The 543,122-nt window shown below is 42.3% G+C and overlaps 1 protein-coding gene and 1 pseudogene across 5 annotated transcripts; both read right to left on the bottom strand.

Moving 5' to 3' along the window:
- SASH1 (SAM and SH3 domain containing 1) lies at window positions 151,540–498,102 on the bottom strand. Of its 5 annotated transcripts, none has more exons than XM_018053320.1 (20): window positions 497,667–498,102; window positions 303,114–303,242; window positions 255,849–255,899; window positions 255,677–255,726; window positions 229,002–229,042; window positions 226,534–226,620; window positions 224,047–224,159; window positions 214,597–214,698; window positions 189,612–189,744; window positions 184,106–184,452; window positions 177,417–177,491; window positions 175,772–175,915; window positions 172,234–172,369; window positions 170,830–170,999; window positions 169,901–170,110; window positions 168,955–169,105; window positions 163,531–163,644; window positions 158,462–159,594; window positions 156,078–156,209; window positions 151,540–154,927 (listed from the first exon to the last, which is right to left on the bottom strand). In XM_018053320.1, exons 1-20 carry the CDS (start codon window positions 497,709–497,711, stop codon window positions 154,664–154,666), a joined length of 3,627 nt encoding a protein of 1,208 aa, XP_017908809.1. In that variant the 5' UTR covers window positions 497,712–498,102; the 3' UTR covers window positions 151,540–154,663. The 5 variants fall into 5 exon arrangements, with proteins under 5 accessions (XP_017908809.1, XP_017908810.1, XP_017908811.1 ...); XM_018053321.1 differs by lacking the exon at window positions 497,667–498,102 and adding an exon at window positions 347,913–347,970; XM_018053322.1 differs by lacking the exon at window positions 497,667–498,102 and adding an exon at window positions 344,946–345,435.
- Window positions 432,821–433,458, bottom strand: LOC102186870 (annotated as a pseudogene).

Here is a 543,122-nt window from a genome sequence, read left to right as displayed (position 1 = left end):
AAGAATACAGATGGATGATAAACAGGAGACAATGGTGGATGAGGGGAGTGGTTTCACACACATATTCTACTTCCCAGTTTCTCATGGATGGGAAGAAAAGGGAAGTCTCTGTGTTCTGTCACAGAAAATCAAAAAAGAGTGTTAATGGTTTGTTTCACATTTATTCCACGAATCAGAGATTTATTGGGATTAATATGCACATTCTAGAAATGTGAATGCCCCTGAGCCAATTAAGCCAATCAGTCATTGCCCATTAATGTGAGTTACTTTAGTCAGCACACTGAATAGCCCAGAATAGGTTCCCAGTTAATAATTCTTCAGTTAATGATGGGGCTTCCCTGGTGGCTCAGACGGTAAAGAATCTGCCTGCAGTGGGGAAGACCTGGGTTTGATCCTTGACCCACCAGCCTAAGTCCATACCCTACCCTCTGTTTTACTGTGCCCCTCTCTGCTTCTAGCAAGGCCAGCCTGCCACTGCCCTAGACTCTTGAATCCACCCAATCCCAACCCCACACCGAAACATGCTGTCTCCCCAGGCTTCTGCATCTCTGCAAATTATTTGTTGCTGTTCAGTCGCTCAGTTATATCCGACTCTTTACGACCCCTTGGAACTGCAGCACTCCAGGCTTCCCTGTCCTTCACTACTACCAGAGTTTGCTCAAACTCATATCCATTGAGTCTGTGATGCCATCCAACCATCTCATCCTCTGTCACCCTCTCCTCCTCTTGCCATCAATCCTTCCCAGAATCAGGATCTTTTCCAACGAGTTAGCTTTTCACATCAGGTGGCCAAAGTATTGGAGCTCCAGCTTCAACATCAGTCTTTCCAATGAATATTCAAGATTGATTTCTCTTAGGATTAACTGGTTTGATCCCCTTGCTGTCCAAAGGATTCTCAAGAGTCTTTCTAGCACACAGTTTGAAAGTATCAGTTCTTTGGTGCTCAGCCTTCCTTACCGTCCAATTCTCACATTCATACATGATTACTGGAAAAAACCATAGCTTTGATTATATGGACCTTCATCACCAAAGTGTTGTCTCTGCTTTTTAATCCACTGTCTAAGTTTGTCATAGCTATTCTTCCAGGGAGCAAGCATCTTTTAATTTTGTCTGTAAATGATGGCACTATCAAATCATTCAGGGGCAAAACTCAGAGGTCTTCCTTAGTCTTTCTCCTTCTCTCACCCCTGAATCTAACCTATCTGCAATTCCTATAAGCCCTATTTTCAAAAAAAAAAAAAATCCAGCATCCGACTTCCTTGCCACCACTCTGGTCCCAGTCATCATCTTCTCTCACCTGGTTTAATGCAGTCGCCTCCTGTATCAGTTATGTTTAAGTTTGTTGCTGTTGTTTAGTCACTAAGTCATGTCCAACTCTTTTGTGACCTACCAGGCTCCTCTGTCCATGGGATTTCTCAGGCAAGAATACTGGAGTGGGTTGCCATTTCCTTCCTTGGAGGATCTTCTTGACCCAGGGGTTGAACCCATGTCTCCTTCATTGGCAGGTGGGTTCTTTACCAATGAGCCACCTGGAAAGCCTTATATTTGAGTTTTATGTAACTAAAAACCCCAAATAGCAATGGCTTAATAGCAGAGACATTACTTTATCGACAAAGGTCCATATGGTCAAAGCTATGGTTTTTCCAGTAGTCATGTATGGATGTAAGAGTTGGACCATAAAGAAAGCTGAGCACCGAATAACTGATGGCTTTTGAACTATGGTGTTGGAGAAGACTCTTGAGAGTCCCTTGGACTGCAAGGAGATCAAAGCAGTCAATCCTCAAGGAAATCAGTCCTGAATATTCATTGGAAGGATTGATGCTGAAGCTGAAGCTCCAGTACTTTGGTCACTTGATTCAAAGAGCTGACTCATTGGAAAAGACCCTCATGCTGGGAAAGATTTAAGACAGGAGGAGAAGGAGACGACAGAGGATGAGACGGTAAGATGGTATCACTGACTCATTGAACATGAGTTTGAGCAAGCTTCAGGAGGTGGTGATGGACAAGGAAGCCTGACATGCTGCAGTCCATGGGGTTGCAAAGAGTCAGACATGGCTGAGCACCGGAACTGAACTGAATGGCTTACACAAAAAAAGAAGTGTATTTCCCTCTCATGTGAAACAAGTCCAGAAACAGGCAGTATAGAGTTGGTGAGGCATCTCCATGCACTCAGCAGGGACCCATCAGAACTTTCACCATCCTCAGCATGTGGTTTCATTTTAAAGATAAACTTATGATTCAAGATGGCCACTGGAGCCATCTTATGTTTATATTCCAGGCTGGCAACAAGAGGAAGCAAAAAAGAAAAAGAAAAAAACTCTTCCTCCAAAAGGAGTAGGTTCTTTTAAAGAAATGCTCAAAAATGCAATGAATCATCCTCTTAGTTTTTTGGCCAAAAACTCAGGACTATGTCCAGTTGTAAGGAGGGGCTAGAAAATACAGATTTCAGCTGAGCACACTGCTGCCCCCAAAATATCAGGTTCTATTACTAAAATATGAAAGGACAGGTGAATACTAAGTGGCAATCAGCAGTCCCTGACATTCTTCCTTCTTGATCCCAGCCTTTCACTCTATTTTAACCCCCTTCGCAGCAGCCAGAAGGTAACTCCACTGCACAAAACTTGCCAGTGGCTCTCAACACAGTTAAGACTCAAAGCCAAAGTTCTAGTGCGCTTCAAGGTCCTATTCACTTTGGTCCCATTGTCTCTCTGACCTCACTTCCTGTCACTTTTCCCTATTCGTTTTCCTCATTGTTGTTCATCAGACCAACAAAACTTGCTGTCCCATAGCATTTTTGGAACACTGCTTTAAAAGAACCTCTTACCTCTCAGGCAATTGTTCAGCAGAAATGTTTGATTCTATTTTAATTAAATGGATCCTGCAGAGAAACAGTATTAGTATATCGAGTACATAGATACAGACATAGGTTAGACGTTTGCAGAAAGAATCCACTTATCCAAAAATGTACTGTTGAGTGCAGATACTGTTTTCTAGTCCTAACATAGCACAGTGCAAGCCTAATTGTTGTAATTTGGTGATAGCTCCCAATCTGAGAAAAGGGTGGGCCCACAATTGCTATTTTCTTTCTATGGTGAATTTTCTTTGCATCTTTGTTTACTCTACATAAAAAGCTTAAAAATTAAATTTGTTTACAATTAATGGAAAAAGCAGAACCTTCTTAATAGGTCCAAGTATTGATTGTCTTACCTTACAGTAAGACTTCTATCACTGTATCAGTGCAGATTGCTATTTGGACCATAGTTTTAAATTTTGGCAGTACAAATTATTACACTAACTTTAGAGTGGATTGTCTGGCTGTTTATTTTTCACAGTGTTCAAAAGAGGTTCTAAACTACATTCATTGTTTTGCTTATTTTTTTAATAGAAGTTCTTGACCAGGTGTAATCTACATTAATATAGTATAAAATCAATATATTAGTTTCAATCATCCAATAAATATACATTTAGCACTATCTGGTGCCTACCACTCTTCTGATTGTCACACAGCAAAACAGAAAAGTATAAGACCAGTTTTTCAGCCTTGAAAGAATTTGCAATCTTTTCAGGAAGATAGGATTATGTTAAGTGAAGAAATTTGACAATAATGGAAGGCAGCATGTAATTAAGTGATAAATTGCTTGTTACACATTGTAAATAGCAAAGTCATTCAAATCTTTAGGGAAGCCCAATATTCATTTCCTAAAGGGATAATTTTTCTTTGATTTTTAAAATGGTCTTACAAACCTCGATCCTTTGAGCATAGCAGTGATTTTTAGGTTTGAGAGTTATTTATAAGCAAATAAGAAGTATGAAGTAGATGATCGAACTGGTGATATTTTTGGCCCAAGAGTGCTGTGACTCTGAACTCACGGTTTTTATTTCTTTGGGCAGCTTTTACATTGACTGTATCTGATGCACATTATCAGTGGGGAGGAAGTCAGATGTCAGGCCAGAAAGATCAAGGAGTCTGCAGGGGGCAAGAAAAGCCTGGGAAAGTGGGAAATTACATACGGCCTCTAAAGACATTCTTTCCAATAACTAGTTGAATGACTTTTTCAGATGAACTTTATGTAAAGTAAGGTTATTGGTTTATTATGAAATATGCCTGGTGCTTTCCATGCAGCTAGGTGAGTACCAATATGAATTCCAAAATATTCATTTATCACAAGGTATTTTTGCCTTTAATTGGTTAGATCAGTGATTTGATTGACTCATCTGTCTTGTTTAAAAGGCATGAAAATAAAGTAATGGGTTTTTAAAGTGTGGAAATGTGTTTAAGTCTCAATGCCATTGCTTAAATATAAAAATATGACACTTTAGAGTTGGACCATAAAGAAGACTGAGTGCTGAAGAATAGATGCGTTCGAATTGCAGTGCTGAAGAAAACTCTTTAGAGCCCCTTGGAATGCAAGATCAAACCAGTTAATCCCAAAGGAAATCAACCCTGAATATTCATTGGAAGGACTGATGCTGAAGCTGAAGCTCCAATACTTTGGCCACCTGATGTGAAGAGCTGACTCACTGGAAAATACCCTGATGCTGGGAAAGACTGAGGGCAGGAGGAGAAGGGGACGACAGAGGACGAGGGAGCTGGACGGCATCACCAATTCAATGAACATGGCTCTGAGCAAACTCTGGGAGATAGTGAAGGACAGGGAAGCCTGGTGTGCTGCAGTCCAAGCGATCGCAAAGAGTCGATCATGACTTGGTGACTAAACAGCAACAACAAATTTCCTGTAATTGACCACATCTTGTTGTTTAGTCTCTCAGTCGTGTCCGACTTTATTGCGACCTAAAATGGCCTGGGGTGCTGCGATTCATGGGGTCGCAAAGGGTCGGACACGACTGAGCGACTGAACTGACTGACTGACGGAATGGACTGTAGCCCACCAGACTCCTCGGTTCGTGGGATTCCCCAGACACAGAGTAGGTTGCCATTTCACATCTTACTCAGGTCCTGTTTCCTCAAGGGCTAGGGGATGGGGATGGCAGGAGCTGATCTAGCTCAGGCTTTTCTGGTTGGAAGCAACCTCTTTCAGGGTACACTCACTATACATGGTCATTTGGGGTTAATATTCAGTCAAACTCCAGGTGCAAACTCCCTCTCAGGCTCCCGCTCTTCCGGGCCAAGATGGCTTCCTTGCAGTAGTGCTTCCCAGACGGCAGCGCGGTGCTGGGCTCGGGGCCACAGCACTGCGCTGTCTACCCCTCTGCTCCTCCCTCCTGGCGCTCCTCGCTGGCGTGCCTCCTAGTTTAGGGTCATCTGCTCAACAGCCTGGGCCGCAGAGTCTCACCCCACATGAAGTGAGCACCAGCTTGACCCTTCTCCACCCTCTTCCCCACCTTGAGGCACTCCAGGAGCTTTTTGGATCCCAGGGCATCCTGCTTGCCCAAGGCAGACTGGAGGGGCCAGCAAGTCATCTCTGCTTAGAATCCTTCCTCAACTGCTTCTGGCCTCTGTTGGCACTGTGCTGTGCTGTGCTTAGTCACTCAGTCGTGTCTGACTCTTTGCGACCCCATGGACTGTAGCCTGCCAGGTTCCTCTGTCCATGGGGATTCTCCAGGCAAGGATACTGGAGTGAGTTGCCATGCCTTCCTCCAGGGGATCTTCCCAGCCCAGGGACCAGACCCAGGCAGATTCTGTACTGCCTGAGCCACGAGGGAAGCCCAAGAATACTGGAATGAGTGGCTTATCCCTTCTCCAGGGGATCTTCCCAACCCAGGGATCGAACTGGGGTCTCCTGCATTGTAGGTGGATTCTTTACCAGCTGAGCTACCAGGAAGGCCCCTAGTTGGCATTATGTTAACCTAGTGATCCTCCAAGAGGCTTTATATATCCCACAGCTGTTCCAAGGAAGTACAAAGAAACCCCACCCTTCTGCAAATGCACCTGTCTTAGTCGGTGCAGGTTGTTCTAACAAAATACCTTACACTTGATGACTTACACCACAAATATTTATTTCTCCATTCTGGAGGCTGGAAAGTCCAAAATCTAGGTGCCAACAGATTCTACATCCTGATTTGTGTCTTCACATGGCAGCTGGTGTGGGGTGCTTTAGTCTCCTTATAAGGGCACTGATCTCCTTCATGGGATTGCCCTAATGATCTTCCAAAGGCTCCACCACAAAATGCCATCAACTGAGGATTAGGGCTTCCAGAACACAAACATTCAGTGTGTAGCAACCCCAAACTATCTGCTTTTCCAACTTTCCTGAGCAAAATCTGGCCCTGGACTGGGACAGCTAGACTAAGGTTTCTCGTGACTTGCTTTTCTCTCTCTCTCTTTCTGTTCTCTATCCTCCTGCTCAGCCCCCACAAATCTGAAGTGCTTTCCTTGTCAATATTAATGAAACAGCTTCAGGGAAAGAAACTAGAAGACAAGAAAAATGATTCAGAGAGATAATTCAAACCATACCATCTTCATTATGCACCTTTGGGTCTTTTATTTTTAAATTTCCTTTGGTATCAGCAGTTCCTTGAAGGAAAGTTATTTTCATCCTTTGAAGACTTATTTGATTTTTAGAGATGGTCAAAATTATTCCAAGGCAAATCTGTTGATTAAAATGGGTGAACTATTTGGTAAATAGGCTAAGGCATTAATTTAAAAAAAAAAAAAGAGGAAAAGGAAGCAAAAGGAAAAAAACCATAGAGATGCCCAGGTATATAGAGCAGAAATGCACTTAAAACAGTCAGGGGCTCGTAGCTCCTGCCCTGTTCCTGAACATTCTCTAGGAAGTCTACTGGTTTAGAGGTACATTTGGATGAGAGGACAGTAAAAGCCAAACACTCAGTTACTAACAAACTGGTGCTTACATTTAAGCTCCTATACAATGACACAAACTTTTAAAGACTAAGCTTTTAACTTACAGTTTAGGGCAAATGTATTTAAGGCCAAACATCATATTGCACAGCTGTTTTTTGGGTTCTGTTGAACATTGTCTTAGTTTGTTCTCTACTTCTTACAAAGTGTCATTGACACTGGTATAGACAGTGTAAAAGGGGAAAAGTTTAGGTCAAAATTCATTAGTTGCTTTTGTGCTATTTGAAGCTGCCTCTTACCCAGTCATGTACCTGTAGAGTTGAATCTCTAGCCCACCTTAATGCCTCATTTCCAAGATCCTCGCAATGTTAAGCTGGTGCTTTCCTCATTTTAGAGGTCATTGTCTGATGTTAATGTGTAAGAGCTGAGATCGATATAGAAGTGATATTATTTTCTCTCCCTCCTTAACAATGTCATTAGTCCTTGTTCAGTGGGCACGTCACATACCTTTCTGTTCTCTTAGAGAAAAATATTGCTCAAGCTTTGCAAAGTACCTTCAAATAATTTTTTGAAGAACAGCCAAAAAAATGAACTATGAAGATGAGGAGTCAGCTCTCTAAGTCAAAAATATTAAATAAAGATACCCAAGGTCATCTTAATAGAAAATTTAAGAAAATATTAGAGATTGAAGTATATTCTCCCAACTTTGCAAATTACTAGTTTTCTGACCTGAGATCAATTACTTAAACTCTTTGTACCCCAGTTTTCACTTTTGTAAGGAAATGGATAATAAGGTCTGCACTCCTGAGCTCTTAGCTCTTGTCTAGTTCAGGATGAGACTTACCTGTAGAAGAAGCACGTCATTAGTGAGCTGTCTTCCTCGGGTACTTGCAGTGAAGTGTCTAAGAAATTATCCTACCCAGGAAAACTGGACAGCAGAACGTATGATAGTGCAAACTTTTTATTTATTCTTTTAAAACCATTTGCTTATTTTATTTATTTGGCTGTAATAAATTTGTCTTAGTTGCAGCATGTGAGATCTAGTGCCCCGAGCAGAAATCAAAGCCAGGGCCCCTACATCAGGAGTGTGGAGTCTTAGCCACTGTACCACCAGGGAAGTCCCACACATTCTTTCTAAAGAGTAGGCAATTCAGAGAGTGAACAAGCATGAGTCTTGGTCTAGACCCTCCCTGGGGATGAAAATGGTCTTGAGCAAGTAACCCAAGTGTGCTCTGAGCCTCAATGTCATTATCCACGAGCCGCAGTAAAACATCTAGCATTCAGTGATGCAATTAAATACATTTTTACAGTACCAGGTACATGTAGGTGAGAATACAAAAGGTTACTTTTAGAGATCGGGAAACTAGAATCCAAATAGATTTCATAATCTGCATAAAGTTACATTATTTGTAACTGCAGCACCAGAACATGAGTACAGATCTTGTGACTCCATCTCGAACACTTTTTCTACAATAAAGTGAACTTCATTTGGGCCACAAACCCCTCTGAGAATCTGCCAAATCTATTAAACCCACGTCTCAGAAAAAGGCATATAATTTTTGCATGTAATTTCAGATATCCATGGACCTCCCAGGGGGCCACAGACCCAGATTAAGAATCCCTGTACTCCAGACTGTGGGCTTCCCTAAATACTTCTGGGTGTATTTGCCAAATGAGAACATCATTTCTGTCCTTATGTCAGAAGGAAAGGATAGATTTTATGGTACTAAAGTGGTATAGAAAGTCTTTAACTGACGCAGGAAATAAAGCTTTCTTCAGGCTCTCATGATTTTAAAGCACTCCTTAGATGCTTAGGATTTTCCAAAATCTGAGCCATATTCAGACATTTATTCAGCAAATCCTTCCCAAGGACCTGAGTAACAATGGGGCCCAAGACAGAGCCTGCTCTCATGGAATTTATATTCCCCATTAGGGGAGATGGACAATAAATAAAATCATGTCACATTGGTTATAAGACAGGGTGACGTGACAAAGAATGATCGGTTGGGAAGGAGGGTCTACTGAACACTGCGTGGACAAGGAAGATTTCTCTGAGGAGGTGGTATTTATGATGTAACTGAGAGGATGAAAAGTAACTGGGGAAGATCTCAGAACCAAATATTTCATGCACAGGAAACACCTCATACAAAACCTCCAAATGGGAATGAACTTGGTATGTGCTGCTGTGGCAAGAGGGCAAGTGGCAGGAGATGAGCCTGGAGAGGTGGGTGGTGCCAGTCCCTGTAGGGCCTTGTAGACCAGCGTAAAGAGTGTGGCTTTTATTCTACAGGAGATGGAAAACACTGGAGAGGTGAGGTCAGTGACATCTGATTCATGTTATAAAAGATCACTCGGGCTGCTATGTGGGAATGAGTATTGAGGGGCAGGAGTTTAAAAAACAGAATATGAGAAGTCCAGGAAAGGGATGGTAATGATGAAGACAGATAAAAGGCAACACATTTGCAATGTTTTCTGGAGGTTGAGAGTATAGGCCTGGCCAATAGACTGAATGTGAGGAGGTGAAAAAAAGTAAACCTGAGGATCATACCTAGGGTTTGGCCAGAGCAACTGGATTCATGGTGACAGTATTTCTTGGGGGGCCGCAGACTGGAGCCGGAGAAGGAGCAGGCTTGAGGGGGCAGTGGAGGTGAGACAAGCGAACTGGAGTTAAGATCTGCTCTGTTAAGTCTGCAGTTGATATAGGATGTTAGAGCTCCAGTAAGAGGTCCAGGTTAAAGACATAAACTCAGAGTTAGTCCTGTCTCAATGGTATATAAAATCATACAGTTGCATAAGATTAACTAGTTGTTTAGTCGCTGAGTAATGACTCTTTGTGACTCCGTGGACCATAGTCTGCCAGGCTCCTCTGTCCATGGGATTCTCTAGGCAAGAATACTGAGAGTGAGTTGCCATTTCCTTCTCCAAAGATTAACTAGAGAAGCATACAAATATTGGGTTGGCCAAAAAGTCCTTTTGGGATTTTCTGTAATATCATACCCGAATGAACTTTTTGGCCAACAGGAAGACGAGAGGATGGCACGGGACATTGCTTTGGAGAACTCCAATACTTCATGGTCGACCAGAAGAACTAGAGCCAGCAAAAGAAACTGAGAAAGAGTTAACGGAGAGGTAGAAGGAAATGAAGAGTGCTGTGGCACCAAAGCCAAAACACAGAAGTATTTCCAGAAAAAGAATGAAGAGCTGTGGCAAATGCTCCTTAGAGGTTAGAGCAGAGACCCTCATTTCCTGGTTCCTATAAGCTGGAATGTAGACATGGAAGTGGCCCAGCTTCAATCATGCACATGAGAACAATACTCTGGACTATCAGGGAAACTGAGGAAGGGAACCTGGATTCCTGAATGCTCTTGTGGAGCAGAGCTGCCCATCTGCTGCTGATTGCCCACTCCCCTCTGGACTCCATTTAAAAGAAATTAACTTCTCTCTGCTGCTGCTGCTGCTGCTAAGTCGCTTCAGTCGTGTCCGACTCTGTGCGACCCCATAGACGGCAGCCCACCAGGCGACTTCTCTCTAGAACCACTCTACTTTGAGGTCTCTATTTTAGCAACTTAGCGTATACCATGTGGCTTCCCTAGTGGCTTGGTACAGAATCCACTTGTAATGCAGGAGACCCAGGTTTGATCCCTGGGTCAGGAAGATTCCCTGTAGAAGGGGATGGCTACCCACTCCAGTATTCTTGCCTGGAGAATTCCATGGACAGAGGAGCCTGGCAGGCTACAGTCCATGGGGTCACAAAGAGTGAGACACAACTAACCGACTAACATTTGCACTTACTTGTAGCCTGTACCATAACCTACCCACATGTCAAGAAAATGGCAGAGTGCAACGTGGAGCAACATGGTGACTTTGACAATTTCAGAGGCATCATTGGGACTAAAACCTGATAGGATAAATTAAAGAGCTAATCTATTCATTCACTCTTACATTCATTCAGAATATTTATTGAGGTTTTACTATCTGTGATGCACTGTCCTAGGCCCTGGGACACAGCAAGAGAACAAAAGATATAATGCTCTTGTCTTCATGGAATTTGTATTCTAGTGGAGGAGACAAACCATAAACATAAAAACGGATAACAAATAAACAGATATGAAGACGAGGTAGTGAGTATCACTGACTCAATGGACATGAGTTTGAGCAAATTCTGGGAGACAGTGAAGGACAGGGAAGCCTGGTGTGCTGCAGTCTATCATGGGGCTTCAAAGAGTCAGACACGACTTAGTGACTGAACAACAACAACAAACAAATGGGAATTAAGGGACAAGCTATATGAAAATCTTAAAGAATAGTACACCAAGCAGTGGGAACAGAAACTACCGAGTCCCCTAGTCAGGAATTCACTTGTTCCAGGAATAGCAAGCAATCTGATGTGCTGCAGAGCATAGTAAATGAGATAGAAAGTAGCAACAGATGAAATTAGAGAAAAAGAAAAGATGTCAGATTGTGGATGTGCTTGTAAACCAGGACAAAGGGTTTCCATTTTTTTAAACCTGTATTGGACTATAGTTGATTTACAGCGTTGTGTTAGTTTCAGGTATGTGTGCATGCTTAGTCACTCAGTCATGTCCAGCTCTTTGCAACCCCGTGGACCGTGGCCTGCCAGGCTCCTCTGTCCACAGGGATTCTCCAGGCAAGAACACTGGAATGGGTTGCCATGCCCTTCTCCAGGGCATCTTCCCAACCCAGTGATTGAACCCAGGTCTCCCACATTGCAAACAGATTCTTTACCAGCTGAACTACCAGGGAGGCAGTTTTCTATTTCATTGTAGATAGGATAGGAAGTTATTGGAGTAATCACAGAGGTTTTAACCAGATCTGGCATTTTAAAATATTGATCTTGCTGCTCTTTGAAGAACTGGATGTAGGAGTTGACTGAAGCAATCCAGGCTAGAGATGATGGTGTCTTGGACTTGGATAACCGTGGTGGAGGTAGTGAGACTTGGTTGGATTTGGAGCATGTGTGTGTGCTGGGACTGACTCTAAAGTGTGTATAGAAGCATCTTTGAGATGATCAGCTTGCTGTGAAGGTGAGTACGAAACTGGGACAACAGCTGATAAGTTTATGGGGGTTTAGAAATCCCTCTGTCTCTCCGGCGTCTCGTTCCATCTCTGACTTTCTGTCACTGTCTCTTTTCCCCTCTGTCTTTTTCAAAGGCAGGAAATATCAGAGTTAGTGTGGTGATAGGAATGATCTGGTAGAAAGGAGTGAACTGATAACCTAGAAAAGACAGGTGATATTTGCATGAGAAGGATGGATCCAGAATTAAGTGAAAGGTTTGGTCTTTAACAGGGGCAGACACTTTATCCATTGGGGAAAAAAAAGGGCGTGTGTTAGAAATTTACTGGTATGGGAATAGAGAAATTCTTGGGTGGTGGCATCTGTTTTATCAGTAGAATATGAGGTAACTGAGTGTGAAGACGTGGGCAAGAGAATGTGCTTGAGTAAGAGAATGTAGCAGGTTTGAGGAAAGAGAATGTGCTGAGGCATGACTGTTTCAGAGAGTGAGAAACACACATGAAGAAGTCCAGGAGAACTGATGAGTGGTACTGAGCACATCTTAAATGGGTGGTCCCGAGTTTAAAGTGAGCCTAGTCAGCACCAGTGCTGTGTTTTCCTGTTGCCCAGTTCAGTTACTTGTGTACAGGTGCTGAGTAGGTGTTCAGCTGTGCTTAACCTAGGCTGGAGTTTTACTAGGCAAATGGAGAGGAGGCAGTGGTTTTAAGTATTTGCAAGGAGAAGTAGGAGGCTGAAAGCTGGATCGAAACTGAGAACAAAAATAATCAAAGAGACCAATGATGTAGATTTGGGGGTGGTCCCAATTAATACAGCTTGGAAGCCCTGCTTGAAGACAAGAATACAAAATTATGAATACAGAATTAGGCATAGGAGTTATTTGTTTAGGATGACAAGAATAATTATAAGAAGTTATGAAGATATTATAAAGTTGATGGTGATGGTTAATTTTATTCGCCAACTTGACTGGCTAAGGGAATCTCAGATAGCTGGTAAAATATTATTTCTGGGTGTGACTTGGAGGTTATTTCCAGAAGAGATTAGCATTTGAATTGTTGAACTGTGTAAAGCAGACAGCCCTCCCGATGTGGGTGGGCATCATTCCACCCACAGAGCCTGGATAGAACAAAAGCATGGAGAAAGGGTGAATGCATGCTCTCTCTGCTTGAGCTGAGACATTGGTCTCCTGCCCTGGAGGCTGGCACTCCTGGTTCTCATGCTTCTGAATGCTGGTATGGACACATGCACCACTCCCTCCCAGTTCTTAGACTTTTGAACTCAGGCTGAATTATACCACCAGATTTCCTGGATCCATAGCCTGCCTTCACAGATCATGAGACTTAATTAGCTTCCATAACTGTAAAAGTCAATTTCCGTAATAAATCTCTTCTTATATACATATACCTACATACATTCCACCGGTGCTGTTTCTCTGGAGAATTTTGACTAATACCTTCATATATGTCATTAACATAACAAAATCCAGAGGATTTACAGGCCTGGTGGCTTAGACGGTAAAGCGTCTGTCTACAATGCGGGATACCTGGGCTCGATCCCTGGGTCAGGAAGATCCCCTGGAGAAGGAAATGGCAATCCACTCCAGTACTATTGCTTGGAAAATCCTATGGACAGAGGAGCCTGGTAGGCTACAGTCCATGGGGTCGCAAAGAGTTGGACACGACTGGACTGAGCGACTTCACTTTCACTTTATTTATTAACTGCATGAAAGTCATTATATAACTATTATATTATTTTCCTTACATATTTTAGTTATATAACCTTTGATCACCTCTTCATGTGAGAACCATTTTGCTATAATTTTTTAATACAGAAAACAGAAAGATAATTTAGCTCTGTCTCTAGCATGGTTGACTAAAAGCTATTTATTGATATCTAGGATATAAACATGTAACATCACACACAGATACACTTGCTCTATGTAGTATAACTACAGATTTCTGCCTTGCTGCTATAGGAATTTTGACAAATTCTATTTTACATAGTTCCTGTCATAAGAGAAAATGATTTGCAAAGGCATTTTTATATGTTGCATTATCAAAAATATTCATAACAAGAGAGCTTCTCTTTTCACTGGGCATTGGTGAGAACTAAAAGCATCACTTACACAGTTTTACAAGACTACACCTTTCATTTGCTTGTTTAATTTTTACTGGAGTACAGTTAATTTACAATGTCGTATCGGTTTCAAGTGTAGAGCAAAGTGAATCAAATATACACGACGTATGTGTGCTCAGTCAAGTCCAACTCTTTGCAACTCCATGGACTGTAGCCCTCCAGGCTCCTCTGTCCATGGGATTTCCCAGTTCCCAGGCAAGAATATTGGAGTGAGTTGCCATTTCCTCCTGCAGGGGATCTTCTTGACCCAGGGATCGCATCTCCGTCGTCTGCGTCTCCTGCATCGGCAGGCAGATTCTTTGCCACTGGAGCCACCTGGGAAGACTACATGCATGTATATCCACTGTCCTCTTAGATTCTTTCCCCATATATGTCATTACAGACCTTACAGACATTACCGTTCCCTGTGCTGTATGGTAGGTCCTTAAAGTAAGATAAATATCGTATGATAGCACTTATATGTGGAATTTGAAAAAATGATATGAATGAACTTTTTACAAAGCAGAAATCCAGTCACAGATACAGCAAATAAACTTAACGATTACCAGGGGGCTAAAGGGGGAAGGGATAAACTGGGAGACTGGGGTTGACAAATACCCCATACTTTCTTTTTTTTTTCTGCTGCGCTGGGTCTTAGTTGCAGCATGCAAGATCTTTAGTTGCAGCAGGCAAACTCTCAATTGCGGTCTGTTGGAGCTAGTTCTCTGACCAAGGTCGAACCCAGGCCCCCTGCATTAGGACTGTGGCGTCTTAGCCACTGGACCACCAGGGAAGTCCACATCCTACCATTTTTAACTCTTTTCCATTACCTACAGCAAAAGGTCACTTGGTAAAGAATCCGCCTGCAATGCAGGAGACCCCAGTTTGATTCCTGGCTCTGGAAAATCTGCTGGAGAAGGGATAAACTACCCACTCCAGTATTCTTGGGCTTCCCTTGTGGCTCAGCTGGTAAAGAATCTGCCCGCAATGAGGGAGACCTGGGTTCGATCCCTGGGTTGGGAAGATCCCCTGAGAAGGGAAAGGCTACCCACTCCAGCATTGTTGGCCTGGAGAATTTCCTACAGTCCGTGGAGCCGCAAAGAGTCGACACGACTGAGCGACTTTCACTTTCACAGCAAAAGGTCAGGTAGCAATCTGATCCCTTGTCCTACACTTTCATGTCTTGACACAAGGGGAGACAGTCTAGCAGGCAGTAGGGGGAATCTTGCAGCTGTTGCTACACTAACAGCATGTGGCTACAGGCTTATCCTCACAGGTGACTATGAATCTTCTATCCCAACTAAACCATTTAGATCATCCTAACAAAACTTTCCCTTAATTGTCCTAAAACTGCCCACCACCACTTTGACACTGTCTTACTTCAGGGAAGTGTGATAGAATGGAAGAAAGTGTGAAAGAAACAGCATTCTTAATCGGTTGTGCTAAATATCTAACAGCTTCTATCCAAGGGTCTCAGCTTCTGTCCTTTGCCTATTTTCCTCTTAAAGTGACTGTCATTTTCCCATTTGATTTTTAAGCATTATTAATATGAAAACTTTTGCTTTGCGTGGGAGGTGGGAGGCTCAAGAAGGAGGGGACATATGTCTACCTATGGCTGACTCATGTTGATGTATGGCAGAAACCAACAAATATGGTAAAGCAATTATCCTCTAATTAAAAATAAATGAATTTTTAAAAAAGAACTTTTGTTTGTTATAGTTTAAGACATGTAGAATGGTCCAAAAGTCACTCCAAGACTATATTCGCCACAAAAATAATCTGACCACGTGAAAACTCTGCCAGAGTCCCTTCTAGGCCTTGCAAGGCACAGTTCTAGGGAAAGCCTTAAAACAGTCTTTGTAAATCTGCCTCTGGCTTGGACTGAGAGCTCAGAGGTAATGATGACATTTTAAAAGACTAGTTTCCTTCCTGAGAAGTCCAGTCTCCCACAGCTTCTTCTGCTTTCTGAGTTGTCCCTTACCCTTCTGTTCCTTCTGCCCTGAAACTGCTCTGCGGTTGTGGTGAAGAGTGGAGGTGGGTGGGGTGGTCAGGACAGACTGGGAAAGCTTAAATCCGAATGTTTGGGGCTCACACTTGAGCCAAGAGTTCCTTTGAGGTGTGGCTTCTGCTTCACTGTGGGCTTCCACTTTCCTCTGCAGGGTCTGCGTGAGGACACAAATGAGAAGAGAAATGCCTGGGAAAAGAAAACCATACTAACACTCTGCAACCAATACATGGATGAATCAGATTTCTCAAAAGATGAACAGCCCCATATAGTGGTTCTTGCTGGTGATGTCAAAGCTATAACTCAATCCCTTTGCAGGGCCTGCCTTACTGGAAGGTCCCCAACATCCACTCCATCTTGCTTTCTGCCATTGAAAACCAGCCTCTTCAGAAATGTCTGCATCACAGATCTACTTGAAACTCTTCTCACTGGAATATTCCCTTAAGTTCTTCCAGGAGGCTATTTTGTTTTAGTGAAGTATAGTTGATTTACAATGTTGTGTAGATTCAGGTATATAGCAAAGCAATTCAGCTGTACAGACATGTATATAGACACATATGTGTGTGTGTATTTCTGTATATGTTTGTATGGGCTTCCCAAGCAGTGCTAATGTAAAGAATCTGCCTGCCAATGCAGGAGACGTAAGAGACATGGGTTCAGTCCCTGGGTTGGGAAGACCCCCTGGAGGAGGAAATGGCAACTCACTCCAGTATTCTTGCCTGGAGAATCCCATGGACAGAGGAGCCTGGGGGCTACAGTCCATGGGGTTGCAAAGAGTCAGACACGACTGAAGTGACTTGGCACCCATGTTTATGTATGTCTGTATATATATATACACACACATATATATTCCTTTTTGGATTCTTTTCCATTGTAAGTTATTAGAAGATACTGAATATAGTTCCATGTGCTACACGGTAGGTCCTTGCTGTTTATCTATTTTATACATAATAGCATTTATTTCTTGATCCCAAACTCCTAATTTATCCCTCCCCACCCCACCTTTCCCCTTCGGTAACCATAAATTTGTTTTCTAAGTCTATGAGTCTGTTTCTGTTTTGTAAATAAGTTCATTTGTATCATTTTTTAAGACTCCACATATAAATGATACTATATGATACTTGTCTTTGACTGACTTCACTTAATATGATAATCTCTAGGTCCACCCACATTGATGCAGATGGTACTATTTCATTCCTTTTTATGGCTGAGTAGTTTTCCATTGGGTATACATACCACATCCTCTTTATCATAGGTTGATGGACATTTAGGTTGCTTCCATGTCTTGGCTGTTGTAAATAGTGCTGCTATGAATGCTGAGATGCATTTAACTTTTCAAATTAAGAGTATTTATCTTTCCTGGAATCATTAAGAAGTCTACAAAAAAATAAATGCTGGAGAGGGTGTGGAGAAAAAGGAAACTTTGTACACTGTTGTTGGGAATACAAATTGGTACAGTCACTATGGAAAACAGGTTCCTTAAAAACACCAGCAATCCAACTCCTAGGCATATATCTGGAAAATATAGCTACTTTATCTGGGACAAGCACATTAGCCTGATTTAGTTTCTTGTCAGTTTATCACAGGCTACTTTGGGTGTGAACAAGATATGAGAGAGAGGAAGCACTCTGGTAGGACCTCATGCTGATGCACAGTCTGGAAAGACAAGAGCAATGAGGTAGAAAGAGGGCACCAAAGAAGGCAAAAAACAAGTCATGCTTCAATTTAAGCTAAGTCTAAAGGTAAACCTTTACCTTATAATATCCTCTGATTAGCTAACTGGGAAGTGAAATTACTTCTTCTATGGGGAATTTCAGGGAAATTTTTTCAGTCTGAAAATGTGAACCAATCTCATAAGATGAAGCATTATTTAAGTAATGTATTTATTCTATTATTTGGAATAAAAGACAAATTAGCACCTGTAGAAACACTAGATAGTAGAAACTGAAGCTTTTGCCCAAATACAAGAGAAAGCATTCTTGTAACTAGAAATTATCCATCAGAAAATGGATATATTCCATCCTTACAAAATTCCTCAAAACATGGGATCCTCTTGGAATGATGTTGCTTAGAATCAAAAACTATTTTGAGGAAGTCATAGAGTTTAAAAACTGACTTAATGCCTGTTTGCAATGCTAATAAAATAGGTGGGAAGCCGAGGAATTTTTCTGTGTAATTGAAGTATAATTCACACAGCATAAAATTCATTTATTTTAGTTAGATGCTTTGATCAGATTTAATAAACTTATACAATCCTGCAACCCATCATTACAATCATGTCTTAGACCAATTCCATCATCCCTCAGATGTGACTACGGCTGCTCCCACCCCAGCACCGCTGTGCTTTTGTAAACATAACAGAGTGCACCCTTTTCTCTTGTTCCTTTCAGTCAGAAGGTGTTTGAGATTCACCTATGTTGTTGCATGTAGTAGTATTTTGTTCATCTTGGTTTTGTATTTAATTTTTTTATTGTGGTAAATTACACATATAAAATTTGCCATTTTAACAGTTTTATTGTGGTTGTTATATTGCTATTTATATTAAGAAATACATATTTCATTCCTCCCAGTTTGAGCAGAGTTCTAAAGCCTTTGGAATTTCCTAAGTGAGGAAAACACGCGTCTTTTGTTATGTTAATGAGGTGACGAGGAGGGGAAAGCACCTAGGTCATTTAAAGCTGGGGGGCTGGCCGTCAGGTGACCCAATTCTGTGATTGGTAGGTTGGAACTTTCAGTCCCTCCTCTGCCCTTTCTCCTCCTCTGAGCGGAGAGGGGCTAGAGGATGTACAGATTGCCAATGGCCAATGACTCAGTCATGTGTAGTGAAACCTCTGTAAAAACCCCAAACAACAGGGTTCTAAGAGCTTCCAGGTTGCTGAACACTTGAGGATGCTACAGTGTGGTGCTCTCGGATCTGGTATAAACCAAATCAGAACAGGCTAGCGGATCTGATATCTTGTTCTTGTTCACTCACTATGTCGTGTCCGACTCTTTGCAACCCCATTGCCTGCAGCACGCCAGGCTTCCCTGTCCTTCACTATCTCCTGGAGTTTGCTCCAATTCATGTCCATTCCGTTGATGATGCCATCTAACCTCTGTCGCCCCCTCTCCTCCTACCTTCAATCTTTCCTGGCATCAGGGTCTTTTCCAAGGAGTTGGCTCTTTGCATCAGGTGGCCAAAGTATTGGAGCTTCAGCATCAGTCCTTACAGTGAATATTCAGGGTTGATTTCCTTTAGGATTGACTGGTTTGATCTCCTTGCTGTCCAAGGGACTCTCAAGAGTCTTCTCTAGATATGTTGTTGGGGATGGTCAACCAAAAGAGGGACAAAGGGGAAAGCACTGTAAGAGTTTGAGGATAAGGAAGGGCTATATTACTAGCCCTAGATATTGATATAAAAGTATACATTTAAATAATTGCTAATTTTGTGGGTAACAGCAAATTATAGAATGCATACTTTTGAATAATTATGGAACATTGTGGCATGATTGAGAAGGGCAGACCCTGAGAGCTGATGGGCCAGACATGAGCAAGGTGACCCCTCAATAAAGATTGGGAGGGAATAGCCAATAGAGCTGGCTGGCTGGAGACCCTGGCAAAGGCTTCGGGGTATGCAGTCAGCAGGAGCCAAGGTGAAGCTGAGTCAGCGTGGGTGATGCTGCTGGAGCAGAGACTGCGCCAAAAGGATGGATCCTGAGTTCAACAACTGCAGACCTCAGCCTTGCAGACCAGCAGGGTGCCCAGCAATCAAGGGGACAGGACACTGCTCAAGGGACCAGAGGACAGCTTACTCAAGGACCCGGAATCCCCTTTCTCTGCCTCTACACCGATGTTATCTTAGGGGAGGGAGGTCCATCCGAGAGACAGAACTATAAGATTTAATACGGCAAAATGTAAAATATTGGCTAGGAATAAGCTTCAAACTATTGGGCATTCTATTCATTTCTTACTGCTGGCCAGTGGTTGGGAGCTGTGGAAGATTATCAAATAGAGTTATCTTATTTCTTCACTACATGAGTTACTTCAGGGTTAAACTTTTTGACCTGCTTCCCTATATATTAATACATATAGGTACATATATATATGTATACATATATACATATCACATGTGTTCTGTAAGGAAAACGTAGTCTAGCTTTCCAGGAAAGTTGGAGCTGGAAAGGAAAAGCACTGGAGAAAGAGTGAAGTCAGAAGACTTCCTGGATTGCTCAGAATGAAGGTCTCTGAGGCCACAAATGTGGGAGCTGTGATCTCAGAAAATACTAGAGCAAACTTGAATCTGCTTTAATGATTCATCCGAGCTCTGTTGGTCTGTGTTGTTCAGCTTCCCTCTGGTCCTAAGCTCTTTTCTTTATTATTCTTTATCATGAAGAATTGGCTATGTGGGCATTTTCTTCTAGTGTGACAACCCATTGATTGGATGGGCAGTCAGTATTCATATAGTCAAGCTTCCCTCTCCACACCTGGCTTTCTCTTTGGGTCTCATTTCACTATTTGATAATAATGGTGTTTTCATCTCAAAAATGTTTAAGTGCAAACTTTTAAAAAAATCATCAGAATCTAGAGTAATGAATTTGTAAGATGACCGTTAACACGGTGTTTTTTTAAGTGTCTAATATATGTGAATATCCTGGGAAATGTATTTTTAAAATGCAGATTCCCTCATCAATTATGTCACTCCCCACTCAAGAGTGGTCCTAAGCAAATCCAGAGGCAGAAAGTAGATTAGAAGTTACCAGGGTGTGAGGGAAAAGGGATTGAGGAGGTGTTTAACGGGTATAGAATTTCACTTTGGGACGATGAGAAAGTTCTGGATTGAATAGGATGATGGTTTTACAACACTGTGACTGTACTTAATACCACTGAATTGAACATTTAAAAATGATTACAGTGATAACTTTTATGTGATATATCAGTTCAGTTCAGTTCAGTCCCTCAGTCATGTCTGACTCTTTGCAACCCGTGGACTGCAGCATGCCAGGCTTCCCTGTCCATCACCAACTCCCAGAGCTTGCTCAAACTCATGTCCACTGAGTAAGTGATGCCATCCAACCAATAAAATGTTATATATATTTTACCACAGTAAATGAGAAATTAAAAAAAAAAAGAGTAGAACTTGGGAATTTGCAACTTAAACAGATGTCCCTGGTTATTCTAACACAGATGGTCCAGAGGCCATGCTGAGAAACCTTATAGATTAGACATCAAGACAAGACCACTGAGCTATTTACAATAGCCAGGAAATGGAAGCAACCTACATGTCCCTCAACAGAGAAATGGATTTAAAAAATGGTGTATATGTATATATATATATATACATATATACATATATATACACACACACACACACACATACATACATATATATAGTGGAATATTACTCTGCCATAAAATGAACAAAATAATGCCATTTGAAGCAACATGGATGGACCTAGAGATTGTCATACTGAATGAAGTAAGTCAGATTCAGGAAGACAAATATCATATGATATTGTTTACATGTGGAATAAAAAAAAAAAGGGTAGCAATGAACTTATTTAGAAAACAGAATTAGAGTCATGGAAGCAGGGAGGGATAAATTGGGAAATTGTGATTGACATATACACACTACTATATATAAAATAGATAACTAATAAAGACCTACAGTATAGCATAGGAAAGTCTACTCAATACTCTGTAATGGCGTATATGGGAAAAGAATCTAAACAAAGAACAGATATGCATATATATATATATATATATATATATATATATATATATAACTCATTCACTTTGCTATACACCTGAAACTAACACAACATGACAAATCAACTACACTCCAATAAAAGTGTTTAAAAAATGACAAGATCAGTGGAGAACTGTTCATGATCAAGGAGTCTGACCTGTCTCCATTTTACTACATCTTTCCCAGAACATTGGTGGCCTTACTGGGACCCAGTTCTTTCAAATTCCTTCTCATCAGTATCTCATAAATTGCCATCTTTCACCAGATTCCCACCTGCCTTTGTGACTTCCCAAGGTGGCTCTGGCTGGCAGTGCCCAATGCTCCAAACGTGTCAGGAGCCTGCTTCTCCCTTTAATTGTTGTCTTCACCATAGCCATGAACAAACAGATGTTCCTGCTCCCTTTTTCCTTAGTGGTTGTATGGTTCTATTAAGCTGTAAGCACTTACGTCCCCTGTCCTTCTATTTCACTGAGAAACTGTGGTGCCTTTGTTAAGGTCACTGGACCACAGTCTATCTAGGACTCTGGCTTGGTCTGAGAAGGAATAGAACTGTCAGTGATATCACATCAAAACATACTCACCATGCCCTCCTCCTCGGCAACCCTGAACATTACCCCCATACTATTTCTTTCTTCTGGATAAGGCCTTTCCCGCCCCAGCCCCACCTCCCAGGATTTTACATACAAGATAAAAGGATGTCCTTGGCTTCCCAGGAGTCCCAGGAGTCTCAGAAGTCTTGGTCCACTGAGCATTGATCTCTTTTCCCTTCATACACTGTGTGCCTTGGTTCTCCATTCCAATTCCTTTCTAAAGCACTACTCCTCACAGCCCTTTACACATGCCTGGGAATTCGTGAAAACGTGTAAATCTACACGTTCCGGGCACATAGGTGCATATGTGTCCAAGACTCATGACTCTAAATAGTATTATGTGACTGGTTTGAATATATTGGGAAAGTCTGTTTTCAAATAAATATTTAGAATGCTATTAAAAGAAACAGAAGACATTTTCTGAAGTTTTTGACATAATTTAATTTTGTGATTTCAAACTTAAAACTTGACCCCAAAAATGTTTTCCAGGTTTAGGCTCCCCAAAATGCAGATTACACATCCAGCATTTAAAGCAAGTTGTTTATAAAATGAATTTCTCTTTGGGTATGAACTAAATCTTACAAATTGGCGTTCTGATGAAAGATGTTTCAATTATTTAAAAGCAGACTAATTTAATTCCCACTGAAATAAGCAGGGGGTTGAAAATTAAAAGCAATTGCTAGGGTGTTGAGTACTTTGGTTGGTACAAAATATTTTCAAGTTTCCCTGTGTCTTTTCTCATTTTTTCCTAGGCACAAACCTATTTAAAGGGCTTATAAGTTGTATTTTGATATGTGTGTGTGTGTGCTTAGTCTCTCAGTTGTGTTCAACTCTTTGTGACCCCATGGACTATAGCCCACCAAGGCTCCTCTGTCCATGGGATTTTCCCAGCAAGAATACTGAAGTGGGTTGCCATGCCCTCCTCCAGGGGATCTTCCTGACCCAGGGGTTGAACCTTGCCTCTGTGTCTCCTGCACTGGGAGGTAGATTCTTTACCACTGAGCCACCTGGGAAGCCTGGCTATATTTTGATGAATTATTACCAAATCTGATTTTCTCAATATTTCAATTTCTCTTCACAATTGTTTTCAAGAAATTAAAGAGTGAGACTCAGAGAGACACAGAGACAAAGACTGATATCCTAAGTAGCTGTCCTCATCATTCCCTTTAAGTTAACGTGACACCTGTTTGCAACATTTAAAAATAGAGTAAAATTAAACGATTTTGAAGAAATCTTATGTAGCACTTCTTTATGAAGGTACAGTCACATTATAATTTAACAATATTCTATTAATACAAAGTTATTTGAACCAGCTTGCCTCCATTTCCTATATTCTTAGGACAATTCATGTGTTAGCATCTTAACTCACATGAGGGGAATACTAAACCTACTGGTGAAGCTTGGGGTTACTGAGCAGTACTGAGTGCCTCTGGAGGTTTGTGGTTATGAATAAAGTGTTGATCATCAACCTAGTGGAAAGGATATTTTCAACCATATGCAGGTAAGTGGATTGACCCAGGTTGGGCCTTAGTCAGTGAAGTACTGTAAATAAGAGCAAGGAGAGAGAGGCAAGGCTGATGAGAGCTGACAATTTGATATGTAATGTTTTAGTATGTTAGAACTGAAAAAGGCAATGTAACATTTCAAAACAAATACAAGACATTGTAGAAGTACTGATGTCTTAGCCAAAATAATTTTGTTCCTTCCAATTTGTCACTATAAAACAAACTACTTCAATTTTGTATCAATTTTCAATGTGAATTAAAGAAACCATTTTGCAATTTATTATGTTTATTGGGCTTAATCATTCACTGTTTCATCCTTAATGAATGTGATTTATTCCTGGGGAAACATGTGATGAAAATGAACTTTCTTGCAAAGGGAAAATAAAATTTAAGAATAACTACAGAGTAGAGTATTGCAATGGATTGAATGTTTGTGTCCTCCCAAAATCAATAGGCTGAAGCCCTAGTCCCTGATGTAATGGTATTTGGAGACAGGGCCTTTGGGAGGTAATTAGGTTTGTTGTTGTTTAGTTGCTAGGTTGTGTCTGACTCTTTGCGACCCTATGGAATGTAGCCTGCCAGGCTCCTCTGTCCGTGGAATTCTCCAGCCAGGAATACTGGAGAGGGTTGCCATTTCCTTCTCCCAGGGATCTTCCTGATTCAGGGATTGAACCTGGGTCTCCTGCATTGCAGGCAGATTCTTTACCACTGAGTCACCAGGGAATTAGGGTTAGAAAAAGTCATGAGCAATTAAATCAAAGATGAGATTGATGCCTTTAAAAGGGGATGAAGAAGCCAGAGCTCACTCTCTCTGCCATGTGAGGATACAATTAAAAAGAGCCATCTCCAAGCCAGGAAGAGGGTCCTCACCAAGGAATAACAATGCTGATCACTCCTTGATCTCAAACTTTCAGCCTCTGGAACAAATGTGAGAAATATACATCTGTTGTTTAAGCCACTTGGTCTATGGTATTTGCCATAGCAACCCAAGTTGACTAAGACAAGTTTCTAAAGTATTTAAAAAATCAGGAGTCCAACTTGAGCCACAAATAGGGGCAAAATTCTCAGTTTGGGAAACTTCTATGTTTCCATCTTGCTTCTCAAAAGAAATCAAATGTTTACAGGACATTAAAAATTGTGATCATCTTTTTTAAAAGAAAAGATTCATAGAAGATATTTGTAGCATTATACAATTTAATTATATATCCTTATATGAGCATATTAACGAAAAACACAGTTCTTCACTAGACTAATTCTTATTTATTGTACCAGTCTCAGCTAAAACTCATTTCCTATGGGAAATGACCCCCTGAGTTTGGGCTGGGTAGCCCCTCTGTTGTGCTCCCATCGAACAATGAATTTACCTGTGGTGGAGAGGTGTTAGCCTTCCCTGGTGGCTCAGATGGTAAAGAATCTGCCTGTAGTGTCGGAAACCTGGATTCTATCCCCGAGTTGGGAAGATCATTAGAACTGCCAGTTTCACCGTCTCTCTCCCTAGTAAATTGTAAACTTTTGGGGGATGGGGTTATTTATGCCTTGTTCACCAGGACATCCCTGGCCTCTATCCCAGTCCTGCTCCAGATAGGAACTCTGTGTCTATTTGTTGAATGAATAAATGAATCATCTCTAGTAAAGCCGGGAGCCAACTTGATCATTGTAAAGTATACTTTGGAAAATGCAAGGGGTTCCCCTTCTTCCTATTTTTCTGAATCAAACAAGAAAAAAAAGTAAAAGGCCTGAGTTTTAAAAGGTGTCCATGTGTTACAAATATTGGATACATTTTTTTTTTTAATTAGAACACTAAAGCAAAACAATGAATTTTGCCAAGAAGGAAACAAGAATGTGACATTAAAATCTGCATAGCAATTCCAGAATTTGAAAAGGCAAGTATCAGAGGAATTTTTGAAGATAATAAAAGGCTTTGTTCATACGGAACTGAATAAGCACATACACAGTTCATACAGAGATTTTATTCAGATCATTTCATTTTATGCAAACCAGCTAGTAAGTCCATTTTGGCACTTTTGTTTGTTGTTGTCTTTGTCTAAACTCATGTGCTCTGAGGAAAACTATGAATTGCTTTAAACATTAACAGATGCTGGATTTAAAGAGTGATCAACTTCTAAACTGCTGATTTCCACGGAAAAACTAAATACATATTCTTTGTTCTGTATCAAGTTCGAAGCTATTATACTATGAAGCGGTTTTTTATGTTTGAGAAAATGTAAAGTATGTACCATAAAAAGCAATGGTTTAATGGCTGTTTGTTTCTCCTTTGTATTTGGAGTTGGTTGACGTCAACCAATTTTTGCTAAACTGTACTCAACATGATGATAATAACTAATACTTATTGAGGGCTTACAATGTGCCAGGCACTGCTGTAAGAGTTAACTTTATATGTATTAACTCATTTAAGCCTCACAATAACTGTAGAAGAAGTATTACCCCACTTGTACAGTTGAGGAACCTGAGTCATATAGAGAACTATGCTTAAGGACACAAGCTGGTAGGTCTGGCATCTGGGAGTTGACCCAAAGCTGTCTAGCTTCAGAGTGTAAACTCTTCTTAGTTGTAAGCAAAAGCCAACTTGGTTCAACTTAGCAGAAAAGCAGTTTATTCAAAGGATAGTGGGCAGCCCACAAAACTTTGGGGAATGCTGGAGAAGTAGGTTTGAGGCTGGAGAGCCAGGAATGATTCTTGAAACCACAAGACAGAGCTGCCCTGGTGAGTAAACCACTGTCCCTACCACCACCACTGACCACTGGATGTGCCGTAGGACAGGTGTAATAAACATTTTCGTTATTTTTGACGTGAGCAGATAACTAGAAGTCTCACTTGCTCTTGTTTTTATTTTGTATAAATCAAATTAACTATGTATCATGAGCTCACCAATGTCATTCCGATTTTCACTGAAGCAGAAAATTGTGTTTATCAATGCTTATTGAATAAACAGGATCATATAGACGTAGTGGGGGCTTCCCTGGCAGCTCAGCTAGCAAAGAATGTGCCCGCAATGCAGGAGACCCCGGTTTGATTTCTGAGTCAGGAAGATCCTCTGGAGAAGGGGTAGGCTATGCACTCCAGTATTCATGGACTTCCCTGGTGGCTCAGACAATAAAGAATCTGCCTGCACTGCAGGTTTAAGGTTTGATCCCTTGGTTGGGAAGATCCCCTGGAGGAAGGCATGGCAATCCACTCCAGTATTCTTGCCTGGAGAATCCCCACAGACAGAGGAGCCTGGTGGGATATAATCCATGGGATCACAAAGAGTCGGATGCGACTGAGCACAGCACGGCACATAGATGGAGTGGAAGTGGTTCTTTACGGTGAAATATTGCTTTTGAACTAGAGAGGTGAGGGATGTGGCCTTGGGGAGGAAGGGTACAGGAAGACGGTCAGATTCTGCTACATTTTTAAAGCCTTGTTATATTTTCTCCATCATGTTTGGGGAGCTAGTGCATGCAGTGGAGATGCAGAGTGAGGTGACAAAGTCTGGTTTCAAGGCACAAGGAACCTCAAAAAGCAGGGCTCTAATCAAAGAGCTGGTACAGAGGTTTAAATATCCCTTTCTATGACATAATTAGGCCTGCTACCCATACCAAGCAGGAGCCTGAAAGATTACTGCATGGATCTCTCCCGAATGCCACATTAGTGACACGATGGTGGCGGCCTGAATATGTGATGGGGAAGTGGTTTATACCCACGGGTATTCACAAAGACCTCCAGAGCACCAACGGTTAAACACTGACCCATTAGGTAGAGGTACCACCCATAGAACTGGTGGACGGGCTTCACACATAGTGTTTCCATCAAGCAGAACCTATCACTGCATTCCAAACCGGAATCTCTATTGTATTTATTCACTTAATGTTTGAAAAGTCATAGAGGAGGGGGAATCTACAGCTCCTCGGGAATTTATTTTAAAATGAGAAACTAGAAACAGTAGGAGTAATTAGATTTCAATGTGTGGTAGTTCATAAACAATAGCTAAGATATTAATCAATTCAGGGTCAAAGATTTCTTTGAGAATGTTCATTTGGAGGATAATAAAACAGGTAAGAGACAAAACTGGAAGAAAAGAATTCGCAGTGAGCAGTAATGATGACAATAAGAAGGAATCAACCAAGATGTCACTGATTACTGTAAGAAAAGGAACAAATCACGATCAGTTCCATGCACACACGCCTCTCTCCCCACATATAACCTGCATACACTCTCCCCCTGTGTTGTTCCTAGTGAGAAGGGGCCATTCAGTCACAACCGTAGCACAGGCTGCAAGTGAACAGATGAGGTGGCAAGGGGTGTCAGGGAGAAACAAAGACTTTGATGGGATAAAGATGTCAAAAATCAGTTCTCCACTGTGCTGCCAAGAGTGGTACCCAAGGATCAAGCAGAGAGGCTGAGTCCAATTTCCAGTCCCTTGTGGTTTCTTTCCTGATCACTCACAGGTTGCTCAGTCTTAGTGAAAGTTCTGGAACGTCTGTGTCCATCTGTAAGAAATTATGACAATGTGCAAAGTGTTCGACAGTTGTGTCGCGAGGTTTCAGCAGCCCCCACACCATAAACTAAGCAGACACCAGGGCAGTCATTACCTAGAAGTCACACTAAAAATGCTGTCTCGCCTTAAGATTGCCAGACACATTTGCATGTATGGGAGAAGAGGCCAAACGTGAAGGTCAGTGATGTGGCGTTTTTTATTGCAGGCTTCCAGGACTGCCAAGGCTGATACCATCTGCGTCTGGTGGACAGAATCTTAGGTAATGACTGTCTCCCTCTCTCAAGGAATATTAGTCTGCTGGGGCTGCCATAACAAAACCGCATAGACTGGGTGGCTTAAACCATAGAAATATATTTTTCTGACTGCTCTGGAAGTGAGAAGTTCAGTGTTCCAGTTGATTTGGTTTCTGGTGAGACAGCTTTCTTCCTGGCACTCAGACAACTGCCTTCTTGCTTTGTTCTCATGTGTGTAAAGAGATGGGGGTTGGGGAGGGTGAGAGGAAGAGAGAGAAAGAGTTTTCCTGTGTCTCTTCTTCTTCATTTGTTTGATGTGAACAGGTTTTAAAGTCTTTATTGTACTTGTTACAATATTGTTTCTGTCTTCTGTTTTGATTTTCTGGCCACGAGGCGCATGGGATCTTAGATATCTGCTGCTGCTGCTGCTGCTGCTGCTAAGTCACTTCAGTCATGTCCGACTCTGTGCGACCCCATAGACGGCAGCCCACCAGGCACCCCCGTCCCTGGGATTCTCCAGGCAAGAACACTGGAGTGGGTTGCCATCTCCTTCTCCAATGCATGAAAGTGAAGAGTGAAAGTGAAGTCGCTCTGTCCTGTCTGACTCTTAGCAACCCCATGGACTGCAGCCCACCAGACTCCTCCATCCATGGGATTTGACCAGGGATCAAATCCACACTCCTGCATTGGAAGGTGAAGTCCTAACCACTGGACCACCAGGAAAGTCCCTGTCTTCCCGTGTGTTCAGTCGCTCGGTCATGTCTGACTCTTTGTGACCCCATGGACTGTAGTCAGCCAGGCTCCTCTGTGCACGGGATTATCCCAGTAAGAATACTGGAGCAGATTGCCATTTCCTTCTCCCAGGGATCTTCCCTACCAAAGGATAGAACATGCCTCCTGTATTGCAAGTGGATTCTTTATTGCTGAGCCACAAAGCAAAGTAATCCTATCAAATCAGGGCCCCACCCCTACGAGCTCATTTGGTTGTGATTACTCCCTTAGAGACCTCATCTCCAAGAACAGACACATTGCAAATTAGGGCTTCAATACGTGAATTTTGAGGGCGATGCAAACATTCAGTCCCTAACAGCCATTGTCCGGACAAGCCCGAGACAGAGGGTCACTCACAGTCTGGAGTCAAGCATTTAACACAGCATCTCTCATGATTGAATAATATTGTACATTTTCAGCAGAGCTTTACCTTAGAAGAAAGAAATGAGAGACAGAGTTCCCTTTCATTTCCTGGGTAGTCAGGGCTGAGGAAAATAGGAGCAGAGAGTACAAAAGGAAGAGCCAGGGCAAGGCCTAAGTAATGATTTTTATCTCTTCCATCACTGCTAGGAGCATCCTTCCATCCAAAAGAGAATGTTCACTCAGGCCCAGAGTCCTTCTTAGGGCCTTGTGTCTGGTGATAGAAACTAAACCAGCCCTGCTGTAAAGTTAGGAAGCCTCTGGCCTGGTTTATCCTAAAAGGTCTGACTACAGAATACAAAGGGGAATTTGTCATGCCAGGCAATGGTACCCTAGGCAGTGGGGCTGACAAAGAACTCAAAGGCTTTAGAAATGATCTCCATTTTTAAAATTAGGAATATATTTTTTAAATTTTTAATGAAAATAATTTAAAATTTCCCTTTCAGAGAAATCTAACTCTGCACCCCCAGTGATAAGTCCTCAGCCAAGCCCTTGGAGTTGTTATGGAAACATGCCCAGCAACAGCCATCTGAGAGATGGGGGTGTTGCTCTGGGTGCTTTCCCTGGGGCTCTAAGCCTGAAGCCACCTCAGTTGTGTCTCAACAGCTCTTGCATTTTCTTTGTGCAGTCTGATTTTGTTGTTGTGTTGTTTGCTAATATGTGGGTTTTGCCCACTATCTAATTATTACATTCCATCATTACAGAGGATGAGTCTGTACTAGCTATCGGAATGAAAGGCTATGTTTTATACTGGCATTTTAATCAGTGGAACTTACTGTCATAAAATCTCTGTAAGACAGTAATGATTTGCAAAACCTAATATCACATCTTCTGTAGAGCCTAGCATCTGAGTATAATTGACCGATTTATTAGATGCTTGTGGTTCATTGATTTTCTAGACAGGAAAAAAAATTGGATTGCAGTTTCTGGCCACTATTTTCTTCAAATTGATCATGCTGGCTCTCATAAATGTTCCCTTTGTACTCATGTTCTTACTTTTGCACAAAAGAAACTGTATTATATACAGTGTGGTGTCATTGGCCTTGGAATTAGAGTCAGGGTTTGTTTTTTATTTTTCCTGCAGAAGCTCTTTTTTCATTGTTGCTGCAAAATATTTTGAAGGCAGTTTTATTCAGAGGAATTTTCCTTACAAAAGGCTGCTTATTTTCTGAGTATACATCTCTCAGTCTAGCATTGTCCCTATGGAGGGAAATTTTCTGAAAGCTATTCTGCTTAATTTACAATGATGCCAAACAAATAGACAGGCACTTATTGACAGTTAATCTTGGTACTATTGCCAGGGCAAGGATGACTTGCAGAAGAATTTTTTCTTTATGCTAATGTTGATAATAAGATATTTCTGGCTTGAATGGGAGTTTTACTAAATGTTGAAGCCTAAGGCCACGTGATGATTAACATCTAATAGCTGTCCCTGTTCTCTTACATATGATGCAACATATGAAATGAGACAGGCCTGTGTTGATCATGAGAGTTTAGAATTATTGACTCTTTTTGGGCTTATGAATAAGTCTAGAAGTAATCATGGATAAAGAGGAAACAGAAACAGGAGATACCTCCTAAGTAATTCTATGAGGTCAACATAATCCTAACACCAAAACCAGACCAAGACATAAGAAAGAAAACCAGACCAATATTTCTTATGAACACAGGTGCACAAATCCTGTACAAAATGTTAGCAAATTAAATCCAACAATGTATAAAAATCCCATGGACAGAGGAGCCAAGTGGTCTACAGTCCATGGGATCACAAAGAGTCGGACACGACTGAGAGACTGAACACATCCACACACATAAAATGACTTATAAACCATGACCAACTGGAATGTATTCCAGTATGGAAGGCTGGCTCAACATTTGAAAAATCAATTAATACAATCATAACAAGAAGAAAAATCATATGATCATATCAATACACATAGAACAAGCACTACTGACAAAATCCAATATCTGTTTATGATTTTAAAAACTCATCAAGTTAGGAACAGAGGGGGAATTTCCTCAAATTGATAAAGAACATGTACAAAAACCCTACAACTAACATCACTTAATGGTGAGAAAGATGCTTTCCTTCCAATAACAAAGCAAGCATAACCACCCTCACCACTTGTATTCAATGTCATACCAAAAGTCCTAAGTGAATGCAATAAGACAAGGAAAAGAAATAAAAGGTATCCAGATTGGGAAGGAAGAAATAAAACTGTCTTTGTTCACAAATAACATGGTTGTCTATGTAGAAAATCCCCCAAAATCAATAACAACAGCAAAAACCTCCTGGAACTAATAAGAAATTACAGCAAGATCTCAGGATACAAGGTTAATATACAAAAGTTAATTGCTTTCCATCTACCAGCAATGAACAATTTGAATATGAAATTAAAAACATAATGTCATTTAGAGTAGCACCCCAAAATGAAATCCTCAGGTATAAATCATGAAATAGGTACAAGATTTACAAGAGGCAACGAAAATCCTCTGATAAAAGAAATCAGAAAAGATAAATGGAGAGATATTCCATTTACTTGAATATACGAAGCTCAATACTGTCAAGATGTCAGTTCTTCCAACTTTATCTATATCAATGCACTCCCAGTTAAAATCTCAGCAAGTTATTATTAATTTTTCATATGGACAAACTGGTTCTAAACTTTGTATGGAAAGACAAAAGACCCAGAATAGCCAACACAATATTGAAGGAAAAGAACATAGTCACAGGACTTACACTACCCAAATTCAAGACTTATTCTAAAGCTATAGTAATCAAGACAGATGGTATTGGGAAAAGAATAAATGAAAAGAACAGTGAAACAGAACAGAGTGCCCAGAAATAGACCCACACAAGTAAGTAAACTGAACTTTAACAAAGGAGCAAAGGCATTACAACGGAAACAAAATAGCCTTTTCAACAATTGGTGTTGGAACAACTGGACATCCACATGCAAAAAATTAATCTAGACACAGACCTTACTCCTCTCACAAAAATAAACTCGAAACAGATCACAGAAATAAATGTGAAATGCGAAACTGTAAGACTTCTAGAAAGTAACATAGAAGAAAACGCATAGATGATCTCGCGCTTGACAAAGTCTTTTTAGATACAGTAACAAAAGCATGATCCATGAAAGAAAAAACTGATACGTTGGATTTCATTAAAGTTTAAAACTTCTACTCTGTGAAAAAGCATTGTTAAGAGAATGAAAAGACAAGCCACACACTGGGAGAAAACATTTATAAAACATGTATCTGAAAAGGCACTGGTATTCAAAACAAAGAACTCTTAAAATTTAACAGGAAAAAAAAAAAAACAAAAAAAATCAATTTAAAAAATGGGTAAAAGATCTGAGCAGACATCTTATCAAAAAGGACAGACAGATGGCAAATAAGTGTATGAAAAGATGCACAACATAATATGTCATTGCTGCTGCTGCTGCTGCTAAGTCTCTTCAGTCGTGTCCAACTCTGTGCGACCCCATAGACGGCAGCCCACCAGGCTCCCCCGTCCCTGGGATTCTCCAGGCAAGAACACTGGAGTGGGTTCATATGTCATTAGTGAAGTGAAGTCACTCAGTCGTGTCCAACTCTTTTCGACCCCATGGGCACCAGGTTCCTCCGTCCATGGGATTTTCTAGGCAAGAGTACTGGAGTGGGTTGCTGTTTCCTTCTCCAGGGAACTTCCCCACCCAGGGATCGAACCTAGGTCTCCCACATTGTAGACAGACGCCTTCCGTCTGAGAGAACTGCAAATGAAAACAACAGTGGGCTATTTCTACACACCTATTAGAACGGTGTGTAGAAATGGTATTAAAACCCACAAAATGGACACCACCAAATGCTGGTGAGAATGTGCAACAACAGGAAATGAACTCTCATTCATTGCTGGTACATCAATGTTGGTACACTACTGGTACGTGCAAACTGGTACATCCACTTTGGAAGACAGTTTATAGCTTCTTACAAGACTAAACATACTCTTACCATACGATCTCACAATTGTGCTCCTTGATATTCACCCAAATGAACTGAAAACTTATGTCCACACAAAAAATCAGTATGTGAATGTTTACAGCAGCTTTATTCTCAATAGCCAAACCTTTCAAGTAACCAAGATAGCCTTCAATAGGTGAATAAAATGTAGTGCATCCATACAATGCAAAATTACTTAGCAATAAGAAGAAATAAACTATCAAGCCACAAAAAGATACACACAAAAAGTTACTGGGAACATCTATATTTTGTGGTAAACTGGATCAAAAACAAAAAATGGTAGGAAAATAAGCAGCCATAAAGAACATAATGTATCTACTCAAAATAGAAAAAACAAAACCACAAGGCAATAAAAGCAGGGTTCTAAAGGGTGGTAATTGGAGAACGAAATGGCAACGCAATCCAGTATTCTTGCCTGGAGAATCCCATGGGCAAAGGAGCCTAGCAGGGGGGTTGTTAAGAGTCAGACACGACTTAACAACTAAACCAACCAACCAAAGGGTGGTAATAAAAGCAAAAGCACCAGTAATGCCCCCAAATCATCCTCACTGTTACGTGCACAAGTTGGGCCAACAAACCAGTCTGCAGATGTCCTATACAAGTTAACTGCAGCAGCTCCTTTCCAGGTCAGGGGATGTTCTCTGGGTCCCTGTCCTGATCATAGTAGAGTTATTCAAGGGCTCTGGAGTCAGCCAGAGAATGGGGCAAGTCTGGATTCCAAGTATCAGTGGTTGACATAGGGCAGGTGACCTCTCGAAGACTGGAAACCAGAGCAGGCAAGCATATGTCTGATACATGATGTGTGCAAGCTCTCTGGTCCACCACGTGGGTCAGATTCCAGCTCTGACCCTTCTGGCTCCGAGACTATGAGACTCAAATGAGAACATGAATTAATGTATTAGCTGTTAATGTTTTCTGTTTTTTACTCCAAAGCCGACCAAATCGATTCTCTGCTCAGCTCATTTGGATCGTTAACCCGACTGGACAAGATGGATGACTTTTGTTTCATTTTCCTCTATAGGATGCTGCCTCTTATCTCTCTGTTTTTCATGGACTGCTGTGTCTGTCCTCAGCCCAGGTTCTGGCTCTTCGAATTCTAGCCAAGTTTCGGCAAGCCAACACTGCTTATTTTCAAAGGGAGAGCACTTTCATGGACCTGAAATATCAATACCAATATCGCTTCACTGAACCTGTAGGGTTAGAATAATAATTATTTAAATACCCGTGGCAAAAGATAAATAATATTCTTTACGTGGAAGCTGAAGTAAAATGAAAGTGAAACTAACTTTATTTAAACTACTAAGAGATTCTAGGTGGTTATCAATACGCAGCTACTTGGCTGGTCCCGTTGATGACGCATATTGAACAGGCTCCTGATCCTAAGGGATAGTTAAGTGTTAGTTGTTCAGTCATGTCTGACTCTTTGCGACACCATGGACTGAAGCCCGCCAGGCTCCTCTGTCCATGGGATTCTCCAGACAAGAACACTGGAGTAGGTTGTCATTCCCTTCTCCATGGGATCTTTCCGACCCAGAGATTGAGCCCAGGTCTCCTGCATTGTAGGCAGATTCTTTACCATCTGAGCCACTAGGTAAGCCAGGACTCTAAAAGATACAGGGAGTAAAAGGATGTTTTCTTGGACTCTGGAGCCAGTACCACATAGCCAGGCATCAGGCAATAGGAGTGATTTTGCCTCCATTTTTTCACAGCCTGGTGACTGGGCAAAAGGTTATGGTCAATAGCAGTAAAAATGTAGCAATTATACAGCTGAAGCCCAGAAACTGAATCACCAAAACAATCCAGGGAAAATAGGCCAGAGAAAAATAGTAGAAATTTACTCAGTAACTGAAAAACAAGACAAAGATTTTTAAAAAATAGAGAAGTTTGGGAGAAGTGCAAGCTTTTGGTCAAAAAGAATTTTAAAATGAATAAAGCCTTGGGGAGGAGAACGTTATGCAGAAAGTTTCCAAGGCTTCAGGAAATGAATGGGACATATTTTAGAAGATCCAGAAGTTACACAACTGTTCTTTGGAATTGGTACAAGACTAAATTAGAGATGTAATGATAAAGGAACATCTCGGACAAAGTAATTTCTCTGTGTCTGAAAAAACTATTTGCTTTGTTAAGGGAAGAAAAGAAAAAGCCTCAATATTCAAAAAGATGTTTCATTTTTAAAAAATACTTGAAGCACTAAAAAAGATTCCAATATTTACTGGCATTCAGTTAATTAAAGTCCTAAGAGGGTCTTCTCTGATGGCTCAGATGGTAAAGAATCTGCCAGCAAATACAGGAGACCCAGGTTCAGTCCCTCAGTTGGGAAGATCCCCTGGAGAAGGAAATGGCTATCCACTCCAGTATTCTTGCCTGGAGAATTCCATAGACGGAGGAGCCTGGCGGGCTACAGTTCATGGGGTCACAGAGAGTCAGACATGACTAAGTGACTAACACAGACACATACAAGAGGAGACTTGCGAGATAGCACACCTAGTCCTGAAGAAATAACATTGATTTATGAAACGATCATATCTTTGGGCTTTATAAGTAGCAAAGCAATCAAGTTATTTTAATTATGAGTTCCAATGGTAGGAGATGCTGCTTTTTAACAAAGAGCTAAATTAATGGAGTAAAAGAGTTGACCTCCAAAATATTTCTCCAAAATATGGAGTCAGAGTACCTGTTCATGTCAGAAGAATTTTTAACACCTAAATAATTTATTTTGGAGAGGGGAATGGTGGCCCACTCCAGTACTCTTGCCTGGAGAATCCCATGGAGGGAGAAGCTTGGCTGGCTACAGTCCATGGGGTCGAAAAGAGTCAGACACAACTGAGCGACTAACACACACACACAACTAATTTATTTAGGGGAAACTTCTTGTTGAATAATCACATTTTATTACCCTAATCCCTAAACTCCCAGCATAGTGGTTCAGATTACAGATCCTGGTACCAGGCTGCCTAGATCCAAATCCTGGCTCTGTCCCTTATTTTCTGGGTGACCTCAGGCAAATTACTTATTCTCTGTTCCTGCTTCTTCATCTGTAACCCAAGGATATTAATGCTACCTACCCTAGATGTTTGCTGTGGAGATTAAAAGAGTTAAAAATAGGTAAATGGCTTAAAATAATGAACTAGGTAGTGTATCATGGATTTAACAACTGAAAAAGCAACTCCCCCTCTACCCACCCCCTTCTAGCCTGAGTCTATGGGTGGTGTCTCAGGGGTCCAGACACCATCCATGCCCTTGCAGAGTGCAGACTTAACTGGGGGGTAGATCTGCCTGGAAGTGCTCCAGAAGAAATCAAGAGACCCTGAAAGCAAGGTTGGGAGGTGAACCCACTCGAGCTGACCTGATTCTAAATAGAGGCGGAATTCAGAGGGACTGTAGCAGTGTGGGAGCCAGGATGATGGGGCCAAGATAGCAGGGAAGGTGACTCCAGGCCTTGAGAATGTTGCCAACAAACTGGGAGGCACTCCATGCAGCCATTTGGGTAGCAGACGCAATGAGGAGAGAGCCTCGCGCCTAACGACCTAGAAGGTTGAGCTGCTCATCAACCCAAAGCCCACCAGGACTGAAGGACTGCAGAACAGCCCCTCGCTTAAATGCACAGCCTTTAGGAAACTTCCCCAACACCCAGATGTTACCAGGAGAAGGAAAGGAGGAGAGATGGGCAAGTCCCTGAGAGGCTGAACACTTGCCTCTAGAGAGACTGGGTTAAGTTTTAAATTGGACTTAAGTTCTTCTTAAATGCCAAAGTCAAGTGTTTTCAACAGTTAGCAGAATTAGAGGCTTACGAGAAAATTGAAATCAATCATTAAGAAAAGGAAGAAAAAAGAAAAACTGGCACTGTGGCACATCTCAGAGTGCCCGCTGTTATTTAGATGATCAGTGTATGGTTGGACTGGACTCTGGTCCCAGAGTTATGATAGCATCCTTTTCCCTCTCAACAGGGTTCCAATTTGGATTTGCAAGGGTACCCTAGTCATAACCCACTCAAGAGTTGTTACACAGGTTTACACCATGAAATAACAAATAACCCTAAATATCAACGTGGAGCTGAGCCGTTGAGAAATGGGGGTACAGATTAGAGGTGAACTCTCAGGAGCAAGAGAAGTGTTGGAAATGAAGAGCTGTGGTATCTCCTGGTGAGGTGCTGGAGAAGAGGGTCACCTAGCACCAAGCCCAAGGTGAGTTCAAAAGCAAACAGGCAGTATACCACAGGGAGCTCACCTCATGCCCTGTGGTGACCAAGACGAGTAGGATGGGGAGGCTATCCAAGAGGGAGCAGATATGTGTATACATATAGCGGATCCACTTTGTTGTACAGGAGACACTAACACAAATTGTCAGACAACTGTACTCCAATTTTAAAAACAGACTATATATTTAAAGATAAGAAGTCTACAACTCTTCTGTTTTGACTGTGTTCCAGGATACAAAAGCTTACCCATGAGATGACTATGACAGAGTGATGCTTGTGGCAATAGCCAGAGCTGAGACAAGGCAACCCGCAGTGAACCAGGACTAACCAGGGAAGAGACTTGTATGGCCCTTGCCACTTCTGCCTAGGCATGGACCCAAGCAAGTGCTTTGAAATTAGGAGAGCCAGAAAGAGGGACATGTGATAGCCTTGAGTGGCAGATGAAAGTCCTGGGATGGAAATTTTCAACTGGCCAGCGCCTGAAAGAGTATTCATCTTTGACTAGTTCATGTGTTGCTCCAGAACATGAGGACCGCTCCAATTACGAAAAGTCATCAGTCGTTCAGGAGCCTGGCAGGCTGCAGTCCACGGGGTCACAAAGAGTTGGACACAACTTAGCATCTAAACAACAACAACAATTGCAGAAGCAGTGGTCTTGGAGAGGGTCCAAGAGTCCCACTTGGTGATTCTGACAAGATGTTTGCTCCACATGCCCACCCGTGGAGGAACACTGCATGTTGCTGGAATTGTGTTTTGAAGTCAGAAGTTAAATATCAAAGCTGGAGACTGTTCTTTGAATGGGGGGGATTCCAGGAGTCATGTTAACACAGGCAACCTTTGTTAGCAAGGTCAAGTTAAACCAAAACAATTTAGTTTTTAATGATTGCCCAACAACTCTTTTCCACATCTATTTTATACCCTTCATTCATCATCTTTCTGCATTTACTTTGCATTTTTATGTTTCTTATTTTTTATCTAATTATAAACCACATCATAAATGATAATTATTGAGATCTATTTGGCTCTTCCTGTTTATTATTTTTTTAAATCTTTTCCCAAGAAATGAGATGAACTTTGGGATTTTCCTTCCCAGAGAAGTTCATGTTTCAAAGTCAGGTGAAAGTCTCCTGAAGACAATCTTTCTTTCTGGCTTTTGTTTTTGAAAATTAAAAAATTAAGAGATTTTGACAGAGGAAAGAGAGACAGGTATCCACTTTGGGAGTGAGGGAGAAGATAAGGGACAAGAGAAAGATTAATACAAGAAGGGAACAGCAAATAGACTTTAACTGTTAGGATTGAGGGAGGGGAAAAGACCTCAGAGGATCATGAGTGAGGAATTACCTCTGGCAGCTGGTTCCTAGGCACCGAGTCCCATTTCCAAGGGTGGCACTAAAACTACAGTGATTTCCAAGGTCTATGAAGCCACAGACATCTGTAATATCAACTATTACAGGCCACAGAGCAGTGGAGTTTCCCAAATGTTCAGCTTTGCTGTAAGATCTCAGAAGACCTCCCAAAGTCCCGGCTGGCGATGGGGTACGGTGGGAAATTGAGAATCAAGCCTGAATAATGATTGCTATTAACTTTCCCCTCATGCTTAGATTTCATTTGGTTTTTGAAAAAATAAAATGAGTGATATATTTCAAGTCTTAACACTTGGTACAGGAAGGTAGACATCTGTCATGCAAGAAGAAAATTCATCAGGAATGGAACAAATAATTGAAGTGCATAATACACAGTCCCGAATCTATTAACTTTTTAAAATCAGCTCTTTGATTTAGGGTTCCAAACAACGCTTGAAATTAATGAATTCAAATTTTAGGTCTTATTCTATCCTCCTTCTAGAACTATGTTTAGAAAGGAGGGAAGTCAAGAGTGAAACAGACTAGCAACAGAACAAGACAATCGACTCATTAGCAAATCAACGTCTAAATTATTAACAGAAGGTTAACATTAAGATATTAATGCTAGACTTATTTGTATTCCAATAGGGACTAATGAGAATTTAGCCATAGGCCAATCTCCAAATAGTTTTTTTTTCCTTCTGAATTAAAGATCTGTTAAAATTGTTGTTATTTTAAGTTCTAGTGGCACAAATGGAGAAGGCAATGGCACCCCACTCCAGTACTCTTGCCTGGAAAATCCCATGGACGGAGGAGCCTGGAAGGCTGCAGTCCATGGGGTCGCTGAGGGTCAGACACAACTGAGAGACCCGACTTTCACTTTTGACTTTCATGCATTGGAGAAAGAAATGGCAACCTACTCCAGTGTTCTTGCCTGGAGAATCCCAGGGACGGGGGAGCCTGGTGGGCTGCCGTCTATGGGGTCACACAAAGTCGGACACGACTGAAGCAGTGGAACAAAGTCCTGTAATATAACTTTTCTTTAACATGGAATAAAGAAGAATGGCAATTTGGCTCTTTTGAATAGAGGTAAACATAGCATGGTTTGTCATCAATAAACTCAAACAGTTCATGTTTAACACAAACAAAGGCTATATTTTTGTTATAATCTTTTAGGAAAGGTGCTATGGATATACTAGTCACATTTCACTTTGGCAGCCAAGAGGGGAAACAAACTGACTAAGAAGCAAGCCGCAGGACTTCCCTGGTGGTCCAGTGGTAAAGAATCTGCCTGCAGTGCAAGGGACACGGGTTCAATCCCTGGTCCAGGAAGTGTCCACATGCCTGCAGGGCAACTAAACTCATGTGCCACAACTACTGAGCCTGGGTTCTAGAGTTGGTGCTCTGCAACAAGAGAAGCCACCATACTGAGAGGCCAGCATACTGCAACTAGACAGTAACCCTACTCACTGCAACTAGAGAAATCCCGGGCACAGCAAAGAAGACCCAGCACAGCCAAAATTAAATAAATAAATAAAAAATTTGAAAAAGAAGCAAGCTGCCATGCCTGCATGAAAGACTGCCACTTTCATATTAGTATGCTAAATATCTAAATATACTTTTTATTCTTTATTACAGAAATTTGCTCAGTTTCAATGGAATGTCCCCAAGTAAAACATTATCCTGTTGAAGATTAATCTTCAGCAATGGGGGCTTTCCTTATACTTAACTCATCATCTTAAGATTACTGTACAGGAGAAAAATGGTTACAGAATTCAGAAGAAGATTTAGTTTTTGAGAGAGAGACAGAGTTCTTAGTGGCTGAATGTGTTTGTAATCATTTCTGAGTGAGTTTTTAAAAATAATTGTTTGTTATTAAATTATTTGCAAAACTAACACCATGATGAATATGTAAGTGAATAAACTGACTCATGCCAAAAAATCATTTCATCTACCCTTTCAGCAATATCCACAATGTGTAAGAACTTAAAAGGTAAACTGCTGGGGCAAATAAAAAGAGGTTTTTCCAAGCACTAGCTTAATGAATACTTCTCTGTGCATGGCAAAGTGAACTCTTTAGTCAGCATTTTCTGAGGTAAAGGACTTTCTGACTGAGGACCCCTGACTTTGGGCAGCCAGGGTTACTCTGGACAGCTAGGTCTTCACTGAAGTGTTAGTCGCTCAGCCGTGTAACTCTTTGCTACTCCCATGGCCCGCCAGGCTCCTCTGTCCATGGAATTCTCCAGGCAAGGATACTGGAATGGGTGGCCATTCCCTTCTTCAGGGGATCTTCCTGACCCAGGAATCGAACCCAGGGATCGAACCCAGGTCTCCTGCATTGCAGGCAGATTCTTTACTGTCTGAGCTGCCAAGGAAAGCTGGGTCTTAACTGAGTCTCTGCTAAACCTGGGACTGTCAGCTTGGACCTGTTTCTACAGGGCTACAAAGACTTCATCCAACCTAGCGATGAGGAGATAAACCTTGTTTGTGAAGAAAGGTGAAAGGAAAAAAAAAAGTGATTCCATTCATTGCATTCCAGACACTGTGGGTCCTTAGAAGAATTTTTTTTGTTGAAGTGAAGTTGAAGATGAGCAGGCCATCTAGCCTCGCTAACCCCATTTAGCCTCTGCTCTGTCAGCATAAAGTACAGAAAGTCCTCATTATCTGAGAATAATTGGTACCAGAAAAGAGCCACTTAACAGTAAATCTGCACAAAACGGGAACCAACACTTAACAGTAAACAGAAAATAAAAGAAAGCTTAATTAGGCTCTTATCCTGAAAATGAAGCTAAAATTACTGAAATTAGTTTTACATTACCTTAAAAATTTTGTGCTTAGTTTCTCACTCGTATCCGACTCTTTGCGACCCCATGGACTGTAGTCCGCCAGGCTGCTCTGTTCATGGGGTTTCTCCAGGCAAGAATACTGGAGTGGGTTGCCATGCCTTCCTCCAGGGCATCTTCCAAACCCAGGTATTGAACTTGGGTTTCCTGCATTGCAGGCGGATTCTTTACCATCTGGGCCACTAGGGAAGCCCAAACATTAGGCTATCATTGCATGTATGTAATAATTATTAGGATAAAGGAAGAATTAAGTATGGCTTGTTTTGTTAGGGGGTATTTTTTTTTCCCTGAAAGGTTATCTGATAACACAGTTTGACATTCTTCACATTTGACTTTCACTGCAAACTAGAAAGGCAGTTATTATTTTTGAAGCAAATACATTCAAGAATTTCCTCGTATTTTACAAGATCTTTTCTTACTCCTTTGATAGGCAAGTCATTCCTTTTCAAAGAATCATCATCCCTTGTCAAATGTCTCCTCTTCAGTTGTCAAGTCTTCTAACTCTGCGGAAATTTCTTTGCCAGTGACTTTGTGAGCAAGAAGAGCCATTCTTTGGCATTCATTTTCAATGACCTTATGAAATTCTCTAAATGGCAAGAATCACCATTTTTCTTTTGGGTGAATTTGCCTTGTGGACTTCCCAGGTGACTCAGCAGTAAAGATTCTGCTGGCAATGCAGGAGGGCAGGAGACTCAGGTTCAATCCCTGGGTTGGGAAGATCCCCTGGAGGAGGAAATGGCAACCCACTCCTGTATTCTTGCTTGGAAAATTCCACGGACAGAAGAGCTTGGCGGGCTATAGTTCATGGGGTTGCAAAGAGTCGGATACGGCTGAAGCAACCGACCACAGCACATGCTCATAAAATCAAATCATTATCAATATTCAGAGTAACCAAAGGCTGTGAAACATGCTTTGAAACTGTTTGAGTAGGAATTCTCTTATAAATGTGGTCAATATTTTGTTAAAAATGTCCAGGTTGTGTCATTTTTTGAACCTCAAAACATTAGGGAGTCAGTAATGAATGTTTAGATACCCCTATACAACCAGAAGCTGAGAGAAGTGTGGCTGGCTGGGAAAGGACCAGAGCCAGTTGTTAACAGTTTCAAGAAAAAAAAAATCAACAAAACATAACGTTTAACCCCTCTCTTAAAAAGAAATGGAAAAACCTTGATCTTTTCTTTCTATTCTCACATTCTTATCAAAGGAGTTTATCAACAGGATGGAAAGGAACCTCTTTTCTGTGTTGCTATGGAAAGAGACCATCTGTGCAACGACAAAACCCATTTGAATATTCTTTGAATGACATTGCCAGTTTTATTTTGTTATAGTATACTCTACTGACATTCCCGGTTGCAGCTATTTTACTTGAAGTAGCATTACCTCATAAATTCTAAGAACACTGAAAGAAATAGTTAAAATACATAGTTATATATAATTAGTTATATATAATAATTAGTATACATAATAGTTATACATAATTTAAAATGTATAAATGTGAAACTGCAAAGGATTGTTGGAGATCAACTGTTCTCTTTAACATGTGGTTTGGTAACATCTTTGGGAGTTCATTTCGGAAGGACTCATTGTTTATATCTGTCGACACACTGAGTGCAGAGGTTAAGTGAGTGGATGCTAGAGTCACTGTCTGAGTCTGAGATCTGCCTTTTACCAGTTGTGTGATCTTGGACAAGTTACTAGACTTCGCTGTGCCCACTTCCGTTTCTTAAACAACAGAAATTTCTCATGGTGAGGCTGGAAGTCCTAGATCAAGGCTTCAGGTGAGTTGGTTTCCTTTAAGACCTCCCTCCTTGGCTGCAGATAGCCATCTTCTCTCTCCATCTTCACACTGTTTTCCATCTCTGAGCGTCTGTTTCCTAAGCTCCCATTCTTATAAAGATAACTCTTATAAAGGTAAGTCTTACAAAGACAAGTCATATTGGAATTGAGGGGGCACAATTCAGCTAATAACAACTGAGTGCAGAGGTCTAGTTCTGAAATTATCCATATTTTTTTTCTTCAGAATTTTGAAGGCACTGATCCACTATTTTCTAGTTTCCAGTGTTGCTGTTTTAAAGATTACAAAGTCATTCTGATTTCAGATGATTTATGTGTGACATGATCCATCTGGAAACTTTAAGATCTTCTCTTTGTCCTCAGTGTTTTGAAATTTCATGATGACGTAAACCCATTTCCAACCATGTGGGTAGGCTCTTGATGGGCCTTTTCAACTTAAAAACAAACAAACCTCCCTGCCTTAATGAGGTATAATTGACATATCCTTGAGAAGGAAATGGCAGCCCACGCCAGTATTCTTGTCTGGGAAATCCCATGGATAGAGGGGCCTAGTAGGCTACAGTCCATGGGGTCGCAAGAGTTGGACATGCCTTAGTGATTAAACAACAATAATCGACATACAACATTGTAAGAAAGTTTAAGGTATACACTGTGATGATTTGATACAGATATGCATTGCAAAGTGATTACCACAGATGGTCATTTAATGCCTCATATAATTACCATGTGTGTGTATAGAGGACATTTAAGATCTATTCTCTTGGCAACTTTCAAGTATATAATAAAGCATTTTTAGTCTAGTCACCACGCTGTACATGAGATCCCCAAAACGTATTCATCTTGCACCTGGGAGTTTGCACCCTTTCCTCAACATCTCCCTATTTCCCCCAATCCGCTAGGTCCTGGCAACCACAATCTCTCTGTTCTTCAGTTTCCTCCTGTGCAAAATAGAGATGAAATATCATGGGCTGTTGTAAAGAGTAAATGAATGAATGAATGAATACTAGTATTTTGATCATTTCTGATTATTTCCTTAAGGTAAATCTCTAGAGGCAGAACTGAAATTTCTGTTCAAAGACCGAGTTTTCATGAGGCTTTTCACAGTATTATGAAATAGCTTTCCTGAAAGTTTGGTCAGACCTTTTTTAAAGTTTGTGATTTCACTACATTTTAAACTGGCCTACTTAGATCAGCCAAAAATAAGGTGGAAGAATGGGAAAAGAAGTAAAGAAAAGAGAATAAGAGCCAAAGTTCAAAGGGAAAAAGGAAGATATAGGAGGAAGAGGGAGTTAAAAAAAAAAATGAAAATGAGAAATTATCCTCAGCATTTTGACTAGCCATCAACAACCGGATTCTACAATATCCACCTGGGATCTAGCTTTCTCTAATAATTAAGAAGGAAAAACATTTACTCTAAGTAATCCCAAGATAAAAACATTAGGCTGAGAGCATGAGGTTAAATTCTGCATCCTTAATCTCTAAGTAAAATTTCAGGAAAACATTAAGAAAATGTATTTTTCATAGTATATGCTAGTTATAGAATACATTTTTCATTTTTAAGACAATGAATTTATCCTTTTTAATCAAAAGATCTCCAGACTCCCTCTAATGCAAGCGCTACAGGAGGGGTCTTCACAATGGGCTTCCCAGGTGGCGCTAGTGGTAAAGAACCTGCCTGCTAATGGAGGAGAAGTTAAGAGATGCAGGTTCGATCTCTGAGTGGGCAAGATCCCCTGGAGAAGAAAATGGCAACTCACTCCAGTATTCTTGCCTGGATAATCCCATGGACAGAGGAGTCTGGCGGGCTACAGTCCATGGGGTCGGAAAGAGTCGGACACCACTGAGTGACTCAGCACACGAAGGGGTCTTCACTATAGCAAGAATCATAGGTAATGTGACCAAATCTGTTCCCAGTGGCTCAGCTGGTAAGAAATTCACCTGCCAATGCAGAAGACGCAGATTTGATTTCTGGGTCAGGAAGATCCCCTGGAGAACGAAATGGCAATTCACTCCAGCGTTCTTGCCTGGAAAATTCCATGGACAGAGGAGTCTGGCGGGCTATAGTCCATGGGGTCACAAAGAGTCAGACACGACTGAACACGCACGTATCATAATGATAGTTAAGGGCCTTAAATCACTTTCTGTAAAAGTAATGTGATTTATTTATACACAACTGAGTAATGCTTAAGATGAATGCAACTAGTGCTAAGGGTAACCGGAGTTTTTATATGTCACTTTATTTCTGGCAGAAAACCAAAGACCAAACAATTCCTTTTAATGCTGTAGCTGCCATTCTTAGTCTATTCCAAGCACATACACCTCAGTCTTATCTAAGATGCACCCCTGAGATGAACTGAGGGATCTTCTAAGAAAATAGGATCTCTTCAGAAGGGATGAACACAAATTAATTCCCACTATTTCAAAAGATCCCATGCAGCAATGAATATCAATGTCCTACCTTACCTCTGCCCAACCTAGAAAATCATAGTTGAACAGAACACTCTTAGCTAAATGAATAGGCAAATATCCCGCCAGGCTCTGCAATAAAATGTGTTTTGAGGTTGCAAGTATCAATTAACCCCTGATAATTTCTCACTCTCCCCACCCCTAACCCCCACCCCTTATCTCTCTCATCTCTACTTTTTCTACTAGGACTTTATGTTCCTGTTTTCAGGTTGCACAGCTTCTGGTATAATTTTGTTTTACAGAACAAATGTCTACCTGTTAATGTAGGTCCCCAGCTATGCAAAGCTTTACTTGGAGATTCCCCACATGAGTTTCACATGTGCTTAGGGTCATATTTGGTCAGCTTTCAGAGCATCTCCCATCTATACACAGTGACGCTTGGGTTATAGGAGAAGCCTGGTATCTCTATTTTGTTTCTTTAATTCTGAGTATTTCCCCCTTCTCTTCATATCCCTCTTTCCTGTCTGAATCTCTGGCAGTTTGGCCACAGCTCTGTCAGCCAGGCAGGAAGGGCCAAATTCCTCCTTCCTCCACCTCTTTGTTCTTCTCAGGCCCTCATGGATTGGGTGATACCCACCCACACAGGGGAAGGCAAATGCCTTACTTAGTCCATTGATATAAATGCCAATTTCATCTGGTGACATACAGTCATGCCCAGAAATAACGTGTAGCCATATATCTGCACATGCCACGATCCAGTCAAGATGACACATAAAATTACCATCACAAAATGCAATGACGTGCTTCTGGTCAGTTTCACACAGGAAGTACCTCATGGTGTTCAGAGACCCTGAGATGTGAGGAAGGGATGGAATAAAGGTACCTTGCTCATGCTGCTGCTGCTAAGTAGCCTCAGTCGTGTGCAACTCTGTGGGACCCCATAGACGGCGGCCCACCAGGCTCCCCCATCCCTGGGATTCTCCAGGCAAGAACACTGGAGTGGGTCGCCACTTCCTTCTCCAATGCAAGAAAGTGAAAAGTGAAAGTGAAGTCGCTCAGTCGTGTCCGATTCTCAGCGACCCCATGGACTGCAGCCTACCAGGCTCCTCCATCCATGGGATTTTCCAGGCAAGAGTACTGGAGTGGGTTGCCACTGCCTTCTCTGAAAGGTACCTTAGCCAGCCCCTAAGCTAAAACAACAACTCAATTATAAGTGTATTAAATTTGACTCAACTATAAGTGTATTAAATTTGCTCTGTGGTTCTCAACTAAGTGAGTGTGGGTTGGTGGTTTCAGAGTATATGCGAATGGCACTTTACTCAACTTATATTTTGCTTAATTTTATACTTAAGTTATAGGTTAGCTTTGACATAATTGCAAAATTGTTTTCTGAGCTATTCTAGGAAGTGTAATTATGGCGCCCTAAAGGAAATCAAAATGTCTCTCTGCAACTGACAAACATCTACTTACAATTCAAAATCTGAGAAATAACACATACTTACACATATACTTTACACATTGTAAACTATAGAGTGTATTCTACAGAGACCATTATTGGGACTGGGATGCTGACTGATCATGCTCCTTCTTCCTTCTGGGTTCTAACCAATTTGACACACACACACACACACACACACACACACACACACACACAGGCAATAGTTGAGAGGACCCACGGTGCAGCAGAGTCAAAAGGGTGAACTGAACCTGGCTTGCCCTGGCAGCCAGTAGGCAGTGCAGCTGGAGAACCTCAGACAGGAGGTGCCCTTCCTGTTGCGCTCACCACAAGGGAAGATGGAATGGGGAGGAGAGAGGCTCTGGCCTGTTTACTGATGCCAACTTCTATTTCTGCACTGGCTCAACTCACAGCCTGTTGGGCTCTTCCATCTCTCCAGGCAAGAAAATCACTGCTTCTTCCAAATTGGGGGGTAGGGGGAGTGGGGGGCTGGTGAACAGGTGGAATGAATTCTGAAGCTTCCTGTTCAGTTCATCCTGGAGATGGTGGGCATATCAGTGGAGAGGGAGGAGGCTCTTATTTTATACATGAAAGTGAGTTCAAGGGGAGAAAAGTGCCTTCCTGCTAGACAGATAATTAAAGCTAAGAGGCAAACTTAGTTTTGGGTATTTTATATAAACTACTGGAGAGCTGGCAAAAGCTATAGAGAGGTGTCTTTAAAGCAATCATGGCATAATAAAACAAAATCTTATTTTCATTTTACATCAAGACTGAATCATTCTATTTTAAATTGGGATTTTACACACACATGAATAGACGAAGGAATGAAGGAAATACACAAAAGCATCTCTGGGTAATTAAATTATATGTGGCTTTTTTTTTTCATTGTTTAGTTCACCTATTTTTTCCCAAAGGTTTCTAAAACATTACTTTTGTAACAAGAGAAAAAAATGTGAGTGTGTTTAAAGAAAGAGTGTACTCCGGAGCATCAGAGCATAATCTGATCTAATACTGGAAAGAGGAAAAAGCAAAGTGAATCCACCACTGTCCTGGGAAAACCTTGGAGGCTGATGAAGGGCTGGGCAGGGCAAGAAGATTAAAGCCAACAAGATTAAGCAAGAAGAGCCCTTGAAACCCAGAGAATGATGGCCGAGCATTGTCACATGTCCCCATAAGACACATGGAAGTACATCCAAAGACCGTGAGGGAAATTAAATCAAGTAAGTGATAACAGCTAAATTATTTCTGACATTTTGGTATGTTTACAAGTTGGGTTTTTATAGCCAGTGAACCTTCCACCCAAATTCAATAAATTATCTAATCTCCTGTTTTTCCCTGCTAAAGATATATTTTTAATTAAAAAAAATAGAAATATGCATTTTAAATTTTATTTTTAAAGTGTTATTTTTATTGTAAAACATAGAAATGTAGAAAAAGGAATAAATTTTTCCTAGTCCAAACAAATCAATTTGGGGTTAATTTCTTACATTGAGGTCACTGCCTTCCGGCAGCAGCATGAGCCCACAGTCACGTGCCTTATGTGGTGATGGGCTGGTAGAAGGAGAGAACATAGAAGTTTGAAGATGAAGACTGATCAGGCAAAGCAGATTTTCTTCTGGGTAGACACTGACAATATGTTTCTGCCGTCTATTAAATATCACATTCATGACAAAGAGGTAGTTGACTTGGTTGATTTTTCTGTGGCTGTTTCAAAGGATGGGAATATAGTGTAGAGATAATGAGCTTAATTTGGGGTCCCAGCCCTACCGTTCCTGACTCTGTGACTTTTAGAAGGTTCCTCAAACTCTCTGAGCCTTGCTTTTCTTATCTGTAAGAACGAATTCATACTGCCTATTTCATATGGCAATTGAGAGAGCTAAATATGAAAACACACTAAAATACTGGGCACATAGTGTTTCCACATATTTTTAAAATATTATAAAAGAAACCTAGTATTCATCTTTCCACTTTAACTTCCTATGCTTAATTATGGCATTTTAAAACACTATACTTGTATCTGATACCTAAAGAAAGAATTGCTGTTCTTAACATGGCTTAGCTGCCTTTCATTAAATACATATTTTTGGTCATGAAAAAAAACCCTCTCCAAAATTTTGATCTATGCAAATACAACTCCAAACATCTGGATTAGTAACTATAGGTGTCAGAAAATAGAGAATATTAAAGCCAAGTTTCAGCTGCTCCTTTATTTCAAGAGGAAAAAAAATCATTACTGAATTATAGTTTGAAGATGACTTTTTCCAACATATAAAAAAATGAAATTTCTCTTGGTAGTTGATGGTAAAAAAAGAATAATACTGGCATTTTAATTTATATTTATTTCACCCCTTTAAATGTGTTCTCAAAATTGAGTGATGAATAAAGAACATCAATCAGCCATTTAGAAAATAAAGTCAAGAAATAAAATTTTATCCTCATCTGGGAAAGTTCACTTTATAAACTCATTCCCAGGGAAAAACTCAAATATGATGAAATCAAGTATCAGTTGTGAAATCAATTATTTAGGTGGGGTGGGGCAATAAATGAGACTGAGACACTGAATACACACATACAAACAAAGTCCCAAAAGTGAGAATGTTAGTTGCTCAGCCTTGTCCAACTCTTTGCCATCGCATGGACTGCAGCCCACCAGGCTCTTCTGTCCTTGGAATTCTCCAGGCAAGAATACTGGAGTGGGTAACCATTCCCTTCTCCAGGGGATCTTCCCAACACAGGGATCTAACCCGGGTCTCTTGCATTGCAGGCAGATTCTTCAACATCTGAGCCACCGGGGAAGCCCAAGTAAAGTCCTGCTGCTGCTGCTGCTGCTGCTAAGTCACTTCAGTCCTAGGGGTCCTCAAAAACTAGCCAATAAGAATGTTCTTCTTAAGACCTGGGGGTAAGCAGCTGCAAGTGAACACAAATGCTTAGTACAGTCAAAGATTCTTTGGCCAAATTAAAACTGTGAAGAAACTTAGAGAAATGAACCATCATGACTTTATCATATACATCCCTTGACTGAAATCCAAACTTCTCACAAATCCCAAGAGTTACATTGCTAGTATTTATTCTAAGGAGAGAAATTTTTAAAGTTCTACTTTCCAGGAATCATTACAACCTCATGTTTGAGTTGATGGGAAAAGTCATCCAGCAGTCCTACCAAAAGAGACAGGAGCCCTGCAGATCTGGGTCACGAGCAGTGCAGTAGCCATGTTGGATGCTAGCACTTGGCCAGCCCTGATTACCTCTAGATCCAACCTCTGGCAGTGTCTCTACACTGATACCTGTTCTCAGTAACTAAAAAGTTTCTTCATGTCCACATTGTTTCTGTAACTCTGAGGATTTTTCAAATTGATAATTATAGTTTACTATTATCAGACTAGAAAAGAACTATCCAATATTATATGAAAATTATTCACCTTTAGATAATCCTTCCTACCATATTAGATCAAATCAAACATTTTTTTCAGCTTCACTGAGACAGTAGTGCCGTATATCACATGTAAGCTTAAGGTGTGTTATGCTTTGTCGCTCAGTGGTGTCCAATTCTTTGTGACTCCATGGACTGTAGCCCACCAGGCTCCTCTATCCATGGGATTCTCCAGGCAGGAATACTGAAGTGGGTTGCCACGCCCTCCTCCAAAGGATCTTCCCAACCCAGGGATCAGACCTAGGTCTCCCACATTACAGGTGGATTCTTTACTGACCGAGTCACCAGGGAAGCCCATGACTCCTGGAGGGGGCAGCCTACCCTTCTCTGGGGATCTTCCTGACTCAGGATTGAACTGGGATTTCCTGCATTGCAGGTGGACTTTCTACCCGCTGAGCTACCAAGGAATCCCCACATTTAAGGTGCATGGAACAACAGACTGGTTCCAAATAGGAAAAGGAGTCCGTCAAGGCTGTATATTGTCACCCTGCTTATTTAACTTCTATGCAGAGTACATCATGAAAATGCTGGACTGGAAGAAACATAAGCTGGAATCAAGATTGCCAGGAGAAATATCAATCACCTCAGATATGCAGCTGCCACCACCTTTATGGCAGAAAGTGAAGAGGAACTGAAAAGCCTCTTGATCAAAGTGAAAGAGGAGAGTGAAAAAGTTGGCTTAAAGCTCAACATTCAGAAAACAAAGATCATGGCATCTGGTCCCATCACTTCATGGGAAATAGATGGGGAAACAGTGGAAACAGTGTCAGACTTTATTTTGAGGGGCTCCAAAATCACTGCAGATGCTGACTGCAGCCATGAAATTAAAAGACGCTTACTCCTTGGAAGAAAAGTTATGACCAACTTAGATAGCATATTCAAAAGCAAATAGATTACTTTGCCAACAAAGTCCGTCTAGTTAAGGCTATGGTTTTTCCAGTGGTCATGTATGGATGTGAGAGTTGGACTGTGAAGAAGGCTGAGCACCGAAGAATTGATGCTTTTGAAGTGTGGTATTGGAGAAGATTCTTGAGAGTCCCTTGGACTGCAAGGAAATCCAACCAGTCCATTCTGAAGGCGATCAGCCCTGGGATTTCTTTGGAGGGAATGATGCTAAAGCTGAAACTCCAGTACTTTGGCCACCTCATGTGAAGAGTTGACTCATTGGAAAAGACTCTGATGCTGGGAAGGATTGGGGGCAGGAGGAGAAGGTGACGACAGAGGATGAGATGGCTGGATGGCATTACTGACTCAATGGACATGAGTCTGAGTGAACTCCGGGAGTTGGTGATGGACAGGGAGGCCTGGGGTGCTGGGACTCATGGGGTCGCAAAGAGTCGGACACGACTGAGCGACTGAACTGAACTGAACTGAAGGTGTATGAGGCGCTAATTTATACATGCATATTTTGCAAAGTGACTACCACAATAAGGTTAGTTAACATCTCTATATCTCATATAATTATCATTTTTTTACGTGTGATGATAACACTCAAAATCTACTCTCTTAACAACCTTCAAGAATAATACAGTATTGTTTATTATAGTTACCATGGTATAGATTAGATTCCCCGAACTTACTCATCTTATAGCAGGAGTTTGTACCCTTTGACCATCATCTCCCTAGCTTCCCCATCCCCCATCCCCTGGCAACCGCCATTCTACTCTGTTTCTAAGAGTTTAACTTTTTAGGTTCCACACATAAGTGAGAACATGCCATATTTGTCTTTCTCTGAATTATCTCTTAGCATAATGCCCTCAAAATCCATCTATGTGGTTGCAAATGGCAGAATTCCCTTCTTTTTTTTATAATATTCCAGTGTGTGTGTATGTGTGGCATTCTCTCTTTCCATCTGTGCACTGATGGACACACGCTATTTCTATGTCTTAACTATCAGGCACAATGCTGCACTGACATGGACGTGCAAATGTCTCTTTGACATGGTGGTTTCGTCTTCTGAGGGTTTCTCGTTTCTCTTCATCAGCCTCTATCACATCTAGACCTCTAGCACTGTTTGCATTCCTGAGAAAGATACCAACACTATCCTTCTCCAGAATTCTCTGAGAGCTGAGGGAGCAGAATCCACAAAAGGGTGCCCAGTGCATGCGTGCATGTTCAGTCGTGTCTGACTCTTTGCAAGCCCATGGACTGTAGCCGCCAGACTCTCTGTCCATGGAATTCTCCAGGCAAGAATACTGAAGTGGGTAGTCATTTCCTTCTCCAGGGGATCTTCCCAACCCAGGGATTGAACCTGTATCTCCTGCTCAGCAGGGGATTCTTTACCACTGCACCATCTGGAAGACCAGTTTCGAATCCCCAGAGTTGTAATGAATTTTATCTTCAGAGTTTAGAACATTATTGCTAAGCATCTCCCCAGGGCCATCCCTATGCCCCTGTGGAGTTGGCAAAAGCTTGCCTACATGGTCTGAGGGCACTGCCAAGTGTCCTAACCGTCCATAATCCTTAAGCCTTTCTGCAGAGACTCTCATGCGAGATACCTTCTCCTGGAGGGCTATATGAGGTACTGATCTGAATTCATTCATCCAGCTCCTTCTGACAAATAGTGCCCTGAGGTATGTGACACAGAACCAAGAAGGGAAGGTCTGGGAAGATGTGTAACACAGCCCATCCTACGAGAAGAAAATCCTATAATCATGAAAGGAAAGGGTGACCTCTCCAATTAAAAATCTCCTGTTTCTCAAAGACCCCCTGGAGGAGGAAATGGCATCCCACTCCAGTATTCTTGCCTGGAAAGTCCTGCAGACAGAGATCCTGGCAAGCTACAGTCCATGGGGTTGCAAAAGAGTCAGACACGACTTAGCAACTAAACAACAACATTTCTCAGAAGCGTCTCTTCCTCCCATATTATTGGTCTTGCTCACAGGCTCACTCAGCACAGCCTTTCTAGGATTGAAAGGTAGTGGTTGGCTGCCTCATATAATGTAATTCTTTCCAATGAAGATAGATTTGAGTTGAAATTTTATAACACTGCTATAATATTTCTTTTTCATTCTTCTTCTTTCCACTTGCAGTGACATTTGAGCCATTTTGTCTCAGCATAATGTATGGTCTTGCCATCCATAATGCCAAGGGCAGCTATGAATGAAACGAGCATTAAGCATATTCGTTTTCAAAGCTATTAAGGCCATTAAGCATATTAGCAGACCCATTACTTCATTTTCCTACAGATATTTTATTCATAGTGCCACTATGGTCTCCAGACATGAAGAAAATGCAAAGCCTTGCCAGGCAGAAGCCAATATAGATGTGGATAGGAGGTGAAGTTCACATGGGCCAAACTGAATCATTAATGGAAAATAAAATTGTGCAGGTCTCAGCTTGCTTGATGGCATGGGTAAGCATGAGGTACTGCACAGTGAAGGAAGACACTAACCTGGGCCCCCTTTGTCATTGTTCAGTCGCACAAGAGTGTCTGACTCTTTGCGATCCCATGAACTGCAGCACACCAGGCCTCCCTGTCCTGCACCATCTCCCAAAGTTTGCCCAAGATCATGTTCACTGCATCGGTGATTCCACCCAGCCATCTCATCCTCTGATGCCCTCTTCTCCTTCTGCCCTCAATCTTTCCCAGGATCAGGGACTTTTCCAATAAGTCAGCTTTTTGCATCAGGTGACCAAAATACTGGTCACTGGGCCCACTTTCCCACCCACATATTTGTATTTCTTATTGTTGTTGTTTAGTCTCTAAGTCGTGTCTGACTCTTGCAATCCCATGGACTGTAGCCCACCAGGCTCTTCTGTCCAGGGATTTTCCAGGCAAAAATATTGGAGTGGGTTACCATTTCCTGCCTCTTGAGAAACCTATATGCAGGTCAGGAAGCAACAGTTAGAACTGGACATGGAACAACAGACTGGTTCCAAATAGAAAAAGGAGTCCGTCAAGGTTGTATATTGTCACCCTCCTTATTTAACTTCTATGCAGAGTACATCATGAGAAACGCTGGGCTGGAAGAAGCATAAGCTGGAATCAAGATTGCCAGGAGAAATATCAATCACCTCAGATATGCAGATGACACCACCTTTATGGCAGAAAGTGAAGAGGAACTGAAAAGCCTCTTGATCAAAGTGAAAGAGGAGAGTGAAAAAGTTGGCTTAAAGCTCAACATTCAGAAAATGAAGATCATGGCATCTGGTCCCATCACTTCATGGCAAATAGATAGGGAAACAGTGGAAACAGTGTCAGACTTTATTTTTGGGGGCTCCAAAATCACTGCAGATGGTGATTGCTGCCATGAAATTAAAAGACACTTACTCCTTGGAAGGAAAGTTATGACCAACCTAGATGGCATATTCAAAAGCAGAGACATTACTTTGCCGACTAAGGTCCATCTAGTCAAGGCTATGGCTTTTCCAGTGATCATGTATGGATGTGAGAGTTGGACTGTGAAGAAAGCTGAGTGCCAAAGAATTGATGCCTTTGAACTGTGGTGTTGGAGAAGACTCTTGAGAGTCCCTTGGACTGCAAGGAGATCTAGCCAGTCCATTCTGAAGATCAGTCCTGGGTGTTCTTTGGAAGGAATGATGCTAAAGCTGAAACTCCAGTACTTTGGCCACCTCATGTGAAGAGTTGACTCATTGGAAAAGACCCTGATGCTGGGAGGGATTGGGGGCAGGAGGAGAAGGGGACAACAGAGGATGAGATGGCCAGATGGCATCACCAACACGATCTCAAAGAGTTGGACATGACTGAGCGACTGAACTGAACCATTTCCTACTCAAGAGGATCTTCCTGACCCAGGGATAAAACCTGCATCTCCTGCATTGCAGGCAGACTGCTTACCACTGAGCCACCTGGGAAACCTACATATTTGCTTCTGCTCATTAATTTGAAAACTAAAAAGAGAAAGAGAAATGAAAATTTTAAACCTTGATCTGTCTCCCTTCTGCCCTTCAAATGGCAGCTATAGAAGCAGAATAACCCGAAGGTCCAGAAAAAGGTAAAATCTCCTTGATTTAAGTGCAGGAAAAAAGATTTAAAGAAGCCAAAAGTAAAGAACCTCTAATTGAAGGAGTCATTTCAGAACAAGCCTTGGGAACATTTAGCATATTCAATTAATTAATTCTAAGGATAGTGCTGAAAATACATTTACCTACCTCGTGGCAGAAGGAAAAGTCTCCAACCTTGCCTTCTGCCTAGATTTGTTTTACCCTTAGTGAAATGTCTAATTTGCGCATGACAGGGAAAGCACCAGGCTCAGTAGCTTTATGGAAATAATGTGCCCAAATGAGAAAGAAACATTCTATAGCAAAAGTGGTGCCAATGGAGTTGGGCAGGAATGTTTTAAAACTTTGCAGGTTACCATTGGAAAAAGTTAGACCTAATGTAAAGTTTTATACTAAACTTCTTGTCCCCTGGTGTTTCATTTGTAAAAATAAGGAACACTTTCAGCTGTAGGTAACTGAAGATTTGTCCTTAACCGTGATGAAATTTGTTGTTTACTTAAGAGGACAGAGGTCTTGATGTTGGTACAGTAGCCCAGTACTGTCATTAGGGAGCCAGACTCTTTTCATTCCCATTCTGAGTATGTTAGCTCCTTGTCCTCATGACTCTGTTTCATTATCACAACATGGCTATTGAAGCACTGGGTATCACATCCATAGTCAAAGCCAAAAGATGGAGGAAAGAACAGCCCAACAGCTGAGGGCCCACCCAAAAGAACAGACCCTCTCCGCTAAATTGCAAAATGCTTAGAATAGACACTGTATCTATTTTATCTTTGCAACCCCACTTTCTCTGAACACATCTAATAAGGACAGACAATAAACTCTGAAAAATGGCAGAATTAAAGATAAAATCATATAGTATACTCTACCCACGCTTCTCACTATTTGTCAGTAGATTTTTCCCCCCTTGGGCATCTCCTTGAATGCTCCACCCAGTGAATCCACATTTTTAATCAGCCTAGAACAAATAACCACAAAACATGCCATTTACAAGGTGGCCAGTACAGCAACTATAGATCACATTGACTGACCTTGATGAACAGATCTACTAAAAGAAAAGTACCTGCTAGAGCAAATTCTGCTAAAAAATAAAAATCATGAATTAACACAGTGGGCTTATTATGACAACTCAGTGCTCAAGGTGATGTTCTTACTGTGAGGCATAACAAGAATATCTGGTCTTGACTTTAAAAAATTGTTTTATGCTCAAAATGCTAAAAATAATCATGGCCAACCCTAAGCCAAACTGAAATGTGTCATGATCAAGTGAGGTTTTCTCAGGAATGCAAGATCAGTTTTTAATATTTTAAAGTCAGTCAACGTTATTCACCATCAGTCAGTCAGTCAGTCATTCAGTTCAGTCGCTCAGTCATGTCTGACTCTTTGTGACCCCATGAATCACAGAACACCAAGCCACCCTATCCATCACCAACTCCCGGAGTTTACCCAAACTCATGTCCATCGAGTCGGTGATGCTGTCCAGCCATCTCATTGCTCTGTGGTCCCCTTCTCCTCCTGCCCCCAATCCCTCCCAGCATCAGGGTCTTTTCCAATGAGTCAACTCTTCGCATGAGGTGGCCAAAGTATTAGAGTTTCAGATTTAACATCAGTCCTTCCAATGAACATCCAGGACTGATCTCCTTTAGGATGGACTGGTTGGATCTCCTTGTAGTCCATGGGACTCTCAAGAGTCTTCTCCAACACCACACTTCAAAAGCATCAATTCTTTGGCACTCAGCTTTCTTCACAGTCCAACTCTCACATCCACACATGACCACTGGAAAAACCATAGCCTTGACTAGATGGACCTTTGTTGGCAAAGTAATGTCTCTGCTTTTCAATATGCTATCTAGGTTGGTCATAACTTTTCTTCCAAGGAATAAGCGTCTTTTAATTTCATGGCTGCAATCACCATGTGCAGTGATTTTGGAGCCCCCCAAAATAAAGACTGACACTGTTTCCACCGTTTCCCCATCTATTTCCCATGAAGTGATGGGATAAGATGCCATGATCTTAGTTTTCTGAATGCTGAGCTTTAAGCCAACTTCTTCACATATTACATACTAAAAAGGAAAAATTATATGATCATCTCAATAGATGCACAAAGTTCACTTAAGAGTGTTCAACATCTATTCATGATACAAACTCTCAGAAAAACTAGGAATTTCCTCACCCTGATAAAGAGCATCTGCAAAAAAAAAAACCTCAGGGTTAGTGGTGGTGAAAGACTCAATAGCTTTACCCTTAAGATCAGGAGCAAGGTGAGGATGTCTGTGCTGTTTCTGGAAAATGTCGTATTATAGGTCCTATATAGTGCAATAAGGTAAGAAAAAGAAAGGCACTCAGACTAGAAAAAGAAGTAAGCTGTCCTTATCCACAGATATGGTCACTTATATAGAAAATCCTATAAAAGCTACAAAAAACCTACTAGAATTTATGAGATTAACAAGTTTGCAGGAAACAAGTATGCTATACAAAAACCAATCATATATCCATATAGTAGCAATGAATAATTAGAAATCAAAAATTTTAAAATATCATTTATAAAATATTTAGGGATAAATCTGACAAAAGATGTGCAATAGTTGTACACGGAAAAACATCACTGAGTAAACATAGGTTTTATTTTCAAGTTGATTTATACTTGCTGCTGCTGCTGCTGCTAAGTTGCTTCAGTCGTGTCTGACTCTGTAAGACCCCATAGACGGCCTCCTACCAGGCTCCTCTGTCCCTGGGATTCTCCAGGCAAGAACAATGGAGTGGGCTGCCATTTCCTTCTCCAATGCATGAAACTGAAAAGTGAAAGTGAAGTTGCTCAGTCGTGTCTGACTCTTAGTGACCTCATGGACTGCAGCCTACCAGGCTCCTCCGTCCATGGGATTTTCCAGGTAAGAGTACTGGAGTGGGGTGCCATTGCCTTCTCTGGATTTATACCTAGGAATGGAATTGATAGAGCTTCCCATGTGGCTTGTGATAAAGAATCCCCCGCCACTGCAGGAGATGCAAGAGACCAGGTTCGATCCCTGGGACAGGAAGATCCCCTGGAGTTCGAGAGGACAACCCACTCCAGTATCCTTGCCTGGAAAGTTTCATGGACAGAGGAACCTGGAGGGCTACAGTCCATGGGGCCACAAAAAGTCAGACACAATGAGTGACTGTACATCATAAGTGTGGTATTAAGAAATGGTTAAGAATGAGATATCACGTCACACCAGTCAGAATGGCCATCATCAAAAAGTCTGCAAACAGTAAATGCTGGAGAGGGTATGAATCAAAGGGAACCCTCTTGCACTGTTGGTGGGAATGTAAATTGATACAGCCACTATAGAAGATGGTATGGCGATTCCTTAAGAAACAAGGAATAAAACCACCATATGATCCAGAAATCTCATTCCTAGGCATATACCCTGAGGAAAACAAAATCAAAAAAGATACATGAATACCCAATGTTCATTGTAGCACTATTTTACAATAGCTAGAACATGGAAGCAACCTAGATGTCCATTGACAGATGAATGGATAAAGAAGCTGTGGTACATATATACAAGGGAATACTACTCGGCCACAAAAAGAAACACATTTGAGTAAGTTCTAATGAGGTAGATGAACCTAGAGCCTATTATACAGAGTGAAATGTCAGAAAGAGAAAGATAAATATCATATACTAATGCATATATATGGAATGTAGAAAGATGGTACCAATGAATTTATTTGCAGGGAAGCAATGGAGAAACAGACATAGAGAAGAGAAACAGACTTATGAACATGGAGAGAGCAGGAGGAGAGGGTGAGATGTACGGAGAGAGTAACATGGAAACTTACATTACCATATGTAAAATGGATATCCAATGGGAATTTGTTGTATGACTCAGGGAACTCAAACAGGGGCTCTTTATCAACATAGTGCAAGACTTTATTTTGGGGGGCTCCAAAATCACTGCAGATGGTGACTGCGGCCATGAAATTAAAAAAACACTTGCTCTTTGTAAGAAAAGCTATGACCAACCTAGACAGAATATTCAAAAGCAGAGACATTACTTTGCCAACAAAGGTCCCTCTAGTCAAGGCTAAGGTTTTTTGAGCAATCATATATGGATGTGAGAGTTGGACCATAAAGAAAGTTGAGCACTGAAGAATTGATGCTTTTGAACTGTGGTGTTGGAGAAGACTCTTGAGAGTCCCTTGAATTGCAAGGAGATCCAACCAGTCCATCCTAAAGGAGATCAGTCCTGATATTCATTGGAAGGACTGATGCTGAAGCTGAAACCTCAGTACTTTGACCACCTGATGCGAAGAAGTGACTCATTTGAAAAGACCCTGATGCTGGGAAAGACTGAAGGTGGGAGGAAAGGGCACAACAGGATGAGATGGTTGGATGGCATCACTGACTTATTGGACATGAGTTTGAGTAAGCTCTGGGAGTTGGTGATGGACAGGGAAGCCTAGCATTCTGCAGTCCATGGGGTCCCAAAGAGTTGGACACCACTGAATGACTGAACTGAACTGAACTATCGACCTAGAGAGGAGGGATGGGGAAGGAGGTTCAAGAGGGAGGGGACATATGTATACCTATGGCTGGTTCATGTTGATGTTTGACAGAAAATAACAAAATTCTGTAAAGCAATTATCCTTCAATTAAAAAATAAATAAAAAAGAAAATTAAAAAAAGAAATGTTTAAGAAAATGGAATTGATACATTGTATGCTAACTCTATGCTAAAATTTCTGAGGAAGTTCCAAGTATTTTCCAAAGTTTGCTGCACAATTTTACACTCACAGTGACTGAGGGCCCCAATTTCTCCACACCTTCACCAACACATCTGAATGTATATTTTCTAATTATGGCCATCCTACCAGGTGCAAAGTAACATCTAATTATGTTTTTGATTTGCATTTCCTAACGGCATTGAGCATGTTTTTATTTGCTTATTGGCCATTTGAAAAATACCTATATTTCTGTGCCTATTGAAGTTTTTGCCTTTTATTGTAGGATTACAATATATTATATTTGATTTTCATATATTAGATCAATTTAATATTCCTGGAAGAAATCCCACTTGGTAACCTGCCTCCCTCCTTGGGCAGAAGCTCTGCACCACTGCACGGGGGCTGGGGTGCAGTTAATGGCCTTCTTATCCTGGAGTGACACCCTTGCCCTACAAATGGATGCTGGAAGGGGTAGGTGGTAACCTCTGGCCTTTTTGGCTGGCTTCTTTTTTTTTTTTTTTAATTTTTTATTTTTTTTTAATTTTAAAATCTTTAATTCTTACATGCGTTCCCAAACATGAACCCCCCTCCCACCTCCCTCCCCACAACATCTCTCTGGGTCATCCCCATGCACCTGCCCCAAGCAAGCTGCACCTTGCGTCAGACATGGACTGGCGATTCAATTCTTACATGACAGTATACATGTTAGAATTCCCATTCTCCCAAATCATCCCACCCTCTCCCTCTCCCTCTGAGTCCAAAAGTCCGTTATACACATCTGTGTCTTTTTTCCTGTCTTGCATACAGGGTCGTCATTGCCATCTTCCTAAATTCCATATATATGTGTTAGTATACTGTATTGGTGTTTTTCTTTCTGGCTTACTTCACTCTGTATAATTGGCTCCAGTTTCATCCATCTCATCAGAACTGATTCAAATGAATTCTTTTTAACGGCTGAGTAATACTCCATTGTGTATATGTACCACAGCTTTCTTATCCATTCATCTGCTGATGGACATCTAGGTTGTTTCCATGTCCTGGCTATTATAAACAGTGCTGCGATGAACATTGGGGTACATGTGTCTCTTTCAATTCTGGTTTCCTCGGTGTGTATGCCCAGAAGTGGGATTGCTGGGTCATAAGGTAGTTCTATTTGCAATTTTTTAAGGAATCTCCACACTGTTCTCCATAGTGGCTGTACTAGTTTGCATTCCCACCAACAGTGTAGGAGGGTTCCCTTTTCTCCACACCCTCTCCAGCATTTATTGCTTGCAGATTTTTGGATCGCAGCCATTCTGACTGGTGTGAAGTGGTACCTCATTGTGGTTTTGATTTGCATTTCTCTAATAATGAGTGATGTTGAGCATCTTTTCATGTGTTTGTTAGCCATCCGTATGTCTTCTTTGGAGAAATGTCTATTTAGTTCTTTGGCCCATTTTTTGATTGGGTCGTTTGTTTTTCTGGAATTGAGCTGCAGAAGTTGCTTGTATATTTTTGAGATTAGTTGTTTGTCAGTTGTTTCATTTGCTATTATTTTCTCCCATTCAGAAGGCTGTCTTTTCACCTTGCTTATATTTTCCTTTGTTGTACAGAAGCTTTTAATTTTAATTAGATCCCATTTGTTTATTTTTGCTTTTATTTCCAGAATTCTGGGAGGTGGATCATAGAGGATCCTGCTGTGATTTATGTCTGAGAGTGTTTTGCCTATGTTCTCCTCTAGGAGTTTTATAGTTTCTGATCTTACATTTAGATCTTTAATCCATTTTGAGTTTATTTTTGTGTACGGTGTTAGAAAGTGATCTAGTTTCATTCTTTTACAAGTGGTTGACCAGTTTTCCCAGCACCACTTGTTAAAGAGATTGTCTTTACTCCATTGTATATTCTTGCCTCCTTTGTCAAAGATAAGGTGTCCATATGTGTGTGGATTTATCTCTGGGCTTTCTATTTTGTTCCATTGATCTATATGTCTGTCTTTGTGCCAGTACCATACTGTCTTGATGACTGTGGCTTTGTAGTAGAGCCTGAAGTCAGGCAAGTTGATTCCTCCAGTTCCATTCTTCTTTCTCAAGATTGCATCTTTTCTGACCATAATGCATTAAGATTAGATTTCAATTACAGGAGAAAAACTATTAAAAATTCCAACATATGGAGGTTGAACAACACACTTCTGAATAACCAACAAATCACAGAAGAAATCAAAAAAGAAATCAAAATATGCATAGAAACTAATGAAAATGAAAACACAACAACCCAAAACCTGTGGGACACTATAAAAGCAGTGCTAAGAGGAAAGTTCATAGCAATACAGGCATACCTCAAGAAACAAGAAAAAAGTCAAATAAATAACCTAACTCTGCAACTAAAGCAACTAGAAAAGGAAGAGTTGGAGAACCCCAGAGTTAGTAGAAGGAAAGAAATCTTAAAAATTAGGGCAGAAATAAATGCAAAAGAAACAAAAGAGACCATAGCAAAAATCAACAAAGCCAAAAGCTGGTTCTTTGAAAGGATAAATAAAATTGACAAACCATTAGCCAGACTCATCAAGAAGCAAAGAGAGAAAAATCAAATCAATAAAATTAGAAATGAAAATGGAGAGATCACAACAGACAACACAGAAATACAAAGGATCATAAGAGACTACTATCAGCAGTTGTATGCCAATAAAATGGACAACGTGGAAGAAATGGACAAATTCTTAGAAAAGTACAATTTTCCAAAACTGAACCAGGAAGAAATAGAAAATCTTAACAGACCCATCACAAGCACGGAAATTGAAACGGTAATCAGAAATCTTCCAGCAAACAAAAGCCCAGGCCCAGACGGCTTCACAGCTGAATTCTACCAAAAATTTCAAGAAGAGCTAACACCTATCCTACTCAAACTCTTCCAGAAAATTGCAGAGGAAGGTAAACTTCCAAACTCATTCTATGAGGCCACCATCACCCTAATACCAAAACCTGACAAAGATGTCACAAAAAAGGAAAACTACAGGCCAATATCACTGATGAACATAGGTGCAAAAATCCTCAACAAAATTCTAGCAATCAGAATCCAACAACACATTAAAAAGATCATACACCATGACCAAGTGGGCTTTATCCCAGGGATGCAAGGATTCTTCAATATCCGCAAATCAATCAATGTAATTCACCACATTAACAAATTGAAAAATAAAAACCATATGATTATCTCAATAGATGCAGAGAAGGCCTTTGACAAAATTCAACATCCATTTATGATAAAAACTCTCCAGAAAGCAGGAATAGAAGGAACATACCTCAACATAATAAAAGCAATATATGACAAACCCACAGCAAACATTATCCTCAATGGTGAAAAATTGAAAGCATTTCCCCTAAAGTCAGGAACAAGACAAGGGTGTCCACTTTCACCGCTACTATTCAACATAGTTCTGGAAGTTTTGGCCACAGCAATCAGAGCAGAAAAAGAAATAAAAGGAATCCAAATTGGAAAAGAAGAAGTAAAACTCTCACTGTTTGCAGATGACATGATCCTCTACATGGAAAACCCTAAAGACTCCACCAGAAAATTACTAGAGCTAATCAATGAATATAGTAAAGTTGCAGGATATAAAATCAACACACAGAAATCCCTTGCATTCCTATACACGAATAATGAGAAAGTAGAAAAAGAAATTAAGGAAATAATTCCATTCACCATTGCAACGAAAAGAATAAAATACTTAGGAATATATCTACCTAAAGAAACTAAAGACCTATATATAGAAAACTATAAAACACTGATGAAAGAAATCAAAGAGGACACTAATAGATGGAGAAATATACCATATTCATGGATCGGAAGAATCAATATAGTGAAAATGAGTATACTACCCAAAGCAATTTACAAATTTAATGCAATCCCGGTCAAGCTACCAGCCACATTTTTCACAGAACTAGAACAAATAATTTCAAGATTTGTATGGAAATACAAAAAACCTCGAATGGCTGGCTTCTTCCTTGTGGAATCTCTAACTGATGAGTGAGCTGGAGAGGAAAGGAGGTGAAGGAGGCTCCAGGGTTCTCAGGCTGCTGGTCCTGAAATAAATGTTTCTACCCTATGAGGAGAGTCTCGGAAGGGAGCCTCAGTCTACGGGATTCTCTGGGCAAGAATACTGGAGTGGGTTGCTGTGCCCTTTCTCCACTCAGCCCTCTGGAGAAGAAATGATAGAAACTGTGCTTCTGTAGCAGAAGGCTGGGGGGAGATAAGAAATGCCAGCAGCCTGCCCCTCCCAGGATGAAGCTGTAGCCCTGTTCTGGGACACAGGAGGGAGAGTGGATCCCTGTGTGGTTCTCTGCCTCAGCTGCCTGAAGTAGCGGACCCAGAGCAGAGTTCCCATAAGATGAAGCTTGGAGGGGGTAGGGGGATGGGTGGGGGGGATTGGGGGGATGGGAGCAAGGTGGGGTGGTGGGTATGGTGGGGAGGGGAGTATAATGGGGGAGAGGAAGGGGTATGGCGGGGGGAGGGGAAGGGGGAGGAGTATGATGGGGGAGGGGAAGGGGGTATGGCAGGGGGAGGAGCAAGTCATGGCTCAGATGCTACAGACTCTTATCAAGATTCAGTAGAATTTCTTGAAAGAATGATTCTTCCGTTTGCAGCATACTCTTAGGACAATTCCCAGAAACCTTAAATGATTGTTTTTAAATATAGTTTTCTCCAGTAAAGTGATTGGTATACAGAGGAAAAGGACAACCCCACTTCCCACTTCTGCATTCTGAAAATGTTGACTCCCCACCCAGTCAACTGATCTGGTTTTTGGCAAAGGTATCAAGGAAATCTGATACAAGGGTGGGGAGGATAATCTTTTTAACAAATCATGCTGAAACAACTGGTTGTCCATATGCCAAAAAAATTACCCTTGTTACTCACCTCAAATCTTCTACAAAAATTAATTCAAAATGATTATAGATCTAAAAGAAAGAGCTACAACTATAAAGCTCTTAGAAGAAAACAGGGGAAAATCACAGTAACTTTGGCTTGGGAAATATTTTCTTAATTGGACACCAAAATCAATGATAAAAAAACAGATAAATTGGATTTCATAAGAGTTAAAAACTCTGTCTTCAAAAGATACTTAAGCAAGTTAAAAGACAAGCCACAGCCTGGGAAAAATTATTTTCAAATCAACAATTTGTATTCATGATGTGTAAAGAACTCACACAATACAATGATAAGACATAAAGCCCAAAAGAAAATGGGCAAAAGATTTGAACAGATATTTTACTAAATAAGATATACAGATGGCCAATAAGCACATGAAAAATTGCTCTCCTCATTAGTCATTAAGGAAATTCAAATCAAAACCACAATGCGATATCACTATACACCTATTAAAATGGCTCAGATTTAAAAGACTGATCATACCAAGTGTCAAAGAGGAGGTACGATCAGAATTATCATACACTGCATGTGGGAGTGTAAAATGCAACATCACCAGAAGACTGTCAGCTTCTTAAAAACATAAACCTACTCCACCATCCTGCCATTCCAGCTCTAGATATCCACCCAAGAGAAATGAAAGTCCAAGCCCATAGAAAGACAGGTACAGAGCACGCAGAGCAGCTTTACTTGTAATAGCCCATAACTGGACAGGACCCAGATGCCTATCAACAAGCAAATAAATGAATAAATTGTGAAGCAGCAATAGAAAGAAATAAAAAGAAATGGACTTGATAAACACAGATGGGTAAATATCGTAAGTATTATGCTGGGTGAAAGAAAGAAACAAGAAACAAAGCATATATACTGTATAATACTACAGAGATAAGATACTTTAAATTTTAAAGCTCAAGAGGCAAAACTGCAGTCATAGGAAGCATATCAGTGATAACAAGGGTCAGGGGACAAGCGGGAGAAGTGACTGTAAAGGAATTGCAAGGGGATCTCTATATCAAGACTGCTGTGGTGGTCACACAACTGCATACATTTATCAAAACGCATCAGAATTTACACCTAAAATGGACTGGTTTTACTTTGTATATAAATTATACCAAAATATAGTTGGTCAAAATGAATACATATGGTCATTTATATAAAACTGTAAAACAGCAAAATAATACTGTATATTGTTTATTTGCCTAAGTGTATATACGCTACAAATGTAAAATGAAGAATGCGAAAAGATACCAATTTTAGAACCATGGTTATCTCTTGGAAGGAGAGAAAGGAAGAATAGGTGGGTTTGGGGAACTCTGGTGGCTCAGACAGTAAAGAATCTGCCTGTAATGCAGGAGACCCAGGGTTCAATCTCTGAATTGGGAAGGTCACCTGTAGAAGGAAATAGGAACCCACTCCAGTATTCTTGCTTGGGAAATTCCACGGACAGAGGAGCCTGGCGGGGTACAGTCCACAGAGTCACAAAGGGTTAGACACGACCTAGCAACACACACACACACTCACACATGTATCTATGAAGCTTTCTTCCTCCCTCCCTCCCTTCTTTCCTTCCCTGTCTGTCCCTTCCTTCCTCTTTTCCTTCCTTTTTCCGAAGTAAAGATGGCAAAATGTAAATATCTGTTTAATCTCAGTGTCTCTAAATTCAGGTTAAAGGCCATGTAAGGAGATAATTATGCCCATTACAGTGAATTTACACTCCAACCTCACTTTGCAGTCATTAAAATAAAATGGGCTTCTGTTTCTATAAAAAGATCCACAGTCAAATCAGCAAGAAAGTGCCCAGCCCTCCAAAGCTCATTACTAGTCCTCTGGCACAATGAAAAGGCATTTAAAAGCATTTCAACAGCTACACTGAAGTGTGCTCTTGTTTTGAAAGCCGTTTCCTGTGCATCCTATTAACCTGCCTTCCCTATAGAAAGCAGTAAGGTTAATGAGAGTTTTCAATTAGATAGACCAAGAGGAAAAGACGACTACTCATGTTCACATGGGGTTAAAATTGAAGCACCTTAGTAAATCAACACACTAGGATTTTTAGGGTAATTAGGATTTCTATTATCGTTTTTAGCCGTCATTACAATAACGGCAACAGTGACAACAGTTGGTCCTTCAGCATCACTGGCTTGTGCTGCATGGTTCCCCTTATGTGTGGATTTCTTTTCAATGAATAAAGAACTTGTATTTTCATTTTGCAGATCTTTAACTAAGTGAGTGTGGGGGGAAGCTGTGTTGTGTTCTACTAGAAATTACAATACGTGTAATCAAAAGAACTAGGGTTGGAATCCTATTCTAGCCAAACTGTTTCAGTTTCACACGCTTGGACAAGTCATTTGTCAATTCCTTCGTTTCTGAGACAGAGATAGCAGTACATGATTTTCAACTGTACCCAAGGTTAGGGAGATAGGTGACCTTAACCCTCACATGAAATGTTCCCTTGGTATCTCTAATTTTCTTGAAGAGATCTCTAGTCTTTCCCATTCTGTTCTTTTCCTCTATTTCTTTGCATTGATCGCTAAGGAAGGCTTTCTTATCTCTTCTTGCTATTCTTTGGAACTCTGCATTCAGATGCTCATATCTTTCCTTTTCTCCTTTGTTTTTCACCTCTCTTCTTTTCACAGCTATTTGTAAGGCCTCCCCAGACAGCCATTTTGCTTTTTTGCATTTCTTTTCCATGGGGATGGTCTTGATCCCTGTCTCCTGTACAATGCCATGAACCTCCATCCATAGTTCATCAGGCACTCTATCTATCAGATCTAGGCCCTTAAATCTATTCCTCACTTTCACTGTATACTCATAAGGGATTTAATTTAGGTCATACCTGAATGGTCTAGCAGTTTTCCCTACTTTCTTCAATTTGAGTCTGAATTTGGTAATAAGGAATTCATGATCTGAGCCACAGTCAGCTCCTGGTCTTGTTTTTGTAGACTATATAGAGCTTCTCTATCTTTGGCTGCAAAGAATATAATCAATCTGATTTTGGTATTGACCATCTGGTGATGTCCATGTGTAGAGTCTTCTCTTGTGTTGTTGGAAGAGGGTGTTTGCTATGACCAGTGCATTTTCTTGGCAAAACTCTATTAGTCTTTGCCCTGCTTCATTCCGTATTCCAAGGCCAAATTTGCCTGTTACTCCAGGTGTTTCTTGACTTCCTACTTTTGCATTCCAGTCCCCTATAATGAAAAGGACATCTTTTTTGGGTGTTAGTTCTAAAAGGTCTTGTAGGTCTTCATAGAACCGTTCAACTTCAGCTTCTTCAGTGTTACTGGTTGGGGCATAGACTTGGATTACTGTGATACTCAATGGTTTGCCTTGGAAATAAACATAGATCATTCTCTCGTTTTTGAGATTGCACCCAAGTACTGCATTTCAGACTCTTTTGTTGACCATGATGGCTATTCCATTTCTTCTGAGGGATTCCTGCCCACAGTAGTAGATATAATGGTCATCTGAGTTAAATTCACCCATTCCAGTCCATTTTAGTTTGCTGATTCCTAGAATGTCAACATTCACTCTTGCCATCTCTTGTTTGACCACTTCCAATTTGCCTTGATTCACGGACCTGACATTCCAGGTTCCTATGCAACATTGCTTTTTACAGCATCGCATCTTGCTTCTATCACCAGTCACATCCACAGCTGGGTATTGTTTTTGCTTTGGCTCCATCCCTTCATTCTTTCTGGAGATATTTCTCCACTGATCTCCAGTAGTGTGCTGGGCACCTACTGACCTGGGGAGTTCCTCTTTCAGTATCCTATCATTTTGCCTTTTCATACTGTTCATGGGGTTCTCAAGGCAAGAATACTGAAGTGGTTTGCCATTCCCTTCTCCAGTGGACCACATTCTGTCAGACCTCTCCACTGTGACCCACCCATCTTGGGTTGCCCTGCAGGCATGGCTTAGTTTCATTGAGTTAGACAAGGCTGTGGTCCTAGTGTGATTGGATTGACTGGTTTTCTGTGAGTATGGTTTCAGTGTGTCTTGCCCTCTGACACCCTCTTGCAACACCTACCATCTTACTTGGGTTTCTCTTACCTTGGGCATGGGGTATCTCTTCACAGCTGCTCCAGCAAAGCATAGCCGCTGCTCCTTACCTTGGCCGAAGGGTATCTCTTCACTGCCGCCCTTCCTGACCTTCAACATGGGATAGCTCTCTTAGGCCCTCCTGCGCCTGCGCAGCCACTGCTCCTTGGATGTGGGGTTGCTCCTCCCGGCCGCGGCCCCTGGCCTCCGATGCAGGGTGGCTCCTCTTGGTCGTTCCTCTGCCGTGCAGCCTGGCACTCTCAGCCGCTGCCCCGACCTCAGACATGGGGTAACTCCTCTTTGCCGCTGCCCTTCGGGCATGGGGTCCTCCCAGCTTCTGCCCCTGACCTCGGACTTCGGGTAGCTCCTCGCGGCCATTCCTCTGCCATCACACCTTGGCACTCTCAGCCGCTGCCCCGACCTCGGACGTAGGGTAACTACTCTTTGCCGCTGCCCTTCGGGCATGGGGTCCTCCCAGCTTCTGCCCCTGACCTCGGACTTGGGGTAGCTCCTCTCGGCCGCGCTTAGTGCGCCGGTCGCAGGCGCCCGCGCTTAGTGCGCCGGTCGCAGCCTTCTCCAGCAACCAATGCAAAGAAACAGAGGAAAAGAATAGAATGGGAAAGACTAGAGAGCTCTTCAAGAAAATTAGAGATATCAGGGGACATTTCGTGCAAAGATTGGCTCGATAAAGGACAGAAATGGTTTGGACCTAACAGAAGCAGATGATATTAAGAAGAGATGGCAAGAATACACAGAATTGTACCAAAAAGATCTTCATGACCAAGATAATCACGATGGTGTGATCACTCACCTAGAGCCAGATATCCTGGAATGTGAAGTCAAGCGGGCCTTAGAAAGAATCACTATGAATAAAGCTAGTGGAGGTGATGGAATTCCAGTTGAGCTGTTTCAAATCCTGAAAGATGATGCTGTGAAAGTGCTGCACTCACTATGCCAGCAAATTTGGAAAACGCAGCAGTGGCCACAGAACTGGAAAAGGTCAGTTTTCATTCCAATCCCAAAGAAAGGCAATGCCAAAGAATGCTCAAACTACTGCACAATGGCACTCAACTCACACGCTAGTAAAGTAATGCTCAAAATTCTCCAAGCTAGGCTTCAGCAATACGTGAACCGTGAACTTCCTGATGCTCAAGCTGGTTTTAGAAAAGGCAGAGGAACCAGAGATCAAATTGCCAACATCCGCTGGATCATGGAAAAATCAAGAGAGTTCCAGAAGAACATCTATTTCTGCTTTATTGACAATGCCAAAGCCTTTGACTGTGTGGGTCACAATAAACTGTGGAAAATTCTGAAAGAGATGGTAATATCAGACCACCTGACCTGTCTCTTGAGAAATCTGTATGCAGGTCAGGAAGCAACAGTTCGAACTGGACATGGAACAACAGACTGGTTCCAAATAGGAAAAGGAGTCCATCAAGGCTGTATATTGTCACCCTGCTTATGTAACTTCTATGCAGAGTACATCATGAGAAACGCTGGGCTGGAAGAAACACAAGCTGGAATCAAGATTGCCAGGAGAAATATCAATCACCTCAGATATGCAGATGACACCACCCTTATGGCAGAAAGTGAAGAGGAACTAAAAAGCCTCTTGATGAAAGTGAAAGAGGAGAGTGAAAAAGTGGGCTTAAAGCTCAACATTCAGAAAACGAAGATCATGGCATCCAGTCCCATCACTTTATGGGAAATAGATGGCAAAACAGTGGAAACAGTGTGAGACTTTATTTTTGGGGGCTCCAAAATCACTGCAGATGATGATTGCAGCCAAGAAATTAAAAGACTCTTACTCCTTGGAAAAAAAGTTATGACCAACCTAGACAGCATATTCAAAAGCAGAGACATTACTTTGCCAACTAAAATCTGTCTAGTCTGCCGACTAAGGCTATGGTTTTTCCTGTGGTCATGTATGGATGTGAGAGCTGGACTGTGAAGAAGGCTGAGTGCCAAAGAATTGATGCTTTTGAACTGTGGTGTTGGAGAAGATTTTTGAGAGTCCCTTGGACTGCAAGGAGATCCAACCAGTCCATTCTGAAGGAGATCAGCCTTGGGATTTCTTTGGAAGGAATGATGCTAAAGCTGAAACTCCAGTACTTGGGCCACCTCATGCGAAGAGTTGACTCATTGGAAAAGACTCTGATGTTGGGAGAGATTGGGGGCAGGAGGAGAAGGGGACGACCGAGGATGAGATGGCTGGATGGCATCACTGACTCGATGGACGTGAGTCTGAGTGAATTCTGGGAGTTGGTGATGGACAGGGAGGCCTAGCGAGCTGCAATTCATGGGATCAGAAGGAGTTGGATACAACTGAGTAACTGAACTGAACTGAACCCTCACATTGTTCAAGGTCAGACCATATATTTTAGTCTCTTCAGCATATGATTCCAATAATGCCTGGTTTTATGTATAAATGGTTTAACACATCCATTGTTAAATTTTTATTTTCTCATACTCATAAGAATAAACTTTATGTTTTATCAGAGATTTACATCTTTCTAGGATTTTATTGACTTCTTTCACATTCGTGGTATTTGTTTTTCCTTCACAAGGTACACACCAGACGGTTTGGCATGAGTTTAGGTGTTCCGAGTGTACTACCTACCAGCTGCAGCTACTTCTGGATGTTAGATTTCACTCCACACAGTAGCCGTATTTTGCTATATGCCTCTCTGCTGGAGGTGGGGGTGGCGCTTATATTAATTTGCTAGGGCTAGGGCTACCATAACAAAATATCACAGACTGGGTTGCTTGAAGAACAGAATTTTATTTTTTTCAGAGTTCTGGAGGCTAGAAGTACAAGATCGAGGTGTCACTAGGATTGATTCTTAGATGGCCGTCTTCTTCCTGCATTTCCACATAGTCTTCCCACTGTTTGGTTTTTAGTCCTAATCTCTTCTTCTAAATTCACCAGTCATACTGGATTAGGACCCACTTTAATGACCTCATTTTAACCTGTCTTTGCAAAGACCCTATCTCCCGTGTGTGTATACACAGACACACACACACACAATAGAATACTACTCAGCTGTAAAAAAGAATGAAGTTTTGCCATTGGCAGTAACATGGATGGCCTTTCACTGAACACTATTAGGATAAGTGAAATTAGTCAAAGAAAGACAAACACTGTGTGGTATCACTTATATGTGGAACACAGGAGGTGCAGCAAACTAGTGAATATAACAAAAAAGATGCAGACTCACAGATACAGAAAACAAACTGGTAGCTACTAGTGGGGAGAGGGAGGGGGAGGGATGACGCTGGCACAGAGGGTGAGGAGGTACAAACTATTATGTATACAAAGAGCTGCAGGGGTGTATTATGCCGCACAGGGAGCGTAGCCTATGCTCCACAGTGGCTCTAGATAGAGCATAACTTTTGGAGACCAAGAATCATTATGTTATACACTGGGCTTCCCTGGTGGCTCAGTGGTTAAGACTCTGCCTGCCAATGCAGCGGATGTGGGTTTGATCCCTGGGTTAGGAAGATCTGCTGGAGAAGGAAATGGCAACTCACTCCAGTATTCTTGCCTGGAGAATCCCATGGACAGAGGAGCCTGGTGGGGTCCTCGCACAGTCCATGGGGTTGCAAAGAGTCAGACATGCTTAGTGGCTGAGCAAAGCACAACACATATTTCAATTAAAAAAAGGAAAAAAAAAAAAGACCCTCGCTCCAAATTCAGTCACATTCTGGGGTACCAGGGGTTAGGACTTCAACACACGAATTTGGAGGCGGGAAGAGAAAGGTCACTTTTTAAAATGCTCACTGTATTTGAGGCACTTTACACACAGGATGTCATGCTCAGAAGATCTTAGAGGCAGAGCCTATCTTCACTTATTTACAGATGAAGAGACTGAACCACGCACCAGGCAGTTAGGAAGTGGCAGAGCTGAGATGAACACTTGACTCTGTCTGGTGTCACAGTCCATGTTCTGCCCACCATATTACATTACGTATCTGGGCTTTAGTCTGACACTCTCTACTCCTCTAGGGTCTTGTCCCTTTTGGCCACTTTACTAAGTGATTTGTATTCTTGGTACCACTGCCCACTCCCTATCCCAAGTTATCAATCAGTGCACTTGGGGAAATAAACACAGCTTGTCATCAGAACCGGTAATGGGCTTTTGTCCTAGGGTAACCTGATGCCTCAACTCCTCTTAACCTCTAGGTCAGCACACACTCAACAACTTGAGCAGGGCATTCACTCAGGCGGCTTCCTTTGATGTTTTGTCCTGGCAAAGGCATCACTTACAGCAAACCAGTGCTGCAGTCTGGTACCATGCTCTGCGGCAGTTTTTGTAGGAATCCCTGTTATTCGCAGGCACTGTGTCCTAGAAACACCTCTTCTGAGTTTAGCACATTCCTTCCAATTAGGACTCATGGCAAAACAAGCCTTTAGTATAGGCCTATCACACACCAAGCACATTGATCGAACATTTGCATTGCTGCTTTGGAAACCTACAAATAGGACTGGCCTTGAACGTAGGCGGAGGAGACAGCTGCTTCTGAGATGATATCAGGACACCCAGGGAAATGGCCTTGGTGAAAGTACTTTGTTTCCCAATGGATACTGCTTTTGTGTTTTGTGGGGTTGTTTTTCTTGTTAATTGCCTAAATTTTCCACTCTATTATTGGGAGATAAAGTATTCTTGTAATAGAGCAATGAACTCATATTCTATTTACAGCTCTCAGACTAAGTGCTAAGCAATTGCTTCCTCAGAATTTCCCCATTCACAAATGAGTTAGGTTGATTTGCAAGAGGTTCAGAGCTAATTCAACCATTTGATTAGTACCGATGCTGACACAAAGCGGAAAAGAATTGTTGGACTTCAGCTCTGCCACACAAATACAGACATATTATTTCACATCTCTTTATATAGGGAGCCCTGATATGTTTCAATTCAAGGAGACGTTCTTAGTGTTTATACTAATGAGTAAATATAAATCTATAAAACTTGGCTATTTGCCTCTACACAGAATTAATTCTAAATGAAGACAAAATTGATCTGGAAAGGGATTTAGAGATCATTTACTTCAGTCCCTTGATTTTATGGTGGAGAAAACCTAAGGTTAGCAAAATTAAGAGATTCATCCAAGGCTTTACATTTAGTTAATGACAGAACTAGACATTAACTCAGTCCTGGCTTCTCCCTACAGCACCATTTTCTACTATACCCTAAACACGTGTGTAAGTTCATTCATATGGTTGGTATAAATTGTCTCTACCCACTTCCAAAACTGGATTAAAAAAAAAAAAACTGTTTCAAGACCAAAAAATGTCAGGAAAAAGCTATGTCTTAGTTTTTAAAGACATTCAAACATCCAAATAACTAAGTTCTTACTTCTGCCAGCTTTTTTTAAAAAAGAGGAAATGTGATATTTAAAATAGCATGCTAAAATATCATCTATTTCCTAAGTTTTATCCCAATTTACAGTAAATATTTTTAAACTATATGTAGTTCCTGTACTTCTATGATACAGCTCTGAGGTTAAACTGACAGCTGAAAAAGAAAATACTAGGCAATAAATGCAGCGCCAAAATCAGGGTCATTTACAGAAAACGCCCTAAAATGTTCTAAGGGGACCCTGTTAACTATTATGGCCCTGCAGAGAGATCCGTCTTGGACCATGGGCTCACACCGACACAAATTATGCTGGTGCTTTTCTGCCAAGTTAATCTAACCTTCAGATAGTCTGCATCATTCTTGGGAGCAGGTGCTTATTAGGATGCAAAGGAGTTTTCTCAAATGCTGCCATCTGTGGTCTTCCTCATCACATGTGGAAATGAGCACTCACTGCCTGTACTTTATGGGAGCTATTATCTGTGACTCCCCGACCCTATTGATAACACAGACTGATTGGTACCATACTTATTTCGGTTCCTGCCCTTGCTCCCTTATTCCGTCTTTTAGATGATCATTTTCAGATGTCTGTGCCCATTATGAGACCCAGGACAGAATCTGCCTGCAATATGTGGCTCAGAAATATTTTCTGAATAAATAAATGACTAAGTACACACTGCCTATGGTGAAAAATCACATATGTTACAGACCATTTGCAAAAGAAAATACAATATATTTCATGTGTTTAAGATTTAAAAGTTTAGTATGAAAGGAAATGTTATTTCTTATAAATGTGTATGAATGTCATTTTTCTTATTCATCACACTTTTCTGTCCAGTTGGTGGATTTATCTGTTGCTGTTGGATCTCTGTTTGTATAAGTGAATATAATTTGCACTGAAGATGTCCATGGGAATGGCTAAAATAGTCATGCTTATACTGTATTAATAGAAAGACAATCTGAGGATAGTCCAAGTTTCTGAATTTACAGGTAAGGCATCAAGGCCTGGAAAATTCTACTTGTTTAAGGCCAAAAAGCAAGGTAATGGCAGACATTGGTATTTGAGATAGGTGTCAAATAGGGATTTTGAAAACACATCTGTGAGCTGTATAATGGCATGCACCTGTGCACACCTCTGATTTTTTTTTTTTTTTTGGCCTCTCTGCTAAAATTAACTGTCAGAAAATAATTCAAATTACAACTGGAAGCATTAAGGATCCATACCACTAACCTAACTTTGTGAAGGCTATGGTTTTTCCTGTGGTCATGTATGGATGTGAGAGTTGGACTGCGAAGAAGGCTGAGTGCCGAAGAATTGATGCTTTTGAACTGTGGTGTTGGAGAGGACTCTTGAGAGTCCCTTGGACTGCAAGGAGATCCAACCAGTCCATTCTGAAGGAGATCAGCCTGGGATCTTTGGAAGGAATGATGCTAAGGCTGAAACTTCAGTACTTTGGCCACCTCATGCGAAGAGCTGACTCACTGGAAAAGACTCTGATGCTGGGAGGGATTGGGGGCAGGAGGAGAAGGGGACGACAGAGGATGAGATGGCTGGATGGCATCACTGACTTGATGGACGTGAGTCTGAGTGAATTCTGGGAGTTGGTGATGGACAGGGAGGCCTGGTGTGCTGCGATTCATGGGGTCGCAAGGAGTCAGACAAGACTGAGCGACTGAACTGAACTGTGAAGAATGTTCCAGTACTAATATGGGGTTTAAATATAGGCATGGATTATTAAGGTTGAGGAATAAGGACAACACAGAGGGGCAGGCCTGATATTCTAATTTCTCATGATGCTATAGATCTTTTCAAAGTAAAAATTAAAATGCTGTCGTTACAGCCAATGCCAATTTAAAAAGTTTATCACTTGGAAAAAAGTGAGTCTTGGACTTCCCTGGTGGTCAGTGGTTAAGAATTTACCTGCCAATGCAGGGGGCATGGGTTTGATCCCTGCTCCCAGAAGCTTCTACACGCCTCAGAGGAGCTAAGCCCACGCACCACAGCTACAGAGCCCGTGCCCTAGAACCCAAGCTCTGCAACAAGAGAAGCCACCGCAATGAGAAGACCTCATGCCGCAATGAAGAGTAGCCCGTGCCCACTGCAACTAGAGAAAGCCTGCGGGCAGCAGCAAAGACCCAGCACAGCCAAAAATAAATAAATAAAAAATGTAAAAGTGAGTCCTAAAGAATTAACAAAAGACAAATTTTTAATGACTGAATAGTGAATGGATAAAAGACTTCCCTACATGAATCTGTCTGCAATGCAGGAGACCCAGGTTCGATTCCTGGGTCAGGACAACCCACTTCAGTCCATGGGGTTGCAAAGAATCAAACAGGACTGAGCGACTGATGCTTCCACTTCCACATATATATATATATATACACTATATATATATATATATATATACATTAATTCATTTTAATCAAACTCTTAAATAGGAGATGATTGAAAAAACTAGGTTTTATTTAGTAAGGTGGTAAGACCAAGTAAGGTTTCGGTTTTAAGAACTTGGTTTTTTAAAACTTGGTTTCTTTACAACTTTGGTTTTAAAAGCTGGGTTGTAGAAACCCAACTTTCTACCTTGGTGGAATTTTCATCACATTTTTGTAATTTCTCTATGCTCTCTCACCTTGATGGGCCACTGGCTTTTTTCTTTCCAGTTGAGCTGTTCATTTTCAGACCTCTGCTCTTCCCTTGAGTAATGTGCTCCCTCCCTGAGGTGCCCAATAAAGCCTACTCATCCTTCAAGTCCATCTCAGGTGTTCTCTCCGAGTGGGAAGTGTAGTCCTCCTTGTTAGAACCGCATACTCCTCTCATTATACTTTCATCGATTTCTTCTGTTCATGATTGCCTTTTGTCTAGAGCCCAAATCCCCCAATATTATAGGACCCTCCCCAGCTCCTAGCACTCACTCTAAGCCTGGTCATCAGCCTAGGTGTGAGCCCTGACTCTGTACTTCCTCTCATGATCATTGGCCTCACTGCTTCCTACCTTTTCATTTTCCTCCTTCCCCAAATTTTGCACTGAACATTCTGGAAGCTGTACTGCAGTAGCTTTGAAGATATCTTGATCACAGACCAACAAAATACTAAGTCTTGTTCTTTTTTTTTACAACTGAGAAACCACATGAAATATACACACATTTTATTTTTAAATGTGCAATGTATTCTACTGTCTTTTTAAAATAAGTAACACTGTTGTGGGTCAATTACATATCCACACACCAAAAAAGATGAAGTTATATCCTTACCTCATGCCACATGCAACATTTAACTAAAAATGAATCAGAGACCTAAATATAATAGCTAAAAATAGAAAACTTCTTAAAGAGAATAGAAATCTTCATGACCTCAGGTTGGACAAAGAGTTCACAGATAAAAAACCAAAAGTAAAATCCACAAAAGAAATATTGAGAAACTGGATCTCATTAGAAGCTTCTGTGCTTCTTAATGTGACACTATTAAGAAAATGAAAAGACAAACTACAGGCTCGAAGAAAATATTTGCTAATCTTATATCTAGTAAAGAAATATTTCCAGGACCCTCATAATTCGACAATAAGAAGATAACCCAGTTGCAAAATGAACAAAAGACATGAAGATATACAAATGATTAATAAACATATTGTGTGCTCAACCACATTAGTCATTAGGGAAATTAGAACCACAATGAGATACCAATACACCCAGTAGAAGAGTTACAGTCAGAAAGATGAACACTACCAGTTGAAGAGTGCAGCCACTGAAACATTCATGCATTGCTGTTGGGGACATAAAATGGTACGGCCATTCTGAAAAATAATTTAGCTGTTCCTAAAAAATTAAACATAACCTCTTCAGATGACACAGCAATTCCACTCCTAGGGATATACCCAAGAGAAATGACGACAGGTCCACCCAAAAACTTATACACAAATGTTCACCGAACTATTACTCATATTAGCCCCAAACTGGAAACAATCCAAATGTCCATCAACTGGTGAATGGGTAACACAATGTGGTATATCCATACAATGGACTGTCCAGGATTAAAAAGGAACAAGCTATTGATACATGTTCAACATAGATGAGCCTGAAAGTTTCCTCCACTTCTTGCCTTAAGTGGAACTAGAATATCAGTTTTATTTCTCAGTGTTATATCCAGATCTCTCCCCCAAAATGGGCTCACACCCATCTTCTGCGGAGTCCCAGTCTGGGGTTTTCCCCTTCCCTACCCCTTTGTGACACCTCATCAAGGCCCAAGTTCTCCAATGGTACTTCCTCAGACCTTCTCACTTCCCTGTGTTTCTACCCCTCCAGCTTAGTTCAGGCCACTGCTGTCTCTGGTCTTGATCACTGAAACAACTGCCAATGGCTACTTTGACGCTAATGTTACCACTTTACGACAGACAGGCCCTTCTAAAGCACAATCTTGTCAAGTTAGTGCCTGTTTAAATATTATAATGGCTTCCAGTGCCACAGGAGGAAGTGTAAAGGTTCTAAGAAGGCAAGCAGAGTGTCTGGCTGACAATAGATGATCAGTAAAATCTGCTGAAAGATAGAATGAGTGCATCTTCTGGCACTAATGTTTTACTCAGTTTCATTATATCTATTTGTAGGAATGCTGTGTCTCCCCTACAAACCCAACACTTCCCTAGGACAGAGACATATGTTTATACTCCTTTGTCTTCCCTAGCCCTCAACACAATGCACTTTACATTGCAGGAGTCTGATTGCATTTGTTAGTGAAGGAGTGGAAGCTGCTGCTGCTAAGTCTCTTCAGTCGTGTCCGACTCTGTGCGACCCCATAGACAGCAGCCCACCTGGCTCCTCCGTCCATGGGATTTTCCAGGCAAGAGTACTGGAGTGGGGTGCCATTACCTTCTCTGCAGAGCTTTCCAAAGAATGGTATTAGGGACTTCCCCAGTGGTACAATGGATAAGAATCCGCCTGTCAAAGCAGGAGACACAGGTTCGACCCCTGGGCTGGGAAGATCCCACATGCTGCAGGGCAACTAGCATACACGTGCCACAGCTACTGAGCCTGTGCTCTACAGACCAGGAGCCACAACTACTGAGCCACAAGTACTGAAACCCCTGCACCCAGGGGCCTGTGCTCCGCAACCAAAAGAAGTCACCGCGATGAGAAGCCCATGCACCTCGACTAGAGAGTAGGCCCCGCTCTCCACAACTAGACACAGCCCAGCAATGAAGACCCAGTTCAACCAAAAATAAAATAAATTAATTAAGAAGAAGAATGGTATTAGAGCCCAAGAGTTTCTGGTTCCCCAGAAAGTTCTTGGTTTTGGTGTAACTTGCAGAGCAAACAACATGCTCCTAGTAGAATATGCAAACTCACCAAATGTTCTGCATTCCTGAAATCTGCCTGGGGACTCATCATTCAAACTCTCTGTTTTGACTTCAGAGAGTTGATTAGCTTGGTCTGGACTCCAGTCAGCAGCCTCTTCTTGCCCGGCTCTCCTACAGTCTTGCAAAGAGGAGGAAGAAAACAGTTAATGTTAATATTGAATATAGGAGACTTATTCACATGTGTGATAATAGTTTCTATCCAAAATGTCTCTAGAAAGGCTCAGTTCAGTTCAGTCGTTCACTCGTGTCTGACTCTTTGTGAACCCATGAATTGCAGCAGGCCAGGCCTCCCTGTCCATCACCAACTCCTGGAGTCCACCCAAACTCATGTCCATCGAGTCGGTGATTCAATCCAGCCATCTCATCCTCTGTCGTCCTCTTCTCCTCCTGCCCTCAATCCCTCCCAGCACCAGGCTCTTTTCCAATGAGTCGACTCTTCACATGAGGTGGCCAAAGTACTAGAGTTTCAGCTTTAGCATCATTCCTTCCAAAGAACACCCAGGACTGATCTCCTTTAGAATGGACTCGTTGGATCTCCTTGCAGTCCAAGGGACTCTCAAGAGTCTTCTCCAACACCATAGTTCAAAAGCATCAATTCTTCAGCATTCAGCTTTCTTCACAGTCCAGCTCTCACATCCATACATGACCACTGGAAAAACCATAGCCTTGACTAGACAGACCTTTGTTGGCAAAGTAATGTCTCCTTTTCAATATGCTGTCTAGGTTGGTCATAACTTCCTTCCAAGGAGTAAGAGTCTTTTAGTATTATGGCTGCAATCACCATCTGCAGTGATTTTGGAGCCCACACACAAAAATAAACTCTGACACTGTTTCCACTGTTTCCCCATCTATTTCCCATGAAGTGATGGGACCAGATGCCATGATCTTCATTTTCTGAATGTTGAGCTTTAAGCCCACTTTTTCACTCTCCTCTTTCACTTTCATCAAGAGGCTTTTCAGTTCCTCTTCACTTTCTGCCATAAGGGTGGTGGCAGCTGCATATCTGAGGTGACTGATATTTCTTCCGGCAATCTTGATTCCAGCTTGTGCTTCTTCCAGCCCAGCGTTTCTCATGATGTACTCTGCATATAAGTTAAATAAGCAGGGTGACAATATACAGCCTTGATGGACTCCTTTTTCTATTCGGAACCAGTCTGTTGTTCCATGTCCAGTTCTAACTGTTGCTTCCTGACCTGCATACAGATTTCTCAAGAGGCAGGTTAGGGGGTCTGGTATTCCCATCTCTTTCAGAATTTTCCACAGTTTATTGTGTTCCACACAGTCAAAGGCTTTGGCATAGTCAATAAAGCAGAAAGAGATGTTTTTCTGGAACTCTCTTGCTTTTTCCATGATCCAGCGGATGTTGGCAATTTGATCTCTGGTTCCTCTGCCTTTTCTAAAACCAGCTTGAACATCTGGAATTTCACAGTTCACATACTGTTGAAGCCTAGCTTGGAGAATTTTGAGCATTACTTTACTAATGTGTGAGATGAGTGCAATTGTGTGGTAGTTTGAGCATTCTTTGGCATTGCCTTTCTTTAGGATTGGTATGAAAACGGACTTTTCCAGTCCTGTGGCCACTGCTGAGTTTTCCCAATTTGCTGGCATATTGAGTGCAGCACTTTCACAGCATCAACTTTCAGGATTTGAAACAGCTCTACTGGCATTCCATCACCTCCACTAGCTTTGTTCGTAGTGATGCTTTCTAAGGCCCACTTGACTTCACATTCCAGGATGTCTGGCTCTAAGTGAGTGATCACACCAGCATGATTATCTTGGTCATGAAGATCTGTTTTGTACAGTTCTTCGGTGTATTCTTGCCACTTCTTCTTAATATCTTCTGCTTCTGTTAGGTCTGTACCATTTCTGTTATCAAGCCCATCTTTGCATGAAATGTTCCCTTGATATTTCTAATTTTCTTGAAGAGATCTCTAGTCCTTCCCATTCTGTTGTTTTCCTCTATTTCTTTGCATTCCCTGATGAGGAAGGCTTTCTTATCTCTCCTTGCTATTCTTTGGAACTCTGCATTCAGATACTTATATGTTTCCTTCTCTCCTTTGCTTTTCGCCTTCTTTTCACAGTTATTTGTAAGGCCTCCCCAGACAGCCATTTTGCTCTTTTGCATTTCTTTCCCATGGGGATAGTTTTGATCCCTGTCTCCTGTACAATGTTAGAAACCTCCGTCCATAGTTCATCAGGCACTCTTGTCTATCAGATCTAGTCCCTTAAATCTATTTCTCATTTCCACTGTATAATCATAAGGAATTTGATTTAGGTCATACCTGAATGGTCTAGTGGTTTTCCCTACTTTCTTCAATTTAAGTCTGAATTTGGTAATAAGTTCATGATCTGAGCCACAGTCAGCTCCCAGTCTTGTTTTGGCTGACTGTATAGAGCTTCTCCATCTTTGGCTTCAAAGAATATAATCAATCTGATTTCGGTGTTGACCATCTGGTGATGTCCATGTGTAGAGTCTTCTCTTGTGTTGTCGGAAGAGGGTGTTTGCTATGACCAGTGTGTTCTCTTGGCAAAGCTCTATTAGTCTTTGCCCTGCTTCATTCCGTATTCCAAGGCCATATTTGCCTGTTACTCCAGGTGTTTCTTGACTTCCTACTTTTGCATTCCAGTCCCCTATAATGAAAAGGACATCTTTTTTGGGTGTTAGTTCTAAAAGGTCTTGTAGGTCTTCATAGAACCGTTCAACTTCAGCTTCTTCAGTGTTACTGGTTGGGGCATAGACTTGGATTACTGTGATACTGAATGGTTTGCCTTGGAAACAAACAGAAATCATTCTGTTGTTTTTGAGATTGCATCCAAGTACTGCATTTTGGACTCTTTTGTGCCATCTCATATCAAGCCCGGCAAAGTGACAGATCTGCTGTAAGGGAAGTAGTACAGGAAAGCATCTCACTGTCCTTCCCTGTTTACCAACTTGAAAATAAACTCTGTCAACGTGGGTCTCCTTGGTTCACTGTTAATACAGAGCTGGGCATCTTCATGAATTACTTGGCTGCCTATGTCCAAAATGGTCATTTTCATTTGATTTCAAAAATTCTGCTGCTTTTTTCAGAAGAGTTGGCATTTTTCAAAAGAAGAGTTGGATAACATTTTTTCTACCCAAACTGTTATCACAAAGAAAAATTACTATTGCACTCAGCCAAATTAAGGCTGCCTTCTATAAAAGAATAGCATCCTTTTAAAAGACTTTACATGTGGCCATTTTGACACTTATCTTGGCCTTCAGAATAGTAGATCTAATTAGAACAAGCTCTTCAGAAAGATAAAGAATAATACAAAATAGCCAGGATTCATAGAACAAAAATCTTCATTGAAGTGACATCTCAGAAGGAATCATTTTTAAATATTCAATGAGTTTGGGGGTTATATTTTGGAGGGACTAATGTTGAAGCTGAAACTCCAACACTTTGGCCATCTGATGGGAAGAACTGACTCATTAGAAAAGACTCTGATGCTGGGAAAAATTGAGGGAAGGAGGAGAAGGGGACAACAGAGAATGAGATGGTTGGATGGCGTCACCAACTCAATGGACATGAGTTTGGGTAAACTCTGGGAGTTGGTGATGGACAGGGAAGACTGGCGTGCTGCAGTCCATGGGGTCACAATGAGTCAGACACGACTGAGTGACTGAACTGAACTACATTTTGGAATGCTTTAAGATGTTTCCATAGTTAAATTTCCCTGCACACTCTGTTTGGAGAAGGCAATGGCAACCCACTCCAGTACTCTTGCCTGGAAAATCCCATGGACGGAGGAGCCTGGTAGGCTGCCGTCCAAGGGGGTCACAAAGAGTTGGACACAACTGAGTGACTTCACTTTCACTTTTCAGTTTCATGCATTGGAGAAGGAAATGGCAACCCACTCCAGTGTTCTTGCCCGGAGAATCCCAGGGACTGGGGAGCCTGGTGGGCTGCCATCTATGGGGTTGCACAGAGTCGGACACGACTGAAGTGACTAGCAGCAGCAGCAGCACACTCTGTTCTTGCCATTCTTTGCTTTTGCTAGTGTTTTCGCTCTATTCTGGGGGACCATTCTCTCTCTGTCCTCTTCCTGGCCAAGCTTCTTCCTTCAGCGCCAATTTAAGTGCCACTGTCTCTAAGGAGGGGTGTCATTAAAACTTGAGGCATCATTATCACTTTTCTGAACAACTCTTTATTCCATTTTGAGCAAAGTTGGTCAACTGAGGGTAAGGGTGAGGGGAAAAGAAGCATGTTAGAATCTTAGGCATAATTCTGAAAGGATATCATAATACATTTTAAAATAAAAGATTTCACTGTTTGAATTGATTCACCTTCCCTGGTGGCTCAGATGGTAAAGAATCCACCTGCCAATGCAGGAGACACAGGAAACAAGAGTTCGATCCCTGAGTTGGGATGATCCCCCTGGAGAAGGAAATGGTGACCTGCTCCAGTATTCTTGCCTGGAGAATCCCATGGACAGAGGAGCCTGGCAGGTTACAGTCCATGGGGTTGCAAAGTCGGACACAACTGAAGCGACTAACACTTTCATTCTCACAGATGTGGAAAAGGAATAAATCTCTTGGGAGAGTAGACGGTAACCTCTCTTATACCAGCCCTCTTTATCTCAGAATCTCTAGGTGCATTTCAACTGGGAAAAACTAATGTGGAGTCACCCCACATTGTGCACTTAAGATGTAATACTCAACACGCATTAAGTTCTTCACAGTTTACAAAGGGCTCACACACAGTTCTCAGTTGGTCTTTATTCCAATCTTACAGGTGGGATCAATATTCTCATCCCTGTCTTAGGTGAGCTAGCTGAGTATCAGAGAAGTTAAACCACACCTGTAATGACACACGAGTAGGAAGAGAGAGACCCAGGTTGGAATGCATATGCGGTTTGCTTTCTTTTGCACTGTGCTATTTTTATCATTTTATTTACTTTTGGCTGTGCTGGGTATTTGTTGCTGCACACAGGCTTTCTCCAGTTGCAGTGGGTGGAGACTACTCCTCGTTACAGTGCTTGGCCTTCCCATTGCAGTGGCCTCTTGTTGTGAAGCAGGGGCTCTAGGGTACGCAGGCTTCAGTAGTTGCAACACATGGGCTCAGTAGTTGTGGCTCCCGGGCTCTAGAGCACAGGTTTGCTGGTTGTGGTGCATAGGTTTAACTGTTCTGCAGCATGTGGGATCCTCCCACATCAGGGATCGAACCCATGTCTCCTGTATTGGCAGGCAGAAACTTTACCGTCAGGGAAGTCTGTGCACCGTGCTATTGAAGGGTGTCAGAATATGCCACTGCAATAATATGCCACTTTGGCATAAAGATTACTTTGAGTTGAAAGCAATTGATTTAAAAAAAGAAAGAAGTTTACGCTTTTTTGGCTGCCCTGCATGCAGCATGTGGGATCTTAGTCCACTGCAGGGATGTGCCTGTGCAATAGAAGCTCAGAGTCTTAGTCACTGCACCGCCCGGGAAGGCACTAAGCAACGGTGCACAGGGAGAAGCTCTCTGTTCTCTCCCTTTCTACCTAAATGCAGGGCAAAACTTTCCCTTGTTGAAGGTGTCCTTACCTTCTTCCTTCCCCACAGGACCAGGAAGAGGAGATGAGTCTCATCACTGGACAAACACTGATCTGAGTCTGCATAACAAATCAGGGAGGCCTGGCGTGCTGTGATTCATGGGGTCGCAAAGAGTCAGACACGACTGAGCAACTGAACTGAACTGAACAAATCTTAGCAAATTACTCTTACCTTTCACTAGTTTCTCCAGTATATTTCCCACAATTTACTGCCCTAGAAGCTCGAAGCCCTTTTCCTTTGTCTTATCACTTCTCCACTCTTTATCATCCTTTGTTAAAATTGTATATAAGCTCCCAGACCTATCTTTTTGATTTTTTTCTTTAAACTTTTTTTCTATGAGGCTCTCCATGTAACTATGAAATAAATCTGTTCTCCTGTTACTCTTTTGTCAGTTTAATTCATAGCATCCAACCTAAGAGAGTAAAGTAAGAAGGTAAAGGAAAAGTCTTTCCTCCCTTACACTATGATCTCACATTTTTCATGTCTACTATCTCCAAATTTCTTGAAAGTTTTTTCTTAAGAAAAAACTGTGTCTAATACAATCATGGGAGAGTGGCTGTCTGGCTGGATTTCCTATAAGAAATATTTAAGTTTAACATACAGCTTATTCAGGATTAAAATTCAAAGGATAAGCATTTTGCCTTCCCCGGTTCAGTTCAGTCGCTTAGTCGTGTCCGACTCTTTGCGACCCCATGAATCACAGCACGCCAGGCCTCCCTGTCCATCACCAACTCCTGGAGTTCACTCAGACTCACGTCCATCGAGTCCATGATGCCATCCAGCCATCTCATCCTCGGTCGTCCCCTTCTCCTCCTGCCCCCAATCCCTCCCAGAATCAGAGTCTTTTCCAATGAGTCAACTCTTCGCATGAGGTGGACAAAGTACTGGAGTTTCAGCTTCAGCATCATTCCTTCCAAAGAACACCCAGGGCTGATCTCTTTTAGAATGGACTCGTTGGATCTCCTTGCAGTCCAAGGGACTCTCAAGAGTCTTCTCCAACATCACAGTTCAAAAGCATCAATTCTTCAGCGCTCAGCCTTCTTCACAGTCCAACTCTCACATCCATACATGAGCACAGGAAAAACCATAACCTTGACTAGATGGACCTTAGTCGGCAAAGTAATGTCTCTGCTTTTGAATATACTCTCTGGGTTGGTCATAACGTTTCTTCCAAGGAGTAAGCGTCTTTTAATTTCATGGCTGCAGTCACCATCTGCAGTGATTTTGGAGCCCCCTGGAATAAAGACTGACACTGTTTCTACTGTTTCCCCATCTATTTCTCATGAAGTGATGGGACCAGATGCCATGATCTTCGTTTTCTGAATGTTGAGCTTTAGGCCAATTTTCTCACTTTCCACTTTCACTTTCATCAAGAGGCTTTTTAGCTCCTCTTCACTTTCTGCCATAAGGGTGGTGTCACCTGCATATCTGAGGTGATTGATATTTCTCCCGGCAATCTTGATTCCAGCTTGTGCTTCTTCCAGCCCAGCATTTCTCATGATGTACTCTGCATAGAAATTAAATAAGCAGGGTGACAATATACAGCCTTGATGGACTCCTTTTCCTATTTGGAACCAGTCTGTTGTTCCATGTCCAGTTCTAACTGTTGCTTCCTGACCTGCATACAGATTTCTCAAGAGGCAGGTTAGGTGGCCTGGTATTCCCATCTCTTTTAGAATTTTCCACAGTTTATTGTGATCCACACAGTCAAAGGCTTTGGAATAGTCAATAAAGCAGAAATAGATGTTTTTCTGGAACTCTCTTGCTTTTTCCATGATCCAGCGGATGTTGGCAATTTGATCTCTGGTTCCTCTGCCTTTTCTAAAACCAGCTTGAACATCAGGGAGTTCACGGTTCACATATTGCTGAAGCCTAGCTTGGAGAATTTTGAGCATTACTTTACTAGCGTGTGAGATGAGTGCAATTGTGTGGTAGTTTGAGCATTCTTTGGCATTGCCTTTCTTTAGGATTGGAATGAAAACTGACCTTTTCCAGTCCTGTGGTCACTGCTGAGTTCACCAAATTTGCTGGCATATTGAGTTCTCCAAATTTGCTGGCAGCACTTTCACAGCGTCATCTTTCAGGATCTGAAACAGCTCAACTGGAATTCCATCACCTCCACTAGCTTTGTTCGTAGTGATGCTTTCTAAGGCCCACTTGACTTCACATTCCAAGATGTCTGGCTCTAGATTAGTGAACACATCATCATGATTATCTGGGTCGTGAAGATCTTTTTTGTACAGTTCTTCCATGTATTCTTGCCACCTCTTCTTAATATCTTCTGCTTCTGTTAGGTCTGTACCATTTCTGTCCTTTATCGAGCCCATCTTTGCATAAAATGTTCCCTTGGTATCTCTAATTTTCTTGAAGAGATCCCTAGTCTTTCCCATTCTGTTGTTTGCCTCTATTTCTTTGCATTGATCGCTGAGGAATTGCCTTCCCCAACACCTTGTTAATTTCTTCTTATTTTATTTTTCATTAATTTAGAGTATAATTGCTTTATAATGTTGAGTTAGTTTCTATTGTACAGCAAAGTGAATCAGCTGTCCCCTCTTTCATGGATTTCCTTCTCATTCAAGTCACCATTGGACACAGAGTTCCCTGTGCTATACAGTAGATTCTCATTGGTTATCTATTTTTTATACAGATTTCATAATTTAGAAAATATTGCCTTCCCCAACACCTTGTTAATATCTACTGTATAGCACAGGGAACTCTGTGTCCGATGGTGACTTGAATGAGAAGGTAATCCATGAAAGAGGGGACAGCTGATTCACTTTGCTGTACAATAGAAACTAACACAACATTATAAAGCATTTATACTCTAAATTAATGAAAAAATAAAATAAGAAATCTGTAGAAACCCTACAGATTAATACAATTTAAATTAATTTTTATAATTTTAAAAATTAATTTAAATAATAAAGTAAATAAGAAATCTGTAAAACCCTAAATATTTAGAGGTTATTCATGATCATTCATTTGATATGAAAGTTAAAGTGAAAGTTGCTCAGTCGTGTTGGACTCTTTTCGAACCCGTGGACTATATACAGTCCATGGAATTCTCCAGGCCAAAGTACTGGAGTGGGTAGCCTTTCCCTTCTCCAGGGGATCTTCCCAACCCAGGGATCGAATCCAGGTCTCCTGAATTGCAGGCAGATTTTTTACCAGCTGAGCCACAAGGGAAGCCCAAGAATACTAGAGTGAGTAGCCTATCCTTTCTCCAGCGGACCTTCCCGAAGCCAGGAATCGAACCAGGGTCTCCTGCATTGCAGGTGGATTCTTCACCAACTGAGCTATCAGGGAAACCCTCATTTGATATAGCTGGAAACATTCAGGAGCTGGAAATATTCATTGATCACGGTCAATGACTGGATATTATTATTCAATTGTTCAGTTAGTGTTATTAGATATTATTGTTCATTATTGTTCAATGAACATTTATTGTTATAAATTTCTTTCTCTTCTTAATACACATTTGAGTATGCTTACTTGCACTTTAAAAAGACTTACATGAAAACTAACGTGGTCTTTGATAAAGACATTAAAACAGTAAACTAGTTGTCAGTTATTATTTTTTCATTTACATATAAATGTCCTTTCTCTGTATGAAAGGGAGAAGATGAGACAAAGTAGCTGGCCTAAGAATCAATAGACTTATCTGACACTTTGCTGTGTGTCAGTGGAGTACCTGTGCAATCTGTGTTGTTTGCTGTTCAGTTGCTAAGTGCTGTCTGACTCTGTGACCCCCATGGACTGTAGCCCACCAGGCTCCTCTGTCCATGGGATTTCCCAGATAAGAATACTGGAGTGGGTTGCCACTTCCTTCTCCAGTGGATCTTCCTGACCCCAGGGATCAAACCCGAGCCTCCAGCATTGGCAGGCGGATTCTTTACCACTCAGCCAGTCTAGCTGTGACCTTCATACAATTTAATAAACAGTTGATTCATGTGGTAGTGGCTTTGCCTCCAGATGACTATTTCACTGAAACTGAAGTACTGCAAGTTAATCAAAGCTGACTCCTCCTTTCTTAGCTAGGGCTAAGAAAATTGGGTCTCTTGTCAGCTCCTGCTAATGAAGACAAAACAAACAAGCTTGCAGCTAGTCCTGGGCACACAAACTACACTACTGCAGGAAATCAGCAAGAGGCTCCAATGTCTCAAATGCATAAGGACACAATGTGTGTTTGCTGAACTTTTGGAGTCAAGCAAATTTTTAAGGTTTTTTGAAAAGATGCTCTTTCAATTCTGGTTTCCTCGGTGTGTATGCCCAGCAGTGGGATTGCTGGGTCATAAGGCAGTTCTATTTCCAGTTTCTTAAGGAATCTCCACACTGTTCTCCATAGTGGCTGTACTAGTTTGCATTCCCACCAACAGCGTAAGAGGGTTCCCTTTTCTCCACACCCTCTCCAGCATTTACTGCTTGTAGACTTTTGGATCACGGACATTCTGACTGGCGTGACATGGTACCTCATTGTGGTTTTGATTTGCATTTCTCTGATAATGAGTGATGTTGAGCATCTTTTCATGTGTTTGTTAGCCATCCGTATGTCTTCTTTGGAGAAATGTCTATTTAGTTCTTTGGCCCATTTTTTGATTGGGTCGTTTATTTTTCTGGAATTGAGCTGCAGGAGTTGCTTATATATTTTTGAGATTAGTTGTTTGTCAATTGCTTCATTTGCTATTATCTGAAGGCTGTCTTTTCACCTTGCTTAGAGTTTCCTTTGTTGTGCAGAAGCTTTTAAGTTTAGTTAGGTCCCATTTGTTTATTTTTGCTTTTATTTCCAATATTCTGGGAGGTGGGTCATGTATAATATCATATATGAAATGAATCGCCAGTCCAGGTTCGATGCATGATAGTGGATGCTTGGGGCTGGTGCACTGAGACGAGCCAGAGGGATGGCACAGGGAGGGAGGAGAGAGGGAGGTTCAGGATGGGGAACATGTGTATACCTGTGGCGTATTTATGTTGAGGTATGGCAAAACCAATACAATATTGTAAAGTAATTAACCTCCAATTAAAATAAATAAATTTAAAAAAATTAAATAAAGAGAGGGGATCAAATGCCCTGATTTCAAAATTCGAAAAGAAAAGAAAAGATGCTCAACATCACTCATTATCAAAGAAATGAAATCAAAACCACAATGAGGTACCACCTCACACCAGTCAGAATGACTGCTATCAAAAAGTCTACAAATAATAAATGCTGGAGAGGGTGCAGAGAAAATGGAACCCTCTTACACTGTCGGTGGGAATGCAAACTAGTACAGCCACTATGGAGAACAGTGTGGAGATTCCTTAGAAAACTAGAAACGGAACTGCCATACAACCCAGCAATCCCACTGCTGGGCATTCACACCAAGGAAACCAGAATCGAAAGAGAACACATGTATCTCAGTGTTCATCATAGCTGTTTACAATAGCCAGGACATGGAAGCAACCTAGATGTTCATCAGCAGACAAATGGATAAGAAAGCTGTGGTACATATACACAATGGAATATTAGCCATTAAAAAGAATGCATTTGAATCAGTTCTAATGAGGTGGTTGAAACTGGAACCTATTATACAGAATGAAGTAAGTCAGAAAGAAAAACACCGATACAGTATACTAATGCATATATATATATGGAATTTAGAAAGATGGTAACAATGACCCTATATACGAGACAGCAAAAGAGACACAGATGTAAAGAACAGTCTTTTGGACTCTGTGGGAGAAGGCGAGGGTGGGATGATTTGAGAGGGTAGTGGTGAAACGTGTATATTATCATATGTGAAGCAGATCACAGGTCCAGGTTTGATGCATGAGATAGGGTACTCAGGGCATGAGCACCTGGGGGATAGGATGAGCAGGGAAGTGGGAGGGGGGTTCTGGATGGGGAACACATGTACACCCATGGCTGATTCATGTCAATGTATGCCAAAAACCACTACAATATTATAAAGTAATTAGCCTCCGATTAAGATAAATAAATTAATTTAAAAATAAAATAAAAACACAAATGCCCCAAAAAAAGATTTCTGAAAATAAGATTCCAAACAAATTCCTTTTTTCCCATAAATTTCCAGCTCCATGAAGAATTTAATGCTTGATTATGGAGGGTCTACTATGTGCCAGGAGTTTTCAAGTGCATTATTATATTTTTGCTCAATTAATATTATGATAACCTCAGTCTCTTATATTTTAAGCCACCAAGGTTTGGCAGAAAAAAAATGCAGGCATATTTTCTAAATGCCTCTATTTAGACATGGGGTATGGGTGAGAGTGAGATGTATGAAGAATAACGTGAAAACTTACATTTAGTTCAGTTCAGTTCAGTCGCTCAGTCATGTCTGACTCTTTGTGACCCCATGAATCGCAGCACGCCCTGTCCATCACCAACTCAAGGAGTTCACTCAAACTCACGTCCATTGAGTTGGTGATGCCATCCAGCCATCTCATCCTCTTTGCCCCCTTTTTCTCCTGCCCCCAATCCTTCCCAGCTTCAGAGTCTTTTCCAATGAGTCAACTCTTCACATGAGGTGGCCAAAGTACTGGTGTTTCAGCTTTAGCATCATTCCTTCCAAAGAACACCCAGGACTGATCTCCTTTAGAATGGACTGGTTGGATCTCCATGCAGTCCAAGGGACTCTCAAGAGTCTTCTCCAACACCACAGTTCAAAAGCATCAATTCTGTGGCGCTCAGCCTTCTTCACAGTCAGATTCTTGCATCCATACATGACCACTGGAAAAACCACAGCATTGACTAGACAGACCTTTGTTGGCAAAGTAATGTCTCTTCTTTTCAATATGCTATCTAGGTTGGTCATAACTTTTCTTCCAAGGAGTAAGAGTCTTTTAATTTCACGGCAGCAATCACCATCTGCAGTGATTTTGGAGCCTCCCAAAATAGTCTGACACTGTTTCTACTGTTTCTCCATCTACTTCCCATGAAGTGATGGGACTGGATGCCATGATTTTCGTTTTCTGAATGTTGAATTTTTTCACTCTCCTCTTTCACTTCCATCAAGAGGCTTTTTAGCTCCTCTTCACTTTCTGCCATAAGGGTGGTGTCACCTGCATATCTGAGGTGATTGATATTTCTCCCGGCAATCTTGATTCCAGCTTGTGCTTCTTCCAGCCCAGCATTTCTCATGATGTACTCTGCGTAGAAGTTAAATAAGCAGGGTGACAATATACAACCTTGACGTACTCCTTTTCCTATTTGGAACCAGTCTGTTGTTCCATGTCCAGTTCTAACTGTTGCTTCCTGACCTGCATATAGGTTCCTAAAGAATACCAGGGGGTCTGGTATATCTCTTTCAGAATTTTCCACAGTTTATTTTGATCCACACAGTCAAAGGCTTTGGCATAGTCAATAAAGCAGAAATAGATGTTTTTCTGGAACTCTCTTGCTTTTTCCATGATCCAGCGGATGTTGGCAATTTGATCTCTGGTTCCTCTGCCTTTTCTAAAACCAGCTTGAACATCTGGAATTTCACAGTTCACATACTGTTGAAGCCTAGCTTGGAGAATTTTGAGCATTACTTTACTAGCGTGTGAGATGAGTGCAATTGTGTGGTAGTTTGAGCATTCTTTGGCATTGCCTCTCTTTGGGATTGGAATGAAAACTGACCTTTTCCAGTCCTGTGGCCACTACTGAGTTTTCCAAATTTGCTGGCATATTGAGTGCAGCACTTTCACAGCATCAACTTTCAGGATTTGAAACAGCTAAACTGGAATTCCAGCACTTCCACTAGCTTTGTTCGTAGTGATGCTTTCTAAGGCCCACTTGACTTCACATTCCAGGATGTCTGGCTCTAGGTGAATGATCACACCATCGTGATTATCTTGGTCATGAAGATCTTTTTTGTACAGTTCTTCTGTGTATTCTTGCCATCTCTTCTTAATATCTTCTGCTTCTGTTAGGTCTGTACCCTTTCTGTCCTTTATCGAGCCCATCTTTGCATGAAATGTTCCCTTGGTATCTCTAATTTTCTTGAAGAGATCTCTAGTCCTTCCCATTCTGTTGTTTTCCTCTATTTCTTTGCATTCCCTGCTGAGTAAGGCTTTCTTATCTCTCCTTGCTATTCTTTGGAACTCTGCATTCAGATACTTATATCTTCCCTTTTCTCTTATGTCTTTCCTTTTCTTTGCTTTTCGCTTCTCTTCTTTTCACAGCTATTTGTAAGTTCTCCCCAGACAGCCATTTTTCTTTTTTGCATTTCTTTTCCATGGAGATGGTCTTGATCCCTGTCTCCTGAACAACATCACGAACCTCATTCCATAGTTCATCAGGCACTCTGTCTATCTGATCTAGTCCCTTAAATCTATTTCTCACTTCCACTGTATAATCATAAGGGATTTGATTTAGGTCATACCTGAATGGTCTAGTGGTTTTCCCTACTTTCTTCAATTTCAGTCTGAATTTGGCAATAAGGAGTTCATGATCTGAGCCACAGTCAGCTCTCGGTCTTGTTTTTGCTGACTGTATAGACCTTCTCCATCTTTGGCTGCAAAGAATATAATGAATCTGATTTCAGTGTTGACCATCTGGTGATGTCCATGTGTAGAGTCTTCTCTTGTTTTGTTGGGTGTATGTAAAACTGATAGCCAATGGGAAATCGCTGTATATCTCAGGGAACCCAAGCAGGGGCTCTGTATCAACCTAGAGGGGTGGGATGGGGAGGGAGATGGAGGGACGTTCAGGAGGGAGGGGACATACGTATACCTATAGATGATTCATGCTGATATTTGACAGAACACAACAAAATTGTGTAAAGCAGTTATCCTTCAATTAAAAAATAAATAAAATTTTACAAAAAGCCTCCATTTAGGAGGGCTCTGTAAGGTTTTTTTAATTGTCTTATTCAACAGGTATGTTCCAAAAAGGAGAAAAATCAGAACCTCATAATTTTTAAATATGAATATTATGTTTATTAGAACAATTGATACAAATAAAAATGCTGTCAAATAAATCTTTTTGTCCCTAAAGGGGGGTCATAATTTATCAAACTCCCTGCCTTTATTTCACACTATTTATTTTATTTCAGAGCTGTATGATCTATAAGAATTACGTGATTGTTATTTCCCCAGTGTTAAAAATCTCTAGTTTTTCTCTCTAAATAGTTTAAAGGTTTAACACTGATGTTTAGAAAAGCTTTTCAAATGTCATATTTAAGTACTTTCCCCCTAAGGATTACATCATCCTTTTAGTAATTAACCAATCTGATTGCTTCTGGTTAAAATAAACTCTTTAGCAAAATTACACTCATGTGTTTACTATGGTGCAGTTATTTAAACAACTGGATTCCAGGAAATGAAGTTGCAAAACATGTTTAGGTAAATAATGTTTTAGGTAAAAACAGTATTCAAATGGTCCTGTTAACTAGATTTACAAAATTATTAGCAATCTCTATTGCAAAGTAAACCTTCATTTCAACAGAAGGTACAACCTTAAGAATAACTCAATATAGGTCATCATAGTGGAGAATAGAGGAGCTTGGCATGCTGCAGTCCACAGCGTCACAAAGAGTCCAACACAACTTAGCGACTGAAAAATAACAACAACAACAATAGCTCTTCCCAATTTTGTTCAGTTCTGGAGAAATTTAACACTGACCTAAACAATTAATATACAGCTATCTCCCAAGGGCCATAGCATAACTAAATTCCAGGCACTAAATTTAAAGTCAGGACACCTGAGTTTGAATGGAAACTTTTTGTTACGATTGATATTCCTTAACCTAACTGGGCAGAGAAGGAGATGGCACCCTACTCCAGTACTCTTGCCTGGAAAATCCCATGGGCAGAGGAGCCTGGTGGGCTGCAGTCCACGGGGTCGCAAAGAGTCTGACACGACTGAGCAACTTTACTTTCACTTTTCACTTTTATGCACTGGAGAAGGAAACGGCAACCCACTCCAGTGTTCTTGTCTGGGGAATCCCAGGGACGGGGAGCCTGGTGGGCTGCCATCTATGGGGTCGCACAGAGTCGGACATGACTGAAGCGACTTAGCAGCAGCAACCAAACTGGGAAATGATAACCATTTTACAAAACTCTTTGAGGCTTCAGTTTCATAATCTATGTGAAAACTCTTCATAAATAGACAAGCAAAAATTATTTCCTTTTTCTGGGGTGACAACACCCATAACTGTGACCAAGCCAACAGAAGTCAACTGTAGCAACAGGCTATTTTTTTCATCTTGAGTTGGGATTTCTGTTTTGCCTCAGAATAAATTAGAGTCTATTCATGCCTAAACAGACACTGAACCCCTGCCTGCATTTGCAGCCCCTGATACAGCCAGACGCTCAGTGAACTTGACTATTACTAACTATCCCCCATCCTGCCTCGTTCTGGCTTCTCCAAGATAACACAATCTTTCTCACCTGCATTTTCAAATTATTTATGTTCAAGTACTATTTTCTACAGGCTTCCCTGGTGGTTCAGTGGTAAAGAATCTGCCTGCAATTCAAGAGATGTGGGTTTGATCCCTGGGTCAGGAAGATCCCCTGGAGAAGGAAATGGCAACCCACTCCAATATTCTTGCCTAGGAAATCCCATGGACACAGGATCCCAGCAGGCTACAGTCCATGGGGTCACAAGGGTTGGATATGACATAACAACAAAACCACCACCACCTCCACTATTTCAATGGCTTTTACAACTGATTCCCCCTGTAATACCTTTTGTTATGATTAACAACAAAAAAAAAGATACTATTGGATAAAGTGAAAATGAAAACACTTAGTTGGGTCCGACAATTTGTGACCCCATGGAATTTTCCAGGCCAGAATACTGGAGTGGGTAGCCTTTCCCTTCTCCAGGGAATCTTCCCAATCCAGGGATCAAACCCAGGTCTCCCACATTGCAGGCAGATTACCAGCTGAGCCGCAAGGGAAGCTAATCACTTATTAAATAGTAAATTTTATTACTAAGTCACATACACCAAAATGAAGGATGATAAAATTATTTTTTTCTATGGCTCTGCCATGTCCACCTCTTTGTGACCCCATGGATAGTAGCCCACTAGGGTCCTCTGTCCATGAGATTTTCCAGGCAAGAATAATGGAGTTGGTTTCCATTTCCTACTCCTGAGGATCTTCCTGACCCAGGAATAGAATCTGCCTCTCGTGTCTCCTGTATTGGCAGGCAGATTCTTTACCACTGCACCACAAGTTCCAAATGATGCCCAAGACAGCATTTTGAAGGATGTCTCATTGACCATCTACATCATAATCACATGCGATATTAAATAAAATGCAGACTTATCTAGAAGATTCAGTAGCCTGCAAGCCACTGAAACTCCCTAGGGAAATGTTACCATGCTGACGTTTGAACGTGATGAGAAGCATACAGTCAGCACTTGAATACATTGGAATTTACTGAAGAATCAGTATACAGAACTACATTTTGACACTTCTCCATTTCGTTTCTCTTTTTCATCCACAGTACATCCATTGTAACTTCTAATCCACCACTGTCCCTTTGAACCAGTTCACCCTGTCCCATGCATGAGAGTACCACACGGCAGAGGGCAGAGGCCCCTTGTAAATCCAGTCTGGAGCTACTTGTTTCTCTCTGCTCCTCAACGCTCTTTTCATTCTGCATCTGAACTTCATTGTAGATGAGGGAAGTAAATTAATATTGGAGGCGGATGACGTGCAGGAAGTGGCAATTACTCATGGTGGTAGCGCTAGACCTCTACATAAGTGAACAAGGTTGAACAAGGAGCTTTATGAGAAATTTCAGGTTAATGTTACTCATAAGTTACTCATAGGTTAACAGCTTGTTTTGAGTAACATAAATTAGCAGTTTTATTTCCACTATATTATTTTTCCAGTGATACCTGTAAACCGTATCTCCTGTAAACAAAACAAAACAAAAGAATGCCTTAGGGCTTCCCTGGAGCTTCAGTGGTAAAGAATTCACCTGTCATTGTAGGAGACACGAGTTCGATCCCCGCTCCAGGAAGATCCCACGTGCTGCAGAGCAAGTAAGCCTTATGCTACAACTATTGAGCCCGTGCTTTAGAGCCCGGGAGTGGCAACTATTGAGCCTACTTGCTGTAACTACTGCAGCCCATGTGCCCTACAGCCCATGCTCCACAACAAGAGAAGCCACTGAAATGACAAGTGTGAGCACCACAGCTAGAGAGTAGCTCCCGCTCGCCGCAACTAGAGAAAAGCCGTCACAGCAGCAAAGACCCCCCCAGCACATCCCCTTAAAATGAGGCTTTAGGACCTCTGAAGTTTTTTAACTTTAAACTTTTTATATCATATCAGGGTATAGCCAGTTAACAATGTTGAGGTAATTTCAGGTGAACAGCAAAGGGACTCAGCTATACATATACATGTATGAGACAAACACTGAAAAGAGAAAGTGTGAAACTATTCTGACCAAAGAGCCCAGTGATTTAAGGTAAGATTAAGTTAGTAAAGTATCATTCATTTGTCAGCTGATTCCGGGAAGTTCTCTGTACCATTGCCTGGTGGGTGCGGCTCTTCCAGCCTAGTTATCAACTCTAGATAAATAACCTCCAGTTTGGTCTTTGAGCTCTCTTCCTTCATGATTCCGGGAAACACTGTTGAAAGACATCATGGACCAAACAACATTTGTGCTCTCTGAGGTTACTGGCTGGGCCTCCAAGGTCCTATAATGGGGATTGCCTCTGAGACCTGGACAGCCTCACTGTAAAAGCAGCAGCCAAGATTCATCTGATAACAGCAACAGATGAAGCTAAACTCTATGTGGCTGAGATTGTATTTGCATGGAGTCTCTGAATTACTGTGCTTTTGTTTATTCCTTCCCTTGGAAGTTCTGAACTGAGTCTCATTTTGAGAAAATTGCCATGAGAAGAAGCAAGCCTGGACAGAAGGGATACCATCTGGACCAGAAATGGGACAAAGGAAAAACTGTTACAAAGAGCTCATACATTTTCTTTGCTTTTATTTTCTATCTTGATGAAAATTATAACACAAAACAAATACAAACGCAAAATGCAGCTGAAATCATGCTTTTTTGACAGATCTATTAGGGGCCTTATCATTATCTGGGAGCTAACATCACAGTTGATTCTCTAATTATTTCTGTTCTGTTCTTGCTCCCCAGGCTTGCTGCCTTTCCAGCCACAACCTTGGTCCAGTTCTCCACATGGACTGTGCTATTTCCTTTGCTGATTCACTCAGGACCCTCTTCCCCTGGCATCATTTCAGGAATGACCCTGTCACTACTACCATTGTAGAGCTGTTTCCAGAATGTTCACTGGGAAACGTCATTGTACTTAGCATAACAAAATGTATGAAGTGTAGGTTAAAAGATGGCATTGAAACATGTATAATATCATATATGAAACGAATTGCCAGTCCAGGTTCGATGCATGATACTGGATGCTTGGGCTGGTCCACTGGGATGACCCAGAGGGATGGTACAGGGAGGGAGGAGGGAGGGGGGTTCAGGATGGGGAACATGTGTATACCTGTGGCGGATTCATGTTGAGGTATGGCAAAACCAATAAAATATTGTAAAGTAATTAACCTCCAATTAAAATAAATAAATTTATAGTTTAAAAAAGAACAAAGTAAAAGGACTTACTCTATCATATCACAACTTTTCACAAAGGAATATCAAGACAGTGTAATATTAAAAAAATAAAAGATGGAGTAAGATATACAGAGATTAGACAGACAAATGGAGATTCTGCATACATACTTTAGTAGAGATTCTATACTTGTGTATACATTCTGATGTTATGAGGGAGATTATTTTGTTTCTTGGCTGTGCTGGGTCTTAGTTGCTTAGTTCCTCTGTGGCATGTGGGATCTTAGTTCCCCAACCAGGGATCAAACCCATGTCCTCTGCATTGGAAGGCAGAATTCTTAACCACTGGACCCAACAGAGAAGTCTCTTTTTCTTGAATTCTTGATCTTCATGATACAACTTCACATCTCAGATCCATCAAAAGATTAATTATAAAGATACAGAGGCCTCTGGGTAGCCAGATGATTTTCTTCTGAACAGGATTAAAATTTCAATGGATTTGACATCCTAAGACGGTAAGTCATGTTCACTAACCTTGCACTCCATTCTCCTAATCCTTGCCAACTGCTTCATAAATTTACGCTCCAGGAAAATGATTCCCCAGTTCCTTTCCCTAATGGTCCCTGGTGGCGGTAAGTGAAGAAACTCTGCTCTTGGAGGAAATCCCTGAAAACCCACAGGCCTAGAATCAAAGGAACTGTGGTATCACCTAAAGAACTAACAATTTGAAGACAAGGCAGGTGAGGAACTTTTGAGGATTTTCTTGCCACTCTCTCTGGAATCCCAGAGCTGAGGTGACACTTGATGACACCAGCTACACTCTGAGGTCAGCAGGGGGCAGTGTGGTAGAAGCTGCCCCAAAGAAGAGAAGAGACAGTAATTCACAGCAGAGTCCAAGACCAACTCGGGCAGGGCTGCATTGGCCATTGTATATTCCAGAACATGAAAGAAAGCACAGTACAAGTTTTAGAGGCAGCTTGACTCCAGTTCCAATTCCTTCTAGATAGCTAGGTGACATGACCTTAAACAAGTGACTTTTATTTAACTTAGTAAATTTTATACTGGAGTATAGCCGATTAACAATGTTGTGATACTTTCAGATGGACAGCAAAGGGACTCAGCCATACATAAACATTTATACATTCCCCCCCTAAACTCCCCTCCCATCCAGGCTGCCACATAACACTGAGCAGAGTTCCCTGTGCTATATAGTAGTACTTTATTGGTTACCCATTTTAAATATAGCAGTGCATACTTGTCAATCCCAAGCTCCTTAATTATCCCTTCCCTCCACTCCTCCTCCTGGCAACCCTAAGTTCATTCTCTAAGTCTGTGAGTCAAGATTGACTTCTGGATATTTATTGTCATCATTCTAAAAATGGAACTATTTATATCTTTTTCATAGGACTGTTCTGTGATTTAAAGAAGATAATACATATGAAACCATGTTTGGTATATCGCAGTACTGCTTCTTACACTATATGAGCTTGACAAATTAGTAAACTCTGCACCTCCATCTGCTCGTTTATTACATGACAACAATCCTCGTGTCTGCTTTTTAGGGGTCTTATGAGTATTAAATGAGATGATGCAAGTAAAGAATATGGAATCACTCCCAGTAAATGATATCAGCTAGTTTTTAGTAATAGCAATACATGTTAGCTATTAAAAAATGATCATTCAATAAATGAAAACTATAATCATTATCATTATCATCATTCAGAGACTATAAGTGAATGAGAGAAACATTACAGAATTTTCCAAACTCACCAGACCCACTCATTACAGCACTTAAAAAACTATTCTTCCTTCCTTTTCATCAACTTCCTTTAATCATAAGATAATCAAAGTATTTATAAACAGAATCTCAAGTTATACAAATGCTGACACATACCCATGTATACAGGTACTTCTAATCAGCTTGGCCAGAGGGTTCAAATTTCAATGGGCTTTGGCAATTTGAAATAGCTGGATTCCAACAAAGCTACCTGGGTAATGCATTGGATGCCTGATGTATCACTTAAAATCAAAGAGTTACAGGAACTTAAAATAGATAACCTTGGTGGTTTTCAACTTCCAACCAATGGAAGGTTCTTCATTAGCAAGAATTCTTGATCAGCCCCTTCTTTTGGGAAGAGCTTGCTCAGTGACTGATCTGGATTGGACAATGTAAGTCATTATAAAATTTTTTCACGTATTGAGCTTAAACTAGTTACCCAGAATCTTCTATCCAATAACATGATTACATTATTTCTATCCTCTGAATATAAGAAATCAAGTCAGTGCCCTCTTCTCCAGGAAGATTCTTCACTCTTCACAAGCTTTTAAACAGCTCTCACGCCTCCTCTTAGTCTTTTCATCTCAGTTCTTCTTCATTTCCCATCCAGTCTTACTCAGTATTATTGTGAATAGTACAGTGGGAACATTACCTCCAGGGTGAACATCTGTTGCGTTTGCCTTTCTGGTATCCATTTCCCTCTGCTTTTATTCATAGGGTTCCTCTTCATATGGGAACCTACCTCATGTGGTTTAGATAGAAATAATCCTATCTGCTGCTACTAACCCTTCGAAGGCAAGAACTGGAACATGACCCACATACGGCCACCCCACCCTGTCCACAGTGATTGCTGTAGGGATGTGACCTAAGCCAGGTCAATGAGAGTCCATTTTAGGGCTCTGCTGGAACCAATGGGAAAAGCATGTTCATTCTGCTAATTGAGAAGAATATGAGTCATAGACGTTGAGGGCCACACTTGTCACCATACACCGAGAACCAATCTAAGAATAAATGCAGCACACAGGAAATAAAGTAGGGAGCCCGAGAGAGGCAGACTTGGCCCTGCCGGGAGCACGAGGCTCCATCTACGCTGCAAGTAGGGTTATCTCTGGAATTTGAAAATATCACATCCAATGCGTTTTGTTTGTTTTTTAGTTTTATTTATGCTACTTTCAACTTCAAACAAAATCGATTAACACACTTTCCTTGCCTGTGTAAGAGGGCATTGAGTCCAATCTACTCCCCTCGTCCACTCCCCTAGCAGCTCCACAGTTCCTTCAGGTTAGGCCCCCTGAGAACTTGATGTTTGTTATCAGCTGTCTCAGTTGGGGATCCCTTAGTTGCAAGAAGAGAAATGGACATTATCAGCACAAAATAAGAGTGTTTATGAGGGTACAACAGTACAATCATAAACGAAGGCTTCTTCCCTTTTAAGTTGGATCTGATTTATTTTGATGCCATATTCTAGCATATTGAGATCATGATAAATTCCATTACCATTTAAATTAGTTGTTTTTGACAGGTGTGTATCTGTTGCATACATTTATGAGTACGCCTTCTATGACTTTACTAAACCACTAATACAAAAGTTGAATAAGACAAGGGCGCAGAGCCTTGTGGTCTACCACTAGAAATCTATACAGGTTAACTGACTATTCATTAATATCCTTTGGGTCTAGTTAGCCAGCCAGCTGCAGACTGTCTTAACGTTTCTCTAATCCAGCTCATATTTCACCATTTTAACCTTAACCTATCTCAAAGGAGACATTGAAAAATACTTTTCTTCAAATATAAAAGTAATAACCACTGCACCTGGCATCCACTATCCCCTTACTACTTACCCCTTACAGCGGTAACTTTTACTAGGGAATTTGTCATTCTGAATTGCCACTGTCTATCTTTCCAGCAAGACTGTGAGTTCTTCGAGTGGCCAAGTTCAGTGTCTGTAGTAATGTACTGGTGCTCCCCTGGTCCATTAGGTGTTACAAATTAGATTATAAATGTTTTATTTTATCTTGCAGAGGAGGGACAAAGAGAGATGGTGACTTTTACAATAATCCAGAAGGGGTTAGTTGGGCCCTTTTAAAAATTAACAGATGATGGCATTAGTTTTTGTTACATCACTACTTAGTTTCCTCAAAAACAGGGTGTCTTTAGTATTATTCTTACAAGCCATGCTTAGGAAATTGGAGAATAATAAATAGAGTAGGTTCAAAGGGGAAGAAGAAAAAAAAAGAGGATTGGCTAAGATAGAAGAAAATGAGCAGAAAAGATAGAGGAAAAGCCAGAAATAGCACAAAATGTGCCTGATGCCTAACAAGTGAATCAAATCATTCTCTTTGGGGCCACTGGCCTGGACACAGGGAAAATTATGATGTGGTTGCTGCGGGCTGACCTCTGAGAGAGAGGAGATGAGCTGGTCACATAAATAGGAGATACTTCTTGCAATAGACTAAATATACCACACATCCCTCCCCCATCCCCGCCAAATCTTATATTGAAATTTAAGTCCCAGTATGATGGTACTTGGAGGTCAGGATTTTGGAAGTTGCTTAGGCCATGAGGGTGGAGCCATCATAAATGGGACTCAGAGCGCAGGCGGTGGTGGTGGCCAGCGCACTAAGTGCGGCCAAGAGCTACCCCATGTCCAAGGTCAGGGACAGCAGCCTAGAGTGCCAGGCTGTGATGGCACAGGAATGGCTGAGAGGAGCTGCCCCATGTCCGAGGTCAGGGGCGAGGGTCGGGAGGAGATACAGAGGAGATACCCCACGCCCGAGGCCAGGGATGGCAGCGGGAGGAGCCACCCCGCGTCTAAGGTCACGGGTGGCGGCCAGAAAGAGCAACCCCACACCCAAGGCCAGGGGCAGCGGCCGGGAGGAGCAACCCCACATCCAAGGAGCAGTGGCTGCCCAGGCGCAGGAGGGCCTAGAGGAGTCATCCCACACTGAAGGTCAGGAAGGGCGGCAGGAGGAGATACCCCTCATCCAAGGTAAGGAGCAGAGGCTGTGCTTTGCTGGAGCAGCTGTGAAGAGATACCCCACACCCAAGGTAAGAGGAACCCAAGTAAAATGGTAGGTGTTGCAAGAGGGCATCAGAGGGCAGATACACTGAAACCATACTAACAGAAATCTAGTCAATCTAATCACACTAGGACCACAGCCTTGTCTAACTCAATGAAACTAAGCCATGCCCGTGGGGCAACCCAAGACGGGTGGGTCATGGTGGAGAGGTCTGACAGAATGTGGTCCACTGGAGAAGGGAATGGCAAACCACTTCAGCATTCTTGCCTTGAACACTATGAAAAGGCAAAATGATAGGATACTGAAAGAGGTACTCCCCAGGTCAGTAGGTGCCCAATATGCTACTGAAGGTCAGTGGAGGAATAACTCCAGAAAGAATGAAGGGATGGAGCCAAAGCAAAAACAATACTCAGCTGTGAATGTGACTGGTGATAGAAGCAAGGTCTGATGCTGTAAAGAGCAATATTGCATAGGAACCTGGAATGTCAGGTCTATGAATCAAGGCAAATTGGACATGGTCAAACAGGAGATGGCAAGAGTGAACGTCGACATTCTAGGAATCAGCGAACTAAAATGGACTTGAATGGGTGAATTTAACTCAGATGACCATTATATCTACTACTGCCGACAAGAATCCCTCAGAAGAAATGGAGTAGCCATCATGGTCAAGAAAAGATTCCAATATGCAGTGCTTGGATGCAGTCTCAAAAATGACAGAATGATCTCTGTTTGTTTCCAAGGCAAACCATTCAGTATCACAGTAATCCAAGTCTATGCCCCAACCAGTAACACTGAAGAAGCTGAAGTTGAATGGTTCTATGAAGACCTACAAGACCTTTTAGAACTAACACCCAAAAAAGATGTCCTTTTCATTATAGGGGACTGGAATGCAAAAGTAGGAAGTCAAGAAACACCTGGAGTAACAGGCATATTTGGCCTTGGAATGCGGAATGCAGCACGGCAAAAACTAGAGTTTTGCCAAGAAAATGCACTGGTCATAGCAAACACCCTCTTCCAACAACACAAGAGAAGACTCTGCACATGGACATCACCAGATGGTCAACACTGAAATCAGACTGATTATATTCTCAGCAGCCAAAGATGGAGAAGCTCTATACACTCAACAAAAATAAGACCAGGAGCTGACTATGGCTCAGATCATGAACTCCTTATTACCAAATTCAGACTTAAATTGAAAAAAGCAGGGAAAACCACTAGACCATTCAGGTATGACCTAAATCAAATCCCCTATGATTATACAGTGGAAGTGAGAAATAGATTTAAGGGCCTAGATCTGATAGAGTGCCTGATGAACTATGGATGGAGGTTCGTGACATTGTACAGGAGATAGGGATCAAGACCATCCCCATGGGAAAGAAATGCAAAAAAGCAAAATGGCTGTCTGGGGACGCCTTACAAATAGCTGTGAAAAGAAGAGAGGCGAAAAACAAAGGAGAAAAGGAAAGATATAAGCATCTGAATGCAGAGTTCCAAAGAATAGCAAGAAGAGATAAGAAAGCCTTCTTCAGCGATCAATGCAAAGAAATAGAGGAAAACAACAGAATGGGAAAGACTAGAGATCTCTTCAAGAAAATTAGAGATATCAAGGGAACATTTCATGCAAAGATGGGCTCGATAAAGGACAGAAATGGTACAGACCTAACAGAAGCAGAAGATATTAAGAAGAGATGGCAAGAATACACAGAAGAACTGTACAAAAAGGATCTTCATGACCCAGATAATCACGATGGTGTGATCACTCATCTAGAACCAGACATCTTGGAATGTGAAGTCAAGTGGGCCTTAGAAAGCATCACTACGAACAAAGCTAGTGGAGGTGATGGAATTCCAGTAGAGCTATTTCAAATTCTGAAAGATGATGCTGTGAAAGTGCTGCACTCAATATGCCAGCAAATTTGGAAAACTCAGCAGTGGCCACAGGACTGGAAAAGGTCAGTTTTCATTCCAATCCCAAAGAAAGGCAATGCCAAAGAATGCTCAAACTACCACACAATTGCACTCATCTCACACGTTAGTAAAGTAATGCTCAAAATTCTCCAAGCTAGGCGTCAGCAATACGTGAACTGTGAAATTCCTGATGCTCCAGCTGGTTTTAGAAAAGGCAGAGGAACCAGAGATCAAATTGCCAACATCCGCTGGATCATGGAAAAAGCAAGAGAGTTCCAGAAAAACATCTATTTCTGCTTTATTGACTATGCCAAAGCCTTTGACTGTGTGGATCACAATAAACTGTGGAAAATTCTGAAAGAGATGGGAATACCAGACCACCTAACCTGCCTCTTGAGAAATCTGTATGCAGATCCAGGAAGCAACAGTTAGGACTGAACATGGAACAACAGACTGGTTCCAAATAGGAAAAGGAGTACGTCAAGGCTGAATATTGTCACCCTGCTTATTTAACTTCTATGCAAAGTACATCATGAGAAACGCTGGGCTGGAAGAAACACAAGCTGGAATCAAGATTGCCGGGAGAAATATCAATAACCTCAGATATGCAGATGACACCACCCTTATGGCAGAAAGTGAAGAGAAACTGAAAAGCCTCTTGATGAAAGTGAAAGAGGAGAGTGAAAAAGTTGGCTTAAAGCTCAACATTCAGAAAACAAAGATCATGGCATCCTGTCCCATCACTCCATGGGAAATAGATGGAGAAACAGTGGAAACAGTGTGAGACTTTATTTTGGGGGGCTCCAAAATCACTGCAGATGGTGACTGCAGCCATGAAATTAAAAGACACTTACTCCTTGGAAGAAAAGTTATGATCAACCTAGATAGCATATTCAAAAGCAGAAACATTACTTTGCCGACTAAGGTCTGTCTAGTCAAGGCTATGGTTTTTCTAGTAGTCATGTATGGATGTGAGTCTTGGACTGTGAAGAAGGCTGAGCGCCGAAGAATTGATGCTTTTAAACTGTGATGTTGGAGAAGACTGCAAGGAGATCCAACTAGTCCATTCTGAAGGAGATCAGCCCTGGGAGTTCTCTTGAAGGAATGATGCTAAAGCTGAAACTCCAGTATTTTAGTCACCTCATGTGAAGAGTTGACTCATTGGAAAAGACTGATGCTGGGAGGGATTGGGGGCAGGAGAAGAAGGGGACGATAGTGTATGAGATGGCTGGATGGCATCACTGACCCGATGGACGCGAGTCTGAGTGAACTCCGGGAGTTGGTGATGGACAGGGAGGCCTGGCGTGCTGCGATTCATGGTGTCTCAAAGAGTCAGACACAACTGAGCGACTGAACTGAACTGAACTGAACTGAACCCTTATAAAAGAGGCCCCAGAGAGACCCCTCACCACCACTCCCCACCATGGAGGAGGCAGTGAAAAGACAGCCGTTGATGAACCAGGAAGATGGGTTCACCAGACATTGAATCCTTGGCACCTTGATCTTGAACTTCTCAGCCTCAGGACTGTGAGAAATATATCGCTGTTGTTTACAAGCTGCCCTATGGTATTGTGGTGTAGCAGCCCAAACTGAGTATGACACGACCCTTTGGACTTCATAACTTAGGGAGCTGAATGCAGTTTGGATGAACTGGAATATATAGTCATATATGTGGGAATGCCTCTACCAGTAACTATTGAGCTTTTATAAAATATCTACTTTAATTTCCATAATAATCTTGAGAAATAATATTATCACTGTCCTTGTTTGCTGATAAACTGAGGTCTGGAAATATTAAATAACAACCTTAGGTCAATGCCTAATTTGCAATGACACCAAAATGTGACTTCAGGCCATCCTTGTCTGGATTTACACGATTACCACAGGCTTTGAGATTTCAGAACTTCATTTACAGCTCACCAGGGACTACCAAGTTAAATGTGCTTATCATTACTTCCTTTAAAGATGCCCATATTCTTCTTTTAAAAAATGGTGACACTGCACTGTATTTTACCACTTGCTGTTTTTTCAATAAAGTTTTTCATAAACCTCAAGGTTCAGATTCTCAGTTTAAAGCAAACAACAAACCTCTTTGTAACTGGGGGTGATCTTTATCACTCCGAGGTTTGAAGGATATTGTCTTGCTCACATGTTGAAAGGTAACACAGCTGTCTGCAATGAATCTCTGATCAACAGATGTGAGAGAGAGCTGGTGAAAAGGCCCTGGTCAAAACAAACAGAACATCTGGCTGAAGAACTGAGATTTCTGTCTTTGGTTTTTCCCTCTCTCAAGCGCCATTGCATAACCTCTGATGATCACTTATGATCCTTGGAAGTAAAGCCCAGTTGCTGGTCACACTGTCAGTATTTCCTTCATATTATCGTTATCATGAAAGCCACTGTGAAGCAAAAAAAAAAATGAAAGAAAAATAAAAAGACCACTTCTTTAAGAAAGTTTGCAACTTACAGTATTTATAAAGGCAATTAGTGGACTCTACAACTGGATGTTATTCATTTCCTTAATAATTAATCAAGCATTTCATGAATTTATTATTATGGATAATTATTTAATGAAACTATTAGCATAAGTTCCTAAAAGCAACACGCACACACTTAAACTGTAGCTCGATGGAATTTTGCCACAGAAACTACTTTATAAACAAGGTAGTTGCTGAAAAATAACACTTTTACAGTAAAGAAGCCACGCATCTGCTGCCATTTTTCCAAAGCCATTTTTCTCCCCTTTCTCTTTTAGGTTCCATTTCCCCTCTGTTTCAGCACTTCTCCAACCACTGCTACAGAAATTGATATTAAATTTAGAGCCATAGGACGAGTTCTGATTCTGAGTATCTCTAGGTAATTGAACTGCCCCTAGAAACTTTCCCATCCTAAGTACCAGGAAAGAGTCAGCTGGTTCCAACCCTTAGGAATATGGATGACACTCAGCTACTTTTGGAACGTGGTTTAAGGCACGTCTTCATCAGTTCAGTTCAGTTCAGTCACTCAGTCGTGTCCAACTATTTGCGACCCCGTGAATTGCAGCACGCCAGGCCTCCCTGTCCATCACCAACTCCCGGAGTCCACCCAAACCCATGTCCACCAAGTCGGTGATGCCATCCAACCATCTCATCCTCTGTCATCCCCTTCTCCTCCTGCCCTCGATCTTTCCCAGTATCAGAGTATTTACAAATGAGTCAGCTCTTCGCATCAGGTGGCCAAAGTATGACACAGAAGCAATAGAGTAAAGGGGTCTCAAATCAATCATACTACTTTGATTCACTGTGATCTGGGTGCATTGGGACCCCTGTCAACTAACAGCCCCAGAAAGACAGCCCCTGACTCACATGTGGGAGATGGGGTTAAGGCTGGAGTTTTCCCAGGCCTGCAGCTATTGTAGGGCAAATCGAGTGATGGTGAGATAAACAGAAGTATATAAACATATGAAGAGATGAGAATAAAAGAGAAGAGCATATGCATTCATTCATGAACTCATGCTGACATCTTCATGTGCCAAGCAAGATCTTCATGACTGGTGTCTGGAATACAACCTATATAGAGCAGATCATGCAACAAATGGAATACATGTATGAACACTCATCCATAATGTAAAGGGGTAGACTTCAATAGAGGTTTGATCAACTTTGTTATGTGAAACTAAAGAGAGAGCATTCTTCTGAGGAGACTCAAGGAAGTCATGAAAAGCGTTGATATTGCTGCCAGGCCTAGAAGAACCTTTACAAGGTTCTTTACAAGATAAGTATGGAGAAGGCTTTTTTTCAAAGCATTATGGTGGTACAGTCAGTAAAGAATCTGTCTGCAATGTAAGAGACCACCTACAATGTAAGAGATCTGGATTTGATCCCTGGGTCAGGAAGATCCCCTGGAGAAGGTGAGCTACTATCCATAGGGTCACAAAGAGTTGGACACGACCGAAGCAATTTAGCACACACAGCAATGCTGTGAAGTATGTAGAGCAGATTATTTCCATTATATAAGTGAGAAAACTGAGTCATACAAAACTTCAGTCAATTGATCAAGGCCACATACTCAGTGTAGGTAAATTCCAGACTGGATCCTCAGTCTTCTGACTCCTGGTTTATTGCTATTTACTTATGCTGTGTTGTGTGTAGAGACAAAGGGGTAGACCTGCTACATTGGCATCAATAACCCTACAACCAGGAATAACATTACTATGATTTCAACCTGTCTTTCCTAAGCTCAATCTCCATTACTGCTTTTGCAAAAACTCTTGTATTTAGAACATGTGTTAATCCAAGTCTTGGTGGGAAACAAATGGTATGCTCAAATGATTTGATTCGGAGAAAGTTTAATAAAGGGGTTATTTATTGAGTTGTGGACAAGATTTAAGGCTGTATATTGTCACCCTGCTTATTTAACTTATATGCAGAGTACATCATGAGAAACGCTGGGCTGGAAGAAACACAAGCTGGAATCAAGATTGCCTGGAGAAATATCAATAAGCTCAGATATGCAGATGACACCACCCTTACGGCAGAAAGTGAAGAGGAACTAAAAAGCCTCTTGATGAAGTGAAAGGAGAGTGAAGAAGTTGGCTTAAAGCTCAACATTCAGAAAACAAAGATCATGGCATCCAGTCCCATCACTCCATGGGAAATAAATGGGGAAACAGTGGAAACAGTGTCAGTCTTTATTTTGGGGGGCTCCAAAATCACTGCAGATGGTGACTGCAGCCATGAAATTAAAAGACGATTACTCCTTGGAAGGAAAGTTATGACCAACCTAGGTAGCATATTGAAAAGCAGAGACATTATTTTGCCAACAAAGGTCCATCTCGTCAAAGCTATGGTTTTTCCAGTGGTCATGTATGGATGTGAGAGTTGGACTGTGAAGAAAACTGAGCACCAAAGAATTGATACTATGGTGTTGGAGAAGACTCTTGTGAGTCCCTTGGACTGCAAGGAGATCCAACCAGTCCATTCTAAAGGAGATCAGTCCTGGGTGTTCATTGGAAGGACTGATGCTAAAGCTTAAACTCCAGTACTTCGGCCACCTCATGCGAAGAGTTGACTCATTGGAAAAGACTCTGATGCTGGGAGGGATTGGGGGCAGGAGAAGAAGGGGATGACAGAGGATGAGATGGCTGGATGGCATCACGGACTCGATGGACGTGAGTCTGAGGGAACTCTGGGAGTTGGTGATGGACAGGGAGGCCTGGCGTGCTGCGATTCATGGGGTCACAAAGAGTCGGACATGACTGAGCGACTGAACTGAACTGGACTGAACTGAAGAGAGGATCGTGTAGGATCCCAGAACTGGCAACATCAAGGGTCTGTCACCACCACTACCTCCTCTAGGTATGAAGGGCACAATGGGAGCAAAATCACGAGAACCCAGGTATTATGGAGAAGACATCCTGACAGGAACTGTGGCTTTTAAAGGCAGACACAACCCACCCCAACTACAGCTTTACCCACGTCTAGCTTTCAGAACGCCTGCCAGTGCCTTCCATTGACTGGACCCACCAGGAGTCAAAGGGCATGAGAACCCATTGATGAAATCCATAAAAGGTCAGCTTTTTAGGGTAAGATCACATTGTGAAATGAGGAAAGTAAATCTGGAAAGGTGAACAGGCAGCATCCAGCACAGGGTATAGCAGGAGGTAAGGCGTGGTTTCTAATGTTTTGTTTTACCCATCTTCCTCACCCACATGCACAAACACACACACCCCATTCTCTTTCCTCCTTCTCACTTGCTGTTTCCTTTTATATTTTGGAAATCTCACCACTCAAGTCAGTGCCCTGGGTCCTCAGCCAGGAATCCACTCCAGGCCAGTGGAGCCAACTCTACTTCATCCCAGTCTCTTGGACATTTTAAGTCCTGATCTGAACTTGAGGATGTACGCCTGCCAAGGTGAAGGGTGAGTTACAAAGGAAACATATATGTAATTCTATGGTGTTCCAAACCCTGTCCTCTTCAGGACCTTCTTGGTATAGTCAGATAATTGGTATCATTTTGAGGACTAAATCTTGGACATCCAGGCTAAAGTTCTTCATAAGCTTTGACTGGATGAGTCAATGACTCTGTTGTACCAGCTGCAATCAATCCACTCTCTTTCATACTAGGCAGAGAGGGCTAAGGTGGCCAAGCCCGTGTGACAGATAAGTCCACCATAGCAGCCAAAAGAATGCTCTTAAGGATGACCAACTAAAAAAAATTTTTTTGGCTCTTAATGTAATCAGGACATCTAAAATTTTATTTTGGTGGAGAAACAAGTCCTGGGCTTATTTTGCTAATGAGCGAAGTTTACTTTGTTTCCATTTTAAAAATAAAAATCATAGGCGTGTGAATTATGTCTGTAATCTTATTCGGTGATAGTTTCCCTCTTAGACCCTTGATGGAAAGCCATTTTTATTGTAAGGTAGAAGAGTGGCAGCTTACAAGGGATGAGAGAATAGAAGTGTTTATTTTATATCATGAAGGTTAATTTTACAAAATCTGATATTTTAACAAACATCTATGTGCCCATTAAACCAAAAGTTTATATTCCAGTGATACTGAAGTTTTTTAGCTCAGAAATCTCAGATCAACTGTGGGCGGGTAGGATATTTCTAGTGAATCATTTGTTACTGTTCATTGTTGGGTGTCCTTCTCCACCTCTTGTTTGCCCATCAGAGCTCCACATACCACTTCTAGCCAATTATCCACCCATAGGGAGGCTACCCACCCATATTAATCTCAATCATGATCTTGGCCAATCTCAATCATGATCACTTCTGAATACTCTGTTAGTTCTCCTGGCACAGGCAATAGGGGTTCAGCTGTCCTGGGATTATTTTAACCTGGAGATAATACAAAGAAGTACAGAAAGGACTCCAAGAGGATATTAAGGTAGACGTCCAAAACCTTCCACAACAGAGCAACATTTTGTAGAAAGGAAGATTTTTCTAGAGAAGGAAATCAATTTTTTTGGAATCAGAGTGTCTGTTTTTTATCTTCTCCTCTGCCTTGCCTTTTAACTTCTTTTTTCTTGGCTGAACTTCTAGAAAGATGGGAGGAAGTTTTGAGTAAGTTTCTAGCATGTCAACTGGCAAAGCTAAAGGGCTTCACAAAATAATGGCTAGGGTCTTGTCTCATGATAACTGGTCTGGAAAGTCTCAAATCTCTGGTCGGAGATAGGCAAAGTCATAAAGTGGGAAGTTTCCTCCTTTTCCTTGTTCTCCTTCTTCCGCCTCATAACTAAGGCTTATAACCCTGTTATTTCCAACCAGCAGTATCTCATGATCAGAGCCTTTGCATTTTTGAACCCATCAATTCAAACAACCCACTTGACTTCAGTCCTCTTGGTATCCAGCCAGAGGAAGCTGGCTAGCTGAGCAGAGAGCTAAGGGGTTAATGGGTAACTAGTTCCAGGTAACATATTTGTGTTTAAACTGGGACTTCTTGAAACTATCACTGAAATATACAGAAATGACTCCAATGTGAAGAATTTGGAGACTTAGGATGTGACTGGGAAATTGTACTTAGGATAGACAAAGCCTTTTGGAAGCTTCAACTCTTGCCATTTTGAGCTTGATTATGCCTCTTTTGCATGGGAGGGACCCTTCCAGTTTTACCGCAGGACTGGTTGGGACCTGGGGTCAGAACATTCAGACCTCAGACTTAAATATAGGAGAAGTTTGTAGTCATTCAGCTTTGTTTGTTTGGTCTCTCAAACATATAAACCAGACGGCACTCAGTAAAATCCAAGATTAGGGGCACTGCTGCTTGATGACTAATGCAATTAAATAAGTTCTGGTGCTGGCATAACACCACAATAACAAATCCCATAGTGTCGAGTGCTTTTGCCAGATGGATTGCTCAAACCTTTGGAAGCACTCTCAAGTACACATACTTAATCACTGCAGGGCGAGTTCATGGAAAAATGACATGGTACTTGCGTGGGTGGAAGTCTCCTGTCACTTTCATTGGGCAGTCAATGCCATTGTCAGCTTGTATAGCCAATATTGTTTTGATTTCCTCACTTGTGGGCTAGTGGTATTCAATTATTAGAAATAGGATGAATTTAAGAGATCTAATGATTTTTTCCCCAAATATATTAGATTTTTCTAGAACAGGCCTGATTTCAAATATCCTGTTCCATTGACTTTTAAAGCACATTCTGTACTCATCAAACTGAGTCCCAGTTTTTACTTTAAAAGTAAGTTACAGCATTTCCTCTATTCGGTTTATTTAAAAACACAACTTAGCTTACCCCAGAGGGACGTAGGTATTGAAAAGTAAGTTAAAAGCTTTGTGAAAACCTAATTGAATCTATTGTTCAATTAATTTATTAAAATAAATCAACAAGCCATTCAATTTTTCCTTCAATCAATATTTACCACATACAAGGAATCTGAGAGAGATTCAGCATGATGTGCTACCTCTCCTCAAGGAGTTTATAATTTAGTTGAAGAGGCAAAATGGGCACTCATGAAAGATGGTGGAGAATTCTCTGGTGACCCAGTGGCTAAGACACTACACTCTCAATGCAGGAGGAGCAGGGTTCAATTCCTGGTCAGGGAACTAGATCTCGCAAGCTACAACAAAGATCGAAAATCTGACATACCTCAACTAACAACCAGCATAGCCAAATAAATAAATACTTAAAAAAGAAGAAAGATGGTGAGTGAGAAGTGTGGATAAGTCAGTGCCATAACCGCATGACAGTGTTACTGTATAGAGGTTCATAAAGAGGGAAACAAGGAGAGAAAGGAATAGTCAGACAAGTTGTAGAATGGGGATGGCATATGACAAGGTCTCTTAGGTCTTTGTTGACTTGGATAGACACAGAAGAAGAGTGTCCATGTAAGAAAAACATGCAAGCAAGGAGGCTAAGGTGAAGAAGAGGAGGGTTTAATTGATGAGAAATGAGACACGAAATGAAAATATGTAAGGTTAAAATATGGAAAGCCTTAAGACAAGCAGAAACATTCAGACTTAATGGGGTAATCTATAGGTTTTGAAAGATTTTCATAAAAAGCTGAATTTCAGGACCCTTAGGAGGAATTCCCATTATGAGTCAAGTAATAGTGAGGGGGCCTTAGACTAAAGCAGTATAAGCACAATAGAAAAGGAAGGAGTGATGTGAATGATACTGAAAAATATCTATCAAGACTCGATACAAGGAATAAACGGGAAGGCTGGGTCACAGGCTATTCCAAACCCAGTGGTAATGCCCATGTTCATCACTGAAAAAAAATCTAGTTACACTGAACTGAGGGAATACTGGTGCCACTGATAGTAGATTTTAGAAGGGCCTGTATTGGGGAGGGCTTCCCAGGTGGCTCAGTGGTAAAGAATCCACCTACCAATGCAGGAGCTGCAGGAGATGCGAGTTTGATCCCTGGGGCAGAGAGATTCCCTGGAGGAGGAAATGGCAACCCTCTCTGGTATTCTTACCTGGGAAATCCCATGAATAGAAGAGCCTGGCAGGCTACAGTCTACGGGGTCGTAAAGAGTCAGACATGACAGAGTGATTGAGCACACACACTATTTGGGAAAGAAGATGAATTGAGCTTTGAATTCTGGACTATGAGTTGAGGAAGGGAAATTCAAGTGAAAAGATCACCTAGATAATCTAAGAGGTACATGGATCTCAAGCGAGATCAAGCATGTGATACTGAAACCATGGTAATGGCCAACCAGTCATAGGAAGAGAGCCTACAGCCAGAGAAGAACAGAGGCCCGAGGCTGTTGTCCACTAAAACTGAGGACCAGTCACATTCCATTGGTTTGCCCAGGACTGCCCAGGACTGAGAGATGTTAGAATGTCTGCCCAAGTCTAACAGATGTTAGAATCACAAAGCTGTGTACAGAAACCTGCTATACTTAATCAAATGGCATTTTATTATTAAAACTCTAGGAGAGGGCTGTTTTTATAATGTATTGACTTCTGCTAAATTAAAAAAATAAGTTTGCAAAATTGATGGGTTATGTTTCAGCCTTCCAGCCTGAATCACTATGTAAACAAACCATAAACATGATGAGTGGCATAGTTTCTGTCCTTTCACCACCTCTGTTTCTAACCTGACATAGATTATCACACAACCACCCTGCTAAATTGCACAGCTGTTATTATCCTGATTCTTCAATGAGAAAACCAAAAGCCTACAGAAACTTGGCAGTTTGATACAGGTCAAACACTAACTGGCAGGAAGAAGACTGTTAGCAGGGTTTTCTGATTCCAAATGTTGTGTTCTTTCTGCTATGTGATAAGTCATGTTCAACAGAAACACGGGAAAGGTGGGACCCCTTCCAAAAAACCCAGATAACAAATTCCCGTCATGCTAAGAATCTTCAAGTTAAGCGGACCTCTAACTTCTACTTCCTGTGTTCCACAGCGTACATGCACAAGCAAACACGCACACCCAAACCTCTCAAAAGGCTTGTCAAAGTTAATTAAACCATAATCCAGCACAGGTACCTACCTGATAGTTGGGGAATATTTATGCTGCTACTTATTCATACTTAACTAAAGTAAGCGCTTCTCTAGTTTGTAAGTAGAATTCACAACAATTCATTCAGATGAACAAAGCGACTTTTCAGAATCACGGCCCACCACCCTGCTCTTCACCAACAGACGGCATCATGATTGCGCCCAGATATTTAAGTCTCAACTAAAGATTGTTAGTCTGTGGGCGAAATCATGAAGTCAGGCAGATCAAGTAAGTGAATGAAGTGAAACTAGTAAAAGACAACAGAGAAGTTGGTGGCGGATGAAGTAGAGCCTGCCCTTTCCAAAGGGGAAGTTCAAGCCTCAGCTCTAGCCAGTTGTAATCATGAGGGTTTGGGGGTGCACTGTTGCAAGGTATTCTGATTTTCCAAGACAGTGTGAAAGTTCTGGTTTTTATGTGAAATCTCCTGGTTTTAAATTTTGCAGCTAATTCGCATTTTAGAAAAACTCTGTGCAGGCTAAACACACCCAGATCTGCACACCAGATTGTGTTTGTGTTTTCTGAGCTAGTTTATTCACATTATTAACTCCGTTATGTCCCAAAAGCACAAAGCTTTTGGAGAGTGATAAAAGTGGTAAGAAGAAGGCCAAGAAAGTCCAAAATTCTGAACTAATCCCATCAGTGTGCACAGTTCTTTGAAGACAACTAACTTTACATGGACATGGATACATTAATTTATTTAAAAGTAATGCTTTTGACTCATGAACAAAGGGACTTATAAACCACTTTTAAAAACCTGATGTATTCATTAAGACAGAAGCATCAACAACATTTATATTGTGAAACTTGTTTTGAAAGGGATTCTCCTAAATATCTCCTTATAAAAGGAATATTGTTCTGTGACAGTTTCTGTGGGAGACTGAAAGTCTCTGGCATTAAAAGATAAATTACATCAAACATGAGCTTTGAGGGCAAGACCAGTTGAGAAAAAGAACAACTTGATCACTCAATAAGAAAAGGCCTGCGTGAAAGTCAAGGTAGTACAGTAAAAAAAGCTACAAGAGAATTGGAGTCAGAAGACCTGGAGTTTTAGTCTTAGCTCTGTTATTAACACATAACCATACTTGATTCTGAGCAAGTCTTATATTTGTGTAGTTCAGTTTCATTTTCTATAGAGTAGGAGTTAATAATTATTTTCATTACAAGCTTGCTGTATTCATTATGTAAATGTAATACTGTTTATAAATAGCAAAGCTTAAATAAGTTGTAAAATAGTACTATTAAAATGATAAAGATAATGAAGAAAAGGAGGAGGACACAGGACAGAGAGAGTAAACATATTAGATAAAGCACATAAAGCTGCAACCATTTGTAGTCTGTGAAAAAACCTGTCCTGGCTCTTTTTGGACTGAAATACAGACTACTCAGGAACCTTGCTCTAAAGGACTCTAATTCCACAATACCGTTCCATCAAGGGTACCTCAAGCAAAGCTATCTTCAAAGCTGGAGCACTATATATCCTGGGTAGTGGTTTATACCAGCCCATCCTTGCTTTTGTAATTAAAGTCATTTATATTGCATTGAAAAAGCTTGACTTGAATGTGGGATATTCTAGGGTGCATCATGATTGCAATGCAGAAAGGTATATAACAAGAGGCCAACCTTCATTACCTGGAGAGAGAGTCCAGTGCTAGGATATGAGGGAATCAGAGTGAAGTATATATTATATTGCCACACTACTATTATTTTATAGTAAACTAATATCTATAGTATCAATTTATATTATTTTTAAAATTTTGGGCCACACCCCACAGCATATGGGATCTTAGTTCCCCAACCAGGGATCGAACTTGCACCCACTTCACTGAATGATGGAGTCTTAACCACTGGACTGCCAGGGAAGTTCCAACTTATATCATTTTAAAACAAGCATTTCACAGCATATATGCTAAGATTTCCTTAGTTAATTTATTAATTTTAAAAGATTTTGAGGGAGACTTCTACTCCAGACACGACTGAATAATGGGGACTAGACTTAACTTCTTACAAGAAACAAGAAAATTGGACAAAATGCAGGAGAAACAGTTTTGGGATATTAGACAATAGGCAACATAGGACTGTGCTCCCTCAGAGAATGGAAAGACATGAGGTGAGCCCAGCAATCACCCCAGGTATCTGGAGGCTTTTCTGGGTCATGAATCATGGAGGAAGGGATCACAATAGAGTACTTTACTTGAGGAGACAGAAACCAAGTTTCAGCAGATAGAGCTGGCTCAACACTTAAACCAAAGTATTATGCAAGGGTGGAGGAACAGTGCATGAAGAAAGAATGCATAGGAATCAACAATCACATTAAATGTAAATAGTCTAAACACTCTAGTTAAAAGATAGAGATTGTCTGGCTGGATAAAAATAAATGGATAAATATGCTGCCTGTAAGAAGTCCATTTCACATATGATAACACAAATATGCTAGAAGTAAAAAGATGAAACAAGTTATATCATGTTAATACTACAAATAAACATATGAGAAAAAACTTAACCTGGAGTTTCTATACTAATGTCAAGCAAAACAGATTTCACAGCAAAGAATATTATCAAAGATTAAAAGCCTATTTCATGATAAAGGTGAATTAATCAAGATAACATAATCCTAAATGTGAATGTAACTAATAACAGATCTTCAAAATACATGGAACAAAACTAACAGAACTGCAAGAAGAAATAATTTACAATTATAATTGAAGAGTTCAACATCCCTTCCTCAATAACTAATCAAACAAGGTGACATAAAATCAGTAAGGATACAGAAAAGTTAAACATTTCCATCAACTATATTGATGTAATTGAATTTCTAGAACACTCCACTGAACAAAAGCAGGATGAATACTCCTTCTCAAGGGCAAAAAGAATATTTATCAAGTTAGATCATATCCTGCATGCATAAAAGAAGTCTCAAATGAACCTGGAGGGTATTATTCTTAGTAAAATAAATCAGACAAAAACAAATACTGTATAGTATTACTTATATGTGCAATCTAAAAAAATAAAGCAAACAAGTGAAAATAGCAAAATATAAGCAGACTTATAGAGAAGAAACTAGGGGTTACCAGAGGGGAGGGAAAAGATATAGGTAGGGGATTAAGAGTTACAAACTACTGTGTATAAAATAAATAAGCTATATGGATATATTGTACAGCACAGGGAATAGAACTGAGATTCTGTAATAACTTTAGAGTACAAACTATAAAAATCTTGAATCACTATATATAATATTCTAGAGAGATGAATAATATGAAACTAATATAATATTACAAATCAACTATACACCAATTAAAAAGTCTCAAAAAATATAACAGGGCTCAAGTAATACAAAATATGCTCTCTCACAAAAATTAAACTAAAAATCCATAACAGAAAGTTATCTGAAAAAATATTCAAGTATTTGGAGACTAAGTTCCTTTAAAAAGTAATCCATGGTCAAAGAAGAGATAAAAAATAATTTAGAAAGTATTTTGAATGGAATAAAAATGAAACCAACATTCCTATACTTGTGGGATGCAACTAAAACAGTACTAGAAAGTAGTTTTAAAGATAATAAGTGATTATTAAGAACTACTTTATACTAATAAGCATCATACCAAAAAACTTGACAGCTGAGATTAATTGGACAAATTCCTTGAAATACAAAATTTACCAAAGTTCAGACAAAAAGAAAAAAACAACCTGAATAACTTTATATATCTATTTTCAAATTTTAATTTGTATTTATAAGCTTTCCCATGAATAAAATCCCAGGCCCATTTGGCTTCACTGGGAAATTCTGGTAAATATTTTTTTTAAAAAAAGAATACCAATTCTACCCAAACTCTTCTAAGAAATTAAGAAGGAGAGATTAATTCCCAGTTCATTCTCTGAGGCCAGCATTATTCTGACAAAGACAATTCAAGTGGGAATAAAAGACCTACACGTATACGATCAATTCATTTTGAGAAGATGCCAAGGTAAGTCAATGGAGAAAGACTTTTAAACAAATGGTGCTAGAAAATCTGGATATCCAAGTGCAAAAGAAAAAAAACCCTCAACTCTTACTTATACAAGACTACAAAAAGTAATTCAAATTGGATCATAGATCTAAAAATAAATGTAAACTTATACAATATCTAGAGGAAAACAGAGGAGAAAATCCTTATGAAATTGGGATGGGCAAATTGATAAATTATGCTATGTCAAAATTATAAACTTCTGTTCTTTGAAAGATACCTTAAAGAAAATGAAAAGACAAACAACAAATCAAGAGAAATATTTGTAAAATGCATCTCTGAAAAATGACTTGGATCCAAAATATATAAAGAACCCTTACAACTGAATAATTAAAATTAAAAAAAGATTTTTTTTAACAGCAAAAAACTTAACAGACAGTTCACTAAACAGATACAATTAGAAAATAAGCACTTAAAAAGATGCTCAATGTCATTAGTCCTTGGGGGACTTCTCTAGTGGTTCAGTGGTTAAGACTCCGTGCTTCCGATGCAGAGGGTGTGGGTTCCATTGCTGGTGTACGAACTAAGATCCCACATGCTGGGGAAGCTGTAGGTGGACTAACTAGAAGCAGGGCATCCATGTGACTGGTTAGCAATATCCAACCTTCTCATCTTCTGTTCCCCCCTTCTCCTCCTGCCCTCAATCTTTCCCAGCATCAGGGTCTCTTCCAATGAGTCAGTTCTTCACATCAGGTGGCCAAAGTATTGGAGCTTCAGCATCAGCATCAGTCCTTCCAATGAATATTCAGGATTGCTTTCCTTTAGGATTGACTGGTTTGATTTCCTTGCTGTCCAAGAGACTCTCAAGAGTCTTCTCTAGCACCACAGTTCAAAAGCATCTTTTCTTCGGCGCTCAGCCTTCTTTATGGTCCAGTTCTTATATCTGTACCTGACTACTGGAAAAACCATAGCTTTGATGATACTGACCTTTGTCTGCAAAGTGATGTCTCTACTTTTTAATATGCTATCTAGGTTTGTCATAGCTTTTCTTCCAAGGAGGAACTGTCTTTTAATTTCATGGCTGTAGACACCATCTGCGGTGATTTTGGAGCCCAAGAAAATAAAATCTACCACTGTTTTCTGTTTACCACCTTTTCTCCATGTATTTGCCATGAAGTGATGGAATTGGATGCCATGATCTTTGTTTTATGAATGTTGAGTTTTAAGCCAGGTTTTTTACTCTCCTCTTTCACCCTCATCAAGAGGCTCTTCAGTTTCTCTTTGCTTTCTGCCATAAGGGTGGTATCACCTGCATATCTGAGGTTGTTGATATTTCTCCCAGCGATCTTAATTCCAGTTTGTGATTCATCCAGCCGAGTATTTCACATGATGTACTCTGCTTTTAAGTTAAATAAGCGGGGTAACAGTATACAGCCTTGACATACTCCTTTCCCAATTTTGAACCAGTCCACTGATCTATGTCCGGTTCTAACTGTTGCTTCTTGACCTGCATACAGGTTTCTCAGGAGACAGGTAAAGTGGTCTGGTATTCCCATCTCTTTAAGAATTTTCCACAGTTTGTTGTGATCCACACTGTCAAAGGCTTTAGCATAGCCAAAGAAGCAGAAATAGATGTTGTTTTGAAATTCCCTTGCTTTTTCTGTGATCCAACGGATGTTGGCAATTTGATCTCTGTTTCCTCTGCCTTTTCTAAATCCAGCTTGTTCATCTGGAAGTTCTCAGTTCACGTACCGTTGAAGCCTGAAGGATTTTGAGCATTACCTTGCTTTCATATGAAATGAGCACAGTTGTATGTTCTTATTGCAATAGTCTTGAACAAAGTCTTCCTGGACTATTTGACTCTGGTACTTTTTTTTTTTTACAGTATGCATGCATTTTTATTTTAAAAAATTATTTGGATCAGTAACTGATAAAAGCAAACAGTGTATCTAGAAACATATCAGGTTTTTGAAACACAGCCCAACTCAGTAAACATTTCTTGAGCATTTGTATATTGTGTTTGTGTTGTGCCAAGCATTGAAGATACCACACAAAAAAGTAATAAATTCAGGAAATGGGCAGCATATCCAAAAGAATCCATAATAGATATCAAGTCTGATTTGCTTACTTAAAACTGAGACAAAGACTAGCTTTGTGATCTCAGGCAAAAGTACTCTCTTCTCTACATCTCTTATTCTGAAAAATAACAGTAGCGTACTGCATGGTTTGTAAATTTCTTTGACTCTTGGATTCTGAGATGAGTTTGGAATAACACAACAACTTGTTTTTGGCAGTAAAGTTACTAAAATATTTTTAAAATTTTTACTTCAGTCACAATTTATTTAAATATGCTAGTAGTTTGTTTTAGTGGTAGAATTGGACAGGAGTAATATAGGATTCAACGAAGCATATCTGAGTTCTCTGAGAGGTACTTACAAATCGATATTTGAGACTTATCTGAAATCCTAGCTATTTTTTCTCTTTACAGGACATAGTTTAAAGGTCCAAAAAGTATTCTGGAGAGTATTACATTTTGGAGCTTGCTCAAAGTTCTATAAATACCCCGGCAAAGGAAAGAAAACAAGCCATCAGCAATCACTCTGTCAGGGATTTATCGAGCGGCCCAGAGTGTTGGACTCCAGTCCAAACTGCTGTCATGGTTATAAAGGCAGCAGAGTCATCATTCAAATGGATTTAAGTGCCCATTGTATGTAACGACCTTCCTCACCTCTCAGGGCTAACAAATTAAGATGGATAACAGGAGCTCTTAGCCTTAGGGGGTGCTTGGCACAGCAAAATTCAAACACAGTAAAGATAACTTCTTGCCAACTGAGTTCAGCACAATTGTCTATAGTGAGGCTGTGAAGAACTAGAAGTAAGTTGCAGTCATGTACAGTTGAGTTGGATTCCTGGTGTATTCCATTTACTAGTTGTGTGGATGTGGGCAGGTTAACTTAATCGCTTTGAGCCACTCAGAGCTGTTGAAAGAATTAAATGAAATAGACTGTATGAAATGCATAGGAATTCACTGGCATATAAATTATGCTTAATAAGTGTTAGCTGAATTCATTGACAGTTACATTTCAAGTTAGAGGCAGCAGTGGTAGAAATTTAGTCACCTTTATTTACTCTGTAGGGAATCAGAATAAGCCACTTTGGCAGAAGTGTTACTTTGAGCTGAAGATACTTGAGACACAGCAAATGCAGGAAGGGCTACAACCTCCCTTCTACCTAAATGCAGGATATAAAATTTCCTGTGAGAAAGGTGCCCTCCTTGTACCAGGAAGGGCAGGATAACATTTTCATTTCTCTTTTTTTTTTTTTTTGGCTGCACTGGGTCTTCGTTGTCTCACGTGGGCTTTTCTGGCTGTGGCAGGAAGGCCTTGTTGCCTTGTGGACCAGGGATAAGAACCTGTATCCCCTGCCCTGGAAGGTGTATGTGTAACCACTGAATCACCAGGGAAGTCCCAGGGCAGGTTAACTCTTAATCATTAGAGACCCTTAGCCCAGAGATGTAATGTACATGACATGCATGCTAAATCACTTCGGTCATGTTGACTCTTGAGACTCCATGGACTGTAGCCCACCAGCCTCCTTGGTCCATGGGATTCTTCAGGGAATGTACTGGAGCGGGCTGCCATTTCCTTCTCCAGGGGATCTTCCAGACCCAGGGACTGAACCCATGTCTCTGATGTCTCCTGCACTGGCAGGAGGATTCTTTACCACTGGCATCTCCTGGGAAGCCCCTAACGTACAAAACAAATCTTACTAAAATCGTCCTTACCATCCATTTAGTTTCCCCCATATATTTACCTTCCCACAACTGGCCACTTCTAAGAGCTTGAACCCATTTTACTTAAACGTGTCGTGTCTCCACAAATTTATTATTATTTCTGAAGGTGCTTATAAGCCCCAAGTTGTGAGTACCACTTTGAGTTACCCATCACTGAGCATCTCCTGTGTAAACTGCACATGTTTATACACTCTTTTTCTCTTGTTAGTCTGACTTTTGCCCATTAAATTTCCATAGCCTAAGAGCGTAGAGAAAGAAGGTTGTTTGTTTTCCCCCTCCTCTATAGTGCTTCCCTGGTGGCTCAGATGGTACAGAATGCAGAAGACATGCAATGCAGGAGACCAGTGTCCAATCCCAGGGTTAGGAAGATCCCCTGGAGAAGGGAATGGCTCCCCACTCCAGTATTTTTGCCTGGAGAATTCCATGGACAGAGGAGCCTAGAAGGCTACAGTCCATGGGGTCATAAAGAATCAGATGCAACTAACAGGCTCACTTTTTTCACTTTCACGTATGTAAGTAAATTTGTGAAAACTGTGTCTATCCAGAGAGACATCACTCTTTTCTATTCATTCAGGAAGACTCTATGGAGGAGGTAAAAAAAAAAAAATCACAGACTGATGGCTTATTAGAGAGCTTATTAGCGTAGAGGGAACACAGAAATCAGAAAGTATCCTCAGGAAAGGAAGAGATGAAACAGAAGATGCTTCACATGTTGGAGGAACAACAGACAGTCATTATGATTGTCGCAGCAAGGACCAGGAGGAGAGTGGTGGGAGACGAAGCCACCAGAAAAGTCTTTGAATTCCATCTCAGTGGAAGTGGAAGTCCCCGGAGGGCTTGAGCAGCCAAGTGACCTGCTCCAAATACAAGGGATATAGAGCTGCTCCTTGCCAGTCAGAGCTGGCTGCCTGGAGTTTTGACTAGATAGTTTACATCTGCACAAATACGTAGGTCTAGAGAAGTACTGCGGAGAAGGCAATGGCACCCCACTCCAGTACTCTTGTGTGGAGAATCCCAGGGATGGGGAAGCCTGGTGGGCTGCAGTCCATGGGGTCGCTAAGAGTCAGACCTGACTGAGCAACTTCACTTTCACTTTTTACTTTCATGCATTGGAGAAGGAAATGGCAACCCACTCCAGTATTCTTGCCTGGAGAATCCCAGGGACGGGGAAGCCTGGTGGGCTGCCGTCTATGGAGTTGCACAGAGTTGGACACGACTGAAGTGACTTAGCAGCAGCAGCAGCAGCAGAGAAGTACTGAGACAGCTCACTTTTCTGTAGATAGCTTATTTTGTTTTAAAACCGTGCTCTGCAGTTGGCTGAGGGACGTATCTGTCATAAACTCAGCCTTTGACCGTAGCGTGGCTCCCCTAGATGCTAGAGGCTATACCCCTGGAAGTGGCTGGGCAGTGGCCTCACATCCGCTTCCTGCCCCCTCTCTCCATGTAGCAGAAGTAGGTGGAAAGGGAGGGACTGTTCCCTGAGAAAGGGTGTGGAACTGGTGAGTGTGAGAGGCAGCATTAGAAGCAATAGGCCAAGTCAGAAGAGGCCTTGGCATTGGGAACAGGTTGTATCTGTATCATTTCAACCTCAATTCTACTTCATGGCCAAATGCCAGTACTTGGGGGGGGTTGGGGGGGGGGTTGGTCATAAAATGTTAGAGCTGGAACAAAATAGTTTGGAGAACCTTAAGTCCTACAAATAATCAGACTGTACTGAGGAACCCTGGGAGTCCACAGAGGTGACTCAGGGACAATCCTGAGGGAAGATGCGAGGGAGAGCCAGTGGGTGGAGACAAGCTCTCCTCCCTACTGCCCCTTTACCCCACTGCTTCTATCTATGTTAGATTGGATATTTATCTAAGATCTTGCTTGAAGGAAAAGTTTTGCAGCTAAAACAAAAGTTTGAAAATAAAAATCAAATCCACTTTAATCAACTCATTGTGAAAATGAAAAAAATGTTCAGAGATTAATTACAAATGTTCTGGATAAGCTTTTCTCACATGGGACCTCTTAATCACTTATTGCCGAGGTGCAAAGTTATTTGGTGAACACTTACTATGAGCCAGCCACTTGACTAAATTTTTTACAAACTTTATCTCATTAACCCACCAATAACCCTATGATATAGGTATTAAGGGTCCTGTTAGTGAGAAAATTGAGACTTGGTGAGGTTAAGTGATTTTTTTAATGCTTCTCAGCTGAGAAGCAAAGCCAAGATTTGAACCCAGGTGACTCCATCTGACACCTAGGCCACAACTCATAAGTTCTATCCCATCCTCAAACAGATGAACAAACCTATTAGCCAAGGTAATTCTCACTGTAATCTTAAAAAATACGTTAAATGTTTAGAAAAGCCATAAAAGCTAATAATATTTATAGAGCTTTTCATATTTCAACACATTCTTCATGCAGTGCTCACCTTAAGCAGAGGACTCTCCTAGGAGATTTAAAAATACTAATTCATATAATAGCTCTAACAAGTAGTTACTATCAATATTCTCAGTTTTTGAAGAAAACTGAGGTGCAGAAAAATTAAGTAAATTTGCCCCCTACTGGTAGAGGCTGGATGCAACAACCTAGCAAAAGCTACACAGAGAAGAATTCATTAAGCCGGCTCCTTTCCAACCTGCACTCTTCTTCAGTCCACGCGTCCAAGGTCACCCGAGAATGGAGAAGAACATGAGAGATTTTATGAGCCCGAACTGGATGGGCTTGCTTTACTCTTGTCACATCCTATTGGCTAAAACCCAGTCACATGACCTCAACTAACTGCAAGGGAGGCTGGGAAATGCTCTCTGATTTGTGGGGGTGGGGAGGAGAAAGTTGCGGGAACTCTAACAATCCCTTTTACTATAGAGGAAGACACTTTTAAGTGATATAAAATACACTCAACCTATTTGAAGGGGAAAAAAAAGTCAATTTTTGAGCTTAATTTTTTTTAATTACAAATCTCGGAAGGCTAAGCAACAGTTCGTGGTGACTTTGTTTAGCAAATGGAGGACAGTGCCTGCCCCTTTTAGCTCTAGTGCCCTGCAGCGAAGGCTGCCCCGGGATGGCTCTGCAGCTCAGAACCTCGGTTTCCCTCCTGGTTTAGGTCCGAGGTTAGACTTGACGGGGATTCATCAGGGAACCACATAGCAGACGCCATGAGCTATTCAGAGGCCTGGGAGATGAGTATCACCTGTACTGGGGGTAATAGCTGGCCACACCTCAGGAAGTTGGCAAAGAAAGTGACGACTCAAGGATAAGCAAGTCATCTGGAAGAAGTGGTTGGCCAACTCCAAAACACAGAGAACTGCCCCACCAAAGCCGGCCGAAGGAAACAGCCTACACTGAGAGAGGAGTGAGGTCCCTGCAAGAAAACCTTAGGGCAAGAGTCACTAAGCCGATGGTGACCGGAAGAGCTCCCAAGAGCCCAGGCTGGTCAGTGGGGGTCCATGGGGAACCAAGGGGCCCAAGTCCAGTCCCTCTCCACAGCTGCCCTGTAGGAATTTGGGACCATGGTTACCAGGAATACATCCCCCCTCCACCCCGCACCCCGCAAAAGAAACAGAAAAGCGGGATTTCCTGTGACTCTTTTCATTATAAATTGTTGATATCTGTTTTAAACATTTTGTTTGAAACGACACGTTAAGGAAAGCATGTGCGTAGGCCAGACTGACCCCAGATGGGCAATCCGTGACTGGGGATTCAGTCCACAGGTCACAGTCTGCTACAGACAGCTGTCCCTGTGAAACCAGGAGATGCTCGGGACGCCCTCCCGCATGTTCTGGGATTTTTTCTGGGCAGGGAGGAATCATACCCTGGAAAGCATAACCAATAAACATGAACCAATAAGGATGAAGAGAACATGGTGATGGCTTACTGCTGGGACCAAATTTTATCAAGAGAGGAGGAGTCCTTATTCTTCTCGGAAGACGACAGAGTTCAAAGTAGGCACCTCATGTCCATAGTGGGGCTTCTCTGGTGGCTGAGGTGGTAAAGAATCTGCCTGCAATGCAGGAGACTCGGAGTTAGATCCCTGGGTTGGGAAGATCCCGTGGAGAAGGCAATGGCTACCCACTCCGGCATTCTTGCTTGGAGGATTTCAGGGACAGAGGAGCTTGGCAGGGTACAGTCCAGGAGGTCGCAAAAAGTCAGACAGGACTGAACGACTGACACTTTCACCTTCCTGTCTATAGAACCTCCTTGCTGCTTTACCAGCCGGCCGTAACTTCCTCCATCTTCTCCTCTAGGCGGCCTTTGTGAGCGCTGCCTTTATCACCGGAAGCACATCAGTTCTCCAGCCAGGCTGGGCTGGGTCAACCCCGCCGCAGCCAGTGGGTAAACCAGCCAGGAAACTCCAGCGATTTTCCTAGGTTGAGTTGATAACCAGTGGGTTAAATTAAAAATACACTTAGCTTAATGTTTACACAAATCTTACGGGGCTACCTTTTGTAAACCAAAAAGTCAGAAAATGAATAAACTATCCCTGAGCCCAACCCTCCTAATTTCTTGTATTCATTCAGAATGTGAGAATCAGGGGTTTTGAAACTGAGGCTCACAGGAACCTCAAACAGAAACGTGGGTAAGTGGTGCTAGGTGACCCATTTGGACTCTGTTTCCCCCTCACCAATAACCCCATGACCCTCAGGGTCATGAGGGGTGGGGAGAAAGACTTGAGAACCACTTGGGAGTACAAAGGATGACCTTGCTAAGAAAAAAAATTTTACTTTAAAAACTATTATTAAAATATTTATTAAATATAATAAATTGTAGTCACATTTTAATCTATATTTAAATTATATTAACAAACTATCAATACAGATCAATTTTTATAATTTTAGTTATTCTAATTATATAAAATTAATTAACAACAGAAAGCCAACTTTTTAAATTGAAAAGCAATAGAGTTCAGTTATAATAATACAGATATGTTGAGGAAGAAGGAAAAAAGTATTGGAATTGAGATAGGCAAAAAAGACATGGAGTTGTGTGGGAAAGAGGTAAAACATTGCTGGCAGGTGGAAAATTGCATTCTTCTGCCTGTTGAGGTTGCTGACCAGCTAGTGGATACTCAACAAGTTATTAAACCTCTCTTAGTCTTTTTCTGTTTTTAACCTATAAAAATGGAAATTACACCACTGAAAAGGCATAATAGGATATTTGTGAAAGCACTGGAAAATTACAAAGTACCATAAGACAGTAAGACAGTTATGATAATATAATTTTAATAACATAAGTGAAGAAGCATAGAAGAGGACAAAAGCAGGTGAGAAGGATCCATTGAAGGGAGAAGATGGAAGAGTGTCTTGACGTGCTCTGCCTGCTGCAGTGTAGCCATCAGAACAAATTTCCTCCTGTTTTTGCTGCCCTTTGAAATTCGTATTGTCATCATAATCTCTCTGTAATGATTCCAGTCAGCTTTATTTCTAACTTCAAAGTTTGCATTTTAAATAAATATTTGTTCTAACATAGGTTTGGGTAAGTGTTAAATGCATAGAGAAATTTAAAGATTTACATTGGCCTGAACTATGAATTTCTGTGATATTGAACACTTTTTATCCTCAACATTTTATCAGAGATTGTCTTCCTCCCATATTAACTGCCTCAACTCTGTATTTGTGACTAGTGTTTAAGTCTTTGTGGCCTAAGTGTATGGATGGGAGTTTGAAGGGAGGACAGCCTGTATCTGATAGCTGAACTTCAGGATAAACATGATCTTTGTGACCCCAGGTGCAAGGACCCTTCTCACTTCTTATGATTTTCCAATAACTTAATGAAATCCGAACTCCCTATTGTGACAAACCAGCCCCTGACAATCTGGCTCCAATCCATTTTCCATCTGGTCCCCTAATAAACAGGATGAGATGACACAGTGCCATGGCTTAGGAAGAGAACAATCCAGGTTGTATGTGAAGAATGGAGAGTGTTTGGAGAGGGGATCTCCAGGTAAACAACAATAATAAAGCGATACACCCATTTGATATGCTTGAACAGAAAAAATATTAGTTGACATATAAATAGTCTTAGAGGGAAAATTGTCTCAGTATATAGAAAGTAAAACAATTATAACTCCAAGAAAACAAATATTTCCAGAATAAAAAATGATAAAAGTGGATTACTTGGGTTTTGCAAAAACACACTAATATCAATACCTTTATTGACCTTATTAAAAATGGGATATAACTGTTGGGAGGATGGCAAGAGAGGAAGTAGGGGTGGGGAATGTAGGAGTGCTAAATCTTCAACTACCATCACGGAAAATCAATAAGTAATATCCAGGTTTTAAAAAATAGTTCCATAAGCACACTGTTTAGAAGTCTAGAAATAAATATCACTCCCTTCAGTATACCAGCTATAGAAGTTTGTCTTCATGCTCTAGGTACTCAATTTGAAAATGTCTTGCTCTATCAGGAAATTTTATATAGCTAATAGCATCTCAAGGCACAATATGCACTTAGATTCAGGTTCATTACTGGAGATAATGGATGTGAATCCCTCTTTTGAGTCTTTTCTTGAACTTTCTGACCAGTTTATAAGACAGAATTGTATCATCATTATTATTTATCTCATTATTATGACATAGACAAATCATCCTGAGACCATGGGTCCATTCTGCTACTTTCTGGCTGTCCTTCGCATTTGCCTTGTTAATGCCTGCTTATCTATTCTGTGGGGATCTTCTCAGTTAAATTCAGTGATATATCTTGAAAGCTATTTCCATAGTCACATAGAATCAGCAGCACCTTGGCAATTCTCCATAGAATAAATGAATAAGAGTCACTGTCACTACGACCCCCCATTGTCTTGTTATGGAACCCTTTCCTCTGGGTGCCACTTAGTGATAATATCAGAGACAACTCAAATAGCATGTTAGTGGTGGCGAATTATTTTTAGTGTAAAAATTAAGTACAAACAGAAGTTCTAATATTCTTACCCTTTATTCTGGTGAATTGTCCTTGACACCCCACCTGGAGGGTCCCAGGGTGTGTCCTTAGACACCTGACCTCAATGCACTCAATTCTGAGCCTCTCATACAATGTCCCAGGAAGAAGGGAGAGGGTGTGGGCCATCAGGGTCTCTAAAGGAAAGGGGAGCTTTGGCCAACACAGAGCAAACAAGACATTTCCTTCAGCTTTGTTCTATCTTAACTTCTTATGCACATTTTGTCTACTGCGTATGAACACTATACTAGTGTGTGTTTTAATCAGGCATACCTGCTTCAAACTGAGGTAAATCTGACTGAAAGTGACAGTCCAAGCAGAGGCCTGTGCTGTTCAAGTACTTCATCTTTGTGACATGTTAATAGGATAAAGGAACAATGTTGACTTGATTTTATCACTGAAGAAGGCCAGCAATCGACCAGAGTGTTCACTGGAATGTTCCCCAGGAGCCTCTGGCTTCCTGGAAATATTAGTTAAGAACTCTAAGGTGCCAGGTAATCACGTTGAAAAGCCACCCTTTTCATTGTCCAGTAACCACAGGCCACCTTATGCTTTGATAAGGATGGTTGGCTGCTCATAATAACTAGGCAATAGAAAAGCTAAGTTTGAAATATCTAGAAGTGGAGGTGTAAAGGACCCCCACTGGTTCCAGGTGTGAGTCTATACAGGAGCAGCAAAAACACTGCACAGATAATCCCTCATTTCAATTTTTCACTGAGTTGGAGAGAGAAGCGTCAGTGGAGCACAGGTGTCCCCCTCCTCCTGGGGGAGGAGGCATTGAAGAGGTCCTAGGCCACGGGACTAGGACATCCAGAAAGGTCAAAAAGAGAAGAAATGTGCAACCAAGGGGTTAAAGTAATGACCTCTGAAAGAGCTGAAAATATTTGGATTTTTTAAAAGATTTTTTTGTGGGCCATTCTTAAAGTCTTTATTGAATTTGTTACAATATTGGCTCTGCTTTATGCTTTGGGTTTCTTTTTTTTTTTTTTTTGGCTGTGAGGCATATGAAATCTTACATCCCCAAGCAGGGATCGAAGTCACATCCCGTGCATTGGAAGGCAACGTCTTAACCACTGGACCGCCAGGGAGGTCTTTATTTTTATTTTTTATTAGAAAATATTTGATTTTTCCCGGATAATCTAAGTAGTCATTTATTTGTATATTGTAATCCTTTTTAATTTCTATAATTGACAACATGTGGTATGGTAAAATTGTTTTTATATTCATCACAGTGGCAATTTACTCTCCAGATGTATTTGCAGCCAGAAATCTTGTAATTTTAAATCATGAATGTAGAAATTCAGAAACTCTGCTGCCTAGATTTTAGGACATCTACTTTATACATATTACTTAAATTAGTCTTCTTTTTTATAGAAGCAAAGAAAATTAAATAGTACTAAATGGTTTATGACAAAAAAAGTTGTCCCTGCCTTACCCCTCTACCTCCCCCATCCCTGGGTCTGATCCCCAGAGGCAAGGCCTTTAAATTCTTTAACCATTTTGCTTGCTATTTAATTCTAGATTTCTAACTAGTATGCTTATGTGAGTTTTTTAAACCTTGGACATTACCTATTGCTTTTCTGTTATATTGGATGAAGATTTGCTGCTTCTGAATTCTCTACCCCTACTTCCTCTCTTGATATCTTCCCAACACTTATATTCCATTTTTATTTAGCTAGGTGAATAAAGGTTTTGACATTAGTATGTTCATGGAAATAATGTTCATTGTAAAACCTAAGTAACCTACGATTATTAAGTTGTCTTTCTTGTAAAATGTTTTGTTCTTCTGGACTTATTTTGTCTTATTTTCCCTTTTACAGTGTTTTACATGTTGAAAGCTTGAATTTCCCATGTAGTTATTAAAATTATATACACTATAATTTTTTATAATAATTTAGTATATTGTTTAATTAAACAAGGAGGCCGTTAGACTGGGTGGCACTCATATTGGGTTGGCCAAATAGTTCATTTGTGTTTTCCCATAAGATGTTAAGGAAAAACCTGAACAAACATTTTGGTGAATCACAATACTACGGCAGCCTACATAAGCAACTCAAAATCTAAGCCTGTAAACGTCTCAAGGTTACAAAAATGTTAAGGACAACCAATCTCAAAGAGTCAAGTAGGCTTTAAGTGAAGTGTAAATGTTAGTTGCTCAGTCTAGTCCCACTCTTTGGGACCCCATGGACTGTGGCCTGCCAAGTTCCTCTGTCCAGGGGATTTCCTGGGCAAGAATACTGGAATGGGTTGCCATTCTTTTCTCCCAATATTCTTCCCAACCCAGGGATCAAACCCAGGTCTCCTGCATGGCAGACAGATTCTTTACCGTCTGAGCCACCAGGGAAGCCTGGCTTTAAACTGTAATCAGATAATTACCTTGTTTTCTGGTGCTGCATCTTGTCAAAGTCTCCCCTGGCTCCTGCAGGGCAGCGTCCCTCACTGCTTCCTATCTTGTGCTTCCAGATTCCAAGTGTTTCTTGCTCAAAGAAACTCTTGAAATTTGTAATAGACCTCAGTTTATCTTTCATATCAATCACCTTTTAAAACCACTCAAGCACATCAGATGGCCTTTCTATCTTTTTATTTTTCTGTTTATTTTCCTGGAGACTGCCTCAACCTCCCCGTGACCTCCATCTTCCTCATACAGTCTAGTCTGGTTGTTTGTTATACCCATTGCATACTGTCATCCATGGGCTTCTCCGTTACTTTGTTAAGTTGGATTCTCTGTCCTCGGGCTGCCATGTGTGTGTGCTAAGTCACTTCAGTCGTGTCCGATTCTTTCTGACCCTATGGGCTGTAGCCCTCCAGGCTCCTCTGTCCATGAGATTCTCCAGGCAAGAATACTGGAGTGGGCTGTCATGCCCTCCTCCAGGGGACCTTCCCAATGCAGGGATCAAACCCACATCTCCTGCACTGGCAGGTGGGTTGTTTACCACTAGTGCTGGTGTCAAAGAGATACATATTTTTTCAGCACCTTGTCTCTTTCTTCAGCCTTATTCTGTGATCACCAGCCTCAAACAGTCCCCAAAGAGCCACCCTTCCTGACCTTCTCGTGCCCTTGTATGGCTCCCTCCTACACTGACCTGAGCGGCAAATTGAATACAATGAAAGTAATGGTGTGTGACTTGGGAGGCGGGTCAGAAAAGGCTCCTGCAGCTCCTCTCTTGCTCTCCTGGATCACTCCCTTGCTCCGCAGGAAGTTGGCTGTCGCATCAAATAGAAGGTCCTGCCAGTGTCCCCAAAGGTGGTGCAAAGGTTCATTTGTTCTCAGTGTCAGCCTTGGGGAGCAGCAAAGACACCAGAAACTTTTTCAATTTTGCACTGAGTTAATATTTTAGATTTGTTGAACATTGAACACATGAATGCACCCTAGTTTTATAGATATTTATTCATTTTGGGCAAGTTGAAAGAGACAGGGCATCATTATATTGCTGTCAGGCACCATTTGGCCTTGCTAAGACACTGGTGGTTATCTTAACTTCATAAACTCAGGCAAGCATGACTTCTTCCATTTGCATCTTGGTGAAGGATCTACTTCAGCTCCTACTGCCATTAAGATTAAGCTCATAAATAAACCTTCAAGTCCCTGTATCACCAAATGCAAACCAAGATTTTTCAGAAAAGAAGTAAATATATATTCCAGGTGCTCCCATGGAAAATGGTGTTTCTGTTGGGAAATCGGTCAAGGGCTTTTGGCACCACTAATAAAGTAAAAACAATTTATTTAAATTGTTTATTTTGTCATCATCTCATACTTTTAAATCTTGCTTATGTTTCATAACCTGCATCAGTTCAGTTCAGTCGTTCAGTTGTGTCCGACTCTTTGCAACCTCATGAATCACAGCATGCCAGGCCTCCCTGTCCATCACCAACTCCCAGAGTTCACTCAAACTCATGTCCATCAAATCGGTGATGTGATCGAGCCATCTCATCCTCTGTCGTCCCTTTCTCCTCCTGCCCCCAATCCCTCCCAGCATCAGGGTCTTTTCCAAAGAGTCAACTCTTCTCATGAGGTGGCCAAAGTATTGGAGTTTCAGCTTTAGCATCAGTCCTTCCAATGAACACCCAGGACTGATCTCCTTTAGGATGGACTGGTTGGATCTCCTTGCAGTCCAAGGGACTCTCAAGAGTCTTCTCCAACACCACAGTTCAAAAGCATCAATTCTTCAGAGCTCAGCTTTCTTCACAGTCCAACTCTCACATCCATACATGACCACTGGAAAAACCATAGCCTTGACTAGACGGACATTTGTTGGCAAAGTAATGTCTCTGCTTTTCAATATGCTATCTAGGTTGGTCATAACTTTTCTTCCAAGGAGTAACTGTCTTTTAATTTCATGGCTGCAATCACCATCTGCAGTGATTTTGGAGCCCCCCAAAATAAAGACTGACACTGTTTCCACTGCTTCCCCACCTATATCCCATGAAGTGATAGGACCAGATGCCATGATCTTTGTTTTCTGAATGTTGAGCTTTAAGCCAACTTTTTCACTCTCGTCTTTCACTTTCATCAAGAGGCTCCATGAGTATAGTAATACACTTACATAAGTGTTAGTCGCTCAGTCATGTTTGACTCTTTGTGACCCCATGGACTGTAGCCCATCAAGCTCCTCTGTCCATGGGATTTCCCAGGCAAGAATACTGGAGTGGGTTGCCATTTCATTCTCCAGGGGATCTTCCTGACCCAGGGATTGAACCCAGGTCTCCTGCATTGAAGGAAGATTCTTTACCAGCTGAGCCACCAGGTGTGTGTTTGTGGTACAAGTTCACACAGGCATCTGTAGTAGGAAGCAGCACTGTGAAGCAGAGGGTGCTCAGCCTTTGGAATAAAACAAGAAGCAACAAAGCAGAACACGGTTTGAGTTCCAGCCCTGCCACTCCCCAATCATGGCACTTGGGAAATCTGATGATAACAATGCCTATCTCATAAGGTTGAGGAAAGATTAAATGTTAAGTTCCATGGGGTCTCAAAGAGAGGGACACAACTTAGTGACTAAACAACAACAGCCTGGCACTTACTCTCTTAGTTCCCTTTTCTCTCATATCCATTAGGGTTCAATCAGGAGAGAGAACAAGTTTAAATAGAGAATAATCACCTAGTAAGAAGGATGTGATGATGCAAGCTATTAATTTTTTTTTTTTTTTTTTGGTGGCACCGCACGGTAGGTGGAGTATTCCTGAACCAAGGATCTAACTCATGTTCCCTTCACTGGAAGTGTAGAGTCTTACCCACTGGACAGCCAGGGAAGCCCAGGACGCAAGCTAGTATATACAGAATGGATAAACAGTGAGGTCCTACTGTACAGCCCAGGAACTATATTCAATATCCTATGATAAACCATAATGGAAAAGAATATGGAAAAGAAGGACTTCCCTGATGGTCCAGTGGCTAAGACTCCCCATGCAGGGGGCCAGGTTTGATCACTGGTCACAGAACTAGATCCCACAAGCCGCAACTAAAGATTTTGCATGCTGCAATGAAGATGGAAGATCCCGTATGCTGCAACTAACTTAAGACCTGGTGCAGTCAGATAAATAAATAAATTTTTTCTAGGAAAAAAAAAAAAAAAGAATGTGACTTTTATGAACTTCCTTGGTGGTCTAGTGGTTAAGTTCACTAGCCAATGCAGGGGACACAGGTTCAATCCCTGGTCCAGGAAGATTCCACAGGCAGCGGAGCAACTAAGCCTGTGCGCCACAACTACAGAGCCAACACACCCTAGAGCCCACGCTCCAAAACAAGAGAAGCCACCGCAATGAGAAGCTCAAGCACCAGAGCTAGAGAGCAGCCCCTACTTGCCGCAACTAGAAAAAAGCCTGCAGGTAGCAACAAAGACCCAGCACAGTCAAAACTCAATATAAATAAATAAAGATTTTAAAAGCATGAAAAAGAATATATATATATATGACTGAATCACTTCACTGTCAGCAGAAATTAACACAACAGTGTAAATCAACTGTATTTTGATAAAATAAATTATAAAACAAACAAAAGTGTTAGCTGCTGCTGCTGCTGCTGCTGCTAAGTCGCTTCAGTCGTGTCCAACTCTGTGCGACCCCATAGATGGCAGCCCACCAGGCTCCGCCGTTCCTGGGATTCTCCAGGCAAGAACACTGGAGTGGGTTGCCATTTCCTTCTCCAATGCATGAAAGGGAAAAGTGAAAGTGCAGTCGCTCAGTCGTGTCCAACTTTTAGCGACCCCATGGACTGAAGCCTACCAGGCTCCTCCGTCCATTGGATTTTCCAGGCAAGAGTACTGGAGTGGGGTCCCATTGCCTTCTTCAAAAGTGTTAGCTATAAAGGGGCAAAAAATGTCTCTGAAGAATATCCTAAGGCTGAGTGAGGAAATACTGACGGAAGGAGCAAACTTAAAAGGGAGGTGTTATGGGTTGAATTGTGTTCCGCAAACCCTCATGTTGAAATCCTAAAACCTGGAACCTCAGAATGTGACCTTCTTTGGAATGACTTTATGGTCATTACAGATGTATTAATAACTAGTTGTTAGGATAAGGCTATACTGGAATAGAGTGGACCCCTAAACCAAAATGACTGTGTCATATATTAAAAGAGGAAATTTGGACACCAACATGAACACAGGGAGTACGGCAGATATGAATGTAGAGACTGAGGTGATGCTTCTGGAAGCCTAAGAACCAGAGATTGTCGGCAAACCACCAGAAGCATGGAACAGATTCTCTGCAGCTCTCAGAAGGAGCCAAGCCCATTGACAGTGTCATTTCAGACTGCCAGCCTCCAGAACTCTGATATGATAAATTATGTTGTTTAAGCTACCTGGTTTATTGTACTTTGTCATGGCATCCTTAGGAAACGGCTACAAGAAACCTCCTTCCCAATCTGGAATTCAGGCATTATTGGGGAGTGTGTGGTTGCAGCTCAGTGGATGACAGACTCATTCACTGAAATGCTGCAGTGAGTGCCATCGCATCTCCCCTCAACCATCCCTTGTCTCACGCAGAATAGGAGCAAGAAGAAAAGACTCATGCCAGCGGCAGCAAAACCCCTACTGCTGCCGTGGTCCTTCTGGCGCCCTCTACTAACAAGATTTAGCATCACTCCTGCAACAAAGGAGGAAAGTTTACCGTGCCCTTCTCTGTGGCTGAGTAACCCAGAAGAGGTGGATTTAGAGTCCAGGGACCATTTATTGATAACTGGCACACACACCTCCTTCTTTTAGATGTATTGAAAGAATGTACAACAGAGTTTTGAGAAGGATTTGTTTCTTCTAGTGAAGTGGCCAGAGGCTGGCAGCCACACAGCAGAGTTGTTCTCACAGGTGTCCGTAACGTTTTTGGGTGTCATCAACCCTTCTGGCTGTTCGGTGAAACTTGGGTGTACTTTCTCAAGATAGTATTTTTATATGTATAACCTAAAATACATAAAATTATATTTTTATTTAACTCCTGGGTTATCAAAGAACATCAGCTGATTTACCTTTGAAGGTATACTTTATTGCATGTAGCATACATATTCCTGAAAAGTTAGCAGTAAATCATAATTTCCTGATTTGAATGAGAGCCAAATCAATTTGAGTTTATGCTCCCAAGGACCTTATAATGAATCTTTTATAAATAAATAATTGCTTTATACTTTTAGTGATTTCTTTATAATCTATCATCTTGAAATTAAACCTTTAGCTATTATTTCCAAAAACACAAAAATAGAAAAGAGGCAGAGGAAGGGAGAGTTGACTGTCTTCCTGACTGTTGAGCTGACATCAGTCTTCTGCTGACCTGGACAGGGACCTAATGCCCTTGATCTTTTGGTTCAAAGAGCTACACTGCTGGGTAGTATTTAAATTTCCTGGGTCTCTAGCTTAAGATGCCAGATTCTCAGGCTCCATAATCATATGAGTCAATTCTTCACAATAAATACTTGGTTTTGTTCCTCTGGAGAACACTGACGAATACTATAGTAACACAAGTGCTGCTTATTTGTGCATTAAAAACAGAATCAAGGGAATTCCCTCGTGGCCCAGTGGTTAAGACTCTGCACTCCCAACGAAGGGGGCACATGTTTGATCCCTGGTTGGTGAACTAAGATCCGCATGCCCCATGGCACAGCCAAAAAAAAAAATAAAATAAAATAACAAGATAGACCAGTGGGTCTAATAGTTACATACTAAAGTACCAATGACTGGAAAGGACATTGTGGAAGATCTGTAAGCCCTGTGAAGTGACATAAAAACACCTGTAGTTGTGTTGGTGACAACATCACAGGTGGTGATGGTGGAAGAAAAGGCTAAATTTCAGTTACAGGTTAGTGGAAGGCAAAGGATATAATTCTTCTATTCAAGTTTATGGACCCTTGGAGTTCAGAAGCCCTGTCCAGAGGTAATTCCAGCGTTAACCTGAGGTTGAGGTAGACCTCGCTAGAGCAGGCAGGTATGCGTGAGGCTCACACCACGGAGGCTATCACCCTGGCACAGCCGTGAGCCCCTCAGCTGCACATACAACTCCTGTGGGATTGCAAGGGACTTAGTTGCTCTCCTGCCTCCTCCCACCGTAGCTGCTGCCTCCTGCATGGGGCAGCATGCAAAACACAAATGCATGCCAGGAAAGGGAAAGGTCCTGGCTGCACAGCGCCCACTCACAGAACAATACAATGGCTGACTTCAGAGTCCCTGGTGGACGGTCCCATGGTCCTGCCCACGCCTTGGCCAAATGAGTCAGTTAAGGAGGAGATGCTTGTGTATTTGCAAGCGTGGTACTGGACGGGCCCATTGACCCACTGACCACTTGGCTGCTGACCATCGAGACCAGGCTGACTGCCCTCATTGTGTTATAATGGCCTATAGACCCATGTTCTGAAATCCAGAACCAGAAGACAGGGCAGCAAGGCCTCATAATGTTTAGAGGCTGCACATTTGCGTTCTGCTCAATTCCACTCTCCCTGGGGGTAGTCTCTTAAAAGAGAAAGAAAAAAAGAAAAAGATGCTGGCATACTTTCCTAGTGCGTTCTGTTCATCCAATAAATACCTCTGAGCCATGGCGTGTACCAAACACTGTGCTGGGAAGTCAAACTGAGTCCCCGGCCTCTGCTCTCAGTCTCCGGCCTCTGCCCTCAGTCTAGCGAGAGAAGCAGTCGAGCAGACAAACCACTTCAGTGTCCCGTGGTACCTACACAGGCTCGGAAGCCCACCCGGATGATGTGGAAGCAGGGAGGTGGGCAGGCAGGTTCACCTCATTAAAACAGAAAACTTCACACACACACACAAAACACACACCTGACAAGATTTGAAAGTTGCTAAGAGAGTAGCCCTTAACATTTCTCTCTCAAAAAATTGTTAACTATGCAAAGTGGTGGATATTAACTGAACTTCTTGTGGTGATCATTTCTCAATGTATACATACACCAAGTCATCACGTTGTATGCTTAAAACTAATATTACTATAACAGTATATGTCAATTACATCTCAACACAACTGGGAGAAAAAGAATGTAGGTGAAGGAGGTATGGGCTTCCCAGGTGGCGCTAGTGGTAAAGAACCGGCCTGCCAATGCAGGAGACATACGTAAGACATGCTGGTTCGATCCCTGGGTCGGGAAGATCCCCTGGAGGAGGGCACAGCAGCCCACTCCAGTGTTCTTGCCTGGAGAATTCCATGGACAGAGGAGCATGGTGGGCTACAGACCATGGGGTCCTAAACAGTTGGACATGACTGAAGCAACTTAACACAGCACAAACACACACACACACATGCTCTCACCTACACAGAGAGAGAGAGAAGAAAAAGAAAGAAAGAAAGAAAAAAACTCAAAATGTTTTACTTTAAATTACTAAATTGAAAGCCACTAATCTCTATGTTACTTTCCTTCTCAGAGTTTACCTGTTGCATAAATATAAGCCACAGATATCAAGGACTCAAAAGGAGAGAATGGGGACCAAATTTCTTGTGCTCAGCCATTGAGAAAGCAATCAATTTCTGTTTTTTAAAAAATGTTTAATTAGAAGATAATTGCTTTACATTGTTGTGTTGGTTTCTGCCATACAACATCAGGAATCAGCCATAATTACATATATATATATATATATATATATCTCCTCTCCTTCTGAAGCCTCCCTCCCCCTCACCCCCCATCCTGCCCCTTTATGTCATCACAAAGCACCAGGCTGGCCTCCCTGTGTTATATAGTAGCTTCCTACTAGCTATCTATCTTACAGAGGGTAATGTATATGTGTCAATGCTACTTTCTAAATTCGTCCCACCCTCTTCTTCCCTCACTGTGTCTGCAAGTCTGTTCTCTATGTCTGTGTCTCCATTCCTTCCCTGCAAATAGGTTCACCAATACTATTTTCCTAGATTCCATATGTGTACATTAATATATGATATTTGATTTTTGCTTAGCACTCAATTTCTACCCCGTCTCATGGCCAGTCTATCTTCCCCCAGCTCCATTCACCGCCAGTGTTAACAAAAAGAACAAGATGTAAAACATGAGGATAAAACAGTTTATAAAATTCCGTAGAGGGATCTCCCTGGTGGTCCAGTGGCTAAGACTCTGCGCTCCCAATGCAGGGTGACCGAGTTCCAAACCTGGTCAGGGAACTAGATCCCATGTGCTCCAACTAAGAGTTGGCATGACTTAAGTAGACACTGCATGCTGCAACAAAGACCTGGGACAGCCAAATAAACGAATAAATATATTTTTAAAAATTCCATAGAGCATGGGAAGGCCGGTGGCTCAGCAGTAAAAAATCTACCTGCAATGCAGGAGACTTTCAGGCGTCACAGTTTCGATCCCTGGTTCAGGAAGATCCCCTGGAGGAGGAAATGTCAACCCTCTCCAGGATTCTTGTCTGGAGCATCCCATGGACAGAGGAACCTGGTGGGCTAGAGTCCAGGAGTCCGACAGGACTGAGTGACTGAACAACAACAAGCCTAAATTTTAAAATGCTTCTGGGATGGATGCTGATGGAGGAAGCGCCTCTGAGAGCTCTTCTGAGCGCTGACCCCTTGTTTTCCTGAGTGGAAGAATGGGTGAGAGAAGCTTGAGCTGATGACGTGGGCATAGCACAGTGGATCGCCTTCATGGCACTCATGGAATGAGCACATTGCCGGGAGGAGCTGAGGTAAAGTAATGAGTTCTGGCAAGTCCTCCTCTCCTCCCCCTGCCAAAAATAAAAGAGTCAATGAATTGTTCAGTTTGCACGTTTGGAGTGTGCTCTGGGTTGAACCAGTCTCCCTGCCTCCGCCAGGTATTTGGCCTCACTGGGCTGTGTGAACCACGAGCCTGAGGAAGAAGCTTGATTTCTTGCTTTGTCAAAAGTCATTCTTTCATACACCTTGTGCATAGATTTTCAAAAATGAGCATGAGACATGTTCTCTTATTTTGGAGGGAAAATTGGAGGATTTGTAACATCCTCTGCTATCCAACCATCAAACATTCTTCATGAGCAGCTCCCTCCCACCTCAAAGCCAATGAGGGCGGTGAGGATAGGAGTTCCCCAGTGGCCGGGGTGGCCAGTCTCCATCCAAACCATCTTGACAGCACAGGGAATTATGGTGGTACACCTCCCGGCAAGGCCCTATCCATACATTCTGAGCCTGGGACGAAACAGGAAGTTCCCAGGAGCCAAAGTAAACACGGCTCCTCCCTGGAGAGGTGCCCAGGCCCTGCGTGCAGACCACAGCTGAAAGGGGCCTTGGAAAACTCTTGGAAACCTCTCCTAGGAAGATGGAAGAAATTCACACACTTGTCCCTGGTGATACAACACTGAATCTGCTCTGCAAACCACGGCAGGCCTTGGCGGGGAGCTCCCAGAGGTGAGGGCTTAATCCGGCCTGAGGACACCTTGACAGACACTCGGGCCATTTTAGAAGCAGAGAGCGACTCTGAGGCTCGGAGCCCAAACTGGAGAACGGGGGACTCCCAGGTCAAAGACTTGGGACCTGGGTCTAGGGCAATGTCTCATCTCTCCACCTTTATCCTCCTCCCCTCCAGCCCCACGGTCACCCACTGCTCCAGAGACATGCCTCTGAAAGAGATTTTAATTTGGCACCTGCGATGAAAGCCAAGAGGAGGGTTTGCAGGTCTAAGTGAGGATCGGCCTTGGCAAAAGTAGAAAGGATTGAAATTAACCTCGGAAAAGGTATGGTGTTGTGTGCTATGTTAGTCACTCAATCAGGCCCGACTCTTTGTGACGCAATGGACTATAGCCTGCCAGGCTCCTCCACCCATGGGATTGTCCAAGCAAGAGTACTGGAGTGGGTTGCCATTTCCTTCTCCATCGGAAGAGCTATGGCAGCAGACAGATGGATGCTGTGGTCCCATCTTCTGGTGCACCATCGTGGCCTCGGTGTGACATCCCAAGCCCCATCTACCACTGATCAATGTAACAGAGAAGTGAGGGGCCGCAGCCCACTTTCCTGGGTCTGCCCTTCTAAGGGAATGCCCCCACCCTGTCATAAATGGGGGCTTTTCCCCCATTTATGGTTGAATTGTTGGCAGCCTGGGCTGAGACAGCTATCAGGCATGGTTGACTCTTTTCCAATGAGCCAACTCTTTGCATGAGGTGGCCAAAGTATTGGAGTTTCAGCTTTAGCATCATTCCTTCCAAACAAATCCCAGGGCTGATCTCCTTCAGAATGGATTGGTTGGACCTCTTTGCAGTCCAAGGAACTCTCACTTAGTTATTCAATCAACATTACCTTAGGTATTGCTGTGAAGGTGTTCTGTAGATGTGATTCAAGCCCATCATCAGTTAACCTTTAGTAAGAGAAACTAAAAATGGGTGAGCCTGGCTCAGTCCACTGAAAGATGTGAAGAGCAGAGCTGAGGATGAAGAAATCCTGCTTGTGGACAACAGCTGATGTTCCTGCCCAAGGGTTCCAGCCTGAAGCTCCTGACACGGTGCCCTATGGATATGAGGTTTTCCCAGATAGACCCCCACGACTGCAGAATCAGATCTGTGCAATACATGTCTCCCTTTCTTCTTCTTTTTTCCCTGAGCCATGCAGCTTATGGGATCTTGGTTCCTAGACCAGGAATCAAACCTGTGCCCCCTGCAGTGGAAGTGTGGAGTCTTAACCACCAGACTGCCAGGGAAGCCCCTATGTTTCTTAAATATATCTCTGATTGGTTCTGCTTCTTTGAACTCAGACTTATAGAGCAGGTGATTTTAATGTTGTTCAGGCTGAGATCCAGAGTTATTGAGTAGTGGTTAAGCCAAAGGGTGGGCTTTCCCAGGTGGCTGAGTGGTAAAGAATCCATCCACAATGCAGGAACCACAGGAGAGGCGGGTTCAATCCCTGGGTTGGGAAAATCACCTGAAGGAGGGCACAGCAACCCACTCCAGTGTTCTTGCCTGGAGAATCCCATGGACAGAGGAGCCTGGCGGGCTACAGTCCATGGGGTCACAAAGAATCGGACAGAACTGAAGCGACTTAGCACAAACACACGCAAGAAATAACCCAAGGTCAAATCTCATCTCTTCTACCTACACCTCTGTGACTGCAGTTCTCTCAGCTATAAAATGGGGATCACAGTGTCTACCGCAGGGGGGCAGTGTGAAGGCCAAATGCTCTCTTGTATGTCAAAAGTTCAGTGAGCAGCTGGACTGAATCCTGCCTGCTGCTTTTTATAATGTCAGACTATTCTGGGCCGTGAGCAACGAAATGCCATTCGAACAAAAATGAGCCTGGTTTACAATTCATTGCTCGACATCTAAAGTTTAGGAGTTTATTTCAGAGTCAAATAAACACCTCTTTCCTCCAACTTGCTCCTATGGTCTGCAAGAGGGCTCCAGAGCCTTAAACCCACCTAGAGCAGTGAACAGAGGCGGTCAGGCCTCTCTGCTAATTAAAGAAGTAATAAGGGGGAGCCAAGAGCCCCACCGTGGCTCAGATCATGAACTCCTTATTGCCAAATTCAGACTTAAATTGAAGAAAGTAGGGAAAACCACTAGATTATTCAGGGATGACCTAAATCATATCTCTAATGATTATAAGTGGAAGTGAAAAAATAGATTTAAGGGACTAAAGGGATGAAGAGGCTAATGGTTTCAATAATTACTAGCATGGGGATTAGTGGGGTCGGTGTCCCTTGTGGTAGGAAATGGGCAAGTGATGCTTTAGTTTTGTTGCGAAAGCCTGTAATTACGGCTCCTGCTCATAAGGAAATAGCCATGCCTAAATTTATTGATAATTGTGTAGTTGGTGTAAATGAGTGGGGTAGTAGGCCTAATAAATTAGTAGACCCAATAAATAGGATTAGGGACATTAATATTAACGTTCATGTTTGCCCTTTGGTGTTGTGAATACTTATTATTTGTTTTGATACAAGTTGAAGCATTCACTGTTGGAGGGAGATGAGGCGGTTAGATCTGATAGACAGAGTACCTGATGAATTATGGACGGAGGTTCATGACATTGTAGAGGAGACAGGGATCAAGACCATCCCCATGGAAAAGAAATGCAAAAAAGCAAAATGGCTGTCTGGGGAGGCCTTACAAATAGCTGTGAAAAGAAGAGAAGTGAATAGCAAAGGAGAAAGGAAAGATATAAGCATCTGAATGCAGAGTTCCAAAGAATAGAAAGGAGAGATAAGAAAGCCTTGCTCAGCGATCAATGCAAAGAAATAGAGGAAAACAACAGAATGGGAAAGACTAGAGATCTCTTCAGGAAAATTAGAGATACCAAGGGAACATTTCATGCAAAGATGGGCTCGATAAAGGACAGAAATGGTACAGACCTAACAGAAGCAGAAGATATTAAGAAGAGGTGGCAACAATACATAGAAGAACTGTACAAAAAAGATCTTCATGACCAAGATAATCATGATGGTGTGATCACTCACCTACAGCCAGATATCCTGGAATGTGAAGTCAAGTGGGCCTTAGAAAGCATCACTACGAACAAAGCTAGTGGAGGTGATGGAATTCCAGTTGAGCTATCAAATCCTTAAAGATGATGCTGTGAAAGCGCTGCACTCAATATGCCAGCAAATGTGGAAAACTCAGTAGTGGCCACAGGACTGGAAAAGGTCAGTTTTCATTCCAATCCCAAAGAAAGGCAATGCCAAAGAATGCTCAAACTACCACACAATTGCACACATCTCACACGCTAGTAAAGTAATGCTCAAAATTCTCCAAGCCAGGCTTCAGCAGTACGTGAACTGTGAACTTCCAGATGTTCAAGCTGGTTTTAGAAAAGGCAGAGGAACCAGAGATCAAATTGCCAACATCTGCTGGATCATGGAAAAAGCAAGAGAGTTCCAGAAAAACATCTATTTCTGCTTTATTGACGCCAAAGCCTTTGACTGTGTGGATCACAAGAAACTGTGGAAAATTCTGAAAGAGATGGGAATACCAGATCCCCTGACCTGCCTCTTGAGAAACCTATATGCAGGTTAGGAAGCAACAGTTCGAACTGGACATGGAACAACAGACTGGTTCCAAATAGGAAAAGGAGTACATCAAAGCTATATATTGTCACCCTGCTTATTTAACTTCTACGCAGAGTACATCATGAGAATCGCTGGGCTGGAAGAAGCACAAGCTGAAATCAAGATTGATGGGAGAAATATCAATCCCTCAGATATGCAGATGACACTACCTTTATGGGAGAAAGTGAAGAGAAACTAAAAAGCCTGTTGATGAAAGTGGAAGAGGAGAGTGAAAAAGTTCAACATTCAGAAAACTGAATGCTTACAGCTCAACGTTCAGAAAACTAAGATCATGGCATCTGGTCCCATCACTTCATGGGAAATAGATGAAGAAACAGTGGCAACAGTGTCAGACTTTATTTTGGGGGGCTCCAAAATCATTGCAGATGGTGACTGCAGCCATGAAATTAAAAGACGCTTACTCCTTGGAAGGAAACTTATGACCAACCTAGATAGCATATTGAAAAGCAGAGATATTACTTTGCCAACAAAGGCCCATCTCATCAAGGCTATGGTTTTTCCAGTGGTCATGTATGAATGTGAGAGTTGGACTGTGAAAAAAGCTGAGTGCCAAAGAATTGAGGCTTTTGAACTGTGATGTTGGAGAAGACTCTTGAGAGTCCCTTGAACTGCAAGGAGACCCAACCAGTCCATCCTAAAGTCCATCCACCCAGATTAGTCTTGGGTGTTCTTTGAAAGGAATGATGCTAAAGCTGAAACTCCATACTTTGGCCATCTCATGCGAAGAGCTGACTCTTTGGAAAAGACTCTGATGCTGGGAGGGATTGGGGGCAGGAGGAGAAGAGGACAACAGAGGATGAGATGGCTGGATGGCATCACTGGCTCGATGGACGTGAGTCTGAGTGAACTCGGGAGTTGGTGATGGACAGGGAGGCCTGGCGTGCTGCGATTCATTGGGTCGCAAAGAGTCGGACACGACTGAGCGACTGAACTGAACTGAACTGAAGAGCCCCACCGTGCCTAATTAAAGTGGATTGTGAATTCCACCAGTCTCCATCATCATTCTTCAGTGGCGTTTCAATGGGTGGTTTACAGGACTCATGGTCTCGCTGATAACCTGGAGAGTCGCGGAGGTCCTGCTCTCCTTCCCCTGGGAGCATGTCGTTTTCGCCGCTCCTGTGTCCATACTGAGCGAGCGCGTTCCCCCTGCTCTCACCTCCCGCCCTCCTCACGTTCAGCTTCGGCCTTCAATCTGGCACATCAGTGCCCTCTTGTGGCCAGATCCTGCAGCTACTACTCACTCTGCAAGAGTTTATTTGCTGGAAGCGGCTGAGGATAAAGCGCTTTACTGTGATTTCTTTTTAAGCCGCGGACGCTCACGTGCTCCTGCGAATCCTTTGATGGGTAAAGAGTATCTGTCTCTTTATCGATTTACTTTGTCACTGGCTATGTGTATGACCTTAGCTACTCTTGTCGCCTCTCTGCGTCTGTTTCCTCACCTATGTGTGTGTTTGCGTTAGTTGTTCAGTCAAGTTCGACTCTTTGCGACCCCATGGACTGTAGCCTGCCAGGGTCCTCTGTCCATGGGATTTCTCCCGGCAAGAATACTGCACTCAGTAGTCATTTCCTTCTCCGGGAGATCTTCCCGACCCAGGGATCGAACCCAGGCAGATTCTTTACCGTCTGAGCCACCAGGGAAGACCACCTTTTCCCCTTTAACCTGAGATTAAAGTAAATCATCTCCAGCTTTAATACTTAGGCTTCAAGGGTTTCTGGCTCGAGCTAAATCGCTTCAGTCCGGTCTGACTCTTTGCGACCCCCTGGACTGTGGCCCTCGAGGCAAAATACTGGAGTGACTTCCCGCGTATTCCTCCAGGGGATCTTCCCAACCCAGGGACTGAACCCGTTTCTCTTATGTCTCCTGCATTGGCAGGCGGGTTCTTTACCACTAGCACCACATGGGAAGCCCGTCAGGCTCCGGGACTGTCACCCATTTAACAAATACTATGTGTCAAGCGTAAAAGTTCAGACTCAACAGACAGCAACCTGAGCATTCCTGAACTTTAAACTGTAGGAGGACACAGCTCATAAATAATCAGCATAACAAAGAACTACACTACATAGTGTGTTAGAAGGTGATCAACGCTTTAGGGGAAAATAAAGCAGATATGAGACTCAGAACTGGTGGCCAAGATAAAGCTAAGGGATGGTGTCAGTTTAAGTGATGAAGTCAGATCAGGACTCTGGAAGGTCGCTCTGAACAGAGACCCAGGGGAGGAGGGTGGGAGGCGGTTAGTCCTGCAGATTTTCTGGGATAGAACGTTCCAGGTTGAGAAGAACCCCACAATGGTCTGAGGCGAGGACCTCTCTGGCTAAATTAGAGACACAGAGGGTATAATGTGGCAAGGAGGGTGGGGGTGGAGACTGGCCACAGCACATTTCAGTGGAAATGAGTTTTAACTGCTGGATCACCAGGCAAGTCCCCATGGCAGAAAAGTTAAACTTGACTCTGAAAAAAACTGAAAGGCGCAGAGGGGTAAGGGCAGAGGATTGGCATAACCCGGACTATGTTTTTAAAGGGTCTGCTCAGGCAGCCATAATAAAATACAATAGACTGGGTGTCTTGCACAACAGAAATTTATTTTCTCACAGTTCAAGTCCAAGATCAAGTTCTGGCAAGACTGACTTGTTGAGAACCCTCTTCCTGGTGGGTCAAAGCCAGCCTTCTCACTGGGTCGTCACATGGACAGAGAAGATGCCCCATAGTTCCTTCATCTTATAAAGACTCTAATCCCGACCTGGGTCTCTGCCCTCGTGACCTCATCTAAACCTAATCACTTCCCAAAGGCCACACCTCCCGATGCTATCCCACTGGGGGACTGGCTTCAATGTTAGAATTTGGGAGGGACACAAACATTCACAGCTGAGTCACTCAGGCTGTTCCGAGTGCTGGATGGCAAGGATGGGGGTGGGGAAGCAGGTGGCTCTGGAACAATCCAAGTGAGGGGGTGGTGGCCACCATAGCAGTGGAGGTGGTGAGAAGGAGTCAGCTTCCGGAGAGACATCGAAAGTAGAGACAGGAGGATTTCCTGACAGCTTGACGTGGACCAGGAGAAAAAAAAAAGTCAAGGATGATGAAGGGATTTGATCTAAGTGACCAGAAGTCATCATTGAGGTGAGAAATGGGGGGAAGATCAGACATTCGGTTTGGGAGGAGTGTTGAAGATAAACAAGGATGGTAGTAAACTGCAGTCAGATTAATGTTAACTCCTTCGGCTCCCACACAGGTATCCGGGGGCCCTTCCATATTGGGCTCAACCCTGGTTTGATTATGGCCTTCGTGTATTTCACTGGAGTTTCAGAGAGGGGACGGCTCACCTTCCTTGTCAGTGTTCTTCTCTGACGCGGTATAAGAGGGGCACTATGTGAGGAATTAAGAGCGCTTCCAAATAATGCTGCCCGTGGCCCACTGAGGCATGGGTGGGTGGTCCAGACCTACACCTGATCAAGCATCTATCCTCTCCTGCCTCTTCCCCCCTCATTCACACCCTCACACACACCCCTAGAAGTCCCATGTACACTTCCCTCTGAGTCGATCCTCAGAAATAAAGTCAGTCATTATTACAGTAAATTCTTATTACATTATTACAGAATAAAGAAAGTCTTTATTCTAAGATGCCCCCAAATAAGTTGTGTGGTGAGATGGGAACCACCCTTTCCTTGTCCCCTTCCGGTAATCAAATTTATCTTCCTTATAACTTCTAAATGAATACAACATAAGCATCCACATATGAAGCCAAGTTATAACAAATACCGAGAATCCAATCAAGGTTTCTTAGGGATCATAAAAAAAATTATTTTCTATGAGTTGAGCTATAGAATCTTAGGAGTCAGCTTGAAAGAAACAAGATTTGAGGTTTATGATCAGTTCTTTAAAAATAATGCCTCACTTCAGAGGAACCCCAGACTCTAAGAATACATGAAATAGCCCCATTTACAAAATGGATTGGGCGAGTGGGGAGTAAAACCATGATTTGTAAGTAAGACTTATCATGGTAAAGCTTACCTTTATTGAAATCCACCAGTGGATTTAAACTATTCTATCAAAATTCTATACATAACACAGCAATTCCACATGCTAAGTGAAAAACCATGGGGAAACGCTGTCATTCCTACATGGAAAAAAGCTTATTCAGTTTTATTTGTAAATAGAGCATTTCTGAAAAGGCACGCAAATAGTGGTTGTAATACTGACCTGTGGTGTGAGAAATAGGTGGCTGGAAGAAAAGGAAAGCGTCGCTTTTGGGTTTGTATCAAGTGCATGTATTATCTACTCAAAAGGTTGAATTATACACTTCCTCTTAATTAAAAACATGTTTTTATATCAATTGAGGTACACTAAGTTGAAAATGATTTTCGTCTAATTGCTTAATTTCTAGGATATCCCCATCTAGAAGTTTTTCTCTCTCAGAGGAAGACTTGGATTATTTCCATGTAACTATTGATACCTATGATACTGGGCAAGTCTGTGTGGACTCAAATTCTTCATTGAAAAAAATGGGCTTAGACTAGAGATGACTTCCAAAATCTCTTTCTGGGGTAAGATACTGTGATTATGTGACTTGACTATGCAATATTTGGAAAAAAAAACTGAAATAAGTTGTCAAGGAGAATTTGAATGTGATAGTGAGTTTTGGTGATGTGGCAGAAATAATATGGCAGTATAGTTGTACACAACTACTATTTTTGCAATACATTTTATCCTTAAACCACACCTCATTAATTCCCTTTCATTCTACTCACCTTTGAAATACCTAGGGAACAACAAAAGAGACAGATTCAACTGAAGAAATTTATTTACTTTTTTTCTAGGTACATAGATGACATAATTATAGACAAGTTTTGATACATAGGAAACCCCTTCTGTCCACCTCTTTTTGCTAAATGCATCATCACAATAATTTTTTACAATTTTTAAAACAATACACAGCTTTCTTGGGCTGAAGCAATCGCAAGAACATATTGGTACTGGTATATTACAGCTACTTACAATGTTTAAGAACAGCAATGGAGAAAAATAAGTTATTTAAATATTGATTTCATATACAGAAAGTGCAATGTTGTTAGTTGTTATATAACTTGCTTGACAGTTTCTTGTTTATCAATTTAAAATCGAGATAACGTGGACTCAGACTTTTTTTTTTTTTTCTGAAAATAATACAGCACACCCATGCGGCATTGACTTGGTGAACTGACATCTTTTGCTGCAATTATGAAAGCAAACTTCGCTCTGTCAGGAACTAATTTTCAACAGACTGCTTATTTCCAATTTCACCCATCCCTGGGTACAGGAAAAGAGAAAAGGGCCTCTGAGTAAGGCAAGGCCGTGAACAATCTATCTACTTTTCGGTTATCTGGGAATGTAAGTAGTGGTTGGGGCTGGCTGCATTTCCTTATAGACAGCTTCAAAGAGAAAAATGACACACAACGGATGTGTAGCTACCTGAGCCAAACTGCCTCTCCAGGTCTCTCTTGTGCTTTCCTAAAACAACAGTGTTCACCCTTCCTAACATTCGGCACCAAGTGCAACGGATGAAAACCGGATATTGCTGAAGCCGGCCACCTGCCTTCCGGCATCCACAGGCGGCCGCAAACCATCTCAGTCAAATGTCACACGCAAGCATTCAGGCTTTTCTAAGGTCAATTTAAAAGTTTAAAGCAAAAGAAGACCAAACAAATACTAAAAGTTTAAAAACAAAAGGATTTTAATAAAAAGCACAATAAAGTAAAAATCACCTCAAATCCCACAGACTAGGAAGCCCTTCCACTGAAAATGATTCATGGTCCCTGAATTTCACTTCTAGGCAAAGGCAATGATTTCCAAAGAAGAATGAAAAAAAAAAAAAATACGGTTTGGCATTCTTAAAAACTCATATTCAGAGAGTTCACTTTTCTGGCACCTCTATTACGTACGTGGAAATCTTACGGTGAAAATGAACTGACACCAGGAAATTCACGTACGATTTTCCCTTCTCCTTTGCTCCTATGTACCACCTGACTATAGGACTTCCTGGTATGTGTGGTCTTTTAGCTCAGCTTCAACTCTGAGCAGGCTCTCTCACAAGTCACGATGAGGCACCGAAAACGTGGGGTGAGGAGCCCATCCATTTTAGAGCATCCTCTCCTTCACACATGAAATCCCTTCCAATGACACAGTCACAGCAGAGCCTGCAGCCTCCTTACGCTTTACATGGAATGTCACATCCCACAGGAATGTCATAATGGGCTTAAGAGTTCAACAGAAATTTGGCCGCTTTAGCTTTTTCTTCTAGTGTTCCACAACTTCTTACATGGCATCTTATAGAAGGTGACTATTATTGAAGAAATATATATTATTCTTTAAAATGCATACCCAAAGCATGAAAAAAATACTACCTGAGAATGTCCTTTTCCTCAGAAATATGGATCCAGATCTATTTTAAAGCAAATGGTAAAATGGCTTTGTAATTCATGAAAACACCTTTTTTCCCCGCTCTCCCCTAAGGGATATCATTTGTTTTAATGAGTAGATAAAATATTACAGAACTTTTAAATCACGACTCTAAACATTTCTACCAGAAATGATCATACCCAATGCTTAAAATAGGGCTCATGATAAGAATGTAAAAGAAAATAATTTTATAAGCAACTGGAAACAATTTCTGTCTGCTAGAAAATCAGACAACAGATTAAAAGAGAATGCTGAAATCAGCTGGAAAAGAACTGACAATATGCAACTATTTAATACATGGCCAATATAGTTTGTTTGGCTCCATAATGAACCTTTATTATGTTTAAGTGAATTACCTAAATAAGATGGAAAACAGTATTTTAACTATAAAACCAGGAAAAAAATCTTTTAAAATATCTTATAAACTATTTCCCTTTAAAGAATGTCTTCCTTAAATATTCAACTTACAATGACTTTTTGCAAAGGTAATCTGTTATCCGATGACCGAATTTTGGAATGGACATGGTCAAGATTCCAAGTCAACACTGCAGCACAATGACCAACATGGTAACAACACTAAACTGATTAAAATTAAAGATCATAACCTCAAACACACAAACATACTCTCACACATGACATCTTTGTGAATTTCAGTGAGCTTTTTACCAGATTTGTAGTTAGTTGAAAATCTGAAAGTCAACATGAATCCTGGCCTGATAAACACCCCTATAAAATAAGCCACGTTAGAGTGAGACAATTAGAAAAGCCCATTTCTGTTGGAAACATCCCACATACGTTAGATGGCAGTCTAAGCTGAGGATCTGGAACTACGGTTACAAGGTAGTGAACACTAGGTTAGATAACTGCTTAAAAGCTTACATTAAGGCAAATAAATGCTGATTTGCTAGAAAGCAACTATTAAAACGTCTCTTGTTTACCTAAAGGAGAATAGGGCTTTCTTTTTCCAGTGCAGCCAGATTTTCTTACTTTTGAACACATGAGCCTGATCAATAGTGTACAGTCACTCCCGAGGCTGTTACTTTGGCCTGGCTAAAGCCTGTCTGGGCCCCAGAAACCCTGCAGGGTGACGGAAGAGTGAGGAGCATGCTGAGAAACGGGACAGGCAGCCTCTCCCCCTGCCCCCTGCCCCTGCCCAGCGCACCAAGACAGACTGTGGGCAAAGCATTTGTGGCAAATCGGCATCTTGGTTCTACTGTATCCTGAAAACAAAACTAAGTGCTTGTCTTTCCTTTGGGGGTCACAGAGAACCACACCAATTTCCTGGTGGGGGCTTTTCTGGAGAAGAGAAGGTCATCAGTCGTCCTGTGCCAAGATTCCGAGCTCTGTTGGCAACACACTGGGCCTTTCTCCTGGGTCTGGTCTGCATGTCCAGCCAAGGAGGAATTGCATCAGCATCATGAGCACAGTGAACGGGTGGCTCTTGTCCAGGGAGGCCCATTTCGGGCCTGGCTACATGGCCTCGGGGCCTGGTGGCAGTTTGAAGAGTCTGGCTGCAGACACGAGCTTGCTTATGTGTCTCTCCTCTGTGATGCCAGCCTCCTGAAGGCAAGTGTGGGACAGAGAAGGCACTTGGCCCAGGGTGCTAAAGCCTGCCTCAGAGAGGGCACTGGCATACATGGGCAGACCAATGGAAACCAGCCAATCCGACACGGATGACACGTAGCCAGGAGAGAGGGGCTTCCTGCAGATTTCTGTGAGTCCACCACTTGGGATCTAGGAAAACAAAGAAAGCGATTTCATCAAGATTTGACCAGTGCCACTGGAGAGCTCTTTCTTCTCTGCCTAAGAGGAGAGCTAGGCAGAAATATTATATTTAATACTACACTATCAGAAAGGGATAATACCATGAGATGTCAAAGCATCAAGAATTCTTTCTTGGCTTCTCAAGGTGAAACAAATCCTCAAGAAAGTGTCTGAGGTCCCAGAAAGTACTTGGAATTAGATCTAACCGCAATTAAGTGTGGAAGTCTCCAGACCATCACCATTTATGTTTCTGGCTATTTTGTCTCATGGTGGTCACACTCTTCAATCAATGATCCCTATGGTGACTGAAGAACCAAACCTATGTGATAGTGTGAAAAAATAAGATACCCATAAAAGCAATGATACTCATACAAAGTAGATTTTCTTCTGTATTTTGAATCTACACTAACATCCAGAAAATTCAGCATTTATTAAATTAAGCATTAATTAAAATTAATCAATTATAAAGAATTAAAAATACAATAATAAATGTTGGCTAGAGCAGGGAAATGGACATTTATACTTGACTTCTGTGAAGGCCAAGTGAGATACCTCTCAGAAAGGCAATTTACCACCAAATGTGCAAATTCTTGAGATTTTCTGAAGTCTTAATGAAGCAAATCCTCTTGAAGGACTATATCCTCAGAAATTAGTCAACAAAGTCTATAGAATTTATTAACCAGGACATTCTTCACTCAATTATTTAAAATAAATGTCTTAATAATATGGAATTAGCTGAACTAAGACACATCTACTAGAACACTTTGAAACATAAATAAAATAATTTTAGTAACAAAGAAATAGGTTCACAATCTGATAACTGAAAACATTAAGGTTTCCAAATTGTACATGTACTATTATACACGTGCAGAGAAATAACCAAATGGATTTTTTTTCACAGTTCTGGGATTATGGATAATTTTCATCTTTTTCTTTCTGAAACTGTATTTTTACAACTCTGCAGGCTGAATACGTATTACTTTCCCCCAGGGGTCTCCCTTTGATATCTTAGAAGGAACCCTGGGCTACTCTGGCTACCAGCATGCCCATCATTAAGCCCTATAACTGAATGGACTTCAGAAAGCTGGGTGAGGGGAGCCCTGAACCGTGGGCTGCTCACCGCCATGCGGTGCTGCTTCCGCAGCAGCTTGACACGGATCTGGTCCATGTTGGTGGCGACATCCCTTTCCGGCTGGTCTAAGTCTTCTGCGTATCTCTGCACCAGGGCCTCAGGAATTCCACAGCGGCCGTGCTGCGAGCAAGAACAGAAATCTCTTAGCAAGGGCTGCGAGGATCTTCTTCTTTCTCCAAGAACAGCAAACATAAGGTAGGATAAGACATTTAGCTACTGGAAAGTAAGACCAACAAGTTTTAATTTGAAGTGAATCTATTTTCTTTAGTGTCAGGACAAATATTTTAGAGAGAATATTTTACATCTTTATCTTTTAGGTAGTGATGAGCTCTGGAAATACATCTTGAAAGATGGTTAAAATAGAACACAATCACCCTCCATTGTGGGGTCTAAGGTCCTCACCTCACTCTATGTGATCATTTTGCAAAAGGTTACTGAAGGGCAAACTTGTGCTCTATAGCTCACCTACTGTTGTCCCAAAGCTACAAAGAGTTACACTAGGCCAGCATTTACTGTACAGTAAAATTTCCACTACTTTCCACTCAAAGGGGTTCATTCACTAAATATTAAGACGGCAGAGGAGGAGTATTTTATCATAAGGCATTCAGGGTCATAAGGCGCTTATAACAAAGACTCTCAGGAATGCATTAGAACAATTCATGCATTTCTAGGACTAACATACAGCTGCATCTATTTTCATGTATTTGTCTTCAAAGTCATTTTGATATTGGTAGATGTACTCTGGGCTTTCCCGGTGGCTCAGAGGTAAGGATCCTCTCGCAATGCTGGAGACTCAGGTTCAATCCCTGGGTGGGGAAGATCCTCTGGAGGAGGAAATGGCAACCCACTCCAGTGTTCTTGCCAGGAAAATTCCATGGATAGAGGAGCATGGCAGGCTATAGTCCACAGCATCTCAAAAGAGCTGAAAAGGACTGAGTGACTGAGAATACACACAGTTCGACATGTTTGTTTGTGTTTTTCACAAATGAGAAATGAGTTTTCATTATAGTTCTCAATGTTTTTGGTACAATGGGGGTATTTTATATAATCTTTTATCCCCAGTTACCCATACAGATATCATACAGTATAATTATTACATCTGAATGATGCTAAGTAGCGCTTCAGTCATGTCCAACTCTTTGCGACCCCATGGGACTGGGGCCCACCAGGCTCCTCTGTCCATGGGATTCTCTAGGTAAGAATACTGGAGTGGGTTGCCATTTCCTTCTCCAGAAGATCTTCCTGACCCAGAGGTCAAACCTGCATCTCTTTTACCTCCTGCACTGGCAGGCGGGTTCTTTACCTCTAGTGTCACCTGGGAAGCCCCATTTACATCTGAATCAGCCATGAAATTAAAAGACGCTTACTCCTTGGAAGGAAAGTTATGACCAACCCAGACAGCATATTCAAAAGTAGAGACATTACTTTGCCAACAAAGGTCCGTCTAGTCAAGGCTATGGTTTCTTCAGCAGTCATGTATGGATGTGAGAGTTGGACTGTGAAGAAAGCTGAGCGCTGATGAATTGATGCTTTTGAACTAGGGAGTTGGAGAAGACTCTTGAGAGTCCCTTGGACTGCAAGGAGATGCAACTAGTCCATTCTGAAGGAGATCAGCCCTGGGATTTCTTTGGAGGGAATGATGCTAAAGCTGAAACTCCAGTACTTGGGCCACCTCATGCGAAGAGTTGACTCATTGGAAAAGACTCTGATGCTGGGAGGGACTGGGGGCAGGAGGAGAAGGGGACGACAGAGGATGAGATGGCTGGATGGCATCAGGGACTTGATGGATGTGAGTTTGAGTGAACTCCGGGAGTTGGTGATGGACAGGGAGGCCTGGCGTGCTGCAATTCATGGGGTCGCAAAGAGTCGGACATGACTGAGCGACTGAACTGAACTGAGGGCTCCACAGTTTTCAAAGTAGGTTTACATTGATCTTATTAACATTTGCTCCTATTAATACTTCTAAGAGGTACTTATGAAGGTTATTATTAATTCAATTTTACATCCAATGAAATGAAATGGGGATTTGTTAAAGTTTAAATACACAGATGTTGAGTAACACATGGAAACTGGAGCTTTGTTTCAGGACCTGGTTCTAGTAATCACAGATAGTTCTCATTGCAAAGAACAGTTGGCCAAAATTAAATACAAACAAGTGAAAGAAGAGAAGGGAAAGAAAAAGAAATCCCCCAAGGCTGTGTTTGCATTTAATCTGGGCACTGTGCTCCCTGTTCATCTGAATACCCAGTGCAGGGTGACAAGGGCCCCATGCCCTGCCACTGTCTGCCACCAGCTGCCGTCGGGGGGGCAATATCATTGTTCCTGCCTGGCACCCGCAACTTACAGGGGTGGGGGGCCAGGGCCTCAGATACCTTATCAGAATAGGGCTCCTCGGTGAGGTCAATGCCTTCCGCCCGCAGCTTGTTCTCGGTGAGCATTTCCAGGTCCAGCCCGCGGGCGCAGGAGACCTTCCTGGCCAGCGCGGGCCCAAGCCGCACGCCATGCTCCTGGAGGCTGGCGCTCTCAGGCAGCTCCGACAGCCAGGGTGGTGGCCTGGTGCTTGGCGGGCTGCCTGGCTCTGGCCCCGGGGGAGGCCTGGCCGCTGCCACCGCTGGGGGACAGTCGCTGGGGCCACCAGGGCTGCCCTTTTTAAGCGGCAGGCCGGGTGCGTCGGGGCTGGGGATGCCAGGGGGACCAGGAGGGACAGGATGCAGCCCGTTGGCGAGGCGCTCCCTGCTCTTCTTGGCGGGAACAGGCGGAGGCTGGACAGGAGGTTTGGCCTGTGTTCTGATCTCAGGGCCCCTCTGCTCAGCATCCATGCCTTCTTTGGTGCCCGGGGGGTGATGTGTTCCTTCGAAATCGAGTCCTTTCCTGTGACCCTCCAGAGGCGTCCGTGTTAAACTGGGTTTAACGGCAGGCAGTTGGGTGTCAAAGGTTTTGGGCAAACACGGAGGGGGGGATGTACCCCGTGAAAAGGGCCCCATCGGGCCATCCAGTTTCTTAGTAGTCGTTTTCTGAGGTTCAGAAAATCTCTTGCTTTGGGTCAGTAGCAATGCATTGTCAACAGCAGAATCTTGTTTGGGGCTTGGAACCTTTGTGATGGAGGGGGCTGTCTTTTGTGGCACTTCAGGTACAGTCTGAGGGGAGGGTTCTGTCACCTCACCAGGCACACCTTTCTCAGGCTCTCCTTGAAGGTCGTCCAGGGAGTGGGACCGGGGCCAAGTCTCCACGGTCTGGGGGCCCTCCAGGGTCTCACAGCTCCGGCAGATGGAAACGGGGAGACTCCTTCGGTTTTTATTCAAATCAGTCACATACGGGGGATCACAGCTCTTGGAAGCGAGAGGGGTGAGACCACCGCCCAGCCTCCCTTCCCCTCCCTGCTTCAAAGCATCCACTGACTTTGTCAAAGGCAAGGTTGGGTAGTTGCCCAGCTGGTTCCTGTTGAAAGACTTCAAACTGGACTCGGTGGATGACTTGGCAGAGAGGCCGGTTTTCCGAATCTTGCCTACAAGGCAAGGAGATTTTTACAATCGCATTTTAAAAAGCAAATCAATCAAATTGATGTAAAAGGTGCGCTAACATTATTGAAATCTCCAACTCCCATATCCCGTTGTGGAATTACACTAAGGACATAAAGTCACCACTGGTGATGGGGAGCTACTGTGGTTCCATTTTTATTCTTTAGAAAGAATTCTTAGTCTTATTAAGGGACTCGGGGAAATGAAAGTTAATTGAGTTATGTGGAAAGAAAATATGCTGTGTCAGGCAATAATATAAATCTAGGCCTAATGTCTGTTCGCAGCTGTAGTCAGTGTGGAAGAAGGCATTATCCATATCCCACTAAGGAACCACACTGACGGGTTTCTGATTACAGTACAGTTTCCTAAGACCATGGTTGCAAAGGGGACAGGTTCTTTATGTAGGGGAATCTCCGAACTCCGGGATCAAAGGCCCCATAATCTGAGGTGGAACTGATGCAATAGTAACAGAAATTAAGTGTGCAATAAATATAATGAGTTCGAATCACCCCCAAACCATCCCTCCCTCCATCCTCGTCCATGGAAAAATTGTTTTCCACGAAACCGGTCCCTGGTGCCAAAAAAGGTAGGGGACCATTGCTTTAAATGGTATCCTCCCCAGGTTCACTGGTGACCACTGAACCCTCAAAACGTCTTTCAAGCCCTCACTGCTTTGTGTTTTGTTCAAGTATGTAAAATAAATGTATCCTGCAAACCGTCAGCCAATCCTGGTAACAATGAGTAAACAAGCTTAGGTAAGTCTACTGCCAGTGAGCCTTTAAGATACCAATACGGTTCTAATAACAAGTGAAGCGACAGACCTCATTAAAGTAAACTAACTGTCAGGCTGATAACTAAACTTATCAACCAGCCACAGTCTACTTACTTAACAATCGCTGACTGATACTAACTGCTTCTGCTGCTTGATGAACAGAGCTGCCCACTGCGTAACACCGAGTAACTGTAACACCGAGTGCATCGGATTCCCGTCCACTTAGGACTCCCTTTCTGTTTGAGACAAGTGAGCCATCTGGAATTTCCTATGGACTACCTCTGGGCTGTTAGGACAGGGAAACAATGAACAAGACTCACGGCCCTCAGATGGTCCTCTCCCTTGATATCGCTCTGTCCTTCTGTCATGCAGCTGAGGCTTTTAAGATACCGCTCGCTGCTTGTGTGGCCTTGATGGATGGCCTACCTGGTAAATTGTTTTCCTTATGGACCTAATAGTTCCCAACACTCAAATGTTGGTTTTTATTGCGAAAAGGAAAGGACATAGGAGACACACAATTTCGGTTTTATGGCTGCAGGTATTTTAGAAGGAATTTATTCGCCTCACACCGCAGTCAGCAGAGGCTAACTGGAAAGGAGAACGGTAAAGAGGTCAGAAAGGAAAAGATTACCACGGTGTTCATAATGGTAAGAGAATTGTCTTTTCTCAGAACAGTGTACTTTTGAAATCAGTGATTTTCAAAGCAGGAGGATCCTTTGTAATGAAGCTTCATTCATAAAACAGAGCAAAGTTGAAGTGTGGAGGTCGCTCAAGGCTGAGGCCCAGCCCCTCTACTGTGGCCACCATCACTCACCCCACCAAGTGCCCCCTCCAGGCCTCTGGGGCTTGCAGGATCCCAAAGATCATAGATAAAAACCAGAGCTTCAAGCAGCATGAGCTCCCGAATCAGAAGTCACAAACTGCACAAGAGGTACTACTGCTGTAAACCCGCTGTTTACTTCTCCACTCGATGAAAATACTTTCCTAGTAAAACCAGAGCAAAGTCGTGCAGCTTGGTTTCATGTGTGAAAAAGCAAAGGTTGGGAGAGGTACCATATCCTTAACTATTTTGTGGAGAAAGCAGAGAAGTTTGGGCGGAAAATGTCAAAATCTAGTTTGAAAACATCTTCCTTTTAAAGTGCTTTTAGTTGGTTTGAATTGTGGACCTCTAGCCATTTCCTATGCACACTGTATACTTCTACTCAGCGTTTCAAAGTGAAATTGATGGTTGATCCCATTGGTCCAAAACCTGTTTACTGAATGTCTTTTCATTAAACTATGAAATGCATTAAACTATGGAAGATATAAGTAAACCACTGATTCAAATTGAGTCCATCATTTGTAGTGGGTATGGGACCTACTCTGCGAACTAAAAATACATATTCTCCAATAACTTTCAAAAACTAGACCATGAGGAGGGCTGGCCCAACGTGTGAAGTTTTGGGCACCATAACTCTGAGCCCCTAGTCATGCATGCTCTCTGAGTGGGAAGGAAGTACCATATCATATGTGGGTAATTATACTCTTTCTGTCTAGCTGGTCTGAAGTTTTGAGATTTTTTTTTTTGTCTAATGAAAATGTAATATTTATGATTTAATCATGTACCCTTCATTTAGAGATCTAGCTTTCATAACAATGAAGCAATATTTGAATAAAGTCAGACTTTTCACATTATTTTAATATGAATTTAGATATTTTCCTACTGAAATGATGACATACTGCTGCCATGATGTATCTGTTTGTGGAAGGAGTCATTCTGCTACTGCGGTCCCCGATCTGAATGTTCAGGGCCAGCCCTGCTTAGGTTTACTGTCTATTTAAGAAGAAAAACTGAGGTGATGGATGATAATGATCTGAAGAAACCAAACTTTCATGCCCTAGTTTTGTAACAATGTTCTCCGCGGGGCTTCTCGAAATTCTCATATTGAAATGAGAGACTCATGAACAAGAGTCCTAAGCCCTAGGATATTCCTGCTCCTCAGACCAAATAAGCAAATAAATAGGCAGAGATCTTTTATGGAATATGTTGCCTTTTTCCTTGTTCCCGAAATAGGTCAACCTTCTTTCATCCAATCCATGATTTGTGAAGGTACTTATGATAACATTACACAAACTATATATATAACATATACAAACAAATCCCTTCTGGCTTGAAGTTCAACTAAGCCCAGATATCCCTGGCTGATGCATGATGACATTAAGTAGTTAAGAGTTTGGACTTGAAAATGCTTATGGTATTGGAAAATCAGGTCTAAAATACTGTTTATCATTCGGACTTCCCTGGCAGTTCAGTGGTTAAAACTCTGTCTTCCAATGCACAGGGCTCAGGTTCCATTATTTGTTGGGGAACTAAGATCCCACATGCTCTATGGTGTGGCAAAGCAAAAAAAAACTGTCTATCATTGACTGCAAGACCATTAGGAGCCAGAGCGGTGCCAAGAGGAAGAGAACAAGAGCTTCAGTTATTGTTCAGTTTCTCTTTAGCATCTTCACTTATAAGATATGCACTGCAGGATTTGAGCGATAATTAGCAAATTGCATACATATGCACCTAGCCCACTGCCTCATTCATAATCAGTGTTTACAAAATGCTAGGTATTTCTGATATATTATTACTTTTAAGTCTCAGAACAAGCTATAAAAGAGAAACTCATATTACCGATTTTAGAGGTAAGAGCAAGGGATGGTTGGAGATGTAATTTGACCCAAGTCTTTGGCTATGCACTCCAGGTCTCCCCACTCTAAACCCCCTTAACTTTTTTCATGGTCCAGAGGTAGAGGGAGGGCTAATCTCCGAGAGTTGCAAGACAATGGGAAGTTTGGGGTCCCTTTCTCTAACATGTACGTTTAAGCTCTTTCCACTTAGGTGCTACTGCAGGATGGAAGAGTAACTAATGAAAAGATCTCTCTACTCATCTCTCAGCATCATCCATTCCCCAGATTCTTGAGAGATTTTCCTCCCACCTAAGGATCTGAATCAAGCACCAGTTAGTTGCCCTGGAAAAGCTCCTCTCCCTATTTCTAGTTTTCTCAAAAGCAATGGCTCAGGCTGCGGAAGAAAGATAGTCATTAGCCAAAGCACAGACACCAAGAAATGGCCCAGAAGGCTTGCGTATGACCATGCAGCTGTGATTATCTATGCTGAGAGTACCATTTTCCAAATTCTCACTGCTTTCATAGCATCCTGAGTCTCGTGGAGAGCATCCGCTCAAGCCCTGGCTGTCAACAAGCAGCTTCTCCTGGGATCCGGACTGGTCGCTGTTACCTAGAGAAGATGAACACATGGCATGGGATTGTAAGGGGAATGAAAAAAAAGAAAAAAGCAGTTTTCAAATCCATCGCATCCCAATTTTATCCTCAGTTCTCACCATACATTTTTGAAGACTTAGATTCTGGATGAAAACAAAATTAAATGAGTGAGATCAGGACATTTTTCTTTTCAAATCAAGTATCATGGGAAGCTAAGGCTGGAGAGAGAGCACAGAGGTGAAACACATCAATGCCTTCTAAGTCACTCGGAGGATAACTGGCCTCAGGTCAACCACGGAGAGGAGAAATTCAGAGCATTGTATCAAAAGTGGGGGAAAAGCAACCACAGTCCTTTCTGAGGGCTGATACCACCAAGCAGGAGCAGAGAGTGAATAAATGGGCTTTTCACAAGGAGGAATTAGGCTGTATGCTTTGTAGAGATCTAGAAGATTCATGCTTCAAATAAGTTCCCACCTTTCCAAGTTTGGGAGCTGATATAAAAGTGAGCGTCAGACCTCCCTGGTAGTATAGTGGAGTAAGAATCCACCTGCCACTTCAGAAGACATGGGTTCGATCCCTGGCCTGGGAGGATCCCACATGTTGTGTAGCAACTAAGCCCCTGCCCCACAACTACTAAAGCCCGCATACCTAGAACCCGTGCTCCGCAACAACTGAAGCCACCACAGTGAGAAGCGTCTCACAAAGGGAGCAAGGCTGCCATAAAGGGGACACAAACTCCTAAACCCATGAGGAGTGAGTGAGTGAAGTCACTCAGTCGTGTCCGACTCTTTGCAATCCCATGGAGTATAGCCTACCAGGTTCCTCCATCCGTGGAATTTTCCAAGCAAGAGTACTGGAATGGGTTGCCATTTCCTTCTTCAGAGGATCTTCCCAACCCAGCGATTGAACCCAGGTCTCCCACATTTCAGGCAGACACTTTTACCGTTTGAGCCACCAGGGAGATTAACCCATGAGGGGCCAGGGGCAAATCCTTTTGCTGCGAATAGGTTGGAGGGTTCTTCCTCCTTTTTCCTTTTCCCTTTGTCTTGGGTTAGCATTTCTATTTCCGCACATAAAAGGTATGACAGGAAAAGCTGAAAACACCCTCCAGAATACCCTTAAGGTGGGTGCCAGAAGGCTGGACGTCCTCATCCTAAGGAATCCTCCTAGAGAGAAGCATCAGATGCTTTCTGCTGAAAGTCAGCCTACAGAAAATCACATGGGAAGTCACGTGGGCCTTCATCACCCAAGCTGTGCAGCTCTGCACATTCTATAAACGGCACAGCTGACCTTATGCAGGTTCAAGGTTACAGGGAGATCATCTTTCAATCATAAGGCGGACCAAATGCTTGGTCGATAAACAGGAAACAAAACATTTTCTACATAAAATAAGTAGTTGATGATGAATGGCTTTATTTTTCTCTTCACTTCCCCTCCTCCATCTCTCTCTCTCTCTCTCACACACACACAACCAGAAATCTGATGTCTCTTCTCATCATTAAAAAAAAGTTGTGGGAAGACTGAGGGCTGCCAGATAAACACCAGCGGTTCCTACTGTCCACTGACCACTTCCTGTTTGTATTTCTCACAAGGAAAGCACTTTATAACAGAAACCTTGGCAGATAAGCCCTTGAATTAGAGCACCAAAATAAGAAATGCTATTTTTAAAGTGATTAATGTAAAATTAACTAATTGGTAGCACAAGAGCAAACCCTTTCCCTTCCTCCACACTGAAACTGGAACATCTAGCGTGATGTCCTCATTGTATGGATGAGTCTGTGGATTTGGAATAGCCTCTGTTCTAGCCTAGCATGTTATTTAGGAAAATGATACTTGTAAAATGAGGGCTTTGAGCTATCAGTTACAACCTAGGAAGAGGAATCAATGCAGTCTGTCCCTGGTGAGATAGGTCAGTGCATTGCAGCGGCCAAAACAGACTCCAAAGTGCTGACCAATGGGAATAAAACAGAAAAGTTGTCCCCATCATTGCAGGAAAATGAGGACTGTGCCTGCAACTTTGGGGATGCCAGCCTACCACACAGCGGCATAATAACCTGAAGTTATTATGGGGAGTGAAGGGGTCCTTTGCAGTGCCTGAAAATGGCAAATCAGTTTATAAAATCAGGAGACATATGTCAAGGAGATAGAGCCATTTTCTTCATTCTCAAGGAGATAGAGCCACTTTCTTCCTGAAGGATCCAATCAGCAGCTACTTGCAGGAATCCCACTATCAAATTTAGCAAAATTCCTTAAAACTAAAAGCCAGTGTTTCCCAGGCAGGTTGTCCTTCCTTAGGGAGAATGAAGGGGAGGGGTATCTTTTAGATGGACTGCAAACCAAGGCCTTTTCCTCTCCCCACACTCACTAACATTAATGCCAAGGCACAAAGGAAGAAAAAAGTGAGCTAGACTCATGAACATTCTCACAGTCAAGTGAGAATGAAGCACTGGGCTTGGGGCTAAAACTTCATTTGGACACGACCTGAATTTGGACTAAAGCTTTCCTCCATCTCATCACACACACACACACACAGAGGAAGGAAAAACATGCTAAGACATTGAGGAGACATCCAAACATCAAAAGGTACTTATGCCGTGAGGACATGTGCCATTTTTCTGGAGTGTAGTTCTCTTGGGAAAAGAATGGGATTGTTGGATAGCAGGCCTTCCAATGGCCTTGCAAATTTATGTCTTTAAAAAGTAAGGATTGAAGTACAACAAAATGTTAACTTTAGTTGGATTTAGGCAGTGGATATCAGAGAAGGCAATGGCACCCCACTCTAGTACTGCTGCCTGGGAAATCCCATGGGCGGAGGAGCCTGGTGGGCTGCAGTCCATGGGGTTGCAAAGAGTCAGATACGACTGAGCAACTTCACTTTCACTTTTCACTTTCATGCATTGGAGAAGGAAATGGCAACCCACTCCAGTGTTCTTGCCTGGAGAATCCCAGGGACCGGGGAGCCTGGTGGGCTGCCGTCTATGGGGTCGCACAGAGTTGGACACGACTGAAGTGACTTAGCAGCAGCAGCAGGCAGTGGATATGTGGATTTGTTTTATTTTTCTCTGTACTTTCCCACCTATTTGACATAATTCCTGATTACAATTCTTATGAAAATGATTTTCTTAAAAGACAGCTTTCATTTGGCAGATCAAGGAGAATGGGTTTGGGATCACTGGAAGGAATTGCTCTGGCACAATGAGAGTCTTTCCTGAATGGAGGAACCCTGTGGGAAGGCTGGCATTCCCCGTGCACAGATGCAGTGAGAGAAGCTGGACCCTCCTGATTGCCAAGCAATGATGCAGGTGTGTCTCTTGCTTCTGAGGGAGCTGAGCTGGAAGATGAGTGAGACATCTCAGATCTCAGCAGATCTCTGGATCTGTCAACTCTAACAGAAACTGATGTGTTCCTCTAAGTTATCAGTTACTTAGCGTACTTCTAAAATACAACAAATTTAGAATTGCTGAGTGTAGAATCGTCTCATCCTAGGATAATCCTGGATCCAGGCTCTCGGTGCTCACTGGCACCCTTGAGTCCTCTAACGCCTTTATTTTAGAACCACTAAAAAGAAGTACCACATTATATATAAACAATGTTCTAAACAGTGGCACAGCACTGATTCAAAATGAGATTTATGAAGAAGCAGTGAGGCTTCCTTAGACAGCTGGGTGGGCATCATGACAGGCAAAGATCCCCTTATCTATAAAATATCCCTGGGGCGGATCTCAGGACATGATCCCAGGAAGGACAAGGAGCCCCAGCCCTTGAGACAGATCCTGCCTTATATACTCAGAATTCAGCTTTGCTCCTTCTATGTTTGAATGCTAAAGGATGGGGTTTATCAACCAGCTGTTCTCAGTGGCTGAGGAAGAGCAAATGAACTATTTTATAGAGCAGATGTGGTCCAGGAGACTAGATAATTAAACATTAATTGATATTAATTGATATTAATATAGCTGGTCAGCCTCACCAGGCACTGGGCCAGGCTCTGACACAACCTGGTCACAGGGCAATCCCTCACCCATGGTGTCTCCTGGGAAACTCCAATCCTAAAGAGACCCAGTTATAAACTGATATTAACTACGGAACACAATTCCCTCCAAATCTATCCCCAAAGGCAGTGTGTTTATCTAGGGTTCAGACACCTATTTGACGGTGTGTCATCAGTTAATTTAGAGGGACAACCTATTAATCAGAAGTGAATTTAACTGTACTGAGACACTTACTTCTGTCTCTTGAGCCTGGTACATTCAGTAACGCACAATTTTTTTTCCACCATTAACCATGGGTTTGGTGTGTCTTTTAGCAATGGAAATGCTATTAGCTACTGATATCCCTGAAGCAGAACACACGAAAGAAAATACATTTGAATTCAATCACTGGAAAGGATGCTTCCCCCTTCATGATGAATAATCTCAGGAATATTTTAGATGTCAGAGTGAAGAATAAAGCACAAGATAAGACTGGGTTAATGGAGCAAAGGATACAGTGTATTCAAATAGACTACATAAAAGCTGTGAGCTCACTGAATTCTGTTCATGGACTGTAAAAATGAGCTATCATTTTGGCTGAGAAATCGCAATATGGAAATCTCTGCTCTACATATTCACTGGAGATGATTCCCTGCTTCTTTAATGCAAGCTGATGAATTTCATTTATTCATTAACTAATTCATTCAATCAGAAAACAACTCCTCATGTGCTTTGAGAAGTAATTAACCCTTGGCAAGACAGGATACCCCAAGTTTGTCAGTCACTTTTGCACCTGGCTATCTTAATGACCTCCTAAAGGCTGTATATCCCACCAGCCCCCAAGGTGGCATGAACTATGTCTTAAGTCCAAAAGAAAAAAAAAAAGAAAAATACAATTCAATTCTCAGTGACAAAGTACTGGGTAGTAAGGTTTTCTTTTGCTCCTGCATTGGCATTGGGAATCGATGTCTTTGTGCTGTTTGACATAATACAAAATTGACCTTGGCTTTGGAAAGAGTAGGGCTTCCCTGGTGGATCAGATGGTAAGGAATGAGCCTGCAATGCAGGAGACCCTGGATTCAATCCCTGGGTCAGGAAGATCCCCTGCAGAAGAAAAAGGCAACCCACTCCAGTATTCTTGCCTGGAACATTCCACAGACAGAAGAGCCTGGTGGGCTACAGGCTATGGGATAACAAAGAGTTGGACACGACTCAGTGACCAACACATTTTTCAAAGAGCAAGATCAAATGAGGGACTCCGGGGACCTAAGCACATATTAGCAGCTTATGGGATGCCTCCTGGTGACCTGAGAATGTGATGGATCTCACTGAACACATCTGGGCTGTGAGGGACTTACTGTCATATTCCTGTAACAGCTCCACTGCTGTCAAGAGAACAGCTCTGTGCTCTGGGTCCCTGATATTTAACTCGTCCAAGTCCTCCTCCTCTAGGAGCTTAAAGGTGTCCAGATCTTCATAGCCATTGAACAAGAAAGTGGGCATGTGCTCCTGGGAGGGAAATAAGACAGAAGAGTCAGCAGCTCAGCCACATAGTCCACGACCAACAACCATCCTCAAACCCCTTAACTCTTTTTCCATAGCCACTTTTATGCTAATTCAAAAATTAATAAGTATCTTTCTAACAGTCTGTACCTTCCAGTTCTATAGCTCAGTGGGCAAGCGGGGCACTTCACTAACCTTGGGTTAAGAAAGTGTACACTGAAAGCTGAGGTGGACTCCACTGGCCTGCATTTTAATTGTGCCCTTCCTGTGAGCTGATGCCTGCAATGCTACCCAGCGTGTGGTGGAGGAGACATTTCTTTCATCTGGAGCCACTGAAACCCAGCTCAGAGAGACCTGTGACTTCCCCAGGAGCAAGATAGCTTTGCAAGGAGGAAACACGTCATACCATGTAGACCCACCCTACTAGATGCTAGGGGTAATGGTGGTGGTGGTGGAGGGAGGGGGGGCAGGGAGAATCCTCAAGACCTCTGTGAGGCCAATCAGGATGCCAGGAACCTGTGCTTACTGCCCTTCCTGGTGGTGGCTTGAAGCTCACAGCTCTTTGAAAGTTGCTCTTTGGACTAGAAGGAAATTTCAACCCGGAGTTTACTCTATCACCCTCAAGGGAAGAAAAGGATAGTGTTACGGTGCTGGTAATACTAATTCTATAGGATAATGGCCATGGGTCATCCTTCTTGGACGACACAGATCACCCCACCCTTCCCTGAAGGTGCCCTTGCTTGCTTAGTTTAAGAGAAAGTAATGTGGGATCGGGTGGGGCCAGAACAGGACGGAACTGACTTTGAGGTTGATCCGATCCAGGAGGTCCTCCACCGACTTCGGCTGGGGGGGTCTCCCTTTCCTCCTCCTCCTGGTGGCACGCTTGGGCTTCTCCTCTTCCTCGTTGAGCACGTCCACGTAGATGAATTTGAACGTGCCCACCTTGTTGTTCAGCAGGCCCATCCAGGTGCCCATGGGGGGTTTGCTGATTATATCAATGATGTCTCCTTTCTGTGGCCCAGGGAAGAAGGATCTTTCCATTAGGTACATTTCCAAGCATGAACCATCAATCCATCAGAAGTGTCAATCATGCGATGTGAAGACACTATGAAGACTAGAATCAGGGCTCCACGAGTCACCTGATGTGATTGGGAGTATGGCAGAGACCACAGAGAGAACTCCTGATTGTGTAGGATCCCACAGAGGCCCGAGATCCCAACCCTTCAGGGCTCACGGCTGGGTGGGCACCTGGCTCTCTGAAGGCCTTATCCTCACCCAGAGAGCTCCTACTTCTTGGAGAAAAAATTCCCACCAATCAGAGGTCAGTGGTAACCCCTGCTCTATACTCGCTTCATACATTTTGTGAAATCCCATCTGCTCCATAAGGATGTCACTGATCACATCAATGAAGTCAGTCATGTCTTTTCAGTTGGCAAAAGCACTGAGACTGGAAGGTGAGAGGCAGTGGGAATTCTAGAGGGAAGCTGGGGTCAAAGGACAGGGCCAGCGTAGTGATAAGACAGAATTAACACAAGGCCTGCCTCTATCCCCAAAGGCTGGCTGGTTCTCTGGTTTATCACTGCAGAAGAGACCAGTTTATCAAAGGAGCAGCAGATACGTTGGCCAGTTTGCACCACAGGAGCTCAGCATTTAACACAAAGGAGAAGAGAATGGCTCCTAAAGCCACAAGGCACCCGAGGTGATTGCTCTGAAGTCAAGTAAACACACACCTTGAGCTTGAGCGAGTCTGTGTCGTAGGGGCTGGGTGTGAAGTCGGTGTGCACCCTGGCGCGCCCACAGAACGGGCCCCGGTATGGGGGCTCCTCGTCATCACCATCTTCCGACTTGACACTCTCCCTATTGCTGGTCGAGGAATCGGTGGTGCTCACTGTCTGACCACCTGTAGGGAACACATGCAGAACTTGGGTCAACGCAAATTAAAGCTGGCAACTCTGAAGCGATCACAGACTAGAAAGGTTAAGGGCCAGAGGAAGGCAGTCATGAGCCTGACCTGAGCAGAGGCCAGGGGACGATCTGAGTTTTCTGAGTGTTCTCCCTAATCAAGCCCCTAATTGGACAGGGGACTCCAGCACGTTATCTTTATGACCAGGGAAGCCAGGTGACATGGAAACTGTCTGATAGAGGACACCAGCCTTAACCTTCATAACCTCCCATTTGTGAGGCATACTGTCTTTACCCCGTTTTACAGATGAGGAAGCTCAAAGAGGTCAAGTAACTTGCCCAAAGCCAAATTCTTTTAAGTTGTGGGTTTAAACTTGGTCTCTTCCCCCATAGTGCTCAGCCAACACCACCACTGGGTTAGGAGTGGTTGAACAGTGTGTGTTTCAGGGACATTTGTCATTCTCCTCTCATCTTTTTTTTTTTTCCTGGTTCTTAGTTGACTAAAACTAAGATTACTAATAAAGTTTTCATCAACATTTTGTATTCATAAAAGTTAAGAAGACATTAGCTTTCTTTGTGAAATCAGAAAATTATCGGTAAGTCCCACTGCACCAAATGCATCAGGGGAAAATAATGTCACGTTATTGTGTTGAATTCTGCACTAAAACATTTTTTTGATTAAAGACTGCCAATTGGAGAGAAGCATTTGTCTTCTCTTTTACTAAACCCCCACTAACATGCTAATAAAGGAATTGGATTTACCATGACAACATGCAGAGGGCAATGCACTGAGGAGAGATTTCTACCAAATTCTCTAAGACGAAAAAGCGGTCAGAAGATCGTTGGTTGCTATTGCAGGTGGAGGGTGCGCCCAGAGGTCAGTAAAGCAACGTGTGCGCTGCAGAACCCTGGTCATCTCCCCTTATTCTGCTGGTCATTGTTATCAGTGTTTCCCCTTGACTTCCTCCCTTCAGTCTCCATATCTTCCGCTAACATGCTTTCCTCTCTCCCCTCCAACCAAAATCATCACCCTCTTGTTTATGCTACTGCTAGACATCGGCTACTAAACGAATAGGACTCTAGGGCCAGGTATTTTTCAGGTCTGTCTTCATAACAGCACCCTAAGGGTAAGAACTCGGTCTTATTTATCTTTAAATTGCCTGAACCTGACACTCAGCAAAAGTCTGGCTTAGACGCCAAGGAAATCATCTATGATTGCAAACTGGACGCACTCATCGAGCTTTGACCGCTCAGAGAACTCCGCAGACTCTCCACAGAACCTCCGGCTTTGAGCTTGGGCTTGTCCACGTGTTCACTGTCAGGCTGAGAGGACGGAGGGGAGCCCGGCATCCCATCAAGGCCTGAATCCTGAAAGGAGTTTCGACAAAATCACATTTCGTCAGAGGGGGTGTGTATCTTTTTGTAATACACAGCTGTTTAGCAACGAAATCAACCGAATTCATCTTTATACTCATGTCTGATGCTTTACCCAAAATACACCTTCTTTTTAATCTATATCCTGTTTCATCTTCAAGTTGTAGCTTACATAACTATTAATTAAGCACTCAAAATGTGTTTTTCATGCTCTAACAGATGTTCTTGAAAAAAAAATCTCTCTACCTTGGAGACAAAACATTTTGTTAAAGCCTTAGAGACTCTCTGCATATTCCCTAGTTCAGTAATACAGTGTTAGCAGCGCAGTCATGTCCAACTCTTTGCAACCCCATGTACTGCAGCCCACCAGGCTCTTCTGTCCATGGAATTCTCCAGGCAAGAATACTGGAGTGGGTAGCCATTCCCTTCTCTAGGGGATCTTCTCAACCCAGGGATCGAACCTGGGTCTCCCATATTGCAGGCATATTTTTTACCATCTGGGCCACAAAGCTGGACCTCAAATGTAGATCAAATACAATCCACTAGTGATGTAGTATCCAGAAGTACTATCAGAAAATATTTTATCTATTTGAAGGGAAATTTCTACATTAAAAAAAAGTGTATTCCTTGTTTTTGTTTTTAAAAATAGAGATCAGATTTTTATATTTCTGTTTACACAAATTATTGAAATTGGCTAATAAAATACCCACTTAGGACCCAGATACACAGTTGACCCTTGCACAACACAGAGGTTAGGGGTGCAGTTGGCTCTCTTTATCTATAGCTCCACATTTGTGGGTTCAGACAACCATAGGTTGTATGTATAGTGATAGTGTTTACTACTGAAAAAAATCCACCCATGAGCTGACCTGTACAGTTCAAACCTGTGTTGTTCAAAGGTCAGCTGTACCTCAAACATACCATTTTTCTATCTATAATACAGTTTCCATAAGTCACCCTACGAGTTTAGCTTCATTGATTGCTTTTAGTTTGTTGTTAGTAAAAAGCTGTCAAGCCTCTTTCAGATCTGAATACAGACAGAAGTGACTCAGCAGAACTTCTCACTTTTGGGGTGGCTTGGTATCCATTAATTTGGCAGGCCCTCATCTGCACGTGTAACTGTAACATGCTTATTTGATTTGAAGTGCTATATAGACAGACACTGTCACATTTTTAAAAGTCTGCAGTCAGAATGGTCTACTTGCCCAAACAGAACAGTCTCTGTCATACTACACAGCCACGTGAGCACAAAACCATCTAAACGAAACCTGTTATTTGCATAGTGCCGAATCATCAGAAGGGCTCTGAGAGATTCTGCGGGGCCCTGCAAACTTTTAAGGACAATCAAAAGGGCAGCTTCTGATCCAAAACATACTTCTGCTTTCCATTTAAGAAAAGAGAGCAAACAACCTCAGCAACAATAATAAAGAGAGGTGCATTATTAGGAAGTTACTGAAGCTGCAAAGGATGAATTCCTGAGGAGGTTGGTTTTCATTTCTCTTTTCTGAATCATAAAATAAACCACCTATCCAATTAAAATCTTCTAAAAATTCTTCTGGAAAAAAAATCTCAGTTTGAAAAACAGCAATATGAAATATACATCTCTGATAGTGTATGTTCATAAGGCTCTTAATTATTAATTCATTCATCACATTTATTGAATACCACAGGTACTATTTCAGATGCTGGGCATATAGCAGGAACAGAGCAGACAAAAATCCTTACCAGAAGAGTTTATATATTTACTAAAAAGATTTTTTTTAAGCCTTACAATGTTAATTTCCTTTCTCCAAAAAGCACTATAATGATTCCTTCTTTTTTTGCTTATGTGAAATGACTGTTCTAAATAAACAGGAAAATAAAAATACAAGGCATCTATATAGCAGTAAAATTATAGAGAAATGCTCAAAATTACATGAAAGCTATATGCTAATGATCCACAAAGCAAAAAAAAAAAAAAAAAAACAAAACCCAGGAATATGTTTACAAGAGCTTTTAGTAGATATATCAATCTGGGGGAAAAAAATCAACTAAATAATAAGTGCTTTAAATCCATGCTTTCATTGGCATGTAGTCTGTCTCATAGAAGCATCTGCAGTCTGCCTCATTGCTGGGTAGAAATATAGACTTTCCATCACTCCCACATCCATAGGGACAAGAAAGGAAAAGAATAAGGGTAACATTCAGGGAGTCTGGAGGAAGCCAGACATCCCCTGTAGGTATAACAAGCCACAGGGTCTCAACCTGGGCACTCTGGGTATTTTGCATGATTAATTCTTTGTTGCAGAGGCCTGTCCTGTGCATTGTAAGATGCATCCTCAACACCACTCCATCCTAACCCATTGCAAGTATCAAAACTGTCCCCAGCCGATGCCCTGGGCTTGGTGGGGGGAGCAAAATCACCACCCCACCCCCAATACCCCATGAGAACCACTGTAATAAACAGAAGATGCACAGGCTTTGTTTGAAGCCCAGTGCAGGAGGCTCGGCTAGCTGGTGCTGAGTGATTCAGACATGCATTTTAGCTCACCATGTCCACTAGAGGGCAGCAGCTGAGCAAAAATGTCTGTTTCATTTTGTAGCTAAAGAGGCATTACCTAGGTATTTCAAGTTAAGACAACCAGCTGACACAGGGGGACTTCAACAGACTACAGAAAGAACACTATAAAGGTGTCAGAAGAGAGTGTTTTGAAATTTTAATGGTCAGAATTATCTCAGGCCCAGCTTTCCAAGTGTCTTTATTCCTTCCATCCATAAAAAGAAGGTCATGTTCCTAGTGATGAAATTACAGAGCTAGGGGAGGAGGCGTTGTCAATTCTTTGATATCTTAATGTTTCCAGATAAAGCTATTTAGTGAACACACACACCCCTGCAGAAACATGATTATTATGTAAGTCCTGCAGCTAGGAAACACTTTCTCAGTTTATTTCTCAGACTTGCTATGTGCTCCTAAGAACAACTTATATTACATTTATTTGAAAAGTCTGCTTCATGAGAAAATTTGAGTGTCTCTTTAAGGTTTGATTCTGGTGACATACATTTTGAAAGAAAGGATCCTTTAGAAAATAAAATCCTTCCTTTGTTTTCTAAATTTTAGTGCTTATTTTTACTACAGAATAATCATTTCTTTACATGTCTGTCTCTTTTGCTCATCTGTACATAGAACACAAGACCTGATTTGTATTCCCAGCACCAAGCCTGGTGCTCGGATGACCCTAAGTGCTTAATAAATATTTGCTGAATCCACTGTTTGTCTACACAAACTAGGCATGGTCCTGGAGCCTGGTTAATGCCAATGAATGTATTTAGCACCACTGAAAATCTCAAGACAGACCAACCCCAGCTGTTTTTGTTATGCAAAAGAAGCAAGAGGGTATTTGCTTGACTGCCACATACCTGCTCAGAGACAGAGCTGCTATATTTTTTAGACATTCTCTTCCTCATTGTCTCTTTCACGGATTTCACCTTTTTTCCAAGAGAGATTCGGGAGGCAGTGGGTGATTTGATTACTTCTTTATACACAAAATCTCCTTCTTTACCCTGCAAAACAAAATTTATTAAGTATCTTTAATCACAGAAAATGAAGTACCAAAACAGGTTTTATTATTCAAACCATGAATGTCCTACCTCTCAGCAAAATGTTGGCATGACCCAGGATCTCCACATTTTTCTTATGTTAACTCAGTGCTGTAATTTATCTTTATGATTAAAAATTAAAGCGACTGACTAACTGGCTTATGTTTATTTGTTTAAAGTAGAATATGAGTTAGTTTTATTTAAACTTAGTATGATATATTCTTCTCCTATTGCATTTTTTCCCACCAGTTTAAATACCCAAGGGGACTGTGTTTCATCAATAAAGAATGATTCAGATGAACCAGTGTTCACTTAATCCCAGCAAGAGGAAGAAAAAAAAAAACGATAATACTACTGAGTCACCCAAGAAAGTAGTAAGAACAAAACAGCAAATCTTAACCATTAGAAGTCCATCCCCTGAATAGATTTCTATCACTGAAGCATTCCATGTGGTCAACTCCTAACCGTGCATAAATTTATTTTTCCCTGAACAAGTTCGATTGTAGTCACTTCTCCTTCTATTTTATATTGGGGGGGGCGGCGGCGGGAGGGAGGCTTTCCCTTGGAAAAAGAAATAAGAAATTATACTTTTATTTTTTAAAAGATTGACCAGATAAAATTATTGGTTTATGAATCAATAAAATTTGATATCCAAATAAAATAATTTTATTCTCCCAGGAAATTCTGAGACACTACAAAAATATCATAGATGGGTGCTTTAGCTGACACGTGATCATGACAAATATAAAGCACAGAATCCTGATTTCACAGCTTCACGATAAAATGCACAAGGGGAAAACAAAACTGTATGGAAAATACACCAACACCCTTGGGAATCTCAGAAGGTAAAGTTGAAGGGAAACCTGTACACCACAGTGGGGGCCTGGCCCCAGATTGTGATTCAGAGACAAGTCTGAAAAGGCAGTAACCTTGGCTCAGAGGAGTCTGGTTTGCTTTGGCCCCAAGGGGACTAGGTTCATTTCAGGACACTCCAGATCAGGAAGTCCTAAGCTTAGTGCAGAGATACACACATGGCCTATGATAAGGCTGGTTTTCAGAAATGCTGGCTCATATTCTTGAAACCCAAATCACAGGGCTCTCTCCTGTGGCACTACCCACGTGTAACAGCCACATACACACGCAACTATGGTGAACAGAAAGCTTGGGAGCACCAATGACTAAAACTGCAGAAACCAAACTCCTCTGGACTTGTGATTTGAAGAAACCTGGGAACCAAGACATTAAAGGAATGATGCTCCTGCAAAGAGAGAGATGGTCATCTTCCATTCCATATGAAACCAAAAAGAGGCTTTAAGACGGTGAAACAAGGCTTCTCTCCAAACATGATTTAGGATCCCTGGAGGATGGTTACCTAGTATCGATTCTCAAAAATACTAAATGTGAAACTGTGTCCAACACGTCACTTGAATGCAAACCTTTTCCCTCGCTTCTGACGCGTACTCACCATTGGGTCCGAATTATTACTGCCGATGTGCAGAGAACGATTTGTCAAGTCAAATCCTCCAAAACTGCAGGTTCTCTGTGGAAAGGAGAAGGCAAGGCAGAAATAATCCAGTTATGTTTAAGCCACCGAACAGGGCACTGACCCAACACGCGTCCCGTTTGCAGAATGTCAGTGGACCACAAACGTGTTACAGGATGAGTAAGAAAGGAGAAATGATGAAAAAAACACATGGTTCATGTTATAAGGAGACGTCGTCACTCATTTTGCCCTTCCACGGGCTGCTGGAACTACGCCTGCACCACAGGTTCAGAGTCCCCTTCACATGCAAAAACCAACTGGTTTTAAAAAAAAAAAAATATATATATATATATACACACACATACATATATATATATATACAATGCAAAAATACCAAACATATGTTAATTGCTCAAGATGCCCTGTCTCTTAGCCACAGAATTTCCCTTCTATTCCCCTTAATATTGGCTATAGGAATAATAACGAGGGAACATGTATTCGAAAATCCATGTGCTCAAAGCAGTCTTGGAAACCCAGATCTGAAGTCCATTGAAAGCAGGCCTTTCTAACAGCCTCTTGTTTTGTTTAGTTTTAAATCACTCAGATGGAGGAAAAGGTTATGTTTATAAGTAAAGTCCAATCAGGCCCAGAGGATTACTCACTCATTGCTTTCCTGACCTAGCGAAAAATGCTGATAACTCTCCCATCTAACTGCCCAACTTAATCACTTATGACCCTTTGCTCAGAGTGTATGAAGTAAAGACACCACATTTGCCCAGAAAGAAAAAGCTGATTCCATGACCGCCTTTGACCACACTTCTTTAATTTCAACAGGAAAACCATTGACGTTATAAAGAATGAAAACTTTACTGTCCTTCTGGTTGGTTTCAAACTGAACGGAACTGCTTATGCTTCAGTGCTGCTATATCCCCAGAACTTTGAACTCTCTGTTGTGTTTCTAGAAGAGCGTCCCCATCCGTACCCCTACCCCCTGAAACCCCCAAATCATTGAGAAAAAGGAGAAACTCAAAGCATACTAATTTTTGTTACAATCTATTATCTTCTAAAGCAATTGGTAATAAAATCTGAACAACAGATTTGGGTGTCAATGTTTTCTATTACTTGTTTCTCAGAGAACTCTAAGTAGCAGCTATTAAATGGAAGAAATGAACAGAAAAGCACAACGTATCCTATGAACATTGCTTATTGAAAATAAATACACCTCAGGTACATATTCTGCTGCTTCCCTGGTAGCTCAGTTGGTAAAGAATCCACCTGCAATGTAGGAGACCCCGGTTCAATTCCTGGGTCGGGAAGATTTGCTGAAGAAGGGATAAGCTACCCACTCCAGTATTCTGGCCTGGAGAATTCCATGGACTGTATAGTCCATAGGGTTGCAAAGAGCTGGACACGACTGAGCAACTTTCACTTTCAGGCACACATTAACTGAACTGAGAAAGTGGGACCATCCAAGAAGGAAAATGCCTAGGGTTTTGGAATCACAAAGATATAGATCCAAATCCTGGGTCTACCACTTAACTTGCTGTGTGACCACAGGTAAAGTACTTAAACTCTCCAAGCTCTGGTTTCTACATTAGTGAAATACTGTCTATATCCTATATTTGAGACTTTTAGCACACTGTCTGGCACAAAGCAGACACTCCCTAGTGGCTTAGCAGTAAAGAATCTGCCTGCAATGCAGGAGACATGGGTTTCATCCCTGGTTTGGGAAGAGCCCCTGGAGAAGGAAATGGCAACTCCCTCCAGTATTCTTGCCTAGAGAATCCCATGGACAGAAGAGCCTGGTGGGCTATAGTACATGGGGTCTCAAAGAGTTGGACATGACTGAATGACTGAACCACCGACCACCACCACCACTCTGAGAATACGGTAGCTTGTCCTGGCAACTGTAGTACTGAAGTCGAGATTTAGTCAACATTCTAAATATGCGAGTGAAGAACTAGAGCTTAGTTCTGGGCCTTATATTCTGGGATCTTCAACTGTAAAACCACAGCAATCCTAAGAATGGACCCAAAAGTGAGTGACAGCTGGTATGACAGAAAGAAAGGCCGGGAGAAGGAAGTGCTACAGGAGGCATTTCAGGATAACCAACATCCAGGATAGCACATAACTGTTCTCCTTCATCAAAGCTGCGGCTGCTGTTTTAAACAGTCTACCATGGACACGACTTCCAATAGACATGACTTTCAGTTTATATGAATATCAACGGACAATGTGATTTCCCTTACAGTTAACTTACTCAGACCTGTATCAATTCTATAAAAAGAGACAATACCTCTGTAAACAAAATCATCACCAAACCCCCTCATCTGCAAGCAATGTCATGACCACCTCTCAAGGCTGATTTTTAACTTTAACTTCTCCCCTTTCCAGTGTATAGTGCCAAATACATTTTCTCATTTCTGCAAAGGCAGTCATTTTATTCCAGTCGCTTTCCTGTGACTCGGGGCTCCACAGACACAGTATGGCATCCAGATGCCTCATCATTTTATGTCTCTCGTGCTCCCCCTGCTTTGAATTCCAATGCTGACTGCACCACTGGAGCCCAGCATGTTATTTCTGATGCACATGAAATAACTGACAAAGAATTTATGTGGAAACTATAACTACAATAAATTAGAAGCTTATTTATGTCTTCATAAGCCTGCTGCATGCATTTTTTCCTAAAATAAGAAGTTTAGAGGAAAGAGTGGACTGGTTTTCTTAACTGCCAACTAAAACTTCTTCCAGTGATAGGCTAAGATATTTGGAACTGGTTCTTCTGTATGAAGGATGAACCAAATATAACAGTACCGCTTGAACTAATCTACAACTTTTTCTATTATATCAAGCAGCTCTTGAAGCAGCACTCTTTCAACAGAGAAAACAGAAGAGTAACAGAAAGTAAACCAATCTTTGACTTCAGTGGTCTACGTAAATAAAGCTTACATGAAGCTTTTCAAGTTCAAACATCTCCTGTACAGAAATTACAAGAAAATTTTAGATAGATGCTTGTGGATGAGGAGAGCCAGTCAATGGAATGGTCATGCAGTTGAAAACATGTTTTGGGGGGAGGTTGGATTTTTTTCAAATGGACAAAATTCCAAAATGTCATGCATGTCTGTTCCCCCAAACAAAATTGAATGACCAAATAAAAAGCAAGACAAATGACCGTTTCCAGTGAGTACAAAGCATTGTCATTTCCCTGAGGTTTCATCAAGCAAATATGGCATAATTTGAAAGACAAAAAGATCAAGGTTGAAGAGAAAAGGAAAGTATACTTTTGAATAAAATGAAAGAGAGATATGACAAGAAGAATGGAAAAGACTTAAGTGAACCAAGCAAAGAAATTATCTTAACCTCTTAAAAACAAAAACGAAAACCCTTCTTCTGTTGCTAAAATATTTAACAACAGGGGTTAAAGCCTGTGCTTCTACCGCAGGCTGGAGAAGGAAATGGCAACCCACTCCAGCGTTCTTGCCTGGAGAATCCCGGGGATGGGGGAGCCTGGTGGGCTGCAGTCTATGGGGTCACACAGAGTCGGACACGACTGAAGTGACTTAGCAGTCTACCGCAGAGGCCATGGGTTTGATCCCAGGTTGGGGAACTAAGACTTCATACTCCACACAGCATGGCCAAAAACAACAGGAAAAACAAAAACACTAATACTCCCCTATTGATGCTTTTGAACTGTGGTATTGGGGAAGGCTCGAGAGTCCCTTGGACTGCAAGGAAAATCAACCAGTCCATTCTGAAGGAGATCAGCCCTGGGATTTCTTTGGAAGGAATGATGCTAATGCTGAATCTCCAGTACTTTGGCCACCTCATGCGAAGAGTTGACTCATTGGGAAAGACTCCGATGCTGGGAGGGATTGGGGGCAGGAGGAGAAGGGGACGACAGAGGATGAGATGGCTGGATGGCATCACTGACTCGATGGACGTGAGTCTGAGGGAACTCCAGGAGTTGGGGTTGGACAGGGATACTTGGCATGCTGCGATTCATGGGGTCGCAAAGAGTCGGACATGACTGAGCGACTGAACTGAACTGAACTGATGTTCTCTGAATAATTAAATTTCATTTTCTTGATTGTACAACTACAAGAAACGGTAGGTTCAAATTTCTACTTTAGCACTGAACACGTAATTTCAGCGAGTATTAAAACTGTCCAGTACTGCCTCAAGCTCACAGTATTTCAAAAAGCACCTAGTGTCAGGTTGATGCTGGGGACAGAGGTTCCAGAGTGCCACTTTTACAAGTGGCGGAGTCAGTACATGAAAACAAGCTCGTCCAAATGTCCATACTCAGCATCAATGAAGAATTAATCACGGGCCCACCGATGCAAATACCACTTCTAAAGAGAAGGTTCTGAGGAAGTAATATAAATAATATAAATAATATATATAATATAATATTATATATTATATATAATATAATAATATAATTTATATATAATATAATTAATATATTATAATAATATAAATAGTATTATATTTATAATATAAATAATATAAGGGATATATGAGCGAGCAACTCAAGTCACTCAGTTGCAAAACTCCTCCATATTATCTGATTTAAACTCACAGGGGTGAGCCATCAGTTCACAGAGAAGTGGATCTGATCTGTCAAGGTACACAGGCAAATAAACTAGGCAGAACACCTCTGAAGGTTAAAAAAACAACAACAAATTATACCAAGACTAGGTGGCCACAAGTATTTTCCAAAAGATCTGTGGGTCAGAACTGAAGGGGTGATAACAAGAAATAGTAACAAAGAACTATTACTTTACAACAAAAACAAAACCAACCACAACTGCTGCCAAGACACAGAACCAGAGCAAAAGCTGTTACTGATAATATTAAAAGTGTTGCAAGATTTACAAGAAGGTGAAAAAAAATGGAAAGTAAGACCTAGCGAGAAAGGCAACACGTGGGGATATTTGGAAGACCTAAGGGCTGGTATAGATGTAAGCATTCTATAAGGATGGCACTGACCCCAGAAACAGAACTTGATTGAATGAATTTAGATTACAGTAACCACCCTGGGAAGTACACCTTACATATGTGAAGAACTCTGGGAGAAGCCACCATGGGAGGCAGCAACAGTCTATTCCTTCAGACCTTTGAAAGGGGACAGGCCAGCAGCCCCAGGTGGATTAAGCAGGGCGCCAGGGGCCAAAAGCCCACAGTTCAGCCTCATCCTGTGCCGTTTTATATAGGCTCTTGTGCGAACTAAAAGTTGAGTGGTAATTTCCATGGGGAAATACTTATATTCTCCAGTTCAATATAAGTCTTGCCCTAAAAATAAATTCCACCAAGTCTCCATTCAGTAATGAAATTGAAGACCATTTTTTTAAATTTGAAAGTCAGTACTTTATTCCTTGCTAGGTACAGAAGAATCTATGGGGCAGTGGAAGGCCCTTTTGTTTAAAAAGATAAGCACATCAAATATACTTAAGTAAAACAAAAGAGCTCTAATTTTTCTTTCCTTTTAGATTGGAGAACTTTCCGTTTGTCCCCCAGACATAAATGTATTTCACAATGGTTTTTAAATTGGTGAGCACGGTGGTGCCCATCTACTGTGAGCTAGTTCTTATTGTTCTAATTAACTGGAGAAGAGACACCTCCTTGCAGGGCAAAACGTCCTTCTGTTTTGAATCAGCGTCTTGTGGTCAAGTGATAGGATGGCTGGGACTCAAGGCAGCCACTTCTAGAAGGCCAAACCCCACCCTGTACTCTGAGAGCCCTTCTCTGAATCAGTTTCAATGTTTAGTTTTAAAGGCTTCCCTGGTGGCTCAGACGGTAAAGAACCGCCTGCAATGCGGGAGACCCGAGTTCGATCCCTGGTTTGGAAGATTTCCCTGGAGAACAGAACGGCCACCCACTCCGGGATTCTGGCCTGGAGGATCCCACGGAGTGTATGGTCAGTCCATGTGGTCGCAAAGAGTCGGACACGACTAAGCGACTTGCATTAAAAATCCAACAGCTTCAGCTGACAAGAGGGCAGATGACAAAGAAGGAAGGAGCGATTCCTTTAAGAGAAGTGGGGTTAGGAATGGAGGTGATGGAGTGAGGGACCAGAAGAAGAGGGGGAGGGAGCCAGGCTCCCAGCAAGAGAGGCCATAACACTTGACTGAACGTCACAGAAATGACAAGGCCATCCCGGGACCGTCTGGGTGACTCACGGACTTCTGGTGGATTCTCAAGAGAACCCTCTTAGTACAGCGGTCCACCGTGGCGGCCCACTTCCTCTTGGCCTCCTCCTCCTCCTCCAGCAAGCACCGCCTCAGGTCCTGCTTCTCGGCCTTGCTCAGGGTCCTGTCCGAGGCAGGACGCACTAGCTGGGTCAGGTTCAGGTGGCTGTACAGGCTGCGCTCCACCACGTAGGTGACATTGAACTCGCTGACCGCGGGGCGCCCGCGCGCCCTCCTGCTGGGGCCGCCACAGCCCCCGCCCCCTTTGGGTTTCTGCCGGAGCAGCTGCAGGTCGCAGGTGGCACTGTGGACGCCCTTCCTGGAGGGGCGCTGGTAGAGGAAAGCTCTGGAGCACGAGTGATTAGCGTCTGTCTTCTTCAAGCGGATCTGCTTCCGGACACTCTGCACCTCCTCCAGGGACGCCAGGAGGTGGTGTCGCCGACGGTGGCTGTCATAGAAGCAGAGACCATCGGTACTTACCCCGTGGCTCAGGGACCCGAGCCCCTTCTTCATCTCCCCCTCGGTGAGGGAGCGGGACACCTTCTGAGCCTTGTCGTCTTCCGGGTACGAGAAGAATGTCCCCATCTTCTTGGGGGGCTTTATCAGGCCCCGGCTCTCTCCTTTGCTGAAGGTTTTGACCAATTTGCGGCCAGCACCCCAGGTGTCCAGGCTACTGGATGATGGAGAAGTGGTGAGAGAGTCTGAGTCATCTTCTGGGGGTTTCTCAGGAGAAGCATCAAAGAAAAAGGGCTTCTTGTGCACGCCGGAGTACAGGGCGGACCTTTCATCTGGGACCGGGGAATTCTCAAACACCTGTTCCTCCCCGCCTGGAGGGAAACACACACACACACACGGTCAGGGGCTCCTGTCAACACACCCTTGCATTCTCACAGACTTGTCTTTAGATCCCTCAGCCCCCGCAAAAAAGCAGCTAGCCCAGCCAGCCAGCACAGCCAGTACAACCCACTTCCACAATCACTTACCTCCCATAAACCTGGTTCCCGCTTACATAAATGCATATAAAAAAGAAAATAAACTGAGCAAATAAATGGTTTCATGCAAGACTAATGTTAAAAGGTTTCAGATGTGTTTTCTCCCCCTCCCCCTCCTCTCAGTGTCTTTGTAGACCAAACACCTTTACAGACCTATTAAAAATGCCGCTTGGAAACTCTAAGCCCACCCATAACACAGTATTCCTTAGGATTTAACGATCATTATCCTCCCCAGTATGTCAGTGCAGTCCTCAGAAGCTAAGAATCAGAATCATTCTCCCTTCTGAGAGGTGCTCCTGTTGATCTGGATGGCTTTTTACAGTCAGAGTGAGATGAATGCCATGCGGCTGACAGCGATTTTTTTTATTGGTACACGTGCCATTTAAGTAATTAAATCACCAAGGGAGAAGTTAGGGTGAAGAAGCACCATAAAGGGTCACAGCCTGCAAACGCAGCTGACAAATGGTCCCTGCTTGACAGGCTGAACACTAAAAGCTGGGGAACTGGATGATCCAAGCCAGGCATTCCCATCGACGCAGGCCCTGCTACAAAGCGGCAAGGGCGTTTAAGGGCCTGGACACGCAGGCAGCCTCATGGAGTGTTCCATTTCGTCTCAAGGATTCCAGCTCTTGAAGCCTTCACTGGAGCCAGGTATCCAGCCAAGCCTTTCAGAGCCCAGTGGAAAGGTTTGGACTTGCTGGCAGGAAAACTGAGTTCTTTTCTGCATGTGTTATGTGAACAGATGTGAGAAAAGAAGTAGGTCAAACTCTGGGTGTAGTGATCCTAACTGGCTCTTGTCCCTTTAATTATCGATATAAGGAAACTTTTGAGCACTGCGGCTTCTTGCCAGCTGAATTGTGAAGAGGAAAAAATACCAAGTTCCTTGGAACAGAAGGATGGCACTAAATATACCAGCTGGGACGAGGGTGCCAGTGTGTGGCTAAATGTCAGTGATAAAGGGAAAGGACAGCTCTCTCCAGAGTGGGGTAAAGATGAGTGACCAGTAACAGGCTTTTAAAGTTCCAGAAATTTCTTAATTTTTCCAACTGATGGGAATTACAGTTACAAATATAAAGAGAAAAAAAGTTGCTATTAAATACAGCCCAAGACTGACTTTGAGGTCAAGGAGATAGTGGTGGGGAGAGAGAGACTAAAAACATATCTGGTTCAAAGATCTCCACAATCTGCAGCACAAATATATTCACTCGAGAATTATTCTTGGATCTTTCAAAGAAGTTTAAAACCCAGGGCTATGGTTCTGATGGACACTGATCAGACTAGAATGCTTCCTATTCCCTCTTCAGGACACCTGAGTAACATAGACTAGAGACCAAGCGGCCATATGTTGCTGGAAGTAAAATACGGCAACCTCTTCCAGATACAGTCTACCCTCCACTACCAGGAGTGAAGTGATCAGGTTGAATGGCACAGCCTGGGGACAGGGGCAGCCCAACAGCAGACTTCTCCCCAAAAATAGTCCAATAACGGATCGTGACTTCACATTAGCCCAAGTGTCCATGGAGGTGTGCAAAGGTCCTTAAGGTCTTAAGGGGATTTGGGGATGTTAAGGACCTATCACTCAGAACTGTTCTGGTAATTTTCTAGATTCTGTATTTGGGGTTGTCATCAGAGATTCCAATACTTCCGTGTCACGTATGAGTTTGGAACCAGCTGGTTCACACATGCCCATGACGTAAGTAGCTCCACTTCCTGGTTCTGGCACGGGAGCATCTGGTAAAGAGTGTGCAGGGACACAGGGCAAACAATTCCAAAGAGGACACCTTAGCCTGTGCTATGGGCAGTCCCCATGTGGTATGGGTTCTTCCATCCTTGCCAGAGCCAAGGCCTGAAATCCCAGTCCATGCTGGAGTCCTTGGGGTTTAGGGTATTACTTCTCCCATTTACCTCTGACTTGAAAGTACAACTGTCATACTGGAAGAACAACCACCAAGATGTGCTCAACTTCATCATCATCTGGTGTATGAGTTGCTTCTTGTTCAGCCGAGAGGAGAGTAGGTCATTTTGACAAGAGGAAGGAGGCAGGTATGAGACGACTTAAAGCCAAAAACACAGATTCTAGCTCCGGCCATGCCACTCACCGTCTCCACCACCGTGGACAACTACTTCATCTCACTGAGTCTGTTTCCTCACCTGTAATAATGCCTACCTGTATTTATTTTATTTTAATGGCCATGCCATGAAGCTGGCAGGATCTTAGTTTCCCGACCAGGGATTCAACCTGGACCACAGCAGTGAAAAGTGCCAAGTCCTAATCACTGGACCACCAGGGAATTCCCAAGGCCTACCTATTGTAGTAATATCTATTATAAGGATATTGAGAGGATAAAATTAAATGAAAAGAGATAGGTAAAGGTATGTATGCTGAACAACACTGTACAAAAGCTAGTGATTCATTAGCAGGTTACAGGTGAACTGGAGTAATGAAGGAAGGGAAAAGACACAGAAATGACTGGATAAAGGGCACTGCCCTGGCCTGCAATGTCATATTGTCTGGGGTCACCCACGCACCAGATAAGGACTCACTACTCTAGTTACAAGAGTAAGCCTGAGTGACGAATTGTAACTCTCTGGGCTTTTCCAAGACTCCAAAGCTGGGGAGTGAGAGATGGGGTGGGAGCAGAGAGCACACCCAGGATCTAGAGGAGTTAGGCTGCGCAGACTTAATTCCAGGGCTCTGTCTAGCTGGCTCAGTGACCATGAGTACATTACTTCCCCTCTTTGTGTCCATCTGAGTTTCCTCATTTCACAAATGAGGGCAGCATCAGTGTCTGCCTCTGGTGAGTATTCTGAAGATGACATATTACAAGGAGCTGTAAGATGACATATTACAATAAAATCTGAAGTGTTTAGGAAAGTGGCTGGCACACGGAAGGCTCTCAGGAAATGCTCGTTATTATTCAGACAACTTAGTATTGGCACGGGCATGCGGAAGTCAAAAGGATCAACTCTTTGAAGGTCAAGGGGCAGAAGGAGGGATTGTGGGAACTATGAATCTCTCCAGCTTTGCAAAGAAGGTGCCCAGGTGGCCTCTCTGTACCAGCACAAGCTCTCTTGTTAATGAGGAAGAATTCTACCATGCAGAGCATGGAGGAGTTCCAATCTAGCACGGTGATGTTGGGGGCAGCCTGCAGCAGATGCCCTGAGCTGTACACACACCGGGGGCCTCTCCTGGTGACAGTGGCAAGCCTGGTCAATAGCACCCCAGGTGCTGGACCCCAGAACTGCCACTTGGGATTAAACTCACTAAATCCATCTTCCATCTATGACATCTAATTCATGCCCAGATGAACCAAAACTCTATGCTGAAAGTCCACAGAGTTATTACCTTTTACCCTATAGCAACCTCTTTTGGTATACTTTCCCTTTTTCTCAACTACGCCTCTCAGAGATAGCTGAATCGATTGATTCTGACATAAACACACAAGTGAGAATATTTCTGTGCTTTTATAAGCCCCAACACACATGACTATCACATACAAAGGGGCTCCTGGGTGGTAGGCACAGGACCATGTACTTCACCCATTTATCTCATTTATGGACAAGACCCACCAATTTATGCACTGGCAACTATGCATGAGGTTTGTTTTAAAATGAGATGCTCCCAAGGTTGAATGATGGCAATTCCATATGTTCCTACTTAATATTACCAAACGACACTGTGTGTGATTTCAGTAGACCTGCCACGGGAGTGGAAGTCAGACTGTGTGTTCTGTTCTGTGGAACCATGACAAACAGGCAGGTATTAAAACAGCCAAATGTAAACAGCACCGCACCTGGAATTACCATGCAACAGACACCCAGATGCAACCCTGGAATTAAACAGAACTCTAAGTGTAAGAAACTGGCCATAAAGCAGATAGTGTCTCTTTCCCTGCTTCTCTTGTCTCTTCCCCCTTTCCTTTCCATCTCCACTTTCCCATAGTAACCCCCTGGCCTTCAGTATTCCTCCAGAGGATTAAAACCAATAAATAATTACATCCAAAAAAAAAAAATGTCAAAACACCAAAAAGAGCAACAGAAACCCTCATCTACATAAAGAAAGGGGAGTTCAGTTCCCTGCAAGGTGCAATTTGATTTAGGTACAAAAAAAGAGCCTCTACAATGGCATTCTTTAAATCTACATGTTACAATTTTGAACTTCCCCACAATGTCAATGTGACATTTTAACAAGCCACGTGCTTTTAAAAAGAATAAAAAATCCTTTCTAGCATTTCTTTCAATCACTAATTGTTTCCCAAACAGGAAATCTTACTCTTTTGTAACTTTTGGGGAGACTTTTACAAGGTGCTGCAAATGCACTTTACTAACAATAAGAAAGACAGACGCGGTTGAGATTTAAACTGTCATAATTACACTTCAAAGGTTAACTATTCAATATAATAAATCTAAGTTCATGTCCCTTTTGACATTATGGCTTCATCTGATGAGTGGCTTGGCCAGGAACCTGGCTCTTAAAGCACTTAGAATGGGAGGTCCTTAAAGCCTCTTTGGAACTGAGACTTGAGATCGTTAACAGGAAGAAGAAATCATCCCTCAGAGATCTGAAATGACATTAAGTGCCTTGTTTGTTAGATGTTTGAGGTGGAGATATCTTAAATTTGGACTAAATTCACTGGGTGAGAACCATAGTCCTTTAGGAGCCGAGGCTCACGCTCAGATGTTCTAAAATAAAAGTTTATATAAAATGGTGTACGCTCCAAATGAAAGCTGGACCACATCTTGAGAAGATTTCATTGCCATACACTAGCCACGCCCCATCTTTGTAATATTTAAATAACTAAGCCTCCGGAATGCTGGAGGCCAGGATCCTACATTCCAGAAGGTACTCAGTGCTGCCTTCTTCACATGCAATCCCAAATTCCCCCTCTGCCAGCCTCAGCCAGAACCCATTTTTCCACTTTCATATTTTCTACTGAGAGACGGACCCCAGATGACTTGCTTTGGAATAAGTAGGGCAGAGTTTGCTTTGTTACCTTCTGTGCTGGGCTTTTTCATTTCTTCCACCCTGATGAGTTTCTTTCTCACTCTGCGAGTGGAGTTTACCAGCTTGTGTAACCTTTTAAACTTCACCGACTCCTCGGTCTCATCCTCCGACTGTTCTCTTGACTGGCAAAGAAACAAAGGAAAAGTTAATCAGATAATCGCTGGCCGGAGCTCTGCCTCACTGCCAGTCTTAACTCTGGCAGCTCTGCAGCTGAACTTGGGGCACCAACAAAGCCGCCCAACAGGTTCATAGAAAGACACGTACCATCATCTTAAGGTCTAATTTGGTGAATAATTAGGTCCTAGGCACCCCCACACACACCGATGGCCTGGCCTGGCCTGGGGTGCATTTGTCTCAATGAATTCCCGGTTCTCTTAGAGAGAGCTCCGGCAGGACGCTCCCCTAGGCAGGCCCTGTAATTCCAGTTACACTGCTGTGCTTTGGGCCAGCCTCTCCTCTGCCTGGCCCATCAGGGCTTGCTGTTTAACGTGGTCATCGACTACTTCTCCAAACCCAGATTCTGTTGACTTGTTCCAGTCCTCCCCGAAAATCAAAAACAGCAGGGCAGGAAAACGGAAGAAATGCAAAAAGCCATCCTCGGTCCCATTTCTGGGGACTGTCTCCCATCCCTCCTTCCGCCTCTCGCAGCTCCTTCCAAGAGTTCCCAAGGAGAGCCTGGGGAAAGAGCCTGCATTCCTCCATGAGGGACAAGGGAAAAAGCTGACCTTTTCAGCCATACAGTCCAGTCCATATTCCCCAGCATCCCATTTCAGTTCTGCAGTGATTCAAGAATGCTCAGCCCAGCTGTTTTCCCTCAAGTATCAAACATTACAGAGACGGGGGGGAAAAAAGTCTCTGCAGCAATGACCCAAGCGAAAAACAATCCTTTCCTTGTGAACAAAATGAGGCTTTCGTTTCCAAGTCAGCTCCAACATTCAACAGGCAGCTTCCTCTGTTTTATCTGTTCAAAATGTGGAAAAAGCAAAAGAAGGCTCCAAGTCAATGGACGTGCTGCCCGAGCCGGGCGCGCCGGCATCCTTGGGGGCACAGAGCCAGGCGGAAGTGCGCAGGCTCAGCACAGCCCAGGCCGCTCTGAGCCACTCCAGCTCACCCCACGCATCCTGCCAACAACCTTCCCTCGGTTTCCTCCAACCTAGCTCAATGACAGTGGGGAGAGACATGCCTCCTACCAAAACCAAACCACATTTCCGAACCCGAGTCTAATAGGGAGACCTCCCCACTTCGAAGAAATGCTCTCACGAATCCCAATTTTATAGAAACTAAATTGGGAAGCAAGAGTGAGCAGAGAACAGTTCAAGAGGAAATGAGGTAGGGATTCTAGTAATTACTTAGGCAGAAAAATAGTGTCTGCTGTGAGTCCACAAATATTTCTGTAAGCACTCTGGCCCTCTGTCAGGGATATACGACCCACTTCCTGGCCTCTGTCGTGGCCCTGGGGTTCCCAGCATTGGAGCCATTGTACTTTCTCCCTGCAAGACTATAAGTAAACCATTCACTCCTTAAAGAATAATTATTATAACCCATGAAACGGCAAGTCATCAGGAGAGGGGTATTTCTCAGACTTTCCTTCTGTGAAGTATATCAGTACCTACATCCAATTTCTCTCTTAAAAAAAAGGTCCTAGGTAAAATATTGCATACACATTTCAGAATTAAAGTTAACTGCTGGTAATGAAGAGCAGAAATTAGGCCCCCAGATAATCGTGGAAGGAGGATACATTGCATGCTGGCCATCATGCTTAATGCATTTGGTCTAAAACTTAAAAGGTAACACATTAAAATAATAACTACAGCTTCTACTATATATTTGTCTGACTGGAACTTTACTTTTTCTTGCATGACTTGCTGGTGTATGATGGGACAGTCAGACTGGTCAACCAGAGGAATGAGAACTTGGTTAACCCCTCATTCTGGGTAATCAGCACCTGAACAAAACCACAGTGCATGGAATTACACATAAACACTGAAAAACATTCTGCCTCCTTGATGATGTCTCTCAAAACCCAAGTACTTCTAATAGAAGAAGAGTCAACATTTGACCACGGAAAGTTTCTGTACCTACAAATCTAGACTGTCTATAACCCTCACATTAAAAATTCTGAAGTCACGTGGAAATGAAATAAGCATATGTGTGTGTGCATGCTAAGTTGGCTTCAGTCGTGTCCAACTCTTGCGACCCTATGGACTGTAGTCTGCCAGGCTCCTCTATCCATGGGATATGGACTGTAGCCTGCCAGGCTCCTCTGTCCAAGGGATTCTCCAGGCAAGGATACTGGAGTGGGTTGCCATGCCCTCCTCCAGGGGATCTTCCCAACCCAGGGATCGAACCAACGTCTCTTACATCTCCTGCATCGGCAGGCAGGTTCTTTACCACTAGCACCACCTGGGAAGCCCCGAAATAAGCACAGGTTGTTCATAAGCAAGATTCAGGAAGTTACATTGTAGAATGAATATCACTCATACGTAGCTTGGGGTTGCTGATGGCAGTGTGCATGGGTGTGTGTAGGCGTGGGAAGGGGAGTAAAAAGAGAAAGAGGATCTGGAAAGGGACAATACAAAAATCTTGAGTCATAAAGATACAAATCACTTGTAGGAAACACACTAACGGAAGGAAATTTTCAGGAAGAAATCCAAATAGTTAAACCAGGACAACAGATTTAAAGGCAATGACACCTCCCCATCCCCACCAGCTCTACTTTCCTCTTCTCAAATTCACTGGGGTGAAAAAGAACATATTGCAGGTACTTATTTCATTACTTTCACATGTTCCATCTATTTTTTGAGAAAGAACTCTTCAGAATTTTGAATTATTTTTTTATTTTTCTTGAAAAAAATTAAAAGTTTGGAGGCATTTGCCACTGACAAATCACAAATCATGGCAACCAATAACTTTCTTTGCAGTAGCATGTTTGGGGATACTAGACAAGATAGACGACACAGCACTATATGAAGAGAAATGTAGGATAAAATCAGCCATTCAAGAAATATATGTATATCTTATTATTATCATTTTTAAAATAGAAAATCTCCTCTTTGTGAGCCCAGAAGTCACTGGAGGTAAACAGTATATCCCAAGGATGCTTTTTATTGAGAGAGGTGTTGACTTCTCACTTCCTCCTGGGTCCAGAGGAAGAAGAGTTGTGAAATATTTGCCTTAAAAAAATCCTCTCCAGCTGTTTCAACATAAAGACTCTGTAAATGGCATGCATTTTTCTTTTAAACTAGGCAGTAAAGCTTCAATTCCTCATTTCATGTTTCTCCTTTTAAATATGCACGTGCCACTTCTGAAATGCTGGAAAAAAGAGACTTGTCTTTTTATTCAGAAAATACACCCCCAGAAATGTACGTGCGAGATGGGGGTGTGAGAATCTCTTTTAAGTTTTTTAAAATTAAGAAATAGATATGTGTATGTAAAGGAAATCCTCATACTTAGAGGAACTTTGTAGAAAATGAAGGAAATCTGCATTGAATATAAAATGAATGACTGATTCCAAGAAACAGACTCAACGCTATTATAAAACCAGGCTTTAAATAAACTAAAGAGAAAAAAAATAACAGTATATGTTTATACACATTCAAACACAAGATGGTATCGCCTACCCTCCCTGTCTTGGCCCAGGTCAGAGTACTAAAATAAACCTTAATTTGACCAGATTCTAAATTAGAAGGTGGAAACTCAATCATCTGTATACAACCCTTCACCTCTAAACCTTTAGTAGAAAAGGCAATAGATTTATCCCACCAGAGGATGTGGAAAAGTGGATTTACAATATTGTAAATAGAAACATTTGATTTCCAACCTCCGTCTTGCAGATTTTTCCACCAGAAAGCCCATATGGCTCAACTTTTAATTACTTTGGCTAATGCTATATGTAGTAATTCTGTGGTGAATGCTTAAGTGTTTCATTTCTGGTTTCCATGGCAACATTACATCAGATTGCAGACAGCTGGCTCCACAGTTTTAAACCATAACAAATTGACCAAGCCAAGGCACAAAACTATAGCTGCTTTAAAGAGAGAGTACACCATTCTCCCGCCAGGGTGCTGAATGAGGAGACTATGGGGCCCGTTTGGCTTGCAACAGAGGGTGGAGCCTCCCTCTTTCTCAGCTTCTTTTGGAATATGTGTATCCTTGACACATGTGCAATGTTCTAATGGGAAAGACACGGAGCCAGCGCAGAGAACTTTTTATAACACAGCTACATTAAGGATAATCAGAAAAAAAGGGAACACAATTAATAGCATCTGTAAATACAAAAATGCGTGTGCTGGAGCAAACTGAAAGCATGGCCTTACTGATCAAACTGAAGCCTGTCACTGCAGGTCGTAACAGATGCTTCACTTGCCCCTGACCTTGTAACGAACAGTTCTCGCAAACGGTGATGCACTAGAACAAACGCTTTCCAAAAGCTGCGTGGCAGAGTCCTGCAGGCAAAGCAGTAACCTCTTGTAATAAAGACTAATCTGAACTTGCACGGAGCAACTAGAACCCTTTGGGGGACCGCTGGAGACCTTGCTGAGCACAGGATTACAACTGCGCCTTCTGCAGAAACACACTCACTCAGCTTGCTTCCCCAGCTCCAAACATGTCCCGACTAAGTCAACGTATCTCCCCCGGAGCCACGCAGGGAACATTACTTTTATGCACTCCTGAAAAGTATTCTGAAATTGGCAAGGTATTCGCCTGTGAAATTCACACGATGTCACTGGTACTAAACCTTCATGTTAGGAGAAGGAAACCGATCTTCTTTAGGAGAAAAGCCGTTTGCAACACTGCCCGAAGCCAAGTCTTCCGCGTGAAAAGCCTCCGCGAGTGGCAACTAAGCTCCCAACCCATGTACACCCAACCCCTCGTATCCTGCTTTATTCTCAATAATAATCACTCCTCTCCCCCCAAAACCTATGCCTTAGTCTTGAATGAGCAAGCTAGGAAAGAATGCTCTGGGTTACAAGGTAGGGAAGTAAGTAAGGGACTAGAAGGAAGAATCAAGAGGAACTTGATCAGGAAAGGGGGAAGCACCATAGTCAGGAATAATAAGAAAAGCTTTTACTTGAAGTGACAGAAGTACAGGTCCCCCACCCCTCGGCATGAAATGAGTCCAGCAAACTTACCGGCTTCGGCATTGAGCAGGCCTCGGGGGTGATGCTGAGCGTGTCCGGGACCCCCACCCCCTCCCCTCTCAGAGCGCGTCTTCACTCCCGCTCGACCCCTCCGTAATCGCAAAGTGATGGTGAGGCTCTCCCGGACCATGCTCCCTGGGAGTTACATGATAGGGCAGGCTCCGCGGGACAGCTTACGATCCGAAGAAAGTGAAGACACTGGTTTCAATTAGCCGCTTGCTGCCTGCTGACTGATCTCCCAGTTCCTCGCTCACTGCATAACTTGTAAGAAAGGCATAAGTCATCAGCTCTAAGCAAATCTCCTATTCACCACAAGGAAAAAAGGGAGTGTTGTACGTGGCAAACAATCCCTGTTTTCACTGACGAAGGCTCCCTGACCTCCCGCTGGCCTCCAGTTCCTTAATTACTGTCTATGGAATTCCAGAGAAAGAAAAAAAAAAAAAAGAACGCGAGAATCTGAGCAAGTCCGGGACAAGGACTCACCCTCAAAAGTGACTGAACTGAAAAAAGATCTCTTTTGCAGATAAGTCTTCTCAACACCCCCTGAAGGGAGCAGTCGCAATTGAAAATAGACACCTTCCAAAGGCTATTTTTGAAACTCCTGAATTAAAACTTATGATTGTGGTTTTTCTCCTAAAGTTGTCACTTTCTGTCTCTCTCCCTGCTTTTTATTCTTTCCGGTTTAGCCACTAGAGTAAATGCAGGACGTTTCTCCTTCACTGATGCTTCTAAAACTGTCTTACCTGTTTCAATGATCAGTTGTTTCAGAGCAGCTGAGTTCTCTTGGATTCTAAAATTTGAGCATGGGGATTCTGTCAAAAGATGGTCATTTAATTTTCTCAGGGCTGTCTAGGGAGCGACATCACATGCTGCTACTTAAACAGAACATCATTTCAAAAGGCAGGACTGAAAACCCCTACAAAGAATCCAAGACATGGGTTGCAGGCCATGTCTATTTTCAGGGTTAAATTCACTCAGTTGGGGAAGTCATGTATTCCCACTGCAGTTTGAGCTGCTCACTCCTCGGTGCCTCTCCCACCGTGCAGATCTGTATTTACACTATTCAAGGGCCGCCCCCCGCTCTTTTTGGGTCATCACATAGCAGAGATCCCAGGGGGGTACCACTGACCACCAGAGCTCCTTTTCCTGGGCACCTTTCCTGTTCTCCTTCCTTGGATGCCTTGGGCTTCTCTAACTCTGCATGAGGATTTCCCAGGTGGCGCTAGTGGTAAAGAACCTGTCTGCCAATGCAGGAGACATAAGAGACTCGGGTTCGATCCCTGGGTGAAGAAGATCCCCTGAAGGAGGGTATGGCAACCCACTCCAGGATGCTTGCCTGGAGAATCCCATGGTCAGAGAAGCCTGGTGGGCTACAGTCCATAGGGCCACAAACAGTCGGACATGACTGAAGCAACTTAGCACACACACGTGTACTCTTCACGAAACTCCCTTTCCCTGAATTTTTCTGCCCTCCAAAAGTGTCTCCTCTCATCATTTATGGAACTTTCTTCCCTAGGCTACCTCTTCCAAATTTCACAAAGCCGTTTCCCTGACGCCCTCTCTGGTTTCACATATGCCCCCTTCCCAGCACCATCTGGAAAGCCCCATGTGTACCACAAATGGTGACAGGTGCTTTCCCAATGTCAGACTTCAAACACCTGGATTTATCAAACACTTGCATTCCCAGGCTCTGGGCTAAGGATCTGCACGCATGACCTGGTCTCCCAGATGGTAAATGGCAGCGGACGACTGGGATGCTTCATGGCTTCCCTCCGCACCACCCTAACTCTACCCGGGCTTTCTTCACCCAAGACTGACAACCACACCGCATGCATTATCGTGCTTAGAATTCCTTAAGGCTGTCAGTAGACATCTCACTTGAATTTCTCTGTCATTTCATGAAAACTAAGAAAATGTGTACGCCCCAAAGATGGTGGGGAAATACTCCTCGACGTTGGAGCTAGAACAGCCTGGGATTAATTTCCAAGTCCTCCAGCAAATCCCTCTACTTCTATGGGGTTTGGTGTACCTCCACGTACATTTGGTCTAATAACATTTGTCTTAAAGTGCTGCTGTTTTTACAAATGGTGTACATAACTGCATACAATTGACCACTGGAGCTCGGTAATAAGTGCTTCTTACAGCTGCAGTCTCTCTATTGCTGATCGGAATTCAAACAAGACCTATTTTAATTCTTACAAACTGCTGTTTTAGGTGCCCATGTAGATAAGCAAAAGCAAGGCAAACACATGAAAGCAAGTGATGATGGACAACGTTTGAGGCTGAGTCTGAGCAGCATGTTGAGATGCACAGATGATTCTGAGTGGCACTCGGAGCCAGAAAACAGAAGTCCCACAGACACAGGGTGCGGTCCCCTTTAAGCCACTTGTGAACTATCATTTGTAAAACAGGCAGTGGCAAGCCTCCTGGGGTTCCTGAGAAGATGAAGGGAGACCTTGACTGGGAGGGGAGCCCGTTAGGTTGCAAAGCCTCTACCATGTAAGACCACAGGTGCCAGGCATTGATGAGCCAGGTTCTGGGAGGCAGCTGAAAGATAGGACCTATCTCCTATTTGTCCTCACAGTGGTCTCCTACTCCTTACTCACCCTTTTTAATGGCGACAGGAGAAGTCAGGTATTTATGGAGACACTTCATGTGGAAAGCCACGTATGCAGGGTGCATATGGTGGGCCTTTGGCAGATGCACAATTTGAAGAAGTTGAGACTCTCCAGCCCCGTAGCTCCTAGCCCTTGCTCTGTATTAGAGGAAATCTCAGGATATTTGAAAAACTAGGCTGAGCCAGGCCACCCTTGGGAAGTTTCTTGGTGGAAGCAAGAAGGAAACAGGCAGATTCACTTCACGAAGGAGGAGCATCGCTGGTCTTGCTCGCTGGGTAGTGGACTTGAACTCACCCAGTACACAAGAGGTGTGCAAATTTGCAGAGGACAGATTTGAGCATCTGACTCCCACCCTAAGGGAATGCTCTTTAGGTCCCCAGAGCAAAGTTCAAAGGCCATATTGTGAAATGTAGGCCTGCATGGTTAGAGCTCTCATCTCCAGCTTCTGTGTATGCTGTGCTCAGCTATGTGGATACTATGTGGGAACAGCCACTCACAGCACCTGGTTCTTATCCTCCGACTTCCTCACAGCACCTCAGGCACCCCATCTCTCATGTGCCTGCACACCTCTGCACTTGCAGGTTCCTTTCTGGGATGATCTCTGCCTGCCCCATCTACTTCCCTAGCTCCTGCTCATCCTTCAAGATTTAGTTCATGTGTCACCTCCTCTGGAAAGCCTTCCTGGCCTTCTTCCTCATCTCCCTTCTGCCAGCTGGTTGCACAGAAGCCAACAGAGTATCTTGGGACTGAGCTCAGTATGTTATCACACTATTATTAGCCCTTCACTAAACTTCAAGAAGACAAAGAGCACTGTCATTTCCATTTCTCTGTCTGTATTTCAGCAACATTTACTGTTTACCCTGTTAACACACGATCTATTTTTCATTAGAAATTTTGGAAGATATAGATAGAGGAAAAAAGAAAATGCTTATATTTTCCTGATCAGAAATATCAGTAACATTTTGGCTTATTTCTTCATGTGCACGTGCATATGCACACACACACACACAATATACCTCTGTTACTTTTTAAAAAATAAACAAAAAGAATGACCTTGTGATCTTTTTTTTTTTTTTTAAGGAGTGAAGATTAATTCAAGTGAATTTATTCTGGCACAGAATTTTTTTTTTTTTAATCCTAGATCTACAGCTGCTTCAACATTTTTTTTTTTTTTCAAATTTTTGTTCTTTATTCCATTATTTTGACCTTGTGATCTTTAGCGACTCCAGCCCCCACAGTCACAGTCACTATCAAGGTCCCCAAAGCCGCCCTCACATGAACACAGGTGTAAACAGAAACAAAGTGCCCACTGATAATTGTGACCCTCTTTGAGAGGCATTGTTGTGCTCAAGGTTTCCTTCGGAGAAACACTGGGGTTCTCAATGTATACTGCTCAAACTGTTTTATAACCTGTTTTTAAAAATTAATATGTTTTGAACGTCTGCCGACATCAACAAATACTTAGCAAATAAAACACAGCACTGCATTAATGATTCAATGGTATTCAGTCATAGATACGTACTATAATTTACTTAAATAATGCTCTCAGTCACTGGAACATTTGCACGTTTCTAATTTTTCAGCATTATAAAAATACTCTGATGAACACTGTGTCATAAAATTTTCAATGTGTCTAGTACATCTTTTTTTTAGAATAAGTGATTAGATTGTTGAATTGATGGGTGAAGAATGGGCATATTGCTAAATCTTTTGATACGTATTAATTTGCTCATAAGAAACATTTTATTGTTTTAAATTCTCACAAGGAGTATAAAAAGAATACCTATTTCTGCACACAACTGCCAACATTGAACATCACGATATTCTTTTCCATTTACAATAAATAGATATTTCCTGATTGGAATCAATGAATGGATGCGCTGATTCAAATCATTAGGAAGGGAAAAGAATCAAAAGTACATGAGTAAGCTGGCTTGACCTGGACTTACAAAGGTTATACTCTAGAAGTCTGGGGGTAGGAAGGTCCCAAGAGAAACAGGGGTTCAGAAATGGGTGAACTCACTTCTGGTTGGGGAAACTGAGACATGCTTCAGTGAGGGGACAGGCACTCGCCAAGGCTTTGGGCACATTTCCAAGTTCCTGTATGAGCCTAAAAGTCTGCTGTTTACATGGCTCCCACTGACCTCACACGCCTGCCCATCTGGACAGTCAAAGAAGAGCTCAGCTGATGCTGCTCACTTTATAAACAGCATGTGACACCGATCAACAACAGCTTCACGGCTCTCCTCTTCTCCAAGCTTGATTTCATAATCCCTCCAACATGCCTGATCTCCCTCCACCGGTCCAAGGAGTGATGCATTTGAGGTCACTCCCTACCTTAGGGGCAGTATACCGGCTCTGGCTGGGACTTTCATATCAGCATTACCAGTCATCATCGTCCGGCCATGGCGGGGGCCTTCTGGTCACAGCCATCCAGTTAATGTGCTATTCTTTATGTTTACACAAAAATTCGTTTCACTTTTTGAAGAAGTTAGAATTACTTTCAAAAGTGTTTATGAGTTGTCAGAGTAACTATATAAAATATGAAACACATTGTGGGGGGTTTTTCCCCCCTTATTTCACAAAGGAGTCAGGGGAGGACTCATCTATTTAGCAAGAAATATTTTGTTCATTAGCTGGTGACATCATTGTCCTCTGAAATGAAGAGATTTTAGTCAGCATATGGAAAAAAAGATGAAATTCCATTCTTCTCCCAGAGGTGCAGTGTAACACTGAAATAATCTCTCTGGCAGCTTCAAAATTAACTAGTTGTCGCCAGATTTGAAGGCGGAGGAGAAGGAGGCAGAGGAGGAGAAGATAATTACATGATACTCGTATTTGTATAAAGTATGTGAGAATTTGAGGTAATGTTACCATCCCCTAGAGGCAAAGGCTTGTCAGCACTTAATTCATTGAAAGAAACTCTTGAAAAATGAACTATAAAGCCAAAGGAACAACGAAGGGATACTACAATCCCCAATAAACTCTCTTCTTTTGCTTAAAATTCACAAACTCTGAATTGCTTTTAGTTACCCCCAAATAATGCTGCTACTTTTACTGTAAGGAAGGAAGAAAATATAAGACCTCAGGAATCTTACAGTCAAGTCTAGGGAGATTTCAGTAACAAGTAAGCTCACCCATCACGATTCTGCAAGTTTCCATGGAGCAGAGAAAATGCCTTTCCTTCTCGTGAAAGGAGTTGGGGGAAGAGAGATGTTAAGTGATGGAAAAGGAACCGACTTCCCCTTCATTCTGTAAATCTTTGGAAGATTTGACTGCTTGAGATTATGTCACCCTGCCCACAGGTCAGAGACCCCTGCTGGTCATACAAAATAGGGAAGTTGAGATGAAAAAGTTATGGAAAAGTAGGCAACGGTTCTATAGATCTCTCTGTAAAGAATGGGGGAGTGTTACCCAAAACACACCCATGGTCTCAGGCACACTGAAGACTAAAGCCAAACACCAAACCCACTCATTCCCAAGAGCCTTCAATTCTCACACAGCCTGTGCCATGGAAAAAGGATGATTCCGAGCAAGACTGCCAACTAGGGCAATTACATAGGCATTTGAGGCTCTAGTTTCTAGAGCTGATGGAAGTTTTCATCCCAGAAGCGGTATAAGTCTCCCAAGGGACTGGGTGGTGTTTGCAAAGTCACATTGCTTTTATGGCATCTGAGACAAACTGATTCATGGATCAGGCATGATGACTTCTTGGACAGGGCTGCTAAACAACCTTGCCTAGGCACATGACGATGTAAAAATACAGAGAACTGATGGAGCTTGCATGGCAACGGAGGGAAGGTGCAGACACCAAGTTCTTTCCTCTGACCCAAACTTAGGCCACCAATCAGCATGGGCATCTGTTGAAGATGGAGGCAGGTGGGCCAACGGTGCCTCCCAGAGTCATGATCTACGACCTTAACATACTTCTCCTTAAGTTTGTTGAATAAACAATAAGTAAATTTATTTCCAAACCGAAGAAATCTTGGCTGAATCCTTAGAAAATGAATCAGTTAGAGCTAGAAAGGTTGTTTGTGGTCATCTAACTGGCAAAACAATCAGGTCATGATGACTGCTGAAAGCTAAATCACAGAATATCCTTCCCACAAGTAACAAATGAGCAACAGCGCCCTAAAAAACACAGTTACTAAAAACTGGCAAAAATACTACACCAAGAGCATCCAAAGATATATAACCTAATATATTAAACTTCAGAACCATATGATCAAGCTAAGAAACAAATTTCTGAAGACACAGAAAAGGAAGAAGTGTGTGGCCTTCTCTATCTTCTGCTCTAGGAGCAGCAGAAACTGCTTCAGGAGAGGAATGAGTGAAAAGATGTAAAGTTAAGTGTAAAGCTGGTCTTGACTGGAATGAAGCCTCTAGAAATTCACCAGGGATGGGAGGAATGAATTAAAAGCAGGCTGACTCTGGCAGACCCATTCCCCCAACCTTGAGCAAGCAACGTGAACAGTGATGCAGAACGTTTAGCAAACTCTTAGCAGGGGGAGGTCTGAGCCCAGGTATCCCAGGGAAGACCACATTCCACCTCAGATTGGTTTTCCCCCTCCTCAGGCTCTTACATTAGGCTACAGCAACAACAGGGGCTTCCCAGGTGGCTCTAGTGGTAAAGAACCCGCCTGCCAGTGAGAAGATACAGGAGATAAGGGTTCGATCCCTGGGGCAGGAAGATTCCCTGGAGAAGGAAGTGGCAATCCACTCCAATATTCCTGCCTGGAGAATCCCACGGACAGAGAAGCCTGGCGGGCTACAGTCCATACTGTCGCAGAGTCGAACATGACTGAGTGACTTGGCACGCACACACATAGCAACAACCAACATGAATGGATCACAAAATAAAGAAAGAAAAACACTGCATCATCTGACAGTATGGCAAATGGGTCAGAAAGTGGTCCTCATTATATCAGAACAAATAGAAAATGTGACCTGAACTACCCAAGCATGATCAAAATGAAAAGAAATGCATGAAACTACCCAAACTGTAGCAGGAGGGGAAAGAGAGAGACAGAAAAGGCATGGACCAACACAGTGATTTTATCTTTGATCCCATCTCTCTATCAGAAGAAAACAAAACTCAAGGAACAGGAAGAAATCCTCAACAGTTGCTTCTCTTCATAAATAGTTTAAGAAGAATATGAATTCAATTAAATGAGGCCTCAAGGACAAGATGAAAAACATAACAATATAAATTTTAAAACTGCCATCATATATGGAAGCAACCTAAATGTCCATTGACAGAGGAACAGATAAAGATATGGCATATATGTACGTATGTACGTACATGTGTGTGTACACACACACACACACACACACACACACACACAATGGAATACTACGCAGTCATAAAAAGAATGAAATAATGCCATTTGCAGCAACACAGATGGGTGTAGAGATTATTATACTGAGCGAAGTAAATCAGAAAAAAGACAAATATCGTATGGTATCACTTATATGTAGAATCTAAAAAAGATACAAATGAACTTATTTATAAAATAGAAATAGACTCATAAACATAGAAAATAAACATTGTTACCAAAGGAAAAAGAGGTGAGGAAATAAATTAAGAATTTGAGATTGACATATACACACTAGTATGTATAAAACAGATAAACCACAAGGACCTACTATATAGCACAGGTAACTATATTGTAATCTATATTGCAAGATCTTGTAATAACCTATACTGGAAAAGAATCTGAAGAGGAATACATGAGTAAACTGCAATCACTTTGTTGTACACCTAAAACTACCATAGTGTTGTAAATTAACTACACTTCAATTTAAAAAAATTGCAATCATAAGGAAATGCGGACCAAACAACCTATCACAGAACCAATCTGTAAATATTAATAAGAATGAGCAAAGAATAGAATCAATACCGTGGAAGTAAAAATATCGATAGTGAGGAAAATGTGTATTATTTTAGAGGTGTCTCATGGTAAAGAATCTGCCTGCCAATGCAGGAGATGAGGGTTTGATCCCTGGGTTGAGAAGATCCCCTGGAGAAGGAAATAGCAACCATTTCCAGTATTCTTGCCTGGGAAATCCCATGGAAAGACAAGCCTGGCATGCCTCAGCCTGCAAGATTGCAAAAGAGTTGGATACGACTTAACAACTAAACAATCAAATCAAATTATTTTAATCCATTTTCTGATATGATCCAAGTGTGAAGATTTACCCACCTATTTACCTAAGCCCAGGGCTTCCCTGGTAGCTCAGCTATTCACCTGCAATGCAGGGGACCCCGGTTCAATCCCTGGGTTGGGAAGATCCCTTGGAGAAGGGAAGAGATATCCACTCCAGTAATTCTGGCCTGGAGAATTCCATGGACAGAGGAGCTTGGTAGGCTACAGTCCACGGGGTTGCAAAGGGTCAGACATGACCGAGTGACTTTCACTCACTCACCTAAGCCCACTGGCCTTGCTGCTCCCTCTACCTGACACAGTTCTCTTCCTTCTCCTGGTGAGCTACTGCTTAGTTTCAATCATCTTTTCTGGGCTTTCTACACTCCCCTCACTGAGGACTAATGGACTTTCTGTGTGCACGTCACACGCTCAGTAGAAATATTCCAATTAAGCCCTCAATCATGCTGTCCACTTCTGTCTCTTCTTCTCAAATATAAACCCCTGTGGATAGGGACTAGCCTGTCATAGGTATTCAATAATGTTTGCACAAAGATTGAGTGAAAGAATGTTCAAGATGGCATTCTTTCATCTACATTCTTTCATCTGGGTCAAAAGCACAGGACAAGAAGCGTCCTTGTAGGAACTAATTATGCAATGCTATTAGAATTATACTAGTTATAGTACAGTCAACAAGGTATGACAGAAAGTGTAGTACAAAGAGAAACAGGGGCAGAGAAGAGGATAAAGGGATATTTCTATAGAAATCATTTTGTGATTGGGATTTGAATTAGAATTTGGTTGTGTTAAAATACTGCTTTCCAAATGAATCCCCTTGGTGACTGACTATAGTTCTAAGAGCTTTGATAAAATGGGTAACTGTTAACTTATAGTTCAAATGAACTCTGAACAAGTGATGGGCAGCCTGTGACTTTAGTAAGTTGGCTTACGCTGGAAGTGGCCCTCAGTCTGAATCTGACTCATGAACCATGATAGCATTTGGGTCTCTCACCAAGCCACCCATTATCATAAGATTTGGCATCAGAGCAGAATATTTAATGAGGAATTAACATGCAATGAAACAATATCATTAAGCAAGTAATGAAAATCCTCTTACCCCAATCTCCTTGAGGTTCATCCCAAAAGCAAAATAAGAAACTGGCATTGCAAATCTAAATGCCAATCTTTAACCCATATTATATCACAAGTATCTGTATTTAGATATAATCAGCTAGCAGGGAAAATGTTGTATATCTTGTCTGGTATTTATGCATTAGGTTGGACAGATGAAACTGCCATTTTTATAGGTCAAAAGCTAATATTTCCAGTTCACATGGCTCGACCTAATAAAAGAAGTAATAAGGAATTCCCTGGCAGTCCAGTGGTTATGACTCTGCTCTCACTGCCAAGGGCCCAGGTTCATTCCCTGGTCAGGCAACTAAGATCTCATAAGCTGCACAGTGCAGCCAACATTTTTTTAAATTGAAAAAAAAAAAAAGTAAATAAAGATGAAGCTGAGGATGAAAGGAAAATCTTGAAAAAGAAAAGAGAAAACAGACCAGAATGTGCCTCCAAAGTCTTAAATTTTTAAAATGCTAACAATAGGTTACATAATCCTCAGATTACGTTGCGTCTGGATCTTTTGTCATTGTTTTTGTTCTTGCGGTCTCTGATGTGTTGAGGAGGGTCTGCTGGCAGCACCCTCAGCTCCCTGTGACCATACAGACCAGTGAAGATAGAGATGTTCCTGGTTCATTTGCCAGGGTGTTATCATTTAGTCACTCAGTCCTGTGTGACTCTTCTGTGACCCTCAAGGACTGCAGCCCACCCGGCTTCTCTGTCCATGGGATTTCCCAGGCAAGAATGCTAGAGTGGGTTGCCATGTCCTTCTCCAAGGGATCTTCCCAACCCAGGATCAAACCCACATCTCATGCATTAGTAGCCAGATTCTTTATCACTGAGCCACCAGGGAAGCCCTAGTTTGCCAGGTGCAAAGAGCCAAATTCCCAATGATTTCTGGGCCTGCGATAAGAGCAGCCCCCAACACAACAGGCTGATGAGCACACAGCCACATGCTCAGTCAGCCCATCTCACTGTCACGATACAGTCGTATATAATCTCAAAACAATTAAGCATCATTTTTCCCAGACACTAATCCTAAGGTCACGTGTGTTACTGAAATCATACCAGACCCGTTACTCAGCCCACGTACACTTATGCCTTCTGAAACAGAAAATAAACTGACTGTATGTTGGGTAAAGGCATAACCAAGTAAACACACATTATTTACATTATGCTTGTTCTGAAAACTCTAGCCATCTGCCATAATATGCAAAAGCATAAGCACTGCTACCATGTTAATGGCACGTACAAAAATAAACTTTTACGGGAACTCAAGCATTTCAAGAATGCCAGCAAATGGAAAGGCACAAGATCGTCACACAAAGTAATAGGAGCTGGCATTCACTGGGTGTTTATTTGGTGCCATTTAATACTTGAGACACCCGTGTCGGGTAGATATACTTGGCTCGGGTTTGGAGGCACAAAGAGATGAAAAATCTTGCAGAGCTAATAGGTGGCAGAGCTGGGATCTGAACCCAAAGTCTGACTCATGTCTGTGAGCTTAACCAGCCCCCTCGCCTGCCCACGCTGGGCAAATGCCTGGCCTTCCCCAGGCCAGAGCCTCCTTCCTGCCTAACTCTGTTTAAAGATGATGATCTTAAGGGCTCACAGCAAACACATGGCTCAAACTCTGGCCCTTCTCCCAGGGAGAAGGCTGGGGATAGAGGGTGGTGTGGAATAAATGACAAGAAGTCATCTAAGCCGTGGTTCTTGGTCAGCTTACGTCCAATGAGAACAAAGCTCACATTTCTCACAGAGTTTGTTACATGTCATTTCAACAGACTGATTTTATCTCTGGTCTCACCATAAACTACAGGTCTACAGAATCATTACTTCTGCTCTTCTAAAGATAATTTTAATATGTCTCTATTGTACTATCATTTCAGTTGCAAAATCACTTCTGTTAAAACTGAGGAATATTTCTTCTTCCCACCCAGCCAAATAAAAAGGAAATTTATAGAAGGTATCCATAAAAGTCTGAATAGTTATCTCAAGACCTCAAGTATGCATTAAAAGACCAGAATCAATAAAAGCTATTTAGCAAGATTTAGAAAAGTGTTAATATTTTTGTGGGGGGCGGGCATAGTGTAACACAGCATGGCATAAACATGCTGTCCCAAGGCTACAGGGTACAAAAGCCCTCTGGCAAATTAAGGCTAGGTCAAACTTTTCTTCTTTCTCCTGGTCAAATCAGAAGTCAAACAAGTTGAGTAAAGCTCTTCTGTTCAAGAAATAAAGATCCAAAGTGGACATCCAACCATCCTGTATTTAAGCCTAGCAAGTATAAGCGTCAAAGTTACAACAAGCAGAACCATTCTCTAGCCACAAATCAAAACTTAACTGCCAATTAGAATCCTTTCAAGCTAAAATCCATAAAGTTATAAAAAAACAAATCCTCTAGGAAAAGAGACGAAAAGAAAAAATATTAATACTATTAAAAGCAAACAATAACAACTAACATTTAGAAATGTAAGTTATTTTTATGCTTGGAATCTATTATTTCAAAGTAGGTAGGCTTAGTCACTAAATCGTGTTCAACTCTTGTGACCCCATAGACTGTAGCCTGCCAGGCTCCTCTGTCCATGAGATTTCCCAGGCAAAAATACTGGAGCAGGTTGCCATTTCCTTCTCCAGGGGATCTTCCCAACCCAGGGACTGAACCAGGGTCTCCTGCATTGCAGACAGATTCTTTACCACCTGAACCACCATAACTTAAGAGCAAAATGACAGTAGAAAGAAGGCCAAACGTTTTCATAAAGGTACGTTTACTGGACCTATAATGTCAACTCTAAAACTAGGTCTGTTTGAATCTTCAGTTTATGCTTTCAATAAATATTTACTCAAAGTTAGCAAAAATATGAAAATCGTATTCTTTAAAAACACTGGTACTATCTATAGGTGGGAGACAATCCTATAAACTCATCATGAATTGACATTAAAAAAAGGTCTTCTTTGGGAATCGGATTTCCCCAAACAACAAATCTATTAACACTAGTTTCTATTTTCTTTTGATACCTTTGTAACATAAAAACAAAACTAAAATTTCTGATAAATTTTAACTTGTGGACTTTCTCTAGAAGTTCACTCTCATATAAGAAACATATTCAAAATAAGAACCATTTTCATTTTATCAGTTATACTTCAGAATTTTGTTATTTAGCCCTCTTTTAAAAAATCTGGTTCCACCCAGAGTCTTAGAGTCTAAAAGGAGCACCTTGGATTTATAGAAGCCTCTTGGACAAGCAGAAGCATCATTCTTCCCATGGAGAGACACCCCAAGAGCATGACCTCTGTTCTCTGACTGCATTCTGTATTAAGTGATTAAACTGCATTCTGTATTAAGTGGCCCTTTTCTTTGACCATAACAGAAATTAAGGCATTTGCCCCTAAGAACCACTAAAAAAGTTAACTTTGCGGAATGTTCTCCTGGCTTTCAGTACATTATTTTTTAGAAAGTTCTAGACTAGACTAAAGCTAGCTACCTCTTCATGCATAACAACAGACCTGAATGTTCTGGCTGGAAGACAATGGCTGTCATTGAGGCAGGTGAAATGACGCTGAAAAATCTCAGTAAAAGCCATCTAGGGGTGAGAGCCAAGTTTATGGTTTATAATTTTAGAAAGCTCCCAAATGATTTAACAATTTTGTATCAGGCCAACACTATGGGGATATTTTAGTTGTGACCTTGAAAGTCCTTAATGAAGGAAACACTTAAAATAGTGCTTTGTAAAAAGTGAAAGAAATGACCACTTGATGTTGTGTCTCCGTTACCCGAAATCTGGACACAGTTCAGCCACATGGCTCCCCAGGTTCCGGGCAAAGCTATACTCAGAAATGGAATGAAAGGCTACGCGGAGATGCACATATGGACATAAGGTATTATTATAACACCACAGCGATAACATAGCTCTCTCCTTGCACAAGTATTTCCCAACTCTAAATTCCCCCAAATATAAAATGTTATCAATTATGAAACGATGACTTGCTTTATAAAATAACTCACTTCACAAAACATTTCACCAGAATTGCTTCATCCTCATAAGGAACTCCAACTTCAAAAAGATAATTCCAAGTTTTTCCGGAACACAGTTTATATGAAGTAAAACAATTAAACAGGACTAAAATAGATGCTTGCAATGGACTGTAAGAGCTCTGTGCTTTATTCTCCTTGCTGGTGCTTTAATATTTCTGTATACATTGTATTTTTTAAAATAAGCTGAATAGCATCATAATCAAATAATTGACAATTAGAAATTTTTTTGAAAAGAGATTTCACTGCAAGAATTTCAGGCACAGAACACCAACTCTTAGCTACCAATTTTGTAAAAACAAACACTATGATTTACTAAAATGTATGCCTTGAGTAAAAAACTTGAAATCCCAGAAAGACAGAGAGCACAAATTCCTTTAAACATTTTCTTAATCAGAAGGCAAACTGAACCTCAATGCAGAAAGCTGAAAGCTTAAAATGAGAACTCTTACAACCTTCCTCCTGCAGGAGGTAAAGGAAAACACAAGTTACTAAAATAAAATGAAAAATACTAAAATACACGTTCAGATGTTTAACAAGGGATCCCGTTAAGTTCTCAACCAGAAACTCTTTCTAAAAACTCTGACACTCACAACAGAAGTTTGTTATTAATGAATAACAGCAGAGAACAGATTCCCCTCTGGCAAAGAGAAAGCTATTTTTCACTTCCCCTGGTAACTATCTTTAGTACTTTATACTCTTGGAAACCAAGAATGTACATATGGCTTTATTGTGAAACAACATGCAATTATCGACTGCCAGTTCTGGGGGTGGGGGAACCTATGAATCAACGCAAATGAAATCTTAAAGCATGACAGGCATCAATATAGGCATTGAGGTCTGGTGACAAAGACCTTATGATCTCTGAAACTTTCATGGCCTGGGCATTCCTGACTAGGGCCAGTGAGCTATTTACATCTCAGTATAAGCCCTGGCCCTTGCACAAAAGAAAATCAAAGCCCTGAACCCAAGGCGGTTGGAATAGTACACAGTGGGAATTATCTGAAATTAATTACTCACTATCAGGCAGATGGAGCATCAGTGAGAAGCGGTATTTTGGATGGAGTTTCTTGCTGAGTCTCCAGGAAAACACAAGACAGACTAAAGTCAGGGTAAGAGGGGCGAGTGTCACACACGTCGGGATTACCATCAAGTACAAGCAAACTTCGGTGCCAGTGGTGGCTGGGTACAGACGGTAATGAACGGTGTGACTGAACACGGGTGTGGGTTGTTCACACAGGGACAGCTAGCAAAGTACGTGGGGTAGACAGCCTTTCTTCAGAAAACTCTCTCCACTGCTGAATAGACTGTCTTCATTCACCAACATCTTTCAGTAACAGAGGCCAGCCATTCTGTTTTTTTGTTTGTTTTTGGCCATGCCACAGGGCATGGGGGAATCTTAGTTCCCTGACCAGGGATGGAACGTGTGACTCCTGCATTGGGAGCCTTAAGTCTTAACCACTGGACCGCCAGGAACATCCCAGGACTGTAAGTCATTCTAGAGCTTCTGGGAAATTGTGCTGAAAGCGGAGGGAGCATATGGTATCGTTGGCCCTCTGTCCAACTGGGAAAGGCTGAGCATATTTTTGAGCCGTCTATGAAGAAACAGTTTGCTGAGGAAATGATAACTAAGTGTGTGCATGAATCTCTGGGAGCAGGAGTGAGGGGGTTTTAACTTCTGCATCCCAGGGGAAACACTACGGGGGCAGAGTCTCCCCTTTCACCTTTGCAACCTGAATCCCTAGCACAAAGTCTGGCACATAGCAAGTGCTCCACAGATATCACCGAAATGAACAAACAAATGCACTAGAGAGTACCCATTTAAGAAGTACCCATTTCATTCTGACAGCTGATATCAAGGTGATGGTTGTGATTTACCCTCTGAAAGGGGCTCAACAAACCAATACTTAATATAATGCTTCCTCAGCAACTTGTTTTATAGTAACTTTATCCTAAATGAGACAAGCCTCTCTCCTTGCCATCTAACTATGTGAGGTTCTACCACTGGCCTGTTTCTCTGAATGGATAAAGTCTTATATCCTCTCCCTTGATGCAGATGCTATTAATCAGGACAGTATCCAGTGAGACGGACACTAAAGGACCCACTATGGATGACTGGGGCTTTGTGTTCTCTCTCCTCCGAGTTGGGTCTGAATCACAGAGTCCTGAGTTATGGTATTTATTTATTCTTCATGATTCTTTGGATTCATGATTTACATTTATATTATGTTAGTCTTTAGAACTAGAGGATAAGAGACCCCAAAAAATGCATTGAAAACCATAGATATGGTTCCTTTGATGACCTCATAGTCCTAGGACATGCTGCTGGCTAGCATATGACACATTTATTATTATAAATGGTAAAGTCTCAGAACCTTGCACACAACACCATACCACGCAGTGTTTTCAAATGAATAACCCTGTGGGCCTTTTGTTTGTCTATCTGTTTGTTTGAGCTGCAATGGAATCTGGTGCTTGATTTAGGAAATCAGGGACAAGAAGATAGTGGGAGGGTTATATTTACTACAGATATGCCATCATTTGTTACTTAAATGCAAAGAAAGTATAAAGACTGAGTCTGGAGTTGGAAGACATAAAACATGCTCTTAAAAGCAGTCAAGAAGAATGACCACTCAAATACAAGCTTGTGCACTAAATATTTCTCAAATAGGCTATAGGAGCTGAACACTGTGCTAGGCATGCCTTTCTTGCTCAAGGAGCTCATAATTTCAACCTCAAGGAGGTTGATATACAATTAATTCAGATACTCCAGGACACCTATTAGGTTTTGTGTTGCAAGCTAATTTAACAAAGTGCAGAACAGAAAGCTATGAAAATATACTTGAGGATGCTAAAGTTTCAGAAGAGGTGGCAGTTGGACATCACCCTGAAGGAGGCATAGATTTTTACCCAGAAAATATGGAGGAAGACCTTTTAGGAAATGCACAAATTAAAGCAGAGAGCATGAAAATACAAGTTATGATCAGTAATGCATGCAGGCTCCAGTGTGGATGGAGTGGAGGCTGTTAGGGCAAAGGATGAAAGATGGGAGTAGAGAAACTGATTAAAGCCAGATCACATAGGGTCTTGAGTCTGCCAAAAATTTTGAAATTTATCTTATAAAACTGGAAAACCTTCAGCCTTTTGTGCATGCATGCAAGCTCAGTCACTCAGCTGTGTCCGACTTTTTGTGACTCGGTAGACTGTAGCCTGCCAGGCTCCTATGTCCATGGAATTTTTCAGGCAAAAATACTGGAATGGGTTGCCACTTCCTCCTCCAGGGGTTCTTCCTGACCCAGGGATCGAATCCATGTCTCCTGCGTTGGCAGGCAGATTCTCTACCACTGCACCACCGGGAAGCTCCTTGGCCTTTTGTGAAACATAGCAATGTAAGAAAAGGCGTATATTTTGGAAAGATGACTGGCTGTATGGAGCATTAACGAGAGGAAACAAGAGACTGAAAACATGGAGAAGAGCTGTTTCCAAAATTTAAGGAAGAAATGTGCTAATAAACAAAATCATTGTGTAACAGATGAAAACAAGCGAACTCCCTTCATTTTCATGTCATGAAGTTTGATGACCACACCATGAAATGTCTATCTGAAACTCTGGAACTCTAATTCCTATGATCTTGGTGGAACTCTTGGAAAGTACTGTTTTGGTCATTTTAAAATGAATAATAAAAGGCATCAAAACTGGAAGAGAAGAAATGAAATTGCCTCTGTTCTTGGGTGACATGGCCTTACATGCAGAAAACACTAGATTACGCACATGTACACACACACTCTACTGGAGCCAATAATGAAACTCCACAAAGTCACAGAGTACAAAATCAATGTATGAAAGTCAGTTCCATCCTTATCTATATACTGATAATAAACATTTTGAAAAGGAAATTAATGTTATCATATGTAAAAATAACAATAAGAATAAAATACTTAAATTTAACCAAGGAGGCAAGACTTTAATACTGAAAACCACAAAACAATGCTGAAAGACCAATAAGATATAAATAAATGGAAGGATAGCCTGTTTCATGGATTGGAAGACTTCATATTGTTAAGATGGCAATACTACCCAAATTGATCTACAGATCCAATGCAATCCCTATCAAAATCTCATGGTTCTTTTTGCAGAAATAGAAAAATCCAGCCTAAAACTCTATGGAATCTCAAGGGATTTTAATATCTAAAACAGTCTGAAAAAGAGCCAAGTTGGAAGGCTTACATATCCCAATTTCAAACCTTTCTATAAAGCTACATTAATCAAAAAGGACAGACATATGAACCAATGAATAAAATAAGAGAACTGAGAAATAAACCCTTACATACATGGTCAATTAATTTTCAAAAAAGGTACTAAAACCATTCAATGAAGAAAGGACAGTCTTTTCAACAAATGGTTCTGGGAAAACAAGGAATCTACCCACAAAACAATGAAGTTGGATGCATATGTTCTATCATATACCAACAATAACTTAAAATGGGTCATAGACCTAAACTTAAGAGCTAAAACTGTAAACTCTTAAAAGAAAATACAGGAGGAGGGAGGTGGGAGGGGGATTCAGGATGGGGAACACGTGTACGCCCATGGTGGATTCATGCTGATGTATGGCAAAACCAATACAATATTGTAAAGTAACTAGCCTCCAATAAAAATAAATAAATTTAAATTAAAAAAATACAGCAGAGAATCTTCACCACAACTATTTGGCAATGATTTCTTGGATATGATACCCAAAGCAAATGCAAATTAGATTTCAAAATTTAAAACTTTAATACCTCAAAGGACATTATCAAGAGAGTAAAAAGGTAGGACTTCCCTGGTGGTCTGCATGAGTTATGTCCCTGGTTTGGGAACTAAGATCCCACATGCCACAAGGCATGGCCAACAAAAAAGAGTGAAAAGGCAATTCATATAATGGGAAAGAATATTTACAAGTCAGGTACCATATACGGGATTAATATTCAGAATATATAAAGAACTCTTACAACTCAACCAATAGAACAAAAACACAATTAAAGAATGGGCAAATAACTTGGTAAACACTTCTATAAAGAATATATTAAAATGGTCAAGCACATAAAAAAGGATGCTTAAACATTAGAGAAACCAAATCTTAGACCCTAGAGAAATCAAATCTAAACCACAATGAGACATCATTCTATACTCATTCGGAATGGCTAGGCAGGGGAATCAAAAGTGTCAGTGAGGAAGCAGAGAAATTAGAACTTCCATGTAGCTGTCAAGAACGTGAAATGGTTTAGCTGCTGCGGAAAACTGAACAGCATCGCCTCAAAAAGTTAAACAGAGAAATTAAACAAAAATGGTATCCATGTGCAGTGGAATATTGTTCATCCATAGAAAGGAATGAAGTTCTGGTACAGCTGTAATAGGGATGAGTCTAGAAAACATGGGGCTAAGTGAAATAAACCAGACACAGAGGACAATGATCGTATGAGTTCACTTCTATAGGCACTTTATAAGTACCTAGGCTAGCCATATTCATAGAGACAGGAAGTAAAATGGGGTTGCCAGGAGTTTGGAGAAGGTGGAGCGAGAATGGAGTTATTGTTTAAGGGCTATGGAATATCTGTGTTGGATAATGAAAAAGTTCAGGAAGTGGGCTGAGGAGATGGTTGTACAGCAAAGTGTATGTATCTAATGCTACTGAATTGAACATTTAAAATGCTTATAATGGTAACTTTTAAGTTGTACTTGACCATAATAAAGCAATCAAACTAACCAGCATGAACAGTACTATTCCAACTGCAGGTTATCAGGGAAAGAAAAGAAGACGCCTCTTTTCAGATCCAGGTGGGAGGTGGTAATTGCAAAAAGAAGCCCAAAGGCTGAAATGGTGGAGGCTGTCCCTTTTTAGTAGAACCGGTTAAGATGCTCAAAGAGACAGTAAACTTACATTGCAGTTTGATGAGCCATCAAATGTTGGGTAAGAACCGTCTGGCCAGTCGGCAGGGTCCAAGGCAGTGGACTGCCGGTGCTGGGCCTCGTACTCCTTGAGCTGCAACAAGAGAAAACGGAAGACTGAAACGGAAATAATGGCCCAGACTGTCTACCAAGCAGCAGAAAGAATACTCTGGGCACCATCTTCACACCCCTGTTGGTGACCAAATGCCAGCCAAAGACAAAAGTCCCCAAACAGAAAGAAGATACAAGCCCTGTCTTGAAGGTTTGCATCTAAATCAAACCAAGAGACACAATGGACTCCTTGTATTCTGTATTCCAAAAAGAACCTTGATTTTCCTTCTCCAACACCCTCCAACATCAAGACTCATCTTTCTCAGTTTAATTGGAAGTCTGATAACAGAAATTGTCTGTAGTCTGGCCTCTGGATTACCTCTCCTTGTAGAACACACAAGGTGTAGACTTGGGATATTTTAGTAAAACAGAGGTGGAAGCCGGAAAGTGATTTTTAAAAACTGCTTTCTTGTCCTGACTGCCTCGAATTCAGTTCAATGTTATCATCTAACAAATGTTATAGGATTTATTTGGGATTCTCTGGATGAGAGAACAATATATTTTGAATATGTTCAGAGACATTTAATGTTTGACAAATGAGGTATTACAGAAAATTAACCAATGTAACCTAGCAGAAGTAGATGAATGTGCTTTCTGAATGGCAATGTGAGAAGTTCCAGGTACTTGCCTAAAAACAGGTAGAAATTTAGCTATCTGCATGATACAATTAAGCTGTCGCTGCATTAAAATTCTGTTATAAAGCAGTTTTTAGATACAAATTTAGGACGTTGATAAAATCACGGTCCATGAATCAAGACACCAAAAAACAGAAACAATATGACCTAACAGCCCAGGAGATGATATCAGGACTGTCCTTTACCACTGGAGCTATGTGGATGTAGCAAAGCCATTCTACTAGAAAAAAGGCAAGCTTCCAAAGCCTTATTTCCACTTTGAAATTTTTCTCTGTGCACACTTGTGACAGGAAATGGACTGGGTAAGGCAGACAATATTAACAAGTAAGGGTTCCCAAATAGCTTAACCTCCCTGTGCTTCAGTTCCTTCACATGGAAAACGTGATGACAGTAAACTGTCTCACAGGACTGTTATTAGAAAAAGTAAGATAACACAGCAAGCTTAACACACTGCACCCTTTGCAACAGACTTATTATGATGGTATTATCGAGCTTCCCTGGTGACTCAGATGGGAAAGAATCGTCTGCCAGTGCTGGAGATGTGGGTTCAATCCCTGGGTTGGGAAGATCTCCTGGAGAATGGAATGGCTAGCCATTCCAGTATTCTTGCCTGGAGGATTCCGTGGACAGAGGAACTTGGCAGACTACAGCCCATGGGGCCACAAAGAGTCAGACACAACTAAGTGACTAACATACACACTTTATTATCACCCTTGTGGTTTCAGGTAAAATAGAGCTCAAAGTTCACATCAATTCTAGACATCTGAACTTCTGCTTATTCAGGCACTTAATATTATTTTAATCTTTGTAGTATATTAGGGGGATTGATATGCTCTAATCTCTATAATACACTTAAGTGACATACTAGCATGCTCTTCCTTTCCAGAAGTGCATTATTCTTCCTGTATGAGCAAAACAGCTGCCTTCTGAAAGGGGGATTATCATCTGCTTTTCAGGGTCCCTGCTGTACTTTACTCAAATTAGCCCCAAGTTCCCTGATGCACTAAATAAGCAGTTCATCTTTAGGAAAACAAAACGAAGTCCTCCCCAGTTAATCATAAACAGACAACATTTTTCTTTTGCTATCTGTCCATTTCCATCATTTATCTTGAAGCCTAAGAGTACATGTGCTTCTTCTTTCTTAAAAAAAAAAATTCATTTGTTGGTTTCATGGCTTGTGGGATCTTAGTTCCCCAATCAGGGATTGAACTCAGGCCCTTGGCAGTGAGTGCGTAGAGTCATAACTACTGGACCACCGAGGAATTTCCCACATGCTTCTGATAAACATTCAGATTTGTGCTCTATCTAAATTTACCTTGATTTTTAACTTCCTAACTTAAAAAGAAAAAAAAAAGATCTTTATCATTTTACAATGAAAACAGCCTGGCTATTATTTACCTAGTTACTCTTTTATAATCCACTCTGCTCCCAAAGACAATTGATGATGTTCATTTGAGAAATGTGTGTATTTTAAAGCAAAGTTATGGAGCTTTACTTTAATTCTGGGAGTTTTTAAATAATGGCATTTTAAAGTGTGTGTGTGAGCATGTGTGTTGGTGTCTGTCTGTCCATCTGTCTATCTCAGGAGGAACTCTACCTTCACATCCCTTTTTCCCAAGTCTCGTAGTTTTCTCATACTTGAAGTCTATGACATGATGCTTAGAGGGATGGCCATCTTATCCTATTGTAAAGACTTTCATGGTGAGCAATTCTAAAATGTTCCCAATTCTACGAGTGCTTATTATAAAGAACATTTATATTTAATCCAAGCCTCCTCCAGCTGCAATCTTCATTCATTTCCTTTTATTCTCTCCTCAGTAGAGACGAAAACAAAACTCTCTTCAGTACATCCTAAAGATGGACTTTTAATAATCCTTCATATACTTGAAGACAGTGAATAAGTTCTTTGCTGCTTCTTTCCTGAGATAAATCCTTTCCAATTTCAGCCCACGAGACCTATTTTTAAAAAAACCCTCAATCACTTTGTTGCTCTCCTATGGCCTCTCTTCATGAGCCTTTAGCTGCCCACATTCCTATGACTGATGTGCAAGAGCTGCTACAAGGAAATGATTCAATAATATATGTGGGTTCTCAGCTCATAATCTCATGCTCTGGTATACCAGATGCCCAGACTCCCTTTTAAAAAAGAAAAAGAAAAACATCTGTTCTCCAATTTCCCAGTTACCATAGATATGGACTCAGGCATATACCCTTCTTAGGAGAACTATCCATGGTCAACAGTTTGAAGGAACTGTTCAGTTAAAAAAAATTACAAAAATCGTTAAGTTAAGCTGCTGTCTTTTTAAATCACATACTGTTTACACAGTTAATTCATAAACTTCATTCTCCTTAAATGCTTTTGCAACTTACAGTGGTGTTTCACATATTAGTTCCTTGCAACCTTTTTCATTTTTATCTTTGTATTGATAACTGGCGGAGAAGACAATGGCACCCCACTCCAGTACTCTTGCCTGGAAAATCCCATGGATGGAGGAGCCTGGTGGGCTGCAGTCCATGGGGTCACTAAGAGTTGGACACGACTGAGCAACTTCACTTCCACTTTTCACTTTCATGCATTGGAGAAGGAAATGGCAACTCACTCCAGTGTTCTTGCCTGGAGAATCCCAGGGACAGGGGAGCCTGGTGGGCTGCCGTCTCTGGGGTCACAGAGTTGGACACGACTGAAGTGACTTAGCAGCAGCATTGATAACTGGGTTTTTGGGAAAGTGAATCATGGACATATTCTTCACAGAGGGTAAATACTCATCAATCAGATCAAATCCATATAAACAAAGCACCGTGGGCCAAATTGTATTCATTTGAACATAGGCAAAATTTTCCCCAATATGGTGCTAGTGGTAAAGTCTCCTGCCAGTGCAGGAGACTAAGAGACATGGGTTCAACCCCGGGCTGGGGAAGATCCCCTGGAGGAGGGCATGGCAAGCCACTCCAGTAATCTTACCTGGAGAATCCCATGGACAGAGGAGCCTGGCAGACTACTGTCCATGGGGTCACAAAGAGTCGGACACGACTGAGTGACCAACACTTTCACTTTCACTTTAAAAGTTGCCCCGATACAGGAACACTGGGTGATACACCCAGCCCAGATGAGAGAAAACCTTCTCTCCTGATGCTGGGCTGTCTTGTCACAACTAACGTCTAGACATTCTACCTAGGGGTCTGTTTTTGCCCCTAACCTTCCAATTACTTACTTAAATTCATTAACATTACAGAAATACAGTGCACAACAACAATTACATCGAGCAACAAATCGGGACACAAGTTATTAGATTCCTCCTAACAAATCAGAGAAAAATTACACCGTCTTAGTAAGCCAAGACCAACCCTAGAAATTCCTCCCAGGGGCCACATCACCATCTTGCACACACAGTCTCAGAATTTAATTCCTCGAATTGTAACTAGGCTGTGCAATATTATCTAAAGAGTGGTAAAATGATCACAGTACATTAATTATACTGCGCATTTAACTGTGTCTGAATAGCAGCATGCAGACTTATGATAAAAATAATCTGAATCTTTGAAATATATATCAAAGTACACTAGTGTTTAAGGAATCCTGAACTGTGCTCCATGTGCCCCAAGGGCTGTGCAGGTCAGTGCCCTGAATACCACAGATATTTGCTAGCTAGATTATATGAACTTTTAAGGGGTATAACTTTAGAAAATTCAAATACAAAAAATGAATTGGAGGAGCTAATTATTAACATTATTTTCCAAGTTCCTCCTTAGCTACGCTGAATGTGAAAACACATAAAAATTTTTAAATGCAAATAGTTTAACCTCTTGCAGAATGTCTTATGAATCAGACAACTCTCTGAAACAGATTATAATAATTCTTTAGTAACAGAAAAGCATTAAATACCTATGGGTCTTTTAGTCTCTGACTGACAGTGGAAGAGACACATGTATGACGTCAGGAAAGACCATTCTTACCATGGTCATTTTAGGAGGTCTAACTCCTTTTTTTTTAATCTTTATTTTTATTTATTTGGCTGCATAGAGTCCCAGTTGTGGCACGTGGGAACCAGTTCTCTGACCAGGGATCGAACCCAGCACCCCTGCATCAGGAGCACAGAGTCTTAGCCACTGGACCACCAGGGAATTCCCAGAGGTCTAACTCTTGATGTTTCTTTTATACAGTGATCAAATAAACTTAGACCCTTGAGCTGATCCTATGCTAAAGGAGGCAGATCCTTGGTTTTTCTTGTTTTGTCTCTGGCTGAAAGGAAGCCCATCCAGATGCTAGTAGCCAAGAATGCATCTTGCCTTGCCAAGAGCCGGCCAATAAGGTCCCCTGCTATTTCATCATCTGTCAAAGGACACCCACCTTTGTGTGTAAAATCTAATAAAGTTTGGAGAAAGTTATCAATTTTTTCTTTAATCTGTTTCTGGATTGCCTTATACAAAACATTCTTGATGTCTTGATGGGCTCTGTCCTATAGGCAAAGGCAGCCAGCCTGGCAACAGCCAGACTCCAGGGCTAAAACCTCCATCGACGTCCACACAGCTGTGCCACCTTTTCATAGAGTTGACTCCTGGTTTGACTCCATGCAAACAATGGCTAGCTGATAAAGGTATCAGCTAAGAAAGAGCATCTAATTTTTTTTCCTCCCCAACTTTGAAAATATTCTTTTGTTTCCTTTTCAATTATAGAAACGTGCCTCTTCAAGTTGACCATGTTAACTTTTGACTGTGTTAACTAAGTTGATGCTTTAAACATTTTCTTCTGCTCCAAGAAAACTGAGTTTGATGCATCCTACGCAACTCTCTTTGGCATTGCCTCTCTTTGGGAATGGGATAAAAGCTGACCTTTTCCAGTCCTGTGGCCACTGCTGAGTTTTCCACATTTGCTGGCATATTGAGTGCAGCACTTTCACAGCATCATCTTTCAGGATTTGAAACAGCTCAACTGGAATTCTATCACCTCTACTAGCCTTGTTCATAGTGATACTTTCTAAGGCCCACTTGACTTCACATTCCAGGATGTCTGGCTCTAGATGAGTGACCACACCATCGTGATTATCTTGTCATGAAGAGCTTTTTTGTATAGTTCTTCTGTGTATTCTTGCCACCTCTTCTTAATATCTTCTGCTTCTGTTAGGTCCATACCATTTCTGTCCTTTATCATGCCCATCTTTGCATGAAATGTTCCCTTGGTGCCTCTAATTTTCTTGAAGAGATCCCCAGTCTTTCCCATTCTGTTGTTTTCCTCTATTTCTTTGCATTGATTGCTGAGGAAGCCTTTCTTATCTCTTCTTGCTATTCTTTGGAACTCTGCATTCAGATGCTTGTATCTTTCCTTTTCTCCTTTGCTTTTCGCTTCTCTTCTTTACACAGCTATTTGTAAGGCCTCCTCAGACAGTCATTTTTCTTTTTTGCATTTCTTTTCCGTGGGGATGGTCTTGATCCCTGTCTCCTATACAATGTCACGAACCTCCGTCCATAGTTCGTCAGGCACTCTATCGATCAGATCTAGTCCCTTAAATCTATTTCTCACTTCCACTGTATAATCATAAGGGATTTGATTTAGGTCATACCTGAATGGTCTAGTGGTTTTCTCTACTTTCTTCAAATGAAGTCTGATTTGGCAATAAGGAGCTCATGATCTGAGCCACAGTCAGCTCCTGGTCTTATTTTTGTTGCCTGTATAGAGCTTCTCCATTTGGCTACAAAGAATATAATCAATCTGATTTCAGTGTTGACCATCTGGTGATGTCAGCAATGTGTGAACCGTGAACTTCCAGATGTTCAAGCTGGTTTTAGAAAAGGCAGAAGAACCAAAGATCAAATTGCCAACATCCGCTGGATCATCGAGAAAGCAAGAGAGTTCCAGAAAAACATCTATTTCTGCTTTATTGACTATGTCAAAGCCTTTGACTGTGTGGATCACAATAAACTGTGGAAAATTCCGAAAGAGATGGGAATACCAGACCCCCTGACCTGCCTCTTGAGAATCCTATATGCAGGTCAGGAAGCAACAGGTAGAACTGGAACAGACTGGTTCCAAATAGGAAAACGAGTATGACAAGGCTGTATATTGTCACCCTGCTTATTTAACTTATATGCAGAGTACATCATGAGAAACGCTGGGCTGGAAGAAGCACAAGCTGGAATCAAGATTGCTGGGAGAAATATCAATCACCTCAGATATGCAGATGACACCACCCTTATGGCAGAAAGTGAAGAGGAACTAAAAAGCCTCTTGATGAAAGTGAAAGAGGAGAGTGAAAAAGTTGGCTTAAAGCTCAACATTCAGAAAACGAAGATCATGGCATCTGGTCCCATCACTTCATGGGAAATAGATGGGGAAACAGTGGAAACAGTGTCAGACTTTATTTTGGGGGGCTCCAAAATCACTGGCAGATGGTGACTGCAGCCATGAAATTAAAAGACGCTTACTCCTTGGAAGGAAAGTTATGACCAACCTAGATAGCAAAGGTCTGTGTAGTCAAGGCTATGGTTTTTCCTGTGGTCATGTATGGATGTGAGAGTTGGACTGTGAAGAAGGCTGAGGGCCGAAGAATTGAGGCTTTTGAACTGTGGTGTTGGAAAAGACTCTTGAGAGTCCCTTGGACTGCAAGGAGATCTAACCAGTCCATTCTGAGGTAGATCAGCCCTGGGATTTCTTTGGAAGGAATGATGCTAAAGCTGAAACTCCAGTACTTTGGCCACCTCATGGGAAGAGTTGACTCATTGGAAAAGACTCTGATGCTGGGAGGGATTGGGGGCAGGAAGAGGGATTGGGGGCAGGAGGAGAAGGGGACGACAGAGGATGAGATGGCTGGATGGCATCACCGACTTGATGGATGTGAGTCTGAGTGAACTCCGGGAGATGGTGATGGACAGGGAGGCCTGGCATGCTGCAATTCATGGGGTCGCGAAGAGTCAGACACGACTGAGCAACTGAACTGAACTGAATTGATGCAACTCTCCTGCCAAACACAGATGCTGTCAGGATGAATGCAGACAGCTTCTGCATTCAGAGGTTCCATTTTATGATTACAGTAGCCATGTAACAGCATCACTCCCCAGACAGTAAGTACAAATCTTGCCCACCATGGTACAATTAATATAGGTGTGTGTTTCTCACATGCATTTTCCAGGAATTCAACTGGACTTTTTCCAAGTGCTATGACACGCTCAAGGAATGGTACTGGAGAGAAGATGTATGGTGGACGTATTGCCCCAGCTACGTTGGGTGGCTAAAGGTGGGGTGGGGCAGTGGGAGACCAGACTGAAGGTGAAGGGCAGGCAAAGGTGATCAGCAGCATGGACAGGATGTCACTTGTCCCCTTCTTCATCATTGCCCCAGCACACCTTCAGCCCACCAGGGATGCTGGCGGTTGAGATCACCCCTGCTCCTCTTCAATAGAGTGAAAGAAGCTGGCAGGTGGGCATCTGGTAGTAATCTTAGACCTCAGGTCTCCTACGACAGGTCCCACCTCCCACTGCCCTCAAGCGTTTTTTACCCCCAGCATTGTCTCAGCAACATATTAAAGGTTTTTTTAAATTACTGATGTGTACAGTTGGGTATTCTATAAATTTAGTTGGGTTTTCCTGATGGCTCAGCAGTAAAAAATCTGCCTGCCAATGCACGCAACCCAGGTTCAAATCCTGGGTCAGGAAGATTTTCTGGAGAGGGAAATGGCAACTCACTCCAGTATTCTTGCCTGGAGAATCCCATGAACAGAGGAGCCTGGCAGACTACAGTCCATGGGGTCGCAAGAGTTGGACACGACTTAAGTGACTAAACCACCTCTCTATGTTTGTCACTATTTCAAGGTTTCATACCTTCAAGATTCTGTTTAATGGTAAAGTCATACCTCATGCAATGATTCCTTAGTGACTTGAAATTCTAAATCTGCCTACTTTATGACTTGTCTACCGTATGAACCAAGTATTCAAAGTAAAAGTCAAGAATTAATCAGTCAGTTAGTTGGGCAACAAAGTGGGAAATCTCTTAGGAATTGCTATCTTGATATTATCAGTGCTATTCCAGTGTCCTAAAGGCTTCTTTTAATGCCTAATTTAACTCAGAGCAAAAAAAAAAAACACAATAAACTATAATTTATATCTGCTTAGAAATGAAAGCAAGCAAAAGTTTAAGGTTTACAGATAAAGCTTGCCTTTTTATTCAAAGCTTAATTTATTGAAGGCTTCTTTTAGAACTAATGTTTATAATGGTTGCATTTAACTTTTCCTTGGTGTTTATTGAATAATCTATCATTATCAGTCTGTCCATTTACCCTTTGATGCCCCTGTCCTAGTCTCTTTGAGCTGCTATAACAAATCACCATAGACAGGGTGGCTTATAAACAACAGAAATTTCACATAGTTTTGGAGGCTGGGAAGCCCAAGATCAAGGAGGTGGCAGATTTAGTGTCTGATGATGCCTAACTTCCTGGTTCACAGACAGCATGTGTCCTCACACAGGGGAAGGGGGTAAAGGAGCTCCCTGTGGCCTCTTTTATAAACTCACTAATCCCATTCATAAGGGCTCCACTCTGAAGAGCTAATTACCTTCCAAAGGTCTCATCTCCAAATTAGGACTTAATATATAAATCTGGGGGGATGGGGGGAGGACAAAAACATTTAGTCTATAGCCATCCCTCAACATTTTTCAATGCAAGGCAGTCAGGTGCTCACAAATGTAAACCAAACATGCGCACTCTTACCCGAGCAAGCGCTTCTTCGATGGTGATCATCTTTTCCTTGACCATCATCATCAACTGAATCCGTTCCTCATCGCTCATTGTTATCTCGCTTGCAACGTAACCCACATCTTCTCCTAGAGATCGAAGAAGAAAAACAATAAGAATGAGAAAGATAACAGAAAGATGCCAGCCTTGACTGTGTGTCATCTAGGACTAAAGGATGTGATTCAGGACCCTGTTCTTCATGGAGCCACAGGAGCAGGAATGGGCTGCATTTGGGGAAGCCAGAGAACCCATCTCATTGGAAAACAAGCTCCAAGAACATATGGATGTTACCATGGAAACAAATCCTTCAGAAGGATCAGAGTTTCTGTGACAGAGAGTATAGTGGAGGAGTTTTAGAAGAAGACTAACAGGGAGTCTGGAGTGACCGCTCAGGCAGAGACCCAATTTAAAGATCCAGTTAGAGGGGACAAGCACTCCAGGGCTCCTTCAGCCTCTCTGTGTCCTTCCATTTCAAACATTAACAAGAAGAAAATGTTTGTATGGAAGATGGGAAGAGAATCCTCTTCTAACACAGAGAACTTGAAGGTCACATGTCTGCCGCAGAAGAAAGCTCACAGCCTGGTAAAAGCCTGTGAAGTGTGTTGGTCACTCAGTCGTGTCCAGCTCCTTGCATCCCTGTGGACGGTAGCCCACCAAACTCCTCTTTCCATGGAATTCTCCAAGTAAGAATACAGGAGTGGGTAAAAGCCTGTTTTTATAAAACAGTTTGACTGGTGTTCTTCAGGGGACATGCACAAGTAAATATAATCACAGGCGTGAAATAGTTTCAGTTCATTAGAAGGAAGGTACTCTCTGTGGATATCTGCAAGTGCCACTGCCATAAATACGTTTCCACCCTGTGAGGGGAACTCAACTTCCAGTTTGGAACTGAAGGCAGCCAGAACTGCAGAGGGAAAGAGAATTCCTCGATTAGCATCCTTTGGCAGAGTCTTCCTGAAAAGCGAACATAGCCATCTGCTCTCAATACGAGAGTCACGTTGGCGTAGGTGCCTCTGATCAGCGCGTGGGGAGGTTATGTCAGGTGCAGACGCGCTGTCACATGTAGCTGGAGTCCTTACCCCTCACCTTTCTCCTCCACCACATCTTTCCCACACGCACATCACCACCATCAGTGTCGTCAGGATGCTGGGCTACAGACTAAACGAGTCTGGCTGCAGACTTGTGGGAATGCATCGCGGTCAGGACCTACCTTGGAATTTATGTTCCCCTGTGTTTCCTTATCTCATTTCCATTTTGTAATCAATCAGTCCAGAAACACCGCTCAAGTTCCCTTCGCCACTCGGTCCCTTGTGCAAGAAGAGTGATGTTGTGTGCCAGGTGAGGGGAGAGAGAGCCTTGGCGGTGATTCATTTTACTATCTGCAACGCCTCCAGTGGTGGAGGGAGTTGCTTGGGTTTAAAAAGAAATCCACGTGAGCCGATGAACTGTTGGCTTCCTCCCTCCATCTCTCTCATCTTTCTAAATAAGACTTTCTTAGAATCCGGGGTTTACTTTGAATCTCAAGTGACGCTGGGTGTGTCCCAAAAAGGAGAAACTGGGAATGTTTAAGAATAACTCCCTTAGAGCAAGACGACTTAAATAGGCCCACTGACGACTGCCAAGGAACCCAGGTGTGCCCCCTGGCATACATGCTGCCCGTGTTTCTCGTTTCCGTGTGTATGAATAACTGTGCATTCTGCACAGAGTAGGACCCTGAGATTTCGTGAAAGAAAAGAAGTCGGGCCAGGGGTGAGCAACTAAAAATGCTCATTTAATGATAACCTTATCCAGCCAGACTGGAATCTGGAAGTAGCTTTGTTTCCCCTCCCTGTCTGAATGCTGGAGAAACATAAATTATATAACTGGGCCTCAAAGGGATGACATATTTACTTACTATATAAACAACAACAAAAGACACGGCCAAGAGGAGGGCAGAACTCCCTTCACAAAGCAGCCTGGGCAAATTCCCATGATGTCAGCCCATTAGACAGAGTTTCCAGGGGCAACAGCCCCATAACTGTCCCTGCCACAGAAAAGCATCAGAGTTCAGAAGACTGCAAAGGCCCCAAGTGGCAGGGCAGGGGGGAGGGTCCAAAACTAACAAATGCTAAGACTTTCTAGACCCTTTTAGGGCCGATCTTGGCCAGGAAAGATCTCCCTGAAGTTGATGTGATTGAGAAAAGGAAAGATTTGGTCTCTGCTGTCAGATCTATGAAAAGAAAGGGCTGTGAACTCTTTCCGTTTTGTTTTCTTTGATTTAAAAAAAAAAAAAGAAAAGAAAAAAAGAGAACCCACTGGAATGAAATCTTAAAAGTAATGATAGGAATGTCAGAAAAGCTGAACAGTTTATGGGCACACGCAATGACTTATGCTAACTTACAGCATCCGTTTAGATTAGCAGCCCAAACGTCTTAACATTTTAGAGCTGAAAGGACCTACTGTCCGCCAGCTGTGTTACAGTACCTTTTGAAGTCTGTCTCATTATTCCTTTCTGATTCTTTCGGAAGTTCTGCCAGAAATACTTATTTTTCTTCTTCCAATCTCCCTTTCCTTTAAAAAAAGAAAAAAAAAAGGCACAAGCAATAAATTCATTAATAACCAAAGTAACCTCTTCCTTACAATTCAAAGCTTGTCAGAATACTTTGATTTCACAAAAAAGACAGTTTTTCCTCTTTCAGTTTTGTGAAAAGACTTAGAAATGCCTATAAAGTTGTTTAAAAGAAATGCAAATTTCCTAAGAGCAAGAAATGGTACAATGGAGTTAAGATGAGAAATAAAGAAACATCAAAAAAAAAAAAAAAAGCAGCCAAAACACGCATACTTATACTCACTTTGATGTCTGTTTAACTACTGTGTCTAATTCTGCCTTGTCTTGTGGTATAGTTTTCCCCCTTTGGTCTCAGCCACAGTGATTTCAACTGAACCACAAATAGGATGCTTTAAAAAGTGAACTTTGTTTTGTTGTTATTTCTGTTGTTGATCTACCCTCGATTTTTTTTTTTTGTTATCCCAGCTTTGTGAAGAGAACAGAATGGTTGGTGTGTGCTGGGCACCCTGCTGAGTCGGGCTGGTTTCACAGGTCTGTGGGGCTGACCCACCCTTTTCCTCTACAGTGTGGAATTGGTGTGGGTCTAGCTATGCCATAGGTGGGGTGTGAGTCCCACCTCTCTGATACCCAGGTTACCTGGTGACCTACCTACAGCTCACCCAGGGCACCATGATGAGAAAAGCAAACTGCCACCCTGCTGTGACATCTCTCAACTCGACACGCACCCCCCCCCCACACACACACACACCCCTCCTTCTTTCCCAGATGGTTCTGCGTGACTTTGATGTGAAGCACAAATTCACTGTCACGGCTAAACACTTTTCCTGTCTGGTCAGCCTGTGATACTCAGGAACACCTAACACCTGTTAAAAAGCAAGAGGAGAGGGGTCAAGTGAAGAAAAGGAAAGAACAGGGTGGCCCTTTATTCTTTAAAAATCAAATGAAGCAGTGGCAGCCCTATCTCTTCTCAGGGACGGGCACACCCGAAGCTGCGGCTTCGTCACCCGTTTGGGATCCGGTTGCTCCACGGCCACTGGAAACAGGGCCCCGTGGAGTGATGAGCTGTTGGCTCTCACAGTCTAGACTGGTGGTGCCAGGCAGTGTAGCACGAAGCAGACCCGTGGAAACCCCATGCCTGGGGCTCCCATGCTAAGGGCATCATTTGTCAAAGCAGGATGCCCTTACTACATTCTGACAACCCCCAGGACCACAGGAGGGAAACCAGAGCCCGCTGGCCTGAGGCTGCCTCTGTTCTCAGCATCTGGAAGGCGCCTGCTGCCTTTGGGCTAAACATAACACCAAGTATCAGCCATGAAAGGTGGCAGCAGAAACGGGATTAGTAATACCTCTCTCTCGGGCAATCTCGGAATAGGACTTTTTTCTTGTAAGCTATGCTTCCCTGATGGCTCAGCTGGTAAATAATTCGCCTGCAGTGCGGGAGACTTGGGTTTCCAGAGAAGGGAACAGCTACCTACTCCAGTATTCTGGTCTGGAGAATTCCATGAACTGTATAGCCCATGGGGTCATAAAGAGTTGGACACAGCTGAGTCCATCTGGTGGGTGAGAAAACCGAGGCTTAGAGAGACAAGCGACTTGCCCAAGGTCATAACTAGGCAGCTGGTAGAGTCGTGATTCAAATCCAAATCAAGGCCTGACTTCAGTACTTATGCTCCTAATTATGACTAGTTTGTCAGACTTTCTTGGAGCAAAACAGAATAAAATGTGACAAAATTCAGAAAAGTCGATTTTATAACCAAGGAAATAAACTATAGAACACCTAAATTGTGCATAATCTTTCATTCAAAAGTTCCAAATTGAAGGATTTACCCTAAAGACTGGAGAAGGAAATGACAACCCACTCCAGTGTTCTTGCCTGGGAAATCCCATGGACAGAGGAGCCTGGTGGGCTACAGACCATGGGGTCGCAAAGAGTGGGACCTGACTGAACAGCTGAGCATGCACCCTAAAGACATGATCATGGGTAGGCTCAAGGATTTTCAGGGGCAGCAGCACTTCCCTGTGATCGAGAAAAAATTGCAAACAACTTACATGCCCAGCAAAGAAGAGACTGGCTGTCTGAATTATGGCACATTCAACATGACAGATTACTATGCAGACTTTAGAATTTTACTGTAAAAAGTACTCAATCATGTAGGGACATGCTCAGGATACATTCAGTTGTAGAATATGATCCAAATTATGCTTTTTAAAACCCACATAAACACAGAAAATAAGGGGAAAGCTGTCAAAATCTTAACAATGTTTATTTCTGGATGGAAGGGTTCTTTGTAGGTTTTGTGTGTTCACATATTTATATGGTCTATAAAGCATCAAAAGGAAATAATTCATTAGCAATGGTTAAACCAAGAAAAGTGGTACTGACCTACAGAGCTGTCTTCTGAGTTTGACTTATGGAGAGGATTCCTACAAAAGAAAAACAAGTGTGATTATCAAGGAACCTTACCTTCATGTGAGACCTGAAGACCCTCCTAACTAGTGAGACCCAGCATCAATCAGCTTAGCGGAGCCAGGGAAATTTCTACAGAACATTAACCAACAGCCTTTCCCAGCCATCTGCTGCCTTTCTAGAAACATGCTAATGCGCCACTTGTCAACACTAATTAAAGATTCACTCCAGGGTACGACCTATATTAAATGAAGGGAATGGACTTGACTGGGTGATCATTCTACATGCTAAGTTATTTCCATTAAGAGGTCCTTCAGGGACTTCCTTGGTGGTCCAGTGGTTACGAATCCAATTGCAAGGGAGGGGACGCGGGTTCAATCCCTGGTCAGGGAACTAAGACCCCACATGCGACGGAGCAACTAGGCCCACACCTGAGCACCACAACTACCGAGTCACAACAAAGATCCCCACCTGCCACAACAGAGACCTCACAAGTCAAATAAATAAATACATAAATACTTTTTTTAAAAGTCTTTCATATAAATGGGAAAGAGAAGAACAATGAGAACACAGACCCAGCAGATGGGTAGTAATGAGAAGATAGTCTCAGTATATGAGTAAGGTGGTCATCTGGAGGAGAAGTCAGGAGGGTGCAGAGTTTCAAGGACAACAAGCCACAGGAGACTGGAAGCCCCAGGTAGGGGGCGGCCAGGATGGAGGTCCTCTGTCCCTTGCTGCCATCTGGCAAGCTTGCTAACTGTCTCACTAGATCTTCCAAAGTGCAAAGTGAAGGCAAATAACTCAATGTTTTTAAAAATGGGTCCAAGTTCATTAATACATGTCTGGGCATCCGATTTGGCCCATATCCTCCCCTCCCCAGGCTGCCAGTGTGTGAACCTGAAATGTGAACTCGGCCCCAGACCAGGTGATTAAACCTTTCTCGAGAAAATACACAGACAGGTGCCAACTTAAAGAAAGAAGGCAGGAGAACTAACGAAAGTTCACACTGTCTTTTTCAAAAGGGGAAGAGCCGAGGTGGAGCAGCATCTTCCACCAGGTGGGTCCAGAGTGAGAGGTAAGCACAGTGTCCCTGAGTTCGCTGAGCAGGAAAGCCAGGAAGAAGGAACTTGCGTCAGAACACAAGCAGGGGAGCTCAGAGGATGTACGCCAGAATCTCCACTGCACCTATATCCACCCAGGGTGGAGTGCGGAGGCGGCATCCGGTGAAATACTCTTTAGTGTGAGAAGGGCGGAGTTCCACGGAAACAGTCAGGAAGAGAAGAATTGTGTTGGCCCCAAAGTTCACCCGAGTTATTCCGTAATATCTTACAGAAGAACCTGAGTGAACTTTTTGCCCAGTGCAGTAACCAGAAAAGAACCTATAGAACTTAAGTTGACCAGACAGGGGCTGGGGTCTTCCTCTCATGCAGAGCCACCTGTGATAAGGCATCTCTCTCTCGAATTATTGCATCGATGCTGGCTGACCGCTGGCCAACATTTGAGAATGGAAGCGCCTTCAGAGCCCAAGTCTGCGAGAAAAGTGTTTCTGACTAGCACAAAAGCCGGACTGACTCCTACTGTCCATGAGGGGACAGAGTTAAGAACAAAGAGCAGAAAACAGGGGAAAGGACTCGACTACTGAAGAGCTAGACTTGTAGCCGAGTTTCTCGCCCATACTACCGGGGCACCAGCACAAAAAGAGGTAAGGAAAATCTACCTTTTGACACATTTTGCCAGCTTTAGCTTCCAAAATACACTCTCTTCCTTTTGATCCACACAATAAGTGGAAATACCTAAACAAATATTTACGTGAAAGGCTTTCATGAAACAACCATCTCAAAGCTTCATTCATTCGGTAAAATGACTCAGTGCTGATGCTACTACTGTGAGTAAGGTACACGGACAATCGTGATGAAGCGGGGCTCACAATGGAGGGAGGGTGACGAACGTGAATACAGACAGACAAAGAAGGAGAAGCAACAGCTGAAGGACGAGGGGGAAGGAGGGGAGAGGGCACGCGGTGGTGAAAGTGAGAGGGACAGGAAGGAGGAGGAAGTGGAGGAGAAGCAGCAGCCACACAGGCAAGCAAAGTGCGCAGGGTCACAAAAGGAGAAGCAAGGCAAATGCCAGCAGACAGCGGAGTGAAGCACTGGCTAGGTGAGTGGGGATCAAGGCAGGGAAATAGAATTGATGCTGAAGGTTTGAATTCTTAAACTTTGGCGTGTTTTTTTTTTTTTTTTTTTTTTTTAATTTTATTCTGTTGCGTTTTAGCTCAGTCTACCTTACAGCAACCGGCCATGGCCAACCAGCACCATCGGCAGGCTTTCTGTAGATGACCTCTGACGGCAAAGGAAGTGGCACAATGAGTTTCAGACTCTCTCTTAGGACTAGGAAAGTCTTGACCTAATGGCTTAGTACCAAATATTTCAACTATCCCTAGCTCTTGATAAACTAGTTAACTATGTAATAAACTAAAAATATGTATATGTCTTTCACTTTTTCTGAAAGAAATGTTTTCATGGGAAAATGGTCTAAAGAAACAGTAGTTTTTTCCAATCCTTTGCTGATTTAGAATAATACGCTTTATTGAGTTGTAAGGAATTTTACCCACTGTTTAATTCAACCCCAGTTTTGCAGGAAACCCTGGTCTCCAGAGGCACAAGGCTCCCTGACTGGTTAGAGGCCAGCAAGGAGCTGTACTGAGGCACTGTTAGCTTGGTTGTCTTTCCAAAATATACTCAAGTCTCCCTACCTGGATATAGTGCATATAAAGTTGTCTCAAAAATTCAAACGTTGATTTCTAATTTTTCAACCCATTTTTCCAAAATTCACATTACAGAAAAGTTATGTTCTCAGTATTACATAGTTATCACAGAATAAGTCAATATTTCCCTCTCTAAAATGCTGACTTATAACTTCATTATTTTTACATACTTTCTTCAAATTACCATGCATTTCAAATATTTATCCTTGGATTTGCAATTTTGATCTATTTGTTACATAAGTGCTTCTCCTAAGCATCACTTGCATTTCCCTCAGAATGCCAGCAGATGGCACTGTAGTTTCTATATTCAACTTGCTTATTGCGGCCAGCGGGGATTTTGTTTTCAGAATTTCACCAGTTCACAATCTAGACACTAGCCAAAGATAGCAAGCCAGTGCTTTCGTAAGCACGAGGCTTCCCAACTCATCAATTTGCAAAGGGGCAAAATACCATCATGTGAAGTTTAATTTGGATGCAGAGAATCGTCCCTGCAAACAGAAGCTGGCAGAGCAGCAGAGATATAAAAACAAGGCCATCTCCTTTCTCCTCGAAACTGATTGGAAAATTCATCCAGCAGAAACAAAATTCAGTGAAGCCACCAAATTCCAGATTCGGATGGCAGCAGGTGGAAAGGGTCGTTTACTGATCTCCTGGTAGAAGAAATTAACACTCAGAAGTCAGTTCCAAAGAGACCTCCTTGTAAGACATCCTTCCAGCCAGACACTGCAGATCTGAACGTGGCAGCCTGTTTCCACCCATCATGGTCACTGTCAACAGGGTAAAAAAGATGGGGACTTCCACAAAGATTCTGATGACTGGGAAGCAATTCGACTGTACTTTGAGAATTAAACCATTTAATAATCATTGAATTTTGCTTTTAAAGTCTCCGAACTCAGGATCTTTTTTTTTATCAATAACTGCTACTATTAGACCCCCAAACTGCTTAAGCATAAATATTTATCCTCAAGACCCCTAACTACTCTAGTTCTCCCTGAAGCCCAAATTCACTGAAGAAAATTCATAAGGAATGCATGAATTAGATTTTTTAAAAATCAACTTAAGGAACATCTCTAGAATTGAGCCAATCCTTTTCATTCTACTCTCCAATCATTAGTAAATTCTTTGTTGAGTTGCTTTCTTCCTTTTTTTCACTCATTCATTTATTCACTGTTTCTTTCATTCAATAAATATTTATTAAGCTCTCGTTCTGCATCTAGCATGCTCTGCGGTAAAAAGATCATAGCAGTAAACAATGGGTAAGATCCCTGTTCTCTTGGAGCGGGGATGGGGGAATGATCAAGAAGTGGGGAGAATTCTAGAAAGGATGTACAGAGAAGGGCTCTCTGAAGAGCTGACAGATGAGCACTCACCTAGATGATAAGCTGACATGACACTGGCTCTTCCAATGGGGAAGACTGACTGGGGAAAGGAGAGGGGAGGAGGTGAGAAGTGTCCTTTGCCCATGCTCAGTTTCAGATGCTTATTGAACACCACTGCAAAGGGGGATAGTTGGATATGTGAGTCTGAGTTCAGGGGACTCACTGAGGACCACAGATAAGCATTTAGAAGTCACCTGCATATTTAAAGCCAGGAGACCAACCAAACACAGTGAAGAGATGCTGAAACAGAGCTCAGGAGTAATCCAATTTTTAGGGGTGAGGAAAAGAAGGGGAAGTGGGCAGTGGACTTCAGGAGAGGGGTCAGTGAGGAAAAGGAAAGCCAGGAAAGTACACTTTCACCTTTTCTGGCTAGAAGAATAATACCAAAATCGACTTAACACAGCTTATACTGCTGCCTCAAATGCCAGACAGGGTAAAGTCTACATTGCTCTGCTTTTCCATTGAATCTATTGCCTCACAGCAGAGAAGACCAGAGAGAAAGAGGAAACTAACAAAGGTCAAAATGAAATTCTTTATATTTGTTTACAGAATTCCACCTTGCCTAAGGACACACAGCTGGTCAGAGACATAACTGGGTTTTGAAGCTGTGTATCTGAGCCCAAAGCTTCATCCAGTTCACTGAACATATTGCCTCTTATTTACATAAAGGAAATTCACATCACCTGATACACTGGCTTGCTTCTTGGGTAAATTCCTGGAAGACCCTCAGAAGGATTTATGAGGAGAGAGCATGCTTTCAATCCCAAATGTGAACATGGCTTATGGGTTTATTAGAATGAAGTATTTCAAAAACACTTATTCAGTTGTGTTACTACCACAGGGTCCTCCTGTCTGCTTCTGGAAGAAAATGAGGCCACATCATTGAGCTCAAACCCAGTTTTCTTCTGTCCATTTATATATAAATAGCCCAAGGTACCTCCAGGCAGAGACAGCTCTATCTCACTGTTACATACTTGGGCTGGCACACCAGAAAGGTAAAACAAACGCCCATGCATAAAGGAATTCCTAAAATAGATTGCAGGTCTGTGTTTTGATGCACTGCCCAGAAACTTTATTATAATCAAACAAAAAGGAAAGAAAAACAGTTCTATTATCATTCCTAAGAAAGGACCATGTGTTATATGTTACTGGAAAACCTATACTTAAGAGACTTTAAAGGCTCCTTTATCTTGAGTCTCCGGAAATACACTTTCCCATTAGTATATTTCCGGCTGGATTTTGAATCAGGGCTTCTGCTGTGTCTGGGTCCTTGCCTGCTTTATCCCTCAGCCTGCCAAGACAGTCCCCAAGCCAGGAGCAATTTTCCTCAAGACCTAGAAAAAGAACTGAGGCATCTGTGCTATTGAGTTGTACCGTGCACAGGAGAGGGTAAAGAAAGTAAACGGGGTGAGGGCCTTTTTAGCAGTTAATATTTACTTTTGCTTTATTCTCTTTCTCTTTTTTTTTTGGCCATGTGATGCAGCTTGCAAGATCTTAGTTTCCCTGGAATGTGAACCTGGGCCACAGCAGCAAAAGCATCAAGCAAGTACTAACCACTGGACTGCCAGGGAATTCCCTTCTTTTGCTTTATATTTACCTTACTTAAACATAACAAACTTGGGACTTCTCTAGTGGCAAGGTGATTAAGACTCTGCTCTCCCAAGGCAGAGGGCCCAGGTTCAATCCTTGGTAAGGGAACAGGCACAACTAAATAAATAAATGTAACAAATTACTCATATTCATATTTTGTATATTTAGTGACAAATCAGTGTGCATAAAATAGGTAATTCTTTAGTTTGATATTTCAGGTGTCAAAGATACTTCTTCATATAGGAGCATTTCTCCTCTATTTAACCGAAATGAAATGAAACAAAATTCATCTCATATTGTCCACTGTCGGCCATGAAAATCTAAGGGTCACCCCTTTTCCTAGCCGTGGGGTGAGGACTAGGATGAGGCCTCAGACATGGAGGGTCCCCATTGCTGGGTGCTCACTCTTGAGGTTGGGCACAAATGCAAGAACCAAGTACCTCCTTAAATTCCGTACCCTCTGTAATCTCTTGCTTTTTCCTCAGTGGGGCCCTTCCCAGCCCATCACTGCTGTATTTCATACACATGATGGAAGTTAGCTTGCAAACCCACAGGATGGGATGGAAGGTAACTCTGCAGCCAAGCGGCTGGCATCCTGTTAGAACTCCCTGAAGATTCAGGATGAGTGACAACACCAGTGACATGTTGTCATCCTGGTGAACACTCTCCTTACGGGCTTCTCTTTCATGTCACAGTCTATTCCTGGCCTGTACTTCCTGGCTTTTTTGCTGAAAGGTCACCTTCCTAAGTGATCAAGGCAGGCGTATGAAGAACCAAGTCCAAGGCCGTGGCCGACACTGCACAGGCTCGGAGCTCACAGGCTCAGAAGTCAGGGACGCCCGTAATAGCGCTGCCACAAACCTAGGCCAGGTGTTCCTTCTTCCCACGAAGTAAAGCAGTGTGATGCAAGACTGTACCTACTTTAGTGGGTTGTTAGGGGAATTACAGGAGGCAACGCATGTAAAGGGCTCAGGGTGGTGCCTGACCACAGGTGAGTTCTCAGTGCATAGGACCACCCCCTGGAGCCACCCCAATCAGATGGATTCACTTGGTCTTTGCAGACTATTACCCATCCTCATCCCACCAAGCCCAGCCACTGCTCGGCCCCTACTCTAGACTCCAGCAGTTTCCGAATCACCAAAGTTCCTCTCTTTTTTATTTTTCTTACACTGGTGCAGTCGTTCAGTGGCTCAGTCATGTCCACCTCTTTGCGACATCATGAACTGCAGCACACCAGGCCTCCCTGTCCTCCACTATCTTACATTAACTTCCCTTTCTTACATAATAACTTCCTTCAAATAATTTGAATGGATGCAGTGATCCTTCTTCCCCTTTCAATCTCATTTTATACAAGCAATTCATGTTTTTCCTAGAATTAAAAGAAAAAACCATCTAACACAACACTGCAAGTCAACTATACTCCAATAAAGTTTTTTTTTAAATAATATTTCTTTATTTGGCTGTGCTGTGCTGGGCCTAAGTTGCAGCATGCAGGATCTGTGATGGTCACTGGAGCATGTGGGATCTAGCTCCCTGATCAGGGGTCAAACCTGGGCCCCCTGCTTTGGGAGCAGAGTATCAGCCACTGGAGCACCAGAGAAGTCCCTCCAATAGAGTTTTTAAATTTTTTTTCATATTTTCCCCCTGAAAATTTTAAAAACCCACAACAACTGAACAACACAATTTATCCTTTTTTTCAGCATACATAATGTAATTAACATTATGTAATTAACCGTACAAATTTTAAGCAGTAAGAACTGTACAAATTTAGTTCATTGTGTTCAGCACAATGCATAGTAAAACAATTCTATGTTGATTTTGAGTAGATTTCAGTATGGATGCATACCAAATCATGGGAAGCACTTTGGACCCATTAATCATGTAATATTAACTCCTTAAAAGAAATGGCAGGGGTTCCAGGTTTATTAAGTGTGGATATTGTCTCAAAGCAAGAATATTACCTAATCTTTAATTTCAATTTGAAGAGGGTCTCTTACCATACAAATCAAATTCTCACACTTGGAAAATGCTAGAAGAATATTTTGAAAAGTTTGAAATTTTCAGCTATAGGTTTGGGCCCTTTCAACTTTTCCTTCTTTATGTTATCTTTGGTTTTGAAACTGCCACCAGCATCACTGTAGGTGAGCTTTTCCTTCCACACAAGATATCTCAAAAGGAGCATCTTACTCAGAAAAATTTCGAGAGGAAGACACAGCCAATCCAGGTGCAGAACTTGATGTCTAATCACAATCATTTCTATTATCCCTCAATCCGCTGCTAATTTTATTAGGTATGTGGAAGTTCTAGGTATTTAAACATGGTCTTTCCTGCTGCAAAGCAAGTGAGTTTTGTTTTAAACATTAACTGCCCTCACATAGTTAAAATGAACATAACGGCTTCTCTTCCACTTCTCAACTGCACTTTACAAAAGCAATTCATGTTTTTCTTAGAATGAAAAAAAAAAAAAAAAACCACTAATGATTGAACAAGATGTCAACGTGGAGATGAATTGGGCAGCTCACTGGTCTCTAGTTGTGAATGATATTATCTCTAATATCTCCCCTGAGACCACAACCCAGGAAGCCGCCCAGCACAATGGCTCACAAGGCAGGTTCTGGAGTCCGACCGCCTTGGACAGCTCTAGCATTCACTAACTAGCAACCCTGGACCAGCCACTTAGTCCCACTAAATCCAAGTTTCAGAGTATGCAAAACAGACACACTGATATTATGGAACATACGGGCTTTCTAGAGGTTTCAGTGAACTGTGGCTTGCCCAGTACTGAGAACATGCTTGCACATGATAAGCAGCACTACCAAGAAGCCAGTGCCCTCTTAAATTACGCAGCTACCCACACTCCCTGGGAGCACATGGAGTCCGGGTATCAGCACGGCCCTAGAAGACATAACTGGGATTTTACATCCTGGTGTTTCTGGGAAAGCTAGTGTTTTCACAGTGAAAAGAAATGACTCAGTTTTCACGTGTCTTTTGCCCTTTGCCCTCCCCCTTGTTCCTACAGGAAACATGGGCAGAATGCCCAAGCAGTTGTCATTTTACTATAAGGAAGAAAGTCACATACTAAGGATAGAGGAGTACAGAAAATAATTCCTCAGAATACCTACCTCTAGATTATTTGCCTTAGGGGAGAGGGAGGGGGAAATACACACACACACACACACACACACACACACACACACACACACACACACACATATAAATATACCCCTGTTGGCCTCAACACTGCAGACTTGGTTGTTAGAAGTAAAAATGACAAACTTCTAAAAAACATTGACGTGGGTTTACCAAGCACATTCATATACATTTCATTGGATTTCAAGCTCATACAGACCCTGAAAAGAACTAGCCCCACTATACAGATGGAGAGACTGAGGCCTGGCGCACTCATGGAAGTGACTTGTCCAATTGTATTAATAAGTCACAGAGCTGGGGCTTAACCTCAGCTCTTCTGACATCACATCCAATGTCCTTCCCACTAGAAACCAGATGCATAATACTGTGAGCCCAAAGCTAAAACGGTGTGCATTTTCTCTCATTACCCCTGGAGAAGGAAATGGCAACCCACTCCAGTACTCTTGCCTGGAGAATCCCATGGACGGAGGAGCTTGGTGGGCTACAGTCCACGGGGTCGCAAAGAGTTGGACACGACTGAGCGACTTCACTCACTCACTCGCTGGCACTGAAGATGCAATTTAAGTTAGTGGCTTGGCCACAAGAGAGTCTGCAGTCCCAGGTCAAGCTCTGACTTTTGATGTTTCCTCAACAGGCATACACAGTAAGCTGTTCAAAAGGAAAAGAGGGGCTTCCCTCATGGTCCAGAGGATAAGACTCCACACTCCTAATGGACAGGGCCCAGGTTTGATCCCTGGTTAGGTAACTAAGATCTCATATACCACAACTACGCCTGTGCACTGCAGCAAAGACCCAACATAACCAAAATAAATAACAACAAATAAAAAGATAAATTTTTAAAAAGATCTTGAACTTCGTCTTCACTCTCATTGTGGTGTAACCAGTAAAAAGTAATGCTTTCCTTTTATGGCCTCAATGTGACATATTTTACACTTTATTTAAGTCTTTACACCTTCAGAATTACTGAATTATTGTCAAAACCAAAATAAAACAGGATTGTAGCACATTATTTTCGCCACAAAAGCTAGTTTTTTTAAATAAAATAAGGAAAAGAACTATATATATAGCTTTGCTTACATTTTTAATGGCTGCTATTTATTCTGTAAATTGGACACAATTATTCCTTCCTTTTGGTTATTTTCCCCCTTTAAAATTTACTGCATATGTGTAATAAGTATGTGGTCCAAGAAAGGCTTTTCTGCAAGGAAATGTGGTTGAGTTCCGAGGCTGTCGGGATCAACAGGCATACACCTGCCTGCTCCTGTGGAAGGGCATTTGCTTATAACTATGCACGACGCAGGCCCCACTCAGGAGCAGGCGTGGAAATGGATTGCCACTCTGCCTGGTACGGGGTGCACACGGGGCAATTCATCCCAGCAGAGGCTGGCACAGTAAGGAAAACCGGCCTTCGATATTCTTATCAAATTGGCACGGACCAGCAGGGAAAGCCAGGCTACAAAGAGCTGGCCCCTACCAGCCAGGGCCTCAGGATGGGGAGAGGGAGTATGGGAGGAAAGGAGGCGGAAAAGAGGCTCCTTTGAATGATCTCCTCGGTCTGTTTCCATGGCGATGGCTCCGGAAGCGGGTCAGAACTTTCTCAGTGGAAACAAATAGCAGCTCCCATTCACCATCACTCAAACCACGCTGGCCACACTGGCCACTGGGACATCAGGATCCAGAGAGGGACGCGGGGGCCGGGGCTGCCAGCCTTTCTTCTGTTGGCTGCTCTGAGGCACGTCAGTGAAGCTGCCTTTGAAGGCTAAAGCTGAAGGAGCTGCAGGCATGCAGGGCCCTTTCTGGCCTCCTGATCATGTGCTGGATGCCCAGGGACCAGCCATCCCCCGGACAGGGCTGTGAGTGTTGCCTGCCTGCCCTACTTCTCCTGGCTGGCAGCCCAAAGGACCGGGTCCTCTCCACAGCGGCTGCCACCATAGCCTTTTTGATGTTGTTGTTGTTTTCACTTTTAATTCCTTCAGGTGTGTGTGTGTGTGTGTGTGTGTGTGTGTGTGTGTGTCTGTGTCTGTGTGTGTGTGTGTGTGTGTGTGTGTGTGTGTCTGTGTGTGTGTGTCACTCAACCATGTCCGACTCTGTAATCCCCTGGATCATAGCTCGCCAGGCTCCTCTGTCCATGGGATTCTTAAGGCAAGAATACTGGAGTGAGTTGCCATTCCCTTCTCCAGGGGATCTTCCCCACCTAAGATCAAACCCGGGTCTCCCGCGTTGCAAATTCTTTACTATCTGAGCCACCAGGGAAGCAAAGCTGATGAGAAACTTTGGCTTGTTATAAATACTATGAAAATGGGAACTTAAGCTTTCCTGTCTTTCTAGATCTCACTTGTGTTAACTGAGGCATAACTGACATATAACCTTATATTGGTTTCAGATACACAACACAGTGATATGATATCTGTATATATGGGTCAGGAAGATCCATTTCCTTGGAAAAGGGAATGGGCCACTCACTCAAGTATTCTTGCCTGGAGAATTCCATAGATAGAGGAGCCTGGCGGGCTACAGTCCATGGGGTCAAAAAGGGTCGGTACACATTGTGAAGTCATCACCACAATAAGCCTAGTTAGCATTTGTCACCATTCAGATCTCATGTTTAAATCTCCTCATCTCTTCGTCACATCCTTGTACCTTCCACATGCACAGCCACTAGGCAGCTGCAGACGCTTCCCCCGCCGTACTCTGTCATTCCGCTAGCTGGTCTGACTCTGCCCTCGGATTGCTTCACATCCTTCCTCCTTTTGATTCATAGCTTTATCTGAAGTGGCACACAAGCACCTGCCGGTGATGCACAAGCTTCAGACAGCGCCGCCAGAGACCCCACGACCACAGCCGACCCCCACCAGCATCCTCTGAGCAGACCCCGAATCTGCTGGTGACCGAGATGTGGAGCAGAAGCACGGAGCTTCCGCTGGACTGACGGGAAGCTGGTTTGGACAGAGATTCATAAACCGAAGCTGGCTGCCTGAGAACCCCTGGGAAACTTGTGACAGGCTCCATAGTTCCACATTTGGGGAATCCAATTCACTGGAGCTGGGCAAGGCCTGAGGGTCTGTCTTCAGCAAACTCCCCAGCTAGCTCTGACGTGGGGATGTGCTTGGATCCCCCCAGGCTAACCCAGGAGAGAGTGGAATCTCCTCCTTCCATCCTCCAAAATGCAGAAAGCCATAATCCCGTGAGATTTTCAGAAAAGAATATGGAATACACTAAGATAAAACAAGCGGCCAGTAGGCTTCAGGGGTTACCCTTCTGCGAGGTTTTGTTTGGAAAAAGCTTTTAGACAAGGCTGAGGGCAGGGTCCAGCCAGACTTAGGGAGCTGTGGTGAACTTATAGCCTGTCAGCTGAGCTCAGCTGGATCACGTTTCCCCAAAATCCCTTCACCGCACGGTACTGGGTCAGTGCGACGCTTCATGTGAGATGCAGAAAGCAGAAGCAGAAGCTGTTTTCTCTTTGGGCCTCAGGGTCAGTGCAGGGCAGGAGGCCCTGAGCTGGGGCTAAAGCATGTGGCAGAGTGTCCCTTGGGTCACTGGGTAGCAGACGGGAAGCAGGGCTCGCATTCCTGCCCAGGGTCTCCGGTCCTGGCCTATGGCTTGTCTCCCTCCCAAGAAGGATGCCAGCAGCTCCTCCTGCAGGTTCCTGACGCTGGAGGATGGCTGGGCGGCAGGGAGGATGACTGGGTTTCAGCCCATCCTTGTAGGTGGCCATCTGTCCTCTGTCCCCAGTTGAGCTGACTTCAGGCCACAATACTGGACATAATATTGGAACGAGGCCCCGCAGACTCAGTAAGTCCAAAATGCTAAAACAACGTGATCACAATGTCTGCTTCTCTCACAGACCCCCGACTGATGGGGTAATTTATGAGGGTCTCAGCCCCACCCCGCCCTGCAGGGGGGGGCCGTCCCTCCTCCAGGCCCTATGTGCTGTACCCACAGGGTATCACCTCACTGCGCCGTGTCTCCTTCAGGTTGTCAGAGGACAGCGACCTTCCCTAGCCTGTTCATCTTCCCAGGGCCGAGCATATGTGTCCAGACAGCAGAAACGTGAAAAGCATTTATTCAGTTAAACGTCATTTGCTGCCTAGCCCATCGCTGGTCCTCCCCACATGCCTCTGCCGTTACGAGCTGCCCGTGGTGGAGTCTATGATAAAAGGCCTGACGCTGGTGGATCAGCAGGTCTGGATTCCACCTCTGCCTCACTCAAAGTTCATAACCATGACGATGCCGTGCCATCTAGTCTTTCTTGCTTCCTTAACTGCCAGCTACCAGTTACATTACAGTTCTGTTAAGAGGATTTACACACAAGTTGCAGGCTTGCGTCCTCCCCTGCTCCTGCCAGGATGCGTGCTAAGTCACTTCAGTTGTGTCCAACTCTTTGCTACCATATAGACTGTGGCCTGCCAGGCTCCTCTGCCCATGGGATTCTCCAGGCAAGGATACTGGAGTGGGTTGCCATGCCCTCCTCCAGGGGATCTTCCTGACCCAAGGATTGTACCCACGTCTCTTATGCCTCCTGCATTGGCAGGCGGGTTCTTTAGCCACCTGCCAGGATAGGAATGCTATTTATTTACTGGGAGCCCTCTCCTCTCCCACCTTCCTCCCTGCCCCAGTGTCCTGGTCACCTGTCCTGCAGGACAGACAATAACCAGCGGCCACTTCCGCATAGTAAACACCTCCTGGCAATTGCTGGATGCAGCCCAGGCACGTGGCCTGAAGCTGGGCACGGTCAGCCAGAGGGTCACTCACCAGACGGAGTTCAGGGCCATAGAGTTTTCGGAGGGGAACAGCTGAGGAGGAGAATTCTGACACAGCTGCTTTTGCTCTGAGCCCCTGTGTTCTGGAATGCTGAGCCCCTCAAATATGCTGCGCAATGGAGCACACACGTGTGCGGCACAGACCCACCCGCACAAACACATATTTCAACACGTTGTGAGCACACGGGCTCTGTGAAAGCGGTGGCTGTCTCCCAGCCCTTCCCCTACCCTCCCATCTCTGGGGCGCTGAAAGGACAGGACAGCTCAGGTAGGAGGGGCACAGGGTAAGTGGCTGTGGCCACCACAAGCTGTGTGTCCGACACCGTCTAATGTGATGGATAGTGGGAACCACAGGCACACTGTGTGCAGAGCGCCCCCCTAACGCAGGGTGTGTGCGTGTGTGGCTGGCGGTGGGGGCAGGGGGAGACACAGCGTGTACCTGGGGAAGGCATGGCACTGGGTATTTCGCACAACTGCTCTCAGAAAGAGCTTTTATCCTGCACATTTTATCAATTTGGAACCTGAGGCTTGGAGAATTTAACTCCCAGAACTAGCAGAGCTTAACTTCATACCCTGTGTAATACCAAAGCTGACGTTAGCAACAGCAAACACAGACTCCATGCAATGTTGGTGTGTACAGGGCAGGCTTTGCATTTGGTCAGAAAGGAAGAAAAGGCCCAGGCTAGAAGGAACCCGGAGATCCTGACTCAAACTCACCATGTCCCTGGGAGCTGAAGCTGGATGGCTGACCGTCACAGACAGACTGGGGGCCCAGGCCCTGGACAGTGCCCTTGCTCTCAGGCCCACAGCCTTGGCAGATAGATGCGTGCTTGCGAGCTAAGTTGCTTCAGTCATGTCCAACTCTGCAACTCCATGGACTGTAGCCTGCCTGGCTCCTCTGTCCATGGGATTCTCCAGGCAAGAATACTGGAGTGCGTTGCCATGCCCTCCCCCAGGGGATCTTCCCAACCCAGGGATCGAACCAGTGTCCCAAGGCTCCTGCATTGCAGGTGGATTCTTTACCCCTGAGCCACCAAGGAAGCCTGACAGCTGGCTACTAGTCAACTAATTAAAGCAAAAGAATATGGACTACATATGCCTATGCCTGGCTCCTGGTGCAGCCTATTTATTGGGTTGACCAAAAAGTTTGTTCGGGTTTTTCCACTACATCTCATGGAAAAACAAGAAGGAACTTTTTGGCCAACCCAGTATTTTTTGAAACCTAAGCTTGCCGTCTGCCTATCTTCCCTGCCTGCTGGGCTCCAAGGGCCAGACACTAGGAGCCCGAGTCACCCCAGGTGCTGTTCTCACAGGGCACAGGTGCCTGCCGCCCTTTCCCAGGGGGACAGTGGGGACATGGTGAGACGCACCCCCCTGAACTGGGCAGAACCGACTGGGGAGCTATCCGGAAGGATGGGCCTCCGCAGGTTTTCTTACTCCTCACACTTGCACATTCCCCCGGGAAAAAACTGGTATTCCCCTCCCCACCCCACAGCCCTGCCACAAACAGGATGTGGAAACAGGATGCATTAGTCTCAGCTCCAGGGTGCACCGCTTGACCTGGATTTCTTAACAAACTCCCCGGCCTCATCAGCAATTCTCACTGCCTCTGTCTGGTCTGGGCTATGGTTTTTCCAGTGGTCATGTATGAACGTGAAGACTGTGAAGAAGGCTGAGCACTGAAGAATTGATGCTTTTGAACTGTGGTGTTGGAGAAGACTCTTGAGAGTCCCTTGGACTGCAAGGAGATCCAACCAGTCCATTCTGAAGATCAGCCCTGGAATTTCTTTGGAGGGAATGATGCTGAAGCTGAAACTCCAGTACTTTGGCCACCTCATGTGAAGAGTTGACTCATTGGAAAAGACTTGGATTAGGGGCAGGAGGAGAAGGGGACGACAGAGGATGACATGGCTGGATGGCATCACTGACTCGATGGACGTGAGTCTGAGTGAACTCTGGGAGTTGGTGATGGACAGGGAGGCCTGGTGTGCTGGGATTCATGGGGTCGCAAAGACTCGGACACGACTGAGCAACTGAACTGAACTGAACTGAACTGAACTGTCTGGTCTGAAGAAGGATTTAACAATCACCCTGCAGGTGGGTTTCTAGCACTCCCATTTACCAGCGAAAAACAGAGCCCTGGCTCACCACACAAGGGACCACAGTCCCTGTCCTCAGGGGAATTCCACAAACAGATGATGCCTGAGCTCCCTCCTCAAGCCTCGTCCCTGGGAACCAGCTAATTGAGCAAGAGGGAGGAGGTTCCACTTAGAAAAGAAACTTTCTGACATTTCTTACACATTTCAAGGAAGTTGGACACAAAGTTGTTGAGAACTGGAATCACAGTATTTTTCCTATAAGCTGTAGCGCACACATTTTCTTTCCAATGTGTGCTTTCCTTCTGTTTATACGAAATATCCCAAATGGGCAATTCTATACAGACATAAAGTAGATTAGAGGACTTGGGGTCATCAGAAGACAGAGCAGTGGTTGCTGAAGGACACGGGGTTTCTTTCTGGGAAACTGAAATGTTCTATATTGACAAGGTGACGGTAACACATACCTATGGATATACTAAACACCTGTGGACTGTAAACTTTAAAAAGGTGACCAGCATGGTCTGTGCACTGCATTTCAACTAAGCTGATTAAAAAAAGAAAACAGATGACCCCACAAAAACCTGTAATACAAATGTTCAAAGTGGCATCATTCATAATAACTGAAAAGTCAAAACACCCTTAAGTGTCCATCAGTTGATGAATGGATAAGCAGAATGTGGCACATACAGACAACAAAAAGGAAGGAAAGCAGCAAAGCTTTGAAAACATGCTCAGTGGAATAAGCCAGTCGCTTAAACCATGTATGACCCCATTTCCATGAAATGTCAGTAACAGGCAAATCGACAGAGACAGAAAGCTGATTAGTGGCTGTTCAGGGAGAGGAAGATGGGAGAATTCAGTGCAGACAGCTGAGAGACACAGGATTTCTTTTTGAATTGACAAAAATACTCCAAAACTGATTGTGGTGATGGCTGCAAAACTCTATACACCCTAAAACCCACTGAACTTTACACCTTTTAACAGGTGAGTTGTATGGTATGTGAACTATATCTCAAAGCTGTTACTAAGAATAAAATAAACACACTTTCCCAACAAAATTGCAGGTATAAGAAGTTTTAAGAATTTTTAAAATTACTATAATATTTTGTTTGTTTCTCCATATCATGCCTTTATTGGAGATGCTACGTGATCTGTTATTTCTATTGAACAGAGGAGGGAAAATCTGAGATGAGTTGAACAAGACTGAAGAATGGAATTGAGTGGGGAGGGAAGGGGCAGCTTTTACAGAGAGATCTGGGGACTTGTGGAAACTACTGTTCTCTGTCACAAGTTTTTTTAAATGCTTTTAACAGGTGTCTTCTTCTGGCTAATATTCACAAATAAAAAGCACTTACTTCATATTACACTGCTAACATTTTAGGGAGATGCTGGAATATGCTAGCTAACAGATGAGACTAAAGTAGGTCTTCTGTAATCAAAGTCCTGGAAATAATCCACTTTTAGTTTTATTTCAAAGTATTGGGGGTGAATGAATTTAATGCACTTATATATTGAGCACCTGTTCTATGTAAACCACTGTTCTGGATGTTACAGAAACTCCAAAGAGAGGAAGAGAGTGAGCTCATGGCCTCAAGGAGTCCATGATCATGCTAGGCTGGATGGGAGCAGAAAAGTCCACAAGCGGTTAGGGGTTTTCCTGATGGCTCAGTGGTAAAGAATCGGCCTGCAACGCAAGAGAGGCATGAGAAGCAGGTTCAATCCCTGGGTCGGGAAGATCCCCTGGAGGAGGACATGGCAACCCACTCCAGTATTCTTGCCTGGGAAGTCCCAAGGACAGAGGAGCCTGGTGGGCTACAGTTCATAGGGTTCCAAAGAATTGGACATGACTGAGCAACTGAGCATGAACAAGGGGCTAGAGCCAGGGGCAAGGGCATGAACTTGGGTCAGACAGAACAGACACTGATAACAGACAAGATTGTTGGGCCCTTATTAGATTCTTAATAGCTTACTAAAGCTTCCCTGGTAGCTCAGCTAGTAAAGAATCCACCTGCAATGCAGGAGACCACAGTTCAATTCCTGGGGTGGGAAGATCTGTTGGAGAAGAGATAGGTACCCACTTCAGTATTCTTGGGCAAAGAATCTGCCTGCAATGCGGGAGACCTGGGTTTGATCACTAGGTTGGGAAGATACCCTGGAGAAGGGAAAGGCTACCCACTCCAGTATTCTGCCCTGGAGAATTCCAGGGACTGTACAGTCCATGGGGTCACAAATAGTCAGACACGAATGAGTGACTTTCACTTTCACTTTCTATAGCATACTGAAGGAAGTCCTTTACTGATTATCCTCACTTTATAGTCATGAAATCTGTAGATAAAAAGATTAATTAACTAGCCAGGAGTTGCAGAGCTAGAAGAAAGAACCTGGATTTCAACCCAGAGAACTGGTAACCCCAAGGCTATAATGGTACTTCAACTGGACTGGGATTCTTGTTTCTTGCTCTGGGACCTTAGACTAAGTAATTCCCCTCAAAAGTAGCACGTGAGTTCATGAAAAATTAAATGATCAAAGCACAATAAAAGCGACTAGCACCAGTGTCCAATACGCAGAAATAACCCAAGGTTATTACACTGCTATAGTGTTAACAACAATGATGCTGCTGCTGCTGCATGTGACGGTATATGAAGAGACATCAAATGTTCCTGGATTCCAAGCGGTAGAAAGAATACAGCCAGCAAGGGGACTGAGAAAGCATTCAAGCAGAAGCGATCCTTAAAACAGGACTTAAAAGAAGGAAATGCTTTCCGGTCAGGAACACCAGACAACTCAGGAGGGATTGGAAACAAGCTCCAAGGCCTGGAGCTGGGCCATGTGGCTGGCAGACGGGAAGATGAAGCAATAAAGATGGGCTGGGTCTCTATTAGGGGGTGCTGATCAGCAAGGTGAAAACCTGAAGAGATCCTGAGGTCCCTTCAGGATCTCAGCGTCCTCTTGGTGTGCTGGGACCTAATCATATTTCAGGGAGTAATTTCCTGAATTACTCTTTTCTAGTTCACCAGAAGAGTGTTAGGGTCTTCCTTGGAGTAGTGAAGATGACAAAGAGGGACATGGGTCACGTTACAGAAGTAGCAAGCAACAAGATTTGGCAGAGGTCTTAGAATCAGGAATGAAATGCAGAAGTAATAATGTAAAGCTCTGTAAAGTGCAGAAAGTAGTCCCTGGGAAAAAGGGGGAACACACGGTCAGAGAACAGGTATTCACAGAGAGAAGGAAGGAGGATAAAGGAGCAGTTCTACCATAAAAATGTGCAGCTTGGGGTGACTGGAATGGCAATGAGCAGACAACCAGCAAGAGGCTGAAACAGGCACGTCACCAGCTTGGCGGAAGGGTCAGAGGGCGCACTGTAGATCCCACACAGCTGCCCAGAGACAGCAGTTCAAAGCCACGGGTGGGTATAAGTATCTTGGGAGAGCTTGCAGGCTGGATAAAAGCTCCAGCAGGATAGCCAGAGTAAGGGGTGGAAGGAACGCAGGGAGTTGCCAAAGAGTGGGCATAAAGTGAGGGGGAGAAACTGGAAACCACAATGTCACATACACACACACACTAAGGCTGGAGAAAGCAATGTGACCAAGAGAGAATGTGAGCCAAATGCAGCAAGCATCTAAGGGCGGGGTGGGGCATTGGACCTTGGGAAGAGCATCTCAGCAGGGAATGAAGAGAGGAATTCAGCTTTAGGGGAAAAGTTCAGCACTAAGTGGGGGAGAGAAATGGAATTATGGGAGGATGGCGAGATTCTCACAGGGTGGAAAGGAAGTAAGCATTTTTATGAGTGTGTGCTCACTCTCCCACTCACTCATTTATCCAAAGTCTTTTATGTAAAAGATCCTGGGCTCCCACCTGTGTGTGGGAGGTCACACACACACACACACACGAGCCCATAACTGCTGTCCACTGCTCCCTCGGTGTGGGCGGTGACTACACACACACACACACACGAGCCCGTAACTGCTGTCCACTGCTCCCAGAGCAGGAGTGCTCAGGGGTGACGGAGTCCAGTAGCAGGATGCTCTATCTCCACTCTGCAGATTAGGGAGGACCTCCAGAAGAGGCAGGACCAGCACTGAGTTGTTAAGGGTGAATGAAGCCTGCACAGGTAAGGGGGGCTGGGGAGGATGGTGAGCATGAGAGACAGGACACCCCATCAGGAGGAGGAGGATGAAGCTCAGTGTCCATGGGAGAATGTGGCCCATCTGGGAGACCGTAGGAACTTAACCAGCCTGAAGAGCAGATCAAGGGAAGAGATGGCCAGGCAGGCAGAGGGCAGGTTAGGAGGGGTGCAGAAGGAGAGGCAGGCAAGACCAGGAAAGCAGGCAATCAGGTGAGTGAGTAGGCAGGAGGTGAGACAGAGTAAGGGGGACCAAGGGTGTCTTCCCTGGAGTCAAGAGGCAAAAGGAGGGAAAGACAGAGATTTTTGAGTGGGTGGGGGCTGCAGGAAAGAAAGCTGACACCTTCAAGAGCTACCAGCTTGCCAGATGAAACAGATGAAACAATCTGGAGAGTGATGCAAAGTTCAAATGGAACAAATGCTTGCATAGAACATTTATAAACTCTATTCTATGCATTTTATCCGACTACAGAACACTGCTCCCACTGTATTTATCTTCCTCTTCCATCACACTGCTATATATTTTTAGACTTTTTCACCATAAAATAGTTGAAGTGTAGTCACAGGTAATGAAAGAAAGGGAAACTAAATCAGCGAATTTTCAACTCTAGTGAAAGACTTAGGAGAAAAGAACTTATAAATATTGGCGAAGGTGAAGTGTTGAGATTTATTTTGGCCCTTGCTGTCTCTATAGATAAATTTAAGAGACCCAGTATATATAAGAATAAAACTTGCTCCTACTTCCAAGGGAACATCAGAAGTGCAAGTTTTAACTGCTGTTATTTACAGAATGCTAATGAACTCATTTACTTCTTACCTCTCTATTTGCATAAGCAATACAACAAGCACTTTAGAATTAGACCTTCAAGGTTAGGAGCATGAATTTTTAAGTGGGATTCAATCTGGGCTCTGTCACCTGTTAGTTGTGTAAACATGGGCAACTTATCAACCCCTCTGTGCCTCAGTTTCTGCATTTGTCAATGGGAAAACAACACCGAGACACTGGACTGTGTTCACGGCTGATGCTCAGAGAACAGCTGCTGTGGGAAGAAATGAGTAGGGTAAAGTGGAGGGTGTTGGACAGGGTTTCTAGAAAAGCTTTGTAAATGATGTGCCCTTGGCTTTTTTACCTTTGTGAGATGTCAGGGGAGTTTGTCATTTCCTTGGTTCTGTGCTGCCACAGCAAAAATTTGAAGTGACGGACAGACCAGTGTTACAGCTCAGTTTAATTTGGCAAGCAAAGGAAAATACATCCTCGAGGCATGAGGGCGGGCTGACCCAAAAGACACCAACAGAAGCCCGTGGCTCAATTTTGGCTCCTCTTTTTATATGTTTTTTCTCCTCCCCTTGAGCCTGTGCTGTGAAACTGGGCTAGTCAGGAGGGGGGTTTGCTTCACCTGGGGTTCTCACTCGGGTCCTCAGATCTTCCTTGGTTCTACTTTTGCAGGCTTTTTCCTTGCTTTGTCTTTTAGCCACCGCTATTTTGGACTCCATTTTCCTATTCTAAGTACCTAGCACCTTTTACGTTCTTCCCTTTATCCTGCTTCTCCTTCCCTCCTGGAAGAGGCAGCAGCACTTTAAAACTGGAGGAAGGAAGGAAGGGAGCACAGAGGAAGGGACGAGGGAGGGCGGGAGAGAGGGAGGGAAAAGGCAAGGAAGGCGGGAAAGGAGAGTCTGAGTTCCCGAAGGCTTGCTTGAGCTGCCGTGCCAGTCTTAGACCTGCCCATGAGCATGAACATATCTAGTGAAACTTCCTTAGTTAACAATACTACTTGTCAGGTTTTCTGTTATTTCTAACTAAACTCTGTTGGCACAACCTAAAAGTTGCAAGTTAAGTTCAATCTGAAGATCTTACTGAAGACTATAGCTCAGGGGACAGCTGCTCAGAGAGCTCTGAAAGGACTGATCCTAGGAGACCAGGGAGGAGCCAGGATAAACAGGGATTTTTCTTTCCCCCCAGAGGGGGAAAACATCAAAAGATTACTACTAATCACCAAAAAAAAAAAAAAAAACCACCAAAATCCATATATTTTAAGTTAATTGTTTTGGTGACTTTCAACAAATTGTGGAAAATTCTTAAAGAGATGGGAATACCAGACCACCTGACCTGACTCCTGAGAAATCTGTATGCAGGTCAAGAAGCAACAATTACAACTGGACATGGAACAACAGACTGGTTCCAAATCGGGAAAGGAGTATGTCAAGGCTGTGTATTGTCATGCTGCTTATTTAACTTATATGCAGAGTACATAGTGAGAAATGCAGGGCTGGATGAAGCATAAGTTGGAATCAAGATCGCCGGGAGAAATATCAATAACTTCAGATATGCAGATGACACTACACTTATGGCAGAAAGTGAAGAACTAAAGAGCTTGATGAAAGTAAAAGTGGAGAGTGAAAAAGCTGGCTTAAAACTCAACATTCAGAAAACGAAGATCATGGCATCTGGTCCCGTCACTTCATGGGAAATAGATGGGGAAACAATGGAAACAGTGAGAGACTTTATTTTGGGGGGCTCCAAAATCACTGCAGACAGTGACTGCAGCCATGAAATTAAAAGACACTTGCTCCTTGGAAGAAAGGTTATGACCAACCTAAATAGCATATTAAAAAGCAAGTCATTCCTTTGCTGACAAAGGTCTGTCTAGTTAAAGCTATGGTTTTTTCAGTTGTCATGTATGGATATGAGAGTTAGACTATCAAGAAAGCCGAGCGCCAAAGAATTGATGCCTTTGAACTATGGTGTTGGAGAAGACTCTTGAGAGTCCCTTGGACTGCAAAGAGATCAAACCAGTCCATCCTAAGGGAAATCAGTCCTGAATATTCATTGGAAGGCCTGATGCTAAGGCTGAAACTCCAACACTCTGGCCACCTGATGTGACGAACTGACTCAATGGAAAAGACCCTGAGGCTGGGAAAGATTGAAGGCAGGAGGAGAAGGGGATGACAGAGCATGAGATGGTTGGATGGCATCACCAACTCGATGGACATGAGTTTGAGCAAGCTCCAGGAGTTGGTGATGGACAGGCAGGCCTGGCGTGCTGCAGTCCATGGGGTCGCAGAGTGGGACATGACTGGGTGACTGAACTAAATGAACTGATGTATGGGAAGATGCAGGAATCTGTGCTGTTTGAAATTATTCCTTAGGTATGCATCTTAACAGGGCCAGGCTCCAAAGCACAGAATGCCTCCAGTTTTTTTCTCCATATAAAAGTCCCTGGGGTTGGGGCTGGGGGCTCTGCAGTGGCTGATGGCTCCACCTTTACAGAACTGTTGTGGAGGGAAACATTCCTGGCCTGCACCCATTCCATATAGATATAGTTATAGAAGATATTTTCCAACAAAAATTATTTCTCTCAGTTATTCTTGAGAATAACTGGTAAGTAACAAGAAACTTTAATAAGCATTCACCTTTTCAACCAGTCAACACAAAGCCAAGATTGGTGTAGTAAAATGGGTAGTCTCATCAATAGGCCATGTAAATAGATATAAATAGAAGAGCTCCGTCGGCCTTCTTTAGTATATTTTCAGTGAAAGCATATGGAGGGCCTACAAACTGTAAGAAAAAAAAAGGATGAATGGAGACTTTGTCAGACTAGGGAGGGAGGGAGGGTGGGTGGCAGCTGGCAGGTCCATATTCCATCCCCCCACCTCTCTCTCTCTATCCATGCATCCATCCACCCTTTCACCAGGCAGGTCCTGCATATCTCAGATGGTAAAGAATCTGCCTGCAATGCAAGAGACCCAGGTTCAGTCCCTGGGCTGGGAAGATACCCTGGAGAAAGGAATGGTTACCCATTCCAGTATTCTTGCCTGGACAGTTCCGTGGACAGAGGATCCTGGGGGGCTACAGTCCATGGGATCGGACAGGACTGAGGGACTAACACTACATATCTGGAGACCAGAGTCCAAGGAACCTGACTTGTCAGGGTGCTCAGGTGCTGTCCTGCCAGATATATCAGAATTCTCACTGCTGGTCTACCCAAATAACCCACCTCCTGGGTCTTTTCCAGCCAGAGCTATAGTACTGCAACTTGAAAACTTTAAATGCTGTTGAATGCAAATTACAACTGAGAGAGGTGATGATTTGCATTACAAGTAACACCTGATACCTTCCTTAAAACAAGTTTTCACTGGGGGAGAAGGAAGGGCAGGGGTGCTGAGGCTCCTAAGACTACTGTGTGGGGAGGAGACAGTGGCTCTGGAAGGCAGGAGCCCCCAGGGACCACATCTCAGCTCCCGCATTTCCTGCTGTCACCTGTGCCTCCGCTCCTAAGGTTGTGCTGCTGTTGATCTGTCCACTTGTGTTTACTGAGTTCTCTTGCCTTTTGAATAAAAAAGTAGAAGAAACCTTCTGCCAATTAAACGGCACTGCTGACTCAGAAGGGTATTATGGTTGGCAGACACTCTGTAGTCATTAACCAGATACAACCAACTGGTTTGCCAGGTCATCCTCCAGGGCCTGCAAAGTTACCAGCAAGCATCTTCATTTGCAGAATAGCAGGATTTTGCATTCCAAAGTATTTGCAAGTACACAGAAGTGTAAAGTAGAGAGCCAAAACATACAAAAACTGGTGAGTCTAAGTAGAAGTCACATGGGAGCTCATCACAAAATTCTTGAAACTTTTCTGTAAATTAAAATTTTTTCAAGTTTTTTTTTAATAAGATGTATTATAGTTTTCAAAAACCATTAAAAGGGAAATGGAGGAAAAGATGTACGGAAACCTTCGAATTATTTAGAAACAACTAAATTCAAGGAAACCATCTACTAGAACATGGGCTTCCCGGGTGGTTCAGTGGTAAAGAACCTGCCTGCCAACGCAGGAGACGCAGGTCCAATCCCTGGATCAGGAAGATCCTCTGGAGGAGGAAATGGTAACCCACTCCAGTATTCTTGCCTGGAAAATCCCATGGACAGAGGAGCCTGGAGGGCTACAGTCCATGGGGTTGCAGAAGAGTCGGACACGACTAAGCAGCTAAACAACAACAACAATTTACTAGAACAGAAGCAAAATGCCTGTATGACAGATGGGGAGGCTGGGGGTTGTCAACAGCTCTGTGTGTGTGTGTGAGAGAGAGAGAAATTTGGTAACCTCGGGAGGCTGTTAGTCTATCTCTGAACCGCAAGAGTCATGCCACATTTCACCAAGTGGAGCACATAAACACGGAAAGAATGACTGCCCACAATTGAGGGGAAGGAGAAACACCAGCCTAACTAAGATGAGTATAACTTTGGTGAGTCACTTCCTCTGAGGAGGAAAGTGACTTGTCCCCTGGTAGATTCAGAGACTGAGAGATCACCTGAGCTCTCAGGCTGAATCACGCCACAGGGGTAGCAAACCAGGTCGGAGGAGCCCATAGCCTCTCATGCGGAGCTGCTGCTCACCTTCAGTTCAACGTTACCACACCTCCAATTTCAAAACTGAGGTCAACTCAAATCTCTTGGCTACTTCAGCCTCCACACTACTAAGTCCCCAGGAGAATACATGCAACTAAGACAAAGGAAATTCATGCTTATGGCACATTTCTCTTTCAACCTCGAGGGGGCAACGGCCTGGGATTTCTTCTGCTCATCACCCCCGACATTCCCCAGGCCTGAAATTGAATCCGCTCAGTGAGACGGAAGCTTTGGCACGGCAGCCTCCACTCCTGGAAGCCGCGTCCGTGCCAGCGCACACACACGTGGACGGATTAGGCAGAGCTGTGCTGTAAAGCACACACACGCTTGCCTAACGTGTGCTTTTCATTCCAGAAATACTTTTGACGCCTAAGCCACTTCTATGCCTCCCTTGGCCTCAAACAGTCTAAGTGGCTCTGTGCCAGAGGAAGTGTCTGTTTAAAGATGGGGACTTTCTCAAAATTTCTTTACCTCAGAAGATCATAAATAGAACCTTTTAGCATAATTATGATGGAATAAAGCAGAAAAGGGAAAGAAAAAAATTGCTTCTTTTTCTTAAGTGACGTAAAAGAAATACTGGAAATATAAACTATAACATAGAATTATCTTCCATGAGAGTCAAGATTACAGGGTCCAAGTTAGGACAAGTAAGCCAAAAGTACTACCTTTAACGGGAAAGGTTAGTGAGCATTTACCATCTTCTGTGACAAGTGTTTATTCTTGTTTTAAGGTGGCTCAGTGGTAAAGAATCTGCCTGCAATGCAGGAGACCCAGGTTCAATCCCTGAGTCGGGAAGATCCCCTGGAGCAAGGCATGGCCACCCACTCCAGTATTCTTGCTTGGAGAATTCCATGAACTGAGGAGCCTGGCAGGCTATAGTCCATGGGGTCGCAAAGAGTCAGACACATCTGACCAACTAACACACACACACACACACACACACACACACACACACACACACACACACACTTCAGAGCGAGGTGCAGAGGGGTATTATAATCATTGTTTTATTCTGGAATGTATTATACTTTTGTACTTTGCTTCTTTATGACTTCCATCCTATATCAAAAACCAGTGTAAAAGAAGAAAACTATTTTGGTTGACTTGGCTGTCTCTTCCTTTTCTCCACGCTCACTTCCAGATATTTCAGGTTCACTTACAACAAGGAGTGTGAAATCAATAACACTCTGCAGAATCCTTGGGCATCACCAATTGAATTTACAAAATACAGTCATCCACCTACATACATACACACACACGCAGGAAAATAACTTCAAGTTCCATAGTACATACACACTATGAATACAATCACCTATCCCATTTCCATCAGAAAGGCCCTAAAAGACACCTTAGAAATTCCGCTCCAGGACAGAAGGAGGAAAACTTACTTTCTTTCCACTTCTGGTGTTGACACGGCGCTACAGAAGCCAAGTGACTCCTAGGAGAGAAGATTCATAGGGTCAGTGCAGGCAGAAAAGCAGACTTCATCTCATTTTTACATAATACCACTTTTTAAAAAAGACAGAAGCAAAAATAGATGATTAAAGTCACTGTGCTTACTTCAATCTGGGACCGCAGCTGAAGTGACGTGGGGCTGGCTTCGGGTTTCTCCTAAAACAGAACAGATGCTGGTTTAACGAGACTTCCAAACGTGGCACACACCAGAAAAGACAAATAATGTGTAAGAAGAGATGGGGGAGAGTTGGGAAATGCTAGGTTACAGTGGGAGGAGATAAACAGATTATCTGAAAAAAACTGTTTTTTAAATGAGACCCCTTGCCTTTTAAAAGTGAACTGTTTTCCAAATTACATCGCTTGACACTGGTGACAGTTTTATTGCAGAAGAGAAAAGCACAATCTAACTGAAGAGTATGGAGAGTTAATGGTCAAATGATTTTCCGGATGAGACTAGGCCGTCACAAAGACACAGAATTTACTACGGTCCATTTATGTCATGAAGTCATAAAGAAGAGGCAGGGGATTCAAGGATTTTAGAGATAAAATCACAGAGGACAATACTCTTCATTTCACAGTTTTAAAAAACTGTACCCTTTCGAAAGAAAAAAAAAAGATACACCAGTTACCTGTGATTAAAAAATATATTGAAATAAACAGGATCATGTCATTATTAGAAGTGCCATGGCTACTATAGAGAAATGAGTTATACAAGTAAACAGGGCGCCACACTGATATTTTTTCATAAGTAGAGAAAAAATTCAAACAGGTGCTAAAGCAAAGGTTCACACCAAAGTGCGGTCCAAGACCAGGGTGGTCCCCAGCTGATCAGTAAGTCATAAGCAGGAAAACGGGCAGTTTCAGAGGAAGGAGTAATATCACCAACATTTATATAAGCTTGAAATATGAAATTGTGAAAGTTTTCCGATAATCCTATTGTGTTCTTAAAGATCACTGTCTTCTTTGGGACTACATGGGTACTTTATGAAGACTGTTTTCTTAGCTAACATTAGTCAGTTAACACTCAGGAAATGGGCAAAGATCATCTCAAATTACAAATTCTCACTTGCATCTAATTGTTTTTTTTTTAGTTTGACTAATTCATCTTTAGCACAATTATAAATCTAGACCAATATTTTCAAATGCAGCCATGAAATGTAACTCCAAACAAAAGTATGAATGTAAACAAGGTAACAGGAATCTGGTACAAATACAGAAGATAAAATGAGAGTGTTGGAGTGGTTACATCTGAGAATGGGGTGATGTGGATAGGCAGACCACAGGAGAAAACTGTTCTAATGGACTGGCAACCCACTCGACTCCAGTTCCAGGACCTCATTTGTCATGAAAAAATATCAGAGTGGTATGAAGTCCCACTGAACTTCTCTCTGGTTAACATTCTCCTGGTTTGTATTACCACTTTCGTTTATAATGATCAAATATGTATTGTCATAAAACAATAAATGGAAATGTTTGAGTTACATTCCAAGTCTGATTGGTATGACGTCAGACTCAAGTGCAATCAACAAAAGGGATGTGTACTTTGGAGGTTCTTGGTGCTTAGAAACCTATCTGGTGCCCTGATACCAAACCTTTTAGGATCAGTGCATAGAGAAATTTACAAATTTCAACTGTAGGAAGTAAGCAAAAGTAGACTTTGCAATTTTTTCATCTTAAGTCTTCCCATTCAGGAGGGTATGGAAGCCTCAGAATTATGACTCAACTCTATTAGTTCCTCTGAAATTTCCTCTGAAATTGTCCTTCTAGCACCCAACTCCATACTCATCAACACAAAGTAACTGATTCAACTCTTCCTGTCCTCTGTTCTTAACTTTCTTTATATTCCAAGTCTCTACTTACGAGATAATGCAGATCATGATAAGAAATTACCTACTTTTATTGTAATTTTTATCTTCACTTTTCTAATAAATTTTATTTATTGGTGCATCATTTGTTACTCTACATAATAAACACAATATTTATGGTATATTATGCAAAAAGTACCCATTCCTGCATACAAAGCTGATGCTTGTTAACAATCATATTAAATGTTTGATGATCTGGAACTAATACTCTAAAACAATTCATTTTCACGTGTTAGTTTGTCACTTATAATAGACATTTGACAGTGCTGTAGCTACTTAGGAAATTGGTTGGGGGTGTAAGTTTGATGTATAATGCATTACAATTCACCCCATTAAAATAATGGACCCAGTTAGTTTCTGTGCAGAACATCTGTTTTATCAGGAACAGAATATGTTGAACAGGAGATCTCGCGCTGTGATTGTTTCTAGTGCTTTTCCACCCGCAGAGTATGTCACAAACAATGTGATTCAGAGCAAACATTATTAATTTCATCTCTCAAGGAGAGACAACCACCATTATAATGAGGGATTTCTTAGACTAAATGTACCCTAAAGTAAAAACACTACACAAGTGAGGAGAAGCTTCTAAAACTACCCACTAAGTTAAGGACCTATTTGATGTTTGGTGAGAAAACAGATTGGGCTCTTTGGCAAAATTCCACTATTATGATATTGATAGATGTCACATGATATTAATGACAAACATGCGAAAAACTACCATTCTGTCATGCCCTTGTGAATATGATGAAACCCATGTGGACCCACCATCGAGCCTAAGAAACAGAACATCACAATAAAGAGTTAACACTAAAAAAAAAAAGAGAGAGAGTTAACGCTAGCAGGTACTGATGTACAGTTGGATAAAACGCCTTCTGTGCAGACCATGAGACAAGTTTGGAAATGTGTCATACACACTTGAGGAAAACAGTGCTGGACAGTTTTTTATTCTGTTTAGCACTAAAAAAGAAATAGATTTCTTCCACTGCACAATGTGAAATGAAAAGGTGTGAAAAAGCCAGGCAGAAAGAGCACCATCACTGGTACTGTTTGCAGACATGTATGTATACATGTACGTATACATGTATGCAGCAATAAGGGGTATTGCTTACATAATAAAGAAGGATTCAGCTCAAGGTGGGCAGAGAATGTGCAGCAAAACAGATGGACCTAGAGATTATCATTCTAAGTGAAGAAAGTCAGGTAGAGAAAGTCAAATACCTTATAATGTCACTTATATGTGAAATCTAAAAAAATGATACAAATAGACGTATTTACAAAACAGAAACAGACTCAGAAAGCAAATCTAAGCTTATGTAAAACAGAGGGAAGGAGGAATAAATTAGGAGCTTGGGATTAACAGATACACACCACTATATATAAAATACATTTTAAAAAGGTCCTACTGTACAGTACAGGGAGCTATATTCAATATCCTATGATAAACCGTAATGGTTTCTATTTTTTTGGAATACATACGCACACACACACACACACAGCTGGATCACTCTGTGGTACACCAGCAACTAACATGACATTGTAAATCAACTATACTTCAATTTTTAAAATTTAAAAGAACTATTAAAAAAAAAAGAATGGGCAGAGAAAGGCTCCTCAACATCTTCCTTCCCTGTCCAGTTCCCAGTTTAGGCTGCCCCCTTCTCCGTTCCTAATTCAGCCAGTGTAATGAGGGGAATAAGCTATGGTTTTTCCAGCAGTCATGTATGGATGTGAGAGTTGGACCATAAAGAAAGCTGAGCGCTGAAGAACTGATGGTTTTGAACTGTGTGTTGGAGAAGACTCTTGAGAGCCCCTTGGACTTCAAGATCAAACCAGTCAATCCTAAAGGAAATCAGTGCTGAATATTCATTAATGGGATGCTGAAGCTGAAGCTCCGATACTTCGGCCACCTAATGCGAAGAACTGACTCACTGGAAAAGACCTAATGCTGGGAAAGATTGAAGGCAGGAGAAGGAGACGACAGAGGATGAGATGGCTGGATGGCATTACTGACTTGATGGACATGAGTTTGAGCAAGCTCCAGGAGATGGTGATGAACAGGGAAGCCCAGCATGCTGCAGTCCATGGGGTCCTAAAGAGTCGGATATGACTGAGCCGCTGAACTAAACTGAATGAGGGGAATGACACCATCCTAATGGCACAAAGAGAAGAGGAACTAAAGAGCCTCTCGATGAAGGTGAGAGAGGAGAGTGAAAAAGCTGATTTAAAACTCAACATTTAAAAACGGAAGATCATGGCATCTGGTCCCATCACTTCATGGCAAACAGTGGGGGAAAATGAAAACAGTGACAGACTCAGTAGTCACAGTGTGGAATTCTAATCACTAAACTGCCAGGGCATTCACTAGAAGGATCCTTAAATACCAATGATTGATTATTTCTGCAATGGCTTCTGTATTTCTGAATTGGTGTAAACACCAATGATTATTCCCGCAAAGGCCTCTGCATTAAGTGTGAAAGCACATAATACTTTTATATTTTTAAGCATAACTATTCTAAAAAATTAAATCTGATAATAACTTTAGTTTTATCTCAACAATCAAATATTTCTTAAGAAATATCAAAACAATTTCTCAAATTAGGCCATGCCCTGTTTAAAACACTTTCATGAAGTTAAAAAATTTTTAATAACTTATGTCATAAAGCTATGCAAGCAGCTTATATTTAACAATAAAGGTCCATGATGATTTTAGAAATAATCTCATATTCATAGTTTGACCGAAAGAAACTAAACCATAGTACTATATAGTTTTTTTAAGAAAGGAATTAGATGACAAAAAAAATTACTGAGGGGAAAAACCTCATATCTGTTTCTTGTCAAATTGGACAATTTCTGGAAACAATTCCCTGAATGTTTATTATGTCTAACAGGTATGCACATGCATGCTAAGTCGCTTTAGTCATGTCTGACTCTGCGACACTATAGACCATAGCCAGCCAGGCTCCTCTGTCCATGGGATTCTCCAGGCAAGAATACTGGAGTGGGTTGCCATGTTCTCCTCCAGGGGCTCTTACGGACCCGGGGATTAAACCCGCATCCCTTTGTCTCCAGCACTGGCAGGTGGGCCCTTTACCACCAGCACCTCCGGGGAAGCCCGTGTCAAACACAGAAGCAAAAAAACAAAAGTGTTTCAAGATGACGTAAGTGGTTTCCTAAAACCAAAACATGAGAGCATGTGTGTGCTTCCACCCACTTGGGCATGTGCACACACACTCACACATGGGCAACACACATATACACACAAACACACTCTGCGGTCACACCAGTGAACCAACCAATGAAGTTGCTCAGTCGTGTCCGACTCTTTTTGACCCCATGGACTGTAGCCTACTAGGCTCCTCCATCCATGGAATTTCTCCAGGGGATCTTTCCGACCCAGAGATTGAACCCAGGTCTCCCGCATTACAGGAAGTCGCTTTACCGCCTGAGCCACCAGGGAAGCGGTCACACCAGTCGAGGTCAAATAGGAAACTAAAGTTCTGACGTTCCATGGCTGCGTTTTCACTCTGAAGTGCTACACTCGCTGTGCAATATACCAACATCAAAATCCACTCATGGCAGAATAGGGCCTGGAAAACAAGTACCCGGCCCTCACTCCCACACCAACTTCGCTTTCATGTTTTCGTGGAAATCCACACCTCTCCCTCCCTTAATGCCGGCAATGCTGGAAGCCAAAGGAACTTCACAGCTGAGAAAGCAAGAGGGATAAACCCGTCTGCTGTTCCAAAAGCAGGGAGGAATAACATCAGGAGCCCACCAGCTCTGCTTAGCACCAAGTTCTCCTTCTCCACCTCAGGTACAGGAAGAGGAAGGCGGAAAAAAGCAAGAGGGCTGTGTGCTTACAACTTTCAGCCACAAGTGAGATGCAACAGGCTCTTACCAATGTATTCAATGCATGGCAGCAACAAAGCTCTGAATTGCCAGGCAAAGGTGCTGCTGGTGGTTGATGGGGACTTCCCTAGTGGTCCAATGGCTTAGACTCCACATTCTCAATTCAGGAGGCCTGGGTTCGATTCCTGGTCAGGGAACTAGATCCCACATGCCTTAACTAAAGATCCCACATGTCACAACAAAGCCCTAGCACAGCCAAATAAATAATTTAATTAATTAAAAAAAGACACATGTGAAAAAAAAGACACATGTGGCATTCATCACTTAACAGGGAGACCGAAGTGATGGCAGGTCCCTGCTGGCCATGTATCCTCCCCTTGTCTGACTCCTCCATTCCAGCCCGTCAATGCGGCATGTGTTCATTCTACCCAGTTTTAAACCTCAGTGTTTTCTTGGGAATTTTCTCACTCCCATCACATTAGGAGATGCAGCTTCTCCCTTCTCACAGCCAACGCATCTGCTCTCACAGATACCAGCTTCTTTGCCGTCCCCCTCACAGAACTGGACCACAGTGCACAGCAGAGTGGGAGATGCTGACTTCAAGCTGGTAGAATTATGTTCCAATCTGGCTCTCACTTTAGATCTCAGTTTTATTTTATTTGGTTTTTCCAATGGCAACAAAAGATAAACAGACCATTTGATTGTCTTCAAGTTCCTTTCCGACTCTGAAACCCCAAGCTGCAGCAGCGTCATGCCCACTCAAGCTCTACTGTTCAATAAACCTTGAAATCCTAATGCTTTGTCTTTGGTATTTAAAGTGCTTCATGCATGATGAGCGAGGAGATCAAACCAGTCTCCTTGGTCAATCCTAAAGAAAATCAATGTTGAATATTCACTGGAAGGACTGATGCTGAAGCTGAAGCTCCAATCCTTTGGCCACCTGATGCAGAGAGAGTCAACTCATTGGAAAAATACACTGTTGGTGGGAAAGATTGAGGTCAGAAGGAAGGGGGGACAGAGGATGAGATGGTTAGACTGCATCACCAACTCAATGGATATGAGTTTGAGAAAGCTCCAGGAGATAGTGAAGGACAGGGAAGCCTGGCATGCTGCAGTCTGTGGGATCGCAGAGTCAGACACAACTGAACAACAACATCACGAGCATTAGAATCACCTGGAAGCTGGTTAGAAAGGCAGTCTTGGGTCCCACTGCCCACCTCCTGCATCAAAATCTGCAGTTTACCAAGATCCTCAGCTGATCCATATGCCCACATCAATTTGAGAAGCACAGGGCTTTGTACTCTGTGTCACGTCTATGTTCCAAAATCCTTTCCAAAATGTGGAAACACAGTGCAGCCAGGATAAAGGTCACATTTCTGAAGGAGAGGCCCACTGAACCAACTGGTCAGCTCATAAACCCTCCTCTTAGAGACTGGGTGTGGGTCCACTGTGCCCTGAGTGGATGCTTTCCTCGTGTCTCACTCTCACTCGTGACTGCCTGGAATGCCCTGCTGCTTCCTGTCCACCCAGATCCTAGTCCTCCTTCAGCTCCAGCTACAAACCTCTCTCTCCTGTAATCTTCCCTGCCCAGCTGTGTCTTAAACACTATGCCTGAGGGTCCTTATGTGGAGGTACTCTTAGGCTTGGGGCTTCCCAGGTGATGCTAGTGGTAAAAAAAACCTGCCTGCCAATGCAGGAAACAAAGAGACGAAGGCTTAGTCCCTGGGGCAGGAAGATCTGCTGAAGGAGGGCATGGTAACCCATTCCAGTACTCTTGACTGAAGACTCGCAGGGACAAAAGAGCCTGGTGAGCTACAGTCCATGGGGTCACAAAGAGTCGGACATGACTGAAGTGACTTAGCAGACACACACTCTTCTGCTCACTTTACTTTATTTCCTCAAAGAAAAGGGCTTCCCTGGTGGCTCAGAGGGTGAAACATCTGCTTGCAATGCGGGAGACCCGGGTTCGATCCCTGGATCACCAAGATCCCCTGGAGAAGGAAACAGCAATCCACTCCAGTACCCTTGCCTGGAGAAAGAATCCCATGGATGACGAATCCGACTCTTGGCGACCCCATGGACTATAGCCCGCCAGGCTCCTCCGTCCGTGGGATTCTCCATGGAGCAATGAACAAGACGGATCCCTCTTCTTGTGGGCGTTTCTCTCCAAAGTCTTGCACAGGCTCTCTGCTCAGGAGAAGTGCTCGAGGGCTATCTATTGATTTGATTTGCTTAAGCTTGTTTATTTTGCCAGTGATTCTGACTCTTCCACTGATTTCTGTTTCAGGTCTCACTGACTGGAACATGTATTTTCATGCTTTAAGACTTCTTTCAGGTTGCAGGGAGTTACATCAGTAAGTAAAAGCAATTCAGCAAATACTCTCAAAATGATCTACAACTTAGATCTGTAAGAACTTAAAAGGAACAGGCGGTACTTAATCACTCTTAAGGTAAAATCTGCAGTGGCCTGTGTGTTCTCAGTCTGGCCCCATACCTTGTCATGTCTTGTTTCACCTAAATCGTTCACAGGTGAAACAGGAAGCGTTCGTCATTTTCAGGTTCCTATAAATAAACTCACAGCTTAGCATATAAAATTTTTTCTAGTGAGTGAAAGTGAATGGAAAACTACTCCCATCCCACCACATCAAACAAGAAAGTTCCCAAGGAAAAACAACTTTCTTTCCACAGTTGAATGCTACCCCACTGACTGCAACTTTAAAGCCTAACCATAATTCACAGATCAGTGAATTTCTAGAAGCAGTGATAAGAAAGCAACAAAAGTGGCAATTTCTACCTAGCCATCACCACCCTGTGCTGTCTCCTTGCTGCCTTAGCCCATATTTATTAGACCTCTCCATGTTGCAAAAATGACTTAAAATGGCTTATGAAACTTAAGTGCAATGTTACAGGATAAAGTTAAAAGACTAATGTAAATGATACAAAGAGGGAGAAAAAGCAAGATTCTGTAGTAAAACCGGTCCATGAATTACGTTAGTTCACAAAATACAGGTTATGGAGACCACACATTTGAAGGGGCTAAGCTTTTGAACTGTGGTGGGTGTTGGAGAAGACTCTTGAGAGTTCCTTGGACTGCAAGGAGATCCAACCAGTCCATTCTAAAGGAGATCGGTCCTGGGTGTTCATTGGAAGGACTGATGCTAAAGCTGAAACTCCAGTACTTTGGCCACCTCATGCGAAGAGTTGACTCATTGGAAAAGACTCTGATGCTGGGAGGGATTAGGGGCAGGAAGAGAAGGGGATAACAGAGGATGAGATGGCTGGATGGCATCACCAACTCAGTGGACATGAGTTTGAACTCTGGGAGTTGGTGATGGACAGGGAGGCCTGGCATGCTTCGATTCATGGGGTCGCAAAGAGTCGGACACGACTGAGCGACCGAACTGAACTGAACTGAACTGAACTGAAGCTTTCTAATGTTTAATGCAAAAAAGACATCAGTTAAAGACTGACATTACCCATCTTGCCTGGAGAATTCCATGGACAGAGGAGCCTAGTGGGCTACAATCCATAGGGTCGCAAAGGGTCAGACACAACTGAAGTAACTAAGCACATAGCACAAGGTAAGTCAAAAGATACAGGGCTATTCCTGTGAGTGAGAATTTCTCCTTTGAATTCTGGCAGAGAGTACACCAGATCTCCCTGACCAACATCACAAGCCAGGTCCATACCGAACTGTCCTCCAAGTGCTTTAACTTCAGCAAAGCTGGAGGCAGGCCTGAGACCCCCTAATGTAAGCGCAGGGGCCTCCCAAGGGGGCATCCATGAACTGCACATGCCCCCACCCCCTACTGACTGGCAGTACCCAGGACCCAGGATGGGGGCAGAACTCAGTTTGGGGAGAAAACAGATACATTCTGCCATCATGATGCATGGCTGTGGTAAAACAAAGGGGTGTTAGTAAACGTTAGATGAACTGGTTAAAATCAAGGATAATTTGAATCTAAGAGTGTCAAGCTTGGTGCTATCAAGCGTCATTTCAAATGAGGTCGTTTAACTTCTAAACTGTCTTAGGAGATGATGTACTGGATCTTTCAGGCTACAACTTGAACAGCGTTGAGTACAGAGCAGGCACCAAGCATCTTGCAGAAAGACAGGGATAGGACCTAGACCGTGGCAATGACAATGGATCATTTCAATGACATGTGCCATGGTAGAAGCATACACATGTTCATTCTATGAATAAAACTAACACAGCGTCTCATGTCATAGAAGTATAAAAACTAAAAGGCACAGTGTTGTAAAGATATTTTAATCATCTTTTCTAAAAAGTTGTATAGTTCAGGTTAGTTTATTGACACCAACATACAAATGGCCACTGCACTTCCCAGTGGTGGACACCATGATGTCTAGCCACTCTGGATGATGTCCAGCCACTCTGGATGGTCCATCCAGACTCAGTGTTGTAAGAACAACGTGCAGAGATCCAGATTCACAAAGAGGTTTTCTGGGTAATCTCATTGCCAACGGGGATTGATTAACATGAGAGAAGAGTGATGGAAAGCAACCAAATGGGGTTGCTTGTTTTAAATTTCTCTCCAGGACTTCCCTGGTGGTCCAGTGGTTAAGAATTTGCCTACCAACGCAGGGGACGCAGGTTCGATCCCTGGTCTGGGAGGATTCCACATGCTGTGGAATCCATGAGCCACAACTCCTGAGCCCTCACTCTAGAGGCCCCAGCCTGAAACTCCTGAGCCCGCACCCTACAGAGCTTGTGCTCTGCAACGAGAGAAGCCCCCTGCAATGAGAAACCCCCACAAGGGAGGGTAGCCCCCACTCACCGCACCTAGAAGCCCACGTGCAGCCATAAATAAACAAATAACACTTCTCTCCGCTGTCTCTTCATTTATTCTTCTATCTAATCATTCTTTAATTTAAAAAATATTTATTGATCATACACGGTATGCTAAGCACTGTTCTAGTCAAGAAGGATAAACACTGAAAAAGATAGTTGCTGCCCTCACGGAGCTGACGTTCTAGTGATTTCAGAAGTCACTCATGGGAATTATTTGCACTTAATGTCTAAATCACAGACCCAGGGGTTTCCCTGGTGGTCCAGTAGTTTTAAGAATTCACCGGCCTGGGGAGGAAGGTGGGAGGCCGGTTCAAGAGGGAGGGGACACAGGTATACCTATGGCTGATTTGTGTTGATGTTTGGCAGAAACCAACAAAATACTGTGAAGCAATTATCCTTCAATTAAAAATAAATATTTTTAAAAGACAATAAGCAAATATATATAGATCCAAATAGGTAAATAAACAAAAATATACGTGATTACAAAAAAAAAAAAGAGAGAGAGAAAGAGAGAGAGAGAATCTGCCTGCCAATGCAAGGAATCCCAGTTCCATCCCTGGTCCAGGAAGATCCCACACCCTGGGGGTGGTGAGGGGGAGTCTGCAACTGAGACCCTATACCACAGCTACTGAGGCTGCACTTTAGACTCTAGAGCTCGTGCACTGCTACGAGAGAGTAGTCCCCACTCACCACAACTAGAGAAGGTCTGAGCACAGCAATGAAGACCCAACAGAGCCAAAAATAGATTAAAAAGTTTAAAAAAAAAATCACAGGCCCCATATTCCTTTGTTCTAGCAGGTGCTATACAGGCAGGTGCTATCTGGACCACTGTGCTCAGTTCTGGTTGCCACATCTTCCAGAGGATAATGTAAACCAAGAGAACCTTCACTAGAAGGGTGTCTGGAAATGGAATCATACAAACGAGATCAATAGGAGGAACTGGGACTATTTACTCAGAGAAGAGAAGAAAAATACAAACATGGGAAGGGCTTCCAGGGAGAGAAGGCAGACAGCCTTATGCACCTTCCCACGTGGCACAACATAACAGGTCTTTCTACAGAGGGGGTGGCGGTAGGGGGGACACCGAGGCTTCCCAGGTGGCTCGATGGTAAAGAATCTGCCTGCAAGAGACTCAGGAGACATGAGTTCTATCCCTGGGTAGGGAAGATCCCCCGGAGTAGAAAATGGCAACCCACTCCAGTACTCTTGCCTGCAGAATTTGATGGACAGAGGAGCCTGATGGGCTTCAGTCCATGGGGTCACAAAGCACAGGACATGACTGAGCACAGCACACAGAGGGCAGGGTGGGAGGAGAAGGGGCTGAGTGAAAAAAACATTTATTATGTAATTTCCCTGGTGGCTCAGATGGTAAAGCATCTGTCTACAACGTGGGAGACCCGGATTCGAGCCCTGGGTTGGGAAGATCCCCTGGAGAAGGAAATGGCAATCCACTCCAGTACTATTGCCTGGAAAATCCCATGGACAGAGGAACCTGGTAGGCTACAGTCTATGGGGTTGCAAAGAGTCGGACACGACTGAGTGACTTCATTTTCACTGACAATATCAGAGTGTTAGTGGAAACAATAAATATTGAATTGGTAAAAAAATTTCCAAATACAATCTTCTTAATTTTTTAAAAACAGAACTGTGGGCTTATTTACTTAAGAATAACTTAAAAATTAGGATACATGCTTAAAAGTACTATAAGCGAGACTGCAGCAAAACTTTTAAGGGTAAGTAAGCTCTTGCTGCTCTTGGTCATTTCTTAACAAGGAGTTCACTCACACAGGTAAGTGAAATTTAGGCCAAAAATTTTGGCCATTTTTATAACCACTGAAAAATACTTAACAGCAATTTATACTGCAAGAATTTAACAGCACTTTGAGTAACATCACAATAAAATTTCCTACAAAAATGTAACAGATTTAAAATCTACTTGAAACTTCTCATAGTAGGTATGACAAAATGACCAAGTTCTAGTGTGCAGACTTGTGCAACCAACATCCATCCTAAAGCTAGCTTAGCCAAACGGAGCCAAAAGGTTCCCGTGTCTCCACCATGTCTGACCACTATACCATGAACTGCACCTTGAACCATACTCATCCAACATTTCCAAGGCCCCGTGATCATCACATTTGGCAGAACAGTGCTGGACAGCTGGCTGATACAGTGCGAGCCATCACAGAGCTTGCTGCCCAGAGGAATCACAACAGGTTCCATCTTGGGGTCACACTCCAATGAGCCCTAGAACAGCGTTTCTGCTTTTAGCACCTTGCAACCGCCCTGAGGGCTTGTTTAACACCAATGCTGGGACCCTCCCCAGAATTCCAGATTCTGTCCATCTAGGGTGAGCCTGCTGATTTGCATTAAGACCAAGTTCCCGGTGAAGACCACACTGCTGGCTGGGGAGCCATGCTTTTTTATTATTTACTTATTCATTTATTTTTGGCTGTGCTGGGTCTTCGTTGCTGTGTACAGGCTTTATCGAGTTTTGGCAAGTGGGGACTACTCTTCAGTGCAGTGGGGAGCACAGGCTATAGGCCTGTGGGCTTCAGTAACTGCAGCACATGGGCTCAGAAGTTGCCATTCGTGGGCCCTGGAGTGCATGGGGCTCAGCAGTCACAGCGTCCAGGCTCTAGAGCATGGGCTCAGTAGTTGTACAAGGGCTCAGCTGCCCCATAGCGTGTGGTAAATTCCAGGACCAGGGATCGAACTCCTGTGCCCTGCATTGGCAGGCAGATTCTTGACCCCTGGACCACCAGGGAAATCCTGGGGAGCCACACTTTGAGAACTGCCGTCCCAGACCAGGCAGGGTTGCTTCAAATTCTGGATTCAATGGCCTGGAGGTTAAAGAGATCTGTGTACCCTGAGTCACATCTAAACTCCAGCCTGGTCTTCCGTTCTCTAGAAGGAGATGATCAAGACTAATGATTTTAAAATAAAAAGGATGAGCTTTAAACATCACTTAAAGGTGGAGGGGGCAGGTAAAGCCAGGTGTCCAACACTAGAATAAGTTATTTACAACATGTGGAATCTGCATAACTGGAGGATTTGAGATCACGACCATGTTACTATCTGCTGTCTGGGATGCGGGGTATTTCAAAAACTGATCCAGACCTCTGTCAACTATAGTGATTCTATTACTTATGTTGCAGTGTAACAGCTGGAAATTAAATAAGACTTTGAGGGATAATTTACTTTTTCCATTATATTTTTACAGGAAAATGAACTACAAGTCCTAACCCAGTGACTCAAATGTTTTAGACTGAATAATCTTTGGAAGTTGGTGACTGCCTGTAACTGAACAAACATTCATGTATTTATTTATTCAACCAATATTTCTTAAGGGTCACCTTTATACTTAGCTGACATGCTGGGAACTGGAAGTATAAAGAAGAGTCGCTGAACTTCAGGAACTCTTGATCAAGTAAGGTGAACATAACTGAGAAAATAAAAAGCCCAAAGCCTCCACATTATCATATAAATAACATCTGATCTGATTAGTATGCAGAGTGTGTGAATATGGATTTTATAAAAGTACGTAGCCTCACCAAACTGGAGATGCCAAATTTAAATGAATCCTCCAAGAGACTGACTCACATTTTGTCATGAGTTAGAGCATTATTATTGTTGTCTTTGTAGCTGTAAAAATCAAACACCATCATGACATGTAACCATTGTTCTTTCTCAGTCTTTGCATCACATTTTCAAACCATCTTTAAAACTTTTTTAACCATCTTAAAAAAGCCTCAGAATCACTGACAGGCAGTGACAATCCAGCATTCTAAAGTCGTCAGTGACAAACTTTTACTTCTGAAAGAAATGAACTTTTGAATTAATAGTAACGATGTGACTGTGTACATGCTCAGTTGTGTCCGAGTCTTTGTGACCCCATGGACTGTAGCCCACCAGGCTCCTCTGTTTGTGGGGTTTTCCAGACAAGAATACTGCAGTGCGTTGCCATTTCCTTCTCTAGGGGATCTTCCTGATGCAGGGACAGAGCTCGAGTCTCCTGTGTCTCCTGCAATGGCAGGCAGATTCTTTATCACTGAGCCACACGGGAAGCCCAATAGTAATGTTATAAAACATTTAAAAACACACACATAAATGTCATAGTGTTTGATTAAGAAAACTAAGAATAAAATAAAAATTGGAAACTCAGAAGTTGAAACAACTGCCAAATTTTAGCCCAAGGCAAACTTTTTACTGCTGTATTTTAAGTGCTTGAAAAATCAGGTTTATAATGGAAACACAGACAGACCAAGCTCTGATGTAATATACATAAATGATATGTTTCTGTTCTTGTATAGTGATTTCCCTCCTCTCTAAACATTAATCTTTGAATGACTTACTCCATAAATTATTGAACTTAGTTCAAAAGCAAATGAAATCTAAAATACCCATTTACTGCATGGCTACAGTGCCATGTTGAAATTACTGTGATTTATCTCTTTCGTTAATGGTTACTGTAGCAAACGTACTTCATTGCTCAAAATTATTACCTGGTAGCACAGTTTACTCTAGTTTAAGCATAAATCTATCCCCCTATTCAGAACAGCAGCTGTTTGTCAAGATCTCGTTCATTGTTCACTCAGCCACAGCCATGAGGCTCAACTTTTTCTTTTTACATCCTGAAAGTGTATCTATAGGTACACTGAGATACATATAGATGGCATGCATATTTGGGGGAAAGCAATTAAATTTGCATGCACTATGATTGCTGCAGTGGGGGAGGGGTGAGGTAGAGCACCACTTACCCACTACTGAGCTCACTCCCTGTGCTCATATGCGACGTGACTCTACCAGCTCAGGCTCTGAACACAGACCTGTCTATAGAACTATTGCATTTCTCACACGTTACTGCTCGCAGGTACTACAGTCACAGCAACTGAGCTGTTGTTGCTGTGGTTACAGAGAGAGATTCTGGTTTAGAATCCAACTTCTCATCTGCACCAAGAGGAAGGCCTCCTCCTCATTTCCAGTCTTATGATTTGGTTGGTAGAAAAGTTGAGGAAAACGTCTATTCTTCATCTAGAGAAAATTTGGCTGCATACATGACAATGGGCTAAATGGTTTAATATATAGAGAGTGCTGCTAAATAAATAAGAAAAACACTACTTTAGATAGAAAAATGGGCAAACAACTTTAAGAGATAAGCCACAAAACAAGATATTTTTTAAAATGCACTCTTAAAAATAAAGAATTGAAAACACTATGAGAATACCTTTCACCAATCAAACTGATAAAGTTTTCTTTTTCTTGATAATATTAAATACTGAGAAATATAAAATTTAAGAAGCATAGATACGGGATTCCCTGGTGGTCCAGTGGTTAAGACTCTTAGCTCCCAATGGAGGGAGCATGGGTTCGATCCCTGGTTGGGGAACTAAAATCCCACATGTTGTGTGTCCAATAAATAAAATAAAACAATTAAAGAAAAAAAAGAAGCATAGATATGCTGCTAATGGTAGTGCAAACTATATACTATTTTCAGATGCAGTTTAACAGTGTTTGTGGAGTCTTTAAAATGTTTCTACATTCAGCCTGCTAATAAACTCACATCTAACAATCTAAAGTATAATAAATTATGAAAGTGAAGATGTACATTTATAGATATTAATGGTTACTTATTTTTATCATAACAGAAGATGTACATTTAAAAATATTCATGGTTACTCATTTTTATAATAACAAAATACATTTAAATAGCTTGAATTGAGGGGTACATAAATAAACTATGATACATTCACAAGATAAAACGGTATATAACCATTAAAAATCACAACTCTGGAGAGTATTTAACAAGTGGAAAGTGTTCTCTATAGAAGGTTAAGAAATATAAGCAAGCATGCTGTATCCACAGCTTGATTCCAAAGTGTATTTGGATAAATGCGAGAACATATATAGAATGCAAACTCCACTGGGCAGAAAATTCTGTATGTTTTGTTCACTGATGTACCCCAGAACCCAGCAGTGTCTGGCACTTACTAGGTATTCACTGCAGTCTGGGAGGAAATAACGTAATATGTGGTTAAATCTGAGATGGGGATAGGGATCAGAGGTTTAAGCATAACTAAGTTTGTTTTTTAGGCATTTCTGTATTTTCTAATTTTTCTGTATGGTGTACTTACTACTTTTACAACCCCAAAGCAAGACAAAAATGTTTCTATTTGAAATGTATTTTTTCTAATGCTATTTCTTCTGTAGAGCTAGAGTCAGATTTGGTTCAAAATTTACACCCACATGCAACACACTCTCAAGATTCTATACCGTAACTGGGACTTAGAAAACCCAAGGCATAGCAGAGGTATGTTAATTTTGTTAAATCTCACATGATAACTGATTTCTTTTCTACAAACAGATATTTATGGGAGCCTTGTCATTTAAGGATACATTATTCATGTCATGTGGCAGTCTGGTTGGGAGGGGAGTTTGGGGGAGGATGGGTACATGTATATGTATGTCTGGGTCTCTTTGGCATGCACTTGAAACTATTACAACATTGTTAACTGGCTATACCCCAATATAAAATAAAAGGCTTAAATTAAAAAAATAAATAAAGATACATTATTCAGCACACAAACACACACTTCACTGTACTTTATTTTTTTTAACTGCATTATAATACTGAATATTTTGAAACATAAATAACTTGGAATTTTCTTCACAGAAAATTTGCTTTCCTTTCCCTTTCGCTTCAACTGCCTTGTCAAATTCTCCTTTCCCATAGCATGGAAAGATAAAATTGGAAGCATTTCCTTGTTGTCTCTTAACTAGCCTCAGTCACTTAAATATCACCAGGGTGTTAATTAGAAAATGGTTATTTCATATAAAATTATGCATATTATATGCACAGAGAAATTGCATGTATGCAAACAGTAAGCCAATTTGCCCCTGGCAGGTAGCACTTTTTTCCTTAGCAAAGCAAACAAACAGAAGCCTCAGAAGAGTACAAACAGGAAACACACTCGGACCTGATCTCCAAGGGCAGAAAACAGATGGACAGCCATTCCCTAGCATCTGCAGCAGGACTGATAAAAGCAGAGCCTCAAACACAATGACCAGTGTGCCTGGGGAACTGACAGGGGGGCAGGCTGTGTCCCTGAATATGGCATGTCCCTCCAAGGCTGCAATGAACCTAGAGATACAATTGGGACTTGGAGAAACGAGAGAAAAAAAGAGTCTTGCGTGGAACAGCCAGGTCTGTCAAGAAAAAAAAGGCACAATCCATGCAGTGATATGGTACCACTTCTAAATCACCCAAATTATTTCCTTCCTATCAAGCTAATGTACACAAACTCAAAACACTAACACTTGAATTTTTCATTCATTTCATAAAATTCGGGGCTTCCTTGGTGTCTCAGATGGTAAAGAATCTGCCTGCAATGCAGGAGACCAGGGTTCAATCCCTGGGTGGGGAAGATCCCCTGGAGAAGGGACTGGCTACCCACTCCAGTATTCGTGCCTGGAGAATCCCATGGACAGAGAAGCCTGGCAGGCTACAGTCCACGGGGTGGCAAGAGTCGGACACAACTGATCGACTAACACTTTAAATTTTTTCACTTTCATAAAATTCAACAAAAAGGGAACCTGAGTAGAGCACTCACCTTTACCACAAAACCTTAAGCTAGGAGAAACAAAGGGCACCCTATGTATACGTTTTAAAGGTTGCACATATACAGTTTGAAAGCTGCTATGAAGAGGCTCTTTAAAATATTCCAAATTTTAGTCACCAGACACATGACCTGACAAATTCATGAAAATGTCAATTAAACTAAAAAGAAAATGATCTTTGGAAATACAGAATTCAGTTCTTTGTCATAAAACATTCACAGAGCAGTAAGTAACCCCTTCAACTCTTCCAAAAATGTTTTAATGTTGGGACGAGCAATGCAGCACAGGAGAATGACTGAACAGGCAAGAGACGGAAAGGTGGTTATAACTGCCCGGCAAGAGTCAGCGATGGGGAAAAGACTGGTTACATCAGAACTGTCGAGGGCCTTTACAATCATGGTTCGGAGTCTGGAAGGTAATGAATATTTTTGACAGGCCTTAAGGAAAATTAAAGATGTTACCCTTTCTGTGGGACGTCCGCAACCCCCAAGACTGTCCGGTGCTCACATCACACCATTTAACGACATGATACTGCCATTGTCTAGATTTGTCTACAGGGATTTCATGGAAGGTTTCTCGGCAGAGGCTGCTCACCATTAACATCCCAGTATCTAGTAAAGCACCTGTAGAGACTGGACGAACGCGTGAATGAAAGGTAGTAGAGGGGACAGAAAGTGGAGAGATCACAGCACACAAAGCCTAATGCCCAGTATACGGTAGGAAACTAATGAACACTCATCAGCCAGATTAAAACTTCCATTATGTTTTTAATCTCAGATATTGACATTGTATCACTTGATCCAAAAAGAATGAGACAGATAGTATGTTGAGAAATAAAGACAATGACAGAAACATGTTCAATGAGGGATTGAGACTTTGTTAAGCTCTCTCTATATCATCTCTCTATATATGGTTTTTCCAGTAGTCATGTATGGATGTGAGAGTCAGACCATAAAGAAAGTTGAATGACAAAAAATTGATGCTTCTGAACTGTGGTGTTGGAGAAGAGTCCAACACCCTTGAGAGTCCCTTGAACTGCAAGGAGATCAAACCAGTCAATCCTAAAAGAAATCAGTCCTGAATATTCATTGGAAGGACTGATGCTGAAGCTGAAGCTCCAATATTCTGGCCACCTGATGTAAAAAGCTGACCCATTGGAAAAGACCCTGATGCTGGGAAAGATGGAAGGCAGGAGGAGAAGGGGATGACAGAGGATGAGATGGCTGCATGACATCACCAACTCAAGGGACATGAGCTTGAGCAAGCTCTGGAAGTCGGTGATGGACAGGGAAGCCTGATGGGCTGCAGTCCATGGGGTTGCAAAGAGTTGGACATGACTGAGCAACTGAACTGAAGCTGATACCGTCCGCTACATGTGTCAAGGATGTTGCTAGGGACCACACAAGACTGCCATCTGTCCTTGCTTACCCTGAGTAGGCAACCAAGGGAAAAGTCAGAGTAGTTTAGGGATCAGTTCAGTTCAGTTCAGTTCAGTTCAGTTCAGTCACTCAGTCGTGTCCGACTCTTTGTGACCCCATGAATTGCAGCACGCCAGGTATCCCTGTCCATCACCAATTCCCAGAGTTCACTCAGACTCATGTCCATTGAGTCAGTGATGCCATCCAGCCATCTCATCCTCTGTCGTCCCCTTCTCCTCCTGCCCCCAATCCCTCTCAGCATCAGAGTCTTTTCTAATGAGTCAACTCTTCGCATGAGGTGGCCAAAGTACTGGAGTTTCAGCTTTAACATCATTCCTTCCAAAGAAATCCCAGGGCTGATTTCCTTTAGAATGGGCTGGTTGGATCTCCTTGCAGTCCAAATTTAGGGATACATGAAAGCAAATAGCTATTTTCTTGAAACTCTCTCTTAAATATTCAAATGGTACCCATTTTTAAAACTGAACTGATTGCTTCAGTTATCCATCCCCAAGGTATTATCAAGTAACCAAAGAAAGAGCAACAAACTCCTTGGGGTCACTTGGTCAACATAACCTCATAAACACCAAGTAATTACCAAGTGTTCATCAAGGCTCCCTCTCACATTGCATCCCACTTCCCCACCTGCTAGCTGTCACCAGATCTCCGCCTATAAATCGCAGGCATATCCCAGGGCCACTTCTATCATGAGGAGCAGGTATTTCTGCAGTACTTTCTGATTCATCATTATCTATGTAATTATCATCACCAGCATTGTCACCATCATCACCATCATCTTCTTCCTCTTCACTTTACTGCCATCATCACCAACATCCATCAAGTACGTGCCTGGTGCCACATACCATTCCAGGCACTTTACATGTATTACTTCATCTAATCTTCTCAGACACCTTGCTGTTGCTGCTGGCTGCAAGTCGCTTCAGTCGTGTCCAGCTCTGTGCGACCCCATAGACAGCAGCCCACCAGGCTCCTCTGTCCCTGGGATTCTCCAGGCAAGAACAACACTGGAGTGGGTTGCCATTTCCTTCTCCAGTGCATGAAAGTGAAAAGTGAAAGTGAAGTTGTTCAGTTGTGTCCGACTCTTAGCAACCCCATGGACTGCAGCCTACCAGGCTCCTCCATCCATGGGATTTTCTAGGCAAGAGTACTGTAGTGGGGTGCCATTGCCTTCTCCATCAAACATCTTATGCAGTAGCAAATTTTACTATTTCCATCTTAGAAGCTAGGAGAGTGAGACTCAGAGAGATTACAGACCACATGCTAGGAGTCTGCTTGATTCCAGGGTGCACCGTCTCAATTGTCATGCTTACCACCTACTGACTCGCTGGGTCAGTACTTCAGTGCTGACAGTTGGGCTACCTTTAGCTTCCTGAGTCCCTCTCCTCCTCCCTGGCTCTTTAGCCCATATCCAAGCGTTTTGCTTGGTTGTCTTCTTCCTTCTAAGGCTTTGTTCTGATAACGTGCACAATAACCTTGGTCTTCTCCCAGGGCAGGGGTTCTGCCCCATCCTGTGTCAGCCTGGTGACCAAGTCCCTTCCCCCTGCTCACAGACTTAACAACAGACAGATATCCATTAGTAGGGGTTCTCAATTTCCTGTCCCTGCCTGACTCCTCTGTCTTGAGGACCCCCATCACCTGCTGCTGGTCCAGACTTGAGCTTCCTGCTGGAGACCTGAGCCTTCCAGTAGATACTGGTGTTGAGGCCACTCAGTGGGTGGGTCTATAGCCAAGTGCTGATCTCTGCAGGACATTTCTGCTCCTGTCATCAATCAGTAGCCTTGCTGGGAAAACTCTGAAGGTGTTAAGGGTGGTAATGAATTTCACATTAAAATTACCCACATGCCAGAGAAGCTCTTGGATTCTCTATTTCAACTGCAATCCAACAAAGACTCATTCTCTCTGGAGGCAGCACAACAAAGACACTGTTCCAAGCCAGTGCTGGACACACGGCAGCTCCCTTCTCCTGCAAGACACAGAGGAGCCTGCCACCTGTCAGAGAGTGTGTAGTTTAATTAGGTAACACTTGTGAAGGCTTTTGTGACGTGCAGCACACGTGTCATCCCGGGAGCTCACACATGGCATTCCACATTGCAAAATTCAAGAGCTATTTTTAAAGACTCTCTACCAGCTGAGCAGAACCTACGGTATGTCCTTCACAGACTGTTGTAAATCTACTACTCTTTCATTGGGATACCTCGAAAAGAACACACAACTGGTGGAGATTATTGAACAGGATACAAAGGTCACTTAATAAAAAAAGTATTTACAAGCAATGTTTAGTTTTCAGAGAAACCTCAAAGAGCTTTCTTTGTTTCATCCAGTACTTTGAAAACAAACAATTCCAGGGGAAGGGGCAGTTTGCAGGGTAGACCTATTGCACCATGCCTCCAGATGTCATTTCCAGGTAGGAGAGTGAGTCAGGATGCTGGAGGCCAGCTGAGGGCACCACAGAGCCTTCTGGCATGCCCTGGAACCTACAAACACCAAGGCCAGGGTCTCTGAGGCCCTGGCTAGACTTGCTTGGTCAGTTAAAGCCAAGTGCCTCACGACAGCTGTAGGTGTAAGTGTAAGATCTACCTCTCCAGATGTGATTGCAGAAAGCTTTGCTGGCTTCAGGAAAACTAAATGGCTTATTTTTAATGAATGAGGGCAGGCCCCTCATCCCCTCTTTAAGAATGCTTCCGTCTGTCAAAGGGCTCCTGTGATTGAGTGGGTAGGCTTAATGGACTGCCTCTGGCTAAGAGAGGTTTGTGGGTAGGTCCCCCAAATCATTTTAGTCCTCCAATGACTGCCAGTGGGGTTTGCCACCTCCCCCCAGGCTTTCCCTTCTGTGATTAACTGACCATCCTGAGGGCTCCGAGAAGACCTGTGTCCTGCACTTTGCAGGGGTAGGGGCTGCCATGTTCTCAAACCCATTCACAAGACTTCCTTGGAAGTCCAGCGGTTAGGACTCCATGGCTTTCACTGCTGGGGACCCGAGTTTGAACACTGGTCGGGGAACTAAGATCCTGTAAGCCTCTCAATACATCCCCCCCCCAAAAAAAAACCTGAAAATTCATGTTTATCTTTCTGGGATCTATGCTCTGACCCAACAATGCTGAGCATACCAAATGAAAGTCAAACCTGAACAATGATCCATCTTTAATTTTTTTTTTTAAGAAAGGTACCCTGTGATATATCTCCTACAAAATTAATACTTTTCTTCAAATACTGTTTTATCAATCTTTTTCGCCCCTCACACATGTGATATAACAAAGGCACCTTTTAGAGAAAAGCCTGGGTCAAAGCTTTCAAGTGCCAGAAAAGTGATATTCTTCCCTGGCGCTTCCCATCTAACAAGTGGAAGAAGTACAATATATGGAAATCAGTACACAGGCCCCTTTATAGTAAACAGAATTTGCTAGGTATATGCACAATTTTCATTGACTAATATCAACATGTAATTTGTTCAGCTGACAACAGGTACCAATAGGACTAAGCGATTTTCTCCCCCAAATTAAAAATATTGAACACCAATTTGTAAATTCAGTGGCCAATGGAAGCCCCAGTCATCTGTCATTATAAAAATATGAGAGACTTCCCAGGTGATCCAGTGGTTAAGACTCTGCACTTAAAACACAGGGGGGTGCAGGCTTGACCCATGGTGGGGAAAACTAAGATCTCACATGCCACGAGGTATGACTAAAATAAGTTTTTAATGTGAAAACACTCGGCTGTCTTGAATGTCAATGATTTTGGCTCACACTGAGCACAGCCAGGCAGTACACTTGGCACTTTACAAATATGGAGAAATGTGTTCATTCTTCCTGAATCCTAAGGAATGTAATAAGCACCACAAGGGCAGACACTTCACCCATTTTCTTCATTGCAGCAGCCCCGATGTCTGGCACATAATAGGTGCTGAATTAATATGCATTGAATGCATTAAAAGAAAAATTTCCCATCGTTCACACAGTAGCCTTCAGAGATTATGTTATCCCCTTTCTACAGAAGGAGAAACTGAGGTTCTAAGAGATTAAGTAACTTGCTCCCAGTCACATGGCAAGCTCCCTTCCACCTGCCTCCTACACTCATGCTGAACCATTCCGCTCTCTATCACCTGTCTCCTCAAGCCAATTACTGACTAAAACTATTTGCATCCAACAAAATGTCCGTATGAATACACAGTTGGCCCTTGAACATCTCAGGGCTTGGTCTGCATTTAATTTATAGCCCATATGTGAGGTTCCTCCACATCCACGGATTCAACCAACCAAGAACAACGCAGTACTGTAGTATTTACCATAGACAAATCTGCATATAAATGGACCCTTGCAGTTCAAACTCCTGTTGTTCAATGGTTATCTGTTTGTGCAAAAAAAAAAAAAACCCTCTAGAAATTCTACCCATGATAGGCTTCCTGACTGTGCCTTATGACCCAATACTTAGCATGTTTGGGCATTCAAACCTAATTATTCGGGTGCTTCCTCTATATCTTTATATAATTACCTTCTTTTTAGCAAGTATTACACAGACAAAAGGGGAAACACAAACCTTTTTGGATGACTTTCACCTGCTGTAAATATGAATGACATGCCCTTGGCAAAGGAGGATCAGAAAGCCACCCATGCTTTAAAATTCTTCATTCTCCAAAGAGGGAAGGTCACACTTCTTCATAAAAAGGAGGAGCAAGTCCCCGTATATTTATTCTTCCTTTCTACTTTCTATTCTGCATCATCATTCTTTTCTTCCCTTCTTTTTGACCCACAAACATGCTCAACTCTCCCCATAGAAAGACGAATGAAAGATAGGGGAGGGGAGGAGACAGGAGAGGAGAGGAAGAAAGGGAGGAAGGCAGGAAGGGGTTGTTTGGTGAGCTCTACTCATTGCACTCTTTCTTCAGAGCCGAAGATCAAACTTCTTATATGAATTTTCTATGCCCACCTCTTCCATTCACCCTTCACAGACCCATTCATTTCAGACCATACATCAGGTTTGGTGCCAGGAAGATGATGATAACTAAGATTCAGAGCGACTCTCTCTCACTCCAGCAGCTCCTATAAATCATCAACTACTGTAAAGTCTCTAAAGTCCCTGGCTTTACAGCTCCTAGAGAGCGTCTGACAGAATCTCAACTTCCACACAGTATAAAGTGAGTTCTGATCTTCCCACACCCCGCTTCCATCTCTCTCTCACCTGCAAGAAGCCGCATCAGCCTCCAAGCACCTCTGCTTATCCCTGCCTCTGCCATGGACTCAGTGAAGTCCAAGTTCTTCCAGTTGACAAAGCGTCTTGCCTCATTTCCATTTCCACAGCTGGTGTCTCTACTCGGGCTTCTGTTCCCTTTTATCTGGTCTACAGCCACAGCCTTCAAACTGCTCCTGCTCCTCCCAAATAACTGAAAAAACTATTGACGAACCAGACTCCTCAAGAACACAATGCCCATGTCATTCCCCTAATCAAAAATTTTTCAAATGTTGAACATTCCTACCCTGTCTGGGGGAAGGTAAATTGGTGCAGCCCCTATGGGGAACAGCATGGACGGTTCTCAGAAAAACAAAAATCGAGTTGCTATATGATCCAGTAATCCTACTCCTAGGCATATATGCAGACAAACTGATAATTCAATAAGATATATGCAGCACCCCAGGCTCATTCTAGTACCATTTATAATAGGAGGAAAAGGAAGCAACCTAAGTGTCCACTGACATGGTACACACACACACACACACACACACACACACACACACACACACAGTGAAATATTACAATACCATAAAAAAGAATGAAATAATGCCATTTGCAGCTACGTGAATGAACCTAGAGATCATCATACTAAATGAAGTCAGAAAGAGAAATATGATATCACTTATGTGTAGAAACTTTATCTACACAACAGAAGCAGACACACAAACTGAGAAAAGACTTGTGGTTGCCCAGGGGAGGGAGTGTGGGGGAGGGGTGGATTAGGGGTTTAGGACTAGAAGATACAAACTATCTATGGATTAAATAACAGAGTCCAACTGTGTAGCACAGGGAACTATCTTCAATATGCTGTAGTAAACCGTAACGGAGAAGGGAAATTTTTCCACACATTCCCTCTTAACAACAGAACAATGTCAATTATTTAAGGATGTTTGAGGCTTCCATGATAGGGGTACAAGCTACTCTGCAAATTACTTAATCTCACTAATTTAATTGAAATTGGTGGCTCAGAGGTTAAAATGTCTGCCTGCAATGCGGGAGACCTGGGTTCGATCCCTGTGTCGGGAAGATCCCCTGGAGAAGGAAATGGCCACCCACTCCAGTATTCTTGCCTGGAGAATCCCATGGACGGAGGAGCCTGGTGGCCTACAGTCCATGGGGTCACAAAGAGTTGGACACGACTGACCAAGCAACTTAACTAAACTAACTAAAGCTCCCATGAACGTCCTAACATGATTCAAACTAAGTTAATACTAAAGTAGCTCAAACTACCAAGATTATAGTTAAGTTTCATGCATTTGGTCAGAAGTCAACATGCACACCGGATTCATACAGTTTTTAAAATGGTAAACATCCCCCTGGAGTCTCATCATTAAAACCTCCGTATTACTCAGAATCAAGTTGTTTTCTGCAAGAAATGCCTCTTTCTTTTTTTCCAACAATAATTATTTTGCCCATGATTCTTTTCATATATACTTCCTGATTTAGTGTTTCAACTCTGGGGAACTTGCTGCAAACTCAGGGGATAATGGTACAAATCGTAAGCTTAGAGATCACACAATAAATATTTTATTATACCATTTGACATCATTTTTTTTTTTGTTTGTTTTTGACATCATTTTTTAAGCAATTTTTTTCTCCTTCCATTCATGGATGCTTTAAGGTAATTGTAGCCTTTAAAGAATCCTTCTCTCCGAGTGACAGCAGCTAAGTAAATAACTGCTACTATTGCCAGGAAAAGAATGAGGTACAAATTGAAATTTATGTGAAACATAAACACTTGGTGCTTCTTAACATTTCTTAAGTGAACTCTAATTTTCTCGATGCTTTAAACAAAATCTATCTAAAACGATCACTCATATTTGTAAAACTGTAAGCCTCTTTAATATCTTGAAATATGATCTCTCAGACATACACATGCTTTTTTAACACCTCAACTGCAAGTCATAGCGAGTCATAAGTATCAACATTCAGTCTAGCTTCAGGCCATGAAGGTTACGAAACAAACAGGAAATTTACCAAAATGGAGATTAAGGATTTGAAAAATTAATGGAAAATCCATCAAGAGAGTAGCCTGCATAAAAGTTTAGGCAAATATTCCCATTATGGACTGAAAATAAAGTTCTAAACAACCGGGGATTTCATGCTTCACATTAATTTCATCAACTTTACATAGAAAATTACTAAAAACCCAAATGACACTTCCTTTTTTTATATATAGTTTTATACACAGCCTCTGATATAAAGACTAGAGATCTCTAAGAAAATTAGATACCAAGGGAACATTTCATGCAAAGATGGGCTCAATAAAGGACAGAAATGGTACGGACCTAACAGAAGCAGAAGATATTATGAAGAGGTGGCAAGAATATACAGAAGAACTATACAAAAAAGATCTTCATAACCCAGATAACCATGATGGTGTGATCACTCACCTAGAGCCAGACATCCTGGAATGCGAAGTCAAGTGGGCCTTAGGAAGCATCACTACGAACAAAGCTAGTGGAGGTGATGGAATTCCAGTTGAGCTATTTCAAATCCTGACAGATGATGCTGTGAAAGGGCTGCACTCAATATGCCAGCAAATTTGGAAAACACAGCAGTGGCCACAGGACTGGAAAAGGTCAGTTTTCATTCCAATCCCAAAGAAAGGCAATGCCAAAAAATGTTCAAACTACTGCACAGTTGCGCTCATCTCACACACTAAGCAAAGTGATGCTCAAAATTCTCTAAGCCAGGCTTCCACAGTACACGAACCGTGAACTTCCAGATATTCAAGGTGTATTTAGAAAAGGCAGAGGAACTAGAGACCAAATTGCCAACATCCGTTGGATCACTGAAAAAGCAAGAGAGTTGCAGAAAAACATCTATTTCTGCTTTATTGACTATGCCAAAGACTTTGACTGTGTGGATCACAACAAACTGTGGAAAATTCTTAAAAGATGGGAATACCAGACCACCTGACTTGTACGTTACCCTGCTTATTTAACTTATATGCAGAGCATATCATGAGAAATGCCGGGCTGGATGAAGCACAAGCTGGAATCAAGATTGCTGGGAGAAATATCAATAACCTCAGATATACAGATGACACCACCCTTATGGCAGAAAGCGAAGAAGAACTAAATAGCTTCTTGATGAAAGTGAAAGAGGAGGGTGAAAAAGTTGGCTTAAAACTCAACATTTCAGAAAATGAAGATCATGGCATCTGGTCCCATCACTTCATGGCAAATAGATGAGGAAACAATGGAAACAGTGACAGACTTTATTTTCTTGGGCTTCAAAATCACTGCAGATGGTGATTGCAGCCATGAAATTAAAAGATGCTTGCTCCTTGGATGAAAAGCTATGACCAACCTAGATAGCATATTAAAAAGCATATTACTTCGCCAACAAAGGTCTGTCTAGTCAAAGCTATGGTTTTTCCAGTAGTTGTATATGGATGAGAGTTGGACCATAAAGAAAACTAAACGCTGAAGAATTGATGCTTTTGAACTGTGGTGCTGGAGAAGAGTCTTGAGAGTCCCTTGGACAGCAAGGAGATCCAACCAATCCAACCTAAAGGAAATCAGTCCCAAATATTCATTGGAAAAACTGATGTTGAAGCTGAAACTCCGATACTTTAGCCACCTGATGGGAAGAAGTGACCCACTGGAAAAGACTCTGATGCTGGGAAATATTGTAGGCAGAAGGGAGAAGGGGACGACAGAGGATGAGATGGTTGGATGACATCACTGACTCAATGGACATGAGTTTCAGGAAGCTTCTGGAGTTGGTGATGGACTGGGAAGCCTGGTGTGCTGCAGTCCATGGAGTCACAAAGAGTTGAACAGGACTGAGCAACTGAACTGAAGTGATACATAGCCTTGCACATGGTAAAAATTCAATACACGTTGATTCAATGTAATTGCATAACACTGAATTATATAATGCTGAATTACGTAAAACTGGATCCTCTCGTAATTCATGGGTGTTTGTCTAATGGAAAAAAAATACTTTTTATTGCATTTTTCCTGGACTCCAGGACACCCAAAGTACTGAATCAATATTTACTGATGGATTGAATCACAGGATTATATATTTAATCGTATAAATTCATGATATTGTTTAAATAAAAATACATATCTGAGAAGCAATTTTTATGTCTCTGTCACAGGTATATGGGCAAAGCTTTATCTTCTACCACTGGGTAGGTCATGACACTACAGAGCATGATATTAGTTTATCATGAGGTCCTCCTTACAGCAAGCCCATCTCAGAACACATATTACCTCTAATGCAATGTGGCTTTTTATTACCTCATGAGAGTTCCATTTACTACAGAATGTGAATTTTGTGCAGCTTCTAATTTAGACTGTCTTAGAGAGAAAATGTAATGGTGGTAATATGGTTCCTTGCTTTATAGGAAGGTATGGCTCTTGTCTCAAGAGAACCAGTTGAGAACTTTAAAAATTGTCTGAGATAAAAAACAAAACCATTCCTGAGCACAAGTAATCTCTTCTGTGGTTTGAACATGCAAACATTAAGAATATAACCACGGGCACTGCTTTCCATAACACTGACTTTTTCTTATAACAAAAAATACCCACCTCTATGTTTAAGCACCTTCTGAGGGAAAGTGAGGGAGTACTCATTGGGATTACTGTACAAAACACTCTCTAAATTCATTGCTACTCTACCAGTGGTGGCTTTACAACCTCCAGCTGACACATACCAGGATATTTTCCACAAATATCTTCTTGATAAGAGAAGAGCAAGTATTCCCGTTAAGCGTATGTTCTGTTATGGGCTGTGGTGAAAGTGAGTCTTCAAGGGGCCAGACTTGGACATTTGATACATGCTTCTTGACTGCCTCCACAGTTCCACTTTATTAAAAGCACAGGGAATCACTTTCTTCTGCTGACTGACTTTAAATTGTAGTTTTGAAAGACAATCTTGAAGTCACTTAGGTATGAAATTTCTTACATAGCCCCAAGGTGATGTTGGCATAAAAATTTCTCCCTTCTCTTATTCTTTTCTAATCCTTTTATCATAAAATTGATGGCAATTTTCACAGCATTTTTGGACATCTTAAAGGAAACAAAACTGTACTTGGGAATTCATTTAACAAAAATTAAAACAGGAGACTGTTTAAATTCAATACTGCTTTTCACACAATACTATCTCCTTACAACTGTTAATAATTAAATATGCAGTTAATAATCATTGATCTCTGCAAGGTACAAGTCACCATGAGCCACCAAGTACTGTGGCAAATGTTCCAAAGGATTGTTCTTGTTGTGCACAGTCTCCCAGTCGTGTCGGATTCACTGTGACCCCGTGGATTGCAGTCCAACAGGCTCCTCTGTCCATGAGACTTTTCAGGCATGAATACTGGAGTGGGTAGCCATTCCCTTCTCCTGGGGATCTTCCCAACCAAGAGACTGAACTTGGGTCTCTTGCACTGCAGGCAGATTCTTTACCATTTGAGCCATGAGGAAAGCTTATCCTATATACAATAAGTAACTCAAAAAGGGTCAAAGACCTAAATAGAAGAGTTTAAACCAAAAAAACCTCTTAGTAGAAAACAAGACAGAAGAAGCCTCATGACATTGTCTTTGACAATGATTTCTTGGCTATGACACCAAAGACACAGGCAATAACAGAAAAAAAATGAGATAAATTGAACTTCATCAGAATTTTATAACTTCTGTACAACAAAACACACTATTAACAGAGGCAAGCTGGGGAAAGGGAGAAAATATGTGCAAATCATAGAGTATTTACATTCAATAAGGGATTAATATCCAGGATATATCGAGAACTCCTACAACGTAACAACAAAAGCAACCCAATTTGAAAATAGAAAAAAAAAAAAAACTTTAATAGACATTTCTCTTAAGAAATATACAGATGGCCAAAAAGCATATGAAAGATGCTCCATGTTACTAATCATTCAGTTCAGTTCAGTCGCTCGGTCATGTCCGACTCTTTGAGACCCCATGAATCACAGCACGCCAGGCCTCCCTGTCCATCACCAACTCCCAGAGTTTACCCTCAGTTCAGTTCAATTCAGTTCAGTTGCTCAGTTGTGTCCCAGTCTTTGCGACCCCATGAATCGCAGCACGCCAGGCCTCCCTGTCCATCATCAACTCTCGGAGTTTACCCAAACTCATGTCCATCAAGTCGGTGATGCCATCCAGCCATCTCATCCTCTGTCACCCCCTTCTCCTCCTGCCCCCAATCCCTCCCAGCATCAGGATCTTTTCCAATGAGTCAACTCTTTGCATGAGGTGGCCAAAGTACTGGAGTTTCAGCTTCAGCATCAGTCCTTCCAAAGAACACCCAGGACTGATCTCCCTTAGGCTGGATTGGTTGGATCTCCTTGCAGTCCAAGGAACTCTCAAGAGTCTTCTCCAACACCACAGTTCAAAAGCATCAATTCTTCGGCGCTCAGCTTTCTTCACAGTCCATACATCCATCCATCCAACCATAGCCTTGACTAGCTTTGTTGGCAAACTTATATCTCTGCTTTTCAATATGCTATCTAGGTTGGGAGATGCAAATCAAAACCATAAGAAGGTATCATTTCACATCTATAAACATGAGAATTGGCTATTATTTAAAGAAAAGAAAAGTAAGGAAAGAAGAGAACAAGCATTGGCAAGGATGTGGACAAACTGAAACATCTGTGCATGACTGATGGGAATGTAAAATGGTACAACTGCTATGGAAAACAGTATAGGGACTTTTCAAAACATTAAAAATAGAATTACCTTATGTTCCAGGAATTCTGCTCCTCAGTATATACCCACAAAGAACTGAAAGCAGAGACTCAAAGAGAGATCTGCACACCCATGTTCATAACATGGGGTTCATAGCATTTCGCTCAGAAGCAAAATGGTTGAAGCAATCCAACTGTCTCCTGATGGATAAATGGACAAACAAAATGTAAATAGATACCAATAACTTATTGGTAACTATTTGCTGAAATATTACTCAGTCCCTTAAAAATGAAGGAAATTCTGTCACATGCTGCTACATGGGAAAACCTTAAGGACATGACAGTAAGTGAAATAAGTCAGTCCCAAAAGAACAAGTACTATATAATTCCACTTATGAAAGTGAAAGTATAGTTGCTCAGTCCTGTTCCACTCTTTGAGACCTCATGGATTGTAGCCCACCAGGCTCCTCTGTCCATGAAATTCTCCAGGTAAGAATATTGGAGTGGATTGCCATTTCCTTCTCCAAGGGATCTTCCTGACCCAGGGATTGAATTTCACTTATGAGAGGCCAAATCCATAAAGACAGGAAGTAGAATAGTTACCTGGAATTGGGGGGCGGAGGGGGGGGGGAGCAGGAGAGGGAAGTTATTGATCAGTAGGCATCAGGTTTCAGTTTTGCAGGATGAAAAGAGTCCTGACAATGGAGGATGATGATGAGAGCACAATATACTAAATGTCACCGAAATGTACACTTAAAAATGGTTAAGCTGGCAAACTTTATGCTATGTGTATTTTACTACAATCTTTAAAAGAAGTAATTTTTTAATCTAAAAGAAAGTAATGTTTTAAACTAAAAAAAAGTGCTAAACCAAACTAAAAACTCAGCCCTATTCATTTACCCCCATGTAATGAACAAGGCCTTCCTAAACCTGAGAAGGGCCTGACCCCGGCCCCAAGATTTTCCCCGTTCCTTTTGGAAGGCCAATACCCTTAGGGCCATATCCTTCCTGGATTCCTGCGTCCAAGCTCTTAGCACTCAAGCTCCACTGCTAAGTTGTGCTAGAAGAAGACACACAGATGTTGGCTTGCCTCTGTGCTAGGTGCTGATGGATAGCACACCACTCTCTCTAAGCTTCAGCAATGAATTCAGGAAGTTATATACAAACAGTAAGGGCTTCCCAGGTGGCTCAGTGGTAAAGAATCCTCCTGACAATGCAAGAGACATAGAGTCAGTCCCTGAGTCAGGAAGATCCCCTGGAGAAGGAAACGGCAACCCACTCCAGTATTCTTGCCTGGGAAATCCCACAGACAGAGGAGCCTGGTGGTATACAGTCCATGGGGTCGCAAGAGTTGGATACAACTTAGCAACTAAACAACAACATACATAATGTGACAAATTAAAATAACCAGCTGCATTTATTTATAACTTCTTTCTCATCTCTTGCGGCTCAGAAACAGATTTCCCTCACATGAGCACTGCATCTCCTAATGGCGTCCTTCGGAGGACATCTTTGAGGTTCATATGGTGAGAATTCCAGTCAAAAGAAATAAGCAAACAAACAACCACTGCAGAAGAAATTTTTATCTGACTAAAATTCTGTTTAAAATGTGCATCTCCTTAGGTCGGACCAGGTGACCGACACCCAGCAATGAGAAATTTGCAACCTCCCCTATCCACCCCTACACCCCTTACCCCCCCACCCCCACCCCCACCCCCCAGCCCAGGGCCTGTTCAGCAGCTCCACCCGGACTTCTTCCCTATCCTCCACTCAGTGTGATGTGGGCATAAATTTATCCCCACCTGGAGAAAATATCTCTCAATTCTCCACTGCTTTGCAGGTCGCAACCCAGCACAAGATGGGCTGGGTTACAACAATTATCGGATTGGTTTCTGCTTTGAGGATTTTTCTCTTTTTTGGGGGGTAATAAAATTTGAGCTTTAATATTAGCAAAAGTGGACACATCCCGAGGTCAGGCCAGTTAGTCCAGTTTTTCTCAGGATGTGCTGGGATCCAGATGCCGAGCATACACACCACACATAACAAGTTTGCATGGGAAGATGGAGCTTACGTATAAAATAGGTAACTAACGAGAACCTACTGTATAGCACGGGAAACGCTACTCAGTGCTCTGTGGTGACCTTAATGGGAAGGAAATCCAAAAAAAAGGGGCAGGTATATGCATATATAGAGCTGATTCACTTTGCTGCACAGCAGTCACTAACACAATACTATAGAGCAACTATATGCCAAAAAAAAAAAAAAATTAACCATCCTATCCATTAGAATCATATTAAAAAATAGGTTTATATAAGCAAATTTTAAAGCATGAAAGAGATTTTTTTTTACTATCAAATATACTTCCTTTGGGAGCCTTTTCACCTCTAATTAGAAGTTTGAACCTCTTATCATATTTTACATTTTTATCAGCCAGTGGACTCACTTTGTAATAAACTTTCCCCCCCAGAATCATACTTTACAAAACTTTCTCGCTTTAAAAATGTTCTTCTTTACGCTTATTTCAAACACTGAGTGAATAATAAAAAAGCCTCACTTCTTGCGGATAAAAGTGCAAAGATCTCCAAAATGCCCAGGTACTGTCATTCATTTATTCATTATTTTCATTATTATTTATTACATCTACTATGTACTGAGAGGGCCTTCCCCAGGTGGCACTAGTGGTAGATAACCTGCCTACCACTGCAGGAGACATAAGAGATGCAGGTTCAATCCCTGGGTTGGGAAGATCCCCTGGAGGAGGGCCCTGCAACCCATTCCAGTATTCTTGGCTGGAGAATCCCATGGACAGAGGAGCTTGGCAGGTTACAGTCCATGGGGTCGCAAAGAGTCGGACATGACTGAAGAAACCTAGCACGCATGCATGTTGGGAACTGTTCTAGCCTGCAGAAATGCCAGCGTGAAGAATTATTTATTATACACTCATTATGGAATGGTTAAAGAACACAAAGGACTGTGGGATTCTGGAGCAGACTGTGGTGAAGTCTGCACAACGCTGGGAATACACTAAATCCAGGGAACTAACTGTACACTAATTTAGGGCTTCTTCGGTGGTTCAGATGGTAAAGAATCTGCCTGAGATGCAGGAAACCTGGGTTCAATCCCTGGGTCGGGAAGACCCCCTGGAAAAAGGAATGGCTACCCACTCCAGTGTTCTTGCCTGGAGAATCCCATGGACAGAGAGAGGCGCCTGAGGTTCCAGGCCATAGGACCACAGAGAGTTAGACATGACTCAGCAGCTAATACTTGGACTTTTCATGGGAGTGTTCTGAAGGAAGATAATATGTACTACATGCTTGCACATGGTAGATATTCAATAAATGTGTTACAAAGAACACGATCAGTTGTGGTATTCAATGAAAAGATACTGACTTGAAAATATATACGTGTGTGTACACACACACACACACACACATATATATATATAAAACCTTGCTTATTACTTTAGTCAGTATTATCATCCTAACTATAAGCCCTGTTTAACAGGCCTTTCAGGCCCTGTTAAAATCATCCAAACATTAGTTGTTTCCTTGTGTTGATCCAGGCTCTGGCACAGACTAAGCTGAACAATTGCACACATTCTTGTCCAATTACTCAGAAACCAGCCTTATGCTTGATTTTAGGTTGTTGAGTCCTGACTCCAGCCTATGGCACCTGCTCCTCCAGATCAGTTCAGCTAAGCTTTTCAATCAACAAGCATCACCACGTTTACCTTTTCTATTGTACTTAACATATCTCCAGGTGAAACTAGTTGGAAATTAGAATTTGCTGTAAGCAGACCTATATGCATCATCCACTCATGAATATGACTAATAGAATCTTGCCCTTGGCCGTCTTGTTCTATTGCGACATGAACTTCCTGAAATGAGGCTTATAATTTCTGTTACTAAAAACTTCCCCATGAAACCACCTAAGTTACTGAAACACACCAGAAAACCAGTAAATGTTGTTTTTATTTGGCTGTTTTTTACCAGTTTCCTGTATTAACATCCAGGAAGAATAATACATGCCATCATTCAGCCATCTCTAAAATATTTATCACATAATACTGTAAAACTACAATATTACAGAACCCTCTAACAATGTTAAACTAAATTTTTAAGAAAAGACTACAAGTAAAACAGCAAAATGCTTTATTTTACTTCTCATGTTATTTTACCTTCTCAAATGGAATTCTTCAATTGTCTATTACCCACTGTGCTCTGTAACAATTAGGGAATATAATTTAACAGATTCTTTTTAATTTATAAGGTCTTTGGCCCCTGTTCTGAATGTCCAGGTTGTCAAGCCTTTGAATTCTCCTAATTACTTTTGAAATTTTCTGTGTCTCCATTTCTGTGAACATTTCTTACCACTATCAGATAACTGTCTCGAGCAGTAAGTCAACCCTCTTTTAACTTATTGCTTCCACTCTGCTGCAGGTAAAACACCATGTATCTTTTTATGTGGGTATTTGTCTGTATGTAAAGAGAGAAAGAAGAGATGAAGGAGAATGAATAGAAAACTGGAATTCCAGGAAGTGGCTTAGAACCTAACTGTTTGGAACTGTTACTCTTGGTAGGCATTCAGTTCAGTTCAGTTCAGTTCAGTAGCTCAGTCGTATTAGGAGACTTAAACTTGTACTGTAAGGAATTTTGTGAATTGTTTTGTTTTATCTTTTTTTTTGTAATGAGTGTATTATTTTAATTTGTACAATAGAAATAACTATATTATACTATTCTTTATAACATCACACGTTTAAACTATATTACCCAAAAACCTAATCTGTAAATCAAGATTTACTCCTTGGGGAGGGGTGGGGGAGGAGGAGGAAGGGAAAGAGGTGGTGGAGGAGGGATGGAGAGCTGGTTTGGGTAGAATCTCCCAATAGTAACAATGCAAGATTAGTAGGTGGTCTGGGGAGATTCAGAGATTTTTGCACTGACTTCTCGGTTTCAAAGGCATACTCCATGGCTCAGAGGTAGTAACCTGCCTGCGATGCAGGAGGCCTGGGTTCGATCCCTGGGTTAGGAAGATCCCCTGGAGGAGGAAACAGCAACCCACTCCAGTGTTCTTGCCTGAAAAATCCCATGGACAGAGGAGCCCGGTAGGCTACAGTTCATAGGGTCATAAAGAGTAGGACATGACTGAGCAACTGAGCATGAGTCCAGTTTCAAATTCTTCCTACCTTTGATACTTCCCAGCTATTAAATTTTTAACAAGTCCTATTTATTTAGCATTCCTATTACAAATAATGTTTATTATATTCATTGAGCTTTAGCATGCACCCAGAAACTGTCAAGTGCTCTACAAACATTACCTTATTTAACCTAGCATATTATGTAACCATTACAACAACCTGTAATATCTTGCTTTACAACAAGCCATTGTCATCCCCGTCAGGCAATGGCCCAGACTGAAGTTCCAGGTAGGCCCCAGACAGAGAATGACCCAACAGGTGGGTGATGGAGTTTACCTACTGGGTTATTTGGCCTCCCTTTGGGAGCACTGTTTTCTGCCTCTGCCCAAATGAAATAATAACATTATTAATATATGTCTCATAGGGGTATTAAAAATACATAAGGTGATAGGTATGGATGCCTCATGAACTTCAACGTATTTTTAAAATGTCATTATTGCAATAATTATCAGTATTGTTATTATGGCCTCTTCACATTTCACCCTTCCTTTCTCGTTATTGCAACTACTTTAGGTAGTGAAGCAGATAAAGTACCTGAGTTTTACACACGTTAGGTTATAGACATGATCAACTATGCCAAATAGCTTCAATGATAATTATCATAAAATCACCGGCATTTGAAAGATTCATCAGAAACATTAACTAGTGACTTTCACTTAAGCTGAAAATCTCCCTTAGAAAGAAAGGTTTTTAATGTTCATGAGTCAAGTGACTGACTCCAATGAAGAATTCAGATAAATTATCAAAAGAGATTCCAAAAGATGAAAGAGATCAAAGGAGTATCTTGGAGAAGTGAAACCCACATGCCCAGGAGAAAGGATATCCACACACAAAAATGCCCTTTGAAATCACAGCTGGAAATCTGTCTTCCTCTTGGCATCTTTGTTAAAAAGGCATGTCCCTGCCATCGCACACATTAAAAAATAACACACACTCCCACAAACATATCCAGATGTTCACGAATATTCATGATGTGCTTCCAATCTGGTTTGGACTTACCCTTGATTTATTTTTGATTAAGTTTCATCAGCTTCTGCTGGGGCCCATGAGATGGATGGCATGGCTGTACCACAAATTTCAAACATCTTCATACTCTAAATAATTGCAGAAAGTCTCTCAAAGTGTCCCTTAGAAATAAATGCTTTATGCACCAGCCTCAGAATAATCGGTGATAGAGAAACTGGTTCACTCCTGAACTCTTAACAGCACTGCTCTACTTGGTCAATGAAGCCTCCATTTCTAAAACAAAGGTTGACATGAGGAGGTGGTGGGGGAGCCTGCAAATAGCTAGACTCTGATGTCCCTTTTCGAGAAATATGGCAAGAGATGAGCAGAAAGTCAACAGCCTGCTCTGAGGGTTCTGTGATGTATTTTTCAGTCACCAGGTTAGTTTGTATCCTTCTAAACACTAAATGGTAAAAAAAAAAAAAAAAAAAAGAACTGAACCAAATGCATAGAACAAATTATCCCAACATTTTACTGTCTTGCTTTCTTCTATTTAAAATAAAATTCACAAAACTTCCAAACTAGGGGTGGGGGGGTGCAGGGGAGGCAGCTCCAAATCAAAAATTACTACTGAAACCAGTATAATGATCTTCTCAAAGGAGGTGGCCAGAGAAAGGGCCAGTCAGAAAACTTAATGCTCTGGGGCCCAGTTCTTTCTGTCCTTGGTCATTTTGGTTGGTGCACAGGAGCTGTGGTGAGAGATCCCTCTAAAATATGGACCAAGTCTAGGGAATTCCCTGGTCCAGTGGTTAGAACCTGGCACTTTCACTGCCGGGGCATGGGTTCAATCCCAGGTCGGGAAATTAAAATCCTACATCAGCCAATAAGAAATTTAAAAACTAAATATAAATAGTAATATAAATATAAAATATATATAATTTTATAAATATTTTATTTAAAAAATAAAATGTAAAGTAAAATAAGGACCTGGTCTACAGCCACACTACCCTGAACATGCCCCATCTCATCTGATAAGATGTGGACCCACGAGGTCAGAAGGCCAATGTCAGGTGTATGGGCCGACACCAGCGAAGACCCACAACCCTGCAGCTGCTGACTTTCTGTCTGGGCCCTGCAGGCGTCTACCTAATCCCACTCCAGACCCCCAACAACCAACCAGAGCCGTAGAGGACAGGTGGACCCCTTGGCCTGGGCCACTCAGTCTTTGCCAAGGATCTCAAACTTAGACCCTTGACAATATTGTCAAATAACATTGTAGATGTGGATGCAGAAACCCACTGAAGATAAGGAAACATTAATCACACTCCTTTACTTTTCTCTCACAAGGAGACCATACTGCCTCTAGCGTGCTACAAATTAGCATGTTTAAATAGCCTATAATTAGCTTGTGATTAGCACAAATAAATTACACTGCAATCTTCCACGTGAAAAGTGTTTAATTGTTACATGTAAACTCTGAGATCATACTATAGTCCTGGTTTTAATATTCCAGGGCTTCAAAAAGGCACCTGGCCTGGGCCTCACTCAACTCTGAAAGGTCCCAATTCTAAGAACAAAGGCACTCCTTTCCCCTCCGAGCCCAGATTCTGGCCTCTGTAATTCCTGGGTTTTTCTCCCCAATTACTGTCAACTTGATTAACATTTAGGAATTCTCTCTGTTGTATGTAAATGAAAACAACTACAAAGCTCAGACTTTTTCCGCTTTCTGGCAAGCAAATGTATTTTGAGCAGAATGCTATTTTGGTGTTTAATCCCCCCAGGCACACTGCTTTTACAAATGCAAACAAACAAAAATCAGTCATTTCTGAATGCTCAGGAGCAAAACTAGAACAGGAAGCTGATGTTGTTGATTCATATTTGAAAAGTCTGATGGGGACTATTCTATATACACACACAACTATTCTATCAGCGACTGTATCTAATCTGTCAGCTTCCAGAATGTACAGCTGTCTACAAAGGTCTCCAAGCTGAAGAGGATGGAAGGACACCTAAATTGATTGTTAAGTAGAATAAAAACCTTCTCAATTATGAGAGGTACAGGATGCCAAGATCAAATCTGGCAGCCAAGAGGCCTGTTTATGTCTATGTTAACGTGGTGCAATGTACAAAAAATGCTGACTAAATTGGGACTGGACATTTGACTACAAATGGGACTTTGTCTGAGAGGAGCCTGAGCAGAGAACTGTATTACCATCTGGCTTAAGACATAAAGGCTCAGTGTATTTTGACATCAAGTGTGTGAATCCCACAGCAGAATGTGGTTCAGACTCACTATCTAATGCCCACTGTTTCTGACTGCAATCTGCAAATCAACAGTAGCCCAAAGCTAGCAAATAATGTCCTTTAAGACAAAATGAAACAAAACAAAAGCAAATGCCCTTAGCGCAACAGTTGGGCTTTCGCATTCAGCAGTTGAATATTTAAACTCAGGACAATTTGCAAAACAGATCACGTACTTATCCGATGGGTGAGAATAAGAATTCAGGAATCTGGTATCCTCCTGGGGCAGCCAGTGTTCCCTAAGTGCCTAGGTGGAGGGAACCCTTATCTTGTCTTGAATATTCAGGGAGCTTAAAGTTACAGGAAACCTGTTTTCCACAGGCTTTGCTATCTCCAGCAAATAACAAAAGAAGAGCAGTCAGTAAGACAAAACAAAACCCCCCTGAAGACTGCACAAGTCTGCGTGGCTCGGGAAGGCCACAAGGTCACCTTGGCCCAGCCGATCAACTATTGCAAAAGGGCGATTATTTTTGTTTTGTCTTGGGAATGGTGATGAATCAAAGCAACATTCTTTTTATATTGTTAATAATACAAGACCTGTGAAAGGACAGCGTTTATCTTTTATCCGTACAAGTGTTTATATCATAGATTCTAGCCACAGTAAACTACTCTCCATGGCCCATAAAAGCCACATTTTTGCTCTCATTTTTGGCTTTTTCTCTGTGACCTCGGCCTTAAATTACTCTGCACTGTCTACACCTCTCTCCCCAACCAGATTAATCTTTCTGTTTCTTTACAGTTGGGCTTAGGCATCACCTCCTCCAGGAAGCCTTCTTTGACTTTCCTAAACTGGGTCAGGGTCTCTCCTGTGTACTTCCTGCACTTAATAGTCTGCTTAAGGAATTCTTGGTGGTCCAATGATGAGGACTTGGCACTTTCACAGCCACGGGCCAGGGTTTAGTCCCTAAATGGGAAACCAAGATCTCGCAAACCAAAAAAGTACCGCCAAAAATAATAGTCTGTTTATTTGTCTAAAACCCCCACTAAATTATAACATCTTTGTGGATGGGGAATACATCGTTGTATTTCTGGAATGACAAAGTCTCAGACACATGCCTGATGCTCACTTAATAGTCTTAAATAATGACATATACAAATAAATTCAACAAATACTCACTGAGTACCTATTATGTGCCATGCACTATATACAGAAAGGACCAAAACAGACTGACAAACATCCCTGTCCTCAATCCAAGATTTACTGAAAAGGGACATGGGGAAACTTTGCAAGGTGGCGGCTGTATTCTATGCCATGCCAGGATGTGGGTGATGTGACTGCCCTCTTGGCAAAATTAGGTAGCTCAGATGCCTGCATTTCAATGTGTAAACTGTACTTCACAAACAAGAAACTTTCAAAAAGTAAAGGCAGAGGAACCAGAGATCAAATTGCCAACATCCGCTGGATCATGGAAGAAACAAGACAGTTCCAGAAAAACATCTATTTCTGCTTTTTTGACTATACCAAAGCCTTTGACTGTGTGGATCACAATAAACTGTGGAAAATTCTGAAAGAGATGGGAATACCAGACCACCTGACCTGCCTCTTGAGAAATCTGTATGCAGGTCAGGAAGCAACAGTTAGAACTGGACATGGAACAACAGACTGGTTCCAAATAGGAAAAGGAGTGCCTCAAGGCTGTATATTGTCACCCTGCTTATTTAACTTATATGCAGAGTACATCATGAGAAACGCTGGACTGGAAGAAACACAAGCTGGAATCAAGATTGCTGGGAGAAATATCAAGAACCTCAGATATGCAGATGACACCACCCTTATGGCAGTAAGTGAAGAGGAACTAAAAAGCCTCTTGATGAAAGTGAAAGAGGAGAGTGACAAAGTTGGCTTAAAGCTCAACATTCAGAAAACGAAGATCATGGCATCCAGTCCCATCACTTCATGGGAAATAGGTGGGGAAACAGTGGAAACAGTGTCAGACTTTATTTTTTGGGGCTCCAAAATCACTGCAGACAGTGACTGCAGCCATGAAATTAAAAGACGCTACTCCTTGGAAGAAAAGTTATGACCAACCTAGATAGTATATTCAAAAGCAGAGACATTACTTTGCCAACTAAGGTCCGTCTAGTCAAGGCTATGGTTTTTCCTGCGGTCATGTATGGATGTGAGAGTTGGACTGTGAAAAAGGCTGAGCGCCAAAGAATTGATGCTTTTGAACTGTGGTGTTGGGGAAGACTCTTTTGAGTCCCTTGGACTGCAAGGAGATCCAACCAGTCCATTCTGAAGATCAGCCCTGGGATTTTTTAGGAAGGAATGATGCTAAAGCTGAAACTCCAGTACTTTGGCCACCTCATGCGAAGAGCTGACTCATTGGAAAAGACTCTGATGCTGGGAGGGATTGGGGGCAAGAGGAGAAGGGGACAACAGAGGATGAGATGGCTGGATGGCATCACTGACTCAATGGATGTGAGTCTGAGTGAACTCCGGGAGATGGTGATAGACAGAGAGGCCTGGCGTGCTGCGATTCATGGGGTCGCAAAGAGTCGGACACAACTGAGCGACTGAACTGAACTGAACTGAACTGAAGAGTAAAGATGAAGGGAGAAGTCAGGATGCTGGTAACTGCTGAAGGGCACAGGAAGTTTGTTATACTATGCTGTTTATCTATGTTTGAAATATCCCAAAATAAAAGCTAAAAGAAATCTCTGCACTCATATGAATAAATATTAATGAAGTACGAATCACAGACTCTCCAGCATCACTACAGGAGCTTCTGAACCAGGAATAAAAGGGAAGGAAAAGAAATAGGCAGTTACAGGTCTCTTCCGATGATGGACAAGGTATTTTATAGCAATTTCCCCCATTTAATCCTGGTAATGACTTTACGACAGAGGATGAGATGGCTGGATGGCATCACTGACTCGATGGACATGAGTCTGAGTGAACTCCAGGAGTTGGTGATGGACAGGGAGGCCTGGCGTGCTGCGATTCATGGGGTCGCAAACAGTCGGACACACCTGAGTGACTGAACTGAACTGAACCGAACTGAATGACTTTACGAGATATTTTTATCCCATTTTATAGAAGGGGAAACTGAAACTTAGACAGGTTACACAACTTGCCAGCTAAGTACAATGGCCAGAATCTAAATCCTGAGTCATCCATCCTGCCATCATGTTTCTCACCCTTTTTTGCCACTGTAACAACCACAGAGGCTAGGACTCCCACCTGGGCTTGGGGTGGGAAGGGTAGAATCTGAAGAAGCCCCAAGAATCATCTCTAGACATAACAGATACCACTTTTACTGCCTCCTAGTCCAGAATTATACCTTGAAAGATTAAATTACGAAAATTGCAAGGAACAATAATTATGCCCCAGAATTATCCCTACACCATCAGCAATGATTCTGATATCCCATTCTGATATCCTCTGAGATAATGTGCAATATTTGTATTTATACTCCGGATCCTTAAAGACCTGGGTGCATCTCGCCTGGGCTCCTGGGTCCTGGTTAACAATGTGTTAACAATCTGCATGGATGGAGATCTAGCATCATGAACAGGGTCCCACTTTACAGTGGTAACTTTTCCATCAGGGCTGTGCTACACCAACCACCACACAAACTTGTTTCTGCCAACATCCGAGCAGATTCAGCTTCCAAGATGCCAAGGAAGCTGACGTGGCCAGTAATGAGAGGCTACCTTGAGAGTGTCTCTCTCCTGGCCACTGTCACTTTGACAGATGTCAGACTTAGCATCACTAGAGATGAGCCCATTATGGACTTGGGAAGCTGCTGTCATTTCCAAATGCAGCTTCTTGCAGCCAAAAACACACATGGTGCTCAGGGAGGTGCCAAATGTATGGAAATACGGGCAACTTCCCTGCTGTTCAAGAGCGCTAATGTCCCGATCCCCAGCAGAGGCAAAGGCTGCGGTCCAAATACACAGTCCCTTTAGGGCCCATTTGGTGCTAAATAAAAACTCTCACGATAGTTATACATTTGAATCACAATCCCTGCTTATGCTGTTGAATTTTCACCCATCTGTCCTCTCTCTGTTACCTCCATCTAAACTAACTGGCCCCCCAAAACACTTTATCAAGTAAGTGCTTTATTCCAGTCAGGGGCCAGGTAATTAGGTCCTGGAGAAGTAGTTTGATATCCAGTCCAGAAAGTTAATTACTAACATAATTATCAAAACCTTTTATTTTTCAGGGTTAAGTCAAGCGTCTCTATGGGTAGGGTAACTTTGGGGCTTGTTTATTCTCCAGTTGGTATGTAATTACCTCTTATGGACACTGCATGTTTTGGGACTTCTTAAAGCCAAAGAAATATCTAAATATGTTCCATCTATAGAACATTTCCTCAATCCCCAAATTCACCCAGAGGATTTGAAATGAAACAAACCCGAAAGACCTGTTTAAACCATCCCCAAACTCTCCATCCTCAGGCTGTCTCTAAGAACTTTTTCTGCAGAGGACACCACAAGCTTGATGCTACTTTTTTTCCCCTAGAAAATGCTTTAGAATCCTAATGTGTTACTATTTCCTCTTAGTGCTATCGGTGGGTTATTTCTTCTCCAAGCCATCTCACTTCTGCTTTTGACAGGGCTGCTTACTAGCCCAGAAAAGAAGGATTTACACAGCAGGTCCTCAGATCCAAAGCTGCCCCAACAGCAGAGCAGGAAAGAAGTTTGCCTACTTGTCTGAAGGCAAAAATCAAAGTCTAGAAGTTACAGGTAAAATCTGATGCAATAAAGAGAGCCTTATGGACTGAAAGTTACAGCTTTTTAAGAAAATTGCTCTCCATCAGGACTCAATATGTGATGAGCTAATCACTGCAAGAGGAAGCTTTCCCCAGGTCACTAGAGTTGCAAGCATGGCCTGAATGATGACCTTAAAACACCTCTAGGGATTTCCCTGGTGGTCCAGTGGTTGAGACTCCTCACTACCAATGCAAAAGCTTTGGGTTTGATTCCTGGTCAAGGAACTAATATTTGGCATGCCATGCAGAGAAGCCAAAAGATTTTTTTTTTTAATTTTTTAAAAATGCTTTTTAAGTCTCCAGCTTATGGACTCCTGAATAATGAGAACCATGTGGCATTTAACTTGGTCTTCAGCACTTGTCTGGAATCTCATAGAAAGGGAACCTGAATATGATGACTTGGACCTTACTTTTCTCACTAACTACAGTTGAAAGGATGAGTTTCCAGCTTGGCTGGAACTGGCTCCCATCAATGTTACTCACCATCACATTTCTGCAACTCTGATGAGAACTAATTTAGCTCCTGTGGTATTTTCTCCCACACTGTCTTCTGAAGCTCTGGAACAGAGCACACCAAATGAGGCCCATCTGTCTAAATGGGAAGAAGTTATTTATCCCACCTCCAGGCAGGCTTCCTTTCCTACCAAGAAGCTGCTCTCCAAGCTTCCCAAACACTGTGGGATAATTATGGAAACTCCAACTCTTAACCGGCTAGAATTTGGGGAAGCGCAGTTGAGTGTCGTATCAAGGATCACCTGCCAGTTCACAGCCATCATTTTCTTACTTGGTGAAATGTCCTAGGAAGCCACAGAGTATCCTACCAGACTATTTTTCAACGTCAAAATTGCAACATCCAAGAACTCAGTGCGATAATTAGGTTATTGTTTGGCTACAGTCTTGCCAAAGGGAAGAGAATCAACCTTTTCCCAGCAGGTTAGCCTAGTCTTTTCCCACCCGAGAATACTTTCTTAGAAGAAAGGAAACACCTCTCTCCCACTGACACACGCCAGGGGACAAAGTTATAAGAAAGACGCCCTTAATAACAATGACGCCCCGGTGCCTGCTTGGGCCATGGTGCCAGGCTCCTGGGATGATGACTTTCTGCCCCCAACTGATGCTTCTCAGTCTCAGCTGACTCTATTATACCAACTCCCACCCATGCGGAATACTAAATCAGCGAGGAAAAAGGATCAGTAATTATTTGACAGTTATGCTATCAGAAACCTTTAGGTGGATTGAGTTAAGGAAAAAAGTGAAAGTGCGTAAGAGCACCAGCATCTTACCTACAAAGGAAGTGAATCATGTACTTGCGAAATGTAGCAGCTGCAGTGCCTAAACTGCTTGTTGGATCCCTTATCCATAGGTCTTTTGTAACATCCTTATCCAACAGGTTTTTATAATAGGTTTTTTATAAAAGGAATCAGTCATAAAATAATTATAGAAAATCACAAAATAAATAAGGATTCAATAGAATCAGTGTGCTTTTTTTTTTTTTTTAAGACAAGAGGTGTTGTTACTCGAAGAGCTTCCCAGGTGGCTAAGTGGTAAAGAATCCATGGGTTTGATCTCTGGGTCAGGAAGATCCTCTGGAGAAGGAAATGGCAATCCACTCCAGCATTCCTGCCTGGGAAATCCCATGGACAGAGGAGCCTGGAGGGCTACAGTCCATGGAGTCACAAAGAGTCAGACACAACACAGCGACTAAACAACAGCATGGAAATACTGGCAGATATATAGATTTCATGGCATGCATGCGTGCTAAGTCACGTCAGTCGTGTCTGACTCTTTGCAACCCTGTGGACCACAGCCCTCCAGGCTCCACTGTCTATGGGTTTCTCCAGGTGAGAATACTGGAGCGGGTTGCCATGCCCTCCTCCAGGGAATCTTCCCAACCCAAGAATCAAACCTGCACCCTTATGTCTCCTGCATTGGCAGGCAGGTCCTTTAACACTAGCGCCACCTGAGAAGCCCATAGATTATATGGACCTAAGGTACTGCCTGGAGAATCCCAGGGACAGGAGCCTGGTGGGCCACCGTCTATGGGGTCACACAGAGTCGGACATGACTGATGTGACTTAGCAGTAGCAGCAAGGTATTTATTTACTATTTATCACATGCAACTTCAAATTCTCCACTAACCATACACATAAAGGTCTTCACAAAACAGACAAATGAATTTCAATGCACCTGAGAGAAGGAATATAGCCATGAAAAATGGTGATGACAAAGAAGTCTTAATAATACAGAAGTATAATAAAATATTAAGCATAAAAGCAAGAATTACATTATGTAAAAATGCCCCCAACAGAGAGTTGCTGAAACTCCTATGTGGGTTATTACTAGCTGAGAAATTAGGATGGTTTCTTACTTCTTTAAACTTTATCTTGTTGAAAACAAAAAGAAGAAAACAAAGGAAGAAAGGAAAGAACTAGCCTAGACCTCCTTTTGGCTTAGAGTCAGTAAAAATGTAGTGTATATCAGTCTAGCATAAAAATATCCTTTCCTCTTGAGTTAAAATAAAAATGCGATATTTTCCTAAGTACAAAAATTTGATCACTGTTGCCCCTACTGATACTTATTGTCTGATATCCACAGAACTGGGTTAATCCTTTGGGGATCTGAATTCTTTTATCTCAAAGTAGTGCAGCAAAATGATCCACGCACAAGCGTTAGAGGGGGAGGGAGGGGACGCTGGACCAGGAGCAGACCGGCTGGGCAAGCGCATATTCCCAGGATCCCACTCACCACGTCCAGGTCCTGGGAAACCCGCCGTTTCCGCAGCTCCTCCATCCTCTCACACACGTCGGAGAAGCAGGTATTGTAGTAATCTGCATACTGCTGAGCCAGGTCATCGATGTTTCCCAGGGAGCCGTCCTGAGGGTGAGGAGAGCAGGGAACAAACAGAAAGAGAACAGAGGCGGTCAGTCCACCTGCATACGCCCTGTGTCCTCTAGTCTCCCTCTGTGCAGCCTTTATACTAATAACAGCTGGTATTTTTTAAGTGGTGGACATGTGCCACGCTGTTTTACACGCAACATCCCCTAATCCTCTGAACAGTCCTCAGACATTTTTCTCCCTGCATAGAAGAACAAACAACAGCTCAAAAGAGCTGAGCCACAGCCCAAGGGTTCCAGGGCTACCACGCAAAGAAGCCGGGTCCCCAACTCAGGATTGTCTGATGCCAAGACCATGATTTTAACTCACACTCCTGCTTGCCTCTGGCCAAGAAATCCCCAGAAATAAACACTGTCGGTGCAAAGGCTCCCTAATGCCCAATTGGCAGGCTTCCCTGGTGGCTCAGATGGTAAAGAGTCTGCCTACAATGCAGCAGACCCAGGTTCGATCCCTGCATCAGGAAGATGCCCTGGAGAAGGAAATGGCAACCCACTCCAGTATTATTGCCTGGAAATCCCATAGACAGAGGAGCCCAGCGGGCTACAGTCCATGGGGTTGCAAAGAGTCAGACATGACTAAGCGACTAAGCACATGAATCAGAACCTCCAAGGAAGCTTTTAAGGATCCACGTGCCAGGACACCCTTCCCAGGAGGAATTCTGGTGGGAAGCTGAGAATTCAGGAGCCAACAGGGAATGCTATACCTGGGACACACCTCAACCACACCTCCCATGAGATGCTCAGAAAAGTGGGAACGCTTGTTCGCTACGTCATTCAAGCACAGATGCAAGAGGACACATACACGTTCACCTAAATATATAAGGAAATACGTCTGTCTCTCCATTCAGGGAAAGGCCCAGAAGTTCTGAGGTCTGAACCCTCCAGTTCACACTCATCTCTGCTGCCACTTCCAATTCATCAGCTTAGGTATGTTTCCTAATCTCCAGCTATTTCCGCACGAGGTGTAATGAAGCAATGTGACACTCAGAGCTTGGTCCTTCACAGAGCTCTGACACACAAGTTAAGTGCTTGATTTACTTAACTAACAGTATTCACTACAAGATAACACTGCAGACTATAGTCTTCCTTTAGGGGAAGTGATTCCTAAATATACACACACAGAGTGATGCTGTGTACATTTATAGGTTATGCCATTTCTTTTATTCATTCATTCATTCATTCCGAGAAGTATCTTCCCTGTCACTTCTCACCTCTCAATGGGTTCTTTCCTTGGTATGAATAAATGATCCTACCAGAACAACCAAGGAAAACACAACTGTTAGACAACCGAAAAGACACACACACATTTTGCCTGGGACAGACCACTGGTCAGCCCATTGCACAGTTCCGTCACCTATCATGCAGCATGTGTCTAAGACTGCAGAGCACACTTACTTAGACACAGGCAGGGTTTGGGAATTAAAAGTTCTTCAAAAGCCTTTCTGCTAAAGACCGCTAAGGCTCCAGTCAGGATGCCCAGGTCAGAACAAGCAACTGCATCTATTCCACTTCCGCTTTCAACAATGTCACAGAACTGACCGAGTGGGGAAATAGAAATTGAAAGAAATGATTTTTTCTTTCTTTTTTTTTTTTAAGAAAAGATGCTTCCTTTCTTACCGATAGAATGTTCTGTATTTGAGGTAATGGCCTAGAAGTCTGCAGTACAGCATAGGGGTGCGAAGCTCTCTGTAAAAACAGTTAAGATGTTTGCACATGTCTGGACAGGTCATTCCCTCACGTTTGAGATGACAGGCTGGATGGACACAGCGGGTTGGCCATCCCTGGTCTCCCCCTTGAAAACATTCATCGTCAAATTTCCAACAGGGAAATAACACGGGATCAAAATGGAAGTCCACTGCCAGCCAAGAAGAAACGCACAGAGGAGGCCAGCCTTGAAGTCCTCGCCTTACTGCTTTCAGCAGATGTGAGGTTCCTGACAAACGGCATCATAAATCAGACTATGATCCTGAGGTTTGTCCTGACTCGTCTGAACGCAACAGTACACGCCCTATGGACCACAACGTGAAAACCTACCACCTCCTGACTGGGTTTTCTTGTCTCCTTCCCCAGTTGGCCTCATTGGCCTTGATCCAGTCACCAAAGGGACCTTGCAAAACAGAGATCAGACCAGGTCGCTCTCCCCTGAGAATGACACATGCCGCCCTCATCACCCGTTCTACAAATAAACCCCACCCTCACCAGGCCTGGCTTTCAGGCCCCTTCATCTCTGCTGCCCAACCCCAGCCTGGAGAAAGGGGCTGTGGTCTGCCACCGAGGGCCAGAGGAGCCAGAGCACGGGCAGCCCCTCTAGCAGCAGCTGCCCCCCTTTCACCACCAGGAGAAAGTACTGGAAGCAATTTTTAGGAAAGAGTGCAGGTAGAAGAGCTGCTCCCATGGGAGCATCTACTCCGGACACCAGCTACTGACAGCCAGGACTATGACTGCAAAGTGGCCAGTGAGGTAAGGGACTGGTCCACCCAAGCCCACCGCTGCCTCGGCCAGACAGAGCATCTGGACGAAGGGAACCTCTGGGCCACCTCTAACATCAGACTGTCAGACTTCTACTGACCCAGGATTATTTGCTTATACCTCAAAGACACAAAGCCCTCATTTCCCAGTTCTCTTCAAGAGCCTCAAGCATTCTTAGGTCGCTCACCCAGTACATACTGGGAAAGATCCAGCAGCCTCCTTCCGAGTGAGTGTTGGATTCACAACAATGTTACCCGAGAACCCATCCTTCTGAGTTCCTGCCCTGATCCTGCCACTCTCCATAGCCACCGGCACTCCTGGCCAACCCTGGGCTCTTTAGAATTGTCTTGGTCTCTAGCGAGTTTCTGGGGCGTCCCAGGTGGTGCTAGTGGTAAAGAACCCACCTGACAATGCAGGAGACGTAAGAGATGTGGGCTTGATCCCTGGGTTGGGAAGATCCCCTGGAGAAAGAAATGGCAACCCACTCCAGTATTCTTGCCTGGTACATCCCACGGAAGGAGGAGCCTGGTGGGCTACAGTCCGTAGAGTCACAAAGAGTCAGACTGAAGTGACTTAAACACACCACACACACACACACACACAAAAGTATGATGACATCCTCATCGTACTCATTTCTCATTTCTCATCCAGAAACTTCTGCCTTCATCCCTCCAAGAAAATAAAACATACTTGCCGCCTTTGACCACATAGAACTTCTACATCTTCTAACACCTGAGTGAACTTGTGAGGGGGTAGTTATAGCCACACACATGCCTGAGAGCTGGCTGTTCTAAATGGAAATTCATCTCTCTCTCCCCTTCTCTCCCTCTCATTCAGAGGCACTAAGAGCTGTACTCCCATCTTGATTGCTGACTTCTCAAAAGTAAGCAGCTTTCAAGTTTATAAACTGTATGGCTTATTCCAATCAACTACTGTTTTCTTGGACTCATCAAGGTCATCTGAAAAAAAAAAAAAACTGTAAAAACACTTATTTATAGAGCTTTTGTTCAAACTGCTTTCTTTCCTTTCTCTCTCCTCTCTTGTACATCCTAGAACATCTTCAAAGCCAGCTGTTCACTTCAAAAGTTCCCAAGCTGCTGGTCAAACTTTCCTTCCCACTAGTGAAAGAGTTTTCTTCCCTCTCCCTCACTTCCAATCACTCGGAAATCCCCCAAACTTTGGGGGCCAGGGAAATATCTGTTGCTTATGAGGAAGAAAGCAGCTGTTCAAGTTGACTCAGGCCAAAGACAGCAAACATCTCATACCCTGCGATGTCCACCCCTCACTTGGTGCTCAGCAGATAATAAATTAGAACAGGGTGGCACAACTGACTCTGTTTTCCCAAATCGCTTTCCAGATGTGCAGCGAGCCCCCATAATTATCACTTGCATCAGTCTTGATCCTTTGAGTGCCAAAAAAGGCAAAAGAAAACCTTTTTAAAGTGCGTATGTGTAATATTTATTTAGCTGAGTCAGATCTTAGTTGCTTCACTGGGTGTCCTCACTGTGTCATGCGGGATCTTTCATTGCAGGACATGGACTCTCTGGCTGAGATGAGGACTTAGTTGCCCGAAGGCATATGGGATGCCCACCAGAAATCGAACCTGTGTTCCCCGCATTGCAAGGCAGATTCTTAACCACTGGACCATCAGAGAAATCCCGCTCATGTGTTTTTTAAGGACGTCTTGTCTGTCATCTCCAGAATGGAATTTTTCTATCCCAATCACATGGAACCAAGGACCGACATGATGAATTTCTCTTTACTCACTCCAAATGCAGGCTTTTTCAAGACTATCTGAAGACCTTTGCATCCCTCCTATTCAACTTGTTCTTTTTTTTGTTTGTTTTAATCCTTGTTGCTTATCTATTTTATTTTTTTGTCATGCCACAAGGCATGTTGGATCTTAGCTCCCTGACCAGGGATTGAACCTGCACCCCCTGCATTGCAAGAGTGGAGTCTTAACCACTAAACTGCAAGGGAATCCCCATGTCAACTTGTTCTTACTTGAGATAGTACAAACTTGTTCAGTAAAAATATTTACTTCAATTCAAATATTTGCAACATTAGTCTGTAGGGAATTTAAATAATGCAGCTGCTGTTTCAATAGCACCACACCTATTATCTTTTGGGGGGGAATGTGAAGTTCATGCCTGATTCAACACCTCACAATGCTAATGCCAAGAGATACTGATGTCACAAAATAAACTCCTAAATATACAGTATGACTTTAAACTATAAAAATTGATATTTATTATAATAAATACAATTAGTAAAACACTGAAACAGATTTGCTTATTTTTCTTTTAAGATGCTAGAAGTTTCTGCTGTAGAGTGTATTACTTGTCTAACATGTTTCATTTCTTTTATTTCCCCTTTGGTTCAAATGCATTAGGCTGAAGCGGGCTTCCCTCGTAGCTCAGTGGTAAAGAATCTGCCCACCAGCCAATGCAGGAGGCATGACTCTCAGGTTGGCAAGATCTCCTAAAGGAGGAGGGCATAGTTACATACTCCAGTATTCTTGCCTAGAGATTCCCATGGATAGAGGAGCCCGGCGGGCTATAGTCCATGGGGTCACATAGAGTCAGACACGACTAAAGTGACTTAGTGTGCAAACAGGCTGAAGCAATACTAGCTCAAGTTTAAGAATAGAGAAAAATCTTATTTCCTCAAAATAAACTTTTTAAAGTAAGTTGTGAAATTTTGTGTCACATTATGTTTTTACAAGATTTTCCCATCTCTGTCTACAAAGAAAAGAAAAGAAAATGATACAAGCAAATTCAAGTTCTCTTTCCAATTCTTAGTACAAAACCAGGTCACAGGATTTCCCACGGGGTACAGCTTCAATCCCTGGTAGGGAAACTAAGATCACACATGCCGTGCGGTGCTGGCAAAAAGATTAAAAAATAAAAATAAAAACCAAACAAACCCAAAAAAGCAAGCACAACATTTTTCCATACGATCATCCATTTCACTTGATACGAACTTAATTTAAATCTGGGTCCTACTACCAGTGTCAGCTCAATGGGAGACAAACTTGTGTAATTTTCCCATGAAGCCATGGCACACGTTTACATGGCACCCCACTCCAGTACTCTTGCCTGGAAAATCCCCTGGACGGAGGAACCTGGTAGGCTGCAGTGCATGGGGTCGCAAGAGTCGGACACAATTGAGCGACTTCACTTTCACTTTTCACTTTCATGCATTGGAGAAGGAAATGGCAACCCACTCCAGTATTCTTGCCTGGAGAATCCCAGGGATGGCAGAGCCTGGTGGGCTGCTGTCTATGGAGTTGCACAGAGTCGGACATGACTGAAGTGACTTAGCAGCATGTTTTTTATACAAGCAACATAAAAATACAGAGATAAGGGACATTGGACTGAACCATTCAGATTGGGTGAACTTCTGTTACAATTAAGAAAAAAAGAAAAAGAGCATTGTCCTCTCGACAATTCATTCCATAGTATTTCTGAATTTTTATCCCGATGTACTTCTGTCTCTAGAAAATGTGAAACTAAAAGAATTATGAAAACTGAGGCACTTGTATCTTTATTTTTGCTGTTCTTGCTCTCCTTTCCCCAGATGTCATTTATACTTTAGACTATCTTGACAAAGCTTAAGGGGAAAAAAAGCAAAAGCAAAAAACTTTTTTGAAAACATCAGGAGGCAAGATGTACTCTGGATCGTTGTATGTAAATTACATGCAAATGAATGCAAATGAACTTGTGGTCCTGCTATTTTATCTATCTATAAAGACAGAGCCCCAAGGGAAAACTCAATGTGTTGCTCTGAATCCCCAGAGTTGAGGGGAAGAAAGGGAATAGACTCCTGGCTCATTTATTTAATGCCTCTCTATCTTTTCCGTCTGTAACAGTTAAGTACATATATGATATATGTTATGAAATTACATGTCATATTTACACTGCTCACTATCGTTTGGGGGGAGGGATAGAGATATATCCATAAGAATAAATATATCAGACCCTACAGGATAAATCTACTAAAAGAAGTCACAACAATAAAACCCGGATTTCTTGAATGACTTCAACAATGCATTCACACTCTTAATTAGTTTGTGTAAAGATTTTGAGGGGATAAACACTTCCAGCAACCTTTCAGGTGAAATTGCTATACCATAAACAAGACTTTAATTTCAGTTTCCTTGTTCAGCCTCATTGAATCTATGAGGCTGTTTGCACCAGCTCTGTCTTCCCATCCTGCTATACCATTCTGGAGAAATTCACTGAATCAGTCACGTCTGACTCTTTGCGACCCCATGGACTCCAACGTGCCAGGCTCCTCTGTCCGTGGGATTTCCCAGGCAAGAATACTGGAGTGGGTTGCCATTCCCTTCTCTAGGGACTCTTCCTGACCCAGGGATCAAACACAGGTCTCCCACATTGCAGGCAGATTCTTTACCATATGAGCCCATGAATCTATAATAACTGATCTCAGTTATTCTTCTCCAAGGTATCCCTCCCAGCATTTCTGCAGATGGTTTGAGCTGAAATGCAGTTTGTATCAGGAAAGTTTTTGACACATAAAAACCAAAAACATACACTAGAGGGACAAATTAAGTCATGCTGGTGGTGAGGAGGGCCCAGGGGACACACCCACATGGCAGGTGGCTGAAGGAGGGCTGATTTCACATCTCCCACACTCATCCTTTCAAAACACCCAGAATTTTCCAGAGCCTATGTCTAATTCTTATCTTGGCAAATATGATCCTGGTGCTCAGGGCCCCCACTATTTATGCATCAGTGGTCTCCAGCTAACATAAATCCCTTCCTGAAGAATGAACAGTCTCACAAGCTGGCGGTACTGGCCACTTCCTTCTTCCCAGCACTCTCAGCAACTGCCTCTAAAGGCAATGGTGTTCAAAGCTCTGGGGAACAAATACCTGAAAAATAAATTGGTATATGGAACCTCCTTGTTGTTGTTCAGTCACTAAGTCATATTCAACTCTTTGCAACCCCATGGATTGCAGCATGCCAGGCTTCCCTGTCCTCTACTACCTTCTGGAGTTTGCTCGTTTGTGTCTATTGAGTCGGTGATGCTATCTAACCATCTCATCCTCAAAGAACCTTCTTGACATAATGTAATTATTTAGGAATACTACTTACAACTCTAAGCACTTAATATAAATTATATCTATTAATATTTGCAACTACTCAGCATTAAAAATACACCCCAAAATAGGCATTTTAAGTTAGATAAATACAAGTGTAAACAAAAAGTTCTAAGTTCTCTCCTGTTCTCCAATGAATAAGCAACTGTAGTGGTATTCACCCTGCAGATGATGACCCATTAGGACTCAAGGCTGGATCCAAGAAGCACAACTGCTAGGAGACTGGAAGTTGATAAAATAGTCTGCCTATACAGGTTGCTGCTTGTGCCAAGTATTGAGCCTAAAGTCAACATAGGTTGGCCACGGTAGCAGATGCAGGAAGCTGGATGTGAAAGACCAAGGACAAAACGCGAGCGCATTGGAACCAGGAAGACAACTGGAATCCATACCTGCTTCCCATCAACTCTAACCTTGATGCCATAGGTGACTTACATGAGAAGCTGGAGCTCCTTGGGTGACTCAGGACCTCCAGAAGTTGAAGGAGATCTGGCAGAACCTGGACGTGCTGCGGGTCTGGGCACCGACTCATGCCAACAAGGTATATCAGTGACACCACCAGGCAGCCACCACAGTGCCCACGACCCTCCACCAACCTTCAGAATCTAAAAACTATGGCTGCTGCTGATTCACTTCTAGCTTCGGGTTGACACTGTCCTTAATAGCCACAGAATCCTCAGATATATATTTGAGACCAGCATTTGTTTAAATGACACGGCACAGCACAGAAGAGCACAGAACAGAACAGAAAGTCTTGGCAACACCCCAGGAAGAAAGGGGACTGTTTCTTGCAACATTTGTTTCAGTTATGTATCTGTTTGTACCTATACAACTGTACCTGATCACCATGTACTAATAAAATATATCTTCTAGTGATTCTCTGGCCAGAAGTTGGAAAGTCATTGGTGGAGTTTGTCTTCCAGGCTGCACCCTGGGGGTCCACTTTGGAATCTGTTCTTGAGTCCCATAGGTCTCTTCAGGACCTTCACCCTCCTCCTCAACTCACCCCTAAATCCACATATCCCTGTGGGGCCCTAAATGGGAAACCTTAAAAAAGGGCTAGCTTTATGGTTTAGAGCTAAGATGGCGCCTGGCAGAAGAGATAGGGGCGTGGTCTATGTTACAGTTTTTGATTGGCTCTCTTGATTTCCGTGCACGTGGACAGCGCGTGATCACCATAGACTCCTGTTACAATGAAGGCGCGTGAGGATTTGACCTTTAACGTGATTGGTGCAACTATGGCATATTACAATTTACCTTTAACGTGATTGGTGCAACTATGGCATATTACGATTTGACTTTTAATGTGATTGGCGCAACTATGGCATATTACGATTTGACCTTTAACGTGACTGGTGCAACTATAGAAAGTCCCTCGCAAAACCCCCTTGCTTGCCTATATAAACCAAGAGTTTGTAGCAATAAACTGGAACTGCTTAGATGTAACCCCTGTTGCCTCTGGTTGTCCCTCGCTCCCCGAGGGGCTGGGTTGGCGGACAGTAGGCTCACCTCACCTCGGGACCCCTCAGCTTTGCTGAGGGAAGTTCCACTGCCTCTCTCTTTCTGCGGAGTGCCCCCCACAATTCCCCAAAGGCCCTCCCTGCATTTTTTTTTCTTCTTGTAGTCCCTCTATGCTCCTTTGGGGGGAATAGCATCAGTGATTGAATAAGTTTAAAGCCACAACAGAAGCATTTTTTTCTTCTCCTCTTCCTCCTGCAGGCTCAACACCGCCCGCTTAACTCTAGGATATGAAAAGCTTGAGATATTTTAGCAACAATGTTATTACCAAAATCTTATGCATGAACTAGTAATTTCTAATTATCTCCTGGAAGGGATTTGAACAGCTTGGCCTAAATATGAACAAACTCAGTTTATAAGCCATAGAGAGGAATAGTTATAACAAAATGGAATGAAAAGGCCTTCTCCTGGGGAGTGTGTGTGCTGGCATCTTTGACATCATGATGATTGCCAGGTGTGATGAAGAAAGTGATCCATAAAACTATGGTCTTCAATCACCAACACCTAGTGGGGTAGTTCATTAATTCAAACTATATTTATTGAACACCTATGAAATTCCAAGTGCTGTGCTAGGTGCTAAGTATACAACATAAAATCAGGAAACATGAATGCTTATTATTACTGGACAGAGAAGCAAAGTATGGTCTTTACTTTAATGCAGTCATATAGTTAAGTCATGGAAACTTGTTGAAGGGATTTACTAAATTGTGTGCTTGCTATATGAGGTCTTTTGGGGAATTAAAAGATTTGAAAGATCCCATTTGCTGGGCTATCGGTGGCTTTAAAAAAACATTTCACAGGAACCCTCAGAACTTGAAAAATGCAGGGAAAAGACTGGAACGTTGACACTTTGCTCAACTTGACATTTTGCTCACACTTAAAACGGACATGTGGATTTAGCTGGTGACAATTTTAGACTCAACTCACCTCTCCTTTCCAAACCTGCCTGAGCTTAATCGAAAATCATAGATTGGAAAGAACAGCAGAGTGAGCCAGCTGGGTGGGAATGACGTCAGAATCTCAGAATAGATTCACAGACTTCGATGAGCATGATTCACACTTTACCCTTCCTCCGGCCACCTCTGCTCGTAACCATGGGGAAATGAGCATTTGCAGGCAGTGGAGGCATCACGATCCTACTGGGGGCAAAACTGATCTATGATATTCCTAAAAATTTGGAAAATACATTTATCTCAGAACACCCCTGAAATTTCTTTTTATAATGCTAATTAAACTTTGGATTGGGTTGGCCAAACAGTTTCAGATTTTTCCATACCACCTTATAGAAAAACCCAAACAAACTTTATGACCAACCCAATACAACATTTGAGTTTGTTTTATAAAAATGATATTCCACCCTGGCTTGAGCAGAAAGTTGGCAGGTGTGGTATACCTGGAGTCAGACATGTACCTGACTCCACCTGATTTTCAAGGACTGCTCCTGAGGACAGGACGACTGTCAAGTAAGATTCGAGGTCCTGGTGACCTGATCAAACTGAAAACATCATGCTTATCATCATTCCCTGTTATACTGCTGATCACATTCTTTCTTGGTGATGTTGCCAAAATTCTATATTTTTAAGAACTGGCAGCTAATACCTAAACAGTGCTATCAATAAAAATTCACATGGCTTACAAACCTGAGGATACCAAACACATGGCCCAGTACTAAAAAATTTTGCAGCCCTTAATTTATCTTTTGATAATTCTCAAAACTCCTCCTCCAGCTCCTTCGGCTGCTGCTGCTTAGTCGCTGAGCCGTGTCCCACTCTTTGCAATCCGTGTGCTGTGGCCTGGCAGGCTCCTGTGTTCATGGGATTCTCCAGGCAAGAAAACTGGAATGGGTTGCCATTTCCCTCTCCAGGGAATCTTCCCAACCCAGGGATCGAACCTGGGTTTCCGGCACTGTAAGTGGATTCTTTACCTTCTGAGTCACCAGGGAAGCCCTCCACCTCCTTAGCAAATGCCTCTGTCTATTCTTCCTTGATATTCAATTCAAACTCCCCACCCCCACAAAACTTTCATTCTGGATTCCAGTAGTGCAGAGATCAGCATCAGGCTGTTTCATCCATGCCAAGACTCTCAGGGTCATTCATTCATCCCCAAAGTTAAGAGGTCACTAGGTTTTACAATGTGTCATAAATAAGTGCTAATATAATATTTCTTCTCCACTATCTCTCAGTCTCAAATATCTCAAAATGTTTCTCCATCCTAATCTTATCAGAGTTTCAAGCCCTCAACCAAGGTTCTCAGCCATCTAGCCACTCTCCAATCCCATGTCATTTACAACCCGCTCTATACCCCCTACCCACTGTAACTTTCAAAATATAAATCTTGAAAACTATAAATGTCTCGCAGTGAAGATCTGACAAAGTCAGTCCATTGCTAACAAAACAAAAGCCTTTTTATCTGTACTCTGCCTTTGTAGACCCCCACCCGTGGCTCCACCCGTGGTCCCATCCATGGACCAGTTTTGGCCACATCAAACTACAACCAGCTCTACATCATCCCTGCTATTAGCTCACAGTATTTCTTCTGCCTAGAAGGCCCTTCTTTTACTTCACTGACCCTCTAGGCAGCAGCCCATCCTTCACAACAGCCCTGACTTTCCCACTGCATCAGCGTAAATCATACCCTCCCCACACGAATGGAACAATCCGAGGTCTGCGATTTGCTTTAAAGTCATGGGAGAAGGAGAGGGGAGTGGGAGCAGGTGCAGACAAAACAAGGTTGGCCACGGCTGATAACTGTAGTGCTGCCATATGGGTATTTTTTAAAATATTCTCTCCACTTTGATAGTTGAAATTTTCCATTTAAGACTTTTTTTTAAAAAAGGGACTCTTACTTATTTACATGGTGATTGTCCCCAGGAAAACTTTAAAGTCCGTGAAAGCTGAATCTGGGTCTTATTTTTGCAACCTTGGCCCGTAACAACCAGGACAACACCTGACACTTACCAATTACATGAGAAATACCTATCAAGTATATGAATAAATGAAAAAGGGAGTGAAAGTGAAAGTCGCTCAGTCCTGTCTGACTCTTTAAGACCCCATAGACTATACAGTCCATGGAATTCTCCAGGCCAGAATACTGGAGTGGGTAGCCTTTCCCTTCCCCAAGGGATCTTCCCAACTCAGGGATCGAACCCAGGTCTCTTGCATTGCAAGCAGATTCTTTACCAGCTGAGACACAAGGGAAGCCCAATAATATAGGAGTGGGTAGCCTATCCCTTCTCCAGGGGATCTTCCCAACCCAGGAATTGAACCAGGGTCTCCCGCCTTGCAGGTGGATTCTTTACCAACTGAGCTTTCAAAGGGAAGCTCCCTATTGAAAGAGGAAAGGAAGGAAACAACGGAAATCAGTAAAATGATCTCTCCCTTTCCTGAGGGTGTCAGGTAACATTCAGTCGATAACATCCTGTCCACTACACTGGCATTTTCACATATAATGGTGAGCTTTCACAGGCTCAGCCTCCCTGTCCCCACCAACCTACAATAGCAATTCGGTTTAGTGAGCAAAACATTCAAACAGGACAGAAATCGTTAGAAACAATGACAAATGACCTGGGTGAGAGGGTGGGTCACCTCCATATGAACACGCTCCGTTTCATGAGCACGGTCATCAGTCCCATTAGTTCCTTAAGTCCAACAAAGTTAGCCTTAGGTACCCAACTAACACAATCAGCTACATAGTACTGTATTGTAATAAGTTTATAATGCTTCTCACACAAATAAGACATTTTAAAAATGCACACAAAAATAAAGAAAACATTTTTAATCGTACAGTACCTTGAAAAGTACAGCAGCACCGACCATATCGCCACTGCTTCTACTCTTGCTTCCTGGCATGCTGGGCTTGAAATAAAGACACTGTACCCCTGTACTCTACACAGTACTGTATAGTCAAGTACACAAAAGCACAACCAGTCACAGAGGATGCACGCACGTGACAATGTACACCTGATACGTGAACTAACTACCGAGACTGCACACGCAAATGCACGTTCACGTCTCTGAACATTCACCACTTGGAGGTTCGTATGCAGGGACTTGCTGCAATTCCTCTGAGCGGGAGACCCTTAACCTGTCCCCAGAGGAAACGCTACAGGGGGTGACTGACAGGTCAGTGCAGAGATGAGACAGGACAGGGGCCAAGAGACAGAAGGGAACCCAGTTTTCAAGATTCTTCATGTATAAGAATTAATGATGCCTAATAATCTCCACTTATTGCTGATAATTTTCAATACATTGAGGGTCATAGATCTGGGTGGAAACCAATGGAAATTACTCATACTTAAAAGACAGACGATAAAGTTTCTTGGTGTAGTACCCTGAAGGTCTAAAGATTAAAGTCTCACATTCTTCTCATATCTTGACAGAAAAAGCAATTATGTGTTTGGAAACAAAGAGAGTGCCTTATATAAAAAGGCACAAAACACACCCGGAACTTGTCTGGCTGAAATCTTCCACAGTCAGCTCCCAGTCAAAGAAGCCAGGAGGAAAACACACCTGGAATGCAACTGGCCCGGGTGTTGTAAGAAAGCAAATACCAGAGCAATGTTGTAGCCACTGAAACAGGCACGTACCCTTTACAGGACTGAGTCATCATGAGCTGAAGATATAATTGTTTGCTCCTATTTACTGGAGACTATTTTAGGGCCCTTTGCTCATTTGACACTCACTGGGTGGTTTCTTTCCAAAGTCAGGGAGAAACCAGTTCACTCCCTACCCTGGAAAAGCTCCCAGTGGTCCCCGAACTTCACTACACACCCAGCCCCCTCTAAGCACACTTCATGACTTAGTTTCTGCTATTTGCTCTTCTGACCAGTTCTTTATCTTCAGGACACTCACAATGGCCATCAGGGCACTAAGGGCTTCATTGAGGCCACCTTGGGAATGTGGGCTAAAAGGAGAAAAATCTGGCTCCATCCTATACCACACTGTGATCTGTCACGTACAGGTAAAATTGGATTTAAAGAACGTCAGCCTCACAAAATTATCCCCCTTGTTTCATGCACATGCGTGAGTATCCATGTATCTACGTATCTGTCCATCTACAAATGTGACCACATAAAATATGAATTGACGTGACAGCCATACTTCTATTTCATTTTGAGGGGGAGACAAGTTCTTTCCCAACTACATCATTTCCTCTCAAGAGGAGCTCAATTTTCATCATTAAGAGACTTTCATGTTCGCCAAGAATATAATGTGAAAATGCTCTGAGAAAGCATCGTAGGCACCCGGATCTGTTCTTACTGTTATTAGATTAAGAACATCTTGAAGTTGAGAGTGAAGATGATTTGCCTTGTACCACATTCCAAACATAGTTACAGTGTAAATCGACAGGCTTCTTATAAACTAAGAGAACAACAACAAAAATCTAAGATGAACTGACATCATTCTACACCAAGCCAATCATCATAAGAATGAAAATATTCAATTTGCTCACCAGCTGAGAATTTACTAATGCCACCATTGGCTTTTTCATGACACCCACAGTTTAAATTTCTAACATAGACTTTTTTGAAAGAGCAACTCACTTTGTCAAAGAATTAGCATTTTCCCTCACATCTGTCAGAATGGCCATCATCAAAAATAACACAAGTGACAAGTCCTGGCAAGAATGTGGAGAAAAAGAAAGCTTCATACACTGTTGGTAGGAATGTAAACTGGTGTACCCACTATAAAAACAGACACACACCCACACACACATATATATGGCTTCCTCTAAAAACTAAAAGTAGAACCACCATAAGATCCAGCAACTCCACTCCTGGGTATATTTATGAAAGAAACAAAAACACAAATCTGAAAACATACATGTACCCCAGTGTTCATGGCAGCACTATTTACAGATGCCAAGACATGGAAGCAATCTAAGTGTCCATCAATAGATGAATTCATAAAAACTGTGGTATATATTATACATAACAATGGAATACTCAGTTCAGTTCAGTCGCTCAGTCGTGTCCAACTCTGCGACTCCATGAATTGCAGCACGCCAGGCCTCCCTGTCCATCACCAACTCTCGGAGTTTACCCAAACTCACGTCCATCAAGTTGGTGATGCCATTCGGCCATCTCATCCTCTGTTGTCCCCTTCTCCTGCCCCCAATCCCTCCCAGCATCAGGGTCTTTTCCAATGAGTCAGCTCTTCGCATAAGGTAGCCAAAGTACTGGAGCTTCAGCTTTAGCATCAGTCCTTCCAATGAACACCCAGGACTGATCTCCTTTAGAATGGACCGGTTGGATCTCCTTGCAGTCCAAGGGACTCTCAAGAGTCTTCTCCAACACCACAGTTCAAAGGCATCAATTCTTCAAAGCTCAGCTTTCTTCACAGTCCAACTCTCACATTCATACACGACCACTGGAAAAATCATAGCCTTGACTGGATGGACCTTTGTTGGCAAAGTAATGTCTCTGCTTTTGAATATGCTCTCTAGGCTGGTCATAACTTTCCTTCCAAGGAATAAGCGTCTTTTAATTTCATGGCTGCGATCACTATCCGCAGTGATTTTGGAGCCCCAAAAGATAAAGTCTGACACTTTTTCCACTGTTTCCCCACCTATTTCCCATGAAGTGATGGGACCAGATGCCATGATCTTAGTTTTCTGAATGTTGAGCTTTAAGCCAATTTTTTCACTCTCCTCTTTCACTTTCATCAAGAGGCTTTTTAGTTCCTCTTCACTTTCTGCCATAAGGGTGGTGTCATCTGCATATCTCTCAGCCATTAAAAAAGGATGAAATAATGCCATTTGCAACTGTCGTACTAAGTAAAGTAAGTCAGAAAGAGAAAGATAAATACCATATGATATCACTTATATATGGAATCTAAAAACACAACAACTAGTGAATATAATAACAAAAGGAAGCTGTCTACGGCCACACCACCCTGAACATGCCCAATCTCATCTGATCTCGGAAGCTAAGCAGGGTTGGGCCTGGTTAGTACTTGCATGGGAGAAAAAGAAGCAAACTCAGATATATAGAACAAACTTGTGGGTACCAGTGGGGAGAGGGGAAGGAGGAGGGGCAATGTAGATGTAGGGGATTAAGAGGTATAAATTATTAGGTATAAAATAAGCTACAATGTTATATTATGAGGAATATAGCCACGTTTTATAATAATTATAAAGAGTATAACTTAAAAATTGTGAATCACTATTTGTACCCATAACTTACATAATACTGTACATCAACTATACGTCAATCTAAAAAAAAAAAAGAACTAACATTTTAATCTACTCATCAGTGAAATCTAAAGTTCTCCATACCAGCATTTGCTCTCACAGGGCCCCCTCGTTTTTATCCATGGTCTTGGATTTACAAAGCAACACTCCCACTAAAGAAAATGAATGTTAAAACACTTACCACCTCCCCACACTTTTCTATGCTTCTCAATTGCTGTATCAAAAAGGGGGCAATTTCACTTTCTTCTCTGTGATGTGGACAGGACACCTTTTGATGTGTTTGCCACAGTGTGGGAGGGGAAAGCCCATAAGGAAAATCACATGTGCTCTCAGACTTCTTAAAGAGCTGCCTGGCTTTAAGATGCTGATTCATCAGAATGGGCTGCGCTTTTTCTATTCATGAAGCACAGCAATTTAACAGTCGTGTTTTATTTTTGTGGGAAATCAATTACTGGGTGGCCTCCTTTCACCCCTGTGCACCCTCAAAACACAGCAGTTGGAGAGATGCCATTAGGACCCAGGCAGATCTTGTCCCTCTGCTCCAAGGCCCTCCTCAGACTCCTCTCTTCCTTAGAGTAAAGGCCTCCATCCTCCCATAAACTGAAAGAGCCTCCCCATCTGTGCCTCTGACCAGCGCCTCTCTCCTGCCTCTCCCAGGCTCACCGTCCCCCGGGATTATATAATAAACCTCATGACTCCTCCGCACTCCAAATCCACCAGCTCCAGCCAGGACATCGAACTTGCTCCTCCCTCTGCCTGTTGTGTTCTTCCCACGGTTGTGTGCTAGGTCGCTTCAGTCGTCTCTCTGTGTGACCCCTTGGACGGTAGCCCACCACACTCCTCTGTCCATGGGATTCTCCAGCCAAGAATCCTGAAGGGGGCTGTCCTTCCTTCTCCAGGGTATCTTCCCGACCCAGGGATCGAACTCACCCTGTCCTTCATTGGCAGTGGATTCTTTACCACTAGCGCCCCCTGGGAAGCCCTCTTCCCAGGGTTACCTACCCTCATCTGCTGCAGAGCTGACTCCAACCCCCTCTTCTCAAGGGACGTCCTAGCTGCCATGGCAGCCTCCCCCTCCTGTACATACAACCTCTGACCCCATTCTCTGCCTTATCTTTCTCCTTACCACTTTTCAGCATCTAAATTAGTCTGCGTGACACATCTTTTCCAGCCTCTTTCTCCTGACTAAAGTGTAAGGTCCAGAAGGGCAGAGATTTTCCCCTGAGTTTCGTTCACTGCTCAGCATTGAAGACAGTGCCTAGAACACTCTCGATATAAATTTGCTGAATGAATGAATGAATGAAATAAAATGCCAATCCATTAGCGCTGTACTAAGCACTACACTCAAGCCCTGGGAAAGATGGAAATAAACAATTCATACAATGATGCTCTATGTTGTAACTTTTTTTTTTTCTAAGCAACAGATCTACTCCTCAGCAATCTGATTTACAAGTAACTGGCAAGTTTTAGCTTCTTAAACACTCAGGACTTCACAACTTAAAAGGCCAATATTAGGAATACTGGTGCCCTTTGTAGGTGCACCATCCTGTTCTCTTTGTAAGGTTTCAAAAGAAACAAATGGAATACACAGTTCAAGGTGCTAATTACATCAGCTTATTAAAAACAAACTCCCAAGACATGCTAGTTCTAACACTTAGCACTTCTCTGTTTACGTAGTTTATTAGTTTCATACACGTGAGAAAGTCAAACACAGTGAACGTAAGATTCCAAAACAGCCAGTACCAAAGGAAAATTCTTTCCACTCACACAGACAGGGCTTTTAAAGAACTGGCTCTGCTGTGCAAATTTGAAAATGAAAGCACATGGCAGTAAGCAGGTTTTTACATGCCAGTGTTTCTGAATTCATGGTAGGCTGATGTTCTGCTTCTTTATGTACTGGGCTGGCCAAAAAGTTCGTTCGGGTTTTACCTCCATGAACTTTTTGGCCAACCTAATAATATGCGATATAAACAATCTCATACAATCAGAAAAGAAGTATTTGCAGTATTCCATACTGTAAAAACAAGGGAGGACTTCATCTGGTAAGAACTTTAAATGGAGCATAAACACTGGATCACTGAGCTGTACACTTGAAACTCATACTGTACATCAGGGTTTCCCTTATGTCTCATCTGGTAAAGAATCTGCCTGCAATGGGAAGACCTGGGTTCAATCCCTGGGTTGGGAAGATCCCCTAGAGAAGGGAAAGGCTACCCACTCCAGTATTCTGGCCTGGAGACTTCCATGGACTGCATAGTCCATGGGGGTCACGAAGTGTAAATCAACTATAAAAAAAAAATATTAAGAGAAAAATAAAATGTTAAAACCTACCAAAAAAAAAAAAAAAGAGTGAGGACTGTTTCGAGACATTCTGCATATCCAGGTCATAAATGACCTAGTTTAATAATGCCAAATCATTTTCTTACATTAGATTCACAGAGAAAGTTCTGTGAACAACTGCTGCTGCTGCTGCTTAGTCACTAAGCTGTGTCCACCTCTTTGCAACCACATGGACTGTAGCCCGCCATGCTCCTCCATCCATGAGATCTCCCAGGCAAGAGTACTGGTGTCAGTAGCTATTCCCTCCTCCAGGGCATCTTCCCTACTCAGGGATTGAACCTGCGTCCACCTCTGTGAATGAACACCCCAGAATAAGACCTTCTGACTTGCAATGGCAAATCAGGCCATAAATGTAGGAAATAAATATTTCAAAATAGCCATTAAAGTTCACTGCTCCTCAACTGCTAGTACTCCACCACCCTCCTGGAAGCACGGTGAGTGAAAGGCTTCCCATCCCTACTTCTATCTTTCCTGACTTCGAGGCACCATGAATCATAGGGCATCTTGGCTGGCTCTGCACCCAGATCAAGCTCAGGTCTTGTCCCCACCTCCCTACAGACAAGTGTGGTCGCAGAGGCTTGACATGACTCAAGTGAAAATGCAGAAAAGTCCATTTGATTTTCTACAGAAATAATTCAGAAAACATCTAGAAAGTTATTAGTCAATTCAATTAGTTGATTTCAACCTCATTTCATTTTTTCCCTAAACATTAACCTAGTGACTTTAGCCTCCTCTCCCACCCCCTCTTTTGTGGCAACCAAACTGCTAAAAGGTATGAAATATGGAAGAAGGAAGAGGATTAGTCATTCCTGAAAAATATAGTTCCCTGAGGCTGGTACTCTAACAGCAACATTCGAAGAGATAACCAAGAAAAAGATACCAAGCCAGGGACACTTGGCAGCATACTTCACCAGTTTTTTTATTACTATAAAATTTTATTTATTACACAAAAGGGTTTCCATTCTTATTTGAGAATACCTTATTAGGTTGGAAGATATTTTGGAAAAAGCAAGAGACCCTAAATAACTCCAAATCAGAGAGAGAATTTAATAGGAGAAAACCAAGACAGCACCATTCAAAGACAAGGAAAGGAAAAATCTGAGATGGAAATATCTCAGCCCACCACACTCAAATAAGAAGAACTTGAAGATGAGTGTCTAGGACTAACATTTCAAAACTTTCCACAGACTACTTCTGCATGAATTTCTTCCTGAGTCCAAATCTTGCCAACTACCTCTAGATCTCTGATGATAGCTAAAACACCCACCTGTTGGGTTTTATGCATGTTCCACAATTTCTTTTTCAATAAAGGATGTCCAGATAAACTTAAAAGACCACAGAATACTCTGTCTAGAAGGAGACATTTGAGAAATCACTTGATCTTTCCCTACATCCTTTCCTCACCTCCACCTTCCATTTACAAAAAGAAAAATGTTATTTGTTACTTAACAAATTTTTTTATCTATGTTTGTGGAGGTTTTTCTTGGTTTGCTTTTGTTTGTGGTTTCCTTTCCTTTTTTTTTTTTTTTGTCAAGGGAAGAACCAATACAGTGCAATGATTAAGATCCCAGGTTCTCATCTCAAAAAAGCAAATTACTACATTTATTTGTGCCTCAGAGACAACATCACCAAATAAAGAATAGCATCTGTGCGGTGCATTCAGAACTCAGTGACCTCTTAGCAGTAACAACCGCCACTGGTGCTCACAATGTTACGGAATACCAGGACCAACCCAAAATTATCTAGCTTCAAAACTTTCACTGTATCATGGTGACATTATCTTTGTCCAGGTAGCAACAATTTCAGTGTGTGAAGCAGATATGATCATGAGTAAAATGCTATGAATAGGAAGCCAAGAGACCCATGATAAGCACAGCTTCCAAAAATGGTCTTTTCCTCTTCCTTGGCAGGGCATACATCTAAAGGCAGGTCCTTCCCATGTTGTGTCCTCCCTTAATGTTTATGCATTCACTCCACCTATCAAGTCTTTATTCCAAGTTCTCTCGCATCTGTACATTTAAGTACTCTTCCCAACACATATTAGCTCTGCCAGGCCAATGCATGTAAGGCAATGCATCTGTAATCCTTTGCAGCACCTGTCACAAGGCAGCACAGGTAGGCATTTAATAAAAGCTCCACAAAGGAATGAATTTTTCTCTTCCAGAACACAAGCTTCAGACATGTAGCTTCAGATATCACATGGATGGCTTTAAACCAATTGGCTTTTGTTCCATTTGTTCAAATTTGTAGAATAAACTGATAATAGAATGGGAGGGGAGTATGTATGTGTGTGTGTGTTGTATGTTGGGGAAGCTGAAAGATGAAAGCTAGGGGAGAACTTAACATTTATTGAGCATATAAATACCTATAAATATATATATGTATGTATTAATCTATCTATATACATATAGGCATATAGGCAAATGCATAGACAGGATACACATCTATATTTTATGTCAGTATTCTCACATGTTATTTAACTGAAAACATACAAGACAATGTAGGCTTTACTGACTCCACCACACCAGTGAGGACAGATACTCAGGCTTCTGTTTCATGAAGCACAGACCCAGGCTTCAAAGCCACACCTGTTTACCCCAAAGCCTGACTTCACCATTCTAGTAGTGTGGACTTAGAGCAGTTGGGCGTTAACAAATCTTAGCTAACCTTACTGCTTATCTAAATTATAAAGTCATCTATTAAGGCCTTCCACAGAAGGCCCCCCTCCATTATATTTTTTAAACAAAAGTGACAGCTAGTTAACTTGACTCCCAAGTTGCACACACAAGTATACGGCTGAATGATCTTTCCAACCACAACTGAGGAAGCCCATGCCTGGGTGCTTGGCCAGGCCAAATGAAACGGTACATCATCCAAGCCATCCTTTCTGTCTGAGGCCGGGATCACAGCTCAGCACTGGAGGGACCGCTCGTGGCCCTGTGGGGAAAGCTGAGGCTTGGAGACCCCGACCGTGGCTCTGGTGGCCTCTGAAGGTGTCCCCTCCCAAGCTCTTTACTCCAGTTCTTCACGCGGGAGCATGAAATAGCGAACTGGAGCTGGGTGCCAGGGGGGCAGAAACTCAGCGTCTTCCCACCAACTCCCCTCTCCCAAGTCTGAGCGGGAGCACTGGAAAGAGTGGGTCCAGACACAGGTCGGGGCCTGACCCCAGCACAGAGCCTGGAGGGCAGAGGGGGCTGCGAGCATCACATCCTGGTCAGCCCCGGCCCGCCCTCTGCCAGGACAGCTTCCTGAGGAAATCCTGCAGGCTACAGAGAAACGGGTGGCCCAGGCCAAGGATGTAAACAGGAGCAGTGTGTTTCATTCTGCGTCCCTGCACACTCAAGCAGGGCCTTGGCCCCACGGCTTTTGGGGCAGCAGCACCATTGAAGGGCCAATGTCCTCGGATGACTAGGACTTACAAGCCAAGAATGGGCACAGCTTCACTCAACCGTTTTAAGCCTGACGTGATCTCTCCTATGCTTTTAGCTTAAGAAAGAATTTGGTTGTTGTTTTAGTTGCAACCGACTCTGCGCGACCCTATGGACTGCAGCCTGCCAGGCTCCTCTGTCCATGGGATTCTTCAGGCAAGAGTACTGGAGTGGGTTGGCATTTCCTTCGCCAGGTGAATCTTCCCAACGCAGGGATTGAACTCGTGTTTCTTATGTTGGGTTCTTTACCAACTTGCACCACTTGGGAAGCCCCTGACCCTAAGTAATACCTAACCTCACTCAACCTCATCTGTAAAATGGGGTGATAATGCCAGCACCTGCATCTCATCTCATCTCAACAGGACTGTGACAAGTGAAAAGAAATAACCCCCAATGTCATTTAGCATAGTGCCTGTCACACAGTAAACGCTCAGTAGCAATCTTAGCTAGTATTGAGTTCAGTTCAGTCGCTCAGTCGTGTCCAACGTTTTGCGACCCCATGGGCTGCAGCACACCAGGCTTCCCTGTCCATCACCAATGATTGGAGCCTAGCTAGTCTTACAAGCACCAAAATTCGAGAATTGTCTAAACAAAGCCTTGGATGCCACTATCTGTAAAGTCTTTATTTTTATGAACAGTAACACAGAGGTATTTGAGATTTTTTTTTTTTTTGAGGCATTTAAGTTTGGCAATTATTCCCCACTAAGCCTTTTATACATGAAGTTTCATGTAAATATTACTTGGAATCAGACTTTTGAGTACCAGAGACTGCATTTACGCTATTGTTTATACCAACTAGAGATAGCAGCCTGGGAATAAAGCTCTTCCCCTTGCCATCAACAATCATTTGGATGGTGGGATCTGCCTCTTTCAGGTGCGAATTCTCCCACCACCACAGGGTCTGAAGTGGGGGTCTGGTTTCTCAAGAATCTGAAAACAGTCCTGTCTGCCCACGTGGGTCAGCTGAGCAGAGGGGACTCCAGCCAAATGACATCTTACAATAGTGACCTTGCAGCTTTTCGTCACTGTGCTTCCTGAGAGAAGCAATGAGGTCAGTGTGAAAATACGTCTAATTTTTAGAAGTTAACACAAGGTCATGCACACGGCAAGTGGGAGAGGGAACACTGTGGGCCTTTTCTAATTGATCAGAGGAGAAATTTGGAATTTGGAAATTTCAAGAAAACTGAGAAGACCAATTGGGGCCCTATGTTTAAAAAGTTTTGGAGTTCCATGCTGGTCCAGTGGCTAAGACTCTTTGCTCTCAGTGTAGGAGGTCAGCTTATGAAAACGGCCAGAAACACTCTACTTTTGGATGGGAAGGTGGGTGATAGTGCGTGGGCTGGGGGGTGGAGGGTTGGGGTGAGCCCTGTATTTAAATTGTATTCACTTCATGTTTCACTGTTGCTATTTTGCAGTATTTTGTTGGTGTCAAAACTCTTGGAAACAATACTCACCATATCACTTTGTCAGCAAGCCTGTCAATCACAGATAGAGCCACCAGCCAGAAGGGACTCTCACCTCGACCCTTCACCAAGAGAACCTTCCTTTCGGCCTTGAGTCACTTCCTGTCCCAACTATAGCAATTTCTGGTTTTATATTCTTCTTACATAGTGAATCACAAACTCGAAGTGTGCTCAGGACAGCCAACTGTTGCATTTTTAACATCATATCACATTAATGAGGTTTCTTAAGCCCTTTTCTACCCATTGCTGAGCTTGATTCCAAATTACTGATTCTTCCGTCAGTTTTTGAAGGGACTGCATTTTGTTCCATGCGCTTACTCCACTGACTTCCCCCAGCCCTGGGGTGAGTCTGTTTTCAGAAGAAGTGGCAGCTGGGGACCATCTCTGAAAATTTCTGGAGCCCTCTTCCTTTGGGACCGTGACTCATCTTCCTTCTCAGTCTCAGCTTTAAAATTTTCCTTTTCCTCTACAAATCAGAAGTTTCTTAATAGGATGTCTACTGGGCTGTGTAATAGTCTCCAAAGGGAAGTGATGAAGGTTTTGGCTTGAATCATTGAACTCGCGTTGGAAATGTAATCTATGGTTATGTACTATGGGGAGCAGTTTATTACTAACAGGATGGGCTACAGATGATGTAGGAAATTTAATTTTTCTAGCTACCCATTTTTATTGTACTTTACAAAGAACAGTTCTCTGAAAGCATTTATTCTGAACAAATGGTGGGAATTAAAACTAGTTTATCCCAGGGTCTAAACTTTTTAGGATGAAAATCCCATAAGATTTTAACTAAAATGTCCAGCAAAAAATTCACAGAGATTAAAATAAAACACACTATATATTATTTCCATTTTCTCCATACTTTCATTCCTGACCCTCAACAATTCCATAAGGAATGGTTTCTGACTCCTGAAATTGTATCTTAGCTATCTCACCTGGAGAAGGAAATGGCAACCATCCATAGCTAAGATACTACAGCAGTTGACACCAGCTCAGAGACCAGGAGAGCAGAGTGGTGTCAGAAGCTTCAAGCGGAGGCAACATTTTCATCCAGAAATCTCTGTCAGTTAAGTTCAGTTTAGTTGCTCAGTCATGTCCAGCTCTTTGCCACCCCATGGACTACAGCACGCCAGGCCTCCCTGTCCATCATCAACTCCCTGACTTTATTCAAACTCGTGTCCATTGAGTTGGTGATGCCATCCAACCATCTCATCCCGTCTTCCCCTTCTCATCCCGCCAGAAGCCTCTATGACTCCTCTCCTAACACAGTCCCTGTGCGACACCATCATTCATCTCCCTCTGAAGGACACAGGGCAGAAAACACAAGGGTGAGCCCAAAGGGTGAAACACAACCTGATATTTACGGATATCACCACCAACATTCCTGGGGCCACGTAGACTCAATCCCCCCAAAACCCTTGGCCAGATTCTCTGACCCTTCTCCCACCCCGAGCTCATTGGCCCCCAGCTAGAATGACAGTCTGTTTTGTCTCTGCACCCTCTCCCAACTTCTCTTTGGGGCAGTGGTTGAGATGCGGGCAGGGGCCAAGGAAGTGTTGTCCTCTTTGGAGGAGTCATTCAATTCTGCCACTGCAGAGCAAAGAGGAAAGGCATTATATATAGTCCCTTTCTGACTAGATATAAAGGTAGGAAGAGGGAAAACTTGAAGGCAATGGCCTGAGGGTTTATTTAACAGGAACTTGGGACACAAGGCAATTTCCCATCCATTTCATTCCTTGGCTCATCAGATGGGAAATGCTGGACCTTCACCAAGCAAACACCTCCTTCTACTTTGGCCCTCTTTTCACTCCCTAGCACTTGGGAGAGGGACAGAGGAACTTGTCTTCCTCATCCCTGGTGGAATCCACCTACACCCAATCAGCATTTCTTGCACAGGTGTCTGCGCTGCCCTGGTGAGTTTCTTACTGAAGCTCTACTTTGTCAACTTTCCTTCTCCTCCCAGTCAAGGTGTTGGTCCATGCAAAGTATTAAAACTAGAAAAAGTTTTGCTTTCTTTATACCTGCTTCCATTTCCCAGCAGCTGCTCCCCTACATACCCAGCACACCCACATGGATCAGCTTCCTAGGGGTGCTGCATTCCAAAGTACCCCAAACTGGGTGACTTAGAAACATACCATCTCACAGTTCTAGAAGCAGGAAGTCCCAAATCAAGGTTTCACATGTTCCCTCTGAAACCTGTAGGGGAAGCCTTCTTTGCCTCTTCCTAGCTTGCAGTGTTTTGTCAGCAATCTTTGACATTTTGTGGCTTAACAGACACATCATTGTCATCCTCTATTTTCATAAAGTTCTGTCTACATGGGTCTTCACAGCATCTTCCCTCTGTGGATGCCACTGACTGTGTCCAAATTTCCCCACTTTGGATTAGAGCCCACTCTAACAACCTCATCTTAACCTGATTAAACCTGCAAAGACCCTATCTCAAATAAGGCTGCATTCTGAGATTAAGACTGAGGGTCCAGGCTTTAACACATCTTCTTTGAGGGGGATACAATTCAACCCACACCACCACCTCACAAGGCTATAGGGACCATGGAATGAGATAATGCATGAAAAGAGCTTAGCAGAATGTTTGGTACATAGTACATGATCCATCAGTCAATCTACATCAGCTGCCAACAACATTATTGCTATTATTACTAGTATCTTTTTGCTCCATAGCAGCTTTGCTAAAATGGCATTAAAAACAAGTTTTTACAGCACTCAAGTTTGAAAGAATGTTCCAACTACCTCACAAAAATATAACCTCCAAATTCCTTGAAGGAGAAAAAAAAAAAATTACAATGGTTGACTGGGTAGCAAACTGTAGAATGTTCTTTGTTCTATCCAGTGAGTTCTGAAGCTTCAAGGAAGCGAGGAATGTAGAGCTGTGTAGGAATCAATAAAGGAAGAAAGGAAGTCCTCCAAAGAATCTGCTGACAACTGAATTTCTAAGCTCCTTTGGTTTGCAGGAAAAAAAAAAAAAATTGATTCTATCTGCATGCTTTCTCTACATTGCCACAAAGAACACAGGCTTATATTTTTAAAATAATAGTTTACTAAAGGACAGCAGATACACAAAGCATTAGAAAACCAGAAGCCAAAGAACCCATTAATTGACTGCTAATGGTCTAAGAAGTAGTGCCTTAAAAACACAAGAAAAAAGGTGATCACATTTAGTTTTCAAAGATATTTCAGAGTGTTGGCTATAACCCCAGTTGTACAGTGGTGACTATTAATCACCTCCAAGGTGCTGCTGCAGCACCAGCATGCTTTTCTCTGCACTAAGAAAGCTTGTTTTGATTTAGATCTTCTAGGGACACCAGAAGGTAGCGTGCCACTGACTCCAGCCCTCATTCATTTTGCTAAGTCATTTTTCTACCAAAACAACATTTGGAACCTTATCAGCGCCTGCTGCCAAACACATTGCATAAGTCAGGACTTACTTATCTTGACCTAACTAGCAAATTCAGGATTTAAACCAATCTTGCTTTGGCTTGTTCACCTGGTCTCTGGCTGATCCTCTGGGGAACCATCTACAACCAGCGCCCTCGAGCAACTCTCGCCCAGGATTTTCTTCTTTGTACGTGAGAACTTGAAACAGAATGCCCTGAACCTTGTCTGCAAGTAAGTCAACAGGTATACAAACAGTGTGTGTGTCTTTTTAAAAATCTTGATTTTAAAAAATATATACAGATAAATCTAGTATCAAAAAACCAAACTGATTTGCAGCTTGAAAAACTTTTTGGCTGACAACAGGAGTCTGTGAAAGTGGATCTTCCTGTTTTTCACAGTAGAAGAACAAACTGGAAGTCATGAGAACTAAAGTTTGACTTTTCGAGAACTCGTGGCAAGCTGGTAACAATGAGCCACCAGATGTTTGCTTCTCTCTGCCTCCTCAGGCCAGATGAGCCTGCAAAGTCTTGAGTGTTTGCCACACTGACCCACAATATAGCATTCACGACCTCAGGGACCAGGCAACCTGGATGGAAAATGGGAAAACGCTGACTGGGCATCACTTTCTGGCTTTCCCTCCAAACTCAGATCAAAGAATAGCAGAGCCCACAACCAGCTCGGTCAGGTTGACTTCAGAGAAGCATTTGAAAATATTTGCAAAGATATAACTTCAGTGTTTTACCTTTATTTCACAGATCAAATAGATGAACTTAGAGGCCTAGAATGTGCAGAAGCCACAATCAGAAATTACTGAATTATGGGTATTGAAATTTGGGCAGTGAAACGTCAGTATGTTTGAAAAGGAAACCAGGAACCCTGGATTACTCAACAGACGAGCGAATTGTGGTTGCCAACAAAGTGAGTTTCTAGTAGCTTTAAGGGCATTAAACCAGTCAATGCATGTAAGGACGCACCATGAAACGTAAGGAGTTATATGCCTATGTAAGTGTTATCATTTAATTTCTATGAGCAGTACTTACAGAGTAAGGGATGTGACTTGCTGAATAATCTCCTGATGCTTAAGGAGTATATTCACTCTACTTGACTCCCCTCAGGTTTCTATGGAAGCTCCTCCACCATGGAAGAGATCTTGTTTTCTAAAGACACAAGATCTGGGATGTGCAGTCTCTCAGCGACCTGACAAGCTGAGGAGTTCTTTGATATAGAATGAGGGGGTTACCAGCGGACATTCTGGTGTGTTGAAATAGTACATAATTCTCTGCTAGTGCTAAAGTAACATCACATAGATTTTACTGTATCTTTCATGTATCTTTTGACACCTATTTACTTTATTGCTCATTGCATAGCCTCCGTTTCATAATATCTTAATCAGGGCAAATCACTACCAGGCACCAGTGTTATGAGAGGCTTTCATTAAGTCATCACCTGGACACCACATGTTACGTAAGTAGAAGCAAAATGCTGCAGAGGCAGTAACGACCTTTCCCCAGCAGACTATGTCCTAAGGCTACATTTTTGTGGAAAGTTCTCAGTAAAACTGTATTTCATGATAAAATCTGCTTTAAAAATGATGTCTTATCTTTCCAACATAAAATTGTTCATCTTTATAGACTTTCTCAAAGTTTCACATTTTCTATAAATGCATAATGAAGTCACTCCCTACTTAAAATGTACATAAGCGGCATATTATATAATAATGATTAATAATAATCATCATCTTCCTTGAAACACAAAGAATCTCATTTTCTATCAAGTTCACACTGATAATGTGTCTGCAGGTTGCTTTGGGCTCTTGTGGGGACACTACCATATGATGCTTTTATAAATTCTTGATTGGTGATGGAAGAGTCTTAACTAAGATGTAAAAACACAGAATGAATGCTTAGCAACCTGGGCAAAAACAGTGGTTAATTCAACAAAACCTTGGGAAAATATTTCACAAAAACATTTCAAGATACTAAAAGTAGATTTAGTACAGTTACATGGGTCCAGAAATCAAAAAATAAAATCATTAGTTAAGTGGATATTTTTAATATTTTACATGTTTCTAAGAAGTCAACTAGCAAAAAGATCTCATGCTACTGTGATACTTAGTCACAGGAGAACTGAAAAATAGCAATCTGTACAACCATTTAAGCTGAAAATATGTTTTCATTACAAATACCTTTCTGCCTCCAGAAAACCCTTCTTATTCACAAGTCCCATACATTCTCTCTCTTAAGTACACGTAACATTTTTAACACCAGTTTCCTAAAGTGAAACATGAAGGTTAATACTTTGAAATAATTTATGCATTTGTTTTTAAATTTTGTGTTCTAAAAAGGACATTTGGCAAACATTAAAAACATTAAATCATCAAAAAAAAGTTAAATTAAAACCAATTAAATCAATAGTTAATACCAATCCTAAATTGAATATGTAGTATCAGACCACCCCTCCACTTAAAGATGAGCGTGAAGGCAAATTAATTCACACTCCAACTAAAGATTTAACTATTAACAGCTAATAATAAGGAACATTTATGATCTGCTTACCATATGCCATGCACACTTCTAGGGATTGAATTAATCTGACCAGACCCAATAATGTAAGTGGCTATTGTCCTCATCTCACTGATGAGGAAACCAACGCACAGAACAGTTAAGGAGCTTGCTTAGGTCATGAAATGCTGAAGCCAAGATCTAAAGCCACTCTGAACTGCTTCCTTTGCTCTTTACTTCCCTACAAAACAAACTTTCAGTTTTCTAAGAGGTGTTTAAACAATTTTTTCTTGTTTCTAAATGTGCTCATCCTGTTCCTCTTCTCTTGATAAAACAAACAAAATCTAATTATTTTTGTATTATGACTTCATCGTTTAGTAGCTTCAGACTGACAGCAAAATTAAAGGAAACATAGATTCCCAATATGTCTCCTGCCCCCAAACATGCATGCATGCTGCTGCTAAGTCGCTTCAGTCGTGTCCAACTCTGTGCGATCCCATAGACGGCAGCCCACCAGGCTCCCCCATCCCTGGGATTCTCTAGGCAAGAATAATGGAGTGGGTTGCCATTTCCTTCTCCAGTGCATGAAAGTGAAAAGTCAAAGTGAAGTCACTCAGTCGTGTCCCCTATCAATATCCCCTACAATTATGTTGTGATTTAAAAGAAATAGATACTTGGTCTTCTTCCCAGTCCTGGTATAGGGCTCCTAACTCTTGCATTTGGAATGACAGGAGCATCTTGTGTCATTCATTAGGGGTCCCGAATTTTTGTTAATGAGGTGACTTAGGCTGGGGCTCCTAGATAGTCTCGGAATGGAGCTGACCACCAAGAAGACCAAGTAATTAGAAATTAGGCACTTGCAGTCTTATCTCATTCTCGGTAACCTGGAAGGGAAGCGGGGCTAGAGATTGAGTGCAGTTACCAAAGGCCAATTCTGCCTATATAATGAGGCCTCCATAAAACCTAAAAGGACAGAGTTCTGAGAGCTTCTGGACTGGTGACTATGTGGAGATTCAAGGAGAGAGGTGCCCTAAAGAGCATGGAAGTGAAACAGGAGAGAAGGGGGCAGGGCACAATCTTTGAAACAACGACACAGCCCGAGGACACAACGTCAACTGATTAGAATCAAATGGGTCCAAGATGGTGAACAAGTCAACTTCGTCTAGACTTTGGTCCTCAGTGTACGCTCACTGTAACACATCAGCAAGCTAAATGACATAGCCAGAGGTGCCAGGACAGTTCCAAGGCCCATCAGCAAAGACCAAAAGATGGGCGGTGGCTCAATTTCTAGAAATCTCGCTTTCCCCAAAATAGGTTGGAATAATCCTTCCACTCATTTACCCAGCCCATAAAAGCTAACCATGCCACAATTTGGGGCCCACTCACCCTCTGCAATGGCCCACACTCTGCGGACTGTGTTTCTCTCTGAATAAATCCACTTCTTACCAATCACTTTGTTTCTCACTGAATTCCTTCTGTGCAAAGACACAAAGAACAGGTGAGTAATTCTAATTAAAAGATTATTGGGTCAAGTCCCAAGCAGGGTTTTGACTGGGTTCGAGTCCCAGCTGCATGGGTTAGAGTCCCAAACTGGGTTTTGGCTGGGTTCGAGTCCTGGCCTTGTGGGTTCGAGACCCAGTCCGAGGAAAACGGTTTCAGAAGCTCTACCCTCTCCCCACATACTAGCCCTAAGCAAGGTTCTTCCAACTGGCTGTTCCTAAGTTATATCTCTTTATAATCCCATAACCCAGTAAGTAAAAACTGGTTGATTTAGGAAGTAAATTGGGTTTCCCAAGTTCTGAGTGCTGCCTTAGCAAATTAATGGAACCCAGCAGCCAGCCAGTCGAAGGCACACATAACAATCTGGACTTGCGGTTGGCAACTGTAATAGCGGCAGTCTTTGGGACTCAGCTAGTAGACAGCAGGACCTAACACTAGCAGAAAAATGTCAGATTTGAATTAAGTTTGGGGAAACTCAGTGTCCACTGAAAATATGAGGATTGCTTGGGGTACTGAAATAAATCCACTGTACACATTAGAATGGTAGGTACAATTGTTACAACCTACACTGTCACATCATAATCACCCCAAATGCAAAGCACGCAACATGATTCACTCTTGCTGGTGAACATCTATTCATCATTATAAAAATTCTCCGTGCTCCACCTATTCATCCGTCCCTTCCCCCGACCCCGGCAACCACTGATCTTTTCAATGTCTCCATAGTCTTGCCTTTTCCAAACTGTCATACAGTCAGAATCAAAAATCTCTTCAGGTTGGCTTCTTTCCCTTAGTCATAAGCATGTAGGGTTCTTCCACATCTGTTGATGGCTTGATGGCTCATTTGTTTTTATCCCTAGATAATTTCCACCAAGCTTTACGTGTCCATTCACCTACTGAAGGACATTTCGGTTGGTTCCAGGTTTGGGCAATTATGAATAAAGTTGCTATAAATAGATGTATGCAGTTTTTTGCTTGGAGGACTTAAGTTTTCACTTTCTTTGGGCAAACACCAAGGAGGGCAATTGCTGGACTGGATGGTAAGAATAAGGCTTAGTTTTGTAAGAAACTACCAAATGGTCTTCCAAAGTGACTGTACCATTTTTCATTCTCACCAGCAATGAACAAGAGTTCCAGTTGTTCCTCATCTTCTTCAGCATTTGATGTGGTCAGAGTTCCAGATTCTAGCCATTGGTAAAGGTGTGCAGGGGTATCTCACTGCTGTTTTGTTTAAAAAAAATTTTTTTAACCTTCCTTTTTTCAAACAAGGACACTTGTAGAATTGTTAATGTTTTATCTTATGTCTGTGCTCAGTCACGTTCAACTCTGCGACCATGTGGACTGTAGCCCACAGGCTCCTCTGTCCATGAAATTCTTCAGGCAAAAATACTGGAGTGGGCTGCCGTTTCCTACTCCAGGGTATCTTTCTGATCCAGGAATTGAAACTGTGTCTCCTGCATCGCCTGCATTAGCAGGAGATTCTTTACCACGGTACCCCCTGGGAAGCCCTCACACTACAACTACAAAACTCGATTTTAGCCGAAAGGCCAAGAAGCGGTTATCTTATAAAGAGGCCTTTAAAATCCTCTGAAAATGAATGTAAGCCTATAGCACAGATACTTATTCTTAAACTAGAACATTGCTTTCTTCTTAATAACAAATAATATTGAAACACTCAATTTTTAAGAGTGCCCAAAAAAGCATAAAAACATTTTTTACCTAGAGTGTGAAAAAAAAGTGTTGGTTGATAAGAAGTCTTAGGCAAAAGTCATCAAGTCCACAAAATTAGGATAAATTTTGAAAGTAACCAAGATTAAGGATACATACTAAGCTAAAAAAAAAAACACGTTTTTCTTCTGCCCTTCAATAATACTTTTAGCTAAGATTACAATAATAGGCATTATTTTTCCTTCAGTTTTCATTCCACTTTCAATTCTTCATACCAGGACAGAAAATGAAGCCACAAACAGGCACAGAGTGATGTGTGGACACACTGGACCTTCCTCCTTCACTACTTGCTGTAAAACCAAACAAGCAGTGGATGAAGCAACAAAACCAACCATGTTCTCACCAATCAGCTTAGAAAGTTGAAAGACAAAAGGAGGTCCCTTCAAAAAAGAAAGAATACGGGTTCCAGAGAGGAAAAACTATCTCATTATTAAGCTCTTGTGTTCTGTGTCTCTAAGATACTCCAATGCCTGAGTCTCCAACCTCCATGCCGGATTCTCTATTACAGGACTTGACAAGCAAGAAAAAATACAAGGTAAGTTATCTCTAGGAAGCATCTCAACTCATAAAGAATTAATGCTATCCAGTGAAACATCTTATGAAACAAAAGGTGGGACACTAGACAGCTGGCTAACAGCAAAGCTAACGACCAGCAGACCCACACATTTCAGGTGTCATTACCAAATTAAGTTAATTAGTAAATTAGTATACGTTTATTTGAGAAACAACAATTCCAAGTCATCATAAAAATACATTTTCTCTCAAAATCAGTCTGAAGGTTTACTGCTTATAGTCTTACATTGGTATTAAAAGGTACAGTTAATTCTCAGAGCTTTAGCCTCTACACATCTAAATTCATTATTCTGAAATCAATTTTATTCCTACCCTAAGAAAAGAACGTGTGTAAACCATGGGTAAGCTCATCATATAATATAGCGGGATTATGATGGTTAAGTCTGAAGCATAAAGTATTCTTCGACCCAAGTGTTTCAGTGGTAAAGAATCCATTTGCCAATGCAAGAGACTAAAGTTCAAGCTCGGGGTAGGAAGATCTCCTGGAGAAGGAAGTGACAACCTACTTCTTACCTGAAAAATCCCATGGACAGAGGAGCCTAGTGGGCTACAAGTCCATGGGGCCACAAAGAGTCAGCCAGGACTGAGCCTATACACATGACATGCCAAACTGAGCATTTCCCTCTATTTCACTGTCCTCTAGAATTAGCTTTTACAAGATGGAATTAAAGATCCTTTGGTTATAGCATTGTGTGTATAGTTATAAACAATAAATCTCCTTTTTAAGGAAACAAATCATTCACACCAGGGCAAAGACAGGTAAGCAAATATGTGTACACATAGATGTGTCAAGATAGACAATTTTTCTTTAGAATGAAAAAGTCACAGCACTACAACATCTCTAAAAATCTCTTGCATTAACCCAGTCTACTCTTGAGCTGAAAAGAATTTATCAAAAGCAAGTTACCAGGAGCAATCCTTGACTACTTACAGAGGAAAATATTGAGATAAACAGAAGCCAGATGATAGATAAGCTAGTACATTTCACAAACGTTTAACCTCTCATCTTCTTTTGTCTAGACCACTAGTCTTCTTCCAAATTCATCACCAACTCATCACCCACAAAAGTCACATTTCTAGAAAGTGATCATGTCATACGTCAGTTTAAAATTCTGCAATGGCTTTTCACTGGAGACTATAGAATGATGCCAGCTACCTCAGCTCTCACTACCCAGTACCCACCTCAGTGGGCTGTGCTCTCCCGTCTCTTTTCCCCTCAGCTCTGTCCAGAAGGCCCTTCCTCCCTTCTTTCCTCCTTACCCTCACTGGGGAACACCTCTCAAGGGAAACCTACTCACTGCCAGGACCCAAGGTGGAAGGCATCTCTGGGACTGACCTGCCTGTACCAGCACCGTGGCTGACCAACCCACTACCCCCTCACTCTATACTCCAGCCTCCTTGGAGCACTCTACACACTGCACCACACAACTAGGTACTTAAGGAAGGGGCAGTGGATGCTGTTTGTCCTTCTGGAAGCCAGGGGTACGTGCAGTTAATACTTAGTTTAAAAACTTTAGCAAAAAGATTGACAGTCCATTTGCTGTTGTTCAGTCACTAAGTCATGTTTCTCTGAGACCCCATGGACTGCAGCACGCCAGGCTTCCTTGTCCATCACCAACTCCCAGAGCTTGCTCAGACTCATGTCCATTGATTTGGTGACGCCATCCAACCATCTCATCCTCTGTCATCCCCTTCTCCTCCTGCCTTCAATCTTCCCCAGAATCAGGGTCTTTTTTAAATAGTTGGCTCTTTGCACCAGGTGGCCAAAGGATTGGAGCTTCAGCTTCAGCATCAGTCCTTCTAATGAATATTCAGGACTGATTTCCTTTAGGATTGACAGGTTTGATCTCCTTGCAGTCCAAGGGACTCTCAAGAGTCTTCTCCAACACCACAGTTTGAAAACATCAATTCTTTGGCGCTCAGCCTTTGTTATGGTACAACTCTCACATCCGTACAAGACTACTGGAAAAACCGTACCTTTGACTATATGGACCTTTGTTGCCAAAGTGATGTCTCTGCTTTATAAGAGGCTGTCTAGTTTTGTTATCAGTTTTCTTCCAATACTCAAGAAGTGTCCCAATAGAAATATGAAAGAATGAACTATAAAATTATAACTGTGAGTTAATTTCCAGGAAATAGCAGGGGATTCAAACCCCAGCTCCCCTGTTCACTATCTGTGTGATTCAGGATGTGCACATTTAACTCTCCACTGTAAAATGGGAACAACACTGCTCAACGGTCGCAGTGAGAAGACCAAGTAAGGTAAGCATGGGAAGGGCCCCGCCCAGCACTGGGATTCAGTCCCTCTCCTCACATGGTGACATCCTCTGGTCAGAAGCTGGAGTCAGGATGGTGAAAAGGATGCAGAACGAGCCAGGTGGGTGGGGGGAAATGTTTCAGGATAGAGAGCAGCAAAAGAAAGCACGAAAGCAAGATGCTGGAAGGCTAGGAATATGCACTGCCACTTTAGGGCTGGTGGTCCAGGAAGGCGGACCCCTTCCAGGGCCCGAAACTGGGCTCTTGTCTAACACTCGGAAATGAACTGTCCGAGGAGACACATGTGCTGACAACGCACGAGATTTTATTGGGAAAGGGCACCCGGGTGGAGAGCAGTAGGCTAAGGGAACCCAGGAGAACTGCTCTGCCACGTGGCTCGCAGTCTTGGGTTTTATGGTGATGGGATTAGTTTCCAAGTGGTCTTTGGCCAATCACTCCAATTCAGAGTCTTTCCTGGTGGCGCACGCATCGCTCAGCCAAGATGGATGCTAGCGAGACGGATTCTGGGAAGTGGACAGACACGCGGTGTCTCCTTTAGACCTTTCCCGAACTCTTCCAGTTGGTGGCGGCTTATTAGTTCCGTATTCCTTATCAGGATCTCCTGTCATGAAACAACTCATGCAAATGGTTACTATGGTGCCTGGCCAGGGTGGGCGGTTTTAATCAATGTGCTTCCCCTAACACAGGGGCCTCTTTTTAAAAAAATGATCATTTTATTTATTTATTTGGCTGTGCCGGGTCTTAGTTGCCACATCCAAACTCTCAGTTGTGATATGTGGGAATCTAGTTTCCTAAACAGGGATCCAGGGATGGAACCTGGGTCCCCTGCATTGGGAGTTCAGAGTCTTAGCCACTGGACCACCAGGGAAGTCCCCGGGGGTCTTTTTTGATAGCAAATCAAGGGCCCCAGCCAGAACTATAAGGCTTAATTCTGTCTTTGGCAGATAATTGAAAATTGAAAGTTCTGAGCTCTGGCCCCTACTCTGCTGCCCCAAGCCCTTCCATTACTATCTAAATGAAGGCGTTGAGGGCTCACATCCAGGGTCTCTTTGGTCAGTGCCTCCTGATACATCACCCTGCGATTTCTCTACTTATGTTAAAGCCATAGGCTTTCCGCTGCCTAACAGGAACATAAAATCAAGATGAAGTCAGAATACTTGACACTAGGGCTGACGCTCAGATTCCAAGACCTAAAATTAAGTCATTAGCTAAAGGGCTTACCGTAAGACGCCACCCAACAATATGTAAATTACACACTGGTTGGTGCCAAGGTGTTTGCATTTTAAAAGCCCCCTCGGGATCTCACAGGCCTCTTCCCTCCCCCACACTTAAATATAGAGTGAAGGAGAGTCTTTTAAAGGAAGAGGACTTTAGTAAACAGCAAGATACAATAAACCTAGCAGATAACCTAAAGAGTTTATTTATTATGTTTATTAACTTAAATAAACCTACTACACTTTTCTGTAGCCTGCAAAGGAACTAGAAGAGGGGAAGGTCATCTGTGTAGAGTTTGTCTACACAATGGCTATTTTCTAAGCATTGCTAGGAAATGGGTGTAAATTGTAGCAACACAGCAGGGAAATGTTAAGGTTTGGGGGAGGTGCGTCTTGCAGGATCTAGCAAACAATAGTTACTTACTAACTCCCTTCCTCTCCCTTCCCAGCAAAGGAGAAGTTTTAAATGCCTGCTTATTCCAATTTTGGAGGAAAACTTTATGAACCATCACAATTTACCAAATGGATACTTGGGGCTGAAAATATGATCTACCTCTTCGAATAACCTCAACAATTCCTACTCTTAAAAACAACAACAATAACAAAAAACTAGGCTCCCCAACCCCAAAAACGAAAATGGAATGTTTTGTCTGTAACCAGGGGTACAGAGGATGAGATAGTTAGATGGGATAGTCAATCCAATGGTCCTGCGTCTGAGCAAACCCCGGGAGGTAGTGAAGGACAGAGAAACCTGGTGTGCTGCACTCCATGGGGTCTCAAAGAGTCGAACATGACTGAGCAACTGAATAACAACAAGGGAGTAAAAATAAAAGTAAAACCCCCAGAGGATTCTAACTGGTTCTGTGCATCTCAACAGAAGTCTAAGAATGTCATCCTGAAAGGTCAGGTTTTGAAAACCCAAGCAGACCGTACGTTGCCGAGTTAGCGAACAGAGCAGAGTATTTGACTAGAAGATCACGGTTTAATTGCTCAGGGTTTGCAAACATTTCCCAGTTTGCCAATACGCTTTCAGTGGAAGTGCCAGAATTTGAGTTTGCACAGCGGAACTGTCCAAGTGGTAGATTCAGCATAAAGAAAATTTATTCTTCATAAAAGCACCCCATTATAAGCCAGGGCATGAGTGTACAGAACTGTATTTTGAAGTGGCTCCTGCATTTAAGAGTACATGCTTTTTTCCTTTTTCACTCAACAAAATCATGTTCAGGTAGAAAATTGAGTAAAATGCCCTCTAGGTCTGCACAATCCATAGTAAGTAGGGGTTCTCTATTTATATATTCACTTGTTAGCATTTTATTCATGCCAGCACACTCATTTTCATGCCATAAATTATACTGTTACTTCCCTAAATAAGGGTTTTGTTAACAACTATCTAAAAGCAACTAGTTGGTGCTTAACTGTGCAGGACTGAATTAATTTGAATGCAAAATGTGCCCTAATGAACTCAAACAACCACCCTGTATTTACTGAGATCAATGCCTCTGGGGTAACACCCTCCCCTGGGTCAGAACCAACAAAATCTACCAGGGGTCGGGTTCGGGGCTGGGGGTTTGGGGCTGGGGGGTGGGGAGGAGGGGAACGGGAGACAGATGGTGAGTGTTCCTCCTTATACTGCCCCTTCGGGAAAGGGGAGCTGTGCTCATTCAGTTAAAAACCCTAATAGGCTTTGAAGTTCACATTTTACACTAAGAAGAATCTAAAAGATAAAAGTAGCAACTGTGCCTGAAATCTGCTAAGTATGATGCTTGGATGTATAATTCCCCTTCTACCTCTTACTCCCCTCCGAAGTTCTCTAATAAAAAAGTGAAAGTCACTCAGTCCTGTCTGACTCTTTGAAATTCTCCAGCCAGAATACTGCAGTGAGTAGCCTTTCCTTTCTCCAGGGGATCTTCTCAACCCAGGAATCGAACCCAGGTCTCCCACATTGCAGGTGGATCCTTCACCAGCTGAGCCACAAGGGAAGCCCAAGAATACTGGAGTGGGTAGCCTATCCCTTCTCCAGGGAATCTTCCTGACCCAGGAATCGAACACAGGGATGCAGGGATCTCCTGCATTGCAGGCAGATTCTTTACCAACTGAGCTATCAGGTAAAAAGAATCTTCCAAATTTGTTGTTATTGTTTAGTCGCTAAGTTGTGTCCAACTCTATAGTGACCCCAAGGACTGTAGCCTGCCAGGCCCCTCTGTCCATGGTATTTCCCAGGCAATAATACTCGAGTGGGTTTCCATTTCCTTCTCCAAGGGATCTTCGGACCCAGGGATAGAACTTGAGTCTCCTGCATTGGCAGGCGGACTCTTTACCACGGGTCCACAAACTTCCAAATCGCCTTTGCCTACAATACCAGATGTAGTCACATTCCTACTAAGTTAATCTGGGACAGTTAACTATGGAGCATCATGGCAACGTGCTCCTGACTGGTGAAGGTCAGAAACCTGGGGTGCAGCCTGACATTGCCTCTAGTGCCCAAATCACTTTGCCCGTCTAGGCTGAGAGATGATTGTTAAATCCCATATTTTAAATACAAAATGAAGAAAATAGTGTCTTTTATCTCTGTAAGAACAGACAAAGTCTGACGTCAGTTTTGTGTCATGATATATTTTTCCAAAGATAGTTTCTTATAAACACTTGGATGACAGCATCCTCAACACAGAATAAAGATCCTTTTCCCCTAGTGACTTCTCATAGGCCCATACAGAGGAGAGGTAAGCTTATGTCCTCTGCATCTGCCTTTTGCCTGTGGAACAATCTTGATGCCCAAGATTTAAAGGAAAAGAAGATCTTACAAAAGATGGGGAAGCAGGAGTGAGCACTACCTGTTTAGGACAACCATTACCGTCTTTCAGCCTCACACAGAACTAAATATTAGCTCTGTAAGAAGTACATATTTTCTTTTCTCCTGCATCGGCCTTTTGAATAACAGGTTTAGGCTTTTTGAGCCCCACCCCGTCTTCTAACTCAGCCAAAGAACACTCTGCTACGACTGACCCAACAGTGCTGGAATCTGCCAGGGAAGGGAGAGTCACTCTTCAGGAAGTGCTCCATGCTCCCCCCCCCATCCCCAAACGACCCTGAGCCCACACTTCAATATAAGTGAGCCCCTCCAAGGCTTCCCTCCCCAGCCCACACCCCACTAAGAGATGCAAACCAATTTTCTCAGTGACTGAAAATTTAGAGTGAGACCTAAGCAAGAAATAGCAAGATAAGCTTCTGCTGGATGAACTTAAAATACAGTCTATCACCACAACTTTTATCTATGTTCATTGAGTTTTCTGGAATTTCAGTCAAGGCCCGTATTTATCAGTAATGTTCAGAAAATGCAAATAGCATAACTTGAAGTGTTTCTCAATATATATTTTTAAAATATTGGAGTGCTCTTGTGGGACGGCCAACACTCTTGTCTATGTATTTCCCTGAACAAATCTGCTTTCAAAAAATAAGTAAAATAAAATATCAGAGTGGGAAGAGCAGGTAGAAATCTTTGACTGACCTTCCCTGGCTCTCTGCATAGGACTAATCATTAATACCAAAGGACACCTAAAGATGGAATAACTGGGACTTTTAGGATCTCTGGAAAGATGAGCCACAAGATTATTTGCAAGAAAACAAACAAACAAAAAAGACAGCCATTACTTATTGTTGTTCAGTTGCTCAGTCGTATCCAACTCTTTGCGACCCCATGGACTGCAGCATGCCAGGCTCCCGTGTTCTTCACTATTTCCCTGAGTTTGCTCACTCACGTCCCAGATGCCGTCTAACCGTCTCTTCCTCTGCTGCCCCCTTCTATTAATACTAGTATGCTGAGCACTAGCTATATATCAACTTAGCTAAATCTCAGAAAATCCAAGAAGCAGATCTTCTTTGCTTCACTTTTCAGGTGATGAAATAGAACATCAGTGCAGCTGGGTACCTTGGCCAAGATCATGCAGTCAGTCAACATAGAGGTCTGGGATCTGAATCCAGGCTCACTCACTACAAAGTCCAAGAGCTGAATCACTGTGGTAAAAATGGTTTCATCATTCCCAAAGAGCTTCTTTCAACAAACTATACCTCCTTCTATTAAAAAAAAAAAAAAAAAAAAAACTCCAAGTAAATACAGAGCCTCTTCCAACTGGCTTCCACAATAGCCAATTCCAAATCTTTACATTGAAGTTGACTTTTTATATGTGGAGTAAGATGCAAGACGTACTTACCTATGTGTGGAGTAAGGTGCCTGACCTACCGCCCATCTGATTCCAGTCTACCTGCCTCTCTACAGTGCCATCAAAGCAAATCTACTAACTCCTCAAGGCATGGAACCCTGAACAAGTTAAAGCTTCATCTTCCATGCCTAAAAACTATTTTTCAGAAATTATGCCAAATCCAGGGGCGGGTTTAGTTACTGGGCATTTCAAAATACATGACAATACAGATTTAGCAAAATAAGCCCTATTGTTTTTAGCCCCAAACACATAACAAATCTCCTGTAATTCTACAAACTGAAAACTGCAGAGTATGTTAGTTAACTTGTTGTGGTTCTGAGCAAGGAGGTAATTGTTTTCCTCTCCTGCTCAGACAACAAACGGTGCAGAGATAAACATCAGTAAAATCAGCCTCTTCCCAAATCCACAGCAGCCAAACACGGTTTATTTACATCCAGTCTTTGAAAGACTCTTCCTCTGTCTTTTTCCACTCCAACTTCTCAGCAGGTGTCCCAGATTACAGTGCAACACCACACCCGATTGTTTAAAACATCTATCTTTGATGTGATCTGTGGCTGGTTATTTTTTAATTAGGTTTTTGAAAGCTTAAACCTTGAGGATTTAACCCCTTAAGAACTAGAGCCGGAGAAGGAAGACCCCCAAGGGGTGGGCTGGCCGAGTCGGCGAGCGCGCAGGAACGCGAGGTCCCCTAGAGGCTGCCCTGCTCCGGGGGGACCCACGACCCGCCCACCCCCCGCCTCCAGGTAACTCACCAGGATGCCCATCACGTCGGTCCAGAGCCGGGAGAACGCCTCGGACATGCCCGCGCCCACCTCGGGCTCCGAAGCGGGCTCGGGCTCCGGCTCAGGCGCCGCGCCGGTGGCTCCCGCGTCTTGCTCCATGGCCGGGTCCCCGGGGCGCCCTGGCCCCGCAGCCGCGCGCGCCCGGCCCCGGGAGCCGGTCCCCGCCCGCCGCGTCACCACCGAGCCGCGCCCCCGCGCCGCATCCCCTGCGGCCCCGGCCTCCGACCCGGCGGGGCCCCCCGGGGCAGGCGGCCGCTCCTCGGCTCTAGGTGGCTGCGGGCCGCGCGACTGACAAGTCCGGAAACTTTCCCAGCCCGGGCTCGGCTCGGCGGCGGGGCAGCAGGAGGCAAAGTTCGCACCACTGAGTTTACCCGCGGGGAACTCTGGCGGCCCCAGCAGCGATGCACGCCGCTGCAAAGGCGTCTCTTCCTGCGGCCTGGACCGACCAACTGGGCACGCGACTCAGTGCTTCCAGTACGTCTGGGCAGAGCCCCGCCGGGTGACCGAGCTGCCTCGGGAACTTGGAGGGAACTCCCCGGCCCCCTCTCTTCAAAATGAGCTCTTCCAGCTCCACATGACTCTCTCCCCTCGACGCTAAAGAAAGCGTTTAGCAACAAAAGGTGCTCTGATGTCAGGCTCTTTGCATGGAAATGAGCCACAGACAGGAGAACAAATCGCCTGTTGAAAGAGCGGCCGCCTGCAGCCTCCCGCCTGCACAAGTTTCCAATCACGCCATTCACCGACACAGTCTTGGCCCCAGAAACTCGAGAAAGTTAATCTTTAAGCGAGTCCTACCCAAAAGAGTTCCCAAGCAGTTAGTGTCACAACGCACACCTCGCCCCTCCCGAAGTCAAGCGACCTCAGGAATTACAACTCTCTGCCTCTGGCAGCCGAGACTTGGAAAAAACAAGTGTGAAAGCTTGGGCACGAGCCATTGTTTGGGTCGTGTTTATTATGTTTATTACGAGTGGGGACATTTTGGTTCCCGGGTGCCGGCAATGCCCTGCATTGCTAGGGGTTTCAGCGCTTAAGGGGAAATGCGCCTTGAGTTTTAATGGTTTCTTTAATGTAAGGACCGGCGTGGGGTGGGCGAGTGGGGAGGCGGATTTTCAAAAGGAAGTGCTATGGTTGTAACCAGTAAGCCAGCACACTTGGGGCCCTGTGTGTGTTTTTCTAAGGACAAAACCCATGACGGATTTATTTTATGAGGGAAATAGCCCTATAGAGGTGTTTCTCCTTTTGTGATTGTTTCTTTAAAAACCACTCAACTTTCCCTGGGAGATGACGATCCACACTGGATTGGGTGATTGATTACTTTGTGAAGCAGTTCAGCAACCACAAGGAACCGCCTCTCTGTTAAAGGACTGCTTCAAAAACCCAAGTGAGATGGCCCTCGAAGAGAGTCCTCCCTGGGGAACCTCCCTGGTGTGGTTTTTTTTTTTTTTTTCTTCTGGGTCCACATAAAAAGAGAGGCAAAAGAGCAAGTCCTTGAAATCCCTTCCCTCGAGCATTAATCACCAAAATCCAATAAATGAAGAGCCCTTAGAGGAAAGTTCAAAATTGGAAGAAAAAAAATTTTCCAAAGGTAATTAAATTTATAAGCATAATCCCCGATGACAATATTTTTGAAAGGAAAGAAAAGGAATGAGAAAGCTCTCCCTTGATCATCAGAAGGCATTGTGCTGAAGTGGAATGCTGGGCGCAGAGTCAGTATGACCTGGCCTAGTGCTTTCCTGGGTTGATGCTGGTGCCAGGTGTGTGTTCTAAAATTCTGGGAATCCAAATAAATTCATTAAAGCAGTGCTGGGCTTTTTAAAATTATCGTCATCATCATCATCACCATCACCTCTATAAAGACATGAAAATAAGTAAATGATGAAAAAAGGTAAAATAACCGTTGAGTTGATTTTACGTACATTTAAGAATTTCAGTGTACTAGCCATGTGGTACCTTAGTGGGCTTCCCTAGTGACTTCCCTGGTTAAGAATCCACCTGCCAATGCAGGAGACTGGGGTTCGATCCCTGGGTCAGGAAGATCCCCTGATGTAGGAAATGGCTACCTACTCCAGTATTCTTGCCTGGGAAATTCCATAAACAGAGGAGCCTGGTGGGCTACAGTCCATGTGGTTGCAGAGTCAGACATGACTTAGCGACTAAACAACAGCAACATCTTACTCAGTCCAAGAAAATACAAAGAACAGTGCTGCTTCTACTGGGGCTGTATAAACACATTATGGCAAAGGACCGAGCATGAACCAAACAAGAAGGATGGTGGGAGCATCAGTCTCCATTGCCAAGCATGAGTCTTTCTTCCTGACTCATCAGAGGACCTGAAGGCAAAGCAATGAACTTTTCTGCATTTCTATTTCCCCATCCTAGATGAAGCAAGGCCACATTAATTGCCACCTACCTCCTCAGAGGTGATATTACATTTCAGGGTCATCTAAAGATAAGGTACTATTTAGCAACAATACAAACATTTCTCAATATAATTAAATCTTAGCCATCATTTTGGCAATCAGAGAATCAAGCTACCCTAGATATTTGAGGTCCTTTTCCTGGGGCTGCCTAATAAATGGATAAGGAAATAAATAATACATTTGAGGAGGAATGTTGGTACCTATAATTTTGCTGTCTGTGCATAAATATGAAATTCTGAGCAGTCATTTTTCTTCTTATAGAACACAATTTTTTTGACATTTGAAAAATGAAGCTGAACCTTTTCACAGATCAGCTTCATGAAGCTTCTACTCAAAATGATTCTGATTACTTCTCCCAAATTGAGCCTTTTCTCCGCAGTCAATTCTTCCAAAAAAATTCTTCAAGGGCTTTTTAACAAAATATAAAGAATAATCAGCAATATCATGATCATGATCATACTATTTCAGAGTCCCCTAGGGTACCATTCACAAAGAGCTTTTTATAATAGAATTATACCTCCGCGAGGGTGGAAAAGGGCCTTTAAGATGATCTGGATCAAATCCCTCATATTGAAGATGAAGAAATGGGCTCTGGAGAACTTGAATGATCACTGCAAGTGAACAAAGGGACAGGAGCACTCAAAGTCAGATGACTTCAGTACCTTTAAAAATTCTTTCATCTACACTGTGATGTATTTGATTCCCACAAAGCTCTGTAAGGTGGGCAAGTGTAGATTCACCATTAAAGATGTGATATGGAAAGCATCCACCGACTCAATGGACATGAGTTTGAGCAGGCTCTAGGAGTTGCTGGTGGACAGGGAAGCCTGGCGTGCTGCAGTTCATGGGGTGGCAAAGGGTTGGGCACAACTGAGTGACTGAACTGAACTCATAGGAATCCTTTTGTCTTTCCATCAAGGCTCTCCCTCATCCAACTCACTGGAATTGTCACAACACTGGTAAGTGAATTCCAAGGACAGAAAGGGATCTAGAAGAGGATTTTCTAGACATCTAGTAGAGACCCAAAAGTGGACTGAAATCAGTTCTCTGTGTTCTGATAAACGTTTATTGCAATGAACTATTAGAATGCATTGAATGAAAGTACATACTGGAAATACACCTATCTCAATAAGTGTTATTTCTTGGAAAGTTAGACTCAGTTGTTTAGTCACTAAGTCGTGTCTGACTCTTTTGCAACCCTATGGACTGTAGCTCGCCAGGTATCTCTGTCCATGGGATTTTCCAGGCAAGAACATTGCCATTTCCTTCTCCAGGTGAACTTCCCAACCCAGGGATCAAATCTGAGTCTCCTGCATTGTCAGACGGATTCTTTCTCACTGAGCCACTTGGGAAGCCCAAATCTTAGTCATACAGCTGCACAATACATGGAGCACAGAAGTCCACACATACACACATACACATATAAATGCACATATTGGATTGCTTTGTGAAAAAGTAGTTCTGACTATGTGGCAGGATTACAAATTTAAAAGCCAGTAGTCTAGAAGTTACAAGATGTTGCCTGCAGCCTATTTAGGACATCTTTTTTTTTTTTTCATGATTTTGATGTGGATCCTCAACTAGCAACTGTTTAAAATTTATTTCTGTGTATTTATTGGCTGTGCTGGGCAGGCTTTCTCTATTTGCAGCAAGTGGGGGCTACTCTCTTGCTGTGCTTAGGTTTCTCATTGCAGTGGCTTCTCTTGTTGCAGAGCGCACGCTCTAGGTGCATCGGCTTCCACAGTTTCGACATACGGTCTTAGTTGCCCTGCAGAGTGTGGGATCTTCTCGGGCCAGAGATCAACCCCATGTTCCCTGCAATGGCAGGCAGATTCTTAACCACTGGGCCACCAGGGATGCCCTCGGACATGATGCCTGGCAGTGAAGGTCGAGTTTGGCAGCAGCACAAATATAATGGATTCAGGGCAGAGTTGTATTTGAATTTCACTCAGGTTTCTATAAGATATTGGGCAAGTTCTTTATCTCATTTGTAGAGTGGGAGAATTCAGCTATTTAATACAGTAGCTATGAGGTTGTGTGTGAATGTGCAGGTAGTAACTCTATGAATTAGAACTTTTTCTCTCTTTTCCCTCCTTTTGCCCTCCACCTACCCACTCATACCATGAGGTTTATATCTATAAAATGCCCTCGTCCATACCTGTCTGTTGGATCACATTATAAAAATGCTAGGTTTTCTAGTACATGCAAAACAGAATTCCTAGCCCTGGAGTGTGGCTGCTGAGTAAAAGGTCTGGGAGACAGAGTGGAGTGATAAGGACCATTCAATTTTGAAAGTAAAAGTAGTAATAACAGCAATACCAATGTTATTTATTGCAAATCAACTTTATGTCAAGTGATTGACATTTTTTAAATAGTTTATTTAAACTTTAAATAGAATTTATGACTTCTCACTACAATCTGTCCATCCCACCCTGCTCACATCCCATTACATCCATCCACTGGTTCAAGCTACCAACCTCAGAGACATGACTGATTCCTTCCCACCTCACCATCACTCCCTTCTAACCATGAACAAGCCCTGTGGACCCTACTTCCTAAATATATGCCAAGTTCATCCACTTCCCTCTTTCTCCACTACCACCTTAGTTCATACTAGCTCCATCTTTTAGACTACTTTATTTGGATCAATGCTTCTCAAAGTGTGGACTCAAGAAGAAAAGTATTAGCATAACCTAATTTGTTGGAAATGCAAATTTCTAGGCCCCAGCCCCCAAGTCTACAGAGTCAGACACAGTGATCAGCAGTTTAACAAGCCCCTCCAGGTGACTGTGATATCTACACAAACTTGAGAGTCTCTAGGAACTTGGGACTGTCAGAATAAGGAAAGGAACACATTGCCAAGGGAATGCCAAAGGAAGGTAAAGTTTAAAATATAATCTATTGAAAAACTAAACCAGTGAATGGCTTTTAAAATTAATTGGTAAAAGAAACCATCATGAGATATGTGAATGGAGTTCCCCAAATCAGATACTCAGAGACATTTAAGGACACACAATAAAATGTTAAATGTATTTATTGGAATAAACTGTATTATCCATAAGAATAGCACATGTTCTAGGAACACAGCTTCATTCAAACCTTGTTATTTTTTATTTCATTGTTATAATTTTTTTTTTTTTTTAACTTTTCAGCCATGCTACAAGGCATGCAGGATCTTAGTTCCCTGGCTGTGGATTGAACCCATGGCCTCTGCAATGGAAGCATGGAGTCTTAACCACTGGACTGCCAGGGAAGTCCCCAAATACTTGTTACTTTTTAAAGGTAACACATTTTCTACAGAAAAAAACAAACAAACAAACGTGAGATTAAGCAGATGTTAAATCCAAAAGATTATAAATAGTCTAATTAACATTTTTACCATACTGCCTTCTGAAATTGATCTATGAAAATAGATAAGCTCATTTACTTTTTGCCTAAGGTCAGCAATGCTCTCTGGCATTCCAACCCTGGGCATTCCACAATGCCTCAGGAGGTGGGGGGGACTAACTTCAAGGAAATACTAAAATGCCAAAACATTTTTCCGCTTAACAATCGCAAACACATTTTTTCCACAACTACCTTAAAAGTGAGCTAAATCTCTGCTAAAGCATTACCTGTTTAAAAGTCTTCATCTTGGAGTATTTGGTAAGAGAGATGGAGAAAAGAACCAAGAGCAAACTAAAAAGAAAAAACCAAGTGAAGACAGCCCAAACAGGCTGTGGAGAGAAGGTAAATAAACAAAATGATGATTCAGAGCTATAAATACTTTTCTCTGAAATCTCTTCTCCCACTCTGATAAGCAAGGTTACCAGCCTAGCCAGTTAGGTTTTCCTCTGTGTTGATGCTCTGTAAACACCACAGTTTTGCCTGGAAATTATTCCTCCAGACAGACAATGTGACCGATATTTCAGTTTGCATAGTTGGGTCAGATAAGATGATTTGTAAAGCCATTTTTAATTCTGAAACACGAGGATTCTGAACTATTCAGTAATACATATTATAGACAAGAAATAAAAGGCTCTGAGTGGGCTGGTTCTGGTGTGTGTCTTTTAGTGGCTCATTCATGTCTGACTGTTTGTGATCCCACAGACTGTAGCCCGCCAGGCTTCTCTGTCCATGGAATTCTCCAGGCAAGAATACTGGAATGGGTAGCCATTCACTTCTCCAGGGGATCTTCCCGACCCAGGTATCAAACCTGGGTCTCCTGCATTGCAGGCAAATTCTTTACCATCTGAGCTACCAGTGAAGCCCTTCCAACACTGAATTCACAATATTTAAGGCAAAGAATCCAAAGACTTCAACACACCATGAAACAACTTCTGAATTAACACGGGAGCAGTATCTCCTGTGGAGAGCTGTGAGATTCTCTGAGAGCTACCTGACACTGAAAAGCAGAAAAAAAGGAAGCATGGAGAGCGAATGGTCTGTAGAATCATACTCCCTGCTATTTATTAACTTAGGAGAGTGTAAGACAGAAAAAAAAAAAGGAATGTGTTAATAAGGGACCAGAGACTGTTAAATATTTCCAAATTATGCAAGGAAAGTCTTAAAAAGCCAAGCTGGGAAGTATCATCCACCAAACAAATTGCTTCATCAGTCTTGTGTATTTTATAAACTTTACCCAAAGCCTACTTGGCTGTCTCTATTGCCTAAACGTGGTCATGAAAAATATTTTTTTATTCCCCATTACTTTCAAAGGCTCCAATTAAGACTATGGCTCTGCTTCTTTGAAGTAATGTTATAGACATAGAACAAAAGATGCTCACTCACAAAATCAATCCCAGAAACCACAGAAAACTATTATAAATCTTATCCAGAATTGAAGTATTATCCAGAATACTCTGGTTGAACAACAATAAATATTAATTTATGATTAATGATATTTGCATATGACTATTAACAAAGGAGGGGGATGTTGAGCTGAGTATAGCATTCTGGAAAAAGTATGCGCTGACTCATTAAAACAAAGGAAAGTGTTATTATCCTTTTTTACTACTCCTTTTTTTTTTTTAAGAGTCATATATTTACTATATAAATTACTTGAAGAAGAACCATGAGTCTTAGATGCATTGCCCAGCCTGATGGTAACTGTATACAGACTGGCTTTCTTCTGTTCTATGTCTTTCATGGAGGAGGCAGTATTTTGGATTACGAGGAGCAAGGTTTTTATACTCCTAAAATGTTATATGTTGGCTGTTTTAAAGGGAAACTCGTATTCTTGCTTCTAAAGAAATAAAGACAGGAAAGAAAGAAGGGACAAAGAGAGAGAGAGAGACTGTCTTAACTTTCCCTTTAGCTGTAAATTTATCATTTTAGAATCTCAGAAGCATAGCTTCCTTCTCACACAGTCTAACTCCCTTCCTTTCCATGTATAGGAAGTTTTTCAGTCTCTCCTCAGTCATTCAAAGCCATTTTCCTCTTCTGGGTACTTTCTTTCAAACTGCATTTCCTGTGAAACATACAGGGGCACCCACGCATGCGCGCACACGCATACACAAAGGCCCAGTTATCTCAGTTTTCTTTTCTGAGCTGCCTTATACAATTGAAGATAAAAATAAATGAACTTGGTGAAGAGCTCATCAGAAGAGGTGGCGCCATGAGAAAGTCTCAATGAGCTTCTCACATAGAGAGAAGGTTGAGTGCCGGGACACGGGTGTCACGGCTATTTCCTTAAATAGTGCTTCGGTCAAGTTTAGTGAAACGATTCCCTGTCTTGGGAAGCACGTTACACGCTCTGTTCCTGTGGTGAGGGCTGGCTGGAATGAGGATTGAAATCTAAGAGAAATATTAATATGGTAAGCAGGCACTAGAATTTAGCACCATTTCCCTCTCAGGGAACACAAATATTTTTAAAGGAACAAATAAGTGGATTGCCTAGACATAAATTTTTCCTTTGCCTTACAAATGAAACAACTAGGTTCTAGCTTCTCTTTATCTAATGAATGTTCTCAAAAATCAGATGATGTTGATTCCAATTGCAAAGAGACACAACAAAGGCCCCTTGTTCTAGAAATGAGGTCATTTGGACAGTCTATCCATTAAGAAAAAGCCTATTTTGCTTTCAGAGGTCACCTATTGGGGCAGGAAATCCATCTTTCAGCCAGTGAACTAACATCTGGCCTAAGTCTTCTGGGCTGAAATGTCAATTTCCTGGTCTAAATGGAACACACATGAAAGGAAAAGAGATGAAAATACAATTTTTTTCCTTTTTTTTTTTTTTTAAGCCATGCTGTGAGGCTTGCAGGATCTTAGTTCCCTGGCCAAGGACTGAACCCAGGGCCATGGTAGTTAAAGTGCCAAGTCCTAACCAGTAGACTACCAGGGACTTCCCAAAATTTTTCCCCCCAAAAGTTACTCTTTAGTGATTAAGATGAAAAAAATAAAAACAGTAAAATACTCGTGTGAAAATTTTATTTCTTTCTCTAATTACTACTGAAAGGTAAAGTTAAGAGGCTAGGGATTAGTGATTGCGAAGGGACAAGTCAGTCATTCAATCCTACTCTCATAAATAAACCTACTTTAGAAAGACTAGTTACGGTTCATGATGGCTCATCCCCAGCTGGCCCAGATTTGCTTTTGTACTATGAGGAGTGGAAGTAGGGGGAAAGTTTACTAACTAAATTAACAGGATAAAAATTTAAAAAGAGAAAGTGGGACTTTCCTGGTTTCCCAGTGGTTAGGACTGTGCTTTCAATGCATGAGGCATGGCTTCGATCCTCGGTGGGAACTATGACCCCACATGCTGCTTGGCCGTACCAAAAAAAACAAAAATCAAAAAAAAGGAGAGAAACAAAGAATGCTTAATCAACATACAAAAACCAGTCTTTTAAAGCTGATTAAAAGTACCATAAGGGCTTCCCCGGTGGCTCAGTGGTGAAGAATCCGCCTGCAATGCAGGAGACATGGGTTCACTCCCTAGGTTGGAAAGATCCCCTGGAGGAGGGCATGGCAACCTACTCCAGTATTCTTTCCTGGAGAATCCCATGGACTGAGAAGCCTGGTGGGCTACGGTCTATGGGGTCGAAAAGCGTCAGACATGACTGAAGTGACTGGACATGTTGGCACTCAGAAGTGCCACAAAACATTTCATGTGTGATTCTTCTAAATAAGTCACCCACATCTTTGATAATATTCCGTAATTTCAACTAGTCTTTCTTCTATGTGTTCAAATCAGAGTGATTTTGGTCCTTCGTTCGTTTATTCATCAGGCAATAAATATTGATTGAGTTCCGGTCACATATGACATCATATTAGGTATTGAAAAAGGATAACCCTGGTTCTCAGGAGCATCTAATCAGGAGTGTAAAATCATTATTTTGTTGAAATTAATTTGTTAAACTGTCCTATTTAATTTATAATTAATGGCAATATGGAGTCTAGAAGAGGGTGCAAATTGAGAAAACACAACTTTTCAAGTCATCCTACTAATTTAAGCAAGAAGCTAACAGCATTAACAATGGGGACACTTAGCTCATGTTCCTGCCTGATCCTACACTGCTTTCCAGCTTGATTTTCTGTTGTGATCCAACACAGAGTTATTCTGGAAGGCTCTTATCTACTTTGCCCCACATTCTGAATTTCCCATTTTATGCTTCTCCGTTTTGTTCAGTCTGTTCACTTTTCCTGAAATACTCCTGCTTTCTCCCTCCAGCTTTGTTGAGATACAATTGATTTATTGTGTAAGTTTAAGGTGTACAACGTGTTCGTTTGTTACACTTATATATTGTAAAATGGTTACCACCACGCTGTTAACACCTTTATGACCAGTCATATCAGATAATTACCATCTTTTTGTGGTGAGAACTATAAGATCTACTCTCTTAGCAACTTTTAAGTATATAATACAGTAGTATATTCCAGGTTTCTCTGGTGTATGTAATACAGGACTATAAAACATTAATCACCATGCTGTGTATTGGATTCCCAGAACTTATAACTGGAAGTTTGTACCCAACGGTCAATATCTTCCCAGTTCCTCCACTCCTAGCCCCTGGGAACCACCATTCTACTCTCTGCTTCTATGAGTTTGTCTCTCTTTGATACCACATGTAGGTGGTATCATGGCTTCCTGGGTGGCTCAGTGGTAAGGAATTGCCTGCAATGCAGTAGTCACAGGAGGCACGGGTTTGATCCCTGGGTGGGAAAGATTCCCTGGAGGGAGGGCATGGTAAGCCACTCCAGCATTCTTGACTGGAGAATCCCATGGATAGAGGAGCCTGGTGAGTTACAGTCCATGGAGTCACAAAGAGTCGGATATGACTGAAGCGACTTAGCGCAAACATGCACATCAGTGGTATCATATAGTATTCATTTTTCTCTGTTTGACTTCTTTCACTTAGTATAAGGCTCTCAAAGTTCATCCGTATTGTCACAAATGGTAGGATTTCCTTCTTTCTCATGGCTGAATAATATTGGATATATATATATATAAAACACATCTTCTTTATCCATTCATCTATTGATAATTTGGTTATTTCCGTATCTTGCTTATTGTGAATAATACTTCAAGGAACATGGGAGTGCAGATATTTCTTTGAGATTCTTTTTCATTCCCTTTGAATATATACCCAGAAGCAGAAATGCTGGATCATATGGTAGTCCTATTTTTAACTTTTTTGAGGAAACTTCATCCTGTTTTCCATAGTGACTACACGATTTATGTTCTCATCTACAGTTCACAAATGTTTCTTTTTCTCAGGTATCCTTATTTTCTGAAAGGGTGTAGGTCGTTATGAGGAGTAGCAAAGAATGAAATCTACTGGTGTAAACGAGATTGTAAAACCGAGAAAGACAGAACTTGGGGAATACCAGCATTCAAGAGAACAACATGGGGACTTCCCTGGGAGTCAGTGACTAAGACTGGATGCTCCCAATGCAGGGGACCCAGGTTCAGTCTGGTCAGGGAACTAGATCCCATGTGCTGGAACTAAGAGCTGGTGCAGCCAAGTAAGTGAATTAATAAAATTTTAAAAAAGAGAGAGAGAACAAGATGGGGTCATGACATAATGTCTGAGTGAGAGTAGTCCCAGGGGCAGAGAATCATGATGGCATGATGTCAAGGGAGCTGAGGATTATAGGAAGGAGGGTGGGATCAATGCCTAACATTAGCAATGTCTAACATTATGGAAAAGTCAACAGCGAGCATATCAACTGAGCGTTCATTCTGGGGGTCACTGGTAACTCTACTTAGCCAGTGCAATTTCATCATAGTGGAAGGAGCAAAAACCAGATTGGAGAGGAGTGAGGAAATGATGGGAGAAAAGTGGGTGAAGAAAGATGATAGAAGGGATCACAGGTTTGAAGAAATGTTTTTAAGCATGTGAAAGATTTGAGCAAATTTTTAAGGCAAGCAGAAAAGGAGTAGTAAAGGAGAAGAGATTGGAAATTTAAGAGAAGGTGAAGTGAAGTGAAAGTCGCTCAGTCGTGTCTGACTCTTTTCAACCCAATGGAGTGTACGGTCCATGGAATTCTCCAGGCCAGAATACTGGAGTGGGTAGCCTTTCCCTTCTCCAGGGGGTCTTTCCAACCCAGGGATCGAACCCAGGTCTCCCACGTTGCAGGCAGATTCTTTACCAGCTGAGACACAAGGGAAGCCCTTAAGAGAAGAGAGTACTAGAAAAAGATCCCAGAGGAGATGATGGTGATGATAATAATAATTTACATTTTTGAGAAATTATTGTTGGCAGGTTTCTCTCATCCAGTGCTGAACAGAGTACCCCTTTACTATTAACACATGTTTCCTACTCAGTAATACAATATACAATATGCAGATCAGGAAGCAACAGTTAGAACTGGACATGGAACAGCAGACTGGTTCCAAATAGGAAAAGGAGTCCATCAAGGCTGTATATAGTCACCCTGCTTATTTAACTTCTATGCAGAGTACATCATGAGAAATGCTAGGCTGGAAGAAACACAAGTTGGAATCAAGATTGCCAGGAGAAATATCAATAACCTCAGATATGCAGATGACACCACCTTTATGGCAGAAAGTGAAGAGGAACTAAAAAGCCTCTTGATGAAAGTGAAAGAGGAGAGTGAAAAAGTTGGCTTAAAGCTCAACATTCAGAAAACTAAGATCATGGCATCTTGTCCCATCACTTCATAGAAAATAGATGGGGAAACGTGGGAACAGTGTCAGACTTTTTTTTTTTTTGGCTCCAAAATCACTGCAGATGGTGATTGCAGCCATGAAATTAAAAGACACTTACTCCTTGGAAGGAAAGTTATGACCAACCTAGATAGCATATTGAAAAGCAGAGACATTACTTTGCCAACAAAGGTCTCTCTAGTCAAGGCTATGGTCCGCTGGTCATGTATGGATGTGAGAGTTGGGCTGTGAAGAAAGCTGAGCATGGAAGAATTGATGGTTTTGAACGGTGGTGTTGGAGAAGACTCTTGAGAGTCCCTTGGACTGCAAGGAGATCCAACCAGTCCATTCTAAAGGAGATCGGTCCTGGGTGTTCATTGGAAGGACTGGTGTTGAAGCTGAAACTCCAATACTTTGGCCATCTCATGCGAAGAGTTGACTCATTGGGAAAGACTCTGATGTTGGGACGGATTGGGGGCAGGAGGAGAAGGGGACAAGAGAGGATGAGATGGCTGGATGGCGTCACCGACTTACTTGATGGATATGAGTTTGAGTGAACTCCGGGAGTTGGTGATGGACAGGGAGGCCTGGCATGCTGTGATTCATGGGGTCGCAAAGAGTCAGACACAAACTGAGCAACTGAACTGAACTGAATACAATACAGTTGATCAGATATAAGCATTCTAAGAAAGAATCGCATCCCAGTCACATTTTACCAATGCTAGACCCAGATCATCTTCAATGAATTTTAGGATTTTCACAAATCCTCATTCATACATTTCAGATATTTCAGGTCAATAAGTGTTTACTGAGTGTCTGTCCTGTACTAAGGGCTTCGCAGGTGGCTCAGTGGTAAAGAATCTGCCTGCCAAGCAAGAGATGCAGGTTAGATCCTGGGGTCAGGAAGATCCCCTGGAGAAGGAAATGGCAATCCACTCCAATATTCTTGCCTGGAAAATCCCATAGACAGAGGAGTCTGGCGGGCTACAGTCCACAGGGGCAGAGAGAGTCAGACGTGACAGCGAGTCAACAACAAATTCTGTACTAAGCATTGGGAAGTATGAAACGTCACAGATTCAGGCCTTGATGAACTTAGTCTACTGAAGGAAATGGACACATAAATATTCTCAATGCAGTCAGACAAAAGAATCCACAGGCCATTTATGAACTGAGACACTGGGTCATGGCAGCCTAGAGACATCGTGGGAGCCTTCCTATAAGCGGTTTCATCTGAGTTAACATAGTCTTGAAGGAAAGGTTGAAATTAACCAGTCAGATGGAGGCTGAGCTGGTTTCAGAGAACAACAGGAACAAAAAGCACAAAGACATACAATAACATTATGTGTCAGTGAAACTTGAAGCTTTCTGTTTTTAAAAAGTGCCAGTGAGGAAATGGCTAGATCCAAAGCTCAGAGAACAAGGTGGCCAGTCACATTGTGCCTTGTCTGCTGTCAACTAAGGTTAGTCTTAAGGCTCTGGGAGAGGGCATCGTCTGTATTTTAATGCTTCCTGATTTCCTTTCTGGGATGGTAGTCTTCATTTTGGGCTTCACTGGTGGGTCAGTGTAAAGAATCCATTTGCCAATGCAAGAGATGCAGGTTCCATCCCTGGGCTGGGAAGATCCTTTGGAGGAGGAAATGGCAGCCTACTCCAATATTCTTCCCTGGAAAATTCCATGGACAGAGCCTGGCAGACTACAGTCCATGGGGTGGCAAAAGAGTCACACAAAACCTAACAATGAAATAACAACAGCAATAACCTTCATTTTACTTGCCAAGGGCATCATATACCACTGAGAGTCCCTGGGCTTAATTGGCAATGCCACTACCTGCAGTAACAGAGTACATAGATGAACAGCCATGGACATGTCAGGGAGCGAGTAAAATTTGGAACACTTCACTCACGTGCAGGTCATACATGCCCAAAGGCATAATGATCCTCTCTTTTTCTTTCCAGTATTAGTATATGGGCCACCCCCTTGACATTTCCTAGCAGCAGTACCAATCAGCTTCACACAGAGGGGCTCGTCCTAAATCTCCCCACCAACTCTGTAATTTGAAGTGATTCACCATCTCCCTAGTTCTCGAGTCCTTAACTCTAAAATGAAGGGGGTAAAAAAAGATACTTGAAGTCTTTTCCATTTCTAATGGTCTGTATGACTATGAGTGAATGTTTTGGTATAGGGATTGTCTTAGGGAATAAGGAAGTAAAGAGAAGCTAAAAGTCTGGGGAGGAGGAAAATGGCTTTCCTGCTTAGTGGAAGGAATTTTTATAATGGGTGGGTCAAGCTGTCTGGAAGATACCCCTTATAAGAAATGGTTGATGCATGCATTCTTGATGAGAGCAGAGTGTGCCTCAATTCTGCATCTAGAAATCAAGCAGTATCTTCATGAAGGTGGCAATGGAATGTGACTGATATAAACAAAATTATAAATGTAAATGGCTACAAGATTGAGAAATTTGGCAGGATGCATCAAAATCCCATAAAAACATTCAATCTTCTGATCCAGTATTTAGATTCCTGGGAATCTATCCTGGAAAATTGTCAGAAGGGAATGAGAAGCTCTGTGCTCAGCTTATTGCTGCATTTTTAAAATAACATTTAAAATTTAGAAAGAAGCTTCACATTTCACAAGAGAAGAATGGTCAGATAAATAATGATGTTGAAGGAGTAATATTTGCTGATTAAAATATCAGCATAAAAAAATGTCAGTATAAAGGACATGTAACAGCATGAAAAAATACCCTCTGTATGAAAAATTTAACTCTGGGAAATGAGGAGTGCAGATGTACAAACATGAGATGAGACTCTACCAATATGTCAGTGTTTGCATTCTAGTAGAAGCTCAGTAAATACCTTTTGAGCAAATAAATAAACCAAGTGAAATGAAAACTGGCGATGTATTAGGATCTCAGGATATTGAATTAAATTATCACTGAAAAATTTTCTCTGTTATTGTTTTTTAATAATGATCAGAGTTAAAGGTAATGGAGGTTACTCATTTATTAAGTGTTTGTTGTGTATAGATTCGGTCCTATAGGTAACACATTCTATAATGCTATCTCTTCATTACCTTCTGAAACAAGCCTGTTATATTTTCACCTCCAGATTCAAGCCTTCATGGAACCAAGTTCAATGCCAGCCAGACTTGAATGAATGAATGAATGCATACCTCAGAGAATGAATGAATGCATATCTCCATGAATGAGTGGAGAGACTGAAGCACCAGATACTGGTGCTTTAAACCGCACAGTCTCTGGTGGGCTGTATGGCTAGGAATTCTCAGCACGCACTCAAAACTCCTAGACTTCGAGATTCTCCATGTAAATGACTTCAAGAACTGGAAAGACTGAGTTCCTGAAGCTGGGAGAGAAAGAGTTCTTTTCAAAAACCTTGTCTCCTTCAGTTACTTCTGATCATTCTTGAATGCCTCACTGTTGGACAATGGAATGTGCTGCAAAAACTTTACATGTTGTAGCTTTTCCAAAGAGCAATAGGAATGCACTATGGCAAATTTTTAAGGAATGGAACCTGAAGTGACCCAGCATCCAAAAAAAAAAAAAAAAAAAGCAAGCAGGAGCTGCTGGGAGTCACATTTTAAAAGGTTTTCTTGATATTTCCTCAAATCTCAATAATAACAAATATTCAGGAACCACCTCTTTTGATCCATCCATAGTGTTTAACTTTCCTGGTTTTGCAGGTTTGATTGTAAACATGGTGTCACAGATTAACAAGAGCTCTTTATTGGACAGAATTTTATCACTGGCTTGTGTGTGCCCATGTTCCACGGAACCCACTGGAATGGTTCATCTGATTCCAAAAGACGTATTTAACCTTTCATCAGCAACACAAGCAATTTCACCCTTGATTTTTCTTGGATACAGAGTCTACCTTCTTTACTATTCACCTTGAGCTTTTCCACAGAGAAACACTGTTTTTGAAGTTGCTCTGTGCCCTTGCTATTTCTCCTGATTCCTTCCCTTCCAGCTGATTCAGAGTAAAGCACGGGCAGCCAGGTGCCATGTCTGATCACCGTTACACTCCTCAAGGCACAAATGACAGTATTTTTAAGCACAGCAATCTCAGGGGTTTTACTTCAGTAGCTTGTGTGACATAAAGAGCCTCATTTGATCATTCACACATACATAGGCTCAAAATACACCCATCATTCTAGAAACCCTGACTGTGCCAGAGTCTGGCCATCTCAGTAAAGCGACAATAAATATTCCTTGCATCATCTCTACATATGGTGGCTGGTTTCTCCTGGAAATACTTGTAACTCATGAGGGAAAACCAGCAAAACATTTCATAAAACCATGGTGTTAAATGCCACTCACTTTCCTGGCCTATAAAATAAAATGTCTAACTTTCAGTGCCTATGAGGAGAAAAACTGAGAGTTCAGAAACTCAAGGTCCAGCATTTTCTGAGTGCTTTCTTCTCATCATAGATGCATCCTGGGCAAGCCAATTAATCTGGGCACCATGCCTCCAAGTGGGTTGTGTGCTGTTCCGTGTCACTAACAGCATGACATATCTATGCCCTGCACCCACTTAATTTGTCCCTGGCTGGAATACATGGACTTTTATTTGTGCTATTATCATCATATCCTGTCTAGACTGAAAACAGCTACAGAGCGGCTCCCTTCATAGTCACTGAATTAAAAATAAAGAGACCAGTCTGCCCCCTCCCATCACCTCTGCTGGGGATGCTGGTTGCTTTCCAATCAGTCTCTCCCATCGAAAAGGGGCAAAATGGAGGGAAGACCATGGAAGCTGCTTCCAACCAGTAAAATGTAAAATAAGAGCAAAACTTGACATTAAATAGTAAACACAGGGATCTGACTCTAGTAGTAGTATATTTTAAGTAAATCCCTTGGAAAAATAATGAAAGTTTTAAATCAAGCTAGGCAGCAGTAATATTCAGACTTTGTTTTGACTCTAGTTTGAAAACACTGATATGCCAGGAAGTCAGGGGACAGAAGGATGACTATTTTCTGAGCTATGAGTGGGGAAGAGTCTGGGGACCTCAGAACAAGGATTCTCGAAGGCAGAGATGTTCAGGGGTGTGGCCGGCTATTCTTATTCTGAGATTTTTGAGAGGTTAAGAAAGCTCCTACAACCAAGGTAAGAAAATCCTTTAAACTTAAAATATTTTGAGTTTATGTAACACCAATTAATCACTGGGGTAACTTGCATCAGAAACAAACCAACCTAATCTGTCCATTTAAGGATTCATCAAAGGATCTAAGATGGTGGTTGAGCACAAAGACTCTGACTACTCAAGCTCAACCTTTAAGAAGTATTCTCTAAGCCTCACCTTCTTCAGTTATAAAATCAAGTTAACGAAAGAGTCTGTGATACAGTGTTGATGAGAAGAACAAAGGAGATACATTGCAAAGAATGTGATGCTATGGGTGACATGTAGTAACGACCAATAAAATATATTATCTACTTTTATTATTATTATGTGGAAAAGCAGTCAAAACAATATCTGCTTGGCTTAAAGGAAGCACTGAATAAATGAGAATACTGGTTATTAAAACTGTATTTCAATTCTGTTCAATACTAATGATAAATAGTAGCCCACAGAATCCCTTGAATATTTGCAGATCATTAGCTGCTTTTAGAAAACCACCTACATGCTTTTCCATTAGTAGACTTGGGGCTCAGAAGAGATTGCTGCTGCTGCTAAGTCGCTAAGTTCTTCTAATTTGATCTTCATTTCCTTCCTCTTGAGCTAAGGACACAATTGGCTTCCCTGGTGGCTCAGTGGTAAAAAAAAAAATACACCTACCAGTGCAGGAGATGTTGGTTTGATCCCTGGTTCAGGAAGATCCCCTGGAAAGGGAAATGGCCACCCACTCCAGTATTCTTACCAGGGAAATCCTATTGACATAGGAGCCTGGCAGGCTACAGTCCATGGGGTCACAAAGAGTCAGACATGATTTAGTGACTAAACAAAGAAAACAACAGAATGATGTTGGGTGGAGAAGACAGAAGGAAAATCGATGGCATCGATTTCCAAAAGTGGTTTGAGGGTCTAACAGGAAAACGTATGCCATTGATTAGAGGGAAATGACCACAAATGTCTGAGAAATAACCCCTAGATTCAGGCACAAAATAATACACTCAGCCGGCTCTGTAAATTCCTCATTACCATATAAATTGTTTTCCAGGCTGATCTAATAGGATATGATTAATAATTGGAATTTGTTTTCTTCTAACAAGATGAATGACTGAAGGAAACCCATACAATTTAAAAGACCATTCCTAAACTGAGCCAGTAAGTGCTTTCTGCTTTGTTTTGTATAAACAAAAGTATTCTAATTAGTGGGCGAGGTCCTCACGGATGACGAATGAAGTATATGTGGCTGTAGTCCTGACATCGTATGTGTTCACTACAGGCAGTGGGGCTGCCTCTACTCACCATATGGCTTATGAAATGAGAATTGTAAAAATTATGGCTGCTCAGGGACAGAACTTCCAAATCTGTGTTATTTATCCTCTGATTAGAATACCTTGTCAGCGCCGAGGACCGCTTGAGCTGCTTCCCAGCCCTTTTCACTTCCTCTTTGGACCACTTCTGAGAAGCACAAGCTCATTTCTGGTATAAATTTAACGCAACCTGAATTGCTTATGAAAAGTTGGACAGGAAAACACAGAGCTTGTGCTAAAGGTAATTTTCAGACGAACAAGCTTTCCTTGTTCAAGTTGCCCAAAATTCAGAGCTATGCAAGGGGGAGGGAAGGATTGGCAAGTTAAGGGAAATAAAATCAGCAAAATAAGGCCTTTGATGACGAGTTAACACAATGTGTGCTAGCCAGTTGACACAATTACAGCTCCAGGTTCTTGGCCAGAAGGAACAGGTAGCGATTTCTAATTCCACTGCCCACCCTACGCCGGGCATGTAGCTGCACGCACACAGTCACCGAGGCCCTTGTCAATTAAAAGCAACATTAAAATGACATCCCATCTGCTCCACAAATGTCGCTGAGCTGGTGCCACCTGTTGAGGGGCTGTGGAGACAGTAGAAGGATAAAGAGTCTCGACACAGGTTTGTGTATTTATATACACAGAGAGCCGCTTCATTCAATGTCCTCCCTTGACTTCCACTCTCTACTCTTCCTTGCCAGAAATCTTTTGAATAGTTTGGCAGTGGAATTTTACACCCCAAAAGAGTGTTAGTTGTATTTAAATACCAAGCCTGGAGAATCACAGGACATTGCGAAACACAGACCATACCTCAAATAGGAGGAAAAAAAATGAACATGCTGTTATTCTTGAACCATCCTCCACATGCCTTCACCAACAAGCATGAAGAAAAATTGCAGCCAAGGGGTTTTAAATTGGGAGTTAAAGATGGATTTTCTCAATCAGAGTGAATCTAAGACACTAGGATGACGATGGAGACAACTGAAGCTCTTTTCCAAAGATCTGGACAGTAGAAAGTGTATCAGAATCACAGGGTCATGTCAGCTTACGTGAGCTTCTATCCAGCTCTGCTCATGGAATTTCCCTGTAATATCTAAGTCCAGCTTTAGGGTTTGGCTAAAACGGTGTCTCCTTTATCTGCCACTAATTCCCATGATCTTTTTCTCTTTTTGGAGGGGAGTGGGGAGGAAGAGTTCTGGTTATCATTCAAAGCGTGTCTCTTGGGACTTCCTTGGTGGTCTGGTGTCTAAGATATCATGCTTCCTCTGCAGGAGGCATGAGTTTGACCCCTGATGGGGGGACTAAGATCCAGCATGCTGCAGTACAGCCAAAAAGCAGAAAACAAAACAACAACAACAAAAAATAAGGTGTTTCACTCCTCAATCACTCCACACCTCACTGGATCTCTGTCTACTGACACTTTAGCTGTCCCTCAAGACATCATCAAATGCCACCTCCTTCAGGAAGGTTTTTTTTTTGGCATCCGGTCCCATCACTTCAGGAAAAAAAGATGGGGAAACAGTGGAAACAGTGTCAGACTTTATTTTTGGGGGCTCCAAAATCACTGCAGACAGTGACTGCAGCCATGAAATTAAAAGGCGCTTATTCCTTGGAAGAAAAGTTATGACCAACCTAGATAGCATATTCAAAAGCAGAGACGTTACTTTGCCAACAAAGGTCCATCTAGTCAAGGCTATGGTTTTTCCTGTGGTCATGTATGGATGTGAGAGTTGGACTGTGAAGAAAGCTGAGTGCTGAAGAATTGATGCTTTTGAACTGTGGTGTTGGGGAAGACTCTTGAGAGTCCCTTGTACTGCAAGGAGAGCCAACCAGTCCATTCTGAAGGAGATCAGCCCTGGGATTTCTTTGGAAGGAATGATGCTAAAGCTGAAACTCCAGTACTTTGGCCACCTCATGCGAAGAGTTAACGCATTGGAGAAGACCCTGATGCTGTCAGGGGTTGGGAGCAGGAGGAGAAGGGGACGACAGAGGATGAGATGGCTGGATGGCATCACTGACTCTATGGACGTGAGTCTGAGTGAACTCCAGGAGTTGGTAATGGACAGGGAGGCCTGGCGTGCTGCGATTCATGGGGTCGCAAAGAGTCGGACACGACTGAGCTACTGAACTGAACTGAACTGAACTGAACCATCTCCCCTTTAGGAGCCTCCTTCTTCTCCTCTATGATCCCAGAGAATTACCCTGCAAATCACACTCTTACAGCACCTAACACACTGCATTCCATTTTATTTTACTACTTTTTAAAGATTGTTTTTTTAAAAAATGTGAAGTATAATTGATGTATATAACATTATGTTAGTTTCAGGTGTACAACACAGAGATCTTAAAAATACATTATGAAATTATCCCCACAGCAATTTCAGTAAACAACACACAGCATTTTAGTTCTTAATTTGCTTCATTGTTTCTTCACTGTGAGCTCCCTGAGGGCAGGGGCTCCATGTTTTGTTTTGTTTTGTTTTTTCTTTTTCTTTTTTGTTATTCTTAGTGCCTAGCCCAGTGCCTCAAAAGAAGAGCTTCTCAGTGCAGAGTGAAACAAAGCAAAATAGAATCAACCCTGTGGAACACTCCCTATATGACAGGCATTGTTCTCAGAATGTTAGTAATACAATAATACAAAAATTTATCTCCTGGAAGTGTGGATTCTTTACTGCCTGAGCCACCAGGGAAGCCCAGGAATACTGGATTGGGTAGCCTATTCCTTCTCCAGGGGAATTTCCTGACCCAGGGATCCAACCAGGGTCTCCTGCGTTGTAGGTGGATTCTTTACCAGCTAAGCTACCAGAGAAACCCTTTATCTTCTGAGGTTTTCAGAACTGACTTAGATAAGTCACATCCAAAGCCTGGTACAGAATAAATGGTGAATAAACTAGAAAATTGTATCTCATGAGTCAGTTAATTTTTAGAATATATTTTCTATGTAGTGCTACTACTATTTCTTCTCATTTTAAAGATGAAGAAATAGATATTTATAAGGGATAAGAAACTTGCCCCAAATCACTTACTCAGCTTAAGTGCCACAGTGGACTTCTATTTTATTTTAATATCACCTTTCTAGTTTTTGACAAGTGAGTACTGCCTTTAATGTTACTTCTTTTTCTTCCAAGTCAGGTTTATGGAGGTACAGTTTAAATACAGTAAATTTCATACCTTCAACTTTGCTGCCCATTGCTGTGTTACAGTCCTGCAACCACCATCACAATCAAAATAGGAAACAGTCACATCACCCCCAAGAGGCTTCCCATATGGTACCGTGGTAACAGAATCCCTCTGACAATGCAGGAGATGCAAGAGACATGGGTTCGATCCCGGGGTTGGAAGATTCCCTGGAGGAGGGCATGGCAACCTGTCCCAGTATTCTTGCCTGGAGAATCCCATGGACAGAGGGATCTAGCAGACTACAGTCCATGCAGTTGCTAAGAGTCAGGCAGGACTGAGCACAGCACCGCAGCAATACATCACTCCCAAAGAATTCCCTCATGCCCTGCAGTCATCAACCCCTTCCCACACTGCTGGGGTCTGGGAAACACTGATCTGATCTTTGTCCTTTACAGTTTGACCTTTTTCAGATTGTCACATAAGTGGAATCATAGAGCCAGTAGCCTGTTGAGGCTAGCTTCTTTCATTTAGCATTTGAATTTTGTAAAGCGTTTGTGATTCATCATGTTACTGTGAGTATCAGCAGGTTGTTCCCTTTTATTGCCAAGTGGTGTCCTAGCGCATGGATATACCACAGTTCACTGGTTAACCAGTTGAGGCATGCTTGGTTATTTCCCAGTTTTTGTTGATTATGAACAAAACCACTTACACATTCATGGACAGGGGTTGTGTGAACATAGATTTTCATTTTACTTGGGTAAATACCCAGGAGTGAGCTTGCTGTGTCATAGGGCTAAGTGTGTTTTCAATTGTATAAGAAATTACCAAAATGATTTTCGGTAGTGGCTGTACCATCTTGCAATCTGATAAGTAATGTGTGAGAGCTTTCTTTGCTCCACAGACTTGCCAGCACTTGGTATCGCTAATTACTTTTTCTTGGTTTATTTTTCAAAGTCATTCTAATAGGTGTCTAGAGGCATCTCATTGTGCTTATCACCTGCAATTCTCTAATGACCAGTTATGTTGAATACCTTTTCATGTGCTCATTTAAAACATCGAGCTGTCATCCTATTACTGAATTTTAAGACATCTGAATATATATTCTGGATGTTGTTGTTGTTTAGTTGCCAAGTCATGTCCAACTCTTCTCGACCCCATGGACTGTAGCATGCCAGGCCTCCCTGTCCCTCACCATCTCCCAGAGTTTGCCCAAGTTTATGTCCATTGAATTGGTGATGCCATCCAACCATCTCATCCTCTGTCACCCTCTTCTGCCTTCCGTCTTTCCCTGCATCAGGGTCTTTTCCAGTGAGTTGGCTCTTTGCATCAGCTGGCCAAAGTATTGGAGCTTCAGCATCAGATAGAAGTCCTTCACCCAAAATGTGGTTTGCAAATATTTTCTCAGTCTGTGCTTGCTTTTTTATGTGCTGGTTTTCAAAAAGAATTTTTACATTTGATTAATTCCAACTTATTCATTTTTTTCTTTTATGAATCTTACTTTGTTGTTCTAAGTAAAGTCACAAAAAAATTCTCCAATGTTTTCATCCAGAAAATATTCTAGGTTTAGATTTTTACATTTTGCTCTATGATCTATTTTAAGTTAAACTTTACATAATATATATGTCTGTAGGTTTTTTTGTTTTTATGTTTTGTCATTTATGGATTTCCAAGTGGTACAGTACCACTTATTAGAAAAATAGAGCAGAAATCTGAGTTCTAGTTTCTCTGATTCCAGAGGTCAAGCTTTTACCATGTAAATTCTTGTTCCATGTTTATGTGTGTGTGTCTATATATATACACACACACACACATATTTTTTCCCTTTGTTGGGGGTAGACTGTAGGATATTAGTTCCCTGATTAAGGATCAAACTGACCTTGGCGGTGAAAGTAGAGTCCTAGTGCTTCACTGGACAACCAGGGCATTTTCTCTTTAGGTATATTTTTAATCTTCTGCTGGATCATACACTTTTTGACAGAATTGTCTACATCTCCCCCCACCCCCACCCCTCCCACCCCCCCGCCCCTCCCACCCCCCGCCCCTCCCACCTCCCCGCCCTCCCCACCTCCCCACCCCCACATAGCAGAAGGCCTTGAACATACTGTGCTTGCACGCTCAGTCTCTCAGTTGTGTCTGACTCCTTGTGACCTACCAAGCTCCTCTGTCCCTGGGATTTCCCAGACAAGAATCCTGGAGTGGGCTGCAACTCCTTCTCCAGGGGATCTTCCTGATCCAGGCATCGAATCCGAGTCTCCTGCATTGCAGGTGGATTCTCTACCACCGAGCCACCACAGAAGCACTCCTTGAACATAGCATGTTCTCACTAATTACCCCAGACTGATTCTTTTTTTTTAATTAATAATAATAATAATAATTATTATTATTTTTTTGGCCATGCCCCAAGGCATGTAGGATCTTAGTTCTTCCACCAGGGGTTGAACCCACGTTCCCTGCATTGGAAAGACAGAGTGTTAACCACTAGACTGTCAGGGAAGTCCTGGACTGACTCTTTAAATGGAGGGTGGACTAACAATCACTCAAAACTGTCCAGTCCTTGTTCTCCTTTGCCCAAGGAAGAAACAGCATCCTCATACATGATGCTTGTGTGTTCAGAGCTCTGATCCACCCAGCAGATGTGTTGACCTCCATACCCTAAGCCATTTAATACAAGGATGGAGAAACTAGTCTTTTCTTCCTGTTAACATGGATTCCAGTCTACCAATGGTGTGCAGGTGATTGCATTTCTTCTGACATCATTCCAGCCTGATATACAAGCTCTGGCTGTCTTGAGGAATGATCCTTTGCCAGTCCGTTCTGGCCAACAGGCAGGGCAAGTTCAGGAGCAATTTGGGGCCAGAACTAGTGGGCGGATATGGGTGGAGGCGGGAAATGTGCAGCACTAGTAGAACTGAGATTAACTGAGATCTGGCGCCTGATCCTATAGTGAATAAGCTAGTGTGGGCAGGCCCTCTGCATGACCTTCAGCTCCATGGACTTACAAGCCAAGGCCTTGCTGTAACTCATAGAGGGCAAGGCCAGTAAACCATTGCCTGGTCTTTGCCACTCAGGAGGCAAGAGAGTCTTGCACAGTCCACCTAAGATTGTACATTTTTACGCCATTTTCCTTTATAATTCTTATTCAATATTCCACTTCTCTCTTTCCACATACAGCATAACGACAAACACCAAATCATGTCTTACGGGACCACACAGAGGAAGAGACTCTCACAGGCTGAAAAGGAACAACTGCATTTTCTATTTATTTAAGAAAAAAAAATTAGCTGCATCTTACAGCATGTAGGATCTTAAGTCTACAACCAGGGGGAGCCCATGCTCCCTGCCGTGGAAGCACAGAATCTTCACCATTGGACCACCAGGGAAGTCCCATTTTCTAGATATGAGAAACTATGGAGCCAGAAAGCAGAAACTATCTTTAAAATCTCTCAAGCTTTTGGTAAACACTTGTATAACATAAGTGCTTTTTGCCTAGGGCCTATTACAAAGTTCTCAGATATGCCATATTGTTAGTCATTATCATGCAATTTTGCTTTTTTACTATTTTTAAAAACTGTGTAAAATGCCATTATTGTATTTTGTATAAGATGTAACGCATGTACACACACACATGCATATGTGCATATGTGCACGCACAGATGAGACACTGGAGAGAGAGGGAGAAATATAGAGAGATTTGGAGATTAGGAAATGAGAGGAAAAGACAGAACACTGTGGTTGGCTGCTGCACGTCTTGTTAACCCACGTTGAATCTCCAAGCCCTCAGGAATTCTCTGTCATGATCTCTACTTTCATATTATCACAGAGATTCTGGGATCAGAGCTCCTTTTCAGTACTCTGCACATGTGAACATTTCAGAGTCAGCTGGGTTATTTCAGGGAAAATTAAATAAAATATATTTGTTGAATAAACATTAATGGAAAAGTCATCAAACCCTGAGCCAAGTGACCAATTAAACCAAATTCTATCAGCCAAGTGATTTGCTTTCCATCAAAACAAAATAAAGTCAAGTTAAGTTGACTCAGAGGCTGAGCAAAAATTTTAATAATCTAATTAAAAAAGCAGCTGCCCATTAACAACATGAGGGAGACGACAGGCTATTCTGGTAGAGCTAGATTCTTAGGACAAATCATACACCCTCTTCTGAAGCCTGAGAATAAGCAGCAGGGGGTGGAAGAGAGTAAGTACAATAGGATGCATGAAAATATGAGGCAGCCATGGAAGCTGGTTCATAAATATCTCTTCCAGGAGGACATCATTTTGTAGTGGATTTGACAGCTTGGTATACTGTAAGATCTTTTAGGACAGGGCTCCCAGCTTCCTCTCTAGTTGCCTTTGAGGGTTGTGCTGAGAATGTGGCAAGTGGCCAGTTGGCCAGGGCACCCAAGGATAACTAAGAGGCACTGTCACTACATATGCTTAAAAGCAACAAAGTCAGGTCATCTCACCCATATCTACCAAGCACACTGCACAAAGTGATTCGCTGAGGTACTGACCACGTCCTGTGGCCTGGATGAAGTGTTTCCATACCTTGGACACAGCTGGTTTCTGCAACTCAGTGGGCTAACTGCTTGTGATGCCTCTGAACAAACTCAGAGGAGCCCCCCATTTGGCCTTCATTTTTGGGCAGTGAAACAAAAGTAACAAGGCAGGGGTATGGTAATGTTCATTCAAAGGCTACTTTCAATGGTGATGTCCATTATTTAGGCACTGAAGAGAACCCAGCCTAAAGCTTATTCCTTGTCCTCCCTTGGTACTTTTGACCAGTGGTTCTTAAACTTTAATCTGCATTAAGCACCTTCTGGAGGATTCCCAGAGTGTCAGATTCAGTAGGTCTGGGCTGGGCCTGAGAACCTGCATTTCTGACAAGTTCCCAAGTGGTCCTGATGTTGCAGGTTCAGAAACTACAATCTGAGAGCCACTGTATCTGCATTTGCTTGGATAACATTTCTTATTTGTTTTCAACTTGACACATGTTGGAACCTTCAGAATTCAGTAACTACTGAATCATTACATAGTAAAAGAAAAAGTAACAGTGAAGTCAACAATGTTTCACTTTTATAGAGGTCAGGCTTTCAGTAACCGCAAGGGTTTGGAACATAGTTGCAAACTCACTAGCAAGGTAAATAGGTCCTTAAATTGTTAAAATAGGTCTGTGAGAAAGTTATGGTACTCTGCAGAGGTGGGCAGTGTCGAGAACCTTTTAGGTCTGAGCGCAAAATAAGCTTAATACATGTTCCAAGATGACAAAAGAATAGGAAGGCACAAGCATCAGGCTATATTATTTGTCAGGGCAAAATGTCCTATTTGACTTGGTGTTAGCCCCTGTGGTCACCACTGTATTACAAGCAAAACACAAGGGAATGGCTACCCACTGCAGTATTCTTGCCTTGAGAATCCCCTGGACAGAAGGGCCTGGCAGTATAGTCCATGGGGTTGCAAGAGTCAGACAAGACTTAGTGACTAACACTTTCACTTTCACTTAGCCCCTGTGGTCACCACTATATTACAAGCAAAACATTAATTAATTTTCCTAAAATATTAAGGTTCCTCTTATAGCAACTCCCTCCCACTGCTGCCTCAGCATCAAATAAAGAAAATACAAAATGACCTGGAAAGCAACTATACTCTTATAGAAAATAAATGTATACATAAAAAAAGAAACTATAAAACAGCCAACAAGGATACCCCCTAGATGTGAGAGTGCAAAAGGATTTATAGCTCAGCTTGGGATACAGGATGATCAATGACTGCCAACTGGAAGTGATTGTGATGGGACTGCTGGGTGATAAGTTCCACGGCCTCACCCTCAGGGGGAATGGAGGGATGGGGAAGAAAACGTGCCCCTGGTTCAGCCCTGAGGGCACCTGCCTGTGTTCCCAGGTACAGGAAGGAGGCTGTGAAAATTGAGGCCTATTACTCTGTAAACCCAAAGAAGTGTTGTAAATGCTAGCGCAGAGAGACAGCCCTCCCATGTCGACAAGATCAAAGACCCCATGGAGAGACCTATAGGGGCTGAACTAACAGCTGCTTTTGAAAGGGCTGCAGAGTATGAAGCAGAGCACAACACAAGCAGTGGTGAAGTGGCAGCAGTGATGCTCCTTGACCATCACGGAGTGACTTCCTAGAACCCAACTAGAGGCTGGAACCTTGGCACTCAGAGGCTGGAACCTTGGCACTCAGAGGCTGGAACCTTGGCACTCAGAGGCCAGTGATCCTGGTTGGTCTCCTCTAGACCCATCTCTGCCTTCTTTGTCATTTTCCCCCTGAGGGGTTGACATCTATCAACTATCCCCTGAGTCCTGGTTTTCTGGCTTCCTTTGGGTTGAGTCTGATAGTGAATGTGTTAGTTGCTCAGTCATGTCCAACTCTTTGCAACCCCATGGACTGCAACTCACCAGGCGCCTCTGTCCATGGAATTCTCCAGGCACGAATACTAGAGTGGGTAGTCATTCCCTTCTCCAGGGGATCTTCCCAACCCAGGGATCAAATCCAAGTCCCTCACAGTACGGGCAGATTCTTTACCATCTGAGCCACCAGGAAAACACAGTTTGAGTCTGATAGGTATAGAGTAAAGGGCCAAAGCAGGTGATTAAATAGTTAACCCCACTAGGGGATTATAAGTAGAAAAAATATAGGAGACCCTGTAAGTAAATGATTAGTCAAGAAAGCAGGTTTGCTCAACCACAAAACTAAGCAGATTCATTTAGCAACAAAACCACGCAACAGAAGCACAACACATGCCCCAAACGATAAAACAATGGTGGCCTGAGTTGCACCTCCTGCCCAGTGAGCTCACTAAGTTAATGATCCCTAGGACATGCTCTCTGCAGGCATAAAAACAACAATTTGTAGACCTACCTTGACCATGTAGGGACAAGAAAACTCCCCTGCTCAACCTAGAAGAGGAGTGGATGATGGAAACATGACGTCTACTCAAGAAAGACAAGGTTCTTCTCCCTCTCCCCACTTTTCTTCTGATTATAAAACTATAGTCCAGTAAGTTCTTGCTTGCCCACTTGTAAGCCTCACAAGCGTCCTATTCTAACAAATCACTTCTTATGTATCATTTTGCCACTCGCTGAATTCTTGTCTGCACTGAGACCTAAAGGACTATGGTATCAGAGCTCTTTAGAGTCCCCCAAATGACACCCAAACCGCTTCAAGTCTATGGTAGAGGACAGGACAGTGAAAGGAGAGACAAGGAGGGTAGGGGATGCCTATCAGTGTCTACTAGTGGCTGACTCCTGCCAAGGTTTCAGCAGTTGCTACCTTCCTCTAAGCCTGGGACTCAGCAGAAGTGGGCCCATTTCCACTGATGGTTCTTGATTTAACAACTACTTTCCCTTCAGCCTTGCAGGAAGCACTGGCTTCCCGTGGTTGCTAGCATCTTTTGCTTTCACATCCCTTGATCTTTCATCTTACCCACACCTCTGTGAAACAGCACTTCCTTCAACTCTTGTCAAACCTTTTGAGTCAGCCTGCTGTTTACTGCCTGGACCCCCTGAGATAGAGATGAAGGTCAAAGCTTCCCCGGGTTGAGTGTGAGCTTTGGTGAGCTCCTGACTGTAAACTCAAGAGCAAATGGAATCATTAGCTTTACTGCAGGGAATCCTGCACTAGACGGTAATGAAGGAAAAAGCACTTAAGGAAATTAGCCTCTGCTCAGGACTGTCAGTGGGAAAACGACTCTAAAACAATTGCCAAAATCATATAGGCAGGGGTTAAGCAGTTGAATACATTCTGAATAACTGACTACTATAGACCATAGGAGTTATTTTAAGAAAGTTTTCTAGAAGTTGTGAATTGTAAAACTGTGTCTTGAAAGAGCAATCATTTATTTATTGGCCACACTGTGTAGCTTGTGGGATTTTAATTCCCTGACCAGGGATCAAACTTGACCCACAGCAGTGAAAATATGGAGTCCTAACCCCTGGACCATCAGAGAATTCCCAATAACAAAATTATTGAAAAGATTTGAAAGGTAGTATGAGTGCTGGCGGGCTTCCCAGGTGGCTCAGTGGTAAAGAATCCATCTGCCAACGCAGGATATGCGGGTTCGATCTCTAGGTCGGGAAGATCCCCCAGAGGAGGAAATGGCAACCTGCTCCAGTATTCTTGCCTGGAAAACCCCTTGGACAGAGGAGCTTGGTGGGCTATAGCCCATGGGGTCACAAAGAGTCAGATGCGACTTAGCTACAGAGCACATATGCATGCACATGAATACTGGTGGATTTAGGAAGGAATAAAGTGAGATGCTATGTTCTATTTTTTAGAACAGTTTTTTTTTTTTTTTGAGATACAATTAATCCATTTAAAGTGTATAATTCATTGCATTTGAGCACATTTCTAGGGTTGTAAATAACTACAATAACTAAGTAACTACAATAACTACAGCCTAATTTTAGAACATTTTCATGCCCTTGAAAAGGAACATTGTACCCATCAGTGGGCAATCCTCATTCACCCTCCCACACTGCCTTACCTCAAGCCCTAAGCACCGCTAATCCACTTTATGTCTCTAAATATGCCAATTGAGAATATTTTATATAAATGGAATCATGCAATACATGGTGTTTTATGACTGACTTCTTTCACTTAGCAAAATGTTTTCAAGAATCATCCCTTGGTACATGTCAGAATGTACATCAGTGCTTTAATTCTTACTTCTAAATAATATTTTATTGTATGGATATTATGTATTCAGTCATCAGTGAATGTCCATTTGTGTTGTTTCCATTTAAAAAAAAAAAATAATACTGCTCTGGACACTCATACAAGTTTTTGTGTGTACACGTTTTCATTTCTCCTGGGTATACCCCTAAGAGTGATATTGCTGAGTGATATAGTAATTCTGTTTATCTTTGAGGAACTGCCAAACTGTTTTTCTCAAGCAGCTGTGCCATCTTAAATTCTTACCAGTAAGGAACAAGGGTTCCAACTTTTCTACATCTGCATCAAATTTCGTTATAATGTCTCTTTTTGTTTATAACCATCCTAATGAGTGTGGCGTAGTATCTTAAAGTGGTTTTGATTTCTATTTCCTTAATGACAAATTCTGTTGAGCATCTATTTGTGTGCTTACTGCTCATTTAGATATCTTCTTTGGAGAATGATTCACTCAAATTCTTTGCCATTTAAACACTGAGCTGTCTTTTGATTACTAAATTGCACTAGTTTGTATTCTGGTTACAAGTCCCTTATCAGATATATAGTTTGCAAATAGTTTCTCTTATTCTGGGGTTGTCTCTTCACTTCCCTGATGTTATTTCTTGGACCACGAAAGTTTTTATTTTTAAAATGTATTTACTTTTTAAGTGAGGGATAATTGCTTTATAGAATTTTGTTGTTTTCTGTCAAACATCAACATGAATCAGCACTGGTGTACATATAAAAGCTTTCATTTTCGATGTAGTCCAATTTATACTTTCTTTTATCACTTTGGCATCATATTCAATATCTAAGAACCTATTGCTTAATCTAAGGTCAAGAAGACTTATATCTATGTTTTCTCCTAAGAGTTTTATAGTTAGCCCTTATATTTAGAATTATGAACTGTTTGAGTTAACTTTTGTGCAGAGTGTGAGGAAGGAGTCCAACTTTATTCTTTTACATATGGATATTCAGTTGTTTCAGCACCATACGTTGAAATTACTATTCTTTATCCCATTGAATTGTCTTGATATCCTCATTTAAAAAATCAATTTGCCATATATGTTAGGGCTTATTTCTGGGCTTTCAATTCTATTTCATTGATCTATATGTCTTTATTTATACCAGCACCACTGTCTTGATTAGTATAGCTTTGGAGTAAGTTTTGAGAGTGGGCATTGTGAGTCTTTCAAATTTGTTCTTTTTCTTTTCAGAATATTTGGGCTACTCTGGGTCTCCTTATAAGGACTGAGTTGAAAATGTAGCTCAGTTTGGGGAGTGCTGCCATCTTATAAATATTAAGTGTTCTGACCAATGAACATGGGGTGTTTTTCCATTTAATTATATCTTGAATTTCTTTCAACAATGTTTTGTGGTGTTTAGTGTATAAATGTTTCACTCTTATTGTTAAATTTATACCTAAGTGCCTACATGCAGGCTGAGTCACTCTCACGTCTGATTCTTTAGGACCCCATGGACTGTAGCCCACCAGGTTCCTCTGTCCATGGGATTTCCCAAGCAAGAATGCTGGAGCTGGTTGCCATTTTCCTCCTCCAGGGGATCTTCCTGACCCAGGGATTGAACTTGCCTTCCCTGCATCTTGGGCATTGGCAGGTAAATTCTTTACTACTGAGCCACCTGGGAAGCCAGATACCTAAGTATTTTAGTCTATTTGATGCTATGATATTAATGACATTTTCTTAATTTCATTTTCAAAAATTTATTTTTAGTGTACAGAATTATACTGATCTTATATTCTGCAATCTTGCTAAACTCATTTATTATTTAATAGGTTTTTTGTAGATTTCATAAGATTTTCTATGTACAAAATCATGTGATCTGCAAATATAGATAGTTTTACTTTTTTTTTTATAATGTGAAAAGCTTTTATCTCATTTTCTTGCATAATTACCCTGACTGGAACCTTCAGTAAAATGTTAAATAGAAGTGGACATCCTTATTTTGTTTCTGAGGAGAAATGCATTTATTCTTTCTCTATTAGATATGATTAATTTTTTGGCTGATGCCTCATATCAGGCAGAGGAAGTTCACTTCTATTCTTACAATGTTGAGAAAAAATTATTTTAATCATGAAAGGGTGCTAAATTTTGTTAAATGTGTTTTCTGTGTCTACCGGAGATGATTACATGGTTGTGCCCCTTATTCTATTAATATGATACATTATATGAATTGACTTTGGATCATAAGCCAGTCCTGCATTCCTGAGATAAATCTCATTTGATCAGGGTATAGAAACTTTCTAATACATTGCTGAATTCAGTTTGCTAGTATTTTGCTCAGGATTTTTGTGTCTATACATGTAAGATGTTAATATAAGGGATACTGGTCTGTAGGTTTCTTTTCTTGCAATATCTTTCCTGGTTTTCCTATCCGGGTAATACTCACCGTATTGAATGAATTTAGATTGAATTTGCAAGTGTTCATCTTCTATATTTTGAAAAAAAGTCTGTGAAGGATTCATGTTAATTATTTTTGGATGATTTGTAGAGTTCACTGGTGAAGCCATCTGGGTTTGGGTTTCTTTGCTTGAAGTTTTAATATTACTCTTTTGATATCTTTACCAGTTATAAGCCTATTCAGACTTTCTGTTTATTCTTGAGTCAGTTTTGGTAACTTGTATATTCCTAGGAACCTGTGTTTCATTTAAGTTATCTGATTGTTTGACGCACAGTTGTTCACAGTATTCTTTTATAATCCTTTTTATTTCCACTGCCTAGGTCAGTGGTGATATCTCTTCTCTCATTTATAATTTTAATTATTTGAGTCTCTTCTCTGTGAATAGGCTAGCTAAAAGTTTATCTGTTCTGTTGATTTTATCAAAGAACCAACTTTTAGTTTCATTGATTTTTTATAGCATTTTTCAAAGTCCATTTCATTGATTTCTGCTCTAGTCTTTAAATTTCATCCCTCTGACTTCTCTTTCTTTTATTCTTCTTCTCCCCTTCACCCCTTCTCCCTCTCCCTTCTTCATCTTCTTTGCCTTCTTCCTCTTCTTCTTTCTCCTTTTTGTTACATAAATTTATCCATTTGTCATGGTTAGCAATGTTTCAAATGGTAGAGCTTCTACTGGTTTTTAAATTTCTGCAATCTTCTGATGATGAATTTTACTGTGATGGAAGAAGTGGTATGTAGGTCCAGGCATGACCTCCTCCTGTTTTCATGTAGAAATTAGAATGCCAAATCCTCACAGCTCATCTCTTTATCTTGGTTTTGTCACAGAAGTGAGAAAATAAAAACATAACATCCAACAGCCACATTATCTCAGAATGCTACTGATTTCAATGTTTTTCTCCAGTTTCCCAAGGGAGGAAACCATGGTGGATCCTGTATTTACTGACAATTTTGTCCTTCTTGGTGCATTGAGATATGTTGTTGCAAACTAGGTCTGAGCCCAGAGAATTTTAGTTCTTTTTTTAACATAGGCATTTTACAGCTATACATTGCCCTCTAAGCACTACTTTAGCTGCATTCCATAAGTTTTGGTACATTGTATTCTTTTATTTCATCTCAAAACATTTTCTAATTTTCCTTACAATTTTTTCTTTGATGCACTGGTAAAGTGTATTATTTAATTTTCCTATATTTATAAATTTACCAAATTTTCTTCACTAATTTATTCCCATCATGGCCAGAAAACATATTTTGAATGATTTCAATCTTTTTATACTGAGTCTTATTTTATGGATTAGCATATGGCCCATTATAGAGAATGTTTCACTTGTGCTGAGATAAATATGGCTGTTGGATGTCATGCTTTTATTTTTTAACCAGGTTTAAAGTACAGAGGTGCCTGGAGTCAAACACATCTTCTTTACCTTGTGTTCTTAGTCACACAGTCATGTGTGACTCTTTGTGACCCCATGGACTGTAGTCTCCCATGCTCCTCTGTGCATGGACCATGGTTAAATTGGGAGAAGAGTAATTTTAATCATGTTATTAGATACATAGATAAGTATAGATATATAGATATACATAGGTACAGGCTATTTTTTGCAGCATGAGGACATATCATACAACTTTGAGAATAAGGCTGTATGAAGTAATAACAGAATGGATTCAAGACTCCCCACTCTGACTTTATGACACATATGTGCATGGGTGATAAGTTGCTTCAGTCATATGCGACTCTTTGCAACCCTATGGACTGTAGCCCACCAGGCTCCTCTGTCTCTAGGCAAGAATACTGGGGTGGGTTGCTTTGCCCTCCTCCAGGGGATCTTCCTGACCCAAGGATCGAACCCACATCTCTTAAATTGCCTACATTGGCAGGCAAGTTCTTCATCACTAGCACCACTCACATATTTCAAGGAAAATCTTAGAAAATTAGAAGACTGGATTCTATGATTCCAGAGGTCCCTTCTAGTATTAAAATGGTAGGTAAATTATTGATACTTAACTTCTCTAACTCTGACTCTGATCATCATTATTAACCAAGAACATAAGAAACCATCTGAAGGTTCTTGTGAAAATTAAATGATGATGTTTTAAAATAAGCAAGAACATGGAAATGACTTACCATAGTGTTTGGTACATAATAAACATGTTAGTTTTTTTTTAGATGGAGGTTATTTAGATACAGAATGTTAGATTTTAGAGGTAGAATTGATACTACCACCAATAAAGAAGGGTTTATCATTAATTTTTCTTTCCTCAAGTAGAAGATACAGGGAATCTTTGGTAGTGCTTTAAGGTTTTTGAAACTCTGGCCTGATCTTGCTTCCTTGCTCCCAGTGAAGAGAACAGAATATTTTATTTCTGGCAGGGGCAAAGAAGTTTTTTTTTTTTAAACCAGATCCCTGAAATGTATTCTAGTTACCTAATAATGTTAGACCAGTTGGTGAGGATGTTATAAAGGAAATAAGCATCTGATGGACACAGGAAGATCAGACTAGATAACCTCTTATATCCTTCCAACCTTGAGTCTGCTGAGTTAAACAATAGAGGTTATGAAATCATCTTGTGACTCTGATCATACTAATGAAAAGGACACATTAGTCAATTTATTTCTTGGAACTATATTAAGGTTTTTAGTCTTCCATATTCAGTTTACTAAATCATTTCTGACAGTATGTTATGGTAATGTGGTCACAGGAAAGAGTTAATTCATTTCTACCCCAAAGCAATTTACTACCTCTCAAGTGTAGAATAAGAACTACAGTGTGTTGCTTAACTGATATCCATGCATCAGCGGAAACAAGTCCTAGGAACTTAAAAGTTTCATTTCCTCCTCAGCATCTTGACTACATTCCCTGATTCTAGAAACCTTCATTCAAATGTGAGGAAGGACTGGATAGGCACCCTGTAAATTTACTCTGATTTAAGAGTTGAGAATTTGTAACTAAAGATAACATCCTGAAATAATGTTTTGCTTCTTGTGCCCCCTCCAATTTAGTTTGAACTTTCACTCCAAGGCTCAGACGGTAAAGCGTCTGTCTACAATGCGGGAGACCCGGGTTCAATCCCTGGGTCGGGAAGATCCGCTGGAGAGGGAAATGGCAGTCCACTCCAGTACTATTGCCTGGAAAATCCCATGGACAGACGAGCCTGGTAGGCTACAGCAAAGAGTTGGACACGACTGAGCGACGTTCCTTCACCGTTCTTCACTCCAAAGGCTTCTTAAATGTACATACTTCTCAGGAAAAAACCCTGAGAACTTCTAAAGGACTCAAATGATATCAGGATGCATAAATCTTATAGTACTAATAAATGCTGAAAAGTAAGTATCTAAAGTCTAAATTATGAGAAAGAAATCTTTACAATGTCATATTTACCTATAAAATATTATTAGGTTTCCTGGGATTGGTTATAGTTTAAAATTCACAGAGTCTCATAAAAACCATTCTCTAAAACAAGGGTCCCCAACCCTGCGGCCATGGACTGGAACCTGACCACACAGCAGGAGGTGAGCAGCGGGCTAGCAAGTGAAGTTTCATGGCCTAGGATAGAGGGAGTGCTCAATGGTTTTTTGTTGTATTCTTTGAATGAATTCTCTCCTTTAACACATAAACAATTATCTATAGTAGCAAAGTATTTTAAATGCTTGCAGAATGCCCTGCATGCTTTATTTATGAGTTACTTAGCAATATTTCTGCTCAAGAAAAACTGTGATTATCTGTTGGCTCTCTGATAGGAAACTTACAGACTTATTGAAAGTGTTGTTGCTGTTTAGATGCTAAGTCATGTCTGACTCTTGCAACCCCATGGACTGTAGCCTGCCAGGCTCCTGTGTCCATGGGATTTTAAAGGCAAGAACACTGGAGTAGGTTGCCATTTCCTTCTCCAGGGGATCTTCCCCAGCCAGAGATCAAACTCTGGTCTCCTGCATTGCAGGCAAATTCTTTACCTCAGAGCCACCAGGGAAGCCCCCTATTGAAAGTGGGAAGTTGCCAAATAAGGAGTTACGGTAAAATGTTTTTCAAGTCAACAATTCAGGGTATTATCTTTTATGAATGCCATTTCCCTTAAAGGCTTCCCAGATGGCTCAGCGGTAAAGAATCTGCCTGCCAGCGCAGGAGAGGCAGGTTTGATCCCTGGGTTGGGAAGATCTGCAGAAGGAAATGGCAACTGACTGCAATCTTCTTGCTTGGGAAATTCCATGGACAGAGGAGTCTGCTGCTGCTGCTGCTGCTGCTAAGTCAATTCAGTCGTGTCTGACTCTGTGTGACCCCATAGACGACAGTCCACCAGGCTACCCCATTCCTGGGATTCTCCAGGCAAGAACAATGGATTGGGTTGCCATTTTCTTCTCCAATGCATGAAAGTGAAAAGTGAAAGGGAAGTCGCTCAGTCATGTCCGACTCTTCATGACCCCATGGACTGCAGCCTACCAGGCTCCTCTGTCCATGCAATTTTCCAGGCGAGAATACTGGAGTGGGGTGCCATCGCTTTCTCTGAGAGGAGCCTGGCGGGATGCAATCCATGAGGTCGTGAAGAGTCAGGCATCACTTAGAGACTGAGCAGGCAGGCATTTCCCTCAAAATCTGCTCAAGTTATAGCCATACACTAATTTTTGCTGAAGGTAGTGCTGATGTATTACATTGATGTTTCAATAGGGTTACTAGATAAAACACAAAGAACTGCAAAATAATTGGTACAAAACTACCAAATATTGCAGAGTGTACATATATGTGAAATCTGTGTGTCTCTAGTTCAAATTTAACTGGATATCCTGTATTTTTTTTTTCTCCTAAATTCGACAACCCTAGCTTCAAAGTAAATATCGCTCTCATCTTAAAGTGTTGTCACAATCAAATAAAACTTGTTTAATAAATAAACCCTTAACTGACTGTATTCAAACACAGTGTCTTTAATCTAAGCTATTTTATCATCATCTCTTCTCAGGAAAACAAACAAACTAAGGAAGAAGATGGCTTTCCTAGTGACGGCAGTGATGAGATTCTCCACGGGGCCTCTCCTTTGTAGTTCCCTGAAGTCAGCAGTGGCTCCCTGGGCAGTGTTGCACCCGGGCCCAGAATCCTACCCTCTGTGAATGAATGAATCCTATTTCACATTACAGGCCCTTATCAGTATTCTTTTCCGGAAATTTCTTTCCTCTTCTGAAAGAGCAGCCCTGGACACATGGAAATGGTAGATTTCAGCAACAAAGAAATTCTCTTCCCCAAGACCTTTCTTCCCTGAGGTTGACCTCACACAGAGGTTAACCCTTCACAACTGCACATCTTTGACTCTTGACCTTTGACTTCACAAGTATAAAAATGTGTGCCTTCAAAGGTTTGCAAAAATCCTTTAAACAAGACACAAAGTCAGAGCTACCACGTATGCCTCCTCTTCTCAGCACATGTCTTTCGCTTGCCCTTGCCTCCTTCCTACAAACTGCCACCTTCCTACAAACTGCCACCGAATAAGCACTGCGCACCAAGTACACAGACTTCTGGGTGCTCGGGCCCTGGGAAATGATAAGTTCCTTAAGTGCTACATTTAGAGCTCGACAGAGCAGCATCCTTCTCTGGTTTTGGCGTGCCGTGGGATCTTAGTTCCTCCACCAGGGAGCGAACCCGGGCCCTCAGTAGTGAGAGTGTGGAGTCCCAAGCTCCGGATTGCCAGGGAGTTCCTGACAGGGCAGCATTCTAAGCTAATTGTCCTTGAGTCTGCAATTCAAGCTTCCTGGGGTTCAGTCTTCTCATCTATGAAATGGGGCTATGAATACCAGGTGGACCCTAGGGTTACATGAAATATTGGGCCAAAGAACATAGCAAATGCTAAGCAAATGTCACTATGATTCATATAAAATGTATTTAAGAATATGCAAATAGGGTTGTCCCTGGTGGTCCAGTGGTTAGGACGGCATGCTTCCACTGCCCGGGTACGGGTTCCATCTGTAATCAGGGAACTAAGATCCCATATGCTACATGGTGTGACAAAAAAATTAAGACTTTGCAAATATCCATAAAAATTTGCTTTTTAACAAGCAGTACTCTCTTACTGTAATAAGAATTTTCAACAGGTGTTAATGGCAACTGGAAATGGCTTAATAAAGTCTGTGCATGTGAGTGGTACTAGAATAACGTGCTATGTCGGTCAGTCATGTCTGACTCTTTGTGACCCCCATGGAGTGTAGTCTGCCAGGCTCCTCTGTCCATGGGATTCTCCAGGCAAGAATACTGGAGTGGGTTGCTGTGCCCTCCCCCAGGGGATCTTTCTGACCCAGGGATCATTAAGCCTGAGTCTTCCGTGCCCCCTGCATCGGCAGGCGGATTCTTTACCACTGTACCACCCGGGAAGCCCACGAGAATAACAGAATTTTCAATTTCACTGTTTGGAAGAACGCTAAGCAGTTGGCTTCCCGACACTGACAGGGAGATGACCAAGCACTGTAGAGCGTCCTTGTCTCCATTGCACTAGTGTGGAGGATGGAGCACAGCCTTCTGAAGGTCAGCCGTAGGCAATCCCACTGAGGGGCAGGCAGTACAGCAGTTGGCCCGACCGGCAGGTGAAGCAGCCCTGTCATCACGCAGCGCTCACCGGGGCGGGGTCCGAGGAAGAAAGGCATGCTGGGAACAGCTCCATAGTCTTCCTCAGGCACCTGCGCTTCTTCAAATGAGGGGAGAGTGCCCCTCCGCCCGCCTCCACCCTGGTGCTGACCATCCGCTTAATCTGAGTGAACCACAGGCCACTGAGGAAATGTCTCTCTGTCGTGTGGGGTGGCTGCCCTGTACATCAGTCCTTGGAAAGGTGAAAAGTTCTTTTTCAGAATACTGGCTCTTGCTGTTTTTCTCCATTTCTCTCTCTCCTCAAGGGAGAAGAAGCTGAGTTAAGAAGAGAAATGAGAATCTGGACCCTGCTCACCCAAAGAATAATGGATCTATTCTGCTCAAAAAATGCCTTGATTGTTGATGTGTTTACTTCAGCTCCTTCTCTGAAATTTGGGGACAAAGCAAAATTGGGAGTAAGGAGAGATTTTGTGTGTGTGTGTGTGTGTGTGTGTGTGTGTGTGTGTGTGTCTATACGCGTGTGTGCAAACAGAGAGCTCCTTTCTCTAAGGGTTCAAGATAGGCCCCTGTAATGAGCCTGCCCACCCCAGGAAGGCATCAAAACTCATTATTTTCCCCAAAGCTACATTTAAACCACCTTTAAAGTGGGACACCTAGGACTCATTTAGTTCATATCCTGAACCTTTGTTTGCTTATCTGTAAAGTGAAGACATTGGATTAGACACAACCTCAGACCCTTCCAGGTCCAAAATGCTCTCTTGTTATGTTACTGAAACAGAAAGAGTAGATCTGGACTTACCCACAAGCAAAGCATAGCCCCAGTCTAGTGGTAAAGAGCCTGCCTGACTGTGCCAGAGACATAAGATATGTGGGTTTGATCTCTGGGTGAGGAAGTTTCCCTGGAGGAGAACATGGCAACACACTCCAGTAATCTAGCTTGGAGAATCCCACGGACAGAGGAGCCTGGCGGGCTGCAGTCCATAGGGTTGCAAAGAGTTGACACAACTGAAGCGACTTGGCACAGCACAAAGAATACTCAGCACTCTGTGTATGTAAATGTCCTCTTAACCCAAAGGACTTACTAGGCATTTGTGACATTTTCCTTTGCCTATTTCTAAAGAGGGAACCAGATTCTATGCATTTTAGTAAAGTAGCTATGGCAATGGGTTTTAACTCTCATTTTTTGGAAAAGGTAAATGTCAATATGCAGCACAGAGAGCTGAGGCTAGAAAACCCTACTGTGGTGTTGAACCACTTTAGAAAGAAATCTGGTGCTTTTCCAGGTGCCTTTCCATCCTGTAAGATAGAAGGGCAGTGGAAATTTTCAAGCCATTTTTTTGCTCCATGCTTTTATTCCATGATGAATGAAGGCTTGGGATTTGATCAGATAAGCTGAGGTTCACAGCTCTGCACTGCTATTTATGAAGTATTATTTAAAACATGGGACATTAGCAGTTTCATACTGCGTGCTGACCTTTCTGTGAAACAATAACAATAAAAGTAATAGCAGCCACCACATATCAAGTAGTTATATTCTAGACTGGGTTCTAGGCAAACGTCTTACCAAAAGTTCAGTTCAGTTCAGTCTCTCAGTCATGTCCGACTCTTTGCAACCCCATGGACTGCAGCACACCAGGCTTCCCTGTCCATCACCTACTCCAGGAGCTTACTCAAACTCATGTCCATTGAGTCGGTGATGCCATCCAACCATCTCATCCTCTGTCGTCCCCTTCTCCTCTTGCCTTCAATCTTTCCCAGCATCAGGGTCTTTTCAAATAAGTCAGTTCTTCGCATCAGGTGGAGTTGGGTAATTTGTCCGAGGTCTTATCTAATAACTGAAGGACCCAGTCCCCATCTCCACCATTCCTGGCTTCTGCCACTGGTCTCCATTTGATTGCCAGCCCTGTGACTGTTTCCTGACTGTGTAGCCCCATTTGCATTTTTGTCTGCCTTCTCTCATGGCCACAACACATCTGCAAAGGAATTTATCGCCATGGGACTAGATTTCTCTCTGCAAAATCTAAGCGAGCCACTCCAGAAACATGGGCGTGCCCAGTGCCACGTGGGTATCCTTCTCTGATGGGGCCAGCCAGCTGTGGCAGACAACTGTGTTCAGAGAGTCCCCTTGGTCTTCTGAGAACCATGACAAGGGCCCAACTGCCATTCACAAGATTTCCCGTGAAACATTCAGCCCCAAACTAGGCCAATGATTCCTCAGGTTTTTCTTGCCCGCTGATGACTCTTAATGCTCTTTGCATGTATAACAAGAGCAAATACTTCCTAAGTTCTGACAATGGAATAGGACCTTTCCTTTTCTTCTTCCCAGGAAAACTGGTGTGGTTGAGTCAAGGGTAAGGGCCCTGTGAAAGCCCAGTTCTAAAGCATAGTGTTTTCTGACCCATGGGACTTCTCTAGCTGGTCTCCCCCAGGATTCTAATTCACTTTGCCTCTTGGACAAGCTACAGGGTGCATGCAGATTATAGAAAATTTGGAGCCTGGGACTTCCCTGGCAGTCCAGTGGCTAAGACTCTGAGCTCCCAATGCAGGGAGCCTGGGTTCAATCCCTGGTCAGAGAACTAGATCCCACATGTTGCAACTAAGATAAAAGATTCTGTGTGCTGCAACCAAGATCCAGGGCACAAAATAAGTAAATTAATTAATTTTTTTAAAAAGAGAAAACTTAGAGACTAGCACCAGTGGCATTGGCCTTCCCTGGTGCTCAGTGGTAAAGATTCTGCCTGCCAATGCAGGAGACATGGGTTTGATCCCTGCTTGGGAAGATCCCCTGGCAAAGGAAATGGCAACCTACTCCAGTATTCTTGCCTGGGAAATCCCATGGACAGAGGATCCATGGGGTCACAAAGAGTTGGACATGACTTAGTGACTAAACAACAACAACCACATCAGTGGCATAAATGAGGTTTCTCAAACTCCCTTCCCCCGCCAAGATTCGGCGGCTTGGGGGCTCCAGCATCACCACCTGGGAGAGAGCAGCTGTGGAGAAGGGCAGGGGTGCCAGGCAGGGAGAAAGGACGTGCTCACAGAGCTGCCCAGTGTCCAGACAGAGCTAGTGGTCCCCTGAAGCCTTTGCAAGACAATCCCTACGCTTTCATTCTGAAAGGAAAAGAAGCAAATAGTTCAAGGACATGTCCTCCAACATGGCATTTGTCTGAATAGGATTGTAATGCCCATCGGGGATGTTTCTTAGGCTGCTGAGTCCTTGCTGCGGGCAAGGAAGCATGCCTAGGAGACTAAGCAATTTCTCCTTTTCCCGCTAGTCCAAGAGCAATCCGGTTCTGAGCACATCTGAAGGGTCATGGCCAGCACTGCTGACCACCTTTAGGGTTTTAATCGTCTCGTGTTTGTGAGATGCTCTGTGGCCACTCTGCGTGTACCCACATCCAGGTTCAGGGAGCCCTTCCAGACTGTCATAGATCGTGGTAGATGTGATCTCCCAGTCTGGGGTCCTATTGATTTCAGTGGACCGTTTACAGCCTGGCATAGAGCCTATGATTGATGAAATTCACATATCATTTGCCTTTGTCGCTGTGCCCTGATGTGAAATTCTGGGAGAGAGAAGCAAGTTGCCCAAATTCATCTCTGGGCTTGAGAGTCACATCCTTAGTGACTGAGCTCCCGTGAGACTCAACGTTTGAGTGGAATGTCATTCACAGCTCTCTTCCAGGTATGGAGACTTCCACAAGCTATGCTTGAGTCACGCAGCCCACAGGCCAGTGTACTCAGATGTGATGGAAAGCTGAGTGTTGCTAATATCTGTAATGATATCCATACGCCAAAGAAAATCCAGTTTCTGTGGAAGGCTCTATTAGTCCATATCCCAGCATGATGCAGGGTTGGGATCTGGGGAAGACGGATGGCACCTTCTGCCCATGGTGGGTGAAAGGCAAGCTCAGGACTCAGAAAACAGCGGTTTAAAACCTTTCAAAAAATGAATCAGATAACCATTCAAATTGGATGGCTTAGTTATATAGCTCCCAGAAGCAAGAAACAAGACTCTCTTCCAGCTGTATTCTATGAAAAGATCATCACAGAAGACAGTTCTGACTACCTTTTAATCTCAAGTAATACTTAAAGACACTTCATTAAGTACACTTTACAAAGATACTTCCTGTTCCCTATTCAGTGCTGTTGGGGTTTTTTTTTTTTTTTTTTTTTTTCCTTTTTTGCCTGATCTCGTTAGCAGTGTTAGAGATACTAGGTGCTCTTTTTCAGGAAGAATTTAACTAAATTCTTTTAAACATTCGTGTCTATTTTTCTTGGTTCTAAACTTCTCTCCTTTGCCATGTCTGGATTTTTCAGTCCTTTACCTTATACTGAGTCTTCAAATGCTTCCAGGAGACCAGCAACAACAAAGATAACAATCACAACACGTATCTTATGCCCCAAGCTGTGGCTTTCTTAATCTTAGCCCTTATTTTTGGCTTTTATTTGATTTCAAAGAGCATTTCAGTACCTAATAGATCAATCACATCTTGCCTCTCCCCACAATCTCTCTTTGGTTTTCTCTTAGCTTTGCTTAGCAGTCGTGGAGAAAGCTCAGTCAATCTCATCAGATGAGTGCATGGTTCTCATGATTTGGAGGCACTGAGGATGGACAAAGAAGAACTAAAGAGCCTCTTGATGAACGTGAAAGAGAAGAGTGAAAAAGTTGGCTTAAAATTCAACATTCAGAAAAGTAAGATCAAGATATCCGGGTCCATCATTGCATGGCAAATAGGTGGGGAAACAATGAAAACAGAGACATTATTTTTTGGACTCCTAAATCACTGCAGATGGTGACTGCAGCCTTGAAATTAAAAGACAATTGCTCCTTGGAAGAAAAACTATGACCAACCTAGACAGCATATTAAAAAGCAGAGACATTACTTTGCCAGTAAAGGTCCATCTAGTCAAAGTTATGGTTTTTCCAGTAGTCATGTATGGATGTGAGAGTTGGACTGTGAAGAAAGCTGAGCACTGAAGAACTGATGCTTTTGAACTGTGGTGTTGGAGAAGAGTCCCTTGGACAGCAAGGAGATCCAACCAGTCCATCTTAAAGGAAATCAGTTCTGAATATTCATTGGAAGGACTGATGCTGAAGCTGAAACTCCAATACTTTGGCCATCTGATGCAAAGAGCTGACTCATTTGAAAAGCCCCTGATGCTGGGAAAGATTGAAGGTGAGAGGAGAAGGGGATGACAGAGGATGAGATGGTTGGATGGCATCACCAACTTGATGGACATGAGTTTGAGTAAGCTCTGGGAGTTGGTGATGGGCAGGGAAACCTGGTGTGCTGCAGTCCATGGGGTTGCAAAGAGTCAGACATGACTGAGTGACTGAATTGACTGACTGACTGAGGATGGACAGACGGGAGGAAGTAACCTTCATTATTCATATTAGATTGGATCACATGAATTTGCCAATACCAGACTATTTTTTGGCCTATAAAAATAACTTCATGTGGTTTAAACTAATACAGGAATTTTAGGCTCATATTTACACAGTGAATCACAATTTTCCTATAAAATCTACTCAGGCAGAGAATAAGATTATCTTCCTCACTGAAGGCTACCTTCATTCTGAACTCCACATTTTTCTAAAGATGATAATAGCTAGCATTTGCTGGATAATCCTGCATCTTCTCATGTAATCCTTGCATCAGTTCCATGAGGTAGGACTTTACGACTCCCATTTTACAGATCTGAACACTGAGGCTCCTCCTTTGCACTTTCCTTCTACCACCAGTTTCTTCTTTGCATTAACCTCTCACTCTTTTTTGGGGGAGGGGGGCTGAGCCTCGGGACTTGCGGGATCTTAGTTCCCTGACCAGAGGCTGAACCCTGGCCACTGCAGGGAAAGTGACTGAGTACTACATGCTAGATCGCCAGAGAATTTTTCAACTTCTCATGTTTTAGAAAGGTCTTCCTAATATTCCTTTTCAAGCGATTTTGTCTAAATTAAATGTGGACAAGTTATCTACCACCTGATCTTCATTGGGCTGTAATCACCCAAGATACAATGGTGATTCCTCCCCAGTGATAAGGGAACTAGGAACAGTACCACTTATTTACCAGTCCGGGATCCCTCATTTCCTCAAGTAGAAATGTTTTGGCATTACATTTTGTGTTAAAATTGTTGGCAGATGACTGATTTGTATGTGTTAACAAACAAACCGGGAATCCAGAGCATGAAATTATCCTGTTCATGCAGCTAAGTCACTTCAGTTGTGTTCGACTCTGTGCGACCCTATAGACAGCAGCCCACCAGGCTCCCCCGTCCCTGGGATTCTCCAGGCAAGAACACTGGAGTGGGTTGCCATTTCCTTCTCCAATGCATGAAAGCAAAAAGTGAAAGTGAAGTCACTGAGTTGTGTCCAACCCTCAGCAACCCCATGGACTGCAGCCTTGCAGACTCCTCCGTCCATGGGATTTTCCAGGCAAGAGCCCTGGAGTGGGGTGCCATTGCCTTCTCCATCCTGTTCATAGATCTCATCAAATAAAATGTAAGAAATTAAATTGTGACACATACTTAATGAAGTACATAATCATTATGATGTCTCACGGTAATTAAGCACAAACGGGATGAATTCCATGTAAATAACTGTAATTGGTTTGACTGTACATAGATTTTTAGGGTTTTTTTTTCTGATAACATTCAGTTTTGTGAGGTCTGTAAAGGGGGGTATCAGTGTGGAACTGTGTACCCAGATTCCATGTGTCATCACCTCTATAACCATCATCATACATGCACTGACCAGCATAGGTGTGGGTCTTGCACCCTTTCCCTGAACAGTTAGAATTTCCTTCTCCCCTCTTCCCCAAACCCCAACCCAGGACCATTGCTTCCTGGGTTGCAGGAATGCCCCTAACACCTCCCCTCCTGCCATGCTTCTCCTAGACTCAAGCCCTGAGGGGCTCCTTAGCTGCTGGAGCTGTACCTTTCTCTCCCTGGATGTCCTGGATGCTGAGGGCTTGAAGTGACTACTCTCTGAGCTCCAGTGCTGTGGATGAGAGTGATGCTGGGCTTAATGTGAAAGAGACAGAAACAGGAAGGGGAAGGAAGGGCTTAAGCCTGGGCTGCTGACCAAGTGGGCTCAGTGCTGCAAGTGACCCTATTCATATCAGTTGAAACCAAGGGGGGATTTATTGGATCCCACAACTGAAATATCAGGGCTGAATTCTAGTACTCAGGAATATTTTGGGGGATCTGTGTTTCCCTTTCCCTAAGGAGTGCTTTTCTCTGTGCTGATTTAATCCCAGGCAATCGTATCTGCACAGTACGAAGACAGCCACCAGCAGCTCCAGGCTTAAATCAACCATCTCAGAAACTGCAGGATAAAACACCTCTTTTGCAGTAGTTCCAACAAACTCCTGAGTTCAATTACAATTTCCATGGCCCTTGTTTACTTGCTAAGTAGTGTCCTACTCTTTGCAACCCCATGGACTGTAGCCCTCCAGACCACAATGTCCACGGAATTTTCTAGGCAAGAATGCTAGAGTGGGTTGCCATTTCCTTGTTCATCTTTCTTAACCAGGATTGAACTTGCTTCTCCTGCATCGCAGGGGGATTTTAGTGACTGTAATTAGAGAGTTAGGATTCCAAAGGAAACAAGGTTTTGTTGTTGTTGTTTAGTTGCTAAGTTGTGTCCTTCTCTTTGTGACCCCACAGACTGTAGCCCACCAGGCTCCTCTGTCCATGTAATTTTCCAGGGAAGAATTTTCCAGGCAAATGCCCTATGCCTCTTTCTTCCAAGCAGAGAGGCCAAGGGCATGTGATGCTCTTGTGAATGGCTAGGGCTCCATCACAGAACAACCTTTAGAGCTGGAGGTGGATTCAGTCCCACTAGACCAGGTAGGCAGATAGTGGGCAATAGTAGGCTGCAAAGAAAAATTGGATGCTGTTATCAGAAAAGGGATTATGGAAGTGGGCAGATTATAGAAATGACAGATGTCTACTCTGCTGGTGAAACAGAGGGCAGAGAGAGCGCAAGTGAAATGGCCTTTGAGCCCCCATATCTCAGAGAGTTGTCTCAGAGAAGAGGAAGTATTAGGATTAAGGTAAATACAAGAAATGGGAGTAGATATAATCTCAGCAACCTATTGCACCTATTAAGTGGGTCTTTCAAGACCTTAAACTGAGTAAAAGTTTTACTTTTCTGTCCTTTAAAGCATCTCCCTCTACTGCATGCTGGTATCTGCAATTTCTTTAATCACAGACAATCCTTTATTCTACAAACAGAGAAAATAGATTTAAGTGAAAATGCACTGGGGAAGGCAACGTAGAGTTATGAACGAGTCGCAGTCCAAGTAGAAATGAAAATATCACATCATAAAGAACAGGGAAAGAAATGCCATTAACACAGGAAGGAAGAGACTTTCCTGGTGGTCCAGAGGTTAGGACTCCGTGCTTCTCATGCAGGGGGCACGGGTTCAATCCCTCGTTGGGGAACTAAGATCCCGCATGCTACAAGGCATGGTTCCCCCCAAAATAGGCCTAGTAAAATATATGTATTTTAAAAATGAGGAAAAAAAGAATAAATATAGTTGATTAAAGATAGAGGACACTCTGTGGTGACCTAAATGTAAAGAAAATCCAAGGAAGAGGGGATATATATATGCTGCTACTCCTGCTGCTGCTAAGTCGCCTCAGTCGTGTCCGACTGTGCAACCCCATAGATGGTAGCCCACCAGGCTCCCCCATCCCTGGGATTCTCTAGGCAAGAACACTGGAGTGGGTTGTCATGTCCTTCTCCAATGCATGAAAGGAAAAGTGAAAGTGAAGTCACTCAGTCGTGTCCGACTCTTCACGACCCCATGGACTACAGCCCACTAGGCTCCTCCATCCCTGGGCTTCTCCAGGAGAGAGTACTAGAGTGGCGTGCCATTGCCTTCTCCAGATATATGTATATGTGTGGCTAATTCATCTTGTTGTACAGCAGAAACTAACATAACATTGTAAAGCAATTATACTCCAATTAAAACAAAAAAAGACAGAGGACAGTCAAAACTCACTTCTCAGATCTGTCAATGTCAACTCTGTTGATTGAATACAAAGAGCGGCCACAAGATTGATCTTAGCTGAAACTCAATAATACTGTTTTAACTGGTGATCACTTTGTTTTTAAACCTTCTTACTTTATTGAATGAGAACAAAACTTTCCAAACTTAGAATTTTCTCTTAGTTGAGAAATCTCTGTAGCCTGGACAATCTTGGCCCAGTTAGGTCATAATTTAAACTAGTGAGAAGAATGCAAGATAAAACATGCCACAGGAGAAATGTGTTGGCTCTCAGCCATACCCAGAGTCTTGGCATATCTTAATAAAGTTAAACTTCCCCCCACCGCTTCTCTGATATAATCTGAATTTTGCTAAACAAGACTTAAACAAACTTGAACTTAATTCCAAAAAGGTAGAGAGAATAGTTTAAGCTTTGGAATCCCTTAAAGGCCCTTAAATTTCAGAAATTCAGCTTTATTCAATATTTAAAAGACACTTAAAAGGAATTTCCTGGTGGTGCAGTGGTTAGAATCTCAGGCTCTCACTCCTGGGGCCTGGGTTCAATCCCTGGTCCAGGAACTAAGATTCCAAAAGCTGTGGCCAAAAAACAAACAACAGCAGTCTAAAAAAATTAAAAAGATCCAGTTAAAAATTTGAATAAAAAATGAAATAATTAAAAAAAAAAAGAACATACTCTGTTCCCCTCAATGTGACACCATCTAATTGGACTTTCAGTGAATGAAAGAGTGTTTAGGAGGCTGATCTTCCCAGTGACTTGGCTTTCAGACCTGACCACGTGGGTCAGACATTCTGAAGATGTCCCAGCGGAGGTTAGTAATGGGAGGACCAAAAATGTGACATCACAGTCCAAGTGTTTTTTATGATACTCACTCTTCCACATGAGAAACATTTCAAAGAACTTGCATGGGCCAAATGATATTCTAAATACACCAATAAAGAGAATCAACACTACAAAAAAGCTGTCCTAATTATCCTGGGTGTTTATCAAAAACAGTAATATTTTGGTCAAGTAGAATGACAGGAAAATGTCAGAAATGGTAGGGGTAGAATAATGTAAAGAAAAAGAGTCGGAAGATAAGATGCCTTTTCATCTCTTTGGTAAAACACACCGAAATCTATAGCCATAATTCTAATTCCCAGTTCTCAACTGGGAGAGAGAAGGGAAATTCTTACCATATATCTGAGCATCAGAGATGAAAACTAAAGATGCACCAAGACTTGGGTGAGCTTCCCCTATTGGCAATATTTCATATAGGTTGTCACATGTTATTGCCACAAGAATTATATGCACTGTCTCAACTCCACTTGGGAGAGGAATATTGGTGATGTTCGTAGCTGGTTATTTCTGGACTCCATCCACCCTGTAAGCCTTTTTCCTTTGCTAATTTTATTCTATATACTTTTGCTACCATAAATTATAACTGTGAATATAAAAAAAAAGATGAAAAGCTAAGGGTGTTGGTTGCAACCATAGATAAAACTGAACATTGCATTGAAACTTAGACTTTCCTCATTGAATTAATGACTCTCATTTATACTCAAAGTTGCTATATAACAAGGGGACACAGGCAGGATAGAAATCAAATCACCCTCTGGGTATGCATTAAAGGAAGTAGCATCTCCAACCCTATTTCCCAATGTATAATACTCATTATGCTCGTTTCTGTGTTCCTATGTTCAGATGGTCTTCGAATCCAATAGCCTATCAGTCACAATTATCTATGTCTCTGATGCTAATCTGCTACAAACAAATCTTTGCCTGAAAGCCTTCTCTTTAAGTTTATTCTGGACAATGGCAAAGGCTACCATGGGCTGCTATGGAGACCTCCATGGCACCTCCACCAAGACAAATGCTCCAGACAGGCCTGGAGACTCCTGCGGGGAGGCCTCCCTCTAACCACTTCACTACCTTTTACCCTCAAGTCAACAGGAAAGGACAACAGCAACAAAAATGAAGTTAAGGGCTCTAAGTTTGAGACTGTGAGGCATTTGAAATCAGGGAGGATTGGGTAGGATCGCACCTTTACACATGGATGGACGGATGGCTGTGTTTGCACAAGGTTAATCAGTGTTCCCTCTCCCTGGGTCAACACCAGTGGTAACCTCCTGCCTCCTTCCTCACCTGCTATTATGGACTATGTCAGGTGATCTGGGGTGGGAATTAACCCAAATAATCCACGGAACCTAGCTAGCTTTGTATCTGTTTGTTTTGCACAGTAAAATAGAAAAATAAAAAGATTGCACACCTTGAGAGATTTGGCTGTCTCCAGTTAACTGTCTCTGCTACACTAAAGGCTGGGGATGAAATCTCTGAGAAATCTCTCTGGTCTTTGTTAGGGAACCAGGCTTTGATGTAAATGACCTGAATGTTCGCATTTAGAAACACAGACTTTGGGGCCAGCTGCCGAGAACCAGGTGAGAAATCATAATTTGATTGCTACCAGGACATTTTTTCTGATGGTTCAAACTGCTGTGTGTGTGTGTGTGTGTATGTGTGTGTGTGTATGCAGGTCTGTGTTGGCTGTAGGGTTGGTGCGCAGTTTGCCGAGAGGCTGAATTTGATGAGAGGTAGGAAATTAAAGGGCTTCCCAGGTGGCGTAGTGGTAAAGAACCTGCTGGCCAATGAAGGAGACCTGAGTTTGATCCCTGGGTGGGGAAGATCCCCTGGGGAAGGAAACGGCAACCCACTCCAGTATTCTTGCCTGGGAAATCCCATGGACAGGGGAGCCTGATGGGCTACAGTCCACGGGGTTGCAAAAGAGGACACAACTGAGTGACTCAACAACAATAACAAGGGCATTATGGAACTAAACTATTATTCTTGAGGTCAGGAAAAGGTGCATAAGGTACACATTCATGGTGGGTAAGAAGCGAAGCCATGGAAGGATTTTTCTGAGAGGTTATTTCTGTTTCAGGTAGAGATGAATATCCCTTCCCTCGGTTTTTGTATTTTTAATTATATTGAGTTTTGAATTTAAATACACCTATGTGCTGTTTCTTTTTACGTCTCTAGCTTAGGAGACCAGCTGTGTTTCTGGGACTGGCACAGGCTTGTGCGTGACTCCCATGATCCTCTGCTGCAAGGAGGCTCATCTCACGGGCACATCCTGGGGCAGCCCCGCCACTCACTCCACTCACTCCGCTTTCTCTTAAGTGATTGAAAAGCACACTTGACACACTCGCCCTCTTCAGAGATCAAGTTATAATTAAATCCAGGAAAACGCGCTGACAGCTGGAGCCCGCAGGTTATGAGATTGGTATTTGTTCTTGCAGAAGCCCACAGCCGGAGCTGAAGTGTTGCTGCCGCATGCCTGACATGGGTGACCGTGGAATGTTTGTTCTGTCTATTTTGCTTGGTGAAAATAAAAGCCCACTCGTAAAGTAAACTTGCTTTGAATACAGATTTAAACATTTTCTCACAAAAATGAAGCTCTCTGTGTTCCAGACAGGACAAAAGGTTAGTTTGACATTGTGCCAACAAACAAGAACCCATAACTAAGTAGTTGAGAATAGGTAAACACAAATGGCTTGGGAAGGGGGGCGGTGTCTGGTGGGAGGCCAGTGTGGAGCCCAGATTTAACAGCTTCATCAAAGGGAATGTGTTAAATGCTCATTAACTGAATTTACAAATGATCCCCAACTGGGAGGTGTTGCAAACAACAGAGGAATAAACACACATACACACCCTCACTCCCTAATTACATGCATACATGCATACAAAGCAGGAAATGGAGCAACCATCTGCTTAGAAAATAAATCCAAGATAAAACAGTTTTAAACACAGACTTTCAAAGAAAACATTAGCATAGATTTCATACAGAATTAAGGGGAGAGCTCACAAATGGTAAGCTGCTGTCTCTGGTGAAGGGTATTGGGCCACTGCAGGGGATAGATGGCAGGGGGCATGGCTAACTGGAAATAATCCTGGAAAAGATCTGAAACACATCCAGAAGGAAAGCAGGGGCCACGGGACACCAACAGAGGCAGGCTAGGATGCTAGATGGAAATAGGCCACCAGATTCCAAATATTTTTTCCTAAAATCTCTAATTTTCTAGGGCTTCAGGAGTCACTGACCCAGACCACACTGTTGGGTTTTGGTTGTAAAGGAAGGACCACACTGGATCACACTAGCTGCCCTCCCTCTCATCACCCCATGGAGGCTTAAGAAGCCCTTAGGAACAGACTTCTTACAGTATTGTTTTGGGAGTTGCACAGGCATTTTGGGGAAAAACAGTGCATTCTGGGTCTTCAGCCCCACCTGGATAGCATCAGAGACTGTGAGCAAAATAGCACCTCCACTCCTGTCCTACCCCTGAAATCTGACCCTGTGGGCCCCCTGCTGCTGGCTCCTGGGGCAACACACCCCCTGGGCAGCAATGCTGCCTCTGCTGAGATATGTTTGTGTGATTGAAGGCAAGTCCTTGGATATCTCGCTCTGGGTCTCAGTTTCCTAACAAGATCAGAATTTCTTACTGGAGAATCTGTGAATTGGCTTCAGGGAAATCTCAACTCCCTTCTTGTTTGTAAACGTTTAATGCGAATGTGCATTTTTTTAGAGAAAGAACATACTCTTTAGGAAAGCATCATATTTTAGAGAATTTCCCAGAGGTCCAGTGCTTAAGACGTCATAGTTTTATTGTCAAGGGTGTGGGTTCGATCCCTAGTTGGGGAACTAAGATCCCACAAGCCACGCAGTGCAACAACAAAATAATCATATTTTAAAAGATGTTCCTGATTTAAGAAAGTTAACAACCATTGACTATCACTAGAGTACTGTTAAATTTAGCTAGAACTAAACATCAATCCCTATCCGATACAGTCTCTTTCATCTCTGATCCATATAAACAACCAGACGTTTAGGCGATGAAGAATCTGAGGCACCTGATTATCATAGGTCCTCAAACGTAAAACCCAGACATCCGACCTCCTTGATTAGGTATATATGGACTGAAAATCACTGGAATTTTTTGGCCTAATTGGTGAAAAAAAGGACAAGTTCAGGGTTGCAGGTGTGGACTGACGCTTAGACCATTCTTCCTTTGAAAAGTAAAGAAAGAGGGAAAACCTTCGACCAAAATTACCATATAAAATTGTACTCAGACATGTTGGGATTCAAGGAAAATACTGGAAAAGAGAGAAGTGTGTTGCCTCTCATGGCTTTCTGAAAAACAAGGATAATGTCAATACCATGCCCTCAGCTAAATCTTGTAAAGGGTCCTCTGACTAGCATCCTGGGAAATGGCTTTTCTTAGGTCCCCCAACACCCAGGGACCACAATGTAAAGTCACACATACACAGCAGGGTGCTAGGCACTTGTCCTGTTGAACCCATGTCACAGCTGTGGCAAGGGGATAGTGTATTAGCTTCATCCTCATTTCCAGGTAAAAAAAAGAGGGGATTGTGGGGCCACTTTTCTAAGGCTACAGATTGGCAACTCTTGGAGCTGGATTCAAGTGCAGGCAGCCCCATTTTAGACCTTACCTACTGGTTTAACAAGTGTGTCTGGTTCCCATGAAGGGGTTGGGGGAGAGGTGAGAAGGGCTGGATCGGGAGAGGAGGAGGTGGTACCACGTACGTTCAGTGTGTGTGTGTATGTCTTCCTCCCATGGGCATTCCATAAGTCCAACAGGGACTGGGTACAAAGCTGCTTGAATTTATAATTACTCCAGCATAATACGGTCCAAGGCCAAACAAATCAGTCTCTCTCTTCAGTTCCGTCTCTCAATCTCCTGCTCCCTCTCTCTCCTCGTCCCTACCCTTCTCTCATGTCCTCTCTTATTCTTTAACGAAAATACCTTTTTTTTAAAAAGTATCTATCGTTTATTTTATGCTGTGTGCGAGCTTTCTCTCGTTGTGCCGAGTGGGGGCTCCTCTTTGCTGTGGTGCACAGGCTTCTCATTGTGGTGGCTTCTCTTGTTGTGAAGGATGGGCTCCAGGCACACGGACTTCGGTAGCTGTGGGATGCGGACTCAGCAGTTGCAGCTCCTCTAGAGCACAGGCTCAGCAGTTGGGGTGCACAGGCTTAGCTGCTCTGTGGAATGGGGAATCTTCCTGGACTGGGAATCGAACCTGTGTCCCTTGCATTGGCAGGTGGACTCCTATCTACTGTGCCACCAGAGAAGTCCAACATCCGACATTATTGAAGTTCTGATTCTTAAAAAATCTGAGAGAGACTTCCCTGGTGACCCAGTGGCAGTGACTCAGAGTTCCCAATGCAAGGGATCCCAAGTTCGATACCTGGTCAGGGAACTAGATCCCATATGCCTTATACACAACCAAAGATCCCGCAAGTCACTACTAAGATTTGGTGCAGTTAAATAACTAAATAAAAATTAAAAATCTGTGAGAATACACATTCAGAATAATAGTTATCTTTGGAGGTGAGAGAAGGGATGTGGTAGGTAAGAGGTACAGAGTGGCTTTAGATGTATAAATAAAACGCCTTGTTAAGCCAGACCATCGGCATGCACTTAATGGCTTATATATTTCCAGCTGAAAAATATGAATATTATTAAATATTAAACAAACTTTTTCACAGTCTGACTAAAAAAAGATTTACTTGGCCTTAAAAATGTGCATACCACTTGACTGAGCAGCTCCATTTCTGGGAATCTATTCTGAGGAAATAATCTAAAATGAGGACAAAGATTTATATGCCAAAGGTTCATCACAACGTTGTTTCTAATTTAAAAATCTTGAAATAATTTAAAAAGTCTAACAAAGAAGAATGATTGGGCAAATTATGCTGCATCTGTGAGCTGGGATATTACAATACTTCTAAAAAAATGCTTACAAAGTGTTTTTAAGGGTATAAGGAAATGCATTTGATGAAATTTTAAGTGGAAAAACAGAAAATGAAATTATGCATGAAATAATATTTCCAAGTTTTGGAAGAGGCTGAAAAACAAAAGACTGAAAGAACAAGGCAAATAGTGCGCACCGTTGCCTCGGGTTGTGCAACTGTGGCCCTTTGGACTTGTTCTAATTTTAAACAACTGAGTATGTATTACTTTTGGGTGGGGGTCACACCATGGATCTTTTGGGATCTCCGTTCTCTGACAGGGGTTGAATCCAGGCAACAGCAGTGAAAGGCCAGAATCCCAACCACTAGGCCACCAAGGAACTCCCAATATGTATTACTTTTATAAAATGGAGAAAAAGTTGTCTTCCTGTAGGTTCGATCCCTGGGTTGGGAAGATCCCCTGGAGAAGGGAATGGCTATCCACTCCAGCATTCTTGCATGGAGAACTCTATGGACAGGGGAGCCTGGCAGGCTATAGTCTGTGGGGTCGCAAAGAGTCGGACACCACTGAGTGATTAACACTTTCACTGTCTGTTTTTTCAGGTTCTTGTCATCAAAAATCTTCTACATGTATGTGTATGGCTGAGTTCCTTTGCTATTCACCTGAAACTATCACAACATTGTTAATCAGCTATGCTTGGTCACCTCAGTTGTGTCCAACTCTTTGCAACCCGCCAGGCTCCTTTGTTCATGGGATTTCCCGAGCAAGAATATTAGAGTGGGTTGCCATTTCCTTCTCCAGTTAATCAGCTATACCCAGTACAGAATAAAAAGCTTTAAGAAGAGTCTTCTGGTAGGTTCCTATATTGGCAGTTGGGATGACTTTTGTCTCCTGGCCTAAATAATGTGCTGCTGCTGACAAGGCAAGTCACGGGGCTATGGGAGGGCATTCTGGAGTTCCTGGTCCCCAGACAGTTTGGTGTCTTCTGGTTTCTGTCACCTACTCCAAGACTAGATGGAGATGAGGGAAGCCCAGTTGGAGACCCAGGTGGGTACACACCAATGTAGAGAAGAACTGTGGTCATGTGAGGTGATGGTGTGAGCTTTCTCCGGTGTGTACACACACAGACACACACACACACACACACTCACTCACACACTTGCCTCCCCACGGTGTCGCTGCCCACATTCCACCCGGCCTAAGCGCCATGGGAGGAAGGCATGTGGCAGCAGTCCAGGGGCCTCTGGGGCAGCTGTCTCAGGGCCCAGGTGGCCGCAAAGCAGGAGTCGCAGCTGTGTGTGTCATCGGGGAGGGTTGAGGGGAGCTGCTCTGCCCTCCTCTTTCTTCTTCATGCCCCCTCCTCCTTCTTTAGCCCCGTCAGTCACCCGGGGAGGAAAGGGTTTGGCGAATTTAACTAGCTGCCGATAGCTCAGAGTAAGGAGGGAGTCAACCTGGGCTGAGCTGTAAGCACATGATAAGCCTTGTGGAGTGGGGTCCCCAGAGAGAGCTGGGGAGCAGTTGGTTTGGATCTCTTCAGCTTTCCTTCTAGGGATCCGTGAGTGTCTTTCTTTGCTTCCTGGATGTTAGTTAGTTAGAATAGGAAAAATGAGTCCAGAATGCTGGTGGCCTTTTTCCTATTCTAACTACCTGATGCTGGGTATACCTCTTGGTGTGTGCTCAGAGAAATGAACTACGCTTAGAAGCAGAGGCTGCAGCTGAGGGGAGGTCTAGGCTTGCCATAGATTCAGGAGAGGGCAAACAAACAAAAGGCCCCGTGTCTCCTCACCACAATCTTGCTCAAATGTTAAAATATGTACGCTGATTGGCCAAAAAGTTCATTCGGGTTTTTGATGATGTCGCAAAGGTACCCGAACGAACATGTTGGCCAACTCAAAGTGTATTTATATACTTAAAATACATATTTACATATATTCAAACTATATGTAGTTTGATATATATTTAAAAATATATTTAAAGATGTTTGATGTATGTATGTATCTATGCTTGATATATATGTATATGTATATAGGACTTCCCTGGTGGCTCAGACGGTAAAGTGTCTGCCTACAGTGCTGGAGACCCAGGTTCAGTCCCTGGCTTGAGAAGATCTCCTGGAGAAGAAAATGGCACCCCACTCCAGTATTCTTGCCTGGAAAATCCCATGGACGGAGGAGCCTGGCAGGCTACAGTCCACGGGGTCGCAAAGAGTTGGACACAACTGAGCGACTTCACTTTTCAGTTTTCTTTATATAGGTACAGGGTTTTTAATTTCATAATATTAGGCAGAGATTAATAAGCACAACTTATCAAGTCAAGGCCTTACTCCTCTTCCCCCCCAACCACACAGTTCCCTTCTTCACCCCTCCTTCCCTAACATAACCACTGTTAGCGGTTTTAGTTATTTTATTTACTTGTTTCCGGCATTGTTGTCATCGTTCCTAAGTTATGTGCTTATCCTGCTATTTCTTAGGTTTTTCCCCCACTACAGACATAAAGATATTATCTATTGATTTCTTAATATGAAGGATGATGATTTAACATTCCAATCTGCCTCCTTCCCTTACCCCCCTCATTTTCCCTTTTTTAAAACCCTCCTAATGTAATGACTGTGTTCGCTCGGGTTCTCTGAGAAGCAGAAAACAAGGAAGCACTAAAAATGAACAAGATCGGACTTCCACGGTGGTCCAGCGGTTAAGAACCCACCTGCCAGTGCAAGGGACATGGGTTCAACGCCTGGTCTGGAAAGATTCCACATACCACAGGGCAGCTAAGACCATGCACCACAGGAAGAGACGCCACTCCAGTGAGAAGCCTGGGCTCTGAAATTAAAGAGTGGTCCCAACTCACTGCAACTGGAGAAGGCCTGCTCTCAGCATCAAGACTCAGCACGGCCAAAAACTAAACCAATGAATAAATACACAAAATTAAATTTAAAAAAAATGAAATGAATAAGATAAAGGTGGTGGTTCCAGGGCCAATCTGAAACCACAAAGAAGAGGGGCAAGGAAGGAAGACTGGGAAGGCAAAGCCCTAAACTGCAGGAAATTCAAGGCCAGGCTGATGCTGAGACCCAGAATACAGACTGCTCAGCGCAGAAGTCTTGCACTGTGTAGCCATGGCCAGCTCTGGTCCCCCTGCTCAGTCACTGCTGGGAACCCAGGATCAAGCCTCCCCTGGAGACAACAGTGGGTCCCCAGGGAGGGATACATTCCCCAAAGCAAGCTGTCTTTCAAAGGGACGTCTGAGTGATCCACCTCCACGGCCACCACATTTACATTCTAATTTGTGATTTTATTAGTGTTCAGTGCTTCCATTATCACGACTGAATGAATATGGTTCATAACTGTGTCATATTGTGTACTATAATTGTATTTTCTTTTTTCATTATTTTTCCTCTCTTGGAGTTTTTTTCTTTACTTACTTTTCTATGTATTTGCCCATTATTCTGCTCCAAATATTCTAACAGAGTATAAAACACCCTGCATTGTGACAGAACCCTTTGGTATATCAGTCACTGCTGTTTCTCTATTTTGTCTATCTGCTCCATCTGGAGCTCTATTTGGAGTTGATCGTGCCTTGTTTATTCTCTCATTTGGCGGAGCAAGTCTTCCAGGAGCTTGTTGATAGGGCTGAAAGTGATGTCAACATCTGACCCCTTCTATGCTCTCAGTCCACCCCGTATTTGACCATTTCTAAGTCAGCAATCATTGCACCTCAGAATCTGGAAATTATTGTTCTTGGCTTCTCAGGTTACTGTTGAGCAGTCAATGCCATTCCGATTCCTGAGGTCTTAGGGTCTTTTATTTATCCCTAGTGTTCTCTAATTTCACAATAATGTGCTTTATTCTCTATGTTGGGTACTGGGTATGTCTCTCGAATCAAGAAACCCTTGTCTTTCACTTCCGGGAAATTTTTGTTTATTATTTCACTGATTTTTTTCATTTTGTTTTTTCAGCTCTCTCTTTATAGAACATATTATTTGGATATTTGATCTACTGGACTGATCATCTAATTTCCTTAGACTTTGTTCTATTTTTCTATCTAGTTCTGGCAGATTTCCCAAACTTTATCTTCTAAGCCTCTTATAAGTCGTTTTTGTTTTCAGAAAGTTATTTATTTATTTTTTTTACTGAATGTGTTTTTCTTTCTCTTGCCTCACTGAGCATTCTTAGTGTGTGTATGTGTGTTAAGTCCCTTCAGTCATGTCCAGCTCTTTGCCACCCTATGGACTCTAGCCTGCAAGGTTCCTCTGTCCATGGGATTCTCCAGGCAAGAATACTAGAGCGGGTTGCCGTGCCCTCCTCCAGGGGATCTTCCCAACCCAGGGATCAAACCTGCATCTCTTATGTCTCCTGCATTGGCAGGTGGGTTCTTTACCATTAGAACCACTTGAGAAGCCCATATGTGTGTGTGCTTATATATATATATACACATATAAACCACACACAAGAGAACAAATTCATACTTTTATTTATTTACTTCGTAGTAAGCTTAAATCTTTGAAGGGTATGTTTGCTCAGTCACTCAATCGCTGTCAGGTCCGACTCTGAGACCCCATGGACTGTAGTCTGCCAGGCTCCCGTGACAACAGATTCTGTGTCCAATGCCTTAGCTGGAAGGTTTGGAATTTGGCATGAATCATGCCACTGTTTCCATGAGCATGAGCTATCTTTCCCCAGACTACTCTGATTTTATTCTTCAATTAAGCAATTTATTTTTAAAAATTGAAGTAGAGAACTCTGACTTTGTTAGGTTTTCCGACCAGGAGTTACTATGTTCTTTGCTTTGTACACATAAGCACATCTCTCAGTTACATAGAATTCAATTTTATCTCGAGAATATATACCTTCAATTTTCAGAAGAGCTGTGTGCTCCCTCTGGTTCCAGAGACCCCACTGAGAGCCAGCAAAAACGGCCTTAGACCACAGCCTTCCAGACACACTGTTGTTTTAGAAGTCCTGTTCCCAGCAGGCTTCTGCAGGCTTCAAGATGGCAGAAAGAGCCTCAGTGTGTACTTTGGATGCCCTTCTGTTCCTCAGACTCTCTGCTACCTCTGAGTTCCTTTTCCCCACCTGTTCAGCTGTCTTTCATGTCTACAGCTTTCTTCTGTTATCTGATGATTCTCTGTTTAGGCCTAAGACTGAGCCACCAGAACTCAAATTGGAAGCCCAGCAATGGGGGGCCTCCTTTCCCAGAACCTTCTTAGATTCTAATATGCTGGTTCCTGCGGGTGTTCTCCAGAGCCCACGCCCCACATAATTTATTTTCAGTTTCCTACAGGAGTTGCTACTGTTTCCCTCAATCTATGCTCAATCTTCCCAACTTTTGTTGGAGTTTCTCACTTCTGTAATCCACCTTCCCCATCATTGCTGCTCTTATGGTTTTATTTTCCCCCTTATTTTCATTTTACTGGGGTTTTGGAGGAAGGAGGACAAAGAGCATACGTCCAATGCAATGTACTATGTATAGTGAGACATCATGCTTCTTCTGTGCTTATTATTATACTTTTAACGCTCTCCATGCCAACGTTCTTTTTAAAAAATGGTTGAAAAGGTTTATCTTTTGTAGGATGTGCTCAGAGGAAACAACTGATTCTCAGCTTTTCAGATCCCAAGATGTCCTTCTTCTTTGACACTCTTTTGATCTAGTTCTTCATTAAAGTAATGAAAGGTTACCATTTACTGAGGACCTCGGTATGTCTCATTTCATCTTCACAGAATCGCTGCAAGGTAGGTATTATTATACCCACTTTACAGACAAGGACTGTGGCTCAGAAAGTTTCTCCAGGAAACTCAGCTGACAAGACGTGGAGCATGGATTCAACTGGGTGCCGATCTGCCTTCCAAGCTGACTGCTCTTTCCAGGGCAGCCTGCTGCCCAACCCAGGGGGTGTTGAGCGCTGGGTGTCAGCAGTGATACAGGACTCACATGCCGCGAGCTCGGTGGGAGAATGTAATTTTCATGCAGGCAGAGCCCTCATCTGCCTTGTTGACCTCTATTTCCCAAGCACAAGAGCAGTACTTGATGCACTGAAAACACGTGATCAATAATTTTTAAAAGAGTGAATGAATGAATGGATGGATGGATAAATGTGGTCTCCTTTAATTCTCAGAGCAACCCAGTCACGTCTTTTGCATTACTCTTGTAAAAGGGTAAAAAATAAGTTTCAGAAATTTGGGACTTCTCCTTTCTGGGGACCTGCTCTTTCTAGAAAGTGGTGTTTTTATGTAATCTGAGGAATAACCTGTGTTAAGGTGTTAGCTAAGACCGAACAGGATAGCTGAGTGGCTTGACTACATGAGTTCAGAATTATTCAGCATCGGAGAGTATGCAAACAAAAGGGAACCTTCCTAACTGTTGGTGGGAATATAAGTTGGTGCAGCCACTATGGCAAATAGAATGGAGGGTTCCTCAAAAAACTAAAAATAGAGTTGTCATATAATCTGGCAATCCCACTCCCAGGCATATATCTGAGACCAAAACTAGAATTCAAAAAAGACACATGCACCCTTATGTTCACAGCAGCACTATCCACAACAGCCAAGACATGGAAACAAGCTAAAACGTTCATCGACAGATGAATGTAAAGAAGATGTGAAACATGTGTACAATGGAATACTACTCAGCCATAAAAAAGAATGAAACAATGCCATTTGCAGCAACCTGATGGACCTAGAGATTAGCATACCAAGTGAAAAGAGTCAGAAAAACCAAGACAAATAACACATATCACTTACACACGGAATCTGAAATAGGACATAATGAACTTTATCCGGGCTTCGGCGGTGGCACTAGTGAGGAACTAGCCTGCCAATGCAAGAGACTTAAGAGATGCAGGTTCAGTTTCCTGAGTCAGGAAGATTTCCCGGAGGAGGGCATGGCAACCTACCCAAGTATCCTTTCCTGAAGAATCTCATGGACAGAGGAGCCATGGGCTATGATCCGTAGGGTTGCACAGAGTTGAACACGACTGAAGCGACTTTTCAGGCATGCACAAATTTTATCTACGGAAGACACAGACTCACAGACAGAGAACAGACTTGTAGCCAAGGGGAGGGAAACAACTGCTCTTCATATTTTCTTATCCCAAGATGTCCTTCTTCGACACTCATTTGATCTAGTTCTTCATTGAGGTAATAAAAGGTGGGGGAGTTGGGGAGGGAGGAATCGAGAGCTTTGGTGTAGCAGGTGCTAATATATATCTGATAGATAAGCAACAAAGTCCTACTGAATAGCACAGGGAACTATATTCAGTATCCTCTGATAAACCATGATGGAAAAGACTATGAAAATGAATATATATGCATATGCATAACTGAATCACTTTGGTTGCCATTTTCTTCTCCAGTACAGCATAAATTAACAGCATAAATCAACTAAGCTTAAATAAAATGAATTTAAAAAAATTCTTCAGCATTCATTTAGCAAAATATTATCAACTGTTCACTGTGTGCTATTGAATTAGGAGACTGAAATTCATTCAATTTCATCCTAGTTTCACAGAAATCCTGCCCAGTTTCTGAAATATCTACTTGCTCACTGAAGGATTTGCTTAAAATTCAACCCCTGTTTGAGAATCTGGACCTCATTTTAGTGTCCTGTATTTTCTTGGCATTTTGGAGCCATTTGATGATTAAAAAAAAAAAAAATTAGTTCCTTGAAGGGCACATCTAACTTAATTTCTCATTTCTATTATGTATTGCTTCAGCTTGCAGGATTTTTAAAAAACGATGGGATTGTTTTGGACACTTGAAAGTGCCTTTTTCTATCTGACCTAGTTTTGAATAGTTAAGCTCTTTTTAGTCAGTTTATGTAAAGCCTTTTATTCTGAGTTTAAATTAAATTAAGTTTTAATTTAATTTAATGTTTACTTCCAGGACACCTGAACGGATGTAGAAATGCTCCAAAGGGGACTGATGTTACATAAGATATTCTCCAACCAGACTGTGATGAGGAAAAAATGGAGACAAAAGCCAAAGCAATCCACTTACTACCCCCTCCCTCTTCTCCTTCCTCTCCCTCGACTACCATTCAAGGAAGAGACTAAGTTCCTCCTGGTTCCCTATTTTTGTGATTCTAGGTATCAAATGCTATTTTCTCTTGTTCTCTTGGGTCAAAGGAAAGAACGCAGGTGGGTAATTAAGTGGATGTATTTGGGGCAGGCAAAACTTCTGGCAACTTCTCCAATAAGCTGACCTACCTATTCATTCAAAAACTATTCCCTAAAACATCAGTGGGGCATGCGAATGGCTTAAAATAGAAATGACTAAAACAGCCAGAGAAATAGATAACTTTACAGCACTTGCACAGTTACTTGATTAATTGTAGAAATGCTTATAATAATTCAAACAGGTGGCAAAAGGGAGGATTATATTCTTTCTGCTTGCCTAACACATCCTTGGGTCAGAATTTGTGAAATTAGTTAAAAGTGTTAATTAGTTGACTATGTCTCTATCTTTGATAGGAGAAAATGGAATCAAATTGCTCATAGCAATTTGAGTAACGGAATTATTTTAGAACGTGGACCTGTCAAATTCAATCTAGGAATGCTCACAAACTGTATATTTTATTACTTTTTTTTTTAAGGTCAAAAAATAGATGATTCTTGGGACTTCCCTGCTGGTCCAGTGGCTAAGACTCCATGTTCCCAATGCAGCTGGTCCTGTGTTCAATCCCTGGTCAAGGAACTAGATCCCACATACTGCAACCAAGAGTTTACATGCCACAACTAAAGACCCTACGTGTAGCAGCTAAAAGACCCAATATGCTGCAATGAAGATCAAAGATCCCCCGCGCCTCAACTAAGATCTGGTGCAGTCAAATAAACACACAAATATCTTAGAAAATGATGATTCTTAAAAAAAAGATAGCACATCTGCATCTATTTTCATATTTGGAAAACTGTTGGGGTGTCAACCTAACTTAAGAAATTTTCTTTCAAATTCCTTGGATATTATCTGGAACAAAGATGATATCCTTCTGACACTGCAGCCCTATGAGGGTAGCTAAGGTCATCTGACTGTCATCGCTTGTTAGTCCCCAGAGATTCTGATCAGTGTCCCTGAGGCTGACTTACTGGAAATTCTCAGCCCAAACAGCTGGCTGGTCTTGGCATAATGAACTAAATGTTCCTCCATGTTATAAAATTCTATCATTCGAACTCTTCAGGTATTAGAATTATATTTTGAAAAGTCTAGCCATCGGGATGGTGATCAAAGTGGTCTTTCACAGTGTTGCTGACCATGGTGGCTGAACTGGCCATCTGCTTGTGTTGGGAGCCACGTCAGCTGCAGGTACATTCATGTGTGAATTCTGTAGACTCTGGGACCGGACTGCCTCGGTTGAAGCACTGGCTCCCACACATGCCAGTTATGTGACTAGCTGTATATTGACTTTCCTTATCAGTAAAACAAGGAGTTTATGTATCTACCTCACTGGATTTTTGTGAGGATAAAATGAGCTAATATGTCTAAAGAGTTAAGAATAGTGCCTAGCACCTGGTAAGTGGTATATTAAGTGTAAGTTAAGAATGTATTACTCTCATTATTATTTATGTGACGTATTTGAAATTACACAAGGTGCTTTTTGGTTCCAGAAGCATAGGAGTGCATTTGTAGGTATGTTAAACTGGCAATTGCTCCTTTTATAACCCTGGAAATGCAATTTCCCAACAATGCAAGTTCTCATCCTTTCACTTTGCAGCCAGCTCCATTAAACATCTTGCTCCTCATCCCCTCTTTTTTTATTTGCATGTACAATATACCCTCTTCCTCCATCAGAGATTACTTAACTCTGCTTTGGAAAATGTTTTTGTGATACTCACGACCCCCGTGAACCCTCTTCTTTTCTCTCACACTTTCAAATTTACTTTATCTTATTTTTAGTTACCCAAGTGACAAGGGAAGTGGTGGATAAAAAGTTGAATCATGTTGTTGACAAGCTACATCAAAATGAGTGGGGGAGTTGCAAAATGAGAGAGTCCAAGGCTTGATAGGAGGGGCTTACATTCCTTCTGCATTCAAAGTTCTATGTCTGCCCATTCAGATCCATATTTTCTTACCATTTTATCTTCTACCTCATATGGGTTAAGCACTAGACTAAAGCTTTTAGATTATCACTTAATGCTCACAGTAACTCCTTGAAGGTAGGTATTATCTCCCATCTTACAGATGAAGAAAAACAAAAATAGAGAGGTAAATAGTATACAAAGACCACATAACTGGGGAGTAGAGAGCTAGAGTTAGAACCCATGCATTCTTATTCCAAACTCCATTCTCCTCCCACTATTCATAATCTCTTCTTTACATAACCATAGAAGCAAAACAATAATGGTCAAATTTCACTAATATCAGGCCCTTGAAACAAAAAATCCCGTTCAGAACATAGAAGTTTCCATATAGCTCTTCATTGTCTTCTAAATAAACCAACCATTTATTTCTACAGAACTCACTCTTCCATCCATCCTTTCACCCACTTATCTTTCTAATCATCTCTCTATTCTCTATCCATCCAATCACATATCCATCCATTCATCCATCTATACTTTTATTAACTATTTAGTATATTCTGGGGTTGTAATAAGTCCTAAATGAGTCCCTACCTTTAAGGAATTCTCAATCTAGGGAAAGGAACAACATATAAATGAAATTTGCAATATACTGGGGTGAACATTAATACATAGTGGTTCTTACAAAGTGTAAGAAGAGGAGAGGTGGGCAGGAGTGTTTCTAGCTCTTCTCAGGGGAAACTTTCCAAACTAGGATCTCTGGTATTTTAGAAGGTCAGAGAAGGAACCATTTGAAATTGGGCAAAGTTTTCTCAGAAGGGTTTGTGCCAAAGGAGGAGAGAAAAAGGAGTCTGAGGCAATATAGAGGGGTTTAAACTCTGTTAATGTGTGAGTTGATCGAGAGCTTGCCAGAAACCAAACGTGAAGGAGGATATTTCAGACCCCCCCAAAAAAACCTTGTTGGTGGAAAAGTACATGAAAATTATTTGCTAGGATTCCAACTTAGAGTATGTATCATTCAAAAGAGCAGACAAAGCACCAAGGACAGGTGGTTAGGGTTTATTTAGATAAAGAAAGGACTGGTGTGCAAGGCCAAGAATTTAATTTTCAAGGATATTAAAAATGCTCCCCAAAGCATTACAGTCCATTGTAAAATTACAGTTCATTGTAAAATTTATTCTTCAATGCCCTTAAAATAAATAGTAAATGTTCTTTCTGTCCATTTCCAAAAACTTGTAACAGATTCTCTATATTTGGGGGTAAATTTGCATTCAAAAGTTGAGCTGGGATCCTAACCTTGTTTCTGGGGAATAATGCGTTCTGAATTCTAAACAACAGTTTACAAAACTCTTTGTGACTTGGCGTGGTGGAATAGCCTCAGAGACCTGCCTGATGTTCAAATATGGGGCAAGGAAAGATGTGCCCCAAATGAAGAGCTGCTTATTCTGTTACTCAAAATGTGGCAAGAGAGACTTCTGGAAGTGAATTTTACTTGAGGTAATGGTAATTAAATTTTTGATATCAGTTTTAACCTGGATGTCTCTGCAACCCACCCTACTTTTTATTTTCTTCCCAACCCTCTGGGATTGAAGTTAAATAGGTTAGTTAAATTAAGATACATAAATCTATCTCTATATAAATATCTCTATAACTAGCATCATCTGCCAAAGAGGAGGCTGATCTGAACTGGAACTGTTTCTATAGATTTCAAGGCTCATTTGCCAGTCTCTTTAGCTGGGACAGAGCGATGTTTCTAAGCCTGAGAATTCCTCTTTCTGTCTGAGTTGATCAATACATCTTTTTGCATCCTCCAGCACAAAAACCCAAATGTGCTTCCTTTTCTAAAAGGGAGCCTCTGTCTTGCTGGGATTAAGAGGGCATAGTCCCATGACACAGTTTGCACTCAATTTTTGGCATCCAAAATACCTTCCCTCTTTCAAGAACTGTGGGCAGCCAGTCAAGAGGGGACAGTATTTTGGCATTTGGACTGAATATCCTACCTGCCAACTGGGCTGCTCTTAATACATTGTTTCTGAAACTGGGGGAAGCACATGTAACAGGAACAGGCTTTGTGCTGTCAGAACACTTTTGATGAGCACATCTGTACCGAGCTGAAGAGGAAGCCGGCCAGCTGTGTTTGTTCACTCAGACTCCTGAACACTCTCGCAGGGCAATTGTTACCTCTTAAGACTCATATTTCATTTCTTTACTTTATTAATACCATAACCATGGAATCACACATTTTATACACTGTTGCCCTGACTGACATTCTAGCACTTTTCTCTTAATTGCTGATCACCTTCTAGGCTTTAGTTCTGGTGTCAATCTTCTCAAGGAGGGGAGTGGAAATTAACCCAAACAGAGGTTCACGGGCTCCATATGTTCAAACTGATGCTTCTTCCAGGGTTCCCTTCCACAATTCTATTTTCATTCAACAAGTATCAATTGGATAGCACTTGGACTAGGTATTGTCCCCAGCTTCTCGGAGAAAATGATGAGTGGAATAGTCTTCTGGAAATAACCCTAGAGGCCTCCTCCACTCCCCAAAGCCCAGTCCAGACCTGGAAAAGGAGGCAGAAGGACCTCGGGAGCCAGGCAGGGGCTGGGGAGGGCTTGGCAAGGGGGGCAGAGTGTAGCTCAGAATCCATGCCTCAAGCCACGGGGCTCTCAGACCCTTGTTCACAACCCCTGTACCCTTCTTTTTCCTTTAATCAGCTTTAATGAGCAAATCTGATCTCCTTTTTAATTTAGAAGAAAAAGAACCACACATTCTATAATAGACTCTTTCCACAGAAAAGGAAGGGAAAAAGTTGTTCAGCCAGCTGAGAAGACTTCAGTAGGATATTAAATGCTAAAAAGTTAATCAGACGGTCCTGGTCCCCTGAGGCTTGGAATATGAAGTTCAGAGTTCCATCCCTCATTCCTGGCATGTGAGGAAATATTTTCAGATAATTTCATAGATAAGCCGAGGGTGGAAAAGCTCTGGCTCTTAAACAGTAAAAACTTTTCTTGGCTTACAGAATTGTTTTAGAGTCTTGGGGGCAGAATTTTACATAAATATCTACATAATTTTTGAATATATTTTATATAAATGATAAGTCACAAAAACACAAAACCTAGCAGAGGAATTTCTAGACAGCAGAGGCTTCCCAGTCTCTCGGAATTCTGATCGATTCATCAATGGCATTGCAAATCCCACCACCAAGTTATCTCATATCTGTTCACTACCACAGTCCCCTCCCGAATATTCCTGCCCAAAGGTCAGAAGATACTTCCTTACAGAAAAACAGTCTTAAATTTCAAAAACAGACAGCCTACATACCCTGCCATCTTGATCCTCCATGAAGGGAGCTGCCGTGTTGCTATCAGGCCATACGTTCGAATGTTCTCCAACTTCCTTTCTGACTCAGATCGAATGAATTCGCAGCGCTGATGTAAGGCTCTTAATAGGAATCTGTTTTCAATTCGGGGCAGATGTGGGACACTCTTGTAGCTCTAGGGATTATCAACTTTAAAACAAATCGCCTTCAGGATGATAAGTCAAGAGGCAGTAACTGCTTCCTGAGGCCTCCTTGGGGTTCCTTCCAAATGCTTAACATATAACACAAGAACTATGGCTCAAAAGAAGGTTTTGCTCCTGAAGTTCCCAGGCTTTAGAATGAAAAACAAAGCTTGTAAATACATCTCAGAGCAATGAAACAGAAATTCAGATATTTTAGTAACATGCAAAAGTGATCAAAATGTTCTTGTCTCCCCCTCCCCCCTCCCCTTGCTACCCCCCTCCCCTCATTTATCTTAGCACTGTGTTTGTTTCATGGATTAGAGATTTTCCACAAATTGAAATTGAACTGTTCTGGTTCAGAGTTTTCTTGGCTCAAGGAAAGGAAGGGGAGGACTATTCCAAGACTTCCACAGAGAAACATCCAGAAATCAATTTAACACGATAAGTTTAATGTTCTCAATCAGCATTCCCACAGCACCAACTGCCTACAACTCAAAGCACGCTTGGTTCCGAGACACTCTGTACAGCTGGCTCATCCACCACGATTTTAGACTCACACACACAAAAAAGATAGCTGTTGCTTAATATAGTTTAACCCAAGTTAATAACCCTGAAAAGAGGTTAAAAGAAACTACTAACTTATGAAACAATCTGAGGGCAAAAATATAAGACTATTAAATGAAATTTTTCAAAATTTACATATAACTTTAAAATATTAAAAGTCAGTGTGTGTTTCCCCATAGAAGCAGACACAGATAAGTTTAGGTAAAAATTCGATCCCTGGATTGGGAAGATTTCCCTGGAGTAGAAGATGGCAATCCACTCCAGTATTCTTGCTTGGAGAATCCCAGGGACATAGGAGATTGGCGGGCTACAGTCCACAGGGTCACAGAAAGTCAGTCAAAACAGAGTAGACAGACAGACAGACAGAAACATTAGTGAAGAGTTAGAAAACAGTCACAGTAAATTACATATTTAGAAACCACAGTCTATTCTTTAACATGAATGAGTGTGGCGTAACGAAAAGTCACCCACCAGTGAACACTAGGACTACTGTTTTTCCTATCTTTAAAAGACAGATTAAATTTTCCACCAGCTTACACATGTGCTACATAACAATTAAGCAGCATTATATGGAGGCATTAAGAATTCTGGATGGAACATAAAGAGATCTATCCCCAGATCTCTTTCACTAGAGTGGCTTTGGGCAAGCCACTGCCCAGGCCACAGTTCCATCGGCTGAATTAGGCAGGCAGCTTCTAAAATCCAAACTTTATATGTCAGTTATAAGGTTAATGCATTAATGATGCACTAATCAAGACTTGGTAGAAAAGAGAAGACAAAGGTCTCTTCCTTCTTTTGTTTTCAAGAGTAATCATTAATGGCCACTAGCTGGACATCTCAGACAAAATTTTTTCTGCCTTGAAACATATAAGTATGGTCATAGGGGAAGTTTCCGCTGAAAAGCTGAATCTGAAGAGTAAAGAATGCTATTAATACAACTTATTCAAGTCAGACACACACACACACACACACACACACACACAGACAAACACACACACACACATTGGCTTGATGGGTATGGGAAAATGGTAACCTAAGGCATTCCTCAGAATTCTCATCCTGCTCATGGGCATTAATAGTGTACTTGGCAAATTTTTTAGGATTCATTGACTGTTTTTAACTGAATGAAGTAAGGAAAGTCAGATGTTGTTAGTGAACAGTGAGTTGTTTTGAAAGATGGGGATAAGATGGGGAACACCTGGTGTGGAAGATGGAAAGTGTGAAGTGGTAAGAAAAAAAAGCAGGAATTACGAGCCTAGCTCTAGGACTGCTACTGCTTAGCCTTACTGCTCCCTTAGAGGTGTCCATCTTCTCATCTATACAAGGAGGGCATTGGTCTTTCCGCCCTCTTAGCTGCCCAATAATCAAAAGAGAAATTTTACTCAATAGGATGTAGCTTTTATTTTAGAGTTTGATTCTCAGAAGCACTGAAACCAAGACAATAAATTCAGTTCAGTGTACACCTGAGAACAAGTATAGATCAGGCAGAGATCCACAGTTAATCTGTGATACAATCTTCTCCCCAACTATGGGACATCCCCACTTCCTGCAGAAAAGAGCTCAGATATACCGGTAAAGTCCCGTTTTTGTTGCTATTGCTTAGTCGCTAAGTCTGTCTGATTCCTTGCAACCCCATGGACTGTAGCCTACCATGGGATTCTCCAGGCAAGAATACTGCAGTGGGTTGTCATTTCCTTCTCCAGGGGATCTTCCTGACCCAGGGATAGAATCCGAGTCTCCTGCAGTGGCAGGCAGCTTCTTTGCTACTAAGCTAGGGAAGCCCAAAGTCCTGTTACATAGCAACATAATAATTACGATTTCCTTTCAATAAACTTATTTACATTTCTCAGTTATAATTTGAGATAATATATATAGAGAGATAATATATATACATTTTGAGAAAAAAATATATATATTTGAGTTATAATTTGTATAATATACAAACATTTTAAAAATCACGTATAATATTGATGTTGTGGGTTGAACTGTGTCCGCCACCCTCCAAATTCATATGGTGAGGCCTAACCCCATACCTCAGAGAAGGCGATGGCACTCCACTCCAGTACTCTTGCCTGGATAATCCCATGGATGGAGGAGCCTGGTAGGCTGCAGTCCATGGGGTCGCTAAGAGTTGGACATGACTGAGCGACTTCACTTTCACTTTTCACTTTCATGCATTGGAGAAGGAAATGGCAACCCACTCCAGTGTTGTTGCCTGGAGAATCCCAGGGACGGGGGAGCCTGGTGGGCTGACACCTATGGAGTTGCACAGAGTCGGACACGACTGAAGCAACTTAGCAGCAGCAGCAGCAACCCCATACCTTAATGGATGATCTTATTTGGAGACAGGGTAATTCAATCAAAATGACAGCAGTGCTGCTAAGCTGTTTCAGTTGTGTCTGACTCTTTGCAACCCTACGGACTGTAGCCGCTAGGTTTCTCTGGTCCTGGGATTCCCAGGCAAGAATACTGGAATGGGTTGCCATTCCCTCCTCCAGGGGATCTTCCTAAATCAGGGATCGAACACACGTCTCTTACTTGTCCTGCACTGTCAGGCAGATTCTTTACCACTAGTACTACCCAGGAGTGGGTGTGAATTCAATGTGATTGGTATCCTAATAAAATGAGGGGAATTTGGACACAGAAACATACTTATAGGCAGAAAGCCATGTGAACAGGAAGACAGCCATCTAAAAGGCAAGGAGAGAGACCTAGAACAGAGCCTTCCTTCACAGTCCTTAGAAGGGACCAGCCCTGCCAAAATTTAAGATTTTGGACTTACAGATTTGAAAACTATGAGACAGTACATTTCTGTTGTTTAAACCCCTCAGTCTGTGGAACTACTTTGTCACAGCAGACTGAGCAGAATGACACCTGGCATCCTCTGAGCAATGACTGTGCGTTATCTTGTGTAGCCGTTCTTCAGTGACTGTCTGACTCTTTGAGACCCCACGGACTGCAGCGTGCCAGGTGCCTCTCTTCGCCACTCTCTCCCGGAGATTGCTCAAATTCACGTCCATTGAGTCGGTGACGCTATCTATCCATCTCACCCCCCTTCAATCCTTCTCCTTTGCCGTCAATCTTTCCCAGCATCAGGGTCTTTTCTTTGCATCAGGTAGTCAAACTGTTAGAGCTTAGTCTCATTCAGTATTAGTCCTTCCAGTGAATATTCAGGTACTGTCCACGATCCATGGGGTTCTCCAGGCAGGAATACTGGAGTGGGTCACCATTTCCTCCTCCAATGGACCACGTTTTGTCAGAACTCTTCACTACGACTGTGCATCTTGGGTGGCCCTGCATGGCATGACTCACAGCTTCATTGAGTTATGCAAGCCCCTTTGCCACAACTAGGCTGTGATCCATGACTGTGTGCTGAGACTGGGCTGACAGTGGGGAAAGGCCATCAGCAGCAATGTTTTTGAAAATTAAAAAATAAAATAAAAATTATTATTTTATTATTAAAATAAAGTAATAATTTAATGATTATTAACATAGTTTTTAAAATGCCCTCTGCTTTCCAACACACAACATAACACAGCTAATTCAACAAAGCACACAAAATACAAAAATAAATAAATAAATAAAACCCTAGAGAAGTCCAGTGATGGGGAGGATACCCATGACTGCGTTCTTATTCAAGGTACCATATGCTGACTCAGCTAAAGAGTTGGGGGTCACCTCTGTAATCCTACCAGCTCTTCTATGCTGTTGCTACTACTGCTAAGTCGCTTCAGTTGTGTCTCACTCTGTGCGACCCCATAGACGGCAGCCCACCAGGCTCCCCCGTCCCTGGGATTCTCCAGGCAAGAACACTGGAGTGGGTTGCCATTTCCTTCTCCAATGCATGAAAGTGAAAAGTGAAAGTGAAGTCGCTCAGTCGTGTCTGACTCTTAGCGACGCCATGGACTGTGGCCCACCAGGCTCCTCGGTCCATGGGATTTTTCAGGCAAGAATGCTGGAGTGGGGTGCCATTGCCTTCTCCACCAGCTTTTCTATAGGGCATGCCAATCCAAGTATTTACAACACATCCTCTTATTAATCCTGAGAACTTTCCACCAAATCAGAACAAATGAAGCAGTACTGCGTCACTGTTTCATATCACAAAAAGTTAGGCTACATTGATTCTTTCTATTAAAGCACTGTATCAAAAAAAAAAGCACTTTATCAAAAATAAACGCAAATGTGAAGAAACGAGCATAGTGAATGCACATTAAAACAAGCATTATTATATAGAACAAGTTGATATCGTTTCCAAAGAGTAGATTCAGACCAGATTGTGCACCATTATTCTCAAATGCCTCATCTGGTGAAGTTTGGAAGTGAGTAAGTTTTATAAAACCATTAAGAAGGAAATGCAAATATTCTGAACGTATATGTTAATTAAAGTCAATTTCCATTATCTTTTGTCTTAACAAGCTCAGAATTAAACACAGTCTCTAAAAAGGGACAGCATTTATGGCTCAAACAAAGCTGAGACAAAGGCAGGACTCAGTGCAGGAAACAAGAAGGAGGAAAGCTTTTAGAGCTAACTACCTTAGTCAGGCAAGTGGACGTGGCCCCAGAGGAAATGAGATTCTCTAAGATTTAGGTTTTCAAAGGCAATGGCCTAATGTTCATGGGAACTGACAGATCAGTGGTTCTGGCAGAGTCTGACGCTTTCAATCAGTGAGGAGGAGTGGAATTATCTATTGCAATGCACAATTAGAATTGAGCTGTGTTTTGCAACTTGGATATCAGCAGTTGGTTTTTTTTTTTTTTTCCCCTTCAGGTTTGCCATAGTAACTTGCCTCCGTGTTATTTACATTAAAGCTGATCTGCCTCACTTTCCCATGAGAGCTAAAAGTAATAACTTAGGTTTTATAGAGCTGTACAATATATATCTTTTGTAGGGGAAAATTTTAGTTATTCCATTCCCATTGTGCACACCACAACTTGAGTTTATTATTTTATTCCACACTATTCAAACGTTTAGTCTTCTGTTCATAAAATTCATAACGTTTCCCATGGTTTAGAGATGAACCAAGCGTGAAGATTTTAGATTTTAGATGATATCCTTTCTAACTCTCAGACTATGATTCAACACAGTATTTCTCATAATTGTCTGTTGAGAAAAGGCAGCTAGAAGTGGTTATTGAAAATGCAGACTCGCAGTGCCTTCATTGAAGGGTTGATTCTGTAGTTATGGTGGGTCTCTGGGGCTCCTGATCACCGGGCAAGCTTGAGAAATATTTTATTCCCTGACATAGGTGGAGTGTGGAATCACTTGGGGAGAAAAAAAATAGAGATTCTGATTTTATTGGTCTGGGTTGTGGCCTGAGTATCTGGATTTTTAGAAGCTTCTGGTTGCTTCTAATTGTGCAGACAGGGTTAAGAATCACTGACTTCGAAGAAACGACACTCAGTTAAGTGAAACAGGTGTGAAAGCAACGTATACCATTCCCATTAAGAAATTCAACGTGCTTTATCTATTTGTTTTATTTTGGCTGCGCTGGATCTCTGTTGTGGCATGCAGGCTTCGCTACTTGTGCCACGCAAGCCAGGTTGCCTTGAGGCATGTGGGATCTTAGTTCCCTGACCAGGTGTCAAACTTGCGTCCCCTGCATTGGAAGGCAGATTCTTAAAACCCTCAATGTGCTTTTTTATACATGCGTATCATTTGAATCCTTGAAAATCTGCTGAGATGGGAAGAGTAGGCCTCTTTCTTTTACAGACAAGCAAACTGAAACTTAGAGAGGTGAAGAGGTTTGATGGAGGTATGATTAGAAGCAGAATTGTGGAATTGGTGAGATCTGCCTTACCTATTCTACTACTTGCTTATGCTTCTTTGCTTTTTAATAGCTCACCAGCTGTCCTAGACTCCCTTTAAAATTAAAACAAAACCAGACTTTTGGTTGCCTAGAGCTTCCCTTACATCAGAATTGTTATTAATAATACTACGCATAACAGCCACATCAGCAGCTAACATTGGGTCCTTTCTACACATTGCTAAGTGCTCTGCCTACATTATCTAATTGCCTCAAAGACTCCATAAGGTGGGTTATTATTCCCATTTTACAGATGAGGAAACTGAGGCTTAAAGACTAAGTGACTTGCCAAAGGTCAAGTCCCTATGTAGCAGTCTTCTTATTTCATCTAAAGCTCTTCCTATTTTCTTTGCAGCCCACCAGATTTTGGCAAATGGCAGAGAGGAAAAGACTCTGATAAAGTAATTCAGAGAAAGCCATTATGGACAATTACAGATTTCCTGAATCATATTCCTACTTCTAATGTGGAGATGGATTTTTTTCAGAAACTTCTAGAGGCCGCCATTCAAAAACGTGAGTATTCAGTTTAATAGAAGAATCATGGGTCACAAATTCCTAAGTTACCTGTTTTGTCTGCTGCCTGGGTTAACGCTGCCTTCCCAGAGACGGTCCATAATACACTGACAGCATCTGAAGGCTTGAGCCTGAGTCCCAAGTGCTTTTTATTAGCTGTGGGGTCTTGAGCCAGTCACATCCAGGATGTGGCTTAATGCTCTGAGAGAACCAGATCCAGCTGGAAAATGAATCAATATTCTCATCTTTCTTTTTCTAAGGTTTCCAAAGTACTGAACTCATTTTCTTGTCCTGGATATGGCTGCTGTTGTCACTGTTGCCCATATAAACCATTATTATTGTTACTATATAAATAAAATATATGACACTAGATGCTATACAATAAAATGAAATATATATTATACTCAGAATTAAAGTGCTTTGTATGATGCTTGGTAGAGAAAGCAAATATCCTAGACATCATCACTGTTGTCATCATCATTAAATTTATTATTTCTCCATTATAGTTAATCACTAATAGTACAGAAAAACAGATTTATTAATAGGTGGCAGTGACTGTACATTTATTCCTGTATATGTACAGAACTTTTTCTTATTTAAGTGCCCAGAACTCAAAGTAAACCAAGTCACGAATCAGGTTGCCTATAAGTTCACGAGGCAAGCACCTTCTGTTTAGCTACAAAAACTCTTTACAGAAATTAGGTACTATTTCCTGATGCTATGGAAAGAGAAAAAGCTGTAAAAGAACAGAATCTCTTTATCCCTCCAATTCTGAAGATTGTCATCCAGTGTGGGGATGACAACTTCCTGCAAAGTTACAGTTACAGAAAGATTGAGGAGAAATTATTCTTTTAAGTATACTATAAAGAGAATAAGGCTACTAGCTCAACTGACAGAAGCTTATCCAAAATGCATTATCCCAAATCACTGTGGATGGTGACTGAAGCCATGAAATTAAAAGATGCCTGCTCCTTTAAGGGAAAGCTATGTTAAACCTAGACAGTGTATTACAAAGCAGAGACATTACTTTGCCAATAAAGGTCCAGATAGTTAAAGCTATGGTTTTTCCAGTACTCATGTATGCATGTGAGAGATGGACCATAATAAAGAAGGCTGAGTGCCAAAGAACTGATGCTTTCAAATTGTGGCACTGGAGAAGACTCTTGAAAATCCCACGGACTGCAAGGAGATCAGATCAGTCAATCCTAAAGGAAATCAACACTGAATATACATTGAAAGGACTGATGTTGAAGATGAAGCTTCAATACTTTGGCCACCTGATGCAAACAGCCGACTCATTGGAAAAGATCTAGCTGCTGGGAAAGATTGAGGGCAGGAGGAGAAGAGGGTGACAGAGGATGAGATGGTTGGATGGCATCACTGACTCAATGGACATGAGTTTGAGCAAGCTCCTGGAGATAGTGAAGAACAAGGAAGCCTGGCATGCTGCAATCTATGCTTCAGGTCGAGCAGTCAGGAAGAGAAGACATTCAAACTGGAAGAATATGAAGTCAGCTATTACGTGTGGGAAGAAAAACATTGTAGGCAAAGAAGTTTGTGAGTGCGAAGTCTCTAAGGTGAGGAAAAATGCTTAGTGCAGTTGAGAAATTGGAAAAGTCAAGTATAATTGGAGTGGGGAGAGCAAGGGAGAGGGGTTGTGACACGAGGTCATCAGGTGATTGGGACTGGACCACACTGCCCTCTGGACCATGGTAAGGAGTATAGATTTATTTTAAGTCCAGAGGAAACCACAGAAGAATTTTAAGCAGAGAAGCAACATGATCTGATTCATATCTCCATGTAATTCCTATCATGTGTGGAGAAAAGACACTGAAGACAATGATGACCTTTATCTTCCCAGCCAATACTTGTTAAAAAAGCAGAAATTATCAAGTAATCTCCCGCTAATTTTAAAGCAATCTTCCTTCACATTTCTGGAGGAACAGTAGTTCATCTACATTCTAAATAGCATACTAACAGAAACAGCAAGCTCCAACCTGCCTAGCTGGGGATGCATTTTGCAACACTTGGTCAAAATTAAAGATAATAGAGTTATCTTTCAAATTGCAGTCAGTGATGTGCATGTCATTAAGTCTCTTCTTCATCAGAGAGAAGCATTGAGTTGAAAGTGAGCAAGATCTAGCCATATTCAGTCAGTTCAGTAGCTCAGTCATGTCCGACTCTTTTTGACCCCATGGATTGCAGCAAGCCAGGCTTCCCTGTCCATCACCAACTCCCGGAGCTTGCTCAAACTCATGTCCATTGAGTCGCTGATACCATCTAACCATCTCATCCTCTGTTGTCCCCTTCTCCTCCCACCTTCAATCTTTCCCAGCATCAGGGTCTTTTCCAGTGAGTCAACTCTTCGCATCAAGTGGCCAAAGTATTGGAGCTTCAGCTTCGGCATCAGTCCTTCCAATGAATATCCAGGACTGATTTCTTTCAGGATTGACTGATTTGATCTCCTTGCAGTCCAAGGGATTCTCAAGAGTCTTCTCCAACACCACAGCTCAAAAGCATCAATTCTTTGGCACTCAGCTTTCTTTATGGTCCAATTCTCACATCCATACATGACCACTGGAAAAACCACAGCCTTGACTAGACAGACCTTTGTCGGCAAAGTAATGTCTCTGCTTTTTAATATGCTGTCTAGGTTGGTCATAGCTCTTCTTTCAAGGAACAAGTGTCTTTTAATTTCAAGGCTACAGTTACTATCTGCAGTGATTTTGGAGCCCAAGCATGTCACTGTTTCCATTGTTTCCCCAAATACTTCTATTTGCCATGAAGTAATGGGACTGGATGCCATGATCTTCACTTTTTTTTTTTTTTTTTGATCTTCACTTTTTGAATGTTGAGTTTTAAGCCAGCTTTTTCACTCTCCTCTTTCACTTTCATCAAGAGGTTCTTTAAGAGCCATATGGGACCCCATTAAGTCCCAGCTGGAGGACGAGGAATCCTGTGCTTCTTCATTTTGGACAGGTAACAGTAAACAAAACAAACAGGTGCCCACCTAGGATCACTTCCATCATAATAGAACTCTTAGCATTCCTGATAAATATAAAAGTTAAAACACTTAAACTCTACCTGGGCCAACTCAAAAATATGTCCTCCATCGTCATGTAACCTTCTTTTTCCATTGTCCAGACAGGAGCAGGAAAGCAATAAAAGTCAAACTCTCTTTACCCTAAACTCCCTTTTCAGGTTTCAGTTCAATGCAAAGCGTATTTCTATGGCTGAGTTATGAACTCCAAAAATAGAGGCTTGTCATGGAAATGTAGACAGACGCCTCACTGCAGCCGCACTCCTGGGCACTGCCATAGTCATCAGTTTTAATGAGAGCTGTTAATATCACCTCCATCAGAATGGTTGCCCTGGGCTGACTTTCTGGGCTGTGCACAGGTGCTCTCGGCCAAAACTGTAATGTAGGTTATTACATTATCAACGAGGCACAGATGTGCTTTCTGTCTGAACTCAAGGTGGTGTTCCTGCCAAATGCATAACTCTTTCAGTGGGCTGGGGTCTGTTTGTATCAAAATGTCGTTCTAGCTCAGTGAACCTGAGAGGCGCCTTCTGCTTCTCCAGGACAGGAGTTTAGAAAACACGCTTAAGAATGCAAGAAGGCTGGGTTCTCAAAAGGCAGGTACAGGATTTCTTAAGAACACGAAACTCAGCCTGACACCTTCTGCTTTTTCAGTGAAAGCTTCAGCCACTTCACGTTCACTCATTGACTCAGGAGTTTCTTGGGCTCCCACCCTGTGCAGGTATCCAGAAGTCAGAGATGACTCTGCCAAGGACTTTTGCCCCCAGGGTTAGTGAAAGTGTTAGTTGCTCAGTTGTGTCCAACTCTTTGCAACCCCAGGGACTGTAGCTTGCCAGGCTCCTCTGTCCATGGAATTCTCCAGGCAAGAATACTGGAGTGGGTAGCCATTTCTTCTCCAGGGGATCCTCCTAACCGAGGGATTGAACCTGGAACTCCCACACTGCAGGCAGATTTTTTACCATCTGAACTACAATATACTGCAAATATTTCTGCCATTGCTGATTGTTTTCTTCAAACTTCTTCGGAATTGTCTCTTAAGATTTGGGTCTCCGTCGCTGTTCCCTGAGGCTCTAGTCCTAGCATATCAGTATTTTTCTACAGAGTTGAAGGTTTAACTTAATTGCACATCCCCAGTGGCGTCTCCTTTTTCCTAAGCTTGAAACCTCCATTCATTGAGCTTTTTGTTATTCAACTTGGTCCCTGGGATCTATCTGACTTGAAGCCAGATTTTTCTTAAAGCTGGCAGCTCCTGCAGTTAGCCTAGCATCCTACCCTGGCTCTGCCAAAAACAGTGTGGATGCCTGGGTGCTGAGAACTGGCTTTGAAAGGTACCCAGGGGCCACCACCAACGGGGCATCACACCTGCCTATGTTCTCAATGTGAAGTCAACCTGTCAGGAATGGAATGGTGGCGCAGGGAGAAAAAAGGTTTCTCCTCCACGCAGGAAGGAGTGGGGTTTGGATCAATCCTGACCTTGAAAATGACATTGCCTTCCTTGCTGTCTAGAAAAACTGTTCTCTTACACAGAAGCTAAATGGTGAGAAAGGAGATCAGTACACTGGCCACCATGCAGTCAGTCTCCTTGCTGTCATTTCAGTTTTTTAAGCATAGAGACGGATACAAGGAAGAACACTGGCAAGCGTGTGTGTGTGTGTGTGTGTGTGTGTGTGTGTGTGTGTGTCTGAGAAAGAAAGAGAGAAAGAGTTTGGAAAAGCATGCACTGTTTTGTTTTCCTGGGCATCTGAGAGCACTCAGTTGAGGAAAGCCTGAGACCAGCAGGGTCAGGACCTAGCATTACCTGGTCCTCTGTCCTTCAGCTCGTTGCATTCCTCTGGACTGATAACCGAAGATGACAGAGCTCCTGAAGATAAACGGGTGCTCTTCTTCCCATTTCCTTTCCACCTCGCCCCCTGCCTCACTTCAGATCCCCCCCGCCCCACCCCGCACCTCTACTAATGCCCAGTCCTCATCTGACTGATGCCAATCGGCAGGGGCAGCATGAAGGGATGCCGGTGGCATGAGCCCTGCTGCCTGGCCCCTCGACCCTCAGGGATATGGCTGCTGCTGGGGACTGCAGGACTGTCATTCCTGCCATCCGGCTCAGAGCCCCAAAGATCCGGGCCAGCTGCAGTGCCCTGGCGGTGCTGTGGCTGTTCTACATGGCTGGCCTCGTTAGGAAGTGAATCTCTTGACAGGCAATTTGCCGCCGCCACCTGTATCTAGAAATCTTTTGCTAACTCTGTGAAATGCAGGCAACCCCCTCTCTTCTCCCAGGCTTCGTTTTCACGACATGTTCTGCCTCTACTTAAAGTGCACTGCCCTGCTGGCATTTATTTCCATTTGGCAGTTGAAATATTCTGATTGCCTCCACTTTCTCCTAGGCAGATTAGGCACATGTTTTAGAAATGGGAGGAAGGCAAGGACATAAGGGACCCAACAGGTGACAATGGAAAATAATGGCAAACAGACACGCTTCTGACTCAGGAAGGCTTGGGTGGTGCTGCAAGTCCCTCCGAGAGAATCTGAATTTGGATGAAATACACAGGTGGAGGGGCTGACTGTCTGTACAGGGATTTATCATCAGCGCTGCTCTCAAATGTCAGGTGGACGTCTTCCTGATGATTACCTCAATGGTAGCAATTTTGGATAATACATTAATTAGGACCTCTACCAACTACTAGGCAAATTCAAAAACAAGGTACATAAGAAGCTGACTAATGTTATTATACATATATATATATATATATAATGGATAAGCTGTATCCTAAGATCTTTTTTTTGGGGGGGCTCCTGTGTCCATAGGATTTTCCAGGCAAGAATACTGGAGTGGGTTGCTGTGCCCGCCTCCAGGGAATCTTCCTGACCTAGGATTGCGCTCACGTCTCTTACGGCTCCTTCATTAGCAGGTGGATTCTTTATCACTAGCGCCCCCTGGGAAGCCCTAATGTAAGGTAAGGGACATTTAAAAATAATTTAGATTCAAAATAGAACTCTTTTCCATATACTATTTCATAATTGAAAAGTTAAAGTTCTTCAAATTTCATGAAAATGGAAAAGAACATTATGAAAGTGGTATCCTCTGATCTCTAGTCTTTAAATATTTTCAAAAGACATATATTTCAAATAGATGCACATATTGTATTTAATTTTGGAGTTAAAAAGTCAGTTCTTAAGTATGCTATTTTGTTCAGAAATTAAAAACGAGGGAAATAAAAATTTTAATACCTTTTAATATGGGAAAGGGTATTAGAATGATGAAAAGTGTCTTAGTCTTTAAAAGATCTTATCATTTCAACTGAAGTCTTCCCCCTGCTGATAAGGTTTGGGTCACTAGCAGTCTTTCCTGGCAGTCCAGTGGTTAAGACTCTGAGCTTCCAATGCAGGGGGCATGAGTTCAGTCCCTGATTGAGGAACTAAGATCCTGCATGTGGCATGGTATGGCCAAAAAATTAAAAAATAAAAAGTTTTGGCTCACTCTTGGTGTAAGAGACACCATCAGTAAGATGCAAAGTCTTCTCCATGACGGGGAGTCAGTTCTCAGTCAAGTTTTTGCCAACCATTTCTTTTCCTCCATCAACCTTATGATTCATTAATGCAGTTAATAAAAATGCTTTAAGTCAAGTGAGTTCTGGATGTACAGTGATGCATAAGAATAGTTTTATTCCGTCTTACGGAGTGAAGAGGGACAGACAGTCAGATAAGCAACAGCAGCGGAACCAAAGTCAGAGTGGGAGGAGAAGTGTTATTTATAGGGCCTTCAACAGGAGCAGCTCACCCACCCCTGGGTATTGGTGAGAATGGTAGGGGAATGGGGACATTGGCCCTTACTCTGAAAGAAGAATCCAGGAGAGATCTGAATTTTCTCTCTGCTCACACAGTTCATTTGAAATTTGAGGACAGTTTACACAATTGGCATTGGCAACCCCATCCATTCCTAGAATTCTGGCTTAACCCTAGACGCAAGGAACACCCTGAGGGCAGTGGATTAACTTTGGTTCTGTTTAATTTTCCTAATCATACCTATTGGTCTTGAATGATTTCAGCTCCCTTGGAACTCAAGTTGTCCCACTTTGAGTATAAACGTCACCCCCCATCCTTGCAGACAACAATCTTTGAGTGCCGTCCAGTTATAACACACAGACAGCCAAGGTAACAGCAGCAAATAGAAATAGAAAAAATACCAAGCTGTTTGCATTGGGACATGGTTACCATGAAATGAGCAAACATTTAGTTTTGTTTATTGAGGTCAACGTGAAAGCTGTTGAATCTCTTATAACAACTTTGTGACATTTGATGCATGCCTTTCTGAAACACCTCAAGCTGAGCTTGTTGTTCTGAAATGTCAGAATGTTCTATTCTGGTAAGCAGTCAACTCGTATTGAGTTCTCCCTTTGTGCAGAATGCCGTGAAGTGTGGCTGAGATGTATAAGGGGAACGAAAGAGGATACAATGAAAACTGGAAGCTGTGAGTCAGTAGACAGTGAAAACAATCTGAAAAGGGTTTCTGGTTTTGCTTGATTTCAGACCTGAATTCATGAACGAGGGGGAGAAGACCACCCATACTTTCTATGCGTGTGTTACTTTCATAATCCCCTTCTCAATGCAAGGGGAGGAATTTTTGCCTCCTGAGTGAGGTAATCTCAGAAATGGCAGCCTGAATCTGTGATGAAGCTGTGTACCATCTCAGACCAAGGCAGAGACCTGCTAAATTTAAGGCCAGGAAGCCTTCAGACAGGGCTTAGAAGAAAGGCAGGTCAATGATCTCAGGCCTCACCTCTTGCTTCTTTTTCCATTAACATTTGATGCGCGTATGTTGACAAAATAAAATATTGAGAAATCATGGGAATTCCCTGGCTGTCCCGTGGTCAGGACTCCATGCTTTCACTGCAGGAGGCACAGGTTTGATCCCTGGTTAGGGAACTGAGATCCTGGATGCTGCATAACACAGCCAAAAAAAAAAAAAAAAACAAAAAACCCAAAACACCAAGAAGTCATAATTGTATAGAGGATAAATGAATAGTCATTGGAGTTCTGAGATTTAAACCAAGGCTCGACTGTGATCAACTCCACGACTTTGGGCAAGTTGACCTCTGTGAGCCTCAGTGTCCATATCTGTTAAATGGGGGTAATAATATCTACTCAGGGGTTTACTGTGAGGATTAAATGAGATAACTAATATATAAGTCACTTAGCATAGGGCCCAGTCTAGAAAAGTTGAATACATGTTAAACTATTACTGTCCACAATTATGTCAACTCTATGGAAATAAAATCAATGCTTTAATTAGGATTCTTTAGTTTGTTAATTCCCCAAATTGCCTAGTCTAAGCAGAAAGTTATGTGCATTCTAACAAATTCAACACAGGAAAACCAAAGACTTATTTATTAATTCGGTTAGCAAGCATCTATGAGCATTTTCTATGTGCTCAGCCATGAGTGAGCCACTGAGGGTGCCAGAATAAAAGTAACAGTTCCCATTTTCTTGGACCTTAAGTCTAGTAGAGCAGGTCAGTAAATAAACCGACAATGACCATGTGGCAAGTGTGCTTGATGAAGGCAGCTTGGCAGAACTATGCTTTGAAAACGCAGAGCTCATAAGAGAAGAGCACGTCATACCAGAAGGATTACATGGTGATCACAGTCTAACATGCTCATTCTAAAGGAATGGAAGAGGGAAGTCAGAAACACACAAGAGATGACTGCAGGCCCTGCCTCACACCCTGCCGAGCTCCCCGCCTTAGAAACTCTTTTCTCCCTGGGCTGGGAGGTCACTCTTTGGCCTTTAAGATAAGTGCTGCCCTCGGACAGAAGCTTAAGGGGGCCAGTCCTCTGTAACTCAGGTTTAAACCAAGTTTGCAGACAGGGTGGCCTTGACCATAGGCACCTGATCTTCTGCCCTGAATGTTTAGCATCAGAGCTAGGCTCTTCCCTGCACATCTTTCAAAACTCTAATCTTGGCTCTGATCTCCATGTTTATGGATGGGATTCAGCTACCTCTTAAAGACTTTATCAATGACCTTTTTTGCTCTGGGTGGATGTCAGTTTGTTTGCTTTTGATAATAGCTTTATTGAGATATAATTCATATATATACAATACACTCAATTAAAATGTACAATTCAGTGACTTTTAGCATATTCATAGCCCCACCATCACCACAACCACCTTCAGTTAATTTCATCACCTGAAAAAGAAACATTTGCACCCCCTAGCTGTCACCCCAATCCTCTTATCCCTCCAACCTCTGGCAACCACTAACCTACTTTCAGTCATTATAGATTTGCCTGTTCTGGACATCTCACGTAAGTGCACATTATGGCCTGAATTATAACCCCCTGAATTCATAGGGTGAAGTTCTAACCCCTCAATGTGACTGTGTATTTGGAGACAGGACCTTGAGAGGTAATTGTGTGTGTGTGTTAGCTGCTCAGTTGTGTCCAGTTCTTTGCGACCCCATGGACTATAGCCCACCAGGCTCCTCTGTCCATGGGATTCTCCAGGCAAAAATAAATCTTCCCGACCCAGGGATTGAACGCAGGTCTCCTGCATTGTAGGCAGATTCTTTATCATCTGAGTCATCAGGTAACTAAAATTAAATGGAAACTCAATGGTGGGGACCTAATCCAACAGGACTGGTGTCCTTATAAGAAGAGGAAGGGACACCAGGACTGTGTGTGCACAGAGGAAAGGGCATAGCGAGAGGACAGCAGTCTGCTGGCCAAGCAGAGAGGCCTCGTGAGAAACCAGCTTGCCAAGATCTTGATCTTGGACTTCTAATCTCCAGAACCATGAGAAAATAAACCTCTGTTTAAGCCACCCGGTCTGTGATGTTTTATTACAGCAGCCCTAGTAGATTAAGGTAGTAGATTCATACAACATATGACCCTTTGTGTCTGACTTCCTTCACTTAGCATAATGATTTCAAGGTTTAATCCATGTTTTAAGATATATCAGTACCTCATTCCTTTTTTGATGACAAATAATACTCGTGTGTGACTAAACTACATTTTGTTTATCCATTTTGATGGACATTTGGGTTATCTCAACCTTTTGACTGTTAACGAGTAATGCTGCTATGGACATTCACGTATAAACTTTTCTGCGAATATGTTTTCATTTATCTTGGGCATATGTATCTTGGAGTAAAATTTATGGGTCATATGGGAACTCTATAACATTTTAGGAACTGTCAAACTGTTTTCTGAAAGGTCTACACATTTCACCTTCTCACTAGCAAGGAATGATGGTCCCGAATTCTTTATATCCTTGTCACCATTTGTAATTGTCTGTCTTTTTTATTACAGCCATCATTGTGGTTATAATCAGCTCTGAATATACATTGGAAGGACTGATGCTGAAGCTGAAGCTCCGATACTTTGGCCACCTGATGCGAAGAGCCAGCTCATTGGAAAAGACCCTGATGCTGGGAAAGATTGGGGGCAGGAGGAGGAGGGGTTGCAAGGAGTCAGACACAACTTAGTGACTAAACAACAACAACAACAGTGGGTATAAAGTAAGTTCATTGTGGTTTTGGTTTGCACTTCCTTAATAATGGATAATGTTAAGATTCTTTTCAGGTGTTTATTGCCGTTTCTGTATCTTTTTTTGAGAAATGTTTGTTCAGATCTTTTGCCTACTTTTAATCAGCAGTTAAGTATTTTAGATATTAATTTTTACTTTGACTTTTTATTGTTGCGTTACAATTATTCTTTATATGTTCTGGACACAAATTCCTTATTAGACATAAGATTTGCAAAACTTTATTCATTCTGTACATTATCTCTTCACTTTCTTGATGGTGTCCTTGGAAGCACAAGAGTTTTCATCCTGGTGCATGTCTAATTTATCTAATTTTTCTTTTGTTGCTTATGCTTATGGTGTCTTATTTAAGAAACCACTGCCAAATCTATGGACATGAAGATTTACTCATATGTGTTCTTCTAACAGTTTTACCATTTTAGGTCTTTTACCATTTAGGTCTTTGATCACTGTTGATTTAATTCTGTATACGGGGTGAGGTAAGGGTTCAAGTTCATTTTTGTGCATGTGGATATCCAGTTATCTCAGCATTATTTGTGGAAAGACTATTCATTTCTCCACTGAACTGTCTTAGGAATTTTATTAAAAATCAATCATACATTAAAAATTTATTTCTGGACTGTCAGTTCGATTCCATTGATCTATATGTCTGTCTTCATGCCAGTACCATTGCTATTATTGTTGTTGTTCAGTCACTAAGTTGTGTCTGACTCTTTGTGACCCCATGGACTGCAGCACACCAGGCTTCCCTGTCCGTCACCAACTCCCAAAGCTTGCTCAAACTCATCCCCATTAAGTCACTGATGCCATCCAACAATCTCATCCCCTTCTTATCCTGCCTTCAATCTTTCCCCAGCATCAGGGTCTTTTCCAATGAGTCAGTTATTCACATCAGGTGGCCAAAGTACTGGAGCTTCAGCTTTAGCATCAGTCCTTCTAATGAATATTCAGGAATTATTCCCTTTATGATTGACTGGTTTGATCTTGCTGTCCAAGAGACTCTCGAGTCTTCTCCAACACCACAGCTCAAAAGCATCAATTTTTTGGTTCTCAGCTTTGTTTATGGTCCAACTCTCACTGATAATTGTAGCTTTGTAGTTAAGTAAGTTTTGAACTTGAGAAGTGTGAATACTCCAACTTTGTTCTTATTTTTCAGGATTGTTTTGGATATTGTGGGTCCCTTGAAGTTCTCTATGTTTTTGAAGGGTCATCTTTCTCTGGCGCCTTGCCAGGATTTATCTGCTCACTGAGGCATCTGGGATTGACCTGCAAATACGCCGTGTGCTGGTACCTAATATGCCTCAGCATTACTTTGCCTGAATAGACTTTTTCCAGCCCCAAGAGCTGGATCTTGTTAATACAAGTTCTTCTTCTTTTTTTTTTAAACAGGACAAATCCACACTTTTATTTATTTTCAATAAGTTTAAATCCTCAAAGGGTACAGCATCACACGGATTTTGTGTCCAATGGCCTTAGTGGGAAGGTACCTTTGCAGTTTGGCATGAACCAGGCCACTATTTCCATGAGCTCAATTTATCTTTCCCCAGATTACTCTGGTTTTGGTAGGTTTTCCACCAGGAGTTACTGTGTTGTTCTTTGCTTTGTACACATAAGCACATCTCTTGCCTAGATAGAATTCAGTTTTATCTCGAGCATATACACCTTCAATTTTCAGGAGAGCAATGTGTTCCCTCTGGTTCGGTAGACTCCATTTACAGCCAGCAAAAATGGCCTTGGACCACAGCCTTCCAGACATATCTGTCGTTTTAGAAGTCCTGTTCCCAGCAGGCCTCCACAGGGTCCAAAATGCTCGAAAGAGCTTAATCCAAGTTCTTGATGGGTACCTTGTCTGGGAGGAGATCTAATTCCAAGCTGAACTCTGGTTTCAAATAAGATTGATAGATTTGGTCTGATGGTTCACTATAGAATCCTAAGAATTAATTAGGTATGATGGACAGCTGAAGTGTAGTCATGTTATGGCTGTTGTTTTCAAATTATAAAAATAGGGAATTCCCTGGCAGTCCACAGGTTAGGACTCTGGACTAAGGGAGGAAGCAGGTTGGATCCCACAAGCTACATGGTGCTACCCCCCAAAATTATAAAAGTAATGTTGTCATATCCTAAAAAAGGTAAACAGTTAAAAAGCCATAATCCTTTTGTTAAAATTACAGTATAATTAAAGTAAAATTATGACAACCTAGACATAAAGTAAAAGTTATGACCAATCTAGACAGCATATTAAAAAGCAGAGACATTACTTTGCTAACAAAGGTGCATCTAGTCAAAGCTATGGTTTTTCCAGTAGTCATGTATGGATGTGAGAGTTGGACTATCAAGAAAGCTGAGTGCTGAAGAATCGATGTTTTTGAATTGTGGTGTTGGAGAAGATTCTTGAGAGTCCCTTGGAACACAAGGAGATCCAACCAGTGCATCCGAAAGGAAATCAGTCTTGAATATTCACTGGAAGGAATGACGCTGAAGCTGAAGCTCCAATACTTTGGCCACCTGCCCATGGGAAAAGACCCTGATGCTGGGAAAGATTGAAGGCAGGAGGAGAAGGGGACAACAGAGGATGAGATGATTGGATGGCATCACCGACTCGATGGACATAAGTTTGAGTAAACTCCAGGAGTTGGAGATTGATAGGGAGGCCTGGCGTGCTGCAGTCCATGGGGTCGCAAAGAGTCAGATACCACTGAGCAACTGAACTGAACTGAAAGTAAAATTATAGTACCAATGATCTAATGTATTTCTGTAGATAGTAATACACTGGCTTCCCTGATGGCTCAGCAGTAAAGAACCCTCCTGCCAATGCAGGAGACGTGGGTTTGATTCCTGAGTCAGGAAGATCCTCTGGGGAAGGAAATGGCAACCTACTCTGGTATTCTTGCCTGAAAAATCCCACGGACAGAGGAGGCTGACAGGCTACAGACCATGGGGCCACAAAACAGTTGGACGCAACTTAGTGTCTAAACAATTCCTCTGTAGATAGAAGTTTTTGTATCATTTTTGGAAATTAACTTGAGAATTCCACTAGGGATTTTTTGGGTATCTATTATTTCCTTTATGGTTTGAAAGGGCATTCACATTTTCTGTTTTTTATTAGGCAGCATGTGGGATCTTAGTTCTCCCATCAGGGTTCAAACCTGTGGCCCCCTGGGTTGGAAGTGTGAAGTTTTAACCATTGGACTGCCAGAAAAGTCACACCACTCACATTTTTGTAGACATCTGTGTTCTTAGTCGCTCAGTCATGTCTGACTCTTTGTGACCCCCTGGACCATAGCCCTTCTGTCCATGGGGATTCTCTAGGAAAGAATACTGGAGTGGGTTGCCATGCCCTCCTCCAGGGGGTCTTCCCAACCCAGGGATTGAACCCATGTCTCCCACATTGCAAGGGTTTTTTTTTTCACTGTCTGAACCACCAGGGAAGCCCTTTTGTAGGCGCAATCAAGCAAAAATCATACTTTGGGGTTAGGAAGAGTTTGTTACATCTTAAGTGTGCATTCACAGGAATATATTTACCTAGATTTATTTTGAGGTTAGGCTAAGATTTAACATGTGGTTTGTCTTTATATTGAACTCTTTCCTCTCTAAAAGCATATGTGTATTTCCAAACACATCATTTCATCCTTAGAACACTTGTTAAGGCTGACTACAAATGTTCAGGTTCAATCGATTTGGCTTCCGAGTCATTGAATAAAACATGCCACACCATTTATTAAAGGCTCTGGCAATCCTGATGCTCAGATTTTCTTCAGGTTGACCAGCAAGGGGCACTAAAGCCTAGCATCTCTTCCCTGTTCCCTTCCAACAACATCTGAGGTTTCAGTAAGAAAGTAATTGGGAATGAATCTGGGAGCTGTGCACTTTTATAGTCAGATCAAAACAGTGATGGCAGTCTCTTTGATATTTTTTTAAGGGTATTGATATTTTTTAAATGAGAAAAATTCTGATTGGGTAAAAAGACAACAGAACAATTCCAAATATACAACCACTCTTTGCTTACAAACCATAATTCTCCTGTCTAGTCAATACTATTAGGTAAACCAGCAGAATCCTGTCATTGCTTTTCTATGAATTATTGTGTGTTTTCCATCCAGAGAAGATAATGGCTTAGCCACATAACAGTTCCTAAAAGGATGAACTACTTGATGTTATGATGACAAGCAATTATTACAGAAGCCTACTGGTTGGTCATTTTTTCCCCCCTTCCCTTTAAATTTTGCCTGCCTATTTATTTCCATCAGCTAGTAAGGATGACTCTTTTATTGTTTCAAATAAAGGATGTCATCTATATGCTAGGCACACATTATGAATAATTCCTTGTCATAACAAGACACGAATGTCTTTCAGAGACTGACACGAAGTTACTGGAGCTGTTTAGTATTTGGTAATGGGCTTTTCCTTTTAATTTTAGCTTTGATCCATGCTTAATCACCTCAAGGTATTGAAATACTGAGAATGAGAGCATTCAATAATTAGTTCACCAAGCTGGGAGCTAAGACCCATTATTCTTTCATTCCAAATCAAAGAAATAGTTTCTGGAAGCTCAGTCCCCTTATCAATATTACAGAAATGATGCATGTAAAGTTAATTAATTCACAATTAATGTTCAATTACAGGTCAACCAATGTATAATACTCTGATTTTTTTCTCAATCATTCCTTTTTCAAACTGGTTTTCTTTTAAGATTTAGATTTTTTTGGACCTTGTTATTTGCATCCTGTGAGAACTGTATTAAAATGGATCACATATTTATTCACCCAGCTCATTACAGCCCTCTTCCCCTCAAATACAATCCTAAGCCTCAAATGGCTGATTACTTAAGAACCCTCAAGAAGTCTTAGCTAAATGATGGACAGTTCGGAGTATGATTTTTAATATTTTCCCCTCTGCTAGCCAGAATGAGAAACTGGGGATCACAGAGTAAAGATTGTTTAGAGGCTGAGGCAGATATCATCAGTTCAGTTCAGTTCAGTCGCTCAGTTGTGTCCGACGCTTTGCTACCCCAAGAATTGCAACACGATAGGCCTCCCTGTCCATCACCAACTCCCGGAGATCACCCAAACCCGTGTCCATCAAGTAAGTGATGCCATCCAGCCATCTCATCCTCTGTTGCCCCCTTCTCCTCCTGTTCCCAATCCCTCCCAGAATCAGAGTCTTTTTCAATGAGTCAGCTCTTTGCATGAGGTGGCCAAAGTACTGGAGTTTCAGCTTTAGCATCAGTCCTTCCAATGAACACCCAGGACTGATCTCCTTTAGAATGGACTGGTTGGATCTCCTTGCAGTCATGGGTAGAATAAAAAAGACAGAGCAAGAGAAAGAAAAGACTGTGGATTCCACACTCTTTGAACAAATACAAAGTGTTCTGTCAGCTACGGTTCTGATGGTCCTGAGGCGCCCAGGCGTGGTGTCCTTTCCACTCCCTGGGCCTTTCTTCTCAGTGACCCGGGAGGTGGAGACAGAAACCATGTGTGCCTGGCATGGTTAAGAGCACAGACCTGGGAGTTAGGTTTGTTGTAGTTGTTACTCAGTTGCTAAGCCGTGTCTAAGTCTTTAAACTTCAGGTCGCCAGGCTTCCCTGTCTTTCGCTATCTCCCAGAGTTTGCTTAGATTTATCTCCATTGAGTTGGTGATGCTATCTAACCATCTCATCCGTTGCCTCCCGCTTTTCCTTTTGCCTTTAGTCTTTCCCAGCATCAGGGCCTTTTCCAATGAGTTGGCTCTTCGCATCAGGAGGCCAAAGTATTGGAGTTTCAGCTTCAGCATCAGTCCTTCCAATAAATATTCAGGACTGATTTCCTTTAGGATTGATTGGTTTGACCTCCTCGCAGTCCAAGTGACTCTCAAGAGTCTTTTCCACCCACAGTTGAAAAGCATCAACCTCGTGGGATATTCTGGCGTGTAATTTTGGGCAAATGACTTTCTTATCTAAGCCTCAGTGAATTCTTCTATACTGTAAAGATTCACTCATACATTTTTTTTTTAATTCATTTATTTGGCTGCACCAGGTCTTAGTTGCAGCATGTAGGATCTAGTTCCCCGACCAGGGATCGAACTTGGGCCCCCTGCATTGGGAGCTGAGAGTCTTAACCACCAGACCAGCAGGGAAGTCCCTCACTCATACATTTAACAAATATTTATCAAATGCCTGCTATATGCCAGGCATTCTTCTAAGGCCCAACCGAGAAAATGAATGTGAAGCACTGAGAACTGTGAAAATAAACAACGTCAACTACAATCCACTGAGAACCTACTGTGCGCAGTGTACCCTATGCCGTACACTTTAGGCAATTACTTAACCTCTTTCTGCCTCAGTTTTCCTCATTTGTGAGGGGAAATCTTGGTCCCCTGTGGCTTTTGTAAGGTTTAAATGAGGAGACTATATTAAATACTTTGAACAGTGCCTGGCACATAATTAATGCCATGCAAATGTTCGCTATCATCACCTCAGTTTCTAAGTAACACCCTGGAGAGGTTAAGTGTTATTCTCACCACTTGAAGGATCAGTGTACTGAGGTTTAGGGAGGTCAAGGTCAAATGACTGGTAAGTCACAGATTGGTGGTCTTATCTACCTGGTTCCAAACACTGTCTATGCTTTTCCCATGGAAACTTGGTGCCTCCAGGAAGCATTGAACTCCTTGCTTGTGATTGCGCAGACTGTTTGCACAGTAGCTCCAAAATGCGACCCCCGGTTCCTCTGAGTTTCTTCTATGAGTGCGCCCATGGCCATACACATGCGCGCGCGCACACACACACACACACACACACACACACACAGAGGCACACGCTCACATCCATTGTCTTTGCACTTAGCATTCATTATGAGCAGTGGCTCCTCTCCTTATAGAAATTATGCCACCAGTTACGCATTCAGCAAAGCTGCCCATCCATTCCTCTAGAACCTGAATGCAAATTTAGTTTTTCAGTTTGTGAGCTTTCTCAAGGCTGTCTTCCTGACCTGCTCATTCATTCATTCATTCCATCATTCATCAAACATTCACTGTGAGCCAAGCTGGTTGCTAGGTAAATTCTTAAACTTTGTATTAATCACACATTATGTTTCCTCAGTATGTAAAATATCGGATCCTAATTGTGGACTTTGTACAGATGAGCTTAAAAGGACAGAGGGTAGGAAAAGACAATGTTTGTTTGCTTTTCACGTGCCCAAGATGATAGTTCTATCAACACTTCACAGCTTAAATAAGAAGCATATTTTCACACCGTGTCCTTTGAATATCTTCCCCTTAGGAAACACACAGCTACAAATTATATGGAGGTGCTTTAGAGACAAATGAATCTCCCTCTGAGAATTGTGGGGGAATGTGACTGCTTTAATAAACTATTCTTTTTAACTTGATGCAGTTGAAAATGTTGCAAGTGTTCAAAGGGGTACATTACACCAAGTTGGTGATGGATTTGTGGAAAACCAAGTTACAAAGTCAAAATAGCAATTGTTTCTTTTATTAAAAAAATATCGGCACATTCTCCCCACCCCCACACACAAAGTGCCTGAATGAGGAGGGAGGAGATTTTGAATTCTCAATGTTATACCCCAAAAGAGCTACAAGTTTTGAGAATGCATTTGCTGTGTGTTGTTCTCTGAATATTTATTCTTTCTTCTTTTAATAATAATTCAATTCTCCCCTGGGGAAAGGTTTCTACTGGCTCTTGATTTAAAAATAAACCAAAATAAGATAAAAAACAAACAAGAAAATTCCTTATTGTCTTCTTCCCCAATCTTTTGGGAATGTGTGCTGTGACCATTGCTCACTCCTTCCCTCACTGGGCTTTTTCCTTAGGGTTTCTTTTTGGAAATGCCCTAGAACATGGTATTTCTTAGGCAATGAAAGCTTCCACTCAGCTCTGTTAGGAAAGACAGAGAGGGAGCATTGTAAAAGAGATTTTAATTATTTCTGCTAATTGTCACTATTTAGAGGTTACCTTGAGGTTTCTGTCAAGAATTTCAAGTATGGGGCTAACATTGAGAGCCAAATGGCAAATTAATATACGACATGTAAGAAATATATACAAAGTGCCTTAAAGACAGAGACTTGTTAAAAATATTTGCCAACCACTATGATTCTTTTGCAATGCAGCAGACCGCCTGCAATGCAGGAGCCCCAAGCTCAATCCCTGGGTCAGGAAATCCACTGGAGAAGCAAATGGCAACCTACTCTAGTATTCTTGCCTGGAAAATTCCATGGACAGAGGAGTCTGGTGGGCTACAGTTGGTGGGGTCTCAAGAGTTGGATATGAGTGAGTGACAAACCACCACAATGATCAGAACAGATGTTACAGTTTCAGCTTTCATACTTTTGTTGCTGGAATGTGGCAAGGTCTGGGTTTTCCCAGGGAGATAGGAGCCAGGATGACCAATGAGACAGGAGCCGGGACAGCATCCCGTTAGCAACTAGTACAGAAGCATTTCCATAATATAACAACTGGTTTGCAGAGGTGGATTTTCCAAGTGAATGAGAATCTTGGATGGGAATCTTCCAAATAATCCTTCACCTTCTTACTTTTTAATTCCAAAGGGATGCTGTTTCTTTAAGAGGTCCCACAAACTTGTATAAGCTTTCAGTTCAGTTCAGTTCAGTCGCTCAGTCGTATCCGACTCTTCGCGACCCCATGAATCGCAGCACGATAGGCCTCCCTGTCCATCACCAACTCCCGGAGTTCACTCAGACTCACATCCATCGAGTCCGTGATGCCATCCAGCCATCTCATCCTCGGTCGTTCCCTTTTCCTCCTGCTCCCAATCCCTTCCAGCATCAGGGTCTTTTCCAATGAGTCAACTCTTCGCATGAGGTGGCCAAAGTACTGGAGTTTCTTTAGCATCATTCCTTCCAAAGAAATCCTAGGGCTGATCTCCTTCAGAATGGACTGGTTGGATCTCCTTGCAGTCCAAGGGACTCTCAAGAGTCTTCTCCAACACCACAGTTCAAAAGCATCAATTCTTCGGCACTCAGCCTTCTTCACACTCCAACTCTCACAACCATACATGACCAGTGGAAAAACCATAGCCTTGACTAGACGGACCTTAGTTGGCAAAGTAATGTCTCTGCTTTTGAATATACTATCTAGGTTGGTCATAACTTTTCTTCCAAGGAGTAAGCGTTTTTTAATTTCATGGCTGCAGTCACCATCTGCAGTGATTTTGGAGCCCCCCAAAATAAAGTCTGACACTGTTTCCACATCTATTTCCCATGAAGTGATGGGACCGGATGCCATGATCTTCGTTTTCTGAATGTTGAGCTTTAAGCCAACTTTTTCACTCTCCACTTTCACTTCCATCAAGAGGCTTTTTAGTTCCTCTTCACTTTCTGCCATAAGGGTGGTGTCACCTGCATATCTGAGGTTATTGATATTTCTCCCGGCAATCTTGATTCCAGCTTGTGTTTCTTCCAGTCCAGCATTTCTCATGATGTACTCTGCATAGAAGTTAAATAAGCAGGGTGACAATATACAGCCTTGACGAACTCCTTTTCCTATTTGGAACTAGTCTGTTGTTCCATGTCCAGTTCTAACTGCTGCTTCCTGACCTGCATACAGATTTCTCAAGAGGCAGGTCAGGTGGTCTGGTTTTCCCATCTCTTTCAGAATTTTCCACAGTTTATTGTGATTGACACAGTCAAAGGCTTTGGCATAGTCAAAAAAGCAGAAATAGATGTTTTTCTGGAACTCTCTTGCTTTTTCCATGATCCAGCGGATGTTGGCAATTTGATCTCTGGTTCCTCTGCCTTTTCTAAAACCAGCTTGAACATCTGGAAGTTCATGGTTCACATATTGCTGAAGCCTGGCTTGGAGAATTTTGAGCATTACTTTACTAGCATGTGAGATGAGTGCAACTGTGCGGTAGTTTGAGCATTCTTTGGCATTGCCTTTCTTTGGAATTGGAATGAAAACTGACCTTTTCCAGTCCTGTGGCCACTGCTGAGTTTTCCCAATTTGCTGGCATATTGAGTGCAGCACTTTCAAAGCATCATCTTTCAGGATTTGAAACAGTGCTACCGGAATTCCATCACCTCCACTAGCTTTGTTCATTAGGCACCCCCAAATCAGGTTTTAGACCCCCAGGTTGGCCATAACTGTGCACGCCAGATGATTCCCAGCCCAGTCAACAACTGCAAGGCGACTAGGGATGAGGTCTAGAAGGGGCTAGCTCTGGCCATGCCTATGTGGGTGCCCACGGCTCACTGCAGTGGGTGCTCTTGTCCAAAGTTCTGACTGGTCCTCACAGAAGGTCGATCCACTTTAGGAAGTGAATTCACTGGGCTATCATAATTATAGCCTGCTGTCATTATAATTTCTTATAATCTTTCATCAGACACAAATTTCTTCAATTTCCTACTTACAAGAAACCTTGTGATTATAACTTAGCTCCTGCTGTGGCTTCCTTTGATAGGCTGGCCATCGGATTCAAGGGTGTAGTCCCTCAGGCAGCTCTATTTCTCAGAAAAAAATTTAATAAATTTATATTCTATTTTAGTAGCCATTATTCTAATTACCTGGTCAAAGTGAGTCCTCTTGTGAGAGACAATCTATGCTAAGGTTTCTGAGCCCACGAAGCTGGACTTTGGACCATGACAAACTGACTAAAATCAACATCCTGTCTCCAGGGACAGAATTCTCCACTGCATTGCCCTTGGCCTTCTTCCTTTATGCTCAGCAGTACTTGTATTTCAGCAGAACTGTTTATTTGTCTCCCCCACTAGACTGTAAACTCCTCAAGAACAGGGACCATCTGTATTTCAAATAGTATAAATACATAACAGAGAGTAAGGACTCAAAAAATATTTGGTGAATGAGTGAATGGGTAAGAAAAACTGTGTGATAATCTTTGGATATTAGTAAACTAGAAGCAACAGAAACTTTTAGCTAAATTTACAAAATCACTTTGCTTTTAACCAATTTATTTTTTCATTAGAAAAGTATTCGTAATGCTCTGTGGGTTAAGGATCTTTTACCTGTTTGTTGACAAGTCATATGAGATGTACTACAAACCCAACCACAGTTGATATAAAGTCATCTCTCCTTAAAATTTTTTTTCACTACAGTATAGTCCCTTTATTATTTTATGTCTACCAGATCTGCAAATATTTAGGGGAATTGAAAGTCATTTTCTATTTGGCATTTAAAGCTAGTGATGAGAAGCTAGTTATAGTAAGAATAAACCAGTCCTGGGATGAATTCCTTTGTTCAAAAATGTGCAAAATAACCCAATTGGATGGTATTGATGTCATTACACATAATTTTCATCATTCAGAAAAATTTACTCTTGGTTTTAAAGCACTCATGCACACAGATACACATTATCCCACTACATGAAAATGTTGAGGCAGAAATTCAGGGAAAGAAAACAATTCTAATGAAAACAGCGTTTTACAAAAGAAGAATATTCAGAGGCAAATGAATGAACTGAATGATGGTGAGAAAAATCAAAATGAAAAGACTTCTAATCCATATCTATACACTCCTCTGAGATTTTGTTTCTGAGTCTACTGTCTTCTCAATGCTTAAGGATACGAGTTCACGAAAAGGAGAGAGGGACAAAAAAGGGGAGAAAAAAGCCACACTAAAGTATGAGTGTGTGCATGCACGTGTGTGTATGTGTATTAGGGACAAGAAGATGCTTCACAGCATAATTCTTCTATTTTCTCAAACTTGAAAACCAAATCAAACACTCTATCCCTCTATCACCAACATATCTTCTGAGAAAAAAATCCTTCAGGTATTCTGAACTATATTGCTGGCTCTGTAGCTTGCCTTATTAAAGAACCCCAAATGGAGACAAACTACAATACTATTAATACTAGTGGGCAATTAACTACCCAAAGTGAACAATTAATATTTCCAAATCGGTTGTTGCATGTTAGAGGGGAGACAGGAAACCTTCTAGTCTCAAGCAGATATCATCGGGTCTTCATCTCTGCATCATTTTTCAACTGTAGCATGATGACCAATGGTACTCATGCCAAAATATCAAGAACTGATTTTATTAGCAGCATGCACAACTCACAGGCAACCTGGCATCACCTTAGCTTTATTAAGAGCTGAGTTTGGGAGAAAAGCAACCATTTGGGAATTGTGTTTGTATTGAGAAAGAGAGGAGTTAATGGTGTTTGTTTTCATAAGCCGAGAGGAAGTGATCAACCCTGTGGATTCTAAAGTTCTAGCCCTCAAGTGCTTTTCACATTTCCTCTTTAAGGCATCAAGCAGCTGTTTCTCTTGGGAGGGCTCCTGGAAGCCAACTGAGTTGAACACGGGATAATGGAATGTGGGCTTGAAGAAGGAATGCTGAGATTCAGCTTATAATCACACACACACACAGTCCTCAGAACCTGTGAGCAGCTCAACTGAAATTCTTTTTTCCTTACAGCCAGGCAAAGCAAGAATCCTTCCTTCCCTGTGTCAAGCGGGGCGACCTTCCTTAGACCTCCTGCAGGGCCTGTGCTCTGAGGAACCCTGCAGACACACAGCTGTGATGGCTGCCTCTGAGACAGCAGCCACCAGGAACATAACCCCAGAAGCGACAGCCACAAAACAGCAGCGGCTTCTTCTCCAAATGGCTGTCTGAACGCAGCAGGAGTCCTCCTTGTTACAGAAACTGGAAGCCTCTTCTTGTCCTCCTTGTTCCCTGCCACAGCCTGCCTCCTCCAAGCCGAGCTGCCGTGAGCTCCTTAGCTCCAGGAACACTGGCCCCCTCTCAATTCAGTCCAGTTCAGTTGCTCAGTCGTGTCCGACCCTGCGACCCCATGGACTGCAGCACGCCAGGCTTCCCTGTCCTTCACTATCTCCTGGAGCCTGCTCAAACTCACGTCCATTGAGTCGGTGATGCCATCCAACCATCTCATCCTTTGTTGTTCCCTTCTCCTCCTGCTTTCAATTTTCCCCAGCATGAGGGTCTTTTCCAGTGAGTCAGCTCTTCATATGAAATGGCCAAAGTATTGGAGCTTCAGCTTCAGCATCAGTCCTTCCAATGAATATTCAGTGTTGATTGGCCCTCTCCTGGAGTGTGTTATCACTTCCTGCCACTGAGTGTGTTCCCTCAGTGATACTGGGCTGCGGTATTCTAACACGGTGGTCTTGTTGAGGCCGTGGGAAGGCTCTGCCCTGTGAAGGGAGCTGGTCTCTCCTTCAAGGAAGGGAGACATTTTCTAGTGTCAGATGTGCAGGGAAAACATGGGCTCAAGGACAGGACTGTCACAGGGGATTAGGTCTGGGCTTCCAGGTGTCTGAGCACACTTCCCTGCCGGGTAGGAGGGGTCAGTGATCTTGCCACATGTATGCAAGCCTAGAGCTGGCAAGGGAGGCCCAAGAGCAAGCTTCAAACTCAGGGCATTTTATACAGCTATGTATTATTTTATTTCTTTTGCAGTAGGACCCTCTTTAAATGCTCCAGCCCAGTCTCTCTCAGAGTGTTTTGGAAAATTCAAAGAATGGTCTTGGCCCAGCAGGTGAGAGTAGAGTTATGGAGAGGCTGTGTCCCTGAGTTTAGACTTGGGGGTGTGGCCATAGGAGGGACTCCAAATCTCCACTAAGTTAGTCCCCTGGCCTCCCACTTGACCGACAAATGGGCTTCCCTAGGTCACTTCTCATCATCCACTTCCACAGCCTTCCCAGTAACTGGCACATGGATAATTTCAACAATGGCTCTTATGACTGCTTTAAAGCAGGATTTCAAGTTTCCTGATCCCATCCAACTCTCTCATCTGGTGTGCCAACTGAAATGCCCTGTTTTCATAGGTATTCAGCATATGGGATTTATACCATCAATAAGGGTAAAAACAGCACATATTCAGGGCCAACAAGAGAGAGAACACAGCTTTAGACAGCATATAGTCACCACCCATCGTCCCCAATGAAGAAACTATTTCTCATTCTGGGGTTAGACTACTTTATACAGAAAATACACACACACACACACACACATATATATATATATATATATATATATATATATATATATATCTTTAAAAAGTTGTGTCTAGCTGTAGATGAACCAATAGCATATGTGTTCCTAAGGCACCCACATTATAGTCCACTAAAGAAAAGAGAGCAGAATAAAATATAACATGCTTTTTTTTTTTTTTTTTGCAGTGGCAGCTGCCCTTTTTCAGAGAAATACTAACTGGATATTGAGGTCATTCCTGAACCTATAAATTGCCTTGTGAGTGATAAACCCTCTTTCTGTGAAATTTACAATAAACATTGGTGTGTGAGGGGCAAGTGAAAGAGGACTTGGGATGGATGAAAACACGCACTCTCCCTGGCCTTGAGAAATTAGATTGAATGCTAGGAATTGGAGTCTTTGTTGTTAGGAGAGAGATTCTGAAATCACTGGGGCATGAAAGTGTTCTCAGGCTCATTCCAAGTTACCAAAATGAAGGGTCCAAAGACACTCAGAATCTCATAAAGTGTCTTGCCAAGAAAAAATGGAACTTTGCCTTCTTGGCTTCCAAAAGGAGGGTTTCCATCCAGGTTCCCACTGGAATGGAGAAGTCATTCACATATTTTCCCATCCTTGCTGGTCTCTCTGAATCACAATGACTTTATTTTAGCTTGTTATTTACCGAAAGAAAATGGTCCCTTAAAATCAGGCCAAAGACCAGTCTTCAGGTTAAAAAAAAATGTTAATTAAAAAAAGCAGGATATACTATTGCATGACTACCACTATGGAAGAAAAATTATGCACAGAAAAAATACTAAGAGAACACAAGTCTCATCTCCCGTTTCAGGACTCTTCCAACTGTTTCTTCACCTTAAGCCCAAGAACAGAGAAAAACAATCTTTAATGGAGCAACAGAACTCAGTGATTACCCAGAATCTGATGGCTTTAGTTCTAGCAGATAATTTTTTTTCCCTACAATGACTTTAAATATTTTACAGATTTTTTAGAGTTTGCCAAAAATAGGTCTGTGAACATCATGCAATGTTTTGTTTGTGAGAGAGGAAAAGAGATAAAAACATAACTTAAAAAAAAAAAGATGACTATGCAGGCAAAAATAATGCTATGGGATTTTAAATCCCATGCCTAGAGGTCTGAAGCTGATAACTTTTCCTGACCCCAAGAGGAAGATATTTTCCTTTCGTGGGGAGCACAAAATCGCTGGCCATGCTTTCTCTCTTCCTTTGAAGACCATCTCGCCCCCCTGCTAGGGTAGGACAGAGCAGGTGACAGTAAATACAATTTGGGGCTTAAATTTAAAAAATCTTTCTCTTGATCGCCTTGTAAAGGCTTCAGCTGCAAGTTGGAGAGCGCTGCGAGCCGGCTTGGCAGCAGAGGCCTGACACAGAGAGTAATGCCTGTGGTATGAGGGGGCCATCACCCACCAGCAACCTCGAGTGTGGGAAACTATTCCTTCAACTCAGGGAAGGCAGCCCAATCTCTGAAAATCTGATCTCCTCCTTTTGCCAAAGAGCCAGCTACAAGATTCTGGGATCCATCACTATTATTATAACTGTAAGGGAAAAAAATGACTTAATTGTAAAACAATGACCTCACCCTAATAACCATGGTCTAATCATTTCTAAAGAAAGCTGCCTTTTTTTCGTTCCTGCCAACTTGCAAATGAAGCAAATTATGTTGGAACATGATTATATTCATTAGTGATTATTCCATGAAAACAGTGAGGATTTGAATTTACCCTCCACTTAACCCACACAACTAACACTGCTGTGTAGATCTTGGGCCTAGTAATTGATGCTTTGTTAGGAGACTGTTTGTCCCAAGTTATGAGCAAACATGTATGCTTCTCTCAGTGAGATGCTGGTGCAGGTGAGAAAAAGAAAGCAAGTCACCAAAATGCACCTCATCTCAGAAGCAGGAATTATTTAGTTTAGAATCTTTGGATAATATTTCTCTGATTTAACTCTGTATTTTTCTATGGGAAAGAATGACGCAAGGGATAAGCCTACTCTCTCATAGTCACATTTCAACATCCTAAGAGGCTGAACTGATGCAGGTTACGCTGAGCCAGCCTGAGGGCTGGTTATGCCCTGACATCCGTCGCCTCTCACATGGGCTGTGCCCAAGAGGTCACTTGAGGTCTCCTGGATGTCTAGGCATTCCCTTCTAGGGGAGGCAGAAGAAAGAATAAAGGAGAAAAGAGAATAGAAAAGCACTATTACAGAATGACAATATTTCCTAAAGTTGATTTTCTTAACCGTTTTTGAGCTGATCTCTACCTTATTGCTGAGAGATTGGTTAGCAAGGTGCCACTTCTACAGACGAAAGAAGTAAAACGGAGGACAAAGACGGCGGCAGAAGGACTTGCTTGAGATGGATTAGCAAGTCACAGCAGGACTTGGAGAAACATTCAAGTTGTCTGATACATGCCCCTGAGTGCTGACAATGGAAGGAAGTTCAGAATTTGGAACAGAAGAAGAGGCTAAACCACCTTCTTTTCCACAGTGGTCCAGCTGGTCAGACTTCTTTCAGATCCACGCCCTGGGTCATGGGAGACCATGTGGGCGGCTCAATGCTAAAGTAGCACTTCCTCTAGGGAATATCCCAAGGCCAGGTCATGGTGAGAATGGGTCAGAAGGACCACATGATGTCATATTATTATTTCCTTCAGGAAATGCCAACACCCTCAAATTATTTAGCCATCTGAGTCCCTACAGAAGAACAATCTTCACCTTAGACCAAGGATATATCTCTCTCAGTCAAATAAATATGCTTGGAATCAATGAGCAAAAAAGTCTTACCATATATAAATTGTGAAGCCCCTCAAAGTAGGAGGCAGTGATGGAAGTTAAATAATTCTAATATCCCTGGTTGAGACGACCATCTGGCTCGATAAACGCATAGGCCAGTAAAGTGCTTGGTATTTTGGAGGGCCACGGTTTGTGTCTCTGCTTCCATTCAACGTTGACCCTGCCCAGCTTCCTAGAGGCTGCCTGCTGATTTGGTTAGTGAATGACAATTCCCGCAGTAATTTTTTGGAGTTATTTTTGAGCTGATCCACATTGATTTTTTCCCAACTAACTTGATGCAGAAGTTGAGTCAGTAAGAGAGAAATGTATACACTGGTGGTAGGGGTGCATGTGTGCCTGCTAAGTTGCTTCAGTTGTGTCCAACTTTTTGCAACCTCATGGACTGTAGCCCCTCCAGGCTCCTCTGTCCATGAGATTCTCCAGGCAAGAATACTAGAGTGGGTTGCTGTGCCCTCCTCCCGCGGATCTTCCCAACCCAGGAATTGAAGCCAAGGCTCTACTACTCTTGCACTGGCAGGCAGGTTCTTTGCCACTGGCACCACCTGGGAAGCCCCAGCTATAAAAGTGACACGTTTTGGATGGTGGCTTTTCAATTCTCTGCCTCCTGCTGAACCTGGGAATAAAAGTTGCCATCAATACGGACACCAGTTATAATGTGTTTGCTTTGTTATTTGGACTATTCAATTCTGCTCTTGAGGAAAACAAATGAAAGGATGAAATCCACAAGAAACCTTAGGCAAAGATAGTAAGTAAGGTAGTTCCTTATGCCATAGAGGCAAAATTCATAGCATGTATTATGTACACTGTAGAAGGAAATTTAGAATAAGCTAAGATATACTGAAGAGAAACAGAATAAAGGATTATGTGATACAACAAAGAAGGTCACCTATAGATAGAAAGGGATGGGAATATCAAGTCATAAGTCTTGACATACTATCTGTGGGTTGACAGCTACATCACCCCTCTATTATTGCCCATTCACCAGCAGCCCTCAATATAGTCCTACTCTGGCCCCACAAGTTCTGTGCTCAAAAGATGCAGATAACATCTATGGCTGTTCAACATGATAACTGGTAGGCTACAGAGTGTAGTCAGGGGTCCTTGTCCCTGGGTCTCTCCAGTTCTGTGTCACTGGTTCAGGGGGCCTTCCCTCTACAGGCTTCCTTGCTTAAATGTTGACTCTGATACCATAACCACCTCATCAGTGTGGAGAAAGAGACAGAACACATGGATCTTCATAATCCAGGATTCAGGTAGGGGTGCTGCCACTTGCTTGCACCTCCTCCTCATGAATTTACCCTGTCTCTTTCCCCTTGCTTTCCTCTCTGAGAAGTGAAGTGAAAGTTTCTCAGTCAAGTCTGATTGTTCACGACCCCATGGACTATAACCAGCTAGGCTCCTCTGTCTATGGAATTCTCCAGGTAAGAATACTGGAGTGGGTTGCCATCCCCTTCTCCAGGGGATCTTCCCAACCCAGGGATCGAACCCAGGTCTCCTGCATTGTAGGCAGATTCTTTACCATCTGAGCCACCAGGTAAGTCTTCAACCAATTGCATAAACTATGTGATTCTAGCATCTTAATTCAGTCTTGTACCTTCCTGTTTGGTGACCTTTGAAATATCCTGGGATAATTTCCCACACCCCACTCCACCGTCTTCTTCCCACACTCTTACTATGGAAGTGTGAAGGCCAAGGTGCTATGAAATTCTAACAGTCCCTGTATTACCTTATTACTTTCTGAGTCCTGACATTCATAATGAGTGAACGAGGTCTTTCAGAATCTTTGTACAGAAGGAAGTAATTTTAAAATATAAGGAGAAAAAAAATAAGCCTACTGTGCCTCTGTAAAGTTTCATTTATGTTTTCATTGGTTGTAAAGACATTTCAAAGCTTGACTAACTTTCTCCACCTATAAGCTTGAAGGGTCTGAAAATACCATGTAACTAGCCACAGGGGAAAATTCAAGGCCATTTTGGAATGAGGAAGAGCTCTTCTGAGAGTCAAGGCCTTAACTCATGAGATTTCTCCTACTATTTCCATCTACTATTATTTACTGACTGTAATTGCTAGAAACATGTTTGTACTGGTCCCTTTAATAAAGTGGGTCAAAATTAGGAGTTGTGGGTTTGACTCATCATAATATAAGAGTCAACCCTAAGGCCTCTGGACATGTTATTACAGCCTAGAAACTGCTGAATTAGTGTACAACTTAGACATCTAAAACCAAGCACAAATACCTCTTTTTAAAATTATACAGCTTCTAATCAGTTTAACATGTTCTGTGGCAAATAATCATTCCAAGGAAACAATAGTATTAGTTATCTCTCTGTAATTGAGTAGGTCAGAAAGGACAAAAGAGGTTATAGCAAGAAAAAAATGTCTTTTTGATTAGAGAGATTTTATTTTTCTGATTTTGTCTTTTCTTTCAATGACTTGATTGCATCTGACCAGATTAAGCATATGATTATATAAGGTCAGCAATCAGGGTCTGTTCATATCCTTACAACCCCTCCCCTTTCCCCTACCACCTACCAGTTGCCTTTAGAATTTTTGTTCTGTGCAGAACTGAGTTTAAGTTATGTGATTAAAATGGACACATCGTTATGACACAAGTGGCCCCGAGGTATGGACCATTGTTTTCATTAAAAATCTGAGTTTAAATTTTACAGTAGAGGTGCTGATTGAGGGAGACAAAGAGTCCATGCATTGCCAGGAGATGGTTACAGGATTCTCCAAAAAGAATTCTTTTCTACTATTGTTGCTGTTCAGTCGCTCAGTTGTGTCCAACTCTTTGTGACCCCATGGACTGCAGCATGCCAGGCTTCCCTGTCCATCACTATTTCATGGAGCTTGCTCAAACTCAGGTCCATTGTGTTGGTGATGCCATCCAAACATCTGGGCCTCTGTTATCTCCTCCTCCTGCCCTCAATCTTTACCAGCACCAGGGTCTTTTCTAATGAGTTGGCTCTTTGCATCAGGTGGTCAAAGGATTGGAGCTTCAGCTTCAGCATCAGTCCTTCCAATGAATATTCAGGATTGATTTCCTTTAGGACTGACTGGTTTGATTTCCTTGAAGTCCAAGGGACTCTCAAGAGTCTTCAGCACAGTTTAAAAGCACCAGTTCTTCAGGGCTCAGCCTTCTTTATGGTCTAACTCTCACATCCATACATGACTACTGGAAAAACCATAGCTTTGACTAGACAGACCTTCGTGGGCAAAGTAATGTCTCTGCTTTGTAATATATGCTTTTCTACTATTTCTTGGGCAAAAAATAACCCATGGACCCATCAAGAGTGAGTATAGTTCAGATATTTTTTAAATAGCTGAGAATCAGGATTTTCAGGCTGTGTAAGTTTTTTTTTTTTTTTTTTTTTTTTGTGGGGGGTGCTTCCCAGGTGGCACTAGAGGTAAAGAATCTGCCTGCCAATTCAGGAGACACAAGAGACGTGTGTTTGATCCTGGGTTGGGAAGATTCCTTGGAGTCGGAAATGGTAGCCCACTCCAGTATTCTTGCTGGAAAATTCCATGGGTAGAGGAGCCTGGCAGGCTACAGTCCATGGGGCCATAAGAGTCGGACACTACTGAGCATACATATACACACAAGGTTTTTTAACTTAGCTTTAGCTCTGGCTCCAGCTCCAGTTTCTTCTTGTCCTTACCTGCCTGCCCCAAGTCAGCTCAGCAAAGCACAGACAGTCCCAGGGAGAGGTCAAGGGTCATGACAGACACTTGATGCCTTGCAGAAACTTCACTGGCAGAAATCAAATGCAGATATTCAATATCAATATGCACACAGACACACAACTAAATTCAAACTTACAAACCATTTGAATCAACTAAAATTTCTGCTAAGTGTGCTAGTTTTTTGTTAAAGATGTTTCAATGGGACTACAATGCAGAATGTATGTTTCAGTAGAAATAAGTAATTTTATTGAATCTGGTTTTGCTTTAAAACTAAATTTAGGACCTTTGCATTACCTTAAATTGTTCTAATTTTCCAGCAAACATGACTAAACAATTATTTTCTCTTTTGTGTGATGCTGATAAATGAAGGGAAATTTAGATAATTTCAATCAATGTGTAATTAGTGGCTTAATGTCATTCTTTCTCTCTTGTCTGTAAGTACCATGAGGGTAAAAAGCGATTCTTTCTTGTTTCTCCTGGTATGAAAAAGTGGCTGATATACAGTATACACACATAATACATATTTTTAAAAGATGTAAGTTGGCTTCCTCGGTGGTTCAGATGGCAAAGAATCTGTCTACAATGCAAGAGACCCAGGTTCCATCTGTGGGTCAGGAAGATCCCCTGGAGAAGGGAATGGTTACCCACTCCAGTATTCTTGCTTGGAGAATCCATGGACAGAGCAGCCTGGCTGTACCCCAAGGCTACAGTCCATGGGGCTGCAAAGAGCCGGATACGACTGAAGTGACTTAGCACACACAGGTGGATATTTGGATGGATAGAAGAATCAAAGGAAAGAATGAAAAGGATCAGAGGTGGGAGAGGGGTGGTTGGGGGCTCCCACCCGCATGAAAGCTCCTGGCAGATCAGAGGGAACAGCAGGTTGACTCTGCTATATGATGCTTCACAGAACCTAGAAGAGGCTGGACTTCAGGATCAGACAGACTGGGTTTCAATCGTTGCTCTGTCCCTGCCTGTGGCTAATGATTTAACCTCTCCGTGTCTCAGTTTCCTCATCTATAAACTGGAGAGAATACCACCTGCATTGGATCTTTGTTATAAATACAAAATCATACACGCTCCATAAAAGTTTAGCTTGATGCTATGCTCAGAGTCCTGAATAAGGAGAAACTAACTAATTACTTTGCCAACAAAGGTCCGTCTAGTCAAGGCTATGGTTTTTCCAGTGGTCATGTATGGATGTGAGAGTTGGACTGTGAAGAAAGCTGAGCACCAAAGAATTGATGCTTTTGAACTGTGGTGTTGGGGAAGACTCTTGAGAGTCCCTTGGACTGCAAGGAGATCCAACCAGTCCATTCTAAAGGAGATCAGCCCTGGGATTTCTTTGGAAGGAATGATGCTAAAGCTGAAACTCCAGTACTTTGGCCACCTCATGCGAAGAGTTGACTCATTGGGAAAGACTCTGATGTTGGGAGGGATTGGGGGCAGGAGGAAAAGGGGACGACCGAGGATGAGATGGCTGGATGGCATCACTGACTCAATGGACGTGTTTGAGTGAACTCCGGGAGATGGTGATGGACAGGGAGGCCTGGTGTGCTGTGATTCATGGGGTTGCAAAGAGTTGGACATGACTGAGCGACTGAACTGAACTGAACTAAATGCTAGTTTTCCAAGGGGCACTTACTTCAGGGAATTTGAGGCATACATGACCACAAGCTCTGGGTGATGTACAGTATAGCTTCTGAAGGAGGAAAAGCTAAATGCTAAGTTCTCCAGTGTTCCTGTCTACAGTCTTTGCCTCAGAGAAGTAATATTTTCTTGTCTTCAGCTATCTCTTGAAAGGCAATTCCATCTACTAATCTAAGAGTCAATCCAACATTTTTAACTGTCTTCTGTTGGACACTCTACTTTATAAAGTACAATTTTATGCTCACATGTAATATATCCAACAACACCAAGTGAAGAATCTCAAATTAGTATCTCCTCTCCGGTCCCCTCTCTGTTACTTTCACTTCCATTCTCTCGAACTCCAGGCTCAAAGCCTCAGAGTCAGTGATCCTTGCCTCATCTAGAAGAGTGGTCAAACCACCACCTCTTGGCTCAGTAGGCTTGAACCAAAATCTGAATGTGGAGACTTACATGCCATTGAATGGATGAGCTTGCTGTTTACATCCACCAAAACCTGCTTTTCCTATTAGTTTCTCCTTTACTGTTAATAATTAGGAATATAACTATTCCTAATTATAATAATCCTCCTACCATTATTAAAGCTTAAAAACTCAAACTCGTCCTTGGCTACATACACGCTTAATATCTTCTATTCATCTTCCTTCACATGATCTCTCATATTCAACTTTCTTTCTGTCTCTGCCGTCACAACTTATATCCTGATCATACAGGTTAAGAGCATGGACTTCAGTGTCAAGCAAAACTGAATTTGAGTGAACTTTTGTCACTTTTTAAAAAATCCCTGATTCATTTTTAAAATTTTTATTTATTTTTTGGCTAGACCATGTGGTTTGCTTGATCTCAGTTTCCCAACCAGGGATTGAATCCCAAGCCACAGCAGTGAAAGCTCTGAATCCTAACCACTAGACCACCAGTTAGCTCCCTATACTTTGTCACTTTTTAATCTCTGCTGCTAGACAATTCATCAGACCTGCCTAAGCCTCTTTCTTCATCCAGCAAAAGAAATAATAGTAGTACCCATTTCATGTGATTGGGGGATTCATTGAGATAATGACTAATGACAAAGTCTGGTGTCTCACTGTATTCATATCTACATATCTCAGAGTTATTTTATCTAACCAAGGCTGAAATTTCTTCTACAACATTACTGATGGATGCAACATAACTGATCTGGCCTTGGCTTGAATTTTTTCAGGGATGGGTGGATCAACATGTGAAATCTATTTATGACTAAGGTTAGTTGTTATAAAGTTTATTCCTATATTGAACTGAGGTTCCCTTCACATCATTTTCATCATCTGGAGTAACAGAAAATTCGCTGGAATAATTTTCCATATTACAACAACCTTTTAAGTCTATGAAGTCATCTTTCATGCTCCACTTTTATATTTCATCTTGCAGATTTAAACATCACAAGTTGTTGGAGTTTTTCTTGACTGTACTCTGATCCACTCTACTTTATCAATATCTTTCTTAAAATATTTTGTACTAAGCTGAACATGGAAATGCAATGGACTCAGGATAAGCAAAATGGTCTTTAAAAAGAAGAACAAAGTTGGAGGAATCACAATTTCCAATTCTGAAACTTGGTACAAAGTCTACAATAATCAAGACAGTGTGAAACCAAAACTATAAAACTCCTAGAAGAAAACATTAGAAGTAAATCTTTATGATCTTGGGTTAGGAAACAGTTTCTTAGATAGGACACCAAAAGCAAGAGCAACAACTACAACAGCCAAAGAATCAGTTACATTTTATAAAATTAAAGCACTTTTGTATTGCAAACAATACCAATAAAAGAAAGTGAAAAGACAACCCACAGGATGGAAGAAAATATTTTCAAGTCATATATCTGATATGAGACTTGTGTCCAGAATATATTTTTAAAAATCTTAAAGCTTAACAATAATAGGATAAATAACCCGATTAAAAATGGACAAAAGACCCAAGCCAACATGTTTCTAAGGAAGACATACAAGTCGACAATGAGCACATAAAACGCTGTCATTAGAGAAACGCCAATAAAGACTATAAAATATACCACTTCATATTCACTAGGATTGCTGTAATCGAACGACAGCAATAACAAGATGTGGAAAAACCAAAAGCCTCATACATTGCTGATGGGAATGCAAAATGGTGCAGCGAATTTAAAAAACTGTTTGACAGTTCCTTGAAATGTTGAACATAGAGTTACCACATGGTCTAATAGTTCCACTTCCTAGGTATATACCCAAGAGGAATGAAACATCTGGTGGCACAAAAATTTGAACATGGGCCATTACTCAGAATAACCAAAAGCTGAAAACAATCCAAATGTCCATCAGCTGATGAATGGATAAATTAAGTGTGAATGGATAAATGTTGAGGACATTACTCATCAATAAAAAGAATTAAATATTGACATGTGGTATGAAAGGGATAAACTTCCAAACATTGTTCTAAATGAAAGAATCTAGTCACAGAAGACCACATATTATATAATGCTATTTTTATAAAATGTCCAGAATAAGAAGATCTATAAAGATGGAAAAAGTAGATTAGTGTTTGTTGAGGGCTGTGGGGAAAATGTTGGTGTCGTGGGGAATACAGAATGACTGCTAATGGTTACAGGGTCTCTTTTAGGGGTGATAAAAATGCTCTAAAAACGATTGTGGTGATGTTCTGCACAACTTTGTGAAAAAGAAATATATAAGCACTGAATTATATACTTTAACACATTATTGACCGGAAATGTACTAACACCAAAGGCATTAGTTTCTGCAAAAATTCTCTGGTCAATGTGTTAAATGAGTGAATTATAAATTTGTTTTAAAAAAATGTGTACAAATTTAGCACAATACTCTGCTGTGATCTGACCAATATCTGTTCACTGGTATTCTTTGTTATTTTTGAGGTCTGTACTTTACTTATACATTTACAGCACTACAGTTTAATTGTGTTTGTTTGTCTCTATCATAAACTATATATACCTAAGGACAGGAATAATTTATTAATTGTTATAGTTCCATATCCTTGTATAATATTTTGTGCAGAATATTTAATTAAAACATGTTTATCAAATGAATACATTTTAGGCTAAATGAATGTAGTTTGCATTTGCTTTAGGGTAAATATTTCACAGGTTATCAATTAATCCTGCTCAACCTCTTTCCATGTGAATTGTTGTTATGCCAGGGCAATTCTGTCTTATGCTTGGGGAGTATATTTCTTTTTTTATATCAAAGTGAAGTGCTTTATATTTATTTGCTAAATTTTCTCTTCTCAGATAACATCAGTCATTCTAGCCAATTAAGACTTTCTTGGATCATTTCTGTTTCTAGTATAGTCTCTATTTCTACCTGCTCTGTATTACAAATAAATCTGGATAAGCACACTTATTATTTATACGTTTATTATTAAAGACTCATAAGGCGTTCTCCAAAATGTTGATAAAATCATTGAAGAGCACAGAGCTAAGGTCACAGACTGGTGGAACATCCAAAACTATCCGAAGACAGACGTAGTAAAAGGCTGGAGCTAACTGTTCTGGGATCTAGTCCAGCGGCTGAAACTCCCCTGGGAGCACCTTTCTGCCCACCTCCCCAAATCAGATGCGTTGCCATGTCTCTCATGGACCATTCTCTCATCATCACAGCCAGAATATCTCTCTCCTTCTGTTTAATTTATTATAATATTTTGTTTGTACTACTGTTGAGATGTTGATCTGATACTACTTTGAATTATATTTGTTCATGTAGGTGTCTTAGTATCTGTTCTAGACCATAAGAAACTTAAAAAGAGGAATGGTGATTTCTTTCAAACTTTTGCCTTTTAGAATTTGTGTGATTAGTATGTTCTATAAATAACATAGATAAATAAAATAGTCACTGTTATTAAAACTACCATTATATGTTAACACCTTCAGGGGGTAAATGGCTGATAAAATTATGTCAAATATTTAAAATGAATTCAAATAATCCATATCAAAACCCTGCTAGAGTAGACACCTCCCTCCAGTCTTCTTCAGTTATTCATGACATGATTTGCAAAAGCATCACACATTGTATGTTTAAAGAATGAATCATCTGACAGTTTCCAAACTGGTCCACACTAGCTTGAAAGTCAATGTATCTTGCCCTTGCCTTTTCCCAGTTTTGTTTCTGTCAGTCTTGGTCCAATGTTTGGATAACTGCTCTGCTCTTTTATGTTGCTGTGATGCTTGCAGGTATGTTTCTATAGCTGTGTTCCTCCATCCTCCTGGAGTGTAGTCCAATTAAACCTCTTCTCTCTGTACCGTGTCACAGATTCATCTTAATGAAACGTACAATCACTACTGTAGTATCCTCCCATTTCAGGGGATGAACACACTGAACATGTGTATAAAGAGGTAGAAGGCTTTCCATACTTGGCTTGCAATATAAAAATAGGTAATGTCTAAATCACAACTTCCATACCGTGGCTGGAGAGAGTTTACAATCTCCTCCTTGCAATTTTCAACATTTACTCAACAAGTACTTCCTGAGTGTCTACCATGTGCTGGTTACACCATTCCAGATGTTGAAGACACAGCTGTGAACAAGACAAACACAGTCTGCACTCTCAAGGAACTTACATTCCAATGGCGGAGACAGGCCCCAAAGAACTTAGTACATAAAATCTTTCCTGACAGTTTTAAGAAAATAAAACAAGAGGACGCCTAGATTCTAGGTTGTTCATTTCTAAAGGCTGGAGTCCCTAGGTCCACAATGACTATTTCTGAATTAACAATTCACACTTCATAGATCTAGACTTTTAGCAATATATGTTCAGTATTGCTATTATTTCTCAACAGCTGTCACCTCAGATCACCTTCCACAGGAAACTTGACTTCTCAGTAATCCCAAACTCGCGGAGTTTACACTGTTCCCATGGAATTTAGAGGCTAATCTGAGTCCTTTATGCCAATCATCGTAATCCTATTCTCCTTGACTGTGATTGTTTTAGGCAGAGGCGAATGACTCAGCTGTTGCTAATTGTACTTGAGGTCTAATGTGAAGCTTCTGAGAAAGACTCCTGGCTTGTAAGAGAAAGGAAGACACAGAAAGAGGAGTCGGTTTTCTCGATCTCTGGAAATCTAGTGATGCTCTGGATGAGCCTCTGGTACCAGAGATAATCATCTTGCAACTCCAAAGAAGCCAGCTTCAAAACCTACAAGCCTAAGAAGGCGCGGAAGGAAGCAGGAAAAAAATGATCTTCTTTTTTTTTTATTGGAGTATAAATGTTGTGTGAGTTTCTGCTATCCAGCAAAGTGAATCAGCTATGCACATACATATACCCCTCCCTCCTGAGCCCCCTTTTTCCATCTCCCCACCCCATCACACCCCTCTAGGTCATCCCAGAGCACTGAGCGGAGCTCCGGGTGCCAGGCAGCGGCTTCCCACTAGCTAGCTGTCTTACACATGGAAGTGTATTTATGTCACTCCTTCTCTCCCAATTCATCCCACCCTCCCCTTTCCCTGCTGTGTCCACACGTCTGTTCCCTACATCCGTGTCTCTATTCCTGCCCTGCAAATAGGTTCAAGGAAATGACCTTCTTGATGACAAAGCTGAACCATGGAACTGTCCAGCCCCTGAGGCACCCCACGTTGAGTCCTGTAGTTATGTGAGATAATGCAGTTTCTATGACCAACAGTCTAAAACATTTTAACAGATGAAAGTAGATACAAATGCACATTAGTGGTCTGGCTGACAGATAAAATGGACACGCGTGTGCTAGTCTCTCAGTTGTGTCAAACTTTTCGCAGCCCTGTCCATGGGATTTCTCAGGCAAGAATACTGGAGTGGGTACCCATTCCCTTCTCCGGAGATCTTCCAGACTCAGGGATCAAACCCAGGTCTCCTGCATTGCAGGCAGATTCTTTACCGTTTGAGCCACCAGGGAAGCCTGATTAAATGTATGTGTAGGCATAAATTATCTCCCGTTTCCCTTTATGTTTGTGGCATTTATTTTTACATCAGGCAAAAGCAATGGTAAAGTTAGAAAATTTCAGGGTTGAAAATAAACATCTGAATTTACTATTAAAACAATTTTAAAAATCAACTCAACGTGTAGTGGTATTATGGTAAAATGAAATAGATGTTTACAAATTTGTTAACTGCTGAGGACGTAATAAAACATCAAATAAACAAGTTTTTCTTTAAGTTCCTTAATAAAAAAAAAATCAGATGTTGAGTCCAGCCTTTCATTTAATCACTGGGATAAATAGAGAACAGTTGCTGCAATCAATTGCCTGTTTGTTTCCCCAGAGAGCTCTCCCACAAGCATATATTATGTATGGAGATGAGAGGGGAAAATGGGTTCCTTTTCATACTGTCTTTTCTTCTAAACTAGAGTTTCGCCATTGGGTCTCCTTTTAAATAAAATGAAAGCAAAAAATGCTAAACTACTGCTGTCAGAAAACAGATCTCTCTAAAAATGAAATGCCAATTGTCTGGCAAATATTTTCTGTTGCTCATTTACAATGTTCTATTGGTCACTTTGATGTAGTCAAAGCTTCTGAATATTTATAAAGCTCTGTTATTTTTTGGGAGAAAGACAAGAAAGACAGGAACAACCTTATTGAGTAGTTATTTAGCAATTCAACCTTTATTTTAAAGGACAGATGGTGAGCAATTATATTTATATATAACCTCAATAGATAGTCTTTATAAAGCTACTTTTATAAGTGTAACTCTAGCTATAACCTTTGGTATATTGCAGTTGGGGACATAGTTATAACTAGCCTTTGAGGCTTGGCAGAGGGGTGGAGAGAGTAGATCAGTCAGTCAGTCAGTTCAATTGCTCAGTTGTGTCCCACTCTTTGTGACCCCATGGACTGCAGCATGCCAGGCTTCCTTGTCCATCACCAACTCCTGGAGTTTACTCAAACTCATGTCCATTGAGTCGGTGAGGCCATCCAACCATCTCATCTTCTGTCATCCCCTTCTCATCCTGCCTTCAATCTTTCCCAGAATCAGGGTCTTTTCCCATGGGCAGGTGGCCAAAGTATTGGAACTTCAGCTTACTATCAGTCCTTCCAATGAATATTCAGGACTGATATTCTTTAGGATGGGCTGGTTGGATCTCCTTGCAGTCCAAGGGACTCTCAAGAATCTTCTCCAACACCACAGTTCAAAAGCATCAATTCTTTGGCACTCAGCTTTCTTTATAGTCCAGCTCTCACATACATGACCACTGGAGAAACCATAGCCTTGACTAGATGGACCTTTGTTGGCAAAGTCATGTCTCTGCTTTTTAATATGCTGTCTAGATTGGTCAAAACTTTTCTTCCAGGGAGCAAGCGTCTTTTAATTTCATGGCTGCAGTCACATCTCATGTTTACAATAATCGCAGGTCTTCTTTCCACCCATAACTACTGGCCCCTCTTACTGAGATCATCTTCCAGTTTGTTCTTTCTATCTTACTAACTTGCAACAAGCAACCATAATATGGATTTTTTCTTGCTTGATCCTCTTAATCACTAGTCAGCTTCTCTTGGGAAGATAAAATGCATTTCCTTTCCTTTCATCTGTCTGGCAGAAAGATGAAGGCTGTGGATAAACTATGGTCATCAACACACATGTCTAGCTTTTTAAAAGGAATCAGTTTCATTATCCTCAACCTCCATATACATTTTTTTCCCCAAAATTATTTACTTGAGAGAGACAGTTTGGTTTATTATTGTTTGGAAAAGATTTTAATATGATCTGTATCAGTTTAGAAAGGCATACCCATCACCGGTCCCAAGTCTTACTATAGAGCACTGCCCAGGGATGCAAACATTTTGGACAACTAAACAAAAATGTAATAGAAATAATGCTTTGAGGAAGCCTCTTTTAATGATTTATCAAGGCAACTTAAACATACAATTCTGTAAAACCTACATGTTGTTAAAGTGACATTTTAGATCATGTAGGAAAGGATGATCTCAATTCCAAACAGCCAAAGCAAGACAGGTTATTGAAGCTGGTTTATTTATTTATTTGGCCACACCATGCAGCATGCAGGACTTTAGTTTCCTGACCAGGAATTGAACCTGTGTCCCCTGCAATGAAAGGCTGAAGTCTTAATCATTGGACTGCCAGGGAATTCCCTCCAGTTGATCATTTTTAATCAAACTGGGTGTTTTTTTTTTTTTTGTGAGTCTACCAAAAATTTTGGTGATATAAATCCACACATCAACATTTTATGTAATTTCTTTTAGATTTGTCATGCTTTATTTAAAAAGGCAGATAAAACCTATTTTTAAAAAATCAAATCATGAGATATTTTTTGCAATTATAGTCAATCCTCATGTTATCTCATTTCATATTTCCTATCTCCTAATAGCAAAAATGGGGCTTCCCCAGTAGCTTAGTGGTAAACAATCTGTCTGCAATGCAGAAGTGGGTTCAATCGTTCAATCTCTGGGTTGGGAAGATCCCCTGGATAAGTAAATGACTACCTAACCACTCCAGTATTCTTGCCTGAGAAATCCCATGGACAGAGGAGCCTGACAGGCTACAGTTCATGGGATTGCAAAGAGTTGGACATGACTTAGTGACTAAACCATAACAAGAAATAACAAAAATAGACTTACTTAAAGTTATAATGCACTTTTAGACATCAAATTTAAACTGTGTGAGTTACATGAACATTTTTTTTTTTCTGGAGGTAGAGAAGTAAAATGGTTTAAAGACCAGTAGTTGGTAGATTCTTATGGTCTCCATCATATGGTCACTTTTCCCTCCCATCAGCGGAAACCCCTCTGTTTGAACTTAACTCTTGCTCATGAGTGATGAGGACCAGAAGCGCATGTTTCCAGACAAAGAGGGGCCTTTTATTCCCAGCATAATCGGAAGTGCTAAATTTTCGTTTACACAGCATTTTGAGATTGAAAGCACTGTTCCAATAACTTTATCCATTATAACTTTTATAATCCAGTATTCTTACCTGGACAAGTCTATGGACAGAGGACCCTGGCGGACTACAGTCCACGGGGTTGCAGAGTTGAGCACACATGCACACACACAGTCCTAGAGGAGTCACTATTATGCCCTCATTTCCCATTTGGGGAAACTGAGACAGCTAGGCAGTAGGAAAACCAGCACTTGAATTCAGCCCACTCGGTTCTCTCAGTCTGTGCTTTCAATCCCTATGCTACAGCTGCCTCTCCTGAAATATCTTCAATTCTTGAGCCTTCTTAGGGAGTTCTCAGGATCATCCCCTTCTTGCCTTGGCCATGCCCAGAATGCTTCCACCATTTGAAGATGATGATGGGGAAAACACTTAATAACATTCAGTTACCTTTCATCTGCGAATCAGTTTTAATGCAAAGTATTATTATCCTCATTATAAAGATAAGGAAAGAAGGAACAAAGGATCAGTTAAGTGTAAATGAGACCAAGCTGAAAGCAGAAGTTCCCAGCCCTGTAATCTAATCATAAGAAAAGTTTCCATTCTAAGAGTTGCGCAGTAAACAGATTTGAAGAGAGAGAGAGAGAATGAATGTCATTGACGGGAATATAGGGAGGAAAAACTTGAAATGGAAAACTGTGCTTGCAATGATCAAATTTACTAGGTCATGGAAGCACAAATGATTTCACATATTCATTCAAATTCCTATGTGGGGTTGATGATGTATTACCATGTACATAGCCATAATCATAATGCTGTGGGTGTTAGCTTGATAAACCAAATCTTCCAAGAAGTCAGAGGCTGATGAGCTACAGTTGGTTCAAGATCTTAGCAGTGTTGTGAGCTGAGCCAGGTTGAGGTCCCTCTTCCCAAGAGGGTGGCTGTCTCTTCCCAAGGTGTGGCCCCGTTTTCCCTTCCAGCTGAGGAGCCTGACTTGAAACAAGTCACACCCAGCTCTGTGTGGGCACGCTCCCTACCTAGAAAATCACTTGATTCACTTGCCCGATTCTCAGGTTTTAATGTAGGCAAGGATGAAAATTCATGGAATAGTTTCACGTTGCTAGGCTATTAAAGACAGTGATATTGATTGTATGAGGGGGTGTGGAAATCTGAATAATCGATTTATCTGCACAAATGCAGTATTCCTAAACTACTTACATGTCTCTTTAGCCTGATAATCCATTTGATATTGTGGGTCATTGATACAGAGGAGGCAAACAAAATCTAGGTGCCTGACCCAAATAAGAATAATCATAGGTTGGGAAGGGGAAAAAAAGCAACGAGTTCAACTTATATGAATTTAAGAAGAGGGAAAATAAAAGGAAAGACAGAGGATAGGATTAGTATTTTTCAGTTTAAGGTTTTAGGTGTGAGAGAGATATAAAAAGAGAGGTTGGGGAAATGGGATAAAGAAAAATAAGGGTAGTGGCCAGGGCAAGCATGGGCTAGGCTTAGAGACCAGTGAGCAGAGAAGACCATAGAGCAGGGAGAAATGTAGGGAAAGGCTCAGTCATTGCAAAGTGTTTTAATGGACTTGAACTTCTGTCACTTCCTTCTGTTCAGCACTGTTATCACTGCCCTTTGAAATTCTAATTAGCCAATTAATCACTGTTCTCAACCCCCGCAGCTCACCAAAGGGGAAATTATGCTCCTGGTGGTAGCCAGAGCAATATCACCCCATGTCTAGATGAACTCAAATAAAACCAGTCTTGGAGGGTAAATTTTCCCTGCTCCTGCCTTAAGGAGTCACAGGAAATTCTAGAGGGACTCGGGTCATTTTCAGGAAAAAAAAAAATTTTATCTAAAAATTAGAGTTTTAATATGTATTCTAAAACTTTTAAGTACAGGGGATTTCTCTCTACAGACTGCGTTTTTAGTTTCACTCTGTTCCAGTTCAAATCTATTCACCTACTGGCATACAGCTATGAGAAAGATATTTGTGCAAATAGAGGACATAAATTCAGTACTAAGCAAGCTCTGTTGAAGCTTTGTCATGTTAATACCAGCCGCAAATGAAAGTAAAATTTTATTTTTAGATTTAACCTCATAAATTGCCCAAAAGCAATTTTTTATTTCCAGCTGATTTATTTGAAGAAAATAGGCTCCAGATTTATTGGGTCTGTTAATAAAAAAAAAAAAAATTAAATGACCTCCTGGAGTTTTGCTGCTATTTATTGATCTCTTTCAAATTTAGTAAGCAATTCAATCTGCAGTAAGGCGTGTTGAATGAAATGGATTGTGAATGCAAAAATGGAATGAACATTTAAAAGCATTTTCAAGTCCCAGAAAGTAGCTTTAATAAATGAAAATAAATTAAATTCACATCACTGGAGGAAAAAAAGATGGATTTTGTTTTAATGGTGAACTACACAGAAACACTATTGGATGTAGGACCTACTGGGCATTTTTTTAGAAGCCAGCTCAGAGAATGGATTGCCAAAGCTCTGAGGAGTGAAAGGTCCATCCTAAGTGAAAGTGAAAAGTGAAAGTGAAGTCACTCTGTCGTGTCTGACTTTTTGTGACCCCATGGACTGTAGCCCACCAGGCTCCTCCATCCATGGAATTTTCTAGGCAAGAGTACTGGAGTGGGTTGCCATTTCCTTCTCCAGGGGATATTCCCGACCCAGGGATCGAATCCGAGTCTCCCGCGTTGCAGGTAGAGGCTTTACCGTCTGAGCAACCAGGGAAGGTCCATCCTAATCTGTCCTGTAGCCATACCTTCTGAGACCTTGAGAAATTACTTCTAACATCATTAGGGTAATTCACTCCCACATTCACATCCAATGACTAAAACTGCTGACCAACTACTAGCAGTAGTAGTAGTGATGATGATGATAATGCAACATCAACGTGAGAATTATGGGGTGCTTGCCCAGAATTAGACGACGTGACCACCATATTTTCAAATCCACGTGTTATGTTAGGGTACACTTCCTATTTCACCTTTGTTGTGGTTGCCAATATCAACCATCTCTTCTTGAAACTACTTTGGCTTTCTGAATACCTCACCAATTCTGGACTATTTCTCTGCCAACTTCTGTCTTCTTCTAGGTCTTCCTTTTGGGATCTCTTGACTCAGCCAACTCTTTAACCTGAAACATTTAGGCAAGACTTAAGTAATGAGGCTTCGCAGGGGTTGCCCTGGATGCTTCCTCTGTCAATTCTTTTTCTAAGCAACCTCCGTTATACTCTTGGCATCAGCTAACTCCTTTATGTTGATCTCTGTTTCCTTTTCATAACTCACTACCTGCTCCTTGCTCCCCACCTCAAACTCAATATGATTCAAACTGAACTCAGTATTTTTCCTCTAAATAATTTTCTACCTCTGTAACGCCCATGTTCCACCCAACTCTCAGTGGGATTCCTGGGAATTCTCTGGTGGTCCAGCGATTAGGACTCTGTGCTTCCACTGCAGGAGGCAAGGGTTCCATCCCTGGTCAGGGAACTAAGCGCAGTGAGGCCAAAAAAATAAAAATAAAAAATAAAAGGTGGGGAGGGACTCCTTGTTTGACCTACACAAGAGAGGAACTGTTTCTTCAATTCTTGCAACAACCGCCACACATAGACATTAGAGCTTCATTCTCTCCAGGAATTCAGGCTGAGAAAGGTTGAATCTTTACCCCACTTTTGTCTTTTTCCTACTTCCTATTTTCCTTGTAGGAACTCCCTCCCTTCTCATATTTAGTAAGTTCTAGGCTTGCACAGGTGTGTCTGTGTGCTTAGCCTTGTCTGAGACTTTTTATCTCCATGGATTGCAGCCTGCCAAGCTCCTCCATCCATGGAATTTTCCAGGCAAGAATACCAGAGTGGGTTGCCATCTCCTACTCCAGCAGTAAGCGTATCCTGCTTTAAATTACTGCCTTTAGCTTTGCCTTTTCTAATCTCTCCTCCCACTCTGCACCAAGTCACTTCTAAGCAGCAAATCTTATCACACTTTTCTTCTCAAACCCTTCAATGCCTCCACATTTCCTAACCCCACTCCCCCAAACCAGGCCATAGTCAATACCAACTCTCTCCAGGTAAAATTAGATTTCTCCTATGGCTTCTACTTATATTCTTTGCAGCCACAGATGGAGAAGCTCTATACAGTCAGCAAAACAAGACCGGGAGCTGACTGGCTCAGATCATAAACTCCTTATTGCAAAATCTAGACTTAAATTGAAAAAAAGTAGGGAAAACCACTAGACCATTCAGGTACAACTTAAATCAAATCACTTATGTTTATACAGTGGAAGCGACAAATAGATTCAGGGAATTAGATCTGATAGTCAGAGTGCCTGAAGAACTATGGATGGAGGTTCATTAACATTGTACAGGAGGTGGTGATCAAAACCATCCCCAAGAAAAAGAAATGCAAAAAGGCAAAATGGTTGTCTGAGGAGGTCTTACAAATAGCTGAGAAATAAGAGAAGCAAAAGGCAAAGGAGAAAATGAAAGCTATATCCATCTGAATGCAGAGTTCCACAGAATAGCAAGGAGAGATAAGAAAGCCTTCTTAAGTGATTAATGCAAAGAAATAGAGGAAAACAATAGAAGGGGAAAGACTAGAGAGCTCTTCAAGAAAATTAGAGATACCAAGGGAACATTTCATGCAAAGGTGGGCATGGTAAAGAACAGAAATGGTATGGACCTAACAGAAGCAGAAGATATTAAGAAGATGTGGCAAGAATACACAGATGAACTATATTAAAAAGATCTTTATGACCCAGATAACCACAATAGTGTGATCACTCACCTAGAGCCAGACAACCTGGAGTGTGAAGTCAAGTGGGCCTTAGGAATCATCACTAGGAACAAAGCTAGTGGAGGTGATGGAATTTCAGCTGAGCTATTTTAAATCCTAAAAGATGATGCTGTGAAAGTGCCTCAATATGTCAGCAAATTTGGAAAACTCAGCAGTGGTCACAGGAGTGGAAAAGGTCAGTTTTCATTCTAGTCCTAAAGGAAGGCAATGCCAAAGAATATTCAAACTACCTTACGATTGCACTTATCTCAAGGAAGTGCTGAAAGTAATGCTCAAAATTCTCCAAGTGAAAACAAATAAGAAAAGCAAGGCTTTAACAGTACGTGAACTGAGAACATGCAGATGTTCAAGCTGGATTTAGAAAAGGCAAAGGAACCAGAGATCATATTGCCAACATCCATTGGATCATAGATAAAGCAAGAGAATTCCAGGAAAACATTTACTTTTGCTTATTGACTATGCCAAAGCCTTTGACTGTGTGGATCACAACAAACTGGAAAATTCTTCAAGAGATGGAAATACCAAACCACCTGACCTGCCGCCTGAGAAATCTGTATGTAGGTCAAGAAGCAACTGTTAGAACCGGACACAGAATAAATAGACTGGTTCCAAACTGGGAAAGGAGTACATTAAGACTGTGTATTTCACCCTGCTTATTTAACTTACATGCAGAGTACATTATGAGAAATGCTGGGCTGGATGAAGCACAAGCCAGAATCAAGATTGCTGGGGGAAATATCAAAAACTTCAGATCTGCAGATGATACCACCCTTATGGCAGAAAGCGAAGAAGAACTAAAGAGCTCCTTGATGAAAGTGAAAGAAGAGAGTGAAAAAGCTGGTCTAAAGCTCAACTTTCAAAAAATGAAGATCATGGCATCCAGTCCCATCACTTCATGGTAAATAGATGGAGAAACGGTGGAAACAGTGACAGACTTTATTTTCTTGGGCTTTAAAATCACAGCAGATGGTGATTGCAGACATGAAATTAAAAGTTGTTTGTTCCTTGGAAGAAAAGCTGGCAAACCTAGACAGCATATTAGAAAGCAGAGACATTACTTTGCCAGCAAAGGTCCATCTAGTCAAGGCTATGGTTTTTCTAGTAGTCATGTATGGATGTGAGAGTTGGACTATAAAAAAAGTTGAGTGCAGAAGAATTGATGCTTTTGAACTGTGGTGTTGGAGAAGACTCTTGAGAGTCCCTTGGACTGCAAGGAGATCAAAGCAGTCAATCCTGAGGAAATCAGTCCTGAATATTCATTGAAAGGACTGATGCTGAAGCTGAAGCTTCAATACTTTGACCACCTGATGTGAAGAACTGACTCATTTTTAAAAGACCCTGATGCTGGGAAAGATTGAAGGCAGGAGGAGAAGGGGATGACAGAGGATGAGATAGCTGGCTGGCATCACTGACTTGATGGACATGAATTTGATCAAGCTCCAGGAGTTGGTGATGGACAGGGAAGCCTGGATTGCTGCAATCCATAGGGTTGCAAAGAATTGGGGATGAGTGAGTGACTGAACTGAAATGAACTGATGGTTTCTACAGGGTCCAGCAAAGATCATACTCTATTGCAATCATTCATTCATTTAACAAAAAATTTATAGAATGCTAACTATATGCACCAGGGAGGCAGTTATGAGCAAAATAAAGTCATCCTTCACATGGAATCCAATGCTACATGGGTAAAAAGCCAGAACACAAGTGAAAAATTTATAAAATAGAATAACCAAATAATAAAGGATTTGGAGGTTCTTTTCTTAAGGATATTGGTCTATGTCTCTCCAGGAAGGTTTAACATATGAACTGAGAAATAAGCAGCAAGGAAAAAGATGCTGTGTGAATATCTAGGAGAAGACAGTTCCTGGTAGAGAGAATAGCAAGTTCAAATGCCCTTGAGATTGGAACAAGGTGTTTGAGAAATGGAAAGAAGCCAGGGCAAGCTTCATAAGTCATTGAGGTAGAGGATGAGAAGAAGGGATCCAGGAGATGGGCTGGAGACTCCATGGAGGCCAGGTTAGGGGTTTGGAATTTAGTTAAATTGCAATGGAAGCCACTGGAGGGTTTTAAGCAGGGCAGAAAAGTATTATGGCAGCTGGTGGGGAACAGACCATAAGCAGGCCAAGAGCACAGTCATAGTCTGGATTCAAAGCCATGATGCCTTAAACTGGATTCTGGCAGGGAAGGTTGTAGGATGTGTTATATTTGAAATATAATTTGGATGTAAAGCCAGCAGAAGGTGCTGATGGATTGTGGGTGGTTATTTCTGTGACTCTTTTTCTGGCTTATAAGCTCCTTGAGGCAAAGGCCTTTTCCTTCATATCTGTATTTTTAATTCCCATCATGGTGCCTGGCACCTAGAATGTCACTAAAACCGGTTTATGAATGAAGCAAGCTAAGAGGAAATTACATTGCAGCTGGGGTGGTCAGTACAGGCTTTATGGTAAAGGTGAGAAGTGACCTGTAACTTAAAAGATGGGTAAAATTTTTACTGGTAGAAATGGAAATAGAGGGAAGGTGAGCACCTAACATTTCTAGATCCTGGGACAAGAATACAAATGGAACCCACATTCCTCCTGTCTTAATATTTTAAGTCTTAAGTCAAACCAACAGACTGTTAAATAAAATGTGCCTTACCAATTTGAAATTATAAATCAAGCTAACAATCTGTTAAATAAAACATGCTCTATCCTTTTAGCTTGACAAATATACTTTATAATCACTAGGTTCTGGAACTTGGCAGTGGAGTGGGAGAGCCAGCCCATCCCCTGCCCCTTGCCCATCCGTATATGCACACATATAAACACCTCAGACTGCAAGTCAAAGTTCAGCCCACTTATTCCCCCATCCCCAACTCTGGGCAGGTCATGAATACTGCCACTGGGTCACTGGAAGAGGGAATTCTGGGTCTCAGGTGGTCATAGCAAGGATTAGGGGCAGGACTTGAGCTCAGGGTAAACACATTCTCTAGACCCTGTCTGTGTTTCACCCCATGAGGAGAGGTAAGGCCAGAACAAGGCCCCCTAGAGTGTGAAGCTGAAGTCCCTTCTTACCTGGATCTGGGGGCTGGGACTGGTTGAGTGGATAAACAGAGAGAACCATGCATGAGGCACACTTAGGGGAGAGGGAAAGACTCGTTTGTTTGGAGTGGGTAATTCATACAGCAGAGTAGAGATCTGGTCCTATAGGGATAAGAATTTGTGGTAAAGAACTTTGATCCCCTGGGCAATGAAGGGTTCTGAACTCTTAAGCAGAGGAAGAAACAAGCAGACATTTGTGTGCAGGGTGAGGGTAGATGAGGAAATGGGAGAGAGAGGGAGATGAGCACAGTGATTTTACTGCAAAGTTTAGGGTATGAAGTAATGAGAACTGAAAGCAGAGAGAAAGGAGTTCATGTAACATCTAAGAAGAAGAGACAACCAATTAGATGCAGGGGACGAGGGATTTGGAGAAATTGGGCCAAAGATGATTTTGCAGAAAGAAATGTGGCTGGCTGTGTTACTCTAGTGTTGTAGACTGCATGTTTGTGCCTCCTCCAAATTCATAATTTGGAGTCCTAATGGGATGGTATTTGGAGGTGAGGCCTTGGGGAAAATAATTAAGTCATGAGGTCAGAGCCCCTATGATGGGATTAGTGTCCTTATAAGAAAAGGAAGAGAACTAGCCCTCTCTCTTTGTCATGTAAGGATGCAACAAAAAGACAGCTATTTTCAAGCACCTTGATCTTGATTCCCCAGCCTCCAGAACTGTGACAAATAAAGGCCTGTTGTTTAAGCCATCCATTCTATGGTGTTTTAGAGCAGCCTGAGTTGGTTAAGACACCTTATGTAATGCTCCTCTCCTCCTGAGAAGTCAGGTCTGAGTGTTGGTGTGCTTGGAGCACTGTTTCTGGAATCGATGCCATGCCTGGCTTCTCAAGACCCTAGGAATCTGGGTTTTCTCTCAGGGTCTTCTCAAGCAAGCTCCCTCCCCACCTCACCTCAATACCTCTATCCACTGTCAGGGTGAGCACAGAAATGCAATTTTAGCTATGAGTTGTAAGTGATGTTTATTTTAGGTGGTAGGGGGATGTTATAGAGATAATAAAAATGTAGGATTCTTAGGAAAGGACAAGAAGTCCTAAGGCAGGCACCCAGGTCATGATCAGATAAGGTTAAATGTCATGGGGAAGCAGAAGAGATGACAGGGACGGTGGACTCTAATGGTGCAGTGGTGAAGAACTCCCCTGCTAATGCAGGAGCTGCAGGAGACACGAGTTTGACCCCTGGGGAGGGAAAATCCCCTGGAGGAGGAGATGGCAACACACTCCAGCATTCTTGCCTGGAGAATCCCATGGATAGAGGAGTCTGGAGGGCTACAGTTCATGGGGTCACAAAGAGCAGGACATGGTTGAGTGACTGAGCACCTGGACTCCAAAGTACCTGGGTTTGACCCTGCCTCTTACCAGCCACATGACCTAGAAAGTCTGGCTCAGAACTTCTTCCAAAGCAAAGTAGCATTGAGTATCTTCTGTCCTGACGTGGGTGCTGGGAGCAGAGAGGAAGCTGTCCTTCCTGGGTTCCAGTCCCAGTCCCAGCCCAACTCCTGCTACCCCGAAGAGGTGAGGACAAAGGCCACGGAGCTTTGACTGCAAAAGTCAGACGCACCAGGGCTGCAGTGTTGTGACAGAATCAACCATTTCAAGGACTTTCCCCCTAAAGAAATTTGTGCCACTTGGTGGAAAAATACCAGTTTTATATTTTGCATATTGGAACAGAAAAGAACTTTTGGCCAAGACCGGCGTAATTTTACCCGAGAGGTTACTTTCTTCGTGCGGGCTCTTATTGTGGCCATATGTGGTGATGTGCTAACTAGCTGTTTGTCACTAGCTCTTTACTCCCTGTCCTCTTCCCACCGTTGCTTGGCAGCTGAGTTTGTTTTTCGTTTCAATCAGCGGCACACAATTTCAAGCAGATGTTTTCAAAAGCGCTTGACTTTTAAGCAGATATACGGTGCTCTCTTGATGGTGCCGAGACCACCATACTCAGGCCTGAATCTGGTTTGCAAATGAGGGTGCTGGTTGGCCTGAACTTGGACTGATTTTCTCGGCTTGTTATTGCTTGGACCTACCCTGGAAGCCGGTCGGCATTTTGAACGTGCCCACGCTGTTTTCCAAGGAGACACAGGCTCAGGGCAGACGAGGACTGGGAAGCACACGGTTTGGATTAGGGTGACCTGCATTTGAACCCTGCCACCACCAAATGCTGACGGTGTGACCACAGACAACACTTGTAGCTTACTTGTCTGTAAAATGGGGAGAAGAACGGAACAGCATCTTATAGTGATAAGTGATAAAATGTGTAAACCATGTTGGTTCAATGACTGACATGAATAAGCATTCAGTACATCCAGAAAGAGATGTATTATTTTTATCTAGATTTTTGAAATCCTTACAACAGTCCTATGGGGTAGGTTGCTACTAATACTGCTATCACTGTGCTGTAGATAAAAAAGCTGAGCACAGAGTGGTTAAGTAGCTTGCCCAAAGTGCCACAGCCAGCAAGTGGCAGAGCAGTCTGGCTTCAGGGTCTCTCTGGGTCACTGTTTGGTGCTCAGTGGGACTGAGTAGAGGGCTTCCCAGGTGGCTCAGTGGTAAAGAAGTCTGCCTGCCAATGCAGGAGCCACAGGAGATGCGATTTGATCCCTGGGTCAGAAAGATCCCCCAGAGGAGGCCATGGCAACCGACTCCAGTACTCTTGCCTAGAGAATCCCGTGGATAGAGGAGCCTGGCGGACTGTAGTCCGTAGGGTCACAAAGAGTTGGACACAGCTGAGCAACTGAGTACGAGCACCAGAGGGGCTGAGTGGTACATAACCGGCTGTGCACACTCAGACATCAGAGGTAAGTGCTTCACAGCACAAGATCTCAATTAACTTTCTAATTTCACTCCCTTGCGCTCTTCTAGGGGATGCTATTACTAGGTTCATGATAGAGATGAGGGAAATCAGAGGGTCAAATGAGGTCAGGGAGGACTTAGGCTGCTAAGGAAGGCTGCCCTCCAGGCCTGGCTCCAGGGCTGGCCCTCCAGCCCCCTTCTCTGCATGATGCTGGCATGGATCCTTCTGAGCTGCATGACCCCGAGTGATCATCTCACATCAATGTCCCCAGGACGCTGATGGGCTTCCTGGGGACTCATGAGTTGGAGCCCATGTGCCCTGACTCAAGCCTGTTTATGTTTTTGTTCCTGGTATTATACTAACAATATCAATTGCCACTGTGAGTAATTCAATATAATTCATGTTTTCTTTTCCTTCGGCCACAAGTCTAATAATAAAAAGTTTATAAAATGAATAAATATTAAAAACCAAATTTGCACAAGCATAAGGATCTTAAAAAGGCCAAGTAAACAAGAAATCTGGGCACTTTCCTTTAGAAAATAACGGAATTGGGGAAAAAAAAAAAAACTAAGAGTGGTAAAAGTAGAAGTGGGAAAGGGATTCTGCAAAATTCCTTCATGTTATCCATATTCTGCAAAATTACTGTCCACAGTTACAGAGTAGAAGGTATTGCTGGTTACAGTTCTATCAGGAAAAAGGTGTTTTTTCCCCCTGAATTAGGTATTTTTTCCATTAGTTTTGTAGTTACATATCATAACTACATTTTAGTGCCATGGAAAAGTACAGGTATGCTCTGTAAGCTGATTCTGATTTTACATTTGAATCTTACATCTTACATACAATAAAACTATGCCATAATTTATGCCATAATTTATCACCAGCAACAAATTAGTCATTAACATGTCACTTTCTATGATGCCCCATACAAGGCTGTTGATCTCATTTTGGCTTTCCAGATGGCTCAGTGGGGAAAAAAATCTGCTTGCAGTGCAGGAGAGGCAAGAGACACGGGTTTGATTCTTGGGTGGAGAAGATCCCCTGGAGTAGGAAATGGCAACCCACTCCAATATTCTTGTCTGGGAAATCCCCATGGACAGAGGGACCTGGCAGGTTACAGTCCATGGGGTCGTAAAGAGCTGGACACGACTGAGCACGCGTGCATAGCCTATCACCAGTTTCCTTGCTGCCAGCCATGAAGAAGGGTGGCCCAGCAAAGCCTCTCTGTGTGTCCTGAAGACAGCCTCCCTCCTCTCCAAGATGCACTTCCAAATCATAAGAAACACATAGCACTAGTTTTTGCCAAGTATTTGGAGGACCTATTTTCCATTATTTTAATATAGTCTTATAAACTTTCCCTCTTTTAGAAGCTCTGCTTTTGTGTGATACAATTTGAAAATTCTATTGACTTCCCAAGAAACTAAATTCTGCACACTTAAGCAGAACCAGAAAATGTACTGTTTCCCACCGATTTCCAAATGGGATTATTTGCTTCCAATTATTTGTTGGATTTCCGTTGGAACGAGACAGGTGGTTTTAGGCTCAAGGCTCTTCAAGGATGACAGAAAAATAAAGCAAGGCCAGTAGCCTTTCTCACAGACACCCCATCACGTCGCTGGCAGAACCCCAGTGTCTGCCCTCCACTGCTGTAGAGACAGGTGATGGGTGATCCCCACACTGACTTCATTTGAACCAGGCATCTCTGGGCTCCTGGGGACCCAGATGATCGAGACAGGCCTGCCTTCTTCCCTAGAATGCTTTCGTTGGAGCAGATCTGAGTCCTTTCACCTGGGCTGACGACTGGGCCATTGCTGCAGTGGACAAGGTGCCAGGGTGTAGGCAGCTGGGGTGAGTCCAGGCATTCTCTCTGTCTCATCCATTCAGCTCAGTTCAGCAGAAGCACATGGAGTCCCTCCCAGGCTGCCGCACAGCCCACAAAGAAGCTGTTTGTCATGGAGGCTCGCAATCTCCCTCTCATGCAAGTGAAAGTGAAAGTCACTCCGTCGTGTCCGACTCTTTGCGACAGGCCAGAATACTGGAGTGGGTAGCCTTTCCCTTCTCCAGGGGATCTTCCCAACTCAGGGATGGAACCCAGGTATTCTGCTTTGCAGGCAGATTCTTTCCCAGGTGAGCCACAAGGGAAACCCAAGGATACTAGAATGGGTAGCCAATCCCTTCTCTAGGGAATCCTCCCGACCCAGTAATTGAACTGGGGTCTCTTGCATTTCAGGCAGATTCTTTACCAACCAAGCTATGAGGGAAGCCCCAACTGAACAGTCATCTCATGCAAAGCACTCTGGTGATATGAAATTCGCCTCCCTCCCCTCATCCAAGGACTATATAACTCACCTTGATAATTCACAGCTGGGAGAAATACCAAATAAACACACATCTTGGCACATCTGGGGACCCAGCTGTATTTAAGTCCAAACAATGAAGAGAGAGGACCCTTGCAGGAGAACAGAGTTGGGAAATGTTTATAATCCTGTGAGATAACATTAGCTAATATGTGCGGAACGAGACACTGTGCTAAGTTCTTTGCACACACCAGCTCAATCAATCCCTAAAACATCTGCAGCCATGAAATTGAAAGATGCTTGCTTCTTGAAAGAAAAGCTTTTAATATGCAGTGTTTTCAAAAAGCAGAGGCATCAATTTGCCGACAAAGGTCTATATAGTCAAAGCCATGGTTTTTCCAGCAGTCATGTACTGATGTGAGAGTTGGATCATGATAAAAGGCTAAGCACCAAAGAACGGTTGCTTTTGAACTGTGGTGTTGGAGAAGACTCTTGAGAGGCCCTTGGACTGCAAGGAGATCAAACCAGTCAATCCTAAAGGGAATCAGTCCTGAATATTCATCAGAAGGACTGATGTTGAAGCTGAAGCTCCAATACTTTGGCCACCTGATGCGAAGAGTTGACTCATTCATTGGAAAAGACCCTGATGCTGGGAAACATTGAGGGCAAGAGAAGAAGGGGGTGACAGAGGACGAGATGGTTGGATGGTATCACTGACTCAATGGACATGAGTTTGAACAAACTCCAGGAGACGGTGAAGGACAGGGAAGCCTGATGTGCTGCAGGCCATGGGGTCGCAAAGAGTCGGATGTGACTGAGTGACTGAACAAGGACTCAGGTGTGGCATGTGGGATCTTGAGTTGTGGAATGTGGGATCTAGTTCTCTGACCGTGAGTTGAGCTTGGGCCCTTTGCACTGGGAAAGTGGAATCTTAGCCACTGGACTACCAAGGAAGTCCCACGGATTTAAAACCATTTTAAAGCCCATTTTACTGAGAATGAGGCATAGAGAGATGAAGTAACTTGTCAGTCATTTACCTGATAAGAGATGGATTCAAAACTCAAACCCTAGCTGGATTAACTCCAGAGTCTAAGAACATAGCCATTTTTGCTAATCTGCATTTACCATTAAACTTATTTATTAGCATGTGGGAAATGAGGAGCATACAAGCATTCCACTCATTTGAACATGCCTATTTTTTAACTTCACATCATAATGCATGCACCGTCAGTTTCTATCAATTACCAAACGCACAAATCAGAAACACAGCTCAGCCCAGTGTCATGAGCCTTGGACACTCTTGTTAAAGAAAAACCAGCTCGAATATAACACACTCGGTGTGGAGTGACAGGACTGTCATAAAGGTAATCATGTAAAAAATGAAATCTGCCATTATCCAGTTCCTGGATTTCCAAGAAGGAGTTGTTTTCTGCACCAGCTAATGATAAACACCCTTCTATTCATCATTCCCAGTTTTATACTCTTGGGACGAGGTTATCATTACTATCAAACCAGAGACATAAAAGACTAGGAAACATTTAGTTTTAGAAAGTAATGGCTCAGAATCCTAGTAAATCAAAAGAGCAGGAGGGAAAATAAACTATACGGTTACGATGCCAGCTGGAGGTCCTTTATAGTTGGGCCTTGACATTAGTTTGCAAGTTTCAATATTGAAGATGGTGGAAAGCAATGTGCCCAGGAGAACCAGTCTTCAGGCTCATGCAGACTGAAGATAATGACAAGATCCTGGAACTAAAAGTCACCTCTATTGAAATCTCTGCTTTCAGGAGAGATTTGGTTGCTTTTAAGAACAGAGAAGGCAACAGAACTGTAAGGGATTAACAAGACATTTATGGGTAATTTATTTGAGAAGTCAGAGGACTTCCCTGACCAATCTTTCCTCCCAACACCCTAATACACACGCGCGCGCACACACACACACACACACACACACACTTTGGCCAGGGAATTCTAGGCTTCTATAGAAATTACACTGTAACTGAATTCATAGAATTATATTAATTAAAGCAATTTTAACATTCTTCAAAGTTGAACTTTTGACTTTTTTCAAGGAAAATTTGCTAAAATCCTCTAAAAGCTGGGAACAGAGATTCTTAATCTGGAGTTCATGGATAGGCTCTTCCAAAACAGGATGAACAATTTACTCTGGAACATATGCAACCCATGTAGAAAGTCCACAGCTTTCATCACCTTCTCAAAGGAACCCGAGAGTCCTTAAAAGTTCCAAACTACTCTCCTGGATAGACATCCTCCAGGAGAGCTGAAGGACACGAGAGTTAAAAAGGCCCTATTTCTCTCTTACTCGGTACTTTCTGGAAGTTCATGCTCACAGGAGGCTCCAGGCCAGCAGTTGCTTCTTTATAAAAACCAAAACAGTTGTGGGAGGTGTCAGTCAGAGACAGATTTTAGTCAGAGAAGCAGACAGTGTCTCTGAGTCCCTTTCCCTGGAGCCACTGCTGGTCACCCTCCAGTCCCCATCAGCACAGCCCATGGTACAGGCACGTGCATGGAACTGGGCTTCAGTGTGGGGTTCAGTCCTCAATCTGTTTCTTTCTACTGGTTGCACAAACTTTGTCAAATAAATGCTTCCCTATCCTATTTTTTTCATCTATAAAATGGGGAAAATAATATTTTCCTCTCAAGACTTATGTGAGGATTAAATGTGATAATGTGGAAGTGCATGACACACAGTCATCTAAGGGAAACTTGTGGGAACAGGTGTGTTTGGAATTCAGATTTTTAAGAAATGTAATACACACCTCTACATTATTTAATACCACCATGATGACCCATAATAAGATAAATAGCTATCTCTATAGCAAAACTATGAATATTCACGTTAAGAGGGACGAACCAAGATTACAAACAGCCTTCTATCAATTCAGGTAAGGTTTTGTCACCCCAAAATGTCAGTTTTCAGAGCATTTTGGATTTGGGAGTTGAGAACAAGCCGTTGTAGGCCTGTCTTGAAGAATCTCACTTGGTTCAGTTGCTATGGCCTTAATTCCTGTCACTCTTGAGTCACCAACCTTATAATCTCTGGGCATTGGCGCCGGACCCTGCTGAACCTGGTACCCAGCGTATTTCTCTTACCTTGATGCTCATTTGAACTGTGCTCTGCTTGCCCTCGTGGCTCCCCTCTCCTCCTAAGGCAGCTTGTCCCAGCTCCCCAGGCAATCTCCCTCTTGCCACAGCTCCCTTATTCCAAGGGCTGCCTGCCTCCCATTTAATATGTTCTCAGAAACTATCAGACTCACTCCCAGTGACGTGGGTAGGTACTCTGATGAGAACACTCTTCTCCTGGAGATGCAGGGCACATTCCCTGGTTTCAGCCAGGTGTGCCTGAGAGCTGCTCGAGGATGAATGACGCAGAAAATCCTCCAGGACAGCGCGCCGAGCCTCTCTTCCCGGTTCCAGAGAGTCCCAAGACCATGGGTTCCGACATCAACAGAACAGCGGAGGGAGACACGTCCAATGGCTGGCTGGCGGTCAGTGGCAGGTAGCAGCTGCCTAAGGCCACCGCCGGGATAAGACGTGGCAATGGGATCACGTGGTTTAGCACTGGTGGAGGGCAAAGGGCATGATCAAAGGGTTTCACTTCTCCTTGGTTCACCTGCTGGGTGACCTTGCATAAGTTACTCTAAATCTTCTGGACCTCAGCCATAAAATGGGGAAAACATCACCCGCTTGACTAGGGCTATAATTAGGAGTGTGTGGTGGCGCTAGTGGTAAGGAGACTGCCTGCCAATGTAGGAGACACAGGAGACGTGAGTTTGGTCCCTGGGTCAGGAAGATCCCCTGGAGGAGGGCATAGCAACCCACTCCAGTATTCTTGCCTGGAGAATCCCATGGACAGAGGAGCCTGGCGGGCTACAGTCCAAGGATCACAAAAAGTTGGACACAACTTAGTGACTCAAACAAAAACAGTATACCTTTAGTTCCTGCTAAGTCAGATATCGACAATTTGAGAAGAGAAAACTAAAGCGAGCGTGCCTGAGCCAGAGCTTCTGGGTCCAAATAACCATAACCTCCAACATGGATAAGAGAGTAGACTGCACAAGCTTTCCTGCTCAATAATAATGTTTTCTTTTTAAAATTGAACTTTTAATTTTATAGACAGAGTATTACATCCTAGCAACTAAGTATGAGAAGTCTTTCTTCTAGCCAATTGTCTCATTTAATTCTTATTGTAATTTCTTTGGTAGGTAACATTATTGTTTCTATCTTATAGCTACCGAAGCAGAGATTGGAGTTCATAAGTGATAGTTATCATTTATATTCATATAATCCTAACCCATAGACTCCTTTTTCTTCCAGTTTTATTGAGCTGGGTATAATTGACGCACCACGCTATGTAAGTTCAAGGTGTATAGCATAATGATTTGATTTACATATCATGAAATGATTACCACAATGTTTAGTGAATATCATTTCACACAGATTTATAATTAAAGAAAAAATATGTTTTTCTTGTGATGAGAACTCTTATAGTTTACTCTCAACAACTTTCAAATATAACACACATCAGTGTTCAAGGTACTTATCATGTTGTACACTACATTATACTCCTAGTACTTACTCATCTTATAATTGGAAGTCTGTACCTTTGACTGCCTTCCTCCGTTTCCCCTCCCTCCAAAATGCTGCCTTTCAGTTTAGAGTAAGACTTGAAGATCTAGTACAACTCAACCCTGTCACGAATCCTCAACTATTAGTAATCAATTAATTCAACCTTACTGTGACAGGATAGATTCCCTGTCCACTGGTGAAGGACAGGGAAGCCTGGTGTGCTGCAGTCCATTGGGTCACAGAGTCAGATGTGACTCAGTGAATGAACTGAACTGAACTGAATTTAATCTTAGCATTCCCTTGAGTTCAAGCAGAGTATAAGGAACACACTAATTCTAAAATATTCTGTAGACCCCAAGATTCACTGAGGGCTTTACAATGGTTTTGGGAATTAAGACACCATGGATTTAAAAGTCTGTTCAAACAGCTGTGCATTTAATTATTCCCCTATTCTCTTGGAATAGGGAAGAAGGAACATGATTTTAATTTATCAAAACAGAAATCAATGCTGCTGTTTTTGCAGCATTTTAAATTAGCCTCAGTTCCTTATCTGAAAAGGGGCCACTAACAGTACTCGCCATGCTGATGTGAGACACCCATGGAAACACCAGGGCTTTGCCAGCTGTAAAGGCTGCAGCTGCTAGATGTAGCCTTACTGTGACAGACTGCCAAAGGTCCTTTCCAGTGCTAATTTTCTATAATTCCAAGATTATGTACTCTAGCAATAAACAAGTCTTTTAGTTAAAATCTACATTTTTCTAACTGATTCTTATTGTTGCCATGTCTGGAAGGAACTTCGTGGGGGGGGGGAATGCAATGTGTGTGTGTGTGTTTCTTTTTTCTTAGAGTACAGTGGTCCTCCCCTTACCTGAGGTTAGGTTTTCTGAGGTTTCAGTTACCTGTAGTCAACTGCAGTCTGAAACTATGAAATGGACAATTCCACAAATAAACAATTCATAAATTTTAAATTGTGTGCTGTTGTGAATAAAGTGATGATATCTTCAGGCTTCCAGCTCTGTTCTGCCCTGGATGGGAAGCATCTCTTTGTCCACCATATCTTACCCCCATTAGTCACTTAGTAGCCAACTAGGTTGGGCTTCCCTGGTGGCTCAGGGATAAAGATTCCGTCTGCCAATTCAGCAGATGCAGGTTCAATTTTTGGGTCAAGAAGATCCCCCTGGAGATGGAAATGGACCCACCCAGTATTCTTGTCAAGGAAATCCCATGGACAGAGGAACCTGGCACCCTACAGTCCATGGGGTCACAAAAGAGTTGGACACTACTTGAGCAACTAAATAACAACAGTAACAATAGCCAACTCGGTTATCAAACCAACTGTTGCGGTACTGTGGTGCTTGTATCCAAGTAACTCTTATTTTACTAAATGGCCCCAAATTCAAGAGCGATGTTGGCAATTTGGACATGCCATAGAGTAGCCATGAAATGCTGCTTTTAAGTGAAAGGGTGAAAGTTTTTGACTTAATGAAAAAGGAAGGGTATCATAAGTAAATGCTAAGATTGATGGTAAGAATGCATCATCTATTTGTGAAACTGTGAAGAAGAAAAAAGAAATATGTGTTAGTTTCACTGTTGCCAAAGTTATAGCCACGGTGTGTGGTAAGTGCTTAGTTAAGATGAAAAGGGCATTATATCTGTAAAAATGAAAGTTAGTTGCACAGTTGTGCCTGACTCTTTGTGACCCCATGGACTGTGACTGGCCAGGCTCCTCTGTGCACGGGATTCTCCAGGTAAGAATATTGGAGTGGGTTGCCATTTCCTTTTCCAGGGTATTAAATCTGTATAATAAGATAATTTGGGAGAGAGAGAGAAAACACATGCATATAACTTTTATTACAGTATGTTGTTATAATTGTTCTATTTTTAGTTACTGTTGTTAATCTCTTACTGTGACTGATAAATTAAACTTCATCATAGATTTGTATATGTAGGGAAAACATGTATATAATGTTGTCCCTTGATATCTGTGAGGTACTGGTTCCAGAATCCTGGTGGATACCAAAGTCCATGGATGTTCATCAAAAGACTATAGTATCTGCATATAACCTAGGCACTTTCTCTCTATACTTTAAATCATCTCTAGATTACTTACAATACCTAATAGAATGTAAATTCTATGTAAATAGCTGTTCACTTCAGTTCAGTCACTCAGTCGTGTCTGACTCTTTAAGCTATGTGAATAGTTTTGAAGAAAAGCAATGACAAACCTAGATAGCATATTGAAAAGCAGAGACATTACTTTGCTACAAAAGTCTGTCTAGTCAAAGCTACGGTTTCTCCAGTAGTCATGTATTTGAGAGCTGGACAATAGAAAAGGATGAGCAACGAAGAATTGGTGCCTTTGAACTGTGGTGTTGGAGAAGACTCTTGAAAGTCCCTTGAACAGCAAGGAGATCCAACCAGTCAATCCTAAAGGAAATTAACCTTGGATATTCATTGGAAGGACTGATGCTGAAGCTGAAACTCCAATCCTTTCACCACCTAATGCTAAGAGCTGACTCACTGGAAAAGACCCTGATGCTAGGAAAGATTGAAGATGGGAGAAGAAGGGGATGACAGAGGATGACATGGTTGGATGGCATCACCGGCTCAATGGACATGAGTTTGAGTAAACTCCGGGAGATGGTGAAGGACAGGGAAGCCTGCCGTGCTGCAGTCCATGGGGTCACAAAGAGTCAGACACGACTGAGTGACTAAACAACAAATATTTTGAAAACTGCTTTTAGTGGGATGCAAATTCAAGTATTGCCTTTTTAAACGTCCTGGAATATTTTTTCCAAATATCTTAAACCTGAGGTTGCTGAAATTCGTGGGTGTGGAATGTGATGCTACCGAGAGTAAAATGCACAGGTTTTGGTACTGTGATTTCAGGCATCCACTAGGGGTCTTGCAATGTATTTCCCATGAATACTGTACACTTTTTCTTTTTTTGCCTATAATAAAGTAAAACCAAGTCAGTCTCCATGAGCAAGTACTGTGACTGTAATCCAGGTAAGAGAGGAGGAAGATGAGAAAGGAAAAGGGAGCTGAAGTTAGATGAGACTGGAAGGGCTCACTTTGGATGAGCGAGGGGAGGCTTCTGTGGTTGGACAGAATTTCGACCATAGCCACTCTGAGAGGTGAACCAATTCTTCCCCAGAGGACACTGACAGTGCAGGTAAAAAAATGTCACTCTGGAAGCCTGGAGATAAGATGCTCGATATAGCTGGCAACACGCAAGGACAACGTGGGGAATAAAGCTGTGTAAATTCCTCACACTCAGCTTATGTGATCTGTGCTCCTTCCAGGATTCCAGAACACGTGTGCACTTAATTGAGCCTGACCCTACACACTGCTCCCCACGCAAAGGAAAATCTCTCTTAATCCCTCTTTTTTGTCCATTCTTTTTTTTTTTTTTAATAGAACCTTAAACCACACATAGATAGAGGCACACTGTCACACAGATGAGTCTACTTCATGTCTTCTGATGATGACAGGCAGGGGTACACGATGGGAGAAGCAGAAACAGCCTTTGATTAATATTTCAGTCACAGGAGAGGAATTCGGCTCCAAGATGAAGGCGTATTAAGAAATAGCTCCCAGACAAATGGAGTATGAGAGTTCATCTCAAATCATCCAACATCAGATTCACACTGCATCAAAATTCAGGTGATTTATAGAGCCACATTAGGGTCTATTAGTATTAATGGAAAATATGCATGTATGTCGATATACACATTAGCGCAGGCAGACTTCCCAAAGGGCTTTTGCTTTGGGGCAAAAGCTGCTATTATTTGCACCTTCTCCACTATGGAAATAGAATTATACACACTAAATAAGTGTTCAGTATTCCATGCTCAGCTGAAAAAGGCTCATTCTTAAAGACATGAGTGAAGCTACATTTTATATTTATAATTAAAAGCATTAAAACAAATGGGCCTGTCTTATTACTATTATTTATTATTTATAATTTAAGATTTAATTTATCACTGGTGTTCAGTCATCAATTATAGTGGGAGAGAGCAGTTGTCCAGTCCTTTATTCCCGTGTCAAAGATGAAGAAACAGACAAACTATGGCACTGATTTATACAGATAGACATCCCAGAAGTGAATAATAAAGTGTCAGAAAAGACAATTTTTCTAATCCACAAAGCAGGAAAAAACTAAGGCTAACACCTACTCATTTTCTGGTGAGAAGAAGTTTTAAGTCAAATGAAAAGCAGTAAGAATTCCACAATATATTATCATTATACCAGTAACAGTAATTTCAACTGCTAATTAAAAAAAAGACCCAATTCAAAATGGCTCAATCTACAAGGAGGTTCGTTATTTCACAATGAGGATGTCTAAATTGTTTCCAGGTTAATTTGCTTGTTCTAGTCTTATCAAGGGCCCTATCCACTCCACCATCCCGCAGGTCATCTTTGTAGTTCACGGGTGAAAACCGGATGCCAGCTTCTGGGCTTCATTGTAGACCTAACAATGATAGTTAGGAAGGAAGGAAGACAGATCACCTTCCTTGCATCTCTTTTGCACGATGGGAAGGTTGTCGGCAGGAAAGTTTTTCCAGAAGTCCTTAAGGGGCCAGCATGAAATCACGTTCCTCTTCCAAAATCAACAAACGGTGAGAGAAATGGAACATATTGGTTGACTTAGATAAGCAGTTTTACAACCCCAATTCATAAGTTCCAGAGAGGATCACCAGCTCCGAGCTCACGGTCTCCCAGAGGAGGCTGTGCACCATACAGAACAGAGACTCAGAGGGTGAGGAAGCAAGAAGGTGTGGGGTGAAAATGGACGTGTGTGTGTGTGTGTGTGTGTGGGTGTGTGTGTGCGTGCGTGCTACACAAGGGAGTGCCCTTGCTGGGACCCTCAAAGGTCTACTTACATCTTGGGTACCTGGGGGCTCACTGATGTACATGAAGGAGTGTGAGGTTTTATCCTGAATCTCATTCAAGTAAGTTTTAAAAAAAATATTAGATGAAAACTAGTACTGGGGAAGAGCAGTATGGTAGAATTCCCTAATTGGTTTGCAAAGGACAGACCTCTGAAACACTGATCTAAGGTAAAGGGTCTGGTCTGTTTCTTGGTGAAAGTGAAAGAAAAGAAAGAAAGTGAAGTCATCCAGTCATGTCCGACTCTTTGCGACCCCATGGACTATATAGCCTACCAGGCTCCTCCATTCATGGGATTTTCCAGACAAGAATACTGGAGTGGGTTGCCCTTTCCTTTTCCAGGAGATCTTCCCGACCCAGGGATCGAACCCAGGTCTCCCACGTTGTAGGCAGATGCTTTACGTCTGAGCCACCAGGGAAGTAGGGGTATTCTATCCAACAGAGGCACCACATTACATTTAGAGATCCCTATCAACACATTCATGTCTTTTAAAGAAATTAAAGTCTGAAGAAAAAAATACACTTTTGAGTCGAAGAAATATTTTAATATATAATATGAATATATTTGCCTTTACACTAACACAGTTGTAAAACATAACTTTCATTGTTTCTTTTTTTTTTTTTTCATTGTTTCTTAAATGGAGGAAATGAAGTCACTCAGTTGTGTCTGATTCTTTGTGACACCATGGACTGTACAAGGCTCCTCCCTCCATGGGATTCTCCAAGCAAGAATACTGGAGTGGGTTGCCGTTTCCAATGGCCCACAAAGCCAGAAGTGCCCAGGGCCCATGAAAATAGTAACACCATCCCGTTTCAAGGTACACATGGAAGGAACCCCAAGGCAGTGGGACCCAGAAGGGTCATATTTGCTCAGCAGTATGAACAGTGGGCAGGGGTGGGGAAGTTGCATTTCAACAGGAAAACATTAAATATAAATCAGAAAGCAACAGCAGCATCCCATGCATGCCCACCAGCTAAACATGGTGTGAGCTAAGGTGCGAATGAGCAGACCCAGCCAAGGCCCACCAGGCATCAGGCGTAGCAGTGGATGCCTGTCAAGTGATCACTACCTGAAGGTCAGGAAAGCTTACGGGAGTAGGCAGAGTGGAGCCTTCACGGTGAAGTTTCTCTGGGGACGGAGGAAAGGCAAGGACGGTCCAATCATGGGACCTCAGGCATCATCCATCAGGAAGACCTATTCAGACTGGTTAGCCCTGAAATCACATCATGGTGTTTAGGGGTAACCACCTAGTTGGCCTGACTCAAGCTGCTTATAATTACAAGAAACACAGAAATAAGAAGCAGATAGAAACATGCACACACAGGTAGCAGCTCCTAAGCACAAAATGTGACTTGGGAACATTGTCAGATATTCTTTTTGCAAAAGAGAAGTTTATGAAACAATTACCTAATGCACCCTGAAGGCAAAGACTGGCAAAGTGAAGGCTGACTCCAGGACCTCTTGACAAGGTCTGGGATGACAGGGGTATAAACGCCATTTCAAGTTGGAGGACTGTGGTTAAAGGCCAGGTATGCAGACCGATCCTGTAATATCTTGTAGTTTCTCTCTCATTGCCAAGTGGGAAGAGTGACATTGATAAATCACCCTATTATAACTTGTGATAAAAGCAGCGGGTACTTAGGGAACTGACCAACAGACACATGAAAAAGACAAATGGCTGCAGGAAGACGGCCGACACAAGTTGGAAATTAGTGATACCGGCTGTGGAATGAACAGGACAAAGTGTAGTAGACAGAGATAATATTCCAGTCTCACAAATGTCCATTGATTCGAGTCACCTGACAGCCTTCTTGGAAAAAAGTCTCAATTTACTATGAATACCCATGAAAACACCCTGAAAACAATATGGCATGCAAATGCAAAGTATTATTATGACTTAACCAACTGAAGCAGAAAACCGAATCAATTATCTATATACTTTCATTTTAGGCTCAAGTTTAGGGATATTCGGTCAGGACTTCTGTTTTGGTTAAATGGTCTAGATATTTACCATTGTGGTATATAGAATCAACATCAAGAGTGTTTTGATTTTCTAAAACCTCCAGCTTTTGGAGGGACTCACAATGACCGTGTTATGATACAAGAAGTCCTGCAGATACTTCTCCTCTATGAAACTGGGTTATTTTGTGCTGTCGACTGTGTGGGTTTCTCTAGCGGCATCAAGAAACTAGTTCTCAAATCGCTTCCTTCTTAAACCTCAAGGGTTTCTGCCAACCACATTCCACTGGTCTGTAGAAAGTACTGCCTTCCATTTTCCACTACCTCAGAGTTGGGCCAAGTCAGCCTGAGGGGGAGTCATTAACCACTTTGGTTCCTCCATGTGTCTGACTGACCACTAATATATAACACAGTTTAGCAGGTAGGAAGCCACACGGGGAAGCAAGGTGAAAATTCACTGCCATTTTCTCTGGCAGTTGTCAGCGATCAACAAGACCCAAAGTGAAACCTTCAGTTGCCAACAGTTCTAAATAATGAGTTCATGTTCCTGAGGCAGAATGGCCCCTTGGGGGCCCGGGCTGCGTGGGGGTGGGTTGGGGGAGAGGGACAGCATGAAAGTGGATAGAACAATGAACCTCTGAGATATTAATAAAGAAAGGAATGGATTAACGGAAGGGACCCATATGTAGGTTTCTGGTGATACTGCAGAAAGTACATGTGGCATCCAAGAGTTAGCCCATTTTTCCTTCAAGAAAACTCATTCTCGTGTTCTACAGCAGCTGCTACTGTTTGGATTATGAATAGTAATAAGCCATATGGCGTGGCAGAAAGGAATCACACATATTTTCACATGGACAAATATTATCATTCCAATACATAAACACGTCAATATAAGTGTTTTTTCTCCTGGGAGCAATACAGCCCCTGATCGCTGTTATAAGAAAATGACTTACTCTGGATGTGCAAAAATTACCTGCCACGGTTATTACTGGAGCCTGTACCTGCAACAGCAGTCTCCTAAAGTATCTTTTTTTCTTATTTATAGGAAGACAGGAAGGAAGAGAGGGAGGGAAAGAAGGGAAGGAATGAAAGAAAATCAGAAGAAAGAGAAAGAAAACAGAGAGAAGAGGAAGACTGTTCAAGCAAGAGGGGCACATTGTCCCTAGCTTTCCATCTGGAAGGCAGCCCGACCCCAGAAGCTCAGAACTGAGACAGCAGTGTGTTTGCCTGGGGATTGTAATGCCAATTCCCTAGCAACCAGACCCAGGAGGCAAAGATGGAAGAGACCAAATCAGGTTACTTAGCCCGGTCAGTGAAGGCCTGTCCTGATTTTATTTTAAATGTCTCAAGGACAAAGCATCCATCATGGACCATATATTTCTTCCAACAATTTATCTAGATCTTCCATTTCTTAATTTGGGCTTGTTACTTCTCTCTGTCATTTCATTTTTCTTTATTCTTCTTTGTCCCGGAACTTTCTAGATAGACTTTCCCCTGAGAATCTACCACTTTTGGTGCAAGCTGTTCTGTCATCAACCCCAAACTTTTTATCTCACTTCCTGCCAAGGCTTGGTCATTGTCTTCCAAGGCTTTTCCATGTCTGGTTTTTCAGGCTAAAGATGTGTCCCAGCTGGGTGGACGAGCCCATTTGACTCAGAGAGGGCAGCCCTGGGGTGAGGTTTGCAAGGAGGGACAGAAAGGGTGTGGCTTTGTCATTCAGGTCCTGTGGTCACTATGAAAGAAAGTGCAGTCGCTCAGTCTTGTCTGACTCTTTGCTAACCCGTGAATTTGAGTCCACCAGGCTCCTCTGTCCATGGAATTCTCCAGCCAAGAATACAGAGGTGGGTGGCCATTCCCTTCTCCAGGGCATCCTCCAGAGCCAGGGATCGAACCCCAGTCTCCCGCTTTTGCAGGTGGATTGTTTACTGTTTGAGCCACGGGGGAAGTCATCTCTAATAACGTGGAACCAAGGGAAGCCACTGGAGGCAGAAGACTTGGAGGGAGAATGGGGTGACCGAGGGAGCTGTGCCCAATGGAGAGAGCCATCCTAGGAAATACCGCAATGGTGGGTGATGCTAGAATCATGTCCACAGTAGTGCAGTTTACAGCGGGTCCTTTCTCCCAGGGTATAATTCCTCCAAGTGAACAAACTGGGATCAGTTTACCTAGTGACTCTTCTCTCAATCATTAGGGTCTAGGTGACAGATATTTTTAAAAAATTAAATCCCTAGGAGTTTGGGGTTTATATATACATACACACACATACACACACACACACACAACTATATATAAAGATAGATGATCAACAAGGATCTACTGTACAGCACAGGAAACTCTACTCAGTATTCTGTAATAACCTATATAGGAAAAGATCTGAAAAAGAACAGATAAAAGAACAGATATATGTACCTGTGGCTTCCCAGCTTCCCAAGTGGCTCAGTGGTAAAGAATCCGTCTGCCAATGCAGGAGACGCAGGTTTGATCCCTAGGTCAGGAAGATCCCCTGGAGGAGGAAATTGTCATCCATTCCAGTATTCTTGCCTGGGAAATCCCATGGACCGAGGAACCTGGAGGGCTGCAGCCCAAAGAGTCGCAAACAGTCAGACCCGACTGAGGACACATGCCCATGTGTGTCCAGCTGAATCGCTTTGCTGTACATCTGAAACTAACAAAGCAATGTACATCAGCTATACTTCAACATGAAATGAAATGAGATAAAATAAATAATCGAATCCAGCACTTTCCTGATGCTTGCTCACCCTGTACCTCAAGGGCTTTCCACTCCAGGGCCAGGTCAGTGAGCATAAACGAAAACTCATCAAGATTAAGAGAGAGTAGGGGCTGCAGGGACCTGGGGATGTATGCATCCAAATGAAAATACCAAGCAGCCCAGGGCACGCAGAGCAGACCCGTCTGCAGCTGCCTTCAGCTTCAGGGCCAGCAGGCTGGAGGCCTCGCTCAGAAACCCGTCACCCTTCTCCCTGGGGCACCTCCCAGGTTCCCTCCTTTGCTGCCTGCACAGGTTCTCCCTCACTCTCAGCTGTGCTGGTCTCAACCCACACCTTTTGACCAATGCTACATCCACTGTCCCAAGTGTATCCCTTACACAGTCCAGCCCTTTAATAGGCTGCAGGAGGTGTCTGTGCACCTGGAGCTGTCCCTTCTCTGGGATAAGCATCTGGGGTTTACACCACCTGTCCTGAGTGTGGCATGGATGGTTTTGGGCTCCAGGTCAGTAGCTCTCACTTCCCTGGTGGGTCAGACGATAATCTGCCTGCAGTGCAGGAGACCTAGGTTTGATCCCTGGGTCAGGAAGATTCTCTGGAGAAAGGCATGCCTACCCACTCTAGTATCTTCACCTGGTGAATTCCATGGGCAGAGGATCCTGGTGGGCTATAATCCATGGAGTCACAAGAGTTGGACACATGGAGCGACTAATACTCTCACTTTTTCAGTTTCCAGTAGTGCTCAAAGTTGCTGGGTGATGCTGATGCTGTAGGTCTCCCTGGACCAGTAGCATCTGCATCTCCCAGCAACTAGTTATAAATGCAAATTTGAGGGCCCTATCCTAGGCTTCATGAAATCAGAACTTTAGGGGAGGTGCACAGCGGTAGACTGGCAATTTGTTCACACCAGCCTTCTGGGAGGTTCTGCTGCAGGCTCAAGTTTGAGAACCTCTGCTGCCTCCGGTTGTCCCCATTCTCGCTCTGCAATGTGTTTCAGTTGTCTGTGACCCTCTGAAACTGCCTGCCTCAAACTAAACCTGGACCCACACAAACTACTGTCTCATTCATTTTAGGGGAATAAAGGGGCATTATAAATATTAAATTAGATAACAGCCATGAAATACCTAGCACAGTTCCTGCTGCTGTTGTTGCTGCTGCTAAGTCACTTCAGTCGTGTCCGACTCTGTGTGACCCCATAGACAGCAGCCCACCAGGCTCCCCCATCCCTGGGATTCTCCAGGCAAGAACACTGGAGTGGGTCGCCATTTCCTTCTCCAATGCATGACAGTGAAAAGTGAAAGTGAAGTCGCTTGGTCCTGTCTGACTCTTAGTGACCCCATGGACTGCAGCCCACCAGGCTCCTCCGTCCATGGGATTTTCCAGGCTAGAGTACTAGAGTGGGGTGCCATCTTACTAAATATGTAAGGCATGTTAGTTATCCCTGTCATCATTAATCAATTTGTCATATTAATTATACTACATTTTTTCAATGTGGTCTGAGACCAAATGAACTTTTTCTAAAAAAGTTTTTTTTTTTTTTTATGTGGACCATTTTCTAAAGTCTTTATTGAATTTGTTATACTATCGCTTCTGTTTTATATTTTGGCCACATAGGAAATCTTAGCTACCTGACGATCGAACCTCCGCCTCTGCATTGGAAGGCAAAGTCTTAACCACTGGATCGCCAGGGAAGTCCCCAGATGAACTCTGATGTGTCAAATTGCTCTAGAGTTTTTGTCTCTCATTTACAACTCACATATTCACATAGTGAATGGAATTGTAAAACCTGTACTGAAAACAGTAGCATAAATGGTAGGGCTGAAACACCCTCATTGATGTAAGAAGTGATCTTGTTATATCAACTAAAAGCTCCACAGGTTTGGGGAGGAATAAGATACAGCCCCCCAGGAAAGGAAGGAAGCAATCACAGAAGTATGATTCCTTTGAGAATGAGGAGGGTGAAGTGGTGAAAGGAGAGATCAAACATAAACCTTAAACTTTCTGATATTTCAAAGAACATAGAGACTCTCCTTCCTAACTATCCTCTAATTTTAAAGGCCCTGCAGTGTCTCCACCCTTCTTCCATTTTAGTTAAAAGACCATTTTGGATGTAACTATGCAAAAAAGTAGAAATGCTGGCCCATGCTGGGTCTATATTAAAATTCACCCAATACAGAAAGCTGACTTTCATTAAAGTAACAGCTAAACGAGGGCCAAAAGCTTGACCTTCATGTTGTTCAAGAGCGACACCAATCACCCGGCCTTGGCACGCACATGGATTTCTTGCAAGCATTTCAGCAGGTGTTTTCTGAATGGCATCCAGAATCGCACTGGACAGAAACGCAGCAAAGGTCGCTGAAGCCACATCAATAATGATAAGCAGGCAGATCGCGGCCCCTCCCGCCCGTCCTGCGAGCCCACGGAGATCACAGCACCGCTGAGTCCGAGGGAGGCAGCGTCTGCGGGAGCTTCTAGCCAAGTGCCAAAGTCATTTTGCCTACTTGAGATGGAGACTCCAACAGTGCAGGCCAGAGGTCTAAGGGAATGAGAAGAGCTTAGGAGAGGAGACTGGCGGAGATAAAACAAACACCAATTTTTTTTTTTTTATCAGTAGGTTTCATTTTAAAATTTGGGATCTCTTCAATACACCAGCTTACAATGTCATATCACAGCTGCTATATTTTCGGGTATACTTTTTTTTTAAAGTTAAGAAATTGTACTAAAGGGGAAAAGTTAATTATATTCCTTCCTGGAATTCTAAGTAGTAAGCATTTACAATAAAGTAAAATAAAATTACATCAAAGAACCCAGTTGACAAATACTATTATTCTGAATTCCTCCAGGTTCCTGCCTCAGAAACACCTGTTCAATAGCCTTTTTTTGACTGATGAGCATATTCCCACATGCAGGGCTTTGCCTGCCTCCAGCTTGCCAACCTGTGTTCAGAAAGCAAGACTACTGTCCGGACAGGGACGGAAAGCAGGTCCAGGAGTCAGAGCAAAGCTCAATTCTCCTTCCCATACCTCATCCTTACCCAACTCTGGGGTAATATCGGAAGACTTATTTAACCTCTCCGTGCCTCAGTTTCTCTTTCTGTAAAATGAGAGACTGGTTAGATGGGAGTTGTTACTAGTTAGAAATAAATGTCACATGTCCAGAGGGTCTGATAAGTGCTCAAAAATGCAGGGATGGGGGAAGATGGGTACCCATCCCATCCACAGGGGACAACAGTGCTCAGTCCAGCTAATTATTGCCACATCGTTTGCTTCTTTTTCAAGGAAATATGTTTCTGGATTGTTATATCAAGTCTTCTGAATTTTAAATGTTGGCTTAAAGATTAAAAGAAAGAAAACATTACATATAATCTGGAGGTAAAAATAGAACACTTATGTGATCCCTTAAAGTTCTCCACCTCCTTTGATTCAAATTACCTTTAAAACCTATTAATACAACTTGCTGGTCGACACATGCAATCTCTTGACTGTCATCAGTCGTGTGCTTGTGATGACTTGTCTCCCCTTTCAAACTCTCAGCTGAACTGTATACCTCTTTTTCTCAGAGCTAGAAAAGAGTTTGAGTTGAATACAGCTACGCATATGCATGGCAGAGTTGACCATCTAAAGCAAAGGAGGCTGCCAGGAACCAGATTTCAGCAGGCAAATTGATATGAATAAAGCCAAGGGGTCGGGGGAGGTGTGAGGGGCAAGTAACCAGAAAGAAACTAGGGCAGTGAATGTGAAGGAGTAAACATGTTTCCTGTCCAGCAACCAGTAGCTAAGAAGGAGAAATGGGAAAATTTTTGCACAATGTCATGAAAAGCAGGAGCTTTGAGGGGGCAAAATGTTTCAGGTGCCAGGAGTGTTGCCTAGTGGAGAAAGTTTGTTCTGAGCTCTTAAGATGGGCACTTGAGCCTGGAGACTTTTCTAGAAAAGATTTGGCTAACTCAAGGAACAGGGAAGAAAGTATCAGAAAGCTTTGCTGGCCTTAGAAGTACATTGAAGAAGAATTAGACTTTTCTGTTATCCTAAGCAAACATAGACTATTATCTACAAAAGATAGCCATAATTTCTAACTTGATGTAGTTGTACCCTACAGGATCCCTTCAGCAACCATCCCGTCATCATATTTTCCTCAGAAATACGCTTCTTTCTCCCTGCTCAACTTGCGCCTCTCTGGTCTGGGACCACTGTCATCTCATGTTTAGCTGCTGTGCTTAGTCGCTCAGTTGTGTCCAACTTTTTGCAACTCTTTGTAGCCCGCCAGGCTCCTCTGTCCATGGAATTCTCCATAGGCATTATACTGGAATGGGTTGCCATACCCTCTTTCAGAGGATCTTCCCAACCCAGGGATCGAACCCAGGTCTCCCGCACTGCAGGTGGATTCTTTACCATCTGAGCCACCAGGGAAAACATCTTTCTAGCTAGGTTCCAGAAACTTCAGAATCCAGTCTACTTGGATGGACTAATTTTCTTTAAACACTGCTTTTATCATACCATTCTACTGTTCCCATACTTTCCATGGCTCCCAAGCCTTAATGTCTCTGCTTGGCCTTCAAGGCTCCCTAGCATCCACTCAGTTTGATCTCTCCGCATCCCTCATGTGCATTTCCTGCTTGGTCACTAAGTACTGCCTCAACACCGGGGTGTTCCCACATCCCAGCGTTTACCCAATGTCACGCCCTTCACCTGGATGCCTGTCCCTCTCCTTTCAAAATCCTGTCCATCCTTCTCCATCTATTTCTTTCGTGTAACCTTCTCCAACTCCCCTGTCTTCAGAATCACTGTCCCTTTTTCTGTGTGAACCATGCACTCTGAAACTCATTTATACATCATTTCACTCTCTAATTGTTTCGTGTACATATAGCTTGTCTCTCAATTATATTTTGACCTTCGTGAGTTGAGAGCGTGTCTTCTTCCTCTGTGTTTTCCGCAGAAGCAGCAGAATAGGTACAGAAGCCAGATTCAGTGAGCACTTGACCGATGCTTTGTTCAGTTGAGCTCATATGGAGATGGGGAAAAATGAGGACTTTAGGTTTGAAAAAAGAGAAACAGTTTGGGGTTTGTGGGTGGTAATGATCACACAGGACTCCAGAGCCACTTACTGCTGTTGACTTCCCCCAAATAACGTGTGTGTGTGTGTGTGTGTGTGTATGCGCATGTACATAGCGCCCACTGCTGACTGCATCCACATATTCCATCCATCCTTGCTGAAGTTGGCCCATAGAACCACTGTGCTAAGCTGTGCTCAGGGCAGGGACTGTCCCTGAACAGCATACAACCTTGGGGACCTGAAGCTGCACAGACAAGCTCCTAAATCTGAATTTGCAGGGGCTGCTATTATCCTCCTTGAGAGAAGCATTCTCTGTTTATATCCAGCGAGGTAGAGAATTTCTAAGTGACAAAGGCAGCCTGCAAGAAAAAACTCATAAAAAAAAAAAACCTCAAACATACCAAGAACAAAGAACAATGAGGGAATTATCCATGGAGGAACAGTTCTGGACCTTCAGGCTGAGAAGGTTGGGAGCCAATGTCCAACATCGTGGAAGAAATCACCAGCTTCTGATGGCAGAGGCTTCTATTTCTCGCTCTCACACTGCTCAACACTCAGAGAGCGCCAAGCCCATCATTACATCTCTTCGTCCCATCATTACGTCTCACCATCAATGCAACTAAGATAACACCCTGCTGACCACAGAGACGTTGAGTACCTTAATTATGATAGAAAGACACTGTGAAAATGCACCAAGCGCTCCAAACTCCATTTCTGTTGATGCACACAGGCCTCCGAGCAGCCACTGGATTGCCGTGAGGTTAAGCCCCTCCTTCCCTGTCCCTGGCTGCCTGAATTGGCAGGTATTTCACCTATGGCACAGCCTGGAAGGAAGGAGAGACGGCAACCTAAGGCAGTCTCGGGGGCTGCTGGCCTGGCAGTAAGTGGCCACCCACTTGCCAAGGGAACTGGTGACAACATGCAGTGGCCAAGACAGAGCCAGGGGCTGGAGAACTTCCAAAAGAGGAGAGAATTTTCAAAATGAGAGTTTGCGTGATCAAGGTTGAACAGAACAATAGGTGAGCTTTTATTTGCATGATAGGTGTTTTCTGCACAGTTCTGATATTCTCTCATGTGACTGACTGTATCTTTCCCGGGAACCTCCTTGGGTAAGGGACTGAGGTGTCTGAGTGTGGAGGACCAATACTTGCATCTTGCCCCTTTCTGTATTTCCTGAGATCCAGCCTTTGTCCGGGCCCATCGGGCTGTCCCAGGACCCTGGAACCCATCAGAGCCTGCTGCTCCCTCAGCTCCTAGCCCCGTGGAGCAGAGAGATCCCTTCCTGCCCTGAGAACATGCAGGAAAAAGCCTTAAAAAATTTTTTTTAGCTTGTCAAAATGAGCTCCTAATAAAAACTAAGGCATTTAAAATATTACAAGAGCATAGAAATAGTTCAGTCTCCTGAATACAACTGATATGATTTGCTAAGTGAATGACTTGGATAAACAAAGGTGGATGTCTCAAAAGCTTGACTATTGATCTGAAAATTGTGCCTTTTTAGCTATGTTTGGGAACAAGATAGTAATTTTTACCTTCCTTTCTCCAAAAATATACAACATGGCTTGCCAGCTGAGATACAGCATGAAAACCCAAGACGCCAGCACAATGAGCATTCTTTAATGGACAGTAGTGTTATTGAAAAAGCAATGTTTTAATTTGTTCTTGGAGTCAACTTTAGGTCATAAAAGAAGGTAAGACAGGGCATGCTGACAGGAAAAGGACAGGTGGGTCACGCTGCTGCCACCAGGATAGAATTTGTTATTCCAATCTTAAAAATCCCCTATTTTTCAAAAACAGACTCACAGACTTAGAGAATGAACTTACGGTTGCCGGGGGGAAGATGGGAAAGGGATAGTTAGGGAGTTTGTGATTTACATGTACACACTATGGTATTTAAAATGGATAACCAACAAGGTCCTACTGGATAGCGCAAGGAAGTCTGCTCAATGCTATGTGGCAGCCTGGATGGGAGGGGAGTTTGGGGGAGAATACATACATATATATATATTACTGAGTCCCTTCACTGTCCATATGCTGTCCATCACCACATTGTCAATTGGCTATACGCCAATATAAAATAAAAAGTTTTTTAAAATCTCCATTTTTGCAACAGAATCTTCTATTTCCAATGAAGTTCAAATTCATATAGAGAAGAAAACTGAAAGAAAGTGAAGTCGCTCAGTCGTGTCTGACTCTTTGCTACCCCATGGAGCCTGCCAGGCTCCTCTGTCCGTGGGATTTTCCAGGCAAGAGTATTGGAGTGGGTTGCCATTTCATTCTCCAGGGGATCTTCCCGCTCCAGAGATTGAACCTGGGTCTACTCGCATTATAGGCAGACTCTTTACTATCTGAGCTACCAGGGAAGATCCCATTAGAAAAGATAAAACCCAATAAAATGTTATACCACGGAGCAAGCAGAGAGATATACTAACTGAGAAAGCACAGTGCTGGGAGTTAGGGTCTAGGATCCTGTAGCCCGACTCTGAGTTCTCCAAGTAGGGGAACTTCACTTTACTCAACTATAAAATAAGATGGTCAGTCAAGGTCCCCAAGGCCTGAGAACCTGTGTCATTCTGTGAGGCTTTCAGAACTTGACCAATTCATTTGAAGTCAACTCAGTAGTTCTCAGTGACATAAAAGGCAATAGAAAGTCTGAATACTCCCAGTTCAGAAATTATAAAAATTAGCTTTAGACATTAGTATGCTCCTTTACCATGCTCTTCTGATTATAGTATATATATTATGATTATTATATATACACACACATACATGTGTATTTATATAATCCTACATGAGGTATATTTAAAGAAAATCAAAAGAAATCATCCAAATCAGAGTTCCAAGAAACGGTTCATCTGTGTTAAAAGCCTAGTTTGATGTTACAATTCCCTTCTGTCAGCGAGTTGTGTTGCTTCAATAAGGTCATGTCTTGCATGCCCACAAGCTCTTCAGTATGGTTCATCAATAAAATTAGAAACATTTACACCCAAACAGTTCATCCAAAGTCATTTATCACTAATACCATTTGGTATGTAGAAGGCATGTTTCACTTTAAAATAATGAGCAAGGCTCCAGTCCTTTGATTATAAATTCCCCTTTCATCTTAATTTTATGAAAAGCCACAAGGAAAATGCCCAGCGTGATGCCCTTGATATTTAAATACTTTGTTCCACTTACCATTAGTCTGCTCCAAAACTCAGCCTCCCTTGCAAAATGCTCCATATTGAAGGGATAAATTTCGTGTTCTGCCTTGTCAAACGTGTCACTTGGACTGCTCCAGTGACTGAGCACAGGGAAACAAACATTTCAGCTGAGCTGCCTTCATAATATTGACGGTTTATCTTCTCGCTGGAAGTCTTGAGAGAAATGGAATTTACATATGTTGGGATGAGATGGGTGCGGACATTTCTCATAATTATGATTCAAAATCGAGTTATGTTGCATTCAGGGAGATAATAATATAATTCAAAGAAGAAAAGTATCCCCTAGCATTACTGCCACTTAAGACAGGACAACTCCTATTGCCTTGTGCCAATATACCACACCCAGTCTCTGTGCCAAGAACAACCTACAGTGGGTGGTGTCAGCTTCCTTCTTGCATTTTTTTTTCAAGGCAGACTCTAGTGACTATAAACCTTTCAGCTCACTTGAAGGTGTGCACAGTGACACAAGATTAGACATCTGGAATGCAAGTATAAGGTTGTAAGGTCAGAGAGAAAACTTTGACAGTCTTATGGGTGAAATTAACCAGAGTCGACTACTCATGATTCACTCTGTGTGTGCTCTATTAGAACAGGTAAAGTATGATTTTTAAACAACCATGTAAAGATGTAAGTGCATATAATAGTCTCACATTTTTTTTCTTAGGAGAGATTGGAGAAGAAATAACTTCCTTAAAATGTCCCAGAGACTTGGGTCAGTGGCTGTCATCATAGGCATGACCAGGACATGAGACATTCCCATTTTCATCAGTTCTGACTATTCTAATGGTCATTCAAAAGAAGCCACGTGTAAAGAGAGAGGTTTACCACCTCCTACCCATCATTTTTGCTAGCTGAAAAAAGAAGGAAAAGAAAAGTCTAGACAAAGCTTGATGGCAGAGACCTGAAAGAACTGAAGTTCTTTCTTTCTGGGGTCGTTTGACCTTTACATGTTCAATGAACATTTTCTGGATATTTACATCTAATGAAGTTGTCAAAGCTTCTGATGAAAAGCAAGACGAAAGTACACAAACTGCATGCCTTTTGATAAACCTTCCCTCGAGTGTTCTAACAACACGTCCTTCCTTTGCAGTTTCTAATTACACAGGACTTAACGAGCAGCGGCCCTTTACAGTAAACCAGACTGTGGTCAACCACTGAGCTTTACTTCCAAAGCCTGGGGTGGGAAATCAGAAGCCAACATCCTGCTGTTCTGACATGAAACGAACTACTTTGACAGTTATTCTCTTGCAGGAAGACTTTCCCCTCCTCATTTTAATATGGGTAGGGCTTTCTAAAACACTTCGTTTTTATGAGTTTTACCCTACAGGCAGTTATTTATCTCTGGTACCTTTTTCTCCATTTCTTTGTGCCCCAAATTAGTTTCAACTTCGTCAGATTAACTGCTTAAATATTAACAAAAAAATATTGACAAACCAAGGGACCTGGGGAAATGGAAAGTTGGTCAAAGAAGAGCTACTTTGCAAGAGAAGAAAGATGATTTCGTTGGAGAAATATCTAAAACTACTTGTGTATTTTTCTCCCCCTGGAAGTCCTGAGGAGGGCTACACTTAGGGTGACTATTCCATGAATGCGTTTTGCGGGTCCTGCCTCACAACTCAGCCCTTCTCTTAACTGCTGGTGTTTGTGGCCAGGGTGAGTCATCTGAACACTGAGCAACTTTTCCGAACATGTGAAGCAACTCTGGCAGAGAGGTTTTCTTTGCAGCTGGTGAAATCTGATGCTCATTTCACTGAGCATGGGTATATGTACTTTTGTAAAATAGATACGCTTGTGAAAAACTATACACAAACCCACGATTCTCAATTAAGTCATATTTTTTTAAAAACGCAAGGGCATCTAGATACTTAAGGGTATCCAAGGCACATCCCCATATAAGAGGGAAAACAACTTTTGCTTTAAAACCATCTGCCACATGAATGTTTTACTAGTGTGGGGTTTTATATAGGGCATTATCTTAAATTGAGCGGCACTAGTTCAGCCTGCTTGGCCTGTGACCGACCCAGCTAATGTCACTGGAACACAAAACTGACTCTACAGGCCTGTTTCGGTCATCTTTTTCACAGAGAGTGGTTATGAGAGCTTTCTTGAGTATGTGAGTTTTATTCATCTCCAAGCAATTCACAAGAAAAAGAGGATGCAAAGTTGGTTTACATTGTCCAACAAATTAAACTAACATAAAGGGTGATCTGCAAAGGATGAACCAGGGTGCCTTGAAAATGTGCCTTCAACCCTTCTACTCTGTTGCACAAATCCAGTGAGTGGAGGACCAAAGTTTCCTTCTCTTGTGAAAGGTTCACGCCACTTTGTCTTGAAGAATTGTCAGTCTCACCCGTGGAGTGCAATGCTGTGCTGAGTGCTACCACACACTCCTAACCAACTTTGGAGGTTTGAATTTAGGATGATTTCTCTCTCTCTCACTCACTGTATCCTTTCTGTTCACCTCTCTGACTCTATGCCTCGTCTCCTTACCGTGGCAGAAGCCAGACCCAGCGGCAGGATTTCCTGGCTTTGGTTTTTGAAGAGTCTGACTCCCAAAGAGAAGATTGCATCTGAAGGAAGGAGCAGAACGTCTTTGAGAAACAAGTCTGGGAATAGAGACAGGTTCCAAGGTCCCAGGGAAGGGTGAGTCCCTGGCCTTGCCCTGGGGAAGCAGAGTGCTCCAGAGAGAAAGAGGGTGTGCCTATGGAGGAGGGCGGGCTTTCCTGGGTGGCTCAGATGGTAAAGAATCCACCTGCCAATGCCAGAGACTTGGGTTTGATCCCTGGTTCAGTAGGAGCCCCTGGAGAAGGAAATGGCTACCCACTCCAGGAGCCTTGCCTGAAAAATCCCATGGACAGAGGAGTCTGGTGAGCCACAGTCCATGGAGTCTCACATGACTGAGCAACGGACACTTTCACAGAGCAGAAACTATAGGACTCACAGCTGCTACAAAGATCCTCATGACTCAGCGGGGGCATGGGAGCAGTCCTTCCAGGGAGTGCTGGGGGCCTGGGTGGAGGGGTGTCAGTGAGACCATGACAGACCCCACCACCAAGGCCCCTCGCCACTTGGGGCATTGTGGACTCCTTCGCAAATCTGGTGAAGTCCTGGGAAGGAGAGGAAAGCCCAACAAAGGCAAAAATGAGATGCATCTGGGGGCTCAAAGTTGCTTTAAAGGAAATATTGGTTGGTCAAAAAGGTGGTTCAGGTTTTTCCACATGCTCTTAGGGAAAAAAATCTGGACTTTTAGGCTAGCTTAATACAGGTCACACTTCGTCCTCACCTGAGTTTGATGACAAGGATTTGTATCAACTACTCATTCTGATGCCAAGCACTGTGGTGAGACCTTGGAAAGTCTGCCATTTTTCCTCTGTAGGCAGATGGAGTCATATCTCTAGGGTCACAACTAGAGAACTAGATAAACCCGTGTGCAATGTTACTCCTGGATTCAAGGTCATCTGCAAGCCTATGCTCCTTGGGAATCACCTTGACCCTCACCATTGATCTCTAGGGTGGGAAGTTTCCTGCTGTTGTTTCCTGGCTCTGCAGAGGTAAGAGGCACAGGGTGAAACAACAGATGGGGAGATTTCTCAATTAGAAGTGGTTCTTGTGTTCACTGTGATTTGAGCTTTTGGACTACAGAAGACAGAAAGCACATCTTGACCAGATAAAATTCTATGACAGAGAAAAAGATCCATTTAGGATCAGTTATTCAAGGCCCCCTAGGATATACTGGCACACTCACCCCATAATTCGATCTGGCCTCTCTCTTCCAATGTTAAGTATGGCAGTTCCTGGAATTTATTGTACATACTGCCTACGTCTGTTACCAAATAGTTTCTGGGACCATTGACAGATGCAATTAAAAAATAAAATTTTTTTAAAAAAAGCTCTGCTACATGGGTTGGAACCTATCTGACAATGTGAAATAAGATATTCCTCAGTGTTTCCCAAATGATCCATTTGTTGCTCAGTCGCTAAGTCATGTCTGACTCTTTGTAACCCCATGAACCGTAGCACTCCAGGCTTCCCTGTCCTTCACCATCTCCCAGAGTTTGCTCAGACTCGTGTCCATTGAGTCCATGATTCCATCCAAACATCTCATCATAAACTGCCCCCTTCTCCTCTTGCCAGAATCAAGGTCTTTTCCAATGAATTGGCTCTTCACATCTCGTGGCCAGAGTATTGAAACTTCAGTTTCAGTATCAGTCCTTTCAGTGAATACTCAGGATGGACTGGTTGGATCTCCTTGCAGTCCAAGGGGCTCTCAAGAGTCTTCTCCAGCACCACAGTTTGAAAGCATCAGTTCTTCGGTGCTCAGCCTTCCTTATGGTCCAACTCTCAAAGTGTGAATAAACATGCCAAATCTTTAGGTGAACACCAAAAGCTGATAGAAGATGTGAACCCCCCATCTAGGATGCACACACGCAGACTAGGGGGTGCCTTCTGCATCCTCAGAAGGAAGGTATGCAGAGCCCAAGGACAAGAGAGGAGGGTTCATGAATGGCCTAGGTTGGGGTGGATAATAAACTGTGTGGTGAGACTGTGTCTTTATTTTAATTGGCTGTTTCTGCAAACAGCATAAAGGCATGGCAACTGTCCCATTGCTGTGGTTGGCTGCATCTTGTCCGGCATCAAGCTGCCCCTGGGGCACTACAGGGTCCTCTAGGCATGGAAATCTGGTTCATTTTCTTGTGTCTGTCATTAGGAGATGGTGAGAGAGGCCAGGAAACAGTGAGCAGTAGGAGGTGAGACTCTTTACCCACTGAGCAAACAGAGGGAAATCACAGGCAGAGGCTGGAAAGAAGAGTGTAGGGGTGTTTACAGCCTCGTGTGGGCACTGGCCATGAAGGGTCTCTGAAGGGAAAGGAGAGGAATGCTTATGTGCCATGCACATTTCTTGCTTCCTCTATGGTCTAAAGATTGATTTAGACCTAGAAAGCCTAGCAGGAGTGTGTGAATCTTGTTTGGACACAAATCCACACATCAGGTCCAATTTCGAGTGCATTTAAGGCAACCCTGCAGGCTCTAATCTAATCTCAGGATCAGAGTGAACTACCAGCCTGGGAATAGCAAGTGCTTGAAGAGTTCCTTGCTATGGCTGGGAAGAGGAGAAAAGACGGAAAGATGTTGAACTCCATTTCCTGCACATGCATGCCACATGCCTAGAATTTCATAGATGTTTGCATTTCATCACCTTTAGAACCCTGGGAGGTAGACATTATTATTAATACCTGTGTTTTGCTGAAGAGGAAACCGAGGTTCACAGACTTGCCTGGATTCCTTATGGGATTCCCCATTCACTCAGCAGTTAGCAGTTGTTGTAATAGTGAAATTAGTGGAACTGTTTGAAGTGGCAGTCATGAAGACTGCAACCTCAATATGTGCGAGGAGTTTCACATAATTATTTCACTTAATTGTCCAAAAACCAAGCAAGGTCTCATTCCAACTTTGCAAATGAAGAGTCTCAGGATGTTTGGGGGGAACAGTTTTGAGAGCATTAGCCCGCTGTGGCCCCCTTTGCCTGGCAAAGCAATAAAGTTATCCTTGCGAAAATTTAGTTTCCTACCAGGGATTGAAGCTGTGCTCTCAGCACGGAGAGGACCATTGGACTGCCAGGGAATTTCTTCTCAGAATGTTTTAATACCATGACCTTGGTCATTCAGACAGTGAGTCAGGATTTAAACCCAAGATGATTTACTTCAAAGTTCATTGTATCATGTAACTTTTTTCTCTTAAAGTTGTAAATAACCACATAGTTTTCATAAAGAGAAGGCAAAAAAAAAAAAATTAAACAAAGAATACCCAAGAGGGCCTTGGATAAAAAGTTGGTAAAAAGTTGCTGTGTGCTACAGCCACAAAGATACAGAAAAGGCCTACCTCTATGTTAGAAAGTCAATTATTTTACATAAACATGAAAACTATGCTATGGTTAAATGGTGATTGGCCATAGCTGAAAGCTAGAAAAGAGTAAATATTTATACCATCTGCCTGGTGTTTCTTTGCTTATTAATTCAAATTTCTTTATAGCTTGTTCTCAACTATATCTCATTGTTTAAAATATAAAAGTTAGTGATAGATTCATTTAAAAAACTGGAAAAGGTATCACTCTCTGTTAGTTATGCCTAGACAATGTGAGTGCCAGGACATGAGGTCCTGGGTACCACGGCCTATCTAAGGCAGTCTACCTTAGATGGGAAGCCAGAATACGTTTCTCGAACTCTACAAGCCAGATCTACACGTGGGTGGATGGGGGCTTCTGACAGACACAGCAGCCCTGAGCTCACCTCCCGGGCCACTCCTGCCAGGGGCATGCCAGGGCCCATCCCTGGTTGGTCACGGTCTTTGGGCATAGCCGTTTGCTACCCTGCTTTCTCCTCTCATTTCCTCCCTTGGAAGAAAAAAAAAAGTGAAAGTAATCATAAAGTAAGTCACCTTCTGTTTAGAAACATTTTTTTGTTGTTGTTCCCAGTGATCTCAAAATATTTTTCTGGAATCATACCTCCCCATATGAAACGTCAAGCAAGATGCAATATTTTGCATGTTCTGACAGGATCTACATTTCTTGGCAATAGTTGCTTAGTAGATTAACACCAAATTTATGATCCTTCTTAGCAATTATACAGAATTCTAGAGTACAGCTGGGTCTCATCTTGTGTTGCCACAATTCTCTTGGTTTCACATCTGCACGAACCCTCTTTCTTATGGGCAAAGATAGGACTTTGAATCTCCAATTCCTCCTAATGCTTGACAACAGAGATATCCTGTGTTTCATATTAACTTCTCATAGCACGGGGTTCCCAGGTGGCTCATTGGTAGAGAACCTGCCTGCCAAGGCAGAAGACCTAGGATATACAGGTTCGATCCTTGGGTTGGAAAGATCCCCTGGAGCAGGAAATGGCAACCCACTCCAGTATTCTTGCCTGGGAAATTCCATGGACAGAAGAGCCTGATGGGCTACAGTCCATAGGGTCACAGAGAGTTGGACATGACTGAGCACGCATGCTCTCATAGCAAATTTAAAGCAAAAGAATAGTCCGTTGGTTTCATCCCGGTACCCAGTGTATTTTCCTAGGCCGTCACTTCAAGTGTCAACATATTGGAACCACAATGACATTGTTTACCACCTGGCTAAATTTACACCAAAATCAGACTTTAATAGGTGCCAAAGGAATTTTGACATATACTTTCTGTCCTCTGAGCTCCACTGATTCTTGTTTGGCTCTTCACTGTTTAATTTGCACTAAAGTACCACACACACATATGAAGTACATATTGCAAAGAAAATTAAGGTGGAGTGTGGAGTTAAACCGTAAAAAACAGAATCCTAAAAACTGATCAGCTTGTCACTGCCAAAGGTCACTTTCTAGGTGGAATATCCTGCTTTTATCAGATGTTAGTGTTCATTATTGGAAAGTTCTAATTAATAGCACATATTTCTTAAATATGTTGATTTAAAACCAACACCTGGAAATATTGAAGAGAAGACATGGTTGTTTTTTGGTAGTTAGAAGTCAAGCTAAATAAATTTTTTTAAAAAAGAGATTCCCCTGGTGGTCCAGTGGTTAAGAATCTGCCTTGAAATATAGGGGATATGGGTTCGATCCCTGGTTGGGGAACTAAGATCCAACGTGCCAAGGAGCAAGTATGAAGGTGTGCTACAATTACCGAAGTTCACGTTGTAAGTAGAGAGCCCATGCACTGCAACAAAAGATCTTGCATGATGCAAAGAAGACTCAAAACACCCAAATAAACATATAAATATTAAAAAAAAAAAAAGCCAAGCAAGCCAGTTAGACGATGTGCAATCTCCAACTTTGGTGAGCTCAGTTTAAGAAATTCAGCCATTGTTTGCGAAACCATTAGTTTGTGGGTGTTAACTGTGATCCATGTCTCTTTCCCATATGAGATGAAAGGGGCAATTTAAAAGGACATGCTAAGTCCAGTTCTCTCTGGAGGCAAGAGAAGGAAGGGAATGGCTTATGGAGACTGGGCCTGTAATGCCTTTATAAGACCATCTAAGACCACATCGCAGCCCCGTGATTATGGAGCAAATGCTATTTTCAGTTGCTCCCTCTGCCTCCAGCGGAAGGCTGGGGGCTGTTTGAAATTATCTGAGCTGCTGCAGCCACCTGACAAGGGAGGGGACAGGAATTCCTAAGCCTGCTTGTCAACAGCATACTACCAGTTCTGACCCTTAATAATTTATTCTCCCTTGAGGCAACATCACCATCTTCTTTCAAACTCAGTGACCAACATCTACCAAGCTTATCCTATGTTTCCTCAACAGCGATCCCCCCAATTTAGAGGACACCAAAAAATTCAATTACACCTTTTCTCCAACACTAGAAAAAAATGTTAAAGGTAAGCCATTTCTGTGCACTGAGCCTAAGATACCTCTATATTGTTATCCTAGAAAACTAAGGTTTTGAGTAATCTGAATGTTGAAGAGATTCTGTTCTTCTAAGCATAATCTGAGCAGAGTGATAAAGTTCTAAGGTTTAAGGATTCATTTTGGTTGAAAAACACAAGTGTTATATTAAAACGTTGGCTGTACCCTTACTTTCTAAAATTGTTAAAAAACAAGGATACCAAGTTGAATTAGTTATATAGGACAGAAACAACCTGATGTGTAGTAACCGAGCCATTTCTACTATGCACACAATATATATGAAGGGAAACTGAATAGATTTCCCTTACAGGAGTACACATATGGAGTCATGTCTGAGAATAAAAAGAGAAAATACAGATGATGTTCATAGGCTATATTTTTCTTCTGGACCATCTAACTATGCAGCTACAGATGTTTAAAATTAGCTTAAGTGATTACGTGTAACTCAATTTTTTAAATAAGCATCACTGTGGACCTGCTCAGGTGGTCCTTTGATTTTCAAAATAAAGATTTCTCCGATAAATGTCAATTCTTTGTCAGCCAGAAGATGACTGACAGTGAAACACTTGGTGAATGCTTTCAGTTCTTTAAATCATGTACTACGCCAAAGCCTCTGACTGTGGATCACAATAAACTGGAAAACTCTGAAAGAGATGCGCATACCAGACCACTTGACCTGCCTCTTTGAGAAACCTGTATGCAGGTCAGGAAGCAACAGTTAGAACTAGACATGGAACAACAGACTGGTTCCAAATAGGAAAAGGAGTACGTCAAGGCTGTATATTGTCACCCTGCTTATTTAACTTCTATGCAGAGTACATCATGAGAAATGCTGGACTGGAAGAAACACAAGCTGGAATCAAGATTGCCAGGAGAAATATCAAGAACCTCAGATATGCAGATGACACCACCCTTATGGCAGAAAGTGAAGAGGAACTAAAAAGCCTCTTGATGAAAGTGAAAGCGGAGAGTGAAAAAGTTGGCTTAAAGCTCAACATTCAGAAAACGAAGATCCGGTCCCATCACTTCATGGGAAATAGATGGGGAAACAGTGGAAATAGTGTCAGACTTTATTTTTGGGCTCCCAAATCACTGCAGATGGTGATTGTAGCCATGAAATTAAAAGACGCTTACTCCTTGGAAGAAAAGTTATGACCAACCTAGACAGCATATTAAAAAGCAGAGACATGACTTTGCCAACAAAGGTCCATCTAGTCAAGGCTATGGTTTGTCCAGTGGTCATGTATGGATGTGAGAGTTGGACTATAAAGAAAGCTGAGCGCCAAAGAATTGATGCTTTTGAACTGTGGTATTGGAGAAGGCTCTTGAGAGTCCCTTAGACTGTAAGGAGATCCAACCAGTCCATCCTAAAGGAGATCAGCCCTGGGTGTTCATTGGAAGGACTGATGTTGAAGCTGAAACTCCAATACTTTGGCCACTTTATCTGAAGAGCTGACTCATTTGAAAAGACCCTGATGCTGGGAAAGATTGAGGGCAGGAGGAGAGGGGGACGCCAGAGGATAAGATGGTTGGATGGCATCATCGACTCGATGTACATGGGTTTGGGTAGACTCCGAGAGTTGGTGATGGACAGGGAGGCCTGGTATGCTGCAGTTCATGGGGTCGCAGAGAGTCAGACATGATTAAGCGACTGAACTGAACTGAATGAATAGTTTCCAGCCAATAGAGCCAAGCATAAAGGTTTTCTAGCAGCGAACTGGTTCCCAAAGAATTTGCACAAATGGTTCCTGCCTTTTCTGCGTGGGCACGTCATCCAGCTCTCCTACCATCTGTGTTACAGCAGGGCCCTGATCCTTCCTACCACGCAGACTCATCAAGATATTTCTCTAGGGTTTGGACAGAAGGGAGACCAGTTTGAGTTGTGCCCATGGCCACCAACTTCTTGCAAACCAAGCAGTCTTTCTAGATCAGTAACATGGAATGTGGACAAACAGCTTCCTAATCAGGCACATGGCCTCCTAGCTTCCCCTGGCCTCCCCCTCATGGGAGACCATAGGTGGAGCTAACCTGGCTCTAACAGCACCGATAGGGCACGTGCCCTTCATTGTCTAAGGCAGAAAGATGCCTCAGGCATTTGGACATTTACTTCACGAGGCACCAGCACAGTGCAATTTATATAGAAATGCAATTTCACACAGAGGAGAAAAAAAGGACATATTTGTAATTGATGGTGGGGAGGGGAAAGTCCGTGTTCCCATTCTTCACGGTCAGTGCGAGGAGATGAATACAGGATAAGTGGCACCGAAGGGGCATTCATAGCAGATTGGTTTTCCTGACTTACAGAACCTCCCCAAATAATTTAGTAATGAAGACCTCTTCTGTGAACTGTCAACTTTATTTATCTGTTCTACCTCCATTCTGAATCAGAGTCATTTATATACTCTTTGTGGAGGAGTCCCATTCAACTGAGAATACAGCACGCTGTAAGGATTTATGGAGGGAGGTGTCCTTTAAAAGCAGCTAAGATGACAGTCTTTTTCACATAGAATGGGATGCACAAAAATAACTTTTTGAATTATTTCAGGGATAGGCATACTCTGTTTTCGCCTAGCAATCAGTATTCTTATTCCTAACATTATTTCTCAAAATATCTTTAAGAAGCAGCCTTCTGGCATTATTATTATTATTGGTAAACAAGGTCATTTGAGGACATTGGTGGGTCCTGGACAAGATAAAATCTAGAGAGAGCAGAGTGGTTTGGTGTGAACCTGACAGGTAGGGAGAAGACCTGGGTCTGGGGTTGTCCGTCAGCTGGTTGGGTGACCTTGGATGGCCACCCCCACACCCCAGTTTTCTATTCCATTTGCCTCAAAGGGTTAAATGAGTAGGAAAATCTGCTCAGTCCCTCAAGTCGTGTCTGACTCTTAGAGACCCCATGGACTGTCAGGCTCCTCTGTCCATGGGACTATCCAGGCAAGAGTATTGGAATGGGCTGCCATTTCCTTCTCCAGGTAGATGCTCTGAAAATGCCCGTGGCAACGTATACAGACAGTGATGCTCCCTCACGGTACCATGAGATCCCCCCTTAGCATGATCAAGTGTCCCCATGTGTAGTCCTTAGGTCACCCCACACACTTTCAAGCCTAACAGGTTGAGGTTTCCAGTCAACGTCCCTGCTCATTCCCTGAGCTTTTTCCTCTTTCTAGGCAATACTGAGCTTCCAGCAAAGGAATCTCATGGTCCCTTAGGGTCTTGATAGGGCTTTGATCTTGCAGGACCTTGTTCATTCCATGTATTGGGTATGAACTCACCACGTTCAAGGTGTTAATCTCCACCACAAAATCTTTAATCCTTACCCATTGTACTTATTTCCACCTCTTCCATCTTGGCTTCCAAACAGCTTTGCATTCAGAATGCCCTTCCCATCCTCCACTTCACCTCCTGGGCTTCCCTGGTGGCACAGTGGTAAAGAATCGGCCTGACAATGCAAGAGATGTGGGTTCGACCCCTGGGTGGGGAAAATTCCCCTGGAGAAGGAAGTGGCAACCCACTCCAGTATTCTTGCCTGGGCAATCTCATAGACAGAGGAGCCTGGCGGGCCACAGTCCACAAGGTCACAGAGAGTTGTACACGACCGAGCGACTACACCCCGACCATATACACACATATATATTCTTTTTTAGATTCTTCTCCAGTATAGTTTATTACAAGACATTGAATATACTACTGTGCTATTCAGTAGGACCTTGTTATTTATTCGTTTTATACATAGTAGTGTGTGTATCTGCTATTCCTAAATTCCTAATTTCTCCCCCAACTCTGTTCCCCTTTGTTAACCATAAGTTTACTTTCTATGTCTGAGTCTATTTCTGTTTAGCAAATAAATTCATTGTATAACTTTTTCAGATTCAATATATAAGTGATATCATATGATATTTGACTTTGCCTTTCTTCACTTAGTATGATAACCTCTAAGTCCAACCATGTTGGAATTAGAAGTAACAGATTCTTAATGAAGCTTCTAGATTGATTGCTGGTCATTAGATGCTTTCTACCAGAGGACTTATATAAAAGGAAATATTCATTCATTCACTCATTCCTTTTTTCATCCAACCAACATTTCTTCAGCTCCCACATATCCCTTCAAAATCTAACTGAATATTTCTGGAAGTTTTGAAACAATGACTTGAGAAACAAAATTATGAATTATAGCTAAATGTTTATAGTGAAAGCCACTCCCTCCCAGCTGTTTCTCTGGGCTTTGACTAGTAGCTCTTTAAAACAGACATTTACCCTGAAGCTTTGTTCCAGTTACCCATCATTGCATGCATAACAAACCAGCCCAAAATTTAGTGGCTTGAAATACAATTTATGATTATCCTTCATAGTCCAGTGGATCTGCTGGGTTCAGCTGGGTAGATCTCATCCAGGATCTGTCCCGTGACTGCAGTCAGATGGGGACAGGTGCTAGAAGGGGCTAACGGCCCATGTGGACTAAGACGTCCAACTTGCGTAGCTGGTAGTTGATGTTGGCTGTTGACCGGGAGCCCAGCTGTGTTGTCAACTAGAATGACTCCATATGGCCTCTCCATGTGGCTTAGGCTTCTCACAGCCCACTCATCGGGTACTGAGAGGAAACATTACAAGGTCAGGCAGACAAGAGACTTGCAGCCTTGGAAGCTTCAAGACTTCTTAAGACCTGGCCTTGGGAGACCCAGACTGTCCCTGCCACTGTACTCTATTGGCCAAACTGGTCACAAACGGGGCTTCCCTGGTGTCTCAGATGGCCAAGAATCTGCCTGCAATGCAGGAGACCTGCGTTCCAGCCCAGATACAGAGAAGGAAAATCAGACTGCCTCTCGATGGAAAGAGCACATGTGAACACACGGAGGGGAGGCGTGGATGGCAGACATCTTGGAGACTTTCTGCCTCAGGCTTCTGGGAGGAAGGTCCCCCAGCTACCATTATTGAGTGATTACTCCATGCCTTTTACAGCTTTGCATGTTTTCTCAATTCTCACAACAACCTGATAAGATAGATAGTATTCGTTTCCCTGTATCAGAGAAGACAAAATAGGATCAAAATCGTTATATGACTTGTTCAAGGTCAAATAGATTATAAGGGGGAAAGTTGGGTTTTAAATCCTGGTATGTCTGAGCTCAAAGCACAGGTTTTTCACATTATGCAATGCTGCTTAAAATGATTGCTGCATATGAAAAATGCCCAAGGTAAGGAAAGACAAAGAAAAGAGAAAGAAGTGGATAAAAGTGCTTTCATACAAATGACAGTAGTTTCTGATGACAGCAAGCTCTAGACCACAGCCTCTTTTTTTTTTTTTTAAGGATTTTTTGATGCCTTTATTTAATTTGTTACAGTATTGTTTCTGTTTTATGTTTCAGTTTTTTGGCTGCGAGGCATGTGGTATCATACCTCCCAGACCAGGGATCGAACTCACACCCCATGCACTGGAGGGCAAAGTCTTAACCTCTGGACCACTGGATAAGTCCCCTCTGTTATTCTTTAGGTAGCAGATTTAAATGTTCAAGCCCCCAAACATTCTTACTTTATGGAAAACAGTCTCTAATTTTAAATGAAGCATTTCAAGGGTACATACTTGAGTAAAATGAAAGCTGAATGTATTATTAGAATTAAAATTTACTATAAGAGTAACACATTCTTATTAAATGGGACAAATGTTGCCTAGTAATTTTTAAACTATCTTGAAAATAAGGCTAACATTAGTCTTACTATCATATAGGAGCTTTAAAATTAATTAAAAGATGTGATTTAGTATTATGTCATAAGCAAGTTGAATTTTAAAATAAACATTAAAATAAAACATGACTCAGGGAACAAGACATTCACTTGTTTCCGGCTCATTTCCTGTTAGCTGCAGGGGGCAGCACTGGTCAGTTAATGCGTGTGTGTGTGTGTGTGTGTGTGTGTGTGTGTGTGTGCGGCACACACTCTTTCTCAAGAAAAGGGAGTCATTTCTTTCTCTGAAACGTTTTCATCTCTGCGCTTCATGGCATAAGGTGGCCCTTCTTGAAGAGGCCCTATCTCAAACTCCATTTCAAATGGGGGACTTTACTTTGGGATGAGAAAGACTGGTAAGAGATCCCAATGTTCCTTAAATTTTAAAATTCCTTATAAAATGATTAGTCCCCATCAAGAAACAAGTAGGAAATAAAGAGAAGACAAAGGAAAAAGGCAAGTCAGATCTGAGCAATACCATCAGTGAAATGTCCATGGGAACTGTGGGTTGTCAGCACACCTGCTGGATAGATCTTGGTGCCTGGAACATGTAATCTTTCCGGGCAAGGGCATTCCTTGGCTTTGGCCCACTTACATGTTACTGAGCTCCTATGAGCTGAGGGATAAACCCCTTTCCCCCACAGGTTCTGCTAAATGACGAAGGGCAAAAAATAGTGATTTTCTGAGCAGTGCTGCCCCCTGCTGGTAGCAGTTATGCAACCCTGCACACTGCAGTTTCCTCTGTCCTAGTTTCCATCAATAGCATCTGCTAGGAAATGGTCAGAGCTCTAAAGCTCTCGGAGACCATCCAGGTCACACTACCCTTGCTCACGCCACCCCCTGTGCACAATGGAAGCTCAGTTGGCGTTTGGAGGGGAAGTGACTTCCTCATTATCACAGCCTTAGTTCAGGTCTCTTTCTGCACCGCCTGAACACCTAATACCCAGAACTCACAGTTCCCCAGCAGACAGTGCTTAACCTCACTGTGTTGTTTGTTCATTCTTTTTAGAACAGTCTGGTGCCCTATGGTGAATCTTATTCTTCAGATCTGACCCATTTAACTGGAACTGTCAGACTTCCCCTTAAGCACTGAAATACGATTTGGGGGACAAATGTGGTATTTATGATTCCTTACATCTCTTTCATGAAATAAAAATAACACAAAATTTAGTTACTATTCTGTCATCTAGTTTCTGGGGAAAGGATTCTTCCATAACTAGAGCTAGTGATTTAGGATAGAATTAAAAGAAATAAATTTGATATTTACAGAGCCAGGAGGTTCCAACCGTCTTTCTAAATATTCATGCATTTGGCTTAAGTTTTATTTGACTTTATGATTATCTGAGCCTTAAATATAATTCATATGACAAAAAATTGTATGTAAAATTTTACTGGTCAACTGTATAAGAAAGTTCAGAATCTCACAGCAGCCTGGTGGGGTAATTAATCAAAAATCTCAACTGGTTAGTCTACTGGTACCCACACATACTTGGGTTACCTGGTTTGGTTACTAGTTCCAAGATGGTGTCCATGGTACATTGATGGAGATGTTATACATACATGAGGTGCTTATACATTTCTAGTAAGACATTTTTCATAACTGTAATATAATGAAAACTGGGCAGCTTCCGTGTCAGAGAGTCTTCCGTTTCCAAGAACAAAGTATAGGATCTTGAGATGCCTTCATCCTCTCTGGCCAAAGCCTCATCCCAAATATGGTACCTACAAAGGACTTTCCATGACTCATCCATCTAACTTCGCTCCCTCTCCTCTTGATAGCAGTTGTTTTTATTTAGTCGCTCAGTCGTGTCCAACTCTTTGCAACCCCATGGATTGTAGCCCACCAGGCTCCTCTCTCCATGGGATTTTCCAGGAAAGAATACTGGAGTGGATTGCCATTTTTTTCCTCCAGGGGATCTTCCCAACCCAGGGATCCAACCTACATCTCCTGCATTGCAGGTGGATTCTTTACTGCTGAGCTGCTGGGGAGGCTCCCTCTTGGTAGTACCTTGGTATTTATGGTCTCAGTTCTTGACATGTTTTTACAGTGAAAATGCCTTTCTGTGTGTGTGCGTGTGTGCACATGTGCTTATGTGCTGTGGTAGACTGAGCTAATAAGCTGTGTGCTTCTTGAAGGCAGGTGCTGAGTCTTTTATTCCTTTGATATTGTGCAGAAATGCCTGCTGTAACATTCTGCCAAGCCCAATGCATTTGGCATTTCTTAGAAATTGGATTATAGGAAAAACCTCAGCAAGGGTGCCACATCTTTCCTTCTTTAACAAACATGTCTTTCTCCCCCGAGATGCTGTCTGTTTATCTTGCCACCTGCAATTAGCATAATTGCCATCTTCAGGTCTTGCCCTTTATTGATCCTGGTAGAGAAGGCAGTTTACAGTCAAGAGTGGTGCTGATAGAAGGTACAAATCTATTTGCTAGGACCTCTAATAGAGTTCGGTCCCTTGTCTGGCTCTTCAGAATCGCTTTTGTCTGCTTTTGTTTTAGACTGCACTTTGCTTTGTCTCATTTTCCCCAAGTTTGCTGCGGCAGAAATACACTAGACCACTTGACGGAGGGATAGAGAGCTATGAGAAGATGCTTATGATGAATGTTTGGTTGCAAGACAGACTGATGTGATCAACTTGTCAAAATAAAGACAAAACCGTATAAATAATCAGCAAGGTATTTATCAAACATCATGGCAGCAACGTATGGAGAGCTATTCAGGGGTTTTTTGGTTAACAGAAGGGGTTGAGACTGGAGTCCCTGGATTCTGAAAAGACTCTTCCCCACAATGCTATTAAGGAAATGAACTAATAGCAAGAAAGCTGGCAAAAGTCCAGCCTGTATCTTGAAGCAGTGTCAGAAAAAAAATGCATTCTTGAGCCTTCAGAAACGAGGAGAATGTGGCAGTATTGCCTAACATAAAGAAGACTGTTTCTAATTTATTCAAGCATTGTGCTGAGCCAAGAACGTACTATATATTAAATCATTAGTATTTAACAGTGAATTTGGAGCGCATGCATGTTTGTACACATAGAAATAAGCACCCAGAACAAAGATGGCAGGCCAGAGAGGGTGGATCAAGTCAGGAAACTCTCTAGGGTTCCCAGGTGGCACTGGTGCTAAAGAATCTGCTTGCCAATGGAGGAGACAGAGATATAAGGGACTCAGGTTCGATCTTTGGGTTGGGAAGATCCCCTGAAGAAGGGAATGGCAACCCTCTCCAGTACTCTTGCCTGGAGAATCCCATGGACAGAGGAGCCTGGCAGGCTACGACTAAAGCAACTTAGCACGCATGCAGACACAGGTATCTCAGAAACCCAGTGGAGGCTTTAAGGCCAGGAGGGCAAGCTCAAGAAGCCTGAGTCAATTCTGATTGTGGTGCAGGCTGTTAGGAGCCTGACCTGAGGTTTTGTACAAGGCTACTAGGTGTGGGGACAGAGGTGTGTACAGCGCCACTCCTGAATGTGTCAGTCACATAGACACACACACCCTCTATGTGACCTTGATTTTGAGCCCTCCCAAGCTCCACGGGAACAACTGTTCTGATTGATCCCTAATGTTTGCTATGACACGAGAGGAGGAAGGGGGGAGACACTTGTTATATATTCTTTGTCCTACAGCCAGTCCTTCTTGCTATCATCTGTGGCCAGACACCAACCAAGACTGACACTGCGTCCCTGCCGAGGCTCCAACTGTAGAATCTTTGTCCTTTGAAAATGCATGTGACCGTGGCATCAGTATTATCTTCTTGGAGTTAGATTTACTCTCCCCCATAAGGCATCTAAATAGCCAAATGTGATTTCACTTTATTAGAATGATGCTAAAATGAATATTTTTCATAACCCATGGGGTACTGGAGAGAAATTTGAATGCTATGATTCCATTTGAATTATACCATTGTATATATACTTATTTGGTAATATATTTAGCTGTTCATATGTAAGCTCATGCATAAGATTTTGGCCTTTTTTTTTTTGATTTAATGATACTCAGTGTTATGACTATTATTTTCACCTGCCTACCATCCATCCTCCCTGTAGAATCAGCCCTTTCTCTTGCCACTTACGTTTATGGACACAATGCTGCTCGCAGATCCAGATGCTCAAGTGACCCAGAACTGGACAATCAATCCTTTTTGTCGTATCACTGTGTTTGATTTAAGGACTCTTGTAAGTTAAACCATTTCCCCTAAGAAGAGAGGCTGAAGTCCTAACCTCCAGTACTTCAGAATGTGACCTTATCAAGAGAGAGGCAATCAGGTTGAAATGTGGTTGTTAGGGTAAGACCTTCGGCAATGTGACTAGAGTCCTAAAAAAGGGGAAACGTGAACACAGACGGGCTTCCCAGGTGGCTCAGTGGTAAAGAATCTGCTTGCCAAATGCAGGAGACACAGGAGACGTGGGTTCAATCCTGGGTCAGGAAGATCCCCTGGAGTAGGAAATAGCAACCACCTCCTGTATTCTTGTCTGGAGCATTCCACAGACGGAGGATCCTGGTGGGCTACAGTCGATAGGGTTGCAAAGTCAGACACAACTGAGTGTGCACGGACACTGAGGCACCAATAGAGGGAAGATAGTGAGTGGACAGGGAAAATACCATTTATAAGCCAAGGCTAGTGGAAGCTGGGAGAGAGGATGGAACAGATTTTTGTTCACCATTGTCTGAAGGAGCTAAGGATACCTTGATCTTGGACTTCTGGCCTCCAGAACTGTGACAGGATACATTTCTATCCATTAAACCCTGCAGTCTGTGATACTTTGTTACAGGGTAGCCCTGGCAAATGAATATAGGAGTGATCATGTGACTCAAGTTAAGCCAATCAGAATGAACCTCAGGATTTTTATGGAAGCAGCTGGGAAAGAGAATTTTCTTTTACAATTGTGAGCAAATAAGACCAGAGCTTCTGGGGATGCTAAGTGGACAGATTCTGTCTGTGTCTGAAGCCAGCTCTTGTGGGCAGAGCTGGAAATCCTGAGCGAGGAACGAGGATCTGATGACATTGTTTGAGCTATAGGACTAAAATGTTTTGAAACAGCTTCCAGATCAGATCTTGAGTTTTCAGTTACAGTGGCCAATAAGTGCCCCCTGCTCTTTTTATTTTCAAAGCACATGGTTAACAAACCTTTTAAACTTACAAATACATTTTGCTGTTGTTTAGTCGCTAAGTTGTGTCTGACTCTGGGACCCCATGGACTGTAGCCCACCACATTCCTCTGTCCATGGGATTTCCCAGGCAAAAATACTGGAGTGGGTTGCCATTCCCTTCTCCAGGGGGATCTTCCTGACTCAGGGATTGAACCCATATCTTCTGCACTGGCAGGTGGATTCCTTACTGCTGAGCTGCCAAGGAAGCCCAATTATTCTCACTCTCACTCAAATGGTTCCAACCAAGTTACCTGGCATCTGAAATTTGGGGCATGATTGAATTGCAGTCAGCCATATCCATACAGCTATTACTGCATGGATATGGCTCAAAACTCATTGGAAAAGACATTGATGCTGGGAAAGACTGAAGGCAGAAGGAGAAGGGGATGACAGAGGATGAGATGGTTGGATGGCATCACCGACTCAATGGATACGAGTTTGAGTAAACTCCGGGAGTTGGTGATGGACAGGGAGGCCTGGCGTGCTGTGGTGCATGGGGTTGCAATGAGTCAGACACAACTGAGCGACTGAACTGAACTCAACTGGTGGCTCAAAACAGTAAGGGGAAATATGCGAAAAAATCCTCGTCACTGTGTTCTACAATATAGCATGATTACATAGATTGTGGACTCTTTCAGAGCTGTCATCCTGGAGCACACAGATTTGAAAAGAATATGTTCAACAGCAAAGTGTGAAATTAAATTGAGTCATTTAAATATTACTGTCACAGGTCAAATCTGTTTTTGCAGTTATCAACTGTTCTTCATGTCATTCCCAAACGATACTATGAGACAGCTATTTTAAGAAAGGATAGCTTTACGTATATAGGGAATCTAGAAAAATGGTACTAATGAATCTATTCACAGGGCAGGAATAAAGACGAAGATGTAAGAACGGACTTGTGGACACAGCAGGAGAAGAAGACGGTGTGATGAATTGAGAAAGTAGCATTGAAACATGCAGATTGCCATATATAAAATAGGTAGCTAGTGGAGATTTGCTATACAACACAGGGAGCTCAGTCTGGTGCTCTGTGATGACCTAGAGGGGTGGGATGAGGGAGGTGGAAGGGAGGTCCAAGAGGGAGGGGACGTACGTATAGCTATGGCTGATTCACGTTGTGCAGCAAAAACCAATACAAAATTGTAAAGCAATTATCTCCAATTAAAAATAAATTGAAAAAAGAAAGGATAGCTTTAGAAACTTCACTTAACACTAAAAAATAAAAATATGGGACATTTCAAGTTCCCTGATGGTGAAAATATTTCTATAATCTCCACTTTGGGACCCTTGTGCAGCTGCATACAGGAATTTTTTTCCCCCTCCTTTAAGGAGAACAGTCATAGTCTTGCCCAGTGGGACAGTACTGGGTAGGGAGACAGACATGGAGGGAGTTACCACTTTGCCAGGTTGGGGCTTATTCTGAGAGCCACTGGTGAAAACCAAGCCCAGGACAGTCATGACCCTGAGTGATTGCCATCTGTTGCTTACTGGTTTCAATCCAAGCTTTCAGTCTGGCATCCACATTAGAAAAGATATGCACATATATTAGCATCAAAATAATTACCCACCACAGCATCTGTGCCAGGGGCAGAGTGAATGGGCCATTTTAAATGCATTGTCCAGTCACGCCTAAAGGTGACCTTTGCAATAATTCCGGAACACACTCCTGGATGACTTGGCTGGCTTGGTACAAGAGTCTGACTTGCTGATTTCTGGGATAGATAACGGCTTCTTCAAAGCCAGAACTCAAAGGGGGAAATATATATATGGTTATGTTATCTATTTTTGATCAAGGATATCTTTTATCCAAAAAATGACTTTAAAGCAGTGACCTAGTTGCACATAATCATAAAATTAAAACAAACAAAAAATAAGGTAAAGAGAAAAATAAAGAACATGAAAATCAGAGGGTGCCAGGTGTGAGATTAAAAAAACCATGTCCATGACTTAGTGACTGAGCACAGACACATAGTCCTAGATATTATCTAGCATAAAATGTGAAGAGGAAGACATGATTGGTCAAAAGAGTCAGTTTTTATATAGCAAACACAAACAAAGAGAGACACAAATGAAACCTTGGTTTGGAGCAGGGGAGACAGAGTCAGTGGTTTCGTGGATCTGCAGGACTCTGAAGTTCCTGTCCATATCTGCTACAAGACACAACTTTCAAAGGAGGGGCTTAAAGATTACTAAGAAAACATCTCTAGGTAGTTTCTACTAGGGGCATAAATCCTTAAAGCATTTCCCCAAAGGCCCAGGTTGTTTCTGATGATTCCATCGGGAAAATGAGGCAAATAATTTGTTAACAGATCACGAGTGGGATCATAAAAGTTTACTGTGTATGATGTTTTTGTTTTTTTTCATGAAACGAAAGCCTAAAGTAGACTGTGAGAGTCTTCAGTTTCAACACATTCAAATGCTAGAGGCTCCACTTTGCTCTGATCTGAATTGCTCAAGTTCAGGTTCAGTTCAGTTCAGTCGCTCAGTAGTGTCTGACTCTTTGTGACCCCATGAATCGCAGCACACCAGGCCTCCCTGTCCATCACCAACTCCTGGAGTTCAGACTCATGTCCATCGAGTCAGTGATGCCATCCAGCCATCTCATCCTCGGTCGTCCCCTTCTCCTCCTGCCCCCAACCCCTCCCATCATCAGAGTCTTTTCCAATGAGTCAACTCTTCACATGAGGTGGCCAAAGTACTAGAGTTTCAGCTTCAGCATCATACCCTCCAAAGAAATCCCAGGGCTGATCTCCTTCAGAATGGACTGGTTGGATCTCCTTGCAGTTCAAGGGACTCTCAAGAGTCTTCTCCAATACCATAGTTCAAAAGCAATAGAACTCAAACAATCAAGGGATGATTCTGAGTGTGAGAGTCTGGCGAATCAGACGGTTTATGAGGGAGCCAGGTTGGACTTTCATCCACAGGTCTTAGACCTATCATGCCTGTTGGGCTGATATTACATGTGGTGAGTTGCATAGCAGCTTGACTGGTTAGAAAAGGGAAAGGGACAGAAGACAGCATCCTATCCTTCACAACGGAAGGTGCTATGAGAACAGTGTGGAGGCAGCTTTAAGGAAGACACATTTTTAGGCAATGTAACCAGCCAACATGTCAGAATGTAATGCCTTAAGAGGAACTACAAGTGGTCTGGTTGGCAAAACTGTTAGGGAACAAAACACAGAGACAAATACAGTTCTGGGCTCTGCAAATACTGTGTGTGCGCGCGTGCGCGCACACGCACACACACACACACACACACACACAGAACAAAGACAGAAAAAACTGACTGAGCTCATTGCCTCCCTACATCGTCACACTTTGGATGTTTAGCTCCTCCATCTATTCCATTGTTCTCCGTCTGACCACAAAGGTACAAGGGGCAAAAAATGGCCTAAATGGGTTCTCCTGACACCTAATAGGGTCACACGCTCAGGACAATCTCTATTAATGAAGGTGCTGAAGGAGACAAAATGGAAATGGATATAGAAAGGGAACTCTACCTACCTCTGCAAGGTCTGAACTGCATCAAGAAGAGCTTAACATTGGAGGCAGGGAGAGAGTTTGGAAAATACAGACAAGGAAAACCCAGGATTCCACACAGCGATCTTGCACCAGCCCCATCTCGCCTTCCTACAATGAGTCTCCTGAAATATTTTCTTAACAAGTTTGTTTATTCACAGCGGGAGACATTTCATACTGATCTGTTTGAGGATGCATTTAATTACTGTCATGTTGATAATGAAGATTATTCTCACCCTTCTATCTACAAACTTAATCGTATGCGCTAAGTCGCTTCAGTCGTGTCCAACTATGTGTGACCCTATGGACTGTAGCCCGCCAGGCTCCTCCGTCCATTGAGATTTTCCAGGCAAGAACACTGGAATGGGTTGCCATGCCCTTCTCCAGGGGATCCTCCCAAGCCAGGGATCAAACTCATGTATGTTACATCTCCTGCACTGGCAGGTGGGTTAATCTTCACCACTAGCGCCACCCGGGAAACCCCTTAATTGTATGTACACCCATCTTTTCTTGCTAACTTCACTTTCAGATATGTTTCCTCTGTTCAGAGCTAATCTTGTTGTTCTCAATTCCTTTTAAAGATTTACTTAAATTTATTTATTTATTTGGCTGTGCTGTGTCCCAGGGGCAGCACTCAGGATATTTTGATGTGGCATGTGGGACCTAGTCCCCCAACCAGGGATGGAACCCAGACCCCGCCCCTGCACAGGGGACACCGAGTCTTAGCCACTGGACTATGAGGGAAATCCCCTTTCCTGTTTCTTTTTCTCCATCTCAACTAGTATTTGGTCCATTAGGCCTCTTTTTAAATTTTATTTATTTTTTTGACTGCACTGGGACTTAGTTGCTTCACTTGGGCTTTCTCTAGTTGCGGCGAGTGGGGGCTACTCTTCACTGTTGTGCTCAGAGTTATTGCAGCGGCTTCTCCTGTTGTGGAGCACAGGTCTAGGCACTCGGGCTTCGGTAATTATAGCGTGAGGTCTCAGCAGTTGCAGCTCCCGAGCTCTAGAACATGGGCTCAGTAGTTATTGGAGAATAGGCTTAGTTGCTCCGAGGCCTGTGGGATCCTTCCGGACCAGGGATTGAATTCAAGCCCTCTCTGTCGGCAGGCAGATTCTTTAACCACTGGACCACCTGCAAAGTCCCTGCCCCATTAGTTTATTCTCAAATAAAATAGTTTATCCTCAAATTAGTTTCTCTCTCATCTTAGAAACAACCTCCCATGGTACTCTCATTTTCCTCAGGTTCCTTTTCTGTGATAGCTCCTACTTAGAAGAGTCTATACTGTTGGTCTCTCCTTAGCTGTACATTGTAGTCACCGGGGAGCCTTAATTGGACTGGGATGCAACCTGGCCATTGGGAGCGCTCAGATGGATCCTCAGGTGACTCTCATAAGCAGCCAGTGTACAGAACTACTGGCTTATCTGTGTTTCTATTCATTCCTCAGACCTCAAACCCTTTCCCTTCTGGTTTATAGTCTAATCCAAAATTCCATGAATATTTTCAGATCTCGGCTTTGGTAACCTTCTTGAAACTTTCCTGTTGCTGGCTTCTGGACACTTGATTCCCATCACCCCAACCTTTGCATCTGTTTCTCAAAAGTTTTATTTCCTCACTCATTAAAATGGCATCAGGCCTTTACATGGTCACCCAAGCTGGAAATCAGGGAATCACTGTCAACACTGCACCTTCAGACTCTAGACTCTGTCACCAGTTGTTGTTATTTCTACCCCTTTAAGAGCTGAGTATCTGTCCCCTCTTGTCCATTCTCACTGCTTAGCCCAGGGTGTGAACAGTGGGCATGCTAAGTCACTTCAGTCGTGTCCAGCTCTTTGCAACCTTATGGACCAGAGCCTGTCAGGCTCCTCTGTCCAAGGGATTCTCCAGGCAAGGATGCTGGAGTGGGTTGCCATGCCCGTCTCCAGAGGATCTTCCTGACCCAAGGATTGAACCCCATCTCTTACAGCTCATGCATTGGCAGGTGGCTTTCTTTACCACTAGCGGCCCCTGGGAAGCCTGCAGTAGTTAAGATTAATAGAAGGCTTTCACAATTAGTCTTGCCCAAACTTCCTCTATCATATGGTCTGCCTCTCCTTTACCAGGACCATCACCACTCACTTCCTCCTGGTGTGCCTTACACCTGGCAACTGCAAACTCCTGATCACCTGATCATCTTTATACGCCTGGCATCTCACATCTCAGGTGGTTTTGTAACAGTTTACTAGCATGGCCTTGTCTGACAGCTAATATCTGAACAGCTTTTATGGAGTGATTAACAAAGGTAGACAAGAATGAAAGAAAGAAGTACCAAATATGAGCGATTCTAATCTCAGACAGCCTGAGCAGGGAAGGCTGCCGAGAGATGTGGCACAATGAGTCAGCTTTGCCTGGAGTGTCCTGGTTCTCTTTCAGGTCTGCTTTTGTGCATATAAGAAATCATTTCTTTAAGACAAGTTCAAGGCCACATACAGGTTTCATTACAGGCCAAATAGAAGGCAATAAAGCACCCTAGAAACATAATGGAGAAGGCAATGGCAACCCACTCCAGTACTCTTGCCTGGAAAATCCCATGGACCAAGGAGCCTGGTAGGCTGCAGTCCCTGGAGCAGCGAAGAGTCAGACACGACTGAGCGACTTCACTTTCACTTTTCACTTTCATGCATTGGAGAAGGAAATAGTACCCCACCCCAGTGTTCTTGCCTGGAGAATCCCAAGGACGGAGGAACCTTGTAGGCTGCTATCTACGGGGTCGCACAGAGTCGGACACGACTGAAGCGACTTAGCAGCAGAAACATAATAATGGCATGAACATAGTGCAGATATGGCCTGGCTCAATATCTGAATAAGGACTATATTCAATATAAAGGGAAAATATTCTGAGCACCCATGCCATTTGAAATAGATCATTGATTTATCAGTAAAAATCAAAGGAATGAAAGGCTTGTAGTGATGGGATCCCCTCCTTTCACTGAAAGTGAAATGACTCTTGTTTAATGTTTTATTTCATTCACCCTATTGCATGGCCATTTCTTAAGAATTAATTTGAATTCCAGTACCTGAGTGGCCATAACGTGGGCCACTGGTTGCCCCTTCTATGAAATATTGATTTTATAGTCATGTGGAGAAAAACGCATTTGTTCAGCTTCAATATCAACTTGTTTGGGAGAAATGTGGCAAGGAATTGTGTACTTTGGGGTGCAAATTGCTAATGCTCATGCATTAATTAATACAACTTTACAGCTTTTTTTGCTTCAAGAAGCAAAACCTAGATGAATCACCCAGTCACCTTATCCTGACTTCTCCCCAGCCCCCACCTCCTTCTTCCTGGATATTCGTAATGAAAAAATTAAGATAATTTGTATGCACATTTCTGACCTTCATTTTAGGGTTCTGTAATGATAAAGAACAATTAATGAAGGCTTCTCTGGCTTTGACTAACCACTGTCTGGGCAAATGTTTTAATTAATGAAGAGGCTAATTCCTTTGGTTTAATCACTCAACACTGAAGCAGAGGCTGCTTGGGAAAGCAAATGACCATTTCATTTAGGGGTGTCTCTGTCCACAAGATGGCAGTAAATGTTTGATGAGTTTCTAGGAGAACCGTTGTCTTTTGTGTGTGTATGGGGTGGGGGTGCTGGGTGGGGGCGGCTGTTGAAAGGGGAGTGAAACTTGGTCTAGAAGAAAATTTTTATTTATTTGCTGTTTTACATTTTTGTGTTAAGTAAATCCAGTAGTATATAATTAATTTAAAATGCTTTCACGTAGGTGACATTGTTTATCAAAACAGCTAAGCTGTGTACCAGACAATAAATAATATAACTGGCATTTACCTCAACTATATGCAACAAAAAAAGATGAATAAAAAATTAACATTTGGCTTGGAGGAATCATAGCATTCTACCTATACTGGCTAATAACTTGAAACTATATGAACACATTGGTTTATTTCTGAAGGTGAAGGAATGTTCTGCACCAGTTTTGGGCAATACAAAAGTCCAGGACGCTAGGGTCTTGTCCTCAGGAAGCTTGAGACCAGCAGAAACTATCAGCATGTATTCAGCAAATTGTTACAGAAGGTAATGACAGAAGGGGTTATGGATGCAAAGCTGTGTCACTACAGTGGTGGAGAGATTACTGTCAACTGGAAGGAAACAGGGAAGGCCTTTTGGAAAGCAGGCCACTCAACATTTGCCCTGAAGAATGAGTGGGATCCATATTTGGGAGTCACTGGTGGCTCAGACAGTAAAGAATCTGCCTGCAATGAAGGAGACCTGGGTTTGATCCCTGGTTTGGGAAGATCCCCTGGAGAAAAAATGGCAATTCACTCCAGTATTTCTGCCTAGAGAATTCCACGGACAGAGGAGCCTTTCTGGCTACAGTCCATGGGGTTGCAAAGAGTTGGACAAGACTAAGTGACTAGTATTTTCACTTTTTTTCATGCTGACAGGTATGGAAGTAAAAGCACAGGCAGGACAGGTGAGGAGTATCTGGGGACCAACAGGCCAGTTGACTTGGTTGCAAGTTGTACGTAAAAGGGAGGAGGGGGAATAAAGTCAGCCTGATGTTGAACACTAGGTTCAGAAGTTTAGATTTTACTTTGGAGGCACTGAAGGTTTTTGAGCTGAGGAGGGGTCTAGCAACATGCTTCAGAAAGAACTGCCTGGAATCTGTGCAGGATGGATGAAAATGGAGAGAAACTGGCTGTTCGATGGTGTGTAATTCTAGAGAGAGGCAGTTGGGTGGTCCTGGCCAAGCCTTCATCGGAAAGCCTGGACCATTAACTTCATTTCTTTAGGTCATTTTCCTTCTATAAAAAGCAAATGGTTGGGCCAGGTGGTTCTTTTCAGCTCCAAAAACCACAGGCCTGGCTAGGATAATAGCAGGGGTGTAGGGACAGGGGAATAAATACAAGCGAGATTAGCAAGGCAGGCAAAAAGCACCTGGCCTCTGAGTGGAGAGAGAATGGAAGGATGCGGGGATGGGATGTTGGCAGGAGGGGAGCAGAGAGAGAGGGAGAAGCCCAGTTCACGCAGCTGGTCGCCTAGAAAGACAGTGGGGGTGTAAGTGAAGACTAACACCAGCTTTGTGAAAAACGCACTTTCAGCTTTAAATGTATTGGTACCCCGGCCCGATCTGTCACATGGAAATCGTGGACAAGGGGATTGTTTACATTAATCTATTTGGGTAAATTCTCTGAACAGAGATAGAATGGCCATCATAAATGTTTAGATTCTTTCCCTCTTAATAAACTCAGAACATATAACATTGTTAGAGAAGAAAGACTTTTAAAGGTAATATTGAAGCAAGCAAAAGAGGCAGTTCTTTGAATACAAAGAACAGGTCCATGGCGTCATGGACCTGCCTCACGAGAACTGGGCTGGGAGCTACTCTCCTGTCTGTGCTGCAGCCTGGGGTCCAAGCCTCCCATGTGCACTCACGGAGTGACAAGCACACAAAGGGGAGGGCGGAGGAAGCACCGGCTGAGTCATCACAGAAGAACTATCCTCAGACCGTCTGATATTATCTCAACAACCGGAACAACCCAGTGTGGTGGCTACTCTCCACCCGATTCTGACCGGACGTTGGTGGGAAAAGGGCAAATGTGAAGTCAACAGTTATCAGGGAGTGATTCAAAAAGTGCCATTTCAGGGCCGTCACAGGGTGACATCAGACAGTTGCAGGCTAATCTCCTGGACCACAACACGGTACAATGAGGACTGATGCCTGGAAGGGTGGATTGGCGGGAGGGAAGACTGGGATGTGTTTCCAAATCAGCAGAGATTAGTCTTTTTGATGCCACTCAGTGCTCTGAGTGGGCTTCCCTGGTAGCTCAGCTGGTAAAGAATCCACCTGCAATGCAGGAGACCCTGGTTTGATTCCTGGGTCGGGAAAATCCGCTGGATAAGGGATAGGCTACCCACTCCAGTAGAATTGGCTGGAGAATCCCAAGGACTGTATATAGTCCACGGGTGTCACAAAAATTGGGCTTCCCTGATAGCTCAGCTGGTTAAGAATTCGCCTGCAATGCAGGAGACCTGCGTTTGATGCCTGGGTTGGGAAGATCCTTTGGAGAAGGGCATGGCAACCCATTCTAGTATTCATGCCTGGAGAATCCCCATGGACAGAGGGGTCTGGCGAGCTACAGTCCATGGGGTCGCAAAGAGTCAGACACAACTGAGGGACTAAGCACAACACAGCACAAAGTGCTCTGAGTGGAATGTGAAATGGACATCTTCATTTAGTGTGCTGAAAATTCATTTCCAGACTATTAGCTTCATCAGCACATCACCTTGACTTTTCTGCATAAACAGACATTGCTATATCATGAAATATATATATGTATGCATATATATACATATAGGCAATTTTTAAGACAGGAATTTATGCTTTTTAAAAATGAAGCTAAAAGATTTCCCAGCTAGATTAAAACACATGCATACAACTATTACTGGCACCCTGACCATCCTTAAACACAGTTTGTGTTTGGCACTGTGGACGAATTAGCATTTGTTTTCCAAACTTTCTAAACACCTAAAGTGCTTTTCCCTGAGAGTCTAGAGTGGCCCAAACATCAGGACCTGGGGAGGAAACTTGAGAACAAATTACAGCTTTTGGAGACCGCTAGTTAACTTCCTCAACTTGTAATGATAAAAATATTGACTATTCCTTTAATAATAGCAAATTTTAAAAAGTACTGTACAACCTCATCTTTCTCCTTCTTTTTAAACCTACTTTTCCTTCTTCTTCTTTTTTTAAACATGAATGTTTAAAAGCAATGCTTTCTGCAGTGTGATAGGAATTAGCAATTTAGTTTAGTCAGTGAATTTAATATTCTGCCTTGACTTTCCAGGCGGCGCTAGTGGTAAAAAACCGGACGGCTAATGCAGGAAACGTAAGAGTGGTGGATATGATCCCTGGGTTGGGAAGATCCCCTGGAGGAGGGTACGGCAACACACTCTAGTATTCTTGCCTGGAGAATCCCACGGACAGAGGAGCCTGCTCAGTTAGTCACAGGGTCACAAAGAGTCAGACACGACTGAAGCAACTTAGCACGCGCACACACTTGAGGTTAACCATCAAAACTTTCTGAACCCAGAACTCCCCTAAGTTCTCATCCATTTGGGGCCTCTTTTTTTGGGGATCCATCTACTGGGTTGCGTCTCAAAGCAACCTGAAAAGCTCAGGGCAGAGACCACATATTAAGTCTTTTCCGCCTCCTCACCACCCACTTTGCGAGTGCTTGGTGCATGGGCACATCACACATGCTGCAGAAATCAATGAATCCCCTCTTCGCTTCTCTCAGTCTACATCGGCTCACAGATGCATACTGACTGTAAAAAGTAACACCATACCGACACAACACGTAGCAGGAAGACGAACTTGATGTCACACTTGTAACATCAAAAATAACATCAAATTATAATCAAATACAACAATTATAAACAAATGGGGGGGGTTATTCCTTTCTTCCCTCTCTCCTTTCCTTCCTTTGTGTCTATTGCTTGTAAGGCACTAAGGTTACAGGATGTCAGGAGAAACCTGAAGGTGACCCAGGGCAACCCTTGCCTTACCATGAAGCAGCTCTACTATAGCTCTGAGAAGAGTCCTATGGCCTCTGCCCAAACACAAGCAACGATGGTGAACCACTATGGCTACAGGCAGCCCATTGTGTGTTTAAACCTGTGATTATGTATCAGGATGCTCTTCTTTATTACTCAGCACAAACCTGGTCCCTGTAACTTCTACTAAATGTTCCTGCTCCTAAGGTATAAAAGAAAACTAATTGTTAAGTCTTCTACATCATGGTCCTTAAGATATCTTCAATCTCCTTTTTAAGGCTAAACTTCTTTGTCTGTGTGTGTGTTTTTCTCCTCATTATTCTTTATATCACTGGACCTCCCTCTCAGACCTGTGGAAGCTTGGGGCTCTGATGCTGATGGTGGTGCCATCATACTCCAGGAACCTGAACCCAGCCTGGGCAGGGAGGCACTGCTTCCAGCTGTTTGCAGACTACAGTCTGTGGGAGGCTTGAGGCAGTGGGAGGCAGGAACTGCAGGAGATTCATTTACAGAAACTGGACTAACTGTTCAAACAAACAATCAACACCCACCTCTCCCCTTTTCAAACTACAGCTTGCATCAGAATCTCCTGGAAGGGAACACAGATGGCTGGTCTCCACCCCCAGAGTTTCTAGCAGGTCTGAGCTGAGCTATGAGAAACTGAATTTCCAACAATTCCCAGGTGATGCCGGCTCTGCAGGTCTGGGGCCACACTTGGAGAACCGCTGTTGCAGATGATGGGATGATGCTGAGAGGCAGTATGAGAAAAGGATAGATGGCTTAATATGAACTGTAAATGAACACAGGTCAGGTCTGAGACTAGGGTGGGCAGGTGAGGTACCTGACCTGGACGTAAAATGTAAGCAAAGCGGTCACTGTCAGGGTTACAGAAGTACAGGGCCATGCACAGGGACAGAGACAGCTGCAATCGCGCCTGCTCCAAGCAAGTTGCTGGCCGGAATGGTTTTCATGCTGCAACGTGACCTCCGTGGTAAGTAGAACGTTGGCTTGCAAAGATGTGAGCATAGAATAGACATAAAAGAGGGTTCTTAGTTTCCCTAACATCCTGGTGACTACTTCTTCTAGCAATAAATGTCACAACCCCACCCCCCTAGGCAAAAAAATTTCATGAAATTTTGGGCAGGGGGATAGGAGCGTTGCATTCTGTTGTTCAGTCAGACTCTTTGTGATCCCATGGACTGCAGCATTGCATTCTAAGAAATATCTAAAGACTATAAGAGTATAATAAAAAATTCCTTTCACATCCTGAAAATATTTGAATTGAATTTCTTTTTCCAGAAGTGAAATTACACAAAGGACAGCAGGTAGTAAGTAAAGGTTGCGATCCACGAACCATTATCGTTATCATTTCTATCCTCAAAGGCTTTCCCGTCTCCTAGGAGACAGACATGTAAATAAGTGATTCTACATGCAGAGTGAAATGAGCAGAGGTCCAGCAACAGGGCTACCAACTGCCTGCCACTGCAATGGAGAGGACAGAGGGGCGCTGAGGATGTCCATGCATGGTATTGATTGTGTGCTCCTAGTCAACTTATTGAAAAACTGTGGCCCCCACCTCTGAGAAACCTGAAATCAGCAGCCAGAATTTCCAGACAGGGAGAGAGGACAGGGGGAGCTGGCGATGTTCTCCACTAGCCCCGATGTCCTAACCTGGGGCCTTGCTCCACAGCTGCTGGTGGCCCCAAGGGGACATGGCCCCCTGCCCCCGCCAGCCATCTTACTCTTTAACATGAGAGAAATTCAGTCTCAAGTTTGGCAAGAACTTAAAGGTGCTATCTGTTATATATATATATATGTATATATATATATAATTATCTATTATATTTATATACAATTATATATTTAAAAATATAATTTATATATAAATATTTACATATATATTTATAAATTAATTAATCCATTTAGTTTTGACTGTGCTGAGTCTTCATTGCTGCGCATGCACTTTCTCTAGTTGTCATCCACAGACTTCTCATTGCAGTGGCTTCTCTGTTTACAGAGCGTGGCCTCCAGAGCAAGGGCTTCAGTAGTTGTGGCCCATGAGTTTAACTGCCCCTTGGCACGTGGAATCTCCCTGGACCAGGGATCAAACTGGTGTCCCCTGCATTGCAAGGCAGATTCTTAACCACTGGACCACCAGGGAAGCCTGTCTTTTAAATATTTATTTATTTACTTTTGGCTGCGCTGGGTCTCAGTTGCAGCACATGCGATCTTGGTTGTGCCAGGTGGGCTCAGTAGTTGCGGCATGCAGGGGTCTAGTTGTCCCTGGGCATGTGGGATTTTAGTTCCCTGTCCAGGGTTCGATCCTATATCCCCTTCATTGGAAGGTGGATTCTCAACCACTGGACCATCAAGGAAGTCCCCAAGGGTGTCATCTGTTCCATCCTCCAACTCCAGGTAGAATTTTACTTTCATAATCAAGACAAATAAATGCTAGCAATGAACTCCTTTTGAAAGTCTTCAGGGAATAGGGTTTCACAATGCCGCCTGTAAATTGTTGCTATGCCTGTTTGTGTCCCCCCAGATTTTGTGTGGTAAAGCCATAATCCCCAGTGGGAGGATGTTTGGAGGTGGGGGCTTTTGAAGGGCTTCCCAAGTGGTAAAGAACCCACTTGCCAATTCAGAAGACATAAAGAGATGCGGGTTTGATTCCTAGGTCAGGAAAATCCCCTGGAAGAGAGCACGGCAACCCATTCTGGTATTCTTGCCTGGAGAATCCCTTGGACAGACGAGTTACAGTCCATAGGGTTGCAAAGAGTCAGGCACAACTGAAGTGATTTAGCACAGCAGAGTAGGTTTAGATGAGGTCATGAGGGTGGAATTCCCATGATGGGATTAGCATCCTTATAAGAAGAGGAGGACACCAGAGCTTCCGTTCTCTCCGCCACATGAGGATACAAGGAGAAGATGGTCATCTGTGAACCAGGAGGGCCCTCACTCAGAATGCAACCAGGCTGACACCCTATTCTTAAACTTCCAGGCTGCACAACTGCGAGAAATAAATGTCTGCTGTTGAAGTCCCCAGACGACAGTGCTCTCTACAGCAGCCTGAACTAAGACAGTTGCCTACCAGAGGGGCACTTCCTTTGCTGCTGCTGAATCTCTTGTCATTTTGATCTCTTTTCTCTTTGCCCATTTCGATTACCACTACCTATTCAGCTAGAGAAACAACCACCAGCCAGTTTTCTAGGTGTCAAAAATGTCCCCCTTCAAGGTGTGCTGGGTGCTGCGGATGACGGGCAGCTCAGATTCCAGCAAGTGAAGACAGAGCCTGAACCTCAAGTCCCAGTTTAGGGGAGGCAAGAACTCTGAAACTCTTTGGTACTAAGCAAGTGACCTGTTTCAGGCAAAGTAAGAAAGAAGCTGAGGCAGAGCCCTGAGCTGTTGCAGTAAGTCTTGACCTTCTCTCTCCCCGGGCAAGTGGATGGAAATTATTTGCAAGCAAAGTTAGAATCTAGGCACGCTTCAAATTGTCTATACCCTACATGGATAACTTGGATCAATTTCCCAAGTTAGGAAAGAGGAGAACTGGGTTTTAGTTCTGTGTGACATCATACATGGTAACTTTCCCAGTGTGGATTTCAGTCTACACATCCGTAAAATGAGGAACTTAGGTTAGATATAGTCAAAGCTATGGTTTTTCCAGTAGGCATGTACAGATGTGAAAGTGGGACCATAAAGAAGGCTGAGTGCCAAAGAACTGATGCTTTTGAACTGCGGTGCTGGAGAAGATTCTTGAGAGTCTCTTGGACTGCAAGGAGATCAAACCAGTCAATCTTAAGGGAAATCAGCTCTGAATATTCATTGGAAGAACTGATGCTGAAGCTCCAATCCTTTGGCCATCTAATACGAAGAGCTGATTCATTGGGAAGACCTGATGCTGGGAAATATTGAGGGCAGGAGGAGAAGGGGATGACAGAGGATGAGACGGTTGGATGGCATCATCGACTCCATGGACATGAGTTTGAGCAAACTCCGTGAGACAGTGAAGGGCAGGGAAGCGGGGTGTGCTGCAGTCCATGTTGTCACAAAGAGTCAGACACAACTGAGCGACTCAATAGCAACAGCAAGAAGTTATATAAGCTTAAGGTCCCACCTAGCTCTTAAATTGTCTGTTTTCCATGAAATGTAAAAGCTATCAAAATTATTAATATGTTTTATCTATTAGGGAAGAAGCTGCTCAGATTTCATTTTGTATCTTTCTGTTCAAGACAAATGGACATTGAGCACCAACAGTTCTGCTGTATCCCTTTTGCTAAAGGATGTTTGTCCACCCACCAAATTGTGCATTCCAGGCTTGCCACACAACCTGAGCCTGTCACTGCATGTCACCAGGCTAATTTGTGCTAATCCCCTCAAATTCATAGCCCTGTGGATGGGTTTTCCTATTGGCAAACTCAAGGCTGATTAATGGGCAATTACAACAGGGAACATGGAGATAGAGGGTCAGCAGAAAGGGACAGATGAATATTACCTGGAATAATTCACTAAATTCAAATCAGAAAATATTAACCTCTTTTCAGGAAAACACATGGCAATCTGACCCTATAGAGTTCAAATACCAAGGTGGCTAAATCTCCAGGGTTGGTGAGGACAAGAGGCACTTGTAACAGAAGCTTCCCTACACAGCCCATCAGTAAGCGGTGCTTTGACATCACATGAGTTGGTTGGCTGGTTCCTTCTCCATAAAATTGTTATTTTAAACCCCAAACTACCTGGGATATCTTCCAGCCTGCTGACGGGAAATCAAAGTGCAGCAGAATGATTTCCCCTGCAGAAAAAGGCTGCCCATGGATGCACTGGAGATGGTCAGAAAATACACTTTGCTCCCAGAGGCCTTTTCCCTGCTTCCTATTTCACGGTCTCTCTGCCCACCTCCTTCAGAGGCTGTACACAAAGGCTACACTGATTGGAATCAAGCTGAAAGCATCACCTATATTCAAGTGAGATAAAGAAAGAGTACCTTGAAGTTAAGGAGAGCCTGCTGTGCAATTTCAATTTTCTTTACTGTTATCTCCTAATCACCTTTTCTTTAATACAGAGACTATTTTATTTTTAATTTGTCCTTTAGAAGAAGATATTTTGGGGGGCTGGGGATTCATCTGGATTCCCTTTGTGACATGAAATCGCTCAGTCGTGTCAGACTCTCTGCGACCTCATGGACTGTAGCCTGCCAGGCTCCTCTGTCCATGGGATTTTCCAGGCAATAGTCCTGGAGTGGATTGCCATTTCCTTCTCTAGGGGATTTTCCCAACCCAGGGATCGAACCCAGGTCTCCCGGATTGTAGACAGATGCGTTACCATCCGAGCCAATCTTTAGGTAGAGATTATTCCAATCCAAGTGTACACACACTATGACAGTGTTCTCCAGGGCTTCAGCTCCCAATCCGGGTACTCTGTGGGGCTAAGAGGAGGATGGGACTTCTCTGGAGGTCCAGTGGCTGAGACTTCATGCTCCCAATGCAGGGGCCTGGGTCTGATCCCTGGTCAGGGAGCTAGCTCCCACATGCCTCAATGAAGATCAAGAATCCTGTGTGCCACAACGAAGACCCACACAGCCAAACAAATAAATAAATATAGAAGAGAAAAGAAGGACAAAAAACAGGAAAGGTTAGTAGCAATTTCAGTGATTCTGCCAGACCTCACCATGGTCATTACCATTTACCTGCCAATAAATGGACCTCCTGGTCTGGGATTGCCAAAATGATTTGTGTCAGACTGCAGAGCTGTCACACCCAGTAATAGCAAGGACAGATAGGAAATTTATAGCTACTATTCATTGAACACTATCACTGAGCATATTACAGGCACTGTGCTGGTTACTGTACAGATATAATCTCACGTGATCCTCAGGTCAGCTCTCTAGGAAGCTGATTGTACCCCCATTTTCCAGGGTATGAAACAGAATCCTAGAGGGTTAAATGACTTGCTTAGGTCATGCAACTAGGAGGTAACAGAGCTGGGGTGAGAACCCAATCTATCTGACTTTAAAACGTGGACTCTTTCCATCCTTCTTCCCTGCGCCTCCGGAGTAGAGAGTATTCTATTATCAATTTCACTTTCTGGTAGTATTGATATTTCATATTCAATTGTGATCGTAGTCATGCGGGAGCAAAATATGCAAGGCCATGCATCTTCTCTTTATTAATAGAAAACTGGGCTATGATTATTTGTGCACATTTGTCTTTAGTATCTTTATTACACATGCATCAGTTTAATACCAAAGCAGAAGCTTTATGTATTGGGCCCTTGGTACCAATATGTTTAGATTATGTATAGCTCTGAGCCTGTTTTACTATAACAGGGCCTCATTCTCTCAAATATATCCATCAACCATCCATCAGTGTAATATACATCACTCATTTTAGAACACATTTCCATCAGACCTTTTCTCACTCCACTTTCTATTACCACATATGGCAATTACAAGTTTAAAAATCAGAAGGCTATAAAGTGAATAATCTAAAAATGATTAATTTTGCTCTGTTAGAAAGCTGTCATTTCTGTTCTTATGAACTGATAATAATAACCTTGTCATTCCCCTATTTCTTTTCTGTGATATAGGGTATGTGTTAATTTGTGAGGGCCGCCATAACAAAGAATCACAAACTGGATAGCTTAAATAACAGAAATTCATTGTCTCAGTTCTGGAAGAGAGAAGTCTGAGACCAAGGTCAGCAGGGGTAACTTCTTCTGAGGACATAGGGAGAATAAGTTCCATGCCTGTCTCCTAGCTTTCTGGTGTTTGGCTGGCCATCTTTGGCATTCTTGACTTATTGGCACATCCCTGGTCTCTGCCTTTGTGTTCCCATGGCATTCTCCCTGCCAGTGTGTCTGTGACCAAACTTCTCCTTTCATAAGAACACCAGTCACTTGGGATTAGGACCCCATCCTGCTACTCCAGTACGACTTCGTCCTACCTACTAACTAATTGCATTAGCAATAATCCTATTTCCAAGTAAGGTCACATTCTAATGTCCTGGAGGTTAGGACTTCAACAAGCATTTTGAAGGGCCACAGTTCAATCTGTAACAGTCTGGTTGGCTAGCAGGTGAGTCAGTGTGGGCGGACCAGCATTGAGCGTATCTGGGATGTTCATTGAGGAGCGAGCCTGACACTGAGGAAGCACTGATGCAGGAGCCCCAGGTCTGCCACGATGCTGCACACACTCCAGGATGGACATTAACACATCCACATATGTGCATTAACATATCCATCGCAATGTCAGGTAGGAGGTGCTATTTTCGAGATGTGAGCGAAGCTGCTGCAAGAAGGTAGAGCCCAGCACTAAATTTGCTGGGAATTGCTTGGGAAGAATTTCTTAAAATGCCTACTGCTCCTGATCAACTGCTTATCAAACTCAAAAAACAAGGGCAAAGTTTCAGTATGACTCACTGTTGTCTAATATCAGAGCACTCATGTATTTCTTAGCAGTCAAACTTGGAGAAAAAGGCTTGTTTTAGGAGGAAGTGTCAATCAACATTTTTAAAGAGTAGGTGTCCTGATCTCTTTGCATAACATTTTGCCCTTTTGGTGATTTGATTAGGAATAAGCCTAAAATAGAGTGTGATGGATAGAAATGTGTTCAGCCTACAAATACATCTTCGTGTTTTCTGGATTTATCTCTCTTGGAGCTGTAAGTCAAATTACATATGAACCAATATACCCCAGTGTAAATAATGGCATAGGAAAAGGATTTATAATATTCAATGATGGGTTGCTTATGCCAAACAACATGGATATTTTAAACTCTCACACCCTAAGACGATAGACATACCCTCAGTGTTTGCCGCAGTGAGATTTGACCTGAATTTGTAGTAACCACCCCACACATTATAACTTAAAATTTGTTGTATGCGTGGCACAGCATTGATCAGTTTCACGTCTGAAGTGGTGGATGGTAAATTCACACATTACTTCTGAAGTCTGTGTCTAAGGCAAGGGCAATGACTGTCTAATTAATTTCTGTAGGATATCACTGCACTTTTAAAATTTAATATTAATGACAATCATTAAAAAAGTACCATTGGTATTTCATGAAATGAAGGAAACGTTACATATTTAAGCATTTATAAGTAGCTAGAAATCAGCCTCTTTTACGTTTAATTATTCTACTTTACTCTGGAAATATAATTGTCACACTCTAATCACAAGATAGACAAATAGACACACTTATCAATAGCCTATGATTTAAATACACAAAAGCCTTCAACTTACTGCACCGCAAGTGCTCTTTGTCATGGCAATATCATTCTTTCCATGATTAATTCTGGGCTCCTAAAATACCGTGGGTTGATCTCCAACCTTTTTTGGCACAAGGGACCAGTTTTTGGGGGGATGGTTTCAGGATGATTCAGGCACATTAAATTTATTGTGCATTTTATTTCTATTATTATTATGTTGTGATATATAATGAAACAATTTTACGACTCACCATAATGCAGAATCAGTGAGGGCTTTGAGCTTGTTTTCTGCAACTAGATGGTCCTATCTGGGAGGTGGTGGGAGACTGAACACCTGAAGATGTTGTGTTTCTATGAGAATCTAATGCCACTGCTGATCTGACAGGCGGTTGAGCTCGGGTAGCAATGTGAGCAATGGGGAGCTATTGTAAATACAGATGGAGCGTCACTTGCCCGCCACTCACCTCCTGCTGTGCTTCCTGGCTCCCAACAGGCCATGGACTGGTATAGGTGAGTGGTCTTGGGGCTGGTGACTCCTTCTCTAAAGGATGCTGGCAGAACCTTTGCAGCAGGGAAGATGCAAGGTGCAGGATGAAGTGACGCCTCTTTTCCTGGCACTGTGGCAGAGATTTGGTAAGAGTTGAGCAATTAGATGTCCCCTTTGGGGAGACTCTTTCCCATGGCAGGAGGTCTTCAAATTCATTATTAATGAGTCCTCAGGGAGTCATTTTGCAACCATTCTTCCCATGAAAAGTGAGTAAGTCATTGCCCTATCTATGTCTAAGGCTGAAAATGCATAGGGGATGACTACTCTGAACCTCTATATTCATTTGGAAAATCTGTATTTAACAACTGTGGTGTATGGAAAAAGTTTTAGTGTATTTGAGGATCCAGATTATCTTGGGAAGGAGAAAAACACCAGGCACATTTATAGAGTTTTGGTGTGGGATAACTCTTAGGCTCCAACTGCCTCCCTTTCTTTCCACTGAGATGTCCTGCGGGCCCTTAAAATTGACATGATCAAATTTGAAGTCATGGATTATCCCTCTCCTCCTGCCACATTCCTCCAGCATAGCAACTTCTGTTTCCAAAGGTGAGCACATGACGTCCTCCTCCACTTAGTTACCCAAGTTCAAAACATCGCCATCATCTACTCCACCCTTCCCCTTATATCCACAGTCACTTTCACTACATCCTGTTCTTTCTCCTTGGATGTCTCCTGATCGGTCCTTATCTGATATCCATTTCCTTCACTGCTGCTTGAGTTCAGACGTCAGTATTTCTCCTATGGACAATGCAACTGAACTGGACTTTCCATACATAGAACCCGCCTGACCCTCCACTAAGCTCTGGTTTTTATGCTGCCAAATGCACAGTAAAAGTGATATTACCTTCCTACTTCAAATCCTCTGAGTCTACCTCGGTCTACAAGGTAAAGTTAAAGCATCTCAGTGACATAGACAGGGTCTTTCTCCATTGGGCCTTAACCTCCTTTCTAACCTGATCTCCTCCTTTTCCTGACCCTTTATCTTGAAACAGATTATGAACTTTCATGTCTCTGTGGAGTTGCCTCTGCCTGTAATTCCTTCTCCCCGCTTTGTATTGAATGTCAACTCATCTTTTAAGACCAAGTTGATTCAACCTTTTATTGGTCAAACCTGTCAAGACCTCCTTCACTATTCCTGAGCATAATTACTTGCTTCTTCTTTGTGCATGCAGTATCTTATGCATACTTCATTCTTACTTATAACAGAATTGAAGTGTAATTCTTTATCAATCTTCCCTCCTAGGTTGCTCATTCCTTTACGGCAGGAATTGTGTCTCATTTGTGTTTCAGTTTCTAGAGCTTGGCTAAAACATAGTTTAATAACTTTTTGATGAATCAATGAATGAGGATGGAAGTCAAATTCATCATTTCCTTAACATTAGAAGTGTGTTTTTCCCTTTTATTTTCATAATTCTATTCTAGATAAGGAATAAGATAGGAAAGCTTATCCTATCAAGTCTTGTCATCGAAAAATAAAGTATCGACAAAGAAATTGGCAATTAGAACAACGAAAGAGAATAGACAGCCCCCAAATGGACACAACCACAAACTTGACTTGTGACATTTTTGCCTGTTATCAGTGAGGAAAGAATGGATTTCAAAAAATGGTGCTGGAGCAGTTGTTTATCCATATGGGAAAAAATGCAATTGTATGTCTATCTTTCACTATTAAGTTCAGGTGAATAAAAGATTTTAAAAGTGAAAGGACAGCTATTAGTATGAGATTTTTAAAAAGAAATTAGAGGAAAATATCGTTATGATCAAAGAGGGATTTATTAAACATGAAACAAAAAAGCAAAAAACCCAAAGGAAAAACACTGAAATATACTATATTAAAATTAAGAAAGTCTGTTCATGGAATTATACCATAAAGAAAGTGAAAAGACAAATCATGAACTTGGGAAAAATATTTTTCTAACATACATAACTAGTATTCCAGTATGCTATTTAGCACACCACTCTCAAACATAAACAGGCAGAAAAGGATTTCCAGGAAAGCATTAAAGGTGAAAAACAAAGATCATTGTAACAAAAAGAAAGTAAAACAACTTGGTGCATGTAAAGAATATGTTAGAAAAAGAAAACTTTGAAGTTTTTGAGTTTACAAAGAACAGTATCTATTAAATAACAGGATGTTATACAAAAGAAAAATTCTAAGAAAAAATGAGCTCTTAGAAAAAGTAAAAGCTTGATGGCAGAAATGAAAAACTAAATTGAAGGATAAGAAGATAAAGTTGAATAAAACTCCCAGAAAACAGAAACAATGACAAAGGGATGGAAATAGGAGGAACAAATAAGAAAACACAAGCATTATACCAGGAACTCTGACATCTGAAGGACAACCATCCCAAAAGAACAGAACAGAGAAATTAAACACAGGAAAACTAGTAATGAATAGTTGAAGGTAAAGTCTTCAGAACTGAACATGATTTTCCAAATTGAAAGATTCAATAAGTGCCCAGCAGAATGGATGAAAACAGCCCCTATCTTGGAATGGCACAAAATGTCATGAAATTTCAGATCATTTGCAACAAAAAGTAGATTTTACAATTGTGCAAAAAGAAAAAATAGAGGTTTCATATAATGGATCAAGACACAGAAAGGCTTTAGACTTTTCAATAGCAAGACTGGAAGCTGATGTTTTCAAAATTCTAAAGGAAGATAATTTCCGGTCTACACCTATCACAGTCAATAAAGATACTTTTGGATGTTCATGTATCAGAAATGCATCATTCATGCATCCTTTCTCACAGAGCTACTGGCTACTAGCACTCTCACAAAACTACTGCGCTCACTAAACCAAGGGTTTAATCCCAGAGAAAGGAAGACCTGGAGCCCAGGAAACAGGAGATCCGCTGCAACAGAGAAGCAAAGGCAGCCAGCCCCTAGAATGAATTCTCTAATGGCAGCTGCTGACGACCCAGATTAGAACAGGTCAGAAAGTTTTTCCAAGAAGGTAAAAAGAATAGACTAATATATTTGAACACTTTGAAAGGAGATTTATACAACTGGGGGAACTTTGGAAGTTGAATTCGTGAGGGGCCCATAAAGAACGAAATGAATACAAAAAATAAGCTAATTATTGACCAAAGGAAAACCCAACATTTCACAGGAAACAAAAAGTAATTATAGGTATCACATGCCCAGGCTGTGAATGGTGTTCACATAGTCATATTTATGTAAACTGTGACTAATGATATAACCAAAATATGATGTATGATTATTGGGAAGATGGAGAAAATGAGAAGTGTGAGTATGTGTGTGGGGAGATAGGATGTCTAAGAAAGAACTAAATTCTGATATTTCAAAGTGGGAAGAAAAGAGGTATTTTTCTAAAACTGAAACACTTATTAGTAACAACATAAACATTTTATTTAAGCATATATAGGTACATAATTTAAAAATCCTTTTAAAAGGCTGAAATCAGAAGTAGATTTTGGAGTGGGAACTGATTTTTTTATATATCAACACTTGTAGTACTATTTGCCTCCTATGTGTTTGTACAATACAGATAAAGCAACTGAATTTTAAAAATTAGTAACAAAATAATACATACAGTATAACATATTTTTGAAAGACAAAACCAAAAAATATATCACTTAGGAATGCATTCATATGTGGAAAATCATTAAAAAATGATGAAATGAGTGATGGGGTAAATACGGTTTAAAAAAAAACCAAACTTAAAACCTCAGTATAGCAATGAGCTGGAGTGGAGGGATAAGGATGGGGGGAGGAACTTTCAGACAAACTCAACATTATTAGTAAACTTCTATTTCTTAAGTTGAATAATAGGTTCATTTGAGCATAACTAAATTAAAAATAGACTAATTTGTACACATCAAACATCATAGAAAAACAAAAGATGCTGCCTTTACATAATGCATTCATAAAAACATAGAATATTGATTTCCTTTTTATCTATAGCTTGGTGTCAGCCGTTAGTAGTAAATTTAGAAAGTTCACAGAGTTGACCATTTTATGTGGACAGTGTCATGAAATAGATCTATTATCAATCAACTACATTAAGAACTTGATTATATGGGAAATTTCCATCTTCTGATTAAAAGAATTCAACAAAAACAGTTCTCAACTTGTCTCTCTTTGAATCACCTAGAGGATGCCATGATTTATGCTTATGATGTTTGTCTTTATTTGGGCTCTCCTTGAGATTAACTGTGGCCAGTCCCACACCTTTCCTAACTTTTTATGTTCACCTACGCTGCTTGACTACCCATTAGCACCAAGTGCCATTAGCAGTTATATCCCCTCCTTGACTACTCATGCTGAACTCGTCTATAATAACAATAAGACAGACGGTTAGGAGGAATTCATCTTACACAGCACTGTTGAAAAACACCTCTAAGGTTTCCCCAAGTGATAGAAAACACTCCAAAACTTATAACAAGAGAACATCCAATCTCCCCAAATGGCTCTAGTTGTCAGTAGCTTTATTTTCAATACCAATTGTTGAGAAGTAATGTTCTTTTATCCAAGTTTCAAACTGTATTTACTGGTACCCATTTGCACAGCCTGAGAGACATTTATGTGGGATGACATTGAATTGAGCTTTCCATATTTCTGATTTACATCTTTTCTTTGGGTAGGACATCTTTTGACATAGCAAAACTATGTATTTGAAATCTCTTGATTGTCATTTGGTGGTGATGCTTTATTTGCACAGAGCAAAGCTACTGCCAAAGTGGATTAGATTGCATCTGTGCCTTTACTATTTTGGAATTTTGAAAAATATTAAAAGAATAAAAGTGATTTAAAGCAATATTCAGTACTAATAGCTTGACAAATATTTATTGACTGTATTTTGGACATGAATACCTTTAATAAGTTATTTTCCCATTTGCTGATGCCAAGGGGTGGGACAATATTTCTGATGTGAATACCTTAAATAAGTTATTTTTCCATTTGCTGATGCCAACGGGTGGGACAACCCAAAGAGCTGCCTGACTAAGAATGCTGTTGTCACCATCAATTAAAGCCCTTTGTTAGACAGCTCTGACCATGCACCTGTTTTCTTTCCTTTTCTTCTTCTTCTTCTTTTATTATTATTTTTAATGCAGAGCTACTCTATTCCCTTCTCTCTTATACTGAACGAAAGGCAGGAGGGGGAAAGGAACAATAAATTTAGCTGAAGGCCAACGAGGGCACCCCACTAATGGCTCTCTCTCCTCCTGCCCCTGATTGCCTGAGAATAGGAAATCAGCCCACATCTATTGTGATCAAGGAGCACAAGCTGTAATGTTGGTGAGTGAGCATGTGCTCCTTACTGCCTTTCTCCCTTCCAAGAGAAATAATTACTACGTTTAACAGACATATTTCAGAGCAAATACCTTCTTCTGAGCTCATCAGTGCGAACGACGCAGTACAGCAGAGCTGGTCAGCCTTGATGAGAACACGCTGCTATCGGAGCCTCTACGGGCAGACCATGACCTATTTCCTCTTGCTTCGCTCTGCCTTAATTCAAGGCAACACTCAAAACTCTGAATGAAGTGTGAGAGTTGGAACATGTTTGTGTGTGTGGAGGACACACTGAGGTACCCTTGCACTTGTACGAATGCGCAGAGGATTACTCAGTTCTAAGAACAAGGCAGGACAAGCGAGGGGACCAGAAAAAGCAGCCCAGAGCCTGTCTGACCCACATCTGTCCTTCCACACAGGAGTCAGCAAGGTTACCTGGGCACCCGCAGAAACCAAGCCCGTGACAACTCCCCTGGAATGTCAGGATTCCTGAGGTGCCATCCACCTTCAGAGGCACAACAGGAAATGAGTCAGGGGAATCATAATGATGAGAAGGGGAAAAAATGTCCTTCGCTCTATAAAATGCTTGCATACAGATAATCTCACCTTTTAATTGACCCTTGCCTCTGGGGCAGAGATCACTGTCCTCATATTAAGAATGAAGAAACAGATTTGGAGGGCTTAAGGTCAGAGCTAGGTGCTGGCTCAGCTCAAGTGTCCTCTTGGAAAATGGGGACATTTCCAACTCAAATTTTCATACTTAATACTTGAAAATGTTACCTCTTAATGAGATTGACTTTTTGTGGGGGTATTCTTCCAATTTTCCCCTTTATTAACAGTACATAGCTACTATGGTAAGTAATATATTCTTAGAGCTGCCCAGAAAAATCCCATTATGGTGATTATCACCATCTGCAAACCACTGTGAGTTTTTGTGCTTCCATGGGGTACTCAGAGTCAAGGATATTTTATATTCTTAAAGTTATCATTTTCTTTTTAGGACATATTTAGTTAGTAACAGTCTTTTGGGCTTCCCAGGTGGCTCGGACAGTAAAGAATCTGCCTGGAGTAAAGGAGATTTGGGTTTGAT

This window comes from Capra hircus, chromosome 9 (genome assembly GCF_001704415.2).
Source record: "Capra hircus breed San Clemente chromosome 9, ASM170441v1, whole genome shotgun sequence".
Classification (NCBI taxonomy): domain Eukaryota; kingdom Metazoa; phylum Chordata; class Mammalia; order Artiodactyla; family Bovidae; genus Capra; species Capra hircus.
Note: the sequence above shows the minus strand (reverse complement) of the source record. Positions and strands in the feature narration are given on the sequence as shown.

Coding starts and splice junctions, on each gene's coding strand:
- SASH1 (XM_018053322.1), bottom strand. CDS start 345,074: ATGGAGCAAGACGCGGGAGCCACCGGCGCGGCGCCTGAGCCGGAGCCC. Junction 175,916..177,416: donor GTAATAATTCGGACCCAATG/GTGAGTACGCGT, acceptor TTTGTTTTGCAG/GGTAAAGAAGGAGATTTTGT. Junction 170,111..170,829: donor CAGACTCGCTCAAGCTCAAG/GTGTGTGTTTAC, acceptor CCTGGGCCACAG/AAAGGAGACATCATTGATAT.